General features: G+C 45.6%; 10 protein-coding genes across 25 annotated transcripts; 4 read left to right on the top strand and 6 right to left on the bottom strand.

Moving 5' to 3' along the window:
- Positions 1–3,340: 3,340 nt before the first annotated feature.
- On the top strand, positions 3,341–10,541 carry POLR2D (RNA polymerase II subunit D). Its single transcript, XM_054038910.1, has 4 exons — positions 3,341–3,499; positions 5,198–5,378; positions 8,092–8,187; positions 8,675–10,541. The coding sequence occupies exons 1-4, from the start codon at positions 3,427–3,429 to the stop codon at positions 8,751–8,753; spliced, it is 429 nt and encodes a 142-aa protein (XP_053894885.1). The 5' UTR covers positions 3,341–3,426; the 3' UTR covers positions 8,754–10,541.
- Positions 10,542–12,103: 1,562 nt separating this feature from the next.
- WDR33 (WD repeat domain 33) lies at positions 12,104–110,876 on the top strand. 2 transcript variants are annotated; one of them, XM_054038906.1, is made up of 22 exons: positions 12,114–13,055; positions 45,645–45,869; positions 48,925–48,993; positions 49,478–49,582; positions 50,331–50,426; positions 50,933–51,084; positions 52,909–53,006; positions 91,246–91,372; positions 92,122–92,276; positions 92,407–92,485; positions 92,743–92,853; positions 94,332–94,426; positions 95,310–95,396; positions 95,684–95,823; positions 96,070–96,222; positions 96,710–97,768; positions 100,986–101,088; positions 101,341–101,791; positions 105,693–105,859; positions 105,969–106,061; positions 109,023–109,208; positions 110,228–110,876. In XM_054038906.1, exons 2-22 carry the CDS (start codon positions 45,666–45,668, stop codon positions 110,455–110,457), a joined length of 3,960 nt encoding a protein of 1,319 aa, XP_053894881.1. In that variant the 5' UTR covers positions 12,114–13,055; positions 45,645–45,665; the 3' UTR covers positions 110,458–110,876. The 2 variants fall into 2 exon arrangements, with proteins under 2 accessions (XP_053894882.1, XP_053894881.1); XM_054038907.1 differs by lacking the exons at positions 105,693–105,859; positions 105,969–106,061; positions 109,023–109,208; positions 110,228–110,876 and adding an exon at positions 101,886–104,183 and having other exon boundaries at positions 12,104–13,055.
- A 2,433-nt stretch (positions 110,877–113,309) lies between these two features.
- SFT2D3 (SFT2 domain containing 3) lies at positions 113,310–116,337 on the bottom strand. Its single transcript, XM_054038909.1, has one exon. It carries the CDS (start codon positions 116,272–116,274, stop codon positions 115,615–115,617), a length of 660 nt encoding a protein of 219 aa, XP_053894884.1. The 5' UTR covers positions 116,275–116,337; the 3' UTR covers positions 113,310–115,614.
- Positions 116,338–134,833: 18,496 nt separating this feature from the next.
- On the top strand, positions 134,834–187,021 carry LIMS2 (LIM zinc finger domain containing 2). Of its 6 annotated transcripts, XM_054039114.1 has the most exons (11): positions 145,906–145,995; positions 156,204–156,363; positions 159,203–159,269; positions 159,594–159,714; positions 174,404–174,553; positions 175,192–175,342; positions 177,135–177,227; positions 178,333–178,381; positions 178,551–178,626; positions 182,668–182,819; positions 185,346–187,021. In XM_054039114.1, exons 2-10 carry the CDS (start codon positions 156,208–156,210, stop codon positions 182,813–182,815), a joined length of 1,011 nt encoding a protein of 336 aa, XP_053895089.1. In that variant the 5' UTR covers positions 145,906–145,995; positions 156,204–156,207; the 3' UTR covers positions 182,816–182,819; positions 185,346–187,021. The 6 variants fall into 6 exon arrangements, with proteins under 6 accessions (XP_053895093.1, XP_053895090.1, XP_053895091.1 ...); XM_054039118.1 differs by lacking the exon at positions 145,906–145,995 and adding an exon at positions 134,834–134,948 and having other exon boundaries at positions 182,668–187,021; XM_054039115.1 differs by lacking the exon at positions 145,906–145,995 and adding an exon at positions 134,868–134,952 and having other exon boundaries at positions 182,668–187,021.
- On the bottom strand, positions 160,103–172,111 carry GPR17 (G protein-coupled receptor 17). The gene is made up of 2 exons (XM_054039119.1): positions 171,826–172,111; positions 160,103–163,071 (listed from the first exon to the last, which is right to left on the bottom strand). The coding sequence occupies exon 2, from the start codon at positions 163,035–163,037 to the stop codon at positions 162,021–162,023; it is 1,017 nt and encodes a 338-aa protein (XP_053895094.1). The 5' UTR covers positions 163,038–163,071; positions 171,826–172,111; the 3' UTR covers positions 160,103–162,020.
- A 963-nt stretch (positions 187,022–187,984) lies between the features above and the next one.
- On the bottom strand, positions 187,985–282,173 carry MYO7B (myosin VIIB). Its single transcript, XM_054040408.1, has 49 exons — positions 282,048–282,173; positions 273,620–273,662; positions 269,204–269,317; positions 267,660–267,812; positions 266,010–266,194; positions 264,661–264,782; positions 262,874–263,016; positions 262,666–262,779; positions 258,769–258,922; positions 257,648–257,724; positions 257,171–257,290; positions 256,793–256,935; positions 251,575–251,785; positions 248,222–248,357; positions 247,793–247,953; positions 243,633–243,770; positions 240,234–240,386; positions 239,567–239,665; positions 238,924–239,018; positions 237,554–237,638; positions 236,824–237,042; positions 235,418–235,525; positions 234,102–234,281; positions 231,861–232,070; positions 230,461–230,631; positions 224,829–224,909; positions 222,915–223,042; positions 220,785–220,911; positions 219,154–219,273; positions 218,297–218,470; positions 217,092–217,319; positions 216,440–216,607; positions 215,545–215,662; positions 215,327–215,453; positions 214,575–214,744; positions 213,682–213,866; positions 211,866–211,993; positions 211,105–211,262; positions 210,148–210,301; positions 206,075–206,230; positions 198,931–199,036; positions 198,368–198,481; positions 197,125–197,212; positions 195,829–195,935; positions 195,316–195,501; positions 193,682–193,798; positions 192,630–192,713; positions 191,368–191,487; positions 187,985–189,686 (listed from the first exon to the last, which is right to left on the bottom strand). Exons 2-49 carry the CDS (start codon positions 273,635–273,637, stop codon positions 189,597–189,599), a joined length of 6,543 nt encoding a protein of 2,180 aa, XP_053896383.1. The 5' UTR covers positions 273,638–273,662; positions 282,048–282,173; the 3' UTR covers positions 187,985–189,596.
- A 28,224-nt stretch (positions 282,174–310,397) lies between these two features.
- On the top strand, positions 310,398–336,845 carry IWS1 (interacts with SUPT6H, CTD assembly factor 1). 2 transcript variants are annotated; one of them, XM_054039349.1, is made up of 14 exons: positions 310,398–310,626; positions 313,056–313,171; positions 320,400–321,423; positions 323,156–323,351; positions 323,606–323,663; positions 324,250–324,350; positions 325,689–325,839; positions 327,596–327,678; positions 328,698–328,827; positions 330,373–330,490; positions 331,474–331,585; positions 332,611–332,667; positions 332,901–333,012; positions 336,448–336,845. In XM_054039349.1, exons 1-14 carry the CDS (start codon positions 310,593–310,595, stop codon positions 336,577–336,579), a joined length of 2,424 nt encoding a protein of 807 aa, XP_053895324.1. In that variant the 5' UTR covers positions 310,398–310,592; the 3' UTR covers positions 336,580–336,845. The 2 variants fall into 2 exon arrangements, with proteins under 2 accessions (XP_053895324.1, XP_053895325.1); XM_054039350.1 differs by lacking the exons at positions 310,398–310,626; positions 313,056–313,171 and adding an exon at positions 315,646–315,664.
- A 3,054-nt stretch (positions 336,846–339,899) lies between these two features.
- LOC128842961 (coagulation factor IX-like) lies at positions 339,900–359,554 on the bottom strand. 4 transcript variants are annotated; one of them, XM_054039353.1, is made up of 9 exons: positions 359,427–359,554; positions 358,584–358,706; positions 356,552–356,712; positions 354,051–354,075; positions 353,768–353,881; positions 351,981–352,115; positions 350,532–351,304; positions 342,280–342,397; positions 339,900–340,623 (listed from the first exon to the last, which is right to left on the bottom strand). In XM_054039353.1, exons 2-9 carry the CDS (start codon positions 358,672–358,674, stop codon positions 340,049–340,051), a joined length of 1,992 nt encoding a protein of 663 aa, XP_053895328.1. In that variant the 5' UTR covers positions 358,675–358,706; positions 359,427–359,554; the 3' UTR covers positions 339,900–340,048. The 4 variants fall into 4 exon arrangements, with proteins under 4 accessions (XP_053895328.1, XP_053895326.1, XP_053895327.1 ...); XM_054039351.1 differs by having other exon boundaries at positions 358,584–358,703; XM_054039352.1 differs by lacking the exon at positions 359,427–359,554 and adding an exon at positions 359,252–359,333 and having other exon boundaries at positions 358,584–358,703.
- Positions 359,555–366,854: 7,300 nt separating this feature from the next.
- LOC128843804 (vitamin K-dependent protein C-like) lies at positions 366,855–387,477 on the bottom strand. Its single transcript, XM_054040923.1, has 9 exons — positions 387,418–387,477; positions 386,988–387,074; positions 384,545–384,705; positions 382,989–383,013; positions 382,269–382,379; positions 381,368–381,511; positions 370,589–370,698; positions 369,440–369,557; positions 366,855–367,540 (listed from the first exon to the last, which is right to left on the bottom strand). Exons 2-9 carry the CDS (start codon positions 387,055–387,057, stop codon positions 366,972–366,974), a joined length of 1,308 nt encoding a protein of 435 aa, XP_053896898.1. The 5' UTR covers positions 387,058–387,074; positions 387,418–387,477; the 3' UTR covers positions 366,855–366,971.
- Positions 387,478–396,642: 9,165 nt separating this feature from the next.
- Positions 396,643–489,561, bottom strand: DGKD (diacylglycerol kinase delta). 6 transcript variants are annotated; one of them, XM_054039275.1, is made up of 31 exons: positions 489,406–489,493; positions 470,987–471,323; positions 457,396–457,506; positions 456,534–456,614; positions 431,169–431,273; positions 430,467–430,599; positions 429,475–429,581; positions 428,600–428,725; positions 426,663–426,765; positions 425,975–426,137; positions 423,966–424,074; positions 423,051–423,190; positions 421,821–421,905; positions 421,063–421,157; positions 420,856–420,955; positions 420,419–420,692; positions 417,817–417,978; positions 416,831–416,959; positions 415,402–415,498; positions 414,099–414,209; positions 413,266–413,362; positions 411,808–411,915; positions 411,042–411,155; positions 410,395–410,529; positions 406,910–407,061; positions 405,668–405,779; positions 405,428–405,520; positions 404,908–405,027; positions 404,469–404,586; positions 402,260–402,390; positions 396,643–401,031 (listed from the first exon to the last, which is right to left on the bottom strand). In XM_054039275.1, exons 2-31 carry the CDS (start codon positions 471,161–471,163, stop codon positions 400,942–400,944), a joined length of 3,678 nt encoding a protein of 1,225 aa, XP_053895250.1. In that variant the 5' UTR covers positions 471,164–471,323; positions 489,406–489,493; the 3' UTR covers positions 396,643–400,941. The 6 variants fall into 6 exon arrangements, with proteins under 6 accessions (XP_053895250.1, XP_053895249.1, XP_053895251.1 ...); XM_054039274.1 differs by lacking the exon at positions 470,987–471,323 and having other exon boundaries at positions 430,467–430,626; positions 489,406–489,561; XM_054039276.1 differs by lacking the exon at positions 470,987–471,323 and having other exon boundaries at positions 489,406–489,561.
- Positions 489,562–502,889: the final 13,328 nt, after the last annotated feature.

The raw sequence follows: 502,889 nt of genomic DNA, 5'->3' as shown, positions 1-502,889 counted from the left end.
GTGGTAGCACAGCTAGTTGTTACTAAGGGGGTTACTAATTTGTTTCAAACATTAGGAAGCTAGGAATTGCCCATATTGGATCAGACCAGTGGTCCATATAGTTGAATATCCTGTCTTTGAAAGTGGTCAATATCAGCTTGGTTTTTTTCCACTCTAAGTCCCAACAATAGGAACAGTGGGTCCACTGGTAAATTATATTTGGTAAGTTCTTTAACTGCCTTGAATATGTTTCTATTTTAGCATATGACCACCAAATGAATATGAAATCTCACTTTATTTTTTCCCCTGAATAGCACAAGTTAAAGATGAGCCACCTGCCCTCTTTTGTTGAATCAGTTTTGATTTGCTTCACAGGATGAACAACACTTACTGATATAATTTTGAAATATATTTATTGGAGCCTACAAGAATACAAGAATAAAAAGGCAAGCTCCTGTTGAGAATATTCTTATCACTTCCTTTCTATCATTATAGCCGCTTCAGCTGTAGCTGGGAACCTTTACAAGTGTCTGGCTTTCTGTTAATTGTTTTTCCACATAGCTCAGTGGAGAGGACACATAGACAAGAACCATGCAAAATTCATAACTACCGTTCTGAGAAGATTGGTGCTCTTGGCAGATAGGTTATTTGAGAAGTCGCCATGATTCTAAAAGCTTCCCTGATAAAATTGGCATTGATTCTTTTCTCGTTTCCATTGTAAACTTAATGGAGATTGTCTAATTTGCCAGATGTTCCCTTAAATGTTTTAATTCAATCTTTCAGAATGTCTTTCTACTTGTACTGCTTTGCAATCTGAACTAGTTTCCAATCAGTTTCTCTACCTCATTCATTTATCCAGATGGCATGCTTTAAACATTTTGAGTTGGTCCATGCATAACTTCACAGCCGACCCTTTTGCAAGTTTTAAATACTTTGCTCTTGCTATTCTGTAGGAAGCAGCACATTTTTATGCAGGTGAACAGTTACATCTTCTGATTCTTTAGAAATAACAGCAACCCATTTTTTTTTAAGGTTGTGTTATGATCATATGAAGTCAAACCAGCATGGGTAGCAATCTCATCAGATCCTGCAAGCTAAACAGGATTAGGCTGGGTAGGTACTTAAATGGAAGGACTCCGGGAAAGACAAAACTGTGCCAGGACGTTGTTAGTTATCTCTTGGTGGCACTCTTCCGAGTCAGCATTGAACTGGCATGGCATGGAATAGGGGACATTGTGTATAGAGATTGTTTTTTGAGGAAACTTAAAATCAAGGTCCTGACTTCTTCTGGTAATTTAACATCCCAAGGCACTTCCCCACAAAATGTGGGGTATTAATCACAGTGAACTAGCTAAATTCCAATTTGGGTAGTTACATTTTACCTTCTTAAAATTCTTCCTTTAGCTTTACTTGGATACACAATTCTTCATGTTCTGTCACCTACTCATGACTGTTCTTGTGGCTTCCCTTTGTTTCCCCGTCAGAAAGTCATTTTTCTGCAGGGAAGCAAAGAAATGTGCAGGGGACAAAAATTCTGCGCATGTGCAGTGACACAGAATTCCCCCAGGAGTAAGATCCTTTATAGTGCATATAATGTGTAAATCAGTTTAGAAACACTCTGGGATTATGCTTGGTGAAAAGCCATTCTGTTTGCTGTCATAGAAATGTAGGGCTAGAAAGGACCTCAACAGGTCATTTTGTTAATTTCCCCCACACAGAGGCAGGATTAAGTATAGCCCGACAATCCGTGACAGATGTTTGTCTAACCTTTTCCATCTTTCTACCACTATTAACTATTTGCATTTGTCAGTAAGATATCTAGCTGTATTTCCAATGCACCTATCACTGTAGGATCTAGGCCCCACAGATGTAAAAGTTGCATGAAAATTCTATCCATGAAAAATCTTTTCTACTCCCTTATTAAAGCTGCTATTCATAGTGGGATTTCTTAAGATGTTTGTTTTCTTCTAGAATGTAGCTGGGCCACTCTATAGCTCTGGTATTGGAGGAAGACTTATTCAAAGATTGTCTTGCAATAAAATTCACTAGTACCAGTCTCTGGGTCAACCTGATTTTTGATGTGAAGGAGTCCTAAAACCTAAGACCCACCATTGAGAATACCTTGCCTCCTAGTCCCTGAGACTATCATCATCAAATGGAGGGACAGGCTACGGTTGCCAATTTTGGTTGGATGTAATTCTGGAGATTATCACATGACTATCTTTAATTCTTGGAGACTCCAGGACAACCACGGAGGGTTGACAACTCTAAGATAGGCAGTATCTCACAGCCAACTGCCAGAGACTATTAATAAGTGCAGTGTAGTCTATGGGTATGGATGTAAGATCATCAGTATAACCAACAATCTCTACATACTATATCCAGCTCTGACATAACTGGAAAGTCTAAAATGCTGGTAGATACCAAATGCTGCTACAACTGGCTCGCCAGCATCTTCTCAATAATCTTGCCCTGGAAGGAGATATTAGAAATAACCAATAGGTGGTTAGATTATCAACATGATCCTGAGCCCCAGGTCAGACAAATGCATATGTCAGAGTAACTGAAAGCATTTCCTCTTACCTTGTTCAAAAGTGAGCTGATAGAATCATTGGTGGCTTTTACCAATCAAGAAGGGTGGTGGGTCCAGTTCCCAGCAAATGCATTGCAAGACCTTTTCCTCTGCAACTGAACCAAACTATGTCAAGAAAAGTAGTGAGGATTTGCTTTTTGGAGAGGCTCTTTGGTTCACTCAGTTATTTCTGCCCCATAAGATGTAAGTGACTGCAGAAAGAAGCAATAGTTGGGTGGATCTGTCTGGGTTACTTAGTTGCTTATATGGAGTAGTCCTAATGGAGGGGAGAGCTACTAGTCAACGCTCTGGCCGAGGGAGAATGATCCCTTTGCATCCTTGGCGGTTACGGCACAAGATCACGGACTCCCTGCTGCCTGTTGAGACCAACAACATGAAATGTACTCTCTGTGGTGAGCTGGGTGGGAAGTGGGCCTGTCCTGTGGCGAGAAGTTGATGTCTTGCAGCTGGGGTTGCGCCAAGCCTGGTTCCAAATGGGGTTTACCCTGCATTGTCCAGCGCTGGGGGGCTGGCTCTACTCGCAATGAGTTCGCTGTGTCCTGCCTCTGGACCAGCCCAGTCCTGAGGGGCCTGGGCCTGGCACCCCTCAGGTGGCGGCTGGGGGCCTGGGCTAGGCCACACCACACAGGGAGGGGGACCTTTTTGGCGTGGGCCTGGCCCCCTCAGCCCTGCCTGGGGGAAGGGTGGGAGAGAGACGCAGTCTCTCTCAGCAGGCGGCGCCCGCTCCGCCCGCCGGCGCCCTCTGGCGGGATCCTCGGAAGAGCGGGTCCCGGCCGCGCAGCCGCGAGGCAGGAGGAGGGCGGGTGCTCGCGGCAGCCTTCGTTTCCGGAGGGGAAGCCGGGCCGGCTGAAGCGATGGCGGCCGGAGGCAGTGAGGCCCGGGTCGCGGACGTGGAGGAGGACGCCTCGCAGCTCGTCTTCCCCAAAGGTGCGTGGGGCCGGGGGAGATTTCCCCGGGAGCTGGGGACGACGACGACTGGAGAGTAGGAGGAGGAGATTCTCCCCCTACGGAGCTGGGGGGCGCATGGAGGTCCGGGGAATAGGAGGGGGAGATTCCACCGAGCGGGGGGATGGGGCGCAAGGGAAAAATATGTCCTTCTGCAGCCTGCTGTACCCCAAGTTACCTCCCCCCATTCCTGTATCTGTTTCCCTGTAAATAAAAGGAACAGTTCCCGGTCTGGAAATCGAGGGCCACTTTACTGCACTCAACCGTGTCAGTACAATCCGACTGAAAATTGGGTTTTGAACCTGTGCGGTGCCTGGCCTCTTGAAGAATTAAAGCTCCGAACATGAAGCTCCTGGTCTAATTCTTTTTCTGGCTGCAGAGTTTTGGCTTCCTGGCCCTTGTCTGGAACTTGGAACTCAGTCACATTTCCAGAGCTGTTTATCATTATAAATCCCCATATATCAAAAGTCAGGGTAATTTCAAAAAGAAAAAATTATGGAATCTCTGACAGCCGTGACAGTAGCTCAATCATCATTGTTCCAGTGGGCCATCTGATTCCAGCAGAACCAGTACATCTTTGAAGTGTTCTTTAAATGACATTGTATGATGCTTTTCAGTGTATAAAGGAGTATTATTATTGTTGTTGTTTGTACCATGCTGTGCAAATACAGGACAAAGAGACAGTCCCTACCGCTTTATGTAATAAACCCTGATCTGTATCAAGCTGGCACAATTAAATGATCCCTAGGTTTGAAGTGAGGAACTCTAGTTTTTCTTCTTTGTGGGCTGCCTGTGAGAATATTTTCAAATTATTATTATTTTGGAAATCAACTGTTTAGATTTGAAACATGGATTACAATTGACCAGTGGGTTTCATTGAAAATATTCTGAATGAATCTGAAAAAGATACTAAAGTTTGAATAGCTATCTTTGTTCCTTAAAGGTGTCCTCAAAAGGGGGAAAAATTGGGCCTATGCTCTTTTTTGCTTTTCTGATGTAAATGGAGACCTGAAATATTTGCAATCTACTTGCTTTTTAGCATTAGTCAGATTGTTTAAAACTTTGTTTTTATTAATGCCTATTTAATTTCAATGACCTAAATAACATTTCTAATAAAGGAAGCCTTTGTTAAACATTCAGCCTCCTCCTCCTTTAATTAAGATGCTAGCAGTAAACATATCTAAGACCTCCCGGAAGCTCTCCGGCAAAACTGCAGAAGATCACACTTGCCATTCCCGATGTTTATAAGATAAAAAACAAGTAGTAAAAAAAGATATTTTAAAGCAAGATACAAACCCAATTTTTAAAAAACCTTTTCAGTTTTACCCCTTTAATATTTGCCTTTATTTTGGACCTTTGTGTCAACTGAGTAATATTAATTACAAAAATATGGTTAGCTCAAAAGATAGGGCTGATAATTTAAATGTGTATGATCAGAAAGTTAAAAATAACTGGAGTGCTACTCAGTATTGTAAATCCAGTTGTGTGGCGTTGGAGGAATTATAGTTATATTCTCATTAGGAACGGCTTCCAGGTCATGGAGTACAGGATTTTCACAGTCAAAGCTGTGGTTCATTTTCCTTCTCCCCAAAGCTATATCCAAGCATGAAAGAAAGCATATAGAAATTGGCTTCTTTGTTGATGTACTTATCCCTCTCTCACACTGATACTTGCATACAGAATTTGAAACTGCTGAGACCCTTCTAAATTCAGAAGTGCACATGCTTCTTGAGCATCGTAAACAACAGAATGAGAGTGCTGAGGATGAGCAGGAGCTCTCGGAAGTCTTCATGAAAACTCTGAACTACACGGCTCGCTTCAGCCGCTTCAAAAACCGGGAGACCATTGCCAGCGTCCGCAGGTGAGTGGGAGAGTCAAGGAAAGATGATTTTATTGGGGGATTTAGTATGTAATGTGTGTGCTGTATTATCAAGTCGAAACATGGTATTTATTGTTATTCCCAGGAACTGGGTTGCTCTAGAGCAGTGGTTCTCAACCTGTTTATCATTGTGGACAACATATGTGGACCACAGTGTGTTACGTGGGCTGCAGGCTGAGAACCACAGCACCCCCAACCTCTCAACAATCCCCTATGCCTAGCGCTCCCGCTCAGAGTGGGGCCAGGAGCAGAGCCCTGGGTGCTGGGCTGGGTAGCCTGGACTCCCGCGTGGGACCGGGCAGCTGGATCCTGCAGCAGGGCCAGATGCCGGACCCCCACATGGGCGGCTGGATCGCGAGATACCCCCCCCGTGCAGGGCCGAGTGGCAGGACCACGGGAAACCCCCCTGCACAGCCGAAGCCTGACCCTGAAATCCCACTGCGTGGGGCCGGGAGGCCGGACCTGGACCATGCTGTGCGGGGCAAGGCAGCCGGACCCGGATCCTGCTGTGCGGGGCCTGGTGGCCAGAGCCCGGGACCCCCGCTGTGCGGGGACGGGCGGCTTGCAGCTGGATCTGGACCCCCACATGGGACCTGGCAGCCAGACCCGACCCTTGCATCTGAGCCCCATATAAAACCTGGGGGTGCTGTAGCACCCCAGCAAAACTCTAGATCTGTGCCCTCCCCCCCAAACCTATCCACAGACCCACTCTCCTGCCTCCTGCGGCACTCACCAGCCCCCTGTTGGCAGGAGCACTCCTGCAAGCTGCCTTACTCTCTCACCCCCTCAGCCAGCCCCGCCCACCTGCTTGACCAGCCTTGCAAATTTTGAAATTATTTTTAGCACACAGCTGGCTGCAGCTGTGTGCTAATTGGGTCGCATGCAGCCCACAGGTTGAGGACTGCTGCTCTAGAGATCTCAATCATGTTTTTCTGGGGAAGTGAGAGGCTTGGTGAGGTTCTGTTAGAACAGTGTGTGACGGGTTGGGTCACAGAAACTCCTTTGGGACTGCCACCTGATGTGCTTGGACTACCTCTGAGCCCGTTTTCCCTGCCAGCTTGGAACTTCAGTACCTTGCCTTGTTTGAGCCAGATACTCTTGCCTGCTGCAAACACAGATCCAAGTCTGAACCACGACCCCCACAAGCTGCAGGCTTAACTGAAAACAGCTTAAGAAGTGCTCCTGTCTCCAGCACTCAGAGACCCAGCTCCCAATGGTGTCTAAACCCCAAATAAATCCGTTTTACCCTGTATAAAGCTTATACGGGGTAAACTCATAAATTGTTCGCCCTCTATAACACTGATAGAGAGAGATGCACAGCTGTTTGCCCTCCCTCCCCCATTCTTTCCAGGTATTAATACTTACTCTGGGTTAATTAATAAGTAAAAAGTGATTTAATTAAATACAAAAAGTAGGATTTAAGTGGTTCTAAGTATTAACAGTCAGCACAAAGTAAATTACCAAGCAATATAAAACAAAAACACGCAAGTCTAAGCCTAATACAGTAGGAAGCTAAATGCAGGTAAATCTCACCCTCAGAGGTGTTCCAATAAGCTTCTTTGACAGACTAGCCTCCTTCTAGTCTGGGTCCAGCAATCACTCACACCCCTGTAGTTACTGTCCTTTGTTCCAGTTTCTTTCAGGCATCTCTTTGGGGGGGGGGGGGGGGGGGGAGAGAGGCTATCTCTTGAGCCAGCTGAAGACACAATTGAGAGGTTTTCCCAGGGGCATATATAGTCTCTCTCTTGTGGGTAGAAACACCTCTCTCTCCCATGTAGAATCCAGCTACAAAATGGAGTTTTGGAGTCACATGGGCAAGTCATGGCATCTATCAAAGTCCATTGTTAGCCAAGTACTCCCAATTACTTGAATAACCCCTTCACACTTTGTTGACCAAATCTGCCTTAGGTGCTTTCTACAGCAAACACTTTAAATACAAGCATAGAGCCAATGCTCATAACTTCAGATATAAAAATGATACATGTATATGAATAGGATGAATACATGCAGAAGAACATAACCTTTGCAAAGATATGTTACATGGCATATCTAGCATAAAACATATTCCAGTTATGTCATATTTACACTCATAAGCATATTTCTATAAAGCATTATGGGGTGCAGTGTGTCACAGTGGTTCTCAAACTTTTTTGCATTGGTGACCTCTTTCACAAAGCAGGTGCGACTCTCCCCCTTAATAAATTAAAAACAAATTTTTTTATATTTAACACTATTATAAATGCTGGAGGCAAAGTGGGGTTTGGAGTGGAGGCTTACAGCTCGGGGACCTCTGTGTAATAACCTTGTGACCCCCTTAAGGGTCATGACCCGCAGGTTGAGAACCCCTGTAGTAGAGTAGGTAACAAGAGGCCCCAGGTAGGACCTCCAGAGCTATTTTGGTATAAATATTTATATGACAGCAGATTGTGGTAGATGGAAAGGACTTTTCTAGCCCTTTTTTGGGGGGGAGAGGGCTTTTGGAGTTATTGTGTATAATTTTTTGTTCTTACCAGCAATAATGGGGTTGTATTAATAAAATAAATACAACTTATGCTGCCCTTTTTCTCATCCTCATTCTTTGTTCACAGATCTGTCAGAACCATGTCATTAGTTCAGTGTCTTTTACATTCTTTTTCTTTCCTCTGCCTTTTTTACTCCATTTTTTCTATATTCTCACCATCTTCTCTTTCTGCAGTTTGTTGCTCCAGAAAAAGCTCCATAAATTTGAATTGGCGTGTTTGGCTAATCTGTGTCCTGAGACAGCTGAGGAGGCCAAGGCTTTGATTCCCAGGTGAGAATTTATGTCCCAGGTTTTATGATTTATGGGTTCTAAGATGCAGGAATAAGGGGAAAACTGAGCTGACCTATTGTTTCCCCTTTGTATCCAGTGTTTCACAGCCACAGTGGGCTGGCCTACAAGGTACAATTCTACATGACGCCAGTCAGATAACTGTGTTGATGCCTGGCCCTGCCCATTCCTGAGTGTGGTACCCTTTTAATGTCATGTCCTAAAACTGATCAGTGAAAAGGTAGAGGGAGGAAGGTATTTGATTTGCATAATTCAGTGTGGAGGCACATGAGATCTATAACATGGGGCTTCAGAGTTGTCTGTGTATTATAACACAGGAGGAGGTGGAGATTTTGGATAAATGGTGCAATGCCAGTCGGTACCAAAAATGTCTGAGACACTGGTGTAGAAACATGAGGGAATTCTGGATATTAAAAATGAAAGCACAGAGAAGAGGCTTGTTTCTATCATTATTGTTCTTATCTTGCAGCTTAGAGGGCCGGTTTGAAGATGAGGAGCTACAGCAGATTCTTGATGACATTCAGACCAAACGAAGCTTCCAGTATTAGGGCTAATTACCAGCCCTTATTATGAAAGGAAAGATCAGAGAATTTCAGATGTTTCTGTGCACACCAGACCAATCTAGCTAGCTCCAGGACAGAGCAAAGAGAGTTCTTGATGCACACTACTTCAGCCTTGGGTCCCACACAGACATGTTTAAACTGGGGACCACTCTTTGACTTGCTGAATATTGTAAACTTGACAAAGATTCATTTGTGGTGAGAGCCATAGAATCTTGGAAACTCCTGTCTAGGTGGTTTCAGTACCTGTTTCCTCCAACTTCCTGTCCCTGCCATGGGAATCTTTAAAGTGTTTTTGGTTACAGGGCCTAGAATAAGCGTAGGTGTGATTCTTCTTTCTTATGAACTCCAGTTACCTAAGGTGGAGAAATTTTGTGCCCATTGATTGTTGAAAATCCTAGTAGTTTGTAGAATCAGAACTGAAAAGATTCTGAGTGTATTTTGAAATGTTTGTTCAAGATAATGTTTTTTTCTCCTTCAATAGTGCATCATTGTTCAGTTTGATTTAAAATGTGATGTTTCTTCTTATGTTCCTATAATTTGTAAATATTATCTGATTCACTCCAACTTTAATTATTTAAGTCCTATTGAGAAACACTTTGACCTGGACGGAGGGAATAGTCTCTGGGGAGGGGATTATCCAAACATCAGTTGTGATTATTACTACAAATGAATATAAATGAGCAGAATTGTATACACATATTTTGGGAGGGAGAGAATATGACACTCTTATTAGGCTCTGATTGGAAACTTGACATCCATATTCATAGTGTTGAAAGATCATGCTGCTTTATAATAGCTGCCTGAGTTACCTTGAGTGACACCTATTGACTCAGCAGCAGTAACATAACTTATTCCTTTTAATATCATTATGTCTCCTGGAATCTAATAAACCAAACATACCTTTCTGATTAACCACAGTAACTTTAATTGGGTCAGAATTATAAGAAAAGGTTACACAGGAGTGAGGTCCTGTATTTTATTACCTACATCCACCTCGTTTCAATCTTAGATTCAGTCTCCAGCTGCAGCTGTCATCAAACAAATCTCTTATACGCTGCCTCACAGGAGATTTCTGTGACTGCCTCAATGAAATGAAAATACCGATCTTTAAAAAACAAATTGAGGTGTCTTAATAAGAACTTCATATCAGAACCCTTACTTCCTAGCTTCATTACTTTTGGTGGTAAAGAAGCACTAGCTAGATTATTTGGCTTCTTTGATTTGGTTTCTTTTAAATTTGTCTGATTAGTTGTGATAGTTGTCTCTTGTTGATATTTAAAAATAAGATGGGAGGCTTTAGAGAATAAATCTAACAGCTTTAGTGAGCTGAACCTGATCCCACATTGCTTACATCATCCTCTGCTAATAGACTGATAACTACCAAACATTGAAATCCATAATAAATTACAGCTACTACTTTTCAAAGAAGATCAAAAGCAATAAAACAGACAAGATGGTGGGAAGAAGGCCTCTTAGACCAATAAAACCTCTGTGAACTGCTATTGTATGATAGAACTGAACATGTAATAAAGGGGTTGCTAATACTGTATAGTAAAGGTGTTCTCAAAATATGAAAATTATTCAGGGCTATTTTATTGTTGAAGTTTTGTGACCCCTTGAATTAGCTACATGAAAAGATAAATTCATTGCACCTTGGAAAGAATAATTTGAATTACTCAAATATATTACTATTTCCTAAATAATCTGTAACTGCTCAAAAAAAAGACGGGGCCACTTATGTGGACAGCCCATTAAAAATGTCTGTTTGGTGTAGAGTTGATGATCAAGAAGGGGAAAAATATAGCATAGTGAAACCTCAGAGTTACAAACACCTTGGGAATGGAAGTTGTTCATAACTCTGAACAAAATGTTATGGTTGTTCTTTCAAAAGTTTACAACTGACCATTGACTTAATACAGCTTTAAAATTTTACTATGCAGAAGGAAAATGCTACTTTCCCTTTATTTTTAGTAGTTTTCATTTAACACATTGCTATTATCCTTTTTTTGTTTCTGCTGCTGCCTGATTTCCAAATGAGGTGTGTGGTTGACTGGTCTGTTCATAACTCTGAGGTTCTACTGTACATAAAATATGCCATTATAGAAATCAGTGTAGTGCCCTCATCTGAAATACTGTTTTGTTCACCTTTTCTCAAAAAGGATATAGGAGAAATAGAGTGGGTTTAGAGACCAGGAACAACAATGACCAGAGGCATGGGAAGCTCCCATTTGTAGAAATATTAATCAAAACTGTCCCATATTATTTTCAAAGAGGGGACACAAGGGACATGCTGGAGGTATACAAAATAATGTTATATAAAAGGTAAATAGTGCTCTTCTTTGTTTACCATTTATCATAATACAAGAACAAAGGGGAAGTCCAGTGACACTGAAAAGGTAGTATGTTTTAAAATTATAAAATTAAATAGCTTTTTATATACAAGCTGTAGAGTTTGTTTCCACAGGATCCTGTAGCCAGTCAGGAGCTTAGTAACATATCTAAAACTATACATCTGTATGAATAGTCTTATGCATTTCTGGACAGTATGAGGCACCAGATACTGGACTAGAGATGGACTTCTGATTTGGTAATTTCTGTGTAATATTTTTACCTTCCAGGGTTGCTCACTGAGCTGCTATTATACACTGCTGGCAATCTGTTTGGCAGATAAGTTTTTCTGCATTTATCAGGGGTTAAAAAATTGCTCAATACAGTTTAACTTAAACAACCAAACGAACCATGCAGTAGTGAAAGTAAAAATACAAACAAAATGGTTAAGATGCCAAAAATCCCAGGATGTGAAAGGGGACTCTTTGCTGGTCCTCAAACACATATATATACCGCTTCCCATAGCTGCTTACATCTTAAAATTAATACTTTAAAAATCCCCTTATTTGAAACTGTTGCATTCTTAGGGCTTGTCTACACTGGCAATTAACAGTGCTGCAACTTTCTCGCTCGGGTGTGAAAAAACACCCCCCTTCCCCCCAAGTGCAGCAACTTGCAGCGCTGTATAGCACCAGTGTAAACAGTGACCCAGCGCTGGGAGCTATGCCCCTGATGGAGGTGGTTTTTTTAGAGCACTGGGAGAGCTCTCTCCCAGTGCTGCACCATGACAACACAAGGCATGTTAAAGCGATGCCATGGCAGTGCTTTAGCATTGCCACTGTAGACTAGCCCATAGCTATTACTAATAATGCCTTAGATCTTAAAACTGACAATTCTAAAACTCCAGTTTATATTTTATCTTGGCTTTTTTTATTTTTAGCATCAGCCTTGGCTGGGACAATGGAAATCAATGTGAAGTCAAGTTCCTTTATTATGACCAGTTTCATTCCCTGAGGGCTGAAATGTTTGGGTTGCATGCACTGGTGAATGGGGGGAGAGGGATGTTAATTTAGGGCTTATGTCCCATGGCTGTGGAAGTCTCTTGATATGATCTCAAGCTGCTGGTTACTACCCTTCCCCAGCCCCATCAGTGCTCTCCTAGCTGCTCAGTATTATTTTCAGATTCAGGTAGTTTTCTCCCCTCCTCACATCAGTCAGCGAACACCAGCAGGTATTGGGAGGGGAGAGGAGTTCCTTTCTTCCGAGCCAGGACTCCCAAGTGCTGGAACAGATTTCAGTGGTTCTCAAACTGTGGATTGTGACCCTCAAAGTGAATGGCAACCCCCTTTTAAAGAGGTCACCAGGGCTTCCTTAGACTTGCTCGCTGTCTGAGGGCTTCAGCCCTGAGGGAGGGGAAGGGGGCTCACGTTACATGCCTCCTGCTTGGGGCTGAAGCCCTAAGGCTTTGGCTCTATCTCCTACCTCCCAACTGGGGTGACGGGGTTGGGGCAGGCTCAGGCTTCATTCCCCCCTCCTGGGGTCCTATAGTAATTTTTGTTGTCAGAAAGGGGTCCCAGTGCAATGAAGTTTAAGAACCCCTGGATTAGCGTGTAGTCCACGCTACTTCTGTCGACGCATGCGCGCCCCGCTTCCAGTTCTGCCCATGTCGGGTCACTCCTGCATCAACTGCGCGCACTCGCATCATGCACAGTCGGGCCTCCCTTGCGCTTGCGCAGACGCGGTCCTGGCCGCCGCTGCGTCCCTATCCTCGGCCAGGTCCTCCCCGGCGCCTTGGAGCGTCCTGACGTAGAGCGCGTGCACCGCCCCGGTCGTTGGAGGGGAAAAGATGGCGGGCGGGCGCAGTGGGGGCTCGTGAGGCAGCGGCTTCCGGGCCAGGGGGAGTGTGGAGACCGGCGCGGCAGCGGGGTCCGGTGGCGGGGATAAGAAAACAGTCGGACGGTGAGTGCAGCTAAGTGATGGGCCGCCTGGGGCGGTGCAGTGCGGCCGGGCGGTGTGGCTCCTCCGCCATTTTCAGGCCGTGAGGCTGGGGAGGAGAAGGGGGCCTAGTGCCTGGGTCGGGGGAGGGAGGAGCTCCTGAGGTGGGGAACGAGAGCGCGGAGCCTGGAGAGGTCAGTAGGGGCTTGGGGCCCTTAGGCTACGGGAACCCCAGGGCCTGGAGTGGGCTCCTGGAGAGCTAGCGGGGGTGGGCTGAAAGTAGCACGAGAGCTCGTGGGGGAAGGAGGGCCCTGGACAGGAGTTTCTGCTTCACCTAGCTTTTCCTCCTGTTGCCTTTGGTTTAGGAGAACCCCATGCCTGTTCAGTGTTATCTGTGCTGTTTGGTCTCGGCCATATGGCATAAATGGAGCCATGTACGGCTGGGGCTTGTTATACGTTTATTTTGCAGAGTACATTAGACTTAATTACAATATGATGAATCCTCCGTGGTTTTACAGACTCAAATTTATTCTTTGCATAGCAAAACTACTTGACCGAGTAAAATCAGAACTCACCATTTTAGATAGCGAGAAAACCTTTAAGTTTTGTTTCTTCAGGAATTAGATGGTATTTCTCTTTTGATATGTAATTTACGGCTTGATGTGACTCCTCCTTGCTATGATTAAGTAGCCCTACATTCCCTGTAAGAGACACTACTCTGTATTTTCACTCCATGCATCTGAAGAAGTGGTGTTTTTAACCCACAAAAGCTTATGCCCAATAAATCCGTTAGTCTTTAAGGTGCCACTCGACTCCTTGTTGTACTCTGTATTTGTATACCGTCTCTTATCTGACCAGCTTAAACTGTTACAAAGTCTAATGTAGGTAAGTATTCCTACACTCTACTTTTCTGTATTTAACCAAACCTTGAATTAATTTCCTAATCAAAAGTATGATCCTGAAGGGTATTTTTCTAACAATGGGGAGAGCTGAAGCAGACCAGGGTCTACCATTCCTGCTTTTCAAAGCTGAAGTTTTGATGCTGGAAAATACTTTCTGACTAAATACTAATAAACTCTTTGAGGGGAGAGATTCAAGAGCAGTTTTTTTCACCTCCAATCCTACTAGATTGTATTTCTTTATTGGACAGGTTACATTAAAAATTTAAGAGTATTTTAACCCCTGTGACAAATAATTTCTGAATCCGTGCCATGTGAACACTTAGCCTTATTAACCTGTGGACCACATGTCATCTTTAAGTGAGTTTACTGATCAACAACTTGTTAAATACTGTCAAACAATTTAAACACACGCTTGTATGAGACCGAGTCACAACTAACTAAAGTTAATTCTTGCTATTTATCATTTCATAACATTCTTTATTAAAAAAACAGTTACAAGATTAAACCTGCATTTTAGTAATTTATCTTGTATTCAAATATATAAACTTTTGTTGGTTTTCTAATAAATACCACTGTGAACCAATGGTATACTGAGTGTTAATTTGAGTTCTCTCACTTACAGTGGTTTGGTTTAGCGGTCTTTTGTATATCTGGTAAATTTTCCAAACTCTGTTTTTGAATGCTGGAAGCTAGAATAAATTGGACAATAGGGTACTTGCAATGTATCTTTAAAGTTTTAATTATGTGGGTCAATCACTTTTTAGGGCAGGAATTTAAAATTTATACTTGCAAGTTATAAGATAGTGTTTTGTTTTTACAAAGCTGAGTAATGTTAGAAATATTGAATATGTTCATGAAGTTTACAAAAATCAGGTTTTGTTGAGATTTAAAATCTCCCTGGCAGTTTTTTGCGTCCAATTACTGAATCATTGTGCTAGTACATGAAAACTGGCAAGTGAAACCTGTTAGTTTATTTTCATTGTCCAAGGTTAGTGCAAAAAGTAAACATCAGCAATAAAATTGGCCTTTAACAATGTTCAGTTTTAATCTGATTGCTAAAAGTTAAAATCTTACCTGCTCTACCAAAGTTTTAACATGGCTTTACTTCAAGTTTTTCCCCTCTTCCCTACCCTAACGAGTGCTTAAGGTTGGATCACAAACCAAATTGGTTTATTTTACTGTCCTGAACACTTTATGTACTTTTTTGATATGTATTCACTATATCTGAAGAGTCACCTAGTGTTGGCAAGGACTCAGAGTAGCATGAAATCCAACTTTATGATATTCTTACTCCTGGGCTTATAAAATTATTCAAAATTTAATTAAATGCCAATTCTGGTTCAACCTACATTCTGCTCTATGTAAATACAAAGTGGTACTACAGCTTACAGAAGACTCATTTTATGCTTTAAAATGAACAATACAAATAGTGGGCAGTTAACTACAACTCCAACGCTTAGCCGAACAATCGTTCGCCATTTGGTCTGTTCCTGTGCAGCTGCAAGGGTTTGACAGCCTGAGAGTCCAACATCAGAACAGACTTCATGAACCCATGTAATAGGGGGTGTGCTTCTGGGCTGCCTCCACCCCTTGGTTGGAATTTTATCCTGGCTGTTACAAGCATGTCAGTTTACCTGCTTTCCCTATATTGTCTCTGTGTAGCAAACTGCTTAAATAGGAGCGGTATGGGTCTGAAGGAAGTCTACGCATCTACATTGGAAACTGACTACAAATACTCTCTGGCCTATATAGGAAATTTATATAGATCTAGTGACTCTTGGTGTACGTCTACACTACCGATGCTACAGCACTGCAGATGAGCTGCTATAGCACCATAGCATAGACACTTGCTACAGCAACAGAAGGGGTTTTTCTGTTGCTGTAGTTAATCCACCCCCTTGAGAGACGGTAGCTAGGTTGACCGATTAATTCTTCTGTCGACTCTGTGGTGTCTATACCTGGGCTCGGGACAGCTCAACTATGTCTCTCTGGTGTGAGAATTTTTCACACTACTGAGTGACATAGCTAGATCAACCTAAGTTTTGGGTATAGACAGGCCTTACACTCAGACTGGGATTTTCAAAGGAACCTAAAGGAGCACAGTGCCCACCTTTGCCTAACTCTTATAGGCTCCTTTGAAAAGCCTAGCCAGAATACTTACCATATTTTAATTAAAGGCTATATATCTTGGTGTTGGAAAAAACACGTCACTTAAAAATAAAACCAAATTTCACTGTTTCAGACGCTTGTCCATTAAGATGTCTTGTAATCTGCCAAGCGGGGAAAATAAGGGTAACAGTAATAATTTCAATAAAACAAAAGAAATCTCAACTTAGTATGTTAATGCTGAGAAACCTCTTAAGTATACTTTGTTTAAAGAACTTCTCAAACTTTATCAATGCGAATTCGAAGACTGAATGTTCCCATGGAATCTTATTGAGATCACAAAGGGAAGATACAGGGGACACTTTGGGAACATTTCAGCAATAGTTCAATTCTAAGGAGTTTTGTAGTTGGGCAGGTAGTTTTACCACAGTTTCTTTAAATAGCGTGTGGACAAGAGGTTTTTAGATGTGACTAAACTATGCTGTTACTACAAAGAGAAATGTTATCTCTGAAATGATTTCAAGGGCAGTACACACAGGACTTGAGTGAAATAATTTTATAAAAAATATTTTATTCACAGATATATAAAATAGTAGTAGTTTTCTTGTTCTTTCTACCCAAAAATAAAATTTTCTTCCCACTCTTGTCTGTTTCTGGTTTTGTACATACTGTAACAAGCCACTTCTACTTATATTTTCCCAATACAGAAGGAGAATTTCCTTTTCTTATCTTCTTCCATTTCATTTTCTAATTCAGATATAAATCTTCCATATAGAACTGTTTGTTACTAAATCTGAACATATTTTTTCATTCAATTTGTTTTGGAGAAGTGTGCTCCAAAATGTAATAATACATTAGTATGCAGTGCAGTTGTAGCCTTGTTGGGCCCAGGATATTAGAGACACAAGGTGGGTGAGAAAATAAATTTTATTTTACCAACTTTTGTCACAGCAAAATGCAAAGTGGAACTGTAACCCACTAGCCCCCTCTTTTTGTCCTATGAATGCAAAGGCGTTAATGGGCCATTCTACCTTGAATGGTCCCTTACAGTATGTTAGGAGTGGCCAAATTTACAGACCCTCCAAGCCGCATACAATAATCTTCAGAAGTTCAAGAGCTGCAAGACATGCACAACCTGCCCCCCAGGGCGGTGCCTACCAGGGTGCGGGGCTTCTTCTCCGATTTTCCCCCGCTGGGCTAAAGCCCTTAGATTTCCCATCTTCGCTGCAGGACAGAAGCCTCTAGCTCCCCCCTGCCCAGTGTTGTAGGTGGAGAATGGGGGGGGGAGGGTACGTGGGGGGCTCCTGGAGCTGCACTTTAACAGTAAAAGAGCCGCGTGCAGCTCAGGAGCCACAGTTTGGCCATGCCTGTAATATGTGCTAAGTACTTATGCTAAACAATCTGTTGCACCTTGCACTGCTATGAAATGGGCATACCTTTTCCCGACTTGAAGAAGAGCTCTGTGTGGCTTGAAAGCCTCTCTTTCACCAACAGAAGTTGGTCCAATAAAAGATATTACCTCATCCATAATATATTTGTAAGAGCTTGTCAATATTTTGTCATGGACTCATTGTGGTTCTCTAAAGGAAAACTAAATGTAATGTTCTCATTAGTACATTTCACTGTAAGGAATACATTACTAAATTTTAAAAGGCCTTCTAAATAGTTTAAAAAAAAAAAAAAAACAGAGGAATCTGCTTGCTTCACATTTTGGTGTGGACTAGAATAGGGGGAACTTCTTTCCCATGTTTGTGAGCTAAATTTAAAAAACAATAGAATTTTTGGTTAATTTAACAGTTTTGCTTAAAACAAATCAGGCTGTAGCATCTGCAGGGAAGTATCAGTGTAATAGCTCTGATACAGTCAATTAAGGACTTAGTTAATATATAACATGTCTTTTAGTATATTTTGCTACAGGGGTTCTCAACCTTTTTCTTTCTGAGGGCCCCTTCCCCAATGTACTATTAAAAACTCCACAGCCTACCTGTGCCACAATAACTGGTTTTCTGCATATAAAAGCCAGGGCTGGTGTTAGAAGGTAGCAAGCAGGGCAATTGCCTGTGCTCCTGGGAAGTTACAGTGCTCAGGCTTAGCTTCAGCCCTGGGTGGTGGGGCTTCAGCTTTCTACCTTGGGTCCCAGCAAGTATAATGCTGGCCCTGCTTGGCCGGCCACCCCCCCCCCTCACTCCCCTCCCCCTCAACCTGCTCGCAGCCCCCCAGTGGGCCCTGGATCCCTGGTTGAGAACCACTGTTTTAGTACATATTTAATCAAATTAAAAGTAATTGTTGCAGTTTTTTTAAGGTGATTAAATTTAATCTTCTTTAAATATTTATGAATAGCTTTTTGTGCTCTTTACAGCCCCAGTCTGGTTCCAGTTCTCCCTAAACATTGACTGACCTAGCCTTGCTTTCAAAATCATTATTTCATTAAACAGAAGTGGTCATAGTTATAAAGGTGAGGAATGAAGAAGCATCCATACTAAACAATCAGCTGTGTGATTAGATCTTGAGAAATACCATGGAAGTCCCAGTAGTGGGAATTTCAGTGGTCTGAATCCCTTGGGATTGGACACCTTATTTGTACGAGACTTTTCTTGCAAGTTGTTTACCAAAATGTCTTAAATGAGGACGACAAATGATACAGAAAGAAGAGATCCTCGTAGAGGCTTGTAAAGTAAGACCAAAGATTAAATAGGTGTGGAGTCTGGATTATTCTTTTAAGGGTCTGATTTAAAGAATCAGGCCTGTAAATATGCTGCATCACAGCATGCGTGTTGTGAAATGTTAGTACAGTCTGTCCCTGATTTACTGAGCTTGCAGTTAAGAAACTCAGACTTAACTGCCGGCAAACTCTGTCCCTTAGGGTTAGTGACAGAAGCAGAGCTTTCAGAAACATGGCTTGCTGACATCCCCAAGGCAGGCAGATTATAAGTAGAAAAGAAGGATGTTATAGGACTTCAGGCCTGCAGAGATCTTAAAGTGGTCAGGATTGAAGCTCCCTGGTGGTGGTCCCCTCCCTTCTACTACTAAATTTTCATTCCTTAGGGAAGCTATATTCCTGTATTTGGGGAAAATCTTCTATTTAACTCCTGATCTTACAAAGATTTGGGAGGGGGTTGATTACACAAGACATTTGTAAACTTGGGCTTCCACTATTTGAGTTCAGTGAAGTATAAGGTGTTACTTTAAGTGTTTCTGACACCTACCTAAATTAGCCTCATACATTTTTGTATCATTTGACGCTGTTTAATAAAGTTTAAATCTAGTCACTGAGCAGTATGGAATATTCAAAAATATATGTATTCTTACGAATGTTACTTATAATTTAACAACAATATAGCTTCTTATCCCTCTGGGAAGTCTAGAAGAAGTGTTTGATTCTAGGTTTCAGAGTAGCAATTCTAGATTCTAGAATTCTCAAAGATAACACGTTTATAAATAAAATTTGGATTTTGAATTTAGCATTCAACAAAACAGCAATGCTTGCTTTCTATTTCCTTTGCTCCAGTCTTACAATACACAAAATAATTGCTCAAGTTTTCCAGTGTGACAAGTAGGCTTTTGTTTCATTTTCTGTGGGTTTATCGTGGTCTTTTTTTTTTTTTTTTGGTCGTTACACCAATAATTCAGACTTGCCTACCGGTAAATTGTGACTTTGAACAACAAGAAGTGATCTTGAAGATTTCTTATGTACTGTCAGATGCTTACAAAAATCCCAGAAATATCCTATCTCCTAGAACTGGAAGGGACCTTGAAAGGTCATCGAGTCTAGCCCCCTGCCTTCTCTAGCAGGACCAAGTACTGATTTTGCCCCAGATGCCTAAGTGTCCCCCCCAAGGATTGAACTCACAACCCTGAGTTTAGGAGGCCAATGCTTAAACCACTGAGCTATCCCTCCCCCCTTAAATTTATGTATCAATCTAAATTTGTAAGGTGTTTAAATTCCAGTATTGATGCACACAAGGATTTAGTGTGGCAACCACAGTATGGACCAGTGAACTTATTTTATGTAAGCATTACAATACTCCTCTTTTGAGAAGCATTAACAGTGTCTATGTTGGGTGTTTAAAAAGCAAATGTTTTATCCAAAGGTGCCAGCAATGCCATTAGAACAAACTTCAGGCCCAGAATTGCCAGAAGCAGTGCTGTTTAGAAACATAATCACTTGGAGCTTGGAAACTCATTTGTCAACCCATGTTTCTTGGACCTCAGCAGCAGTTCATTCTTTCCTGGATTAATGCAGCACCCAGTTCTAGATTATCGACATCTTTCTCATCAAGTTGTGCCAAAGGAAATCTAGTTTAGCCCAACTATGAGCTAAGCTCTAGAAATAATTTGACCCAGAATACAAGTCCATAAACTACGAGTTTTATCTTTAGCTAAATATTCATAAATTAAGAATATATTACATCTTCAAAACAGTTCTTAGTCGTGTCTGACACTATTTCACTATGTCTATAACTTTAATTTGTGCTGCTTTCTCTAAAAGGTACTATATATTACCCCTAGGAAGTCCAGTCTGACTAGCTTAGGACACATGGGGTGTAGTTAACTATCTAAATGCACGTTGAAGGACACTCAAAATCGTATGGTATCTTTAATTTAAAAACCATAATTTGTAATACGATTAAAATATACATTATGCCTTGAAAATGAGATGATTAGTGTACCCTTTTACCTCCTCACTCACGGGACATGGATGATGATTGAAGGTCTTAATTCTGGTCCTTCAGTATGGCCACTCTGACCACATATTCCTGCAATATCTTTTGACGATGAAGACAATGCATTTGGTCCTGGAGTTAACCAACATTGCTTTATGATTAACCAACATATGTCAGAGCTTTAATAAGCTCACCAATGTGCTGTGATTAATTTCCTCCTCTACAACATTGCCTGCATATGGGAGCTAGAGATAGTGTCCAGGGATCAAAAACAGTGTGAAACACTAATCTTACTAGTGATTATCCCACAAAACCTGGTCCACACACTAGCAGTTTTTGCACTACCAGTAGTGTAGCTCCATCAATAGTAGGAATAGTGGTAGCACTTCTAGCATACTAGGTGGGCTCAAATGTTTTTACTATTGTCTTCTAGAATTTTTTAGAACAGCATTAGATGACGTAGGAGTAGAAAGTGTGAACCTGCCTACACTAGTTCTCCTACCTTTGCTGAGCTGCACCAGTAATAGTGCAAGGGAAATTTCCAATGAAAATACTAGTGTAGATACATCCACAGAGACACAGAAAGCAAGCCTCAGTATTGATCTTGAAGTCTGGGGTGCTTGTCCATTTTTGGATCAGTAATACTTAGCATATGGAGAAACATCTTGGGACTAGTGAAGATTGTTACTTCTCATAGGGAAATCAGACTTGAGGCCACATCATCTTAAAATGTACTCTAGATTTCCCAAGGCCATTAAAACCACATGACAAATGTTTTTGAGCAGGTAAGTATAAGGATTCTTTAAGGTGGATCTTCAACCTGTGTCCAGCTCAGGAGGCAGAACCAGACCTTTTAGTCATTGGCAGAGAGGGCGTGACCTTGGTCCCTGGAGCTTTAGCCAGTTTGAGAATTTCTGTGGCTAAAGCTATAGAACTACTTAATTTAACTTTGATTTCAGAAGATTGAGGATTTCTGAACCATTTAATTAAAGCTGTTGCATTTATTCTCAGCAGAAAAAAACAAAAACCTGCTACCCAGATATAACTAAGAAGTTGAATCTTTCCTTTGAGAAGGACTGTATCATCCATTGCTCCTAACATGAAGTGTGTCTAAACTGCAATGTTGGAAATAGCACACTCTCCATTACAGGTTACATCCTTCCTGATTTCTAGTATTAAATAAAAAGAAGAAATTAGGAGGTCTACACCACTCGGTTTGAATGAAAACAAACATTTGGGATCAAAATGTACCACTTCAAAATGGAAACACAATCTATTTCAGAGATCTTACAGGTGTATAAAGCAAATAGATCCCTCGGATTAACCAACCAAACACTACTCACGAGAAAGTTGATGAGAGAGATCCATAGACGTCTGTACATTAGGCTTTCCCAGTGGACTGTTGTTTTTTACTATTGCTGGTCAAATATGGAGCTTTTTGAAACTTTGAGAGCATTCAAACTGTTTAGCCTAGTCCATTGCTTTTATCAAGAATTTATCTTTGGGCGTATTTTTCTCACGGGTAAGTTTATTCACTTCCTGCCAAAGCTTATGGAGAAAAATGTGTCAGTTTCAGCTACTTTTACCTGGTGCCATGGCACCACATTGTGGTTAGCAAAACTAGGTCCTAAGATCCCAAGCAAATATTAAAACCTAGTATAGAGTATTTTACAGGGGAAAAAAAAAAACAAATATACTGCTTGTTAGTGAAACAATTTTTTTCTGAGTTGGTACAGTGAATTTGGTCTTCTGATCAGCTGCCCTACCTATGTAAATAGACTACTTCTGCTTAGTATTTACTGAGACTGAACTGCAGGTTACTGCATGTGCTCTGTGGGAAGATGAGGGTATCTTTTTGGAGGCCTGTATGATGGCATTATCTTTTTAATAAAGACTGCTAATATTAATGTGAAACTGTTCTGTGGGCATATTTCTAACTTCACTACTCATAAGTCTTGACTTCTGTTTGGGGGAAAATTGCCAGTTAATTTTGACAGCAATGTGAAAACTAATAGTTCAGTTGTCTGTATACAGGTTGAGTAGCTGTGTTACTCCCCAGATTGTAATCAATTTGTAAATTTGATGGATGGATTTTTTTCATTACAATGTGAAGTCTTTCTCTGCAGAATCCTGCTGCGTATTTTCTAAAAGAGGGTGCTGGAGTCTTCTGTAAGGGAAAAACATATTTGGAAATTGCTATAGAAACACCTGAAAGGGAGTAATGGGTATAGTGTGTTTGACAAGCATTTCACCAAAGTGTAGCACCTGTGTTGTGCTAAATGCATGCACTATGAAAATGATTTTGGCCTTCAGTTAACTCCATATAGGAGACCACCTTGAAGTCATTAGGGCTCTGCATGTGGGCAGGGGTCTGTCTGCTTGAAGTAACTTACAGAATCATGGCTTTTGTTTGTAATCTTAGCATTTTCCTTTCCTTAAATGGAAAATAATGCACTTTTCGCTTCAAAAGTGGTTAGCCAAAGTACAAAATTTGTTAAAGATGGCATTATAGAAAAAACCCTCTATAGACATTGTTAATGACTGTTTAACAAAGTCAAGAGTCTTGTAAAGGTTGTGTTTTTGAGGGTTTCATGTAGTCATTGAACTTCTGTCTATTTTTAAACACCTTTTTTCCACAGTGCTGCAAACTAGTAATGCAGAGATTTAAGACCACAACATGCTTTTAAAATATTGTTGCTGGGCTAAATATAACTGAAGCTTGTATGGCAAAATGGATATGGTATGGCATTTTATAAATTATTGTAAGGATAGCATTTTTTAAATGTGAAAAGTAGCATACTGCAGTTTGATTTCAAAGGTTTACTTCAGACTCTGCCTTTTTATGTCTAAAGCAAAATGTATAAAATTCCCACCATCTGATGGGACTTGAGGAACTTGGAAGAGTGTGTCTGGAAATTTTTTTTTTCCCCCTCCTGAAAGATGCATCTTAAACGGAAGTAGTAAAGAATGAATTATTAGAACTGTAGATGTGGGTCCCCAGTGGAATAGCCCAAAAGCATTTAGTGTTAAGTCTTGAATGTCTCCCAGTCAAGCTCTGTTGAAGGACTTTCTTGCAACATTGTTGTACCATGATATAGTTGAATATGATTCTGTTTCATAGTGTGGGTAGGATCCTAAGTGTGGCTGAATCATGCTGAAGTCTTGGACAACCAAACAGGTTTGAATGCATGATTCTGATTCCTTCTCTCTATTGTGTGAATCATCTATACTGTTTTTTTCCTGCTTTTGGTCTGCTTCAGGCAACAGGCTTTGCTTGTGGATTTTCTTTGTAGAGCAGACTGCTTTGTCCGCACTTTTCACAGGCAGGCCTGGTGAACTGCACTGATGTGTCTCCCCAGGCTTCTGCCTCTGTGCTCAGGTAGAGATTTTCTTCATCAAGTTTGTGCTGAGGATTCCTTTTCCTAGGACTTCTTGCTATTTTCTCCCTCTCCCTGCAGTTTGGTATCTATCGGAGCAGGAGAATGGGAGTACATCTAGCTTAAGCAGATTCCCAGCAAGCACTTCAGCATTGCAGTAGAACTCATATGGTGATATGGAAGGGTTCTTATTCCCACATTCAGAATTCGGGTGAATGGAAACTGTTTCAACAGTCAGCATATCAGTTTCATTAAGGTAGTTTCTCATGGAACCTAAATCATGATTACTCTTGGGCTGGTTGATTTTTTTCAAATCTAGGAAACTTCCAACCAGTCAAAGGTTTACAGAGGCTTTGGTGGACTTTGATGTGTGTGCTGTGAGGGATGATGACAAAACCATGGCTGTCTGTGCACAAAAGAAATTATGTACTTTCCTACTAGATGGTTTTCATAAAAGTTTAAACTTGTCCTTCTTGAAAGTGCAAGTTTCAATACTTGGCTCCTTTCCTTTCTGGTTCCAGACTGATGCTTCAACTATGACATCCCTTTTTCTGAAATCAGCGTTGTTTCAGGGGCCCTAATCTGATATTCATTGGATGAATGACCCATCAATCTAGTATTGCAAAGTCTTACTAATCACTTTTTGAACTACTAAATGTTCTTGAATTTTCTAACTGTAAAATCTTTATTCCTTTTGGTCATCACATCTATTTGGAGTTAGCAAGCTTGTGTGGCCTCTTCCATTAAGCACCTTGCCTTTGATTCTCCACTCTCGATAAGGTGGTTCCAAGGTCAGCCCTAAACTTTGTTTTGCAGACAGAGATGGCCCCAGCATGGGGTGTCACAGTGACCCAGACTGCTGAGGAAACATGGATGATTTTTTTTTAATCCAGTTTGGATTGATTGTCATGATATTGCAACCTGCCCTCATACGTAAAACAGGGTTAGTGGTACAAGTGAAATACAGTCTTTAACAAACACCAATCAAAAGTCAAGATTGAGGGGAATGTATTAGTAATGGAGAGGAATACCTTTAAAGAACCTTGTCGTTTTAACAGCCCAAATGTTAGAAAAATTTAACTTATAATTTACCTAACTTTAAAAAAACACATTTGAAAGCATGGAAACACAATTAAGATTAGGCTTAGCTCTACATCTTGTTTGTCCACTACTCTGAGCATCTTGTGGGAAGGTGTAACTGGAATCTGGCAAGCATCTTAGTATCACAATTAGTTGCTTTGGAGCAGCCAGCAAACCATCTCTGAATCCGCCTTGCTTTCCAGAGGCTCAGAATGGGGCCACCTCTGGGCCCTGTGGTTTGGGGGAGGCAACAAAAACTCCCAGATGGGAGTCAGTTTATGGGAGCAGAATCATTTGCCTATTCTGGAGGGCGCCTAGGACAGCTGCCGCAGGGCAGGGTGAGACCATCTGGTGGGTCCTGTGCTCCCCCAGCTGGACCTGAGTCTATATTGATATGGGTTGCACATATCTCCAGTGACTAATCTTGTCTGTACAGCATGAGTTACATGGGGCCATAGGGTAGAGTTAAATTTGTTTGCAGTACCTTAACTGTGGATTTCTGTATTCTGTATTAAAAAAAACAAATTAAAACCTAAATTTATAATTCATGGTTACAGGATTAGCTTCACTGTTGACCCCACCTTCTGTCTCACCTGAGTGGATCCTTTCAAGGGAAAGGCTCTAATTCTTTACTCCTCAGGGTGGAATCCTCCAATTTTCTTGCTTATGGACCAGGACTCCAGGCTACGGCAGCCCTCTTTACAAATCACGATTCCTCAGTTGGTCCACCGGGGTTTGGCATCTGCAAAAGACTTCTCTTTGAGAGCCATGATCCGTAGATAAATGCGATGACTCAACAGCTTTTTCAAAACAAAATTAGTCTATATGACTGTAACATTCAGAGTAAAGTGTTAAAACAACAAAAAGACTACACACGTATGGCTTCTCCAAAGCTTAGAAGTTCCCCCAAACCTTAGGGAGGTGTAGCTGTTTTAAGACCCATCCATCAGGGTTTGTCTCTGTGTCAGTCTTCTGTTTTCTAACAGTTCCCTGATATCCCATGCCCTCTAATGAGCTCAAGATCAGTTTTAAACTCATCTAGAGTTCTTTATTGCAGGTTTTCTGCCTGTTGGCTCCCTCTCTGTCAAAGGCAGGGGTATTGGGTCCAGAATAGTTAGGAGCAAAACTTTAAAGGCTTTGACACCTGTATTGTCAGTGAAGTAGTGGTGATTTGAGTTATCTAAAACCTTTGTCTGCCTTCCTGCAGAAGGGCAATGAGCTCCTGCAGGAGTTAACCCTTGGATCTTAGGTACAAAACAACATAATCAAATCATAGCTATTACTTTTATTAATAGTATCTTCCATGTTCCCCATAATAACTTTCTAACTTGAGTTTTAAAAACTGCATAAATCTTTATTTTGTTACTGTTTATTTCTCCATTCTAAATTTATTTATTTGTCTTGGAATTTCTTCGTTTAAAAATAGCTAATGATGACAGCAGAGATTTAATCAAGTGCTGGGTTGCTTGTGGAGGTATGCAGAAGCACAGAAGAGAGGCTTGGATTGAGGGCCAGGAATTTCACCTCTTTATAGTAGGACTGAAGCTACGCTCCTACACAGCATCTGAACTCTGGCAGAGTTGAGCTATCCTAGGTTTCATAGGAGCAAAACTGCAGGAACTTTGTTGTAGCCTTTTAGGATATGTCTACACAGCAAAGAAGAACCCATGGCTGGCCTGTGTGGCTTAGGCTGTGGGGCTGTTTCACTCCTGTGTAGACATCTAAGCTCAGGTTGGAGCCCAGGCTCTAAGACCCTGCAGGGTGGGAGGGTCCCAGAGGTCAGGCATGAGCCCAGAAGTGTACACAGCAGTGAAACAGCCCCGCTGCCAGAGCCCCATGAGCCCGAGTTGGCTGGCACGGGCCAGACGTGGGTTTTTATTTGTTGTGTTAGACATACCCTTAAAGTTTAGAAGCCTCTGGCTGTGTTTGTCTTCTGGAACGTGGTTTTGACCCTTGCACTCTTCATTAAGCATACATGTTCTGAATCTATAAAGTACTCATTGTCCCCTTGAATTGTTGGTCATTTTATTTAGCAAACTCTGTTGGACTACCCAGTCAACATTCATTTACCCTGCTCAGACTGGTGGTTCTGCTTTTTTTTTGTTTTTAATTAGGCACCGTTCTCATCTGGGCACTGTCCAGTCCTACTGCCATTTTAACTTCTCCATTTCCTTTACACTTATCACTGTTTCAGATTAACGGAGGAGAAATACCTATAGTGGTCCATTTCAGGAGTTCCCTGCCAGGTCTCAGGTCTTTAGCTGTCACCTGTCTCTGGGCAGGGACCTTTGTTCAGCTCCCTTGTGACTGGGGATTTAAGGCTGCACAGCTCAATGTCTTACATTATAATACCCGAGCAAGCCAGTCTGCCTAAAGGTGAGCTCCTGTGTGTTGCTTTCTCTCTGAGGGTTATGAACAATGTATTGCCAGCAGTCACAAGTTACCACATAATTCTCTCAGCAAGTACATTTATTCTTAAGGTAAAAGCATTATAGAAAAAAACAAAACAAAAAAAACCAGAAGAAACCACAACAATAAAAATTCCTATATACTTGCAGAAGTCACCCATTAATCATGGGGTTCTAGTAGGTCAAAGTTCTCCCAGCCCTTCTGGACAGAAGGTCCTATCTGTATGCTGGGTCAGAAAGAGGGCCATGAGTCAGTTCAGGGTCATCTTTTCAAATCTAAAGCCTTTTCTTTGTTTCCTAGTCTATGGAACACCTAGCCTGAACTAGTATATGTGAACCACTCTGAGCGTGGTACTTCTCTAAAATTGTTTAGTCTCGGTGATTCACCTTAATCACCTCCCACTCTTATTAGTTCCTAGCTGTGGAAAATCTACCCCATGGAGTAAAAAACAATCATACATTAATCTTTCATATTGTATTAAAATCCATGATTCCCAAAGAAATTGCATATGACTGCAGTATCTGTAACATCACTTATTTCCATCTATTCCACCATGTCTGGCTCACTCTGCTATGGTGCAACAAAAGATTGTAGATTCCTCTGGCTGTGGGATGAGTCAGTTATAGAAACCATTTTCTGCTTTCATACTCTATATCAGCAGTTCTCAAACTGTGGGTCGGGACCCCAGAATGGGTCGGGACTGTTTTAATGGGATCGCCAGGGCTGATATTAGACTTGCTGGGGCCGAAGCCCGAGCCCCACCGCCCAGGGCCAAATACCAAGCCCCACTGCCTGGGGTCAAAGCCGAAGCCCAAGGGCTTCATCCCTGGGTGGCAAGGCTCAGGTTACAGTTCCCCTCCCACCTGGGACTGAAGCCAAATTTGACTTTGCGCCCCCCCGCCCGCCCCCCCCAGCTGAGGCAGAGAGGCTTCTCCCCCCCCCCCCCCCCCCAAGCCTGGGGCGGCGGGGCTCGGGCTTCGGTCCCCCCTCCTGGGGACATGTAGCAATTTTTGTTGCCAGAAGGGGGTCACGGTGCAATGAAGTTTGAGAACCCCTGCTCTGTATCTTTGGAGTATCCATATCTGGATTTTTATTATTGGTGAAACTGGGCAGAAGAAAACAAAAGATAATATTAAGGGAATGTCTGTTTCTGCCCACATTCTGGTCATTGGCAATGTTGGGGCAGGAAATTCAGAGGCACATGACAGAAGTTCATGAAAACGTCTTGAGTACGAGGAGGGTAGTTCAGTCTTAATGAATATATTGAAAAAAATTTAAAATGCTGATGGAGGTGTATGACTAGTGCTAGTTGCTTCCACTAAAGGATGTAAAGGATGCCTCTGAATAAAATAAAATAACAAAGTGCTGATGCTGCAAAGTGTTTTTTCTTTATTACTTCACACATCGTGTTTTACAGCCATTGAAGACAAATAGCTTTGTATGTGTATATGTAATGCACTATGAAACTGGTGTTTATATTACTTAGAGATTATACATTTGTAGATCATATTGGATTAGTGAGATCTCTGAATATAGTGGTGATTTGTTTTTCTTAAAAGTAGTCTTCTATTATCTAGTTTACCATTGCAAAAAAATCTTTGTTCATGCAAAGATAAGATTGAGATTGTAAATACTAAATTCTCAGATAAGGTATCTACACAAACTTTTATTTTTCCATTTCTACTTGTAAGGTCTTTCTTTATGTGATCACACAACAGGATGCTACCACATACAGGATTAATTTGGGCAACTCCCATTTCGATCATTATTATTTATGTATCTGGAGGTAAACTTTTTCTGTCTGACATGTGACTAATATCAAACATTCAGTTTTGTAAGGATAGAGTGAATTTGCTAAGTACATTAATGCCAAGACAGGTCATAGATTTTGATTTTTAAGGCTAGAGTTTATCACAAGTGTGGGCAACTGATCTGTTCCTTACAAAGAAAGGCCAACTGAGCGGTATAAAGTTCTCAGACTTTAGGGAACTGAACTGTTGCTGACAATGGATTTCAGCCTCTGAACAGGTATTGAAAATGACTTAAGCATGTAGACAAAACTGTTTTCATTGTATTTTCAGAAAGCATTGTGGGGACTCTCTGATGCTAAATTTGTATTTGGCATATTTCAGGACCTTTTTTTCTTTTTTCTTTTTTTTAAGCAGTGCTTCTTGAAAATAGAGTTCACTCTCTGAAAGACTGTAGTATTGGTAGAGCTGGGTCCTTTCAGCAAAAAGTGTAGGGGAGAAGTAAAGTGAATTGGTGTTGAAGTTCAAGGGGAAAAAAAGCCTTAACTAAGAACTAAATTAGTTTCTCATACTTAAAAAGAAATTATCTGCAGAATAACTAACTGTTGCTGAGAGTTTAAAATATTGGTATTGCCAGTTACATCCCTAGTAATATTTGCATAATTGGAAAAGCCTTTTTCTGTGAAACCCCACCTGGGATTTTCATGCTTAAAAAACAAGAGACTTATAAAATTGACCGTGGTGTTTAGTCTTTCAGAACCTTACCAGGTCAGGTGAACTTGTTTTCTACCTAAATCAGAGAAAATGGTGCACAGAAAAGTACATGCATTAATCTTTTTGATCTCTTGACTTCTAAAGTATGAAAAATTCCAAATGTGGCTGTAAACACAAGTCTAGACCTTGAGAGAGGCTCATATCCCCATTCCATGGAGAAGAGAAACAAGATTCCCAGACAGGAGTTTTAGAGAATGAGATGCAGGAAAGGTTCTTTCCCCAGTATGAAAATGTGAAAAACCAGGGAAGAACGGATCTTAATCACCAAACCAAATGAGGTGAAAAAGTGTTTGCTTATGGGCAATGTTAAGAGATTAAAAAAACCAGGGATCAAAGAATGGGAACAGCCCAATAAACTAAAGCCTTTTCTACTCTAGAGTGCTTCTGCCTGTATAGTTTATACTAGTTGCCCAAACAAAATTAATCTGGCAAAAGCACTTTTTTGTCAGTAACTGTGCCTACACTCGAGCTTTTGCTGATATAGAATCCTAGAAATGTAGGGCTATAAGAGACCTTGAGCAGTCATCTAGTCCAGCCCCCTGTACTCAGACAGGACCAAATATACCCTAGACCATCCCTGACAGGTGTTTGGAGGTTAGACAATGACTGGGATTCTACAATCTCCCTTAAATGCCTTTTCCAGTGCTTAACTATTGTTATAGTTAGAATTATCTAAACTAAATCTACCTTTCTGCAGATTAAGCCAATTACTACTACTTCGAGTGCTTGCTCATGTCCATTCAATTTAGGTGTTTGTGCTCACCATATGCACCAGTGCTGGAAGTTTTTCCCCTCAGCAGTATCCATAGGGGACTGACTCCTGCGCCCCCTGGAGTGGCGTGCACATGCTGTGGTATATAGGGCGCTGCTGGTTTCTCACCCACCACCACCACCACCCTCAGTTCCTTCTTTCTGCTAGTGATGGTGCTGGAGCTGTTGCTGCTTGTTCGTACCAACTAGCTATTTCCTGTATTATACTATATATAGTTTTCTATGAGTGTTTATGAATCCCTTAGCTATAGTTAGAGACTTTGTAGGTCCCAAATGGGACTTTGTCTCAGGATGGGACTTGTCCTGGTCCCCCAGGATTTAAGCGCTGTGATCGCTGCAAGAGGCCCATGCCCGTTAGTGATCCACACAGCAGTTGTCTGCGTTGCTTGGACGAAGGACACATTAGTGAAGTGCAAAAGCCAAGGATTAAGAAGGAGCGCTCTGAAATGAATATTGTGCTCCTTATGGAGTCGGCCCTCACCCCGGCACTGGAGCAAAACTCCGACTCAGCGCCAAGTACTGTGACCTCGGTATGCAGTGCCCCACCGGGACTGTCCACTGACTGGCACCAATCCCCATCCATGGTTCCGACCAAGAATCTGAAGAAGGCGGGACAAGGCCGGTCTCCAACCTCCCGCAAGGGAAAGGATAAGACTGTGTGAGAGCAAGGTCCCATACAGGGCAACTCTTTGCCCACGTTGAGATCTCTGGCCCAAGCTCCAGTGGAGCGATGTAGCCCAACCCACTCCTCGCCAGCTACCCCGGATAGTGGCAGAGGCCTCCGTCAGCTCTGGGTGCTGTCCACGCTGGAGGCCCTGCAGGTGGCGCAGGAGATTGTGTCCCTCCCAGTGCTGACCACACTGGCTCCTGCTGTTCTTTGGTCACTGGGTAAACTCGCGTTTGGACTGCTTTGGTCCCCACCTCAGGGGCACCGTTCCCCGTTGCGGGGGACGTCCCACCAGCACTTGCCCTCCTGTAGCCGCCATGCATCTGACCACAAAAGGCAGACGCAGCTCAGCCCCATTTGGTCCCTGGACCTTGGACACAGGCAGAGAGGCTCGAGGCGCAGCTCGAGAGCCACTGGGCGCAGCCCTTTGGAGACCGACACCCCACCCCCCACCCCCCACCCCCCGGCAGGAGTACTAGTCCTAGTACCCGGTATCTCCAAGACTGCGGTACCGCTCCAGGCACCGGTTGAGGGATCGACTGTACCATTCCTCGGATCGTTGCCCATCTCCTAGGAGGACATCACCATGTGTGGGCACTTCCTGGCACTGGAATTCATCAAGTGCAAGACGTAGATCGCCAACTCCAAGCCGTTGTGGATCCGTCGAGCACCATCGGTTCCTAAGACCCCACTCCAGATCAGACTCCAGGCGGAGTGACCGGCACCAGTTGCTCTGTCCTGGTCACCTGGGAGCGACCGCTCAGGATCCTGCCCTGGTTCAGAGTAAGGTTCCCTGTTTGTGGGACAAGCTGCGGTACTGACTACTTTGTCGGTGCTGAAACTGGCCCCATGGCCTCCAGCACAGTGGCTGACACCTGTGGGGGTTCACCCAGGTCTCCTGCTTGGTGTCTGGAGCCTCGGAGAGACCAGCTGCCTCTCTCTCCCCTGCCCTCCTCTGGTGCACGAAGTCTTGGGCGCGAGGACCCTGCGGGTCCAAGAGAGACCAGGGGAACAAGCCACTGGGCCATCAGTGGTTGTGGAGGATCCTACAGCACCGGTATCTTCCTTGTTGTTGCCAGATGAGGCTATAATGGGGACTCCTCCCCCGGTTCCTCCAGATGACACTAAAGCATACCAGGAACTATTGAAGAGGGTCGCTGCTAAACTGAGTCTTCTGGCGGAGGAGCTAGAGGAGCCTTCGAACTGTCTCTTCGATGTGCTCTGCTCCACCGCGCTGGCCAGAGTGGCTCTGCCCCTTTCTGATGGGGTCTCTAAAATCACTAGTGCCGGTGGCAAACTCCCTCCTCCCTGCCACCTATCTCCAAGGGCTGAGTGCAAGTCCAAAGGCCACAAGTACCTGTATACCCCCTCTGCTCCTAACTCCCTAGTGGTAGAAATGGTTAACCACAGGGAGTGACAAGGTCAACCTGGGGCTACCCCTGAAAACAAAGACTCCAAGAGGCTAGACTTGTTTGGGCGTAAGGTTTATTCGTCCTTTAGTCTCCAGTTGTGGGTGGCCAGCCATCAGGCCCTCCTGGGATGCTATGATTTTAACATGTGGCAAGCCATGGCCAAGTTTGAGGGCTCTCTTCCTGAGGCTTCTATGGAAGGAGTTCCGGGCTATTATGGAGAAGGGCACGACTGCAGCCAGGGCAATGCTCCAGGCCGCGTCAGATGCGGTGGACACTGCTGCCCAAACCATGGCCTCAGCTGTCGCCATGCACTGGGTATCCTGGCTGCTCCTCTCTGGCTTGTCCACAGAGGTTCAGCGGTTGCTGCAATAAGCTCCATGGCCTATAGGACTCCCTCATGACCCTTAAAACGCTGGGCCTGTACGTTTCTGGTCCTGCCTGCAAGCGGTTTAAGCCGCAGCAGCCTCAGGACCAGGGGAGCCACCCCTGCCAGGAGCCTCCCCATAAGAAATCCAGAGGCTATAAGTGATGTCCTAGCCAATAGCCTTCGCAGGCCTCTCGGTTGAGCTCAACCCACAATAAGCAGGCGGGCAAGCGCTTGTTTTGAGGGTACACCCAAGGGTGACATACAGGCTTCTTCCCAGAATCCGCTCTCCCTTATTTTTGCCAACCGCCTTTCTCCTTTCCTCCCTGCGTGCGCATCTATAACATCGAACCGATGGGTCCTCAGTATGGTAGCATGGGGTTACACCCTCCAGTTACTTTCTACCTATTCTTCCCATTCCCCTGTCCCATCCCTCTTCAGGGACCCTTCTCACAAGAGTCTCCTCGTGCAGGAGGCAGAGGGGTTACTGCAGCTACGTGTGGTGGAGATTGTTCCTCCAGAGTACAGGAACAAGGGGTTCTATTCCCGATACTTTTAATCCCAAAAGGTTGTCACCATCCCCACGATGGTCCTTACCTCGCTGTGATGGTGAACCGACCAGGGAAAGTCCTGGAAGGAGTTCCCTTCATCAGCACTCCTCACTCAGTCGAGTTGGTTTCGGATGCCTTGGACCTAGGCTGGGAGGCGCACCTCGGCTCCCTCCAGACCCAAGGTATGTGGTCCCCAGAGGAATTGACGCTACACATAAACGTCAAAGAGCTCAGAGCAGTGTGCAGAGCATTCGTGGTCCTCCTACCTCACCTGTCAGGCAGAGTGGTCAGAGTCCCGACGGACAGCACAACCTTGATGTTCTATATCAACAGACAAGGGAGAGCGCGATCCTTGGCCCTCTGCCAAGAGGCACTCCATTTCTGGGACTTCTGCATCGATCACAGAATCCATCTAGAAGCGTGTCCTCTTCCGGGTGCCAAGAACACTCTCGCAGATCACCTAAGCAGGGACCTCTCCTCTCACCACGAGTGGGTGCTCCACTTGGAGGTAGCTGGCATGTTCCTCCATCGGTGGGGAACTCCCCAAGTGGATTTGTGCACCAACAGGCAGAACAGGAGGTGCCACAGGTTTTGCTCCAGATGGGGTCTGGGCAAGGGCTCTCTCTCCAATGCCTTTCTCCTTCTGTGGGCAGGAAGCATGATGTATGTGTTCCCTCCGAATCCAGTCATCAGCAAGGTCCTAGCAAAAATCAAGAGAGACAAGTCGCAGGTTATCATGATCGCCCTAGTGAGGCCTCGCCACCATTGGTTCGGGACACTATCAAGCTTGTCAGTGATCTCTCCCTGGCCCCTGCCGAGCTGACTGGACTTCCTGTCAGAGGATCACTGCTGACTCTTGCACCCCAACCTCACGTCCCTCCACCTCACGGCGTCGATGATGTGTGGCTGAACCCAGATGAATGGGCCTGTTCGGAAGGGGTCCAGAAGGTCCTCCTCAAGAGTAGAAAGCCCTCGACTGGGCACACCTATCTGGCAAAATGCATGAGATTCTCCCGCTCAGCTGCTGAACGGGGCATCTCCCCTTTGCATTCTTTGGTGCAGTCAATCTTAAACTACCTGCTTCATTTGAGGAACCAGGGCCTGGCGCACTCCTCTATAAGGGTACATCTGGCGGCCATTTTGACCTTTCATCCGCTAATCCAAGGGCAAATGGTGGTGTTATCCCATGACATGACGGTCAAGTTCCTCAGAGGCCTCGAGACTTTTTCATCAAGTCCAGTCCCCGGCCCCTCAGTGAGATCTCAACTTGGTTCTGTCCAGGCTCACAGGCCCAGCCTTTGGCCTCATGCTCCCTGTCTCACCTGTCATGGAAGGTAGCTTTCCTGGTGGTCGTGACGTTGGCGTGGCGAGTCTCCGAGCTGCGAACCCTGACCTCAGAACCATCGTACATGGTCTTCTATAAGGACAAGATCCAGCTCCGGCCTTACCTGGTCTTCCTTCCCAAGGTGGTGTCTACTTTCCACATGAGCCAGGACATCTACCTTCCAATCTTCTGCCCTAAGCCTCATGAGACTAGTGAAGAGAGGCACCTTCACCCTTGGACGTAAGAAGGGCCCTGGCTTTCTACCTAGATCAGACAAAGCCTTTCCGTAAGTCGACTCAGCTTTTCATCTCTACAGCTGACAAGTTGAAGGGCCTCCCGGTATCCATGCAGAGGATTTCTAACTGGATCACCTCTTGCATTCGGACCTGCTATGAGTTGGCGGGAGTCCCCCCGCTGCTGATCGTCAGAGCCCACTTGACCAGAGCGCAGGCATCTTCAGGAGTCTTCCTGGCATACTTCCCGAGCTGTGCCATGGTCCTTGGTGCACATGTTCATGGCCCACTACGCCCTGACTCAGCAGGCCAGGGACGATGCTGGGTTCGGCAGGGCTGCGTTGCAGTCTACGCGTCCATGAACTCCTAATCACCTCTGAGGGGTACTGCTTGGGAGTCACCTAAGTTGAATGGACGTGAGCAAGCACTTGAAGAAGAAAAAACAGTTACCTTTTCCGAAACTGGTATTCTTCGAGTTGTGTCGCTCATGTCCATTCCACAACCTGCCCTCTTTCCCCACTTGTTGGCGTTTCCAACAAGAAGGAACTGAGGGTGGGGGGAACCGGCAGTTCCCTATATACTGCGGCATGTGCACGCCACTCCAGAGTGCACCGGAGCCGGTCCCCTACTGATACTGCTGAGGGAAAAACTTGTGGCGAGCGCACACACCTACATTGAATGGACATGAGCAACATCTCAAAGAACACCAGTTACGGGAAAGGTAACTGTCTTTTTTGTCATACCTTCCATGAACATGGAGAACAGTTGATCACAATCCCCTTTATAACAGCCCTTAACTTATATGAAGACTGTTATAGGGTCCCCACCACCACCCCCGCTCTTGTTTTTTCTCAAAACGAAATATGCCCAGTCTCTTAACCTTTCCTCATAGGTCAGGTTTTCTAAACCTTCTCATCATTTTTGTTGCTTTCCTCTTTCTCTCCAATTTTTCCACATCTTTCTTAAAGTGGCATCCAGAACTCGATACCTGTACTCCAGCTGAGGCCTCACCAGTGCTGGGTGTCTTACATACAATATTCCTGTTAATACATCCCAGAATGTTAACCTTTTTCACAACTGCATCACATTGTTGACTCTCATTCAATTTGTGATCCAGATTCTTTTCAGCAGTATTACTGCCTTCCCAGTTCCTTATTTTGTAGTTGTGCCTTTTGATTTTTTCCTTCCTAAGTGTAGTACTTTGCAGTTGGCTTTATTGAATTTCATCTTGTTGAATTCAGAAAGATTCTTCAATTTGACAAGGTTGTTTTGAATTCTGATCCTGTCCTCCAAAGTGCTTGTAACTCCTTCCAATTTAGTGTCATCTGCAAATTTTATTAGCATACTCTCCATTCTGTTATCTGTCATTAATGAAAATATTGAACTCTTCCTCCCTGTTTGACAGTGAACCACTGATAGCTACTCTGTGATATATTTTTTTTTTTTTTAACCAGTTGTGCAGTGGAGGCACTTTAAGCCGCAACCCCCGCCTCGTTTCTACCACCAGCAGAACAGGCAGGCGTTTTCTAGGAGGCGTAACAGGAACAATAGAAGGAGGTCTCCTCCCTCCTCAGCCCAGGGCTCTGGGCAGATCACACAGTCCTCAAGCCAAAAGCAGAACTTTTGAAGGTGTGCCTGGGGGCAACGCACGAGTCCGGACTATGGATCAATCCTTCCTTATCTTCTCATGCCCGCTATCCCATTTCTACCCTGTGTGGGCCCGAATCACATCAGATCACTGGGCACTCCCCACGGTAGAAAGGGGATACTCTTGCCAGTTCACATCCCTCCCCCGTTTCTCCTTCCGCATCCCTCTTCAGGGGCCCTTCTAGGAAGCAACTTCTCATGCAGGAATGGTGGGGGCAGTGGAAGAGGCTCCTCAGGAGCTGAAGGGCCAGGGATTCTATTCCCGGTATTTCCTAATACCAAAAGCTAAAGGCGGTCTCAGGCCCATCCTAGATCTGCGAGACCTCAACAAGTTCATAAAGAAACTGAAGTTCCTCATGATCTCTCTGGCCTTCGTTATCCCTTCTTTGGATCTGGGGGACTGGTATGCTGCCCTCGACTTGAAGGACGCATACTTTCATATTTCAATAATGCCGTCCCACAGAAGGAACCTCAGGTTCTTGGTGAACCGCAGTCGTCATTAGTTCACAGCCCTTCTGTTTGGCCTGTCAGTGGCTCCTCGGGTGTTTACCAAGTGCATGGCAGTCGTGGCTGCATTCTTGCGCAAGTGCCAGGTGCAGGTGTTTCCGTACCTCAATGACTGGCTAATCGAGGGCCGCTCCAAGGTGCAAGTGAAGATTCATGTGAGCCTCATAAGAACTACTTTTGAAGACCTGGGCCTTCTATTGAATGTATAGAAGTCAACTCTATCTCCTGTTCAGCAGATAGAGTTCATAGGGGTGGTGTTGGACTCAACACAGGTACCTCCCAGAGTTGCGTTTCCAGGCCCTCTGCAACATCATACGATGTCTCAGGCAGTTCCCTACCACCACAGCAAGGAGTTGCGTAAAGCTACTTGGTCACATGGCCGCTTGTATCTATGTAGTACAGCACACCAGACTGAGGGTCCGGCCTCTTCAGGCATAGCTAGCCTTAGTGTATCAACCTATTTGGGACAATCTAGACAAGATTGTCACGCTACCTCTGCCAGTTCTCGAGTCCCTCCTGTGGTGGCTCGACCCACAAGTAGTGGGTGGGTGGGTGTTCCCTTCACCAGGCCACTGCCATCCCTTTTGCTGGTGACGGATGCATCAGTGATGGGCTGGGGTGCACACCTAGGGGAGCTCAGGGCCTCGGGTCCCAAGCGGAGCTCTCACTTCACATCAACGTCAGAGAGCTGAGGGCAGTCCGTGTGGCATGCCAGATATTCCAAGCTCACTTGGAAAGGAGGTGTGCATCGGTCATGATGGACAATACAACAGTAATGTTTATATAAAACAGACAGGGGGAGCATGCACCTCTCCCCTGTGCAAGGAAGCCCTGAAACTGTAGGACTTTTGCTTAGCTCACTCAATACACCCGGAGGCTTCTCAATACTCCCTGGAGTTCAGAACGAGTTGTCAGATCATCCCAGCAGGTCTTTTCACAGCCGGGAGTGGTCCATCTGCCCAGATGTCGTGAACACCATCTTCCAGCCGTGGGGAATTCCCCGGGATAGATTTGTTTGCTACGTGACACAACAGAAAGTGCCTGCAGTTCTGCTCCTTCTGGAATCACAGCCCAGGCTCCATCACAGCCATGTTCCTTCTTCCATGGAAGGACCATCTCCTGCATGCATTTCCACTCATACCACTTGTCCACAAGGTGCTACTCAAAGTTCGGAGGGATGAAGCTTCAGTGATATTGATAGCCCTAGCCTGCCTGGCCCCGTCAGCACTAGTACACATCTCTCCTGCAAATGTCTGTGGAAAACCTGATCACCTTGCCGCTGCTCCCGGACATAAATCCGGATCACAGCTGACTCCAATACCCGAACCTTGACTCACGTCACCTCACGGCGTGGAAACTCCATGGCTACACCCATTGGAGCTGGCTTGTTTGGGTCCAGTCAGGGAAGTCCTCCTTGGCAGTAGGAAACCCGCCACTAGGGATACCTACCTAGCCAAATGGGAAGATTCACAATATCTCTTGTCTCCAACGTTCTCGTCCATACCCATGATATTGGACTCCTCCTCCACCTAAAACGGCAGGGGCTTTGTGTGTCTTCAGTAAAGGTCCACTTGGCTGCCATTTCCGCCTTCTATCCAGGCGTGGAGGGCTGGTCAATCTTTGCCAACCCGATAGTAGGTCATTTTTAAAGGTCTCGACAGACTATACCCTCACATATGACAACTGATCCCAGCCTGGGACCTTAACCTAGTCCTTTCCAGGCTAATGGGGACACTCTTTGAACTGCTTGGAACATGTTCTCTGCTTTACCTTTCATATAAAAGGGCATTCCTGGTAGCGATATCTTCGGCCAGGAGGGTGTCTGAGTTCAAGGCTCTAACATCAGAGCCTCCTTATATGGTGCTCTATAAGGACAAGGTTCAGCTTAGACTGCATCTGGCATTTCTTCCTAAGGTGGTCTCACAGTTTCATGTTAACCAGAATATCTTTCTTCCAGTTTTCTATCCCAAGCCGTATACAAGCAGCAGGGAGCAAAAACTTCATTCGTTGTATGTTCGCTGGGCATTATCCTTCTCTATCGAATGCACAGTGCCACTATTCAGCTGTTTGTCGCAGTAGCAGACGGAATGAAAGGGCTTCCAGTCTCCTCCCAAGGAATTTCATCATGGATTACGTCCTGTATCCGGGCATGCTACGATCTGACGAAAATACCTGCCCCTTCCCTTACAGCACACTCTACAAGGGCATAGGCATCGTCAGCGTTCCAGGCCCAGGTTCCAACCCAGGAAATCTGCAGAGCTGTGACGTGGTCCTCAATCCACACTTTTACCTTGCATTATGCCATTACTCAGCAGGCTAGAGATGAAGGACCACTCTGCCAAAGGCTGTATCAGTCAGCCAACCTTTTGAACTCTGACCCCGCTTCCAGAATTTAGGCTTGGTGCTCACCTAATTAGAATTGACATGAACAAGCACTCGAAGAAATGGTTACCTACTTCTCATAACTGTTGCTCTTCAAGATGTGTTCCTCCTGTCCATTCCAATACCCACCTGCCTACCTCTCTGTTGGAGCAAACTGGCAAGAAGGAACTGAAGTGGCGGCAGGTCGGCAGGGCCTATATTTGGTGCCATGGAGGTATGACTCCAAGGGGCGCCTAAACCAACCCAATGGTTATTGCTAAGGGAAAATCTTTCTGGCAGCTGTGCACATGGCGCGCACGGACCTCTAACTGGAATGGACATGAGCAACACATCTCGAAGAACAAGAGTTACGAGAGGTAGGTAACTGTGTTTTAAATTTTGGAGAAGCCATGTCAAAAAATGTAAGAAGATCAAGCATAAACAGGTACTTCTCTTTTTCAAGAGTTAGGGTTTGTCTGCATGAGAAAGTTCAAACAATTTAATGTGATTTAAAAAAAAAATATTTAGCCAATTTGTTGCAAAAGGAGGTTGTGTGAACACTTAGGTCTGTTTGAGTGGTTTATTTTGGTTTGGTTTAGTTTAGTTAATTAATTAGGATTAGTAGTTTTGGCCAAAATAGTGCAACCTTAATTTGATTCCTTCGTGTGTGTGCATTATGCTACAGTCTTTAATTATGTAATCACATGCTATTTTTCGATAATGTAGCTTTCATGTAGGGTAAAGAATATTAAGTTTTCTAGTTTTTTAAAAAGCAAACAAAAAATTCCATCATGTGGCATTATATTGACACCTACACAGCTCAGCACAGCATTGTTGGAACTTTTAGATCCCCTGCACAGAAGTCTGCCGATGAGCCAGTGGAGTGACTGATAGTGGTGCTAGTATCCTCCTCCTTGGGCCAGCGCTAGAGGATGAATGAGACACACATTTTGCAAATGGGCGTCACAGATATTTGCTGATAGCAGAAGGATGATGATGGTTGGGCATCTTGGGTTCCATTCCAGGCTCTCAGGGAGTGTACTTTTGCAGACACAGGCTCTTCTGCCCTTTCCCCCAAGCTTGACTTTCCAGCCTGTCCCAGACATGTCTCTTTTCACCCCAGCTCTTGTCCTAGTCCCATTCTCACCTAGTCAGTCCTAATCTCCTTGCCCAGCCAGTCCTAGTCTTTCCCTCTGGGTTCTTCATCGAGTGTGTCTTTCCTTGCTAGCTCCCTCCCTGGGCTTCTCATCTAATTTCCATCTTCCCCACTACCCTTTCTTTGGCTGATTTGTCTCAGTTGCTTTGCCCAGTCAGTCCCAGTTCTCCATCTGCACTCCAGCTCTTTGTCTGATCTGTATCTATTCTCCTTCCACTGGCTCCTCGTCCCAGTCTCCTTGTCCAATATATGTTTTCCCCCTTCCCCCAGCCAACTGACTTCCAGTCCCCTCATGTTTCACTAACTGGCTCCCAATCGTCTTGCTCACCCACTCCTACCCTCCCACCCAGTTCCCAGTCTCCTAGCCAAAGTTCCTCTTCATGCCCCCTCCAATTCTTGTATCACCAAACTCCTTGTTACCAATATACTACTTTTCCTCCCCTCTTCCTTCAAATCTGACAGTTTTCTCTTTCCCACTGCCTGAGTAGTGGTGGTGGCAGCGGCGGCGGTGAAGAGACATCAAGAGCCCAGGAGAGACAGGCCTCCTACCCTGTTCTGGAGCACTCATTACAGGGTGAAAAGCCAGCTTTGACCCCCTGTTCCCCTTGGCTGGCGCACACTCAGTAGCTTTGTGGAGATAGCTTATATGTAGTCTGGTCGTCTTTAGGAGCTGTGAAAAACTCCTTGCTTGGTGAGGGCAGAATCTTTGAAGATTTTTAGGTGCTAAAATCTCAGCTGAGCATGTGTGAACTACAGCTTTTCAAAGGCTTATGTTCAAATTAGGATGGTTTTTCGTGAAGACTGCAAAAAGCACATCCCTGATGGAAGGGCCACCCCCTGCCGTATTTCATGTCCCTGCTCTGAAGCATGGGCTGCTAGAAGTGTTTAAAGAAAAGAAATATTTTAACAAGGGTAAAACAAAGTTCTACTTCTCTTCTCGCTGTCCTGGTGGTAACAGGTGAGAATTTTGTTATGCATATACAGCAAGTGCAAACAACACTATTAAAGTTTGCCTTTTTTAGTTGAGTTTAGGATATTCTGTCTGAATTACTCTCTGATGCCAAGGGATTCCCATCTCCTAGCAAAAGATTAGTAAAATACTGACTGCTTGAAAATTAGGTGACCAGTATTTGTGTCTAAACGAGGTAATGTTCTAGAACAGTGCTTCTCAAAGCCGGTCCGCCGCTTGTTCAGGGAAAGCCCCTGGTGGTCTGGGCCAGTTTGTTTACCTGCCACGTCCGCAGGTTCGGCTGATCACGGCTCCCACTGGCCAATGGGGTCTGCGGGAACAGCGGCCAGCACATCCCTCGGCCCGCGCCGCTTCCCACACCCCCCATTGGCCTGGAGCGGCGAATCGCGGCCAGTGGGAGCTGCAATCGGCCGAACCTGCGGAGGCAAGGAGGGAATTAGGTGTACATACCAAAATTACATCTTTCTAGACGTAGTACAGTTTAGTCTTAGCCTGATGTTTGTGTGTTACAGCAACATTGATAAAAGCCGTACACTCCTCATGCTGGTTTTAGGAATGTCTAATGCAAGCTGAGATCCATTTCTTATCTTATATTTTATGTTTAGCCACATTTGTAACTGCTTTCTCATTGCTATTATTTATTCTGAATAAAGTTGGGAGTGTTTCTGCAAACAGGCTGGATTTTTAGCAAAATATACATTGCAGTCGTGTCTCTCCCTCTTCTTCTCCCCTTTCCCCCCAGTTGTGTTTCTGACAAAAATATTTTGGCAGTCCCAGGTGGTGTGTGGACCTCTTTTCCACTTTCTTGCGATTGTAGCTTGGGAGTTCAATTTTGCATTGACTACTGGGGAGTAAAAGTATATGACTTCTTTGTATTTGAATTCTGTTCATTATGGTGAGAATTTTAGAAGAGATCTGGAAAATATTTTATATTACACTGAAATTCTTTCAGTTTTTCCTTTTCTGTACTGTGACATCTATTCAAGTATCTTCAGAGCCGTATAGAAAATGACAACCTTTTATTAAATCTGCCTGCTTTTTTAAAAATCATTAACTTGTGTTTAAATATGCACAAGAATTGCCATAAGTTTTCTAAATGTACTTGGAGATATTAATAAAAATCTGATCTTTGAAATTTGTATTATTAACTGAGTTTAAGAGATGTAAAATCTGAAAGAGTGAGCTGATCTACCTTAAGTCAGTTTATTCTGTTCCGTCCTGTGTTAGGGCAATATTTGGAGGATTGGATGAGGAAGTTTTAGCATCTCCTTTCTCTTGTCTCAAAATAGTTAAAGGTGGGTTTTGAGCATTTACTTTGGATTTTGGACTTCCATGTACATCCAAGCTGTTAGCGGTATCCAATAGACTGCCTATTAGATACCTTAGATAAGATGTCTGGATTTTGAAGAGTCCTCTATTTTGTTATGCTGCAGAAGCTTGTATTTGATTTCCCACCCATTACCAAATGAACTTATGTACCCCCTACTGCAGTTGTTTTTTGCTTTCAGTGAAGTTTTGTTACACAAAATGCAGTTTTCTCTGATCGAATTCTACAAATGCACATTCTTATTCAATGCCTTTAGTCCCCGTACATATTCAGTCATGTCTACTTAATCTAATTGTAAAAGCAGCATCCTGCTTTTTACTACTTAAACTTGCGAAGACTAAATTAGATTCTATTCTATATGAATATTTTAAAATATGCGTGTACATCCTCAACAGAGTTGTTCTCTAGCTATAAATCAGTTATATGTGTACAAGGCTTTAGGTTTCAACACATTGTCTGTGAGGTATCTCAAAAATTGTTGGACACAGTAAAGGTTGGTAGGTCCCAAATTTACTTTTATTTTTTTTTATTAAATAAAGTTCTTTCTTTCCCCAAAACTTGTTTGGTTTTCTTTGAAGATGCAAGAACAGTGCTAGCAATCATCCTTTACCTGGGAGCAATCCTAACATAATAATTTAGTATGTTCATACCATAATGGAAAATGTATGTGCCAGGGAGACTTCATAAAGAGATGTTTTTAAGTTTCAAGAATCCCAGTGGTTAAGAACTAGAAATTTTAAACTCTTAAACTGTCAACATCTTGATATCTTCCTATACACATTAAGTGTAAATCTTATTGAACTTCAGGTTTGTTTGTAAAATATGAAAACTTTTTTGAACTCCACTAAATGAAGAAAAAAAAAAAAAACAATTTACCATGTGAAATTAAATCTGGCAGTTAAAATGTTATTTCTTTCTGTACTCCTGTGGCAGCTTTCTCTTCAGACTTTATGGGAACACTTTAATTTAAATCATACTGTAAAACAGTTTCTGTTTTATAAGCAAATGATTAAAATGGAGGATTTAAAAAACCTTATTTACTTTTCACTGTTCTTCAAGCTGCAAGGCAGACAGATTATGAGCTGTTCTTCATACACAGGCATCATCAGTGGTTATAAAAGATACTGTAGGCCAAATTCTGATGCCTGTTATATCTGCATAAAATCCTGTTTTAAGATTATACCCTAAAATGTGCAATTGTATTTGCATAATTTGTGTAGTTGAAAGTGGAATTTGATCTTGTAGCATGTTTTCTACACGTGTATGAAAATAATCTAGATTGGTTTTTCAGAACCCAGGGTAAATTGTTAGGGCTGGCAATTGAAAAAGCTCCCTTCTGAACGGAGAATTTGATGTGCTGGCATTGTAGTGTATTTTCAAAAGTGAGTTGCTGTGCTTCTACTAGCACAGTAGCAGACTTAATAGTGGCACAATCCTATTTCTGTATCTGTGTCTCTACCTCCACCAGCTCTCTCTCAAATCTTAAACATTAAATATCTCGATCTTGATGGGACTTAAAAAAAAAGTTCACTATGGAATGGATCCACAATACTTGTGTTTTAAAAACAGGATTTTCCTCCTGTCTCAAGGGACTTCTGTAATGTTATTTAATTTGTTTTTTTAAAAAGTGTATTTCTTTTAAGACTGCTTAGAAATATCAGGAAATTAAAACTGACTTTCTCTAGCGAGGCAATTTCAAGACACTAAACGTACAACCATTTGGTTTATATTTGCTCTTTTAAAAGCAAATATAATAAGTCTTTGGTCTCAGCAAGTTATTCTGGTCTTGATTGTTTAGGAGTATACTTTTTTCTGTGGTTTGTCTCTAAACTGCAATGAATGTTAACTTGGTGTATTTCTATATAGCAGCTGGAATCATGTGTTCCTGCATGCACTAGCTCTGCTTGAGCTAGCATATGTCTGTCTATCTGCACTGGGAAACATGCTTCGAGCTGCTGCATAGACAAACGTTTGGTGCGGTGACTGGTCTTGGCAGAAAATTCCTCTCTGCCTTAGATGCAGACCATACCTTACTGAACTAAGTTGAAAGTTGCAATTTACAGATTTGAGTTAAGTACTTGCTGAGAGGCAAAGCAAGAATAGGAAGTGCCTATTTGCAAACCTGTTCTCTGAAAAGAGACAGACTTTCATATACCATGTTTACATGAGCAAGTAAAATGATTTCCAGATAGACTTATTTTAACACTTTTAGCAGAAACATATCTTAAATTACAGCAGTTGCCTAATATTTTACCTCTTTTAGTGTTTTAGAAACAAGATCGCCATGGCCACAGAAATTGGCTCCCCACCCCGGTTTTTCCATATGCCGAGGTTCCAGCACCAGGCACCTCGGCAGCTGTTCTACAAGAGACCTGATTTTGCACAGCAGCAGGCAATGCAACAGCTCACCTTTGATGGAAAACGGATGAGAAAAGCTGTGAACCGGAAAACCATAGACTACAATCCCTCTGTAATTAAATATTTGGAGGTAAGTCTAGTTAGTCTACTGTACCAAAGTCTGAATAGTGTTTTCTGAAACTCTGATTATTCAAATTTCAGGTATGTTCAGAGTAGTTTGGGTAATTGGGGATTATGTATAATTGACAGTCTTCTTTCAGAAATATACAGATTCAGTGAAGCGTGGATAGATGTTGCTCATTCTGAATAAAACAATAAACCTTTAGTGCATATTTGAAGTGGAAGATTTACTGTTATATAAAGCTTTTCTGTGAATTCAGATTTGGGACAAGAATTGCATATATTATTACTTTGTTTTGACATTCAAGCTGACCTAAATCATATGTTAATTATGTTAAGATTCATATGATCATTCTTTGTCAACTTTTACTTTTTCTTTGTGGGGAGAAATGATAAATAAAAAAAGCTTGTTTGTCCATATTGGGCAACAGAAAAGTAGTTGTCATTTTCTATTCAACTGCCTCCTTGAATAAAAAAAAACGAATATAGGCTACTCGTACCATAAGTCTGTGAACCACCTTGGGCAGTCCTAATGGCTGAGACTACTTTGAACCAAATACTGCAGAAGATATCTTTCCAAGAAAAAATACCCACTTGGCTTTCCAAATTACTTGGGGTATGTCTATGCAGGCAAGTTTGTGCTCCACAAGTTATACCACTTTTATTAGAATGCTGGAAATAAACCGCTGTTGCGTGACCACACTGTGCTCCTTGTGACGCTGGAGCGCATCCACATTAGCAGCTCTTGCAACAGCAAAGACAGCAGTGCATTGTAGTAGCTATCCCTCTGTGCAACTGGCTGCAGGGTACTTTGGGAAGGGTTTGCAATGCCTCATGGGGCAGACATAGTGTTATATGATTCAGGTTTCCCAATCCCATTGTTCCATGGGTATCCTACTACATTGCCAGCTGCTTTTCAACTGAAGGGGTGGAGGGAAGGGGGAAGAGTGTGTGTGGTGTGTGGGAAGGAGAGAGACAGTGTTTTTTTTGGATACAGAGTGTCAATATGCTGTCTTGTAAGTTCAGACAGCTGCAGGAAGGAAGCAACCAGTCCTGGGGGAGGGGGAACCCCGACATCAGCTCCCGCCTTCCTCCCTGGGCTCTCTGCACAGATAGATAGATAGATACTGTCTCTGTGCTTAATAGCATGAGCATTCCACATTAATGGTTTGCTTTGTGGCCCAGAGCAGATCAGCCAGCACAGCACACAAGGGCTGTCAGAAATTGTGCTTTGAATGGGGAGGGGCGCATGTCTCTGGGGCAGCTGAGTTCAAAACAATGAGTAGAGCGGTCACTTGAGGCATTATGAGACAGCTCAAGAGGCCAATTACAGTGCAGAAAGCAATCAAGTGTCTACACTGGCAATAGAGCGCAGGAGCCTCAGCGCAAATAGCCTCAGCATAGCTGCGTCTATGCCAGGAGTTTTGTCAGCATAGCTGTATCAGTAGGGGTTGTGTGCTTTTCACACTCCTTGCTTATATATCTATGTGGGTATATGTTATAAAATGTACAACAAGTGTGTGTATATATATTTGAAAAAGAGGTTCCTGTGCCCACCTAGCAACATTTAGAGCCAGGTTTTGAATCCCATACCATCAAAAGTTAAGGCTCCAGGTTCAAACTATCTCCATATTTAACTGATCTGAAATTTTAACTGGTGTGGCATGGGCTTTCATGTTTTTATCACATCATAGTCACCCCAGTCAGGAAATTACATGCCAAAAATATTTATCTAAAATTCTAGCTTAAACTTTGATTCACAATCAAAATTTGATTGAACCCACAATATCAAGTTAACGTAGGGTGCTAGTCTTAAATTTGCCAAACTCTGAATCATGCCATGTCTAATTGAATACTGTTATGATTGACAATATAGAATATCATATATATTGGAAGTGAATTTTTTTGTCTTCTGGCCTTTCAAACCCCACCCCACTGTCTGCTCTTGGTGCCCTGACCATAAAAATGTCCTTTCTACGCAACTACTACTGGATGGAACTTGCTTTAGTTTAGAGGTCATCAATACAGCTCTTACACCCCTCTACCTAATATAACAGGGTTCAGGACCTGCCCCTCTTCCTGGGGCCCGCTTGCTGCCCCCAGTAAGGCTCAGAGCGGCTTCAGGGTTGTGCAACACCCGTGTCTTTATTTACTTAAAGTTGTCCCACCACCAGTGTCCATCTATATAGAAGCTTTATAGGATTAGTCACCTCCTTTACAGGCAGAGTCAGCCTTCAGCTAGGAGGCCTCCAGTTCCCTCCCTGACTGACTTCTCCCTGGCTGTCCCCTGCCTTCTGGCTCCCTCCCAGCCTTTATAGCCCTTGGCTTGTCAGGCCAGCAGATGTTGCCAATCCTCAGGCTGGCATCAGGCCTTTTCCATCAGCCCCAATCTGCTTTCCTTGATTGGAGCTGACCTGGCAGGGCTAATTACGTGCTTTTGTACCAGCACCCTGCTACAAGGGGTAACTGAAGAGCTAAAAGAAGAACAGGAGTACTTGTGGCACCTTAGAGACTAACAAATTTACTCCTGTTCTTCTTTAAATTTGTTAGTCTCTAAGGTGCCACAAGTACTCCTGTTCTTCTTTTTGCGGATACAGACTAACACGGCTGTTACTCTGAAGAGCTAAAGCTCTTAAAGAGGTTGAGCAGGAGTATACAGTTCTTTCTGGTCTAGAAACCAAGAGGCCAGGCTTATGTGTCTCTTGTAGTAATGCAGAACATTAAACACAGGATCACTGCCTTCCTAGTATTTTTACATAGAACATTTACTTTCAGTGAATAAATACATGGAAATCCCCAATCACACTTTCTGTTATGTTATAAATTAATCATTCTTCTGACTTTACATGTTCCTTATAATCTACCTCTATTCTCCTTCACCTTACGTAATGTAAAATCTTCTAGTTTCCTGAAGCACAAAATTTTGTACTGGATTTGTTCTGAAACTTATGCAGTGCATACTGAAGCTTCCAAATATGCAGTCTGTATAATTCTTCCTACTTTTTTGTTCAATAACACTGGAATACAGCAATAATAATAACCAGGAGCTATTTTTTTCTTTCCAGAATAGAGTATGGCAGAGAGACCAGCGAGACATGCGGGCAATTCAGCCTGATGCAGGATATTATAATGATGTAAGTACAAATCTTTATATATGCTTCTGAAGCTCTTATTGTAGACACTAAAACTCTTCTACCTGAAAAGTAGGACGCTGCCTCTGTATACCAAAGTTCTCTATTTGCCTTGAGAGGTGACTAAGACTTAGAGGGAATCTTCATGCTATGTTCCCTTGCACTAAAGGAACCTTTTTGTCCCAAGGAGAGAGCCTGAATGTTAATGGACTCTTTCAGTCCTGTTCTAGTGAAGTGAAATTGCTAAAGTTCAGGTGTTGAAAGGTTAGTTGCATTTGAGGAGATGAGTGTGTGTGTGTGTGTTCCTGAGATGGTGAAAGTACTATCTGCTGATTTCAAACTCTGAACATATTTAATTGATTCATTCCTATAATCAAATGCTTGTTTTTCTAGTAATGAGCCTTCTGGGCCTCTGCTTTTCTTGCTTCTTTCCCAAGATGCAGGTTGAAACATTGTTGCTAAAATTCTTTTCTTTCCTCACTTACAGCTGGTCCCTCCTATAGGAATGCTGAATAACCCTATGAATGCTGTAACAACAAAATTTGTTAGGACATCTACCAATAAAGTAAAATGCCCAGTGTTTGTTGTCAGGGTGAGTATTATGTTGGCCTGGGCTAGAAGATTTGTTCCCAGGCGTGATTAGTTAGCTGTGAAATATTTGTCTGTAATGAAATTAGAATGGCAAGATAATAAAACTAGAAACATTTCTAAGTAAAACCATCATGCAGTATTCCAGGTCTTGGGCACCCCAAGGCTTTTTCAAAACCTGGACTGACACGCCTCACCTTTTTCACAGAGGATCCTAGGAACCCTGGGACGATTAATCAATTTATTCACTGTTTGGTTTGTATGTATTTCACCTTCAGTCTAATTTTCTCAACACTTTTTTTGTACCAATGTGTCTCAACATTATCTTGAGGGAACCAACTCGAAGGAAGAGGGTAGTTCAGTCACGATGCCTGTTCAATCCTTGCAATCTACTAGCTTGCCTGCAAGTAGTGGCGTGTTTGATGAGGACACCTGTTCACTAGAACTGGATTGAAGCCATCAAACTCATTTCACATAGGTGACTTGACGGCCACCTTTTGATAACTCTGGGTCACTAGTGTTTTGGGTTGGATTTGAACTAGTGACCTAGAGATGAAAAGCCCTGTTGTATCCTAGGACAACCATCTGATTTTTTTTTTTTTTTTTTCTTCTTACCTTCCAGTACAGAGTTACTTTCTAAAGCATTTGGATTTATAATTTCATGCAGGCACTTGTATTTTAACAATGCTGAAGGATACAGGAAAGGTGTCTGGGCACTGTCTACACAATCTAATTCAATTTTTCTCTTGCAGTGGACTCCTGAAGGGAGGCGCTTGGTCACTGGGGCTTCTAGTGGAGAGTTCACCTTGTGGAATGGATTGACTTTCAATTTTGAAACAATATTACAGGTAACTGCATCCAGCAAGCTGTCTGCATCTTTCTCTGAGATTGTAAAGAATATTGCAGTCCTGCATCTCCACATACTAATCATGGGCTAGCGGACTAAGTTCAGTCCTGAGAGCTAGGAATACCCGAGTACTTATCCTGCGCAGTCCCTGACTCCTCTTGTGATCTTGGGCAATTTGTTTAATGTTTCAAGCTGCATCTCCCTGTCTGAACTATAGAGATAATATTTCTGACTTGTTTTCAAGGGAATATGGTGAGGATTTATTATGTTTTAAGTATTGGAGACACCGTGCAAGTATTTAGCTCTTCACAAGTAAATTGTGCACTGCACTGTGCAAGATACATAAAATAGTCTCTCCCTGAGGAGCTTGCAGATCTAAATATTCTCCATTTCTTTTATTCCCTTGTCGTAAATGTTAAATGTACACGTTCTGAATGACTTTTGTGTTCATGTGGGTTAGGTAACATTTGAACGTATTTGTTAGAAGTTTTATTTTTGACTCCTCAGGCTCACGACAGCCCTGTAAGGGCCATGACTTGGTCACACAATGATATGTGGATGTTGACAGCAGACCACGGGGGATATGTGAAATACTGGCAGTCCAACATGAACAACGTCAAGATGTTCCAGGCACATAAGGAGGCGATTAGAGAGGCCAGGTTTATACACAATATACCATTTTCTGTAGTACCTATTTCCATAATTAGACTGTTCTCTAAGTGTATTCTGGGTGCAGAGATGCATGGGTTCTGTCAGATTCTGGGAAACTTCATGCACCAAGTAAACACAATATTTTCTTTTGTTTCCACATTCTCACCGTTTTGCTGGCAACTTTCTGAAATAGTATTGTCCCAGTATCTGCCTCTGCAATATGTTAGAGATGTATTTGTCTGCCGCATTTTGCACTGGTATTCTTTTCATTTATATATGGTGACGATGTGTATCAGTTATTCCTTTTTATACGGACTGTGTAAGACAACGATTTCATTCCAAATAAAGAATTCAGTCTTTAATAATCTAACTGAATAAAATATAAAACCTTCAGAAACAAAACACCTGCATAGTTCTCACAAAATAATAATAATAATAATAAAAAAGCTAAATAAAGTGAAGAACTGCTTGGCTTGGTGAGGCCAAGGTTTCCACTAATACTGAAGACCCACACAGATTGCCACATCCAGAAGTCTAATGTTAACATTGAATGGGTTCTTAAGCTTTGAAGCTGTAAGCAGACCATTGAAAAGAAGATTGTAGGACATTTTCCTGATTCAGTGTTGATACCTCAGTTGTGCAAATGTATATTTTATATAAAAATGGAGTTAAGTGATATTTTCAGTAAGATGTATATGAAAGATGTTTCTAAAGTAAATATGGATGAATCTTTTAGTAAGATATGTAAAGAGAAGAAATGTTTTTTTAAAGTAAACCTGAAGAGGAGCTGCAGACCCAAAATAAATCTAAAGCAGTGTTTTTTCAGATTGGGGTGCTGCCCCTTGGTGGTAAGAGGTTCACTGCCACAGAAACACTTTCTATTGAGGTCACCACTTTCCCCTCTGATAAGATTCAGGATTTCTTGACAGTTTGATTTACAAGACATGCGTACATTGGATGCAGTTATTGGTTTAGTGTATCATGTCCATACACTGAATTTCTCCAACAGTAAGCCCCTTCCCGATCATAAAGATCCAGGATTTCAAGGGGATTGCTGTTGAATTAACTGAACAGAGACTCTTCCTTGGTCATTCGCTGCACCAGAATGGAAGTGGCTGCTTGTCAGTTGCTGGAGATGGTCTGACCTTTAATCACGTGGCTAAATAACCTCACACTTTTCCCAGTGGCTTTCATCAAGCAATATTGATAAATTTGGAAGCATCTTCCATGGTTGTAGAATTCTAACTTCATTTCCCAGAGGGGAAAATCTTCCCTCTGTTCCTTTTCATATGTGTGGAACATGTTTTATATAAGAATTTTTCAGCAACCAGTCCAACTGCTAGTTGCAGTAGCCTCTTCCTATTTCCCACCTTCCCTTATTTTTCCTTGTCTTGCTGCAAGGCACCTGTGGCTGAAGAGGAAATTTACTCTCTTAATGCTCTCCCCCATGCTTCTGCACAGTGTCGCTTTGCCACTATCAACAGCGTGAAAGTCTAGGGCTGCAGTTGCTATTAAGTCAGTTTCGTGTTGCTGCTGGTCTCGCAGAGAAGGTGCTGCTGTGTACGGTCATAGGTAGGATAGTGCTAAATATAAATTCTGGATTTTCCCACTTGACTGGGGATCAAAATGCAGAAGTAAATCCTAAACTAAATTCAAAGTCTTCTGATGGAAATGTGTCAAATGGCAGACACTATGTTTAATTAGTGGCCCTTATGTTCAAATGCCTCTTTCAATGTATAACACCTTACAATTTAATTTTGCCCTGTCTGCGAAGCATAGATAATCTGTTAAATGCTGACTTCTTTCCCCTGCTGTGTGTCTTCATGTAACAGTTTCTCACCCACGGATAATAAATTTGCTACATGCTCTGACGACGGCACTGTTAGAATCTGGGACTTTCTACGTTGCCATGAGGAGAGAATTCTTCGAGGTATGTGTGCAAATAGTACTGATTGGGATATTTCAAGAGGGGGAAACCTTTTTGTAATTAAGTGTTCACAATACAGAAATATCAGCTCGTCTCCATTTTTCCTATGACATCCCTACCTTAAATCCTCCAGACAGATAATACCACAAGGAAAACGGATACTTCAGTTGGCCACTGTTTCTCATATATCCCAGTGTCCAGGCAGCTTTTCAGATTTACATTACCCATGTTTACCGCCTGTTTAAACTCTTTAGATTTTGGAGTTTGGTATAAAGATGCTTTCCTAATCCTGTCGGCAGAAGCAGCTGTTAGGAAGGCAAATATATTCCTAATCTTTCATCAGTGCTTAGTAACTGTGACAACATTTGCTTCAGAGTACACACATTGTCATGCAGAATGTGCTGTTTTTCAGAGAAGTAACTTTGAAAACACTCATTTGACTCTAATTTATTCTAAGGCAAGTCAGTTACTCCTTATCTGTGTGGAACATAACTAGGTGAACAAAAAACACTAAGTTTTGATCACACCACACTCTGCACGTGTTAAATGTCTTGGCTTCTCAGTTCAGAAGTAGTGTCTGTGAGAGGACACTTATGAATCCTTTCCATTAGATACCGTTCAGGAGCTTTCTAGCTCTTTTTCTGCAACCTTGTTTAATAGTAATAGCCTATATAAACTATTCCTTTCTTTCCGAAGATGCCACTTAATTTTCCGAGTTCATCTGCTAATGTTCATATATTGGACCAGTGTGATATAGTAGATGTAACAGGATGAAATATCATTAAGGGCTGTATTAACATAGCTGTCATGTCACGAGATATGAATGGGATGTCGGCATGCAGACAGTCTGCAAGGAAGATGACTTTAACAAAACACTGGAACTCTTGGCCTAGGTGCCTGAACTCATTTGACATTTGCCAATGCAGAGGTTTAAAAAACCTTATATATCACACTTGGACTTGCACCATTTTCCAAAAGAGAATATTCGCTGCTTCTCTTGGACTCTATTCTGATTTTTACTGTTATATTATCCCTTTGAACCCTCACTACTGTTGAAGCCTAGTATTTCAATATAGTCTTGCTTTCATGAGTTTTCCATCAGAAACATCACTGCAGGAGTTTCTGTTCCTTTCAGGAGTTGACAAACAGATTTCTAGGGCATATTGTTGGTATTACAGTTCTCTCTAGAGGCACCAATCAGGTTGAGGACCATTGTGCTATCTGCTGTACAAAAGATCAAATTCTGTACTGATGTATATTCCATGCAATCACATTAACTATTCAGTTGTATTGTATAAGGGGGGAGCGATTACATCCGTGCAGAGTTCAGTCCAGTGTGTAGGTCTTGCATTCATTTCTCTACTCTTTCCCTATCATCTCTGCTCTTCTGCATAGAGGTCTCTTAGGCCAAGGGAACAAATGACTTAAGAATTTCAGGCCAGTATATAATGATACTTGTACTGTATTTCCTTCTGTTGTTTCATTTACTTAGAGATTGGGATTGTGTGTACATTCTAGATATAGTTTCATTTTTAAATACACTATAAAATTGTCAGAGTGAAACCCATCATATTTATATATAGCAAAATAGTTGTATAGAGAGAATAGGGATTGTACCGTCACTGTCCATATAGTGTATGTACAATACACTCCTTTTTTACTGACTTTATGTAAATCAGCAGTATTGCCAGATTTTCACCACCTGACATAATAGAGCACATGGATTCTTGAGAGAACCTTTACTTTTGCTTGCGGAACAAAAAACCTTTCTAAAAGCGGTGGAAAATGCGATCTCTTCATTCAGGAGTGCAAGCTGGATTTTTCTGGTGCCCTGTGCTGTATATCTGATTAAAGGACTATATGAGAGCCTGTTACATGTCCTCAGTAGAGAGAGATGTAATATGGGCGTTCTTGCTCCAAACCTTCCTTTCTCTTCTGCCCCATATTGAAGTTTTAAAGTATTATTTAGGAGGATTGCCTGAAAAATTTTCAATCAAGTACAGATTTTAGAACATACGCATCCCCCCCTACTATGATGGTTGTCTTAAAAGATTTGTATTCACTTAAAAGTTTTCAGCAAGTAAAGTTGCAGAGGGCTGTTTGCAAATTAGAATTCTAAAAGGATTTAATTAAGACTAACTGATATCAATACACCTCTCACGCTTTGACCTGTCCGGTTATGTCTGTATATATTGTTTGATCAAGAATGATGGTATACTTCCTGTTCTTACACAAACTGTTCTTCAAGTATTCTGGTTAATACTAATGCCATTGAAGTTCAACACAATTAAGGGGATGCTCTGATGTAGTTTAGGCCCAAAATTTGATTCTTAAAATATTACACTATCCTCCAGCTTATGAATATCTGTTTATAAAAAATAGAAGACTCCCAACACTTCATTATCAGACTGTACATAAAAAATCCATTATCTGAGAGGCCAAATGTCAATAACAAGTTCTTCCTGCTGATTCTGCAGCAGCAAGCTAATCAAACTATTTCAAAACTAGCCTGAGGATCTTGCACAATGCACTACCATGCTGCTGTAGCACATTTCTAGTTTGCTTCTAGATTAGCAGGGCCAGAGAGTACAACAAAGTCAGGCTCATCTCTGGTATAAGATGATGATACTCTATTGACTTAATGCTTTTGCTCACTGGGGAAGTGACCAAGTTTGTTCATCCCCATTAGGGGAGGAAATGCTTGATATTGCTCTTTGGGAACAATTCTAGCCAGGTTGGGAGTGGTGCCGATGGACTGACCTTCAGTTGCGGGAGGGGAGGAGAGAGAGAGAGATGAGAAGACGGGGTTTGAGGAATTCTAGAGAAAGATGTTGTGTCATCACTGAAGGTAGTCAAAGAACCATTATTATTTTGGTTTCATTAGAAACATGGGGGGCAATTAGCAGTTGTCAAATGGAAAAACACAAATGTAGAAGTTAGGGTGACCTCTTTGTGCCTTATTTTGCTTTAAGTTGTAAAAAGGACCGAATTAGAGAAAAAAAAGCCTGACTCAATCCTTTTAGCCTCAATTGCTCAGCTTTCATTCTTTTGATGTCATTGTCTTGCCATTTCTTCAATTACTGTAGTCTTTCAGGGCTGACAAGACTTAACTTATTTTTTAACATTCGAAACTCGTTTGGTTTCTAAAAAAATAGTTTCAAGCTTATATTCTAATCTACATCATAAACAAGTAAAAAGGACAAAAGCTTCTTTTTTTGCTTTGTATGTCACTGATAAGAAATTTATCTTGAAGGAGATTTCACGTTGGAAAGAACTTGAAATAAGAACAGTGGTACAAACAACATTTCACCTTAGTAATAGTTGTGATGTTACAAATTTGTCAATATGAAAACATGACCGGATCAAGTAGGAAGTTAAAATAGACTGGATTGGAGTCAAGCCCTTGTTCATACATAAACAGTTTTATACAGTTTTTGATAATTTTTAAGTGAGGAAAGAAAATTGTATGGAAAGTCAATAAATTGTCTTGCATGAGAGCATTTTTTAGGCCTTTCTAAAGGCATTTCTGTTAGGGCAGGTGAAACAAAAATAAGTCTTTGGTCTAAAGGTTTTGTTATATGACTCACAAATCAAGGATTTGAGCTTCTAACACCTCTTTTCTCTGTGACAGCTTACATGTTCACATTTTTGTAGGAACACTTGTTCCATTTGAAATGGGTGCGCAAAAATTATATGTAATAAACTTCTGGTGTTGTTTTATTTTCTAGGAGACTAAGGTAGCTAGCCATTGACTTTACTGAGAGGGCTTGAATCCCAGGATGTTGGGCTCGAGCTAATGGGGCAAGGAAGGTGCTTAAATCCCATTTGTAGTGAACATGCCATTCTAAATTATACACAACAATATGAACAGAAATCATAGGTTAGGATACACCATTTTTCTTAAATATACTAGTTATATTATAATTGTCTACTTAAAATCGAGAGCCTTCGTATATAACACAATTGATAGTAATATTAAAGTTCATATTGGGCCAAATTTTCTTCCTTTTTCTACCTATTAAAATCAGTGGGATTGTGCTTGTGTACTTGAGAGAGAGATTTGGCCCATTGTATCTAGTGGATAAAATACATACTGTTATTAGTTATGTAATATAACAGGAAGAAATTGTAAGTTGCAAGCATTGGAAAAAGCTGAAGTCCAGCTCTGTTACTAAATATATTGGCCAGTTAAATTACTGGTCTTTGATCCAAAGAAGACTCAGAATATTCTGGGTGACTATTGCTTGGCTCTGCACTTACGTTGCCAGAACATACCATAGTATTGTAAATAATGAATACAAACAGTAGCTTTGAGTACTTTAATCAATCTCTTATTCTAGTTCTCTTTAAGCAAGATTATACAGTTACAGGGACTTTTGAGAAAGACACCTAAAATGCAGTTGACCTAAAACCTATCAGGAATGCCCAAAGACTGCTATCCAGAATTGGATGAATTGTGCACTGGGGGATGCAATCATTTGTTTTGAACCCTAATCTTTTTATCCTTAAAGCCACAAGCAGACAAGAAAAATAACTTTTCCACTGGTCTAAAGCTTTCAGAGCTATAGTTCACATCCAGAATGAAATAGGCAATATATTGAGCACTTTTGCCTTTGTACTATATTAAAAATTGAGCCACCTTGCTGTGTTTGATTCTGGGTTGTGTTTTGCTTTTGATGTAAGTGTCCCATAAGTGTTGGCCTGAGAAATGTATATACGCTCTTCATACATACTCTGCAAATGTATTCCAAAGCTTATCTTAGTAACAAGGTTCATCAGAATTCAACATTCAAACAGAACAGCAATTCTCATTTCAAACTTAGTTTTTTTTTAAACTTACTTTTAATCATATTCACTACACTTAACTCCTTTTTCATATTTCACTTTTTGATAGCAGATGCAATGCAGTACTGTAGTATGTAGAAAATAACCAGCTCCTCCTAAAGTTGCAAATCTGTCCAGCACCCTTCCCAGAAGTGGTGAGTCATGAAAAAGCATGGAAATAAGATGCACTTTAACGAAGATCCAAAAGGATTGTGTGTAAATGCAGACTTACTATGTTGTGCTTTCCTAATTTTTTTTTTTTTAAAAAAGCTTTCATAGTGTTTTGTTATGCCAGGTCTTGGTGAATCTTGTATTCATATCACCATAAAATTTGCAGTAACAAATTCCTCAAAACCTTGTCTGCTTTCAGAGACTCCTGGCACACCTAACCTTCTGTGTTAATACTGTATAATTGTCTTAGAGCAGGGGTGGCCAACCTGACCCTGAGAAGGAGCCAGAATTTACTAATGTACATTGCCAAAGAGCCAAAGTAATACATCAGCAGCCCCCCATGAGCTCCTCACCCCTGGTTCCCAGAGCCTCCCAGCCACCAGCAGCTCCGCCATTCAGTGACTCCCCCTCACTCCCCACACCTCCTGATCAGCTGTTTCATGACATGCAGGAGGCTCGGCAGGGGAGTGGGAGGAGCGAGGGCATATCAGGGGATGGGACAGGATAGAGTGGGGACAGGGTCTGAGCAATGAGCACCCCCTGGCACATTGGAAAGTTGGCGCCTGTAGCTCCAGCCCCATAGTTGGTGCCTATATAAGGAGCCGCATATTAACTTTTGAAGCCACAGGTTGGCCCCACCTGTCTCAGAGCAAGAGCTTCTGGATATCATTCTGGGTATATTTAGTCTCCCATTTCCCCCCTGTGTTTATGGATAGCTGTTTGGGAGAGGTGAAGGTTCACATTCCAGGTACCATTGTCCCAGGCTAGTGATGTATTCCAAGGATTTTTGAGGTTGCCTGGTTTAAAATAAGTCCTCTGAAAGCTGGTTTGTGCAGAAGGCCAGTGATGTAGGGATTGATAGGGAAAGTTTAAAAGGGGATGGGTATTCTTGGATTTCTCTCCTGTATCCGTCTATGAAATAGAATGATAAATTCATTTTTTCTCCCTGCCAAGGCAAGATACTGGCCAAAGGCTTTTTCATATAGTAACTTGGGTGATTATAAGCCACCATAGTTTCTTTTAAACTCTGTTCTAGTATGATTATTCAGAGTTTATAAGTCACTATGGCTTCTTCCAATTTTATAAATTACTATAAGGAAATGCCTTTTGCTCATATCTTTAATGCCTTTGCTTTGACTGGGGGAGAAGTTGAATTTCCCAGTCGGGCATAAGAAAGTAATCTGGGAGCTCCCATTCCACACCAAAAAAAAAGTAGCATGTGTACGTACTGGAACTCAATGCAATAGTGATAAAATGTTGTAATATTTTCATATGCTCACAAGTTTGGAAACAATAAGAGGCTGGGTCTGCTGCCCTTTTGTTGAGTAATACCTCATTCCATAAGTAGTCCTATTGAAACAACTCTGAAGAACTCAGCTTTTTCCAATCAATATATTCTGCTTCTGGATCTGCTTTAGGTTGTAAAATCTCTTGGAGCTTCATTCTAAGTTTCTGATTCTTTTTACAGTTTAATTTCTGAAAGACTTCGTTTCATTTATGTGATTGGTTTTATTTCCCCGACAGGGCAGCAGCATTCCTTATTGGCTTTTGGAGGAAATGCAGTCTAGTAATTGAGAGGCAGTTGGGAACAATTATTTTTGAGTTTTGTTCCCAGTTCTGCACTGACTTGCTATGTAGCTTTGGACAAACCTCCTAATATCTGTGTGCTTCAGTTTACTCCTCTGTGATTCTGCTACATAATAAAAGTACTTGCCTATCTTATGAGTGTTGGAAAATCCACAGCCCAGAGTGACCTAGTTATATCAACCTAACCCCCAGTATAGACAGTGCTGTGTCGATGGGCAGGCTTCTCCCATCAACATACCTAATGCCTCTTGGGGAGGAGGAATATCTACGCTGTTGGAAACTCCTGTTGGCATAGGTAGTGTCGTCACTAAGTGCTGCAAGCTGCACCGCTGTAAGTGTAGATAAGCCCTCAGTATGCCCTTTGTCCAAATTCCAAAAGACTTAATTGGTGGTTCAATTCCTACAGTTAAATGGAAATTTTGAACAACTGGGAAGCGGAACCGCGGCTCTGGGAGGGGGGGACATGGACAGGATTAAGGGAGCCGAGACTGGGGCCGTAGCTGGAGGCCAGGCGCTGGGGCAGCAGCCAGGGCTCCAGGCACGGGCCAGCAGCTGGAGCCAGGAGCAGTGCAGAGTGGCGCTCCATCTCCAATGGGGGATGGCTCAGGCCCCAGCTGTGCCCTCCTGGAATGTTCTTCCGTGCCCCCCTAGTGAAGTGCACCCCACAGTTTGAGGACCTCTGCACTAGAATGCAGGTGTTCTTGTGCAGCTGTTTATTTACAGCCTCAGCCGATTGTGGTACTGAGATAGGATCTTGACGTTCTAGTGGCTTTTCTGGCTTGTTTCTATAAAAGTATATTTCCACTGTTCTTGTGACCCATCTTTGTAGCATTTTGTTTCAGAAGGTAAGCCAGAGAACACTCCTGTAGTTTTAATAAAATAATCAGTCCAGCCCCGTTGAATTGCTGGCCAATACAGATATTCTGCTAATTATCACAAAAATAAGGATCAACTTAGAATCCTAGAACTATAGGGTTAGAAGAGGACTGCAAGGATTATATAGACTACCCCTCTGCCAAGATGCAAGATTTGTTGTGTCTAAACCATCCAAGATGGATGTCTAGCTGGCCTCTTTTTGAAAACCTCCAGTGAAGGAGCTTCTAAACTTAAATTATATTTTAGGGAGACTGATTTGCTTTTAAAATGATACATTCCGACTCTTGCTCACAGTGTCTCCTCTCAACACCCGATTCACCTACCTATACGGAACAAGATTCTCTTAGTTCTTAAGTGGTTTTGTTTTTATTTTTTTAATTGCTCATTTTTGTAGTAACTACTGTGTAAGCTACTTTAAAGTCTTATGTTTTCTTTCAAATAAAAATATTTTTGAAAGGAAACAGTCCTTTTAATCCCCTTTCAGCAACACACAAAAGGGAAACCCAGTTAGGGTACTGGAATGTATGTTACCCTATATCCTGTATGTAAATTCTGCTCCCAAATACCGATAGCTGTTGTGATTATTCCAGCTGAAGATCAAATTCAGCATTCCAAAAGATTTTTCAGGAATGAGTTTGTTTTAAATCTTACACCTTTTGGAAACTTTCTATATAATTCCATTTTAAAATGTCTGGAATTTCTTCGGAGGATTGATCTAGTTCAGGGGGAGTCTTCTCTGGAAACATTCTATAAACATTTTTCTCTAGAATTGCTCTGTTTCTATAGACACTGTTTAGATGGCTGCTATATAGATTTTCACAGGCTCCAGGATTGACAATGGTAGATTATGTAGTAAAGGAATTGAATAGCTGAAAAGCCTTCAATTCTGTCATTCCATGTATCCTAGTTATGCTGCACTATGTAAAATTTACATAGTATCTACTTAAGTTTGTTAATATTTTTATGTATTTTTTGTTTTTGTTTTTAAACTAAAAGTATTATCCAGTTGTCATTTAAGCTATATAATGATGGGCCTGTCCAGTGTTCCAGCAGATGTTTAATGCACAACACATTGGATCTAGGATTGCCAATTTTGGTTGGACGTATTCCTGGAGGTTTCATCACATGACATAATCTTTAATTCCTGGGGAGTTGGCAACCCTAATTGGATCTGTGTACAAAAAGGTTATTACACATGCCACTTAAGTCTTATGATTGACCCTGTTTGGAAGACGTGGCTATCCTTTAATAAATGTTTTGTTTTAATTATTCAGCATTAGTTTGGTAATTCATAGGAGGGAAAGTACTTTTGTTTTTAAAATTTAAGTACTAAAAGACCCACAGTCTTTCAGTATGAAAACTATATGCTGTAATTGTTCTTGTATTTATAATATATATTCCCTTTTGGATCTTTAGCTCCTATGTGATAGGTCCAGGCTGTTTTGTAGCATAAAAACAGTTTGTTCTTTTTGAGAAGTACAAGAAAACTCCAGGACACCCCTCTTTCGCCCCTCCTCCCCCCCAATAGTATAAAGATATAAAACTTGGTTGAGGACATGATCCCCAATCCTATTGGGAAAAGTAGGTGAATCAATACACAATACATCTATACTTTTGGTATAAATTAACTATAAAAATCACATGAAGGTTATATATTTTAAAAGGGTTAGAAATGGAAAGTTAAGATTCTTATGGTAACATTTAAAATTTACCCACACAGTATTCTTCAGAGGTATTTAAATAATATTTTTATATTTTTATTCAAAAATGCCAACTTTACAGGAATCATACTTTTGGCTCTTGATTCTCCAGAATGAGACAGGCTGGGAATTCGAGCTCTATGATTTTTATCCTTCTGAGTCACTGATAACTGAGCAAATATCCATTCTCACCCTCACCCTCTAACTTGCTGATGAATTGGGATTGACTCAGGTCCTTCTAAAACTTTCTTTATAAGATTTTTCTTGACCTCGGTCAGCTAAAGACCTCTATGTTGGAGCTATGCATCAGATTACCATTCATGCTCCATCTTTGCTGATTGTGCTTGGTTTGAACAGAAGTGTACCCTCAGTCCCAATAAAATTTAATATTTTTAAAAAACTGTGGTGTTTGGTTTAGTTGGCCCTGACACACTGGGACCATGGTATTTTTTTCTGCTTTTGTTTGGACTATCAATTTGGTATTCATATGCTTCTGTGCTCAGTTGAGCCAGTTTTTGATGGGCCTAGGCACAGTGTTGGTTTTGATTTACATACATTTGATGCTTCATTTTAGCTTTGCAGGACATTCCTCTTTGAGGTTTACGCTAAGCTTCTCTGAGATGCTTTGAATGCTTTAGCAGTTGGAACCGTAGGAGTCTTGCTTTTCAAATTTTAGCATTCAATATTTCATTATGTGACATATCATGAATTACTTCATTGACTACTTGTCAAAGCTTTTTTCATTGCTGCAGCATTTTATTTTTTTTACTTTTATAGCTCTTTCTCTTTCAAGTTTGTTATTGTCGTTGTCTCAATAGGAAGGAAGGAAGCTCAGCAAATTCAAGAAATGCACATGTAGCATAAAGTGTCACTCATGGACAGGCATAAGTGCTGCATTGTATTCTTAGAAGAGCATCATTTTCTGAGTGAGACGCTTGTATGGGCACATCACCTAAGGCTGTTTGTTAGACAATGGCAGAAACACCTAAAGTGTCTCCTGTAAGTGTCCACTAGAGCAGTCCTTGAAGATGGCCCAGAGTGCTTAGGATATTTCCTCAAAGTGAAAGCCTAAGGTGAGAGAAAAATGGTACTTAGTGTTCTCATAGACTCATAGACTTTAAGGTCAGAAGGGACCATTATGATCATCTGGTCTGACCCCCTGCATGCTGCAGGCCATAAAACCGTCCCTACCCCTTCCCTGGACTCTGCTGTTGAAGTCCCCAATCCTGTTTTTAGTGACTTCAATCGGCAGAGACCCTCCTGCTAGAGATCCCTGCCCCATGCTGCGGAGGAAGGCGAAAAACCTCCAGAGGCTCAGCCAATCTGCCCTGGAGGAAAATTCCTTCCCGACCCCAAATGTGGCGATCAGTAAGACCCCGAGCATATAGGCAAGAGTCTCCAGCCTGACCCCGTTAGCCATTATACTATTTACCCACCATTGCTTGGCTTTCCTTGACTACTATGTTTTACCATTAAACCATTCCCTCCATAAACTTATCTAACTTTATCTTAAAACCAGACAGGTCCGTCGCCCCCACCGTTTCCCTCGGTAGGCCGTTCCAATATTTCACCCCTCTGACGGTCAGAAACCTCAACCATCTACGTAGACCCAGCGACTCTTCGGATCCATCAGCCCCACTAACCTGGCTGCCATGAAGTGGTCTGTGATGTTCAACAGCTTGCACTTGCCTCATTGTGTCAAGGTTTCAACGTGTTAAGTCATGTTCTTGGTTTCCAACTTCTTGCTGAATGAAGCTACCAGAGTGCCATGTGCAGGAGGTGATGAGTTAAAAACAGCAGTCTTTTGATGCACTACTTCACTTCAGACAGCTTTCCATCAAAGCTTGCACACAGTCCACTCATGCTCAGTAACAGAAAGTGATCTGGATGACCCTAGATGGCAACAGTGTGTATTTGCATCTGTGCTTGAATCATTTCAAGTTCAACTGTCTTTGCTCAAAGATACTGGTACCATCTTTGTCACTTAGGTCAGAGCTTTTGGTGCTGATGGAAGAACCTCAGTGTCCCAATCTATTTCATACTTGGTGCCAATCTTGACATTTGATGTTAGCATTGAACCTATCCATGCTTGTGGTCTCAGTGTAGACTGTGACAGCATTAACTTCTGAATCTCCCCCACCAGTGCACCTCTCAAAGCTTGTATGGGATCAAGGGGGTTGACATTTTGGTGTGCATTAGTTTCCACATATGAGTCTGGAAACTCATCAGACCAAGTGTATTTCTGCAGGAGATAAGTGACCCTGCCTTAGAGATTCTAGCCTTTTGTTCCGGTTTCTCCAAGGTTTGGCTAACACCACTGATTTTGATTTTGTCCATGTTCATGTATCTTCAAGAGACAAAGTTGACAAGTACCTGGATCATTCATTCTCTATGAATAGAGGTGCTTTGTGCTTGAACCCTTTTCTGAATGGGCTGATCTAGAAGATGGGGAAGCTGCCTAACAACTCTGCTCTTTCTTGAGCAAAAAAAAAGATTGCACTTTGCTCAAGGACATAGGTAATTACATCTTCCACTGCCCAGTAAGAGCTTCTTGATTTAGGTGGCTGAGGCCAGAGGAATGATGAGTTCTGAGCTACTGTATTAATGTTCATTTGGACAGAATTTATGCAAACGGTATTCTATGTTGTGAATAGAGTTGGTTAGAGGATGACAATTCTGTTTTGTGACCGCTTTCAAAGTTCTGATTTTTTTTCTTTCCAGTGTGAAATGAAACCAAACCTTTCAAATGTTTTTTCAAAATGGTTTGGATTGAAAAGATCATGCTTTCAATTTAGGTCTCTAAATGACTGGAGAGCCCACCCTGGATTCCGGAAATCTTCCTGTTGGAAAACGTTGAAATCTCCCTGAAATGTATGTATGTTTGAAACAGCATATTCGTCTTAGAGTGTTTGCACATGTCTATTCCAACTTAGGTGTGCAAGTGCTCTGAGCACAGCCATCTGAGACTTTTCCCCTAGTGGTATCAGTTGGCTCTGGCATCCCCTGGTGTCGCACGCTCATAGCGCTGGTATAAAGGGCCCCCGCCAAGCCTCTGCTCCTCATTTCCTTCTTACAACCTGTGGCAGCTGTTGGAGCTTCCCCCCCTTTGCCTTGGCAAAGTGTGTTTGTGGTTTCCTAATTGAGAATTCTGTAAGTAGTTTTATTAGTTCACATAGTGTGTTAAGTGTAGATAGTTTAGAGTAGTAACTAGGATTTCTCTCTGTCGGGAAAGGCGGTCCATCTCTCCTCTATACTGGGGCATGCCTCGGTCGCCAGGGTTTAAACAGTGATCTTCCTGTGCAAAGCCTGTGCCAACCAGAGACCTGCATTTAAGACAACTTACGTGTTTGGGCGAGGGGCACAGGAAAGATTGCTGCCAGATCTGCTGCAATTTCAAGCCGTAGTCACAAAAGGACCAAGCAGCAAGATTAAAAGTCCTCCTCATGCAGGCAGCACTGAGGCCCGCCTTGGAGCCGAGGTCTGACTTGGCAGCGAGTACATCTGCATCCGTACAGAGCGTACCGCCCGCCCCTAAGAGCTCGCGGCACCACTTTTCCTCGCCTGTGCCTAGGAAGAGGCACAGAAGACATTGGAAGAAGACTAGTTTCCCAGCACCGAGGACGGACAAGCAGGCAGATAGGAATAGTGCGAGATCCATACAGGGCCGCTCTCCCTCACTGGCGCTGGAGCAGCCTCCAGTGTTACCACCGGCACTGCAAACACCCAGGGGTGAGGCATTACTCCCCTGCCTGGTACCGAAAGTAAGACTGCGGTACCATCAACCCCAGCGGCATATGCTGCCGCTAAAGACTTGATGACTCTGCTAGTACTGAGTCCCCCTAAGGCACCCGTAGCGGCACTGCCTGTGCTACCTAGCAGCTCCTAACACACCACTTTCAGGCCAATCTCAAGACCTGCTTCTAGGGGAAAGCCTCCGTTTACTACCTCACTGGAGATGTCCCCGCGGCACTGGTTCCCAGCACTGGGAGGATTGGCAAGGCCGTAGTGACTTCAGTCATCTGGTTCTTCCTTGTCTTTGGGTTCAGATTCAGGGTCTGACATCTCAAGGCACCGGCACCATGATTGCTCCCTGCACCCATCTCTGACATCAGGGGGACCAGCATCATTACAATGGTCCTTTTGGAACCTGGGGGGGTTTCCCCCAGGCCATGGTACCAGCTCGAGGCGCTCCTATTCAGCGATGTCGGAGACAAGGGACACACCAAGACATTCCTGAGCTGAACCCTGCCGTTGACGCTGGACCCAGTACTGAATCCGCAACACATCACAGTACCAAAGTAGGTACCAATACCTGTCAGCAGTTGCAAGCTGGCCAGGAGGAGATTCCCCTGGACTCTGGGACAGCAGCTCATGCCGCCTTCTTGTCCTCACCAGAGGACAAGTTAATGCTTACAGGAACTTCTCCTCCCCAGGATGACCTGAGAGCCCATCAGGACTTACTTAAGCAGGTGGCATTTAACTTGGGTCTCCAGGCAGAGGTCGTTAGGGAACCATCTGATGGCTTTCTGGGCATTCTGACAATCACAGCCCCAGCAAGGGTAGCCCTCTCCTTGCAGAGCTCCATTTTGGGCCCAATAAAGATCCTCTGACAAAACCCAGCATCCATCCCTCCCACGGCTAAGAGAACCGAGATAAAGTACTTTGTGCCGGCCAAGGGATGAGAGTTTTTATTTTTCCATACCCTGCCTGGGTCTGTCGTTGTAGCGACTGCTAACGAGGAGGACTGTCAAGGCAACACGGGGTCAACTCCAAAGACAAAGGAGCCAAAAAATATGGACCTTATGGGAAGGAAAGCCTATGCTACAGGAGGACTCCAACTGCGCATAGCGAACCAGCAGGCATTGTTGGGTCACTATGACCATAAAGTGGGAAGAGATGACTAAATTTAAGGATAGGCTTCCCCAGGAAAACTAGCAGAAGTTCTCAGGCCTGGTGGAGGAGGGCAAGACAATTACCAGAGCTTCCTTACAGGCAGCCCTTGATGCTGTGGACTGAGCAGCCAGATCTGTGGCCACAGCAGTCACTATGCATAGGAGCTTGTGGTTGCAAGCGTCAGGGTTCCGGCAAGAAGTCCAGCAAGTGGTGCAAGACCTACCATTCGAAGGGCCCTCTTTTTTTTGTGGGGGGGGGGGGGGGGGGAGGGACAAACCGACACTACGCTCCTCGGTTTTAAGGACACCAAAGCAACTCTGAAATCCCTGGTTTGCAGTCTCAGCCCAGGAGACCATATAGGCCTCAGCAGTTTGGCGGTTTCTATTCTCACCAGAGATGCAACCAGAGGAGACAAAGGAATAGAGGCTCTGGGTGCCGGCCACATCCACCTTCCTCCTCGGCGGGGCTCTCTCAGCTGGCCCCTCGCCTTTCAGGTGCCTCAAAGCATTCATTCTGGTGGGTTTGTTGAGGACGGTATACCAGTTCCACTCTCATGTGATCCAATTACCCCTATTTTTTCCAATTCTCTTTCCCACTTCCTTGAGGCCTGGAAACAGGTCACTTCTGACCGCTGGGTCTTAAACACAGTGGAGGTCAGATACACCCTCCAGCTTCAGCAGATCCTTCTGCACTCACCACAAGTGATCCCTGCATCTGGATGTCACAATGAGCATCGTCCGCAGATGGGGCTTTCCCCCACCTAGATCTCTTTGCCACATGTTCCAACAGAAAGAGCCAGCAGTTCTGCTCTCTAAGGGGCCAGAGGCCAGGCTCAATGACAGATGCGCTTCTGCTGAGCTGTTGCGTCGCCTGTTCTACACCTTTCCACCCATTCCGCTGATGCAAAAGGTGTTGACAAAGATCAAGCAGGACCGAGCTCGAGTCATCCTGATAGCACCAGCATAGCCCAGGCAACATTGGTACACCTCACTCGTTCACCCCTCTTGCGAGACCCCGATAGAGCTTCTGCTGTACCCAGACCTAATCTTGCAGGACCACGGTTGGTTGCTCCACCCGAACCTGAGCTCTTTCCATCTGATGGCATGGTATTTTCGTGGCTGAATCCCGATGAGCAGGCTTGTTCAAAGCAGGTCTGGAAAATTCTCCTGTGCAGCAGGAAGGTTTCCATGAGGTCAACTTACAATGCAAAGTGGAAACATTTTTCCTTCTAGTCATCTGGTCATGGGGTTCCACCGATGCAACCTTCGATTCAACTCATCTTGGACTACTGCCTATCTTTGAAAGAACAGGGCCTAGCCATTTCAACCATCTAGGACCACCTGACGGACCACCCTAAGGTCGATAATAGGTCCGTGTTCTCACATGAAATGGTAGTTCGTTTCCTCAAAGGTCTGGAGAAGGCATTCCCTCAAATGAGGGAACTGCTTCCCCCATGGGATTTGAACCTCGTCCTCTCAAAACTGATAGGACCACCGTTTGAACCAATGGCAACGTGATCATTCCTGCATCTTTCATGGAAAACAGCCTTTCTGATGGCGATTACTTTGGCCAGAAGGGTTTTTAAACTCTGAGTCCTTATGGCAGAGCCACCCTATACAGTTTTCTTTAAGGACAAGGTACAGCTTCGGCCGCACCCTAAATTCCTTCCAAAGGTTGTATTCCACTGAAACCAACCAATCTTTCGGCCAGTCTTTTACCCTAAACCTCATGCAACTGGGGAAGAGCAGCACCTACATTCCTTGGACGTCAGATGGACTCTGGCCTTTTATATTGAAAGGACCAGACCATTCCATAAATCACCACAGCTCTTCATAGCAATAGCAGACAGAATGAAAGGGCTTCCCATCTCTTCCCAGAGGATTTCGTCCTGGATCACTTCTTGCATATGAGCATGCTATGACTGCGCAGCCGTTCCCCCTCTGCCAGAACTTACTGCCCACTCTACAAGGTCCTAAGCCTCTTCAGTGGCCTTCGTAGCTCAAGTTCCAGTGCAGGACATGTGTGGAGCAGCAACCTGGTCATCAGTGCACATGTTCTCCACGCACAGAGATAACTCCCGCTTTGGCCGAGCAGTTCTACAGGCAGCTTGTCCTTAAACTTCGAGCCCACCTCTGTTATTACTGCGTGCAAGACACCTAAGTTGGAATGGACACTTGCAAGCACTCAACGAAGAAAAAACAGTTACCTACCTCTCGTAACTGTTCTCTGAGATATATTGCGCATGTCCATTCCAAAACCCACCCACTGGCCTCACTCTTGGAGTGGTCGGTAAGGAGACACTGAGGAGTAGAGGCTTGACAGGGCCCCTTATACCGGCTTTATGAGTGTGTGACACCAGGGGGCGCCAGAGCTGAGCCGACGGATACCCATAGGGGAATAGTCTCCCATGGCTGAGCTCGGGGTGCTCACACACCTAAGTTGGAATGGACATGTGCAACACATCTTGAAGAACAAGAGTTACGAGAGGTAGGTAACTGTTTCTTAAAAGAAAAAAGCATTTTAATCAAAAACCCTCCAAACAGCTCTAGTTGTGAACTTCCAGGCTTCCATGAGCAAAGGTGGGGTAGAGTTGTGGAGAAAAGGAACACCATGGAAGACTCTTCTTCAGAAAATGCCAGAGGAGCAGGATTTTTAAATTAGTCTTCCCATGCCACAAACAACATGAGTGCCCCAGCCAAAAGCCATTGCTCTCCAGCTGCCCAGCTCTGAAGGCAGCGCAGAAGTAAGGATGGCACAGTATGGTATTGCCACCCTTTCTTCTGTGGCGCTGCTGACAGCGGCACTGCCTTCAGAGCTGGGCATCTGGAGAGTTTAAGTGAGGTGAAACTTGGTATGCAAGGCAAATTGGACTCCTGAAAGGGGTACATTAGTCTGGAAAGGTTGAAAAACGCTGCTTTAGAAGACTGGAGTGGGATGGTGACATCCAAACAGGCTATAACTTAAGATGCAGCTTTTCCAAAGCTCAACTGAGAGGTGAGGAAAGAGCTGAGAAAAATGCACTGAGGGTTCAGTGTTTTTGCTGTCACCTGTTCAACCCACCAAAAGTTACTGTAAATATTAAGTCTTGAGCTTCCTGATTTTTGCTAAAGTGAAAAATTCTTTAAAAGTTTAAAGCTGTCTTTATACGTTGTAAGGAACAGTAGAAGGCTCACAGATTTGTTAAAAATGTTGCACAGTTAAGACCGTGGCTTTCAAACATTTTCATACCAAGACCTCTACTGCTGAGGTAACAGAACCTCCCATTTAAGAGTATGGAAAGGACCAGGGCCGGCTCTAGGCACCAGCAAAACAAGCTGGTGCTTGGGGTGGCACATTTTTAGGGGCGGCATGGCCGGCGCCAGAATGCCACCCCTAAAAATGTGCCCCGGCCGCTCTAGCTCACCTCCGCTGCTGCTGCCACGGTGCGCGAAACAGCTGATTCGCGCGCTGCTACTCGCCCTCCCTCCCAGGCTCTCAAACCTGGGAGGGAGGGGGAGACTCCGAGTGGCCGCAGCGCAGCGGCGCTTTTCTCCCTCCCAGGCTTGAGAGCCTAGGGGGAGGAGGCAGGGCTGGGGATTTGGGGAAGGGGCAGAGTTGAGGCGGGCCGGGGGTGGGGTAATTAAATGGGGGGGCTGGTGGCTGAAATTGTTTTTGCTTTGGGCGGCAAAAATCCTAGAGCCGGCCCTGGAAAGGACATAGGTCACAAATAAGTGTTAGGGGGCTTTCTGTTGAGAACACATGTACTAAGACATTCACAGTCTTTGTCCTTCATGTCTGTCTGGGATACCACATCATGATGATATAAAGGGGACAACAATCTGCTAAAATCTTAGCACACTCATAAATTTTTTCAATTCCCTGTAGCGTTTTTGTTTTTGTTTTTAAACCCCGTAAGGATTGTCTTTATGCCAAGTTTAGAAGGCTTTTCTAGCTCTTTGAATTATTGGTGTACAAAAAAAAAAGCTCAACATTCTGGATGTTTTTTTCACTCCAGAAAACAGCTGAAGGGATTTTCCTCAAACTTTCCGTAGGGGAAAAATCTGTCTTTGGGATGAGGCCAAACAAAGGAATTTCAGTCCATGGGTGAATTTCTTAGGGAATTTGTAAGCATCTGAAAATAGGAGTTTATAGTTAAAGTCCTGATCTATACTTAGCTATACTTTTTTTCATAGTATAAGCTGTTTTTCTTTCCATAAATGACAAAGTAAGTCTTTATAGGAGATCTTCACAATTGGAGAGTAAAAGGTTCCCAGGTATGTTCTTCACTTATGAAGACATATATTAACATGTAGTAATGAGTCCTGATAAACAGAGAGCAAGTCTTCTCCTCAGAACTAGTGAAAACAGAAGTTTTCTAAGTCATTAGTTACCTCCAAAACTACATGCATACTGGGGAACTAAAAAAAGCCCGTAAAGAGTTGTCATTCTTGCTTCCCCTCATGCATTATCCCATGGATACACTAGAATGTGTAGAAGCCCTTGCCAAATTTTAAATTGTCTATTTCCAAAAGTTGATACTACTGTGAGAACCTTAACGTTTGAATTTTCTGACCTTTGTGTTTAAATGCACTACCCCTGCACTAACATTAACTGTTAAAAGCATTAACATCACTGTTCCTTTAACTTTGTTCTTACATTTTATTTTAGGAGTAAAGAAATGCGCTAGTGTATTTAACTATGCTAATTACTTACAAAGGTACATTTGAACATGCAACCTAAGGAGCAAACATTCAAATGATCACAGCAGGAACTTGTGTTTTGGTTCTTTTTATGATAACCATATCAATGTCTGGAGGAAATACACACTTCCACCAGACACTGGGGATCAGTGGGTGCTTAGGTGAGAGATTGGGGAGCTTTTGGTGGAGTTCTTCCGAGAGGGGTAGTGCACTTGTGGATTATTTTAACATACAATCATTTGATTTGAATGTGATCTAATCAAGGCATGCATCTAAAGTGTGGAAGAGTCTCTTGTACTCCTCAAACATGCAAAATTTCACATAAACAGGATGGGAAGATCTAGTGGAAAGACTACCATAGCTGCTAAGCTCCCTCTGATAGCACCATAACAATAGAAGGATGTGTGTTAGCCATTGAGCCTTTATATTGGCACTGGAAACACTCAGCAGATCTGATGGTCATCGTATTGACCCCTCTTCCCCCCCCCCCCCCCCCACTTACTTTCAAATTGTAGAATCCTGAAATTGCATGCTGTGGCAATGCCCCAGAGAGCACATGATTTAAATAGAATATGTGACATAATTACTTGTTCATACAAACAATCCTCCCCATACACTGGGTAGTCCTCTTCCTCCCTATCCTCCTTTCCTTCTAAGTTTAGATGGACCCATCTGGCTTTGCCCAGCTGGTTTACACTGTTATTGAGCATGTACTCCTAGATCATGGGTTCTCAACTTGAGTCACAACTTTCAGAGATGTGACAAGCAGGTCCAGAGTAGTTGCTAATACCCTCACTTTCTTTATGGCTAGACAGAAGGGTTGGGGATGTACCAAACCTTTTCTCTTCTATTATATACTTCCTCCCCAACTCTTTCATTCTATTTTCCTTACCTAATGGGCCTGCTTCCTTTCTTCAAAGAATAGTAAAAGTTTTTCTGGCCTACCAATAATTGCTAGTTAGGGTGCAGAATACAGCTTCATCTTGAAGATGTCAGTTCCTTATTACTTAGATGGGGAGGCTGGGACAGAACTAATTAAGTTTCTTTGTGGCCCTTGAGGCTGGTTTTGCACTAACTGTAAAGCCTCTACAGAACTCTGTCCCCTCTCAGTTGAAGATCAGTGGAACGTCCAACAAGTTATAGCACTTAATTATTTTGGGGCGAGGGTTGTCTAAACTGTTTATTCATCATAAAATCATAAGAAGCGTTTTTAACCCATGTATTGAAATAAGTTTTGTTGGCCAAATGAATAATTTTGTCCCAATAGAATACAAACAGCAGTATCTGTAATGAATAACTTATATATACGCCTTCTTGCTGTAAGATTTTTTTTTTTTGTACTGTCAGAGTGCAGAGAATTGCTATTAACAGTAATATTTGTTACATACACACTTTGAAGAGAGGAGACTATTTGCATCTTTTTAAACAAAAATGGCCAGGTAACTGGTTTGAAAATAAGCAATTTTTCCTTGATTTTTAAATTTTACCAAGAGAATTTAATGTTGTGTAAAGTGCCAGATTGTTAGCCTTAGTAATGGAAATGCTTTATTCGGGATGAGCAACATAATCAATACAAATTTTCTTTCACCACTGTGATTATGCTCTTCAGTCCTGACCTAGAAGGGGAAGGGAACATACCTAGCAGTGAAAAGATAGTTCAGGCTTCATGCCAAGGTAGTCCATGGTACTTTGTTGATAATCCCAGCAGTGGTGCCAGTTCTTGTGGATAACTGAATGCTAGTGACTCTGCTGGGACAACCAATTCACATATTTTCAACTGAGCAGATATCAGATAGTAACTACTTCTGGTCACTAACAATCTGAACCAGTGACCTCTAGTGATGAAAGGCCATGTGTATCTTATTACCAGTCTCTTAAACAGACTACTCTTGCAATTTTTTTTCTTGCTTATCTCTTTTGCAGGAGCCATTCACCATAAAACTGTACGTTAGATAATTCACTTTATCTTTAAAAAAAAAAAAAGTTTTCTCTACGTTTTTAATGTTTACATACATCACATAACCTTGACTGCATGGGATAAAGCAGGAGTAAATTCCAGTGTGTTGCCTGCGCTTGCAAGGTGCGTAGCCATTATCCACGATGCACATTACTGCAGAAACTATGGGCATGGCTATACTTGCAGATGTAGAGCGCTGTGAGTTAAACCCGCCTTCGGAGAGCGCAGTAGGGAAAGTGCTGCAGTCTGTCCACACTGACAACTGCTTGCGCACTGGCGTGGCCACATTTGCGGCCCTTGCAGCGGCATTGGGAGCAGTGCATTGTGGGCAGCTATCCCAGTATGCAAGTGACTGCAAGGTGCTTTTCAAATGGGGGGGGGGTGGAGTGTGACAGGGAGTGTGCTGTGTGTATGTGGGGGGAGAGAGAGTGGGTTTTTTGGGGGGCTGAGAGCATGTCAGCATGCTGTCTTGTAAGTTCAGACAGTAGCAGACTCCTCCTCCCCCCCGCCTGCCCCTCTCTCTCTCTCTCTCTCTCTCTCTCTCAGCATTCCACACTAATCTGTCTCAGAGCACACTTATCTGTCTCGGAGCAAATAAGCTATCTGAAATGAAGCTTTCAAACGGCATATCTGCATTCCCACAGCGAGTTCAAAACAATAAGAAGAGTGGCCACTTGACGTAAGGGGATTATGGGATGTTTTGGGGGGCTGATCAGAGTGCAGTAATGCAACACCTCGTCCACACTGGCGCCGTGGCGCTCCAGTGGGGGCGCAGCAAACGTTATTCCACTCGCCTAGGTGGAGTACCAGCAGTGCTGTAGCCGCGGAGTCAGAGTGCTCTACGTGCCTTGCCAGTGTGGACGGGTAGTGAGCTAGTGCGCCCGGGGCTCCTTTATTGCGCTGTAACTCACAAATGTAGCCAAGCCCTATGTGGTAGCACTTAAAATCCATTGTGTTCTCTTGCACAGTCTTGCTAATGTAGAGGCACAATCAGGCTTTAAGATGTACTATCTCTGGAGAAACTAGGGTACTGATGGAGCATATACATGACCATGCTGCCGAGTCTCCTATAGAGAGGGATTGTTACTCTGAAATTTAAATATTTCTCAGCCTTATTATATAACCTCCTTGAACCTCGTTCTTGTGTGCATTGATATTCTCCATGGCACAAGTCAGTACCATTTGTAGCACAGCCTACTCACATCAGATAAATAATTATTATGTAATGGGAATTCTATGTAGTCCATGGGCTTGGAATATTCTGATGAAGGTGTATTTTGTGTATGAAAGCAATAACTATTTTAACTGACACTTTAAAATAAAAGATATTGAAAGGGGTCTATAACATCTCAAGGTTTTGGTGTTTTTTTTTTTTTTTTAAAGGTTAAAATACCCCAGTTACAGGGTAGCCTCTGAATTAAAATCTTTAGAAAATTAAAATGTAATCTTGAAGCTATAATATTTATATTTTAATACAATACAAATATATAATATTTTTGAGTTGGGTGGCAAATGATTTTTCCGCTCCTCTCGTGATTTGCCCGAGGAACATAGGCACATATTTATGATTTTTCTCCTACCGTCTTGCTAAACACAGGTGCTGTTACTTTCATCCATGAGAGTCAACCTTTTTCTGGTCGTACTTTAATTTGGGTTGGGGTGAGCATCCATAATGATATTAGTCTTCAGAAGTGGGACTGATGTTCAGCTACCTCTTCCACCATTCATAGAATCAGTACATTAGCTATTTGATTTTTTTTGGAATAACACTGAAGGACAGATTCCTACAAGAGAAAAATATAACAGTTTTCTCTGCCTAGAGCTAGTGCACTTTTTCTGCAATCTTTAGATGACCTGTATCTGTAAAGTCTTTTCATCTGAAGCAGATTTCAGGTCTGCAGCTTTGGTTTCAAGACTGGACTTTTTCCCCATTCAATTTTTATTTATGTACCCCTGCCTCCTTATTTTGGTTACTTATTTTCCTGTTTGTGGATATATAATACGTCAAATATACTGTCTTTTTTAGCTTCTCTGATTCCTTAAAAAATTTCAGCACAGTTTCAGTTCATTGTCAGCACACTGACATGACTATGGATTTCTGAGACAGGAATCCTTTTAAAATCTATTTTTGTTTCTGATGCACGACTACTACTTTTCACAGTGGAGAAAAGATTGACTATTCCCCCATGTCACTCAAGTAGCTTCTTGCTGCATTACCTCAATACAGTGAATGTTAGTGCTTTGTCGTATTTTTTATGTGTTCATGCTAAGTTATATAGCGATTCACGATTACAAAGAAGTAAAAGAATTCAGTGAATACAGGTTTGCCCTACCAAGCAAGTTTGTTACAAAGCTGCCTCAGATCAGTTAGGTATTTTTGTAGTTCATTAGTTTTTCCTTATTTAGTCTTTTATCTTATTTGAGAAAATTTGTGACGAAATTAATTATGTAACAACTGTAGGGTGGGATAAGCTTAAGTAGATGTTTGGTAATCTACACATTGGAGAAGTTACTAATACATTTGCAATATGCTGCTCTTCTTAAGTGGTAGACTGTCTAAGGAACTTAATTTGCCTGATAGGGTCACCTGGATTACCGTTTTAAATTAAACGAACTGTCCTCAGATCTTGAAGGTGGTGCACCGGTGTTTCAAAACTAAACTAAATATGACAGTGGGATGTTGCGGGAGGTAACAGGCAACAGAGATGTAGAACTACATGTTAAGTTATAGGGTAGGTGGGTAGCATGGAACATACCATGTTCTTTTACATTATAAAAAATTATAAAGGAACTATATTTTAAAAAGGGGCATTAAAGGGTTAGCATAGGAGGGTAGTTTATTGTTTGGTTTATGTATGAAATGATAGGAAAAAGTTCTTGTAATCATGGTCTTCAGAGAAGTGTCTATATAGGAGGAAAATGGGTTCTCTAAGAAGAATTGATAGGAGAAATGAGGACCCTGGGTAGTTACAGACATGGTAGAATTCTCTTTCAGGGGCCTAAGCCAGCATTATACACTCAAAGCTGCCAATGACTCTTCTGGTTAACAAGGAAAGGATTAGGCTCCAGTGTATGTAACAGAACACCACAATCAAAGACAACAATAAACTGCTCCAAACCCCCTCCCCCCCCCCCAAAAAAAAAAAAAGCTTTAATTTAGTACCATGGGTAAGATCAGAGTTTGAGTACAATCTGGGGATTTCTGCTGCTTGGTTAACAAGTGTTCAGAGCATTGCCAAGGTGCTCAGAGCCCTCTCTGATTTTTCACACTTTTTTTGAATACTTCAATGTACCTTACCGGGGAGTGTCTCCTCTTCTCCATGTCCTTAGCTGTATCCATTTTGTATGTCTGGTACTAATGCACTTTATTAAGAGTACCAGATTCTCTAAAGATGTTTTTGTTTTTATTTTCTAAATTTTTAAAATATGCTTTCTAGATTCAGGAATCTGCTTATGAGTATAATAACTAAACATTTTTGGTGGGAACCTATACCTATGACTCCACAACAGGAGTTTACTCTCTGAACAGACTTTAACTGCAGTAACTTCTCTTTCAAATGTTAAAAGGTATAATTCTGGTGATATATCTAGGCATATGTAATGACATCCAGGATTTTTTGCCAGGCGTTTCCTATATGGCAATGGATTAAAACCCATTTTCTACCTCTAGGCAGAAATCTTTCATACGTGTTCTAATTTAAATTCTAATTCTGATCCCTACAAACAAGCACTAGATGCAGAGCCAGAACTGGAATGGACTCTCGGGGTACTTTCCTGAAAACCTCCACACCATCAGCTCTCCAAAAATCACTACATACTTATACAATCACGTGATACTATAGAATGCAGTAACTATACCAATGTACGTTCAAAAACAGCATCTATGTTCAAGTACAGACTGAGTCATGGAGAGAAACTATACATTTCAGTATTTCTGTTACAAAATACTTTACACTTCATGTCCTACGTTTTGCCATTTAAACCTCTTTAAATCAATAAACCAAACAAAACACACACACAAACAACCCACCGCTTCACACCACCACCTTCTCTTAAACATAGAATAATTTGGTTACAGACATTCAATATATCCCTCCCCATCATGCTGTTGTACAACATATTTAATTATTTTTATACCATCTCTGGGAGATAAATACATATAATAATCTTCAATATCTGCTGCAATAGTTGCCTCAAACTCTGTTCTTGATAACTTGTTCCACTGCTTAATTTTTCTTAGGAGAATGAGTATTGTCCCTGCTGCATTTGAAGCCAATACTACTTATTCTAGCCACATTGGATAGTGAGAATAATGTGCCACCTTTTTCAACCATCCACTTATCTCCATGATTCTGTTTCTTCCTTAATTTGCCTTCAGTGTTTACCAAATTACCATGATTAGGTAATCTCAACAGTAATTTCCTTCATATTTTGGCTCAGATCTCCAATGCTTTTTAATGAACCACTTGTCTGAGTCTTTATGGCTGAGGTTGATAGTGACACGTGGGTCCTTTCCTGCAGTCTATGATAGCCAAACTGCATTTCTTTGTTTGTTGCTTCTTCCCCTTACCTTACTGTGAAGGATGAATGTTCATGCAGTGTTTATTCTAAAAGAAACAACTGTTGCGATTTTTCCCTCAAACTCAACTTTTTGAACTTAAAATTTCAATGGAATTGTTTAGACAGAAAGCAAAATGTATATTGGCTGTCAAAGAAAATTGCTTTTGCAGTTTCTTGGTCAGGAAGGAGGGAATCTGTATCTGCATATCAACTGGCTTCATCTTAGTCAGTAATGACAAACTAGACTGATGGGACGGATTCCTCTTTCCACTTTGAACAGGTAGACAGGCCATTCATTTAAAAACTTTTCTTCCCTGATGAGAGAAGATCTCACGTGCTCTTCAGTGCTAATGTTCCAGTCTAAGTCTGTCTTATCAATCTGAATTATTTTACTAAAATTATAGTGTGGGGGGGGGGGGGGAATAAGAATTACATCTCTACCTCGATATAACGCTGTCCTTGGGAGCCAAAAAATCTTATCGCTTTATAGGTGAAACTGCGCTATATTGAACTTGCTTGGATCCACTGGAGTGCGCAGCCCCGCCCCCCCGGAGCACTGCTTTACCGCATTATATCCGAATTCGTGTTATATCAGGTCGCGTTATATCGAGGTAGTGGTGTATATACATTTGACTATGTGAAACCCAAAGGACGAAGGGTCCAGCAATATTAGGTTAAGGAGGACTACAGATTGTCCTATGTGATGAGCACAAACTCCATATGTAATTAGGGGTACATACGCTTTTTTGGGTCCTTCATTCTAGATCTGTGGCCTACATGGTTCAGCACTCATGACAATGTGGACGAAGAAAGGGAATACTTGAACTACTGGACAACTGTGCTAAGGAGTTAATGTCCAAAGGCTGCTGCGGTTGTTATGTTTGAGCTCTAGTTCTTATAAAATTATATAATGACCTCCATGTTGCAGTGTAGCAGATGTCTGCTCCAGTGGCTATTTCCCTTTTGGCCTAGTAGCTATGGCACTGTATGTGTCTTCGCACCTGAAGGAGTTAGCCTGGATCCACTGAGCTATGGGAGCACTAGAAGCCTGCCCTTCTCCGCCGTTAGGTCGTATTCTCTTTAACACCTAAGAACATCTAGCCTGTGGAGAGCTCTCTCCTTAAGAGGATGATGATAGAGGGAGGATAAATTTCTTGGATGTTACAGAAGTGGAAGAATTCTTTTTGGAGAATCTGGGAATTGTCTAGAGTGCCTTGATCTTCTGAAGAATGATGAAAGGTGACTATTAAGCAGGGATCAAAGTTCTCCAGTCCTACCCGATTCAGTAACTACCAGGAAGGCCACCTTAAAGGACTGAATGTCTAAGGAGTCATAGTCAGGAGGAAGTAAAGAGTCTTTAAGATAAATTTGAGGATCTGTGGGAGGGGCAGACTAGCTTTCTGTATGTGGGCCTTTGGCCGTGGCTTTCCAGTATCTGGAAATCAAAAAACTAGTTCTAGATGAAAACATCCTACCAATCCCTAAATGGATTCTCCTGCTGATATCTAATATTTGGGGGTGCTGAGGACTAGATTTTTGTTAGCCCCAACTGGGTTGAGTTGGGGGAGGCAAGCTGCCCACTTGAGACGCCCCTTCCAGTAGATTGCACAGATGTTCAGAATATGTCCTTTTGTGCTTTGATGGGTTCCTCAGGTAAGGTTGATATTCCCAGCAGAGATCAACTAAGCTCCCTCAGCTTGATTCCCATTTGATCGGGCTCATATACCACTCTCAGTTGATTCTATAGATCCTAATAATATGATTAACCTCTTCTTTCTAATGTGGTTTGATCAGTAGTGAAATAGTTAACAAAGTTTAAATTATCTCTGCTTCAGTGTTGATACCCCATTGAGAACAATCAAAGACAGTTGTTTCATGCTGTCTGCAGATTCAGGCAGACATCAGAGCATCTATTTACATTTGGTTAATATTGTATGAGTTATCTTTACAATCACAAGGGCTCCATTTACTGTGAACTGCATTGGATCCCATCCTGACTACTCATCTGATCTAACTGATGATGGTTTTCCTCCCTGGAATACTTTCTCCAAGTTGGTCCTCCCTAGTCTACAAGATTTGCTTTTGTTTCTGGGTAAGTGGACTGGGTGATCAAGATGATACCTCCTTTTAGCCCACTGAAAGATAAGTGAGAAAAGTAGAGGTCTATAGTGCATTCTGAACCAGAGTATTTGTTTGAAACTTATTAGCCCAAGTGAGGAAGAATCAAGCTGTCTGGATGGTCCTTCATAGAGGATGGTCCTGTTAAATATTCTGGGTTCACTTGGGTGAGAGAGTATCTTGTGCAATCCATGAGTCAAACACTATTCTTATGTGGTATCTTCTGCTGTGGCCCAAGAAAGCTGTTCTCTGGATTGATAGCTAACTTCAGCCTGGTCAGAGTGATATTAGCTGCTTATGCAGCACGTTGATTAGTGAGTAATACAGGTAATTAGAGTTCACAGATCACTCAAAACTGCCACCAACCAACACCATAACCTTAATGAATATTATTGCAGAAGCTAAAGGGAAGGGAATTACTGAAAATTACTGTTTGATGGTGAATCTAATTTCTGTAGTTTTCATGGATGGATGTGTGTTCTTTGGTCCACTGAAACTAGGAAGGATCACCACTTCATAGCTAATATCACTGGTCTAAAGGAGTCCATCCTAAATTCTTGTGCTCTCTGGCAAGCTGGTCCTAAATTCTACAGCAAGCCCTCTGATTTCTCTCCTCTTCACCCTTCTCTCCCCTTCATTTCTCTGGTCGAGTCACACTAAATTCTATGGCAGCTTCAAGTAAATTCAAAAACTCTCTTGTTTTAAACCTACATAGTACAGTCTCCAATATGCATTACATTATTTATTTTTGGTATTACATTGAATACAAATCTCAATTTTTGCACGTTTTTCATTGTCACACAATTTTGTAATAATGCACAACTGCTTTGCTGAAGCTGTTGGATCAGAGAGCAGGAAGTTTTGGTAACCAGTGGTGATAGATGAGGTCATTGACCAACATTTTTAAAAATAGGTGCCTAAAGTTAAGATTTTAAATTCATATGTAGGCACCTATTTGATCAGAGCTGCTGGATGATCAGCCCTTTTTATAATCAAGTCACTCATATAAGTGCTTAAATATGGGTACAGAAGCTTAACTTTAGGCACCCATTTTTTTTTGGGGGGGGGGAGGCCATTTACTGCTTTTTGATTTATCATGTATAAAAGGGGTGCTCCTCCTATGTTGGAGAACAGCAGTGAAATATTGATTATAAAATATAGGATTTCATTTTGACATTCCATTGAGATTAGTGGAGTCAGTTAATGTCTCTCAGAGCTGTTTTTTCAGGCTTTGTGCAGACTGAGTGGGCATTAGTTTATTTTACGTTTGATTTACATTTGGAAGGTTTGCTTTGCAATCACAAGGATTGGAAACCTTCAATTTTTTGTAATATAGAAGCTTTGAATGTTCACATTTTAAAAAATTAGCCAAATCCTGCTGCACAGCTTGATTCTGCACCTTATTATGAAACCTCAAAACCATGGAAATCATATGGCCCTACTGTTGATAGAAAGAGTAGTAACTTTGTCAATGTCTTTTAAATTATATTTCCTTCTATCTTAAAAAGACCTCTTATCCTTTGTTATATAACTTCTTGGAAATGAGTTATGGAAGAACATAGAAGTTGTATACCTGATCAGACCAGTGGTCCATCTTGTCTAATGTCCTGTCTGTAGGCCTGATCCAGCATCCACTAAGAACAGTAAACCCTTGTTGATGTCAGTGCATGCTAGATTAGGTCCTATGACAGTAGCCAGTAACAGATGTTTCCGAGGAAGCTGTAAGCAGACTCATAATAGACAATTATGGAATAACTTGCCTATAGGGAAAGCTGCTTCTTAACTCCTGTCAGGTGGTGTCTGGCTTATGTCCTTATGTGTGAGGATTTATATACCTTATATCTGTTACTTATTTAATATGTTTCTTGTATAATGTTTAATTCTTATTTTGCCTTTTCATGTAAATTACTGTTGTAAATAAACACTTTCTCTTCAATAAACTGAGCATGTTGCTGCTTTAAAGGTACATTGGCTAACTGTAACCTGTATTAGGGAGGTGTGCTTAGCCGTGAATACCGTATATACTCGTTCATTAGCCCGTTTGTTTATAAGCAGACCCCCAAAAATGGATAGGTAAAAATATGACCCTTTCATAAGCCGACCCTATTTTCAGGGGTTGGAAAACTTTGGCTGGTTGGGAGGTTTTGGCTCCCAATGGCTGGGAACGGCGAATCGTGGCCATAGATATTCAATTCAATGATTCCATAGAGTTTAAAAATCATCAAATTTTGGTGTTGACCCATTTGTAAGCCGACCCCCACTCTTTGATGCGTCCTTTTTTTTACCAAAAATATTCGGCTTATGAACGAGTATATACGGTACTTAAACAGCTATTGGGGACCACAAAATGTGAGAATAACTTCCTTTTTGTCAGGACCTAGTAAGTACTGATAAGCAGTAACAGATTCTGCAATCAGAATTTTAGAAGATAATTGCGATAGGGCAGAATAGAATCCATCTTGCTCTTCTATAAATATATTGACTCTGTAGTGTTAACCGTAGTAAAAACTTGACTATGACATTAAAGCAAGCAGGCATTTCTGGAAAACACCCAAGAAGCAGATGAGTTGAATAAGAAGATGCCATTTTCACATAAATGCTTTGAAACGATATCTTTTTCCCTCTGTACAGCCTGGCTGCTCTATTTCAGTGGCATTTCATTGGAGCTGGAGCTGAGCTTCCTTTTTGTTTGCTGGTTATGAACAGGAAATACTGTGCACAATTCCATTATAGGAATTGACTGCCTCTGCTGTGTCATCTTGTGCACCTGTACCATGCTGTTCTTTACAAGGCATAGTAATGTAACTGAATTGTGCCGTAGGACATCGGTTTAGTGCATCAATTTTGACTAAGAAGTGGTTAAATAAATTACAGTAGTATACCAGGAAATTCTACACTGTAAAAGGACAATAGACATAAATGGAAATGTATTTCTTGTCATAAATTGATACTACTGACACATCAAGTTATGAGTACTGGTGATCATTCTGAATGTATGACTTAGTTATATTTTTTAATTAGAAATACTGAAACATACATATCACATTATTGATGTACCATTCTCGTTACTTTGAGAACAATTATTCCATGTCTTACTAATGAAATTTCCATTACTTCTCTACTTCTGTTGCATTGTCTGTTGTCCAGCTTAACTATTTATTCACAGATGTAGTTTTACAATATATATTCTAGACACAGCGTTTCTCAAATGCAGCCACCAGGGTTTTTCTTGCAGCCACAGCCTCCTGGGCTGTGATGGGGTGGGGGTGGGTGGCAAAATAGTGGCCCCTCCCCCTCCCTGTTGCTCCTGAATGCACTGCCTTGATGTTGATTGCTTGTGAATTCCCCATCTTTGGGGGCAGTGGGGCTCAGGCTTTTGGCCACAGTTCTGGGGTGGTGGGGCAGCAGGTTCTGGCCGAGGGACTTCGGGCCCCAGCTCTGGACTCTGGCTGTGTGGTGGCAGGCCCCAGGCTCTGGCCATGGGGCTTCAGGCTCCAGCCCCCCGCTGCCTTCCTCAGACCCCCATTGCCCCTGGCCCCTTCTGCCTCCCCTAACCCTCCCATCCAGGGCTTAATTTGTCCCCAGGCTTGGCGGGGCTGAGTAAGTCTGCTGTGAAAAGTGATACTTGCATGTTTGTTAATATCACTTTTCACAACAGACTTTCTAACTAGCGATAAATAAATTACAATGATTTGGACATGTATATGTGCATATTTATTAGTTTTTTCCTAAAGTTAATTAAGTATTTTAAGTATTTTAGGGAAAAGTGTGAGAGCAAGAGTTGGTGGCCGCACTCTGAGGCCACCAAAAAATTTGTCCTGAGAAGCCGTGTGCTAGAGCATCAGAATCTCACTACATTCTAATCTGTCCCCCATATTAGGAGTAATGAGCTTCGAGGATAAGCTATGGATAGATGGAAAAGCACCTGTGTCTAAAGTGAAATGATAGGTGTGCCTTTATCTTCTATGGCAGGTGCTAAAACTGAACAGAAGAATTTTAGTCAGGCTCTAAAATATTCATTTCTTCCTGTTAACTTTTCCTCTTACTGGAAAAAAAGAGTGTTCTAGACCATCCCTTTAGAAAACTGAGTTTCTGTGGATGATGGCACATATCTGAAATTGTAGATATTTTAAATCTCTGGTAACTTCTTTGTCCCTGTTCAAAGCAGGATAGCACGGGCATTGAATTATGTACCTCTGTAAAGGCTACAATCTTGCAAGCACTTACATAGCCACTTAACATTAAATATGTGAGTAGTCCCATTGTGGTTAAGAACATGTTTTAAGTGTTTTGTTGGAGACTGGACAGCAATTGGCAGCGTTGAGCCCTACTTAGAGCTCAATTCTGCCAGTTACTAAGTGACTCATTGTTCCATGACTATATGTGGATTTTCTTTTTTCACTCCAGTCATATATGTATAGAACGTATTATAGAAAGCCTTGCCAAATATTTGAGTGGTTTATTATTTCAGTTTGAAAAAAGTGTCCCAATGACTGTTCTATTGCTAATAACCATATATGATATGCAAAGACTCTCATCGTAGTCTTCACAAATCTTAAATCTCACATCCGCACAGCCATAAACTTTAATTTCTGTGCTGCTGAAGGAGAAGCCATCTCTGAGATGTACAGAATATTAAAAAGATTTGCAGGACTGTTTAGCTCCTGTAATAGAAAAAAAGTGTTTCTTAGGATGACCAAAAGGCCAGTGCAACTTCCATGACAATAGAATGCTATATGTCGCTGTTAGGATTTTTGTACAGGGCATCAGCACTTGGGAATAGGATGTGCAAATTCTAAACTGAATTACAGAAACACTGAATTTTTAAGCTGTTTTGTTTCTCACCTTTGTTATGATTAGATCATCCTCTCCAGTAGTCTGGTGTCAGGGCAACAGCCCCTCTATTGAGATAGACATGTTTCACTAACATTCATTAACATTTTTTTTCAATATTTCGTAGCTCAAAAATACACAATTTATGGGAAAAAAATCCCATCCTGTGTAACAGCTTTCAGCCTGGAAAGAGAACTTACCACAATTGTAAATCCCTGAAAAATGGTATTTGTAGTAAAAGTGTAGACCAAAGCTAGCATCAGGAAAGTGACATTGATATGTTAAAATAGTGATGATGCAAGAAACATTCACCATTGACAAATAAATCCTCTAGCAGACTGCCCGGACATCAGGATTTGTGTGCACAAGTGTATAGAGCTGACATCCAGGGAAGGATGCCATGGGCAAATTAAAAAAAAGTAAAAAATAAAATCCTTGATCAGGTCAGCAAGATCTGGAGATGCTATAGAGGCAATATTCTTCTTAACCCATTCAAGGTGGAAAAGAGGTATTTCCTGTTGCTCTCTGTGCACCTCCTTCCAGACTTTAAAAGAAACTGTGCTGAATGGCTGCAGAAGGAACATTTTTGCCATTTGGAGCCTTTGAACAGAGGGAAGTGAAGAGTTGAAAATGGAGGGAAGCACAGACACACTTTTCTCAAGAGGAGGGTCATTCATAGAACATGATGGGTGCAATAGAGTGAGCGAGAACACAACTTTATTTAATTCCTGGAATTAAAAGATTCTCATCCCTCACTGATTTGGTAACATCAATCAATATTACCAAACAATAAATGTCAGTTCAGAATAGAAATACACAGGGTTTTTGATAGATATGAAGTGCATTCTCTTGGGGAACAAAAGCCATACTCTTACTTGACAGTGCTGGGCTAATAAATTCAGGAGTAACCTCCAGGTTACAAAGGATAGTATCATGAAAACCTCTAACAGGTGTGGTGTTAGTACAGTAAATCATCTTAGAATTCAGCTCCTCCAGCATTATAGTGCTCCTAACACTATGGAGACTATTGGTAAAAGAAGTGTGAGGTGATAAAATTATACAGTGTATGTGTTTATTTTCTTTTAAGAGATTTAGTTCTCTGGGGGATACCTGCTGCAAGGTGCTGAACGAGAGGCCTCAACTATCACTGATTTCAATGGGAATGGAGGACACTTGGTACCTTGCAAGATCAAGCTTTTGCAGGGTTACCATTTAAAGAAAAAACAAAATCCAAAACTTACTTTAAAGTGTAAAATAAATTGTACTGTCTTGTGACAAATTTGTTCAGTTATGACAGTACTGAAACGTGAAACTGAGTGTTCAGTATTTACAATATATATGTAATATTGCATGTATTTTGATTAAGGTAATTAGGTATAAGCAAAATAAGATGCTTCAGAAAAACATTCACTTGTATATACATAATTTTTTCAAAATTGAGCTAACGTGTGTGGGGGGGGAATATAGAAATATGTGCAAAAGTTATATGTATAAAGCTCTCCTTAAGTGTGAAACATTTTTAAAAGTTTGTAATTTTGGGGGGAGGGGGGAGGAGGGAAGAAATAGCAAACGATTGGTCACAGTAATAAACTGAAGGCAATATACATACATTTCACATTTATAACTTAGATATATAAAGTAATACAAAATATATAGGCACATTATAAATAGTTCTAAAAAGATGGGTAATACTCTATTTGTTGGTATAATGTCCAATAAGTCATATCTGAAAAAGGGTAGGAGAAATCATTAAATTTTCAATAATTTGAGATTATACAATTCTTCACATTGGTGACATGCTGTATTTGGCCAATCAGACACTACTGCAGTTAAGCCTATCAAGTTATAGTTTGTTGTAGTTTTCATCTTTTAAAAACACAATCCTGAAAGTGTATTGGGTGGAAGCACGTTTAATAATCCAATGTTTTAACTGGTCACCTAAGGCCTTTACTTCAATGAGCTCTGAGTTATGCATCAGGCCTTTATTCCACTTGTATAAAGAATTCTTGTAGAAATAACTGCTTTGCATCTAGGCTTCTTTAGGGATTGACTAATGCTCAATATTTTTCACACACACAAAAAAAAAATATAAAATTTGAACAAGCTGTATCCATCAGATTTTTGCCCATGTAAAAACAGGTTTTAGACTATTTCATGTTCCCACACTAATTCACAACTTTAAGTGTGTTTAGATTATACAACGTCTCTTATTCTCCCTATAGCAATCTTCAGATCATTTTTGCATATATTTTCTCCTTTTACTATGTGAATTTGTAAGTATATGAATATTAAATTTTGCAATACTTCTACCACATTCATTATGTATTTTTCTTTTTTAAGGAGGGTATGTTTATTAATATTCCCTATTATATGTGTCAATGTTTTTTTGGGAGGGGGGCAATTTAAGTCTGAAAGTATCCATCTTTCCCATAAAAGCACAATATATTAACATACTGAACCTCACCATGCAAGGATTTGAACAGGCTAACCAAGTCAAAAATCCTTCAAAAGGTCTGTCTATCTTAGGTACCTATAGTATCTTAGTGCTTCACCCTCTAATGTAAAATGTACTTCACAGGGGTGTTGTGAGGGAAAGCACTATAATCCCCATTTTTTTTTTACAGATGGGGGACTGAGACACAGAGAGGATAAGTGACTTCCCCAACATCACATAGGCAGTCTATGGCAGAGCAGGAACGTGAACCCAGGTCTCCCCCAGTCCTAGGCCAGTACCCTAACCACTGGACTATCTTTTAGTGTTTAAAATAAAAACACATTTTTGTTCCACAACCCACTATGTTAGCACAGACAATAGGACATAAATCTCCCTATCAGCAGACTGAGGAAAACAGCAAAGTATGCCCTTATTCCCTGTAAAGGAGTCTTGTTTCAATGACCCTGATCAGTTGTTTTACTGTTTGCATGCTACTCTTCTGAGTGATTAAGCTAGATTTTTAGCATTTACATTTTTCTTTTAAAAACTTCCCACCCCAGTCGTCCTCATCTCTCAAGATTAGCTAGTCACAATATATGGCTGTCGTAGCAGAGTTTATTTTTTCTCCTCACATTCATTGGCGCCATTCCCGAGAAAGTTGTAGCTAAGGGCGAATGGGGGGATCCCTTCCAACAGCTAGTTGGATTCCTCCAAAGTCTGACTTTGCTAACCAGGCAAGTAATCTGCTCTGAGAGTCTAAAAGATTATGCTCCTGAAGGTAGGGATGTAGGGGCTATTTTGACTAGCCATAAAAAGGACACTCAAGTTTTTCCCAGTTATTGCTCTGGTCCAGGACATGTTGGGCGTGGATTGGACTGCTCTCAACAAGAAACTGCAATCCCTTAGATCCTTCAGGTGACTTTATGCCCTCTCAAGGAATAAGTCTGATATAGTTCTCTTTGTCCCTAAAGCCTGGTCTACACTAACCCCCCAATTCGAACTAAGATACGCAACTTCAGCTACATGAATAACGTAGCTGAAGTTCGAAGTACCTTAGTTCGAACTTGCCTCGGTCCAGACGCGGCAGGCAGGCTCCCCCGTCGACTTCGTGGTACTCCTCTCGCCGAGCTGGAGTACCGCAGTCGACGGCGAGCACTTCTGGGTTCGACTTATCTCGTCCAGACAAGACGCGATAAGTCGAACCCAGAAGTTTGATTTGCTTGCCGCCGAACTACCGTGTAGTGTAGACCTACCCTAAGATTCTGACTTTCCTGTTATACCCCAAAACTCTCTTCTTGAGGGCCACTTCCCAGTGCTTGTTGAATTGGCAGGACAAGCTACTCATATTAGAGTAACATACTAGAGTATTTTGGGTTCTCTGTGCTACATGGCTTATGTGGCCAGGATCTTGGTAAGATGATTACAGAAATTGGCATCTGAGGAAGATATTGAGGCTTGTTCCTTCTGTCAAGTAGCCTCTTTTTTTTTTTTTTTTTTTTTAAACTTATTTGTGGTATTATGCAAGCTTTTTTCCAGGGTATGGCCATATCTGTTATCACCTTCTAGGTGCTGTGGCTGTGAACTTGAGCTGATGATCTTGCATCTAAAACTGCCTTTGTCTGTCTGTCTTTTGAGGGAAAACTTTTTGAAAATGGCCTAACACATATGAAATCTTCAAAGAAAAGCCTGACTTTATTAGTTGCATATCCAGATTTCAGGATCCCAAGCCCTACTGATCAAAGAGAAAATAGCCCTTTGTCTCCTTTCAGTACTCCTACTTCACTCAGTCTGATTATTTTAGGAACAAGAGAGGCCAACCCATCTCTAGTAAAATTTGGAGCTAACCTGCATGTTTCTGCATTTTCTGGATTCTGTGATGGTGTGTTTGAACTCATTGCTGTCAGCATGTTTTCATACAATACATGATCTCCCCAGCATTAACTATTCAGCTGTCATTACCTTGGTCCAAGTTTTCTCTGTCCAGCCTATCCTTGCCTCTGGAGCAGGAGTCCTCTTTTGTTCTGGTAGTTAAATAATGAGAATGTCCACCAAGGGTCACCCTGAGTTGCCTCAATTACACAGGGCACACATCTCTCTGGGTGGTTTGGCCCCTTTTGGCTGCAATATAGAGTGGGCCTTCTGGGTTCTGACAGAGTGGGCTATTCCAGTTAAACCCTTGTTTAGAATGCAGTTCACTTGGGACCTAAGACCTAGACATAACATATTCAAAGAGATGTTGCTTCATTTGCCTCTCCCAGCAGAATCAGGTGGGGAGGAAACCATCACTACAAGACTCCTGTCTGGTAGTAGGGACAACTTGTGACCAGATTTTCAGCTCTGGCAGCTTGAAGATGGTGCTCTCGCTTGTGGCCCTATAAATTGGAAGGTCAATTCTGTCTGCTGGGAGAGTGAGGGAGGAGGGTCAGGCTCTTTACTTCAGTGATCCTTGTCTGGACAAAATAGTGATTAAAGCTGTTCCCCATTTCCTCCCCAAGGTGGTTTCCCCATTCCTCTTGAGTCAAGAAAATTTTCTCTTCTCATTGTGTCCAGCCCCACAAAAATCAGAAAGTTCATACATCTGATGTGAGAATGGTTTACATATCTATCTCTGAATAATTGTAGAGCTTAGAAAGTAAGTCCCTAGCTGCCTTCAGAAAGCATATGCTCACTTTTTCCCTAACTACCCAGCTGCTCTCTTTTCTGGCATTGAACATTAGTGGGAGTACCAACAGTAAGTGGGCTGGTAGAGAGAGATATTGTAGAAAGAAATTATTCTTTCCTTTTTATTTTTTCCCTTCAAATTTCTATATTCCAACCCAGATACCTCACCATATTGTTGTGAATAACAGTTGAGAACTTTTTCTTGCCTGATTTTAAAATGTATTTCCTAAACAATACAGATTCTCTAAATGAGCAAGGTCAGCCAATCTAATTATAGGGAAATGATAGCATATGTTTTTCTTTTTTTCCTATCTTCATTTGCTGCTAGGAAAATGTGAATTTGTTATCTGCGCTGGTGTAAGAGACTTTGAGAAACCAAATTAACAGGTTAAAAAAAATCATCTTAGTCAGTCATCTGGTCTAATTTCTTTTGCCTATTATCATTTTCTGTAGGGGCTGCAATACTACTTCAGTACTGGGTGTTAATAGATAGCTTACATTCATATAGGGCCTTTATTCCCCAAAAAGTTACAAAAGCAAGGTAATATGTAACCGTGTACTTTGCGTTACCACTACAAAGCAGACACTTCTGAGATGTTTAACATAACATTACACAATGGTTTAGTACCAAAGGCTAAAAATATGCTCAGTTGAAACTTCAGTTATCAAATAGGTGGAATCCACTTTGTGTTTTCTAATAAAGACTGTGAAAGCTGAGAAGGAAACTATTTCAAGTTATTTGTAAGGAGGGAGTGTAGTGCAATACAGAAAACAAATGACTGGTATTTTTAAATAGCATTCTGGAGTTTAAGATCACGCCATGCTCTGTAGTGTTTTTTCATCCCATTTTGGGCTAGACAGGATTTTAGTTCACAAATGACATAACTGAACATTTCGTGAAATAGTTTTTCTCTGAAATCCCTAAATGAGCAACTTGTATTCCCAACAGGGCATGGGGCAGATGTGAAGTGTGTTGACTGGCATCCAACAAAGGGATTGGTTGTATCAGGAAGCAAAGACAGTCAACAGCCTATCAAGTTTTGGGATCCAAAAACTGGCCAGAGCCTTGCCACGCTGTAAGTTATGACCTGAGGTTTTGCCCAGGTCAGAAGGGGCAAAACTGCTTGGACTCTTGATTATTTTATTCTGTTTTCAGTTGCCCCCCCTCTAGGACCAGGTCTCTTCAACCATTCGTAACGGTTGCAATAGGGGCAGGCCATTTAGTTGGGTCAGGAAATCTAGAGGGTAGACATAATTTGATCTGAAGACCTTTTTTATCCCTTCCTTGTGTAAGTTATCTTTCCACTTGTTCACAAGCCTCATGTCATCAGAGTTCTCCTGAGCTACTGCTGGTACCTAGTTAAACTTATGCCTAATTAAACCAGCAGAAGTTACTATCCTCGCAGGGCCGGCTCCTGGCACCAGCGCAGCAAGCAGGTGCTTGGGACGGCCAACAGAAAGGGGCGGCACATACGGCTCTTCGGCAGCAATTTGGCTGTGGGTCCCTCAGTCCATCTCGGAGGGGTGGACCTGCTGCTGAAGAATGAAGTGGCAGCAATAGAGCTGTCGCCGAAGTGCCGCTGATGGCGGCTTTTTTTTTTTTTTTCTCCCTGCCGCTTGGGGCAGCAAAAACGCTGGAGCCGGCCCTGTATCCTTGAGAAATGAGCAACATGTCTCTGTGTGTACCTCCAGGTCCTATATGTACAGGGATCAAAAGGCCAACGTTAAAACATAGACCCAGGCCCTCTGTATAGAAGCACATAGGTTATTCTATTGGGAATGTGTGACTTCTAGCCAGTTAGTCTTTTTCTACCTCTACTTCCAGACACGCTCATAAAAACACAGTGATGGAGGTAAAGTTGAACCTGAATGGGAATTGGCTGCTTACAGCATCTCGTGACCATCTCTGCAAGCTCTTTGACATCCGAAACCTGAAAGAAGAGCTCCAAGTCTTCAGGGGTCACAAGAAAGAGGCCACAGGTCAGAATGAACTCCATTTCATACTACCGTTGTTATGAGTGAATTGGGATTAAAGGCACACATTTTCAAGGCTTTGAGGTACAGTTTAACATTCACCAGAGATTCGTGATTATTAATTTTTGCATTTCAGCTGTGGCCTGGCACCCTGTTCATGAAGGGCTTTTTGCCAGTGGAGGTTCCGATGGCTCTTTGTTGTTCTGGCATGTTGGGTAAGTACCTTTTTCATCAACATGGAGAAATTTAGTTCACGCAGTGTTAGATATCATCATAGTAAACATAATTTATATTGTCACCACTTGAATCTTTATTGTTATCTGAGAGTCCCAGAACAGCAGATTTAAATGAGTGAAAAATAACTGAGGCCTAAAATGAGCAATGTATAGAAAGCCATGAGCAACTGAGTAGCAAAATAAATTTATATTTTTTAAAAATCCCTTATACTGGGTTCTTCTGTGTGATGTTTCAGGGTGGAGAAGGAGGTTGGCGGAATGGAAATGGCCCATGAGGGAATGATCTGGAGTCTGGCTTGGCATCCTCTTGGACACATTCTCTGCTCAGGCTCAAATGATCATACCAGGTATTTTTAAGTATTTAAACAAATATTTCAGGGGCACACACAGTTTAAAAATGGGAAAAAGCCTGAGATGGCTGGTTCAATAGCAGGAACAACCCAAATCTAAGAAAGCAAAGATGCAGAGAGAGACTAAGGTGTTCTGTTTGGAAAAGCACTGACCCTTTTACAGCATAAGGTAGAATTAAAGTCTAGCCTCTCATTCCTCCTGGCAGAAACTTTAAAATGTGAGGGCCTACCAGACCTCCATGGTCACAAAAATATCATATGGAACTTTTGAGAGGTTTTTCTGTTGTCTTTGACAGAAAATATTTCTTCTTAAGGCTTTCTCAATACTTGCCCTATCCACTAGTCTTGTGCTAATCACCCTCCATCCCACAGGGGTGCTCTAAGCATATATTTTGTGATGTGCTTTAAATCTTGTAGGATGGAAACACTATAAATGGTGCAACAGTTATATTTTATAAGCGGAGTGAATCTGCACAGAAGTGCATGTCACAAGAATGATAGCCCATCAGTACCTGCTAAGAATAGCAAGGGCTATTGAAGAGGACTGGGAGTATGGCAGTCTTGTGTCCAGTCTGTCAATACAGAGAGTTCTTCAGTTCTCACAGCAACTATCTGTTAAGTAAAAACAATGAGGAGTACTTGTGGCATCTGAGAGACTAACAAATTTATTTGGGCATAAGCTTTCGTGGGCTAAAACCCACTTCATCAGATGCATGGAGTAGAAAATATAGTAGGAAGATATATACACAGTACATGAAAAGATGGGAGTTGCCTTACTAAGTCGGGGGCCAGTTCTACTGAGACAATTCAATTAAAGTGGGCTATTATCAACAGGAGGAAAAATCACTTTTGTAGTGGTTATCAGGGTGGCCCATTTCAAACAGTTGACAAAAAGTTGTGAGTAACAGTAGGGAGAAATTAGCACGGAGAAATTAGTTTTTTGTAGTGACCCATCCACTCCCAGTCTTTATTCAGGTCTAATTTGATGGTGTCCAGTTTGCAAATTAATTCCAGTTCTGCAGTTTCTCGTTAGACACCCCCCCGCCCCACACACACTTGGTAAGGCACTCCCATCTTTTCATGTACTGTGTATATATATCTCCCTACTGTATTTTCCACTCTGTGCATCTGATGAAGTGGGTTTTAACCCACAAAAGCTTATGCCCAAATAAATTTGTAAGTCTCTAAGGTGCCACAGGTACTGCTCGTTATTTTTGCTGGTACAGACTAACACGGCTACCACTCTGAAATTGAAGTGTTTTTAAACATATTGGAATGTGAGAGTTGAGTAACTTTTTAATCATACCTGATGTTTAGTCCAAATAGGTGCCTGATGAATAAGGCCTTGAAAATCTAAATAATCAAGATATTGTGATAAAATGCAAAAGTAGGAAGAGAGAATATGGCAACTAAAACTAATGAATCTCCCAACACTTTCTGCAAGTTCATATCACACTCTTATTTTATTTTGACAGCAAATTCTGGACTCGAAATCGGCCTGGAGATAAAATGAGAGATCGTTACAACCTGAACCTGCTGCCAGGAATGTCAGAGGATGGCGTGGAATATGGTAAGGCTATTGCCATGAATTCAGAAGAATGGAGGGTTGGTGTCAGGAGCAAGCCCAGAGCACTTAGCTACAATTCTAATCCAGTTTCTGGGTGACATGATGAAATATAATAGCATTGGTGACTGGGTAGATGAGGATTTTTTTTAGTGGGATAATCTCTCATTCTCCATTATATCTAGGTCCCCATTCCAACAATGAGTTTTCTTTTGTTCTGCAGCTCCAGGAGGTAGGACCAGCTCTGTCAATCACAGGAAGGAGGTTTGGCTCTCCCTCTGGGAAAATTCCCAGTTTGTTCTGCCTCCTGAAAACTTCAGCATGTGACTTCAAGATCTCCCACAATCCTGAGCTACAGAGCACAGGAAAACCTTTTAAATTATTGAACTGAACTCAAAATTCCTTTATCTTAAGTCTTTTTCCTCTTTTAAGGCTTTTTCTTGGCAATGTCAGGTCTTTCAGGGTTGCCCATCTCCCCGCCTGTCCCATGGGTTTGTCTTTTTCATTCAGATAATTGATTACATTGTGTCCCAGAATTTTTTTAGATCAAAATTTTCCATGAATTTTTCATTGTATCTATATTTATGAAAGTACAACAGGGAATTGTATTGGAAAGCATGTTTCTTTCCCCAGTCTATTTCACAGAAGCAGCTTTGCTGAAAGGACATTTGTTGTAGTCTTATGCGTGGTTTTCCATCTCTGAATTTCTAGGTCTTATTTTAATATCTTGCAGTTCCTGAGTGAGATAAAGTGTGCCCCAGCATCTGTGAAATATGTAGGGAATCTAACTGTATGCAAAAATTGTATCAAATAATAAGACAACTTCCAGGAAAGACATTACTGATCTAAAATCCTTGCTGAAATCAGTCTATTTGTTTTCCACCTCTAGATGACCTTGAACCCAACAGCCTTGCAGTGATTCCTGGGATGGGAATACCTGAGCAACTGAAACTAGCCATGGAACAAGAGCAGATGGGTAAGAGGGAGAAATGATGCATGCAGGCTCATTTTCATAAGCTATTCAGCTACTGGTTGGCTCTTTCTCATACTTCTCATCTGTCGTGGGGGTCTGAGGAGAAAGAAAGTGATGTATTTCTTTCACATTGAACTTCTCTGACATTCTGTGTAGTGCATGTTTTCAATGTTAAGACGGAAATGAACAGGGTTTCCTGGTCCCCTTGTTTAAGTAGAGACTCAAAAAATTAACAAGATTTCTTCATCCTCCTTTGTATGCTGACTGTGCTGTTCCTCCTCACGTTCAAGGGAAAGATGAGTCAAATGAAATTGAGATGACAATCCCAGGGCTGGACTGGGGAATGGAGGAGGTGATGCAAAAGGACCAAAAGAAAGTGCCACAGAAAAAAGTGCCCTATGCAAAACCAATCCCAGCACAGTTTCAACAGGTAAGTACATGATACACAATGATACCCCAGACTAAACCGATTTTAGCCCAACTATCAATAGCCTGTACCTGATACAACACTCCAAATTCTAGCTTCTGTAGATCAATATCCAGTGCAGAATAATTCACCAGACCAGTTCCAGTTCATGAACACTTGAGAATAAAATATTTGGTTAAATCCCTCCAATCCCAGGTTACTACCTAAAATAGTAAGTATTTTGATTTTAGATCTTCACTTCCCTTATAGGCTTGGATGCAGAATAAGGTCCCTATCCCTGCTCCACCTGAGCTGATGAATGACAGAAAGGAGGATATTAAACTAGAGGAGAAAAAGAAAACACAGGCAGAGATCGAGCAGGAAATGGCAGCACTTCAGTACACCAACCCACAGCTCTTGGAGGTATGTAAGGAAAGTTAAACTATAGCAAATACCAACCGAGTGAGCGTGCTTGGATAAAAGACAAAAAGAGGAAGTGGTGGAAAGCAGAGTTAATCACTGTAGAGAAGAAAGCAGTAGTTAGGTGAAATATATGGTGCACTTCATTAAAAATTATTAAAATAGCACTTCTTAGTGGTGAGTATAATCAAAAGCATTGCTGGAATAAATTGAAAATTAAATAAGGGCAAGTAAATACTGAACCTGACCACCAAACTATGACGTTGGCTTATTGTGACACTGATGATGAGTTGGCAGCATTTCAGTTAACTTTATCCTGTTGAGTTCTTATTCTTTTTAATGGTATCTCTATTTATCAGTCAGGTTAAAAGTGTTAAAGCTTTGTTCAGAGTTCCCTTGTTCCCAAAAATGAAATGATTATGTCTGCTTTCCAGTAGTTCTGCATACATGTATGTGCAGCCTGTTTAAATGTGTATTTGTTTTCTGACAGCAACTGAAGATTGAGAGACTTGCACAAAAGCAAGCTGAGCAAGTCCAGCAGCAGGCACCACCTCCAGGAGGCCCTCTGCATGGACCCCAGCCTTTCCCAGGACAAGGCCCAATGTCGCAGATGCCTCAAGGATTTCAGCAGCCCATTCCACCTCAGCAGATGCCAATTAATATGCCTCAAATGGGACTCCCTGGTCCACAGGGACAGTTCAGACCTGGAGGACCCCAGGGACAAATGGGACCCCAAGGTCCTCCATTACATCAAGGATCTGGAGGTCCCCAAGGCTTCATGGGACCACAAGGACCTGCAGGTCCCCAGGGACCTCCGCAAGGACTGCCAAGACCTCAGGATCTACATGGGCATCAAGGAATGCAGAGACATCCTGGACCTCATGGGCCCATGGGGCCTCAAGGGCCACCGGGTCCACAGGGTAATTCTGGCCCCCAAGGTCACTTAGGACCACAAGGTCCACCTGGGTCTCAGACTCATTTAGGGCCGCAAGGTCACTTAGGTCCTCAAGGTCCCCCTGGTGGTCAAGGAATGCAGGGGCCACCTGGTCCAAGAGGAATGCAAGGGCCTCCTCTTCCTCATGGAATGCAAGGAGGTCCAGGATCTCAAGGGATGCAGGGCCCTATATCTCAAGGGCCTTTGATGGGACTTAATCCAAGAGGGATGCAGGGTCCACCAGGGCCCCGTGATAATCAGGGACCTGCTCCACAAGGGATGATGATGGGTCATCCGCAAGAAATGAGAGGACCTCACATGCAGGGTGGTTTACTCGGACATGGTCCCCAGGAGATGAGGGGCCTACAGGGACCCCCACCTCAAGGTTCAATGTTAGGACCTCCACAGGAGTTACGTGGGCCACCAGGTGCACAAGGCCAGCAGGGGCCTCCAAAGAACTCTTTAGTTGGGCCTCAAGGAAGTATGCAAGGACCATCGGGACCTCCGGGACAGCAGAATCCTTCAAGGGGGTCACATCCTCCCCAGGGTCCACTACCTTTCCAGCAGCAGAAAACCCCTCTGCTTGGTGATGGGCCTCGTGTCCCATTCAGTCAGGTATGTCTGAGTCAGCATAATGCTGAAAATGTTGGGAATGTAGGAAGGATATGCTGAGTATTATAGTTACACAGTATGAACCCTCAATAGCAAGAGGTGGGGTTCCGAAGAGTAAGTGCAGTTGGAAAATAATGAAGCACCATTACCTGTGAGTTAATGAAAATGGTTATATAGCTTGAAACAGCAATAATAAAGATAGAGAAGGAAGGATTACTAATACTGATGTAGAATTAATGTCTGGCAAGAAAATATTTAACCTCAAAATAAATCTGTTATCTAATTAAGACAGAGGAGTCCCCACACTGAACTCTTGAAAACAGGGAGCCTCCGAGAAAATATTCAGAAAAGTTGAATTAAACACATTTCTCATACTTATTCTCAGCTGTTCAGGTGACTTTTTTTGAGGAAAATTTTTGTAAACTTCCATCTAGCCATTTCTGAGAAATGAGTGTGGTGCTTTTCACAAGTCGTTTTTGTAGATTTTTACTTGTCTTCATATGACTAAACAGCTTCTTTTTAAACGTTAAACTGGCATGGATTTACTGCTCAGTTTAAAAAAAAGTTAAGAGTCATCTGAAATACTGTGCCTGTTCCTGAATCCCCATATGGAATTATTGTTAGGGGGGTCTACTTAAATTGCAGAGAAATCACACATTTTTCACGGGTTGATCATAAATAGCAAATTTTGCAGATATGTTACACATCTGTGAAATTTGCTATTTATGCTGTGATCAACCCATGAAAAATGTGTGATTTCTCCACAGCGTTTTTCAAACTGCGGGCCCTGACCCAAAAGGGGGTCACAGGCCTATTAGGGGTTGCGTTATTGCCACCCTTACTTCTCCTCTGCTGCTGGCGGCAGCGCTGTCTGAAGCTGAGAAATGGGAGAGCAGTGGCTGCATGGTATTGCCACCCTTACTTCTGTGCTGCTGCTGGCGGCGGTGCTGCTTTCAGAGCTGGGCACCTGGTCAGCAGCCGCTGCTCTCCACTCTGCCTTCAGAGCTGGGCAGCCGGAGACCAGATTTCACAAATCTGTGATGTGATTTTTTTTATGGTCACGAATTTATGGCCACAGACAGATCACGTGTACTTCTTTATGTATATGTGGGGTGGAGGTAAAACCAATAAAGGAGCCACAGTCTCCAGGGCTTTGAAGCTTTGCTGGTTTGCAGAAGAAAAAAAAATGCAAATTGAGGGCCTGATCCAATATCCATTGAAATTAATGGAAGTTTTTCCACTAACTTCAGTGGGTGCTGGATCAAACTGAGTGTGTGTAAATATATTTGTGTTAATAATAATAATAAAAAAAAAGAAGAGTGTGTGTGTGTACGTGTGTGTATGTATGTATGTGTGTGTCTATATATATTTATGGGAGGAGGAAGGGGGATGCAGGCTGTAACTGTGTCCCAGCTTCCCTAGCTGGCAGCCCTGCAAAGCTGCTGCTTTCCATATGGAGCAGGGGCACTGGAACAAGTCAAGCCTGTGCCCCAGATGCCAGACCAGGACGCAGCCTGGAGAGCATAGGAAGAGGTACTATACAGCCCCATGGACCCCCAGCATCTCCACTCTCCATAGAAAGCTCCAGTATCTGGGCAGCAGCCCCCCTCCCCACTGCGGCCCTGCCTGCAGAATATCCAGGGGCCCAGTATCAGCATATCCCAGCACTTCCATCTCTGGATGCAACCCCGCAAACCTGACTTCCGCTTATTAGCAACTGTCCAATAATGGCAATCTTTGCTGTCCTCCGAAGAGTTGCTAATAAGCAGAGTCATGTGTGTTTGTTTATTAATAAATATCAAAAACTGTTAACATTGCATAGTTAAGTACTGAGAAGTTCAGAAATGTTAATGTTATACATTGTTTGCAGTGTTGATGTAGCCATGTTGGTCCCAGGATATGAGAGAGACAATGTGGGTGAGGTAGTAGCTTTTATTAAACCAACTTCTGTGAGTGGAAGAGAAGCTTTCAAGCTTCCCAGAACTCTTTTTCAGGTCTGAAAAAGATGACCAGAGTATTACAGCTCAATATGAGGTGGGATAAATTAAGCATAACACATTTCAGGAGACCAGTTAACATGAAGTGGGCAATTAACACCTCTGCAGTTATAGGACATAGGAGGGTTAGTCAGTTACAGATTGTTTTAATGAGCCATAAAACCTGTGTGTAGTGTGACCAGAAAGCAAGTGTGAAAAATTGGGACAGAGGGTGGGGGGGTGGGTAATAGACACCTATATAAGAGAGAGCCCCAAATATCGGGACTGTTCCTATAAAAGCGGGACATTTGGTCACGCTACCTGTGTGTCTGTTGAGTACATGGTTTTCAGTGTCTAGCAGAGTTATGAATTTAAGTTCCTAGGCTCGTCTTTTGAAGGTATTGTGTGGGTTTTCTTTGACGATGAGGACTGAGGCGTCAGTTGTGAGGTGATCACTTTGTGAAAAGTGTTCACCCTCGGCTAGTAAAGTGCTTTTGTCTGTTATCATTTTTCTGTGTAAATTTATTCGAGAGCATAGTGATTGTCTGGTTTCACCCACATAATTGTTAGGCATTTGATGTACTAGATGAGGTGCACCATATGTTGTGATAAGCATGTGTAGGACCCAGGGATCTTGAAAGGTGTGTTGTGGAGGGTATTGGTCATCGCAGCAGCAGAAATATATCCGTAGGTTTTACATCTGTTCTGGCAGGGTCTGGTGCCTCTTTGAGTTGGTTTGTCCTGGTCTCTGTTACACATTAAAATATTATGCGTTAATAACAGTGATGACACTTTCAATTATTACAACACTGTCAGTGATGTTTTGTTAATACATTTTAATGTAAATACACCGTTACTGCTTAAAATGGTTGAATACTTTGAACCTGGAACATGTTTTTATGTCAGCTTGAAAATTTCAGTTTTAAATTTGCTTTCAAACATATAGAAGGTATACATTCTGTATATACATTCTCACTCATTATTCCCACACACACACACACACACTGTTGTTCACATTGAGTAGCACACTTTACTTCACAGGTAGCCCCATTTGATTACTTGAAGATATTAGAATCAAATGGTTACAAGATCCATGAATGTTTCTGTATTTAGCATTTGGAGATCTATGAAGATGTCCACTGTATGTAACATCTATCAAATTTGTTACTGCCCTCTTGCTGTCATTTTGAGTGTTAATGTTGTGTATTATACATGGAAACCACATGGCCTCTTGGGTTTTGCAGGAAGGACAGAACCCAGGTCCCCCACCATTGATACCAGGACTGGGGCAGCAGGGAGGACAAGGCCGTCTTGCCCCTCACAACCAAGGACCTGGCCCTAATAAAGGTAACTAAACATCTTAAGTAACCCTCCAAAGAGAGTCACATCCCGTGGGGTGCCTCTAGGCCCTAACACAGCATGTGGGGTAGGTGCACATGGGGGGTATGCTCAGGACTCTGGTAAGAATATGGTGGAAAACCTTACAACAAATGGCTGACAGTGTTTAAATGTGTGTTTTCATAGAATTATAAAAGCTAGACAGTTCCCTGGAATGTTTTTAGAAAACATCACAGAAATCTGCTGTGTCTTTCACTTCAGGTGACAACCGTGGCCCACCAAACCATCACATGGGCCCTCTCTCAGAAAGAAGGCATGACCAAAACAGTGGTGGTCCAGATCATGGTCCTGAGAGAGGGCCATTCCGAGGTGGCCAGGAGTGGGGTGATGGTAGGGACAACAGGGGCCTGCCTGATAGACGAGGACCTCACCCAGATTTTCATGATGACTTTGATCGACCAGATGATTTTCATCCAGATAAGCGATTTGGCCACCGCTTGCGTGAATTTGAGGGGCGAGGCGGCCCACTGCTACAAGATGAGAAATGGAGACGAGGTGGCCCAGGGCCTCCCTTTCCCCCTGATCACAGGGACTTTGAAGGAGGGGGCCCAAATCGTGGCCCTCCTGGGCCTTGGGAAGGACGGAGACCTTCTGATGACAGATATCCGCGAGAACCTGAGGATGCAAGATTCCGGGGAAGACGGGATGAAAGGTAAGAACAAGTTCATTTGGTGCTTTTGGGTAAAGGTAACTGGAGGGGATCTTCCTCCCTGGTTTCCTTTTCATAAGGAGTCTATCTATTTCAGATTTATAAACTGGAAACCAATAAGGAAATGAAAACTCTAATGTACCCGAGTATAGAGTCCATAAAATCATTCAGTAATAGAAGAGAACTTGAAAAAGGTCATTGCACACAACAGCTTCAGTGCCTGTATACAGTAAGTAAAGAGAAGGGAGGAAATCTGTAGAGAAGATCGGGTGATGCAGGCCGAAGATTTGAGATCATATTGACAAGAGTGAACAGGAAACTGGAAAGTCAGAGATTTCCACACTGAAGCGACAAACTTTTGAACACTAGATATGGAGATTGATACTTTGCCTCCAATCACAAACTACAGCATGAGTATAGAGTGTATCTGAGTGAGATGTAATATACAGTTAGGGAGCAGGAACAGTGAACCTACTATCAAGTACAAGGGGCATGGATACGCCCTCTTTTGGACTGTCAAGACTATTTTCTCATGTTTTTGCTCTTAGGAGTCTTATTTCGCTTTCTGACACATTTCTTTCTCACTACCAGGTGAAAAACACAAACAGAAATAATCTAGTTTCCTAGCAATAGTCATCTCATCACTCACCAAGTTGCCCTGAGTAAACCTCAAAGGAAAAAGTTTTGCTTCTAGTTAATCACTAAATATGGAATAACTCCTTAAAAGCCTGTGAAGTTCATTGACATTGAAGTTACTCCACATTTACACTAGTATAATTGAGAGCAGAATTTGGCTTCTCAGGGTTTAAACCTCTCATTAACCTACTGCATATGTATATATACACATGTATATATTTGTAAAAACTTATTGTTGTCTTCACATAATGTACAATCCTCTCTTTTAGCTGGCTTTTTAAATAATTTTCTTAGATTCCTTTTACTTTACACCTATACAGCTCTCTTTTTAGCTACTTGCTACCTAACTTGTAAGATGTACCTTCCTGTTGTGTGAGGAGTATGAAAAGAAATGAACAATAACTAAACAAAGGTAACCTCTGAACACCTTTAAAAATAAATTAGAGTAACTAAAAACAGAGAACTCCAGAGCTGAATGGTCTGAATCACAGAATTCTGAAAGAGATGGCAGACTAAATTAAACTATAGTTGTAGCTGGGGGGTTTTTAACCCTTTGTTGGAAGTAAGGGTCAGGGACTGAGAACAAGCTAATGTGTCATTCTGATTTTAAAAAGGCCTCAAGAGAAGAGTCCAGACCTGTAAGTTTGACCTTTGAAGTGGGAAAGATTCTATTGTCACAGTACCAGGGATCAAAATAAGAGAACATTTTTACAGTTGGTTAGAGGCAATCATCATAGAACTGTAAGAAGTATTATGATTAGTAAACTTAAATTATTTGAGCAAGTGAAGAGGTGAAATAGACATTAAATACTGGAGATTTTATGGGGAGATCCCAAGAATTCCAAACCACTCATTCCATTTAGTTTTGAGTTTAAACACCATAACTGGTTTGATTATGCATGAGTGGTATGTATGTGTTTATCGCTCTCTCTGGTTTCCTGTCCTTTCATCCCTGTCCTGTTCCTACTCCACTTGTGCACATCAACATGATGCTTCTGCTGCAGAGACCTGCCTATTTTTTTTCCTGTTATTCTGCACAGTGTGTAGTTCTGTAAATTAAGTTCCTATGTCTCATGAAAGAGAATTTGGGACTTGTCAAACAGAAACTGAGCACTACACCAGTCAGAATTTCATATGTGACTGTGATTTGAAAAAGGGTATTTATGAGCCCAAATTAGGGGCTCTGACTGTGTCCAGCATAGTAGTGATAGAACTCCAAACTGAATTCTTTGGCCATTAAATTGCTTGAAAAACAGGAAGTAAGGCATTGATCCTGGCTGTCATAGGACCGTGTCTTGTGACCCTAAGATCTCACGAGCTAAACAGCTTCAGACAACCTAGTCAGTATTTAAATGGGAGACCCTCTAAAGAACACGTAGGATTGGTCTACATTAGAGAACTGTGCCGTTCCAAGGTTAAATAGTATTGCTAAGTGTTATGGAACCATTTGTTCCTGAAACTGTTCAGTTTGTCTGCCCTAATAATCTAAATTACTGTAAAATGGTTCATTGTCCATGCACAGCACTCCCTTCAACCACTGCTGTACCTCTCCAAGCACAGCTTCCTCATCTCTGTATTGTGTTTGTCTTTTCCAGGAGGTGGAGATCTATTGTGTTAATTTAAAAAAAAAATGTATCACCAAGTTTAAAAATATTGTATTGTGTTATGACTACTGTTACAAATATTTAAATTTGTAATTATAAGGTTACTGTTGTTAAAATCCTAAATAAAAGTATTTAAAGCTTTGCTTGTAATAGGATGCACTGTGTCTTTAATGAGATGGGGGAAGGGGAAGTTGCACAAAGCCAAGACAGTCTGAGTACCACCTCTGCTGCAGTTTGGCTGGTATGGAATTGGGATGGGGTGGAAGTGTGTTAACAAGTGGGCAGAAACAGTGCTCTGAGTTGTCAGAGCCATCACAGCAGGGTGGCCACGAGTATTGTGGAACTGCATTGTGAGCACTAATTGAACCTAGAATAGCTGCACCACCTAAACTTTTCATTTATGCTGGTACAGAAGCTATTCTGAGCTGGTGTGCACTGAAACAGTTACAACAAACTGAGCTGGTGCACTCTGTTGGAATTGTACTTAAAATGTGCGAAACATTACAAACACCTTTGTGCAAGGACACAGTGTTCTACATACATTCCAGGTGCTGTAAATACCAAAATGTTCACTCCATGCATCTGATGAAGTGGATTATAGCCCACGAAAGCTTATGCCCAAATAAATATGTTAGTCTCTAAGGTGCCACAAGGACTCCTCGTTGTTTTTGCAAAATTATCTAGTGTCTAGACAAGATTCTAGATGCTACAAGAAGTGGTGCAGTAGGAGACACTCTTCTCTCTGAAGAAATTCTGAATTAATATCTCAGCATGGTGATTGTGCTTCTTTAAGATAAGATGTAAATCAAGGTCCTGATCACATCAAATCATTAAAGCTCCCCTGGTATGTCTTACAAGGAAGTGTTACTTCACTGCCCCGACCAAAATGATTTTGGATAACTGTATTCTGCCAGACTAAATCCCCCAGTATTTCAACTGAATAAACTGTTCTTCATGTTGCAGTATATTGCTATGCACTGTTAAACAGTTGCCATCACCACAGAGGTGGCTGCACTCCAGAATCAGTTGCTAAATTTGTAAAACTTACAGAGACCCTTCGGGATAAAAGGTGCTTTATAAATTTTAGATAATTTTATGCCAGCAAAAGAAACCAAATTGAGTAAGATTCAGGAATTAAAATTCTTCTATCTAGCCATGGAATGAGACTCTTTTGTTACTTGTATTTTTACTTTTGGTTTCATTACTAAGGAAATGGCTTTTTAAAAAAATACAGGTGCTAGCACATCACATTTTAAGGAATTTCACTCATCCCACTTTGAAAAAAAAAAAAAAATTGGCCCTGAACTTGAACCTCTCCTTACTCACACCCACCATCACTCCCTAACCTTTCACTTTTCATTAAATGGACACTGTCTACCTGCAGTCTAGTCAGTCTTTTTCTCTTCCTTGTTCCTATGTGAAAGACTGAACAAACAACAGGAGAAAATTGAAGAGGGGAAACAATGAAAATGAATAAGCACAAAGTAAACGAGAAGTTTTTTTCCCCACTAATCTCTTCCAGTGCTAATAATTGTAGATGTTGTAACAATAGTAGGTAAACATTTCAGACACAAGTTTAATTATTAAATTGAAAATGACCCTTTAGTTCATTAGTGATTAAATTCTGCATAAAAAACGTGTTTGTACCGTGTTCTTTCTTGCAGTTTCAGAAGAGGAGCACCCTCAAGACATGAGGGGCGGGGACCCAGGGGAAGGGATAGTTTTCCTGGGCCAGAAGACTTTGGGCCAGAAGACAATTTTAACTCATCAGATGAGAACTCAAGAGGACGAGATCATGGTGGTCGGGGGCGAGGTCGAGGTGCTCCGAGAGGTAAGTGAACATTCTTCCAAACTGAAACCCATGTGAAAGTCAGTGACAATAGCGCCGAAGTTGTTAATATAGTTAATGAGTACAGTGTCCTATGTTTCTTACTTCACAGGAGGCCGAAAGGGTCTACTTCCCACTCCAGATGAGTTTCCCCGCTTTGAAGGAGGGCGGAAACCAGAATCCTGGGATGGAAACAGAGAACCAGGTAAAAACTGGGGTATTACCATTGTGATTATCTAGTCTGACCTCCTGTATAACACAGGCTGTAGAACTATCTTTCATTAATTTCTTTGAACTGGAAAAACATCCAATCGTCATTTCCAGTGATGACACTATCTTTAGAAAATGGCTGGTAATTACTCTTATGTAGCTGTTACTTAGAACTGTTCTGTAAATTCCTAGTTTATCATCTCTCATTCTGCAGCTCTGTTGATCATTCTCCTTCTGTCCTTCCCCATTAGCAACATGATGCTACTTTTTCTGTGTTCCGAAGTTATTCAACATGTAATGGACTCTATATGCAGCTGTCCCATCAAAGACTGAACTTGGCCTCCCTCTGTCACTTTAGTTTGATTTTAGTTTGAAATACAATAGCGCCCATTCAATATTGCCTGTCACAATCATCCTTTTAAACCTCATTCCGTTATAGCAGAGGTGGGCAAACTATGGCCTGAAGGCCACATCCAGCCTGCGGGGTCGTCCTGCCCGGCCCCTGAGCTCCCAGCTGGCCCCGGCCCCTCCTCTGCTGTCCCTCCTCCCCCACAGCCTCAGCTCATTGTGGCGGCGGCGTGGCTGGCTCCAGCTGGGCGGCGCGGCTTAGGGGCAGATTTAACAGTGAACACAGGGTGCCTGGCATGGGGCCCCCCCAACAACAGGGGGCCCTAGTGCCGGGTACTTGGGCAGCTCAGCACCGGCACACCCTCCACGGGGGGGGGAAGGGCTGCACTGCGGGGGCAGGAGAGTAGGCAGGCCGTGTGGGTGGCAGGAGCGCAGCGAACGCAGCCAGAGGATTCAGGAGGCGCACCGGGCAGCTGCGCAGCAGGCCAGAGAGAAGGGGAAACTGCAGCTTCTCTCCGGCTGCGCAGTTGCTTCTGCTCCTATTGAGTCCTCCGCCCAGGTTCGCAGGACCGCATTCCAAAAGGGGCTGTGGGAGGTGGATAGGGGTTGGGGTTCCAGGGGGGCGGTTAGGGGCAGGGGGTCCTGGGAGGGGGCGGTCAGGGGACAGGGAGCAGGGGAGAGTTGGATGGGGGTGGGGTTCCGGGAGGCAGTCAGGGGACGAGATCCTGGAAGGGGATGGTCAGGGGATGAGGAGCAGAGGGTGGTTGGAGGGGGGTGGGAGTCCCGGGGGGCCTGTCAGGGGGCAGGGTATGGATGGGGGCAAGGCCGTCGGGACAGGGATTGGATAGGGACAGTTAGGGGCGGGGATCCGGGGGGGGGGGTAGTCAGGGGACAAGGAGCGGGGGGGGAGGGTTGGATGGGTCAGGAGTTCTAAGGGGGGCAGTTGGGGTGGGAAGTGGGAGGGAGCGGATAGGGGGCAGGGGGCAGGCTGTTTGGGGAGGCACAGCCTTCCCTACGTGGCCCTCCATACTGTTTTGCAATCCTGATGTGGCCCTCGGGCCAAAAAGTTTGCCCACCCCTGTGTTATGGACTGGCTGGTGCATTTGTCTTTATCAGCTCATATGTTTTGGGCATGTATTAATACTAGGATAATCTTTTTCTGAAGCTGGATCACTGGGGGTATCTTACCTATCCACTGGATAATGTTTATCAGCTGCAGTGATTGTTGACAGTTTATTGGCTTCAGAATTGGTAGTAGTGTTGATAAACAAAACAATATGAATGGGGATTCAGGATGAGGGTGAAACTTGCAATTGGAACTTTATAGAAAACTAATGGAAAAATCATGATACAAATGTCAAGTGAAGGAAAAGTTGCACACCTGGATTTCAGTGCTCAAATGCTAAAAAAAGAAGTGCCAGAACACATTATTTTGACAAGCCACAACATCACATGCTTTAGCGGTCATTTTCCAATATTTTTAGCATGAATAATTACTGGTTTACTTTACAACTATCTGAAGTACTGGAACATCATTCCAGCTCCCCAAAAAAGTGCCAGAATGGCATTCTGGAGCGTTCTGTCCTGACTCAAGCAATGCTTGATTTTTGCCTCTTTAAAATATGAGGCTGTTTTCTTTTGAAATGAACATTTTGAGCCTATCCATTGCATCTTCTGACTTAGGCCTTGTCTACCCTGCCACTTTACAGCGCTGCAACTTTCTCACTCAGGGATGTGAAAAAAACATCCCCCGAGCACTGCAAGTTTCAGCGCTGTAACATGGCAGCATAGACAGTGCTACAGTGCTGGGAGCTACTCCCCTCATGGAGGTGGTTTTTTTTTTTTGTTTTATAGCGCTGAGAGAGCTTTCTCCCAGCGCTGGTGCCGCGACTACACAGCCAGTGCTTTAACGTTGCTAGTGAAGACATGCCCTTAGAATCATCCTTTTCAGCCTGATTCCCTCATTTGTTTAAATTCAGTTTGTTCTCACTTCATATCTCATGTTTCCTACCACCTGGTCTTTCTGCTACAAATATGAAATTGCACCTAGTCTGGCATTCTATGACAGCACACGCTTATCTTTCCTTCTACTCTTACATTAATTCATCTATAAAGATGCAGTTATTTGTCAAGTATCAGAGGGGTAGCCGTGTTAGTCTGGATCTGTAAAAAGCGACAAAGAGTCCTGTGGCACCTTATAGACTACCAGACGTATTGGAGCATAAGCTTTTGTGGGTGAATACCCACTTCGTATTCACCCACAAAAGCTTATGCTCCAATACCTCTGGTAGTCTATAAGGTGCCACAGGACTCTTTGTCAGTTATTTGTCTGTTAATTATATATATTTTTCATGGGTATCTTTAGAAATATTGAACAGAGGTATATATGTGCACCTTAAAGAGCAGATGCTCTGAAAAGTTAAGAACTGGCTCATGTGTTTTCTGAATAAGGGCAGTGAGATAATGTCCTTGCCATGAGTGAAATTGCTAAAGACTGTAGAATGCATATACATTTATTTTGGTATCTTTTACACAGAGGAAGAATGTTAGATTCCTTGTGCCCATCAGTTGCATGTTACTCATGACTGTCTTTTCTCTTCATGGGCAGGTTCCCGTCAGGATCACCCTCCTCATGATGGACAGTCTCCTGCCAGCCGAGAGCGTTCTTCCTCACTTCAGGGTATGGACATGGCCTCACTGCCACCACGCAAACGTCCCTGGCACGATGGACCAGGGACATCTGATCACAGAGAAATGGAAGCTCCAGGTGCACCTCCAGAGGAGAGAGGCAAAGGTAAGGGGAACTAACCGGTACTGAGAAGTTCACATAGGTTTATACTGTTTTTGCAGAGTGCACTTCTGCAGAATTCCTCATGCAGGCCCTGCTGCCATCAGTCTTGTGGTGGGAAGGTCATTTGAAGATGAATTTATCTAACACTGATTGTAAACTCTTTGAGACAGGAATCATGTTTTCTTGTTTTGTACAGAACCATGCATGCTGTGCCTCTCAAAAGTTTTGTTAAAGTGGAACAAAAAATATTTAGTTATGCCTTAGCTAAGAGGATAGGTGGGCAAAGCATTTTTTCCTCAAATTACTACCCCTGCTGTTTTGGGCAAGAGTCCTGTTTTTCTCTTGCATTTGGTGTCATCTAAAGTGAGCTGTGCGGAACAGACAGTCCTCTTTCCTGGGAACAAGAGAAGATGCAGATCATACTTATGCCCCACAGTAGAATATAGCATCTTTCAACTGCACCCTGTCAGAACTGGCTAAAGGAGGATAAACCTCCTTCAGGGACACTACTCTAATTCCTTCATTACTACCCCAAATGGTTGAACAGATGTTGTTACTGGGTTTAGGCAACACCCTATTTAGAATGAGAAGTATGCAAAACAGGGCCAAAATAGGACTGCTGCCAAGTGAGAGAATCTGGATTTGAATATTTTATTCAGGGTCTCTCAAGTGCTTATGAGCCTGTGCATTCCATTTCCCGGTGTTCTCTTATTTAACAAGGTCCTTGCTGATCAATGAGGTGCGGCAGTACCTTAGCTCCAGAGGAATTGCCTTGTAGCTGTCCCTCTCAAGGACTGTCATATTGATATAAATCTGTATGTGGTAGGAAAAATTGTGTGTTGAGGGAAGAAATGTAAAATTGGAGACCAGTATGTCAGATTTCACATTCTGTATAATCTGTGAGGGATTGTATCATAGGGGAATTGAACCCAAACACTTGTCTAAGCCTGGGGTAACCCTCAAAAGCCTGAGAGGGATGTGGTAAACTATAAAATCAAAAACTAAATGTTCTCATCTTTTAGGACGTGGAAGCTCAGGACCTCCACAGAGAGTGCCAAAGTCTGGGAGGTCTAGCTCTTTGGAAGGAGACCATCATGATGGATTCCACAGAGATGAAGGTTTTGGAGGCCCTGCAGGAGGAAATAACCCTTCCAGAGGAGGGAGGAGTGGAAGTAATTGGGGAAGAGGCAGTAACATGAACTCTGGCCAGTCAAGGCGAGGAGCATCCAGGGGTGGTGGAAGGGGCCGATAGAAGAGGCTATGATTGGATGATACCCTCTCCTTATTGGACAGTGTTTAAATAGACACCTATTGTGGACTCGAGAAAGTACTTCTGCAACTCCACAAATCTGGACTCTTAACTGGGATAACTGAATGTGCATTAGTTCCTAACAAGGATCTTCTCCTAAGATCAAGCGACTGCTGCTAGCAGCAACATGGTAGCTGGCTTTCTATTTCATCCTCTCCACCTCTTTCTCCTCAACTTTTACCTGCATTGTTTTGTAAAGATAAAAGCTGGAATTTTTTTTAGTGTTGTGAGACATGGAGCACCTCCACAGATTTCAGTTCATGTCCAGGTGGAAACTTGTTTCTATATGTACAGTTTGTCAGAAAAAAGTTGTTTTTGTATGAATACAGAATGTAATTTGCGCAAAAATTAACAAAAAATCAGTGCAGTATGTGATTCTTTATCTTTACACTCTCCATGAAACTACAAAACACCCCATCTTCCATAGAATTTCCATATGTCACGTACATGGCACCATAGGACTAGCTCTAGAAGTTTCTACAGTACAGTTCCTAATGCCTTAATACAATCAGTTGGGGTTTCATGTTTTGAGAATTTTTATTTTTACACCTTTAGCAACATTCTTGTGCTATTAAAAAATGTTATCTGTTGTGAAGAAGTTGAGTCCAGTACATACATACACAACAAAAAACCAAAACCACACCAATGCCCCCTCTCCTACCTTTCGTAAAAGGACATATGGGGAATGCTGTGAAAAGCTTCTTTTGAACTATAGATCATATGAGCAAGCATCCTAATCCAGTTTGCACATTCAATGTTCATCTGCTCCTGCTAATCCTCATTGATTCAAGCCTTGCAAAGGGACCTGTCCTTTGTTCTCCATGGTGTTAGTTTTACACCATAAGCAATAGACATTCGGCATCTTGATTAACAGGGATGTATATAATTTTTTATAGTAGTACACACCACGCTGCAGAGAAATGAGGAATGGCCACTAAATTACAAGCTGGTGCATTCTGAACCATTAAGCCACCCTGATTTAAAGATTTTTAAGTATTCTCCACAGGATTTTGTTTAGTGCCATTGCAACATTACAATTATTTGCATTTCATAATAAAGTTGTTTACCAATTATGGTGTTTCAGTTATCACCATGAGAGATTATCTGGCTTCATCCACCAGCATGTCTGTCTAAAGTATTTCTAAGATAGCTACCTAAGTATCCTAAACCTCATTTAAGAAATTAGTATTACCTAGAGCTAGCCTCTTCCTGAAAATCAGATTTCCCACCCTATAGCATTAGGAAACAAGATCAAATGTGGGAGGTGGCTGATAGTGGTATTTTAATCATCCTTTTCATATTTGCACTAGTAATTTTTTTTTCACAAGCCCCTAGGGTAAATAGTACATTAAGGAAAAACAAGTGTAGGGCTGAGGGAGCTTGTTTAAGAAATCATAAGGAAAGAGTAAATTAATCCTCACTCTGAGTGTGGGCTGTGGCAGCCACTCCTTCACCCACTTACTTTGCCAAGCCATCTACCTTCCCCGGTCCACAGTCTAATTAGGTTATGGATTTGAGATATTTGTAGGAACTCTATTTAAACAGATCAAAGCATAGATGAAGGAGAATTGCTATGATCTTCACATTCCTGCTTACTCAGCAGCTGTCATTCAGATATATGCTTCTATTGTACAGAACAGTTGTGACTGAGTCACAGGGTAGTGAATAGGAACACTGCCTAATTGTTTTATTGCAGATACAGTGACACAAGAAATGCTCCAGAATATTTGAGGTGGTCAGCTTACAAAGTTTATTATACTATGGCTGAAGAGAGAAGTAGCCCTAAGGAAATGATACGCACAGAACAGTTTAGCAGACTCTTCTGAGCCAGGCTTGGCACAGGCTCGTGGCTTCTTGCTTAAAGAAAAGGTTAAATTTCTATATAGGGACTTCTGATGAAGGTTATAGCTTATCTGTGTAAATTAATTTCTGCAGCTCAAGGCAGATCCTAGTTGTGTTAGGATGTAATAAAAGGGAAGATAAATATTGTAATTCAAACAGCTGGAAGAAAAGAGAAAACTCAGCAACCACTCTACCATTAGTTAAGGGCTGAAAAACTCACTCCATACATCTGAGCCCAACAACAGGAAAACACTAGAAATGAGGTTTAAAAAAAAAAAATTTCAAAAACCCTGTTTTTCCTCTGCAGGTCTCCTTTAACCTAAAACCCTGTTTAACTCTTAATAGTGGATTTTAGGAAAAACTACCTTCCACAAACCACACCATTCTAAATTAAAGCTTTGAGCTCCCTTAAGACAAGCCACGTGGATATGGTCACACTTGGTACACAAAAGCTCTTGTTAACTTTAGGGTAATATCTTTAAGTCCATAATGCAGAAGAGCCACACTAGCTCTGCTGCTTTCGGGGGGAGGAAGGGAAGAAAATGCCTATGAGGCAGAACCAGGACATCCTCAGCTCTTTATAGAGCTATGCACTGCTGTGACCCAATGGATCTGTGCAGATCTACTGTCCCTGTTACAACTGTAGCCTGTGGAGTAGATTAGTGGTTGGAGGTTCTTGTGGCCAGCTTCCGGTAGTGGGAGGATTTTGTCATTTTCCATATAAGACCTTTTACCAGAGAGATGAAGGATTTACTAGGCTTTTACTGTAAATATTTTAACCTACATTTTAAAAAAGTTAATCTCATCCAAGAACTTTAACCTAGGTTTAGTTTAGAAGCAATCTCACACTAATCTGATATTACACCAATATAAATCCAAATGAAACTATAAAAGTAAACAGGAAGACAGATTCAGTGCTGCTGTTTAAAAAAAAAACACTAGACCTGCTACTGTCTAGATTAACACTTTAGTATAAAAATATTTTATTAAAATAGATGTACAATTTATAAAGTTAAGCATTTGTTTACTGTAGTTCTGTGCAAATATTAAATGAGTAGATTCAGATGCTACTTAAGAAGAGAGTATCTTATAAGAATACTCAGGTATGTTTTTTTGCAATATGCCCAGCCTCTACTAGCCCATCTATTTCTCAAGGTCAGGCTACAAGCATCACTGCTAAATAAGCAGTGCCTGCCCGACTCCTAGAACCAATGGACAAGGACTTCAGGAACTGACTCTGCAGCTCTGGAGGCAAAAGCTTCTGTAGCACCATTCTGGCAGTATTACTGCAAAGAACTAAATGGTCTCTATGATAGGCTTTCACTTTTTTTGTGATTCCCTACGTAAAAGAGGTATGCCCCTGCTTGTCCAAGGATATGACTTTGTGATCCATCACCTCTATGAATGGTGCTTGTTAAAGAATGTTCATAGAATATCAGGGTTGGAAGGAACCTCACGAGGTCATCTTGTCCAACCCTCTGCTCAAAGCAGGACCAATCCTCAGACAGATTTTTGCCCCAGATCCCTAAATAGCCCCCTCAAGGATTGAACTCACAATCCTGGGTTTAGCAGGCCAATGCTCATGTTGTTTTCAATACAGTGAAGGTCAGGGATGGTTTATTTATTTTTTTTTTTTAAAAGACAGTTAAATGGAATGGGTATGTCAACATTCACTGGACTACCCTATAAGCCAATCAAAGATGGTTGCAATTACAGCTGATCACTACATTTTTGACTCTTTACAATTGTAATCTGATATAAAGATGTCATGAAACAACATCTCTCGTAATATGTATCTAGAGCTGATTTTAGGTTTTAACCAATAAAACCCCTGCTCCAAAAAGAGAAACAGTATTTATCCAATCAATACTGGATATGGTTAACTTGTGTCTAAGGGCTGATCAACACAGCAGTAATGCAGACTACGGGTGTGTGATTTCTAAAGTACATATGTTGTGTATTAATAGGTCCACACAGACCCTGCTAGGGTGCATAAAAGGTTCCTTAGTGCACTTTAAGTAGCACTATCTGAAATAGTATTACATTAAAGCACACTAAGAAAAATAAAGAGATTACTCATTACAGTATACAAAGAAGGACCAACTTTTGGTCCAACCCCCACCTCAAATTTTTGGACATCTACCTAGAACTCAAAATTGTTAAAAATAAACATCCAAAAACAAACTCCAAAAACAGGAGCTCTCTATATACACCCAACTTTTTTTTGAAGTTTCATGGATATCTATAAACAGATTTTCCTATGAGGCACCTGGTATCAGCACATCTCAAGCTGGAGTGAATCCTGCAAGGCTCAGGAGTACAACAAAGCATTATACTATGGGTAGAGTTTAGTATCAACAATATGCTTGGCTCTGTATTCTTACAGGCCACTTCAAAGTAAGTAAGTATCAGCCATGTGATCCTACACTTGATATAGGAATCTGGTAATCCTGTCATCTACCACCCAGAACAGGACACAGACTCCAGGATATTACTACAAAGCTCATTTTGCACTGATCAGGCAAAGCATATACTGAGATAGGACTGGGAATGATGGCACACAAAAATGTTACACGTGAATACGGTAAAAGAACAACAATGTATAGTCATAGATGCAGCTTTAAGATTTTAGTTGCACTGTTCAAAGGTAGGGAGAAGAAAATGTTCCACAGCTCCATCAACACTGGTCCTTGGAGAAGCAAAACTCTTCCCTCCTTTGGTCGGTTTTGCTCCTGTTGTCCACATTAACTGTCAAGTTTGATTAGTTTTTCCTGAACTTTCCCAAGTAACTTCTGCCGACTTACAGCCGAGCCAAGTGTCTTTGTACAGGTCCCCGTCCCCAGGAGGCGCACGAACAGAGCGCAGCTCCCAAGTGCCTCATCACAGCGCACCGGTTGTGCAGGAAGAACTTGCCTTCAATAGGACCGTGGGAAGGGGGGAAACCCGCACTGGCTTTGTCGCTCAGTCACCCCCTACCCCCGAGCAGCAGGAAACCCACGCCCCGCTGCGGCCTCCGAGCCGCATACCCCGCGGAGGCAGCCGTGCGAGCCGCACTAGAGGGCCGTGATGCTGATGGCCTGTGGCCCTGTATTCAGAAAGGCGGTTGCTCAGACAGAGAGCCGTGTCCTCCGCGTCCGCCCGGCAGGGATGGGGGATCGGCCTCATGGGACAGCAGCAAAGATCCGTCCTGGGGGTGGGGTGGGGACCGCTGTTCTCAGCCCCCATCCGGGTCTGCTCGGCGCACGCCGTCCCGCGCCCTCACACGGGCAGGGTTTTGGAGACGCGGCGGCGCACGAAGCCGCCCAGGAGGCCGCCGAGGTAGCGCAGGCCGGTAGGGCCCCCGGGCAGCAGGGCGAGCAGGCAGCCGGCGATGGCGGCGAGCTGGGCGGCGGCTCCGAGCGCGGTGAGCAGGGTGCTGCGCAGGCCGAGCGCGGCGTACAGGGTGCCGGCCAGGGCGCTGAGGTAGAGCACGGTGCCGCGGCTGGGCTCCCGCAGGAGGCGGCTCGGCCCCCGCAGGAAGCCGGCGGCGCCCAGCGCAAAGGCCGAGCCCAGCGACCAGAGCAGCGCGAACTTGCGGGCGCGGAGCAGCAGCAGCGGCGCGTAGAGCGCGGCCAGGCCGAAGCAGAGCGCGGCCAGCAACAGGCACAGCGCGCTCCCCACCAGCCGCTGCCAGCGCGACAGCCCCGGCAGCCAGGGGTCCGGCTCGGCCGCCCAGGGCCACGAGCCGGCCGCCGGGCACGAGGAAGAGGAGGAACGGCCTGAGAAGGGGCTCAGCCGGCCAAGCCACGTCCTCCCTCCGGCGTCGGCTGCATCTGGCGTCGGCCGCGAGGAGCTCGGGGCCGCTGGGCCGGGGCCGGGGCCGCTGCCATTCTTAGACTGAGCCAGGTACTCCTGTAACTGCCGGTTCAGCTCCGCCATCTTGCAGGGGGAGGGCAGCAACAGGCAGGGAAAGACCCGGATGTGAATGCCAGCGCCAATGGGACACGTTGTTCTTCGAGGCCCTCAATGAGGCGCAGCCACATCCGGGTTACTGGAAGACTCCGTAGAGCCCGACAGGCGGTGGAGGTTATGTTGTCACATGGCACAATCAATCACGTGACTTTCCCCAGTTTCAGGAAAGGGCGTAGACCTGGGGCGAGAGGTAGTTCTCTGAGCGGAGCCCCGCGTGCGACGCCTAACCATCCTCCCCCCTGTTCCCTCGCGCCTGGATCAATGTGGCTGCTCAAAGCTTTAAGGAGGTTGTAGTTATTGAGCTGGTTCAATAGCTCAGAGGTCATGGGCTGCCACTGGGTCAGTTGGGGTGTTCATTAGCCACGTGAAAAAGGTAGAATTAAGGGGGATTTTAATTATGACCTGCAAAGGTTTTTTTATATATATATATAGAGAGAGAGAGAGCGCGAGCATTACGTTTGTGTTCTTTTAAATATATTTTTGATTTATCAAGGAGGCCTGTAAGAGTTTTTGTTTTCTTTTAATATTATTTATGCTTGTATTCTGTTTGTTTGGTATGTATGCTCTTCAGGGATTTTGCTATAAGGTTTCTTGGGAAACTCAGGGATGTTTATTGTGAGCTCAAGAACTTAACTGAAGGGATGATGTGTTGAAACTTTAATGATGTTATCCTTTTCCTCAAATGCAACAGAGGGTCCTGTGGCACCTTTAAGACTAACAGAAGTATTGGGAGCATAAGCTTTCGTGGGTAAGAACCTCACTTCTTCAGATGCAAGATTCACGAAAGCTTATGCTCCCAATACTTCTGTTAGTCTTAAAGGTGCCACAGGACCCTCTGTTGCTTTTTACAGATTCAGACTAACACGGCTACCCCTCTGATACTTTTCCTCAAATGTTCATTAGGTCTTGGACTTAAAGAAGTGTTAGTAAAGAAGACAAAAAGAGTTTTAAACCATCTGAAAATCTCTTCCCTTCTCAAGTAATCCAGTTTGTCACTTGTTTCTTATGATAACTTAATTTTAGGATTGTCAATTAATTGCAGTTAACTCACATGATTAACTCAAAAATTAATTGCAATTTAAAAAATTAATCATGAGTAATTGTACTTATAACAATAGACTACCAATTGAAATTTAATAAATACTTTTGGATGTTTTTCTACATTTTCAATATTGATTTCAATTACAACACAGAATATAAAGTGCACAGTGCTCACTTTATATTTATTTCAGAATGGTAGCTGTGTTAGTCTGTATCAGTAAAAAGAACGAGGAGTACTTGTGGCACCTTAGAGACTCAACAAATTTATTTTAGCATAAGCTTTCCTGGGCTAAAACCCACTTCATCAGATGCATGCAGTGGAAAATACAGTAGAAAGGTATACACACACACGCACACACACACACCATGAAAAAATGGGTGTTGCCATACCAACTATAGCGAGACTAATCAATTAAGGTGAGCTATTATCAGCAGGAAGAAAAAAAACTTTTGTAGTGATAATCAGGATGGCCCATTTCCAACAGTTGACAAGAAGGTGTGAGTAACAGTAAGGGAAAAATTAGCATGGGGAAACAAATTTTACTTTGGGTAATGACCCATCCACTCCCAGTCTTTATTCAAGCCTAATTTAATGGTGTCCAGTTTGTAAATTAATTCCAATTCTGCAGTTTCTCATCAGTCTGTTTTTGAAGGGTTTTTTTGTTGGAGAATTGAGACTTTTAGGTCTGTAACTGAGTGACCAGGGATGTTGAAGTGTTCTCCGACTGGTTTTTGAATGTTATAATTCTTTACGTCTGATTTGTGTCCATTTATTCTTTTGCGTAGAGACTGTCCGGTTTGGCCAAAGAATAAATGGTCAGCCAATCACTCAGACAAACAAGTCGGTTTATATTGACAGGAGATACTGCTGCCTGCTTCTTATTTACAATGTCACCTGAAAGTGAGGACAGGCGTTCGCATGGCACTTTTGTAGCCAGTGTTGCAAGGTATTTACGTGACAGATATGCTAAACATTCATATACCCCTTCCATGCTTCGGCCATCATTCCAGAGGACATGCTTCCATGCTGATGATTGAAATTAATATATTTGAAAATGTAGTAAACATCCAAAAATATGTAAAATAAATGGTATTCTATTGTTGTTTAACAGCATGATTAATCGCGATTAATTTTTGTAATCGCTTGACAGATCTTCTTAATTTTCTAGTCACCATAGAATCATCAATGGTAGGTAAGACCTGAATTTGTAATGTGTATATTTAAAAAAAAAAAAAAAAACAAAGCCAAAAAAGTGTTTAAAACACAACCAGACACCAGGGCGGTTAGAGGAGCACAGCAGGGCGCGGTGCGCATCAGAGAAGCTTTGAAAACGAGTTTTGTGACTGGCCAGGCTACGGTGTGAAACTTCTGTTTGTTTCTCCTTGATGAACCCTCTGCCCCCCGCACCCGGTTCACTCTACTTCCCTGTAAACCAACCACCCCACCCGCCCCTCCCCACTTCGAGCACCGCTTGCAGAGGCAGTAAAGTCATTGTTACTTCACATTCATGCATTCTTTATTAATTCATCACACAACTAGGGGGATAACTGCTAAGGTAGCCCGGGATGGGTGGGGGAGGAGGGAAGGAAAAGGACACACTGCATTTTAAAACTTTAACTCTTATTGAAGGCCAGCCTTCCGATGCTCGGGCAATCATCTGGGGTGGAGTGACTGGGTGGCCAGAGGCCCCCCCACTGTGTTCTTGGGCCTCTGGGTGAGGAGGCTATGGAACTTGGGGAGGAGGGCTGTTGGTTACACAGGGGCTGTAGCGGCGGTCTCTGCTCCTGCTGCCTTTCCTGCAGCTCAACCATATGCTGGAGCATATCAGTTTGATGCTCCAGCAGCCAGAGTATCAACTCTTGCCTTCTGTCTGCAAGCTGACGCCACCTATCATCTTCAGCCCGCCACTTGCTCTGTTCATCCCGTGATTCAGCCCGCCACCTCTCCTCTCGTTCATATTGTGCTTTTCTGTAGTCTGACATTGACTGCCTCCACGCATTCTGCTGTGCTCTATCAGCGTGGGAGGACATCTGGAGCTCCGTGAACATATCGTCCCGCGTCCTCCGTTTTCTCTTTCTAATGTTCAGTAGCCTCTGTGAAGGAGAAACATTTGCAGCTGGTGGAGGAGAAGGGAGAGGTGGTTAAAAAAGACACATTTTAGAGAACAATGGGTACACTCTTTCACGTTAAATTTTGCTGTTCACATTACACAGCACATGTGCTTTCGTTACAAGGTCGCATTTTTCCTCTTATAGTGAGGGCCTGCCGGTTTCGTGTGAGAGATCACTCACGCAGTGTCAGGCAACAGATTTCGGCTTGCAGGCAGCCATGGTAAGCCAGTCTTTTGACTTTTTTTAACCTTCTTAACATGTGGGAATGGTTTCAAACAGCAGTGCCCTCATTTCCCATATCAAGCATGAATTGGGTTGGCCATTTAAAATGGGTTTGCAATGTAAAAGGAGGGGCTGCGGTTTCCGGGTTAACATGCAGCACAAACCCAACTAACCCCCCTCCCACCCACCCACCCAATTCTCTGGGATGATCACTTCACCCCTTCCCCCACCGCGTGGCTAACAGCAGGGAACATTTCTGTTCAGCAGAGCAGGAACGGACACCTCTGAATGTCCCCTTAATAAAATTGCCCCATTTCAACCAGGTGACCCTGAATGATATCACTCTCCTGAGGATAACAAAGAGCGATAAGGAATGGATGTTGTCTGCATGCCAGCAAACACCGGGGCCATACGCTACAATGCTTTGTTATGCAATGATTCCAGACTACTTGCTACTGGCCTGGCGTGGTAAAGTGTCCTACCATGGCGGACGGGATAAGGCAGCCCTCCCCAGAAACCTTTTGCAAAGGCTTTGGGAGTACATGAGGGAGAGCTTCCTGGAGATGTCCCTGGAGGATTTCCGCTCCATCCCCATACACGTTAACAGACTTTTCCAGTAGCTGTACTGGCCGCGATTGCCAGGGCAAATTAATCATTAAACACGCTTGCTTTTAAACCATGTGTAATATTTACCAAAGGTACACTCACCAGAGGTCCCCTGTGTGCCCTCAGGGTCTTGGGTGAGTTCGGGGGTTACTTGTTCCAAGTCCAGGGTGACAAACATATCCTGGCTGTTGGGGAAACCGGTTTCTCCACTTCCTTGCTGCTGTGAGCTATCTACATTACCTCCATCCTCATCTTCCTTGTACCCCGACTCTCTTCCCTGTGTGTTTCTCCAGTGAGGGAGTCATAGCACACAGTTGGAGTAGTGGTGGCTGCACCCCCTAGAATGGCATGCAGCTCCGCGTAGAAGCGGCAAGTTTGCGGCTCTGCCCCGGACCTTCCGTTTGCTTCTCTGGCTTTGTGGTAGGCTTGCCGTAGCTCCTTAATTTTCACGCAGCACTGCTGTGCGTCCCTGTTATGGCCTCTGTCCTTCATGGCCTTGGAGACCTTTTCTAATATTTTGCCATTTCTTTTACTGCTACGGAGTTCAGCTAGCACTGATTCATCTTCCCATATGGCGAGCAGATCCCGTACCTCCCGTTCGGTCCATGCTGTAGCTTTTTTGCGATCCTGGGACTCCATCATGGTTACCTGTGCTGATGAGCTCTGCATGGTCACCTGTGCTCTCCACGCTGGGCAAACAGGAAATGAAATTCAAACGTTCGCGGGGCTTTTCCTGTCTACCTGGTCAGTGCATCTGAGTTGAGAGTGCTGTCCAGAGCGGTCACAATGAAGCACTGTGGGATAGCTCCCGGAGGCCAATAACGTCGAATTACGTCCACACTACCCCAGTTCCGACCCGCTAAGGCCAATTTTATTGCTAATCCCCTCGTCGGAGGTGGAGTAAAGAAACCGGTTTAAAGGGCCCTTTAAGTCGAAAGAAAGGGCTTCGTCGTGTGAACGTGTCCAGGCTTAATTCGATTTAACGCTGCTAAAGTTGACCTAAACTCGTAGTGTAGACCAGGCCTCTGTTCCCAGTGCTTAAAGTGATCCGGGTCACAGACCCAGGAGATAAATGTCTACAGCGCCAGCCAGGCACTGAGGGCACACATTTCAGCTGTGCATGGAGAAAACCCCTCTTGTGGTCTGGCTCCCGCACTTACCCTCTAGAAGTAGAGGCCAATCAGAGCTGCTGTGTAAAGCAGTCCCAGCTCTCCCCAACCTCATCTGAAGGGCCAATACCTTTCTTACAGGATGGGGGGAACAAAAAGAGCCCAGCAATTCAGGGCAGCTCCTCTGTTTCCTTCTCCCCTCTTGTGAGCAATAGGACAGTTCTTTTGCTCCTTGCAACACCTGGCCTGGGAAGGGGGTAAGCAGCCCCTGGAGCTGTTCCCTGCCAACATGGAAGGTGGAGAGGGGACCCCACTGTAGCACCGAGGCCTGGAAGAGGTGGATGAAGAGCCACAGGAGGAGTAGAGGTGAGGCTTGGGGAGACGTGGGGGCAGAATTGATGGGGGGGGGGACACAGGCAGATATGTCACTTACATTTCTGTAGAAAATTACAGACCCCCACACTTTTTTCAAGCCACTTTAAGAATGGTCAAGTCCTGTGACCGGATTCCCAGGAGAGCCAGCTGAGGTCACTCAATTAGGGTGAACTGCAAAGAATGGGGCAGACAATCCCCAAAGCTGGTGGATATTCCAATACTTAGATTTACCAAACCAGCATAACACAGCTTCTTTCTTACCTCACTGGTTACTCAGAAGTCAATAACACAGTTCCCTTAAAGTACCCAGCCCCAGGCCTCCATTTAGATACCCAAGTCAAATATGATGAAGATTAATGAAAATCTTATTCATCATATAAAAAAGTTCTGCCAATCCCAAAGGATCGGACACACTACCTCCCAGTTTAATGAATATTCCAGATCTTACCCAAATACATGCTACAGCCTATTCTTATTAACTAAACTAAAATTTATTTAAAAAGGAGAGTGAGAGTGTATAGGTTACAAAAATTAATATACATACAGACATGAGTTCAATTCTTGAGATTCAGATTCATAGCAGAGATGGTTAGCTTTGTAGTTGAAAAGGGTTCTTTTAGAATTTAGACCATAGGTTATAGTCCGATGTCCAATACCATTTCAGGGTGTTCCAGTTTAGGACTGGGATCTCAGTCCTTATGGCTTAAGCTTCCCCTGTATAAAGCCTGAAGCAGATCTGAGATGATAGGATCAGGACCCAAGGGTTTTTTATACAGTGTTCTAGCATCCACTTGACCATACAATCCTGGGTAAACAATAGGCTTTTGATGTAACCTTCTGTTTCCTAAGCACAACCAGTAATTAGTTACACAAATTAACATAGGGCAATTTATCCATTAGGCAGTCTATCACAAACTTCAAAGAGACATATAGACAATGATATTATTTCACCCAAGATTCTTCTAAATTCATAGATTCATAGACTCTAGGACTGGAAGGGACCTCGAGAGGTCATCGAGTCCAGTCCCCTGCCCACATGGCAGGACCAAATACTGTCTAGACCATCCCTGATAGACATTTATCTAACCTACTCTTAAATATCTCCAGAGATGAAGATTCCACAACCTCCCTAGGCAATTTATTCCAGTGTTTAACCACCCTGACAGGAACTTTTTCCTAATGTCCAATCTAAACCTCCCTTGCTGCAGTTTAAGCCCATTACTTCTTGTTCTATCCTTAGAGGCTAAGATGAACAAGTTTTCTCCCACCTCCTTATGACACCCTTTTAGATACCTGAAGACTGCTATCATGTACCCTCTCAGTCTTCTCTTTTCCAGACTAACAAACCCAATTCTTTCAGCCTTCCTTCATAGGTCATGTTCTCTAGACCTTTAATCATTCTTGTTGCTCTTCTCTGGACCCTCTCCAATTTCTCCACATCTTTCTTGAAATGCGGTGCCCAGAACTGGGCACAATACTCCAGTTGAGGCCTAACCAGCGCAGAGTAGAGCGGAAGAATGACTTCTCGTGTCTTGCTCACAACACACCTGTTAATGCATCCCAGAATCATGTTTGCTTTTTTTGCAACAGCATCACACTGTTGACTCATATTTAGCTTGTGGTCCACTATAACCCCTAGATCCCTTTCTGCTATACTCCTTCCTAGACAGTCTCTTCCCATTCTGTATGTGTGAAACTGATTGTTCCTTCCTAAGTGAAGTACTTTGCATTTGTCTTTATTAAACTTCATCCTGTTTACCTCAGACCATTTCTCCAATTTGTCCAGATCATTTTGAATTTTGACCCCATCCTCCAAAGCAGTTGCAATCCCTCCCAGTTTGGTATCATCTGCAAACTTAATAAGTGTACTTTCTATGCCAATATCTAAGTCGTTGATGAAGATATTGAACAGAGCCGGTCCCAAAACAGATCCCTGCGGAACCCCACTTGTTATACCTTTCCAGCAGGATTGGGAACCATTAATAACTACCCTCTGAGTACGGTTATCCAGCCAGTTATACACCCACTTTATAGTAGCCCCATCTAAGTTATATTTGCCTAGTTTATCGATAAGAATATCATGCGAGACCGTATCAAATGCCTTACTAAAGTCTAGGTATACCACATCTACAGCTTCTCCCTTATCCACAAGACTCGTCATCCTATCAAAAAAAGCTATCAGATTGGTTTGACATGATTTGTTCTTTACAAATCCGTGCTGGCTATTCCTTAACACCTTACACCTTCCAAGTGTTTGCAGATGATTTCCTTAACTACTTGCTCCATTATCTTCCCTGGCACAGAAGTTAAACTAACTGGTCTGTAGTTTCCTGGGTTGTTTTTATTTCCCTTTTTGTAGATGGGCACTATGTTTGCCCTTTTCCAGTCTTCTGGAATTTCTTCTGTCTCCCATGATTTTCCAAAGATAATAGCTAGAGGCTCAGATACCTCCTCTGTTAGCTCCTTGAGTATTCTAGGATGCATTTCATCAGGCCCTGGGGACTTGCAGGCATCTAACTTTTCTACGAGATTTTTAACTTGTTCTTTTTTTATTTTATCTTCTAAACCTACCCCCTTTCCATTAGCATTCACTATGTTAGGCATTCGTTCAGACTTCTCGGTGAAGACCGAAACAAAGAAGTCATTAAGCATCTCTGCCATTTCCAATTTTCCTGTTACTGTTTCTCCCTCCTCACTGAACAGTGGGCCTACCCTGTCTTTGGTCTTCCTCTTGCTTCTAATGTATTGATAAAAAGTCTTCTTGTTTCCCTTTTTTTCCTGTAGCTAGTTTGAGTTCATTTTGTGCCTTTGCCTTTCTAATCTTGCCCCTACTTTCCTGTGTTATTTGCCTAAATTCATCCTTTGTAATTTGCCCTAGCTTCCATTTTTTATATGACTACTTTTTATTTTTTAGATCATGCAAGATCTCGTGGTTAAGCCAAGGTGGTCTTTTGCCACATTTTCTATCTTTCCTACCCAGCAGAATAGCTTGCTTTTGAGCCCTTAATAGTGTCCCTTTGAAAAACTGCCAACTCTCCTGAGTTTTTTTTCCCCTCAGTCTTGATTCCCATGGGACCTTACCTATCAGCTCTCTGAGCTTACCAAAATCCGCCTTCCTGAAATCCATTGTCTCTATTTTGCTGTACTCCCTTCTACCCTTTCTTAGAATTGTGAACTCTATGATTTCATGATCACTTTCACCCAAGCTACCTTCCACTTTCAAATTCTCAACAAGTTCCTCCCTATTTGTTAAAATCAAATCTAGAACAGCTTCCCCCCAGTAGCTTTTTCAACCTTCTGAAATAAAAAGTTGTCTGCAATGCAGTCCAAGAACTTATTGGATAGTCTGTGTCCTGCTGTGTTATTTTCCCAACATATATCTGGATAGTTGAAGTCCCCCATCACCACCAGATCTTGGGCTTTGGATGATTTTGTTAGTTGTTTAAAAAAAGCCACATCCACCTCTTCCACCTTGCTAGGTGGCCTGTAGTAGACTCCTAGTATGACATCACCCTTGTTTTTTACCCCTTTTAGCCTAACCCAGAGACTCTCAACACTTCTGTCTCCTATGTCCATCTCCACCTCAGTCCAAGTGTGTACATTTTTAATATACAAGGCAACACCTCCTCCCTTTTCCCCCTGTCTATCCTTCCTGAGCAAGTTGTACCCATCCATACCAACATTCCAATCATGTGTATTATCCCACCAAGTTTCGGGGATGCCAGCAATGTCATAGTTGTATTTATTTATTAGCACTTCCAGTTCTTCCTGCTTGTTACCCATACTTCTTGCATTTGTATATAGGCATCTAAGATACTGATTTGATTTTGCCTCCCAGTTTTGCCCTGACCCTCCTTTCTCTCTGCCATTATAGCCCACGCTCCCTCCTATTTCCGACCCATCTCCCAGGTCCCCAGGTTCTCCACTTACCTGTGGGCTTTTCTCACCTGTCCCCGTCAAACCTAGTTTAAAGCCCTCCTCACTAGGTTAGCCAGTCTGTGTCCAAATAGGGTCTTTCCCCTCCTTGAAAGGTGAACGCCAGCTCTACCTAGCAGTCCTTCCTGTCATAGCATCCCGTGGTCAAGGAAGCCAAAGCCTTCCTGGTGACACCATCTTCGCAGCCAGGCATTCACCTCCACGATGCACCTGTCTCTGTTAATATTCCCTTTTGATCTCTGAATTAATAGTTATAGTGACAGACAGGAACTGTCCGTTTACATGGCTAACATTTATGAGTACACAATTAGTATCACTTCTAACAATATAGGTTTGCATTTCAAAGTTCTAGCCTATCTAGCATTGAATGGCCCTAATTACCATTTCTAACATGTCTCTGCAGGTTGGCTCTGGGTTAGTTAGGCTGCAAGCTGCTTAACCCTTTCTGGCCATATATTATACTTTGTACCAGATTCGTTGCAATTATATAACAGTGGTAGCAACAATGGTTTGCATAATTATATTTTAATCAGACAACATCAAGGTCCCCATCTGTAAAATGAGGATAATCCGTATCTCACAGGGGAATTGTGAGGATAAAAACATTAAATATTGCACAATATTCTGATACTGTGGTAACGGGCCATATAAGTACCTAAAATAAATAGGTTGAGTGTGTAAGGGCTTTTCTATCTACAAACTTACACTCGTTTAGTTAAATTTGTTCTATTAAATCAGTGTGAACATTCTTATTTCAGTCTGAGTGGCATATTGCAGTTAATAATGAAACCTATTTAAAACTATTCTGAATCAACTTAAAGCTAAACAGAAGTAAGAAAGTTCTGACACATTTTGTACCCATTTAATTAATCAGGTTTAACAATCAAAGCCTTGTTTAGTCAGTAGAAGTCTAGGTTTTTGCCAAATGGTTCAAACAAGACAGCTCTACATAACATGAAATTCAGTGAGCATAGAGTTGCCATCACCTGCCTGAAATTTTTCAGAAAAATCCTATTTTGATGTCTGTCAAATCCTGCCTGATTAGCTTGCAGGGAATTAGTACAAAATAGAAATTGGATTTGGACAGGAACTCCTCCCCCTGGCCAGATCATTGTGATATTGCTTTACCACATCATGATATAACATGGTGCAATACATTTTTATCTCACTAAGCAAAGCTCAAACATTAGTACAAGAGAATAAGGGTGGCTTGAGCTGTCTTAAGTGATAACTATTTGGTAGTTTGACAGCCTGAGACACAATCTAATCATCCTGCAAGAGTCTTCTGTAAGTGTTTTCCTCTGTCCTCAGCAGCAGCATGCTATGAACCTGAGGGCATGTTTAAGCTACAAAATTATGTTGACCTGCTGCAGTAATTAAATCGCTTTTGTGTGTCCACTCCTTGTATGGGGGTGTGTGCGACCTCACCAGGAGCAGTTGTACCGATTGTACTGTCAGCGTGGGGCATTGTGGGCTGGCTTCTAAAAGCCAGTAACAGTTGATGTAAGCAATGCAGTGTCTATACTGACAATGAATCAACCTAACTACATTGATATTGACTCTACACCTCTCGTGGAGGTGGAGTTATTAAGTCAATGTAGAGAGGTAGTTACATCAGCGGGAGCGAAATTTTAGTGTAGACACTTACGTAGTTAGGTCGACACAACACAGCTTATGTCTTATGCATAGAGTTTAGAGTGATATAATTAGATCTATGCAGTGTCAGTGTAGACATTGTGTTACTTACATCACCTGTTAGTGGCCTCCAGAAAGTGTCCCACAGTGTCCCATTTTGATCTCCGCTGCCCAGCGGCCAGGTACCCAGGAAGCCAACCCTCCCCTTTAAAGCCCCATGAAATTTTGAAATTGCATTTCCTGTTTGCCGGGCTTGGAGAGCTCATCTAGCAACTCTAGAACATGCCTAGCAACTGCGCAGCTGACCATGCTGGCTTCATGTTGTAGACGCGCTCCTGCCTGGAGTGCACAGGAGCAGGGCCGCCCAAAGGATTCAGGGGGCCTGGGGCAAAGCGGGGGAGCTGCGGCGCCTGTACTCATCAGGCAGCGCTCCGGGTCTGCGGTGGTGGGGGGGGAGGGGCGGGTCCTTCAGTCGCTCCCCGTCTTCGGCAGCACTGAAGGACCCACCGCTGAAATGCTGCCGAAGACCCAGATCAACTGAAGGGCCCACCGCTGAAGTGCCGCCAAAGACCCAGACCACCGCTAGGGCTCGCGGGGCCCCTGTGGGGCCTGGGGCAAATTGCCCCACTTGCCCCCCACCTCTGGGCGGCCCTGCACAGGAGGAGTTGGGTCTCCTGGGTTTGTGGGGAGAAGAGGCTGTGCAGGCATAGCTCCGATCCAGCTGTAGAAACGTTGACATATACAAGCAGATTGCTTGGGGCATGGAGGAGGAGGGCTACAAAAGGGACCAGCAGCAGTGCTGCGTGAAAGCCAAGGAGCTGCAGCAGGGGTACCAGAAGGCAAGGGAGGCTAACAATCACTCTGTTGTGGAGCCTCAGATGTGCTGCTTTGACAGAGAACTGCATGCCATCCTCGGAGGAGACCCCACCACCACTCCCAAGAGCCCTGTAGATAATGAGTCATAGGCCTCCACTGTGAACAGCAAGGAAGGAGGAGGGGGAAGAGTATGGGGAACAGGTGACCGGGGGGATCCAGTGGCGCAGCAAGCCAGGACCTGTTTTAGAGTTCTGGGCAGTCCAGACAGTCCCTACAGTCCAGCACGGGTGAGCATGATGCAGGGGAAGGAACCTGTAGTAAATGTGCAGTTTGCTTTGAAATTGCAGGGATGGAACCTCTAAAGTAGCAGGACACATCTGTTGCTTTATTCTTTTTTACTTATGCTAGAAGAGGTAGTGAAATAACCAACAGAGGTAGAGTTGCTGTCTGCTTTTCATTCACCTGTTCAGCTAGGCAGAGAGGGCCCTGTAGAACAGTTTGTTTATGTGCACCGGGATATCCCGTGAATCCTCCATAGAGATCTCGAGGAAACTTTCATGGAAGTAGTCTGCAATCCTCTGTTGAAGGTTTTTGCAGAGGGCTGCCTTATTTCTTCCACTGTGCTATGACATTTTCCTGCACCACCCAGAAATTACTTCAACATGCACCACTGCAGCACACAAGCTAACAGCCTATGGCCCCAGTCTGCAGCAGGAGCTGTTTCCTTTCAGCCTCCGTTACCTTCAGGAGTGAGATATCCGCTAAAATCACCAGTGCCTATGGAAAACAGTGCCTGTATTCAGTTCAATTGCCCTGTCTGCATATACTCATGCTTGTGAGCTATCCCCCCTTATTTCCCCAACACCCTCAGCCACCCAGGGCCATGGTCACCATGACTGGACTATCACCATGCTCAATGAATCCCAAGGAGAAGTGAGAATGTAGTGCTTGCAACTTGTGTGGATAAAGGGGAGTGAGTTCAGTATGCCCAGTTTCAATTCATCTCGTGAATACAACCACAATAGTACCTCTGTGCACTGTATCTTTTGCAACTGGAAATGTGGCCTTGAGGGTCTCTCCATCCACACCAGCAGAGCAACTCAACCAGATAAGGAGGAGCAAGAAGAGGATGTGGGATGACAAGTTCCAAAAGATCCTGCAAGCGTCTGCTGCTTTGGATATCAAGCCACAGGTCTTGGAAGATCATCCTCGCGGACAGCATGGGCAGGGATAGAGCGGAGAGGAGAAAGCTGCAGGAAAAGGAGGGGGACATACAACAAAAGATGTTGGTGCTTCTCAAGCAGCAAACATCTCTGCCTGAGACTCTTGTTGATCTTCAGGTTCAAAAGTCCCATGCTTGCTTCCCTCTGAAGCCCATAAAGAACTGCACCTCCTTATATCCCCCTCCCTGCCACATTTCACATGGCATCCTGGGCTGCTGCATGACCCCTACCACTCCACCCCAGGGGAGTACAGACAATCACAGCGGCACATACACTGAGCTGTGAAAGACACGTTTGGTTTATGTTCTGAAATCGAAATGACTGTTCTTTCCCCTTTAGAAGTTCTTTTCCCTTTATTTATTATGTTTTATTCAGTTATAAATGTGTCTGTATGGGTTTGGAATCAAAGTCCATTTCTGGAAACTTAATTCATCTTTAATAGTTCACAACATATGCAGGCTGGGGCTGACGCTATTCACAGATAACAGCAATGGTGCATTTGCAATGTTATATTACTACACACAGAGCACTCATTACAAGGTTCATACCAGAGTGCAAAAGAGCAATGCCAGGTAAAGCACACTACAGAAACACATATCACTGTGGCTCACTATTGAAATGGTATTTCAAAGCCGCCCTGAGTCAAATAACTCTACATTGAGCTCTTCTTATAGCCCTAGTATCCACCTACTCAAAATCAGCAGACAGCTGGTTCACCTCCACCCCAGCAGAAACTCTTCCCCCTTTGCTTCACAGATATTATGCTGGACACAGCAGGCAGCTATAACCATTGGGATATTTTTTTCACTGAGGTCCAATCTTTTGACTAGACAGCACCAGTGACCTTTCAAACAGCCAAAGGCACATTCAACTGTCATTCTGCATCTGTTGAGCCTGTAGTTGAAATGCTCCTTGGTGCTGTTGATGTGGCCGGAGTATGGCTTCATGAGCCATGGGAATAAGGGGTAGGCTGGGTTTCCCAGGATCACTATTGGCATTTCAATGTCCCCAATGGTAATCCACCAGCCTGGAAAGAAAATCCCTGCTTGCAGCTTTCTGAACGTATAAAGATATGCTTGTCATGTGCCTTTCCTAACCAGCCCACATTGATGTCAGCAAAGTGACCCCCCAGTGATGCACCCATGCTTGTATGACCATAGAAAAGTAGCCCTTTCTGTTGATGTACTTTGTGGGAAGGTAGTTTGGTGCTAAAATAGAGATATGGGTGCCATCTATTGCCCCACCGCAGTTTGGGAACACCATTGCTGCAAAACATCCACTATGTCCTGCACATTGCCCAGAGTCACAGTCCTTCATAACAGGATGTGATTAATGGCACTCCACACTTGCATCACAATAGCCCCTATGTGGATTTACCAACTCCAGATTTATTCCTGACTGATGAGTTGGGAATCTGGCATTGCAAGCTTCCAGAGAGCGATTGACACTCACTTCTCCATTGTCAGTGCAGCTCTCATTTTGGTGTCACCTCACTGGAGGGCTGGGGTGAGCCCCGCACACACATCCAGGAATGTGGCTTTGTACATCCGAAAGTTCTACAGCCACTGCTCATCATCCCAGACCTTCATAATAATGTGGTCCTACCAGTCAGTGCTTGTTTCTTGGGTCCAGAACCAGAGCTCCATTGTCTCCAGCTGCTCCACGAATGGCAACAACTTTGGATTGTTTCTTTTTATGTCTCACAGCAATCTAGTCTCTAAGGAATTGTTATGTTGCCCATGGCTCCGCAAAAATACTACAGGATCAGGTGCCCTGCGCTTGCAACACTTATCTCAATGGTGCAGAGTTGTGCAGGATCCATACTTCTGACACAGATAGCGGACAGCTAGGAGGGACACACAGGTTTGCAGGTATTTGAAAAGAGGTGCAAAATGTTATGGAATGCAGATAAAATTATGGGATGGAGAACACCGTATTATGGGACGTTGAAATCATGTTCCCTGTCACCCCTTTGCGACTCATCTCATCCCCGTGAGGCATTGCAAAACCTTCCCAAAACACCCTGCTCTAGATGGTGGTGAGTTGCACAATGAAATAACTACCCACGGTGCACTGTTCTCTCCACCGATGCAAGCACTGCTAGTGAGGACGTGCACTGCCGACACAAGGAGCATAGGGTGGACATGTAAAAGTGATTTAATTACTGCATCAGCTGTATGCCAGCATTACTTAGGTCGACATAATTTTGTAGTGTAGACATGCCCTCAGTCTCCTCTTTATCTTGTGGACCTGATTTCCTTACACTCCTCTGAACTCCCCCATCCCTCCTCCCAGTGGTCAACTAGTTACATGCAGTGTTGACAATTTAGTAATTTTCCAACCCTCCCTGTAAATTCGAACACCCTTTCTAATTTCAGTTCCTGGAGAAAACAGTGTGTGGAGTCACTTACACCTATGGAAAGTGAGTGTAAAATGCTATCAAATCAGCATTTTCCACACAGTTAGATTCTCAAAGTTGCTAGATGGAGTCAGGAGTCAATTAATTTGCAACTTTGGAGGGAGCCTCTGTCATTACCCATGTCAGCATAGCAATTCTCTTTGTACAGCATCAGTTGACTTTGGGAAACGGGTTACTTCTTGGAGGAGAGAAGCTGGGATTATGGCAGCTCCACCTGTTTTCAAACTTTTTAGTTCTGGAAGGGCAAAATTCCCTCACAGATTCACACATCAACCTCCTTCTGCTAGGTTCTCAAACCCCTTCTGTGCATGGACCCCAGGAAGAGATCTTCAGCCACTAAGTGGATATGATGGGCATAAAGAACAGTTTGGGAACTGTAATTCTGTGCTTAGCACCCTGGGGTGCATGTGGGAAGTGTGACAGATTTTTGTTACCAATCTGCCTGGAGCGTCAGATGATCAGGCTGACACCGCAGGATCGTTTGGGGAGGAGATGACGTAACATACCAAGTGTTTAAACTTTAAAGCTTTATTAATAAAGTAATAAAATACAGCACAGAGAGCTGGGAATGCTCCCACGTCACTCAGGGGAAGAAAGAAAGCATTAGAGCCCCAAGCCCTAACCCACTTTCATACTCACACATGCACTACCCAAGACTGGCCAGGCCTGGGTGTAATGTAAGAAGAAGAGGGGGTGGGGTGGACGGGAGTTCTTGCACTGGGCCCAGGTCGTCTGGGGAATCCGCTGTAATCTTCGAAGTGCTCCAGCTCTCGGGTGGGTTTTTAAGTCCTGGGTTCCTTTGGGGGTGTCGTCCAGGGCCCTCTGTGCCTGGTGCTCTTTGTACCAGTCCCAATCGGCTTGCTGTGGCCTTCTCAGCTGCCCAAAACACACCGGCTCTGGAGAATTTGTTTTCCCTTCTGTTGGCCTTCACCATTGCTGCCTCATTCGCTCTGTTTTCGCTGCTATCTTTGCAGCTCTGCTCCACTTAGTTCTCCTTTGCTCACGACTGGGCAGCTGTAGATTTCTCGTCTGTACATTTCTCGTCAAGCCCATGACCTTGGGCCGGGGCCAGCATCTTATCTCCACACGGAGCTAGCTAAAGTGCCGAGTTAACCCGTTCTCTGCTCTCTTCCTTCTTTCCCCCTCTTGGCCTCTAGCTATCTGCAAAGGAATCTTCCATTCCTCACTCACACCTTTAACCCTTCCCAGCATGCTCTGCAATGCTTACAACAGTGTTAGCCACATGCAATGCTGATCTGCCCTCCATATGGGACCCCCATGGGTCCTTGGGGTGTGACAGAAGACCCCCCGAGATGTGGCCTGTATTTCCCTGGGCACGGAGCTCTGATCAGGCTGCATGGAATTGGCTCTGGGAGCTGCTGTTCCCCCAGGGACTGGTGAAAGAACTCTCCTCACCTCTCCCCTAACTGAGGGGGACCAGGGGACCGGTTTGATCCCTGGGACTGGCTGTGTTTTTGTGTTCCCAGTTTCTCCCCTCCTGGCGGAGGGTGTGATCCTGGAGGTGTGTCTGTGTCGTCTTCTCCCCTCACAGGACTAGGGTTTGATTCCTGGGTGTATCTGGAGGGGTGTTGTTCCCTGGGGGTGGGTTGATCTTTGGTGGGTGCCTCCCCTTCTCCCCAGGGTGGGGGTTGATCCCTGGGGGTGGGCTGGTTCCTGGGGTGTGTCCCCAGGAGGGCGGGGTGCTGCCATGCAGGGCCTGCTTCCCACTCTCTGGGGCTCCGCTCCCACTGGGGCTATACTGCTCCGGCTCCTCAGCCCCCTGCTGGGGCAGTCCCCCGGCTCTGCCCTCCTGGGTCCCGGCCGGTCCTGGAGGCAGGAGCCCTGGCTGGAGGGACCCTGGGCTGAGGTGCGACCCGGGAGCCCCGCTGCTTACCCCGACCCTGCCAGCACTGGACCGGCTGGAGGCGAAGAGGGAGCAGGCGGAGTCAGCACTGGTGTGGGGAGCCCAGGGCTGGAGTGGGGTGGGGGGGAGAGCCCAGGGCTGGAGTGGCAGGTGGGTGCAGGTGGGGGAGGGCACTGGTGGGCAAGGGGTGAGAGCCCAGGACTGGGGTGTGGGGCAGCCAAAATTTTTTTGCTTGGGGCGGCAAAAACCCTAGAGCCGGCCCTGCCCCCAGGGACGGGGGTATAGATCCCTGAGGGTGGTTTGGTTCCTGGAGGGTGTCTCCCGGGGGAGGGGGTTGTTCCCAGGGCGTGGGCTGGTTCCTGGGGATGTCCCCCCGGGGGGGGGGGTTGGTTCCTGGAGGGTGTCTTCTGTGCTCCCTAGGGGGAGGTTTGATCCCGGGAGGTGGGCCGGTTCCTGGGATACATCTCGTTTCCTCAGAGGGGGGTGATCCTGGGGGGTGTCTCCCCTTCTCCCTGGGGGGAGGGATTGATCCCTGAAGGTGGTTTGGTTCCTGGAGGGTGTGTCTCCTCCTGGGGAGGGGTGTTTGACCCCTGGGGAGGGTGGGCTGGTCCTTGGGGTGTCTCCTCTTCTTCCCCGGGGGGTTGGGAAATCCTGGGGGTGGACTGGTTCGGGGGGGGTATCTCCCCTTGTCCCTGGGGGGTGGGTGGGCTGGTTCCTGGGGGTGTCTGGGGGGGGGGGGGAGATGGATTAATCCCTGAGGGTGGTTTGGTTCCTGGAGGGTATCTCTCAGGGGGCTGTTGTTTCCAGGAGGTGGGCTGGTTTCTGGGGATGTTTCCTGGGGTGGAGGTTGATCCCTGGGGGTGGTTTTGTTCCTGGAGGGTGTCTCCCCTTCTCCTGGAGGGGGGTAATCCTGGGGGGTTTCTCCCCTTCTCTCTGGGGGTGGTGTTGATCCCTGGGGGTGTCTCCCAGGGGATGGTTTGGTTCCTAGACGGTGTCTCCCCTTCTCCCGTGGTGGCGGAGGCGGGTCCAGCCCCTGCCGTCTCATCATTTCTCGTTTCATTCCCTTTATAGGAAATGTATGTGCGGAGCTGGGGGGGCTGCCCGGAGCCAGCGGGGCGGCGGCTCCCGCCCACAGGGGGCTACAGGAGGGGCAGAGGGAGGCCGCTGCCGGGCAGGGCGGGGTTTCTCTCCAGGGCTGGCCGCCGGCTCTCGCTCGTTCTCCGGCCAGTGTCAGGCGTTGGGTCCCGTCCGAGCCCGGGCCGGGCCAGGAGCCGCCATGACGGGCAGGTAACGGAGAGCGGGGCGCTCCCCCCGGGATGGGGTCACTCGCCCCGGGCGGACCCGAGGGCGGCGGGGGAGCCGGGTGCGGGGCTCGGCCTGGCTGGGGCTCTGCGACCGGGCCGGGCGCCGAGTGCAGCGGCTGTGGGCGCCCCCTGCCTGGGACCCGCCGCCCGCTGCTCCCCGTGGGGCGCCCTGGCTCGCCGCCCTCTCCCCCGCAGCTGCCCAGCCCGGGCCCGACTTCCCGCCCTGCCCTCAAGGTCGTTCCGAAGTAGCTGCGCTGAAGTCAGCGGCGCTACACCTGTGTAAACGCGTTGCGAGCGGCGCCGCGGGGAGCTGGGCTGTTTCCCGGGGGCTGGGACTGCAGGGGGAGGCTGTTTGCGTTCCTGAGGGGCTCTGGCGGCCGGGCAGGCAGGACCCGCAGCGCAGCCTGCGCACACCCGAGGGCTGTACAAGAGCTGCGCTTGGGGGTGAGGGGCCAAACTCAGGGGTGGAGGAGCACAGCGCCTTTCTGTCCTCTTGCAAACGGCTGCCCCGTTTGGAGTATTGTGCGTGTCATTTGGCCAGAGCCTTATTCAGAAACGGGAGAAGACAATACATGCGCCCTGTACTGTGTGCTCAGGGGACCAAAGACCTTAAATATGCCCTGGGGGTGGGGAAAGAGGGCGGGGTAGGAGGAGAGAAGTGCAGGATTTGGGAGAGTTGGTCAAGAAAGGGAGATGATGAAGGTTTGTGTTTATATTTGTAAAGTGTGCAGTACTTCCCCAGTGTCTAAACTAAAGTTAGCTTTAATTCCAGGGTGGGGCTCTGGTGACTTGAGCTTTACTCTCAGAGTTTATAAAGTTTGAGATTGAATTGCAGTTATGTAATTCACAATTGTTACTTATTTATACATATAATTATCTTTCCTCCAATAAAATGCTGCTATCTGTGATCCCTTCTGCTCTGAGTCTGGGCAGCTGGCTCTGCCCAGTTGGCCCTGAGTCTCAGAGGTAGGTGTTCTGAGCGCAGAACTGACAGATGAACACAGGGCTGGCTCCAGGGTTTTGGCCGTCCCAAGCAGCCAAACAAACAAACAAACAAAAAAGCCGCGATCGCGATCTGCGGTGGCAATTCGGCGGGAGGTCCTTCGTTCCGAGCAGGAGTGAGGGACCGACCGCCAAATTTGCCGCCGAACAGCTGGACGTGCCGCCCCTCTCCGGAGTGGCCGCCCCAAGCACCTGCTTGGTAAGCTGGTGCCTGGAGTCGGCCCTGGATGAACATCTTGAGCCCAGTTCCCCTCTCCCTTTAACCAGTTTGATACCGTGACTCAGCAGAGTTACTGCAAATTTGTACTAGTGTAAGTGAGTTGAGAATCTGAGCGCTTGGTAGTTCTAATCCCAGCTCTAACATTTTGGGAGGATTTAGGCAAGTGTAGCTGATCTTCCGCATTTTCTCCTTTGTAAAATGAACTTACTTTAAAGGAGTATTGTGAGAGTTAACTGATGTTCGTAAAGTGGTTTGAAGGTTAAAAGCATTAAATATGAGTATGAACTTCTAAAATGGTGCATTGTAGGAATTCTCTCCTGCTGAATCCTAGTGTCCTTAGCCCTACTATATTGCAGTGGTTTTTAAGCATCACTTCTTTTCACAGCTAAGAACAGTTAAGAGAGTCTGGGGAATTTATTTTTTAAGTACACCTCTACCCCAATATAATGCGACTCGATATAACATGAATTCAGATATAGTGCGGTAAAGCAGTGCTCCGGGGGGGCGGATCAAAGCAAGTTCGATATAACATGGTTTCACCTATAATGCGGTAAGATTTTTTTTGGCTCCCGAGGACAGCTTTATATTGGGGTAGAGGTGTACAAAGAATAGAGAAAGCCATGAGTGTAAACTTGGACTGTGTCTTCTCTGATTTGTACAGTACCTAGCCCATTGTGGAGATACTGGAAAGAATAATATTGTAAATAATTATCACGTGCTCATATCTAAAATATGGGTAAATGTTCATAGTTTGTACAGTGGATGATGATAGACCAGGGGTCAGCAACCTATGGCACGCGAGCCGATTTTTGATGGCACACGGCGGCAGGCTGAGCGGCTCAGGCCACCGCCGCTCTGGGGTTCCGGCTGCTGCCCTGTTGCCAGCCAGGGTCCCGGCCGCCAGCCCCACTCAGCGCCTGCTGCTAGCCTGGGAACCCCCAAGGAACCCCAGGCCGGCAGCGGGCTGAGCAGGCCGGCAGCTGAGACCCCGGCTGTCAGGAGCCGGCAGCCGGAACCCCAGAGTGGCGGCGGGCTGAACCGCTCAGCCCGCTGCCGGTCTGGGGTTCCATTCACTCAGCCGGCTGCGGGCTGAGCGGGGCCAGCGGGAGGCTGAGTGGCTCAGTCCGCTGCCAGTCTGGGATGCCGGCTGCCGGCCCCTTGCCAGTCGGGGTCCCAGCTGCCTGCCCCGCTCAGCCTCCTGCCAGTCTGGGTGAATGGAACCCCAGGCTGGCAGCGGGCTGAGTGGTGCCAGCAGCCGGGACCTCAGACCGGCAGCAGACTGAGCCGCTCAGCCCGTTGCCGGTCTGAGGTCCTGGCCACAGGTCCCCTTCAGCCCGCCAGTTGCCCCGCTCAGCCCAGACTGGCAGCGGGCTGAGCAGGGCCTGGGATCCTTGTCTGGGGTTCCAGCCACCAGCCCTGCTCAGCCCGCTGCCGGACTGGGGTTCTGTGCGCCAGCTCCTGCCAGCCGGGATCCCCGCCGCTGGGATCTTGGATGCCGGCCCCCCTCAGCCCGCTACCAGCCTGGGGTTCTGCTCACCCAGGCCGGCAGGAGGCTGAGCGGGACTAGCGGCTGGGACCCCGACTGGCAAGGGGCCAGCAGCCGGAACCCCAGACTGGCAGCAGGCTGAGTGCCGCTGACACCCCAGACTGGCAGCGGATTGAGCCACTCAGCCCCCCGCCGGCCCTGCTCAGTCCGCTGCCGTCTGAGTGAATGGAACCCCAGACCGGCAGGGGGCTGAGCAGGGCCAGCGGCTATACCCCAGACCGGCAGTCGGCTGTGCGGGGCTGGTGGCTGGAACCTCAGACAAGGATCCCAGGCAAGGATCACACTAAATTGATAAGATCTGCATTTTAATTTTATTTGAAATGAAGCTTCTTAAATATTTTTAAAACCTTATTTACTTTAAATACAACAATAGTTAATTTATATAGTATAGACATAGAGACCTTCTACAAACGTTAAAATGTATTACTGGCACGGGAAACCTTAAATTACAGTGAACTTGGCACACCATTTCTGAAAGGTTGCCGACCCCTGTGATAGACTGATGTGCATATGTGGGTGTATTTGGTGCATATATATTAGCTCTCCTCCAGTCTGTTACAGAATGGGATTTTTTTTTTTTTTTGTATCCCAGAACCTCAACTGCTGCTACCTCATGGGCTCAGTGTTGGCTCTTATAACTTGTGAATATACCGGACATGTTGTGCATATATTCCACTTACTTAGGAGAGGATTAAGCTAAAAGTGCTAGAAATTCTGGCATTGTTGGTGAGCATCTGTCCAGCTCTTGAATGGCATTGGGGAGAGAGGAGGTAAATCTGGGAAGAATTTAGACTATGAACCAAGCTGATTGTGTCATATAGGTACAGTGTGTGATAATGTTTAAAATGATATGTTCCACATGAGGCAAGGATCATTCAAGTTTAGGGGCAAGGGAAGTTACTTTGTGGTATTTGAAAAAACTGTGGGTTGTCTTTTTTGAGTTACCTGAGGAGTGCCATACTCTTCAGTGTTTCTCAAATGTGTCCACCAGGGGCTTTTCTTATGGCCACGGCCTCCTGAGCTGTGATGGGGTGGGGGTGGGTGGCAAAATAGTGGCTCCTCTCCCTCCCTGTTGCTCCTGAACGCACTGCCTTGATGTTGATTGCTGGGACTGCTAGCAGGGGTTGGGCTCTGCCCCCATCTGGAGACACCTGGGGCACAACGCTGGAGGAGCAGGCAGCCAGTGAATTCCCCACCTTCTCAGGGCAGTGGGGCTCAGGCTTTGGGTCTCACAGCAGGTTCCGGCTGAAGGACTTTGGGTTCCAACTCTAGACTCTGGCTGTGTGGCGGCAGTCCTCAGGCTCTGGCCTTGGGGCCTCAGGCTCCACCCCCCCACTGCCTCCCCCAGCTCTCCACCCACCAACCCCCATTGCCCCTGCTGCCTCCCCTGACCCCCCCCCCTCCCATCCAGGGCTTAATTTGTCCCCAGGCTTGGGCGGGCTGAGTAAGTCTGCTGTGAAAAGTGATACAGTACTTGCATGTTTGTTAATATCAATTTTCACAACAGACTTACTAACTAGCAATAAATAAATTACAATGATTTGGACATGTATGTGCGCATATTTATTTATTAGTTTTTCCTAAAGCTAATTAACTATTTTAGGGAAAAGTGTGAGAGGGCCACCAGCAAGAGTTGGTGGCCATGCTCCGAGGCTACCAAAAAATTTGTCCTGAGACCCCTGCTCTAGGTGCCCCGACCCATCCAATCCAGTTTGCCAAATCCAGTGATCATGGTAATAAATTTATTAAACCCTTTTGTGCCATTGTCTTGTGCATATTCAGAGCCCTGCCTTTTAAGGCATCAACATAGTTTTCAGTGCCACAATGTGACATAGAACATGAGGCTTTGTGGAACATTCCAGAGTACACAAGCCACTGTAATGTGTGTAGTTCCCTAAAATAATGTAGGATTTTTACCTTCTTCCCCTCTCAAAGTTAATACAAATGGCTAATTTCTTGGATTTCTTATATAGAGTGGGTTTTGGCATGAGCCTCCAAATAGTGAAGTGCACAGACATGTGGGTGCCCTATTGTTTAATGTTTTGAAAAAAAAATTAACCTGGAAAACTTGTCAATTATGAAAATGTATAACTTCATGGCTTCCATTGCTTCCTCTGCCATTGAACAGTTTCTCATTCTTTTGTGGGAATTCTCAAAGACAAATATTTATTATGGTTCTGTGTTAACTGGGTTTTTTTCTCCCTAAAAGAATAATGAAGTTGGGACTTGATCCTGCAATGTGCTGAGCATTCTGTCTCCAGTCCCGTGAAGTGAATAAGCTTAACTTTAACCATGTGAGAGGTCAGTAGGTCTGCTCATCTCCTTGCATTATTGAGTCCTGGGTGAGCACAGTGCCTGGTAGGATTGGGCCCTTAGATTCTACAGAAGGGTTTCCAACCCCCAGCAAACAACTTCACAGCACCAGCTTTAGACTAATGGTTTTAAAACTTATTTGATCATGCCCCCACTTCTTTGTCTCTGTAGTAGTTTCCCCTCACCTCGGTGCCCAGCCAGCAGCTGCTGCTCTCTGGCTGCCCAGCTCTGAAGGCAGAGTAGAGAGTGGCGGCTGCTGGCTAGGTGCTCTCCTCTGAAGGCAGCGCTGCCACAAGCAGCAGCGCAGAAGTAAGGGTGGCATGGTATTGTATTGTCCCCCTATTTCGCTGCTGCTGGTGGCGGTGCCGCCTTCAGAACTGGGTGGCTGCCTTCAGAGATCCAGCTGCCCAGCTCTGAATGGAAAGAGTCCAGCGGAGGGCAACAAAAATGATTAGGGGGCTGGAGCACATGAGTTATGAGGAGAGGCTGAGGGAACTGGGATTGTTTAGTTTGCAGAAGAGAAGAATGGGGGGTGGGTGGATTTGATAGCTGCTTTCAACTACCTGAAAGGGGGTTCCAAAGAGGATGGATCTAGACTGTTCAGTGGTACCAGATGACAGAACAAGGAGTAATGGTCTCAAGTTGCAGTGGGGGAGGTTTAGGTTGGATATTAGGAAAAACTTTTTCACTAGGAGGGTGGTGAAGCACTGGAATGGGTTACCTAGGGAGGTGGTGGAATCTCCTTCCTTAGAGGTTTTTAAGATCAGGCTTGACAAAGCCCTGGCTGGGATGATTTAGTTGGGATTAGGTCCTGCTTTGAGCAGGGGGTTGGACTAGATGACCTCCTGAGGTCCCTTCCAACCCTGATAGTCTATGATTTAATGTGTGCAGAAAGTTTTTTTTTTTTTAATCCCAAAGTTTCTCATACACCCCCAGAATACATTCCATGCTCTGCTCCCAGTTTGAGAACCTCTGCTCTACACTGCATTACTAATGAAGGCAAAGTGTTGTATGACATTTGCAAAATAGTAGTCTCTTTGGAATATATAGTACTGACAAGTTACAATCTTTTTCAGTTCTGGAGCTGTTGAGATTCCAGTACAGTAGAACAAGATGAGCTATTCCAAAATTGAGTTTCTGCATAATACTGATCAGTGTGGACACACCTGGAGCTAAAAAATACCATAAATAGCTTTTTGGTTTAAAAATTGCATGATCTTGTTCTGTGACACTGGAAGAAAGAGGAAATTAAACAGACTGAGAAAGAGGTAGTGCTGACACAGTGGAAAAGAGATAGAGAAAAAAAAACAAATAAGAGGGTACAAAAACCTGCTGCTAGGTTCCATGATTATCTGTGCTATATCAATAGCAAAGAGATAGAAAAGAAAGCATTGCAGAAGGAAAAAACAGGGAACTGAATTTTCATTTTAAAAATGGTTCTAGCCCTTGTAGTATTGAAGATAACTTTCTGAATGTAATTAGCTACAGTAATTAGGCTTATTTAATTACCTGAGGGGTAACATGAGGGGAATGTCCAATTAATTAAAATTACAATAAGAATGTATACATGGTACTTAAACTGTAATCTCTTTGGAGCAGGGACAGTCTGTTTACTGTGCTAGGCACTGTACAGAGTCCTGGTTTATGATAGCAGCTCTTACATGTTTCAGTAATATAAATAAGTGTTTTTTAATGTGAAAGTATCACTGTAAATGACTGCTTTGGTTGTATATTGAACAATGCATTTTTAAATATTACATTTATTATTTTTCAGTGTGGGAGGGCCTGGGCTGAAACAGAGAATGCAAAAGATTTTTGGGATTTGGGGTCATGAGAGGAATAAAAAAAGATAACTGTGGTGGGTAAACTGGAATATGTGAATAATAATCTTGACTGCCACTGATTAACTTAATGACTCCACTTCTCATTGCCTTGGTTTACTAATCTGTAAAATGAATATAATCATAATTAGTTGCTATATCATTTTATAGATTATTAAACCACAACACTGAAAAGTGGAGTCATTAAGTTAATCAGTGGCAGTAAGATTTGTTTACAAATTCTGATCTGTGAACAGTGTGAAGTTTAAAAGGATACAGTCAATTTAAAAATCGCTTCTGGCCAAAAATACCAGCTACTGTTACAAGTAACGTCCTAAGATACTAGAACGGAGTAAGATTGGAGAACCCTATTTTCTTTAGGGTTTAGTTTGTTTAAAGAAACAATCTCATAATTAAAACTTGTAAGGCAATTTGAGAATCTCAGGTGAAATATGCTATGTATATTGTGACAAAGTTCCTCCTCTATCACGGTGGGTCCTGCACTTATTGGCAGATTTTCTTGCCTCAGAGATTCACCATGTGGGTTAGGGAGCAGCCCAGAGACCTTCCCCTCTGGAAGAACCCACAGTCTAGGTCAATTGGGAGGAACCCAGGCCCACCCTCTACTCCAGGTTCCAGCCCAGGGCCCTGTGGACTGCAGCTGTCTATAGTGCCTCCTGTAACAGCTGCATGACAGCTACAACTCCCTGGGCTACTTCCCCAGGGCCTCCTCTAAACACCTTCCTTAGTCTCACCACAGGACCTTCCTCCTGGTGTCTGATAACACTTGCACTCCTCAGTCCTCCAACAGCATACCCTCTCAGCACCTTGCACTTCTTGCTCCCAGCTCCTCACACCACAAACTGAAGTGAGTTCCTTTTAAAACCCAGATGCCCTGATTAGCCTGCCTTAATTGATTCTGGCAGCTTCTTCTTAATGGCCTCAGGTGTCCTAATTAGCCTGCCTGCCTTAACTGGTTCTAGCAGGTTCCTGATTACTCTAGTGCAGCCCCTTCTCTGGTCACCCAGGGAACAGAAAACTACTCATCCAGTGACCAGTATATTTGCCCTCTACCAGACTCCTGTACCCCACTGGTCTGGGTCTGTCACAACATATAAAGTATAATGAAGTGTGTTTTAAGCAACCATCTGTCCACAAGCTTTTTATTAACAAGGAAAGGGAGATATTACTGTGCACATGATTCTCTTTACGGTGATTCTCTTTATGAAGTAATTGCAAGTAAAATGAGTGGAGTGTGATGGGGAAGATGGAGGGCCAGGGCTTGTCTACACTTACAGCACTGTAGCAGCAGTGAAGATGTTACCTATGCAGATGGAAGAGCTGCTCCCATTGGTGTAGGTACTCCACCTACCCTAGAGGTGGAAGCTATGTCAATGGGAGAAGCCCTCACCTTGACATAGCACTGTCTACACTGGGGGTTATATCAGTTTAACTACATTGCTCAGAGGTATGGATTTCCCACACCCCTGAACGACATACCCTGTTTCCCCGAAAATAAGACATCCTCCGAAAATAAGGCCTACTTACAGTTTTGCCTCTCGTTGTAATATAAGGCATCCCCCCGATAATAAGACCTCCCCGATAATAAGGCATCCACCGATAATAAGGCATTTTTCATTTCTGAAAAATAAGACATCCCCTGAAAATAAGACCTAGCGCATCTTTGGGAGCAAAAATGAATATAAGACACTGTCTTATTTTCGGGGAAACAGGGTAGTTATACTGACATAGCAAGCCTCAGTAATTACAAGAAGAATTGTGACTGCAAACAAGAGCACTAATGCAGAGCTTGTCTGTCTGAATTATGAACAACCACTCTTGGTCTTCTGGGTTGAAAAATGCATTTTTAATTTAATCTTATTTTTATCTTTCTATTTAAACCTGCCCTCTGAGGCTAGCGGAGTAAATTTTAACTCACTGGAAAGTCCTGAGAGATTTATTGGACAATCATTGAGCTGCTTCTCTTGGGAGCTACTCATCTATGCCTAAGAGAAGTGTGGCAGCCTTCTCTTTAGTTTAATCTCAGACAGTGATATGTTAATAAGGTTTTGACATCAGTCCTGTCTCTTGAAGGTGACCTGCAGATGTGGGGATGGTGGAGAACTGGGCTGGAGCCCTTTTTAGCTTGTGAGGTATAAAGAGAGCCCTAAAGCTTTTTCTTAAAAAAAAAAAAAAAAAAAAAAAAAAAAAAGATTTAAATAATAGTTTGGTTCATTTTGAAAGCTTCTCCTTCCATTGCCATTTGTTTTTTACATTAGATGTTCAGGTTCTGTCTAGTGTGAAAGACTGTGATGACTGTTGTGCCAGTGAAATAGTGACAGTCTGAAAGCTGAGCATTTGAGAGTGGAAGGGATTTTTAGTCAGACTGTTCTAAAACATGTTGATTAGTCTTAAAGTTAAGTGGGTTTTAACATTTTGAAAAAAGAACACACTTGTTAATTATTTGACATTTTCACCCCCAATTAAAGGTAAGAGATCTACTGTATACATCCTCCAAGACGAAGACGTCCTAAGAGATCCTTCAGCAATACCAGGAAAGATCAGAGCTGGCATACCTGATATTTCTAAAGTTAAAAGCAAGCAGAAAATGCCATTTTGAAAATTAAAAAAAATCAGGTCTTCATTATACATCATAAAGAAGTAAAATAATATAAAAAATGCACAAGTGCAATTTAAAAAAAATTCTTTGCAGGTCACCTGTAGGTGCAGGCAGTCTGAAATACTTGAAGAAAGGTAGGAGGAACTGAAGGTGAGGATGCTGCTGCTTTCTTCTCTTTGAAACGATGATGTTCTTCATCCCTGCCTGTTTTTTTGGATTCCAGTATAAACTACTTCTCTCATAAATTTTAATGTCAGAAGGGACCACTGTTGGTCACTCCCTGTTAAATAGTTGTGCAAATCATTCCTCTCATATTATTTCTAGAGCTTGCCAGACTGTAGATATAATATATGTAATATTTCATTACTTCCTTGAAAATCCCCTGTTTTATTGTAAAATAAATAAATCATAGATTATAATGGCCCTGGGATTGGTTTTCTTGGACTGTGCTGCTTCTGATGTGATGATATTCTAGCCTGGATGTTCCTGTCATCCTCTATTCTGTTCTTTTGTTCCTTTAAGGAATCGACTTTTGTGGTCTCAGAATATTTTTAGTCCCATTTGTGTAATGTGATCCTCTCTTCCTCTAGAGGGTGGGAGGCAGGAGTGGTGTAAGGGTGGGCGCCTGGCTGAAACCCTGCTCAGTTCCCAGCAGAGTGAGTGCTCTGGAGGCTGGAATGTGAAGTATGTTCCTTTTCTCAGCTTCCTGATCTTGCACGGAATGCAACTCTTGCAGACTACAGTGTATCTGGAGAGCAAGAATCTTCATGCTTTCGCTGTTGGGGGTATGCTTTATCTACATGGAGTGAAGGGTTCTGCTGATTGCAACATCATACATACATCATAAACATCATGCATACCTCATATTGTGTGATGCACCATCTTGCAGGGGACCAACTTAGAGTAGCCAGGATCTGATATTAGTCTGCAGTAAAGGACTGAGTTCTTTGCTCGGAGATCACTGACCTCTTTTGCATTTCTACTGTTGTTCTGTTCTGGTTTGACTGAGGAGCATTATTGGTTTAAGTGGATAAGTTACTTGAAGAATGAGATTTTTAAATTCATCTCTTGGAAAATGGAGCATGTGTAGATTCTGTGTGCAAATCTGACACAGAATTAATGTTTGGTGCCGATCCTACCCACTGGCTTCAGTTGGTCATACCAGTGGGATACAGGAACAAAAGAATCTGGTTTGTTAGAATTGTAACAGAATGGCAGATGATGGGTAACAAGCAGCACTTGGGCAGGATTCTGTCTATCCTGATTTAGCACTTCTGAGAAATAAGCGAAACTCCCAGAAGGAAAGTGACTCACTGACATTTCAGTGCTTTTGTTCTCTCCAGTTGTCTTTCTGCACTCCCCTTCACAGTGGCATTGGGTGCTATGGCTGGCATGAGACTGCGGGGGCTGGCGTCCTCTAAGCTTTACCAACGCCGGCAGGATCGGCTGAGTGGCACAGGGTCACTGCTGAAAGATGAGACACGGGCAACAGCTGGGATACCTGGGTAGGTCTCTGAGACAAAGGGAATGGGATTGTTGGAATGTTTCTTAAGGCTCCATACATTTCTTTTGAAGCAGGCGGTGTCTGCAGACAGGCTCAGATTAGTGTATTTTTATTTTCGGATAGTTTATGAAGGAAAAGGTTTTCCTGGCACGGAAGCTTTCAGTTTGTAACAATAACAGGAAAGGGACAATGGCGAACCTTTCCCATTTGAAGCAACATACAGGGATCTTCAGACCCAGCAATGTTTCTGGTCTTGCTAATAGTGAGGGTTTTAGGCACTGTGCTAGAACAAGGACCTAGTGTAAAATGCTGTAGTTGTTTTAAATGCTGAAAAGGTTTTAGCATTGTTTGATTTCAGGCACATTTCTCCACATACATTGTTAAGAATGAGGCAATTGATTTTACATATTGTAAATAACTTTGCAGTTTTCCAGCTTACTGAGCACCCTGTGGTATTAGTCAAACTGTCAAGAATTAGGTCAATTTTATTTTGGTTCCGCTTGGAAGAGCTCTGAGGAGCAGCAGAGGTGGACACTGGAGCTATTGCATTGGGGAAGAGGGCAGTGGTATGCAAGAGAGAGAATTCTCTCCTTCAGCAGCCAGAGGTGGTTTGAGGCTTCAAATTTATCAGACACTTACTATGTGGTGAAGAATAAAATGGAGTCTCAAGTAGAATCCAGTGACAGCACCCTGCTAGCAGTCTTAGTACCTTCTGTTTCCCAGTTGTTCATCGGTGGCCTGGATTCTCATCTTGAACAGCTGGGTCCTTCATCTTAGTTTAGTCCCCGCCTTTTAGCCCTCTGGCTGTTAAGTATCTGGTGAAATTTTCAAGCTTTATGTTCAAAGGGGTGAGGGTGAGTGAGTGTATGTATCTGTGGTTTGGATATGGATGGGGTAAGTGTGCAAATAAGAGGGAGAGAGAGGCTAATAGGATAAGTTAGAAAAGAGAAGTAGGGTACTGAAAGAGAGATGGGGGGGGGGACAATGTAGGAGATAGAGATTACAGTGTACAGAAAAGGAGAGGGAAAAGGATGTAAGGGGTTGGTTGGGAAGAAGGTGAAAAGGAAACAGATACTGAAACAATGCAGAAAAAATACACCAGGATCTATGATAGAAAATAAAAGAGAATGTGAATTGAAACTAGAAAGGGTAAGAAGATAGTCATTTTGCTAGTTAATATATTTTCATAATGTAACAAGTTACATATAAATACAGTACACAAGTGTTATTCCTGTAAATTGCAGGGGTTATGGCAGAGTGGTTTAGATGAAGACCTAAGTATTTTTCACTGGGGCTAGTAGGCTTGGTCTTTAGACAAGTGGATGTGCAATAACACATTTTTCAAGCCTGACTTTTATGGTTTAAAAAAACCAAAAACTTTAAAATAATATCATTTTTACTCTACATCTTTTCCCTATTTTAATATAGCTCTCACAAGAGGCAGAAATTGTAACAAGTGTCAGCAGTACAAAGCTAATACAGGTATAGGAGAACAAGATAGATTTTATTCTGCCTTGTATGTCATTAAATCAAAATATAGCTGACAATTTTGTTAAGAGGTTGGTATTTGGAGAGTATTGCTGGGTTTTGTCATCATTGTGCCTGTTAAATGTAAAATGTATATGTGAGGCCACTACTGGAGATAAAAAGCACTAGCAAAGTCAGTGCAAACTAAACTAAAATTTCATACAGACAATTATTTGTTTATACTTCTCTATGTACTATACACTGAAATGTAAATACAGTATTTATATTCCAGTTCATTTATTTTATAATTGTATGGTAAAAACAAGAAAGTAAGCAGTTTTTCAGTACAAGTGTGCTGTGACAGTTTTGTATTTTTATGTCTGATTTTGTAAGCTAGTAGTTTTTAAGTTGGGTGAAACTTGGGTATGGAAGACAAATCAGACTCCTGAAAGGGATACAGTAGTCTGGAAAGGTTGAGAACCACTGATCTAGATTATAATTAGGCTACGTTTTAGTCACGGTTATTTTCAGTAGAAGTCATGGGCAGTAAAGAAAAATTCATGGCTCATGACCTGTCCATGACTTTTACTATATACTTCTAACTAAAACTTGGGCTGGGTGTGTGTGTGGATGCTCTGGAGGGGCAGTCTGGGGGCACCGTGGGTGTTGGGGGGGGGGTAGGCAGTGGCGGCCCGGGACCCCTGTTGGTGCTGGGGGAGAGAGGGAGGGTTGGCGGGACTGGCAGGCTCCCTACCTGGTTCCGACCGACATGTCCCTGCAGCTCCTAGGGGGAGGGGCGGCCAGGGGGGCTACTCGTGCTGCTCCAGCCCCAAGCGCCGGGAACCGCAGCCAATGGGAGCTGCGGGGGCGACGCCTGTGGGCGTGGGCACTGCACTGAGCCCCCTGGCACCTCCACCTAGGAGCTGCAGGGACATGCTGGCCCCTTCTGGGGAGCCCCCCAAGGTAAGTGCCGCCCTGCACCCCAACCTCCTGCCCCAGCCCTGAGCCCCCTCCAACACACCCAAACTGCTGCTGCGGCAGCTACAGAAGTCATGGAGGTCACAGAAAGTCACGAATTCCGTGACTTCTGTGACAGACACGCAGCCTTAATTATAATCTGGGGGGGGGGGGGAATTGCTTTCTGGGCTGTAAATGACTGTTTTTAAGTCTACTGTTTGCTTGCTGAGAATTCTTTTTTGAAGGATACTTTTTGTGGTTTCCTTCCCCAAAATATAAAAGGCCCCAATATTTAGTGCTCCTTCTTCAGGCAAATAACAATCCCAAGGCTGTGCTGATATCAGTTGATGATGGTGAATGACAGGCATATTTGGGCATGACTTTTTTTAATATATGTTATAGAATCCACTAAACTAACATAGCTATGGTAATTTTAGGTCCTTTCAAAAGATTTGATTGGGGAGAGGGAATGTATGTGTGTTGGAGGAATTAGTATTTACCAAATGGAAACAGGAAAAACGATCCCTGTAAACCTAAAGAGGGTATTTTAGTTATACGTAGTGAAGAGGAGAAATATAATCTGTTAAATGAAATTTATTTAAGATGACTGAAAAGGCAGGGGTCCTCTCAAGGATTGAACTCACAATCCAGGCCAATGCTCAAACCACTGAGCTATCCCTCCCTGCAACCTCACTTGAGGTTGTCCTTTGTACTTTCTTTGTAGTGCCAGCTATTTACCTTGCTCCCTTTCTCGATTCAGGGTCACCAACTCCACATCATTGCTGAGGTTTTTGGTGGAGATGTTTGAAAAGAGGAAGGAGCAGCAGCAAAGTCTTGCAACTGTTGGGTTTGTTTTAACAGTCTTCTCATCGTGAGAAGTCCCAGACTCTTCTTCTGGAGGGAGAGAAGCCCAATTTGCTGACTCTGTAAAATATTTCTAAATCTGATAGTGATTTAGCTTGTATGTCACCTGTAGCTACTGCCTGTAATTTTCACTTCACATAAAGTATGTTCAGAGGGTTTTACCAGAGTTTAGACCAGTGCGAGTGTCCAGCAGAACATACTTTTAAGAAGTCTGAGTATTTGTGTATTTATCTGAGAAACCTATTCCTGATTAGAATGGTACATAACATGCTCCCACGAAATTACTGCATTTTAAAACTGAGTCAGTAAAAGTTACGATGCAAACCGGTGAAGACTGGAAAATTCCTTGCTCAGGTGCTGCTCTGCTCTCGCATTGTTGTGCCATTTTCGGTCACAGTGCTGGAAGTTCAGGATGTTTTGTCATTTACTTTGTTTTAATTGTCTTTCCTGTCTTTGTGTTACAAGCTTATTATTTAAAGAGTGGGGACATCTGTGTTTGATATCTGAGTACAACACAGTAAATTAGTGAATTGCTTGGAATAAATGTAGCTTTTCTGGTTTGAGAGTATACTCTGTGAAAAAGACTTGTATTTTAGCATCTTGCGGTTGTTGCTGAGATTGTTTTAAAGTTAAAAGTGAGACTAAATCCCTTTTTTCTTTCTTTTTTCTTTTTGAGATCAAAGGAATAAATGTCTTAAATAAAACTGAAAGAAGTGTCAGGAGTGAAAAGCTAAAGAGAGTATAGAACTCAACTCATGGTTATGCAAGATCCATTGTTGTTAAATCCTCTCTATCTTACAGATACAAATCAGGGAACCCATTTATGATACAATTGTCCTCTGAGTTGGGTGCAACACAGCTGAGATTTATAATGTACTCAGGAACTTATGTTCCCTGCAGATTTCAGCTGTGTTGTAACTGAGGCAAGGAACAATCATGGTATCAATAGGTACCCCCATTGTAAGTGTTGTGTAGGTGGGGCCTCAATGGCTAAGAGAGCTCACCAACCAGCTGCAAATTCATTGCTTCCCAGAGGGGTGGAGTGGGGCAGAGAAGAGAAGAGGAGTAGGCCTTAGACTGTATGTGCTTGACCAGCTGAGCTCTTCTCTGCATTAGGAAAATTATTCTTAGAATGCAGGATGGCTCTAGGAACTGATCTCTAGATTTCTATCTGCCGTTTTACTCATTAATTTATTCCCTGGCATGACTGCCAAAATGGAACAGAGGTCCTTAACGCATGGAATCAGCTGAAAGTTTTTCTGTAACATGTGGAACATAGTTTAGCATTCTTTAAAACCGATAACTTTTCAGATGATCTCTATAGGGAATATTTGTTTGGCCTTATGTAAAACTATGTATAGTTCTTTGTACTTTTTGTAGTAGTTTTATTTTCCTGGTTACATACATTTTTTTTATTTGTTGCCTCTCATTGGCAAAGGGATTGTCCTTTTTCTCTCTCTCTGCAGGAATTATAAGGACTTTTACCATCACCCTTTACATTTTCTCTACTTAGTCTCCTTCCCAGTTCTGAGACCTGCATCATAGCTAGGCTTGGAAGGATTTGATTTTTATTGGTAAATATCAGTAAATGTCAATTTCACCGTACACACAAATGGACAGAAAAGTCCATCAATAATAATAGAAATTTACCAATAGATAAAGTAAAAATGCTGCATGAGAATTTAGTAGAATTTGATTCAAGGATATTTACTGTGTATATTTTTCCATGTGATGTTGATAATTTGTGTTTTTAATAATTATAAAGCTTTAACTTTTTGAATCTGAGCATCTGCTGTAATTTAAATAAATATTGTTGACCCCTCCCCATAATTTCCCACAACTGTGATTGATAAAAATTGAAAAAAAGACTTAAACCCCATAATTTTGCACAATGGTGAACTTTTAAATCAATAAAAATAAAAATACACATTGACATTATCTGTTGAAATTATAATATATAAAATCAAATTCTGTCAAGCCTAATCATAGCCAATGTCCTAGCCAGCTAGGACTGGAAGAGAGACTTCCATTAGTATTGGTTCTAGCTGGCTGGAGGAGTTGCATTGGAAAGATGCAAGGTACTTCTTCCCTTTTCTTCCCTCTGGGGTGTGTGCACGTGCATAGAATACACTGGCTTAATGCTACTCCCACCCTATGAGTAAGAGTTTGGGACTAACAACTGAGCATAGACTCCCTGCATGGCAGCACGTAGGATTACCAATAGGCCACTGGGCTGGACATACGGTATATTTGTGTGGTATATATTTTGGCTGTGTATGTAGTATGTAACTTTGTATACAGACATTTACTTACTATTTTTCCCCTCTAGATTACTAGGTCCTATTGTGCTTAATCTTTAAGGGACAGATCATTTGTATTTTTTGCACCTCTTGGGCCAGTATGATGACATCTGCACAGGCCTTGTGCTTATAATTTTCAAGGAAATCCTGTTTGCAGTTGCCAGTTTCTTTAAACTTAAATACTTTTATCAGTTAACTTTTTTTTCTCTTCCAAATCCCAGTTTAGACTATACTACCTAGTTTAGCTGTGAATCACCCTCTTTGCTGCTCCTCACAATCTAATACAGTAACAGGGATGTTGGGACATCTGGAATGGTCTTACAGGGTTCGGGGTTTGATGGTGTCTACAGTTGCTCTTTTGCAGTAAGAGTCATGGGTGTCGTGTGTGTATTAAAAACAAGTCCCATAACTTTTGACACTTTCTCATTTTTGTGAGTGGGTGAGCTGAATGAATTTCTTTGACAGCTGCAAGTTAAATCCTGAGCTGCATTTCAAGCTTGCATTTCAGGGTAAATAAAGAGGTTGGGGACAATAATGTGGCCACACAAAAGAACAGATCATTTGACTCTCAGTGGGAGCTCTAATTTCCTACAGGGTTATGAGGCTTTTTTACTGAAGGCCGTTTGTACTTCTACAGTCCTCAAAGCTATTTGCCTGAATAAGGGCCTTTACAGTCCTGGTTTCATGAATGAGGGGTTCAGAGATTAGACCCTAAATTTCCATTATCTTTTTTTTTTGCCGACACTCCCATGTGACTTTTCCCTAAAACCTCTCATGACAAATAGTTCTTAGTAGGAATTATCCCTTTAGACCTGGCTAAATCATCTGCATTTTACTCATCGCAGGAATACGACTGTGCAGATTGCAAGCTGAGGGCTCAAAACACAGTTGTCTAATGCCAGCCAGTTCCATTCTTGCAGTATTGGGGGGCAATAGGACCCAGTATAATGTCAGTGGAAGGTGGTGGGGAGCCAGGATCTTTCTGAGATAGCAACTAAAATAAATTTAAATCGGAAATGTAAGTAGCAGATCTTTTTAATAACTTAGTTTGTAATCAAGGACAACCAGAAACGTGCTTCGTTGTGCTTAGTGTTGGGCACATAGGGAGTATCATATCATACGTGGATCTCTGACAGTCATAAAGCTTAGAGGGTTAGCCATCTTGGTCCAAGGATATTAGAGAGACAAGGTGGGTGAGGTAAAGTAATATCTTTTATTGGGCCAACTTCTGTTGGTAAACGAGAGAACTTTTGAGCTATGCAGACCTCTTCTTGAGATTTGATATTACCTCACCCACCTTATCTCTCTAGTCATAGAAGCTGTCATTTCCCCCCACCCCTCTAGTCTCTTCCCATAATACAGAAGATGAATGAGAGGAGCAGTAATTACAGCTTTACACTTAGAATACTATCTGCCTTTTTTTATTGTTTATCTTTCTCCTTGATGGTTTCCTCTCCCCTTTCTCTCCTCCCCTCCCCCCGTTGTCTAGATCAAGCCTCTGAAACCAGGGACCAAGTGGTTTTTATTTTTTTATTTTTTTCCAGGTTTATTTGAGTGAGTGTTCAATGGTGGAATTATTGTATAAAATCCTGCCATTATGAACCTTCCTGGCCTGTAATTTAGGTGAAGCAAAGCTGTGGTTGGAAACAGAATTGATCAGATCCCAAAGATGGCCTCTGGGTTTTGCTACAAACACTGACATTTTGGGTTGACTGTTCCCGTGCTGCCCCAGCAGAGCTCAGGCAAATATCTGGAGTTTCTGTAAACCATGAGTTGTGGGCCACCAGGTTACAGGATTTCCTGTCTATTCATAATTTTGGTGAGATTCTAAGTGTAAAGGCCCATTTGTACTGCAGGGAGGAAACAAAATCAATTTTAATGTCTCTAAATTAGTACTATTGATTCTAATCTAATCAATGAGCCTGGTTCTCCTTTGGCTTATACCTATGCAAAATGGATGTAAAGTGTTTCCACCAGTGAGAGGGGAATTTTTATATTCACTTTGCAGGACTGTAGATGACTATACAAGACGCAGGGCATTGGAGAATCAGGCTTCTGTCTTCCATGTCTGTTTTTCTGCTGGCACCTCTGACTGGTCAGAGGAAAGAGAAGCTGCCACTACTAGAATACACTTATTGATTTCTTGTTTAAAATAAATATTTGCAGAAAACAAGATGACCCAGAATAATGTTAACAAAAGAAATCTAGGTGTCTACTGCAGCACAGATATTGACCCCTTGCTTTAGGGAAAGACAGAACAGCCACCACTGTGGTCTTTACTTCATGCTATGCATAAAATAAAAGATGAACTAGCATTACAAATAAAGTGAAAGAAGAGGAAGAAGAAATGTATGCAGACCATATGCAAGTGTTGATTAAAATTTTATATCACCCCCTCAAGTATTCTGTATATACAACATATGCTACAGGAAGGCTATTTTATAAATGTATGAGTGTCTTAAAAATATTAATTGGGTTTGTTTTTCATATGTATCAACCTGTAATGCTACCATCACTCCAACCATGCAGAGCTCAGAGGGAACAACAAAAACATCTTAAAAATAGCTTTTCTATACTTAAAAATGTTACCATGGATGATGTTGCATTCCATATGTTTATGGAAATACGCTTAGGAGTGTAAATATAATATAACTGGAATATGCGTTATGCAAAAGGTCTCTTGTAAAGGAATCATTACAAAGCTTATAATCTACTGAGTGTGTTCATCCTATTTGTATGTATGTATCATTCTTGTATCTGAAACTAAAAATATGAAGTATTTCTCTAAGGTCCTATTGTAATTATGTAAAGTGTGGCCATTAATAATGGCTTGGAATCTTTATAGCTCCCATTAACAAAGACAATTGGTTGTAAATGGCTCTGTGTACTCGCAAACCTTCCTAGGTACGTGCAGGCCAACCCTGAAAGAATGGAGAATGAGGTCTTACAGTGACATGTGATCATGTCACCTGGTACTGGAATCCATCTTAAACCTGGTGCTTTTCCATTTAGAAGGAAGTGTGGGAACCCAGAGAGAACTTATAAGAACTATGCCATTGGAAAGGATTGGGCCCAGACTAAGAAGGAGTCTAGTTTGTAAAAGAAGCTTATTGGAACATCTCTGAGATTTACCTGTGTTCAGTTTCTTAATACAGTGTTTCCCAAACTTGGGACGCCGCTTGTGTAGGGAAAGCCCCTGGCAGACCGGGCTGGTTTGTTTACCTGCCGCGTCCGCAGGTCCGGCTAATCGCGGCTCCCACTGTCCGCGGTTCGCTGCTCCAGGCCAATGGGAGCCGCTGGAAGCGGCAGCCAGTACGTCCCTTGGCCCGCGCCGCTTCCAGCAGCTCCCATTGGCCTGGAGCAGCGAACCGCGGCCACTGGGAGCCGTGATTGGCCGGACCTGCAGACGGGGCAGATAAACCGGCCCGGCCCGCCAGGGGCTTTCCCTACACAAGCAGTGTCCCAAGTTTGGGAAACACTGTCTTAATGTATTAGGCTTAGACTTGCGTGTTTTTGCTTTATTTTACTTGGTGACTTGCTTTGTTCTCTCTGTTATTACTTGAAACCACTTAAATCCTACTTTTTATTCTTAATAAAATCACTTTTGTTTATTATTGAACCCAGAGTAAGTGATTAATACCTGGGGGAGCAAACAGATGTGCATATCTCCCTGTCAGTGTTATAGAGGGTGGACAATTTATGAGTTTACCCTGTATAAGCTTTATACAGAGTAAAACAGGTTTATTTGGGGTTTGGATCCTATTGGGAGCTGGGTGTTTGAGACAGGAGTACCTGCTGAGTTGTTTTCAGTTAAAGCTGCAGCTTTGGGGACATGGTTCAGACCCTGGGTCTGTGTTGCAGCAGGCTTGCGTGTCAACAAGACAGGGTTCTGGAGTCCCAAGCTGACAGGGAAAAGGGACTCAGAGGTAGTTTCAGCATGCCAGATGACAGTCCCAAGGGGGTCTCTGTGATCGAACCTGTCACACCATTTTAAATTCACATATTCAATGCTCCAAATTTTAAAATAAAGCTGATCCCATTAGGAAACTGGGAATCTTCCCCATTTTTTGAAGTTGCCATTCCTAGCTCTGCAGGGACATGAGAGATAGGACTTTAACGCTGTGACATTTTAATACATAGAACACCTGGACTCATGTTTTCCCATCATAGGCCTCAGGCAAGTGTGATGTTTGTTGAAAGGGGGTGGGGAAGTTATACATTTGAGGAGAAAAGGAGAAAACATTTCTCTGCAGGGGTTTTCATTTATTTTGTGTTTTTAATGGAGGGTGTCTGGAGTAAGTTGGTAGGACAGGGATTTGTGGACAGAGGGCCGGCAAGGTGGTCAAAGGTGAAAAATAAATGAATCCATCATATAGCTCTGCAAATTACTATGTGGCTGTCACCTCCAGCTGTGTCAGATGTAAACAGATATCAGATGTTGATTCTGAATAACTTATTGATTCCATTCCCTTGCATGCTGCATTATTTTCATTGTACTTATTTGTGCAAAAAGGTTTGAAAAGGTGTTGGTGACTGTAATATTACTTGTGTGATGTATGCATATTCATTTGATAGGTGTGACATGCCCATGTTCTGACTCTGACCTTTATTTCCTCCTCAGTAATATGTCTGATGCCCTCGCAAATGCAGTCTGTGAGCGCTGCCAGGCTCGCTTTGATCCCTCGGAGAGGATCGTGAACAGCAATGGGGAGCTCTATCATGAGAACTGCTTTGTCTGTGCTCAGTGTTTCCGACAGTTCCCAGATGGACTCTTCTATGAGGTGAGGTTACTGCCTATGTGAAGCTATTGAAAGTTTCTTGACTTCCCCCTTTAAAAACCCAATCCTGGGAGATGCTGAGTATCTGTGGCTGTCAGTGAACTCTGTGAAAACTGAGAGCACTCAACAGGACAGGATAAAGCTTCAAGTGTCATTCTTTGCCCACTATCAGTGTTTCTGTCTGCCTTTTCCTTCCCAGTGTAACTAGCCCTCTCAGAGGGCTGGGTCAGACATTGCTGCTAAATCTGAAGCAGCAGGGGCCTCTTAAGTCACCGGAGTGAGGGGCTACCTCATCAGGTCAAGGTGAAATGCTCATGGTCCAGTGCCACATGACATGGGAGTGTGAGATGCTCTATGCTGACTGGGAGATCAATGGAGATAACTGTAATTCCCTGCAGATATGAGATCATAGAACTGGAAGGGACCTCGAGGGGTCTTCTAGTCCAGTCCCCTGCACTCAAGGCAGGACTAAGTATTATCTAGACCATCCCTGACAGGTGTTTGTCCAACCTGCTCTTAAAAATCCCCAATGATGGAGATTCCATAAGCTCCCTAGGCAATTTATTCCAGTGCTTAACCACTCTGACAGTTAAGAAGTTTTTCCTAATGTTCAGTCTAAGCTGCCCTTGCTGCAATTTAAGCCCATTGCTTCTTGTCCTATCCTCAGAGTTTAAGAAGAACAATTTTTCTCCCTCCTCCTTGCAATAACCTTTTATGTACTTGAAAACTATTATCATGTCCCCCCCCCTTAGTCTTCTCTTCTCCACACTAAACAAACCCAATTTTTTCAATCTTCTCTTTTTCAACCTTCCCCTTCAATCTTCTCCTTCTATTTCGTGACTTTGGCTGATGTGAGCATACAGGAACTGTTTCTTTAAAACCATAGCAGGAAGCCAGGCAGGAGGGTCTGGGATAGGAAGAAGCATTGTAGCTGTAGGATATTACCATTTTCCTTATTTTAATATAGCTGCTTGTTCAGGGTGAGAGAAAAGCAACACTGTGATTTTTACCATTATCATGTGACCGCTAAGATACATTTCAGGTTCCCACATCCTCATGTCAGGAAATCACTGTCAATTATTCCTTCTGTTCTGCACAAACGCACATTCTGTATCTGGACTTGTTACTCATTCCTCTCCCACGTTCTTCCCCTGGCTCTTTCCTCGAAGTTGGTGGGGCAGACGATGCGGGAGATTGTCCACAGAATCTTATCTTTTCAGTGAGGGGCCCGGTCAGATTGCATCATGGGGGCTCCATATTGGCTCAAATGGGTCCTGTGCTTTCAGCAGTCCCCTCTGCCTTTTCCCTCCCCATAGGCTTCTGTCTCTCTTAACCTTGAAATGATCACACTCTAAAATAGCCTTATGTTTAAATGTACTGCTGTCTTCCTCCTTGGGAAATCTGTCTGGCCAGTTGACCAGTATTGGGGAGACTTTGTGGGGATGCAGAATTTCAGTTCCCTAATCTTGTTGATTTCCATTTCTTTTGATCCTAAACTTTATTATCATTGACTTGACTGACAAATCCAGAGTTGTATTAAAGTCATTTCCCCCTCATCCTGGCTATACATAAATTAAGCAAAATTAGGATGCAGTGGAACAGAAAAATATATATTTAGAATGTAAAACTAAATTAAAAAACATACATCAGCACATTAAGATAGAGGACTGAACCATGTAGATGTTGGGAAATTCATAACGCAAAATTCCTATATCAATGTAAACTCGACCACATTGCATGCACATCCTGTTTATTAAAAGGCACGTTTTATAAAGTCTAAATTTTTGGCCAGATTTGACCTGAAAGCATCCTTCTAGGGCCCAGTTTTCAGATGGATCTCAGTTTCACACATATTAAAATTGTCCCTGTGTTTTGTTCATATAAAGTTTTAGGCATAAATACTAGCATAGAGATGGATAAGTAACTAACTTGCAAGCCCAAATTAGGACAGGTACTTAAATACCTAAATGGTAGAATTTGCATCCACAATTAATTATGGTTGCAAATAATGTGGGCACAATTTCTGTGGGTGTCTAGTGCGCCAGAGAAGAAAATGGTCTCCTTTAAAAAGCTGGGGCTTAATGTTTCTGTCAGAATCTTCACTTCTTAATTTCCTGATTTTTGCATGTTCAGTTTCTGAGCCCTAATACTGCACTAACTTAATTTTCTGTATTTAATTTCCTGGTTTCCCTTTTTTCTTTTTTTAAGAAAAGTGGGGGATGAGAGAAGGGGAGGAAAGAAAAATAATGTGCTCAGCATTGCATATGGGAATAAGGCATGAGTGGGTTCTTGGGTGTTTTGAAAATTTGGCACAAGGTTTCTCAAGTTGGGTAACCAAAATTAGTGAACTTGTCTGAAAATCAACTGTAAATTTTTCTATAGCACATGTACAAACATGTAATTTGAAAACTATCTAATTTTTAAAATACTAAGCTCTTTTTCATTTTCCATGTGGACAACAATCATGTCAAGTTTGAGCTCTTTTGAGGTATATGAACCCAGAAGAAAAGGACAAGAAAAGCTAATTATAGGAACAGTGGAGTTTTGTGTATGTTTTGGTTTTGCTTTCCCCTGCACCTTTGCCCATATTAAACATACCTGCATTGATTTGGCTCCATTGTCCAAGAAAATTCTCCATGGGGCTGAGACAAAGTATGGAAAGTGTCACCTTCGAAGGATTTTTTTCAAGGCAATGACAAGCAACTGAAGAATGGGTTGGAAATGAAAACACTTGCTTAACCTTTACAAGTTTGTCACCTGCAAACTCTAATAATAGTCTGAATTTTTACAGTGGACAGTTTGTGATTCACTGAGGATTTTCTCTCCTTTGTTTTGTTAACAGTTTGAGGGTCGAAAGTATTGTGAGCATGATTTCCAGATGCTGTTTGCACCCTGTTGTGGGCAATGTGGTAAGATCTCCATATGCAAAACTATGTAGTCTCTTCTCTTCACTGAGTAGAAGTCATGGGGCAGAGGATCACTGGGGATGAAAATTTTAACGCAAGGGTCATCCTAAGCATCAGGCTCTCTGGACAGTAACAAAGAATTACTCTGGCAGTGGTTAAGAATGAAGATGTTCTTCTGGTACTCTTGTGGGAGGAAGTGATATTTTCAGCAAATCAGAATATACGGGGCCTTGTGGCATTGAAAAGGAATGGTGGTGGATGTGGGGGAGAGATTTTTTGCTCAAATTGGTTCTGTTTGCATCTAAGGGTTGTGTTTTTCTTTCCAAGGTGAGTTCATTATTGGACGTGTGATCAAGGCAATGAATAATAATTGGCACCCAGAATGCTTCCGTTGTGAGCTCTGTGATGTGGCACTTGCCGACCTAGGCTTCGTAAAAAATGCTGGCAGGTAAGAGAGAGCAGAGCCACAGGGGCTTAGCCCGGTACATTGTGGATGTGGGTACAGGAGGTCTGTTAGCGCAATAAAACAAAAACACAGTGGCAGATGAAGAATGGAAAGGCACAGAATAAGCCCGGAGTAGGACTGAGTGGTTGAAAAGTGAGAGATGGGGTAGAGAAAGGGCAATGGACAGGACACTGACTGTCCAAGGACATATGGGTAGAGGAGGGGCCTGAAGGCGGAATGCCAGTGGATTGTGGATAGAGTTGGGTGACTGGGCAGGAGGCTGGAGAGGGAAAGGATTCCAGGCATGATGCTGGTCTGCATGTGAGAGATAAAGGGGCATGTCTCTGCTGATTGAATGGGAACCCTGGGCATAATGAGAGACTGAGGGGGAGCCTCTGTTAATATAAAGACCATCTTCTCACTGATCCTTTTAAACTATTTATTTTACATGTGTATAATCAGTATGAACAAGTCCAAAAAGTTTTTTATTTTAAAAAACTTAATGGCAAAAATAATACAAACAGGACAGGAAACTTGTACAAAATCACATCCCGGTAAGAAGAGAGACAGAGAGTTTGGCAGATAGCTTTGAATTCTGAAGCACAGTGGATTAACTTCAGACTGTTATACCTCTGTCCAGCAGGGGTTGGGAGAGTCATTGAGTTGATGTTTCTACCCGCTGACGTGATCAACGTGGGAAAAGGAAAGAGGATTATTTGCTTCACCCTGTCCACCAGGGAACCTTCCATAATTACTTCCCATTCAAGTAATCCTCCATATAACACCAGTCTCTAGGCTTCCAGAATTACAGTTAATGGATTTTCCTTTTGGCTTCTTGGCTTGTGTCTCTGATTGGCTAGTGCCTTTGAGCAGTGCTGGGTACCAGCTGGGAAAGCAGTCAGGATTCCAGAAACTTAACCAAGATAAAAAGCTGTTTGATTTCATAATTTAGGATCTAAACTCTTGGAGACATCGAGAGCTCTTTCCCAATGGCATGGGTAGAATATGTAAATAAGATTGAGCTATCATATGGCTTTCTATCATGCGCATCACTGCCGTACCTAAGCATTTCAGAGGCAAATATGATTGGCTTAGCAAGGTTCCTAGTGGACATAATGGATTCTTCTGCTCTTCTCCTTTTTATACCATGGGATTTCTCCTATCTCCCCTGCTTGTTTTAATAGCCAGATGTGTTCCATTGGTGCAACATTTATTAGTGAGGGTAGTTAAGCTAAACTAGGTTAGTGATCATATGTAGCAAATGAAATGTTTTTCAGACCAAACAAAACACTCTAAAGAGCTTTAAGGCTTTCCCCAAGCAGGCTGCATTTCACACTTTCAGCACATCTACTTTTCATCTTCTTGGCTAATTTTTTTTACAGGGATTCAGAGTTTTAGGGTTCAGCATTTATAAACCAATGGAAGATACTCCCTTTACTGATTTTTTTCATGAGACTTCTTTCCATTCCCTTTTATTTTAGCCTGAGATTATTAAGGTGATTGATAATTCAAACAGGACTACACCCCAAGGTTCGTTCAGAGGATGCTGCTTGTAACTGAAGACAGCTCCTGGGGCCTTAGACCACAAACCCAAGGACAGGTTGAAATATTAGCATGATGTTTACTGCTCATGCCCAAATCCTCGGCATAGACAAGAGGCCTGTGGCAACAATAACTTGACATCCCTGGGGAATCAGGATGTCTCCCATTTATTCCAGGTTTCCCCTTTCCCCTGTTCAATAGGCATACCATATCCCCCCAACTCTCTACAAATATTCACAATAGATCTAGAGACACTACTATTCTCCTCTGATATCCCAGGACTGAATCTCTCTGGCTGGTACAACATAGGATTTCAGAGGAGGGTGTGCATGTTGGGCAGGGGGCAATCACCCACTGAATCTTAGTCCTTGAATTCCAGTTGTTCTGTTTCTCCGGGTGGCTAACATTTGCTTGAACGAGACTTGAGTATAAAACTCTTAGATGAAGAAATCATGGATTGATTACATTCTTGTTTCTTTCCTCCATCCCTAAATATTCAGGCCTCAGCTTCAGGATTGGGCAACAGATGCTGTTGCATTCATGGGTAGATGTCTTGTGATTTATAGAGATTACAATCTGTCTTCTGGCAGAGATGAGCCCTTGCTGGTTGTAGCTGCATAGAATAACTGAACTCTCCTCCTTGATATTGCAAGAATGATACTGACTCTGGGGATAACATTTTTGTCCTTGGAGTCACTTGCCTTTACTCTCTAGAGAGTCTCTAGGCTGTGTTGTGCCCGGAAGTGACAACAAATATGATCACTTGCTCACAGTTCAGATTTAGCACTTAGTGAGCTCTCATTTGTCTTCCCCTCATAACTTGGAGGCATCATTGCAGCTCTTTTGCCACAAAACAAGCTGCACAAGGCCTCACGGAACTTCTCAGCAACAAAGAAATACATCACTGGGTCAAGGGCGCCATTCAGGCTGGTGAGGCAGGAAGTGATGCGGTTACTGAGTGCCAGGACTCGCTGGGTTTCACAGGAAGTCTTGGTGCCATCATAATGGAGAATGTAAATGTAGCGATTGATGTGATAGGGTACGAAGCAGACCAGAAAGATCATTAGGACAACTATGATCATCTTGATGGCTTTTTCCTTCAGGTGCTTCTCAACTCTGTTCCCACTCCTCAGGCTACGGATAATCAATAAGTAGCAGGTCACTGTAGTAATAAATGGAAAGGTGAATGCCACTGCCAAGGACACGAGAGCATGGCGTGATGCCTTCTCTCTGTAGAGCTGTAGGCAGACAGTTGTGTTGTTCATCTCAGCTGTCTGCACACTGACCAACAGAGGTGCCATTGCGACAGCAACAATAACCCAAAGAAAGGCACATGCCGAGTGGGCGTAGAGTGACCTGCGGAGTTTAATGGACTTCACAGGGTGCACGATGGCTAGGAAGCGGTCAACGCTAATGCACATGAGGAAGTAGATACTGGCATACATGTTGAGATAAAAAAGGAAGCCAATGAGTCTGCATGGGATCTCGCCAAATGGCCAGTGATTGCCAGAAAAGTGATATACCAGCCGGGTGGGTAGAACCAGCACAAAAAACAGGTCGGCCACAGCAAGATGCATCAGGAAAATATTGGCTGGGGTGCCTGACTTTTGGTCCCGGATGAAGAGCCAAAGAGCCAGGGTATTGCCAACAAAAGCCAGGATGAAATCCAGGAGATAAAAAGTGGCAAAAAGGATGTTCTCTATATGGGTCTCTTTGCCACATTGTTCTGAAGTTTCCAGGGAGGAGTTGAGGAATAGGCTTGAGGGATCTGCTGGATCATTCATTCCTCACTTCAGCTCTGGGGCACCAACCAGGGACCTGAAAAAAATCAAGAAAACAGATCTTACAAAGAACCTTGGTAATGGTGAGACAGCATGGAAATCAGACAACATGTCTCCTGCTTGCTGAGAGAAGTAATTAAAAGGACACTGCCCAATTTTTATAAACTCAGTCTGACCTACTTCAGAATTATTAAACCCCTCCCTCTCAATTGGGTTTTCCAGACCTTTCCTGTCAGTTGAAGAAAATATTGTAATGCAATCAACTGGCTGTACATTTATCTCCAAGATATTCTGCGACTTAGTAAGCGATAAAGGTGCTAAACACCCATGTACCAGGTTAACAGAAAAGTGGAAATAGGCACTATACAGTCAGAGAGCGACTGATTTTGGCATGGTGCCAAAATATTGGTACTACTTCTAGGATTTAAAGAGCTCCTGTGACACAGGGCCAGAAAAGGTTAAGCAACTTGCAGAATAAATTAGCCAAATTGAACTTTTAAAGACATATTAGAGAAGTATATAAATGGTAATTAGGGCTGTTCCTTAGCAATAGCTAACATAGCCCTGTTAAATAGACTAGAGTTTTGACATGCAAACCTGTATTGTTAGAGAATTAGAGGTAGTACTAATTGTATGTGTTTACCGTATATACTCGTTCGTAAGCCGAAATTTTTTGGTAAAAAAGTGACGCATCAAAGAGCGGGGGTTGGCTTATAAACGGGTCTACACCAAAATTTGATGATTTTAAACTCTATGGAATCATTGAATTGAATATCTAATACATTGTCGTTTTGTTTACCTGGAGCATCTGCAGGCATGGAGCCCCTCAGCTCCCTGTGGCTGCGGTTTGCCGTTCCCAGCCAATGGGAGCTGTGGGAAGTGGCGCCACTTCCCGCAGCTCCCATTGGCTGGGAATGGCAAACGCGGCCACTGGGAGCTGAGGGGGTCCATGCCTGCAGATGCTCCAGGTAGACCAAACATCCAGGCTTACTAGCGGGTTACCCTAACGGGCCAGGAGCCAAAGTTTGCCAACCCCTGAAATATAGGGTCAGCTTATGAAAGGGTGACAGTTTTTGCTATTTTTACCTATCCATCTTGTGGGGGTCGGCTTATAAACAAACAGGCTAATGAATGAGTAAATATGATGTTAACCATGTAAATAGATGAATCCTGTCTATTGATTCAGAGATCAAAAGGGAATATTAACGTTTAAATGAAACTTGGGTGTAGTAATTTCATTGTCTATACTTCTCTTTGAAGTTTGTAGTAAATTGTCTATGAACTGCTTAATAGATAAATAACTTGTACTGATTAATTACTAGTAATGCTTAGGAAATAGAAGGTTATTTCAAAAGCCTATTGTTCATCCAAGGACTGTGTGCTGTTAAGAGGAAATCTCTATTAAAAACTCTTGGGATCTCAGATCTGCTTAAGCTTCTTAGGGAAGTTTGAGTCGCAAGACTGTGGTCTCCAGTGCCATTCTGGATAGCCCTGATATTGTATATGGACATTGGACTATAACCTAATGAAGTGATTCTGGAAAGGACGCTTTGCAACTCTAAGCTCACCATCTGTACTATAAAACTGACCTATGAACTCTCTTCATACCTGTATGTATAATGATCTTTTAACCAATATGCGCTCGCTTCTTTTTTTAATAAATTTTAGTTTAGATAATAATAATTGGCTGTAAGTGTGTATTTGGGTAAGATCTGAAATATTCATTAACCTGGGAGGTAATGTGTCCGATCCTTTTTATATGATGAACAAGATTTTTAGTAATCCTCATCATATTTGACTTGGCTTTCTCCCAGACAGACCAAGGCTGGGTTGCTTTAAGGGAACTGTGTTTTTGGCTTCTGAGTAACCAGTAAGGTATTATAGAAGCTGTTTTGTTTCTGGCTTGGTGGATCTAAGTATTGGAATAACCACCAGTTTTGGAGATTGTCTGCCCTTCTTTACAGTTTGCTCTAATTGAGCAATCTCAGCCTGGCACCCTGGGACTACAGTCACAGCTCCTTATACAGAAACTTCACTGGAGACATAGGTATCCTCTGTGTTTTGTTGTTTTTTTAAACACCTTTGAGAGTATCTGGCTTATTGCTGGAGAGAATGGGGAGGGGAGAGTTCATATATCCATCTCTGGTAGAAATGTCTCTAGGTGCATGGTTCCTGGGAACAAGTGCCAGGAATTAATTTTTATTTATTTATTTATTTATTTATTTTAAAACCAGAAAATCCCCCGAGTTGGTTTTGTTACTGGGCTGGGATTCAGAAGAAAATTCTTCCAAACAGTGCAGTGGCTTCTGCCTCAATTGATTCAGAAAGTGAAACACTATTGACTTGCTTTGGGAAAGAGCACTGGACTTCCCCGGCTGCCTGGCTATTACCAGGGGAATTTCTCTGCTACTCTGTTCCTTTTTCAGTCGCTGCATGTTCCTCTTCCTTGAAAGCTCCAGTAACTATATCTGCTGCAACTGACCCTGTAGCTTTCTCAACCAGCAACATAGTGAAATTGATCTTATTTTTGTCACTCCCACAGCTGCCCACAGCAGCAGTGCAAAATGACCAGACTTTCATGGACACTTACCCAGAGCTTTTCTATGATATGCAGCAGATCTTGAATTAGAATCTGTAACTCTTACTCTGGCTTTGAGTCTTTTGTATTATTCCCCTCATCTGCTCCCTAGTCTATAAAATGAAAATATGACAAAACTGTGAGCTGGATCCCTTCCTCAACTACATCTGTGCATGCAGTTGTCTGTTGTACATCTCCCACTGTCCCTGAGGGATGTGGGGAGGGGAGAGTGGTCAGATGTGTCTGCAGCACCATCCCCTTGTCCATGGGGCCCACTGACAGTGCTTCACTGGGACACAGCGAAGACAGTGGAAGCATTCCCCTATCAAAGGAAAACCTGCAGGGGTTGATGCCATGATCCACTACATGGAAAATCCTTTGAGGTGTCCACTTGGGCTCACAAGATCACTAATTACTCTTGAAAATGTAGGCTAATGTACACCTCTACGCCAATATAACGCTGTCCTCGGAAGCCAAAAAAAGCTTACTGTGTTATGGGTGAAACCGCGTTATACCGAACTTGCTTTGATCCGACGGAGTGCGCAGCCCCACCCCCCCGGAGCACTGCTTTACTGCGTTATATTCAAATTCGTGTTATATCGGGTCGCATTATATCGGGGTAGAGGTGTATTTTGGGATATACAGGCAACAGCCAGCAAAGGGACAAAGTGAATGTCAGTATGACTCACCTGCTGCTGTATTAACCGGGGTATGGGGGAGATTCACTTGAGACTAAGGGGCATCATGGAGGTACAGGGGCTCTGTGTAGACAGCCTTGGACTCTGGCAGATCGCAAAAATCTGTGTTCAAACCACCTGCATGCTAACCCACATGCGCAATCGAATGATCTGTTGGAAACTGAGAGAAAACTTTTGGGAATTTTCTTCCTCCACAACATTCCCAGGGATCATGGCACCCTGTAGGTTTTTCTTTGATAGGGGAACCTATTAGCACCTGCAACATTTTTACCAAAACCACATTAAACTCTTGTACTTATCTAGTTGAGGATTTATGCAAAACTTGATTATTCCTACTTGTTTGCTTAAAATGGGGATCAAGTATCTGGTTTTCCTCTGTTTATTTAAAAATAAAAGGCTCTAGTATTCTGTCATACTGGTCCAGGGATAGGGTGCTGGGATAGCTGGAGGAAATATTAGGCAGGGAAGGAAACCCACAAGGGGAGCAGGAGTGGTCTGGGATGTATTGGAGACTACAGAGGCAGTGGGAAGTGGAATTGGGTCTGAAAAATATCTGGAAAAGAAGAGTGTTTTCCTTAAGTAATGATCGCACAAGTCAAGGAGAATGTCTGTTTGGTGTAGGAGTCTGGCTTTTGTCCAGGCAACCCTGTCTGTGCAAAGCGGCCACTCTTTACTTTCACATCATTGCTGTTAATTAAGATATGTAAATGGATGCTTCCTCCTTTCTGATCAGCCAGTTCCCCCTTACCCTAGTTAACAAACCATTGAGATGGTTGCTGATGTTATCGAAGATGCCTCTGGCAAAAACCTTGCTGCATCCTGAAATTATACAGCTGTAGACAAGTGACTGCAGCAGAAGGTAATGCCTCACCTTCCCTCAGAGCTATGATTATTGCTCAAACATTTAAGAGGTGAAATTTCTGCTGAAGAATAGTCCAGTAACACATTCACTGGAAACAGAATCCCAAGAAAACACCTGTCTTTCAAATAGGTGGATAGAAGTGGGCATACTCTGAACCAGATTTCTTCCACTGCCAAGCTGGTTGACAGACAAGAAGGATGAAGATCAACAAAAGTGAGAATGGATAGAATTAAGAAATAGAAATTCTCCCATCTGGCCACAGTGGGTCCCTCTTTCTCTGTGTTGAAATGCTGTGCAGCTGAGCTGTGAAGTTTGGAGATTTAGGACTGCAGGATCCTTTGTGCGCCAACCAGCTGTGTGCTTGTTCCTGTTTATTACTGAAAGAATAAAAATGAGAGTATGAGGGCAGCCTGCATCAGTGCTTGAGCGGAACACTGTTTCATGGGCCCCGTTTTTCAAAGCACAGCACATTCAGTAACAGTGGGCATGCATATTTGCCCCACATTTACATGTGCAAAATAGAGACTTGTTGATAAATGCAAAGTAATGCACATTGGAAAACATAATCCCAACTATATTAGGTGTTACCACTCAAGAAAGCGATCTTGGAGTCATTGTGGATAGTTCTCTGAAAACATCCACTCAATGTGCAGCAGCAGTCAAAAAAGCGAACAGAATGTTGGTCATCATTAAGAAAGGGATCGATAATAATATATCATATTGTCTCTATATAAATCCATGGTATGCCCACATCTTGAATACTGCATGCAGATGTGGTCACCCCATCTCAAAAAAGATATATTGGAATTGGAAAAGGTTCAGAAAAGGGCAACAAAAATTATCGGGGTATGGAATGGCTTTCGTATGAGGAGAGATTAATAAGACTTGGACTTTTCAGCTTGGAAAAGAGACGACTAAGGGGGGATATGATTGAGGTCTATAAAATCATGACTGGTGTGGAGAAAATAAATAAGGAAGCATTATTTACTCCTTCTCATAACACAAGAACTAGGGGTCACCAAATGAAATTAATAGGCAGCAGGTTTAAAACAAATAAAAGGAAGTATTTTTTCACACAACGCACAGTCAGCCTGTGGAACTCTTTGCCAGAGGATGTTATGAAGGCCAAGACTATAACAGAGTTCAAAAAAGAACTAGATAAGTTTATGGAGGATAGGTCCATCAATGGCTATTAGCCAGGATGGGCAGGGATGGTGTCCTAGCCTCTGTTTGCCAGAAGCTGGGAATGAGTGACAGGGGATGGATCACTTGATGATTACCTGTTCTGTTCATTCCCTCTGGGGCACCTGGCATTGGCCACTGTCGGAAGACAGGATACTGGGCTAGATGGACCTTTGGTCTGACCCAGTATGGCTGTTCTTATGTCCTTATGAGACTTGCCTCTTTGTGTACATGCTTCCCGGGTGTGCACATGCAAAGACAGTGTTTGTGGAGTGTGCACATCTTTGCTGGTGTTACTTGTCTCTTTGAAACTCTGGGTCCTAGTGTCTTTGGAAAAAACCTTGTGAGTTTAGTCCCTAAATGAAAGTGGTATTGGAAGCTTAGAGACTTGTTATCCTTATCGGAAGGAATTTTTCTTATTTTTTCTATTTTACACCAAAGGAGGATGAAACCTTACCCTTTTAATGGCTATTAAAGACAGGGCACATCCACATTAATACTCGTTGTGTGACTCTTTGAATTTACACTCTTTGTGCTGCCACTCCATTTATTTAACTAATCCCATCCACAAACAAATGTGTAAGGAGGCATGATCCTGCATAGCAAGACTTAGATTAGACTGTGGTTAGCCATTAGTTTTATATTCAGTTATAACACCCTGTTAAAAATGAAACACCAGGTGGATGTGAGTCTAAAAGGCTGGCATCGGGTCTCCTACAGTCCAGACAGAGATTTCATTTGCTGTAGGCCAGTTCTTTGGCGGAATCTTCCTCCGGGCAACAGTTTGCTCTCCATCTGCAGCCCCAACATTAAGGGCCTCGGAGTGACATGCATTTTATCATGTTCTTAAAATTCTCTGTAGTGATCAGACTCTGTTAGAACTGACTTCCTGTGGTGCATTGAGCTATGATCTTTGGGGTTTGAGCTCAATTTTCTGTCAGTATCTGACACAGAATAGCAAAGACACCAATGATGAAATCCTGGCTCTGTTGAAGTCAATGGCAAAACTTCTTTTGACTTCAGTGGTGCCAGGATTTCACCACAGGACTGCAGGGGGTTGAGTGGGGAATATCAAGAAGTCTAGTAGGGTAGTCACAGGGAGGAGAAACATCTTGGGGCTTAGGGCTGCAGGAGTTGATTAAATGTTGATGGATCTAGCTCACATATGTTCTTATCTGTCAAAAGTCAGTATCGTTATGGGTGGAAGCTGCTGTTACATATGTTACCCTGTGAGGGCCTCTTTTTCTTTCTTTCTTTTTTATTTGTCAAGGTGTGAAGAAAATAAATGGCTCTTTTTACTGTGATACAGCATGGCCAGAGAGCAGCAGGAGAGTGATAGGGGAGATATGTAAGCCCCAGGATGATGAGAGCCTTATTCCTTGTAGAGGGAAGAGAGGCTGCTACAGTTTAATTAGAGCATCTGAAGCCAATTAAGCCAATTAGAGCACCTGAAGCCAGTCACCTGGTTAAAAAAAAAAAAAACACCCTGCTTCAATCAGACAGTTGGAGGAGTTGAAGCAGAGTGGTTTGGCATTGGAGCAGAGAGTAGTTTGAAGGAGAGCAGTTTGGAGGGAAGCAGAGGAGAGTTTGGAAAAGTGCTGTGGCAGGCCAGAAGACCAAGACCCTAGGTAAAGGGAAACCTGGCTTGTACGGAGCAGAGGGACTCCACAGACACAAAGGGTTGGGAGAAATCTTGCCCAAGTAGAGAGGGTAGGAAGCCCCACAAGATGAAGGGCCAGAGAGAGAAGTAGCCCAGGGGAAGAAATCGCTAGTTCAAGTGGTTTGCCACTATCCCTAGGGCCCCTCTGCTGGGACCCAGAGTAGAGGGCGGGCCTGGGTCCCTCCCTCTCCACTCCTCTTCTCTGGGATACTAGTGGGACAGTTAATACCCCAGATGAGGGGCGAGAAATGGGGCCCTGAACACCCCCACAAGAAGAGAAAGCACGGGACCCATCATAGTAGTGCCAGCAATTTGCTACATTACAAAACCTTTTCAGTTAGGTTCTAAACTCAAATGATCTTCCGAGAGTTTTAACTCATGCTGTTTTAACGTACTTTAATTTTTGAAGCCATTAGTGTTGATTGTTGACATGAAAATGAAGGTGTCCTTGGCATTTGAATAGCTCAAGAGAAGTTTATGTATCACTAGAATTAATTGCTGCACTGGCTTTCAGAATTGAAATGCTAATTTAAAAAATGTGCGGCTTTAAGTGTTCATAACACAATAACACTAGAGCTGTGGAAAACTAGTGATGGCTTTACTCTGTGTCTCTAGTAATAACACATGAAGAAGGTTTAGCAAATTATTATAATTTTTTTTTAAAAATCTGATTCAAAATAAACGTGCACATTTTTGTATTAGGTTTTTAGTTTATTTTTGCTCTATTGTGGTACACTGTAGAATAACTGTGAATCTCTAATAAACTTGTCATTGTAGCATGTACAAATGCTTTTGTTTGAAGCTAATTAGAAATCATATCTCCTTTTTAAAATTATCTAGTTTCCGGGGCTTGTTCTACAATGCAAGAGGTTCTGAATCTGTAGACAGAATAATTCTTTAGTTGTCTGGTTCCCAAGCCCAGAATTCCACTTGACTTGCGCTGCTGGGGTAGTGTGAGTATTTAGTGATTTACAGATTGCTGAATAGAGCTCTATTCTGGGGTTAGCCATTATTCCAAGCCTCCCATAGCTGATTTGTAAGCAGGGATGTAGTTAGTCATTTAGAATGTATGCATATAGCCATATTTTATGGCCCTCCCCCTCTCTCACACCCACACTACATTGATACTCTCTTGGATAGTTTATAATAGTTGATACTACGATATTACTGTTCCAACGGGTGCTCTACCTATTTGTTAATAAAAGGCTTGATGAAGAATAAGCAAAACTTTCTAGTTGATCCTAAATAAGAAATCAAGCTAGCTTGGTTTTTGCTACAATCTAAGTGCTTCCCAGCTAGAAGCGCATGATGAGTTCTCAGGTGGACTTCACAGTTTTCTGCTCTTCTCTCATTCTTTTGATTAAAGGTGGTTCTGCCTAGGGAATGATCTGTTTTGTTTTAAATGATCAGGGCTGATGATGGTGGAAATGCTTTGTCAAGCAGGAAGATCTTGCATCTTTCCCAGAAAATTGTTTAACACTGGATGAAACTCCCTCCAGAGCTGACTCCCCTCTGGCTGAGAATACTCGGTTGCCCATGGGAAATTAATACTGTAATGGGGTGATGTTTGTGGTGTATGCCTGTCTGTACTAATGGCTGAAAATGGAGACATTTGGAAAGCTATTCTAATTTAGAGGACAAGAGTGATTATAATGAAATTCTTTGTGGACTCTATTTGTTTAACAACTCATACACTATGTGTATTAGCCACTCTGTACATCTCCCACCACCCTCACTGACTCGGCTACAACAGCATAAAGCCATCAGGAAAGTGCCTCCATTATTCTACTAGCCAAAGCCAGTTCTCTTACCTCTTGACGGCGCAGTCCTACCGGTGAAGGGTAAAGTCCTTCTAGAGTAAATCTCTGGGAGCTCCTTCTGACGCCAGTGAATCAAGGGGAAGCGTCAAAGCTGAAAGCCGTCTGATGATTCAGAAGGAGCAGATCGTTTCAGACTTAGTGAGGGTGGAAGAGAGAGCCCCTCTATATAGAGTCCTGCTAGCTCTGATAGTGCATTATCAGCTCACACAACAGAGGAGAGGAGATGGCACACTTGCAATGAAAGGCAGTTTTCATTCCAGCTGAAGCCTTGGAAGGGGCAAACCCGCTGCTGCTGTTATATTTTTGAATATTTCAGTGTTTGTCCTGCTTATTAAAGTCTCTCTGAACCCCCCTAGTCTTTTACACTGACTCTTTGGAGTTCTGTGATTATTTTAGAGGGGTGGAAAAGGGTATTGTGCAGGGGGGGAGTCTGGTATTAATAGACACAACAGGACACTTTAGAATGGGATAATTCCATAATGGTGGGAGTGGGGGTGAGAGGGGCGGCTGCTATGGCAACAGCTCTGCGATTCCAAGACTTCACTTTGCTTGCAATAGAGGAGGGTCTATGGGACAGCAGAGAGGGTTTGTGAATGGGGAGGGGTTGATAATGGTTTATCAGTGCAAAGGGTTGAAGGCCCCTTATTCAGCTGAATGAGAGGGGTCTTTTTCAGGACACTTGCTGCAGGGTCCCAGTGTCCTGCCCTGTATAATTAGTCCCCATTTGACAGTGCTGAATAAAATTGATGCCTTTATCCAGGGATGAGCACAGCTGCATGATCTCTTATAATGGGCGCTGTCTGCTTTTTGTGGGGACTGTGGCTCCATCTGGGAGGACAGTGGTTCCAGCCCTGCAAAGAGACTATTACACAAGAGAGGACTTAAAAAGTGAGAAAATAATAATCATACTTCCAGCTTATGCAGGCACTTTCCATCTGAGGATCATAAATGTTTGAGGCCACACAACACCCCTGTGTCACGTAGAATTATTCTTAGCCCCATTTTACAGATGGGGAAACCTGCGGTTAAGTGGCTTGCCCAAAGTCCCACATGAAATCCAAGAGAGAGCCTGGAATAGAAGCGAGATCTTCTGACTCCTAGTCAGTTTGTTGCATTAGCTATGACACCACCTTTCCTTTACCGTTTTTACCTGTAGTTGATGGGCTGTTTGGGAGAATACCTTTAAATCTTAACCAGGGATGTACGTGTGACTGTAGTGAGGGGGAACTAAGCATGCTTTTGTCAGGTTGGACAATGGTGAAAAAACAGGCATAGATTATTTCCCCCATTTGCCTGCTATGTGTTCAATTTAGCCAAACCTCCGCACCCAGCAAACAACACTAATGCTGGGAAGACAGCTGATGGGTGAACTAAACTAGACCACCCCATGAGAGCTTTTAAATACTGGGCATCAAACTGGCTGATTCAGCTCCTTGTTTTTTGATTGGTCTCTGTGTAAACAGGAGCACTGACCTTTACAGCTGTTTATCTTTTATCCCTTTTGTCACAGACTTCACTCCCAGCAATGTCAGTCGCATGCCCGACCAGGACTTGTGCTTCTGTTGCAGTTTGAAAAATATTAAGTGTTTGCAGCACAGAGCTGCAGACTCCCTTGTTTGTCTTAAACTTAATAGGGAGCTTTTGGGTAGAAGGGCTATGATTCAAAGACTTTCTGGTTTGTCCTGGTTAGTGAGGACTAATGGATCCAACCATGGTGGAGGCACTTTAGCAATGTACCTTCAAGAGGAGCACTGAGAGTGAACTCCTTTCAACAGAGCAATCAGAGGATTGTGTGCATAGATTTATGTAAACACAAACACATTTATAGATTTGTAGGAATATACTTACATGCATATGTGCACACAAGCTCTCCACTGTGTTAAGACACTAAGACACTAGGGGGAGGGATAGCTCAGTGGTTTGAGCATTGGCCTGCTAAACCCAGGGTTGTGAGTTCAATCCTTGAGGGGGCCACTTGGGAATCTGGGGCAAAATCAGTACTTGGTCCTGCTAGTGAAGGCAGGGGGCTGGACTTGATGACCTTTCAAGGTCCCTTCCAGTTCTAGGAGATGGGATATCTCCATTATTATTTATTTTTATTTATTTATTTATTAGCTACTCTGATATGCACACCTCTGAGTGTCTTTATTGCTACGTACAAAAGCAGCCGCTTCATGCATAGTGATTCAGGCCCATGTGCAGTCTCCATTGTGTTTGTAAGCTGAGCACACACTTGCAATTAGAGACTGCTAAACTGTCTACTGTTTTTACTGTACTTGATACCTGTAGTGAAGAGAAGAAATGCCACATAAGGAGGCCTAGGAAATACCTAACTGTATGAATGGGGCAGATGGAGTTACAAGGCTACCTCAGGATTTGGTTAACACTAGCACCATTAGATGATGTTTAATTCCCATCCTCTAGAGCAGTGGGGTTAGAACAGTGGCTGCTGTCTTTGGAAGAAGGTTACAGAAACCTGTAACCCTAACCAAAAATGTGCAGAGCACGACTCTCTTCTAGAAAGACTCTACAGTACTAATGCTACCCTTTCTTTCCAATTCACACCCAGGCACCTGTGCAGGCCTTGCCATAATCGGGAGAAAGCCAAGGGGCTAGGCAAGTATATCTGTCAGAAGTGCCACCTGATAATCGATGAGCAGCCTCTGATGTTCAGGAATGACTCCTATCATCCAGATCACTTCAACTGCACCCACTGCGGGTATGTTCTCCTCTCCCAACTTCCATCAATAAACCAGGGAAATATACTGTATGGACAACAGTTCAGTCTCTTTCTGGACTCTGTAATCGTCAGCTACACTTTGCAGCCTTTAAGTTGTCCGGCAGACAAGAAGTTCTGTATGTGAAAGATCAAAAAAATTGGAATCAAAAGGATAGAAGAATTGGAGTTCTTCTGTTCAGCTATATAGGGTTTTCCTTCCTCCATGCATTGCTTACTGGGCACCATTGTCTACTGGGCAGTTCCTGGAAATGAGCCACTCTCAAAGGTCCTGTTTACATTACAAAAATAACCTTGTTTAAACATGGTTGTGGCCAGACTGCTCCGCATGATTTAGCCTTGCATTTGTGGACAGAAAGACCTATTAGATAACTAGCATGTTGTTATAAAGTGGTTTGACCACAGTCATGTTTCACAAGCATAATTCAGGATTCCTGTGTTTATAGTGTAGATGGGGGCCAAAACATGGAAGTTGGCTTTGAAGTTCACTCTTCCACAGCTTCATCTTAGATATTCACATCTGGAGGGAAGCTCATGTAAGGTTTAATCGTGAAACAGCTGTTGGCTGGGGCTTGGGTCAGTGTTGTTGCTTCAAGAACACTTGTTTGTGTTGTTTTCAGGAAGGAGCTGACTGCTGAGGCCAGGGAGCTGAAAGGGGAACTCTATTGCCTGCCCTGCCATGACAAGATGGGTATCCCAATCTGTGGAGCCTGTCGCAGGCCTATCGAAGGACGAGTGGTCAATGCTCTGGGGAAGCAATGGCATGTTGAGGTGAGATCAGTGTGAAGCTGCCTGTGGAATGCATACTGCCAGAGGTCCAATGCAAGTTGGAGGCTGTTATGGTGAACATTAGAAATTTCCACCATTCCTGTTTAGGCCGAATTCAGACTGTATTTACCTGGGGTGAGCTTTACTTGGGTAAGTCACATGCACCAGAGTTATGAATGGTGCACTTCATCTTTTGCACAGTAACAATACCATTGTTTAACTTACTCTCAGGAAAATTATTTTAAAATTTCTGCATTACATTGCAAAGATTCTGGGGTCTGCAAAATAGTATTTACCACTGAAGTTATGTACATCCTCTCTATGTCCTTCCCTCCAGCTCTAAGTAACAAACTGTAACATCGTTGTGACACTTCCCAGGGGTACCCGGGTTGTGAGACACCTCACCACCATCTGCCCTTAGTGTGAAGCACGCTTGAATCTGCCTGTGGTGGATCAGCTCCCTGAAACCACCAGCCTCTGGTAGCACAAGCACTACCTTCCAGTCCTCATTATCTCTGTACAGGTAGCCATAAGCACACAACAACTCCTGAATCCCTGTAGTATCCAATCCCTTATCTGTGGGACACTCACAAAATTACCAGGTCTGCCTTTCCCAAAGGAACAAGACACACCAGCATGTAAGATTCAACTCAGAGCCAGCACTTTGCTTACTACCACATCACTTAGAAAAATATATTCTTGTTTTCAATATAAATATATTATCAAAGAAATAGAGAATATTGGAAACAAATGGTTTTGTGTAAAACAAAATCATAACATGCTTTCTAGAGACTAATCTTAACTAACAAGTTACTGTCTTGTCTAAAGAAGCATCTCTCACCCAAAATTCTCTTCAGCATTTTCAACCAAGACTCTTCTTCATGAAGCAGAAGCACTGTCCTTTTATTCCCTTAATGAAGGGTGCCAGGATGTTGTCTTTGCCTCCCAAAAATAGTGGAGCAAACCTTTGAGGTATATCTCTAGATAGGGTTTCCTCCCCCCCATCTCCCCTAAGCACCATTGCTTTTCTCTTCCTGGTAGACTTTTTCTCTGAATTCTGCAGAATCCTTCGTTGCATTTAGTTCTGACTGGCAATAAGTGACCAGTAGTGAATGAGACAATATTCAATTTACATGTAAAGAGAGATGAATAAACATCTTTTGTCTGACAGAAAACTTGTTTTTCACCTTTGATGCTGTCCAACTCTCCCACACAGACTTTAAGAACATATTTTGTGTGTATATATATGTGTGTGTGTGTGTGTGTGTATAACTATATAACTCCTTACATAGTATCTGTACACATGTCACAACAGTATTGATAACCAGCATGGCACCAGCTTTCATTTGAGATCTCACAAGACATTCTTTGAACCAGAATGTACATATCAAAATCAGGAGATTCCTGTAACCGCTCTGCATCCCTTTGCCAGTTGGCATTAAGAGGTTCTTGAGTCACACATCTGACCTTCCAAATCTTGGAAACAATTTTTTTTGTACAATGCAGCACAACAGATGATGGTAGTGGTAGACTCTGTTGTGTAGCCAGAGTGCAGGTGTGTTTACTACTGTCTTCTAACCTTGCTGTGACTTTGTTCCTGTGACTGTCGTTTAGATTGTCATAGCGTCCCACCATCACCATCCCACAAGATTCTTGCAGGGTTTTCTTGTCTGTCTTTGTATAAAGATCTGAAACTCTTGTGCAAACCACTGGCTTATTTTGGGGGCAGCGACCATGCATGTCTTCTAGCTGTGGAGGCCCTTCCACCAACACTGAATGCCCTTTACTTTTGCAGCATTTTGTTTGTGCCAAATGTGAGAAGCCATTTCTGGGGCACCGCCACTACGAGAAAAAAGGACTGGCTTACTGCGAGACTCACTACAACCAGGTAAGCACTGCTGTCCTGCACCCATTCAGCAGGCACCTCTCTCGACTGAAGAGCTGAGGAGAAAGAATGCCCCCAATAGAAATTTGGGAAATAAGCACAGCATTTTTCCCATGCACCATATAACCAGAAATGCATTGTTATCTGGAGTGAGTTGTTAAGAGATATCAATAGCCTCTGGTGGTGGGGAATCTAATTGAAAAAGGAAAAATGTTTTCCGTGGCAGATGTGTGTTGAGGTATAATTCTAGGGAAAGTGACGGCGATTAGAGAATGAAAATGTAATGGGGACAGGGATCTTCCCTGTTGAAAGAAAAAATTGCTGTCCCTTTCATCTACAGTCGTTGGTCCAATACAAGGTATTACCTCACAAACCTTGTCTCTTGTATCCTGGGAGCAACACAACTATAACAACATAGCAAACAAATTAAAATTTCTGTAATTATACCAAATAAAATGAGTGTTAACCAATCAGATGGCTGCTTGGCTAACCTTTTGTTAAGAATTGAAAACATTCTAAAACCCACGTTAAGCCAGCCTATTTATAATTGTTTAAAATAAATGCCATAGCATCTACTTGGCTAAAGCACAGAAAAGATCTGTCCTGAAAGCTGATATAAAGATAACATTATCATAAAGATACAATGAGCAGCCATGACTCTACACCAGTTTCCATCAGACAAAATATTACATTTCCCTTGTAGAGTTGTTAAAGGCTAAATATCAACTGCTTTTAAAATAGTGCTCTTGGTTTTACCTCAATGTTTATGGTCGATGATCAGGAGATATTTATCTTTGATCAGTGTTGTGATCTATTGACATTGTCTCCCAAATTCCCAGGCATATAAGGCTCAGAGATCATGTTATAATGGTACCAAGAATATGAGGCATCAGCAAAAAAAACTAAGATTTGAGAATACAAGTTCTGAATGACCATAGACCAATGGGCAAGTGTATGAGAAGCTATTCAGGAGACGTAAATGAATTTTAGGGTGCTGCTGCATCCATCAGAAGTTGGATGTTTGCACCAGCTGTCTAATTTGGGGAGCATGGGCAGACTCCTTCATAGTCAGTAAAATAAGTTCCCATTTTATTCCTTCTGCATGCAGCTCTTCGGAGATGTCTGCTACAACTGCAGCCACGTGATCGAGGGGGATGGTAAGATTTGTTCTCTCCTTGTTTTGGGTTGCTCTCCCATTCTGACAATGCAGCTGTTGCAGTCCTGCAGTTGCAAGGCTCCAGTGTTTTCTTTTTACATCTGGGCTCACTGAATTGGGATCGGACTCTGAGACTAGATAATCTGGTTGTTTGCTCTTATTTTGCGCAGTGGTATCAGCTCTCAACAAGGCTTGGTGTGTGAACTGCTTCTCCTGCTCCACCTGCAACATCAAGCTCACACTGAAGTAAGTAGATACTTGCAGACCTAGGCTAACTCTTTCAGCAGCCTAGGGGAACGGTGCTGGTATCCTGCAGCTGTAGAGCAGTATCCTCTCCTGCAGTATGTACAGCTTTTCCCTAGAAAGGTTTCCCCTATGGAAAGGTAACTGAGCCCATTTTCAAGGAGTTGTGCCTTGATGCCTCAAATAGTAAGTGGCACAGGGACAATGAATACAAACTAACTTTAAATGCCCCTTTCCTAGTTTCAGGGCCTCTAATATCACCCCACCTCTGCTGTGATGGCCCAACATGTCTCAGTTATCAATGGACTTAGGGGCTCAAGGGAATGGTGTTTTCATTATAGAATGTGGGTTTTGGAAAGTGTTTTTAAATTCTTTATTCTTTTATACTGATAAAAACGCTTAGCAAAGTCTCACTCCATAATAAAATGACACTGCCCTGAGCCCCCAGTTCCATGCTCCAACTGGGCTGTTTAGTAACTGACATGCAGCATTGGACATTCCAGGCTGTCGCACCAGCCAGCATGATTCCAGAGGTACCCACTCAGCATTGTGTTTAATGTTTGAGGCATTAAAAGCATACTACGTATAGGCCATGCTTTAAGACAATATTACAGATTACCTATAAGAACTGGGACTTAGGAAAGGCAGTGGCAAAGTTAGTTCAAACTTCTAGAAAATTAGTTTGTCATGTGCCTATGTCAGAGACAACTTTTCCTTCCCTGGATTAATGGAGGCTGGGCACATTCCTGAGGCTGGGCCACATTGTAGTGAACTCTTCTTGCTGCTGCTTAATGGAGCAACATTAACCACAGTAAACTTGGTGGAAGCTGAATGGCAGGAAGTCTGGGAATATGAGGCTATTGGGGGATAAGGAATTGGCAAGTCTCAGACTGAGTGGGCTCTAGACTAAACATGACTCGAGTGTCTGGGACACTGACTCTGCTAGTGAAATTCCACTTCTTGATTTTTGCCAACCAAATTAATGCAGTGGCCTGATTCTGCTGCAGTCACCATTTGTGATACCTAGATCACTGTCTGATTGTGACCCACTGACGTTCATGACTGCTTGAGTCTTTATCTCCCTCGTGAGAGACACTCGTGTAACTGAGGGGGAAGTAAATGAGCAAAATAACACAGCAGGGCACAGATTATCCAACAAGTTCTTGGAATGTATTGGAGACAATTTTTTTATTTCAGAAGGTGGAGAAAGCTACTGGGGGGAGGCTGTTCTTCCCTATTTGTCAAAATCAAATCTAGATCTGGTTGAGAATTTGAAAGTGGAAGGCAACTTGGGTGAAAGTAATCATGAAATGGTAGAGTTCATGATTCTAAGGAATTGGTAGGAGGGAGAACAGCACAATAAAGACTATGGATTTCAAGAAGGCAGACTTTAGCAAACTCAGGGAGTTGGTAGGTAAAATCCCCTGGGAAGCAAGTCTAAGGGGGAAAACAATTGAAAACAATTGGCAGTTTTTCAAAGAGACATTATTAAGGGCACAAGAGCAAACTATCCCACTGCGTAGGAAAGATAGGAAGTATGGCAAGACCCCCCTGGCTTAACCAGGAGATCTTCAATGATCTAAACCTCAAAAAAGAGTCCTACAAAAAATGGAAACTTGGTCAAATTACAAAGGATGACTATAAACAAATAACAGAAGTATGTAGGGACAAAATTAGAAAAGCCAAGGCACAAAACAAGATCAAACTAGCTAGGGACATAAAAGGAAACAAGAAATTCTACAAATACATTAGAAGCAAGAGGAAGACCAAGGACAGAGTAGGCCCATTACTCAATGATGGGGGAGAAAGACAATAACAGAAAATGTGGAAATGGCAGAGGTGCTTAATGACCTCTCTGTTTCAGTTTTCACCAAGAAGGTTAGTTGTGATTGGACATCTAAAATAGTGAATGCCAGGGAAAATGACGTAGGATCAGAGCCTAAAATAGGGAAAGAACAAGTCAAAAATTACTTAGACAAATTAGGTGTCTTCAAATCCCCAGGGCCTGATGAAATGCATCCTAGATTACTCAAAGAGCTGACTGGGGAAATATCTGAGCCATTAGTAATTATCTTTGAAAAGTCATGAAAGATGGGAGACATTCCAGAAGATTGGAAAAGGGCAAATATAGTACCCATCTATAAAAAGGGAAATAAGGACAACCCGGGAAATTACAGACCAGACAGCTTAACTTCTGTACCCGGAAAATAATGGAGCAAATAATTAAGCAATCAATTTGCAAACACCTAGAAGATAATAAGGTGATAAATAACAGTCAGCATGGATTTGTCAAGAACAAATCGTGTCAAGCTTTCTTTGACAGGGTAACAAGTCTTGTGGATGGGGGGAAGCACTAGATGTGGTATATCTTGACTTTAGTAAGGCTTTTGATACTGTCTCACATGATCTTCTAATAAACAAACTAGGGAAATACAACCTAGATGGAGCTACTATAAGGTGGGTGCATAACTGGTTGGAAAATTGTTCCCAGAGAGTAGTTATCAGTGGTTCACAGTTATACTGGAAGGGCATAACAAGTGGGGTCCGGTCCTGTTCAATATCTTCATCAATGATTTAGATAATGGCATAGAGAGTACACTTTGCGGATGATACCAAGCTGGAAGGGGTTGCAAGTGCTTTGAAGGATAGGATTAAAATTCAAAATGATCTGGACAAACTGGAGAAATGGTCTGAAGTAAATAGGATGAAAATCAATAAGTACAATTGCAAAGTACTCCACTTAGGAAGGAACAATCAGTTGCACACATACAAAATAGGAAATGACTGCCTAGGAAGGAGTACTGCAGAAAGGGATCTGGGGGTCAAAGTGGATCACAAGCTAAATATGAGTCAACAGTGTAACACTGTCGCAAAAAAAGCAAACATCATTCTGGGATGTATTAACAGGAGTATTGTAAGCAAGACACGAAAAGTAATTCTTCCGCTCTACTCCACGCTGATTAGACCTCAACTGGAGTATTGTGTCCAGTTCTGGGCACCACATTTCAGAAAAGATGTGGACACATTGGAGAAAGTCCAGAGAAGAACAACAAAAATGATTAAAGGTCTAGAAAACATGACCTATGAGGGAAGATTGAAAAAAATGGGTTTGTTTCTTCTGAAGAAGAGAAGATTCAGGGGGGGACTTGATAACAGTTTTCAAGTACATAAAAGGTTGTTACAAAGAGGAGGGAGAAAAATTGTTGTTCTTAACCTCTGAGAATAGGACAAGAAGCAATGGGCTTAAATTGCAGCAAGGGCAGTTTAGGTTGGACATTAGGAAAAACTTCCTAACTGTCGGAGTGGTTAAGCACTGGAATAAATTGCCTAGGGGGAATCTCCATCATTGGGGATTTTTAAGAGCAGGTTGGACAAACACCTGTTAGGGATGGTTTAGATAATACTTAGTCCTGCCTTGAGTACAGGGGTCTGGATTAGATGACCTCTCGAGGTCCCTTCCAGTTCTATGATTTCTGTGAAATAGCAAACATAGGAAAGCCATTGAATTGCAACAGAAGAAAAGCACTGTGGATATATGTACAGGGGAAATTAATGTGCTTCCACCCTGGTATTAGCTAGCAAGGGGCATTCATAGCAGGCTGTGGTGCACTTGGCAGCACAGGGGAGAGGAGTGTGAAGAATCAAAATGTCTTCCTGTTGCCAATGCAAAGCTGCTGCCCCCAAGTTTTGGAAAGCTGCCAAGCAGAAGTGTTGCTAAGAGCCAATCACAAAGTGTTCCATGGCTGGACATTTCATTATTGGTAAACATGTGGACCTGATCTCCAGTGATCAGTCCATGTGTATCTGTGTTCACACAGTTGGGCACCTAACTTGGCATGAACACTACCACACGTGTGCATTAAATTCTGATATGTGAACATACCTGGCAAGATTGGCATCTGTGTGTTGAAATGGGTTTTATACATGCGATAGAAATCAAGCCACCACATTCACACAGACACACACATACTTGAATACTGAACATCAAGCCATGACTGTAGTTTTGTAAGTGCTGTTTTTAATAGCTCAGTGTTTCTTTGAAAGGAACAAGTTTGTGGAGTTTGACATGAAGCCAGTGTGCAAGAAATGCTATGAAAAATTCCCTCTGGAGCTGAAGAAACGTCTGAAAAAGCTGTCTGAGCTGGCCTCCAAGAAATCGCATCCCAAAGCTGTGGATTTAAACTCTGCTTAAACAGGTCTGTCATTCTGCTCACTGCACTCTTATCCTCACAGACTGCAGCTTGCAGCAGCTACTGATCACAGAGGGAGCTGATAAGAATGTCTGAAACAAACCACAGACAGATAGTACCTCCTCCAGCTTTTGTTACTGCAGCTTTCACCCTGAATGCTCCTTTACTCTGGCAGTTGCAAATTAACACTGACAGCATGGGGAGTTTGGCCTCTGCTGAGGGGGTAGGGCAGAGCAATGGGTATGGTAGTTAACTGGCATTATTCTGCCATTGATCAGGTGTACACCATTGTTTTTCTGTCTTTCATCGTTTCTACATTGAGCTGAAGTTCTCTCTCCTGTCGCCTGAGGAATTTGGAAAGAACAGTGGTTTAAATATCAGATGGTGAAACGTGCAGATTGTTCAACACCAGTTATAAGTATCAAGGATTCCTTAAATGACTTGTATGCAGAGCTTTTCACCTATAGAACAATGTTCTGAATGTGGCCCAAAATTACCATCATCTGATAACTGTTTGGTATGTCCAAAATGAGCTGGTCTTTGTCTAATTCCCAGTGAACAAATATCCATATCACAAAAACTGCCGCAGCAATCGCCCTTCTTGACACCCTGGTTGACATTTTCTCTAGGCTAGGCAAGGCAAGGAGTGAATGGGCACAGTGTCTATGCTGCCTACTCACCTCAGTCCAGGCCAGAGTGGATGTATAATGTCTGGGCAGTGCACAGAAGTTGCACTACTGTTTTCCTGGTTGATGTATAGAGGATTTCAATCTCTGAGGCTCTGTTTGATACTTTTCAAAAGTATTCAATTCCCTTACAATTGAAGGGGGATATGTAGTGCGAGGGTGAAGGCAGGGCATGCCAGGAACTAATATTCAATGTTTACTTGTCAGTTCTCCATTAGATCATTGATACCCAGGGCTTGGAATTGCCCAATGTGATATAATACCCTACCCACTGACACACCTGCCATTACCCTCTACAGTACCTGCAATATGACTGGAGGTGTGGTTACTCTTTTGCATAACAAAACCCAGTTGGCGGATCTGGTAACTGTTAAACACTTCAATCTGAGCCAAGCCTTTTCCCTTTGTTTGAATGGAAAGACTACCTTCTCAGCTCAGTTTCCATGACACTCAGTGTATGTCTACACTTCAATTAAAAACCCATGGCTGGCCTGTACCAGCTGACTTGGGTTAATGGGGCCTGGGCTGTGGGGCTGTTTAATTGCAGTGTAGACTTCTGGGCTTGGGCTGGAGCCTGGGCTCTAGGACCCTTAGAGTGAACCAAAAGAGCCTTCAGACTCATACCTATAAATCTTGTAGGAAGACACTAGCTGTGTCCACGCTACAATTTTGCACCTTTGCTATTACTGATGGAACCTCGTTGGTGGTAGCACCAGTGGATGTTGTTGTGTAGACAGGGCACTAAACAGCTTCTAGTGTTTTAACCACCTTGGGCATGTCTTCATTGCAGAATTAACTTGGGTGATTGGTGCCTGGCTTAGCCTAGCTCAGGTGTAACAGGCCACACTGCAGAGCATTACCCAATTTACTATGTACTTAGTGGTGCTGCAGTCACCTGTCTGAGATGTTAGGACTTCCGGAGGCACATGATACCCCATGGTTCTTAGCACTGCAGTAAGCTGAACCACACTGTGATTCTTTCCCATTGAATAAAGGGAGAACTTGTCTGTCCTGGATGCAGGAGGGGAATTGTGGGAAGGCATTGGAGGAGTATCAACACTTAAGTGATTTAGCCTGTGTCCTTGCTGCAGAGTGGGTAGGTTACCAGCTCGATAAGCTTTAGCCTGTACCCACAGCTGGGCCAATGAGCCCAAGTGTAAAGCAACACCACACTTGGGTGAGAGGTTTTTGTGTGTGGATGGGAGCTGGGTTAATGCTGCAGGGAAGACCTATCCCCTGTTGTCTAGTCCTGCTTAGAGCAAACTCACACAATCTAGTGGCTAAAATGCTGTTGGCTGCTCTACACGAGAGCACTTGCTGTTGCTACCACCAGTGAAGCTGCACCAGAGATAGTAATGGTGAAAAATGTTAGGGGAAAAGGTTAGTGCAGACAAGCACTCCTTGTGCAAGGCTCCTGGTTAGTTAGCTGCTTTCCTAATACTAACTGCCTTTGACTGCTTTACTTTCTGCTATAGTAAGCTACCATAACTGTTTTAACACCTTCTGTGCACTGCCTCCGCTATGGCACTTGTGAAGGGATGGACTCTCTGATCTAATTAGAGAGCTTGTCTGTCTTCCACCGTGACTATCAATCTGCACAATAACCTAGACAGTATTACTTTTGTCACCGTTTAATAGCACTTGAGGACAGCTCTTGTTCTTCTCTAGCCCTTGGCCCATCCTTCAGGTATGGGCACAAGGAACTGCACAATTGAAGGCAATCTTAAGTAGCCACTTCTGGGACCAGTCCACTATGCTTATTCTCTCTAGAGTTTGGTTGAAGGACTAAAGCACAGGCACTTCAGGTCCATGGGTATTTACAATTCATTATGCTGATTCTTCCTAGTCTGAAGCATGCAGCCCCTCTCCCCATGCCCTTGGTCACAGGAAGGAGCCCAATGCTGAATCTGAGCAGCGGGGTATTTTCAGCTGATTCACCAGTCCCAGTTCAAGAGACTTTCCTGGGAAGATGGCAATAGGACACTTGGCATCATATCTGCTTGTGAATATGCAAAAATTGAGTACTTCATGGACAGTAGTTGTCTTCCAGACCAACTCAAATCTTGTCAGCTGTTTCCTGCAGAGGCCACTCTTGAGTTTAGCAATGGAAAATGCAAATACATGGTTAAACATGTGCATGTAGAGATGAATGTGAATATCTTTGTACTATAAGAAGAGATGCAGTGAGGACTCTTATTTCCTCTCTAATATTTGAAATTCAGTAGATTAGGCCAGGGTTTGCTAGTATTTTACTTAAGGGAAGAGACACCCATAGACTCTAAACTTTATACTATATGGATAATCAAATGTCTTAAAGTGTCTCTCTTTAACTGTTAATCTGACAAATATTTCACTAGAGTCCTGCTTTGTAGAGCACATGGTTGTCTACAGAGTTACAATATCAGATTTGAGAGACTGAGCAATCAAGAGAGTTATGGGAAATAACTACAGAACAGCTTGGAAACATTCATCTTTCCCCAGATTCCACCTTTGGAAAAGTAAATGGCATAGGATGTAAAGCAGATGTAGATGTGATAGGATCTGTGGACTTCTTTAGGGCAGAGTCTTTTGGTGTGATGAATTTGCCAATACCTATGTGTTCTTCATAGTGTTGGAGTCAGGGGAGACTCTCTTTCATAGAAAGAAATTTATGACTAAGATGTGTGCATTTTCCTTTGCTCTAAATTCAGAAAGTCAAATTCATTCTTGCTGTCACTCGATTATCCTCTGTGGTGTTAGATGAATTTGGTTCAAAAGGCTAAGCTTGTATTACTTACCAAAAGCTGCTGTCCATTGTATACTTTCACAGTTTTAAATCTATATTTAAAATAAATCACTAATGCTCACTGACTACACTTGAAGATGGCAATGCTTTTAGCAACTGCGATATGTGCAGTTTACTCATATTCAAGGGGAATATTAATCACTTCCTTAATATCCTTCCTTATTACAAAACAAACTGCTATATTTTCTCTAGGGTTTGGGTCCTGGTCCTTACCCTCACAATTATCCACACAACATTAGCAAACATTGTTTAACCTTCCATGTTCAGAGTTCCCAAAGCCAAACGTTTTGTATTGCGTGATGCAGACTTCTGGGACTGAAGAGGTTAAGTGTTAATTTGAAACATATAGCAGGGGAGGCATTGGTTCGCAGATAAACCTGTGACTAAAGCAGTTGTTCTAAGAGGTGTTTAGTTCTTAGTTTGTAAAGCACTCTTAGTGCTAAGGATTATATAGAATGAATGAAGAAATGTATTAATACTAAAGGGACAAGCCCACTCCCTATTACACGGCATGTATTCTGCAGACTGCGGATTTCTTGTTTTATAGTACTTCTGAGTTTGTGATGTCTAACCAAAATCTGTGACTGCTGGACTAAAATATTATAATCTGCACCTGTTATGTATGTTCTTGTAATAAAGTTAACTGCAATACATTTTAAATCTTCACACTAAAGATTAAAATATAAAAACTATTGTATGTGTACTGTACAATAAAACCGGAATCTTTTGGATCTACACCTCTGATGTGACCCAGGGTGAATCACTCGGTAACTCCAAGGATTAGCCATATTCCTATTTCAGAATTGTGATGGTATTATAAACCCCACATTGGCAGGGACAATTAGCCTGTTCTGTGACACCTGAAGGGGAGACAGGTAATTAAGGATTAGACCAAACTGGGGAGAACCAGGCTGGGTGGTTCCTATAAAGGAAGGAGTGCAAAGCAATAGGGGGAGGAGATCCAGGAGGGAGGAGTTTGGAATTTCTTCTCTGGGAAAAGAACCACAGAGGGGCCTGCAGGAAGTATCTAGCCTGGGATTGTCCCTGAAGGGAGAGGGCAGTTGGAGAGAAGGAGACTCCTACAGCAGGTCTGGGAGCAGAGGGAGACTTCAGGGAAAAAACCCTGAAAGTTAACAGCTCGTGATAAACTGGGCCTCCAAGGAGAAAGCCCTGGGAGGCCTTGCTCAGTAATTGAGTGAAGAACTCTGCAGAGCCCGGGAGATGAGCGAAGAATCTGCAGAAGATTGAACCCAGGATTTTCATTCCTCTGGGTTTTGAGTTGGGACATTCTTACCCAAGAAGGGATGGGACTCTTGGTGTGACCTGGCCAGAGGACTAAGTCACCACACAGAGCACCAAAGTCTGGAGGAGGAAGGTGAGGTGGAGGGACTGCAGTACTGGGTCTTGCCATGAGGAGGTGCTCCAGGAGGGTGAGTCTATGACAAGAATGTTTTGCTGAAACATTTTTGATCAGTGCTGGTTCAAGGGTGATGTATTCATCAATGCTCTAGTATAGTGGAGGCACTGCTGTTGTGTCTGACACATGCCATGTAGCTAGGTTGGACTACGGATGTCAGTGGTGAATGGTATGCTGTAGTAATGCAGAGGTAGTATAAGCTATTGGAGAGGTTTTCAGATTATATTGAGGTTGGGAGAGCACTCACCAGACTTGTGGAAGAAAGAAACCACGTTGTCATCACTGATCTGCAACAGTTTATTTAAAAACAGGAAACAGAATAGTTTGGCTGCAAAGATTTCAGTACGGAGTCAATATATAAAACATTTATCAGATACTATATCTAATTAAATTGAATTCAAAGGTATGATGCCAGCATTAACACCTTGACATTGGTAGTCTCAAAGCATCCATTGCTGGCAATGGACATTGCATTGGGAATATCTGATTGGTTGCAAAAAGATCAATTATTCTGAAAAGTGTGGCACTCATTTAGATGCATAGAGATATTGAGGCCCTATTCTCCCTGCAGTGAATGTACAATCCTCCCATTAATGGCTGTGTTACACGCAGACGTCCAAGGGACAACGAAGCCCATTGTCCATACATTGGCAAACTAGAACGAGAGATTCAACAGCACTGCTTTTCCAGCACTGTCAAACCATGCCTCAAGGAACTTGGTGTAAATGCACTAAAAGCACCACATGTCCTGTGGTCACAGGAGGGTGGTTCTGATTTGGGAAGGATAAGTATTTGCTCTTCTAGTACTGGAAAGTAGTGTAGGGGCAAGGTTACCTCCCAGGATTTTTGAACTCTGAGCAGTTCTTATTGTGAGAAAGTTCTCTCTTGCTGACAGGAGTTGTTCATCACATGCTCCTCCATAGACAAACTCTGAATCAGGCTTTACCATTCAAGCTGTCTGCCAAACAGGAAGTTGGAGAAAGATCAAGAGAAATGAAAACCAATAAAATTAACTAATTGGAATTCTGTCTCCTGAAAGAATGTCTACATAACTCCAGGCTAGGAGCACTTCTATAGAGCAGGAAAATGGCTCTTTCAAAAGAGTTCTGTGTGTTATAGGCTCAATCCTGTGCAACCCTGAGTCACATTGAGTAGTATTTATAGGGAGTTGTCAGTGTAAGGGTCCAGAATCAGCCCTTAATAACAGCCCGAATCAGTGTGTGTTCATGCATATTGGGGAGCACTGTGCTGTTTCCTTATGAGAAAGGAAGGCTGGGGGACACCCAGGTGCAGTTACCAAAGGGGACACAAAAGGAAGTGCACTAGCTCACAACTTATCTAAGGCAACAAGACAGCAGACAATAACCATGTTACAGGAGAAATGGTTCTTCCCTTCTGCAAAGCCCTGTATGGCTTACCAGCCTGAACTGTCCAGGAGCCATGCAATTTCTCCCATAATAGCAGAATAGGATGGCTATTACTGTGAGTATACTAATGCTAGAAGACTGAAGTTATGTCCTATGTTGCTAGGAGGAAGGAATTGGAGGGGCATGTCCCTGTCAGAATGGAGGACACCATAGTAGATCTGAAGAGGTTTTCAGACTGCTTTTTCATGTATTAATTGAGGGCTGTGTCCATGTTGAAATCCAGGAAAACGCTGGAACGTTTATAATCCATATTGAATTTGTCCATTGGGTCTAGAACAGGAGAGCTTAAAATGTTAGCTAGCGTGTGCTCATTTGTGCTTCCCCTGTGGCAGTACTTCACCAGCGTGGCTTTCTGAAGAATGGGTGTGATCAGAGGTTTAATTGGCAGGACTAGTGTTAAAAGGGGTTTTGGTCTGGGATATGAAATGGAGGCTGTTTGGCACAGATATGAATTGCAGGCTTCTACCCTCAGGCAGGGAGGCGGGGATTCCTCTGCTTGTTCACAGCGTTCATTAGCAGCTGTACGTAGGATGTCAACAGGTCATCCATTTTGTAACCCTGCAGGAGAGAGAAACTTTAACCTAGTCTCTTGAAAAGAACTCTAGAAGGTGCCAGCTGGCAACATGAGTTGTTGTTCCCCAAGCTGTGTGCCCTCTGTACCTGTCCCTTATGTCTACCTCCTCTCCCAGTTCCTAACGTCGTTCAGATAATTCTTTTCCATGGCTCCAGTTGGTGTTACTACAGTAGCGCTATTAAAAGCAGTGCTGCGTACACTGCAAGAAGCCATGTGGTCCCTGGTCTAGTGATCAAACGGGGTTGGTTTGTAGTGGTTCAGCAAACTAATGTTTTACATTGTGGGCTGCCATCTTGTGTTTCAGAATCTCAGCTTTCATATACAAGTCACTAGTCCTTACGTTTGCAAAGGTAACCTTAACAATACGAGCCCTTATAAACCCATGCAGTGATGCTTGCCTGAGTCTTGCAGACAGCCTGAAACAAGACTTCTGGGAGAAATGGGACTCCCCATTCATTTAAATGGATCATTGACTCTGAAATCTAATGACAAGGTCTCAGTACTGCTAAATCATTTCGCTGCTGATCAAAGCATACCAGAAAAGGAAGATCATATTTCAAACTCTGTGAATTTTTTTTTTTTTTTTAATAAATTACTTTTCAGGATTTTTGTGTTATGACACTTTCACCAGGAGGGTTAGAAGGCCCTAGGGAGGGGTCACAACACCACTCACTCAAATTTGACCCAACTGCCCTCCCCGGTCACAATGGAGGGTTGACTAGGCCAAATCTGAGCTGCACTGCAACTCCGTGCACCAGGTCACAATGCCTGGAGAGGAGAGCTTGGCCCAGCTCCCTGGCACAGGAGCCACCACTGTGGGATGAGAGGTTTTTTATATATTGATTTTCATTTTATTTTGTATTTGTGAAAAGTACAGGGCTGTAATTGTATTACAAAGATCTAGCTGAGTGAAGTCTCATTTTGGTGTCTCAGGGAGGGGAAGCTTGGTTTGCTGGCAGAACGGGGGCAAGTGCTACTTTTTTCCCCTCACTTTGGCTTCAACCCATCACTCACTCCTCCACTGCAGCTGGTGCCATAGAGCACCAATCTGCTTCTGACCTGCGAGACAGTTTGTCAGTTAAGCTGGAAGAACAATTACTGTTTTTGCAGGGAGTCGAAAGAAAGCTCTTGTCATCTCCATCAAGCCTAAAGCCAGTCATGGCAGGAAGCAGTGTGCTTGTGACAAAGGGCTAGGTATAAAGACCTGAGTCAGCACTCTTCACAGCCGCCCCAATCAGGCAAAGCAGATTGGAGCTGACTATGCAAGGCTGTGCCTAATTTGTGGGTGGAGCAGGGCAGAAAGGCCTATTAGCCAAAAGCCCCCAAATAGGCACATGAAGGAAGAGCACAGGAGGGAAGCAGGCAGTAAGAGGGAGTGAGAGAGTGCTCTCCTCTGCTTGGGAACGGTCTTAGGCATCCTGTGAAGATGGTGGGATGCAACTGTACATAAACTGCCCAGGGCGTTGAACCAGCAAAAGGGTCTCTGTGTAATCTGTGGACTGAGACAGGCAGAACGAAGGCGGCCCTGTTACAGGGTCTCCTTCCTTTTCTGGCTGTTTTCATGTACATCAGCATCCTTACACCAGGTATCTGTGATGCTTATAGACATAAGAAGAAAGGGAAAACTGAGGAGGAGAACATGTATGGGACAGTGAGGCTCCTCACCAGAGATGTCTCGCACAGAATCCGGCTTCCCCGCACCAGGTTTCCAATTGTCATGTGGAAGTATGTGCTGCCACTGCTCCAGTTCGAGATTTTATTAAAGGGGTAAACTGTTAAGATGTCCTGCAGGCAGAAAGAGACATAAATAACCAAACAGTGCAACAGTTCGGAAGGAAAACAGATTGTGCCAGGTTAGAGAAAGCACTCCAGTAACGCAAGTGTATCCTTTCATCTCCTAATGCCTTCCGTTAGGGACTGGCACACAGCTGTTGAATTCAGCTCATGCCCCAAACAGCAGCACAGCATAATCCTCCCTTCCTGCACAGAGCAACTGATCCCTGCGGTTTTGGGTTTCTGGAAGACTGTTGTTCACTGTTAGCCTTTACCATGCCATGCTGCTGCTTATGTTAGTAGCCATTAAGCCATTGGATACACCAGTGCCTTTATTTTTTGTAAAAAGCAACATGGTGACATTCACAATAAGAATTTATAGGGTATGTTTTACACTGCGGCTGGTCCAGGTCAGCTGAATTGGGCTCAGGCTGTGGGGCTATAAAGTTGCTGTGAAGATGTTTGGGCTTGGGCTGCAGCCCAGGCTCTGGGACCCCGCCCCTACGTGGGGGTCTCCGAGCCTTTGCTCCAGCCCAAGCATCTACAATGCAATTTTATAGCCCTGCAGCCCAAATTACCTGAGCGGGGCCAGCCACAGGTCTATTGCAGTGTAGACATGGCCCTGTTCTGCAGGCTTGATAGAGCCAACTACACTGACAGGCCTACAGTCTGATTACCTGTCTCTTTCCATCCTACGTATTTGCTGTCCTGTAGACAGCTCAGCTTTCCTGCCACTAATTCCCTAAAGCTGGTTCCTTACTATCTGTTCCATCCACTTGGCCATACGCCTTCAGCTGGGGATTGCTCCTTCCTCATCGCATATCCTTCTTGCCACCACTCCCCTTTACAGCTGCCATCAAGTCTTTCCTTTCCCGGGCAGAGATTGCTTGTAGCAATTGCCTGAATTATTTTGGAACAGCAGCTCTAATCCCAAGCGGTGATTTTGGGCACCACCCATCCTTCAGTTTCCCAGAACAAGAATAGGGGCTCTGTTTATCTCCTCCTAAGATCCAAGTAGAAGGTCCTATCCCTTGTTCCTTAATGGGCCTGGCCAGTGAGGGGATCCTTCGTTAGAGCTGCCAAGCTGAGGTAGCCTGCATTTCCCAGAGAGCCAGACTGCAGCGTCCCCCAAGCGCTGGAGAAGTGACTCTTACCTTGGTCTTGGGGTGTATTAGCGAGACTCCTTGTTTGTTGACTGCTATCAGTATGATGTCTGGGAAACTTGGCTCGGAGGTTTGCTGGTGATCAGGAACAAAATAAGCGAGTGTTTGTGAGGAGGCGAATGAAGATTCCTATTAATCGCAGAGACCTTCAACTTTCCCCAATGTTGTTTACTGTCACTATCAAATTAACACTGAGGCAACAAGCTCAGAAAGTGCCATGTAACCATTACCAAGGGTGACTGTTCTGAGACCATACCGAAGACTTGCACAATGGCTGTTTAAAGGCAGATCTAGTTTGCTAGCTCTGGGCTATCGGGCAGTAGTTCTCTCACTCTGCTTTGCGGCACACTCTTCCTGGTACTGCACAAACCAAAATGTGTTGAGGGCCAAGCTGTGGAGGATGATGGGAGATTGGAGGGGGACTGTGGCAGAAAAGGTTAGTAGTGTGCACTGCTGCTGGGGAAGAAAGGAGTAGAAGGCATCTGCATTAGGTTGAGGGCAGCAGGACCCAGAACACTGCATTCACGTTAGGGAGGCACCTACATGATCAAAGGTCTCCAAAGAATATATAATGCAGCAGTTGACCCCAGTCACCGAACACCTCCCCCTGTGCTCCTCTCTGCACTGGTTCCTACCAACCAAGAATTCAGTTCAAGCACCCCCATGGGGAGTGGCCCTGGATACCTGAGGGGGCACCTCTCCCTGTGCCACCATGGCCCCCTATGACAATTATGTTTCACCGGAACAAGAAGAGTGGTGAACAGGACAGAGGAGTTTCATGAACCAGAGCTCTCCCAGGAGCTGGAACTAGACTACTGACTCGCTCTCACAAGAGGGCAGGGACCACGAACCTCACCACAAGGAAAGAAATGAGTTTTGCTTTCCCTCACTAATGTGTTCCCACAGTCTCTCCCCCTCTCTTGCAGGTGGCAGGAGGGGTGGGGGCTGGAATAGCTTCCCATTTGGCAGATGAGCGCACCCCACCTGGTGCTCCCCTGGCAGAACCATTAGTGCACGCGAAATGAGAAGCCGCCTAGACACACCTTCACTTCGAAGAAGGCTGACCCAAATGTGGGCCACCGGTGGATCAGCTTCAAGAAGGCAACCTTGGCCTCGTCCACTGTTTTGCCCTCATGTTTGCTGTAGGCGCCAATGATATTCTGTATAGAAAAGGGACACATGCACCCCAGTAAGTGAGAGAGTGGGGGCAGGCTTTCCCCCACCCAGGGTTTGTCCTGCAGATATGCACTCACCCATCACACTGCAGGATCAGTCACGTGGCCACATCACCCCAAGGCAGCAAGGGGCACCTATGCCTGCAAGAAGAGGGGAGCCCCGGGGTCTCCTGCAGCTGCCACGAGGAAGGAAGGTGGAAATCGCCCAGCAGCTCCCCTTACCCAGGTTTCTGCCCTGGACTCCAGCAATGGGAACTGAAGATCCTCCCAGACCAGCAGCTCCCCACCAGGCCTGAGTGAAGGTCACCTGGCCCAGCAGCTTCCCTGGCTTGGCCTCCAGGCAGCACAGTGGGAAAACTCCACCCAGGGCTCCCAGCTCTCCTCCTCCGCTGGGCCTGGGGCAGAGAAAGTGAAGCTCATGTAGGGAGGGGGAGCTCCTAGCAGTTCCTGTCTGTCCTCTCTCCAGGGGGCTGGATGAGACCCTGCAGAAGCAGGTGCCCCAGAGGGAGTGGCTGAGTCAGGGTGGGAGTCAAACACAGGGGAACTGTTGCCTCCACGAGCAAGTCTCACCTGTCCTATACAAATGGGTAGGACAAGCTGTGCCCTGGCACCTCTTGTCAATGCATACACCCTCTGATTCCCTGCCAAGCAGCCATCCAACCCTTCTCTCTGCCTGGTAGGGCTGAGGGGTCTTTGTCCTGTTTGTTATGAATTGCGCAGAGGTGTGTATACTGCCTCTGGCTGCTACATGATAACTGGCTACCCATGAAAGGCTGATTATGTGAACCGGCTTTGATGTGGATGAAGTTAACTCTCAAATCCAATGACATTTCCTAACTGAGCGTCCGTCCACCCAGCCATGGTGGACACAGAAAATGAAGAGGTCTGGGGTCACAGGTGCCAACTTTTGTTGGCGCCGATGGGTGCTCCCGCCCCCTGCCCCGACTCTGCCCCCTCCCTGCCCCTATTGGATCCCTCCCCAAATCCCTGCCTTGGCTCCACCTTTTCCCCAAGCGTGCCACATTCCTCCTCCTTCTCTTCCACCCCTCCCCCCCAGGCTTGCCACGCGAAACACCTGTTTCGCGGTGCAAGTGCTGGGAAATAGGGGGGAGAAGCAGGACGCGGTGGCCCGCTCAGGGGAGGAGGTGGAGTGGAGGCAGAAGTGAGCTGCCAGTGGGTGCTCTGCACCCACCAATTTTTCCCTGTGGGTGCTCCAGCCCCGGAGCACCCACAGAGTCAGCGCCTATGTCTGGGGTGGTCTCTGAGAGGACTGCACAGCTCTGGGGACACAGGCACATGTCAGAGGATTATTTAGAGGATGCAAAATCTGGCTATAAACAGGAACAGGCTACGGCTGCACTTTGAGCTGGCGGCCTGACTCCCAGCTTGAGGAGCCATCCTCGCGCTAGCTCTCCGCGAGCTGGGCGTGTAAAAGAGTAGCCGCGGCAGCGTGAGGAGCAGGACCGGCTGGCTGCCTCAAGCACAGGTGTAGGGGCTTTTACCTTCTTCCACTCCTCCAGAGCCATCGCTCGGATCAGATTGTCTGGCACCAACTCCTTCAGCATCTTGGGGATGGCTGCCTGCTGCGATCGATCCTTGTCAAAACGGACCTTATAAATCAGCCCTGCTATCTGGACAGCTTCCTCCTTGGAGCACTTGTGATATCCTCGCAGATACTTGGGCAGCTCCTGGAAGGCATAAGCAGTGAATCTGTGCAGAATGGTCTGTGGCCAATATGGGCCAAGCCAGGCAGAGACTGTGAAATGGAGATGCAGGCCTCACAGATCAAGCCCCCGGAAAAGGCCAGCCCTGAAGGGTAAATTTATATTGACAGATGCCAAATTGATTATTATGTGTTTTAAAATCTGTGTGTGCCCCTGGAGCTATGATGGTGGCTGCCCTGTCTGAGCTGGAGAAATAAATACTCCGGCAGGATCGGTTTCTCCACTATATCGCCCTGATCACACTGCATGACATGAGTTCCCTTACTGGCCATTCCCTAGAGACGTAGTTACCTGGTGGTAATGAAAGATGGAGTCAGCCTTCAGGTCTTTCCCGGGAGTTACAGTCAGCCATAGCTTCCTCATGAAGTACACCTGGTAAGTCACAGCCACAGCAACCCCTACGGGAACAACAACATTGTCAGTGCTCCCCAGGTCATCCTCTAAGGAACTGTAGCCCTTTTGGGTCAATGCTTCTGTTCCCTGAGGCCAGTTCTGATGGGTCCACATAGCTCAGGGCTATTGTACTTTGTAGGTTTGATTTATTTATAGAAATAATGTTAAAGATCCTGGCAAATGAAGCCTGCACTATTGTTACTGTCAGTCGCTGTAGGTTTATAACAGGAGCGAGCTGATGCGATGGAGGGAAGGGAATGACAGTCCCACGTGTACACTGCTTCGTGGAATGGCAAGAAATGGCAGAGCTCCTTAGCTGTGTGTATTATGTCCGGATCCTACCCCATCACAGTGAGCAATTCCTGCCACCTCTCCTACCAAGCATTCACTGCCAGCTGCCTTTGTGAGAGGAGATGCTGATTTTAGGTGCCTGTATTTGACCCCTCTGGCCTGATGTTCCGAGTGCTAGCAGGCACATCTCCTGGTAACTCCAAGTCGACAGGCTTGCCTGCTCAGCGCTTCAGACAACGGGGTTCCAGATATCTCCAAATGAGCAACTGAGAGTCAGTGGCCACATTTGGCAATTGTGACCCCAGTCCTTTGGAGAAATTAGCAAGAAAAGTGGGTGGAATTTGAGTTCAACCCAAATTTAGAACTACAAGCTTAAGTGTGGGAGGGGGAGAATTATAATCAGATTTAACCCCATAAGTGCTTTCCCTAAACAATACAAGATAACATGGGCTCAGATATTAAACTGGCTGCCAGAATAATCCACATAACAAGCTGCTAATGAAGCAAGGAACTGAATTATATTGAGAGCCTGTGTAGTATTTGATGTGTGTACCTGGTGACATTGGGTCTGGCAATGCACAAGTCCCAGACTGTAACTTGCAATCATCAGATCCACGAGTCAGCACGTTACAGATGCAGAAACTCAAAGGTATCAAAGTCAGCCACCGCTACCCATATACAGACCAGTTCCACTGTCTTTAACAACCCTGTCCTGGCCGCCCCAGGTCAGCTGGTTCCTAGTACCTCGGCAAACGACACCAATGATGCACACGAACACTATGCCAGAAATGGGTTTTACCAGCCCACCAATCAGACGTTCACAAAGGATGAATAGATCCTGCTTTTCACCCACTGCTCTGCTACAGATTAACACAGCCACCAAGAGTAGATCCCTTTCCTTACCATCTTTCCCTGGCTTGTTCTTCCGAGTCCAGTCAGTAACCTGCCGTAAGGAGTCAAAGAAGTAGTCGGCCTCATTCTGACTGATCACCTGCAAGATGCAGAGCAATGGGAGGAAGGAAATTGCATCACCCAGAGACAGTGAAGGTCAGTATGGCCTGAACTGTTCCTGCCAACAGTACAGACAGCGAAAGCACAGGCATGGAGGGGAAGGATCAGAGGCAAAGGGAAATGAGAGGAGAGATTGGGGGGGGGAGTAGGGGGAAGGCTAATGGAAGTGTCCTTCTCTCATTGGAGTTTTACTCTGTTTATTCTTTTCTTCCCTCCTCCCTGGCTGCTTGCCCTTAAAACAGATGGAAGCTGCCTTCCCTGTTCTCCGCCAGCTCCTGCTGCTGCAATATTGGCAGACACAGGGCTCCTCTCCCCTGGAGCTCAGCGCTTTGCAGACTATCTATTGCTCCTGGTGCACAAAGATCAAATGGCACTAGAAGGAGAGGGAAGACCTGCTGGACTGCCAGCACCAACAGCCTGGCTTCAGCTTGAGTCAGAGAGGCTTTTGGGGGATGAGCTAATTCAAGGGTGGTATTGAGCACCCACCATCACTATGGAAGCCAACTGGAGTTACAGGCCAACACCTCGCAGGGTCCGACCCTAAGCATGAAAAAGATCTGACCACAGCAGTGTGCAGTAAGTGATCTTTCTCCTCCCGATACAGGAGTGTGGCCCTCAATGTTCTCCCCTGCTGTTCCCAACTACTCATCTTCACATAGGGATGTTACCCACAGAGACCACAGGTCCTAAACCACCTTGCACCTTCATGGAGTCATGGAAACATAGGGCTGGAAGGGACCTCGGAAGGCCTTCAAGGACCAAGTAAACCTAGACCAGCCCTGATAGGTGTTTGTCCAACCTGTTCTTAAACATCCAGTGATGCGGGGGATTCCACAATCTCCCTTGGAAACCTATTCTAGTGCTTAACTATCCTTATAGTTAGAGAGTTTTCCCTAATATCTAACCTAAATCTCCCTTGCTGCAGGGTAAACCCATTACTACCACTACTACCTTCAGTGGTCATGGAGAACAACTGATCACCATCCTCTGTATAACAGCCCTTAACATATTTGACTCATCAGCTCCCCCCTCCATCCTCTTCTCTCCAGACTAAACATGTCCTGTCTTTTTAGCTTTTCCTCATAGGTCAGACTTCCCTGCCACGGTCCATTGTAGCGCACCTGAGCGGAGTTACCTTGTCTGCGATCTTGACAAAGAGGCTGAATCCTTCCCAGGAGCTCAGCTGCAGTTTGGAGGCAATGGTCTGACACAGGTTCCGGATTCTGGTGTTTGTTCCCACCTCAAACACCTAAAACATAACAGAGGCCCTGATGGAATGCACTAGGAAGAAAGGGGTGCTTAGAGGCAACAGATTCAGCTGCGCTGACAACTCAGAACTCTCTGTGGGTCTAGGTCAGTGGTGGGCAACCTACGGCCCTCGGGCCGTCAGGGTAATCCACTGGCGTGCCGTGAGACACTTTGTTTACATTGACCATCCTCAGGCATGGTCCCCCTCCTCCCCAACTCCCAGTGGCCGCGGTTTGCTGTTCCCGGACAATGGGAGCAGCGGATTACCCTGACGGGCTGCGTGCAGCCCGTGGGCCGCAGGTTGCCCACCACTGGTCGAGGTAGATCTTATGAACCAAATGAAGAGTCCGATTCAGCCACTGTTCTGCACACAGCAGCACCATACTCCATTGAAATGTGGCCCAACATGAATCAAATAAGTCAAGGGTGGGAAAAAGAGGGAGTTCTCACCTGCTCTGTATTGTTAGGGAAGCAAACCTTGTGCGAGATCTTGGTGATGTTCTGCTGGATGGCCTCCACCTCCACGTTATGGGGAGCCCACTTCCGAGAGCCACTCCTGGAAAACAACAACCCAAGGCACTTCAGAGCTGGACATTCACTCATCCCCCTGGGGATTTGCAGAGTGAGATTAAACTGAAGCAAAGACCCCAGCACTCTGGCTTTGGGAAAGGAGAGTTTCCCACTGCACCTATGGTCCTAAAGCATGTTAAATATATTAACAGAGCAAGGATGTGTGGGTTGATTGGATCATCCATTAAAAAGCCATTCTACTCTGCAAAGTGGCCAGATAAAAATGGCATTTGTGTGTATTCGGCATCTTAGCTTCTGTCTTTAATAGCTAACGTAATTTTTTCCTCCTGTTTGCGAGACCATGGTGAGAGAGCTAGATTCTATTCTGCTTCATGCATCGTCAAAAGAATTTAACTGCGATTCCAATGCAGAATTTTTAATACAGCTAATGATGCAGGTGCCACTAAGCCCCCAGCTTGGAAGGGCTGTGACGTAAGCAGAGTCAGGATGAGCTCTACGCTGACATCTGGTGGTGAATTATGGCGAGTGTGGAAAAGAACTCCAGGGGCTGATCTTGTTTGCATAGGCACACCCACTCGCCTGGCAGGAAACAACAGCAACTCAAAGTGGTTACTTTGGCTGGTGTGGGATCCCCAAGTTCTCTGTTATTGGGGCAGGAAGAATAAAGTTTTGTTACCCTGATTCTGTGAATCAAGGGCAGTGAACCTGTTGTATGACAGAAGGACTGAGTGAGTTCTTCACCATTACCTAAGTAGCACTTGCTTGACAAGGGGCATGGGTTACAAAAGCCAGTGAAGGGAGAGAGGATGGGGTCAGGTATTTATATCTGATGGTATGGGCCCTCTTTGAGGGTTTGAAACACCAATTGCACTACCTCCTCTCTCCACTGTTGAATGTCAGAGCTAACTTTCCATTAGGAGTCTAGTTACAGGCTGCTGAGCTGAGTTCACTTTGGGCTAATGGTGCACTAGCACTGGGGCTCCCCTACTATTGCTAAGAGCTGAAATCACAAAAGAGCTAAAATTATTAAGAGCTGAGATCACTGAGTGCTGTGTTAACTAGTGGGGGAGCCTGAAGCTATATTGCTAAGCGGCTGGTGGAGCAGCTAGCAGAGTGGAGCTGAGCAACTCACAGGTCGGTGAGCAGGGCAGAGCCTTGTGGGAGCGGCCCAAGGAACAGCTGAAGTGGAGCAGAGCTGAGCAGCTCACAGGCTGGTGAGCAGAGCGGAGCAGCTGCCAGAGCAGTTCGTGGACAGCGGGAGCGGCTCACGGGACAGCTGGTGGAGTGCAGCGGAGCAGCTCGTGGTGAAGGCTGCGGCGGAACCCCTAGATACAGAACCCGGCCCTTGTTGCTGCCAACTCAGATGGGCAGAAGGGTTACAGTTAGAAGCATTATGTTTTTACCTATCAACTGTGAAATTGGCATTGTGGAATACACTTCCACGCCAACCCTGCTCAGAGTCACACTGCAGGTAGAGCTACACTTTAAGGTAAGGGGAGCTGGGTCTGACTCAGTCCAGACCTCAACAGAGGCACAGAAGGGACAAAGCTAGCCCACTGTTTTAGGGTGCTGCTATTCTCTCTGTTTCCTGCACTTTGTGGAGTAGCTCAGGTAGAGAGGAGAAGTGGGGCAGACCCGGCTTGCTGTGGCCAGCCAGATCAATGAGGAGACGTGGGATGGGGGGACCCACAGTGACTAAGAGAAGAATTTGGCCTGGCCTCTTACCCACCGAACGGAGTTATTTTGGTGTTTTTAAAACCTCATTTCTTCTAATTTAGTAAAATGTGAATGTCAGTTAAGGAGGGGAAAACTGAACCTAACATTTGCTTAACAGCACGGCTGTTGATACGAGCCAGCCATCTGTGCCCGTTCAGCTCACCAGGATTCAGTCATTCTCGCCTGGCTTAGGGTCAGATAGCAGCAGCACGGGCCACTTCTCCCTGCATCCTGATCTAGGGACCTAAGGGATTGGGAAAGAGGTGCCATGGTTCAGGGTCCCAAAAAGAGGACACTGCTGAAGCAGGAGGGAGAGAGGGGGTTCTGGGAGAGGGAATTTGGGGAGAGCTAGAGGGGTATATGTAAGTACTGGGAAGGGTATCTAGGGGGGTGCTGGAACGGTTACGTGGGAGTACTGGGAGCGGTACCTGGAGAGGTACTGGAGGGGATGTGTGTGAGTACTGAGAGGGGGGGTATCTGGGGAGGTGCTGGAGGGGATGTGTGTGAGTACTGGGAGCGGTACCTGGGAAGGTGCTGGAGGGGTTGTGTGAGTACTGAGAGGGGGTATCTGGGGCCTCTCTCAAGGTGGTGGGGGAGCGGAGCAGTGTCGCCGTCTGTCATGGTGGCAGGGCAGCTGGTGCAGACCCAGGGATGCAGCACCAGCCATCAGTTAGCACCTCCCTGCTGAGAGCTGGAGCCTGGTGGATGGGATCTGGCAGCTGCAAGGGACACTCAGTTGCGGATGAAGGGGAGGGACCTATCAGGATTGACGAGGTCTGCTCCCTAAAACACCTGGATATTATCTCTTATTTGAAAAATCCGTCAGGACCGAGTGTGGAGGATCGAACAAGAGGCAATGTCTGGGAAAACCTGGATGTATGGTAACCCTAGGTGGGGAGGAAAGGTACCCTGAGCACCTGCTGGGACGCCAGCCCTGGTTTTCCCCACCCAGGAGCCATGGCAAGAAGGTGCAGCCCTGGAGTACCAGAGATAGTTCCAGAAGCCCAGATTGGCATCCCCTCTCCAGAGTTTAGGGGAGTCTTAGGAAGCCCACCTTCCCCATGGGCTGGTGGGAGAAGAATCAGCACTGACCGAGCAGGAGAAGAAACAGCCTCTGAAACATACACGCTCTGGTACCCTCCTCCCGCTCTCTGGGCAACTTAATGGATACCGTCTTCATTTAATAAAAAGCTGCCTTTCCCAGCTAAAGAAACTCCGTCTAGCTGAGCAGTGCCCTGTGGAAGGATGGCACACTCTGGGGGGAGGCAGGAGACTTTCAGTCCCTCAGAAGACAAGGCAATGAATAGCTTTCCCGCCCTGGTGTTGGTCAGGCAATTTAAAGGGAAATTCACTTTGCAGTGACGTTTCCCCTAATTGTACAATGCCACCCACTGAGAGCAGGCAAAGCAGCCACGTTAGCATTCCAACCGAGTCTGGGCCAGGGAAGGCAGGGGGAAGGGACTAGACACGGGGCCCACTCCTAGAGATGGGGGGTGGGGGGGGAAGACGAGCTGGAAGATCTGCACGGAGAAATGGCTGGGAAGAAAGTCTGTTTGGAACAAACAGCTGTAACAACCAGGGTCAGGATGAACTGGGGCTGGAGAGTGTGAGGAAAGGGGGAAGCTGTCTGACACTGGCAGGCCAGGCACCAGCTCTTGCCCAGGCTGCAGCCGTTCACTAAGAACTAGCAAACTCATAGCTGGAGACCAGCCTCGTTCACCTATATGTTAGTTTTGCTCAAAATAGGTATTAGTCTTATCAGAATGTAGTTAGTGTTCAGACTTTATGAAATGCTTGTAAGTTGCAGCATGCATTAATCTCACTTGCAATGTCAGTATTCTGTAGTATAGGGAAATGTGTTATAACTTTGAAAAGATTTGCTCTGAGCTTGTGAACCCCTTTCTCCCTGCTGCCCAGTTAGAAGGACTGTCAAAATCAGGTTTCAGAGTAACAGCCGTGTTAGTCTGTATCCGCAAAAAGAAGAACAGGAGTACTTGTGGCACCTTAGAGACTAACAAATTTATTAGAGCATAAGCTTTCGTGGACTACAGCCCACTTCTTCGGATGCATATAGAATGGAACATATATTGAGGAGATATATATACACACATACAGAGAGCATAAACAGGTGGGAGTTGTCTTACCAACTCTGAGAGGCCAATTAATTAAGAGAAAAAAAAAAAAAGAAAAAAAAAACTTTTGAAGTGATAATCAAGCTAGCCCAGTACAGACAGTTTGCTCCAATCCCTCGGATAGAGACAAGCACCTACAAGATCTCTATCAAGCATTCTTAAAACTACAATACCCACCTGCTGAAGTGAAAAAACAGATTGACAGAGCCAGACTAGTACCCAGAAGTCACCTCCTACAAGACAGGCCCAACAAAGAAAATAACAGAACACCACTAGCTGTCACCTTCAGCCCCCAACTAAAACCTCTCCAGCGCATCATCAGAGATCTACAACCTATCCTGAAAGATGATCCTTTACTCTCACAGATCTTGGGAGACAGACCTGTCCTCGCTTACAGACAACCCCCCAACCTAAAGCAAATACTCACCAGCAACCACACATCACTGAACAAAACCACTAACCCAGGAACCTATCCTTGTAACAAACCCCGATGCCAACTCTGTCCACATATCTATTCAAGTGACATCATCATAGGACCTAATCACATCAGCCATACCATCAGGGGCTCGTTCACCTGCACATCTACCAATGTGATATATGCCATCATGTGCCAGCAATGCCCCTCTGCCATGTACATTGGCCAAACCGGACAGTCTCTACGCAAAAGAATTAATGGACACAAATCTGACATCAGGAATCAAAATACTCAAAAACCAGTGGGAGAACACTTTAACCTGTCTGGTCATTCAGTGACAGACCTGCGGGTGGCTATATTACAACAGAAAAACTTCAAAAACAGACTCCAAAGAGAGACTGCTGAGCTAGAATTGATATGCAAACTAGACACAATCAACTCCGGTTTGAATAAGGACTGGGAATGGCTGAGCCATTACAAACATTGACTCTATCTCCCCTTGTAAGTATTCTCACACTTATTATCAAACTGTCTGTACTGGGCTAGCTTGATTATCACTTCAAAAGTTTTTTTTTTTTCTCTTAATTAATTGGCCTCTCAGAGTTGGTAAGACAACTCCCACCTGTTTATGCTCTCTGTATGTGTGTATATATATCTCCTCAATATATGTTCCATTCTATATGCATCCGAAGAAGTGGGCTGTAGTCCACGAAAGCTTATGCTCTAATAAATTTGTTAGTCTCTAAGGTGCCACAAGTACTCCTGTTCTTCTTTTTGTCAAAATCAGATGGGCCATCCAGGAGCATGCACTACAAAGGGTTGGTTAATGGCCCTATCACACCTGGGAAATGCTACGTGCAGGGAAGCTTATCCTGTGGACTTGGAAGCTGAATGAAGGAAATAAAGTCACGAGAAAATTTTCCATCTTTTTGGCTGTTTGAATACTGACAGGGCCAGAGACTCTAAACTGAAGCCAGAGCTCCCCAAGGGCTGTGTCTTGGGTCCGCCCTGAAAGATGCTTTGAATTGACAGGTTACTACAACTCTGGCCCGCTTAGGATTTAAACAGTAACTCATTGGTATGTATATGTTTGCTTGCTTTAACCTGTAAATAACTCATTTCTTTTTCCTAGTTAATAACCTTTTAGCCAGTTTATTACAGGATTGGCTACAGGTGTTCGCTTTGATGTAGGATCTAAGTGCCAGCTGATCTGAGGTCAGTGACTGGTCTCTTGGGACTGGAAACAAACAATGTGGTGTGATTTTTTTTTTTTTTTTTTGGTGTAAGTGACCACTTATCACTAAGTCAAATTTGTCTGGGTGGCAAGATAGACTGGAGAATCTCAGGGGCCTGTTTGTGACTCCTTGGTAAGACTGTTATAGTGACCTAGGAGTTCACATTTGTTACTGGCTTGGTGTAATCTAATTATAGAACATCACATCAGATAGGAGTGTCTGACCTGCTTTAGACAGTCTGCCCTCACGCAGGCACTCACAGTCATGAGCCACTCCAGACAGTGTGACGATTAAACTTACATATGTTCATATGGCATGGAATACAGGCGTGTCACGCCACAGATCTGATTGACCCTGATGCCACAGCACCAGCTCGCTGCAGTGACAGGTCAGGTAACTCAGAACAGCTCTGGAGGAAACCAGTGAGACCTTCCCCCTCAGCTCACGTGATCCCACCAACCACTTCAGTTTCTGTGACAGCCATCGTCACGTTCATGACACCAACCAAAAGAGGATTTCAGTCCCTCCCGCTTGTTGTATCTGGGCTTTGCCCTCAGCTCCTGTGGTTTTTCTGAGGGGCCGAGACGCAGAGGAGAGACGCATGCACACACAGCAGTCCCCAGGGGGTTGCTAGTGCTCTGGGGCGATAAGGGAAGCAGACCAATGTCCTGCTAGAACAGGATGCATGTCAGGGTGAAGCAGGGCATGATCATAGCCCTGCTTCCGCCTCACAATGCATCAGCTTTTGGCTGCAGAGCAGGCTTTCTGTACCTGCTGTACACCTAAGCACCCTGCCCCCTCCGTACACCAGAGGTATTATGAGCCTGATACCCCATTGCTCTGCCCCCATGTCACTCAGACCAGTGCAGAATGGGTGTAACTGTAACGCAACCCAGTGAGAATGAGAATTGCATTGGTGTAGATGACCAGGCAGCGGCAGGGTGAAAGATACGGGTGCAACTGGCATCTCTATTGAGCAGGATGTATGCTGCATGGGGCCCCACTCAGATGTTGCTACTCTTCTCAGCATGGTTCTGGTTCACAGAGCCATATTTACACAGTGTGTGACTTCATCAGCTTCACTGGAGTCACAGCATAGTGAATTTAACCCAACATTTTACCTGCAAATGAAGAGGGGGGCATACACTGAGTTTACTGTCTGGATACCACAGAATCAAAACACACCCTCATTTGCAGCTGAAGGGGAAAGAGAAACCTGGTGATTTCTGTATGATCCGGGGAATCCTAAAAGGGAATCTCAGTGTTGTCCACTCTTGCAATTTTATCACAAGTCTCACAATATTTGGTGTTTTTCATAAAGCCCCAGCTCCTGGAGTTATGTGATTCTGTGAGAATCTCAGCTTCCATTTAAAAGTGTCTAGCCTTCATGGTTGTGAATGTGACCGGAGTGCTCCCTAATGGCTCCGAATTCAGAAGGCAAAAGAAAACACCCAAAACTGTCTCTTTTTTTTTTTTTAAACCCTCTTATGATTTTTAACCCCGTCTCAGGATGTTTGGGGGCCTGACTCATGATTTTTGAACTCTTGTGGTTGGCAATTCTTTACCTCATTATCCTCTGAATTCTCCGGCTGCAGTCCAGAGCCAGGGTCTCTTTCTGACGAGTCTCGATGAACTTCTGGGCATGTTTCAGCAGTGATTTACTGGGAGGGAACAGGCCAGTGCAGAGCCAGAGTAACTGCCAGCCACTGTTCACGCTGTACCTGCAAACACAAAACAGCCGGTACTCCTCAAACCATGCACTAGCTATAGAGACGAGAAGCCCTGTGTAGAAATATGGCCTCACAATAGAGCACTGTGTCACTCCCAGTGAGAGGAGCCAGTCACCAGAGCCTGCATGCAGAACCCAGCAGGCTAGCACTGTACAATGGCAGAGATCATGCTAAATCCAGGCTAATGAATTATTCATGACAGTTGCAAATCTCATGAATAAGAATGAGCTCCAGCTTCAAGACTATCGTGGCAGCTGAATCCCTGGGGCTTTCTCCTGCAAAGCAATTGGGTGCTTATGTTCATGGAGTGCTACCAACTCACATTTATTTGGATAGTGTTAAATATTTTTTGTAGCACACTGTTTGCATTCATCTTCCTCCAGCTGCGCCCCATTGCCCATAACACAAGCACGCATAGGTGCTGGAACTAGGGGTGCTGCAGCACCCCCTGGCTTGAAGTGGTTTCTGTCAGATACAGGCTTTACAGTTTGGTTCAATGGCTCTCAGCACCCCCACTGTACAGATTGTTCCAGCACCTCTGCAGGCACTTGCCTTGCAGTTGATTTTTCTGAGCATACAATTCTACTCTGAAAAGGGACAGTATCAACGGCATGGTGGGGTTCCATGATTATCATCTCCCAGTGACTCTCAATCAAATTTGCTCAATTCACGCACTGTACATCTAACCTCCAGCCCTGCAAACTGTTAGTCACTCTGGGGTCTGCTGGCTTGTACAGCATCACCAGTAATAATGGTTCTGCAGCTGGAACTCTGTTGATGAGGCCAGAAACAGAACAGATTCCAGTTCCAGTCACGGTGATGGCTCTGAACTGCTAAGAGTCATGAGCCAGTTTGGTCAGTGAAGGAAGTTGATTTGACCCTTTTACACAGTCACTTTTCTGAGGTCCAGATTTTGATCGCAGCTACACCAGTATAAATCTGGAGGATCTTCAGTGATGAGTGTTTCTGAATTTACACCCATGTAAATGAGGGCAGAATTTGGTCCATAGTGCACCAGTCTGGAAGGAACAACATTTGTTTCCCTTGCTGTTCCAGGGATTGCTTATTTCTACCACAGTGACACAGTGGATAATAGCTAGGGCTAAAGTGGTGGAATGAAGGAGGAACTGCACTAGTATCATAATTAGAAAACCTGTATTAATACCATTTGTAGTGAGAGAGCCTGGCCTTTGAGATTGCCAAGGAGGGACCGCCACCCATTCCCTCATGGATGGAGCCAGGTCACCCACAACTACCCCACCAGAAGCAGAGGGGCGGGGCAGGAAGTATAAAGGGTGGGCCCTCTAGCTCAGTTGGGCTGGAGCCACTGGAGGAGATGGATGCCTCTCGCCTGCTGCTGGGACTCGAGTCCAACAGAGACCTTGACAGCATCTAGGATGCGGAGGAGCTGCCACAGCTACCTGATGCCAGGGACACTGAGGAGTTGCTGGAACTGCCTTAGCAGTGTATCCCAGGGAGACTGAGGACAACCCCAAGACACAGGTACAGCACGAGAGGAGTGTAGGAAGTAGCTCAGGGACACCAGACTGTACTCTGGTTGTGGTGTTGCCTAAGTACTGGTCAGCGTGTTGTGGTAGGATCCCCACTGACCCAGTGGCAGAGTCCTCTGCCACTGTTAGGGCCCTGGGCTGGGACCTGGTGGAGTAGGGTGGGCCGGGGTTCCCCTATCCCCTGCAACCCCACCCCTGGGGTGGCAGTCTCCCCATTTTAGGTCAAGAGGCCTGCGTTTGTCTGCTGTCTGCCTGAGCCCATGGGATGTGTGGTGCTGTGCTCTGCCTGCAGCCAGGGCCCTGGACTACCTGCCACTTGGCCCTGCCTAGAGGGCCAGGGGCTTAGAGATGGCTAATGCCCCAGTAATCCTTGTCTAGAGAGGGACCTGAGAGCGAGGGGGTGTGGCCTTCTTCCGAGATTGACGGGGAGGGACAGCCACACACTCCTACACCATTATACAGCTATTTATATGCAAAGTACACCACCATTCCACTTGCAGCACCATCATGGTAGAGCACTGATGCAACACTGCAGGCTGGCAAACTCTGTTGGTGAAATAATAATAATACTTTGCACTTCTATAGCAATTCTTTCTGAGATTGAGCCATACAACACCCTTGAGAAATAGGTAACTAACTACAATTTTAAAGATGGGGAAACTGAGGCACAGGTTGATTCAGAGACTTGCTCAGTGTCACACAGCAAGCCAAATGCAATCAAGAAAAGAATCTAGAAATCCTGCCTGCCCGTTTCATCCTCTAACCACTAGATCATGCTGCCTTGCTCCCTTCCAAAGTGATCTGGTTTGATCATTATGCCTTGTGTAATTCTTAAATCCTTATGAGCAGTGTGCAAAGTGGCACTAATGATCTCTGAAGGGAGTTGTGCCCAGCCCGCCTGGATGGACTGCCATGGTGCATGGTCTATGATGGTAGGTGTAATGTGTTGTCTTGACAGCCTGCAGTTCTAGAAATCACAGTAACACTGTGGTACTGGCTGTGATCCATGGAATGTCACCAACGTCTACAACTGTGAGGCCAAATGTTAACCTAGAAACAGTTTAGATTTACAAGCTATTTACATGACAATGAGGTGTAAGCAAATTCCTGCCCCAAGACAGCGAACCATCTCAAGTACATGCTGTGTATATGTTTGTTCTGAAATGGTTATTCTTGCCTATGTTCGTACATTCCACTTATCACACGGGAGTGTGATTCTGACCCATTATCGATGATTGCTACTAGAGGAAACAATAGCAATGATGTAACAGAACGTGCTGGTCTCACATGTATTAATCTTGTTGATTTGTTTTACACAACAGCCTCCTGAGCCCGTTTCTCTGGGACAGGAAGTTGCTTGGGGGCTGCTTTCACATCTCATGGGGCCTTGTTCTCAAACCTGCTCCGGCCCCAGCAGCTCACCTTGTTGATCTCTTTGGAAAACACTAGCCACTAACTCTGATGCTTAAATGGAAGCTGAGCTCTCTTGACAGTCTGGCCCCAGGCGTATTGCCTCTGCCCACCCTGCTCTGCTAACAATGCCGGACTCAGTGCATCTCTTGCTGCTTTGTTGCACAGACATCTCCATACCTTGTTTCCTGCAGCTCCCTGCACGTGGAATGTCCTCCCTGGACTGGGAGACCTCTCCTCATTCAAATCCCCTCACTCCTTAAGGACCCATTTCTGTCCTGACTCCGTGAAGTGAGTCAGCATGACATAACCGTACTGCTGTGACCCAACCTTCCCACCTTGCCTCACTCTGTTGTCTTGTTGCCCCGAGTCCTGTCTGAGACTCCACTGCAAGCTCTTTGGGCAGGGACCCTGGGGCAATCCATCTATTCTGCAAGGCGCTGTAAAGTAATACATAACAATCAGAATGAGGGGAAGCCAACAGAAGATCTAGTGACAACCGTGTGCTAACATGACCCTTACAGCAGGGAAGCTGAACTTGGGGGGGGGGCTGGATGGGAAGGCGGAGCGGGACAACCTATCCCCTAATATAACGGTTATAAAGGCACACACCTCTAGGACTGTATCTCCATTCACAGCTACATAGCCAGCACTGAGGGGAAAAGGCTCTCCCCTCACTCCCCTGCACAGACAGCCACAGTCCCCTAGGGAGTAAAGCTGCAGTACTAGAATCTCAGGAAGGGATGTGGCCTCCACAGTCACATTTGCTCCCCACCAGCACCAGCCAATAGTGCTGAGAGGGGAGGGTGTCCAATCCATCACACCCTTCTTATAGGGTGCTGCAGCTGCCGGTCCTGCAGATATTCCCTCCTGCTACAGCTGCTGCAGGAATTCCAGCTCGCTACAGCACAGAAGCTCCCCAGATCTTGGATTGGAGTTACCCTTCATGTACTGGAGGATGGGGCCAGACGCACACGGGCCTGGTACCTGTTGCTGTTCTCGGTCAGCTGTTTCATGATCTGACAATAGATCTCATCCTGCAGCACCTCCTCCTGGATGGCTGCCACGAATATCTGGTCAGTGAGCTCCATGGAGGACCGTGCCTGTTTCGAGGGGTAGTCTCCCATGAACTTCATGATGGGTGAAGGCACAGTTAAGGACTGTCCTCATGGGAAGGACACATAATCAGCAGAGACTTGGGGCAAATCCTGGTCAAGGTGCTGGGCGTTGCTTCATTGCCAATCAAGCAATAGATACATGAGGCCCAGTCATATCCCCTGGCTGTGCTCCCCACTGGAACCTACCCCTTCTCTTCCCAGCATAGCCACCAGCAAGCTAGGAGCTGTGCCTGCTTTTACAGCCACCATTAATAATTGTATGGATTTGTCACCCTCTGTACCAGAATGCCTCTCCTGGGATTATTCCACAGGGGCTCTTGGGAGACTCCTGGTGTGTGTTGATGAGAGGAACCCTGTTCTGTTCCTTGTACCTTCTCCACAAGCACAGCCATCTCAGCCGCATGACTCCCATGGCTTTAGCTGCGTGACCCTCGAAGGAGGACACCCAACAGTTCAGAAGCTCTGGAATCATGCAGGAAACCGCACTCTTTCTAAGTGGAATTACTTAATTGCTGGCATATTGTATGTGCATTCTAGCAGCAGCTCCCTCAAGATCCTCTTAGCTGGATTGACCCTCGGGATGTACCCTGCATGGTGGGCCACAGTGGGGCTGCTGAGCCCTTGAGCAGAGTTGAACAGTTTTTCCATTTTCGGGAAAGATGAGGCTCTCTTAACCCCATGTGCTCTATATAGCTACCCCCCATTTACAATGGCTGGAATACGAGACTAAAGGAAGTGAGACAGACATGGATCACTGCTGGCAGGTTTTCCATTGCCCCACCAGTAACACAGCTCCGCCCAGCTGAGGGGGAAGATGAAAGGATATCAATGAAAGCCTGGCAAGCAAGGTCCCGAAGTTCTGGATCTGCACACACCTTCTTCAGTAAGGGCTGCTTCAGGGGTTCCTTGGAGAGTGCCCACAGTTGGCTGCGCCCACGGGATTTGTGGAGGACAGCTTTGCTGATGGACTCCTTTTCAGGAACCCTGAATGGAAAGAGAAATAGTTCACTCTGACCTATTAGATCAGTAGTAACATTAAACAAGAGGCCAGCACTGTGAAGACTAATCTGTGACCATGTTCTATGCCAGAGAGGTGAGCTAGTACTGTACATGGGACTGCCAGGACCTGGGAATGAACTGTGACCACACATCCTTGTTGATATCAGCAGAAGGAATGCACAGAAGACATCAGAGATTTGAAAAACTATTTTTCCTCCCTCTGCTGGGACCCGAGAGGAGACTGCATGTCCCAGTTCTGTGTTAATAACATGGCAAATCCTGGAGCTAAGAATAGTGCTATGTGGAAGGAAGAGCGTTATAGTTCAGACCATCCTAGTCTGGCCTTTGCAACCCTGCAGATAGGAGAAACTAGGAGTTCCTGGGTCAGAATCTCCACCCAGTGGGAGTCACTCCACTGTCAGCTTCATTACAAGTAAGTAAGCGGAAACGTAGCTCAGAGGTGTGTTCCGCTATGGAATCATTGCTACCTCCATGGTAGGATTAAAGGGTTTGTTTCATTCAGCCAGACATGAACCCTTTTTCCAGAGTCCTGCATGGAGCAGTCTCACCAGGTACGGGGAGCTTTACCTGAAGTGCTCATAGGAAAACTCCTCAAGCGTGTAGGGCTTCATTTTCACTTCCTCTTCCTCTGCCTCCTCCGTGCGGGAATTCAGTGATGCCAACCTCCTCTGATCGGGTGACATCATCAGCAAGCTCTGGAAATACACAGAGACTTCGCACTATTACAGGGCTCTGCGCAAACCGTTTGACGTTATTGTCATTGGATACCCACAGATGGCGTTGTACACCACGCCCAATTATTCTCTGCTGCAATAGTGTTAGGAATCTGCAGAGGCTCAAGAAAGCAGCTGAGTTACATTCTTATGCAGACACAAACACCAACAGCGAGCACTGGAGTCAGTCTTGACTAATGCCAGCACAGCACTCATTAGAAATCCACCTCCTTTTTGTCTGATGCATCTTTTTCAGTAGGTCCCTGGGATGAGGAGTCCTCCCTTGCACAAGCCAGAGCAGGTTAAATTAGGTTAATTAACCTGCTAGGCTGCATCTGGTGAGGAGCCAGGGATTGAAAGGTTGATTGATGATGGAGCCCACCTGAGAAGGAACAGGTGGGTCTGGTATAAAGCCAGGAAATGGGGAGCAGAAAGGGGCTTCAGTGGAAATAGTCTGCACTTACTCCCTCCCTGCTTCGGAGAAGGGAGGTCTGTTTGGGACTATGGAATTGAGTAGTCTACAGTTACTTCCTGAGAGGAGGGAGTTTGGGTTGGTAAATCCAGAGAGGGGGAAGCCGGAAGATGTAGGCAGGAGTCCAGGGACATAGCAACAGGATCTTGGAAAAAGCAGACCACAGTCGCTAGACATAGGGTCCCTGGGTTCCCCTACCAGTCACTGGGGAAGTGGCACAGACTGGGCAGTGGAACAAAGCCTGCCTGGGACAGTTGTCCGATAGGAGTCTGCTATCCTGGAAGGGGAGGCCCATATTAACCTAGGTGGAGGACCAAGCCACAAAAGGCAAGCCATGAAGAGAGAGCACCCTGAGTTGCAGAGAAAGGAGCGGCAGGGCACGTGTACGAGCAGCAGAAGAGGGTGCTGGAAGGAGCTAATCCCCAGAGCAGCCAGGAGGAGGTGCCCTAGCGTTAAGTGTGCCCCAAAACTGTCCCATTTAATCCACTTGTACAGTACAAAATATAGCAACTCTCTAAAACTGGGATCGACAATTAATCACTGGGAAGATGGCGATTAGGGTGAAACTTGTGCTGGCTGCCTGTTAGGTGTGTTCCTTTAACACAACATTCTGAGATGGGAGCAACTCCCATCCGTTTGTAGGCCTGTATTTCCAATCAGCCAACCTGCAGCAAGAGGGGAACCGTCGGATAAGTAAATCCAGTGACTGTATTTGCAACAAATAATGTAGTTCTGAAAAATGCACTGGGGCTTTGGGGTTTGTTTTGGTTTTTTATAAAAGGCAGAAATAAAATATCCAAAATCGTGGCATTAATCCAACGTTCAGCACAAATATCTGGGAATTCAACTGTACACACATTTCCATGCATTACAATTAACTGTATAAATTCATACAAAGCACAGAGGACATGGAGTTATGGCTGCTGTATGTGCCATCATCTGGAATATTATTCCTTTTGTGCAACTGAAATATCATCCTCACTGTTGGACTAAGGGTTTTGTTTGTTTTGTCTTTGTTTTTGCATTTAATTCTGACTCGTTTGTTGCTCCTATGAAAGGCATCAACCTGGTCCAAGTTGGGAGGACCACTCATTCCAATGAACAGTCGCATTCAGTACTGTCATGTCGTTCAACCCTGGGTCTATAAGGCCTGGAGACCATTCTATTACTGTCTGTGTCCCCATCACATGCTCCTTACCAGCACTTGGCTAGATGGTTTTGCAATGGAAGGGATAATATAGATTGCTTCTAAAGACACAATCCCCGTCTTGGCAGTCCTTTCATTTTGAGCATAGGCCCAGTCACCACGATTTGCTTCCAGCCCTTTGTCCTGGGTCAGAATCAGCAAGTCCCCCTTCTTGAAGGGCAGAATGGCAGGGTCCCCTGGAAACAAAGAGAACTGCAGTATTCTATTCAGGCTCTATAATGTCAGAAGAAAATGCAGGGGATTTCAATCATGAAGACAAGTGAAATGAGTTTGCAAGGACCTGGCCTCAGTTACCAGTAGGAAGTGATTTGTTTAACAATGGCTGATCATACACTAGCACTTTTTGGAGCAGTCACTGACATGTCCTCTGGCAGCCTGCACCTGCTCCCACTGAGGTCAATAGCAAAACTTACATTAATTGTGATGGGAGCAGAACGGGTTCCTGGGACTGGCAGTGATGCAGGGAAAAGAGCTCACGAATGAGAATTAAGTGAATGTGGCATTTGTGTCCTAACCCTTCGCCCCCTCAGTCAATGGTATTCCACAGCCATCTCCATCCCTTGTGGAGCTCTTATGAAGAATGTCCCCCAGATAGCCAGGCTCTCACTTCCTGTCCAGGCAGGTGGAGTTCCTGGACTATGCGGTGTCCAAGAGGGAGCAAACAACATCAGCGAAGGGGGAAGGAAGGTTGATTTGCTGATTTCAGGGAGGCCTGAACTATGGTGCCTGAGATGCCGGCTCATTGTGGTGTTCATTACTGGCTCTTCCTGGAGTAAAGTTTCTGTCTCCCTGAGCTTTCCTGCTTCTCTTTTAGCTCTTTTGAGTGCGTACTAGGGGTTCTCACAAGACTTCTGCCTGCCCAAGAGAGGGGCTGTCAGACTAACCTTGCTGCTTGCTCTCTTGCATGGCCACAGCATACTGGGACCTCTTCTTCAGTCCTTCCAGAAACAGGACCACTAGCTCTGCGATGACAACGCTGTGGACAGATGTCAGGACAAACTCCTCTGCCCGCAGCGTGATGAGAGTGCAGCTCTGCCCAAAAGACTTCACTGCTCTGCGGATCCAGAGTGGTTCGTTAGTGGAACATCTGCAAACCTTGTATCACCTTTGTCCTACATCCATACACAGGCCTTTATCTGCAGCTCAAGGCAGATAAAGTCTCCACACAGGGTCAGGAACTTCCTGAGCATGCATTAGCCCTAACAGGAGTTAGGAGCTCCTGACTCGACTTCTCGGAAGTAGGTGAGTGAAACTCTGGCGCTCTCTCTCTCTTGAGAGCACCACAAGTTGGTTCAGCTGCCCCATGTGTCTCCACAAAGTTACCTCATTCTAGGCACTGAGGAGCATCCGTCTCCTGGAGTGAGCAGTGAATTAATTCAATGTAAGGTTCACTCACACTAATGCACTTCAGTCCTGACCTGGAAGGATAAGCTTTCCCTGGACTGACTGGAGAAGTTCATTCATTCAGAAACTCTCTGGACGTGTCCCAAGAATAGATGCTGACCCAGACCCAGAACAACCACCTTTCTTGGGGAGCGTGGGGAAGAGAATCTCCATCCTCCATGGAGAGCCCTTGGCTGAGTCTAGGCTAAGAGGCAGCTGTTTTCTCTGGATCTTGCCAAGCCAGGTGACTAACCTGTTGGTGTGTATTCCAGTGATTTCTGGAAAGGACAGATCGAGGAGCCGCTTTTCTGACTCATCTAGGAAGCAGATCCCTTTCCAGTTAATGGCTACTATGAAGTGGTTCTTGGGCAGACTGGGCCCTGAAAAGGTAGAAATAGCCCATTATAGATTTAGCCCTTCTCCTCTCTTTATCCCGCTCCCATCCCCTTGCCCATTCACTGGTGTTGTTACCTGAAAATCTGGTGACTTCAAAGAACCTAGAAAAGAGCAAAGGCCACTGAAAACGGGCAAAATCCACTAGCTGCTCCTTCACGCTCTGAGGGGAAAGCCGGTCCTGTGTGTATGGAGCCTACAATACAAAAACAAGGCCATGGCTTCTTGTATGCAGATCCACGGTACACATACCGAAGTGCAACGTCCAAAGACACACAAGGAGCAGAACCAACTCTGCAAGGTGCAGAGAGCCCTCAGCTCCCTGGATTTCTTAGGGAGTTCAGCACTTGGCAAGATTGGGCCCAATTTCACCTGCAAAAAGTCAAGCCACAGGCAGTCTCCATGGACCTGAGCTGTCCCATTCACACACAGCTAATGGCACGGGCAGCTATTTGGATTCTAATTTCCCCTGGACTGGGATCTCATCTCCTTAGTTGTCTGTTAAACCCTTAACACACAGTGGGTGCCATAGAAATACTAACACAATTAATCAGTATAACCCATCTTGCCAATAGAACAGGGAGCGTAATATGCATAAACACCAACCATCCCATGCTGCGTTTGTCCCGAATCAATCACCACAGCAGCAGCCAGTGATGACCCTTTAAGAAACTCCCTGAGTGGCTGCAGAAATAAACTGTACTGCCTCTGCTTGCTCCCAGAGGAGACAGCATGGCCCCTCTTCCTGCTCCTCCCTAACGAACCATGCAGGGCACATGCATGGAGATGCTTCTTGCTGCTCTCTGACAAATCTCCAGGCACCAGCCAGCACTCCTCTCACTGATCCCTGGGACACCTCACACCAATGGGCATGTTATAAATGGAATTCATTAATTAAAGAAGTAGAAGCTGGAGCTTAACACAGGGTCTTGGAGGCTCAAGATCAAGTCACAATGTTATGCGAGGTCCATACCTTGGCATGTGCATACGTTATGAGGCTCACCCACTTCTCCTGGGGCTTTGACTTCAGCAGCTTGGCTGGGATGAAGTCCTGGAGCAGCTTCTGGACCAGCTCATTGTGGATGGAGTCCCCAAACTGAATGTAGCAATATTTTGCTCCTACCTCCACCAAATCCTCCTCCTGCAACAATTCAGCTGGTTAAATGAAGCCTGGAAGGTCATAGCTGAGTCCTACCACCCTTTGAGATCCACTAATGAGACGTACTATACAAGAGCTGGGTATTATTATTATCCAACACTATACAGTCTGGAGTCCATATAGCAACAGTCATTTTTCTGCTCTCAACATGGCTGCTGTAGGCAATAATACAGTAGGAAGAGAGATGATCTAGGATGTGGTCACAGTGCCAAGCAGGACAATCAAGTCAATATTAAAATAGAACCCAAGCAGCTCCTCTGGACGTGTGTGTGGCATCCAATGTGAGCTAGCAGATGCACCTTACCTTATGTCGTACTCGGGCAGGGCTGCTAGCACCGTCATTCGGAAAAGTGCCCATTGAGAGGGTGGTTGGACTCACCTCCATCAGCCTTCCCTCCTCTGCTTATCCCCTTTGGAAGCCCCTATGTCCTACTGCCCCTGCGCAAAGGGGAGTCAGGAACCCCACCTTCTCACAGCGGTATTCTCCAAACCGGATCCCACGAATGATCTGGTGGTAAATGAGCTCCGTGCTGACTGGATCTTCCTTCGAGTTGTGCCAGGGAGTGAAGATCTCTTTCCGGAAGTAGAGGCGCCATGGGGTGTTGCGTTCATGGGCACCCTGCTCCTTCACCAGCTGCTCGCACTGGGAGATGGCGTCCATGACATGATCCCGGCCGCTACCCAGTGACCAGACCTAAGAGCAGAGGGATAGTCTGCTTCAGGGAAAGGCCTGATTTGTAATTAGTGAGTGACAGTAGACTAGAATGCCCCTGTCTGCTAACAACAAAGAGGTCCCAGACACATCAGTTCATATGGTGGGATAGTTCAGAGGGGTCCTGGATGGGACTGGGCAAGTTACACACTGGTAAGTGAGTGTAACTTACACACCAGGGCACGGAAGGGCAGGGTGGTGTCTGGAAAAACAACCAGGAAGGTGATGGTATGGGGGTCCAGGAGTAGGACTGCTTTATCATACACCCATCTACTTGCTTTTCCTGCTACAGCCATGCACCTCTGCCCCCTCAGAGTTTAGCATACACCCACTTACCTGCACTTGCATTGGTGGTGTATTTTACATAATGGTGTCACTTCTGAGTTCAGCCCATTTAGTTTAGAGCCCAACTCTGAGCACCCAGACCACATGCTGCTTGGGGATCTTGGTTCCAAACCAGTACATCATTAGCGTAACTATATAGTGGGAAAGGATGTGCAGAATGACAGCATATGAATTAAAGGGCTGTGCCTCACGGGGACCACAGGCAACTGTTCCAAGGTTTGGGTTAAGCGCCACTGATGGCAAAATGCATCAGCAGCTCCTAGGACTTGGAGCGTGGAAAATGGAACTCTCCCCTGTGTAGGGCTGAGAAGTACTGACAGCAGTGAGAGGGGAATTTCTATAATGGAGAACAAGAATGCCTGAGCAGGGCACATGCCCACCAACAGATGGAGGGGAACTGTCAGTAGTTGGAAGGGACAAAAAGCAAGGAGAATAGAACCAGTGCTGTAAGGGAGTCCTCAGCCAGGCGGGACAGCTATTAGAGGGGATTCCCAGCGTGGAGCTTGTGGAGGACTATTTGAGGTCATTCCTTGGGGAGGAGCTTCTGGAGGGTTATTAGAGGCCATTCCTGGGGAGAAGTTTGAATGATTTCAGGCTGGATTTCAATACTTTACCTTGTCATACACAGCAATGTAGAGTGAAAAACCAAACGTATCCTTCAGCTTCATTTTATCAGCTACCAACTGGCAGATCTCTTTGGCAATGGAGGCTGAATCTGCAGGGACCGTGATGCTTTGGCCATTCATCAAGGTGACATTAAATACAATGGGTTTCTTCTGCTTTGTTGCCTGTTAGCCAGAGTTAAGTGAATGAGAAGAATCAGAGGCAGAGCCCACTTTCCCAAGGAGAATGGAGGAGTCATTTAGATTTAAGAGCTTTCTCTGCATCAACTTTACACCATGGTCACAATCACATTCGAGATCTCAGCTCATTAAGTGAGGTTATGTCTTCACTAGAAATGCTGCTGTAGTGCATCAGTGTAGATGCTCAATACAGCGATGGGAGAGGTCTCCCCTTGCTGTAGTTAATCCATCTCCCCAAGAGGCGGTACCTAGTTTGACAGACGAATTCTTGGATTTGAGGACTTTTCACACCCCTGAGCGATGTAGCTGGGTTGACCTAACCTTTTAGTGTAGGCCTGGCCTCAGTCTGCAGGGCCCATACAAAGGAAAAGAGAATAAAAATCAGCTCCACACCCTTCTTGCAGCTTCATCAAAAGGACAGCAAATGCAGCAGCACACAACTGGTCATCCGTCTTATGGATTTGATGCATTATGACAAAGTCCTGATTTTGCTAGTCCACCTGGCAAGGAGTGACTACAACTGTGCATGTCTAACAGCATAGCCAGAGCAGGTTTACTGTATTTCAGTTCCTGGCCTTGGAAAGATCAGCCAGTGAAGACAAGTAAATACCATTCAACATGAACACACAGATATGTAACTGAGAACCCGCTGATGAGAGATAAACTACCTGTAGTTCCAGCCAGCTGGGAGGTTCAGCCCGCGCTCCATTGGTATAGGTGCGCTTCAGCCGTTCAGCACAATACGGCGCATAGCCTGTGGGCCCACTGCGGATGAAATTCAGCAGGTACTGGATGTACAAAACATAAGAGACAGTTAGGAAACGCAGATGTTGCTAAAGAACTGGGGACTCACAAGGGCCAGTAAATCAGATCAGCCCGATCCTATAATAGCTGTTCCCAAACCAACTTGCCAATGCATTGCACTGGTTTTCTTGGTATTTTCTAATCATACTACTTATCGTCCATTAAGATTTCTATGGAGAAATGAATCTTCAATTCCTGCAGAGCTCAAACGAGCCTGTCAATTCACTGCAGTTCAAGGAGTTTTGCACTAGAAGTGTCTGAAGTGATATGCAGAGCTAAACCCTCAACAGGGAGTAAGATCTGTGCCAATTGCTCACTATATTTATGATTGGACTTATTATTGCAAATGCACGCACCTGCCTGGTGACTGCATGATACCAAGGGCATCGTTTGTCCGTGCAGTCATACTGTTTGCACAAAATCGCAGTAACTGCACATGCAAATATGGGTGCTTAATTGCACATGGACCTCAGGACTCTCTCTGGAAATTTGGCCTGTTATCTGAATCCACAGGTCAGTCTAGAAGTCTCCTGCAAATCTCATGCTTCAGAGGCAGAGTATTCATATCCCTGTAAATTAGGAAAGGCACTATTTCCATTCCAACATGCAGCCTGGAACAACTGGCCAGGGGTATTACTGTGTTTTCACCTTCTTCTGAAGGATCAGGGACCAATCATTTGAAGAGCAGGATGCTAAAATAGGCTCCACTGTAATTGAATATGGGCTGTAAAGAAACTTTTGGAGACAGTAGGCCTGACTCAATCTCACTTACTTATTTAACTTCAAATGAGCTACTCCTATGTTGCACCAGCATGAGATCAGAATCCGGCCTGTTGTGTTGAATTCATCCCTTGGGTAACTGGCCCTGATTTGGATCTCTCCTCTAAATCACTAATAATGCCATTGAAGTAGGCAGTGGAATTACACCACTGTGAAAGTGGTGTGGGTGAGATCAGAATCAGGCCCCACTGATGTCAATGGAATTACAGCAGGGATGCACTCATCTTGTCCATGCCCCAGACATTCTGTTTGGGCTGGGTCCTTGGCTTTGCAGAGAGAGCTGTCGGGAGAGGGGAGGAACACTTGCAGAGTAATCTGTTATGAGGGAGTTTCTGCTGAACTTTACTCTTAACTATTCCCCTCCCATCACATTACAAATGCCTGTAATATGTACAGTATGGGCCAGATCTTCAGCAGGTGTAAATTGGTGTAGCGCTTCTGAAGCAACCTGGAGTAACCCAAATGAAGTCAGAGCACTGAAGTCAATGCAGCAGCTGAGTCTCTGGCTCGTGTATTTAGGTCTGAGGGAGGGTGAAGAGTACAGTACCAGAGATTTATGTATTGATTTGTCCACGGGAGAAATGATGTGGGGAAGTTTCTGCCTCCACCCTACCACCAGCCGCTATAGCAACCAAACAGTTAATTCTATATATTGTAGCCAAATACAACAACAAACAAGCCCCCAGACCTGGTCCAGGAAAGGAGGGCACGATACCTTCACAAATTTGTCTGAAGGAGGGAAACAGCCCAGGCAAAGTGAGAGGAGAATCCAGCCTCGAGCTCGACTGCTCTTGTTGTTATTTTCAGAGAGCTGCTTGCAGATCTGGCAGTAAATCTCATCTCTGTAACAAGACACATGCTGATCACACTGTCAAAAAGGATGATGGACTTTGCTGTCAAACTGTGGCTCGATGGATCCCTGAGGCATTCAGACTGACATTTCAGCCCTTTAAAATTGCCTCTGTGTCAGCTCAGTATATTTTATTTAGTTCCTTTTCCACGGTGCTCAGGAGGCACCTCCCCCTCATTCAGGAATCCAGCCTCCCGATATCTCGGAGGTAGGAACTATTACTGTGTCATCATCCAATCTCACAGGTGGGGGTCTGAGGCACAGAGAGAGTGATTGACTTGTCCAAGTCACACAGAAAGCCAGGATGTTCTGAATCTCAGCCCAGTGCCTCCTGCACAAGGAAGTTAATCCTACAGTGCCTTGTCCCCATGGATGCTATACGTCCAGTCCGGTCTGATTGTGACCGAAGGCTGTTACCATTGGACAGCTCTTTGGTGGCTTATGTGAAATGAGTTTAGGAGTTTCAGTCCAGCTCACAGGGGGCAAGCACTCCATTGTCTACGGAAACATCAGGCAAGAACGTGCAGGCTTTGACCACTGTGGACAGAGACCCAGGGAAAGCATAAACTATTTTAGAATGGCTCTATATAAACAACAAGCAGGATAGTTGTCACTTTGTCTACCTTGGAAGCCTATTCCAGTATTAACTGCCCTTTAGAGTTAGAATGTTTTTCCTGACATCTAATTTAAATCCCCCTTGATGCTAATTAAGCCAATTACTACTTGGCCTACTCTAGGTGGACATGGAGAACAATTGATCGGAGTCCTCTTTATAACCACCATTTACATATTTGAAACTCTTGGCATGTCCTCTCCCCCCCCCCCCCCCCTTCTCTAGACTAAACATGCCCAATTCTTTCAACCTTTCCTCTTACGTCAGATTTTCTAAACCTGGTGTTGCATCAGACATTTGAGCTTTTGGCAGGCTACAGCACAAAAGCGGGCTCTACTGCATACCCCTGAGATGTTCAGTGACAGAGGTCGATATAGGTGAGAGAACCAGTAAGATGGACACTGATCCCATCAAAAATGGCAGGACAGGCAGGGAGGAAGGCGGTTCCAGCAGACAGTGGTGAGAGAACCTCTTGGGAATAGCTGGTTAGTCTAGAATCTAGACTAGGGTGACCAGATCACAACACTAAAATTTCGGGACACATTGGGGTGCCGTTGGCCCTGCCCACAGTCCACCCCTGCTCCTCCCAGGCTCCTCCCAGGCTCCGCCCCCACTCTGTCCCAGGTCCCCTCCCTCCCCGCTCAGCCCCCCCTCCCCCACCCGTGCCCTTCCTCATCCCCCGGCTCCCTGCTGGCTTGCTGCGTATCTCCTCAGTCCCCCACCCACCGCTCGCCTCTTCACCCCGCCGCCCGCCACTCACCCCATGGTGCCAACTTCCCTTCTGCCGGGTGGGTGCTCACCCACCCCCCGCCTCTTCCCACCCAAGCATCCGCCCTCATTCCGCTCCCATTCCACCCCCTTCCCCCAAGTCCCCGCCCCTGCCCTGCCTCTTCTCCACCTCCTCCCCTGAGCATGCCATGTCCCTGCTCCTCCCCCCTCCCTCCTGGAAAGCGCTAAACGCCGCCAAACAGCTGTTAGGCGGCGGGAAGCGCTGGGGGGGGGGAGGAGTAGGGACGCGGCGCGCTAGGGGGAGGGGAGGAGAAGGAGGCAAGCTTGGCTGCACTTTTTCCCCATTGGTGCTCCAACCCTGGAGCACCCATGGAGTCGGCGCCTCCCTGCCGCTCGCCTCCTTACCTGAATATCAGGACAAAAGGTGTCCCGATCGTACATTGATCGGGACGCGGGACAAAGGGTTAAATATCGGGACAGTCCTGATTTTATCAGGACATCTGGTCACCCTAATCTAGACAGACTTCCCCAGAGATGAATTGAGCACCAACTCCTCAGTTAATGGAAGTTGATAGCAGGGTTTGGAAAGAGAGCTCTGGATGGTTTTGTAGCTGTGGGTGGCTGGCCTTTGATGACAGGTGCAAGTTCCGTACCTGATGGCAGGGCGCAGGATTGCATTGCCGATAACAAAGTGCACTTTTTCAAGGTTGGACATAGGTCTATCCAAGATTGTACTCTGCTCCTGGATTAGCTCCTCCCTACTGTTCAGCTGGCTCACCACCTGAAACAGAAAGGCAGAATTCTCAGGCGCTCTTCTTTTGTACTAGTCAGTTGCAACTGGGTACAGGAATAGATGCCTCTACTGTATCTCTACAGCCCAAACATTCCCAGCATAACCCAGTGACAGCTGAGAGCTGACCAGAGCATCATCATTTCAATGTAAATTAACCTGAAATATCTATTGCTGCAGCATTACCCTCACCAACTAGCTGGTTCTACTTAGCTCTACTGTGACCTTTGGCTCTGCTGTGCAATAGCATGAAGTCCCTGTTGCACTCATATACCCTAGTGATGAGTATTCTGTAAACATCTAGATAAATATAAAGGATCTATGTTCTGCATCAACTGAGACAGTTATTAAAGAACATATCTGAAGAGCCAGAACTAGAAAGCTGCTCCTTCATTTTCAACCACAGAAGCCCTTCCCTCTAGTGCCAAAGCAGAACTCCTCTAGCTGGTAGGTCCCTTATCCTTTCAGTGAACCATGCACTAGCAAGCAGCCTCCTTTCCTCATTCATGCACCCAAAGCCAATGCGCTACACTATGTTATGTGCTCAGTAGAGCTGTTCATACTTTGTGACTGGCCTAAGGGACTGCTGTCAGTAGTCATTCTCTTTCAAAGAGCAGTTTGTCTAAATAAGTAAAATGAAACACTAGCATCACCTTCTCATCTGAAGCCTAAACACGGGGAATGGAAAAATAGAACACTGGACTTTGTATTAGTTATACCAAACTGTGTGTGTCTGGGGGTGGGGGTGGGGGTGGTGTCCTTCCCTTCCAAACAGTGTTAACAGTAAAGTTGGTTGAAATTTTTCAAAAAATTTTCCTTGAAAAAATGGCCTTTTCATAAACAACGACAAATAGTGCAAATAACTTTGGTTTTCTACATTTATTTTTTTGTGTGAAGCTTTTCACCACATTTTCTATCACACATTTTATCAATTGTTTTTTCATTTACTGAAAATTGGTAAATGGCAATTTTCAGTAACACCATCGATGCAAATTTCAATTTGAAAAGTGGTGAAAAATGGGTACGGGTTCATTTTAAACCCTGCAAAACAGACACAATTTGGACATTTTTTATGACAATTGTCATTTTTCAACCAGCTCTGGTTCAATGTCCTGATGCAAGAAAGGCCTGTCCTTGCTCTGGAAGGGTAGGAAGCTCAGTCTGGAATCTCCCAGTTGCAAGGATTAGAAGAGGCTAAGACATCTGTGAGAGAGAACTGGGGGAGGGATTGTCCTTCAGAGAAGGACTGGAGAAAATCTGAATTTGAACCACCCTGTGTAAGCACAATAGGGCCTGGGGATTGTTCAAAGATCCATGGGAGGGAAAGATTTTCCCCACTGAGTGGGAAAGGATGTGCGGTCTCTGCTCTGGAGGAATTGTCTGAGAGGAAGCGGGGAGGACTGTAAGCTGTTGAAGGCAGAACACTCACTGTATCTGTGCAGCACCTAGCACAATGGGGCCCTGAGCGAGGCCTTTAGCCACCCTATATAATACAACTGTTAATTATGCAGGGTTCATTGTGCAGAAGAGCCGCTCTTCAACAGGCGCAGGAAGGGCTGGCAAGGCTGGAGGAAGGGGGAATTGTTAGGACATGAATGACCTCAGTGGCAAGTAGCAGAGCAGGAGTTCCATACAAAGGGAACGGCTGGCCCTGGAGCTGCTTGGGGAGAAAGTTCTTAGCCCAGGGGACAGGCAGCCCGTAGTGCCTGTCAGCATGGGGAGGCAGGAGGCCTGGCAAAGATACCTGGAGAAAGCTATATCGGTGTCTGCCTCTTACCTTTCCTGTCAGCTTTGAGGAACGTTTCAGCTTCACAGAGGAGATCCCCCTGGAGACTCTGTTATTCCTTCTGTAGGCTCCCTAAAATAGACATTGTCATGACAGAAAACTAGTTCAATGCCCAAAGCGCAGTAGAGACCAGTGAATTAAGGAATGGCAAACAGGGAAAGAAATACTGAATTACGTGACGGTAGTCATCAACCAAAGCACCCTCTCTCCAGTGTCAGGGCCTTTGGAGTGACAGCTTTCTGACAATGTTATAGAGAAATACTGAGCCAGCATCTTAGCTGGTGACAATTGACTTCAATGGAGCTACAGTGATTTGTGTCAGCTGAGGACCTGAGTTATTGTGTTTCATTCTTTCTGCACTCTACTGGGCCTATGTGATTTTTTAAAAAAAGAATAGAAAAGTATTAGTATCTTGTGAGTGCAATAGTTGTTCAGCAATTCAGTTAACTGTTCACACACAGGAATTCAGGTACAATGGCTCGGTCTGAAAAATCCAGGTAACATTCTTAGGAGCAGCCATTCAGGGTGTGATTTTTCAGAAGTGGTCAGCATTGGCCTAACTCTGCTCCCATTGGGAGTTTTACCGTTGACTTCAAAAGTAGAACAGTTATGCCAGGGCTTGACTCTTTTGAAATCCCATGAGCCTCCACCATCTTCTTCACAGTATTTTAAACTGTGTATTGAACAATGGAAGTAGACTGTGTCTTTGTCAGGACTCTTCCACCCTGATGAACTCTGAACTAGTTTCAAGGCAAAAATCAGGATGTTTTACATTGCAGGGTATCTGCATCATTAACTCTAGTTCTCTGTGAGCACAGCCAGTCCCGGATTCACTCCCCAAATAGGCCGCAACCTCCCATTTGTTCCATTCCCCTAGGGGAGGCTTCCAAGGATTATGTTAAATGCAAGACCCTCTTTGACCCTGGGATAGGGTGTACAAAACCCACACTAGATGGGAAGGAGTTAATGAGAGCATGTGGGCTCAATTAGCCCTGTCCCACTTCACCTGGGAGCAGTGCCAAGCCTGGAGGGAGGAGTTAAAAGGGACAGCCCAGTTCAGTCAGTAGCTGGCTGGGAAGAGAAGAGGGCCTTTTGTGCTAAGCCCTTGAAAGAAGGCCTGGTGGGGCCAGAGCCTATCCCAGGACTGCCTCACACGAAAGTGGTTGCAAACAGAGTCCTGGAGTCCGGAAGAGATACTTGAAGTTCTGGTCATCGAACGATACATGAGAGGATTACTGCCAGACCTTCGTGCCTGGGTAAGCCGGAACGAACCCGCCATCTATGACGAGGTTGTTGCCCTGGTAGAGAGGCGAAGGACAGCGAGGGAGCTGATCCGACCAGTTAAGGAAGAGGCACTCCGGGTTAAACTAGCAGCACCAAGCCCTAAAGTTCGGGTGACTGGGCCACCAGGAGGGCCCAGGTGGAAAAAGAGAGAGGCTGAAGGCCCATCAGAGGCCACAAAGAGTCGGAGCACTGAGGGAGAAGAGGATCGTGATGTTAGACTGCCCAACCAAAAGACCGGGGAATGCCTAGGCTCCATACAGATGTTATGCCTGCGGGGAGTGGGGACACATAGCTGCACAGTGTCCCAATGCTGAGGAGCCTGTGCAGTGTAACCTGGGGAACTGGGCAGATCCATGCTCCCTAATCCACCTTGTGTGGGGTCTTACTAACCCCACATATGTATACCAGACCAGTGAAACTAAATGGGGTAGGGACCACGGCACTGGTTGATTCGGGGAGTGCTATCACGCTTATCTCAGGGAAGCTCGTGAAGCGTAGTCAGCTGCTACAGGCTAAACGTACGGGGATAACATGTGTCCTTGGGACAGTTAGTTACTACCCCACCATCCCAGTAAAAATCGAGATCCAAAGGAACACTACTGAGGTAGCAGCAGGTGTAGTTCCTAAACTCCCATACCCGGTGCTCATAGGGAGGGACTTCCCAGGGTTTGGAAACTTACTCCCAGTAGGGGGATTGGAGAAAGATGGGGACCCTAAAATTGGTGAGGCATCCACAGCAGACTGTCAACCCCCAATCTTCTCTGAAATATCCCCAGATTTGTTCTCCACTCCCAGACAGGGTAGAAAGACAAAAAGGGAAAGAAGGGCAGCTAAGGCCTTGGGAACCCGAATACTGACCCAAAGCCAGAGGGTCGCTCTTGTAGGTAGGTGGACCCGCGCAGCTGAAAAGGAGGCCATGCAGGAGGGAGAAGCACCTGAGTCTGACTCCCACCCTAATGCTTCTGAACCAGTAGAGGCAACAGAGACTGGGCCCCTAGATCTTGGGCAGATTAGCCCCGGGAGAGGAAATTTTGGACGGGACCAGGCAGAAGACCCAAGGTATGACAACATTAGGAAGGAGGTGACTGAAATAGATGGGGTCCCCGTGGAAGGAAAAACCCAGGGACCAGGACCCTACTTCATAATGAAGAAGGATCTCTTATACCGGGTTGCACCAGTACAGGGGCAGAAGGTACAGCAGATCCTAGTACCTCAAAAACACCAGAATGCTGTATTAAGTCTTGCTCATAGTCATCTTTTGGGGGGGCATTTGGGGGTAGAGAAGACCCTGGCACGAGTCCTACGACGGTTCTTTTGGCCCGGAGTACATGAAGAAGTGCGGAGGTACTGTGCCTCCTGCCCGGAGTGTCAGCTGCACAGCCCCCATCTCCACTTGAGGGCACCTTTAGTACCCCTTCCCATCATAGAGGTCCCCTTCGAGCGAATAGCCAGGGACCTAGTGGGACCCCTGGAGAAGACGGCTCGGGGCCACCAATATATACTTGTTGTTTTGGACTATGCTACTCACTACCCAGAAGCCGTCCCCCTGTGGAACACGGCCTCTAAAACTATAGCCAAAGAGCTGGTGGGGATCTTTGCCCGAATGGGGCTACCGAAGGAGAGATTAACCGACCAAGGAACCCCATTTATGTCGAAGCTAATGAAGGACCTCTGTACGCTGCTCCATATACATACCCTGAGAACTTCGGTCTACCATCCACAGACTGATGGGTTGGTAGAAAGGTTTAACTGAACCCTCAAGGCTATGATAAAGGTTTGGTAAAACCCCAAGTGAACAAGTTAGAGGCCATCCAAAATTCGCCCCGACCAAGTCGCAAGAAACAATTCCGGGCGTTCCTAGGTGTGGTGGGGTATTACCGATGATTTATCCCCCACTTTGCCACAAGGGCAAGCCCCCTGACAGACCTAGTGAAAGCCCGTGGACCTGATCTGGTGAGATGGTCTGACGCAGCAGAGGAAGCATTCACAGACCTACGAACTGCCCTCTGCAATAACCCCGTACTGATAGCCCCTGATTTCACCAAAGAGTTTATCCTGCAGACGGATGCATCGGAAGTACGGTTGGGGGCCGTTCTATCACAGATGGTAAGGGAGGAGGAACACCCAATTCTATACTTCAATCGGAAACTCCTTCCAAGGGAACAAAAATATGCAGTGGTGGAGAGAGAATGCCTCGCTGTAAAATGGGCCATGGAAACATTGCGCTACTACCTGCTTGGGCGCAGATTTGTCCTCGTGACCGACCATGCCCCTCTTCAATGGATGCAGCGGAACAAGGAGAAGAACACAAGGGTGACCAGCTGGTTCTTATTCCTCCAACCTTTCCAGTTCCATGTGCAACACAGAGCAGGGAGCCGTCATGGCAACGCCGATGGCTTGTCATGTGTGCACTGTCTGGCGTCCCAAGCTGCCCAACCCCTTGGCGTTGAGCAGGGGGGAGGGATATGTGACAGACCCAGACCAGTGGGGTACAGGAGTCTGGTAGAGGGCAAATATATTTGTCACTGGATGAGTAGTTTTCTGTTCCCTGAGTGACCAGAGCAGGAGCTGCACTAGAGTAAGCAGGAACCTGCTAGAACCAGTTAAGGCAGGCAGGCTAATTAGGATACCTGGAGCCAATTAAGAAGAAGCTTCTAGAATCAATTAAGGCAGGCTAATCAGGGCACCTGGGTTTTAAAAAGGAGCTCACTTTGTGGTGAGAGTGTGAGGAGCTGGGAGCAAGAGGCGCAAGGAGCTGAGAGTGAGAGGGTGTGCTGCTGGAGGACTGAGGAGCACAAGCGTTATCAGACACCAGGAGGAAGGTCCTGTGGTGAGAATAAGGAAGGTGTTTGGAGGAGGCCATGGGGGAGTAGCCCAGGGAGTTGTAGCTGTCATGCAGCTGTTACAGGAGGCACTATAGACAGCTGCAGTCCACAGGGCCCTGGGCTGGAACCCGGAGTAGAGGGTGGGCCCGGTTTCCCCCAAACCTCCAAATTGACCTGGACTGTGGGTTCTTCCAGAGGGGAAGGTCTCTGGGCTGTTCCCCAACCCACATGGTGAATCTCTGAGACAAGAAAATCTGCCAATAAGCGCAGAACCCACCAAGATAGAGGAGGAACTTTGTCACACTGCTTAGACATTACTCTGATGTGTGCTATAGAACAGTGGTTCTCATCCAGGGGTATGCAGAGGTCTTCCAGGGAGTACATCAACTCATCTAGATATTTGCTTAATTTTACAACAGGCTACATAAAAAGCACTAGCGAAGTCAGTACAAACTAAAATGTCATACAATGGCTTGTTTATACTGCTCCGTATATCATATGCTGAAATGCAAGTACAATATTTATATTGCAATTGATTTATTTTATAATTATATGGTAAAAATGAGAAAGTCAGCAATTTTTCAGTAACAGTGTGCTGTGACACTTGTATTTTTATGTCTGATTTTGTAAGCAAGTAGTTTTTAAGTGAGGTGAAACTTTGTGGTATGCAAGACAAATCAGACTCCCGAAAGGGATACAGTAGTCTGGATAGGTTGAGAGCCACTTCTATAGAAAACCTCACAATAGATAATTTCTTATGCAGAGCAGATCACAACTGCTGTGCCCATACTTGTCCTGTAGGTTGCTAGCATGAGCTGCTCTTTTCATCTGTGAGGGCTAGAGTGCTAACACCCAATAATGCTGAGGCCACCTTCAATTCAAGAGAAAAAAGCTTATTGCCAGTGTTGGTTGTTCTCCACTTGCATTGCCTGTGCGGACCCATACTGTAGGTGCTACTCGCAGAGGTTTGATATGACTCCTACAGGAGGGCTTTCTAGAGACAGGCTCAAGGTGGAGAAAAAGGCTGTTTCCAGCTACAACCACTTGGGAAGAAGTAAAATTACAATAACTAGTTAAAAAATTCTTAGATGCTATTAAAACTGTTAGTAAAAATATTCTAAATGGTCTCTTTAAACACTGGGTCAGATTTTCAAGTGTTCAGTCCATTGGGTGCAAAGTTCTTTTGAAAACCTGGCCATCCACATCACAGTGAGGATTCTGAATGCTTGAAAATCTGGCCATTAATGCATAGGGATTGTCTCAAATTGAGGCTCTCCACTCAGCAGGCAGAGTGTTTAAGCCTTGCTACTGGTATGTGAATTTTTTCACCCTGGCTGCCAGAACTGGCTGCAGTTTCCTCCAGCGAGGCTGGCTTTCTCCAGAGAAGGCTATTGGTATGTGTTAAATGCAGGAGTTGCTAAAGCCTTCAAGTGTTCCTTTGTGTCTCTCACCCCTCAAAACAGCAGCACGATAGCAGAGGGAAGAGTTTGAAAATAAAGGCTTCTCCCTCTTACCAGTTCTGGAGTGTTGTTGCCCATTAGCTGGACCTGGCTTTTCTTGCCAAGTGTGTCAGAGATTTGCGTCATCACAGAGCTGCTCTTGCTGTTGGTGTTCTTAGCAAACATGGCTGGCTCTGGGAGTTCGCCCATGAACCTCAGGATGATATTCCACACAGCCAAGGAAGCCTGAAAGGCAGGAGACCAATGCGAAGTCAGACAGGTATGGAGAACTCCAGGCTCCCCACTGCTCATTGAGAGCAACACACGCACATCTGGGAAGGACTTCTCGCTTCCCCCATCCACTGTTCAGGCAGATAAAATCCTGTGCTTCATATCATTCACATGGGAAGTTTCCATAGACCCTCATGTCATATATGAGCAATATTCGTGTATCCCCAATGCAGAGAGGATGGCGTGTGAAGGTTCAGGTGGCTCTGGCGGGAACGTTAGGTCTGCTCGACAGTAGGAAATTAGGTGGATATAACTACCTTGCTCAGGGATGGGACAAATTCACACCCCTGAGCGATGCAGTTAAACCAACCTAACCGCCGGTGGAGACAGTTCTCCCATTGACTTACCTCCCACCTCTCAGGAGAGCCCCTCCCATCAGACTAGGTAGTGTCTTCACTGAAGTGCTACAGCGGTGCTGCTGCAGCGTTTAAGTGTAAACAAGCCCTTAGACCAGCTGTATTATTGCTAAAGCCCTCAGACAGCTGCTGTTGTGAGGCAGTTTTTTTTAATATTGGGGATGGTGCAAGAAGGGGCTAGCGAGTGGTACAGAAACATTAGCTGAGCCGGAGTCTGAACTTACTCGTGACTGGCAGCCAGCATTCAGCTTTCCCAAGAGCCCTTAGGACCCAAACCTGCAAGGGAGTGACATCAAATCTCTTGCAGGACGGGGACCTTGGTTTTCTAAGGCTGCCCTGTGCTAACTGAGGGAATCCCGGAACTCCTCACCCCTCAGCGGGAGCAGCAACAGCAAGATGATGGGAAGGCATGGACCTCCACCTCAAAAACCAGAAGCCTCAACAGCAGCTGGGCAAAGGCTGAGCCTAAAGCCCCTTCTTCCCCACCCCCACCCTGAGTAGAAGTGGCCGGGGCCAGCTCCCAGAGTCTTTTCCTTGGTAGAATAAAGGTGGAGAAGTGATTACATCAGGGTCTCTTGTATCAGCTGACTGAGTGGCAGGGCTCTCTCCTGTGCAGCCAGTGCTGGGCTGTGGGCAGCACCTGCCAGCAGGAAGCAAAGACTCACAGGCAAGCAGCCTCCAGGGAACATGGAAATTACTAGTTCCATTGTAGTGCTCAGGAGTATCTCTGGCTCTAGAGTTTCCCCTGCCCACAGCCCCTGGTCAGGGAACGACAGGCCTGTTGGAGGAGAGGAAAGGCCTGCAGGGGCACTCAAGGAAGGAACATACCAGGATATCATCTTTCTCATCGTGGTAGAGCAGCGGGTGACGCAGCGGCCTCCGGATGTGCGTGTGTGTAGAGGATCCTTGGAAGTAAGTGGCTGCAAACTTTGGAAACGTGTACTCTGCCAGGTCATCGACTTCCTCTTCCAGCTCCATGCTCATGGGAATCATGTCCAGGTCCACCTCATCCAGCCTGCCTGCCTTTGCTTCCAGGTCCTGTACAGAACACAGACAAGAGCCCATTTCCTTTCTCCTCATGTCCTGTATAGTTATTTTCTACCTCCCAGCTTTGCCAGAAAGAGCCCTTGGGGTCCCAGCCAGGTGGATCTCAGTTAATATCAGTGCTACTTCCATCAGCCAGGAGTAGGCACGGGGAGCTGTGCCTGTTCTGCTCTTAGAGATTGAACCATCACTAAGTGCAATCAGCCTGGAATCCCAGTTGCCCTGGGAACACTATGGTGTCTGCTCATTGAGAAAGCCAGGCTCTGCCTCATTATCCTATCATTCCTGCTAGCCCTCACTATACACTGACCTAGAGAGAGATTTATCTGCTCATTCTAATCCACCTGCCTCCTCTCACTCCATTCCACCGGGACCACAGACCCCTTCTGCAACTCCAAAGTCTTTTCCTCTGTTCCCTGTACTTCTGCAGTGCTAGAGACTCAGCCTTGCGGCAGTGTCATACATGGTTCAGTGCTGCAGCTTTCAGAACCCTACAGTTCTTAATGTCATGAAGGTAAAGCACTTGAGGTATCTCCAAAACAATGCACCCCAAGCATGCTTCATTCAGACTGGTGACCTAAGGCGGTTGGTGTAGCTAATACTGGAGCCTTCCATCACTCATCAGAAACCTGGAAGCCTCATCCTCTGAAATGAATGGCAATGACCCCAAATTACTTTATCCTGGGCAATCAGCTGACTGGGGACTTGGCAACTGATGGATCCTGGCAGAACTAACCCCAAGGGAGGGGATGCTAAGAAAGCAAGTTGGAAGAAGGACCTCCCAGCACTAAACCCTCCCAAGTGACTGCACTTCCTCAAGTTCTCCTGATGTTTCCTCTTGCAGAGATGAAATTAGCTTTCTTGAGGCAGAGGATGTTCAGCAGAAGACTGGACCTAACCTCAACAATGCTGCAGAAATAGGGACTTCAAAGCACAGTCCGGCCTCCCAGCAACAAGCAGATTTGTCAACAAAATGCTGGGGAGAGAGTCCTATGCTTGTTAAGTAGGACTTAGGGCTTGCCTGCACTTAATACACTACAGCAGCATAGCTGCACCACTCTAGCACCTCAGTATAGACACCACCTATGCCAGTAGGAGGGGTTCTCCCTTGGCATAGCTAATCCACCAACCCGAGAGGTAGTAGCTAGGTCAGGGGAAGCGTTGTCTACACGGGGATTTCGGTTGGCTTAAAAACACCTCTCAAGGGTGTGACCAATGTAGTTAAACCAACCTAATTTTCTAATATAGACCAGGCCTTAGCTTTCCTTGGTGTGGCTGGAAGTATCCTTTGCAACTTCTCTGTGGACCTGACAGCTCAAGGTGATATCCAGGAGCAGATCCCATGTCCTGCCAAATTACATTCCTTTCCAAGGCAACAAACTATCAAGCTGGAGAGGCTCCAAGGCATGTCTCACTGGGCATGGATAATATGCTGGCCATTTCTGAACATCCTCCCCACGACCTAAGATCTGTGTGCAAAACAAGATCTGCCTCTAGATAAAACACTAACTGATGCTATCACACAGGCTACATAGCTCTATATATCAGGACCACTCTCTACCTCACTCTCGTTTTCAAACAGAAAGCTGCTAAATCCACAAGAAATGCATGCATGTACTATAAAAGACTAACAAGAAAATTACAGACAGAGAAACGGGCCCTGGAAGCATAACAAAAGAGACTAACACAGAATGAAGAGGCTGGCATGGGTTTTCTAGGGTCTGCCAGAGGAAAGGAACTGGTGTTATGTGACCATAGGAGGCACAGGACTCTCAAGCCCTGTACGAGATAGAAGCTTAGTAGCTCAATTAGCATAATGAGCTTCCCCAGGATGCCAAGTGCATGAGATCATGTGACTCAAGAGGGTGGATTCACTTAATTCTTCTCTTCTGGTCTCTTTCAGTGCTCATGTTTTCACCTTATAGAAGCTGGTTGAGCCAAATTTATCCTTGGTACAACTTCAGCAAAGTCAAGGACATTACAGCAGGCATGAATTTGGCCCATCATGTCTTTGCTGCTCTTTACCTCAAATCCCAGAGGAGCCTGCCCTTCTTGGCCTCCAATCACAGTAGGCAGAAAACCAAACACTTTATCCACCATTTCCTGATCGCTGATAGCATCATAAAGTGGTGGTTTGTTGGAGAGAGCATTGTGTTTTCTTTGCTTCTCCTCCTCCTCCTCCCTCTTCAGCATAGCCAGGTGCTCCTTTAAACACACAAAAGACATATTAAGATTAACTAGAAGCCTGATTAGCTAGAACTAAAGGCTTAATCTAGGCTAGGGACATTAATACTGATGTAACTACATCGATGTAGTTTGACCAGTGCAAACTCCCAATGTAGACACAATGCACCAGCGCAAAATGGTGCTTGTACTGGAGTGATGTATCTGTACTGGAGAACTACATCCAGGATTGACACAGCCTAGGATATAAAAAATAATTGAAGTACATGCTAGAAGTGGGGCATAAAGCCAAAACTAACAGCAGTCTGACTCTGATCCCGCTCACATTGGGATAATTCAGGAGTCAGTGATTCGTACCAATCTAATAAATGAAAATGTAAATGAAATCAGAATTGGGTGCAACATTTTTCTCTTCTCCAACTTCACAAAAAGTCACTTTTGTTTTTGCAGTTGTAGAAGGCCACAAAGTCCACAGCTTCCCATGGTTCCACCTGTTCCTGTAAACAACAAAGCTTTTGTAGGGGGGGAAATAGTTTTAGATCCCAAATGACCAACAGATTATATTGGATGGATTATGGACATTACAAAAGAAAACGTCAGAAAGTCAGTTCTCCTTCACTTACTAATGTGTAATAGGTGATGAGACAAGAAACTAAGCCCAAGATTCTAAAAACTGGAAGTCTAAAGTCGTATGGACCAGGAGCCTGACTGTCGGTGCTCATTAATTAGTTTTGTTTTAAACCTTAGCCTAAAAACAATGCAACTGTAAGGGGCAGTGGTGTCAATAGATGCTACAGGGAAAGCACAGAATCCCAAACTCTTAAGAGAAGAGTGTGACTTCAAATATTTGGTAACGCATTAACATGGGCAATCTGGGCAAATGTGCCAGTATATTGCTGCAGATAGACTGGCATGAGCAATCTGGGGAAATGTGCAGGCAGATAAGCACGTCTGACTTGCTTGCACAGTTCTTACTTTGCAAACACAAGTGGGGTCACAACTGTACCTGCATGTTGTTACGTTTTGAAAATGCAGCCTGATGCATATATGTGTGTGTGGATAGTTAAGCAAGTCCACGCATGTGTGTTTGGTGGGGTGGAGTGTCCGTGAGCACACACGAGAACTCTGCATTCATCCCTCCAAATCCTGACTCCTACCTCTTCGAGCTTCATGGCTTCTTGCTTTGCTCTCATTGGCCCAACGATTTGGATGAGGCGCTTCTCCTCTTCTAAGCATAGCCTTCTGGCTTCTAGTCTATGCTGGTGCTGCAGGGAACAGTAACACTCTATGATCATCTCCACCCTGCTTTGCTGGCTACATTCTGCCATCAGCTGAGAAGCAGGGGTGGCTGCCACACCAAGATTCTAGTAATAGCTCTCAGTGGCTGCTCAGCTATAGATTGGCTGTCTTTGGCAACAGGGCCCATATAAACTAGCACTATTTGGATGTAAGAAAACTATTTCAGAGGAGAATTTTTGCCTTTGGAATTCTTTAGTTTGAAAAGGGGCAGATATTCAAATGAAAGAAATGCCCAGGAGGTTAACCAGGGCTCTTCCACAAGGCTCTTGCTGTCCTCTGCAAGAGACAAGTACTGCAGGTGCATTTGGCCACCCCGCCCCCTTTACAAATTTTTGTAAGGACGTCCCTGACAGTAAGAGAACGTGCACTGAATTTATGAGTCCACTCTAAGCCTGAATGCTTTCTCCAGGAAGGGTGTGGGGAAGGGGTTGCCCTGATGATCTTGCTTGGGAATAAGTGAGAGAAGGAAGAAGAGAAAACCCAAAATCTTTCCCTCTAGGTATGCACTTGGCCCTTGGGAAGTAGCAGGGGCTGAATGAAGGAACTGGAGGAGAGTCGAAGTCCATCTCTTAGCTATGTATATGACATTTGATAATAGGCATGTTAGAAGAGCCATAGACAGATAGGCAGACAGTCTTTGTTGTGTTTGTACAGTGCCTAGCACAATGGAGACTTGGCCCATGACTGGGTGCCTAGCTGCTATTGAAATACGAATAATAAATAAGGAGTTTTGTCCATGAGTATATCTCATTCCAGAATGTAATACAGTCTGATTTCCATAAGAGACGATACCTGTTATAGAAACTGATTTACCTTTTCAGAAGTTACTGGAACATATTATCATATAAGATATTTTTCTCCTCCCTCCATGCCTCCCACACAGAAATATTCATGAACTCTCTGGTTTTTAAAACAAAATGCATTTTATTTTTTTGCAATTTCCGCAAGTGATTTTGTCCCATGTCTGCAAATCCCCTAATTTAATAAGCACAGATGACAGACATACATGAGAGCTCTATGTTAAAGACTCTGTTCTCACACCTGTCCAGACCCTGGAGAACCATCAACATGCTAACTCTAGGATTCTACACCAAAGAGAACATCCTACAGTCAACTCTATGGTGATGCCTTAAGAACTCATCCAGGGACACTATGTTATCACTAGGGGGACTGGCTACCTATAGGAGCTTGCTGCTCCCCATGCTTATCAGAGCATCCTAGAAGCAATGTCATGTTTCAAAGATGGCTGACTGGGCATACATACCTCTCTCTTTATCCTCTGGAAACTCCTACGAGCAAACATACCCCTGGCATATGCCTGTATAACGCCCACAGCCTTCATCTGCTCCGCTGTCTTCTGACGCATCAGGTAACCTCGGCACAGGGCCTGAAACTTAATCACACTGGCCCGGGCTGTTTCGTACTGCTTAGCAAGTCGCCGGCTCCGGAAGAGGGCCTGCAGGCGCTCAACGCCCAGCAGGATCTACAGCAGGTGGAGAAGAATGAGCTGAAGTGATTAGGCTTGATGCAAACGAGGCCAGGACTGTGTTGGGCTGGATAGAGGATAACAAGTTCTGTAGCTATCCTGGACAGAGACTCAGGACAACTGACACAGCTACTGGAAATTACCTCTGGAGTGAATGCTTTATTTCCTGCCAGTGCAGTGCTCTATAAAGTGGGCTTTGAAGATCCCCCTCCATGGCCTATTGAATATAGGGAATGACATTAATCCCAGGAAACGGAGGGGAGGGAAGGGAGAGAACAGGACTGAAGAGAACTGAATGGAAGAAAATGGTCTTCCTGGGACTAATAAGGGGGCGTGTCTTGAGTTCAACAAGGGTTAAGGTGCTCCAGAGCCCCTGTTGGGCTTAACCTCTCTTCTCCATACACCACCCCTCTGCCCATTCTCTCTTATTGCTGAGCAGCCACTCTGAACTCCCGCCACATACAGCACAGTATTCACACGCCAGTATTCACAGACCCCCTTCACTTACCAGTCGGAAATTCTTCCTGCCGTAATAACCCCTCCATGCTGCCTGCAGCTTCACAGCAGCCTGCCTCTGTTTTAAAAACTGCTTCCTAAAAGCAGATGGGTGAAGAAACAGGTCACTCTGCTAGGCAGTCCTGCCATATCTTATACAACAGACAAGGGTGAGGGGCAGGAATGAAGCGGTGGCTCGCCCCTCTTAGCCCCTCTCAGTCACAACATCCTGCCCGCCTGCACCCCGTGCTCACAGATGGTAAGCCCAGATGAGACTATTCTTATCATCTAGCCTGACCCCTTGCATAGCACCAGTCAGAGATTCACCCTGCTTCTCAGCTCTCAGCGCAAGTAAAGCAACAGAGTGAATTAGACAAGATATCCAAAATCCTGTCACATGCACTCTGAATCCACTTGCTAATGGAGAGGAGAATCTAGGGAAAGTCCCAGTAATCCCTATTGATTGACCCATGATGCTCCAGTAATATTCTCAGCAGTAATTCCAGGCCACATGCTTTGCTGGAGTAGCTCTGTGGAATGCATTGGAGATGTGACACCTGAAAACATGGTCCAGTTTCCAGAAATCAGACCTAGTTAAGTTAACCCTATGCATCTGATCACCATATGCTTAGAACTCGAGTTATAACAGATAATGTTTGCAAAACTGAATAAGCAAACTTCCTACAGTGAAAGCTCTCCCAGTAAATGCAGGGTGGATGACACCCGTATTGCACATTCATTGACAGGCGCATTCCCGACCACAGTTAGAACTGTTCCCTAAAACACACTTTGATTGGCCGGAGTTAGATTAATAAGTGATAAATCAAACCTTTAAGGAATCTGAGCAGCTGAGGATGGCTGTGTACTAGTAGGTAAGTAAACTCGACATACATTGACTTTTTAAACTGAACTGGACAAAACATTAGGAACCATAACTACGGGGAACAATCCTACACTGGCAGGGAGAAGAACTGAATAGGGTCATTCTGCAGATTAAAAGAGGACACTGACTGCAGTAGGATTTCATGCACTGAGACTTAGCCCATTGTTTACTAGAAATTGATCAGTGCAAATCCTCCTTTCAGCTGGATTTATTGATCATTCTTTCACATGCTTGCAGGGTGCTGTGTACAGCACCACTGGATTTTGTAAGGCACTGAGATAAAATGAATCAGAAAACATAATCTATGAGCAAAATCTTTGCCTATCTATTTATATGGCCCAATCAGTATATTATCTGAGTGCCAGAGGAATCTAATTTAAGGCCAATGGAAGTTGCAGATTGACATAGTCAGTGCTTTACTTATGTTATAATGCAAGGAGGAGAATAGTCGATGAGAATTTATACAACTACGAATTCTCGTGCTTTTTAAAAGCACTCACCTGTCCTTGAATCCCCTCAGCACCTTCTGGATCAGAATGGCTTTTTCAGTGAGCACCTTGTCTCGCTGCACCTCCAATACCATATCGTGATAATCCTGTTAAAAAGAGGTCACAAATATACATTGATTTAATGGTTTCAACACAGAACCACCAGAAACTTGACCCAAAGGGCAGAATCTGTGCTGAAGGGGCCAAGAACTTGCAGGCGTGCTGCGAGTTGGCTTCAATGTACATTCTCGGAGCTGGAGGAGGAAGTTTCTGCAGCACTTGCCCCACTATGCTTGCTTGTAGCCATTTGCAGACGTACAGTACGCCCACACTATAACATGCTCTGTACCCTCAGGGCCTGAGCAGGGAGTTATGAAGTGCAATGCACTGTTCCACTGCACAAATGGGAAATGGGAGTGGGTGAGTGAATCAGCTTCTTATGGGTCGAGCCATTTGGTGGCACAGCGATACCTTCTGAGCTACATTGTATTAAGGGCCAAAGAGCCAGACTCGGAGAGGAGGATAGTATTCACATTAGAACTCGGCATTGCTGACTTAGTTCTCCTTAGCTGGGAATTCAAGCTTTCCTAAGAGGGGCCCATAATTTTTTTTTTTTTTTTACCTTAAGAGGTAGCAAACGACCTTTACTACTTACTTTGAGGAAAATCTTGGTTCTTCCAATTTTCCAGTCTTCATCTTTCCCTAGAACCGCCTCAGAAATGTGAATGCAGCACCGACGAGCATCATCCTGCAGCTGATGGGGAAAAATCATTGTCACTGATTGGGGCTTGGTTAGAAATACAGAAGTTGCAGGATCTAAACATCTATGGCCCTGGCATTTCAAAGCATGAAGAACAGAAATTTACGAGGTCTGAGAGGCCTCAGGATTGAGAGTGACAAGAGCAGAAATGGCTTGGGTTTAAAGGGCTCCAGGACTGAGAGCAGGAGGAATGTTAGTGTTTGTTCTGAGAAGTTCCAGTATCCAAAGCCAGGGGCATGTTAATTTCTCAGCGCAGAGAGAGCTCAGAAATGAGGGTGCGGAGAATGAAAGTGTTTTAGATTTGGAATGATGCGCTTGGCTGGGATATTTTTAGGAATTTCAGGCCCTCTGGATCTAAAAGCATGAGCCATTACTGCCTGAGCTAAAGGGAACATGAACATGAAGAATAAAGGTATTTAAACCCTGGTTAGACATGTGCTCCAGTATATGTGAGCAGTGAGCTGAGACCATTTTAGGCTTAAAACCTAACTGAGAGTATATAACTCTCAATGCCTCATCAGGAAAAGTCCAGTTAGCATTAATCAAGTTCCTGTGGACACACCTGTTCTCGAGTGGACATTGGCAGCAGGACTCTGTATCTCTCAAAGAACTCTGCAAAGCTGTAGCGAATTGGATAGCCAGCCTTCCTAATCCGAATGGTTTCCATCATTCCGGAATAGCGCAGCTGTCGGATACACAGCTCCCGATCGAACAACTGAAAGGACAGACACATGAAGAAACTTATCACAGAAACAAATTGTTCATGTAACGTTCCTTAGAGAGCATCTGTTGACTCCTGCAGATACCAGGATGGTTTCAAAATGAGATACTATTCTCTTTTTAAATGGCCTTTTTTATATAAGTCAATGCACCAAATTAATTGCTGGTGTAAGAAAGGGACTTCTGCGGAGCTGCATATTTGCACATGCCAGCAGCAGAAATGATCCACTTACTTTGGGTCTAATTTTTCAAGGCCATTTCCAATTCCACATCTGCACTTTTAGACCCATGAGAAATTGTGGGCCTGCTTTTGTAGGTAGCAAATAACTGCAGGAACAATTTGTGACACTTATTGGTCTGACTTCCTAACTGATCCTGCAAACCAGCGAGATATCTACAGATCAGAAACTGCCCCTGCAAAATTGTGCCTGCATTTTATCAAAGGAACAAAATTAGAGATTAGGGTGAGGTCCTTTAAAAATCCACACCTTAAAGTCATCCATCATACTTTGGGCCCAGTGCTCAAAGGTGAGCATGTACACAGGACATCCCATACCATGGCATTCAGATTGCCAGATAGGTGTATGAAATGGGTAATTCTGAAGGCAAGACCCAATCTGAGCAAGCAAATATAAAATCTGGACATCCCTGAAACTTCCACCAAGAGTGCTTAACATCCCCACTGCAACCACAAGGGCTGAAAGAAACCAAGATGACACAACCCAGGCCCGGTTCACCACAGACTTCCACCTGTGTAGTCACTGACACCTCTACAAGTGGCTGTCAAATGCTACCGAATCAGCCCAGTAGGGTTGTACTCTCCCTTTGCAAAAGTGTCAGTGACAGCACAAGCGGCAAGACCCTGGAGCATCAGGCCTCACGTACTTTGGTCTAGTGCTATAGTTTTTGTGCATAGTTTGTTTTTAAAATGTCACTTTGAAAATTGTAACCCCTTAAAGAGCCTTTCCTACAAGCTGCAGAGACTAAGGGAGGGGAAGGGCAGGATTTCATGAACTGCTAAGTGTTAAGATCAGGGTTCTAAGGAGGTTACTTTAAGAAGTGAACTTCCTCACATCCTGAATAGCCAGCCCCAGAGGGTAGATAAGGGACAGGATCTCAGAATTCTTGCCTGATGTAAATATGAACAGACCATCAAGTACCAGTGAAGAGATACTCGCCATCTACTTTGAACAGTTGAGGGTGGGCAGGGTTTTTTTCTTCTTTGGTCCTCTATAGTTGTTGTTCTGTTCAAATCACACAGACTGAGAAAATAAAACATACCACCAGCACTGGCATGCTTACTTGTGGCTACGTCTGCTGTGGTGGGACATGCGCTGGCTGAGAGGTGCACAGTAACTGTAACTTTTCAGGGCTATTGGATGAAAGACGGATACACCCCTCCAAGTGACATCAGTTATGCCACAGGATCCCATCTTGCCCAGGCTGACCCACTTTAAGCAGGCAAGTAGTCTCAGTGACCTGTGTGGGACTAGTCACGTACTAACAGGTAAGCCCAGGCGTAAGTTGGCAGGGTCAGGGCCTTGGTCTGCATGGCAGTATGGAAGAAGTCATTCCATTATTGTTTTGTCGCAACCTGAGCCCTGTTCCCTGTTGGAGGTGAGGACCCAGTCTATCTCCCACTGAAGCAATGGCATCCTTCCCACAAACTTAAAAAGGGAGTTGGATCAGGTCTGATATGATTAGACCACTCTATGGGCTCAATTCGGCCAGGCACTGAGCACCTCTCCCAGGAGGTTCTGAGCACCCTTAATGCCTGCTGAAGTCAATGGGAATTGAAAACACACGGCAGTTTGCAAGAGAAGACTCAGCCTAAACAAAATTATGTGCTCCATTGAGGTAACCACAGCGCAGCCAGTGTGTGAGTCAATACACGACCAATTCTTTTTTTTTTTTAATTAGTATTTCTCTGTCTCTGGGCCAGATCCTCAGCTGGTGCAAGCTGACATCACTCCATTGACTTCAATGGAGCACTGCTGATTTACAGCAGCTGAGGAGTTGGACCTTTGTTTCCAAAACTAAGGTGGACACACATTTGTCAAAGGAGCTCAACCCATCCCCTGAATTTACATCTGCCAAACACTGGTCACTAGAGGCTTTGTCCAAAGCCCATTGAAGTCCTTAGGAAGACTCTCACTGACCGCGGTGGGCTTTGGGCCAAGCCTTAGTTGCCCACAGCAGGTTGATGCAGGTTTTTGAAAAGATGCAAGCTTGTGAGTGCAAAGCCCAAGTACATGTTTTAAATGTAGTCTGGCCATTGGCTAGTTGGGAGGTTCTAGTAAGGACGATCCCATCATCGCTTCCTAGCTTGGCAGATAATTGCACCTTGGCGGTGCTGGACCTTGCAACATAGAACTTAATTCCATTTGATCTAGGTTTTTCTATAGCCCACATCACTGCAATCTCTGAGCACTTCCTCTCTGTTGACTCAGCACATCAGCTGAGATAGCACAATGCTACTGTCCCCAATTCAAACAAAGGAACTGAGGCATGGATAGATGAAGGTCGCACAGGGAGTCTGGGGCCAGGGCCAGTCCAGGCACCAGTGGAGGAAGCACGTGCCTGGGGCGGCACATGCTAAGGGGCGGCATCATTCCGTCCATTCTTGGGGTGGCACAGTCCGAGCGGCTTTTTTTTTTTTTTGCTTTGGCAATTCAGGAGGCATTTTTTTATTATTATTATTATTATTATTTTTTGCTTGGGGTGGCAAAAATGGTAGAGCCGGCCCTGTCTGGGCAGAACCAAGTCTTGATCTCCTGAGTCCCAGTCCAGTGTCTTAACAGCAAGACCTTCCCTCTTCCCTTGTGACATTGCTCAGATGGCCCTTTTCCACTTTAAACACCAACACCTTTGTCCCTCAGTATGATCACTTTTGGCCCCATAGTTATATTTTTTCCCTTTCCTTATTTGTTGTTAGTTAAAACCCTCCCAATTCTCTGTTTTGCAGGCACAAGGGCGGCTTTTATAACATGTTTCAGTATATTCCTCATTCCTGGTTTTGCAATACATCACTCCAAAATCTTTTGCAGGGGCCCTTTAAAATTAAAGCCACTCTATACTATTGCCTTTTTTATTACAGCCACCTTAGAACTCCAGCTATTCTTGGTTAAGGTGGAAATACAAGATGCCATGCAGCAACTGAGGATTTCTGCTAAGTCACTTTCCCTCTAAACACAAACGTTACTGCGGGTAAGACGTTGATCTAGTATTTTTGAAGTATTACCAATGGCTTCTTGTAGTCATTGGGTTTGATACAGCGAATAAAGTACGGCTGGCAGCTCCCCAGGATTTTCATCAGCTGCTCCAGAGACTGTTTGAATTGACCACCTAATGTAGACAGGCGTTTGGTGGTATCCGAGCCCTGGAGAGAATAAGCACATACATGATTCTTACCTCCCATGGGCCCACTAATAATCTCGCTGTGTGTTCCTGGAAAGAGAAACACATTTTTTGACAGTCCCCTAATTTCTGTTTCTGTACCCACTAGGGGCCAGATCTGCCATCCTTACTCTATGCTGTACTTACCTGTGCCAGTAACTCCCCTGCGCTCACTGGGATTACTCACGTGAATGAAGTGCTGCTCAGTGTTCATGGGAGTGGTAAAGTCCTACCCATCATGTGTACCAAGGGCAAGGATCCTTCTCTGCGGACAAGTTCTGGGTATATTATAGGACCTGTCTTGGCATGTACCAGGTTATTATTGCAATGGTAATTAATATGTGTGTGCTTCTGAGCTTGATAGGAAACAGCATGTACGTAAGCAATACTGACCTCCAGGCTAGGCATTACCTGGCAGTTCATGCCCAGCTGGCCAGGCTCAGGGCCCACGGCTTCCCAGCCAGCCATTAGCCACAGAAATCTAACTCCAAGGTCATTATTGCTATTGTAAATAGTGAAATGGTAAAAATACACAGAATACATAGTGAAAAGTTAAGAGCTGATCTGCATATGGTCATAAATACAGAATTCTTATGCTTATAGCAACAGTGCCAAATTCTGCTCTCTGTTCCACTGGTGCAACTCCAATGGAAACGCACCTTTATTTTAGTTACTGCCAGTTTTGACCCGCCTAAGTGGGAGCAGAATTTTCCACAGTCTTTGTTACACAGAGCATTGTAGTAGGAGTTAATCTCAGCTTTCCATTGTGTTTAAACTGCACATTCCATTACAGTGACCCTCTGTTCAAATCATAGAATCATAGAACTGGAAGGGACCTTCAGAGGTCATCTAGTCCAGTTCCCTGCACTCAAGGCAGGACTAAGTATTATCTAGACCGGGGATCGGCAACCTTTGGCACACGGCTCACCAGGGTAAGCACCCTGGCAGACCGGGCCAGTTTGTTTACCTGCCGCATCTGCAGGTTTGGCCGATCGCGGCTCCCACTGGCCGCGGTTCGCTCCCCATTGGCCTGGGACGGCAAACCGCGGCCAGTGGGAGTCGCGATCGGCCGAACCTGCGGATGCGGCAGATAAACAAACCGGCCCGGCCCGCCAGGGGGCTTACCCTGGCGAGCCCCATGCCAAAGGTTGCCGATCCCTGATCTAGACCATCCCTGACAGGTGTTTGTCCAACCTGCTCTTAAAAATATCCAATAATGGAGATTCCACAATCTCCCTACACAATTTATTCCAGTGCTTATCCACTCTGACAGGAAGTTTTTCCTAATGTCCAACCTAAACTGCCCTTTCTGCAATTTAAGCCCATTGCTTCTTTTCCTATCCTCAGAGGTTAAGATTCCTACCTACAGCAGGGTTCCATTGAGATTGTTTGTTTGTTTGGTTATTACAGGGCTTCTTCAGAGCAAGGAGCTAATAACTGTGTGACAGAAGGTTTATTTGACGCTGGGGAACCACAGACTCCAATGACCCATGTTGCTATTACACTTAAGCAAATCCATTCTGAGCGTCATTCCTCTTTAAACATTCACACTTAGCATCTAACATTGAGCACTTCTGCAGCTTTACCTATGGATCAACACTGCCATCCCGTGGCCAAATACATGTACTTTTGGAAAATATTTCCTCAGAGTGCCTAAGAACAGTGGTTTTCAAACTTTTTTTCTGGTGACTCAGTTGGAAAAAATTGTTGATGCCCGTGACCCAACAGAGCTCAGGATGAGGGGTTTGGGGTGTGGGAGGAGCTCAGAGCTGTGGGGTGGGGCTGGGAATGAGGGGTTCAGGGTATGAGAGGGGGCTCTGGGATGGGGCAGGGGGTTGAGGTGTGGGAGGGGGACTGGGGGTGCAAGCTCTGGGATGGTGCCAAGGATGAGGGGTTTGGGGTGCAGGAAGGGGCTCCGGGTTTGGGGGGGGGCTCAGGGCTGCGGCAGGGGATTGGAGCATAGGGTTGGGGCACAGGCTTACCTTGGGTGACTCCCGGTCAGCAGCGGTGCTAAAGCAGGCTTCCTGCCTGCCCTGGCACCGCGGACCAGGCTGCGCCTGGAAGCAGCCAGCAGCAGGTCCAGCTCCTAGGCAGAGGCGCGTGGCTCTTGCCTGCATATACCCTCTGCTGGCAGTCCCAGCAATCAACATCAAGGCAGTGCATCCAGGAGCAACAGGGAGCAGGAGGAGGAGGGCCACCCATTGGTTTCTCAAATGCAGCCACCCATATTGCCACCCACCTCCACCCCATCACAGCTCAGGAGGCTGTGGCCGCAAGAAAAGAAACACTGGATTAGTTGCTGCCAGGGACTGGGGGAGCCTGAGAATAGCTTCTGGCTGGCTGCTGGGACCAAGTAGGTAGTTACTGGCAGGGACTGGGGGAGTGAGGAAGGAGCTTCTGGCTGGCTGCTGGGACTCAACTAAGATGGGCTACAGGGAAGCGGTCCAGGGAAACATATGCATCTGAAGAAGTGAGGTTTTTACCCACGAAAGCTTATGCCCAAATAAATCTGTTAGTCTTTAAGGTGCCACCAGACTCCTTGTTGGTTTTGTAGATACAGACTAACACGGCTACCCCCTGATGCTTGACACCAGGGAAACATAGAGCAGCAATTAGCAAAGGGACACAGCGAAAGGATTAAAGGTTGGGGTTGGGACCCAGAGCAATGAGTGGGACCGTATCCCCCCCCCCCCCCAGCCACTGAGGGAAGTGTCTGTTCCCTAAGGAAGGGAATTAGAGCTGTGGCATCGCAGGGAAAAGGGCTGCACTGGGACTGACTCAGTGGGGAGCTGTGGTCAGCGAACTGAGTCCAAGAGGGGTGACTTAGCAGGAAAGCTAGGGTCACTGAGGACTCAAGTAGAGGCAAGGCGACCCCAGGGAAAAAGCCCTCAAGGCAGTGCTCAATTCCAGAGTAGGAGCCTTGCAACCTAGCTGGACCAAGCGAGGGTACCGTGATGGGCACTGTTGTGCTGGTTAAAGACTGAGCCCAGGGAGAGTGCAGGATATGGGGGGACAGTTTGGATTGTGTACCCCAGAAGGGATTTGTTTGGTTTTGCACATAGACTGTGAGAGACTCGACCAGAGGTCTGAGTCCTCAAAGACCTGCCTGACAACTGCAGCAGCCGACGGAGCACTGTGAGTGGAGAAAATCGAGAAAAAACACACACTCGATCAGGGGTGCTCGCAAGAGATGAGTGCACCCCATTACAACCTTGCTATCCCATACAGCAGTATCTGGGACAGGGCTCCTAGGCTGTAGTTCACAGGACTCATATTTTATTCTGGACTGGTTGTCTGAATGATCCCATGCACAATGCCTGGGCTGCACAATGTTCCACTCCCAGATCACTTCCTATGATACTCTTAAATGATCCCACATGAAGTTCTGAGGTTTCCACCAAGCTATCCTGGGACTTCAGATGGAGAGGTTTTTTTTATCAATTGTCAGTTGTCTGCCTGCTCCTAGAGTTGTATTCACTCTACCGTGGTGCCTCCTGGTCACACCTTGCTTCAATTAAAAGGAGCTTCTGGATTTACAATGCACGCCTTTAGTCATGATTTTCTCCATGCCACCTCCACTCAGACAGACATACACACACTCTCCCTCTCTCTTAGACGGTTGCAGCTGGCATCTACCTTCAGACAGAAAACCAGGCACAGCTGAGGCAGACTCAATATAGACTTGTCAATTTGCTTCTGAGCATGCTGAAAAAGAAGTACAGCTCAAATGCTTCGATGCGAGCCTGAATGTAGCCTCCACATGGGCCATTCAGGGAGAGGAAGTCCTAAGGCCCCCTGTTACTCTGAGTTTTGGGTTGGCATCTCAGCAGTTTATGGCAATAACTCAGGATTCCAGTTGATCACGCAAGCTGTTCTACCAGCACACAAATTGCGCAAGGGAAAGACAGAAGAGTTTGCAGACAGAATGTAAGACCATTTGGAAGGCTGAAGATAATCAAGCACACTTCAGATTTTTTTTTTTTAATCAAGTGGAAGAAAACCAACCTTGAGGATATGCTCAGCTCTGAGATGTTTTATGCTCCCACGGCCTAGGGTAGCCATGGGTGTTTCCACCTGGAAGATCTGCCTCAGGAATTTGTTTTTGGAAGAGTAAACCAATTGCATTATGTTGGAGCTGAGCATGTCACGATTCTTCTCCAGGAAACCTGTGGGTCAGAAATAAAATAACCTCATCATCTGCGCAGGCTCTGATCCCAGGCTGCCACTCTAAAATAAACCTAATTTACAGTAACTTGCAACTCAATTTAAATGAATCCTCTTGCCTTCATTACTTCTGCTTGGCAAGCAGGAGGCTGTGTGTAATCTAGCACCATAGAGAGGACAATGACCCATGGTGCAGCTGCCTCAGGGGAGAGGCGCTCTCCTCTCTTTGCTTCTGAGGAGGACCGTTCTTGTACAGAGAAGTGTTCTCACCTTTCGACTGGTAATAGACAATCCCAGCAAAGTGGCTGATACCAAATTTGGTGTCATGGACGCTCCTCGGTGGGAGGTAGACTTTGCTTTTGCCATGATGGGAATTGATTTTGTTTATCAGAGTGGCGTCAGTGCCCTAGGAACAAACACAACCAAGAGGCAGGGGTGAAGCAGATTCTCTCTGCAAGCACTGGCCTCTACAGTGCGAGCAAAAAAAAAAATAAAATAAAAAAAATAGTGCTCCGAGATACAAAAAAGGGTTAAATCTGGACCTGCACTGGGTGATTGCACTGGAGTGGGAGGAGGGAAAGTGTTGTTAGGAGCTGGATCCAGCAGTAGGGCAAGGCACCATCCTAGAACTCTCAAATACACAGACAGGGCCTAGCTAGAGTATCAACTGGTACTTCACAGCACCAGTGAGTGTGTCCTGCTACCTTGGGGCCAGGGAATCACCCCCGCTGACTCCACTGAGGTCACTTGCAGCTGCTAGGAGATCCCCAAAGCTGTGCAAGAGGCAGGAAGAGTTGCTTGAGAGAATGTTCCCCTGGCCTCTTTGAGCCTTCCTGCCCAGCACAGGCTCGGTGGCACAGAGGCCCTCCATGAGGCTGGCACCGCTCTCCTTAGCCCGGCCCTTGTGCAACTCTGGAGGTTACAGACGGGATTCTGCCCTGCATAGCCAATCATCTGGGAAGCTCAATGGGTGAGTTTGGTAGGCTTGTAATCAGTTGGATGCTTGTCATTAAGCGTATAGTTTTCATTACAATTCATCAGTGAGGGGAAAAAGCCCACCAGGATAATGCTGTTGTTAAAGGGATGTCGTCAACAGCTTCCTCCTCCTTGGGGTAGCGGAGAGCATGTAGAATGGGCAGGGCTGTGCTCTTTGAAGTGCCACGGGCCCTTGAGATAATAAAGAGGGAGCAAACCCTTTGCTCTTCTGAGTGCAGGGACTGCAGTTGTGATTATCCTTTTCCTGGAGCATGCAGAGAGCATGGGGGATGCTCTCCAGCCTCTGTGCTCTTACCACCTGGCACAGCTGCATCATTTAAGAATATCTTACTAGGTATTTGGCCTAAAAAGCCAAAACTGAGGGTGAAGGCTGTGATGGTTAAAAAAATAGAGTGGAAGTGAAGGCAAATACATATATTTGTAATATTATAACAAATGGAAGGAAGGGGATGTTAATAGTAATGAATATAAATCAGAAATTAGAACTTGTAGAAAATTGATAAGGGAAGCAAAGAGACACAAGGTGGCAGCTATGGCCAGCAGCATTAATGACAATAAGAAGGAGTCTTTTAAATATAATAGGGAAAAAAAATCCTGACAATGATATTGGTTCATTACTGGGTGGAAATAGTAGAATTATCAATAATAATTCAGAAAAGGCAGAAGTGTTCAATACATATTTCTGTTCTGTATTTGGGGAGAAAACAGATGCTATAGTCTCATCCTATGGTGATGATAACATAATTCCCATTCCACTAGCATCTCTGGAGGATGTTAAACAGAAGCTACTACAGCTAGACATTTTAAAAATCTGGTCCAGATAACTTGCATCCAAGAGTTTTAGAAGAGCTGGTTGAAGAGCTTGCTAGACTGTTAATGTTGTTTTTCAATAAGTCTTGGAGAACTGAGGAACCAGAAGACTGGAAGAAAGCTAATGTAACAATTTTTTAAAAGGGTAAATGGAATGACCTGGGTAATTATAGGCTGGTCAGCCTGACTGTAATCCCTGGCAAGATAATGGAGCAGCTGATATGGGACTCGATTAATAAAGAATTAAAGGAAAGTAAGATAATTAATGCAAATCAACATGGGTTTATGGAAAATAGATCCTGTCAGATGAACTTGATTTCTTTTTTGATGACATTACAGATTTGGTTGATAAAGGTAAAAGGGTTGATGTAATATACTTAGATTTCTATAAGGCATGACATGTTGATTAGAAAACTAGAACGATATAAAATTAACATGGCACACATTAAATGGATTAAAAACTGGCTAACTGATAAGTTTCAAAATGTAATTGTAAATAGGGAATTGTCATTGAGCGGGTGAGTTTCCAGTGGGGTCCAACATGGATTGGTTCTTGGCCCTACACTCTTTAATGTTTTTATTAGTGACCTGAAAGAAAGCATAAAATCATCACTGATGAAGTTTGCAGATGATAAAAAAATTGGGGGAGTGGTAAATAATGAAGAGGACAGGTACTGATTCGGAGTGATCTGGATCTCAGTAAACTGGGTGCAAGCAAACAATACGCTTTTTATTTGGCTAAATGTAAATGCATCCTCCTAGGAACAAAGACTGCAGGCCATACGTACAGGATGGGGGACTCTCTATCCTGGGAAGCAGTGACTCTGAAAAAGCTTTGGGGGTTGTGGTGGATAATCAGCCAAACATGTGCTCCCAGCGTGACGCTGTGGCCAAAAGAGTTAATGTGACCCTGGGATGCATAAACAGGGGAATTTTGAGAAGGAGTACAGAGGTTATTTTACCTCTATATTTGGCACTGGGATATTTGGCACTGCTGGAATACTGTGTCCAGCTCTAGTGTCCACAATTCAAGAAGGATGTTGATAAATTGGAGAGGGGTTCAGAGAAGAGCCATGAGAATGATTAAAGGATTAGAAAACATGCCGTATAATGATTGACTCAAAAAGCTCAATCTATTTTAACAAAGAAAAGGTTAAGGTGTGACTTGATTACAGTCTATAAGTGTCTACATGGGGAACAAATATTTAATAATGGGCTTTTCAATCTAGCAGAGAACGGTATAACATGATCCAATGGCTGGAAGTTGAAGCTAGACAAATTCAGACTGGAACTAAAGCATACATTTTAACAATTAAGGTAATTTACCATTGGAACAATTTACCAAGGGTTGTCATGGATTCTCAATTGTCTTGTAATGACAATTTTAAAATCAAGTTTGGATATTTTTCTAAAAGATCTTCTCTCGGAATTATTTCGGGGAAGTTCTATGGTCTATGTTATACAGGCGGTCAGACTAGATGATCACAGTGGTCCCTTCTGGCCTTGGAATATATGAGTCTATAAGGGCCATAAATGATTCAGGCCCCGAAGAATTTTAGAGCAGCAATTCCTCTCACCTGTAAGCACTGTCTGGCACACAGTCAACCAGGGAACCATCTACAGCGTGCACAAAAGTTTTAATCTCATGGATTTTCCTCTTTGGGTTGCAATTGGAGAGGACACTAAAGGTAGTGAAGGGACTTCTGTGGGGAGATGACTTTCACTGGGTCTTACCAGCTCACAGTCCCTCCAGAAGAGCTTTCTAGGCAGCTGCCCTCTGTGTAAAACCAAGAGACCAGACAGAATAAGACTCTCACCTTAGGGAACTTGCTTTCTTCATCAATGAGGGAGACAATGTTCATGGGTTTGAGTGCGATCACTTCCAAAGCCTGGTGGTTGTCTGTGAAGTCAATGTGGCTCCAGGAGATGTGCTCCGCAAGATATTCCTCCTGCTCCAGCTTGAAGACATGGCGCACAAAGAACTGCTGAAGGTGCTCGTTGGCAAAGTTAATACAGAGCTGCTCAAAACTGCAGGGGAACAGCATGGGGAATCCACTGTCATCTCCATGTTACCTGGTATCATCACTATCACTGGACAGTATTATCTGATACTCTATATTAGATACATGCACACAGGGAACACTGTTATAGTTTAGGTAATACCATTTCACACTGTTAACGAACACTCCTGGTGTATGTTGTTCTATCTGGGCACATATCACCATGCCCAACAACTCACATGCAATTGACTCCTTCTTCACATAGTGTGCGGCTGGCAGGACAGATTGTTTCATTTTATATTTTGTTTTGTTTTTTACAGAGACCCTTAGGAGCTTCCTGGTTGTGTGCCTAGCCAGCCTGTATGTGCTTAGCTAGCCTGTATAGGTGTGTGATCAGATTCCTCTTACTCTTGTCCTCTCTGCCACCTTCCCTCCTTTTGTTTGTCACTCACGCATCTTGCATCTGGTCTTGTAAATGCTTGGGGGCAAGGATTTTGTGTGCTGGTGTGTCTGCACACCATGAGGCCCTGATCTGGATTGTGACCTTTGGGAATAATAAATAGTATTATTTATTATTGATTATTAGGCACAATCATAATATAGCCAGATTTATCACATATTCCATTAAAGGTAGCATACAGAAATGTGATACTGATCACATCCTCCCTGGGCTTTATCCCAGGTGTAGAATCTTTAGTACATTAACATGCAGACCACCAGTGGTTCATGGTCTGCACAGCATTTGCTGATGATCTGTGGAAAGCTGGCTGGTTATATGGTTCTGGCTCTCCTCCTTGTGTCCTGCTGGTTCCCTACCAAAGAGCCTCAGTGCCCCTAGAAGGAGCAGGACACAAGAAGGCAGAGGGAGCCTAGCAAAGCCCCAGGCTGCAGGCCTAGTTAAGGGCCCACAAAGGGTACTAGCAGGGTACCTGAAGTGGAGCAGTGCTGGGGAAGAGCAGAGGGAGCTCCAGCCTAACAAAGCCCCAGGCTGCAGGCCTAGTTAAAGGCCCATGAAGGGGTACTGGGGCTGCAGAGGGCAGCCCAGAGATAGGCAGAGGCAGCTGGTCCAATTCCCCTTGCCGATGATGAGTGGTTTATAGACCTCAGTCTGTCCCAGGGAGTGGGGGCTAGATGGCGACTGGCAGTAGCCACTGAGGCGAGGTGGAGATAGGGGGTGGGGGTTCCCCTGGGAGGGGAGACCCAGAGCTTGTGTGTTGCTGCAGTGGGCAGAACCCCTGGGCAAAGGGCACCAGGGTTCGGGAGGGACACAGGGGGCCAGCAGCAGGCGAGACATCAGCTGGCAGAGGGCGCTCCAGAGCTGGAAAAGAGCTAATTCCCTGGACAACCAGCAGGAGGCGCCGCACCAGTGAGTCATCGCCCCACCACACATGGTGGAGAATGTGAGCATAGGTGGTCCGCCCCTGATACAAGGGGCAGGGCAAGGACTGTGGGAGTATTGCCCGAATCCTAGCATTGAGGAAATGAAGGTGGAGAAAAATGGTGACAGACTGTACTGGAGAGCCTGTGTGATCCAGCTCGCCAAACAGCAAGCAGGATAGGGTTACCATACGTCCTCTTTTTCCCGGACATGTCCGGCTTTTCGGCACTCAAACCCCCGTCCAGGGGGAATTGCCAAAAAGCCGAACATGTCCGGGAAAATGGCAGCTCTGCTCCTCCCCTGACTCTTCGGCTCTGTTTAAGAGCCGAGCTGCCCGAGCACTATGGGCTTCAGGCAGCCCCCTTGCCTCCGGACCCCAGCCGCCGGCCGGGCACTTCCCCTCCCAGGCTCCGGCGGCGCAGGGTCCGGAGGCACGGGGGCTGCCCGAAGCCGGTAGCGCTGGGGCAGCTCGGCTCTTAAACAGAGCCGAAGAGTCAGGGGAGGAGCAGAGCCTCCAGCCGCGGCTGCTCTGCTCCTCCCCGACTCTTCGGCTCTGTTTAAGAGCTGAGCTGCCCGAGCGCTATGGGCTTCAGGCAGCCCCCTTGCCTCCGGACCCCAGCCGCCGGGCGGGCACTTCCCCACCCGGGCTCCGGCGGTGCAGGGTCCTCTTTTTTTATTTAATAGATATGGTAACCCTAAAGCAGGACTACTTCAGCTGCTGCGGGGGAGGGCACATGGACCTCATTGGGGGCCAGGCACCTGGGGCTGGAGGCTGATGCTGGGGCTTAAAGACTGTTGGGCTTGTGGGGAGCCAGGGCACATGAAGAGGGAGTGCCCCTACAGGACTCGCAGGGCCCAGGCTAGCCCTGAAGGAAGGGCTACGTCAGAGACAAACTGTGGAAGGGCCAGAGTGCCCCTGTGAAGTAAACAGGGTGGCTCCAAACTTGTTGGGCCTGTGGGGAGCCTGGGCACAGGAAGAGGGAGTGCCCTCATGGGACTCACAGGGCCCAGCCTACTCCTGAGGTGGCTAAAGGAAGGCACTGGATATGCCTTGCCCCCACAGAAAGAGAGGGAGGCTGGAGAATCAGGCTGGGTCCAAAACTGCCCCGAAGGAGGGAGTGGTGAGGACCAGGGCCCTGGAAAGGAGAGGGTCTGGGGCAGAGAGGCCCCAGATCAAAAATGGAAACCCTGTGGGAACGGGCCGACCTACAGTGGGGACTCAGACATACAGGGGAACCCACGCAGGGACGGGACCGGCTATGGTGGGGACCCAGACTGCAGAAGAGGGAAGCAAGTGGCTCCTCTTAATAGAGAACCTGTGTCAGGAAAGAGACATCCTGCGGACCCAGTTGAGAGGGAAGCTAGGAAGACAGAGGACCCCCCCCTCCCCTGGTGTGGTTTTCAGGGGGAGGGTGTGTGGTGGGGTGGCTGCCCCACCCCAGTAAAGAGGGGTTAAAAGCAGACCGGGAGAGGGCTGCAACTGGGAAAGCTGGGCTGATTAAGGAAGCAGCTGCAGCTGTGGCCAGCTCAATCAGGGCCCAGCTGGCCCTTATAAAAGGGCAGTGGGCCAGGAGCTAAGAAGACACTATCTCTCCAGCGTTTTGAGAGAGGAGGCCCTGGCTGCCTGGGAGCTGAGCAAGGTACCTGAGGTGGAGCAGTCCTGGGGAAGGGTAGAGGGATTCTAGCAAAGCCCCAGGCTGCAGGCCTAGTTAAGGGCCCACGAAGGGGTACTGGGGCTGCAGGGGACAGCCCAGAGATAGACAGAGGCAGCTGGTCCAACCCCCCCTTGCCGATGATGAGTGGTTTATAGACTGCAGTCTGCCCCAGGGAGCAGGGGCTAGATGATGACTGGCAGTAGCCACTGAGGTGAGGTGGGGATGAGGGTTGGGGGTTCCCTTGGGAGGGGAGACCCAGAGCTTGTGGGTTGCTGCAATGGGCAGAACCCCTGGGCAAAGGACATCGGAGTCCAGGAGGGACACAGGGGGCCAGTGGCAGGTGAGACATCAGCCGGCAGGGGGTGCTTCGGAGCTGGAAAAGAACTAATTCCCTGGACAACCAGCAGGAGGTGCCGTGCCGGTGAGTCGTCACCCCGCAACAGGGCAGCTACTACCTAAGAAGAAACAGAAGCTGCCCTTGGGGCCTGAAGCCACCAGTGGGAGAGGAATGTCCAGGAGAGATGGGAAAGAGACAATGGGAGTTATGTCAGGGAGGAAGAGGAATCTGGGCAGCATGTCCACAGGAGCAGGGAAATCAAGCGGCCTGAAACTATGTACAGGAGAAGACTGGGCAAGAGGAAAGCATGCAGGGAATGGGAACCTGAGGTATCCACAACATGATCTCCATTAAGATGTGGTCCATGCTATGATGAAGTTGGAGAACCCCTATGCTGTGCAACATAGCTCAGCAGAGGTAATGGCCTCTGTGTGGCAGGAAAAGGGATGTGCATCATGATTATCGCTAGGACAATTCAGTGATGGAAGCAAACACCATAGATTCTAGGACTGGAAGGGACCTCAAGAGGTCATCGAGTCCAGTCCCCTGCCCTCATGGCAGGACCAAATACTGTCTAGACCATCCCTGATAGACATTTATCTAACCTTATTTTAAATATCTCCAGAGATGGAGATTCCACAACCTCCCTAGGCAATTTATTCCAGTGTTTAACCACCCTGACAGGAACTTTTTCCTAATGTCCAACCTAAACCTCCCTTGCTGCAGTTTAAGCCCATTGCTTCTTGTTCTATCCTTAGAGGCTAATGTGAACAAGTTTTCTCCCTCCTCCTTATGACACCCTTTTAGATACCTGAAAACTGCTATTGTGTCCCCTCTCAGTCTTCTCTTTTCCAAACTAAACAAACCCAGTTCTTTCAGCCTTCCTTCATAGGTCATGTTCTCAAGACCTTTAATCATTCTTGTTGCTCTTCTCTGGACCCTCTCCAATTTCTCCACATCTTTCTTGAAATGCGATGCCCAGAACTGGACACAATACTCCAGTTGAGGCCTAACCAGCGCAGAGTAGAGCAGAAGAATGACTTCCCGTGTCTTGCTCACAACACACCTGTTAATACATCCCAGAATCATGTTTGCTTTTTTTGCAACAGCATCACACTGTTGACTCATATTTAGCTTGTGGTCCATTATAACCCCTAGATCCCTTTCTGCCATACTCCTTCCTAGACAGTCTCTTCCCATTCTGTATGTGTGAAACTGATTGTTCCTTCCTAAGTGGAGCACTTTGCATTTGTCTTTGTTAAACTTCATCCTGTTTACCTCAGACCATTTCTCCAATTTGTCCAGATCATTTTGAATTATGACCCTAACCTCCAAAGCAGTTGCAATCCCTCCCAGTTTGGTATCATCTGCAAACTTAATAAGCGTACTTTCTATGCCAATATCTAAGTCGTTAATGAAGATATTGAACAGAGCCGGTCCCAAAACAGACCCCCACTTGTTATGCCTTTCCAGCAGCATTGGGAACCATTAATAACAACTCTCTGAGTACGGTTATCCAGCCAGTTATGCACCCACCTTATAGTGGTCCATCTTTACTTTGATCGCGAAGACGACAATGAATGACCAAATTAATTCATTTGTTCCCTACCTTTATGTCTGCTATTTGTCACTTTCCCTGACAAAAATGAATCTGGAACATCCTACCTGTTGGTGTTAAAGTTTTCAAAACCAAAGATGTCCAGAAGCCCAATGGACCTGCGCAAACTTTTAGAATCCTGAGAAGGTGGGTTGAAAGTTGCAGCATTGATCTTATTTACTATCCACAAGAAGAGGTGGCCATAGATTCCCTGCGGAAGAGTTAAAAAGGCGGTAAAGGCCCAATAATACAAACCCTACTGGGCCTTGTGCTTGCTGTTCAGAATGAAGTCAACATGCACGCTCAGTGTAGCAAGATCTAGGGCCCAGTGATAAGTGTTTGCAGAACCAGGCCCTCAGACAGTCAGTAGTCACAGCTCTGAAAGCATTCACGCTCTTTGAAAAGCATCAATGCAATGCACACTTGGAGGGGATGAACTCCTTTACCTTCACAAAGGCGTCTCTCCCATCAGCAGCCTGGGCAACGCTCAGGGGCATGGACACGCTCTCTCCTCGGATGATGATCGAGTGGTTTGTAAGGCTGTTTTGCAGTTCTCCGGAGTCCACCTGTAGGAATAATCATTGCAGCTGGATCATTCGATGTAGATAAAGCAGACCTGGCAAAGACGGGAGGAGTCTGACTCAGGAAAAAGAGTGTAAGATAGAAGTGGGGAAAGCAGAGACAGGCTGCCTGATTGATACTGTGGCCTACTGTCACAAAAAATAGCTGTTCCTGGGGCCTATGTAGGGAAAGATCTCTCAGTCTGGAGGGGCATCACTGTGAGCATTAGCAGTGACAAGGGGACACAGCACAAAAGGAAAACACCATAAACAACCTCTCCACAGAAGCACATGTGCCAACAATCCACCCTCCCAGAAGGGGGAACAAACCAGAGAGCTAGTGAGAAGATGAGAATCCAGTACCTCAAGCAGTTTGGTTGCTACAAAAAAGTGTGAAGAATCCAGCACATCAGAGCAGTCCAAGTTATCATATACAGCAGCTGGGAAGAGGAAACCACAAAGCTCAGTATACACACACACAGTACAAGTCGCTACCACTATGGTGCATGGCTGTATTGTTACTGTTTGTATTACTGTACTATCCAAGGCCAGGAGCAGGATCTTGGGCGGAGCACTGTACAGAAACACAGGCCATGTCCACACCAGCAGAGTGTTAGCAGTATAGTTAATCCACACCGCTGACCAGCATAGCTCTGCCGGCAGTCTGTAGTGTAGACCTGGCCCCAGTGAGAAAGTCACTGCCCTGAGAAGCTCCCAAGCTAAGAGACTAATCAGATCGCACTGAATAGAGGATGTGAGAGTCACCTACAGAATGCATTCAATGCAACGCTAAGGCTGCAATTTGAATCAAACCCAACTCAGAGAATTCTGAGTTTCCACAATAACCCTGACTCAGGGCTCTACACTGGCACTTTACAGCGCTGCAACTTTCTCGCTCAAGGGTGTCAAAAAACACCCCCCTGAGTGCAGCAAGTTTCAGCGCTGTAAAGCACCAGTGTAACAGTGCACCAGCGCTAGGAGCCGCGCTCCCAGCTACTCCCTTTGTGGAGGTGTTTTTTTTAGAGCACTGAGGGAGCTCTCTCCAGCACTGTGCCGTGACTACACAAGCCACGGTAAAGCGCAGCTGCAGCAGTGCTGCCATGGCAGCGCTTTAACATTGCCAGTGAAGACGTGGCCTCCGCCTCTCCCTTCCCCCAGCACACAGAGTGCTTTTCATTATCATTCGTGCCAGGGCACGGTGTTATTTAATGCCTAGTATGTGTGGGGGGCCTCTTTATGGCCTGGCAACCTTATCTCACAGTGAGAATAGTAACAGGGTCCCCTCTCAGAACAGAATTCAGTCAGCTCACCCACCAGTACTTCTATTGTCTGCAGCTGCTGCCCTTCCAAAACCCCAATTGCCATCCACACCTGTCTGGCAGACAGCCACGAGCTGGCCCTTAGACAAGAAGGCAGATAGTGACCCACAGACTTTAAACACCGAGATGACGGGAAGACCTGGCTGCAGGCAGTGCTGGGTTTACCTTCAAACTCGACGTTCCCCAGGTGCAGAATAGCAGCCAGCAGCTTGCTGATGTCCCAGTGCTCAGAATCTGAGAACATGAGGACCTTCATAGCAGAGCGGATGTGAGCATATTCCTTTGCATCATTACGGCCGTCACAAGAAGTGCAGTCACCCTGCATGACAGCACATTCATAGGCACAGGGAAATCATCTGGGTATTAATACAGACCTAGCATAGCAGCCTCTAGGCTGCAGAACAAAACATATATAACAGTACTGCCCTGTGGGCTGCTCGTTACAGACCCAAGATACAAACTCTTGTATTTTTTTTTTTAATTTCCCTTTTCCATGGTAGTTTCTTTCTTCGCTCCCACTCAAAAGAAGGTGACACATTGCTTGGAGTGGTGTTAGCCAATATGCATCTGTTAGGCATAGTATGTGACTAGGTATGATGTGCATGATATTAATATAACATACGTTATGTACATGGGTGGTGGGAGAACTTATATTAACTGAATGGATTATGCTTTTCCCACAGTTCTGTTCACCTGTGTCAAGCCTCGCACACCACTTTGCAAAGCTGAAGTCAGCTTTACCATTAGAACATAGGAAACGTGTCAAAGCAGAGATGCATGAATACACCGTGTGCCAAGTACAGAGAGGGTGTACTTCCAGGGCTCATCAGCACTTGGAATGTACCATTCAAAACGAGATATGAGAAAGTATAGAGAGCTACCAAGGACAAACCTAACTAACAAGTGGGTTAGACTTAAACTTAAAGTGAATAGAGGGGCCTGTTAGCTGGTACACATGCACAATATAAACAGAAGCAGGTTTGAGGATGGCTCTTTGAACCACACCTACTGTGTAAGGTGAACATTCTGTGGGATAAGAATGGTTTCCCAGAAGAAGGGTATAGAATAGATGTTTCCTTTTCATGTTGTGCTGCGTTGTCTTTAGACAATGCATTTGGCTTTCCTGAACATTTTTACGAGCAAACCGTGAGTGTAGTCAAACACTTGGCTACACACCTTTCTGTCAGTAGTGGGATGAGGCATCCATTAGTGGGTCTCTGAGGTCACATAGCACATGCTTCCATGGCTGAGCTGAGTAATATGGGAAGAGGAGAGAGAAGCTTAGGCCAGGGACTGCTTCAATAACCAGCTACATTAAAGGCTGCTCTGGAGCAGGGAAAGAGGAGATGTAACGTTCAGCAGTCCACCCACTTGCTGGGGATCACCATGGGATACATTTGCAGTCTTTCTTAGGGCAGATTTGAGGTCACATCTCTTTTCCTGCCCCTGCTCTAGCTCTCCTCTGCTCTGTACAAGCATCCCCTGGCACTAGTCAGTAGGAGTAACCTCTGTTTGAGAAATAAAGACAGGCAGGGTTGGGACAGTGGTAGAAAATACCTTTGCAAAATCAGAACACTAGAATCTAGCACAAGACACTGAGTGGCACGATCCAAAAACAATACGAGAAAGGTCTTCAGCAAAAGTCTTCCTGGCACAGCTCAGCACTCTGCCCTTTGCTACCTTCCATATAAATAACTGATTCGGGGCTAGCCCATAGTGTAGGGCATGTCTGCTGGGTCAGTGAGTCCTGGGCAATGCAGTGCTGTGGCAGCAGGAAGAGTGAAGTGTCCTTATGTGCTTCTCTATTTATAGCACTAAGAATAGCTATTTGCACCAATAGCTGAGCACAACAAAAATGATGGGAGCATTTCCCCTGGATCTAATCTGCCTATCTAAGTATTTTACTGCACTCATCACTGAGCTAAAAGGACTTTAGCCCTTCATGGAATACACAGTGCTTGAACTGCCGTAATAAGTGCTGACCGTGTTATCACTTTGTCCTCAATCATTCCATTCCTATAATTAACAAGCTGGGGAATCCGCTCCCACTCCCTGGGCCAATGTCACACAGGGGCACTTTCCTTTAGGGGCAACATCATTTGAGCCCATGGCAGTAGTGTGTGCGAATGGCCCAGAGGAACTGCAGGCATGTCCTAGCTAGTGAGATTCTTCCCACCCTTTAACGCAGAGTTCCACAGCTTTCTGTAAACATTCAGGCCTACAAAAGCCTCCACTATCTGAGTAGCTTTGTTTTTTGGGCGCCCAACCCTGCTCCCACTGAAGTTTGTGGCATGAATACTGCTGTCTTCAGCAGGTGCAGTACTGGGCTCTAATTCCTTCTTTCCTCGTTTTTGTCCAAGTCACAGAGCAAAGCAGCTCAGCTCATGTTTTTAGCGTGAAGAACTTGGCCAGACTAGGGGTGGGGTTTCCAAAACTGCTCAGAAGCAAAAATCCCACAGAAAGTCAATGGTGGTGTTGCTGTTAAACCACTCTGTACTTTCAGCGGTCTCCCCTGAGATGGATCCCCACATCCCACAGGGGAAATTCTCTGGAAAACATAAACGCAGACTGGGAACTTTATGTTAGCTAGCCCAGATTAGAGAGAGAACTGTTAGGATATAGATATTCAGGCTTGTCTGCAAAGGCTTATACTTTAAGAATTTAGGTGTATTCTTATCACTTAGCTAGTTATAGAGGTATAAAAGAAAGAATCAAAATCACTGTCTGCCGGTATAAGGGCCTTCTCTTACTGTGACAGTCTGAAGCCTGGTTCTTAGGCTAAGGCCTTCGGCTAAGCAGCAGAGGTCAGCCATAAACTGGGAAGTGTATGGTCACATCCTCACATTCCAAACTAGTCCCATTGAAATAAGGTGCTATTGGGCTGTAAGGAATACAATCCTGTCCTGATATTCCTATCACCTCCAGAGAAAGGGAAGAGCCTAGAAGATGTAAAAGAAAACTTTGTTTGATAGCATCCTGTCTGGCAAAAACTCATTTATCAATACTGGGATGTGAAATTCTCATTTTTGTATTGTTCTATCACTGTAGTCTCCACTTCCCTATTGTTTGTCTGTATAATCTCTGTCTGGTTCTGTGATTGTTTCTGTCTGCTGTATAATTAATTTTGTTGGGTGTAAACCAATTAAGGTGGTGGGATATAATTGGTTAAATAACCATGTTACAATGTGTTAGGATTGGTTAGTTAAATTTCAGTAAAATGATTGGTTAAGGTATAGCTAAGCAGAACTCAAGTTTTACTATATAGTCTGCAGTCAATCAGGAAGTAGGGGGGGAATGGGAACAGGGAATGGGGTGGGGGAACTGGAATCATGTTTCGCTAAGGAGGGGGGGAACGGGAACAGGGAACGGGAACAGGGACACAGGCAAGGCTCTGTGGTGTCAGAGTTGGGTAGGGGGACACTGAGGAAGGAAACTGGAATCATGCTTGCTGGAAGTTCACCCCAATAAACATCGAATTGTTTGCACCTTCGGACTTCGGGTATTGTTGCTCTCTGTTCATGCAAGAAGGACCAGGGAAGTGAGAGGGTGAAGGAATAAGCCCCCTAACAAGAACCACATTACTGAGTTATTTCTGCAAGGCCCACCACAGATAAGGACCATGGCTACTGGTGTTGCCTCAGCTGTGAAATAAAGGAACATTTTGTACCTATTAATTCCTTTTCTCTGAGAAATACATCCAGGCCTTGTGTTCTCCCTGCTGGGAGATCAACGACAATCACCCAAAACTGGACTGCAGTGCAAAGGCTGGCACTGAGGAGCCAATTGAAGATGCTATTGATCTTTCTTAAGGCTGCTCTTGACGGATAGCTTCTAACGGCCATAAGTTGCACCCAGTGGCGGATACAGTACAATAAAAGCTTAGAGGACACTGTAGCTGAGCCCACAACACCCTTAATGATAATTCTTCTTTCACTCTAGGCATGGCTATTTTTATGTGAGAACCAGCCCTCTTGCACTCGCTTTCACTGTGACACGTGAGAGCGGCCCAGCGTGAGGAATCCCATGCTCAAGGCAATGGCAGCAGAGGGAGGTGCATCTTACCATGGTGAGGTAGGTGTACTCTGAAGCAGTGCCCAGATTCAACATCTTCTTCTGCTCCAGATTCATCCCCATTAGCATGCAGTAAAATATGTGATAGTTCCTCTCCTCCGGAGCCTGGAATGAGAGAAGTACCCCAGGGGACAGGCCTGTCAGTGCGGTCTCATAAAACAGGAGCAGAGTTAGCACTGACTCCCAGATGAGCCCTTACCTGCCGACAAACCCGGGACTTCTCCAGAAGGAACTGCTCTATCCGGGCTCCTTCAATCACGCTGCTTCGGTTGAAGTGGATGTCGATGTATTTCCCAAAGCGGCTTGAGTTGTCATTTCGAATTGTCTTGGCGTTTCCAAAGGCTGGTGGGGGGAGGGAGTGTAGAACAGAAACAGACATTGAGTTTAGTCCCGCTTAGGGCATGCCAATGTCACTTTCAGACTACCTGGTCTTGCTGCTGGCATTTCTGGTGAGCTCCATATTCCAATGCTATGTGATCTGACTCACACTGGCAATGGCAGGCCCCAGACTCCATCCTACACTCAGCTGAGCAGAGAGGCAGACAGCTGTGCATGGAAGCAAGTGGGCCCTAAATTTCTCATGTAGGTAGGAAGGGGACACCAGATCTCTCTTCATGGGAAGTGGGGAGGCTGCAAAGCTGTGGGAAGATCCTGTGGGAAGATACAATCTCCCTCAGCCAAACACCTTCCTACAGACTAGTGCAAGTGCATACCTACCCCTCACTATAACTCCCCCATCTTTCCCCAGCATGACCCCTTCCTGTTCCCAAAACCCTCCCGCAATTGCTTAGACTAGCTCTACTCTAACACCAAGCTTGTCACACCTTGACTAAGTCCTTCCCAACCCCAACCATCAAAACCTTGCCACAGGTTCCCAATTCAGTGCCCCACACCCACAGAAACTTTTGTGCCTCCCTAGGGAAGCAATCCCTGACCTCACCCCTGTGGAGACTCTCCCTGATCTGAGAACGCTGTATGGGACTCACTTAGGAGCCCATGCAAGCCTTTTTTTTTTTTTTTGGTCTGCAGAGATAGACATAGGGATTGAGCAGGCAAACTAGCCATCTCACATGGCACTGAAATGCCACAGAGCAGCCAGGCCCATTATTAGACTGCCTTTCAATGACTCAAGTAATTGAGATACTTGGCAGCTGTCCTAAAAATGCAGGTGAGAGTAAGATTTACAGAGTTCTCATCTACAAAGCAGAGGACTAGCAGGTAATAGGCATAGAACAGAGTTTCTATAAAACTTAACTAATATGAGTAGCTCACTCCAGAAATCCTATTCATTCACATATTTTAAAAGCAGAAAGGAACATTCTGATCATCTATCCTAACTTCCTGCATAACACAGGCCATCGGATTACACCCTCCATCAAGCCCATATCTTGTGGTTGAGCTAGAACATATAGTTTGGAAAGACATCCAATCTTGAGTTTAAAGACATTGATGGAGAACCCATCACTCCAAATAACCTGTTCCAATGGTTAATTACCCTCATTGTTAAAAATTTGCACCTTATTCCTAGCCTGAATTTACTTAGCTTAAGCTTCTAGCCAATGGCTGGATCTTGTTATGCCTGTGTCTGCTAGATTGAAGACTTATCTGAAAACTTTTCCGTGTGTAGGTACTTATACACCATGAGCAAATCAACTCTTAATCTTCTCTTGGATAAGACCAATAGATTAAGCGTCTTAAAAATGTTGAATGACTCTCCTTGTATCTTAGAATATCTAGTTTTAACATGAGTCAAAAACCCTGCAGATCTAGGGCAAAATCTCAGATGAACCACACAGATTTTGGGGAAAACTCTCTGCAGACTTTGCCAAAATTTCTTGTTGATTCCTTGGTCAACCACTACATCATTGAGGCTTTAAGGAGTTCAGCTGCTGAGACATTACTGCATTACTCCAGCTTTACACTGGCATAAATCCGTCACAATCACTGGTGTTATGGTGGATCAGGTATCTTGGCTACATAACCTACCTTCCAGAATGGGGTTGGCCTCCAGAATCTGCTGCTCAATCCAGGAATGCTGGCCACTGATAGCAGTTAAAAACTGCAGTATCAGCTTAGTGCTTTCAGTCTTCCCGGCTCCAGATTCTCCACTGGAATCCAAAACATAAATGTGGTAAATCAGTGTCTTGGTTTCTTTTTCTCTGCTACAGTGGAAAAAATGGCAGACCAGGGTAAGAATTCACAGATCATCTCCATATTATGGGACTGTCCTGAGTCTCGTAGGGAGTGAGAGGCTTATCTTTCACCGTCTCATTCACTGAAGTGAAGCTATTCTTTGTACTATAATGTTAAGGGCTAAATTGTTCCTTCAGTTACATAAGTGCAAATCCACTGACACTAGTAGATTGGCTCCAGTGTGAAGGAGAAATAAAATTTGGCCTTTCATCTTTAGTACCTTATTGTACCATCTGTGCTGGTTTTATGTTAACTTCTTGTTTCCAGTATCTCCTCTGCTAGCAAGAGACATCATTGCATTGAGATTACCCAACTCCTTGCACAAAAGATGAACAGAAAACAAGTACAGGAAATACCTTTGTAGGATAAAGATAATGTTTCTCTTGTCTTGTTTTAGGAGGGGGAGATTAACCTTCTCAGAGACAATCTCTGCTTCCAGAAAATTAAATTTAATCTTCAAACATAATGGCTACCTTCCAAAGGTAAAAAAGGTACCTTCCTTGCTATGGACAATGTACTCAGGCTTCCCATTCTCCATCTATTTATAAAGAGACTATTTGTGTAGAATGTCCTGCTGCACTAAGAGGGCTTTGGGGGGGGGAAATGATGGGTTTTGGAAATATAAACATGTGCAAAGGGCAATAGAGGGTCCTGTGGCACCTTTGAGACTAACAGAAGTATTGGGAGCATAAGCTTTCGTGGGTAAGAACCTCACTTCTTCAGATGCAAGAGTGCAAAGGAGCAGTCTCTTGATCCCTTTTTCTTGCTAAATATTTCCAGTAAGGGTCCAAATACAAAAATCACAGCACAAATATGCAGGCAGAAATCAGCCCTGTCTCTGAAGCTATGCATGAAAATGTCATGTATGCACCCATTTGTGCAAACATAGCTAACATGCTTGGACACACATTATACGGTCACATGGATACATAAATGCACATTCAGGACTAAACATTTCCGAGTCCTAACTGAAAATGACACAGCAAAAAAGCAAATGTTCTCTTCTCATTTTCCTTGGTGTTATCTATGCCTCCCCGAGGGACTGAAGAGATTGTCACCTCTCCAAACACTTTGGGAACCCTTCTCTGTCCAATCCTGGTGGTAAACCTACTACCACTAGTCCTACCCACTCATCCAGTTACCTGATAACACAGCACTGGTCTCTCTTATTCCTCTTCATATTGAAATAACAGTTGTCTGCGATGGCAAAGACATGGGGAGGCAGCTCCCCAATTCGCTTGTTACTGTAGAGTTGGATCTGCTCCACTGTGTACAGTGGCAACACCTGGTACGGATTCACTGCGACCAAGATAGAGCCTGTGTAGGTCTGAAAGAGGAGAGAGTTACCCGTAACATCAAATCCAGACATAGCAGAACACAGCCATAGCCACCCTGGGCTCTGCTCTCATCAGAGCTCATAAGCTGAGCAGGTTCAGGAAAGGATAAGGAACTCTTAGGGAAAACCCCGGGTGCTGCAGAAAGATGACTCAGTAGATTGCATTCTTCCCTCTGAATCAGTATTGAACTGGCACTATGCTACCGGACATAGGATCATTCAGATGAAACACAAAGCTGTGCTCTTGCTGAGTGATGTTAAACAGCTGTTGTATTCTACCCCAGATGTGGCTGCACTTCAGGGGTAGGCAAAATAACTGGTGTGTGTGTGTACATACCCCCGTTATTTTGCTTATCCCTGAATATGTGTGTGTGTGTGTGCATACCCCAGTTATTTTGCCTATCCCTGAAAGGTGTCTGTGTGTATATTGTGTTATTTGGTAAATTTATAAAGTGCTAAATGGGATCCATTTGGATGAAAGGCAGTACAGTATATAAATGCAAGATGATTATATACACGAGCTTCAAAATATGACTGCCAGAGTTTATTATTGTAATGGTGTCTCATCTGTTACTTTAGATTGTTACATTTGCTATAATGTAGCACCTATTAAAATCAGGGCTTGATTATGCTGGGCACGGCATAAACATGTTGTAAGACAGCCCCTTCCCTGTAAAGTTTACAATCCAAACAGACAGCAGAGCAAAGTGTGGGAGAAACTAAGTACCAATATCCTTGTTTTATAGATGGGGAAGTAAGGCACAGAGAAATTAAGTGGGTTAAGTTGCCCAGCGTCACACACGAAGTCTGTGGCAAAGCCAGAAAATGAAACCACATCTCCTGAGTCCCAAGGCAACGCCTTAACCACAAGAGCAACATTCCTCTCAATGTGTTTTGTTGCATAACAATTAAATAAAGATCAAATTGAACCTAAAGACAAGTCAGATCATACCATTGCCAACAATAACAAATAGAGCACCTGGTTGGACTAATAGTTTGTTATATCCGCAGGTGAATCATTGAAATTAGCATAGCAGAGTGTATGTTGATTTCCTAACTGCATGCTGTACCACAGACCTGATATCTGTCTTAATGTCTGGATTGACAGACAAAGGTCACCACTGGTAACTTTCACTTTAGGCAGAAAACTAAAAGGCAGCTCTCTCGCTGTCCATGCATCTCGCTGTCGAGTCACTCCATGATTTCAAAGTCTGGTGTCACCTCTTGTCCTTGCAGACAAGGTGCTAGGATGAGATCAGTTATGAGAGAAGAAAAGGGAGAATTTCAGAACTGCTGAGACACTAAGGCTTTCTCAGCCTAGTATTTGGCAAAGGAAACCAGGCCTCCACGTGTCAGATGCTGCTCCTTGGCTGACACATTAGCCCCCCTGACAGAAATGTGCTGTTTTTCATTTCTTATTCTTGACTACGATTTGCCCATTCGCCTTGGCACTCACATAGATTTTGTGCTCCTGATGGCGGATGAGGAGGTTGTGCACTATGCCTGCTTCATTCAGGTCCCCGAGGCGTATCATGTCTTCTACTCCTTGCGCAGAGGTGGGATGCATGGGACGCACAGCATTGATGTTCCGGGCAGTAATCCAATGTTCCTTAAATAGAACAACACAACAGCTTTTAATTAATCATCTGGGATTTTGTACATTAGCTCGGGGCATCCAAAGGAGGGAGCCACGTTGCCATGGAGGGAACCCGAATGTAACTCACACTAGCACCGTGTGGGTTTAACTGGCATAACACAGAGCAGATTGCAGCAGCTTTATCTTTAATACACAGGTGCAGCCCACTGAGACCAAGACCCAGCATGCAATGCTTGAATCAAGATAGGACATTACAGGTGGGGAATATAGTCAAGATCCTGTAGCAAGCTGGACCAGCCAGCCAAGGATTCTGTTATGCTCCAGTGGAATTTCTGTGGCAGTTACACTTAAATTAAAAATATGGAAGCTTTTAATTGAAATATGGAAAGGAATAAAACAATCAGTTCAGTAGCCCATATCTTGATCTTAAATTCAGTTAGTGATTTTATGCTGTCCCCATATTTTCAGTTTTGCTGCAGATTTGGGTATTGACAAAGCATAATGGCATTGTAGAAACTGTTGAGGGGAAGCCTGAGGTTTGGGAGCTGGGATGGGAACAGCTGGGCTTTGGGTATCAGGAAGGGGTGGGAAGAAGCTTGGGATCGTGGGATAAGCACAGGCATTGGATGGTTCTGATTTTTAAAAAAGATCAGCCGTGAAACAGTTAACAGTATGACATTTAAAGTGTCATCTTTATGTTTGAGTCAACAATCCCTTGAGATGAATGGAGCCATTCACACCTCCCAGAGCTATCCTTTCAAGCCAGTTGCAGGTGCAGGAACACAACACTGCATCAGTTTGTGCTCGGTTCTTATTCTCAGTGTTCTCTGCACAATCATGAGGGCTAGAAATGGAGGAGAACTTAGATGCTGGATCACAATTCTCCAGCAAGTTTGGGACAAGAAATACTCTCTGTGGCAAATTCAGCTGATGTGGATTACATGGAGACTATAGCCTCACAGAAATACAGGCTTGGAGATAGGACCAGACCATCGGCTCATTAAGTCCTGTGTCTTGTCTCTGGCAAGTACTACTGCCTGATTCTTGCAGTTGTGTAATGCTCTGATGGGCCATACACTAGATTAAGACTGGCCCTGAATCATGACATCCAGATCAGATTCTGAACTCCACTAAAGTAAGAGGGTGTTTGGATATCCAGGATTTTGATTTGGCCCATTATAATGAAAGAGACTAGCCACAACAGTCAGTTCTGTATCCAGGTGTAGATTCCAGGGGTGAAATCCTGGCCCAGTTGACTTAAATGGGATCTGGAGTTCACCCTGGAACTCCATAACGTTCAGGTATATTTAAATCTGTGGCTTGGTTCAGGCCCATCTCGTGTTCTTCACCATGTTACATAAAACTTAAGTATGTTCTGCTGAGGAAGTTATAACATAGCCTACCTTGCCTTCATCATCCTCCACCAAGATCTGTCCTGAGTCAGAGATCTTCACAACTGCCCCAATAGGGACATTGAATTCACTGTTGGACAAGGATTCCAGCCACACGTGATCACCCTGGCGAGAAGGAAGTGCTCCTGTTAAGTACTGCTTTACATCTGGGCTCCAACTAACTCTTAGCCATATACCTCCTGGTTTTAACAACTGTGGGATTTCTTTTACTGTGCTTAACTGGCCCAGTGCCTAGTGCCTGGAGGAAGTGTTATCTAGTGGTTAAAGCGGGTTAGGGAGTCAGGACTCCTGGGTTCTAATCCCAGCTCTGCTAGTGACCTGCTATGTGACTTTGGACAAGTCATTTGGGATAGCCATTTTATAGGCAGAAATGGCACAGAAGTTATAACAATGACACTGCTTAACTAACTATATTATGTCACAGAGAAGTTCTGAGGCTCAGCAACTGTCCGCAAAGTGCTTTGAGATTCTCAAATGAGATACAGTCTGTATGTGCAGTTATTATTATTATTTCAGCTACTTAAAAACATTCAAAGACAAAGCAGTATTGGAAAAGTGGTAGGAGGGCATCTTCAGACAAGATAACGCTGATGGGCTGACTAGATATCCTGGTAATTTTCATAGATTTGTGATAGTAAATTCTAATTGTACATTCCCTCAACGATCAGTTGAATAATCTGTACATGGAAACATTAGCACATTTATCAGCTCCTTCCCTGGGGACAAATCCTGCACTCCTTATTCAGCCAAAACTCCTACCTTGGCATCAATGAAGGAACACACCTAGCGCAGCTCCAGTCAGTATTCTGTCTACAGAGCAAACAGGCAGGCAGAATGCCTATGGTGCCACAGGAGGGAAGCATACTCCGAGGTGGCTGCTAGACTTCCTTTAGAGAGGTATAGCTAATGCTCCATACGGCACTGGCTGCTATTTGCCAGGCATGAACGACCCCTCCATCCTGCACTACATCCCCTTTGGAGTATCTTGCACTACTGGTGGGGCTAACATTCCCCCAGTCCTTGCGTCCACAGAATGCAAAGACCAAGATCACGGCAGCCTCTTGCAAGATAGAGAGGGATCCTTTGCACTTTCCCCTCCATTATCCCATGTGCCCAGACAGGGTCAGTCACATCTGCCCTGATCGGTTTTATGCCAATGGTCAAAACTTGGCTGCAAGTAGAATAAAGACTATAGGCCAGATTCGCCGCTAGGGTAAATTGGCATAGCTCCATCCACTTCAATAGAGCTACACCTATTGAGGATCTGGCTCTGTTGCGTATTATTCCAAGTCGGTTCCATAACATTTACTACCATGGAGTGGCTGACTATTTAATTCAAACCTTGTTGGGTTTTTTCCCTCTTAAAATATGTTATTGGTTTATATTAAAAGACAAACAGTTGTAAAGCGCTATTGCAATAAATGCTGTGCCAGCCAATGGAGAATACCATCTGCAAACAGAACCCTTACTTGCGGTGAAGGGAACTTTACCCCTCAAGGAGTCGCACTGGTTCAGTGGAACTGCTCATGGTGTAAGGCACCAATTCAGCATGAGCAAGAGTACTGCAAGCTTGCCCAAAATAACCTGGTGCCCAGGAAACAGAACCAGTTGTCTCTCTGTAATTTGTTTGGGAAGATGTTGTTTGATGTCTAGTTGATATTGGCTCTCTGTTGCTTTTACTTCTAAAGTGAAATGTGTTAAGTTCTTTTCATCTCTTTCTGCAGCATCCCCCCGCTTTCATGGTGAGCAACGTCGTCAAAGGGCTGTGGTCTGTGCGCAACTTGAATGTGCGGCCCCACAGGTAAGTTCTCCATTTTTCAGTAGCCCAGACACAAGCAAGGGTTTCTTTTTCGACTGTAGAATATTTTCTCTCAGCATTACTTAGTGTCCTTGAAGCAAATGCAACAGTCCTCTCTGTGTTGTCCTCATGAAGTTGTGTGAGGACAGCCCCAAGTCCATAATCAGAAGCATCAGTAGTTACAATTGTGGGCAATGCGGGACTGAATAGTGCAAGTACTGGACTATGTACAATCAAGTCTTTCACCATTTTGAAACTAGCTTGTGCATCCGTTGTCCACACTAAGGTTGAACTTCTCGTAATGGTTTGATGACAGAAGCATAATTGGGAATGAATTTTGCATACCAGGAGGTAAGACCCAAGAAGGAACATAAAGTTTGCAAATCTGTTGGAGGAGGAGCATTTGAAATTGCCAGGATATGATCTGGATCAGGTTTTAGTCCAGCCTGTGAAACTGTATGCCCCAGAAAGGAGAGTTCAGTTTGTCTAAATTTGCATTTGGACCTATAGAGCTTGAGGCCTGCTTTGCTGATGAAGTTTAGTACAGACTGCAGGTTATTGTCATGCTCTTCAGTAGTATTTCCAAACACGATAATATCATCCAAATAGCACTGAACTCCATGTTGATTCTTCAGAATCAATGACATCGTTTTTTGGAAGGCACTTGGGGCTGATGCAAGACCGTATGGAACACATTTAAAACGAAATAGTCCCTCATGTGTAATAAATGCTGTGAAGTCTCTGCTATCTTCATGCAACATAACCTGGTGGTATGCGCTCTGCAAATCAAGAGTAGAAAACATCTTTGTTCCCCGGAGTTCTGCAAATACTTCTTCTATGTGAGGAAGAGGATGGCTGTCAGTCACAATAGCTTTATTTGGCTCCCTTAAGTCCACACAAAGGCGAATGCCTCCACCCTTCTTCTGCGTCACTACTATAGGTGAAACCCATTCCGAGGAGTTAACCTCTTCAATAATGTCCTTTTGAACAAGTTTTCTAAGTTCCTCTGAAACAGCTTCCCTGACTGAAAATGGTAAGCGCCATAATTTCTATCGTACAGGCATCACATTATTCCGCATTTTAACTTTATGCAGAAACCCATAAGCACAGCCGAGTTTCTCCTCAACCTGGTGTTGGGTCCCAGCTGAAACTGGTGTGTGTACTGCAAGAGTGCTTTGCTGAGGAAGATCAATTCGTCCATTAACTACCCTGAGATTTAAAGCAGCCAATAAATCTCTGCCAAAAATAGGAGTGCCTTTGTGGACAATGCAGAACTCTGCAGTTACACAGCAATCACCAAAAGTAACTATTGCTGGCAGGCAACCATGTACTGGAATATGGTTTTTCAAATAGCACACCAACTGAAGTTTGGGTTCAGTAAGAGGCACATCTTTAAAGTAATGCAAATAGATGGAATCAGGTAGTATAGATACTGCTGAGCCAGTGTCCAACATTAGCTGAATAGAGTGTGATGTGCCTGAGGGTATGGCGGAAACTGTTCTGGAATATGTGCAGTAGTGATTTTGTCCACACTCAGCACAGTAACATCTGGTATTGTAACTGCATGCACCTGTTGATTGAACTGGCTACTGCGACACACTTTAGCAAAATGCCCAATCTTTTTGCATTGATTGCACTGAGCTACTTTTGCTGGACATCCTGTGTAGCTTGCAAGATGTTGTGGGGATCCACAGCGAAAACATGCTTTTACTGTATTTTGAATTTGCTGATTCAGTGGCTTTTCATTAGTTTTCCTCTTGCAATTGTTTGTCTGCAGCGACAGTGAACTTTTCTGCAAAGGAGTCACAGCTTGGACTGTGCCTCCTGTATCCCTGCTCATTATTTTGGCTTCAGCTGTAGCTGACTCAATCTGAGTAGCAATGGTTATTGCTTTTTCTAGTGTAAGTTGTGGTTCTAGAAGTAAGTGTTCTCTTACACAAAGCATCGTTGTTTTCTCAATGAGCTGCTCTCTAATCATCTCATCTGCCATATTCCCAAAGTCACAAGTTACAATCAGACTAATATTCTGCATTATTGTCTCCCCTGGTTTCTGCTCACACTGGCAAAATCTGTAGTGATTAGCTACTACATTCACTTTTGGCACAAAAAAGTTCTTTAGTGCAGTGAGTGCAGTCTCATATTTATCTTCTGCAAGGGAAAAAGTGTAAAATATACACTGCCCTTCTGCTCCAAGGCAGTGGATTAGCAGAGCATGCTTTCTTACTTCAGAAATCTCTGTAGCACTGATTGCAAGCAGATAAGTCTCAAACATATGGATCCAGACAGTAAAAGCAATTGGAGGCTCACCTGGGCTTTGCAGAAAGGGTGAAGGTGGGTTCAGAGGCAGAAGATCCATCCTCGTCGCCAAAATGTTGTATCAACCAGGCAAGGTACTAACAAATTTCAACAGGACTTTATTTTTACAGTGGAAACCTCTTTACCAAGCTGCTGCTGCACTCTCTGTAACTCTCACTCAGCCTCCTCAACTCCTCCCCCTCCTTCCTGTTTCCTGTCCTTTCAGACTCCCAACAGCCAGTGCGCCCAGTTCTAATAATTACAAGCACATCTAAACACCACACCAGTACACCAGAGCATAGCATCTGACTTACCTTTCTGAGAACCACCATCCTGCCTCACAGTCCCACATACAGCCTGTGTTCACAAAGAGAAGAACAGAGTCAGACTACAGGAGGGTTCAGGGGTAAGAACAGATCAAAAGGCTGCCAAAAGTGGGGCACAGTCAGGACTCTCTGCTTAAAAACCAAAACCATAATTTCTTTATGATTCAGCATAGGATTAAAGAAAGGAAAAGTGATCATTAAAAGTACACACAAAATGTGGAAACAATATAAACCACGTACCTGAAGTCAAGAGAATCCTCAACACAGTGCAATGCACAAATTGACTTGCAGGCTACTTGGAGTTCTACCACATAACCTAAGAGGTGAACTAACACAGAAAGCATCACTGTGGAATGTTGTTGTTGTTGTTTTTTTTAACAGAACTCTCTTAAGCTAATGCTAAGAAAGTTTATTGGCAGAGATTCAAGCTTAAATTTAACCCCCAATAACAAGACATCACCTGTACAATACCGTTATTTGCATTCAGTTGGTCCAGTGACCTAGTGGCTCACTTCCTGTGAGTGCTCAGCCCAGTGACCCAGATTTATTTTCTACTTTGCTAAGCTGCCCAATAGGTCTGGCGCAACATGCATATAGAAGCAGAGATCCATATACAGCCTTCCTCAGCTGTGGCTGCAGTGAAGGGCGTCGAGAAGGATTGCGGAGGAGGGAAAATGAAATGTGTTTGAGGGTTCCAGTTGCAAAGTGGAGAATCCCCCAGGAAACAAACAGAAGCATTGAGCCCACGGTTGAGAGGACTGTGTTGGTGACAAGAGTCCAAGGGACTGCCTGGTTTGTTGAGTGTGCAGGCCCTACTGAATCTGCTCCCTTTGCTTTAACGTAAATGATTATATTATTTAGGCCATGAGACCCAGGACAACCAAAGAACCACAGATTACATAAGCACAAATGCATACACCTTTCCCTGCAACTGGACTCTTGCAGCGATTTCAGGGATAAACATGATCTGTTGGTTGCCTTACTTGCTACACTGAGATTTAGTCCAGTGTCCTTTCGATATGCACGGGGAAATCATGGGCAAAGCTTTTCCGAAACTGTTTGAGCTGGGACTGGGCTGCAAAGTCTGGCGCTAGAACCAGGTTTGAAGTTTTCCAAAGTGTGAGCATTTTGATTTGGGACCATCTCTAGAAAATACACCCAAAACCACATTTTAATATGATCTGGGATCTCTAAGATCATTCACAAGATAATCGCGCTGACTTAAAGAGGCCAAATACATCCATTTAGCAGATGAGCTGGAAGGCTTTTCAACTTCCAAGGCCCAAGATCAGATGTCTGTGTTATCTCCTGAAACAATTGCTGGAGGAACTAAAACTTAAAGCAGCGCAGACTCTCCATTCCTTACATTACGTCAGAAATTAGGGATACAGGTAAAGTTCGATCCCAAGCCTCCATTACAAAAATCATATAAAAAAACCACAATGAACATCATTGACAGTCGCTTGCGGGGACAGATTATCTGGTTTGCGAAGATGACTCAGCAAACAAAGGGGAGGGAGCAGCTGAGGCAGTTACATATGCAAAGTCAGGGATGTCATCCATCACTTGATCATAGGTGCTATTATTAGTCACTGATCTTATACTAAACAGCATGAGTCAAAGAGCAAAGTCCCTGCCAGCTGATGCTCTGTGTACCTGAGGAGTCCATCTTGCCTTGACCCAAGCTTAATAATGGCTTTCTTTTGCTTAGTCTCCCCAAGCCCACTGGAACAGGGTGGCAAGATCTACAACCACACACAGAGATTGGAGGTGGGGGGCGCTTTTTTGTTAGGTCAACAAATTACCCCTATTAACAGGAGCTGCCCCCTGAGTAAAGCTGATGAGTAAATTCTGCAGACTCATCACAGCGGGTATAGCTTGTTACCTCTGGCAGGGTAGAAAGGGAGAGAAGCTTGACTCTCTGGTCAGAGGGAAGTAGGGGAAATTACAGGGAGGCCCTAGGATCTGGCAGGCTGAAGTTGAGATGGATATTCTGTTTGCATTAGTCAAATTACCAGTGAAGCTAAACCCCAGGAAGGGGACATTTGGCCCTATATGTATGGGCTTTATTTGGAGCAGGGTGGGAATGCCACTTGCAGCCATTCAATCCTCAGGCCATCATATTCCCAGCTCTGTGTTGCCCAAACCCCCAGGTAGACATGAAGGGGTTCCACTGCTACAAGGCAGGGCTTAAATTCAGCTGGCGCCCACCAAAGCAGAACTCTGGTAAATATTTTCAAACCTGTCAGAGGCTTGAAGCCCTGGGCCCCGGTGTCCTCACTTCCCCTGTGGGGCTAAAGCCCTGACCCCCGAATGAGGGTGGCTTTGGGAAATAATCTTTGAGAATTTAAGCCCTAGCTACAAGGGACCTCCAGAGCCGGCAGAGCCGGCTCTAGGCACCAGCAAACCAAGCACATGCTTGGGGCGGCACATTTTCAGGGGCGGCATTTCAGCCATCTTTCTTTCTTTCTTTCTTTCTTTCTTTCTTTTGCTTTGGGTGGCAAAAGCCTAGAGTGGGCCCTGGCAGTAGCAGAGCGTCCTGCGTGGCGGACGCCCTGGGGCTGCTGCGGTTCGCGCCGCGGGGGAGCAGCGCCTGCACCTTGTGGCTGGGCCGGGCAGGCTCCAAGCGGGGAACACTCGGGCTGGGGGCCGCCCCGCAGGGCACATGGAGCCACCTGCAGGTGCCGCAGGGTGGCCAACCCCCAGCGCCGCAGCCGGGGCTGGGCGAAGCGGCCTGAGCCGCCCAGGGACTGCGGCAGGGCGGCCAGAAGCCGCAGCAGCAGTGGGGCCATAGAGGGCGGGGCGCTGTCATGCAGGGCCTGCTTTCCACTCTCTGGGGCTCCGCTCCCACTGGGGCTACACTGCCCCGGCTCCTCAGCCCCCTGCTGGGGCAGTCCGCCAGCTCTGCCCTCCTGGGTCCTAGCCTGTCCTGGAGGCAGGAGCCCTGGCTGGAGGGACCCTGGGCTGAGGAGCGGCCCGGGAGCCCTGCTGCTTACCCCAACCCTGCCAGCACTGGACCGGCTGGAGGCAAAGGGGGAGCAGGCAGAGTCAGCACTGGTGGGGGGAGCCCAGGGCTGGGGTGGTGTGGGGTGGAGAGCCCAGGGCTGGGGTGGCAGGGGGGTGCAGGTGGGGGAGGGCACTGGTGGGCGAGGGGTGAGAGCCCAGGACTGGGGTGAGGGGGCAGCCAAAATTTTTTTGCTTGGGGCGGCAAAAAACCTAGAGCCGGCCCTGAGAGCAGGCTACAAGTGCCTCCTTTGCCTGTGAACCCTCTCTAGTCCCTAACAATATCCACCAAACCCCAGCCTCGCTCCCACATTCTCACAGGTCTCTCACCATTGTGTGTCTGTGTGAAAAACCACACTCTCTCTCACCTCCTTTCAATCCACCCACAGGAGCTCCCCTACCCCAGTGGTGCCTCTTTCTGGTTGTTCCAGGACACCCTTAGAAAGAAGATGTTTCATTTCAGGGTTTATTATACTAATGAAATATTTGCAATATATTTTCTCCCATTTGGAAACATCTGAATCTAGAACCAAAATACTATATTCCATTTTTGCTGCCATTTATGATGAATTATTGAAAAAAAGTTGTTTCAGGACATCATCCTGTGAGGGGTTGTTTACCCCATACAGGTGATTATAGGGTTAATATGGGCCTGTGAGGCCAATTAACACACCTGATTGCACCTGGAGTATGGGGCAGGCCTAATTAAAGATGAAGCCCAGCTGAGGAGGAGCAGGGTGGTTTCTATAAAAAAAAAAGAGGAAGCTCAGGTCAGAAGGTGGCTGAAGTGAGAGAGGGAAAGAACTTTGCAGACCTGCTCTGAGTAAAACTTGGAGAGATAAAGAGAAGCTACCAGGTTGGAGTAGGCTCTGGCTATGAGCCCTGACAAAAGGCAGGACCTGGGCTTCCAGGGAAGAAACCCAGGGAGATGTTCAACTAAAGAGGTGCTTCAGGAGGGAGGCTTACACTCTGGGATGTGCCCTGATGGAAGATGACAGCAGGTGTGAAGGAGACGCCTGGAGTCAGCCTGAAAGAAGGCCAACTGACAGGCAGGTAACCTCGGAGGTAGATGGGAGTGGAGGATCCGGAGTAGAGGCAAGGCTAGAGGGAGATAATTCTTGAGAGTCAGTGTTCTGCAGAAGAATGGAGGGCTGGGGAGGACCCGGGACGGATTAAAAGTTTCTCCCTAAGGAAGGGGCAGAAATTTCTTTTGTTGCAGTTTGTGTTTTGCTTTTTAAGTTTGGTTACAAGACTCCAGGGAGAGGCCTTAGGGCTGTTACTCTGAGAGAGGAGGGAACGGAAGAGGAGCCCCAGAGGTGTGGAAGATGTCTGGATGACCAATGTTGTGTGGGACACTATCTGTCTGGGATGTTGATAGCAGGGGTTCTCAAACTGGGAGTCAGGACTGCTCAGGGCGGTGCGAGGTTATTACATGGGGGGTTGTGAGCTGTCAGCCTCTACCCCAAATCCCACTTCACCACCAGCATTTATAATGGTGTTAAATATATAAAAAAGTGTTTTTAATTTATAAGGGGGGAGGGGGGGTTGCACTCAGAGGCTTGCTATCTGAAAGGGGTCACCAGTACAAAAGTTTGAGAACCACTGCTTTAAATTGATCTGGCTGGAGGGCCAAGTCATGAGAAGAGGAGAACCAGATCGACCATCAGCAGGGGCTGCATGAGAGGAAAAAGCTGCTACAAGGGGACATACTAGTGGACAGTCCACTCTTCTATACATCCCAAAAGGATTTGTCAACTTCCTGCTTGGCTAGAGTTTAATCAGGAAATACAGCATCATTTGCATTCAGGTAATTATTGATTTGATGGCACGCATCAAGTAAATCATTAACAGAATGAGTAAACAATACAGGACCAAAAATTGATCTTTGGAGCTCACCCCAAACTACTTGAAAACTTCCGACTTGTAACATCCTCAACCGAAACAAAAGAAAACCCATTTGTCTGGTTGTACATGCTATGGCATAGTTAAGATTATGTTCACACTTCACTTAAAACTTCACTTTCTCAGTGCTATTTGAAAAATTGTACTCTTTGGCTTGGTCTTAGCTCCACCAAACGTATCTTTCTAGAAAATTTAAGCAAAAATGAACCATGCTGAAAGATCAGTTTTGCACATATGCAATACAAAATATCATTAAGGACCAGAGTCTGATAATTCTACATTTGCTGAATGGTGGTGTATTCCAGGAGTAACCCCACTGAAGTCACAGAATAAGGTGCTACTCGCCATAAATAAAGGTATTGAACCATAGGTTTATATTTATGACAGTAATTATAAGACTATAATATTGAGGCTACCTATCTATGCTATTCAGTAGCTACACAAGTTTGTGACTTTGTTCAACTGTTTTAGTGTGGGGTTTCATAAACTTTTCACTAAGACGTTGAACATAAGAATGGCCGTACTGGGTCAGACCAAAGGTCCATCCAGCCCAGTATCCTGTCTATCAACAGTGGCCAATGCCAGGTGCCCCAGAGGGAGTGAACCTAACAGGTAATCAAGTGATCTCTCTCCTGCCGTCCATCACCCCCCTCTGACAAACACAGGCTAGGGACGCCATTCCTTACCCATCCTGGCTAATAGCCATTAATGGACTTAACCACCACAAATTTATCCAGTTCTCTTTTAAACCCTGTTATAGTCCTAGCCTTCACAACCTCCTCAAGCAAGGAGTTCCATAAGTTGACTGTGCGCTGTGTGAAGAACTTCCTTTTATTTGTTTTAAACCTGCTGCCCGTTAATTTCATTTGATGGCCCCTAGTTCTTATATTATGGGAACAAGTAAATAATTTTTCCTTATTCACTTTCTCCACATCACTCATGATTTTATATACTTCTATCATATCCCCTCTTAGTCTCCTCTTTTCCAAGCTGAAAAGTTGTGGAAACTTCTAATTAAATTATTAGAGATTAGTGTCTTAATCACCATTTTCTTTTAATTATGTTAATGCAACATTAAGATCACAATTTCAAACCAGTTATAAAATGCAAAAGTTAAAGTTCTTATGGAACCTAGCCCAAAGGCCATGCACAGCATTGTGGTGTTGTATGCATATCAGCTAAAGGTTGCTTTACACTCAACATCGTTGACAAAAATCTCAAAAGCAAGGAAATGAAAACATATGCTATTGGTACCTACCCCTCTGCTCCTCCACCAATCATACAGCCACTACGCTGCACAGGCAATGCACCACACAACATCATAACGCCCCAGAAGGAATGCCAACCTTCCAGCTCCCACCACCTCCAACTAGATGAGACTTCCTGTCTCTGGAAACCACACTAAGTCAAGAGATTTGTTTTTAATCATTTGACCGAAACCAGTAAAACTAAGGGAGCTGTTCAAATCAAGAGATACTGCTGGAGGTTCAAATGGAGAGTGCAACAAGACTAAAGCACGAGAGATCCTCATGTAGCGTGCCCAGATAGCAAGTGTGACAAAATCAGGACAGGGGGTGGAGGGTAATTGGCTCCTATATAAAACAAAGCCCCAGATTTTTGGGACTGTCCCTGTAATTGGGACACCTGGTTACCTTCCCCTCACAGAGCCATTTATCCAAGTAAGAAGCATGTCCAAACCTATATAACTTTAAAAAAGAAATCAAATGAAAGTGTGAGGACATGACCTGTTTCTCTTACAGCTGTAGCAGGAAGCCAGATGGGAGGACGTTAGGGGAGATTCTAGAAGAAACTCTAGTGAAGCAGAGAGAATGTAGCTTTAGGGATGATACTTTTTTGTTTTGTTTTTTCCCCCTTATTCTAATATAATTCTTGTTCAGTGTTAAAAGAAAGCTTTGTGATCCTTTACCATGACAGAAATCAGGATAGGTGCCACCACCTTCTTTCAAGCAACTATTCCTTTAATAGTATTATGCTAGAAGGTGTTAATGGCTGCCTTCAATCTCGGGCCTGATTAAGCCAATGAGTGTGCTAACCACCTTTCTTTCCAGATAAATTGAAGGAGCAATTAAGCCCCTTTATGGAGTAAGATACAAAGGAATAGGCTGCAGGGGGATGCCAGCACTGGGCTAAGCCATGTGATCTGTGGATGCTTCAAAGACTTAAGTGCATGCTTAACTCTGCACACAGCAAATAGCCCCGGTTACTTCCAAGGGCTATTCACAGTGCATCTATTTAAGGATGTGTGTATGTGATTGCAGAATTGAAAGTCGGTACAATCTACATCTACAGATATTTTGAAAACTGTACTTGGAAGCATTTTGTGAAGTCAAAGAAAATAACAGTGTGCCTGCTCTGCAAATGATGTCTAAAGGCTACACCAGGGGTCGGCAACCTTTCAGAAGTGGGGTGTCGAGTTTTCATTTATTCACTCTCATTTAAGGTTTTGCGTGCCAGTAATACATTTTAACGTTTTTAGAAGGTCTCTTTCTATAAGTCTATAATATATAACTAAACTATTGTTGTATGTAAAGTAAATAAGGTTTTAAAAATGTTTAAGAAGCTTCATTTAAAATTAAAATGTGAGTGTGAGTGCCACTGAAAAGCAGCTCGCGTGCCGCCTTTGGCACGTAGCCATAGGTTGCCTACCCCTGGGCTACACCTTTATTATTTTGAAAGTACATTTAATCCCCCAAACAAGGCAGATCATGTGTCATCATTCAGTACATGCTAAATCTGAAGTTTGGAAAGCTCCTTTTTTTTAAATGCCAAAAAAGTCTGAAAATGTCCTTAACAGCTGAAAAATACTTCCTCTTCCCCAACAATATGTTTGTCTATCTTAACTATGATATTTATGCAACTTTTCCAACAAGTAGAATAATTATAATTATGGAATAATTCTAGCTAATATTCTAGAAATCATGAATCCAGAAAAATATGAATATAAACTTGAGTAAATGACAACTTGAAGCTACCCAGTCATAGATATCCAGTCCTGGTCCCCAACTGATCTGTAACATCATAACACCCTAGCTTATTCAGCACTATCAGGAACTCATCTCCAAGATCTTGGAGACAAGTTCAACAGTTATTCTCCTTCCCGTTCATTTCTTGGTTTGAGTAGGCTCCCTCTGTCCATCTTTCAGTTGCGCTTCCTGCAACTACTTCCACTCCCTACCTGCCCAGAAATCTTTCCCCACTGAACCATTAAAATTGCCTCTCCAGCAGCATCTAGTTAGGATCTAATCTCTCTCTCTCTCTCTCTCTCTCTCGCTCCAAGTCTCATCAGGAATTTTCTTGGGAAGCCCCTTAGTTTTTATGGATTTCAGATTCAAGAGTAAAATTTCTTTTTACCAAGTATTAGTAGCAAATGCCCTCCCCGCTCCTTGCTTGTATTGCTTTTTGCAGTGCCTGTCTTTGCTGCTCTTCTCACCTGAGCAAGCTAACCCTCTAAATCAGGGCCTGAATGGTGCCCAAAAGGATGGGAGGTTACCTGTTCACACAGAAGGTTTTGCTGTCTGCCTGGTGCTGCTGCGTTTCCTCTCTCTCAAAGATAGCAGAGTGGGAAAGAAAAGGGAGATGAAGTTGGTGGTGGAGCCATTGTGAATCCTGCCCTGGGTGTCAGCCCTCCTTGGCAAAAAGAAGGAAGTAACTGAAGCGCCTTTCACGTTATTTATTACGGGACTTTGCCCCCAGTTCAGCATTTATTCCATTTCCACACCAGGGATTCCAGGCAGTGGTGAGGTCAATTGCTCTCATTCGTAATGCTTGCCTGAGCCTTAAACTTTAGCCTCTCCGCTGCACATGGCTCCATGTTTATGTTGGGGAGTTCTGGGTCAGAACAAAGGTCCATCAAGCCCAGTATTCTGTCTGCCGACAGTGGCCAATGCCAGGTGCCCCAGAGTGAGTGAACCAAACAGGTAATGATCAAGTGATCTCTCTCCTGCTGTCCATCTCCACCCTCTGACAAACAGAGGCTAGGGACACCATTCCTTACCCATCCTGGCTAATAGCCATTAATGTGACCCCCTCACATGACTCCTCCTTGACCCAGTCCCCACGTGACCTCCCCCAACGTCACTCATCCCCGCCCAGCCCAGAGCCCCCATGCTCTCCCCCTCCTTTATTCTACATTACCTGGCAAAGGAGGAGGGGGTCTGCTCCAGTCCCCCTACCATGTGGAGCCACTAATGCACATCCCAGGCAGCCTCCAGCCATGCTGCCTGCCATGTACTACACCTTCAAAAGATGAGCTGGGGAGCTTAAATTCATAACTTTGCAGGACACTAAGCATGATGGCCTTAACAAAAACATTGGTTTTATGGCTTTTTTCAAGAACCATTAACTCACTAACCTCTAGGGTGACCAGACAGCAAGTGTGAAAAATCGGGACAGGGGTGGGGGGTAATAGGAGCCTATATAAGAAAAAGACCCAAAAATCGTGACTGTCCCTATAAAATCGGGACATCTGGTCACCCTACTAACTTCCCCTTCTTTGTCCTATGACTGCAGGGATGTTAATGGGCAGCTTCACCTTGAAAGGTCCTTTAGAATGTGTTAACTACTTATGCTAAATAACCTGTTCCATCTTGTATTTAGCTGCGACACTCTGAGTACCTTTCCCAGACATGAAGAAGAGCTCTGCGTAGCTCATAAGCTGGTCTCTTTCACCAACAGAAGTTGGCTCAATAAAAGATATTACCTCACCCACCTTGTCTCTCTAACCTAGGGTGACCAGATGTCCCAATTTTATAGGGACAGTCCCGATTTTTGGGTCCTTTTCTTATATAGGCTCTTATTACCCTCCACCACCTGTCCCGATTTTTCACATTTGCTGTCTGGTCAACCTACTCTAACTATGTAATGAAACAGTCAAGGTTTTGGGTCACAGACCATGGATGAGACTTCTCTCACTGGCCCTGTTAGCAACTACACAGACATGGAAAACTTTTTAAAGTGTGACCACTATCCCCACTCCACTATAACAAAATATCCAGGAGGGGGAGGAGCACTGCAGAATCACATGGCAACCAGGTGGGCTAGTGAAAAGACCACTGGACAGGGACTATCCCTAGCTCTGTCACTGACTAGCTAGGTGACCTTGGGCAAGTCACTTCATCTCCTTGTGCCTAAGTTTCCCAACTGAAAATAGGGATAAGGATGTGAAGCTGTTTGAGATCTTCTGATGAAAGGCACTGCATAAAAGGTAGGTCTTTTGATTACCTAGCCACAGCTGCATACAAACTGCAAACCTTGGTGAGAACTACAATTGCCTAAATGACCACTAATGCTTACCAACAAACATTTCTCTATTTAAAAAACTAGGAAATTAAATGGCAAAATATTCATTAGCACAGAATTAAGGCCGCCAGTAATAGCTCATGCCCCTCCCGAACACCGAGCCCAGCAAAACTCAAACCCCTGAAAACCAGAAAATAGAGAGTTAAGGTAATTGCCCAGGCTACCTTAACTCTGCCCTCTTTCAGCAATGCCCCAATACACCCAGCACACACTCTGCCGACTCACTGTAATGGACAGGTGTTACCTGTGCTTGCCCTACGCTCAAACACTGAGCCTAGTCCCCTGACAGAATACCACACCTGTAAAATTTAACAACTACTTCATACCCTTTTATAACCCCTTCCCACTCACTCACAGAATACCATCTCCACTACACTTTCCCTTACCCCTCATTAAATCCAGACTGTTCTCATACCCCACCTCACTACTGACAATACCCAGGGCAAAAAGACCCCAGTGCCCTATTGCTAACACAACCTACACAGTTCTGCACTGAAACAATGCAGACTGGAACCTCAAGGTACATACTCACATCTTTCCTGTGACCCCACACTTATTCCTCCCCCATTCAATACAATTACACCAAACACAGTAAGTGCATATAATTCCCAGGGAGTACAGTCAGCTCCAGGGGAGCAGAGTTAAGATGTGTGGGCATTTACCTTAACGCTGTATGTCCCTGCCTTCAGAAGCTTGAGCTCCACCAAACCCAGCATCCAAGAAGGGCACAAGCCATCACTGGGCAACTGTAACCCTGTGCCAACAAAGTCTTTTGCCATTTAATTATATTTTACATACAAAATCAGTTAAGAGAACAGTAAGGTTGCAAAGTCAAACACTCAACATTTAGGAAATCCCAGAACCAGGTGACCTGGGCAACCTTAATTCAGCCCCTTGCACATTTGGATTCTAGTACAATATTTAATTACATGACCACATATTATCTCCCCCCACAAGATGCACGGGATTGATGGTGTTCAGGGAATGAATCAGAGTTGTATACTGAAGGACAGGGCCGGCTCCAGGCACCAGCAAACCAAGCAGGTGCTTGGGGCGGCACATTTTCAGGGGCGGCATTCCAGCCCATCTCTCTTTTTTTTTTTTTTTCGCTTGGGCGGCAAAAGCCTAGAGCCAGTCCTGGCAGCAGCAGCACGTCCTGCACCAGGGGTGCCCTGGGGCCGCTGCGGTTTGTGTCGGGGAGCAGCGCCCGCACTTTATGGCCGGGTGGGCTCCGAGCGCGGGAAACGCAGGCTGGGGGCCGCCCCTTGGGGCACACGGAGCCGCCTGCAGGTGCCGCAGGGTGGCGGCCCCCCCCAGCGCCACAGCCGGGGCTGGGCTAAGTGGCCAGAGCCGCCCAGGGACTGCGCAGAGCGGCCAGAAGCAGCAGCAGGATTGGGGCCATAGAGGGCGGGGCGCTGCTGTGCAGGGCCCACATCCCGCTCTCTGCTCCGCTCCCTCTGGGGCTGCCCTGCCCTGGCGCCTCAGCCCCTTGCCAGGGCAGTCCCCCGGCTCTGTCCTCCCTGGTCCTGGCCGGTCCTGGAGGTGGGAGCCCCAGCTGGAGGGACCCTGGGCTGAGGCACGGCATGGGAGCCTCACTGCTTACGCCGACCCTGCCAGCGCTGGACCAGCTGGAGGCGACAGGGGAGCGGGCGGAGTCAGCGCTGGTGGGGGGAAGCCCAGAGTTGGGGTGGCAGGGGGTGCAGGTGTGGGGGAGAGTTCAGGGTTGGGGCGGCAGGAGGTGCGGGTGGGACGGCGGGGAGAGCCCAGAGTTGGGGCGGCAGGGGGTGCGGGTGGGGTTGGGGGGAGAGCCCAGCACTGGGGCAGCAGGGGGTGTGGGTGGGGGGGCAGCCAAAAAATGTTTTGCTTGGGGCGGCAAAAAACCTATGGTCTGAAGGGGCCCCGCCTCCTTTGTTGCAGAAGTTGGAAGGTGTGTAGTGAATGAGGCAGTGGGATTTCAGGAAGACAAGGGATGGTCTTATGGTAAAAGCCATTCACTGCTGTCCTGGAGAACTGAATTTTATCCCAGCCTTTGCCACAAAGTTCCTATGTGATCCAGGGACTTAAACCAAGCTTATAATAAACTTCAGACTGCTAGAAACTTTACAAAATAGTTAGGAATAATACTTCCTGGTTTACAGAGGAGGAAACAGAAGTCAGCTGTCCAAGCTCTCCAGGAAAACTGTGGCATAGTGGAGAACAGAACCTACCTTTCCTAATTCTGTGCTTCAACCACACACACACTCCCTGAAAGTTCCCTTTATTACTATTTCTGGACCAGACTTCAATTGGCATTATTTATATGCTTAAAATAAAGCATTTGCTCAAGTGCTTTGCTCATTCAGGGCCTTTTACCACGCACTCTTCCACAACATGGCTGGAACTACCTAGCAGTTATTGCCAAGTAGAATCCCATATCCTAGCAAAGCAAGTTGTAGGTCATACTTCTGGAAGCAGGAGGAGCCTGAATCAGAGGGGAGCCACTAGTTAGGTCAAGTAGAGAAGGCTACTGTGGTGTTATCAAGGGACTCTAAGAGGGTGTGTAAACTAACAGTCCACTACATTGTGTTAAACAAAGTGACCAAGCCATAGGGTAGATGCTGAAATCACATTAGCTTGTTGACTGGGAAGGGGGAAGGCTGCTGTCAGTTAGTATCTTGATGCTTTGGAGAATACAAACAAGGCTGTGGTTGCATTTTTGCTGAACTCCAACTAACACTCTGCAGTCTGATTAGTGATTTTCTGCTAATTTCTGAGCTTCTATGCCCCAAAACTACAACATAAAAAATTATTTAAATGTAGATGATACCAGTAACAGCCAAGGAACGTCTTTTAAAAATACACACGCACGATAGATAAAATGCTTAACCTGAGAATAGCTTTCTAAGAGAGACTCCAGGTACACAAAAGTTGGTAGGTATTTAAATGGTAGCGTATCACTAACCATGGGCCTCCACGTCATACTCCTCCCCTTCATAATCATTGTCTGAATCTTCATCTTCAGGGTCTGGGTGTAGGGCTTGGCATTCACACATTGCTGAAAACATAGCTTCCAAGGATGATTTGTCCAGTCAAGGGATAGGAGCAGCAGAGTCACACACACACCCCGCCCCCAACTCAGAAGCCAAGAAGTGGGGGAAATGTTGAGTAGAGGAGAGACACCCCCCCCCCTTGCCAAATCACAGCAACCAAGAAACTGGGAGGGGGTAGAGTAGCAGACACATACCTACTGGTTAAATAGCTTGAAATGAAAGGAAAACGCACTGCAGCAGCTGGAGCAGAAGAGGGAGCTCTTCTGCTTTCAGCAGAGGAGTGAGGAGCTCCGCTCTGTGGTCTCCCCCTTACTTCTACCCTTCTTCACAGCAGTCAAGAGGCTGTGGGGTAGGAGGAAAGAGAGAGAAAACAAGCTAATGATCCTACTTCTGCTTTCAGAAGCTGGAGAGGGCTGCACTTAACAGTCATTGGATTCCTGCTAGCCAGAGGCTGGAGTGAAAGATTGTTCCATCAATATTGGCCACACAGAGTATCCTGGTAGTAATGCCAATGCACCCTGCCCTTCCCATAAACTGGGGGACAGCTAAGCTTCTCACCAATGCATTGCCCCTGCCCATCTTTGCAAATGACTGCTGGGGTCAGAGTGACAATGGAGGACGTTCCAGCACAGCTAGGGACATGGGCTACATAGGGAGCCGATGAGGCCTGAGCTCTCGTTGAGTGCGCCCTGATGATCGGTGGCGGGGGAACCCCTGCCAGATCATAGCATGTGCGTATGCACGAGGCGATCCAGTGAGAAAGGCGCTGGGTGGAAATAGGCTGCCCCTTCATACGCTCTGCCAAGGCAATGAAGAGTTGCGAGGATTTTCGGGGGGGCTACCGTAGACCAAGAACAACAGCCATGGTTTTTTTGCTGCACCTGCTGGAGAGATGCTCAGACAAACCAATCCTTCCCCAGGTAGAAACTGCTCCAGGCCCTGCTCTGCACCAGTTTATAACAGCTTCAGACTTTTGTGTCTGACCCACAACCAATGATTGGTAGAACAGGGCTGTGCTGGAGACATGAGATGAGGAGCTATGACTGTGAGACTTCATTAGGAGACCTTTTCCAGCTCTGTGGGAAGCTCCCTGTAGTACTGGAAACACAAGACAACCAAGGGGAGAGCGTGGCATCATGAAGAGAGTCGCAAATGACAGTGTGGAAGCTAGCAAACCTTGCTGGTCAGGGGACCAACATTTGGGGTTGGGCAGGCAGGGAGGGCTGGTGTGGTTGAGATGCACGTAAACTTGTGTAAAATACTGCAGGGGTAGCGTGATCAACATGCAGAATGTCCTTTAGGTCACAGACGGTTTGAACAGTTGAGCTGCCTGAACTGTGCTGGTGTTACACCTGATACCCACGTGCCCATTCTGTGCCCCCCACACCAGTCCACAGAGTATGTGCACCACAAAGGCTAGCACTATTGCAATGCAAGCCCATGTCTATTGCCAAAGCTAGGTTGTTGATGTTTATGTTGGGGAGCCAGGCAAAATGGATATCAGAATTTAAGAACTTTTTTTTCCTGATGTGAACAGAATGGCACATTCTCCCTCCCTTAATGTGGTCTCCTCCTGCCCCACTGGGACTCTCTGAGGCCTAGCCTGCCTACTCACAACTTCCCTGACTTATGAAGCCTGACCATGACACCTGCTTCTCTTGCCCCACTCCACAGCTGCAGAATGGTGGCTGGGCATGCCATGTTAAAGCTGGAGGGAAATAGCAGGGCCCTACGCTACATTGGCTGCTTTATTGCTGCCTGCTGTATTCTGTGTGACCAGTGGAGGAAATGGAGAAGAGTTACTGTTCAAACTCAGCATCTGTGACTGCTCTCTGCTCCCAATGGCAGCTTCTCACACTGAGGGTGGGGCATTGTTTAGTGGGTCTCCATCCACACCCCGACCTCCCTCACTAGAGAAAGAGGGGTCAAGAGGGCTACTTCACTGGATCCAGGAAGCTCTTCTCCCCTTCCATTCCCATTGCACTTCTCTCTCTGGAATCAGGTGGGGTAGCAGATGTCTCTTCCTCAGTACCTCTCTTAGTGGCAGGCAGAGGAGAGGTTCTCCTGCTGGCTGGGGCTGCCTGTCCTCTTCCTTTGGGGTCATTTGTTCCCCAGTGGGGTCCCATATCTGCTCCCTTGAGCACAAACATCCTAGGATGGAAAGCAAGCCTCAGTCTACTAACCATGCTGAGGCATCTTGTACTGGGGCGGGGAACGTGGGAGGAATGGATGAGAGGCTGTAACTAAAGAGTGACTGACTATCCTTGATCAGAATGGGGGGGGGGGGGGAAGCACCTTCATGCCGAAACCTCCCACTGGAGTTAAGGTGCATTTGGGCTTTGCGACTTATACCCAGTGCTGCACTCCAGGGAGTCCTGTTACTATCCAGCACCAGACATGACTAGGGTGACCAGATGTCCCAATTTTATAGGGAGAGTCCCAATTTTTGGGTCTTTTTCTTATATAGGCTCCTATTACCTCCCACCCCCGTCCCGATTTTTCACACTTGCTGTCTGGTCACCCTAGGCATAACAGCTGGGAAGGAAACAGGGATGTGTCCCAGACATGAGCAATTTTGGAGACAGATTCAGGATTTCTCCAGCCAGAGCAGGAACCTATGAGTCAGGATGTTTCAGCAGCTGCCTCTGGTTGCCAGGTTACTATTATAAGCATTGTAATTTGCCACGATGTTGCAAATGCAAGAAAAGGGAGGACAGTCATGATTACACTAGTAAAGATTACAATCTCAAGGAGATGAGTCTGCCCTGTACATCAATATGCTGATGCCTCTCTCCAACGAAACACACTATTAAAATGTTCTCTTTAAACAGAGAAGTGTTAAAGTACTAGCATTTCTGTCTGCCATCATCTGCCTGCGAAGTTCCAAAGCACCTGATGCCAGACACTGGGTTTACAATAGACAGGGAATGAGAATGGGATGGTAAATTAGTCAGAGCAATTTATATTTCCATGTTCTGTGCTGAGAATGCATTGAAAAAAAAAGTGAATTCTACAGAGGGAGTACCTAGCTAACGAGCAGCTGCAATCGGACAGTCAGGAATGAGAGATGCTGTACTAAGAGAGTTCTACGTTGCCTGTCTTCTACTGGAGTCTCATGTAGGGCCATTATGGCACAAACACACCTGGAAAGAGTTGGAAAAACTAACACTTTTACTTTAGGTTGGTTACATCAGGACAATTTTGCAACTTATTTATTCACCATGATACCAGTCAGCTCTGTGTTCTTGGGGAACCAGGGTGCAGTATCTAGCCTGTCTGACTCATGAAAGACACCCTCCCCTCCTACCCCCACCAGACTCTGCCTGAATCAAACCGATCAGAGAAAAGGCTTGCAGAGAGCAGTGAAGGGCGTTGGGAGACACACCTAGACCCCTCCTGACAAAGGTGCCAAGATTAAGACATCTCCATTTGCATACAGAATGGAGAGCAGAGACAACTCCCCTAGCTTCATCTGCATGAAAGACGGGACAGGGATTAGCATACAGAATGAAGAACAGAGAACCGCACTGAACTCTGGGACCAGAAAAAGCAGGGAAGCACTGCATCATGGGAATCTCTGCTCCAGATGTTAATGAAGGTACGCCTGCCCACACCCAGCTCAGCAGTTATCAGACCAATTCTAGTAATGAATCCTTGATTGATATCCAAAATACTGAAGCAGCCTAGTTGCATTGTGAGCTCCCTGGAAGAAAACACCACCCATAGCCAAGAGTGATCAGCTTCTATTGTCTAGCCTAAAGAAAACCCTTGAGTCATCAGTTTACCTATAAACAAATCTAGTGTTCTCCCTTGAACCATTGTATTTTCTCTACAAAAATCTCTACTTACCCTCCAGTAAGTGTTCTGATGCTTAGATCCAAACTATGCATCAGTTCCTCTGGGACTCCATCTTCTCCTGACTGATCATGCTGGGGGCTCTGCCTGTCTCCAGAACTCAGGACCCTGAGCCACCACCATCACCTGGGAACCCCGACCAGTTCAAGCTTCAGGGAGGGGTGAGATCCTCTTCTTTCTCTCCCTCTGTTTTCCTTTCTACCTTAGGCATTAACCTTTAATAATGTATGATATGTTGGTTTAGGCTCTCCTTGTGTAGTTATCACTATTATTCAATAAATAACTTTTATGGTTAAGCTGGTTGCTTCTCTCTCTCTTGCTGAACTTTACTCTTTTGTGTTTTTAGCTTCCCCCATTTACTCTGCAGCAACACTTCTTTTACCTAAGCTAAAGATCCCTGCAGCACCCAAAATACTGTGGAGTTTGCTCATCAAGTAGGTTACTACCAGTACAATTGTGATCTGAGAGTGGGGATAGGGATGTGCTGAATCTGGGACACATAAGGGTGGCAGCTTGAAAGTGCTGCTTGACCCAGTCCGCTCAGACTTGCTCTGTTAATGTGTGTGTGTGTGTGTTCATCTGGGTCCGGGGCTGGAGGAACCCAGCCCTGGGGAACCTAGGTCCTGCAGGATAACTCCATTGGGAGGGGAGTTGCATAAGGAAGAAGTAGAGCTCCATATGAAAACACAAGTGACACAAGAATTACAGAAACACCGCTCCCCCCCCCACCCCACCGAAGAGTAACCCAAAGTAACGGGCAGATCTGGTAACAATCAAGAGATGAATTCTGAAGTGTTGCAATTTGTCTATAGTAAATTCTACAGGCCAGATCCTAGCCTGGGTGGAAAAAAATCCTTTGCAGTGCTGCTGAAGCACTAAGGGACCACACTAAAGAGGCAGTGTGGAATCCCCACACTGGCAGTTGCACTGTATCAGATCAGCCTGTGTTCCAGTGATCCCCAGCCAGCATAAAGGACCCTTGGGAATCATTATTAGCCCACATAAGTTAGAACAGCTCTAAGCAGCCATGATGATTTAAATCAGCTGAGGATTTGATCCCATGTAATTTGAGGTACTATGTCTATATTTTGACCAGATTCAAATTGGCTTAGCTCTTAGACCTATGACATTGGACCTAGTCAAATAACAATTGCCATATTCTTTCTAGCATCCTCCACCACTGCTACTTCAATACTGATTTAGAGACCCACTCCAGAATCCAATTGCACATATAAAGTGTCATATTAGAATGTGTTGTTGCACTAGCTTTAAAGCTGTACAAATTGCTACCTAGGTGACAAGCTGGAGTTCTGAGGGGGATTGTTACTGAAGTGTGTTACTGAGCAGCATTCATCCTGACTGTAAAAGCCAGATCGTCAGCTGCTATATAAATGTGATCAAATTTTGTACGAGTGATGAATACAAAAACAGCATGGATGTGCACTCCATGTCTACCATAAACTAAAGGTTCAGTCATCCTCCAGATGTGAGTGTATAGCCTAAAACACTGTATGTAGTGGATTAACTACTGTATTTCGTGGCTTTCCTTGCCATTGACTATTCTGTATATCCTTTGTAAACTGTAACTTACTGGCATTACTAAGCATCAGTGACAGTGCTATTGTAATATATTCATATCTTTTATTCTATTTTCTTGTTTCCCAGATGCATTTCAGTTGCTTTATGGGGGGGAATAATAAAAACAAAAAGACCTTGCTGTATGATCTATGCACTCTGGTGGCTTTTACTGTAGTTCCACATTCAAATACATATATTGTAGGTCCAATCTTTCAAAGAACCACAGCAAGAAACATTTGGAGCACTGCAGGTTCATATCTTGTGATAAAATTCTATCCATTCTGTTATGTTTGGGTTTTAATACCAAGCACCTCATCTGAGAGCTCAGTATAGCTTCTGTAGGGATAGTTGTCTTTAAGATATTATTGCAATAACGGAGTACTGTCTCTTTAAGGATCAGAGACCTCTAGAAAGAGGCAGAAAGGCTTTCCTGAAGTTTCTGAGTGCAAACTCTTCTTGCTTGTGTACTTAAATGGAAGTATGGTGATGAACCAGTGTGATGCTATTTTCAACATGACATTTTTGAAGCTGAGGAAATGTATATACACATGTTCAAGAGGTTAGTTTTTAAGCAGTCATAACTTCATTACATCCAGGTACATGTCTTCACAGAGGTCAAAGCACGCATCTCTGATTCAGGACTTTACACATACCACATCTGAAGTTTAAAAGAAAACTACTTTGAGTTACTAGAGTGAAAAAAAAAAAAGACTTGGAACATTGCTTAATAGCTGAAACACACTTTTCTTAGGCCTGGTCCACACTAACCCCCGACTTCGAACTAAGGTACGCAAATTCAGCTACATTAATAACGTAGCTGAATTTGAAGTACCTTAGTTCAAACTTACTGCGGGTCCAGACGCGGCAGGCAGGCTCCCCTGTCGATGCCACGTACTCCTCTCGCCGAGCTGGAGTACCGGGGTCGAAGGCGAGCACTTCCGGGATTGATCCGGGATCGATTTATCGCGTCTAGACAAGACGCGATAAATCGATCCCAGAAGATCGACTGCTTACCGCCGGACCCAGAGGTAAGTGTAGACCTATCCTTATTTCCAGTACCCTAGCAAATAAGCTGCCTAGCCAGTTTTTAGGAAACTTTCCAAATGTAATGGGTTTCTGGGCAGAGTCATTTCATTCTAAAATGGTAGGTGTTTTTTAAAAGAGTTTTAAGTGACTGAAACTAGTTTAGACTGGAGGTATTATTTTTGCTAGAACTACAGTGTTTCTATGGTACTATATTGCAACAGGAGAAAGAATAATCTGAACCAAGAGGCATGGACAGCAGGTGAACATGCTTGTGAATGTGCCCTGCCCCTCCCCTTATGCCCCCCCTTGTCCTCAGCACCCCTCTTACCCCGCACGGCCTCCAGCCCCACCGTGTGCCCCCGGTGGATGGGTGGCATGGCCCCAACCCTGGAGCACCGGGCAGGCAGCATGGCCGGAGTTGGCACCACCCCGGAGCGCTGGGCAGGCAGCATGGCCGGAGAGCGGCCCCGACCCCGGAGCACCGGGCAGATTGTGTGGCTGGAGTGCCCCCAGCCCTGGATCGCTGGGTACGCAGCGCAGCTGGAGCACCCTCAACACGGGGTGGACAGGCAGCAAGGCAAGGCCCCAGCCCCAGGCCTTGTGCACACTGGCCCCAGCCTGCCTGCCCCAGCCTCTGGGCCACAGAAGAGCAGGAAAGGAACTGGAAGCAGGCAGGGGAGGGGGCTTCAAGGCAGAGCGTGGGCAGGGCCACACAAGGCTGTTTGGAGAGTCATAGCCTTCCCCTGCCTATGCTACCTGCTGCCCACACAAGGTTGTCTGAGTGATCCTATGAAAACAAACTGCATGCTTGTAGGAAGTGTTGTTGGCATCATAAATCTGAAGTACATACTGAAAGTGTGAAGCAGCGCCACCGTGGATCAGCACAGCAAGCATAGTACAAAGGGATCACAAAAAACATAGGCCAGACTGCTCAAGTGCAGACATACCAAGGAGAAGCACCTACAAGGGGTTTTGTAAAACATGGATTGGGGGAAGGAGGGCTGCTTGCTAAGGGGCCCTGCAGTATAAGGCCTGCCTACACTAGCAAGTTTCTGTGCTGTAACTCCCAAGGTGTACACACTGCCATGCCACTTAGTGCGCAGAAACTGCGCAGTTGTAGCACTTTAAAAAAAACCATCCTGACGAGAGTCGTAGAGCTTTCTGCACTGGGGCTACAGCACCGCGGTGCCCGTGTAGACACTGTGGTCAATTACAGCGATTGGCCTCCGGGAGATGTCCCAAAATGCCTGTTCTTGCCTCTCTGGTCATTGGTTTGAACTCTACTGCCCTGCCCTCAGGTGACCAACCGTCATCCCCACCCCATAAATTCCTTTGGAATTTTGAAAGTCACCTTCCTGTTTGCTCAGTGATGCATGCAGTGGTCTCAGCACATCTTTCCAGTTGGCCATGCCTGCTCCATGCACCAGGCAATCCCCCACTTGGAGCAATGCCAAGTTGATGGACCTCATCAGCATTTGGGGAGAGAAGGCTGTTCAGTCCCAGCTGCACTCCAGCTGTAGGAATTATGATACCTGCGGACAGATTTCATGATGCATGACAGAAAGGGGCCATGACCGGGACACATTGCAGTGCAGGGTCAAAGTGAAGGAGCTGCAGAACACCTACCACAAGGTGCTGGTGGCAAACCACCACTCCGGTGTTGCACCCACGAGCTGCTGGTTCTACAAAGAGCTGGACGCGATACTCGGTGGCGATTCCACTTCCACTGTGAAGACCACTGTGGATACTTCAGTGGCTTGCGTGCCAGTCAAGAGTGGACCGAGCCAGGAGGAGGAAATCTTGGACGAGGATGTGGTAGGGGAGCGGGACCCAGAGGCAGAGGATGACTCGGTGGTCAGAGATACATGCAGCCAGGAGCTGTTTTCTACCCTGGAGGAGACTAGCCAGTCACAGCTGTTGGATGTTGGCGAAGTGCAAACAGGAGAGGAGGCCGCTGGTAAGTGGATCTGATTTTGGGAATCGCTGAAGCGAGTTGTTGGGGGCAGGAGGGTTGCAGAAAGCAGGCTTATCTTCCACCGCATGCCTAATCTGAGTGGTGGAACAGGCTGTTGATTGACCCCCTCATTTCACGGGAATCTCCCCCAGATCTCCAGGAAACTTTTGTGGAGATACTGGGCAATCTGCTGCCACGGGTTCTTCTCCAGAGCTGCTTTGTTTCTGGCCCCATTAATGGTAACTTTCCCACGCCAATGTGCCGTCATGGGGGGACAGAAGGAGCCATTGCTGCACACAAGCGAGCCACATAGGGGCCAGGGCGGAAGCCACAGTCTTGGAGAAGACCCTCCCTTGAGTCCCTGCTCACCCTCAGCAGCAAGATATCTTCCATAATGATCACATCCTGTGGAAAGTGTGGGGACAGGAATGACTATCAGGCTCCACCTACTGTGCTGGCTCTCCTAGGGTTACCATATCTAACAAATAAAAAAAGAGGACCCTCCACGGGCCCTGGCCCCGCCCTTTCCCCACCCCCAGCCCCGCCCCAACTCCGCCCCTTCCCCGCCCTAACTCTGCCCCCTCCCACTCCCAGCCACACAAAACGGGCTGCCCAAGCGCTACCGGCTTCACGGTTTGCCGGGCAGCCCCCAGACCTTGCGCCCCCGGCCGGCGCTTCCCCAGCGCAGCTGAAGCCCGGGAGGGGAAGTGCCCAGCCGGGGGCGCAGGGTCTGGAGGCTGCCCGGCAAACCGTGAAGCCGGTAGCGCTTGGGCTTCGGGCAGCCCCCTTGCCTCCGGACCCTGCGCCCCCGGCCGGGCACTTCCCCTCCCGGGCTCCGGCGGCGCAGGGTCCGGAGGTATGGGGGCTGCCCAAAGCCCGTAGCGCTCGGCTCTTAAACAGAGCCGAAGAGTCGGGGAGGAGCAGAGCCGCCGCGGCTGGAGGCTCAGCTCCTCCCATGACTCTTCGGCTCTGTTTAAGAGCCGGGCTGCCTGAGCGCTACCGGCTTCGGGCAGCCCCCAGGCCTCGGGACCCTGCGCCGCCGGAGCCCGGAAGTGGAAGTGCCCGGCCGGCAGCTGGGGTCTGGAGGCAAGGAGGCTGCCTGAAGCCCATAGCGCTCGGGCAGCTCGGCTCTTAAACAGAGCCGAAGAGTCAGGGGAGGAGCAGAGCCGCCGCGGGAGGGGAAGTGCCTGGCCAGCATTTTCCCGGACATGTTCGGCTTTTTGGCAATTCCCCCCGGACGGGAGTTTGAGTGCCGAAAAGCCGGACATGTCCGGGAAAAAGAGGACGTATGGTAACCCGAGGCTCTCCCCAAGAGCCACGTGCCCACTGTACAGCAGTGTCTGGGAAGAGTTATTTACCCTGCCGCTATTCACCATTTTGGGGGTCTTGTGGCTCATGTGTGCTTGCCTGGGAGCCCAGCCTCCCTCTTTGTTATTGGCGGCTGAACGGCTGCACAGAATTAGAAAGTGGCCAAGAAGAACTAAGGAGGACTTTCTGCGTGATGTTATGATGCACTCCACCGCCGAGAAACAGAAATTGAAGGAGTGGCAGACAGCGAGAAGAGGGACCAAAAGGTGAATGCATCATGCCAGAATGAAACTACGGAGTGGCTCTTAAAGGTTATGGAACGCCAAGCAGATACGCTCCAGGCAATACTAGCTCTTCAAACCGAGCAGCTCTGCGCCCGCCCTCCCCTGCAGCCACCAACGCAAAACTTTTTCCCATTCTCCCCCCAGACATTGCCAATACACTGTTATCAACCTGGCTCCAATCTGTACCTGCTGCATTCCACTCCTCCCCCCTCACAGTCCAGCACTGTGGATTTCCACTACCCACCACACTCAACACCCATCCCTCTGCAGTTTGGCCCTGCTGAAGTACAGTACCTGCTGCTTGGTTGGATATGATCCCTGGACATACACAAATCTGTAACCGTCCCGGGACCCCTCCTCCTCTTGGGACCTTCCCTTCTCCCATCCCCCTCAATGCTGATCTTTTTGTTTGTTTGTTTGTTTGACTTTCTCCTTCAGTTGTTGTCTTTCAATAAAAGAACTGAGTTGGTTTGAAAGCAATCTTTATTCTATTAATTGAAAGCAAAAAGAGCCCTGCAAAGCAACATACAATTCTGTTAAACCCACATGTTGCCTCATCTGCACCAATCACCTCCTAGCATTAAAAGCACTGCACTCCCGAGCATAGCAACAAATATTAGTGGCTTTTAGCTTCAAATTGCTGCCTCAAGGCATCCCTGATCCTTATGGCCCGGCGCTGTATCCCTCTAATAGCCCTGGTCTCTGGCTGTTCAAACTCAGCCTCCAGGCGCTGAGCCTCTGTAGTCCAGTCCTGAGTGAAGCTTTCAACCTTCCCTTCACAAATATTGTGGAGCGTATAGCATGTATAAGCATAGGAATATTGTCATCAGCCAGGTCCAGCTTCCCATAGAGGCAGTGCCAGTGGACTTTTAAACGGCCAAAAGCACAGTCAACAGTCATTCTGCACTTGCTCAGCCTGTTGTTGAACCGCTCCTTGCTGCTGTCAAGTTGCCCCGTGTATGGCCTCAGCCACAGCATTAAGGGGTAGGCAGGGTCTCCCAGGATCACAATGGGCATTTCAACTTCCCCTACGGTGATCTTCTGGTCCAGGAAGAAAGTCCCTGCTTGCAGCTTCCTGAACAGGCCAGTGTTCTGAAAGATGCGTGTGTCATGCACCCTTCCGGACCAGCCTGCGTTAATGTCAGTGAAATGCCCATGGTGATCCACAAGCGCCTGGAGAACCATTGAGAAATACCTCTTGCGATTAATGTACTTGGTGGCTAGATGGTCTGGTGCCAGAAATGGAATATGCGTGCCATCTATCGCCCCTCTGCAGTTAGGTGTAAGCAGAGTCAGAATGAGCTCTCCCCTGACATCTGGTGGTGAGCTGTGGAAAAGAACTTCAGGGGCTGATCAGGGACTGCAGTTTCCCCCCTTTATTAAAAGGCTTTTGCTACACTCAGACTCCGTGCTTGTGAGAGGGGAAGTATTGCCTCTTAGAAGCGCCCAGGGGGGTGGTATGTAATTGTCCCAGGTCACTGAGTGGGGGCTCGAGCCGGTTTTGCATTGTGTTATTGACACGGAACCCCTAGATACTGAACCCGGCCCTTGTTGCTGCCAACTCTGACGGGCAGAAGGATTACATAGGAAAGCCCATTTATGCAAAGCCATCTACAATGTCATGCACATTGCCCAGAGTCACGGTCTTTCAAAGCAGGATGTGATGAATAGCCCTGCAGACTTCCATCAAATCAAGTCCAACGGTAGACTTTCCCACTCCAAACTGATTAGCGACCAATCGGTAGCAGTCTGGAGTAGCCAGCTTCCACAGTGCAATCATCACGTACTTCTCCAATGGCAGGGCAGCTCTCATTCTCGTGTCCTTGCACCGCAGGGCTGGGGTGAGCTCATCACACAGTCCCATTAATGTGGCTTTCCTCATCCGAAAGTTCTGCAGCCATTGTTCATCATCCCAGATGTGCATCATGATGTGATCCCACCACTCATTGCTTGTTTCCCAAGCCCAAAAGCATCATTCCACTGTGGTCAGCACCTCCGTGAATGCCACAAGCATTCTTGTATCGTAGCTGTTACGCATGGTGAGATCAATGTTGCACTCCTCTTGCCTTTGTAGTTTAAGGAATGACTCCACAGCGAGCAGCATACTGGTCAACTGTTAGGGATCCATTCCTACAGCCCAAAGATGCAGGGCGTGCAGTACACAAACTGTTGAAAGATGGCGCCAAATGTGGATGGAAGCACAGGGATTGCTGGGATGCGAAGAAATGCATCATGGGGCACTGAGACAGGATCCAGGATGCCTCTCAACCCCCTCCACCTTCCCACAACTCTTAGCAGCAGAAGAGAAAGAGGTGCTCTGTGGGATAGCTGCCCAGAGTGCACCACTCTGAATACTGCTGCCAGGGCCGGCTCTAGCTTTTTTGCTGCCCCAAGCAGCAAAAAAAAGCGCTGCCCCCCAGCCCCTCCGCTGAGCGCCGCGCCGCCCCCCCCTCAGCCGAGCGCTGCCGGAACCCCCCCCAGAGCGCCGCCCCCCCCCCACCCCTCCGCCGAGTGCCGCGCGCCGGAACCCCCCACCCGAGCGCTGAGCCCCGCGCTGTCCCCCCCACCGAGTGCCGCGACGCCGGAGCCCGCCCCTGCCGAGCGCCGCCAGAACCCCCTTCCAGCGCCGCGCCCGCGCCGCCCCCTCGCTGAGCCTTGCGCAACCGGAGCCCGCCCCCCCAGCGCCGGGCCGCCGGAGCGCCCCCGCCCCACGGAATGCCGCACCGCGCTCCCCCCGCCGCCCCTTACCAGGTGCCGCCCCAAGCATGTGCTTGGGTACCTGGCGCCTGGATCCGGCCCTGACTGCTGCAAGTGCCGCAAGTGTGAACATGCTATTGCGCAGGCAGCTGACTGTGTGAATACACAACATTGGTTTCCCTTCAGCACTCTCTGAGTGGCGCTGTAACTGCTGGCGCTGTAACTCTGCCAGTGTAGACATGCCCTAAGTGGGTGTGAAAGCTGTAGTTTGGAAGATTCCTAAACTGTGTGCAAACAGATGTGGAGAGTGTCACGGAGTGTGGGGGAGTCAGGGCCCTGCATATCGCTGCCATAACACACCCTCTCAGCACCGTGCCGCCACCCCCCCCGCGCGGAGCGCTGCACTGCCGAACCCCCCCAGCGCCACACCGCCAACCCCCCCCCAGCTCCCTGCAGAGTGCCACGCTGCCGAACATGCCAGCCCCCCACGGAGCGCCGCCGAACCCGCCCGCCGAACCCCTCAGCCCCCCGCGGAGCGCCGCCGAACCCCCCCCAGCCCCCTGAGGAGCGCCGCGCCACCAACCCCTCCCAGCTCCCCGTGGAGCGCCTCGCCGCCGAACACGCCAGCCCCCCGCGGAGCGCTGCCGAACCCCCCTGCTGAACTCCCCAGTCCCCCGCGGAGCGCTGCCAAACACCCCCCCCGCGGAGCACCATGCCGCCAAACTCTCCCACCGGAACACACACCTCCCGTGGAACGCTGCCGACCTCCCAGCCCCCCGCGGAGCGCTGCCGAACCCCCCTGCTGAACTCCCCAGTCCCCCGCGGAGCGCTGCCAAACACCCCCCCCGCGGAGCACCATGCCGCCAAACTCTCCCACCGCAACACACACCTCCCGTGGAGCGCTGCCGACCCCCCAGCCCCCCGCGGAGTGCCGCTGAACACCTCCCCACGCTGTGGAGTGCCGCGCCGCCGAACCCTCCCGCCGCCGCACACACCTCCCGCTGAGCGCCGCTAAACACCCCCACCGCCGAGCCGCGCTGCCGAACACCACCCCCGCCGTGGAGCACCCCGCCGCGCCGCCACACCCCCCCTGGAGCACCGCTGCCGAATCCCCCCCCCCAGCTGCCAAAACAAAAACAACCCACCCCACCCCCACCCGACCAAACCCCCTCCAAAAAACAAAAAACCCTGAGTGGCCCCCACCACCCCAAGATTGGCTGCCCCTTACCAGGTGCCGCCCCAAGCACGTGGTTGGTCAGCTGGTGCCTGGAGCCAGCCCTGGGCCCTGCACCCCCAATTCCTGCGATTCACCATGACTCTCAGCCAGCCAGTAAAATGGAAGGTTTATTGGATGACAGGAACACAGTCCCAAAGAGAGCTTGTAGGTCAACTAGGACCCTTCAGTCAAGTCTTTCTGGGGGGCAGGGAGCTTAGACCCCAGCCCTGGGGCTCCCTCCGTTTCCCCAGCCAGCTCTAAACTGAAACCCCCTCCAGCCATCTTCCCCCCCCACTCGTTCCTCCTCCTGCCTTTGTGCCCGTGCAGAAGGTGTCACCTGGCCCCAACCCCCTCCTGGGCTCTCATGTTACATGCTCAGGTGTCTTCCCTCAAGGAAAGTCTCCCGTCCCCAATGCAGACAGTCCCAGTAAAACTCCCCTGCAACATTCCCAGGTCAATACTCCCCACTCACTGCTGCATCACATCTCTCCCCTCTTCTAGACTGAACTGAGCGGGGTCACTCCGACCACTGATCTGGGGAAGTTCAGGGCCCCCTCTCCAGGACAATGCATCTGCTATCATGTTGGCACTTCCCTCCACATGGACCACGTCCATATCATAATCCTGCAGGAGCAGGCTCCACCTCAGGAGCTTGGCACTGGCTCCCTTCATCTGGTATAGCCAGTCAGGGGAGAGTGGTCAGTGTACATGCTGAAGGGTCTATCAAATAGATATGGCTCTAGTTTTTTAAGGGCCACACCATGGCCAGGCATTCTTTCTCGATGGCTGTGTAGTTTTGCCTCCGGGGTAGCAGCTGCTTGCTCAAGTACACGATGGGGTGTCTCTCCCCCTTTTCATCCTCCTGCATTAACACCGCCCCTAGTCCCGTGTCTGAGGCGTCGGTGAACACCATAAAGGGCTTGTCAAAGTCTGGTTTGCCAGAACTGGGCCACTGACCAGAGCCTCCTTCAGCGCCCAGAGAGCCTTCTGGCACTGCTCGGTCCAGACCACCTTGGCTGACTTCCCCTTCTTGCATAGCTCAGTGATGCGGGCGGCTATGGCACTAAAGTGGGGCACAAAACTTCAATAATACCCCGCCATCCCAATAAAGGCTTGTATCTGCTTTTTAGTTTGGGCAGCGGGCCAGTCTCTGATCACCTCCACTTTGGCGGATTCTGGCTTTAGGCAGCCGCTCCCCACCTGGTGGCCCAGGTAGGATACTTCAGCCATCGCCACCTTGCACTTCTCTGCTTTTATGATCAGCCCAGCCTCCTGGAGTCGGGCCAGCACTTGTCTAACCTGGGACACATGATCCTCCCAGGTCTGGCTAAAGACACAGATATCATCAATATACGCCACGGCAAAACTCTCCATCCCCCTCAGTAGCCAGGTGCTGGAAAGTGGCCGGTGCTCCCTTGAGGCCGAAAGGCAGGGTCAGGAACTCATAGAGCCCCAGAGGGGTGATAAAGGCCGATTTCAGCCTGACATCTGCATCCAGTGGCACTTGCCAGTAGCCCTTTGTAAGGTCCATGGTGGTAAGGCAATCTCCTCCCAGCTTGTCTAGGAGCTCATCAGGCATGGGCATGGGGTAGGCATCAGATACAGTGATGGCACTGAGCTTCCGATAGTCCACACCGGATTGACCCGTCCTTTTTGGGGACCAGCACCACCGGCGAGACCCAAGGGCTGGAAGATGGCTGGATCACCCCCAAAGCCAGCATGTCATTGACCTCTCTTTCCAGGTCCTGAGCAGTTTTCCCTGTGACTTGGAAGGGGGAACATCTCATTGGCGGGTGCGATCCTGTTTGCACCCGGTGGACAGTCAGATTAGTGAGTCCAGGCTGGTTGGAAAACAGCTGTCGGTACAGATGCAGCACCCCTCTGATCTCAGCTTGCTGGGCAGGGGTTAGTCAGAGAGAGGAATTGTTCCCTGGGAGGAGCCAGCTCCTGTCTCAGGGAATAGATCGACTAAAGGGTCATCTCCCTGCTCCTCCCAATGTGCACACACGGCTAACACCACATTTCCCCATCGTAATATGGCTTCATCATATTCACATGGTTCACCCGGCACTGATGCATCCAGTTGGACAGCTCCACCACATAGTTTACCTCATTTAATTGCTTGACAACCTTAAAAGGGCCTTCCTAAGTGGCCTGTAGTTTGTTTTTTCTCACGGGGATGAGAACCATCACCTGATCCACGGTGGTGTAGGCGCAGGCCCGCGCCATGCGGTCATACCAGACTTTCTGCTTCCTCTGGGATGTGGCCAGATTCTCCTTGGCCAGGCCCATGAGCTCAGCAAGTCTTTCTCGGAAGTCAAGACATACTCCACCATTGATTCTGCATCAGGAGTGACCTTCCCCTCCCATTTGTCTCTCATCAGTCCAGGGGCCCTCTTACTCTTCTTCCATATGACAGTTTGAAAGGCGAAAACCCGGTAGACTCCTGGGGTACTTCCTGTATGCGAACAGCAGGTGAGGTAAGTATTTGTCCCAATCCTGCAGGTGCTGGTTCATAAAGGTTTTCAGCATCATCTTTAGTGTTCCGTTGAACCTCTCCAACAGACCATTGAATTGGGGGTGGTATGCTGAGCCCCAGCTGTGCCGGACCCCACATTTCTCCCACAAGCACCGGAGCAGGGCTGACATGAAGTTGGATCCTTGGTCTGTCAAGACTTCATTGGGGAACCCCACTCGGCTGAAAATGGTCAGCAGTGCAACTGCCACGGTGTCTGCTTCAATGGAAGATAAGAGCACTGCCTCGGGGTAGCAGGTGGCGAAATCTACCACCACCAGAATTTATTTCTTCCCTGACCCGGTCATCTTGCTGAGAAGTCCCACTATGTCCATAGCCATCTTCTGGAAAGGCTCCTCTATGATGGGCAAAGGTCTCAAAGCCGCTTTCCCCTTGTCCCCGGTCTTCCCCACCCTCTGAGAGGGGTCACAGGATCAGCAATACTGTTGGACAGTGGTAAAGACCCCAGGCCAGTAAAAGTTCTGTAGCACCTCTGCCTGGTGCACCGGATTCCCTGGTGCCCTGCGAGAGGGATGTCATGCGCCAGTTACAGTAGCTTGCGGCAATACTTCTGGGGGACCACCAGCTGCCTCCTGATCCCCCATGACTCCACTTCCTCTCGGGGAACCCATTCTTGGTACAGGTACCCCTTCTCCCACAGGAACCTCTCCCCACGGTCTGTACCACACTGAGGTCGGCCAGGTCCCCTACCAAGGAGGGATCTTTCTGCAACTCGGCCTGGAACTAAGCAGCTGGGTAAGGGATGGGGACCCGCTCCCTCTCGCCGGCTGGGTCTGAAGCCGCAGCCTCCCTGAGCCTTGTCCCTGGGCACTCCCTCCCCACCGGGTAGGGTCCTGTGCCTCTGGTAAGGTACCCTTCCCAAACTTAGGATGCAATGCCCCTTGCCGGTTCTGGCTATGGGTCACGACCAGGGCATTCTGGGGGTTCCCCCCTATCAACACTTCGGTGGGCAAATGGTGGTGCATCCCCATGTTCTTGGGGCCCTCCTTGGCCCCCATTTCAGATGTACCCTTGCCACAGTCACCTTGAATGGGGTCCTGCCCACCCCCATCAGGATCAGGTAGGTGTTGGGCATCACCCAATCTGGAGCCACCACCTCGGGCCAGGCCAGCGTCACCTCCGCACCCATATCCCAATATCCATTGACCTTCCTCCCATCCACCTCCAGGGGAACAAGGCACTCGCTCCGCAGGGACAGCCCCGCACCCACCCTGTAAATGGAGAACCTTGAGTCCGGAGCATCCAGCCCTCCAGAGGAGCTGGTCTGGGAAACTCCTCCCTCCTGAGCAGGTGGAAAGGTGTCAGCTCCCCATTGCCTGGGAAGCCTGCCCCTCGTCTGGCTGGCTCCCTACCCAGTTAACCCTGGGTGGGTTCAGTTTGCTCAGTCTGTCCTGGAGCTTGGGGCAATTGCTCCAGTACGATTAGGTCAAGCAAATCCTCCTTCGTCTGGGCCCCATCTGCCCACTTGTGAGCATATCCCTGCATTTGGATGGCCAGTTGTAGATATGTGACCTCAGGGGTTTTACGCTGACTTCAGAACCTTTCCCGGTACATCTCAGGAGTCAGCCCAAACTCATGTAGTAGGGCCTTTTTGAATAGTTCATAGTCCCCTGCCTCTGCCCCTTCCATTCGGCTGTACATCGCCACGGCTTTGGGTTCAGTAAGGGGGTGAGAAACCGGAGCCTGTCTGCTGGGTCAACCCTGTGCAGCTCACAGGCATTCTCAAAGGCATTCAGGAAGTCATCTATGTCCTCCCCTTCCTTACACTGGGCCAGGATGCACTTACCACAGCTCCATGCAGTCCTGGGTCCCCCCTCACTCACCACAGCTGGGGGCTTGCTGATTCTCAGCTTGCCAACTCCAGCTCATGCTGCTGCTGCTTTTCCCATTCTTCTCGCTCCCCAGCTCATGCTCACACTGCTTTTCGCGATCCTCTAGCTCTCTGTTTTTGCTCTCGCTCCCATTCCAGCCACCTCAGCTCCAGGGATGGGGAGCTCCACCGGGAGGATCCCCTGCTGGCTGCAGGGGTCACAGTGCCCTTGGTATTCGCTGGGCTCCTCCCAGCCCTTCCCCGAGGCATAGGTAGGAGGGGTCTCGGGATGCCCTCAGTGGCGGTCTAACCCTTCCAAGCTGGGACAGACACTGGTGTCCTCCTTGCATCTACTGGGCTGCTTCCCTCAGAGACAGGGACCAGCTCCTCCGAGCGATCCTCCTCCTCCTGCTGGGCAATCAGCTGTTCTTTGGTGAGCTTCCCAATGTGCAGTCCCCTCTACCTGCACAGCTCAACCAGGTCGCTCTTAAGGCACTTACTATACATCTTCCTGCTGGCCACTTGCAGGCCTGTGGGCTTGCAGCTCCCCACGGTTTCCAGGAGGAACCCCTAATGTGCCAGCCCTTCTCCAGGTCACCACCTCTCTCCCAGGATCGAGCTGCAGACTCCACCACCCCTGTAATCACTCACCGGGGGACCCCTTCCTTGCATCGGACTACCTCTCTCCCAGGGCCAAGCTGCAGGCTCCTCTGCCCCTGGGACCGCTCACTGCAGTCCCCAGGGGGACCCTGTTACTGCAACAGTTCTTCTCGCCGGTCACACACTCCCAGGGGTTAAGCGTAGCTCCCCTGCCCCCCGAAACCGCTCCTCTCTGAATCTTCAGCATGCCTGGTCCCCGTCAATCCCCCTTCATTTTGCTGCTCCCCAGTCACTTACTGCATGAAGCACCGTTCATGGGGTGCAGTAGATCCCACCACTGCCACCAGTTGTCACAGAGTGTGGAGGAGTCAGGGCCCTGCACCCCCAATTCATGCGATTCACCGTGACTCTCAGCCATCCAGTAAAACGGAAAGTTTATTGGACAACAGGAACACAGTCCCAAAGAGAGCTCGTAGGTACAACCAGGACCCCTCAGTCAAGTCCTTCTGGGAGGCAGGGAGCTTAGACCCCAGCCCGGGGGCTCCCTCCGTTTCCCCAGCCAACTCTAAACGTAAACCCCCTCCAGCTGTCTCACCCCTCTCCCCCGGTTCCTCCTCCCTTCTTTGTGCCGTTTCCCAGGCAGAAGATGTCACCTGGCCCCAACCCCCCTCCTGGGCTCTCATGTTACATGCTCAGGTATCTTCCCTCAAGGAAAGTCTCCCGTCCCCAATGCAGACAGTCCCAGTAAAACTCCCCTGCAACATTCCCAGGTCAATACTCCCCACTCCTTGCTGCGTCACAGAGAGGCAAGAGGAATTTGTCTAGGACTGCCCTCCAGTGAGTGGACATGTTAATTGCTCAGCCCAGTGATGGTTATGGGACTCAGACACATTTATAGATGTAATTTGTGGTAACATGGTAATAATTTTGATAGTTTGGTCAACATTGATGAATAAATGGGTCAGAAATGTGACATGTTAAAATCTGTGTAATCCAGGTGACAATAATCCTGCCGCTCTGAAGAACAATAGATCTATCAGTAAGGACATCCATTGACGAAACTGTTTCTTCCCAGCAGCTCCCTACTTAAGAGATTTCTCTCTGGATCAGAGGGTTTAAATAGCACATGGCACTAGTGTCTTTGGATAAGTCATACAGGCCTCAGCATTTCCATATCACAGAATCTTAGATGCTGAGCAGAGGTTTATGTTAGTCCCAATCACATTTCTGGGAGTTCTGAAGAGTTGTGGCTATGGGTTAACAACTAAACGCTTACTGCTCATCCAGAAACCTGAGCCTTTGGTAACTGCCCATTAACCTCCTCCCTTTACCTAAGCAGATTTATAGCTGTAAATCACTGATGTCTGTAGTTAATGCTAAAGGCACATTGTAAAGAATAAAGGCTGACTGAATAAGAAAAGTACATACCAGCAAAGGACTTTCAAATACATCCCCAGGTATTCTTGAGCATCCTGTCTCTTAGGGAAGGTTTATTTCACTCCAGCCACTTCATGCTGTTGGGTTGAAAAGCAGATCCAGGAGGCTTTTGGATCCGTGGCATTGCATTTCTCCACTCACACAATGTGGGGCTTCTCACTCTGGCTGCTAGAAGGCAGGTCATGCTCCCCTGCCGTGCAATCCCATTATGGTCTGAGTGTCTCTCCATCCTTCCCGTTGGAATGCAGCCAACAGAGCATTAGAAGCATTATATTATGGGGAATTGAGTGGCAAGCTCTAGCTTATGAAGTACAAACACACATGCATACACAAATAGGCATGCAAATACTATACACACAGAGCTGTAACACAGTTACTATCTTATTGGAATTGACATACAACTACGCAGTGAGGTAGCAACTCATTGGAAGTGACAAATTTTTCTGCAGCTGTGCAGAGTGCTCACAGAGAAGGAAGAAGTCCATGTGGCTCTTTGCAAAGGGCAGAGAGGGACATCTGTTGACCAGCCAATGAGAGAGTGGCACAACAGCTGGCAAGTTGTGGTATAGCGGCAGGAGCAGGATGTATCCTGAGAGACATTCATCCCTTCAACTCAGAGGATATTCATGGATATAAATGCACCAAGTACAGATGCTGCAAAACAGTCATTGACATTCATCTGTTCCTTAGGCATGTCCATAATGCCCAGCTCCATAGTATATGCTTCCAGATCATGGTCCAGTGGAGAGGAAATCTTATCTCATTGTATGACAGGTTTCCTAGGGGGCTGTGACAAAACATATGCCTCTGTTCACACCCTACACACTATTGTAATAATTTTTATACAAGACATGTCTTGTAAGGCATCACTGAAAACTCATAATTTGCTGGTCGGTATCGTCCTGATAAAATATGTATGGCAACATTGTATTTGAAGTTATAAGATTTCCCTGTATGATGTTATCACATGTTCCAAACCCCACAACCTTGTGCAGGCAAAAGTCGGCAGACAGGTTTATCCTAAAGAAAAGAATATGTGCTTGCCTTAATTTGGATTTAAGCAGTAAACAGAGTCATTAAGCAAGGATGGAAACAAAGAAAACTCAAACAGGTGAGAAAAAGCCAGCAGGGAACATCTGTCCGTATAGATTCTTTGTCTCCTAGTGCCCATCTGGAAATGTTTTTCAAGAGGGAGACTGAAACTATAAAAAGGAGGGACAAGTGCCCCAAGGGACCTCTCTCTTTCTCTCCCTGCCCATCACATTCACTGCACCTGAAGTGACAAAGGAAGCATTCGTTGGACTCTGGGGGAGGGGGTCCTGACCTACAGGGTTTGGTCAGTAAAAGTGCTGAAAGCATGTGGTCAGAAACTCTGCTTGAATCTGATATAGTTTATGTTAGGCATTAGTAAACATTTTATCTTTTTTTTTCTTGTAACAATTTCTATAATATATATATAGATATATCATCGCTTCTACTTACTTAATATCTCTCTTTGTAGATAATAAACCTATTTTACTGTTTTCTTTAATTCAGTGTGTTTAAACTGAAGTGTCTGATTAACTATTTGAGCTAATAAGGCCTGGTCTACACTACGGGTTTAGGTCGACTTTAGCAGCGTTACATCGAATTAAGCCTGGACACGTCCACACGACGAAGCCCTTTCTTTCGACTTAAAGGGTCCTTTAAGATAGCATATTATTCCCTTTAAGGAATAATGGACCTAAAACATTTGTACTTTCTAGGAGAGGGCTGGGCAGTACAAGACATACATTGCTGATGAAAATCCAGGACTGGCGGTCTTTTGGGGTTACCCTGCAGTATAACCAAGGTTGCTGAGAGCCAGAGTGTAACCAAAGTGTGGCTGGCAGACTGCATCTAACCTCAAATCTGTATCAAATTGAGTGTCTCCATCTGATGTGTGAAGCCTGGGATGATGATAGGATAGGATTGGGGTGTTGATGTTCATGTCAACCTGCTCCACTGCAGAGGCCTTTGCTGGGCTATAGGTTCCTTCCTATGCTGGAACTGATGTCATCAATGCCTATAGTTCTTGGGTTTCCAGCACCCACCCAGATGGTGATTCTTTTGTTTTGCTTTAGATTTTCAGGGCTGCTGTAAAAATCACTGGATGGTCCCAGGTAGTTGGTAGACTCCACTTACAAGCCTGGGCACACTTTAGATATGGTGTTTTGGATGGGACTGGATGATGGAAGAATGCACATTAATTACTCTTCTGCTGTTTCCTGTTCAGAACTAAGGGCTGCATAGGTGCATCACTTGGGATGACCTGAGAGGTATTTTGCCATTTATATATATTCAAACACCAGTTACTTATTCATATTAGCATATTAGCAACAGGGCAGTGGCTCTCAACCTTTCAGGAGTCTGATTTGTCTTGTGTACCCCCCCAAGTTTCTCCTCACTTCAAAACTACTTTCTTACAAAATCAGACATAAGGATACAGAAGTGTCGCAGCACACTAGTACTGAGACATTGCTGACTTTCCCATTTTTACCATATAATTATAAAAATCAATTGGTATATAAATATTGTACTTACATTTCAGTGTATAGTATATAGAGCAGTATAAACAAGTCATTGTATGAAATTTTAGTTTGTAATTTTAGTTTGTACTAACTTCACTAGTGCTTTTTACGCAGCCTGATGTAAAATCAGGCAATTATCTCGATGTGTTGATGTACCCCTGGCTGAGAAACACTGCACTAGGCTATGGGCGAGTCACGGAACTATGGATTCTTTCCGAGACAGATAAACGCTGCTGATTATGTCGTTCAGGGTTAGTTTGGTCTCTGCTCCGTGTCACACTCAGGAGGTGCCGGGCTCGCTGTCACGGGCCGCACTCCGGGGGGGGGGGGGCAGCACATGCCCGGTGCTGTCCCCTGAGGGGCCCGTGGGGAGGGCCCCTGCCTGTTCCTTGGGGCCGGCCCGCCCCAGGGGCACTCGGTGGAGCCCTGGTCTCCCCCAGGCTCCAGGGGGCGGGCGAAGACGGCTCTAGCCCGGCTCCACCCTCCCGGTGGGCGGCCCCTGACAGGGCGAGCGGGCGGCCGCCCCCGTCGCTAGACCCAGTTAGCAACAGGTAGCGCGCGCGCCGCCAAAACGCCGCGAGACTTCTCTGTGCCTGACCTCTCGCGAGCGGAGCGTGGTGTGTTGCCCTCTGACACCGCTGGCCGGTGCAGCGCATGCGCGCGAGCTGTCTGTGAGGGTGCGGGGGAGGCGCCATTTTGGGCCCGCGGCAGCGCGAAACGCCGGGGATTTGATTGTACGCGGCGCGGGGGTCGGAGCGGCAGGTCCCTAGTACCAAGTCCCGGAGTGGGGGCCCTGCCCCGCCCCCCCCACCAGCAGCCTGCGAGCCCTGAGAGGGAGGCGGGGGCCGAAGGCCCGCGATGGAGGCGGAGTACTACGGCGGGGACCAGTCAGGTGCGGGGCGGGAGACACCGTTTTGGGGGTGGCGGGTAGGGCTGGCGGCTGCCGGGCCCGGGGCAGCTCCTTCAAGGGAGAGATTCTCATCCCCTTTTTCGGGCAGCGCCGCCAGGCCCGTCCGACCGGAGGGCTGGACTCCTGTGTCCCCACGGCCTGTCTGTGGGCCTAGCGCGGGGTCGCCTGGGCCAGGGAGAGAGGAGTGGGCTGTAAGGGACAGTGTATCCTAAGAGTGCGCTCGTGGCTCTGCCTCGGTGACAGGCTGGCTCGGGGGGTCTTGGAGACAGGCTGGAGGTTGATGGGGGGGGGCTCTCCTGGGGGCAGCGAGCTGGGTGACACCCTGGGCTGTCTTTGGGAGGCGGTGCCTGGGTGTTGGGCTGGGCGGCAACAGGTCTGTCTTGGGCTGAGGTGCGTGAGTGACAGGCTGAGTGGTGACGGATTATTTTGTACTCTTTGGAAATGGAGAGGCTTGGTGTTGACCAATATGTCGGAGACAAATTAAGCATGTGGTTGAGAGATGCTATCAAAAGCCAATAATGAGAAGTTTACATGGCAATCACCTACCATTTTTAAATCAGGAGTTATGAAGCTCAGGATCTCTGAGAATCAGGTCATTAAGCTTTCCTCCTGCCCCACAAATAAAAGTTTTTTCTAAACAAAGTATCCCATTTGTTTATTACACGTAGATGTTTCTGACCCAATAGAACCTCCACACTGTCTTCAAAGATATCTTAGCTTCAAATGATGCCTACATCACATTGGCTGGTGAATTATTGTAGATTGTCAAGGTTGTTGAGGATGTCGTCTTCAACCAGATTGACCCAGTTGAGCTAGCAAGAGGTCTTGCCTAAGCTAGGATTTAATGGTGACATAAGCACCTTTTTACACATGCTAGGTACTAGGTTTTAACTTGACTAGTTTAGCTTATGCCTTGTCCACAATAGATTTTAAAGACTTATTAATTAGCACTGTTGGCTAACATGCTTAACATCTCAAATCTTAGTCTAGATGAAGCCTATGGGCTACAGCATGATCAGCTGAAATGATTTAAGGTCCTGGTTTGGTGAGCAAAAAAATGTGGTTTTCAAATGTCAGCTTGGTCAGGTTATTTTCACATAGTTAAAACTCCTCTTGATTCTCATTAATAGCATGTCTGCCATGGAAAAATGGGGGTGCTTCTAAAAGATGATAGCCAATATGTTTTAAAATCCTAGAGCAGTCAGGGCAAGTTGTAGTTCTAACACGTTAGCTGGTTGAGGTGAACCAATTATTGTTAGAACTACAGCTTATCCTATATGTGCTAAACTCTTAAAATATGTTAACTATTGCAATTTAAAAAGACACCTTTTTCCTAGCGTAGACCTAAGATGTAGGCCAACATGTTTGAAGGTTTGTTAGGTGGCTGTGTTATCCTAGACTCCTTCCTAGGATACAGCACAACCAGCTAACTTGCTTTCAGATGTGTTAGCCTGCATATTAATGAGTATTAAGGTGACTTTGAAATTGTGTTAAAGTAATTCGATATTGCTGATACGATGGAAGAAAGCACCATTTTTGGCTTGAGTACATACCACTTTTGTGCAGTTCTTGTATGGCACAACTCTCTAGTGTGGCTGCAGCTACTGGTGTATATAGTATAACTGTAGTTCTCAACCTATTTACCATTGTGGGCTGTATATGCAGTTCTCTGTGTTATATGTGGGCTGCATCCAAACAATATATATACTACCTGGATGGCCCTCAGGATGTCATATGGGCTGCAGCTGTCATATGGGCTGATTGGGCCCTGATCATGGGAGTTTTACCATTTTAACTACATCTGTTTCTAAACAAGTTGTTGTTATAGTAGTACAAAAACTATGCAGACAAGCCCTAAAGCAGGCAGGTAATTAACATCATTAGATCTGTGACAGCTCTACTTAAGTGTGATTGAATATGAAGTGATTGATTTTATGATACACATAGTATTTTTGATGATCATATGAGCCTGTTGGTCACATTGTTATACTGTAAGTTTCTATGGCCTGTGTCTCTGAGAGTAGTAAGGATCACAGTGGCGGATTTGCCTCTACCTCAAATTTTCTTGATAAATTTTGTTCTGGAGATAATCTAATTCATTTTAAGAATGTAGATGATGGGAATCACAACCTATAAAGGAGCTGCTATAAAAGCAGCAAACTTTATTCTTTTGTCATTTAACTGGTAGTGTACTATAGCTTCTGGTTTTATGCTCTGAAATCCACTACTTGCTGATGTCTTTTTCTGTCTTTTAACAGTGTCTATTATTTTAATTCTGGAACTGGAAGTTCTGGTTGTGAGTCATGCCTGTTGGCTCTCTGATCTGCAGAAATGTCAAAAAGCTCATATTTTATAGGTATTGAAAGATGTTATTGAATCTTACTTTTTTTTTTTTTTATTATTTGGTGTAGATGATGGTGGAGCCACCCCAGTACAAGATGAGCGAGATTCAGGGTCTGACGTTGAAGATGATGTAAATGATCAGCATTCTGGATCAGACAATGAAAGCTTAGGGCATCATTCAGAGGTACCAGTGAAATGTTTTTATTTGATCAAACCAAACATGTCTTTCTGTAGCCTGAGTTTAAATGAGAGAGGGCCTTACTCTTAATGGAGATTAATTTGATATTGGATTCCTTATACCAGACCCTTAGAGTATTCTTGCAAAATTTACTTGCCTAGACAGCCAGGGGATGTAATTTTTTGGCAAGCGAGTAGGATAATAGTTTTCTTATCATGATAAAATAACAGATTCTGTGCTTTAGCTAGTAAAGTTTACTCCTGAGGGAATTCTGCACCCCCAAAAAAAAAAAAAAATCTGCACACAATATTTAAAAATTCTGCATATTTTATTTGTCAAATAAATGTGGAGGCTCCAGCATGGCACAGGCCACTGGCTGCACAGAGGTGGGAGGTCACCTTGCACCCCCTTCCCCTCCCTGGGATACGGACTTGGCAGTGAGGCTGCATCCAACCCTGACACAGCGCAAAGGCTGGGCCTTAATTACAATTTGGATATCTGCTTGTGTACAGTAACTTCCTTGTTGGTTCTGTGTTCCAGGTTGACACTACATGATGTGGATGTCTCTGGATGTGTATTGTGTTACAAATTGTTTAAATACTTAATGTGATACACTGTAACACTTCACTCTTTTATATAGCTTAGCATGCAAGCCTATTTTGTTCTCGCAGAAGAGCAATTTGTGTACTATATTTTATTCAAACCCCAAATGTTGGAAAGAGAAAATAGAACAAAGTATTTTTTATTAACAACATGAAATATAATTTTTTTAATTTACTTAAGTTCAGATTTTAAATTTAGAATGCCCTGTGTGGGCGAAAAAAAGGTCAGTGCTTGCAGTAGAAGAAGCCAGATCAGAAATGGTCAGTGGCGGTGATCAGGGGTGTCTTCTGTGGGAGTGGAGAAGCTTGAGAGGTGGCCCTGTGTAGGACCAATTTTCTTAGCATAAGTGAGATGATAGGGTCTCAGAGGGATGGCTTCAGTAGGTGCAGGATGGAGATCAGGTAGTATTTTAGGGAATTAATAGTTTCAGAATATGACAGGAATTGCAAAACAAAAGAATTGCCAGTCTGATCAGGGAAGGTAACATTGGAGCCTTGGGGCCATTAGCATTTCATCTGATGTATGAGGGTTGAGTTAATCATTCAAAGTCTTGTATAGTCTTGTGCGGCATTAGTGTTACATACTGCATTTATGGTCATTTGAGATCTGGTTTAAATACACAAGCAATTGCTTTCAGACTGTCCTTTGCATTGACAGACAGACTTTTTTCACATATCCACTGCTATTAAAAACATGAGAATACTAACATTAGGGAGCTATCATCACTCTTAAGTGACCTTGTTGTACATGCGCATGGCAGTATGTAAGGGATATGTAGTATGTAAGGCAGTGGTCTCCAACCTTTTTACACCCAAGATCATTTTTGGAATCTAAGGGAAACCCAGGATCTACCCTGCCCCTCCCCCGAGTCCCCACCACTTCCCCAAAGCCCCGCCCACTCCACCCCCATCCCCCGTTGCTCACTCTCCCCCACCCTCACTCACATTCACCAGCCTGGGGCAGGGGGTGCGGGCTCTGGGCTGGGGTCAAGGGGTTTGCAGTATGGGAGGGGGCTCTGGGCTGAGCCTGGGGTAGGGGATTGGGGTGCAGGAGGGAGCTCGGGGTGCAGGATAGGGTATGGGGTGGTGGCTCTGGGAGGGAGCTCAGGGATGGGGGTTGGGGTGCGGCCTCCCGTGGGGCAGCACTTACCTCCGGCAGCTCCTGGTCGACGGTGGGTGCAGCAAGGCTAAGGCAGGCTCCCTGCCTACCTCAGCGCCACACCACTCCCGAAAGGGGCGGGCATGTGGCTCCATGCGCTGCCCCTCTCTGCAAGCACCACCCCCGTGGCTCTCCCAGCCAATGGGAGATGTGGAGGCGGTGCTTGCAGGCAGGAGTAGCGCACCGAGGGAGACGCCTGCCCTCCTGGGGCCACAGGGCTGCGCTGCCCATTTCCGGGAGCGGCATGAGGCCGGGGTAGGCAGGGAGTCTTCCTTAGCAGCAGTCACGCTGTGCCGCCAGAGATCATGATCGACAGGGAGATCCTCTAGGATCAACCAGTCGATAACGATCGACCGGTTTGTGACACTGATGTAAGAGGTAGGTACACTCTGGCTTGCTTGGAGACTCCTCTGTATTTGAAAATGGATAAAATAATCAGTCCAGTTAGTTTCAAACAAGACTCCTAACGCTAGATTTTAAAGATATTTTGGTAATCTTAAAAACCACAAATTTATTTTAAAAAGTGTTAATTTTGCATGCCAAATCTTAAGGTACAGTAATTTCCAGATTTCCTACAAGTCAAGATTAGAGATGTAGTTGAAATTATAACACACTAGAACCGCCCCCCAAAAGGAATGACTTTCAGTGTTTCACCATATTCTCCTTCCTGAATTTGTTTTCTTATGTCCTCTTATTTTCTTCATCCATAGGAAAATGTGGGAAGAATGACATTCAAGGGTAATAAAACCTTTGAGAAAGCCTAATCAGATAAGTCTTTTTAATTACTATTTCGTCTCTAAATTAGAATTCAATTAGATTTTTTTAAAACTAACTTTTTAAACCTTTTAAAATTTTCAAATTTCTTTTCCAGGTTCTTAACTTAAAGAAAGAGGGCTCTTGAGGATTTATTTATGTAGGTCTTAGGTTTGTGGGTCTCAGGTATATGTATGGGAGGGGTTCTTTCTACAATTCTTTCCCGGCTTTCCTTCCCCCATCCCACTTTATCTATAAATGTTTTCTTTGATGTCCTTATCAGTTTTGTTTTAGTTAAATAGAATTAGATAACACACAGTTTTAGTACAGTAACGCATATTAAATCAAATTTACAGTGTTGGTATGATTTGGGGGCCAGATTCTGTGACCAGGCCCATATGGAGCCTTACTGACTGCAATGGGACCCTGTGGGTATAAGGATCCATCCCTGCATATTCAGTTGCAGAATTGGGATTCTAAGATTTTATGGAAAACATTTTCTTATTTACCTTGGATTTTTAAATAGAAATTTATTGTCAGATCACCATTTGATGATTTATATAAACTTTGGTGTAGTAATTCATGGGATCATACTGGGTGGCTAACTTTTTAACTTTATGCATTGATCCAATAACCTATTTACTAATCTGTTAATGTTTTACATAGAAGATTAAAACTGTAAATTTGATTTTAATATATTTGTTACATTGTACTGTACTAAAGTCTGCTGTTATTGAATTCTTTCAGCTAAAAAAGATAATTAAGGACATCTCAAGTAAAAAGTTCATAGATAAAGAGAAGGCAGAAAAGAAAGCAAAGGAATTAGAGCAAAAAATAGGGTGGGGGACAGCTATCTGAGACCTATTATTAACATTGTCTGATCTTTGAACTAAGTATTTGGAAAAGAAAAATAGAAAACTTATGATATTAAATGCACATGTGTTGCATAATTTCTGCTGAACAAATTTTTAGAGACGAACTAGTAAAATAACTGACTGTCTCATAAGGCTTAGATCCCAAACTTCTTCCTTGCTTCATTTTCTATTCATCATATTTAGTCATTTAACTAAAATAATATCTCTGCAAAGTCACATTCTTAATGTTATACACATAAACTATGTACTCCAAGACAGACTTTCATAAACTGTTTTATTCATAAACACTTTTCAGCCCATATAGTTACCTGTGTATTTTCTATTGTATTCTCTGAAACAGGTCTTTAGAGCGCTTGTTATTTATTTGTAGTAAGGTAGGGCCCAGAGGCCTTAATCAGGATTGAATGAGGCCCCTGTTGCTGGGCACTCAACAAACAAAATTAAAGACAATTCCTGCACCAAACATCATACAGGCTAAATAGGATGTTAGCTCCTCTTCATTCTCAGGGCTGACCTGATGCTTACTGTCAGTCTGTCACAGGTTTAGAGAGAGATGTTGTTTCCATAGGATGCAACATGTATTAATGCTGCTGGAATTGCTATGGTTTGCTATAGCAGTGTGATTTCTAAGATATGCTATTAATGTGTCTGCGTGATTGTTCTGCTTTGATTTCTTACCAACTAATATGAATACCAAGTTACCAAGATCTTTCTAGTGTGTTCCGAAAGATAAACCAATAGTCTGCAGTCAACGCTATTGGCCCAGGGATCGAATTGTTTTACTTTCTCATTACATATCCCCCAAAGAGTTTCCAGTCCTGGCAGGTTGTAAGATAAAGGACTTAAACATTAATGTTTGTACCTCTGCTGCTGTTTCCCTTTCTAGCAAAATCTCATGCTACTGCTGGTATCATGAACAATTCCTGGTTTCATGATGTACAGTTCAATGAAATTAAATTAAAAAAAATAACTTGAGGAGGTTGGGTGGGAAGGTACAAGGCTCTTCTACCAGAAGGTGACCAGAAGTTCCTCTAATCCTCCCCACCTACTGCACTGACCAGCATTCACTCTGTAGATTCCATCCTGACATTCTTGATTACAGCGCTGACTGCCACAGGCATTCTTGACCTTTCTCTTCCTCATCTGCAGCTTTCTTCTTGATCGTAGCTCTTTCTTCAATAATGTGTTGAGAGAAAGCACACCAAATGCAGCAATAATCTGTAGATGTACTTGACATGTTCCTAGTACATTACTTAGGTGATACCTTGCAATGGAGGGAAAGAGAATCAATGTTATAATTAGCTAGTTCCGGAGGGAACCTGCAGTGACTTGTGGGAGGTGGTTAGTACTGTGGTCAAGCAGAACTACTGGTCCCATGCTGCTGGAGGAATTTTTCTACTTTCATAATTTTTTGTTTTAATTTTTTTCTTAAAATTAATATATTCTCTAATTGTGGCACTGTAGTTTCTTATAAACATAGAAAATGGGAACTACTTAGAATACTAACATTATCATCATGAGATTCAAATGGCCTCCAGTGTTACAGGGAGAGAGAAACAAACGAGAGAAAATGTTAGCTTGCTTTTGTGGTGCTGCTGAGAGATTTTACACAAGTACCATTCAGTAACATTTTGAAGATAAATTTGGTCACATGCATGCTTTAAGATCATGTAGTTCTGATACTATCTTTGCTGCTTCCTTGTGTCTGCAGCAGTGATGGAATTTAGCAGGTAATATCTTTGGAGTGCTAGTTAGAGATAAATGCATCACTTGAAATCTGGCATCTAAGACTGAATAGTAAACAATATTGCTTTTTAGCTATTGTCATTCTGGAGGCAGCAGTTGCTAAAATCATGATCAAATTTCAAGTGTATGTACATGAGAGAATTTTAAGTAAAACTGGAAATTAACAGTGCTCTTCAGTTTAGCTCTGATGTGAATGCATCTGAAATATTGTATGCCATTCTCAGTTCTGGGGGAAAATGCATGTAGAAGAAATAGGTGAATAAGGAATGCAGCTTCCCAAGAGAGTTTAACTTACGGCCAAGTGAAGACGTGGGGGGAGATATGTCTATAAATGTGTTCATGGTAAATAAACAAAAGAAAGAAGTTAGTAATTTTGCAAAGATGGTAGAGCATGGGGTGTAAAGCTAAGGAAGATAAAGTTTAGACTAGGCAAGAGAAAAAACTTAGTTAGAAGTGGAGATGTCCTACTTGAATCAGTGCTATAGAAAGAACAACTGAGTTATTTTCACAGTGCTATATTCTCTGTTTGGGAGGAAGACAGGGTTATTCTGGCATTGGAGGTTTGATATGCTGAACTATTGAATTGGGTAATATCTAGGGGATGGAAGTCTGAAAAGTCTCTCTGAAGGAATGGATGATGATGGTGTTTTGTTTTTGTTTTTTTAAACAGGAAAATTTAATATTCAGTTTTTATCCTGGTGGGAGAATGGATTATATAAACTTCCTTTTTCCATCCAGGGTAAATTAAAATGTTAGACCTTGTTACCAGCATTCATATTCAAAAGTTTTTTTTTTAAAGCTTGGGCTTGTGACATTTTTCATTTATTTGTGACATACAAAAGACCTGATAGGATTGGTTTAAAAAATGGTTTGTTTTACTTCTTAAGTTAAGTATCAACAATGTCATCTTTGGTCTTCTTTGTTTTTTGCTAAGTGATCTTCTGGGTATCTGAGGAGACATCTTGTTAGCTCACTGCTTCATTGAAAGGGCAGAGATGTGGAATCTTTTAAAAAAGATGTCCTTTCCCAAAAACATTCATTAGTCATTGAACACATGTTAATAAAAATTAACAGAAACCACTGTTAAAAGTTTGTTTAAAAATCTCTTCTTCTCTGTTGTTAAGCTTTCACCCTCTTGGTATCAATTCAATAGATCTCCAGTCATAGTTCTCCAGAGCAGACAATACCTGAATTTCTAATATAACACAGCAAGCAGGATTAAAAATAAAGTAAAATTCAGGCCGCCTTTGTACATTCTAAGGGCTTGTCTACACTTACCAAGGGTTTGAAGCGCGCTGATCAATGCATCAGCGGTTGATTTAGTGTGTCTAGACATGCTAAATCGACCGCCAATTGCTCTCCCATTGGCTCCTGTATGCCATCTGAATGAGAAGTGCAAGGGGAGTCAACGGGAGAGCGTCTCCAGTCGACATTGCGTAGTGTGGATCTTGTGGTAAATAGGTCTAAGTACGTCGACTTCAGCTATGTTATTCACGTAGCTGAAGTTGTGTAACTTAGATCGATCTTCCCCCATAGTGTAGACAAGGCCTAAAGAACATGGCACAAACCCATTTTTTTCCCCTTTGCAATATGTTATAATATAAAGAGTAACAGTAGGTGTACATGTTATTTTAGTATGGAATATATTCCATACAAACAACACAATCCCTTCTTTGGGAGTTTACAATCTTAAGGCCAAGATTTTCAACAGTAATTAGTGATTTTTGGATGGCTCAGTATTTGGGAGCCCAAACTGAAACACCTTACGAGCCTGATTTTCTGAAAGTGCTGTGTGTGCATCCTCTGACAATCAGGCCCCTTAAGGTGTCTCAGGTTTGGTATTCAAAGTCACTATTTTCGTAAATCTTGGCCTAAATAGATGATTGGACAGTAAAGCGGACAGAATTCTCATGGGGATCTTCTTTTTATGTTTTCATCACTTTGAATAATTTGATGATGGAGCACTGTGATACAATAGTCTGTTTATTTCTGTGTTTAAAATATTTTCAGATTGCTACACTTAAGCAAATGGAAAGTTATTCTTTGTGTTACTGTGCTTCTTAACTTATAGTTTGTTTGGGATTGTTTTTCTTTTCCAGAATGAACAAAGTGATGGAGAAGATGATGGCCAAACTAGAGGCCATCACATGACAGACTCTGAAAATGAAGACACCCCAAGGCAAAAAGATAGTGATTCTGAAAATGAGGACCCTCCGAATCACAATGCCAGTGATTCAGAAAATGAAGGGACTCATGGGGACAAAGACAGTGATTCTGATATTGAGGACCATCCAATTCATCATATAAGTGACTCTGAAAATGAGGATGTCTTAAATCACCATGCAAGTGACTCGGAAAATGAAGAACCTCAGAAAGTTCACAATAGCGATTCTGAAAATGAGGATCCCCATAAGAATCTGCACAGTGAGTCGGAAAATGAGGAACATCAAAAAGGTCATGCTAGTGACTCTGAAAATGAGGAGCCTTTAAAACATGCAGCTAGTGACTCTGAAAATGAGGAGCTCTCGAAACATGCAGCCAGCGATTCCGAAAATGAGGAGCCTCCGAAACAGGCAGCTAGCGATTCCGAAAATGAGCCTCCGAAACAGGCAGCCAGCGATTCCGAAAATGAGGAGCCCCTGAAACAGGCAGCCAGCGATTCTGAAAATGAGGAGCCCCCGAAACATGTAGCCAGCGATTCTGAAAATGAGGAGCCCCCGAAACATGTAGCCAGCGATTCCGAAAATGAGGAGCCCTCGAAACATGCAGCCAGTGACTCTGAAAATGAGGAGCCCCAAAAAGTTCATGCTAGTGACTCTGAGCACGAAGAGCCTCAGAAACATCCTGCAAGTGACTCTGAGATCGAAGATGTTCCCAGACGCAAACAAAAAATAGAGTCTGATGACAGTGACGGAGGGAATGGGAAAGAGGCAATGCAGAATGACTCTCGGCATTCAGATAGCGAGCAGGCAGGAGAAGGATTTCATGCGTCTGACAGTGAGGAGGAAGGTCCTAAGAGACGGAAAATAACAGACAGTGATGAAGACGAGGAGAGAAATGAGGACAAGGCAGTCAAGAGGAAAGCAGCAGTCTTTTCTGACAGCGAGGATGATGAGAAAACACGTAAGGAAATACTAACTATACGAGAAACAGTTGTGTAATGGATAACTAGCTCTTTCTCCAAGGATCAAATTTCGGTTTAAATAATAATTTAAACTGATAAGTTGTGGCTACATATCTTGGAGAAGGAGGGTATACACTTAATGCTTCCAAACAGTTTGCTGGAAAAGTTCATTCTATCACATTTGCTTTTCCCACCTCTTTATTAACTATACTTCATTGCTTGAAATCCCCAGATAAGAGAAGTTCAGCCTACTGTTGTTGTTAACAATGTGAACTTACTCAGATGTCTTTTGAATATTTATTTTCAGTGTCCATTTTTCCCATAGGAATTCGATGTAGCTAACTTCCTGGGGTTGACAGTGCCCTGTCTTCAGATTGGTCTCTTTGGAAACCCTGTTCTATGTAGGAGCAGTTGCTAGGTGGCAGCAACTCTTTTTCTTGATGTATGTAGCCTGCTAATCTATGAACCACTAAGCAGTATCCCATGATATTATATTTTTTCATACACTTCAAGAATGATTCTGTCTTGAAATGTGGCTTTGTAAAAACAGCTCCTTCTTACCAAAACAGTCTGCCCCCTATATGTATTTAAAATTGTATTCAATTATTGCTTAAGACAAGTTTTTACTGCCATCTATGTGGGAGTGACAGTGAATCAGGGAATGAACAAGAGTAAGTACTTCTGTAGTGAGTTCCCATATGGTAGTGAATAGTGAGGTTCGCCTCAAATGAAAAGAGATGCGTCCCAATAGCAGTGTGAATGTCCACAGTATGAACTTCAATTCTTATATATTTTTCAGATATTCCCACAGTTGCCTTAGTAATTGCCTGGCAAACTAACTTGTATTACCCCCTGCAGAGTTGTTACAGCTATAGGAGAATGAGGTAGATTCCATAATGGCTTGTGCTTCAACAGGAGAACTGTTCATTATGTTCCTGTTACAGAATTTTTATTGTTGGTGTTATACAAGCGACAGAGAATCGAATTTGACTTCTAGACTCCAAACTGAGTGATCAAGACTTGCATAAATAAAAATGTTTCCCTGAAAATTAAGTAGCTCTCACATAGGATTAAATGAGAGACCATAAATATGAAACTCCACACAGTAGTTTTTAGATAACTGCACTCAAAAGGAACGTTTGCTAAAAATTGTACTGTTCTCTTAATTTTTATTTCTAATTTACAAGTAGCACAAGTTTATTAGAACTATAAGAGATTAGAGAAGTTTTTTTTCGTTTTTTTGCAATGTGTTCACTCCATGCATTTGACAGCACTTTGAATAAAGACACTTTTTCACTGTTATCCTTGTATAGACAGTTTCTCCTCTTTTTCATACAATGGGAGAGAGAAACAAAATTTTGAAAATAGGAAAATGATGGTAAAACTAAAAAAATTGTCAGTGGGGCTCTAGGTTAAGTAATTTATTTATTGAATTGGCTAGATTTCAAGATGACAATCTCCCTTTAGAGAAGACATGCAGGAGAGTATAAATAATTTTTAGTGACGGTTATGTTTTAAAAATTAGTGTCAGTGGTGACATGGTTAGGAATATCACTGTATCTGTACAAAAAATCTCGGCTAAGAGATTGCTGTCAGAAAAGAATTGGGCAGTTTCCATTTCTCTCCCTTGTCTTGTAGTTTTTCTTGCCACAACTTAGCTAGTTGGGAGGACCACTTGTAATTGAACCAACTTAGTTACTATGTGTCCTGTAATATGTTCCCCTGTGTTAGAAGCTGCAAAGAAAGGGCGCATCATCTCAGATGTGGAAGAATCTGATAGCGATGCATCAGAGAAATCTGACAAAAGAAAGAAGAATGCTGTAGCATCAGATAGTGAAGAAGAGGAGGAGAGCAAGGACAGCGCCGGAAAGAAAAAAGAAGAGAAGGATCTTTTTGGGAGTGACAGTGAATCGGGAAATGAACAAGAGTAAGTATGTTTCTTTCTAAATGTGAATTCCTATATGGTAATGAACAGTGAGGTTTGCCTCAAATGAAAAGAGATGAGTCCCAATAACAGTATGAATGTCCACAGGAAGAACACATTAGTTCTTTGTATGTTTCAGATATTCCCACAATTACATTAGTAATTGCCCAGCAAACATTGTTATAGTCATTGTCATATTATTCTTGGGTTATCTGTTAGAAATGGAAAATATAAGTATATTGCTATTACTTTTGCAGGAACCTGATTGCAGATATATTTGGTGAGTCTGGTGATGAAGAGGAGGAGGAATTTACAGTAAGTATGTAAACCACTGGACAATGGATCTGGTTCAGTTTTGTTATTATTAACTTGCATTTTAGGCGCCCCAGTCATGGACCAGACCCCATTGTGCTAGGTGCTGCATAAATAGAACAAAAAGACAGTCCTTGCCTGAAGGAGTTTACAATCTTAAGTATAAGCCAAGAGTCATCAGGTGGATACAGATAGACCAATGAGGGAGCACAAGGAAACAATGAGACAACATTGGCCAGCATGATAGCTAACCATTGTTTTAGAAGCTTGTCTGTATGTAGTGTTAATCCAGAACAGCTGTTCCACTTTAAATTCACACTTTACTTTATTCCAGAATAACTTTCATGTGTAGGCAAGCCCTGAGTCTGTGTCAGATTCATTAAGGCAATTCATGAATTAGATGGTCTTGTCAGCCCTTGCTGTTTGGAGAGTACTGTCTGTGTAAGAATCCTTGTTGTAGATGAGAAAAGTGTTGGCCTGGGTTTAGAGAATAGCATGAAGAAGAGAACAGTATTGTGTAAATTGAGAAGATGTGAGTAAATATACAAAAATAACTCCCCATATTGACTTGCACTGTCTGTACCACCAGGGTTTTAACCAGGAGGATTTGGAAGAAGAGAAAGCTGAGGCAGAGATGAAAGAGACAGCAGATGATTCAGACTCTGATGATAACATCAAAAGAGGGAAACAGTAAGTCCATGTGAAGACATGGCAAGGGGTTAATTTTATTTTTTCTCAGACAACTATATATCCCCCTTCCCACCATCCAGCACATGATTTCATGTGACAGGGATCCTCAGAGGCTGAGTGGGCTGCCCGCTGGCTTAGAAAGGCAAGGGACCATATTCAAGTAACATATTCTGCCACTGGGCCACCAAATCAGCTCCTCTTTCTTTTCCCTTTCTAACCTCGTTTTGTCAGTGACTTCTGAGCCCATAGCAAACCACTTGTGCTGTTCCTGAGGATAATAATTCCCCATCAGAAGCTGAGTGAAACTGACATCTAATTGGTTCGTTCTCTATTTTTGATGGCCCACTGGTGAAGTGCTACATGTAGGAACATTGGCGGCATAGGTGTGATATTCTACCAGTGCAGGTGATGAGGTGTGGAAGGATATACAGTCAGTACGTTTCCTCTTCCTTCCTATGCTTTTGCATATTGCTCCTCTAGTAACAGAGCACCACATCTGTGTTGCAGCTGCTTCAGCATAGAGCCTTTCCCCTACAAGTACAGCAAAGTGAAATGGATCCTTGTCAGTTTCATACTGCTGCTATGGGCAGGTGAGCAAAATGGGATTTATTTCCAGACTATAAACCAGGGCATAGGATAAGGATCTACTACACACATCTCTCCAATGTAGCCTTTCCACAATTCACAGGAATCCAGTTCTATATCACTTACGTTCGTTCAGTCCTGGGCATCTTCTGATCAAAAGTGGCCAATAGAGCTGTGAAGTGCCTTGGGAAGGCTGACACAAATGTGTGGTAGGAGCTAAGTTAAGTTTCCTACTTTCACTTGTATTCTTAGCAGATTTGAACTCTGGACTTTGTATGTGTATGTTCTTTGGTAGATTTTGTCTATGTTGGATGGCTTACCACTCACAATCTTTGTTTACCCATCCTGTGAGAAACCCTGCTAAATGTAACCTCACCAAGTTCACAAACCCATAGAATACAGTACAATTTTTATAATATCTCCTTTCCTTGGGAGTTTGAGAGAGAAATATGCATAAGCTTAGTGGAAAACTGTATTTCAGAAGAACAAAGCTAGTCCAGTTTTGACAAAGATTTCTGTGAGACCATGGAAATCACGTAGCCTCTTTCTCAGCCAGTTTTTCACACTGTCTAATAGGGATATTGTTTACCTCACAAGGATGTAATGAGGCTTGCTCAGTGTTTATAGAGCACTTGGAGATCTTTGGATGGATTGCATTATAAAAGTGTGCAAAAGCCATTACCTGCAGAGAGAAAAATGAAAGGGGGAAGATTCCTTATCAGACTTTCAGTAAACTCTTTTCCTGCATTTCAGTATGGACTTCATGTCAGATTTTGAGATGATGCTACAAAGGAAGAAGAGCATGAGTGGCAAGCGCAGACGAAACCGTGATGGTGGGACATTTATTAGTGATGCAGATGATGTAGTCAGTGCTATGATTGTTAAAATGAATGAAGCTGCAGAGGTGAGTTTTCTCATGTGCCAGGAATATTGGTTAAGTTCCCTTTTTGCTCACTGGGAAAGTAATTGTTTTCAGCATAATATAAGACACAATCTTGTGTTCAGTTGTAGTACACCGCGAATAGCTGAAAATTTCAAATATCCAAATACTTTTACTATTGCATCAAATAATCCTTTCACTTATCTGAATTTCAAAGTTTTCTGCTGTTGAAAATGAAAATAAAACTGGTGCTTATGGTCTAAACTTTAGAAATAACTGGTTTAACAGAGTTTTATATATTTACTTGTTTTTTTATGTCAGCTACCTTGGATACTCAGAATGTATTTCTCAAGTTTCAATCAATGTTAATTTTATTATAACATTACTTGAATATATAGCACCATTTGTGTGTTTGCTCTTCTAGACAAGCTTCTTGGGATTGAAACTTCTTTAGATTACGTACAGCATTGCTAATAACAGCACACCATGGTAGATGATGGCAAGACAACAGTATTATGGGAAAGGAACAACTGATGGCAGAGCGTCATTTCTCAAGGAAAGCAGATTATGCATATTTAGTGTATTTTTGTTGCCTTTTTTGGCTCTGAGTATCTATGTAAGATCATACTCTAGGGAGAGTATGTAGTGGTAGAAGTTGTAAAGGTAACCCAGAGAAGTTCTAGGAAGGAATTAAGTCGTTTGAAGCATGAGAAGGAGCAGACCTTTCCAGGCTTACAAGATAGTGGAAAAGGCAGTGAATCGCATTGAGAAAGTGAGACTGAAAGAAACAGGAAGTGCAGACATTGTGAGAGGGAAAAGTATGGGAGATGAGAAATGAGATGTAGAAGAAAGCTGTGTAGCGCCTTGATGGTAAGGACAAGATGCCAGTGAAGGGTCTCAAATGGAGTGATAAGGTTGGAACACTGGAAAAAAGAAAGATTTTCAGTTCTAGCATGTTGGATAGTCTTGAGAGTAGGAGGTGGGAAAGGAAGTTGTTGTACTAGTCAACATGAGGTGATCAAGGCACAGGTCTGTTGACTGTAATGGGATTTCTTTGCATCTTTTTTATGATCAAAGACTTTGATAATAAGCCCTTTGGAACTAGGACCACATCTTTCTATTTGTTTTTTGAAGTACCCAAGCACATATCTGGGTGGTGATAAATTAGTAATATAATGTGTTGTGCTTTGCCCAAAACTTCTAGGTTAAATTAGCTCTTTGCATGCATTTTACATGGAACGCATGTGTTGTTTTATGTTTTCTGTGGCCTTGATACTCACATACATACATATAATGTAAGTATATATATATATTTTTTTTTGAGTAGGATTTTTTGTCTTTTATTAAATAGCTCTATAGATTGGCTACCCATGTATAATATTCAGAACTTTTTACAAAACTCTAAATTAGGTTCTGGAATTACAATAGAACTGAAGTAGAAAAAGTGATTAATTTTACTAGGAATTTCCCCTTTCACATTTACCATCTTTTAAGGAAAACGTTGACTGACCAAGTTTGAGACTCCTTAGAGAAATCTTTCTTTAAAGCAGGTTTTAGGGCCACATGAAAGCAAGAGTTGCTTCACAACTGGAGTTTGGGTACATCTCAATTAGTGAATTGTCCTCCTTCAAGGGTTAATATGGTTTCCTAGATAGCCATTCTACTGCAAGAGAAGACAAATCATTTTGCTATGACTGTCTGAAGAGTTGGAGTTTATTGCTACTCTACTCTTCTTTTGAAAGAATTATTTTGAAATTCTTTCTTCATGAACTCCCCACAGGAAGATAGACAGCTGAATACACAGAAGAAACCAGCACTAAAAAAGCTAACTTTGCTACCAACTGTAGTTATGCACCTTAAAAAGTAAGTGTTTGATTCTCCCCATTACTTACTCTCTTGGGGCAATACTGGGAAGGCTACATATATTAACCCTCTGGTGATGCTGAGTGTGTGCTAAAAAAATCCAATTCCTTTTCTGTTCTGGCTACAACGTGCTGGAGTTTAGGTGGCTTCTCAGAAAGATAATTAAAAAAAAAAAATCCCTTATCTCGAAATGAGTTAAAATGTGTTGCCATGCTGAGGATACAATGTATAGAAACCACCTGCTGTGAAGTAATGGCTGCCTGGCTTTCCCCTATTTAATCTATGCTGAGATGCTTGATAGCTTTGATTTCTTTCAACAGTTTGAGTAGTTTTATAGATCTCAGTTGCTGTTTGGAACAAGTATTTCCTTTAGTTCTGTAGCTTATGTCAGGGATTCTCAACCTTTTTCTTTCTGAGCCTCTCCCTCCCCCCCCCCCCCCCCCCCCGCCCCAAACATGCTGTAAAAACTCCACGGCCCACCTGTGCCACAACAACTGTTTTTCTGCATATAAAAGCCAGGGCCAGTGTTAGGCAGCAGCAATTAGGGCAGTTGCCAGGGACCACACACCACAGGGGGCCCTGCAAAGCTTAAGTTGCTCAGGCTTCAGCATCGGCCCCGGGTAGGAGGGCTCAGGGCCCTGGCCTTCAGCCCCGTATGGCGGGTTTTCATCTTTCTGCCATGGGCCCCAGCAAGTCTAATGCCAGTCTTGCTTGGTGGGCCCCCTGAAACTAGCTCGCGGCCCGCCCACTGGGTCCCGGACCCCAGTTGAGAACCACTGGCTTATGTCATAAGTTTTGGAGTAAGAGGAGATTGAAGGGGTCACTTTCCCTGTATTCGGGAGCCACTATAGAGTAATGTCTGTTGGGCCTTGCTCTTGGTTTCTCCACAAGTCTTGTAAGTGGATGTGTCTGTGCAGCAAGAGGAGTAGGTGTGTTTTAGAACTTGCATTCACCAGTTCTCTGAAGTGGGACATAGCTGTTCCTGAAACTCTGACCTTCCTTTATTCTAAACTTTCCAGACAGGACCTTAAGGAAACTTTCATTGACAGTGGTGTGATGTCGGCCATCAAAGAGTGGCTTTCCCCTCTTCCAGATCGGAGTCTACCAGCACTAAAGATACGTGAGGAGCTCTTGAAGATCCTGCAAGAGGTTAGAAGCTGGTGCCTAGCTGTTTGCCTTGGTCTGACTTGAATCCTGCATGCTGAATCTGTTCATTAGTGATGAGTAAGGCTATGTTTTAGTCACGGGTATTTTTAGTAAAAGTCATGGACAGTAAACAAAAATTAATGGCTCGTGACCTGTCAATGACTTGTACTATATACCCCTGACTAAAACTTGGATGCTCTGGGGCAGGAGGTGGCCCAGGAGCGCCACGGGTGCTCTGGGGCACACGGCCCAGGACCCCTGCTGCTGCTGGAGGGGGAGGGCTCGCAGGCTCCCTACCCAGTGCCGTGGGGCTCCTGGAAGTGGCCAGCATGTCCCTGTAGCCCCTAGTCAGAAGCACGGCCGGGGGGGGGAGGGGCTCCGTGTGCTGTCACTGCCCCAACCACTCGCTCCACAGCTTCCATTGGCTGGGAACCGCGGCCAGTGGGAGCTGTCGGGGCAGTGCCTGCAGGCGGAGGCAGCACACACAGCCGCCTGGCTGGCCGCGCCTCTGCCTAGGAGCTGAGGGAGGGATATGTCACCACTTTTGGGAAGCCACCCCAAGCCCTCACTCCTTCATGTGCCCCCGCTCTGAACCCCCCCACACACCCAAACGCCTGCTGCTGCTGGAGGGGTGGGTGTACGGGCGCAGTAGCCCGAGACTGCCCCAGCAGTGATTGGTGCAGCTGGCCTGGGGGCTGCCTGAGCAGCTCAGGCAGGCCCCAGACCAGCCGCACCGGCTGCTCACTTCCCAGACCTCTGTGACAGACTTGCAGCCTTAAAGTGATGAGGCTTTATGAACTTTTAACCCAGAATGTACATTTCAGGAAATGGCATGTGCAGGTAGTAGTGTGATGCAGTATGGATGCTGCTATCAACTGACCATAGTGGTGAGACATAGGGAGGAGCAAACTCTGAAACAAATTTTGAGTTTGCTTTAAGAGGCTTTTCCTATCTCATACAGATATCATCTGGCTGAACAAAGCTTGGGATGAGGGCAACTAGGAAACTTCAATTCTTTAATCTTGATCACTGTTTTAATTTTTCCCTTATTTACTCTATTAAACAAGTAATTATGCTAATCCCTGGCCGTAAAACTGAAAGAAACAACCCACAGAGAGATTTTTGCCATTATCAACAAATTATTGCTTCAGAGCCAGATTAATACGATCGCGGGCACTTAACATAGGTAACTAATATAAGCAAAAGAGTATTTTCTTTCAGGAACTTTAGACCACTTTATATTTAAGAAACAAAGTTATAATTTGTAAGAAAAATTGTCAGGATAAGTTAACATGCCAAATGTCTAGAGAAAAAAGAACAGACACCTTTAATTGTTTAGCGGTAGACTGCAGTTCCAGTACAGCTGTTTGATTAAAAAAGGTCTCTGGAGTGTTTTTATAGCTATGATGACAATAGCAAGTTAGTAACAAAATATATACTCTGCTTTCAGTTTTGTATGGCTAACTATTGGGCTTAGTTTTTATTAATATCTGGCACCAATAAGATCAGATGTCATTCATGGTTTACGGAGTACTTTCTGTCCTCCAGCTGCCTAGTGTGAGCCAAGAGACCCTGAAGCACAGTGGAATTGGGCGAGCTGTAATGTACCTCTACAAGCACCCCAAGGAGTCAAGACCCAACAAGGACATGGCAGGGAAGCTAATCAGTATGTAAACCTCCGCCTACAACACCATGTCTGCTCACAGAGGTCTCATTTTAGCGTTTAACCTGTTTCTTCCACACACTGATTTTCTGTTCTATGTAGAGCAAATTGAACTGGTGATATAAGAGAATCTATATGATCATAGATTAATCTGTGTAACATTGCTTTACATGTTCAAATCTCTGACAAGACATTGTGTTACGTTTAGTTCTTCGTTTTTTTTATAAAAACTGAAGGACTGCAAGTTGTAGTCTGTATGGAGCACAACAGGTATACATTATCTTTAAGGCTACGATTTTGCCACGGTGGTCGCGGAAGTCACGGAATCTGTGACTTCCAAAGACCTTTGTGACTTCTGCTCCGGCAGCTGGGACCTGCAGGGTCCCGCCGCCTCCTGCAGTGTCAAGGAGCTGTGAGACACCCCCGCCACCTGAGGCAGCAGGCCTCCAAGCTACCATGGACAGCAGGGCAGGGGGATCCTCACAGCTCCCCGGCCAGCAGGGCAGGGGGACCTTTGCAAGTCCCAGCCACCTCACAGCTGCCAAGCCCCTTCCCATTTTATCATGGATATTTTAGTAAGTCTGGGACAGGTCACGATTTCCGTGAATATTTCTTTATTGCCCATGACCTGTCTGTGACTTTTACTAAAAATATCCATGACAAAATCTTAGCCTTAATTATCTGAAACCACATCTGCTATGACATGTTGTAATCCCTTGACACTCATGACACTAAATGCTTCTTCCAAAGCTCTGTAGATGGGCAAGAACTCACTTTATAATCCAATAGGTTGGGTTTTAGAAGTCACTTAATTCTGACATATGAGACACTAAAAGTGGTTAAAACCCTATTGGTTAAAAAGACAAGCAGCACAAACACTAGCCTTAAGCTATTGCAAGTTGCATTTAGACCCATTGAAGTTCCCTGCAAGTAAAATGTATGTGCCCAGTGATACTGTTTCTGCATTGAAATGTTTCTTTTTACAGATGAATGGTCTCGACCCATCTTTGGCCTTACCTCAAACTACAAAGGAATGACAAGGGAGGAAAGGGAGCAGAGGGATTTGGAACAGATGCCTCAGCGAAGGCGATTGAGCAGGTAGGAGTTGCAAATATGGACAAACAAAGAATGTTGTGAATCTGAGACTCTGTTTAGGAAACGTGATCAATATGGTAGATCAGATAACTTGCTAATAAAGTGTTAGGGGGAACCTGCAGGCTTCCTCTAAGCAATCATTTTCCCTTAGTAGATTGCTGTTGTCTTTACCCTTGTCCAATTTACAATGTGTTGCAAGATTTTCTACACTGGATAATGAACAGAGGTTTTCCTTTCTAAATTTGGGGCCCTCCTGACTGCTCTCTCAGCGTGAAGCCCCATGTGTGATGGTAGTCAAGTCGCTGTTATTTTAATCTATCCAGAAAATCTACTCCTTTTCTGAGACAAACAGACATGATAATTGTTTTGTTGCCGCTATCACAACCAGGAATCCCGTGCAGGTTAATTCCTCTAATGTGCTGCTATAGCACTCTTTACTTGAAATTCACCCAGGTAGTTGCTCCGGTTCCTTGAGAGTAGCAGTGGTGTTGGTTATGCCTGCTCTCCATGATCTGGACTAGGTGCCAGCATGCCAAAGGATATAGTTGAAGCACTTGGTATTGGTAAATATTGCTATTCATAATCTTGGCTCTAAGAAGTTGAGTAATTGCTTCTTGCTTTGTCATCATCTGGCAGATGGGTCGGTCTAAGTCACAAGCCACCCTTGTTTTTGCATTTACTCTTGTTTATGGTTTTGGCCTCCTCCTTTGTTCTGCATACTTTTTGTAACTGTGAAACCTTTTTTTAAATAGACTTGGTCCTTTTTTACTTGGAGTGAATTTGCCCAAGAGTTATGGGGTATGCCCTTGTAGCACTCCTTTAGGTTGGTTTGTGTTCTGTTTGAGCTGGTGGATCTTATTTTAATGTGGTGGGTTTTTATTTTATTGTGTAGTTCATAGATGCAGCTCCAGAGCAACATCAAATATTTTGAATATGTGGGGGAGAGGCTGCTGTGATAGGTGGTCTTTGTCCGATGGAGGAAACCCTGCATTTGTCTGCAGCTGTAACATTCTGTTTTGTCTGTACAGTTCTGGCGGTCAGACCCCTCGCAGAGACCTGGAGAAGGTGTTAACAGGAGAAGAAAAGTAAGTTCTCTTTTTTCGCAGCATCCTAGCAATAATGAAAAGACTGTCTGTAGGCTCTTCACTGCAGCTGTTTGTTTTCTGTTTGTAATGGAAATGCAGATGCTTGAAGTGGTGGTGCTTTGTGTTTTTAAAGGTGTCAGAAAATACAGCGGATTGAAGGGATTGTATTGATTGTATATCTTTCTGTGTGAGAGTGATCTATTTAACATACATACTTTCTTTTGTTCCCCCAGAGCTCTTAGACCTGGTGATCCTGGATTTTGTGCTCGTGCAAGGGTTCCAATGCCCTCCAACAAGGATTATGTGGTCAGACCCAAGTGGAATGTGGAAATGGAATCTTCCAGGGTAAGCCACAGAGCAAAGGGAAGAAATTGGTCTCTTCTGCTGATCCTATATCTAGAAACTCTGTGGTTAAGACTGAGAATCAGTTGATCCTTTAATCACTGCTATATTATCTCAGGTGCCATTGGCTCTTGTGCACCACTTTACTGTTACGTCTGTTGTAGTCTAAGGACCATAAGTCCTGCTCATAGGTGAACCTATTAAATGGTTCCTTATCTCATATAAGATCAAATGAAAATCAATAACTGACACAGAGGAACAAGCTATTTATATCAAGGTTAAGGCTCTGACTGAAAACCCATTGCTGTAGACCATCTTGGCGTCAAAGAAGTCTCTTACTATAACTCCTCTTAACCACTTCCAAGTTTTAGTATCATGGCCTTCCTGTTGGCTTTCCCAGACTTGAGGAATCAAACACTTGGTAAGTATTAACATTCTGCCACTAAATGTGGCCCATGCGTTCCACCTTGGTTCATCCATTTATCTTGTATAGGTTAATTCGTAGAGATGTGAGTATCTTCATATGGCAAACCAAATGTAAGAGGAAGGAGAGATCATTAAATTCTGCTGTCATAATTTTTCCTTCCTTTCATTAATTGAGATGTTGTTTCTAGCCCGGGACTGTTAAAAAGGGTATTAGTCGCTTGGAAAAGCACAAGAGACGATTTGCTGAACAGAAACGACTCAGCAAAGTGCATCGGGCTATCAAATTCAGCATTGAAGGCAACAGGATGCCCCTGTAGCCCTGACACGCTGCCTTCCCCAAGTTTTAGAGGTATCTTTTAAGGGAGGTATGAACAGTGCATGTGCTTCAGTTGGCAGTCTGCATATCCAGTGGAAGGAGTGTGAATTCACTAACCTGCACATAGGCAGCTCGTCTCTTTTAATCTCTGTAATGTCTGTACTGTGACCTACAATTGTGCAAATTGATGCAGAAAATAATCTGATGTAGCATATAACTTCTGCCATGATCCTGCCACTACAGCTTCCACATGCCCTGATGGCAGGTATTATTTAAAATACCCACCCACAAAAATATCTTTGGTAGGCATCTAAGTAAAAAGGAAGCCACCTTTGAGTAATCTGAGATGAGCAGGTGTAACGTTGTAAAACATGTTCATGTTTTAATTGGGGCCTCCAATTTAATTTAAACAGTTACCTAGGAAATGACACAGAACAAGCATTCTTAGCCCTTAATTTAGTACCTCATTGTCACTTCATAATAACCTCTGTGGCTGAGTTTTTAGTAGTATGAACAAGATCTAAAAGAAGAAACCCTTCAAGGCCTTGGAAGTTATTTGTTTTGCAAGGCCTTAAGGAGTAAGTGACAGTATAAGGCAAAAGAGTCTTCTGGGGACTGGAGGAAGGCTGATCCTCTGCTGAGAATCTTAGGTGGAGAGAGAACAAATAGTAAATATTAACCAGAATATCTTTTGACAACTTAGTTTCTATATTCCAGTTCTTTGAGCAGGGATGGCAGAAATTGATGGCTAGAAAGGATAGTGCAAATAATGCTGGACTATCCCTGCCACTCTTCAGCTTCATATTTCATATTTTTTTAAATTATTGTAGAAAATAAATGAAAAAGCAGAGAAGCCCTGCATGTAATTCCCGTCAGGAATCCGTTTTCTCTCTGTATTGTGGATAGAATGTCTGTCTGGATCCAGGTGTTGGAGAGCTGCTACCCTACTAATAGTCCAAATCTGATTATGGACTGGTTACCATTTGGATTCTCAACAAGTAAAAGCTGAGCCTCTGAAGAGATGTTTCTATCAGATCTCCCAAATCCTTTTCTTTCCCTGAGTCTCCATAATTTATTATTACTGCACATTGTGTTGTGATACAGTCTGAATACTCATCTTTTCAAGGAAATATTGCTTATTGACTGAAAGGGCCCTGCTGTCTTTCTGTTGTACTGTTCTACAGAGCCTTTACGGTTTGTCTATGCAAAATAACTTACCTAGTGCTGCATCCCAGCCTTCCGGTTGCAAATAGTCAAAATACAGAAATAAAATGCAAGCACACCTGTAATAGTAATACTCTGTGGCCAGTTTTTCTCAGGCATTTTTTCTCCTTTCCACTTACATTTCCCAGTATTCTCCAGTCTTGTTGGTGCCTCTTACAGTGACCTGTAGAATCACTTTCAGTTGACCAATTAACATCACCAAGTATAGTCATGTCCTCACATCAGCCACCACCAGGAAACCTGCAGTTTATGAAGCTGTGATGAAATGTACTTATGACACTAGATCAGCATTTCTCAAATGCGGTCACCAGGGGCTTTTCTTGTGGCCACAGCCTCCTGGGTGGTGGTTGGTGGGGGGCAAAGCAGCGGCCCCTCCCCCAGCGTCACCAGCAGGGTTTGTTCCCAGCCCCCTTCTGGAGCCACAAATACTGTAGAAGCCAGGTGACCAGTGTGCGTTCTCCCCCCTTCCTGGGGGTAGTGGGCTTGGGCTTTGGGCTTCAGCCCTGGGGTGGTGGTTGGTCAGCAGGCTCTGTCCCCCAGCCGCAGGGTTTCGGTAGCTGGCCCCAGGATCACACCCACCCCATCCCCACATCGCCCCTAGCTCCCACTGCCTCCTCCAGCCCCCACTCATGTAGCAGGACCCCAGGTTCCAGGCCCAGACTCACCCCCATCCCCCTGACCCCCACTGCCGCCCCCACCCCCCATCCAGTCCCTCCTGCCTCCTTACCTACCTCCCCATCCAGGATTTAATTTGTCCCCCAGCTTGCTGGGGATGAGTAAGTCTGCTGTGAAAAGTGATATTAACAAATATACAAAAGCACTTTTCACAAAAGCAGACTTACTAGCTAGCAAGTCTTAAAAAAAAAAACAAAAAAAACCCACCACCAAAAAAAAGCGAAACAGGCAAAGCACCTTATTTGTGTTTTTATTCTGTATAGGTCCAGTAAGGAATAGGGACAACTGTACATTATTTTTATTATTGAGTCTGCAAAAAAAACCTACATAAATAAATTACAATGATTTGGACATGTATGTGTGCATATTTATTTGTTTTTCCTAAAGTTAATTAATTATTTTAGGAAAAATTGTCAGCGCGACCACCAGCAACAGTTGGTGACCGCACTCTGAGGCCACCTAAAATTTTGTTGTGAAAACCCCTGCACTAGACTGTTTAATGCAGTTTAAGAACTATTCTAACTATTGAGCATTTAGCTAGAATGTGGACAATGAAATGGCCACTTTATTTTCCTTATTCTGAAAGCTTTTATTGTGTGCTGTGTGTGTTTGTAGTGCATATACTTGTGGGATTCGTCTGTCCCAAAAAACATGTTGGAATTTTTCTGGAACTTTCACAACCCTCATTGCAGGGAAAGAGGTGCTGGAAGACTTAACAATGCATGTTTCATCTTGCTTGAATCTCTGGGCTTTTTTCTGTTTTTTTCAGTGGTAATTTTAAGTTTTATTTTTTTTAGTACCAAGGCACCTCTAAGAAAGGGGTGAGTCGACTGGACAAACAGATGCGGAAGTTCACAGATATCAGGAAAAAAAGCAGATCAGCCCACGCAGTGAAAATCAGCATTGAAGGCAATAAGATGCCATTGTGACCCTTCACAGAATACTCCTTGATCTCTGCTGAGAGATCTGCACCCATAGACTCTTTGGAGACCTTGAAATTTTTTAACAAAATTGTTTTTTTAGTGGATCTTTAAATTGTTTGTTCAGCTTCTGAAATAAAATGTTGTCTGAGGATTGTGAATCCTGGGACTTTTCCCTCCTGACTGTATTTAAATTTGTTCTGTTGTGTCCTTTGTACAGATCAAATACTTGTTGTACTGCTGCCCACTTTAGACAATAAAATATACTTCTGTTTTTTGGGGGGTGTCTGTTGATTGGTGAAAGGGGTGGGGTGGGGGGACAGCCAGGACAAGGCAGTAAATACCTAATGTTTAGGAACAAGCATTCACTTAGTAATTGTGAATTCTGTTCATACCATCTAGTTCTTCAGTTTTTTCCTTTATTTGGGTGCCAGTGATTTTATTTTAATTACCAATTCTGCCTTTTGATACCAAAGCTGACACCTGCAGCTCGCCAAACACCTTAAACAGTGGCTGTCTCCCACTAGTAACTTTTCATCTCATGGTGTAGACCCCAAGAAGCTAAGACTTTGTAGAGCTGAAACTTCCAGTGACTAAAATGATTGGTTGACCTAAGATTGCACAGCATTTAAGAATCACTAGTAATCACTGATAAAAGATCAAGGCAAAATCTTTAAGGGTGAATGATAATAGCTGCAGTTGGTGAGCAGTACTGTGAAGTATGTCATCTTAACTAAAGAAAATTGTCCTTAGTTCAATTACTTTCACTGTCTTAAAAACTGAGCCAGAAGGGTGAATCTTTAGGATATCAAGGGTGCTCAAGCAGCCTGACTTCTAGAGTGCTGGATATTTTCTTTACTAAATGGCCCATAAAACCCCTAGATGATCGTGCTGCTATTTCTTTGCTGCAAAAAGACTAGAGTGGAATTGTGTACCTCTATCTCTGAAACTGTTCTTGGTGTCTGTAAAACGGGCTGAGAGAGAGGTTTGGAGTTCAGTGAGAAAACAATGATCTTTCCAAGTAAGCACATAACATCTCTACAATCAGAGTGGATACACAGTGAGTTCCTTGAGGCAGGAGTGCTGTTGCCTTCTGTATGTGGAAAGCACTTAGCATGCTATGGCTTCGGCTGGAAAAAATTAGAACTCCAGGCAACTGAATGCTTCCTCTTCCAGTTTGTTCCCTCGGATACTGAGCTTGGACCATGGTCATAAAAAATAAACAAAGGCCTGATGTGAGAAGTAGCAGGTAACTGACGATGCAGAGAAGCAAACCTATGGACTCTGATCTAGAGCCTATTATTATTTGAACTTGAGTTGTTGACTGTTGCATTGAATTGCATGGCTTTCTGTTAAGGTACAGTGTCTGTTCAACTACATCCTTCTTATGGTATGCTGAGAATTGATTTAGTTTATTAAGAATTCCTTGAAAAAAGGTGCAGCCAAATTCTATTTCTGCTACATAAGTAGGTGCAACTCTATGGAAACCCATGAAGTTCCATAAAATATCAGGGCTAAATTTGGCCCTTATGTGTTGGAGCTTCCTTTTTTCAACTGCTAAGATTTCCCCCCTGTCATTGATGCATGAGTTTTTTGCCAGTATTTTAGTGCTATTTACTTCATGGTTGAATGAAGCAGTCTGCTACTCCCCACATGGGGAAGGGTTGAAATTTAAAATTGCAGATTGTGCTGTAGCTCTACATTGTACTTTCTTCCACTTACCAACTGCTCCAAGAGTTGATGTCCTTTCCTGCAATGGAAAATGAGCAGACTTTTCCTTTCAAGTTGATGGGAATCAAATAATCTTTAAAGTTGCATTTAATTCTCCCCCAGAGCAGTGACAGTTAGGGGTTAAATGCTTTGAGGAGTGAGGGTGAAGGGACACAAATTTCTATTAATTTGAACTCCTATTATTTTTTAACTCTGAAAACTTAATAGTAAATTTGAATGTTTGGTCTCATACAACCTTAAAAAAATTAAAGTGGGAAGGAATTCTTCTCCATCACCTCCAAATACTGCACAAGGGTGTTGTTTAATGATATTTGAACCCGAGGACAGCAGTGTGAAGTTCTTTAACATATTGTGGTAACGGTCCTGCTTGGTGAGAGGAGATATTAATTTAGAATAAGATTGCAGAATTAACTGTTGTTTCACCTGTATCTTTATGTGGAAGGCTATGCGACATTCTTAATTTTTTTAAATGAAACCCTGAAAGCCAAACTCTTGCAGAGGGATGGCTGACTAGAGGCTTGGTCCTCTTTCCCCCTGCGCCCTTTGGCTTTTAGACGGTTAGAAAAGTTGTTTCTCATAGTATTACTAGGTTTTCCAAGTTTGTTCACTACTATTTCATGTCTGACAGCAAAAATCAATTGTATATGGCATGTAAGTTTTCACAGTAAAAGAGCTCTTGTCTAAATTTTTTACCCCATCTCCTGCTCCCACCAGTCTATCATACTCAGTCAGAAAACCACTAATCTTGCATCATCTGCTGCGAACAATCATCTAACTTGAATGTTAAACCCTGTAGAATCATAGAATTGTCTAGGGGTGGAATGCCTTTCTCTATGGGGCTAATGCTACTTTTTTCCCTTTCTTACATCTTTTTTGCTAGAATGTGTAAAAGGGAAATACCAACAGTGAAAGCTGGCTCCATGATATGTTCTGTTTCTGACCCATGGTAGGTAACTACTGCCCCAGCTGCTGGATAGTAGTTTAGAGTCTAATGTGCTTAAATGCACTAAATGCCTTGCAAGAAAAATCAAAGGACATCACATGAGCAGTAAGATGATTAAACCTGCTTTACTGCATATTGTTAGTTTGAATAATTGCTGCTACTGGGAATTCTAATAGTTTCCCACTAGTTACTATATTCTGTTCCTCTCCCTTCTCACTGGGTTAAATGTCCATGCCTTTGAATGCTGCTGCTGCTACGTAAAGTTTCAACTTTCTTTATAATAAATTGGATATTTAAAGTTTTTCACCTATTTTCCTGATTACCATAAAGCTAACAAATGATAAATATGTTTTCTTAACTCAAACTCCAACTCAGTCTTATCATTAGACAACTTGATGAATTCTGAAGCCTCCACATTGCAGATAATAATCATACTATAAAGTGATTAACTCAGATATATCACTGTCAACATGGTGAACTGTCCTGAGTCTTTTAACAGTTAATGTACTTTCACAGTGAGTGGAATAGCTGGAGAACAAAGTTATTTCCTTCCACGGCAACATAAAGACAACAAAATCCCTAACACTGTTAAACCCTCCACTTTCAACAGTTCTAGTGCAGTGGTTTGTATTACAAAAGTCTCAGGAGCAGCAAATACTGTATTACATTTATTAGCAGAACAAGGAATACTGAATAGACTATTTAGCTTCATACTGAATAAGCTACTTTTTTTAAGTTAAAACTATTGTAAAATTTCCAGTTTTATTACTGGTAGCATTTCTGATGTTTTAGAAATGGTCCTTATTAGAATGAAGGTAAAAATCCTCCTGCATCAGCTAGATTTTCAATAACCTCCTTTATCCATGGTACATAGTTGGCTACCCGTGTATATGCACCATATTTCCTTTCTTCAGCACAGCCCTCACCCCAACTGACTATCCCTAGCAGGTACCAAGTGTCGTGGTAAGAGACAGCAAAGGGGCCTCCACTGTCTCCTTTACAAGCATCGTGGGCTTTGGCAGCATAGCCTGCACAGAACATGTTATCAGTAATGAGCTTTGCTGTTGACTGCCTACAGGTTTCCATGCTTACTATGGGCAGCTTGACTTTCATGAGGAAGCGTGTTCCAGGACCCCTGTGATGTGTGGAACCCCATCCACTCACCATCCCCCTAGTCCCTTCTGAAGTCAGCAAGGTTGCCAGGTTAGGATTGGGAAGGCAAATGGGGAGTGCATACTCATTAAATACAACATCGCTGCTCAAGTAGAGCAAAGCAATGTCACCGTTATAGTTATCTGAGTCATAGTGTGGATGTATCCAGCTCTGTTGCACTTCAATCTTTTGTTCTTTCACTTCTCTCTGGTGTTTGTCAAAGTCTCCTGCAATTGAAAACAAAGATGTTAAAGAATTCTAAATCCCTTCTGTAAGAGTTTCAGGGGGGAAGCAGCTATGGTAGTAGATTAATGCTTTAACCTCCCAAATTAAATCAAAATAGGTTACAACACCCAAGAGCCTAAATATGGAGGTTACAGTCTAAAGCCAGCACTGCTACCTCTTTATAATTTGGCATGACAAGATCTATGCACAGCAGAGGGTAGGGAGAGGAGGGTGGAACTATCTGAAATTGTTTAGTGTGAGAGTTTATTGGGTCCTCACTACCATGCTCATGAAAAATTTAAATGCATTTTAAAACACCCACCACAATTTAACTACAGGCTCAAAGCTGGTTGGAACTAGAATTAGCTGGTTTATTAGAATGAACATTGGACTGTTTGTTAATTTGCATGGAGACACAAGCCTGCTCAAAGTAGATAATGAAAGTCATGTGTCCTTTGAAATTTCACATCTTATTTTATGTCTACATGTGTATAGATAGATTAAGAGAAGAGGATACTGCTTAAAGTTTCCAGTTCTGCAGGTATTCAGAGCAACCAGTTTCCTCTCCAAGAAAACATTACTCCAATTCAAGAGGGAAGAAAAACTCACTAGCCTTCGTATGGTGGCTTGACTCTTCATAGGGATACAGGGCTCTTCTAATTAGGAATTTTCATGACTCCTAATACAACCAGTAGTGGATTTATCCATATAACACATTGTAAGAGAGGGAAGTACTATCCTCATTTTATATAGGAAGAATTGAGGCACAGCATAGATTAAGTCAGGGGTTCTCAAACTTCATTGCACTGCGACTCCCTTTTAACAACAACAATTACTACACAACCCCAGGAGGGGGGACTGAAGCCTGAGCCTACCCTAGCCCCCTCTACCCTGGGTGAGGGGAGGGAGGGGGACAAAGCCAAAGCCCAAGGGCTCCAGCCCCAGGCCTGTAACCTGACCCCCACCACCTAGGGCTTCAGTCCCAGGCCCCAGCAAATCTAAACCAGCCCTGGCAACCCCATTAAAACAGTTTGAGAACCCCTGGATTAAGTGACTTGACCAAGAAGTCTTTGGCAAAGCTGGGAATTAAACCCAAGTCTCACCTGTCCAAATCCAGTGCCTCAACTACAGGCTATTTTCTTCCTCATCATCCAGTTCCCCCATTCCTCCTAAAGGAAATTAGAATCCCACATACAGTTGCTAAGTAAGTTCTGCTGATTCAGTGAGGCAGATGTGACTTGTTACTTTCACCATGATAGACCATAAGAGAAACTAGCATGTTCTGCTCAGAGGGAACTAGGTGCACACACTAGATGGTCCTGCAGGAAACCCTACAAACAGCCAAACTTGGGCTGAGGTTTGTTTTATCATCAGTGGCTCTGTTAACCACAGGTTTGCCCTGTCAGCTATCTATGGAAACCTGAAGCTGAAAGTAGCTCAATTCCTGCTAGCCAGTTCCATTACCATGGTCACAACAGAGCCTGCGTTTGCAGGGCTGGGAGTTAGAAAAAAATTCTTTCTATTTATAAACTGAGCAGTGAGAGTCAAGGAACTGGAACACCCCCGATGCTTTTCTAGTCACTTTTCAGAGCAGACTCATGTTTTCATAGTGTCTCCGGGACTAGCGTAGAGACTTTTCCAGTTACGAGTTCACTCACCTACAGTAACATGATGTGGCTTGACAATCTCAAGGCAGTGGGCAGCAGTGACCACCCAGCGGCTGCTGATTAAACTCCCTCCACAGAAACCATAATCTCTGCTATTTCGGATAAGTACCTACAGTGAAAAAACAAGAGCAAGAACACACTCAACAGGACTTATTTAAATGTACTGTAGTAGTTCCCTAGAAAATACTACTAATTTTATGATACCAAGGATGAAAATGATTAGGACTAAATCCCAAATACTACACAGGTGTTCAGAATTAATCAGTGTGATATCACTAGGGTGGATGGGTCTAAGGAGTGTAATTATGGAAAATGATAAGATTGTAAGAACAGAACAGAATAATCATCAGACCAGGATAGAAATTCAAGCAGAAGGCGATAACCAAAGTGGAGATGTCAGTCTTGTAGGGAAAACAAATCTAATGTGAGCTCCAGTACTGGCTGCAAAGCTTTGGGAGATGCTAGAACAAAAGAAAGCAAGGTCAGTGCCAAGAGACTATGATAGCCAAACAGTGCCTAGTTTTAAAAATGCTGTATATGAAGCTGCACAAGAAGAGCGAAAGTTAAGGGCCAAGACAAGAAACAGAACTATTAGAAATAATGAAGAGGAACTGATCCTGAGCACCTGCAATTTTAGGTCAGTGGGAATTGGAGCCACTGAGCCAGCATCTCACAGGTCTCCAGATTTATAAAGTTGTGCAAAACCACACACACAGAAAGGGCAAGGAAAAATGATATTGGACGTCAGGGTGAGCTGTGAAGGGTAAAAGTGTGTGTGGGGAGGGGAGGGGGCGGATATCTCCCCAGGCCCCTCTTTTTAATATTAGATGTTCAGGTGTTGTCTACCCTGAATGGAGTGCTGGCTTTGCTAAAGAATCAACACCATAAACACTTTAATTAAAAGGACTGAGAAAGATCAAAACACACATTCCCTGAAATTGCTAATAAGTCCTTCACCAAAGCTAAAGGAAACCAGACTTGATATTCCTCATATTTTTAAAGTTAAAATTAAAGAGGCGATGGGGAAGAAATGACTTTTTTGGGGGGAAAACAACAAACTTTCATGCCCTTTTTAAATACAGTATCGTAAAGAAATCAAAAAGGGAACAAGCTATAAAATACAGCGGTACTACACGGTCAAGGCATAGCTATGTGTGAACAAGTTTAAAGATGAGCATTAAACCTGAATGTTTGGTATTTCAGGACTTTTGTGAGCTTGATGCTTATAAATTTCAGCCCTGATTCTGAACTCTTTTATGGTGCTTTGGAACAGGAGTAATGTCACACAAGTCACTGGAGTTACATCTGTGTAAAAGAGCCGAGTCTCGGGCCCAGTTATTGTACTGTTAAAATATAAAGTAAAATGTGAACACAAAAGTGGCAAAGGACAATGAAGCAAGGGATGGCACTACCTTGGATTCTGTATTAGACCCGGGAGGGAAATTATTCACAAAGGGGTCAAAAGAAAGCAAAGGTACAATATTGTAAAGATAGACCACTATAACAATGGTGTGCATTCAGAACAAGGCAAGTTGCAGCTCACTAAATATAGAGCAGTCAATTAAGTATTAAAAGCAGGAAAAAATCTTTAGCCATCAACTAATGAAGAGAGTACAAAATTTCTGGACTTCCCGCATTGATTTAGATGTAACTTTTCACTCATGGATCAATGAGCCATCATATATGACTTTATTTTGCTGGGATTTTCAAAGGAGCCTAAGAGAGTTAGGCAACCTTTAGCCCATATGTGACTCCCACTGAAGTCAATTTTTATTGGCTTTAATGGGAGCTGGAGGAAGCCCTTAAATGAGAGTAGAAAGAAGTATGTTAAATCACATGTACCTAACTAATCGAGAGGTACTTCAGCTTGACAAAGTGGGTGAAGCGATCAGGTTGGCAGTAGAAAGGTAGATAAGGAAATACAAATGAAACGCTTCATCTCATCTGTAACATATCGCCAGACACCTTCAAAGGGAAACTCGCTTGACTAATCTATTGCTCTGAAAATAATAAGGGATCCAGAAGAACTTCAGATGACATTGTCACCTTGCCAAAAACACCTGAAAGTTCTAAAAGCAGTGAACACGTAAAATAAGAAATACAGATGAAGAAGGCCAAACTCATTTTAATTACAGGTTTCAGAGTAGCAGCCGTGTTAGTCTGTATTCGCAAAAAGAACAGGAATACTTGTGGCACCTTAGAGACTAACAGATTTATTAGAGCATAAGCTTTCGTGGGCTACAGCCCACTTCTTCGGATGCATAAGAACATAAGAAAGGCTGTACCGGGTCAGACCAAAGGTCCATCTAGCCCAGTATCCTGTCTACCGACAGTGGCCAATGCCAGGTGCCCCAGAGGGAGTGAACCTATCAGGCAATGATCAAGTGATCTCTCTCCTGCCATCCATCTCCATCCTCTGTCAGACAGAGGCTAGGGACACCATTCCTTACCCATCCTGGCTAATAGCCATTAACGGACTTAACCACCATGAATTTATCCAGTTCTCTTTTAAACTCTGTTATAGTCTTAGCCTTCACAACCTTCTCAGGTAAGGAGTTCCACAAGTTGACGGTGCGCTGCATGAAGAAGAACTTCCTTTTATTTGTTTTAAACCTGCTGCCTATTAATTTCATTTGATGACCCCTAGTTCTTGTATTATGGGAATAAGTAAATAACTTTTCCTTATCCACTTTCTCCACATCACTCATGATTTTATATACCTCTATCATATCCCCTCTTAGTCTCCTCTTTTCCAAGCTGAAGAGTACTAGCCTCTTTAATCTCTCCTCATATGAGACCCGTTCTAAACCCTTAATCATTTTAGTTGCCCTTTTCTGAACCTTTTCTAGTGCCAGTATAAATGCATAGAATGGAACATATATTGAGGAGATATATATACACATACAGAGAGCATGAAAAGGTGGGAGTTGTCTTACCAACTCTGAGAGGCCAATTAAGTAAGAGAAAAATTTTTTTGAAGTGATAATCAAGATAGCCCGGTACAGACAGTTTGATAAGAAGTGTGAGAATACTTACAAGGGGAGATAGATTCAATGTTTGTAATGGCTCAGCCATTCCCAGTCCCTATTCAAGCCTAAGATGATTGTATCTAGTTTGCATGTCAATTCCAGCTCAGCAGTTTCTCATTGGAGTCTGTTTTTGAAGCTTTTCTTTTGCAAAATTGCCACCCGCAGGTCTGTCATTGAATGTGGTAACTGAACCGACGAGGGGGAGGCCATTTTAGATTTGATTCTAGCAAGTAGTGAGGACCTTGTTGAGGAAGTGGTAGTAGGGGACAATTTGGGCTCCAGTGATCATGAGCTAATTCGGTTTAAAATACATGGAAGGAGTAACAGAATTAAATCAAAGACTAGGGTTTATAATTTTAAAAAGGCCAATTTTAACAAACTAAGGGGACTGGTAAGGGAAGTGGATTGGGCAAACGTATTAATGGATTTAAAAGCAGAAGAAGCCTGGGATTACTTTAAGTTAAAGATGCATGAGCTGTCGGAGGCCTGTATTCCAAAAAAGGGAAAAAGATTACTAAGCAAGAGATTTAGACCGAGCTGGATGAGCGACTGACTCAAAGGGGCGATTAGGAAAAAACAGAAAGCGTTTAAAGAGTGGAAGAGGGGAGGGATCAGTAAGGAAATGTACCTAAGTGAAGTCAGAGAATGTAGAGATAGAGTGAGAAAGGCCAAAGGCCGTGTAGAGTTGGACCTAGCGAGGGGAATTAAAAGCAATAGTAAGAGGTTTTACAGCCACATAAATAGGAAGAAAGCAAAGAAAGAAGAAGTGGGACCGCTGAAGTCTATTGCCGGAGAGGAGATTAAAGACAATCTAGGCATGGCGCAATATCTTAATGAATATTTTGCATCGGTGTTTAATGAGGCCAATGAAGGTATTAGGGATACTAGCACCACTATAGAGGGGCACTCGGGATGGGGGATTACCGTATCCGAGGTAGAAACAAAACTTGAACGCCTTAATGGGGCTAAGTCGGGAGGACCGGACGATCTACATCCGAGAATATTGAAGGAATTGGCGCGGGAAATAGCAGGCCCGTTAGCGATAATATTTAATGAATCTGTAAACTCGGGGGTGGTCCCGTTAGACTGGAGAATTGCTAATGTGGTTCCTATTTTCAAGAAAGGGAAAAAAAGTGATCCGGGTAACTACAGGCCTGTTAGTCTAACATCTGTAGTGTGCAAGGTGTTAGAGAAAATTCTGAAAGAGAAACTAGTGGAGGACCTGGAGGGTAGTGGCAATTGCGATAAATTACAACATGGTTTTACGAAGGGCAGATCGTGCCAAACGAATCTGATCTCCTTCTTTGAGAAAGTAACGGATTTATTAGATAAGGGAAATGCGGTGGACCTAATATACCTGGATTTCAGTAAAGCGTTTGATACTGTACCCCATGAGGAATTATTGGTTAAACTGAAAAACATGGGGATCGATATGAAAATCCAGAAGTGGATAAGGAATTGGTTACTGGGGAGAATGCAGCGGGTTGTATTAAAGGGTGAACTGTCAGGTTGGAGGGAGGTTACTAGTGGAGTGCCTCAAGGTTCAGTTTTGGGACCCATTTTATTTAATCTATTTATAACTGACCTCGGAACCGATTGCAGGAGTGGGCTGATAAAATTTGCGGATGATACGAAGGTGGGAGGCGTTGTAAATTCGGAGGAGGACAGGGATATCCTGCAGGGAGACTTGAATGAGCTTGTGAATTGGAGTATCAGAAATAAGATGAAATTTAATAGTGAAAAGTGTAAGGTGATGCATTTGGGGATGACTAATAACAATTTTAGTTACAAGATGGGGACGCATTGGTTAGAAGTTACAGAAGAGGAGAAGGACCTAGGGGTTCTTGTAGACCGCAGGATGACTATGAGTCGACAATGTGACGTGGCGGTGAAAAAAGCCAATGCTGTCTTGGGATGCATTAGGCGAAGTATATCTAGTAGGGATAAGGAGGTCCTGCTTCCGTTGTACAAGGCGCTGGTGAGACCTCATTTGGAGTACTGTGTGCAGTTCTGGTCTCCCATGTTTAAAAAAGATGAACTCAAACTGGAACGGGTGCAGAGAAGGGCCACTAGGATGATCAGAGGAATGGAAAAGCTGTCGTACGAAAGGAGACTAGAGGATCTTGGGTTGTTTAGTCTGACAAAGCGAAGGCTGAGAGGGGATATGATTGCTATCTTTAAATATATTAGAGGGATTAATACAAGGGAGGGAGAAGAATTATTCCAGCTTAGTACTAACGTGGATACCAGAACGAATGGATACAAACTGGCCGTGGGGAAGTTCAGACTTGAAATTAGACGAAGGTTTCTGACCGTCAGAGGGGTGAAATATTGGAACGGCCTACCGAGGGAAACGGTGGGGGCGACGGACCTGTCTGGTTTTAAGATAAAGTTAGATAAGTTTATGGAGGGAATGGTTTAATGGTAAAACATAGTAGTCAAGGAAAGCCAAGCAATGGTGGGTAAATAGTATAATGGCTAACGGGGTCGGGCTGGAGACTCTTGCCTATATGCTCGGGGTCTTACTGATCGCCACATTTGGGGTCGGGAAGGAATTTTCCTCCAGGGCAGATTGGCTGAGCCTCTGGAGGTTTTTCGCCTTCCTCCGCAGCATGGGGCAGGGATCTCTAGCAGGAGGGTCTCTGCCGATTGAAGTCACTAAAAACAGGATTGGGGACTTCAACAGCAGAGTCCAGGGAAGGGGTAGGGACGGTTTTATGGCCTGCAGCATGCAGGGGGTCAGACCAGATGATCATAATGGTCCCTTCTGACCTTAAAGTCTATGAGTCTATGAGTCTATGAGGTTGAAGTGTTCTCCTACGGGTTTTTGAGTTTTATGATTCCTGATGTCAGATTTGTGTCCATTAATTCTTTTGCGTAGAAACTGTCCGGTTTGGCCAATGTACATGGCAGAGGAGCATTGCTGGCACATAATGGCATATAGCACATTGGTAGATGACAGACCTGCGGGTGGCATTGAATAGGGATTGGGAATGGCTGAGTCATTACAAACATTGAATCTATCTCCCCTTGTAAGTATTCTCACACTTACTTATCAAACTGTCTGTACTGGGCTATCTTGATCATCACTTCAAAAGTTTTTTTCTCTTACTTAATTGGCCTCTCAGAGTTGGTAAGACAACTCCCACCTTTTCATGCTCTCTGTATGTGTATATTTATCTCCTCAATATGTGTTCTATTCTATGCATCCGAAGAAGTGGGCTGTAGCCCACGAAAGCTTATGCTCTAATAAATTTATTAGTCTCTAAGGTGCCACAAGTACTCCTGTTCTTTTAATTACAGATATGGCCAAAATCACACTGGATAGGAAAGGCTTAGGAGTCTTGTTCCCTGGGCTCACTGCCACATGCTGTTATAAGATAGGAAAATGAAATAAAAAGAAGCATCATGAGTGAATATAAAGGTCTGTGAAAAGCTCAGTATCTAAACAGTAAGTGCCTTTTCTGCTGATGAGAGACGGTATTTGAAACCATGATCCTATCAGGCAGGATGCATGGAACAGAAACACAGCCACATACCAAGCAGATGATGCCGAAGTTAAAATCTGAACAGTGATTCATGAAAATATTTGCCACTGACCATTGGGTAAGTAAGTAAACTAAGGTAAAGGACATGTTGTTAGACTGACGATGATTGGTTCGCTGTACTGCAAGAAGAGGAGTTATAATAGACTATATTTAGGATCCCATGTACACCAATGAATGAGGTACAGTAACTCCTCACTTAACATTGTCCCGGTTAACATTGTTACGTTGCTAATCTATTAGGGAACAGGCTCATTTAAAGTTGTGCAATGATCCCTTATAACGTCGTTTGGCAGCTGCCTGCTTTGTCCACTGTTTGCAGGATTCTCTGGAAGAACAGCATCTCATTGTGGGGATTAGAACCGGGGGGGCTGCCAGCCCCCCCTCCCATCAGCTCCCCTGAATTCCCTGTAAGGTATTTGGCCCGGCAGCTGCCCAGCAGCAGTTCAGCTGTCCCTCCCCCCACTGCTGTGCTGCTCCTGCCCTGCCCTCTGCCTTGGAGCTGCTCCCAGGAGTTTCCTGCTTGCTGGGGAAGGGAAGGAGAGGGTTGCTGATATCAGGATGTCCCCCTGCTCCTGCCCGCCACTCCGTACCCCCTCTCCACAAAGTGGAGGACGGGGACAGGGCTTGGGGACAGAACGGAGGGAGCTTGCTGGAAGGGGGGAGGGATAGCTCAGTGGTTTGAGCATTAGCCTGCTAAACCCAGGGTTGTGAGTTCAATCCTTGAGGGGGCCTTTTAGGGATTTGGGGATTTAGTTGGGAATTGGTCCTGCTTTGAGCAGGGGGTTGGACTAGATGACCTCCTGAGGTCCCTTCCAACCCTGATATTCTAAGCTGTTGCTTCCTGTCAAAACTAGCTGATCTGCTTAAAAGGGCAATGTACTTGAAGTGGCATCAGCGTACTTAAAGGGGCAATGCACATCTCTCTCTCTCACTCATGCATGCACCCCCCAGTACTTTGGAAAGTCAGCATCTGTGCAGCCGTGCATGTGCTGTCAGGAGGTGGGTTGTGTGCTCCAGCTGGATAGCGTGGGCTCATCATCATGTTCAGTTTTTGCAGGGAAGTGTTTGCAGCTACTGACCTGCATCTATTGTGTTTCCTCCCTCCTGCCTCAGTCCATGCTGCCTTGTAGAGTGTGAGGCTACATTAACAACAGCGTATTAACCCTTGAGGGCTCAGCTGAGTACTAGTTCATCATTCAGCAGCAAGGCATTCCCTGAGAAATATCCCACCCTCTTACTCCACCACCCCAACCAAGCTTCACAATCATTCATTGCTGTGTACAATATTAAACTGTTTGTTTAAAACTTATATTGCATATGTATATAATGTCTTTTGTCTGGTGAAAATTTTTTCCCTGGAACTTAAACCGCCCCCCACATTTACATTAGTTCTTATGGGGAAATTGGATTTGCTTAACATCGTTTCACATAAAGTTGCATTTTTCAGGAACACAACTACAATGTTAAGTGAGGAGTTACTGTAACTACAGTGTGGGCCACCAAAAAAGAAGCTTCAGAGATACACTGAGGATCTACGTGGTTCTGTTTGGCCCTGAACAGGGATACTTGGCAATACCTTAATGAGGTCCTGGCTGTGGCACAGAGTGAGCAGTGATAAGGGAAGGAGATGCCGTGTTCGTGACTCAATATGCAAGAGAAATGTTACCTGCCAGGGACAGTGGCCACGACGGCAGAAAGATCCCCCAGTGATCCTGGTATCATCATACTCTGCAGTTTGGTAGACATTTGTCCAGCTATGTAGATCTCCATCTGTCAGATTTCCTTCAGCTTCGGTCTGATTGAGGCCGTCGTGCACATTCTGCCCCTCTGCTGACGTATTGAGTTCAGGGTCGCCCCCCTCCACCGACCCATTGAGCCCAGGGGTGCCCCCCTCTGCCATCCCACTGAGCGCAGGGGCGCGCCCCTCTGCTGTTTCATTGAGTTTTGGGGTGCCTCTCTCTGCCATCCAGTTGAGCCCAGGGGTGCCACCCTCTGCTGACCCATTGAGCCTGAGGGTCTCCCCCTCTGCTGACCCATTGAGCCTGGGGGTCTCCCCCTCTGCTGACTCATTGAGCCCAGGGCCAGAACCCCTCTCCGCTGACTCATTGAGCCCGAGGGCGCCCCCCTCCACTGACTCACTGAGCCCAGGGGTGCCCCTGTCTGCTGACTCATTGAGCCCAGGGGCGGTGCCCCCCTCTGCCATACAGTTGAGCCCGAGGGCGCCCCCCTCCACTGACTCATTGAACCCAGGAGTGCCCCCTTCCACCGACTCATTGAGCCCAGGGGCGCCCTCCTCCACCGACTCATTGAGCCCGGGGGCACCCCTCTTCACCTTCCCGTTGAGCCTGGGGGCTCCCCCCTCTGCCATCCCATTGAGCCCAGGGGCAACTTCCTCCAAAGCACGCATGGATCTTTTAATCAGCCCACAGGGAAACTGAGCTGAAAAATAAGAAAAACAGCCTTTGGGTTTAAGTGTCAAGTTTTGATCCCTAAACTAATTCTGCTCCACTTCAGCTGTCTGAAGATGAACCATTGACCACCCATTAATCCTTCCCATCATCCAAATGCAAGTGAAGAGACGTACAATGGGTATCAACTCCTGATAGATCAAACACATTGCCTCCACTGGTTCCTAGGCTCTAGGAACCCTGTTACTCATGCCAAGTGCTTTTACTCATTGTACTGTGAGCAGCTGTGTCTGGTACCTCCCCAGGCTCCCTGTCTGGTCACCGAGTCAGCAGTGTACTCCCTGCACTACACAGTGTGGAGTAATCTCCTTTTCCTTTGCCCAGGAATTCCTCCCTGCTGAAATAATGTTGGCAGAGCCTGAAAGTCCTAGAGGGATATTTGGGCTTCGAGATCAGAGTTTGCCTTCAGTAAAGGGAGTGGAATAAACACAGTGGAGAAAAAGCCAGATTTTCCAGGCTTGCTGGTGTTTCCATTGGTAAATGAGTATACTTCAATTCTACATCACAGCAACCAGTTTTTCCCATAGATTCATTGGTGCATGTGACAGTCCAAGGGCAAGTGGGCAACCCAATGAAGAGGGAAGGGCAGTGGCTGTAAACCTGTCCTGCTCTTCACTCTAAGTAACCCAGAGTCCCAGAGCCATTACCTGATTGCGTACACCTCTTTCCATCATCACCCAGGGCATAACCCTCCGCACAGGAGCACACCACACGAAGGGAGTGTGCGGTGTCTTGGCAATACTGCCAGCAGCCGCCGTTCTTGTACCAGCATTCAAACTTCTCTGCAGGGGAAAGACATTGAATCATTTTGCTTATTGTTAGGAAAGGGCCCAGTAGCATATCAGTTTCTCAGCAGCAGGGTTGTAACAAACAAATGGAGCCAATGGCAGAGAAGAAATACATCTCTATGCTATTTGATCTACTGCTTTGGAGGCCAGAAGTAAAACCACATCCCACAATTTAACTGAATGGCCAAGATTTATGTGACTTTGACATAAATCTTTCATCTTTTCATCTGGCTCACGGCAAGTCTCTGTGCTGTGGGCTGGACACCAGTCCCTGAGCCTCGGTGCACCCCCCAAGGCTGAAGCCACAAGCACCAGCTCGCCAAGGTGCCCCTGTGGCCCCTAGGTGAAGAGCATTCAGGGAATCTCTGCATGCTGCCCCCAGCACCAGCTCCACAGCTCTCATTGGCGCAGAGCAGCCTGGCCCCTCTGCCTAGGGGCCGGACATGCCGGCCACCTCAGGGAGCAGAGCAACGCGGAGCCAGGGCAGGCATGGATACTGCCTTAGCCCTGCTGCACCGCCGACCAGGAGCCACCTGAAGTAAGTGCCTCCCAGCCAGAGGCTGCACCCCGCACTCCCTCCTGCATCCCAACCCCGTCCCATCCTTGGCCCCACCCCAGAGCCCAACTGCCCCATCTGGAGCTGCACCCCCTCCAGCAGCCCAATCCCCTGCCCCAGCCCTGAGCCCACTCTCTCACTCCAACACCCCAGCAGCCCCACAAAATCTAATAGCCCTAGGTGAGTTAATCCGGCCCTGCCCTGAAGAGCTTACAGTACTATCTATCTCCCTTCTGCAGTTAGTCTGTAAGCGCCTGGGGGTAGCGAAGATTCCTTCACTTGTTTCTGGGAGGTGCTGAACATATTGGTGCACTTGAAAAGATAATAAATAATAGCAACATTGCTGTAATGAGATGCATTTGGCAAACATAAGTGAATGAAACTTCACTGGGGAGATCATTATGGACAAAGAAAGAGTCACTTGTAATTTTTCTTAGTTCCCACTTCTAGTTATTCTGGGTAGTAATTTCCTGCCGTGTTCTTTCTTGCAGACTGTAGATGGTGTTTCAGAGGGGAAGGAATCAGAAGTTTGTTTTTTTTTAAAGGTTTCAGAGTAACAGCCGTGTTAGTCTGTATCCGCAAAAAGAAGAACAGGAGTACTTGTTGTTAGTCTCTAAGGTGCCACAAGTACTCCTGTTCTTTTTTTTTAAAAGGGAATAGTGCCACCATTTTGTTCTAGAATGGTTCACTTACCATGAACTTAGCACATATGGTTTCTCCGTGTTTGTATTGCACACTGAGTGTTGGCTAGCGTGTCTGATTCACAGATTCATAGACTCTAGTACTGGAAGGGACCTCGAGAGGTCGAGTCCAGTTCCCTGCCCTCATGGGCATTTGATGATACATTTGATGAAGCTGATTACTAAGATAATGGAGCCCCAATCCATGCAGCTCTGTGATCACAGTATATGTTTCTGTGGTATTAGGGCACTGGAGGAGCTGTGTCTCAATCAGACCAGTGGAGTTAATAATAATGTCTTCTTTATAGGTGAAATTCAGCCCTGCTCAGACAGCCAGCATAAGTGCCTAGGGTGAATTTCAGCCTTTAACCTTTCTTCAAGAGAATGCCTGTGTGCATTTCCACACTCACCTATTTCACACTGCTTTCCTCCGAACAGTGGGGGACAGATACAGAAATAATCGTAGTGTTTCAGTTTGCAGACGCCACCGTTCTTACAGGGATTTTCTTTGCAGGGATTTAAATCTGTTTGGAAGAAGAGACGCACATTGTGCTACCTTGTCACATCACATACAGTTCTGTGATTTAGCAAAGGCCTGGCACAAGGAAGCTGACATGTATTCTGTCTGGGTCTTCTCTCCACACTGCCTCGTGGCAACCAACAACAGCATAAGAAAATCTCCCCAGCTCCTACCTTTGTAAACAAACCAAAACTCCATCTGCAAGAAATAATCACAAGAGAGGAAAACATTAGTTAATAGGGCAAGACACATTATCTACTGACTATAGGAAATAGGAAATAATGGTCCCTGTAGCATTTTTTCCTTAACTAATCTATATTGTGGCTGTGGGTTCACCCTTAGCTGCTGAGAGCGCCTCTTTCGCTAGCCAGTTAATCACTGGGCCAAAGTGACAGTTAACTGGTTAAACTAGTAGCGAACCAGGTAGCGAGTGACAGATTATTTTTCTTGCTTTTGCTTTGGAAAATACAACATGGAAAGGCATAAGGATTTCCCCAAAGATTTTCCTTTTTTAACTTGCCAGTAGCCAAGAATCCTAATTCCTATGTTCAGAGACTGAAACTTCTGATCTTTTAGCCTCTTAATTTATCATCTGGGGCTCTCAAATAAGATTCTATTAAAGAGTTTAACAGGTAACCACCCAATCAGCTGGTTGTAGATAATTGTACTTCTCTTTGTTAAGTGCTAAGCTTGCCCAACTCCGGTCTTGACAGATCCTGTACCTCCTTTATATTGTTTCCTATATCTGGGGTGGTGAGGGGTCCCCAATCCCCGCAACTGAAGTAAGCTCGTGGGATCTCCAGAATCAGCAAGGACAGTATTGACATTGGCCAAGATTTTCAAAGTTGATTAGTAGTTTTGGGTACCCAACCTCAGGCACTTTAAAGGGACCCAATGTCCTGACAGTGCTCCACATCTACCCACTGAGAATCGCCCTTCGACATGTCTCAAGTGGGACAGCCAAAAAATCACCCGTTGCCTTTGAAAATCTTGATTTCCTTCATGGCATGCTTCAGTAGCACTGAATTATTCAACCAGCTTTCTTGGCACCTTATTTGATGCTTTGCAATTCATCAGAAACCTGGAGTAAAAACTCATGTTCCTTAGAAATGGGGGAATAGGACATCATAGCCTGTCTGTGCTCTTTTGTTAAGGTTACATAATTTCTGGGTTGTTTGTTTTATGCTTAATTACATTTTTGGAATTAGCTAATAATAATGATCAAAATTATAATTTTTTTCTATCATTGGCATTCTGGTGGCCTTTGGCCTTGCGGTTTATCATATGTAGGGCCCAACCAAATTCACAGCCATGAAAAACGTGTCACAGACCGTGAAATCTGGTCTCCCATCGTGAAATCTGGTCTTTTGTGTGCTTTTACCTTATACTACACAGATTTCACGTGGGAGACTGGCATTTCTCAAATTGGGGTTCCTGACCCAAAAAGGAGTTGCAGGGGGGGTCACAAGGTTATTTTAGCAGGGGTCATGGTATTGCCACCCTTACTTCTGTGCTGCCTTCAGAGCTGGGCAGCTGGAGAGTGGCGGCTGCTGACTGAGGGCCCAGCTCTGCAGGCAGTAGCGCAGAAGTAAGGGTGGCAATACCAGACCATACATCCTTACTTCTGCGTTGCTGCTGGCGTCTGACTTGGGGGCCGCCCAAGCGACTGGCTGCAGAGCCGCTCCAGGAGCAGCCGATGTTCTCCAGCTGCTCAGCTCTGAAGGCAGCGCTGCTGAGAGCAGCAGCACAGAAGTAATAGTAGCAATACCACAACCCACCCCTACAATAACCTTGCAACCCCCCCACAACTCCTTTATGGGTTAGGACCCCTACAAATTACAACACTGTGAAATTTCAGATTAAGATAGCTGAAATCATGAAATTTATGATTTTTAAAATCCTATGACCGTAAAATTGACCAAAATGGACTGTGAATTTGGTAGAGCCCTAATCATATCTAAGGCTACGATTTAGTCATGGGTATTTCTAATAAAAGTCATGGACAGGTCACAGGCAATAAACAAAAATTCATGGCCTGTGACCTGTCCATGACATACTAGAAATACCCCTGACTAAATCTTTGGGGGGGCCACTACTGGGGGGAGGGGTGCCCTGGGGGCCACTGCCAAGGGGGGGGCAGCGGCACCAGCTGCCGGGGTCTGCTGAGCAGCAGCTGCTCTGGCCGCTCCAGGACAGATGCCAGGGGTTCCGGACAGTGGCTGCTCCAGCCGCCCCAAGGACTGCTGCTCGGGCGGCCCCTGGGGCCAGCCGCACCGGCCGCTGTTTGGGCGTTCTCTGGGGCCAGCTGCCTGTGGCCGCCCAAGCAGTGGCCGGTGCGGCTGGCCCCGGGGCCACTCCAGCAGCGGCTCTGGGGCGTCTGGCTGGGGGGCCGCCCAAGCGGCTGGCTGTGGAGCCGCTGCAGCAGCAGCTGGTGTGGCTGTCCCCGGGCCCACCTGAGCAGCTGGTCCCAGAGCTAGCTGCTTGGACGGCCCTTGGGTCAATCACACCGTCCGCTGCAGAAGTCATGGAGGTTGTGGAAAGTCAGAGAATCCGTAACTTCTGTGACCTCCTTGACAAACCCAGAGCCCTAATCATATCAATAGAAATCCTGGGTGAGAACACTCCCAACTGATCAGCTATTGCTTGCTGCTTTTTCTGAAATGAAATGCCTCACCGTTTTCTCCTGCGATTGGAAAATCTCCTTTGCCTCCTCGAAGGAGCATGTTTCCTCAGTGCATTCTCTCTCCAAGTTCCCTGGGTGAATTTCCTCCAGGAACTGGTTAGCGCGTTTACGGATCTTCAGCACCTGGTGTGCTTCTTCTTTTCTCACAAACACTAGGAAAACAAAATTGGATCCGACCATTAATGCTGTCACAGGAAGCCAAAGCTTCATCTTTAGGATAGAAATGAGTCATTTATGCTTTAACTTGGCTAAATAACACAGTGGAGGAGACAACTTTCAAAAAATCAAAACAGACTTAAGGACAACTTTACTCAGTTTGTCTATGCCCCGACAAAGAGTCAATATTCCACTAGGCGGTGAGCAGCTGACTAGTATTTCAGTGGATTAAAAGAATACTTCATTTAAAAGGACCCAGCCTCAAAATTCATGAGGTTGGGTTAAAGTTCATTTATTTGTGCTAATGACCAGGCATAGTGTTCGGCAGGTCTCAGTTAATCAAGAACTTACTGTGTCCAAATGAAATAAATAAAACTTATCTAAATATTTTATGTCCAAAATATAAAAACAGAACGTTCAGTCTCTCTACTGTGTCACCTCAGAGATGAAGCCAAAACCCAGGACAAGAAAAACTCAGTAGAAATGAAAGAGAACACCCCGAATATATATCTCAATAAAGCATACCCATTTTCCCCTGTTATAATGCTTTTTGGCAGAATATTTCTTCCAGTGTAAAGCAACTTCGGACAAAAAAAAAAAGCTTCTGATAGAACATAGCAGTGGAGGAAAGTCTACAATACGTCACCTCCATCTGCTTAGCTATTGCTTACAATCACCTTTGTGAGAACATCAGTGCCTATAGATAACACCCTAAAAGAAAACTGCTACCACTTAGCTTCATGCAGCATTGTGAAAAGTTCCCCACCTATCCTTTGCTTGGGCAGTGACATCACTCTCTCCCATTTTGGCTAAAACATTCTGTAGGGATTGTCAATTGCATGTCAAATGTTTGGTTTGGCATATCTGAATTTCACAGGGACTGTTGTCACTCTCCTGTTGAACAGTGGCCCTGGAGAAATGGGGGACCAATATCAGAGGTTGTTAAGCAGTTTTTAGTCTCCTATAGTTAAGCAATTGTATCACTGCACCTCTGCTGTGTGAGACAATACTGCAATTCCTGAGTCAGTAAATTACTAGCCCTGGGATCCCGGAACCCAATGAAAGAAATTAGATTGTTATTATTAGCTCATCTTAAAAGAAACCCCAAAAACCATAGGAATCGTAATCAGCAGCTTCACTGGATGAGTGAAAGGGAACTTCCCGCTCACTGAGCCAGGAGGAGCTCTCCAAAGCTTGTCTCAGCTGGGAGTCTCTCTGGGCTAAATTTTCAACCTGGCTGCCTGAAGTGAGCCACTTAAATACAATTTGAAGAATTTAAATGCTGATATATGCTCTGATCCTGCAATCAGATGCATGAGGCTTTTTGTTTCCTTTGTCATTCCAGTTGCAGGATTGGGTCCCTTGTCAGGAGGCACTGTGGGGTCCAGGGGATAGTGCACTGGGCTGAGAGTCAGGAGACCTGAGTTCTGTTCCCAGCTGACTTGTGTATTTTGGCAGGTCACTTCATTTCTCATTACAGCTCTACAAAATGGGGTTAATGATACCTGCCTTTGTGAAGCGCTTTGTGGGCTATGTAGGAAAAGCACTACAGAACAGGAAAGTAGTAGTATTAGATCACCACAGGTTCCTAAAACACAGATTTAGGTGCCTCACTGTGCACAACTCATTGGATCCTATAAGTCCAGCATCACAAGGAGGTTACTGGGCCTCAAGTAGGAAGCCCAGATATGGTGAGTTCATTAATAACTATGAATGAATTCTCATTTTTCTCCTGTGCATTTCAGGAAGTGCCTCTCACCAGCTGAATCTTCAAGACGCTGTGCTCAGAAAATGGGTGCAGTGTAATTTTAAATGCAGGCTCTCGGTGTGAGAAAGTGAAGTTAAAATGTAGGTCAGAAGTCCCTACCTGAAAATGAAACTGACCAGCTGCTGTAGATGAAACACATTAGTAAGAGAAATGTCACAAGTAAGGAACCTCTAGCCATTTTCGTGGCCATGCAGAATCTTCTGGTTTACAGATGGTCCCCTGCTGGGAGAAAAGGAGAATGAAGTAGACAGATCCTGGACAAAAACAAGCAGAGATCAACACATAGTGAAAGAGAGAGAGAGAGGGAAAATGGACTCAAGGGAAAAAAGGAGGAGGCAATACAGAGAAAAACTAGGTTTTGTTAGTCTTAGTCATCTGACTCCATTTGTATTCTCTCTCCAAGTGACTGACGATGCACATTGTAATAGGAACCCAAATGCTCCGCTCACAAGGCAAAGTGTGCAAACTGACAGAACCCAGGGAAGTTGCAGAGGATAAAGAGCCTGAGCCAAGTCCATGGAAAGACACTGATTGACTTCAACGGGCTTTGGATCAGACCCAAACTGAGCAGAAACCAGTTCTGACAGCCCCGTTTAAAGTCTATGGAGAACCTCACACCCAGATCTGGCTTACACATTGGCTAGTCGAGTCTGGTGTCTATTAGCTGCTGTTGAGCTCCTGATGGGCTTGTCAAGTGAGATCCAAATGCTAGACTTTTACACAGTGAGCCACCCGCCAATGCAAGTCCACAGGACAGCAACACACACCTGCCAGTAAGGGTTCTGAGAGGGAACGATGGGATCTCTTCACACAGTCATCAAACACTAGGGAACCTTGCGAGCGGGTCAGTGCAGACTGTTTTGGGACACCGACAGCCCCTTCTAAAAGCCAGGGCCCAGAATACATTCACATTTTGAAAGCACTGTAATTATAAACACTTACCGTTTTAGGGCACTAGAAGTAATATTTGGATGAACACCAAAGACAGAGATGAGGGCCTAGAGGTTGATCATTAACCTATCACAAATATTGACAGAGGAAGCAAAGCTCTTTTGAGTCCATGGAGCCAACCTGCACTCTAAAGCAAAAATGTTTTGTTCCATCTTTAAATCCTGTACTAAAGGCTGTTTTCCTGCAGCGTGCTTCTTGGGGAGGGTTTTGATTGTATCATTTATGCTTTTGTGGGAGGGCTTCTGAAATCCTGTCTTTTGGTGGTGCATTGGTATCACCTGGTTTGAATGACCCATGAAACTTTGAGCTCTGTAAATATCTGCTGCAATGGGTGACCCTCAGATTCGTGTGTGGGTAGAAGGATTCAGATGAGCCATTTGCTGGAAGGCAAATGTTGCCCTGTGATAATAATGGCTATTCATGTTTGCTGCCTCTAGTTGGAACCTTGGCTTAGAAGCTTTGACAAGGTTATTACTAATAGACGAGACAGATCCTTCCTTCAGGCTCAGTAGGTAGCAGCCCCAATTCGCTCAGGTGCAAAGGTCCCTGGGGTTCAATTTCCTGCACATGCTTCCCTATCAAGAAACATAATCCTGCATTAATATCCTTGGTTACTCCCTCTGCCTTAATTCTACTCCCAAATGAAACACACTGTGAAAAGAGCAAGTGTGTTTCAGAGGAGTCCAGGACAGCACCAAGCATTTGCCCTTCTCTAGCGTTCCACTGGACCTGCTTCAGCATTTAAGCACATGAAAGCATTTAAGCACATTAAAGCATAACTTTAAGCATGTGAGTAGTCCCACTGAAATCAATGCGACTACTTACATTCATTAAAAAAAGTGCATTGCTGAATGGGGATTAGATTTCTTACAAGTATTTGCACATGTGCGTTACAACTGGATCACCATGTTCCCTGATCCAAGCTGGGAAGGGTGGGTGAGATGCTATCATCATTTACCACGGTGCCTGAATTGTTTGATTTCTTGAAGGCTAATCTTTACTCTCTGCAGTAACATTTATTTTACTAGGTTTAGGGATGAAGGCAAAGCCTATAAAATGTGATTATGTTTAATTTTAGTTTGACTATGAGTCAATCTTGTGATGCTTACTAGTGATTTCCCTACACCCCCCCCCCCATAGTTTTGTGAACTAGTTACATGCCAAACCTGGTGGCTGAACTTTGCGACTTTGTCCTCACCCACAACTATTTCACATTTGGGGACAATATATACCTTTAAGTCAGCGGCACTGCTATGGGTACCCGCATGGCCCCATAGTAGCCAACATTTTTATGGCTGACTTAGAACAACGCTTCCTTAGTCTCATCCCCTAATGCCCCTACTCTACTTGCGCTACATTGATGACATCTTCATCATCTGGACCCATGGAAAAGAAGCCCTTGAGTAATTCCACCATGATTTCAACAATTTCCATCCCACCATCAACCTCAGCCTAGACCAATCCACACAAGCGGTCCATTTCCTGGACACTACTGTGCTAATAAGCGATGGTCACATAAATACCACCCTATACCGGAAACCTACTGACCGCTACACTTACCTACATGCCTCCAGTTTCCATCCAGGACACAACACACGATCCATTGTCTACAGCCAAGCTCTAAGATATAACCGCATTTGCTCCAATCCCTCAGATAGAGACAAGCACCTACAAGATCTCTATCAAGCATTCTTAAAACTACAATACCCACCTGCTGAAGTGAAAAAACAGATTGACAGAGCCAGAAGAGTACCAGAAGTCACCTACTACAAGACAGGCCCAACATAGAAAATAACAGAACGCCACTAGCTGTCACCTTCAGCCCCCACCTAAAACCTCTCCAGCGCATCATCAGAGATCTACAACTTATCCTGAAAGAAGATCCCGCACTCTCACAGATCTTGGGAGACAGGCCTGTCCTCGCTTACAGACAACCCCCCAACTTGAAGCAAATACTCACCAGCAACCACACACCACAGAACAAAAACACTGACCCAAACCTATCCTTGCAACGAAGCCCGATGCCAACTCTGTCCACATATCTATTCAAGTGACACCATAATAGGACCCAATCGCATCAGCCACACCATAAGGGGCTCGTTCACCTGCACATCTACCAATATGCTATATGCCATCATGTGCCAGCAATGCCCCTCTGCCATGTACATTGGCCAAACCGGACAGTCTTTACCAAAAGAATAAATGGACACAAATCAGACATCAGGAATCATAACATTCAAAAGCCAGTAGGAGAACACTTCAACCTCTCTGGCCATTCAGTAACAGATTTAAAGGTGGCAATTTTGCAACGGAAAAGCTTCAAAAACAGACTCCAACTAGAAACTGCTGAACTTGAATTAATATGCAAACTAGATACAATCAACTTAGGCTTAACTAGAGACTGGAAATGGCTGAGCCATTACACACATTGAATCTATTTCCCCATGTTACGTATCCTCACAGCTTCTTGTCAAACTTAAATGGGCTATCTTGATTATCACTACAAAAGTTTTTTTTCTCCTGCTGACAGTAGCGCATCTTAATTAATTAGCCTCTTAGAGTTGGTTGGGCAACTCCCACCTTTTCATGTTTTCTGTATGTATATATATCTCCTCACTATATGTTCCATTCTATGCATTCGTTGAAGTGGGCCCATGAAAGCTTATGCTCAAATACATTTGTTAGTCTCTAAGGTGCCACAAGTACTCCTGGTTCTTTTTGCGGATACAGACTAACACAACTGCTACTCTGAAACATGCCAATTTAGTGACTGTTTGGAAATTTGAATTGAAATTGAAACATTAATACACACTTTAAAAGTATATACAATGTATGATAAAATACGTGTATCTGAAAGTATAATAGATTTGAAAAGTATGAACATAGACTAGCTTCCTTATACAGCTGTTGTTTTTTATGACAATGTCAGTGCATTCATTTCGGTGATGTTGGCCAACCTAATAATTTCAAATGATGATTTGTAAGCACAGTTTAAATGAGCTATCCCTGACAGCTAGTGATGAGCTGGGGCTGGTGGGAAAGGCTTCAGGATCAGATTGTATTTACATTCATACCTAATCTATCTAGGTATCCAGCAAACAGAGCTGCGTTGCCCAAGTGATAGATTTTGGCTGGGATTGGGTTACAAATCACTTGAATGCGGGGTGGGGTGGTGGGGGGATTAAATGTTGTTCTTATTGTATGAGTAAAGGGCAGTAGAATTGTACTTAGCCTGTGCTGATTGAGGGCATCAAGAGGGAAGGTGGGGATCTGTCTCTTTCTGCTGTTTAAAGACAGAACTGATTAGGCTCCATAGATAGTCTTTTGTTCTGTTAAGTGACCACTGCAGCTGAAATCCCTGATAATCAGGTCTAAGTGCTTAGTCCTGCTGTGGGCACAGTGTTCCTGTGGCGACAGTGTTTTTGTGTAAAAGACAGCCCAGACTGCACTAGCAGCAAGGTTCCCCCACTGAGAGCTCAGCTGAAATCACTGAGAGCTGGGTGGAACCTCAAGAGACCAACTCGCAGAGGTCACAGTGGCAGGTGGCAGCAGAAGGTGACTGTGTAGGGCCATTGGCAACAGAGTGGTGCAGTGAACGGTGGCACAACGAACAGCAGTGGCCAGAGTGAACAGTGAGCAGCTGAAGGAATGAGCAAGATGCCTTCTTGCCCCCCACCTGGGAGGTGTACTCACGTGAAAGCACCTCTGAACTCTGAGTCTCCACTGACCAAGGACAACCCCAGTGAGTGGGGTGCAGTGGAGGGAAAAGTGAGGGGAATGTTAAAAAAACATTTGTTTGTTGGACTATATTTTAGTGACTGTGCTCCAGGATGCTCGATTTGTGACTGGGAATGGAAACTTATATAAATATGTTTCCTAGGAGGCCAAGATTTTTAAAATGCATTATTTGCCAAGGTTGTTATCTCACATTGTTGCTATCTTGAGAAGTCATTATGTTGGGGAGTTTCTGTACTAAACATTTTTATTATTATAATTAATTTTTACATAAGAATGGTCATACTGGATCAGACCAATGGTCCATATAGCCCAGTATCCTGTCTTCCAACAATGGTCAAGACCATGTGCTTCAGAGGGAATGAACAGAACAGGTAATCATCAAGTGATCCATCCCCTGTTGCCCATTCCCAGCTTCTGGCAAACAGGCTAGGGACACTCAGAGCATGGGTGTTGCATCCTTCCCCATCCTGGCTAATAGTCACTGATGGACCTAGTCTCCAGGAATTTATCTAGTTATTTTTTAATCCTGTTATAGTTTTGGTCTTCACAGCATCCCCTGGCAAAGAGTTCCATGGCTTGACTTTATGTTGTGTGAAGAAGTACTTCCTTTTTTTTTTTTTTAAACCTGCTGTCTATTAATTTCATTGGGTGACTGCTAGTTCTTGTGTTATGTGAAGGATTAAATAATATTTCCTTATTCACTTTCTTCACACCAGTCAAGATTTTATAGACCTCTATCATATCCCCCCTTAGTCGTCTCTTTTCTAAGCTGAAAATTTCCAGTCATTATAATTTTTCCTCCTGTTTCATACCCCTAATCGTTTTAGTTGCCCATCTCTGTACCTTTTCCATTTCCAATATATCTTTTTCGGGATGGGTGACCAGATCTGCACACAGTATTCAAGGTGTGCACATACCACGGATTTATATAGAGGCAATATGATATTTTCTGTCTTATTATCTATCCCTTTCTTAAAAAAGCAAAGGTTTCAGAGTAGTAGCCGTGTTAGTCTGTATCCGCAAAAAGAACAGGAGTACTTGTAGCACCTTAGAGACTAACAAATTTATTTGAGCATAAGCTTTCGTGGGCTACATCCAATGAAGTGGGCTGTAGCCCATGAAAGCTTATGCTCAAATAAATTTGTTAGTCTCTAAAGTGCCACAAGTACTCCTGTTCTTTTTAAAAAAAGAAAACAGAATGTTGGGAATCATTGACTGCCGCTACACATTGAGTGGATGTTTTCAGAGAACTATCCACAATGACTCCAAGATCTCTTTCTTGAGTGTTAACAGCTAATTCAAACTCCTTCATTTTGTATGTATAGTTGAGATTGTTTTCCAATGTGCATTACTTTGCATTTATTAGGGTTACCATATTTCAGCAAGCAAAAAAGAGGACGGGAGGCGCCCCGCCCTAGTCCCGCCCCCGTCCTGCCCTAGCCCCGCCCCTATCCCTCCCACTTCCCCCTCTCAGAACCCCCAACCCTCCCCCCGCTCCTTGTCCCCTGACTGCCCCCTCCTGGGACCCCTACTCCTAACTGCCCTCCAGAACCCCACCCCCTACCTAAGCCTCCCTGTTCCTTGTCCCCTAACTGCCCCCTCCTAAGACCTCCCCCAAAATGCCCCCCAGGACCCTGTACCCTGACTGCCCAAAACCTTATCCACACCCCCACCCCCAGAAAGCCCCCCCGAACTCCCGACACCCCCCCCCGTTCTCTTGACTGCCCCCTCCAGAACCTCCCTGCCCCTTCTCCGACCCCCTGGCTCCCTTTTTGTTGGCCTTCACCTAATGTCTCTGTGAGCTTGCTCAGGAACGGCCTGAGCCGTTCATCCTGGCACGCTGGGCAGCAGTGGGGGAGAAGCTCCAGACTGCCAGAGGCGATCTGCAAATGCAGGGAGGGAGGGAGGAAGTGATCTCTGCTGCAGGGGAGAGGAGGAGAGGCTCTCTCTGGCTGTCAGAGCCCCATGTAAGTGGCACTATCCGGCTGGCTGCCCTGTTAGCCGTGTGCGCTCTGCATGGGGGGAAGTCCGGACATTTACAAATTCCCCCCGGACGCTATTTTTAGCTCAAAAAGCCGAACATGTCCGGGGGAATCCGGACGAATGGTAACCCTACATTTATCAACATTGAATTTCATCTGCCATTTTTGTTGCCCAGTCACCCAGTTTTGTGAGATCCCTTTGTAACTCTTCGCAGTCTGTCTGGGACTTAACTATCTTAAATAGTTTTGTATCATCTGCAAATTTTGCCACCTCACTGCTTACCCATTTTTCCAGCTCATTTATGAATATGTTGAACAGTAATGGTCCCAGTACCGACCCCTCAGGGATACCACTATTTATCTCTCTCCATTCTGAAAACGGATAATTTATTCCTACCCTTTGTTTCCCATCTTTTAACCAGTTACTGATCCATGAGAGGACTTCCCTCTTATCCCATGATGGCTTACTTTTCAAAAGTAAATTTAAATTAAATACATATTTTTAAAATATATATATATATTTTTAGAAATCTAGACCTGTTATGTGTTTTGGTGTAACTTGCATTATCCTTGTGTTAAATTTGCATTATCCTAACAAAACATTTACTTTATTCATATCTCTTTTATATATCTCACCGGTCCTGACACCCCCCCTGTAAATTTGGACACCCCCCCTAATTTCAATTCCTGGGGAAACCACTGATGCTTGCTGATTACACAGATCTGTAAATAAAGTAACAGAACTGGTTGCAATCTCTACACCAATTAAGGGACATTAACAAAATATACGTGGTTTTGTCCAATAATTGCGAGACAAGGGAATCACATGTGCATCATTCATCTGGATGTGTTGTAAAAGTTAGGAATTAAAGCTCTTCTCCTGCTCCTTTTAGAGTCACCAGCAAAACATCAATTGGCTTCAATGGGAGCGGCATCATGGCCTGAATTTGCAAGTAACTAAATTGGAAGGGAAGTCTCACTTAGCTCATGAACTGTGAACACTGGGAGAAGACATGGAGAAGCGAGTGGATGCAGCAGTGTTATAATGGCAGCACGGAGCTGAAAGACTGGATTGACCATGAGGGAGCAAGCTGAAAATTGTGAATAACTAGTAAATGTGCCACGCACGGCTGAAACAGTAACCCGGGTTAACGATGATAGAGTGATCTATGATATCGTTTACTGTTTCCCTAGTGAGACAGTACCTTTTTAAATCTTGCCTTTTAAAACTGAAATAATTTCCCCTTAACCTGGCATATGAAAAAAACAAATTCCCACTTAAACTTTAATTTTAAGAAAACACTTTAGGAACGTAACATTTAGGGATTTTCAAAACTAACCCAAGGGGGTTAGGTGCCCAGCCTAATAGGAGTCAGTTCCCCAGTTTCCCTATGCTGCCTTGAACACCTTAGTCTTATACTGCTTTAATGTGAACTACTGTTATGTTCATCTGGACTGTTCAACTTGCACCTCAGCCCCCAAACAGCTCAGGTGACTAGATAAGTCAATTACAGGCTGGTGCATAACATCATATATTTTGTCTCATATTTAGATTGCAAGTTCTTTGGGTCAGGTCCCATCTTTTTGTCACGTAATTGTATAATACTTAGCACACTGGGGCCCTAAGTCACAACTGGTGCCCCTACAAATAAATAACTACCTAAGAAGGGGAACATAGCAAGGAAAAGAGTGCACACAGTTAACATAGTCTTGCTTTATATACTCTAGCTTTAATGCCAGAAGACATGACAGCACATTGTACTGTGTATTGTCACTAGCATATGGCCACAGTGGTCCCAATTCCTCTTAATGAGAATCAGCCCTTAGATGAGACGTCCATTGTTTTAATTTGCTGGTGGATCCACTCCAGGTATTGGCTGACTTTGGTGTAGACTCCAAAGTTCTCCAGTTTCCCACAACCTTCTCCCCAGCTCACCAGTCCCACTAGGAACCAAGTGTTCTTGAACTTAGTGATCATGGGGCCTCCACTGTCCCCACCACAGGCATCCTGCTTGTCTCCAATAATCCCTGCACACAGCATGTTTTCAGAGATGTCATGCCTCATGGCTTGGCCACACTCACTCTGTGGGACTATGGGGATTTTGATGTAACTCAGAACAGTAGAGTAATTCGAGGAGTCACCACTTTTGCTCCCCCAGCCAGTCACCACCATCTGCTTCCCATTCGCTGTCAGCTCCTGCTCTGCCAGTTTCTTGGTGGGAAGACAAACAGGGAGCACAAATTTGTTGAAAATCATGGGCTGAGCCAGATGCAGCATGGCTATGTCATTATCGGAGGTCTCCTTGCTGTAGTTTTCATGGCTCACTAGCTTGTCAACCACAATGGTTTTCTCCGTTTCCTCATTCCGCAGACGATGGTATTCCCCTGAAAGAGCAATGAGGAAGGAGATGAGAGATGTTACTGGGCTCCTGGACCTCCAGCCCCACCCCCTGCATCAAACCACATTAGGACTAAAATACATTGAGCGCTCAGATTTGTCCTTGTTTTCTTAAAATATGAGTTTGCTCAAGTTACCCTGCTCTATCTTAACAGGGTTATACTTAACTGGCCTCCCACTCCTTGCTCCAAAGGGCAGGGACATCATCTTTTGATTTGCCTATAAAGTATCGTGCACATATTATGGAGCACTGCATAAATATATCAACAGAATGAAGACACTGAAACTCTTCAGTGTTGCTCTAGAGTGTCCATATTATAATGGGAATTGTACAGCTGGAGAGAATTTCTCGGGGGGATCCTTTCATGGGACCCAGCATAAAAGTTGGGGGGGAACATGCCTATAACACAGCAAAAGCAATATGCTTGTACAAGTTCTTTGACGTGTGTTTAGTGGCTGATTGATTGAACTCCCTGATGTAAAGGCCATTAGGACTGACTTCCTGGACTAGTCCATCCTAGAAGCTGGATTTGTATTGTAAGAAATCCATGATCACCTAAGACTTTACAATTGTCACTGTGCTGCACACCCATTGGCCACTTGAAACTTCATCACCCCTGGGTAGTGACTTTATGGACAATTCCAGGAGGACAGTTCCATACCTAAAGGGCTACATGGAAGACAGAGTGAAGGGGCTTGTGAGAGAAGTGTACAAATTGGGGGTAGAGGTTTGCACTGCTGGCACAGAGTGGAGGCGGCTAGGGGCTACACAATGAGATACAACAGCAGATGAGCAGGGAGGGCCCAAACTCTGAAGAGCCTTAAAGGAACGGACAAGAAGATTGCGTTTGATGCAATGGAGAAAAGGGAGCCAGTGAAGGGGCTCAAAGACATGATCAGAGTGGTGGGTCAGAAAAGATGCTCATAGTGGTATTAATGCCCATGCTGGCATCTCAGATTTTGGGGCAGTGGCACCATTGATTCCCTTAGTGGGATACTTCAGACCTGTATCTTCTGTACCACACTTCACAAAAAGTATTTTCACTGACTAAGCAGCTGAGGCAGAGGCTGTATTATCCCTTTGCTGTCAGAGCAGATAGGTAGAGAATGCTCCTCCAGAGGCAGTTTTTGTTTGGTAATTCAGGGGTAAATTTGGTGGACATTTTCCCATGCTTCATATACTTCGTATATGTGCAGGGCTAGCAGTGCTGGCTATGGCAATGTACTGTACATGGCACTCCACACCGATCTGCCTGTGCCTTCAATCTGCAGCACCCTGGCTACTTCAAATCCCCCCCTCTCCTGAGCGGAGATTTCCAAGTACACCACCCTACTGGGTAGTTTTGCAAGGTGGATGCATGTCCAACTTGGTCTAGATTAAGACTCCTCTGCACATCTAGTACTCGTGGCCTATTCCAGATTTGGGCTCAGGAATCTAGAGATGCTTCCTAAGCAGCAACATTCTCATTAGCCCTGGGGCACTGAGTGCAGGCCCACTGCCCCTCCGTTGGGATGCAAGCACACAGGGGTTGGGAGTAGAAACACAATCCAAGCTCCTCCAGAATGTGGGATCCCCCATCTCAGTTCCCAGATTACAGTGTGGGAACTTTACTTCCCCTTCACTTCCAAGATACGCAAGAGTCCTCACAATGTATCAGCCCACTTAGCTCATAGTCAGGCTCTTAGCTGCTCAAATGAAATCAGATGGGTTTAACAACATATTTTTTAAATCTCAGGTAGGCCCGATGGGCTTCCTAGCCAACCCAGTTCTATATGCTCCCTCTATAATCTGGCATCCTTCTCCCGAAAGGACGAGCCTCAGGATCCTGAATTAGAATGTAATATGTTAAAAGAGGGTAACACAGGAGCTGGTCTTTTTTCCATACCAAGTTTTACTTTGAACCTCCCTTTCGTCTCAACGCAGTGTGCTGCCGTTAGAACCCAGGAGGGATGGATGAGAACACCTCCGCACTTAAACTTTCCTGAGCCATCTAGCAGCATGGTCTGAAACAAAGAAATAGAGAAGTACGGCACCACAGGATCCAGCTCAGACACGTAGTATATGATATATTCCTTCTGCATGCAGCAGTCTACACTGCACCTTCAGGTACCAGAGCACGTGACATTAGCAGAGGTCAAAGTTCCTTGCTCGGTGGACAGAAGCATCCTAACAAGATATCTACAGTCCAGGTGGAATGAAGATTTGGGTTTTGAGCATTCCATCTAAATCAGTTTTCATGTTTCTCACTGGCTGGGCTCACTGCTCAGGAGATGCTGCAGATCAGCAGTTGGAAGCATTCTGGTCCTTCTGAGTTTTGGAGATTCTTAGCTCAAGCAAGAGATGGTTTAGCCCAACAACCACTGTGTGCCTGAAGTGAGCAAAACGTCTTGGGCTGATTCTCATTTATGCTAAGAGCTCTTTATGCTGCCACAGTGGTGTAAAGGGATCTTAGTGTACATGAAACTCGGGCTGGCAGAAAAGCACTTTCTCTAATGCCCTGGTAGGGTCCATACGGTGGATCCTTCCTCTGTGAGCCCCCAGCATGCTCTGTAAAGGTCTGGTATGTTCTGTTAGACTAAATCATGCTCTGTAACTCTAACCGATGCCTGGCAAGGCTTGTTTTACATTTATAAAAACAAAGCTGTCCTAAACCAACCAAGATTTCATTCAGATGCTACCATGATAGTACTACGATAGCCAGAGTGTGCTGCAGGAGGTATTCAATACGTTCAAGACGTGGCCATCCCCAGCTTGGTGGGACACTACAGGCAGGTACATCATGATGCTGCTTGCATTGGAATGGTTAGTAAGAACAAATATAGCTTGGCAAAGAGTGCTAAGGCTAACAAAATACAACAAAAGTTACATTCGCTTCAGCTCTCCAACTTTTGATTTGGCCTTGGAAAATCTAAAATAAGGGGAAGTTTAGCTTGCAATAGTGCCATCATTTGTGACTTAAGTGTTTTACTGTGCATATGAAGCAGTTCTGGGTACAGACTGAAAGCTCCACCACGAAAGATTATTTATTCCTCACCTGCCAGGGGCTGTCTCCTTTTTTTCCCATTTTCCCTGCAATGAGTCGAATTTGGACACCTGATTTGAGCTCCATGCGATCTGCCTTCACCCTTCCGCAGGGGAACTCCACTACAAGAGATAAATCAAAAAGAGGTCAACCAGCAAAATCCAGACAATTCAACACAATTACTGTCAGCTTATTAAACAAGAAACTCTCCAACTCACTACTGTTCCAAAAAACCCTCACCCTGTCTCCTTAGTTCTGTGAGATGCTCGCAATGGCTTCTCTGCATTCCCTCATTGTTTCACTGTGGGGGAAATTCCCTGATCCTCTGGAGGAGTTTGACTATGTGAGGCGTTCCTAACACAAAGATGCATGATTGATTTATAATTCCAATAAAAGGAGGTTATTTACCTGTAACTGGAGGTTCTTCAAGATGTGTGGTCCCTATCTGTGTACCACTGAGGGTTATACACATGCGCCATGTGTCTGAAGCCAGAGATTTTGAAAGCTGTAGTATCCATTGGTCCATGCACGTGCCCTTGCTCCATCTTATGGTTTTGTCTGAGGTGATAAAGGGCGAGACGGACTGACTGGGCCCTCAGTTCCTTCTCCACTCCAAATTGAACAGATCCACAGCAGTGGGGAAGGTGGATGGGGTTGAAATACGGATAGGGACCACACATCTCGAAGAACGTCCAGTTACAGGTAAGTAACCTCCTCCTCCTCTTCAAGTGATGGCCTCTATTGTATTCCACTGAGGGTGATTAACAAGCAGTACCTAGTTAGGAGGGCAGTGGAGGAAGATGATGGAACCGTGGAATGGAGAACAGGCATGCTGAACGAGGCATCCATCACAGTCTCACACTAAGGCATAATGGGAAGAGAAGATATGTACCAAACTCCACAGGGCCCCTCCTACATATGTCTGTAAGTGGTACGTCATGAAGCGCGGCCATAGTCGATGCTTGCACTCTCGTGGAATGGGCTCATACCCCAAGGGGTGGAGACAGTCCCAAAAACTGATAACAGAGCGTAATGCATCCCAAAACCCACTTAGAGATCCTCAGAGTAGAAATCGCTTGCCTCTTAGTCCCTTCTGTTAGAGCAATACACAGTCATGGGGATGTCCTGAATGATCTTATCCTCTGCAAGTAGAAGGCCAGGGCTCTACGGATGTCGAGGGAGTGAAGGTGCTGTTCCTCCGTTGAGGTGTGAGGCTTCGGGAAGAAAGCAGGTAAGTGTATGGGATGGTTGAGATGAAAGCAGGATACAACCTTTGGCAGAAATTTGGAATGCAACCACAGGGAAACCTTGTCCTTATGGAATGTGGTAAAGGGAGAGACCGTCATGGCCCCCAGTTCGACTACCCTTCTTGCTGAAGTAATAACTACCAGAAAGGCAACCTTCATGGAAAGGAGTGACAGGGAGCAGGAAGCCATAGATTCAAAAGATGATTTCTTCAAAACCCAGAGGACAAGGTTAAAGGAGCAATGGGGTAAATGGGTGGATAAGTCTGGAGGAGGCCCTTCCAAATCCTGGTAGCCAAGGGGAGACTTGATTTTGTCTGAGGTGATAAAGACAGGGGGATGGCAGGCACCGAAAGCAGCTACATCAGGGGTGGCCAACCTGAGCCTGAGAAGGAGCCAGAGTTTACCAATGTACATTGCCAAAGAGCCACAGTAATACGTCAGCAGCCCCCCATCAGCTCCCACACCCCACTCCCAGCACCTCCCACCCACCAGTAGCCCCATCAATCAAAGCCTCCCCCTCCCTCCCTGTACCTCCCAATCAGCTGTTTCGTGGCATGCAGGAGGCTCAGGAGAGAGGAGCAAGGGCACTGCAGGCCCAGGGGAAGGGGCAGGAAGGGGTGGAATGGGGGCAGGGCCTGTGGCAGAGCCAGGGGTTGAGCAGTGAGCACCCCCTGGCACACTGGAAAGTTGGTGCCTATAGCTCTAGCCCCAGAGTCGGTGCCTATATAAGGAGCCGCATATTAACTTCTGAAGAGCCGCATGTGGCTCCATAGCCACAGGTTGGCCACCCCTGGGCTACATGCACCTTGATGGAGTTGAGAGTGAGTCCTGATGCCTTCAGGGACAGGATGTAGTCCAGAAGAAGAGGGATGCCTACATTCTCAGGTGAAAGACCCCTCTGCTGGGCCCATGAGGTGAAACGCTTCCACTTGGCTCTATAGGACCACCTCATGGACTCTTTTCTGCTACACGAGAGGATGTCTTGTATTGCAGACAAACATTCTCACTCTAGCGAAAATGCCCATCGAAAAACCAAGCTCGTAGGTGAACTGTCTGCGGATTGGGATGCCTGATCCTGCTGCCATGTTGTGCGAGGAGTCCCAGGAAAACTGGCAGTGGAACTGGGGGACGCGCTGACATGTGAAGGAGGAGAAACCAAAACTGGTGAGGCCAGAATGAGGTGATCAGAATGACCGTTGCTCTCTTCTGTTGGACCTTGTGTAGGGCATGCAGCAGGAGCAGTAGGGGAAGAAAGCATAATTGACCTGGTCCAATCAGTGGATGACTAGGGGATCATCTTGGTAAAGGGTGCCAAGGCACCCTCTGGCCCCCCAGTGCATTTGCTGTTCGTGTGGGAGGTGAAGAGGTCCCTGGTCAGAGTCCCCCAGTAGTTGAAAATGTCTATGGCCATGGTGTCATGGTGCTCCCATTCATGGTCAGCCATGAATTTCTTCCTGAGAGAGTCTGCAATTATGTTCTGAGACCTGGGAAGATATGCTGCCGACAACAGCGTCTCATGGGTACACACCCAGGGCCGGCTTTAGGCACTGCGGGGCCCGATTAGAAAGAGCTGCTGCTGAAGAGAGCAGCAGGACTTCGGCGGCAGCTCAATTGGCTGCCGGTGCCTTCGGCGGCACGGCGGCAGAGGGTCCTTAGGGATGTTGTGGGGCCCTCTTAGGGGCGCAGGGTCCAATTCAGGGGAATCGGGTGAATCGCCCTAAAGCCAGCCCTGAACACACCAATCCCAAAGATGAACAGCTTCTGCACAGACTGCTGACGACCTCGTGCCCTCTTGTTTCTTGATGTAGTAAAGTGGTGTCTGACATGGTGTTGTCTGACATGATGAGAACATGATGGGAGTGAATGGATGGGAGAAATGTGCAACATGCTCTCCGCATTGCCCTAAGTTCCAGGATGTTAATGTGCATCCTGGATTCCCGAGCATTCCAAGTCCCCTGTATCATGTGCTCACCCATGTGGGAGCCCCATCCTATGAATGGCGTGCCTATGATGATCGTCATGCTTGGGGAGAACAGGAGGAAGGGCAGACCTGACCAGGGTCCTTCCAGCATTGGAGGCAGGAAAGAACCTCGGGGAACTATCAGTAGGAAGTCCATGGTATGGTGCATGGGAGTATAGGCCTTCTGGAGCCACAGCTGCAGGCAGTGAAAGTGAAGACGAGCGAAGGCAGTAATGTACATGCAGGCCACCAAGAAGGGAAAGGTAAATCCTGGATGGAACAGAAGGACCAGAGACCACCTTGGTAATCAGTTCTTGTAGGGTCTGGAACCTTTCCTCCAGTAGGTAGGCATGTGCCAATACTGCACTGGTGCAGGCCCCAATGAATTCTATAGCCTGTGTAGGATCCAAAATCTTTTTCTATGTTTACATTCACCCACAGGGAGGAGAGGTGTGTGAGCAGTATGGCGGTCAAGGCTCGAGCCCTCCTTTGGATCACACTGCTATCAGCCAGTTTTTGAGATAAGGTAACATAACAACTGCTTGATGCTTACAGTGGGCCATCACCACAGAGAAAACTTCAGTGAAAGCCTGTGGAGCAGTGGTGAGTCCGAATGGTAGAACCCTGTATTGGAACTATTGAGGGCCTGCTGTGAATCTCAAGAAATGTTTGTGTGTAGGATGGCTATCTACATGAAAGTAAGCATCCTGCATATTGAGAGCCATAAACCACATATCTTTTTCTAGAGAAGGTATGATGGCTGCTAGGGTGACCATACGAAATTTTGGCTTGTGTATGAAGTGGTTGAGATGACGGAGATCTAAGATCGGTCTCCACCGATCACCCTTCTTCTTGGGAACTAGAAGGAATAGAACCTTGTGCCCTAATAGGTCACAGGAACAGGTTTTATCACTCCCTTTGGAGTAGGGAGTCCACTTCTAGGGTGAGGATACTGTCATAAGAGTGATCACTGAGGTGAGGCAGCGTCATGAACTCAATCGTATAACCATGTTGAATGACATCCAGGACCCACTTGTCCATTATTATCAAACTCCATGCTGTTGAGAAGAGTGCTAGATGCCCCCCAAAGGGGGTGGGCTGGGTGTAAGGCAAGAGGCAAGTTGGTTGGTGGGTCACCAGATGCACTCAGAAATATCAATTCTGCAAAGACTGAGTATGAGATGCTGAAGGCGATGATGATGAACTGAGAGGATAGAGCTGTTGGAATCTCTGTCATTTGTGAGGAGGCTCACTAGGCCGCTGATGGAAGGATTGAGAAGCTCTGAATCGTTGTGTTGGTGGTAAGTGGTAGAACTTGCGCTTGGGTGCTGGTGTGTAGATACCCAGCGACTGTAGAATGGCTCTGGAGTCCTTTAGGGAGTAGAGGGGAATCGTCAGTCTTCTCATTGAAGAGATGAGACTCATCGAAAGGGAGGTCCCTCCATGGTGTGCTGGACTTCCCTTGGGAAATCTGATGAAGTAGCCACCACGCCCTTCACATGACGATCCCCATAGCCATCGTGCATGAAGAAGTGTTTGCCACATCCACTGCAGTCTGAAATGTCATCCTCATGACCAGTTTCCCCTCCTGTAAGATAGCCTGGAGGAAGCTTGTCTGCAAAATCCACCAACTTGCCGTAGTAAGGAAATAATATTTAGCTAATAGATCCAAGTAATTTGAGATTCCAAATTGAAGGCTGGCAGAGGAAAAGACGTTGTGATCCAGAAGATCCAGTCACTTGCCCTCTTTGTCTGCCAGGGTAGAGTATGGGTGTTGTTGCCACCTGTATGATGAGGGAATTGGGTAGGAGGTGAGAGAACAGAAACTCAGACCTCTTCACGGGTACATAGTACCTCTTCTTTGCCCCCTTCAGGGTGAGTGCACAAGTGGCTGGAGTGTGCCAGACAGTCTGGGCTGGTTGCAGAATGGCCAGTTACTCTGGTCGGTACCGAGGCATGCAAGATGTCAAGCAGCTCGTGCTGTTTGTCCTATATCTCCTCCAGTGGGATGTAGAGGTGTTCAGCCATCTTGTGTAAAAGGTCCTGGAACTGGTCTTGTCTACACTTGCGAGTTACAGCGCTGTAAAGCCACCCCCAGCGCTGTAACTCACTCCCCGTCCACACTGGCAAGGCATTTGCAGTGCTGTATCTCTGTGGTTGCAGCGCTGCATGTACTCCACGTCCCTGAGAGAAATAGTGAGTATTGCGCTGCCGCACTGCAGCGCCAGTGTGGTTGCCCAATGCGCTGTGAATGGCCTCCAGAATTATTCGGCAGTATCCCACAATGCCTGTTCTAGCCACTCTGGTCATCAATCAAACTCTACTGCCCTGACCTCAGGTAACCAACCAGGTGACTCACCCTTTACATTCCCCGGGAATTTTAAAAATCCCCTTCCTGTTTGCTCAGCCCGGCGTGACGTGCTATCAGCGAATCTTTCCAGGTGACCATGCCTCCACGCACCATGCGAGCCCCAGCATGGAGCAATGGCGAGTTGCTGGACCTCATCAGTGTTTTGGGGGAGGAAGCTGTACAGTCCCAGCTGCGCTCCAGCCGTAGGAATTACGATACCTTCGGGAAGGTATCAAAGGACATGATGGAAAGGGGCCATGACCGGGACGCCCTGCAGTGCAGGATTAAAGTAAAGGAGTTGCGGAGTGCCTACCGCAAAGCCCGCAACGCAAACGGCTGCTCGGGTGCTCCCCCTGCGACCTGCCGATTCTACAAAGAGCTGGATGTGATACTTGGGTTAACCCCACCTCCACTCCGAGCACCACCATGGACACTTCAGAGCTGGTGTGCGGGGGGGGGGGGGAGGGGGAGAGAAGGAAAACGGGAGTGATGGTGGTGGGCCAGATGGAGACACCCCGGAATCCCTGGAGCCATGCAACCAGGAGCTCTTCTCAAGCCAAGAGGAAGGTAGCCAGTCACAGCGGCCGGTACTTGGTGGAGGACAAACAGAAGAGCAGGTTCCTGGTAAGCGTTTTTTTTTTCTAGAAGGAATTTTTTCGGTGCGGGCTCTTTGTGAGAGGAGGGTTAGGCATGCATGCCTAGATGCGGAATAGTGCATTGATGTGGTTTATCACATCGCGGTAATCGGCCTCGGTAATCTCCTCAAATGTCTCATCCAGAACGTGTGCAATGCGCTTGCGCAAGTTTATCGGAGAGCCACCGTGGTCCTTGTCCCAGCCAGGCTAACGTGTCCGCGCCACTGTGCCACGAGGGGCGGGGAGACCATTGCTGCACACAGGCAAGCGGCATATGGGCCAGGGTGGAAGCTGCATTGCAGTAGAAGACACTCCCTTGCTTCCCGGGTCACCCTCAGCAGCGAGATATCGTCCAGGACGAACTCCTGTGGAAAATGTTGGGACAGTGTTCAGTGTAGCTGCCCCCTGAAGCTGTTGGCTCTCCCTAAGGCACAGAAACCCAGAGGACAGTGCAGCCCTGAAACAATCAGTCCCCCTTACTCACCATTTTGAGGCTCCTGTGGGATGTGCACGCTCTGTTTTGGATGGGAAAATTAGGCAATTGTGTAGACCCTGTGTGTTCTCTACTCCTTAAATGCGGGGGAAATCATTACTCTGTCTGGTATAAACAATGCTGCCTCTGTTAAATGTTGCATTTTGCCTATACAGCAGCATCAACCTTGAGACCTCAGGAAGAGACCGTGAAAAAGCAAAGAAGATATGTTGCAAGAAGTGATGCGGCAATCTATTAAAGAGAATGAGAAAGCACAGAACTGGAGGGAGAGAGACAGCAGGATCCGCCAGGAAAACGCAGTGCACCGGCGGCAAAGCACAGAGCACTGGCAGCAAAGCACGGATTGGCTCATAAGCATCCTGGAGCACCAAGCTGACGCTATCCAGGAGCTGGTAGCCATGCAGAAAGAGGAGCAGTACCGCAAACGCAAACGCCACCCTGCCCCCCACAGCCCTTGTCCCAAAACTCTTTCCGTTGTGCCCCACTGTCACCTCCAACCCACTTTCCCCAACTTCCGTGTTCTTCATGCCACCCGCTGCCTCCAACACCAGTATCTTCACCACCCAGCCCTGAAAACCACGACCCTTACCCTCTGCACTCAACCCCCATCACCATGCAGTATAACTATCCTGAAGTGCAGCACTCACTGCACAGCACACCAGACAGGACATACGCGAATCTGTGATTGTACCATTCCCCACTCCACCCCCTTGTTTCTTTTCAATAAATAATTTTTTTTTCTTTTCAATAAATGGATTTTTTGGCTTTGAAAACATTCTTTATTATTACATAAAGTAAAAGACTCCTTAGCCCAGGAAATAAACAGGCACTGCAAGTCTGCTTGTCTGCTTAGCAAACACTGATTCCTAAAGATTGAAACTACTGCACTTCACTCCTGTGCAGGGCACCAGATATCACTGCTGGTTTTCAGCCTCAAATTGCTCCCTCAAGGCATCCCTAATCCTTGCAGCCCTGCGCTGGGCCCCTGTAATAGCCCTGCTCTCTGGCTGTGCAAATTCAGCCTCCAGGTGTTGAACCTCGGAGGTCCATGCCTGAGTGAAGCTTTCACCCTTCCCTTCACAAATATTATGGAGGCCACAGCACGCGGATATAACCGCGGGGATGCTGTTTTCGGCCAAGTCCAGCTTCCCATACAGAGATCGCCAGCGGCCCTTTAAACGGCCAAAGGCACACTCCACAGTCATTCGGCACCAGCTCAGCCTGTAGTTGAACCGTTCCTTGCTGCTGTCAAGGCTCCCTGTGTAGGGTTTCATGAGCCACGGCATTAACGGGTAAGCGGGATCTCCAAGAATCACAATGGGCATTTCAACTTCCCCTACCGTGATCTTCCGCTCTGGGAAAAAAGTCCCAGCCTGCATCTTCCTGAACAGCCAAGTGTTCCGAAAGATGCGTGCGTCATGCACCTTTCCGGGCCAGCCTGTGTTAATGTCAATGAAATGCCCACAGTGATCCACAAGCGCCTGGAGAACCATAGAGAAATACCCCTTCCGATTAATGTACTCAGATCCTAGGTGGGATGGTGCCAGAATAGGAATGTGCGTCCCATCTATCGCCCCTCCACAGTTAGGGAACCCCATTTGTGCAAAGCCATCCACTATTTCCTGCACGTTACCCAGAGTCATGGTTCTTCTGAGTAGGATGCGATTAATGGCCTTGCAAACTTGCATCAACACGATTTCAACGGTCGACTTTTCCACTCCAAACTGGTTAGCGACCGATTGGTAGCTGTCTGGAGTTGCCAGCTTCCAGACTGCAATAGCCACCCGCTTCTCCACTGGCAGGGCAGCTCTCAATCTCGTGTCCTTGCACTGCAGGGTGGGGCGAGCTCCTCACACAGTCCCATGGAAGTGGCTTTTCTCATCCGAAAGTTCTGCAGCCACTGCTCGTCATCCCAAACTTCCATGACGATGTGATCCCACCACTCGGTGCTTGTTTCCTGAGCCCAAAAGCGGCGGTCCACGGTGCTGAGCATGTCCGTGAATGCCACAAGCAATTTCGTGTCGTACGCGTTACGCAGCTCGATAGCATCGTCAGACTCCTCACTCTCACTGTCACTTTGGATCTTAAGGAATAGTTCGACAGCCAAACGTGACGTGCTGGCAAGGTAAGTCAGCATTCGCCTCAGCAGTTCGGGCTCCATTTCCCGCAGACAGATCGCGTTGCACAGAAACCATTGAAAGATGGCACCAAATGTGGACGGAAACAAAGGGATTTCTGGGATGCGAAGCGATGCCTCACGGGGTGTTGGGACAGGACCCAGAATGCCCCACACCCTCGCCCCCTTCCCACAACCCACGGCGCCAGAATGGGAAAAGGTGCTCTGTGGGATAGCTGCCCATAATGCACTGCTCCCAATAGCGCTGCAATTGCCGGAAATGTGGCCACGACAGTGCGCTGGGCAGCTGTCAGTGTGGACAGACTGCAGTGCTTTCCCTACTCAGCTGCACGAAGTCAGGTTTAACTCAGCGCTGTACATCTGCAAGTGTAGCCAAGACCTGAGTGGGAAGGTTCTGAAGGTAGGTACTGGGGCTGGGACCCCCAGTATGGCCAACAAGGCAGATTTGATGGTTGTTGTGGAGGGCCCCAAGGAGTGCTGTACCAATGGACTTCTTTGCTGGGGATAGGAAGGACACTGCCACTGAGTTGTCAGAAACATTGATACGGGAGGGGCGGACTATGCGCTTTGTCCGAGTCCTCTGATGCCGAAAAGTCAGAGCCTGGTTCGAATCGCGGAACTATAGGGAAGTGGGCGGGAACACAGACCGAAGGAGGTAAGTCCAAGGTAGGACAGCTCACCCCCTTAGGTGGCGACTGAACCTGAAGATGTGGAAACATCCCTTCCTCCAAAGCCAAGAGTTCATGAGGCTCAGGGGCCAACTCAAGCCTCCTGGGCATCAACAGTATGTGCTCCGCAGTCAGAGCTGGAGCCAGAACAGAGGACTGCTTTTGAACTGAAGGTTCCTTTGACTTTGGCAGTGCCGATCTGGAAGGGATATATGGCTTGATGGACAGGACTAGCATTCTGTGCAACTTCTTGTTATTCTTGTGAGATTTGGAATATGCCGTTTTCTGTGGCTGGAACTTGTGGATGGGGCAGTGTCCTTCCTGGGCGTGGAGGAAGATTTACTGCCATGCTTATGCACATACTTCTTTGCCTCATGACTAGGTCCCGGCATGGGGTCCATAGCACTGGTACCAACGGAACCAGACTGGGTCTCTGCGGTAGGAGGTGTGCTCCTCGACTGCTCAGGCTGATGTACAGGGGGAGTTCCCCAGTCTGGATCCGACTGTGGCCTCATGGTGACTTCCACAAAGTGCTTCTTGAGGTAGAGAGCCCGGCCTTCCCGGATACGGTTTGGGAAGGAGAGGCAGACACTGCACGTGGATGCAATGTGGGCTTCTCCCAAGCAATAAAGGCACCATTGGTGCTCGTCACTGACTGAGAACGAGCGAGGGCAGGAGGAGCAGATCTTGAACTCTGGTATCTTCGGCGTAATCCAGTACCCAGGCCTGGGTGCTGGGGAGTGTGTGTGTGTGGGGGGGAAGTGGGAGACCTTTAAAACAGCATCCCAAAATCCTGAAAACTATCATGAATCTGCTGCAAACCAACAAGAATACTAAGCATATAGAAGTATAAAAGAGTATTTTTTCTGTGTTTTAGAAAGCGCATCACAAGAGATGAGAGAACAGGAGAGGCTCTGACTCGGACCATGCAGCGGTGAGAAGGAACTGAGGGCATGGACGGTACATCCCGCCCTTTATCGCCTCCGACGAAACCACGAGGCAGAGCAAGGGTGCATGCGTGGACCAATGGACACTACTACTTTCCAAATCTCTGGCTCTGGATGCATGGTGCATGTGTATACCCCTTGGTGGAATACAATAGGGACCATCACTCGAAGAAGTGGAAAAATCCCAAGCAGAAAATCACTCTGCATGGGATAGATGCATTAGAACTATTAGAAACCATGTTGCATATGGTTCTCACATTTCAGAAAAGAAGCGTGTCCCCCATTCTCTTGTTTGAAGAACACTGTATAAAATTGGAATTTTGGGTGTCCTCCCACCCCACCCTTCCTTCTTACCAACGGCCTCGCACTTGGAATGGTCGTCCATCAGCTGATACCCTGAGGCACAGCTGCAATAGCGGCGCTGGCTCTGCTTCGGATCCTCATGACAGAAATGTTCACATCCCCCATTGTAAGTGGAGCAGTTGGTGTAGTTAGCCTCTGGGAAACAGGGGAGGGGAAAAGAGATGCAAGGTTAGAAGGTCTAGGAGTCACCTGATGGTAAGGTCTGAGCAGGACTTGATGTTCCCCTTTGAAATTGGAATAGGTGCACTGTGAGAGGGAATTGGCCAGTGCCTTGATTTGAGGGAACAGCAGTTGATGGATTTGGGATTCCAGCTTCTGCTTCTGACTTTGTGGTGTTTGAGTGGCAGATTGAAAATGGTGCTGGCCACTGGGAGTGCTGAGGGAGAGGCCAGGGGCATGATACCAAGGAGTGTGCCAGGAAGTAGTAGACTGAAGGTCTCATAATTCTCTTCCTTGCCATTGAGCACAAGTCTACTGCTTACACTGGTCAGCAGTTTGCTGGGGAAGAAAAATAGCTCTTTTAAAAGAGTTCAGCTCAGAATTCGCTCATCTCTGCATTGGATTGTGATGTTTTGTCACTATCTTGCAAACAAAATCCATCCTTTCTTGTTTTGCCAACAGCTTTAGCAGTTGTGGCAGACCCTGTTTTACAGGAATATTTTCATTGGCGAGAGACTTAGACCTCTCCCATGATTACAGATCAGCTTTATGCTATTTTAGAAAACAACAAACAATCCACTGGCAGGCCATGAACTAGAGAAAAACAGCATCAGAAGCAGACAGGTTCTGCAATGACATACGTGTTGGTTTCCCTATACAGGCAGAGGTACTTCCGCCCCTTCCCCCCAGTTTTATTTCTAATATTAAAATGGTGGATTGAAGCCAGCGTTACCATGTTGGCACAGGCGTCCCTCCCAGCCTTGGTTACAAATGCAGTTAAATCGTCCAATATTGTCCAGACAGGTCCCATTGAAACAAGGATTGGATAAACACTGATCTCCATCTGAAATACACATGCAAGGAAACCCAGATCATGAACCCTACATCTGACCTCTTCAATCCCAACCACCCCACATCAGCTCAGCAACTGGGTGTTGTGAGCTCGATATCTTGATGGTGCTTTTTTTTTGCCTGTTGTATGTGTCGCTCTAGATATTCTCCAAGGCACAAGAACAATGTGATGGGTTCTGAGTTACAGCTGTAGGGCGTGTGTGCTGGGGACAGGAAGGAGGGCCCGCAGGCACTGAATGCAGTGGGGCATGGCTTGGTTTTCTTAGAACTAGAGAGCAATGGTGGAGTTCATCCTTTGTGTGCACTAGGGAGGTCTACAGTAATCACCAGGATTAGGAATGATCCCCCATCAACTTTAACCAGCGGCTTGGCTCTAGGAGAGGATATGGAAACAGGCATAGAAGTGTTTGGAATCTGCCCCTACAGTCCATGTAGTAGCTGGGGAAACACACTGTGACATGAGAACACAGACTTTGCAAATACATAAAAGCTGGAACGAATGACGTAGAGAGAATTAATATACAGTACATGGCAGCAAGGATGCAGAGGTACCCACTGTGGGAGGGAAGGGGAGTGGAATCGGAAACTTTTCCTTACTTACCAACATACTTAGTCCAAAAGTTTAGCTGTGGAAAAATAAAAACAGGGTTAGGGCTGGAAGCAGACTGTTCAAATGAATGAACTTTAACTGTCTCTCTGCCTTGGGGCAGTGGAGTTCAGGTCTCTAGCTAATAGTTGTAGTATCCTCCCCTTTGACACAGCAGTAATAAGACTCAATTACCTGGCTGGGTGGCAGGCTAGGATGTGATGCTGCAAACACAGGTCATACCACTTCCCTCGTGCAGATCCCGCTCCTCCATTCATCACACCTCCCCTCCTGCCCCCAACCACTCGCCAGCCCAGTACACTGTACCACACCAATCCCAACCAGCCTTTTTCCCAGACCCTCTCCCCCAACAACAGCCAACCCCCCATCACAGCACACACATCTTACATACTGCTAAGAGCTCAGGGACATTGGTGCTGGCTGGTCCTGAGTGTGTGCTTGATTCTGCTGATCCAGAGGGGTTGATCCTGGTGGGTCTGGGAGGACCCAGTTACCTCAGTGATGGGTCCAGCTGTGCCCCTTACCTCCCCTCAATCTGCATCATCTTCTTTGTTGTCAGTAGGCAACCGCTGACTGGGTAAGTCCCCTGTATTTCTGGTGTACAATTACAAGCAGTGCCCAGCCAGGTAAAAAGACAGACAACAGTGAAGCCTTTTCTTCTAGGTGATTGGCTCGAATTCCACCCACTTTGGTAATGGCCGCATGTTGTTACCATACAGTCTCCCTTGTGTTATTGCCAGTAAAGCTCACCGGCATACTGAGATGTGGGCCTCACCGTGGTCGCTGCCAGGCATTCACATGGCCAGAGGCAGTCTCTTCCCCAGAGAGTTTACCATAGTAGAAAGACAATACGCTGAACCCTGGATGAGGTGAATGGTGCAGGAAAGAGGAGCACATGGAAGGAGAAAGTGATTTAAATAAAAGGGGGCTGTCAGGAGGGATTTGAAAGAGGAGAGAGGGGGATGGCGTCTGGCAGAGGCTGCCAGATGACTGTAGAAGCTGGGAATGGGCAAAGAGGAAAAGTTCAGAGGGAAGTGACAGCAAGATGTCAGTGAGGCAAGATTCCAAAGGCTTCCTAGGGGAGGAGAAGGAGCTTGAATGTGCTGTGGTAATAGTCAAGAAGCCAATGGAGGGAGTCAAGCAGGGGCAAAGTGGCTCCGAGCCTCGGGCTGGCAGGGGAGAGGAAGATAGTTTTAGGACAGGCTGGCTGTGGGAGAGCTGGGGCAGGAGGCAGACAGGAAAAGGCTACAGTGGCAAGGGGAGACCTACCAGCACACACGGGAGAGACAGGGCTGGCTTTGGTTTTTACAACCAGAACCGCGAGGAATAAATAGAGACTAAGGGCCAGATCCTCTGCTGGTGTAAATCGACACAGCTCCATTGACATCAGTGGAGTGCTGCACATTCACACAAGCAGGGGCTCTGGCCCTAAGAGAGAGAAGGGCTATTTAAGGGAAGATCTCCTTATGCTCCTGACGTGAATACATTCCCAAAATCAACATTTCACTGGTTAATTCATTTTCACATCCAGCTTTAGGGGAACGACTTACAGTTGCTTCCCTGGTTTCAAATATCTCATGGGCCTCCTCCAAGTCACACTGCTCCTCATTACATTCTCGCTCCACAGAGCCTGGCTTGAGCTCCTCCAGAAAAGAGTTTGCCCGCTTCTGGATTTTCAGGATTTGGTTTGCATCTTTGCTGCTGTAAAATACTTGAAGCCGAGAGAGGAGAACGAACATGGGGCTCAGGCATGGCACCGAATCTTAGTTTGCAGCCCCTTTCAGAGATATTCACTTATTTATTATCTCCAGCTTAAGGCACCTTCTGCCTGATTTTTAGAGGTGCCCAAGACCACAGAAGCACCTCTAAATGTCAGGCACAGAAGGTCTGAACCTGGACACCCAAAAAGCCAGAGGGACATAGAATCCGTGAAGTTTCCTGAGAACATTGGCCCTGGTTTGATACCTCTCAGAGAACACGTTCAGGTGGACAGTGGGAAGAGGACTGAGGTAGAAATATTCAAGAACAGACTGAAGGACAGGCCTGTGGTGTGTCTGGGTTTGAGACACAGAGGCTGCATTTCCATTAGAGAACTGAATCATTGGTAATGGAACGACTGGGATTGCACGGTGAAATTAGCAAGTGCTGTGGAGTCACACTAATTAGTCTGTTTTGGGTATAGTTCTGCCCCATGTCAATGCCCAGTACTGCCTTACAAGTATTGCAGGGCCTTCAGCCTATTGCACCTTTCCCACAATACGTGGCACAGCTTCCTGGGGCTGGTACCCCTCCATTTTCACCCGTTCACAGGTTTGGTTTGTTCCAGTGGATGTTTTAAGAGAGTTCACTCCTGCAGAAATTGCTGCGAATGTGCTGTGAGGCACAGGGCTGCACCCACCCATTGCAGACGCCACGCCGGAGCACTGTCCAGCTGACTCTGGTGGCCTGGAGCATATTGCAAAAAGCACAGCTTCCTTTGGCTGGAGGGTCTCCAGGAGGCAGGAGGCCTGGGGTCTATTCCTATTTGATGTTGTGTTGCAATCGGTTTGCTTGCTTGTTTGAACTAAACAATTCTTTTTTGTATTTGCCTCACAGTAAGAAGCTGACTGAATGTTGTGGTCGCTGTGCTGGTCTCAGGATATTAGAGAGACAAGGCAGGTGAGTTAATATCTTTTATTGGACCAACTTCTGATGGTGAAAGAGACACGCTTTCGAGCTACACAGAGGTCTTCTTTGGGTCCTGAAGACAACAGCATGAAGAAGAGCTCTGTGGAGCTCGAAAGCTTCTCTCCCTCACCAACCAAAGGTGCAATAACAGATATTACCTCCCCCAGCCTTGTTTCTCTAGTAAGAAGCTGAGATAGGAGTGATTTAAGCCTGGTTTCAGAGGCAGGAAATACTACCAGACCGTGAGGCCAAGCCATCCCTCCCACCTCCTCTCAGACAGTCAGGGTCACAAGGCATGTGGGACACATGGGGAGAGAGCTGGGTAATGGAGAGGCCTGGGAAGTTAAGCAGGCAGGTGGGTGGTAGGCTTGTACATCTGTGTGATAGAACAGAAAAGGGACCTTAGCACTTTCTTTTGCAGGAGTCTGAGAGATGCAGCGGAGGTAGGGGCTTGATTGCCATGGGGCCTCCCAGTAGAGTCTGAGCAGCTGGGTGGGTCTGTCTTGCATAGTACGTGGGGAAGGAGTGGGGCTGTACTTACTAACCTGCCAGGAAGTGAAGACACACTGGTCAACATGGGTATGTCTACAAAGCAGAGAAAAACCAGCGGCTGGCCTGTGCCAGCTGATTCAGACTCTTGCGGGTTGGGCTGCACGGCTGTTTCATTGCTGTTTAGACTTCCAGGCTTGGGCTGGAGCCCCCTCCCACCTCACAGGGTCCTGGAGCAATGAAAAAGCCCCGCAGCCCAAGCCATGAACCCTAATCAGTTGGCCTGGGCAAGTCATGCATATTTAGTTGCTGTGTAGACATACCCTATACTTGTATTACAGAGGCAACAGGCATGACTCCTCCATGTTCTCACATGGCTTTCCATGGGCCATACACTGGTTTCTCTACATGGGGTGTCCTCTCTGTGTGAAGTGTTAGGTTTCTGGTTGAGAAGAGTCTGAAGTAGGGGTCTGGCTGAAATCCGGCAGGGTTCCCTCACAGAAGGACGTTACCTTTATCATCAGGATGAGCCTTATCTGACCCTGTGAGAACTCCTTGCACTAGGATAGTTGTTCTGTCAGCATTACCAATCACTGGGCCGCTGCACTGTCCCTGGGGTAGCTCCACCACAGCCAGTGGTGGGGAGAGCAGCATATGCTGGACTCAGGGTTTTAACTGCCACGTCATCTCAGCCTGCTCTGGGCAGGATTAGACAGGATGGCAGCAATGCAGTGGCCTGTCTGCAACAGTGCTCTCCCCATGGATACCGCAATGGTAGCTGCACCAGGATAGCACCAAAGGAGACTAGCACAGGGAGAAACTCAGAGTGGAACTTACCTGAAGCCCCGTGTCCATGGTGCACAGAGCAGGCAGCCACCAACACACACAGAGTACAGAGCCTCCACATAGTGCAGAACGGCACACCTAGGGGATTAAAAGGAAGGAATGAAAGCGCACGCCCTGGCGGGGCCCAATGCACTCCCCAAGACGGAGGAATTTCTAGCTAAGCAGCAGGTCAGACTGTTCCCTCCTTTGTTTTCCAGGCAGCCGGAGCCCATCTGAAAGGCTGACTTGCTCCTCAGCTGGAGTGCAAACCAAAAGCAGTGGATCGTTAAAGTCCATCCTAACGGTTCCGCTAGTTCCCTTTGTTCCATCGTCAACCTCCCCACATATGTCCTCTCTCTCCTCTTCTCTCCCCAGATTCAGGACTTGCCAAACAAGCCTCCCTCTTAAATTGAACAGGGTATAATACTTTGGAAGCACTTACTGACTGACCAGTTTGAATCACAGCTCTCTACTCTTCTGCCATGAGCACTGGTAGAGGCTAGTTAATCCCTAACTTCAAATATTTACTCATCCCACGAGGGCCTTACTTTCGGTCAGTCAACAAACAGGGTACAGCTCCTGGGACAATTCCCTGCTCCAAGGAGCACGAGTAAAATGGCCCCTCTGGGGGTCTGAGCTGTTCATGTCTGGGCTTCCTGTTGCTTTATTTTTTGCCACTGACAGGTAAGATCCACTTGAAGCGGATGGTGGTAAATGCAACCATGGAAGAATTGAGAAACCTTCTTCTTGGTGAATCCTAAAGCCTGCAGATAAGGATCCACTGCCTTCTCCACACTGGGTGGGTCCTATTCCCGGTATTATTCTACATAGGGGCAAGTGTGTTAGTATTTTCCCACTTTCTTCTCGCCTGGACAGTCCCCACCCTGCAATGGGACCACCTTTTGAACTGAGGAGGCTAGCACCGACTCCTTACAGCCACATGGGGTCACTAGAGTGCCATAACATGCGCTTTTGCCATCCTGGGAGGAAGAGCTCTGAATGCATAGATTCGCGTGCCAGCACCCCACTAGGAACTCCCATTCTGTGATGAAATAACACATCATCCTCCCCACTTCACCCTCACTGATGTGATCAGGAGGGAGATCTTTTCTATAATTCCATAATAAATATATTACAAAATACACACACAATCAGAACCACAATAATACACCCTTCACCCCCGTTTTTGTTTTTTTTAAAGGTCCTCCTTTCAGGAGGACCAAAAATATTAATTTTTATTCTGATTTAGGTTGGGTAATTTGAGAGATTGATCTTCTCTCTGGAACCCTGAAAACTGCATGTAACTCTACGTGTTTGTCCCGCTGTCCTATTTTATCATTCCAATAAAATCTGTATTATAAAACAGTGAAGAGATCCTAAGTATGAAAAAAGGGAAGCGAAACGATTCCAAATGTGGTCGCACCAGTAGCCGTAATAATAAAATCCTCTGAGAACGGCCCATGTTCAGCTGTGGTTCAAAAGTGAGGAGGAAGGGGCTGATGGCTACAGTGGGGGAGGAGCTTCCAGTCCCCTGGATCACCAAAGGGAAAGCAGACTCTGCTGACTTAAGAAGGGATGGAGGAATCCCTAAGATTGGAGTGGGTGGGTCTGATCCCAAATCTCAACTCTAAACATCCTCCTGGTATTTGGGGTGATTCAGATCAGGATACAAAGGCCCTGGCCCTGCAATTGGATCCATGCAGAAGGCTCTTGCACCTGGGCAGAGCTACACTGACTTCACTGGGACTCCAGGCAGGTTTAAGGGTCCATCTGTGTAGATCTGACAGTAGAATAGGGGGCCAAAGTTTTCAGCTGAGCCCTTCTCTACCTAAAACCAGGATGCCACCTCTGAGATGCAGAAACCAGGGACATCTGAGATGAGCCTGAGCCGATAACACTGGATAGGTGGCAGTGTGTACTGACCACCCTTACAGATTGCCTGGGACAGCTACCTCCAAAAGGGGACAACCCTGGGAAAACCTGGTCAGGTGGCAAGTCTAGTCAGCATAGGACTCAAGAAAGAAGGTGCTAAGATAGCCAGGATGGTTAGTACCATTAGAGGCATTAAAGGAAGCCTACACTGTTTGGTAGTAATTTCCATTTTATGGGATACATTTAACTTCAAACAATAGCTGCACAAAACCAAGAAGAACAACACATACCCAGCAAGGGGCTGAGTTAACCCTGCTTCTGGAACCTTAATCTTTGCATTCCCTGATTTTTCAAAATTTCTGCTGTCCCTAATGGGACACAGTAACACGTGCAATTGCCTGATCTGACTTTCCTGCAGTCAGTGGAAATACACCTCTATCCCGATATAACACGACCCGATATGACACGAATTCGGATATAACGCGATAAAGCAGTGCTCCGGGGGGGGGGGGGGGGGGGAAGGAGGGATGGGCTCTGTGCTCCAGCGGATCAAAGCAAGTTCGATATAACGTGGTTTCACCTATAACGTGGTAAGATTTTTTGGCTCCCGAGGACAGCGTTATATCGGGGCAGAGGTGTACTGATTAATTTCAATGGGTGCTGGATCAGCATTGAAAACATTTTGGGCCCTCCTTGTAGTGACAGTTCTAATACTTGACTGTCTTTTTGTTCATTTGTGCCTCATCTGGCACAATGGGTTCCGGTCCATGACTGGTGCTTCTAAGTGTTACAATAATACAAACAAAAAATAACAGTATATCAAGTACCTGTTGGATTACATTACCCAGAGGTTAGGTGCGTCTTTGTTGGAAGACAGAAGCATGGTAAAAATCAAGGTTGCTGTATTACCTTAAAAAAATACATGCCAGCTGCATAAACTACATGTACTATTGCATGACTGTAGGGTTTTTTGGTTTTGCATTTAATTAATCTGATAGTTGGAAAATAGCCCTTTTTATTTTAACACAACTTATTTAGTGTGGACACCTCTCCAACTGACTGTCTTTTTGGTATCTGGGTTTCTGATGTTAAATTCAGTATTTCTCCTGTTTGAATTTTGACTATATCCTGTCCATTGATAGCGCAAAGCCAGAAGACAGCCTGCTTAAATGGTTATGTAAAGCATGACCTGGGAAGTCGGGGGAATACTTCGGGTGAGATTTTTCAAAGAAGGTTAGAGGCCCAAATCTCACTTAATTTCAGTGGGAGCTGGGTGCACAACCATCATAGTCTCCTTTGAAAGTGCCGGAATGATGCAAAGTAACTGAGTTTTAATCACATGGTGCAGCTGGAAGCCACCCTTAGTGGTGACTGGTGGATTAATAAGTAGGAGTTGCTTGCACTTTTTTTCTTCTTTCTAATGTATAAAGGTGACCTGAAAGGGTTCGTTTTTTGGAAACCTGGAGGGTTTTGGTTGGTTGGTTTGATTTTGGGGAGAGGAGGGGGGGGAAGGAGGGATAGTAAGATTTTTTTTCTGCTTTACATTAGAAAGTCAGGTGCAGTCTGGATTGCAGGAACCCATTACAGCTGCAGACCTTGTGAAACAGTAACACCAGCCAAACCAGGAGTACAGTGAATCCCAGCAACCCAAAAGAAGATACAAACCAATTTTCCCCCATCCCCACCCTTTGCAGGTCACCTTAAGGCAGCTTTTCTAGGGGTCTGCAGCATGCTGAGTGAGACTGTCCATGCTAATTGTCCCCACAGCAGCCCATCCTACTGGGTCTGTGATCAGAGACCATGTTATTGCCATGTCAGAAAGAGGTGGGGCTTCACTGGGTCCCACCAAAATAAATTTATTTGATGGCCAGTGAATATGCTCAGAAGTGATTTTTCAATGGCTTATAACTCTTATTCACCCACTTTTTCTGAACCTGGTCATGGGTAGTCTCCAGAACAAACACTCTTTGCATGCCAAGGTTCACCGGTTCAAGGGTCAGCCATTTTTGGAGTTGTGTGAAAAATACTGTGGCAATTAAAAGTTGAAAAAGTTATTTTTTCAACTGTCCCAGCAAAGTTTTTCTTCAAAGCTTACATTTAAAAAGAAAAACTTTCAGCTGAGACTAAACATGGAGGATTTGGGGTGGGGGAATGTCCAGAAAGTTAAGAGCAAATGAAAACAGGGGCTTATAAATGATACTATTGTATTATTTTAACTACTGTATCAGGTTTGTTCACTCAGCAAACAGTAATATATTACACGGAGGTGGACTAATTGCCTATAGACAGTGCTCTGTGTTACCGTGTAGGAAACCTGCATTTGATTGGTAATCACATGACCCCAGGAGCTGGAGATTTAAGAAAAAAAAACCAAATATTTAATGATCTGCGATAAAATCCTGACGAGTTGGCAACACTGCTCAAACCCAAGGGCCAGACAGAGAATGGCTTGAGCAGGGCTGTCCTTAGGCTTACGCAGCATCCGTAGCTGTGTAGAGCACCATGAAATTTGAGGCACCAAATTGCCCCAAATTTCATGGTGCCCTAGGCAGCTGCGTGCTGCATACACAGCAGCACCAGCCCCGGCGACCAGCCCTATCCCTCGGCCGGCCTCCCCGCAGGTTTCACCCACTGCAAGGGGCAAGGCCGTCCCTACGGTGTGTGTGGGGCCCAGGACAGCTCCCTCTACCCTGCCTCTTACCCTCCCCCCCGCTCTGCCCCTGGCGGCCCGCCCCCATTCCACCTCTTCCCCCAGCGACCCCGCACTCACTGGCAGTGGTGAGAAGCGCAGCAACCTGGCCCTAGCCTGCTCCACTCCGCAGCGCTCCACTTCCCGCCGCTGGTGAGTGCGGGGAAAGGATTGCCCCCAGCACTCACCGGCGGAGGGAAGTGGAGCAACGCGACCCCAGCCTGTTCTGCTTCCCTTGCCAGGGCCGGCTCTAGGCACCAGCTTGGCAAGCAGGTGCTTGGGGCGGCCACTCCGCAGAGGGGCGGCAGGTCCAGCTATTCAGCGGCAATTCGGCAGACGGTCCTCTCTCCCACTCGGAGCGAAGGACCTTCCGCCGAATTGCCGCCGCAGATCGCGATCGCGGGGGTTTTTTGGCTGCTTGGGGCGGCCAAAACCCTGGAGCCGGCCCTGTCCCTTGCCCCAGCCATGTCGCTCAGGTTGGGAAAAGGACTGCCCCCGGGCATCACCGGCAGCAGGAAGCGGAGCGCCGTGGCTGGGAGCTGGCGGAGTAGAGTGGGGTGGGGCCAGGCTGCTCCGCTTCCCGCCACTGCCAGTGAATGTGGGGAGGGATCCCTACCCCCAACCCCCTCCCCTGAGCGACTCGGCTGGGGCCAGGGTGAGGGAAGTGGAGCAGGCTGCTCCCAGTCCCCCACTAATCCCCTGGGCCACTCTGGGCCTGTGGGGCCCCCAAAAGTGGCCCCCCACAGCTCCTGCCTCCCAGACTCTGGGGGGGGGGAAGGCCTGGGGCCCCACACAGCCAGGGCACCCAAGTGGCTAGGGGCAGCCCTGGACTTGAGTCATAAGAAATTATACAGGTGGGCTCCTAAGGGACTACTTTCTGGTCTCTCTTGGTCAGAAGGATGGTTAACTAAAGTTTGAACTCTAAGGATGAGGAAGATAAAGGGGAATAAAGATAAGGATCTTTGGCAGACTGACAGGAAACAGGATCCACAGCAAAAATTAAATAATAGTGTAGCGAGAGATCACATTCAGAGGATATACAAATAGATAAAGGCATTAGAAATAGACATCACAGAGGAAAACAATCCTGTAAAGTGAAAAGGATTATGGATCATAAGATTTCTCAGCTCAAAGCCATCCCCTCATGAAGCTGATCCGCAAAGGCAAATGATGGGTTTGGGCTCTGTTGCTTCTTTCTGTTGGATAAAAAGAGCTGAAAGGATTATTTTCCTTTACACTTCCTTTTCTTTCTGTGCTTTTGCACTAAGAATATCAAGTCTGGTCTTCCCTGGTTTTTCTGGAGGACTCCTGAGAGTTCTCAAAATGTCTCTCAAGAGCTCTCTCAGTCCTTTACGGGAGGGGTAGCGTGCTGAATCTTTACCAAAGACATCTTTTCTGTCCAGTGTTTCTCAGGTACTTGAGTTAAATAAAAAATGTTCAACAGTCTAAGAATCCCTTTACCCCTCAATTAATCAGGTTTCACTTGCATGATTCTTCTTGGTATCCTGTGTTCTAGTCATCTAGTCTTAGGAGATACAGGGTAATAATAATAATGGCTCATTCTTATTTAGCACTTTCCATCAGCATATCTCAAAGTGTTTTACAAGAGATGTCAATATCATTATCCCCATTTTACAGATTGGGAGACTGAGGCAAAGTGATTGCCTAAAGTCACCCAGCAGGCCAGAGGCAAAGCAAGAGTATAACCCAGCTCTCCTGAGTCCCAGTCCAGTACTCATAAACAAGACCTGAATTTGCAATATACAACAAACCCCACAACCCTCAGGGCTTCTTTACCCATGATCAAGCAAAACGCACAAACACCTTTCCCCTCACAGGTTACTTTTACAAGCCAAGTGCTGGTACAGCTCATATGGGAGCAGAGAGGTGTGTCCACAGGATCCTACGGCTGCCCCTTCAGAAAATGTACCTAGTAGGGAGGCAGGGCAGAAATCGTTCATTCGCTTGTGGCTGAGAACTCCAGCTTGTCATGGCTTGATCCTATCACTCATGTTCTTACCAGGAGAGGAGAATTTAGATGCTGTGCAGGGAGTAAATTGGTCATACGACGCTTCAGTCCCAGCCTAGCACTCAGTTGATTCATGGATATTTGTTCTACAAAACACCCATCCAAGGCTGTAGCGGCTCATAGATATTAACAAATGCACAGAAGTAAGAGACTAACAGCCACACCATCAACACTTAGCTATCCACTCCAACCTGACTCCTCCCCTCACAAGACTGGTCATCCATTGTATGGACTCACTGTTAAAAACTACCACCAGACTCCCCTGACAAACCACCCCCTCTCCCTCTTCCTGCCACTTGAGGAAAATGCTGGGTTGTGCAGTATGTCCTGAGTCAGCCAATACAGGTTCCCTGCTGTGTCTTTTCCCCCATTGTGATGGAGTGCCCATGCCACACAAGGACTGACAGGGTAAATTAGGCCAATTAACCTATAGGCTGCACCTGGAGGAATGCCAGGATGTGCTATGGTCTAACTGGCTGATGAAGTTGAGCTGAAAGAGGAGTTGGGCTGGGTTTATAAAGCTAGGAAGCTGGCACCAGGAAAGGGCTGCAGAGATGTAGTCTGCAGTCACTCCCTGGGAGGAGGGCGGTTTGAGATGGTACACCTGGGGGGAACGGGGACTAGAAGCTGTAAGTAGTCCAGGGAAGGAGCAACAGGGAAAGCAGACCACAGTTGCCAGATATAGGGTCCCCGGATTGGAACCTGGAGTAGTGGGTGGGCCTGGGATTCCCCTGCTGGCCACTGGGCCATCAGGGCAGTGCTGGAGAAGGCTGCCTCAGACAGTTGGTGCGGAAGTGCTTGGGTACCCTGGAAGGGGGAACTGCTTAGTGACCTGGCCAGAGGACCGAGTCACAAAGAGGCAGCAGCAGCTCCTGGGGTGAGAGAGGGGCTGCAGACTGGGAGAGACAGAGATATGGGGTGCAATCAACAGAAGGGGTGTTGGCCTCGCAGAGCTAATCCCCAGAACAGCGAGGAGGTGCTGTCCAGTGGTGAGTAGCGCACCCACTCTCACTCATGTACAAATGTCTTCATCTGTCCACTCACTGTGGGGATAGTAATAGTTACCTACCTTGCAGGCTGCTTGGGAAGTTTGTAAATCTTTTGAACTCCTCCGCTGGAAGCTACTAGAGAAATGTAATGTATAATTACAATGGGGAAAATACACCATGCCAACTCACTAATGTAACCACCCGGTTATCAGCACTGCCTCCATCTGCCCACTCAGGAATGAAGGCCTCAAGCCTTTCTACTGGAGCTCCCCCTAAGACGTGGGTGCGGGCCTACACAATATGCCAGCAGACACTGCCCACTGCAAATGCCTTTCTCATAGAAGAGCAGCCTTCTCAGTGCTAGGAGGTGGGGAGCCACTTCCCTTCCCTCAGTCACTTCTGGTGCCCTCTAAACCAGTCTGCTTCCATTGCTGCCAGCACTGCAGGGTGAAGAGGGGTCTCCAGGGCTTCCCCTCTCCCCATTTTTCACACCAAATGAGAAAGAAGGTGCGTGGGATGAGGAGAGGTGTGTAGAGATGCTTGAATGACAGAAAACCCATTGTTGCTTCAGCATATTAAGGGCCTTCCCCAGTTCACAGTGAAGAGATCCACTGGGCCATGTTCAGCCACGTCAGTGGAGTCAGAGCAGTGCTGAAAGTGACCCATTATCCCCCATGTGACTACAGCTGTATGTGGCAGAGATTTGGATATGAGGCTTCTGCAATCCAAAGTAAGAGATGAACTAACCTAATGTGTTTGTCTTAATGGTCTAGCTAAGTGGTAACTCATCTGGTTTGTCACTGCTGGTGTCTGTCTTCTTTGATAGTTCTTTCTATAGCACTATTTATTGCACAGTGACCTAGACTCAGACCTGGGGTAAGTGGTGCATATTTAAATTAAAATCTGCATTTTCTTCCCTGTTGTTAAGACTTTGGGGGTTAGTTTATAGAATACAACATAATATGGTGGTGAACCATTTCTATCTAGCATCAGGCCTACACAACTGCTAGGATTTCTAACATCCCTGATACATTAAAAATATTCCTCCTTTTCAGTGGAAGGGCTCCAGCAACTTTCACTTTGTAATTCTTGCATGTGAAGCTCTGTTTTCCATCTGAAAATATTCATAATTTATTAAAACAAATATTACTGAGTTTCCACTTACTTTGAAATGTTGTTAAACTGTAAGAACTGTGCCCTAAGGTCAGGAATAACTTGTTGCAAAGTTCTTAGTCTTACAAACACATTGATCGTTATCTGATTACACAGTTGGAAGGAGAATGGAGTTAGAGCATGGCCTATGGCATTGCTCACTGAAATCCCTCTAAACTTTTAGGTTTGAAGTTTACAGATTCATTGTGTACTTTTGATTGCACCTGATTTCTACATTCCTGGGAAAAAAGTATGTTTCTTGCTTTACAAATACATTTTCACTTATCTCCTGAGTCTAGAAACTGTGTCCGCAACAAGCTGATGATCCAGGGGCCTGCATGATCAAGCTAGAGATAAGTTACAACAGCAGCTCAGAGTTCAAAAAAATTGATGCAGAGCTATACTAGATCACACGAGGGGAATAACCTCTCATGTTTAGGAAGGTGTTGGAATTTCTCTTCATCACTAAAAAATACAGCTGGCACCTGAAAGGGAAAGGGGACCTAAATGCCTCTCAAATCCCCAAGGGGTCTATGCCCATTCTAGCAGTGGGTCTTATACCCACAGAAACTATACAGTAGCATTTGCAGTGTTAGAACCAAGGAATTTGAAATATTTTTTTCCTCTTTACACTTCCTGCTATAGAAACTTGTCTAATAAAGTTCAAATAAATACTTCCTCCTGCCTACATTGATTAAGCTAACGTGATGAGGAACAGCTATAAATGAATGTACACCAATCAGAGCTATGATCTCTTCACTTCCTTGATAACCCCCAACCCATCCCAGAAGCAGCTTTGAAGCCTCTGAGCTTTTGAGGCTATTTAGGATAAAATCATTGTCCCAAAGCAGAGCTTCTTGTTGGGAAAGAGCAATAAGTGGACTTTGTAGCCCACTTGCATGATGAAGATAATAACAGAGGAATTATTTTCTGGAAGATCAGAAACAGGTTTGCTTTATATACAAGAACAACTTATTTACAACAATCAACAGCAAACTATGTACATAAAATACAAGAGGCGTTTCCATGGCAATCACTGTATAAATTACGATAATAAATAGGAGGGGAGCAGATCCCATTCTTAAGGCACAAAACCTTCTTTCCAAGACTGTACAGGGATCGAGGTGCTTCCCTATACTTTTTACAGGATCACAGGAATGGTGTGGACACCCCTGAGGAACAACACTTGATGGGCAGCGATACGGACATGCGATTACTGCTGACAGCCTTATAAACAATATTATTTTTCATCTTTCTTTTTTACAGTACACACGTTTCTGAAGATACAAAATTTTTTTGTGTAAACAGTCTTTCACTTTATCACACAGCTCATATATGCATCTTTAAATAATACTAAAATAACAAAAGAAGCTTTGAATAGGAGTCAGGAGCAGTCCAAGAAATTCTGGGACTAAGCGGCTCTGTACAGTCTGTGAGATTCCTAGCTGCAGAGACGCTTTCCTAGAGATGGGATCTCTCTAGTGAAATGTATACTGACCAAGTCTTCATGGTCTGACAGAGTACAAGTCTCCACTAGAACTAAACAGAATAAATAACACACACCACCTACAGTGAACACCTGGCACATGCTGCTCTTGGTCAAATGCTTATAGTCGAAGCACTGTAAAGGAACTCCAGCAAAACAGGTAAGACCGTGTTATAAATAAAAACCCTTTCTTCCCCAGGAGGCCCACACTAGGACATTCTTGATCAGCTAGTGGGCAAATCTTATTCTAACTCATACTGCATGCAATCGCAAGAATTGAATGGGGCTGAATAGGGTGACAGGGCAGAATCTGCCACCAATGAGTAAATTTCCACTGCAATGCCTGGTAAACAAGGCACTGAACTTCCATTATTGGTAACAGAAATCACATGCCCAATTTGCCACAGTAAAACACTGCTCTTCCCCTCCCAAATCATTGTCAGGGGAGTGGAGTGATGAGGCAGAAGGTGACCTGAAGTCTTGACACTAGTAACATTTTAATTAAAAGACTGAACTTGTACAAGACACCAGTGAAATTCTAACTTCTCCCAAGTGGGTGTTTTGCTTGACAGGGCAGGAGAGTTTTGTTTTTGGCAAAGTAGCAGTGAGATTTTTTTCAGTCTGGTTTTCCTGAGTTGTCCAAGCCATTTTCTCTCCTACAGAAAAGTTTATCAGATACCAGAGGGACAACTCTAAATAGGTAAGCTAGAACCTCAGTCTGACCACCCAGTGCATGGAGACATCTTTCAGTGATGCTTGACACCAGTGCTCCCATTTTAGGCCAAGAGCCTGAGCTATAGAAAGATGGCATTACTCCTAGTGGCACTGAGGTACTCCCTCTCTTTCGATATGTACCTCATGCACAGCCAAAGGCACTCAGGTTAAATATAAGATCCCATTCTCTAACTCTTAAAAGGAGGCAGAACATGTGTCTCCATTCCCATGGGATGCTGCTGGAGGATAGCTAATGCAATGGAGAGTGACACTGCTATAAGCGTATTCAGAAAATTCACCAATGAAAAGAAATATATTGGGATACACAGAGGGAAATAAAGAGTGCAGAGTTTAACTCCTTGACAAAATGGAAACATTGCCAAAAGCAGATGCACCAGTGACCTTCAGTCCTCCTAGGATAAGTTGTAGTTCTAAGGAGTATGTTTGAACAGGAGGGGACCTGCTAGGATCTCATCATCAGTCTGATTAGGAAAAAAAAAAAATACAGAGGAACTGTTCCTATTGAGACAAGAACTGAATCCATCCAGGACTAAGTAATGCAAGCATGGTAAGCACACATTGTTCCTCTAACCATGAGATGTCTTAAAGAAGCATAATCAGCAAGAATTGTGGTTCTTTCACAATCTGAGCAAAAAGAGAGAAATCCTCTCTTTCCCTGCTGCATCTTCCACCAGAATTATCACATGGTACTTCTCTTCCTGACGTGTTCTCCTGTGTATACACTGCTACCAACACACACACTCTTGAAGATACCATGAAGCGGGCGCTACTTGGTTATCATCAGTAAGAATGAAAATGTGCAGCAATACTCTTCATTATGTCCTACAGCTTCGCTTACCAGTGGGTTTTCCTAACACTCACACAGGCCTTGATCAGTGTCCAAACAAGCAAATGAAAGCAGCTGTAAGAGAATTATGATTCTTACTTGTTCAATACACTAGGGGATCCAATGCAGCAAGAGGCCTTTGTACTAATAATAAAAAAAATCACTGTGGAAAGGGATGCTAGTGAAAAGTAAGGAGGGAGAAGCTCTGGGAGCAGAGTTGCAAAATTTCCTCTCTCTGCTCCCTCCTTACAATGGCTTATATCAGGTGTTTTGCTATGGGAATCAAGCATAAGCAAACCCTGATGTCCTCTGTTCGAAAAGGAGATGTGTAGGGAGACATGAACTGGAGAGAAAACAAGACCGTACACTCAAGGCCCAAATAACCCTTGAATTCAAAGGAGTTGGCACTAGGGATGAAATTGGCTCATAGTCTCCCATCACAGAAAACATCATGTCTGACACTGCAGATTCAGAGTAACAGCCAGTTAACTATGCAGAGCTAAGGCAGTTTTAACGAAAGCCTTATGAAGAACAGGAAAAAAAAGTTGCCCTCAGAAATTAAATTGTGTGCCACTGTGTATGTGCTCATTTCCCTGCCTATGGGCAGGGTCAGCCAAGTGCCACTCATTTAAAAAAAAAAAAAAAAAACATACAAAAGATTTAACGAAAAAGTCCTCCCCTCTTTCCAGCTTTTTGGTGCTAACTGCTAGCAAGCCCCCTCCCCAATGATAATCACACCAACTGAACTAGGTCTGCTGGGCTTTGGCCTTTGCCAGTCACATGACGGAGCTTAATCAATAGAACAGGAATCTGGAAGCAGTCTGCGACCTCTGATTCAGACGTGCTGATTTTCCCATCTTCCACATGCTGGCATCAGAGGCTAGTTGCCAAAGGGGCATCACTTTTCAACATGATGCTCCTCTGCCATGTAACACTAACTCCAGATGTTTCTACAAAATCCCTCAATGTTCCAAGGCACATGTTCTCTTAGTAGCAGGTACAATGCCATGAAGAGTAAGTGACCCTGTTTCCTTTGGCATCCACCAGCACTGTTGTGAGGGAACAAGGCAGCTTGAGAGAGACAGGAGGGGGAACAGCAGCAAAGACTTAAATAGGGGAAAAGATGCAAGTTTCAATGATAGCTTTGTATCCTTCAAGAGAGGGGAGTGTTTTCTGCCCTTGTATATAAATTAAAGCCACAGGTCTATTGTTAGTATCCATTCACTTGTAGCCAAGGAAGTGGCACTGACCTGAAAAGAAGCCGTTCCTAACCGGCTCCAATCTGGTGCCTGACATGCTGCTCCCCTAACAAGGTGGGTCGAATTGTTTCTGTATCCCATTTGGCTAATTTACCCCTCCTGCCATGAGTAGTTCTTCCCCCCAGTCTCCTAAAGATGAATACTGAATGGGTGATTTAATAAGTGAATTGCCTGTACAATTTTTGCTCTATTGTTAAGGGATAAGGGGCTAGCCAGAGAATGTCCTCTGTGACTGGTTGGAATTTTCACCTAACTGCAATGGCTCTGAATTTGGCTGCAGCACCATCATTGGCTGAAGGAGGACAGACACAGGCCGAAGGTGAGACTGTAGGCTGGTGCAAAAGGCTGTAACCACATGCATTGTTTGTTGCAAGGCATAAGTGACACAGAGAGAATCACTGCAAGGGCAGACTTGCACTGGCTTTGAGCTTCTCTTGCAGATCACATGCAACTGAAAGATGTATCCAGAAGAGGGCTACAATAGGCCAAAAGGACAAGTGTTGCCCCATTTGAGCAATATCAGATACAGCTGTCACATACAGACCAGTGGGAAAGTCTCAGATCTGAAAAGACTATGACTGGCCAATACATCTTTTGCCCTGAATAATTCCAATATGATGAAATCACACACTAAAGGTAGCTGTGTTGCAATTGTCAGTTGTCCTGCATTGTCACCAGAACTAAGACTTTCCATGTTTAAGGACAGAGTTCTTCAAATGGCTGATGAGTTCTCTTCTGGGAGGCTCCACCCCCCTCAGCAGATAAGGTGCCTCTTGCTGGAAGCAACTGTACCCCACATGAAAAAAGGTAGCACCATGACTGTCTGATATGAACTCTGAACAGTGACAGTTTTGAGCATAGCTGCTCTGGGAGGTGAATGCTGTGCAGAAGTTAGGGGGAATGGTAGACACAGGCTGTGAAAACAGAGGCTAAACCTCGCTGACAAGAGTATTCCGGCTCAGCTCCTTGATCCCGTGTAATATCCTCTTCATATGACCCACTTTGGTCACTCCCAGGTCCTGGAAGAAAAGAAGAAAGCACATCTTAGATCACAGAAAAAAAAGCTAGACAGCCAATCAACAGTTAAGAACTAATCAGCCGATCACGAAAAACAGAAGGAAACCATATAGAAAGATTACAAACCCTACAGTCATATGAATGACTAAACCAAGCATCGAATGCTTACCAGAGTAAGACAAAGTAACCAACAATCACAGAACTGGAACAAAGCAGTGACTAGCTACAACTGCAAACCATGTGGCTAGCCGCAGATGCAAAGTACATGGCTAGCCAGGAGATCAAACCATGTGCAGAAAGGACTATATATATCCCAGGGAACTAAGTTAGCAGCCAGCCACAAAACACATGGGTAAAGAACACAACTAGGCACGGATAACACAGAATAACTATGGGAACACTCCGATACCATGCACAGAAATCACAGAAAATAGTTAGAGATCATGCACAGGAGTCATATTATCACTCGTATATCACATTAACCACTGTACACACAGAACATAAGGGAAGTCACAAATTAAAATCCTATGGACATTCATTTATATCACACACAACTCATGGGCCACAAATACTCTTGTATCACATGCAAGTCACAAAATCAGTCACAGATCTTCATAACTTCCCTTCCCAGAAAAAACTTCTCCTGATGATGGGAGGAGCGCTGTGAAGTATCGCAGAGTGGGTCTGCAGTACTGTTTTCTCTTCTCTAAGGATATGACTGGCTATTCAACAAGCAGCATAAGTAACAAGTCTCTGTCCAACTGTCTCATCTAAGACTGTGGTTGTTTCTTTTTAAAAGCAAATGCAATGATCTGCAGGCCCTCAAATATAGCCACACACTCAACTCCAACTAGTCCAAATCATGACTCATTCTGTAAAGGGGTGGGAGTGAGCTGAATATTGAAATCCTCCTTTTCCACAGTGCTCCAAAATAAAGAGATTCTTAACAACAATGACTAGTTTGGGTGTTGGATTGGACCACAACTTCAGGAAACTGGGAAAGAGCTGGACTGTTGGCCTATGGGCTAATGGCTGACTATTTATGCTAGCTTCCTACTATACATTTTAATTAGGTGACCTGAGAAGAGAGTAAAATGAAGCCATGATGAACCCATTCATCTAGCCAAAGCCACGAGGAACGGACAGGATGCAGGCCATTTCCAAGCACATTCAGCACAGAAGGCCATGCAGATGCAGCTGGCTATTTCTGATGAGCTGATATGAAAGTACCTTGAGGTCCCTCCGTTCGAGATGCAGGAGCTCAGAGCCCCGGACGTCATGCCGGATGAAGATATCCTTATACTCACAAAGACTGAGATGCTCAAGCCAGGCCGCAACCTCCTCCGTTCCCCAGAGGTGAACTGTCGGAGATGGAAAAGCAGGAGTGCATTGAGTACCCAGAAGCCCAGAGGAAAGAGAGAGTGAGAAAAAACACCGACAGTATCCAAAACCAAAAGGAAAGTCAAGGGAGAACGTCAAGCAGGACCACAACCCCAAATGAGGGAGAGGAGGACTGACAACAGGATCTACAATCTCAAACAAAGAAGGAGGTCAGATTAAAATCAGAGCCATTCTCTTAAAAAGAGACTAAATGTAATGAACCATGGGAGTCTGTTTATGTCCATGTCCAGTCACTGCCTTGCTGGGACTGAAACTTTACTACCATGTCTAATAAGAAACTCAATTTCCCTCCATTTAAAAAACAAAACAGAGCCATGCAAAATGTTTAGGAAAGAATCAGGCCCAGGTTAATTTTCTATTGTTCTTTTAGAGCAGTGGTTCCCAAACTTTAACAACCCACGAACCCCTTTCACTAAAATGTCAAGTCTTGCAAACCCCCTCCTAAAAATGAATATTTCCCGGGATTTTCTCCCTTACCTGAGCATAAATAATAAAAGCAGTGATCTTGGAAATATAAAATTTGTTTTTATGACATGCTTATTACACACTATTTATTATTAATTATTATTTATCATTACAGTAATTGTATGACATTAAGAAAACAACAACACTCTTCCAAGATCTCACTTTCTTAGCTTGTATCACTTTGATTAAGCCTGTTATAAGACAAGGCTCCTATGTTTCATCAAGGAGTATCAGAAGTGAAACAGCATGAAGGTATTTAAGAAGCCAACTCAAAGAGTTCCTCCTACACAAACATTTAGGTCTTGAGTAGTCCAGGCAAAGAACGCATGTTACAACAAAGCTTAAACTTGTTCTTCATAATAATTTTAAAAACAATCCTAGCTGCCTATTTAATTTTAAAAACAGCAAAATATATCCACCTCCCTTTCCATTTCGTATAAGGAGTGTTGAAATTTAAATCTCCTCAGTGTGATAGATATGCTTGCTTTGCTCTGCTGAGCTCTTGGAAGTCCGCAGGGCTCCGGGCTGCTGGCCCCGTGCTGCCCAGGATCCCTAGGGACAGTTCTGTCCACCATTAGGGAAGTTTTGCCCAAGAACTCCCTGTAACATTTCGGGAACCCCCAGGGGTTCACAAACCCCAGTTTGGGAACCACTGTTTTAGAGTAAACAGTACATACTGGCATTTACATTACATAGGTCTCTTTACATTCATGGGTCATCAAATGTTTTATAGACAATATGGTAAAATCTCCCTCTGATGCGGGAGGGAGGACTGGCAATGAACACAGGGTGACCCCCAGCTTCTAGATTAGTCTCTAAATAAGAGAAAGAAAAGTCCCCACAATCCCAGTGGAGAAAGATGTCATGGAGGAAAGAGTGACAGTACCCATGATCCCACAGAACAAGTAGTACTCCCAAATTTTAGTGGCAGAGTCTTCATAGGTAGAATATAAACCAAAAATCAACTAACCCAATTGGAGAGAAAGTGTCCTGATACCAGTCAATTTGTTGATTTCATGGGCCAGTTTTTATCATACTGACCAATAGGATTAGAGCTCAGGGTGCACCAGTGGTGATGCAGGATCCCCAGCCAATTAGACATGAGACTTGATTAAACCCTAGGGGTGAATCAATGAAAGAAACATCATTAACCACATCAGGGAGCATCAGCAGTGGGAGGATTGGAGTTATGCGGATTTGGGCCCCACAGTCATTTTGATTTCTAAAAGCCTAAATCCACTCCCACAGCCCTCCCAAAACATTCCAGAAAACAGTCCAAGTCTTGGTAGACCTCTTCAGAGGGTGCCATCAGTTTGTCTTTGGGAATATCCGCTCAGTGCAGGGTGTTTTGGTTCAGAGAGAGAGCACAGCAAAAAAACTACTTTGCTAAGTGAAAAAGAATCACACTAAACAGAATGTGAGTGTAATGTGAGAGTAAAAGTACATGAAAGGGAAAACAGAGGAAAGAGAGAGAAAGACACAAAATGGAGACACAGGCAGAGGAGGGGCAGAGTGTGTGTGCACAAACAGGAGATGCAGGGGCACACAGAGTGAATACACAGCCAGTTGGTACCAGGCAGTCCCATGCTGCTACGAGTCTCCTTATTCTTGTTGTTTTTCTCCTTTTTAAACTTGGTCACCAGCCGAAACTTGCCACTGCGGCTGCGTTTGGAATAATCCAGCATCTGGTTCTGCAGAAACACACAGGGAAATCAATGAAACTTATGTCTCAAATCCATACCAACTGAATGAACCTAGCATCTAGTGCAGTTCAGAGCCCTTGTGGAGAGGAAAGAGCTTCCAATCTCATGGTCAGGAGGACGAAGAAAAATGGTCAGTTCCATGTCAACCCAGGGACCTCTGGCAGTAACTCTATGGAGTTTTCTTCTGAACTGATTCTGTCTCACACTGTGACCCACCCACAGGAAGTCACTGAAGCAAGATGAGCAGAGCTAACTAACGAGGACAGCACCTTAGGAAACTGTTTTGCTCCTGCATTTGAGAGTTATTACCTCATCATCACTGGGCTCCATGAGTTGCCATAGCCAAGGGATGTCTGCTAACTTCCTCAGCTGAAGGTCCATGTCTGTCAGCGCTGCTAGGAGCTGCTCCTTCTGTGGAGGATCCAGCTGCTGCATCAGAGACAGAACCAAAGGCAAACAGCGTTCAGAACCATAGGCTGGAATGCAGAGCATGTTATCTCCTTCAAGATATTTTTAAAGAAACCACATATCAAGATATTCGTTTCTAGACAATATTAAGCTTCTTCCCTCTCAGGGAACCAGAACTCAGAGCTAACCAGCCTGATCTTGTCGTATAATGTGTAACGTTACCAAACCATGGAGGCAATGGATGGCACAATTTGTTTAAATCCCACTGGTAAAGTTTGCAGTGACTTGATACAAAGCCAAAGGAGTCCAGGGGCCAGCAAGATTTTGTCTTCGTGCCATGGCCACAGTAAAAGAACAGAGGAAGTAAACGGACTGAGGGAAACTACCTCCAAGCCCTTCCCTCCTGTTTAGCCCTCCTTACCAGTGCCATCTTGCCAGCCAGCAGAAGCTCTGTCTCACTATGCAGGGCTTTAACGTTATTCACCATCTCTACAACAAGGCTGCAGTTCAGACCCTGTGGCAACAACAAACGTGTAAGGGCCAGAATACACAGCAGTCACATGGCTAGAGGGAAAGGAGTCTCAGAGAAGCGAACAAGAACCAAGCAGAAAACAGTAACAAAATTGCGGCAAAGCTTAAGAAACAAACTGCCTAGAAGTACCTCTGTCGATTTGGATTTGGCATATACTTTATCCATAGATTTGGAGCTGGCATTGACTGCATGAGCAAGTTCCTGTTCCATGTCTTGATAGGACTGGGCTATTTCCCGAATGCTGCAGAGAGAAACATAGACCATGTCAGCTGATCCTTATTCTTTTCTATTCCAATGCCATTCTGGGTGCTGAGGCTATGGACATAGCAGCATGGCAGTGCTCGTGTAGGTGATCTGACCTCTGGCAGATCAGTTCCCGTCCAGGTGATCTGCCATGGATAGGGCAAGGCAAGCGAGGCATCCCTTTTATATGATCTTATGAAAAGTAGCACAAGTCTAACCCCGGCATGTTTTACCAGACCACAAGCAAGGAAGCACAGCCCTAAGACAGCAGAGCTGATTGCAATAGCTGTACTTGTATGTCTAAAGGGATTTTTGAAAGAATACACTAATTTATACACTTTAGCACTAAATTGTGCCTGAAAATGAATAACACATGCAATTACTTACACAAATGCAGGGCATGTGCACAAAACTCCACATGTGCACATTCTTTTTTGCAAAGCACAACTTAGGGCTAGAGTTTAAAATATGGCCCTATACTACATGTAGACTGTGATTTTAGCAGCAGCTATGTACATGGTAGTTCACAGAAGACTTTGGTGGTGTTCCACTCTGTGCATTTTCTCCTAAATGCTAGTATCAGTGAGCAGGACACCTGCGAAAAGAGTGCAAGTGTGTATATTGGTGTGAAAGTCCTCTTTCACCAATCTCTGCTGTGGCTTTGGGTTAAAGGTCCCCAGCAAGTCTGGCTTCTTCACTGAGAAGCAGCTGTTTCATTTCTGACAAATTCACTGGCAAATCTAGGGCTAGAACAACAGATGAACCTAAGTCCCCATGTTCTTTAAAAGTATAAAATTAATCTCACCCTGAAAGGAGCAACAAAGGGAGCTGTGCTTGCTTGTGCCAGGAGTGAATTTGGTCCACAGTGACTGAAAAAACTTCACTTTGTAGATTTAAATTCTAATGCAGCTGCGGTAGAGCAATGAGCAGATGAAGCTATACATTGCTCTAGGCTATTCCCAGGGATACAGATGAGCACTGCAGGTGATCAGACAAGACAGCTTTGGAAGGAAAGGGAATGTGACAACAAGCACCACACTCAGAAGCCAGGAGGGGGCCTCATGAGCCCAGAGGAACAAGATGCCATAGTAGGACTGTGAGCCCCAGGAAAAGAGAAGCGGATCTCACCTATGAATCAGAGCTCCTGCCGCTTGACCAAACTGGTTAATCTGGGTAGACTCTTCTTCAGACATGATCTCTGGGTGCAGGGAGAAAGAGGAGGGCCGGGGCAACTCACACTTCTGTTTATCTTCCCAGGACTTTAGGGTGCTCTCAAATGCCTACAAACAAGGAAAATGCACTCAAAACTACCTTGCAAATCTCCCAGAGAAAGCATTTCAACCCTGGGTTTGCCTCTATTACAGGCAGGGCTGGCAGCACCGTCGATTGACACTCCCTGTTATAAGGCCCTCCTGTTTTCAGTTGCTTACAACTGTGACAAACATTTGGGCTGAAATTTACCATGCTGGATGTTTGACTCGGGCTCATTACTTTTTTTCTGTGTTGGAAAATTTCAGTCCAAACAGTTCAGATGTTCCTGAGAATGAGTTTAGGGAAAAATGCATTGTTTTGGCCATGTCAAAAAACTGTGGTCACCTTTTCTTGGAGAAGCTTTAGCATCCCCATGCTTTGGAGCAGGGACTTGAAATTTGGCAGGGGGTGGCCTTTATGTCAGGAACAGTCATTTTGCTTTCCCCATGAAAATCCACACAGATCTGGCCAAGTTATAAGCCTTTGAAAAACTGTAGTTCGCACATGCTCAGTAGAAACTTGCTAGAGCTTGACAGGTGAAGTCCTTGAAGATTCCATCCACACTGGGCATACTCCAACTTGGGGCTGAGCAGGCTTTCCCTGGGGCCAGGTATCATAGGTCTGGCAAGGCAGCATGGAAAAACAAGGCTAAAAATGTGGGGCTAGAACATGACCTCAGGGGGTAGGGTACTGAGAGGGGTTAGGGTGAAGGCTGGGACTGGGGAAGAGACAGATCTGGGACAGATTGGAGGGACTAGGGCAGAAGGGATCAAGCTCAGGGAATGGACAGAAGAGTCAGGGCCCACTAGAGCACACTCCCATCCAGAGCCTGGACTGGAACCCAAGGTTAAGTCTCACCGTTTCTCTGCTGTCAACTAATATCTGTGAAACCCACTACCAAAGTGTCTGTCCATTCCCCTCTAGTGCTGGTCCATGTAGAGGATGACAACCTACTATTGCTATCAGTTACTCTGTTAACTCAAATAGCAGAGATCTAGGTGATGAATCTGAAATTTCCAACCCCGCTGATGACCCATGTAGGTGTCAAATATTAGAACTGTTTTCCAGTTTGCTTTTTTTAAAAAAAAAACAGGAAATTACACACACAAAACTATGTTAAAAGAACATGAAAAGTCAAGCACTCAAAAGTTAGGAAATGCCAGACTTAAGGTTGCCCGTGCCACCTTAGTTTGCCCTCCCTTGTGTATATGCATTATGATACAGCCTTTAATCACATGATCATATACTCATTTTCCACAGGACCATTGCTCTGCTTCATTCAGTGCACAGGATGGGCCTGCTCTGGGGATGAGGCAGGGTTGTGTAGAAAAGTAGACTTGTCTGTAGGCCCCCTACATTTGTTGCAGAAGTTGGAAGGTGTGTACAGAATGAAACAGGGGACTGCAGGAAGAGAAAGGACAGTCTCACAGTTAAGGCCCTGTCTTTGCCACTGAGTTCTTAGCTGATGCTGGGCAACTCACTTAAACAAAACTTTTCACAGATGATCACTAACTGTGTGTTTCTCATTTTCTGAGTGGCCAACTTGGTACCCTGGAGTCTGCTTTGCAGAAGGGTTGAGCACTCAGAGCTGCAACTGAAGCCAGTGGGAACAGGCTTCAGTTTGAGCCTAGAAAGTGCTACAAATGCTAAGCAGTCTGAAGAAAAATCAAGCCTAGGTGTCTCAAATTGGGCACTCAAAATGAGTGGACACTTTTGACCATACTCTGTCCATGCCTGCGCTCCCAGCTGTAAAACAGGGATGAGACCCTCTCACCTTGAGAGGGTGCTGTGAAGATAGAATGATTAATATTTGTGAGCACTCAAGTGATGCGCACCATAGAAAAGCCCACGAGGAAATTAGCACTACTCTCTTAGTAGTGTGCAGTGAACTAGAGGGTCATCCACTTTGTTGCTGCTGTAGGCTAAGCTCATCACAGACACCAGGGACTCCAGGCACCTCTCCACTCCCCCCAGAGGCTCCCCATGTGCCACTCTCCCCTCTCCCTCTATTTAAGAGACTCTCTGCAACCGCTCTTTCCCCCGTATGCCAGGGGCTTTGTGTGTCTCTTATGTTCCCCTCCCCAATACCATAATCTCCCATTCTCCCCCCTCAATGCCAGGGGCTCTGTGCACCCCACCCATCTGTCGGATGCCTGGAGCTCTATGTGCCCCCCATTCCACCCCTGCCAGGAGTTCTGTGTGCCCTCCATTTCTTCACTGTCCCCTTTCCCCTTACCATTGTCCCCCATTGTCTTCCCATGCCAGGGGCTCTGTGCAACCCATTCCTCCTTCCCCCATCCCATTGGTTTTGTGTTCCGTCATTCCCCGGTTCTCCCAACATATCCTTCCCCACCATGTCATGAGCTCCGTGTCCCCCCCATACCATGGGGTCCCCCATTCTCCTCCCAGCCAGGGGTTCTGTTTGCCCCCTCCATTGCCTCTTCCCCCATACTAGGGTCCCCCATTCTCCCCACAGCCTAGGGCCTCTATGTGCCTCCCCATTCCCCCATTCTTATATCTTTTCTTTTTGTCAGGGATAGAAGACATTCAGGAGGTCAAAATGTTAACCCCTATTGAGAGGATGGGCAGAGCTCACATGGGGAGTATTGTTATGCTGGAAGGTGTCAATGGCTGGCCTCAATCGTCTATAGTCAATGTCAGATCTGGCTGAAACTGCTGAGTCTGCTAACCAGATGCCAGTGGCTCCGTGTGTTCACATTTCCTCCTTCCAGGTTTCCTCCAAGTCACTGGGGTTCTGGACAATTATGTCTAGAACATTCCCTCAAATTTTGAAATTGATTGGGTGCAGCATTCAAATATTATCATGTTACAGACAGAGAAATGCCGTTCAGTTGAGTGTAGGACCTCGTTTCTCCTGGCCAATAAGGCCTGGAGCCGCACACTGAACAATGAAGAGAAAACAAAACACTGAATAGCTCTTCATTAATTGAGTCTCATCCATCCAGTGCACAGAATGAGGCAGGGGTCCTGCGGAAAAAAATAGTATGTGATCATGTCATTAAAGACAGTATGCATACACGCAAGGGGGCCAAGGTAAGGTGGCATGGACAACCTTAATTCTAGCATTTCCTGTTTCTTAATGCTTGATTTTGCAAAGTTACCAATATTCTTTTAACAGTGTGTGTGTGTGTGTGTGTGTGTGTGTGTGTGTGTGTGTGTGTGTGTGTGTGTGTGTGTGTGTGTGTGTGTGTGTGTGTGTATCAATAAAAGTATACATTGCACACCTGATATGTATATCTCTCTCTACAGTCTGTCAGGTTATTGCATTCCTCTCTGGGAGTATCTATGGTGTTAAAGGATGTCTCTCTTGTACATGTACTGTACTGCAGGGTTACTCTTACCCTGTCTCTAGTTAGTGTCTGTGCCCTGTTCTTATGAACAATCCAAATATAACCAGGGGGTTGAATCCAGGCTTCTCCATCCACTTGTACAGGCACTCCCTCATCTCCCAGGATTGCTATCTTCACTGTCCGGCACTGCGAGAAATAAATGCATTAAATAGGTCCCAAAATAAAAGTTAATAAATGCATTAAATAGGTCCCAAAAGACAAGATGTGTTGTATATGTTTCCTCTCAAAATGTTTCCCTATGTCTGACAGACTTGTTCTAATTGTTGCTGGTGAGGCTGGACCACCTGATTCAGTTCTTCCTGTGCAGGGCAAACTCCCTTGGGGCCCTGGCCTCCGGTGCATCATGCCTTGTGTTATCTAATGGATTGCTGTGCTAGTCAGTGTTTCAACTGCCACAACCTATCTAGATCACAGCGAACAGTGGAAAACCATTCCATGCTCAATACCATCTGAGGCTACTAGCCCTGATCCCTGCAGGCCCCCACATCAGGACTAGGGGAGTCTAAGAGCCACAGGCTTTGCATTCTCTGCCCTGTTGGGACTGACAGCAAGCAGAAACACATCGCAGCCTTTAAACCAAGTGTTCTGGGTGAGGGAGGCATAAGGTTGGCCAAGAAGCTCACAAAAGCAACAGATACCTGTGCAATCCGGTGATGCTGTAGATTAATCACTCGTGACACTGCCATCTGCATGCTACCAAACACGGCTACCACCTCCAAGATCTTGTCATCAAAGGAGGGGGCTGTAAATGTCTAAGCAAACACAAGGGGAGTGAGAATTCAATTCCCATATTTCTGTTTTAGAAGAGCTTCCTTCCCTCCCAGGGATAGAGGTTTGTGGCTTTCTCTTTTGCTGTTTATTCACTATATAATTAACAATGAGGCTACAAGGTGGATTTTGAAGTGATCCAAGAAGGAGAAAAAGTAGCCTCTGTATTCCCAATGGGCTTCCCAAAGCAGCTAAAGGATCATTCCTGCACAGTGATGACACATAAGCCTCTACACAACATTCTTCTTATGGGACTTGATTATCTCCATTATTTGAGGTCAAAATTTTGGAGCCTCACGCAAAGCCCACTGAAGTTTATGGAAACACTGCCCTTAGCTTAAATGGGCTTTAGAGCAGGCCTTTTGAGCGGAGAGGAACAGGGGGGCATCCCAGAGCTCATCTATCGCGCTTCATGAAAGTCAGAAGGATTGGAATAGGATCTAACTCTAATCTGAACCCCTGTGGCTGACAAGTTGCTGAAGTTTGACTTTTGGGTAGCCACATATTTCACAGAGAAACCTCAGCCAGACATGCTCTTGTTCCAGTCATCAGGTCTCAGGTGCTACTGGTGCATTCAACAGTAAATACTGAAGAAATTTGTCACGTTCCCATTTGCCACCTTCAAGAAATACTCACATCATCTTCTTTGGTGCCTCCCCAGAAGTTAGTGCCTCCAGCATAGCTGGGAATGTTGAGTACAGCGATCCCCTGAAGACTGGGCAAAGGGATCGGACGCCCATCACACTGCACAGAACAGAAGATAATGTTACATTTATAGCTGTGCTGATGTTAGCAGGCAGCAATTTTAAAGCCTCTCCAGATTACTCAGTCATCACTAGGCAGACTGCTGAAGAGAATAGAACATTGTCCAGATACTGTTGAGGGCACACTCACTGGGCTGGCACTGAAGCACACTGCCTGCATAACTGGATGAATTCCCAGGACTACTGGCCTTGTCTACACCAGGAAATTATATCATGTTATAATATCAGGGCTCAAATAGCTGGTACGTGCCCATATGCTGTCCCGGCACTTCTCTGAGTGACTGGCTTGCTTTCCAGAGTCTCAGCTTTTATTTAAAAAGAGAAAGCAAGTCTCCAGCTGGTATGGTGGCAAAAACACACTCAAAAATGTGAGCTAAGAGTATTGATGCAGAGAGGAATAATAGCTCTTGGGGTAATGAAGAGCCCTATTCATGTCACTGAGATGTTAACTCTTGATGCCTATCGATGACAGTTTAAATGGCAACATTAATTACTTCATTCCTCATGTAAGAAAGAAGAGGGAGGGGCACAATTTCCTGTGAGTGCTGTTTCATTCTGGTGACACAAGCAGGTGTCACCAACCCTCTTTTCCCCCAGTCAAGCATGAGCCATGCCTTAGAAATGTAGCAGAGCTCATGGGCACATTTAAGCCCCAAGCAAAGGGAGGTCCAGCTGAGAGAGCCTGGTGGAGCCAATGGCATTGCGATCTCACTTTGAACATCTGTACAATTTGCTGTGAGTGGTGTCGCATTTTGACAACTCATGGATTGAGCTAATGTTGTGGGGGAAGCCTGGAAGAATATCACCATTTTCTTCCCCAATCTGACCCCCGTAGAATATGTGTTAACTAATACGTTAGACAACCAGAGTAGATAAGGACAATGGTGTTTACAGGAGATACAATGTTAAACACAAAAACCCTTATCTATGCTGAGGGCTAAGTCTTTACTTACTAACGTTGTGTTAGTCAACGTTTTCTAAAATGATGTAATTTCCTATCACAAGCACAGATTCCATGTGTGGAGAATGGGAATATGTTCCTAGTATCAGCAGAGGCTACTTTCATCAGGCTGAGGATTGACATATGCTAATAGTGCAGCGGGGTTGGGCTGGGGAACCCCAAGGACTGAAAATGGAAATGTTCCTCTGGAATCAACAGGTTGGGACAGATTCAAGGTGACTGAGGAGATGCTGGAAGGGCTTCATGTGTTCAGTTAAAGACTGATAAACGATGCTAAAATAAATGTGCCAAATCAGAAGCGAAAAATTTAAAATTGACTGGGATGGGAGAAGGAGAGATTTAACCACGTAAGGGCATTTTCTTTCTCACCTCCAGCAAGACTTTTTGCTCCAAGTTCTTGTATGTTCTGTGTAGTAGCTCCTTGGTCCCGAGCACTCCATACCACATCATGTTTTTTGTACGACTTCTTAGAGGGGCAAACAAAGAAACAAGAGATAACCAGTCAGCATGAGGCATTGTCATTTACTGTCTGATTGCAAGAAAAGATTATTTCAATGATACCTCCCAATCCCCTAAAAACAAGAGTCGTCCTCTTTCAGAAGAAACAAGAACTGGAAATTGCCACCTCTTGTATTCTGAAAAGAGGCTGCCCTTGAAAAAAATGAAACAGGAAAACTAACATGAGCTGTCAGAAATATGTGCAGATGCTCCCAAGAGGGAGATGCAACCAGTCACACACATCACTGAGCTGAGGGTGTTGCTGAACATTGCTCAGGACAGAGAAAACCTATTAACCGCAGGTTGTTTCAAGGACCCTGTTTCTATACAGGTATCCTGAAGACCATAGAACTATAGGCCCGATTTATAGGGCAGGGTGCGGGTTTAGAATGGAGTTCCATGGCATTTGGAGTTGGGACACAATTCTTTCGTAGCTAAAAAGCAGCCATATGAGAAAGGCTGCTAGTGAGGTAATGAAGTAAATGCCTGAACCACTGCATCCAATCCATATCAGAGCTAGCTACCTGGATCTCCCATGTTATCTACAATGTCTTGAATTAGGAAGTAATCAAGGTGAAACTACTCATGCTGGTTTCAGAAGACCAGCTTCAAGGTGCCATAGTATATTATAAACTGTAATCACTTCTGATGCAATCACTATAGACCGAAAAGACCAAAATCTGCCTCCCAAAGAACTGACCTACCTGCACTTCTCTGGGTGCTCATCACGTTTGTTGTTGAAGTCCAGAGAGATCTTTGCATCCAATCCAATTCCAAAATAATTATTCATGACACACTTCTCTGTGTAACACTCTCTATCAAGTTAAAGAAAACAATTTTTGTTAAAGTGATCCATGTCTTTTACACCCCTCACAGCCATCCCACATCTCCTGACACACAGATGGTTGAAAGAAGAGGAGGAGACCAGCAGGATCTTCTGTAGTCTAGTGAGAGCTGATTCAACTACCCCATAAGAAACTTCATAAAGAGCAGTCTGGACACACTGTGTAGGGGTCCAAGGTCCTGTGGATTCTGCCAATCCCTGGCCACAGAATCTGCAGCTGAATTCACTCCTGTGCCACAGAACTGTGCTCAAGACTCTACAATTTCATTTTGAAAATGTTACATTTCTAGCCCTTATGGCTGTGAAGAAAATCTCACAAGTGTGGACAAAGTGTAACTGACAAGGTGATAGGTGCCTGACTCAGCAGAGAGCCTGAAACAATAACTCAGTGTGGTCAACTGCTCAGCTCAATGGGGTGAAACGTAATGATGATGATTGAAATGTCAATATTTAGCTATTTTACTGCTAAAGATTTGAGTGGAAACATCCAAAACATGGGTTTATCTCACAATTCCAACTCCTTTCCCACTCCCTTTCTGGACACCAAAAGGACCAAACATCCCGTTAGCCCACAGCCAAACCGTCCAATTTTCCCCCTGTACAGCTTCGTCAGACATAGCCAATACAACAATCTGCAGCGCACCAATTGAAAATTTAGGGACACAGGCAAATGAATGTGATTTACTCTGGGGACAAACACCACAGGGGGATTGCATTTATCACTTTCACAGCTCAGTCAGTGAAAAATGTGTAATTTTTGCATTTTCATGAAGCTGCTGCAGAATTTACAGATTCCTGCAGAATCTAAGGGGCCTTATTGGAGAATTCAGGTCTAGCTTGCTGAACAGCTAACTGGACCTTGCCCAGATCACACTAACTGGGAGAGGGAGACACTCCCTCACATCCACAGTCCTGGGAGGAGACTGGCCTTGGTTAGATTCTCTCACTAGAAGCCTCATATCTTCTGCATTGACTCCCTCATGCCCATACACCTTGATAACTGACATCCAGCATGGGAGGGCTGATTTACACATCTCTTCATCCCGGCGCCGCCTACATCCCCAATTAACTCTCAAAATCAACCCTCTTCCCTCCCCACAATTTACTGACGCTGAGGTTCATCTGGAACCATTCATTCCCGTCTAGCTCCTCTGCATACTCACAGGTTTTCTGGCTCAGAGTTAAAGGGATCTGCATTGATCAACAATCGGCTGATGACCGAACTCCCAGGCAGAGAACCAGACATACCAGCACGAATATCTGGGGGAGAAAATAAAGAGGGAATAGTATGTAGGGCATATCATGGACTTTATTAAATATGGAGGCCAGGGCATGTTAACACAGGGCAAAGAACTGCTATTTACTCCCAGAGCCAAGAGGACTGGGGTGAGAGACATATACCCCCCCATTGGAAAAACAATAAAATCAGACATATGACAAGTACTAGTCTCAGGGCTCAACCCTAACCAGCACTGGGTCCAAACATAGGTGTTAATTCTTCTACTTGGGATCAAAACATTACAATGTGCCAGAAAAGGGCTGTCATAATTTTTGGCTCTTTCTGGAAAAAGGAGATCACACACACACCCCTTTATGGTGGGGAACCCACCTTTGCCTTTGCCTTTTTTAAAGGAAAAAGGCAAAGTAAAAAGTCCATGTGTCTCCATTTGTACAGCCCCCAGCACCAAGGAGGGCTCCAGAGCATTCTTCTACCCTCCAGCAAGACGCAGTCAGCAATCAAGCTGTAAAGGAGGTGGGAAGGGAGTGCATAAGTCTCTCTGCTGGTTTGGGTGTGGTAGGGTCTGTGCCTGGGGAAGAGGGGACAGAAGCGATCTTACTGCAATAGCTCTCTCCTGCTGCTGGGGCAAGGAGTGCAACTGGGTCTCTGCCTGACTAGACTGAGGGGACAGAAGTGGGGTTCAAGGCTGCACACCACTCTTCAGGAGCTGCTGCTTCTTGCTCCCACATTATCAGCTATCAATGAAGACGTGCCACGTTTAGTCAGGGAGAAAGTGACCCCGACTCTTTCTGGACAAGAACAAACCAATGTAAACAAACAAGGCAGGATTTGTGGTGTTAAAGTTATCAGTGAGTGACCTGCTAAGAACATCAAGGGATAGAAACAGCTGCAGGATCTCTGAGATGGGAACAAGGGAGACTGAAAGTACTGCCAGTGACTTCGGCCTTGACTTGGAAGGACCACCCTTCACTCTCGGGCTTCTCTTGAACTCAGGCTCCCGGACTGTATTGAGAATTTTACACTTATTTACCATTGCAACAACCTACTGTTAAGCCTACACCTTTGTGCAATCATCAAGACCTAAATCCTGTCTCTGCACTGCAGCCATTAAATCTGTGTCTTGGTCTCAGCTGGGGGTCATTTTAATCTTTTCCCAACATCTTCACTATTCAAGCCCGTTGGAAAGTTACCTGCAAATAGATTACTCTCTAACTTGGCTCTGGCAACGGTTTATCTGCGAGAATGGATATCAGACAAACATTTCATGCCCTCAGCTGGAGAGCTGAAGCTATGCTGTTGTCACCCCAGCTCAGCAGGCTGCCTGAATGGGAAGGGGTGGGTGAGACACTCACTTGGGTAGAGGATCTTTGTGTTGAGCATTGGCAGGTTGTCCCGGTTTCCTGTCTGGGGAGGAAGAGATGCAGAGCTGCCCAGCGACAAACTTCCTTTGTTTATTAGCCTTTCACAAGGAGATTTGGACACTACAAAATACAACACAAAACACTGGAATTGACAAACATTGTGTATTGCTCAAACAAGCACACACCAGCACTGCACAAGCAGTAAGGAACAGGGGACAGAAGGTAAAATTACCAGTCACTCAACGTCAACACATTCCAGACAATACAAAGCACAGTTACGCAAAGAGACAGAACCAGACTCATGAAGAGACAAAAAGGTTTGGCCCAAGTGCAACAGAGAGACACACAAACACTTGGTACCAGTAGTGAGGCACACAAATACCTTGAACTAATACTAGGAATGGAGATGAGAGAGGTCTGGCTTCAGTTGAAGAAGAAAACAGATGATGGGTATTGGCCTAGTCCACAGACCCAGTTCAGTTCTGAATGTATTTGGAGTGAATAGGGCTCTCTTACAATTTCCTCACTCAACAGTGATTACAAGCTGGTTCCTTGCTCTAGTATCTGTGCAGGAAGGCCGGGGTCCAATAAGAAAATGTCAGAGGGGGAGTGGAGTGGACGACACCTGAGAGCACGGCAAGCTGACAGCACGGAGAAGACTGGCTGCTGCTGTCAGCATAAGGCTAATGAATCTCTTGGGTCTTACAAATTGCACACTAAGATCATAAACAAACCCTCAAAAATCTGAGAGGGGTTCCTCTTTGAGCAGGAAGGAGACTGTTTGGCAAAAGGATTTGAGCAAGGAGAAGATGTGAAGCGTCTGAGCTGAGGTTACAGAACTATTGCCAATCTCACACAGGAGGAAAACAGGTTCCAAGAAGGGATGGGCACAGAAATATCCTAAAGCACCTATGGAAAAGGGAACCCTAGTGCTTGTCCAAATGCAGGAACCTGGGCTGCCTGACAGCGACTAGTACCTTTCCGATGACTCCTCCCTTTGGGAACTCCATAGTTGCCACTGTGCAATGGCTGCAGGGAGGTTTTATCCTCGTTCCTCAGCTCCTTTCCCTCCTCAGAGGTGGAAAGCCCCAGAATGAAGTCCTCCTGCTCCTGTGTCTGGGCATTCTGCTCATCAACAGCTGGACAGAGAGAGAAATCAGACATGTGTCTTACAGCTCTGTCATGAGAGCACAGAGGGAAGGCAAACAGCACGGAAATACAATACTGCCCCAAAATTATATTCCCACACCAGAACTAATCCAGAGTTGCCCCAGGGTCTTGAATGGGGCGATCCACAGAACTCCTTGCTTAAAAAAAAAAACACGTTAGTTTTCATGAAAGATACCAAATTATGAGCCTGATTCAGCTCCCATTGATGTTAATGATAAATCTCTCTCTGACTTAAATGACAGTAGGATGAGGGCTCTGATGGTGCTGAATTTATCTATCAATGAATGGCAGTGACAATGCAGACTTTCCCACACCGTTTAACATGAGTCAGCTCTGACATGGAGGACTCAGCTTTTGGGGTGAGGGTACTTCAGTCTCCAGGCCCACTCACTGCTTGGTCTCTCTGCTGAGACCACCATCAAGAGAGCTTTGATGGACTGTGAAAAAATTTGCCCAACTTTAATGCTTGCCATAACTGTATTTATACTACCTAAGGACCTATCTCATTTGAGCTATGCTACAAATAAAGGACCTGCCTTTATTTGCATGAGTTCCCCGGAATTGCTAGCCAAACAGAAAGATGCTAACTGATGTGCATGTCAGCTTTCTGTTTGCTCAGCCCAGACCGTGACAATAAAATAGGCCATTTGAAGTGATCACCAACATTGGTATATGTGGAGAAAAGAGAGGGCTTGGGCATAAACCGATAAAAAGGAAGGAAGGAATTAAATGTGTGTTTTTGGAAACAAAACGGCACAGAGGACTTTATCAAATATGTTCACAAAACGCAACGGAACTTATTTGTTCAAGGGATGGTGAAGTCAAGTGCTTATGTATTACTCGGAGAAATCAAAACCTCCTCTGGATGGAACTAACGGGCTTGTTCTTTCCCAGACACAACCTCTCCGCATCAGTTCTTGTTTCTCTGACAAAGGACAGTGATCACCCAGACTATTACACTGTTGTAAATCCAGGTAATATTTCAATGATTTGCAACTTCAGGCTTAGTGCCAAGTTTAAGATTGCTTACTCATTTAGGTGTGCAGAGACTTTAAATCTCTGACTTTTATGCTTTTCTCTCCCTTCTGTAATACACCAATACATACTTCCCTCTCAGTTCAACCGGGATTTCCTGCTTGACACTTTTGAAGGGACTGGAACTTGGAGCTGAGGGGAGGCAGGGAGAGGGGAATGGGTCACAGGCATGGCAGCTGGCGTGTTCTGCTGGAGCTGGGCCACAAAGGGCCAGTGAGCACACAGTGGGCCTAATGAGTATGAAACAGTCAGTCCAGGTGCCAATTAAAAGCCAACCACGATGTTAGGTTTTGGATCCAATCTATCTAAAGAATTTCTAAAGCACCTCCCCTGGGAGTATTTACACATTGTACATGGGTTGCAGAAAACAGCAGGCCAGCCAATTTGCCATTCTATTCTTTGGTTTAATTGTTGCCTTCTACCTTGGAGTGTGCTGTGTGACCAAGTCAGCCAGGACACCTGTAAGAGAACTATGGAAGGCAGGTATATTAGCCCATGAATGATAAAGGCCCTTCCCTACAAGCTGAACAGAGGTTACCTCAGGTCAACTAGGGACACATGGATCCAATTAAGGGCTGCCTGCAACTTTTCAAAACCTCTGGGGGGCGACGGAGGGGGAAACAAGCTGCTGCTGAGCCAGTGGCAGCAGGGAGAAAGGCTTCTCCAGGGTGAGAGGCTGCTCTCCCCCCTCCGGGGGAAACAACCAACCTGACTGCCTGTTTAGAAGGACTGGCATCCTGGGGCCAATAACAGGACAACTTCCCCAACCCGCAGAGAGGGGGCAGGGAAAGGTATCCCCCTTTTATTTTGTGTTGTGAATTTGTTTCTTTTATTCAGTGGAGAAGCGCTCCTTGAGGCCTGCCTTGGCAATACTAATAAATAAACCCCGAGGGGAAAGACAAACGCTGTCCAGGCGGTGCTGATTTACCCCAGTCCCCACCACCACCAGAGGGGGAAATGCTAAGTCCGAAGAGAAGGAGGAGGTGCCCAGCTGCCAGGTTTGGTTCTGTTCTGATTCTTTAGGGAATGCTTTACTGAAGAGGTGGGTCCTACAGTGCGATATGAAGATGGAGAGGCTAGGACTCTTACTATATGCCTTTGATGTGGGCCCTTTAACTGGGGCCAGACTGAGAATAGCACTGAACAGCCATATGATGGCAAAGACTTTCTAACTGGTGGCCTAGGGGTGGAAGGTCAATCCTGTAGGAACCCTTCTTTGTATGGGGAAAAATGCATACAGGCTTACTGGAAGATTGTCATACAGATCAGGAATGTTGTGGTTAAATCATGAATCCTGCTCCTCCCTGGAGTAAAGGCAATGTACATGTCCCAAGAGCAGACAATGAACTGCAGGCAGCATCCCGCACCTCTTACCTTTTTCTGCATGTTCTATAATCTGACGAATAGCTTTTTTCAGGCTGTTGGCTCTCAACATTAGCTGCTCTCTAGGCCGGAATATCTGGGGACGGGCAGTGCATGATGATCCCATGGAGTGGTCACTAGAAGAATCACAAGCACTGCCAGATCCATCACCATCTTCTGTCTCCTCTGCAATGGTGGGAGGTGGGTTTGACAGAGACGAAGAGGCTTGAGATTCATCATTTAATGTCTTCAAAAGGGAGTCCAGCTTCTCCTTCAGGACAGAGCACTGCAGGTTAAAGCAGAAGGTTTGTGCACGACCATACCAGTGGAACTGGGTAGCCCCCTGCCTGTTGGATTGCTGCTGTACGCGCACCAGCTGGGTCTCTCTGACAGCAGAGTGGTTTTCTCCCATTCCTTTCTACATTTGAAGTACTCTTTTCCCAACATACCTTCCTGGCCATGACCTCCGACTCCTCCGAGCTTTCCGTCGCTTTCTCGTAGGCCTTCCCTACTCGAGCCACAAAATCCTTCACTGTCTCACAAAGCACCCTAGGCAAAGGAGGCAGGCAAGACAGTCATTCACAGGTTTGCTCACCATTCTCAGGGTGACTTTTCCCCCTTGATCCCCTGCAATGGGCTCTCCTGGACATACTCACTTGGCTGAGGAGATGACCACAGAGTGTTGGTCAGAAGTCAAGATTTTGGACAAATGAGCAGCCACAGAGTCTTCATAGAAGAGAATCTTCTGCACCTGGCGAGAGCCAGAAACAAGCTGTTAGATTATTGTTCCCATCGTGCACCTAGGCCCATGGCCAGGGTTCCCATTTCCTGTGTTACACTTGGGCTTCCCATATTGCACTCTAAGGTGCAGGGCCATGATTTCTATTCACTCGACTTTATTTGGGTTTCCTCTGAGAGCTCTATGGTACAGATCACAGTTACTGGTCTGGCGTGACTATCTGATCAGGAAACGAACTTCTACCAGCTTGTCAATGTGGTACAGAGTTGGGGCTCAGGACTATCCACTTGAGAATAGAAAACACTGTTTTTTATGATTCTGAGAACCTTGTACAGTTTTCAGCAGCTCCTATAGCATGCCAGCTTGTATGGCAGTGTACGGAAAAGCCAATATAACTTCCAGTCCAACCTGTCTTCCTCTATAGCCCTTCACTTGCCTAATATGGAAGCGTCCCCATTTCTGCAGCAACCTATCTCCTATCATGCCTCCTTAAGAATCTATTGCTTTCGGCAGCCCAATTCCCATCCATCTCTACAGCAGGTCACCCCTCTGATGTAGAGCCCATGCCCACTTCATTTAAATTCTCTTCTCCATAGCCCGCTCCCTTGTCTGGTTTGAGCCCATCCGCTGCTGAATCCCCTCCCAGTCTTCAGCCCTTTGCAGCTGGCTAAATACCTCAGAATCCTCACTGAAATCTTCAGTGACTGTGGAAGTCGATGACTGACGAGGGAGTTTGGTTTCATACACCATGATGCTCCACCTATTGAAATGAAACCATTGCAACTATTACTACCAAACTGATGGCCTTCTCGCCATGAGAAATACACACAACCGTGGACTAAGACAGAACGAAAGGGCTCTTTATATGACCTGAATGAAAGGCTATGCACATGTGCATTCAGGATAAAAAAAAAAAGACCGCATTCCTATAGATGCATGTGTCACATACAGGGGTGCTTAATGTCACAGCATGTCACTTTGTAAAGGGGTTTGAACTGGGGGAAGGGAAGGAGTGATACCCTCCAAACAAACATTCCTTTCCATCCCCACGTCCTTAGTATTCCCTATTCGCTACCCCCACCCTCTCTAACAGAAAAAACCTGCAGGTTTTGCTATAAGAATTTCCATGGCCCAACTCTCAAAGGCTGCTGCAGATATATTTTTTAAGTGTCAGCTTGATCTAGAAACAAACACTAGCAGTACAGATGTCCACTTCAGCTTTCAGTTTTACTTTTTGATTCAGACATGAAATAGCTATTTCAAATCCTGAATGAACACCTGATGGCAAAATCACAGACTGTCATGCAGCCAAGTTACACTAAGAAGATTTCTGGAGTACAGAGATTGTGGACCATGTCAATTTCACTATGCTATCGAACTCCACCACCCAACTTCTAGACATGACATAATGCTCAAGACTATAGTGCAGGATAGGGAAGCGGATGTACAAAATGATATAACATCCTTGCCATATATCTAACTACTATGAGTTTATTGCAGCCTTAGATCTCCTCTGATCATCCATACCAAACTGTGTAGTGGTTTGGGACTAGGTTGAAACCACCAAACTCATTTTACAATCATCACTGATGCATGTGTAACTCTGGGCAGTAAGGGGAGACCTCTGCCTCTCTCCTGCCAGGTGTTACTAATCACTTCTAGATTGCACAAAATCTCCTTGGTGCGATTATTCTGCAGGGATAATAAGCAATGTAAGAATGCTTTGCCCTGATAACTGAGTATAATGGGGAACCATTGGTGAAACTAGTCAGTAATTCAGGCAAATAAGAGTTAGGAACAGTATGACTGTCCTGGCAGGCTGATGTCTCAGAACAGAGTTTAGCACACACTCGGTGGTAGAACTTGAGTCAGAGATGTGGATGTTGTGGTTGGGCTGACACTCACCTGTCCAGCATTTTGGTACTGGCCCTCTCCAGCTTCTCCAGGATCTGTGGTAGCTGGGTGTCGTCATCACATGCAGATCCCCAGCCTAGCACCCGGGCAAGGTCATTTCCTGTACCCAGGGGAAGCACTCCCAACTGGCACTGCACCAGGAGAAAAGAAGACCAATATGGATATCCAAAAGAGAAAACGCAAGCCCCATCCATCCAAAAATAACACTGAGAAGAACCTCACTGATTCCCAACCTAGATCAATCCCTGAGAGAAAACTAGTCATAAGATAAAGAGGACTCCAGCTAGGACTGACCACAACCAGAAAAAGCTGTGAATCGAGAGAGGAGTAGATTCCAATGATACTCCTGACCTATCCACTACAAAGAAAACCTTTGCTCAATATTCTCATTTTACACCAGGTGGTGCTGTTGCCTTTCCTAACGGAATGGCACGGGGATCTCCAGGAGAAAATCTCCAGAATTAACACAGCACACAGAACACTCACTTTGGGAAAGTATTTAGCTATTCCTGGACTCTGATACCAAAGGGACTCACACCCTCTCCTAGAATTATTAGAGGGACTGGAGTAGGAGCGCTGGCCTTTTGGGAGCTAGTCCCAGCTCTCTCCCGGGAGAAATCTATGTAGGGAATGGTGTAGGAGCACAGACCGAGCGAATGCTCAGAACTACTCCAATACCTGGCTGTCACAGGAGGGAACTATGTAGAAGCCCTGACAGTGAGGGGTGTCACTGTTAGTGTACTGCCCGGCCCCATTCAGCAGAAGTTACTGCAGGAGCACCGGCTATGGGAAGCTTTTAGTTGCTTCACTCCTGGCACAACTGTATTTCTGTCTGATCAGAGTCCTCTTCACCCGTGGTTGTCTGTTCTTCATTCTTATACATGGACAAGCCCTGTGGGCAGGTACCTGTTTGTGAAGATTGAGGCTGTCAATTTCGGACAGAACCCATCCAACACTTCCATCCCCACCACAAACCAGAATCCGGAAAGTGTCAAATTTCTGGAATAAACGTAAACTACAGGAGGGAAGAAAAAAAAAAACAGATGGGAAGAAGAATGTGCTACTAAAGAAACAGGAGTGATTAGCTATGTCAATCTGGGTTACAAACTTTGCTGGGTAGTTTTGACTAGGCTGTTTTTTCAATGAACACAAGTCACTGCTAGATTTCGGGTGAATTTGAATTATTCATTGTAAAAAGGAAGTATAAATACAGCTATGTGCAATGTTCATATCTATTTACTGTATAGAATGGAGAATCTATACCAGGGCACTCCACTTCTGCATCAGCCTACTTTACTCTCAACGGTAGAGGAAACAAATATTTGGCAGCTAATAATCTGCTGAATTAATACCTGTCTGCAGATTTTTGGTGTTCTGCATACAGTTAGGTTATTTGTCATGGCTTGGATTGTTCTGAATTCAGTGCCTCCATATTCAGAGCCATGCCAATTAAAGAAAGACTGCAAGAATGGGGATTCAGTACGTGCACGTGTTCAGGAACAGGAGATTAAACCTCACAATTCTGTCACAAAGGTACTCTGCAAATCATTGCTCTGCTGCCTTGTCTGCTTTGCAACCAGGAAAACAACTCACCACCGAGAAAAGTGTAACTTTCCCATTCATCTGAGCTAGTATGGACACTGTTCAGAATACTAGGCCTAAAAATTAAACCTTTTTTAAAAGCTGTCTGTGGTTCTTACTGTAAAGCATCCAAGGGTATTGCCTGTACTAAATAAATTTGCTACAGCACTACAGAAAAATCATATTACTGTAAGCAATCACCACAGCATTGAGAAAAAGCTGTCATAGATGATGGCATTTTGTGGTGCACGGTTTGATTGGCATGAGTTTGAAATTACTCAGTGAACATTATACCACGCCATCATTTATTTTGTTATTGCCACTTTCTTTTTCTACAAAAAAAGCAATTTTAAAAATTTGATAAAATTATTTGATACTATATTTCATATCCCTCCCCTTTGAAAACATGTGCCTTAGTACCACAAATCCAACCATACAGGCAGAGAGAGGAAATAACTAGTACTATTTAATTTTATAACCCTCTAAAAATGATCTAATATAACTTTTCCATCAGAGTGCTTCAGTTTTCAGGTCTACTATCTTGCATCCTTCTAAGGTGAACAAAATGTCTATGGTAGCTACAACAGTCCACAAGCTATTAGATTTTTAAATGGTCATGGTCCAGGAGTGGATGCTGCCTGATCTCGGACCCCAACTCAGTATGGTTTGAAATTCCTGCTTTTACTAAAGCCATATTGGGGGAATAGAAAAGGAAACACATGTGATGGGCTTTTTTTCTTTAAAAAGGCATTCTCCCATGTGAACGAGGCTCGAGATGTTAGAAACAGCCCAGGAGCAATGACTTAGTGGTCAGGGTGGAGGTCAAAGTTTATTCCATGGATGTCATTTTTATTTGCAGCTATTTCTATACAGCTCACTTTGACAGCATCCAAGTACCATCTACAATATCCTGTTTCTCATCATAGCAAATGCAACAGTAATAGTTAGATCAGGATGGCTCTTAGAAGCCTGTCTTCACGTAACTTGCTTTTTGGGGCTGAAGCTTTCCATGCTTGGTCTCATCCCAGAGGGGAGCTTCTGGAATCTCAGGGAAATCCTTCAGCTGTTTTGCAGTTATTGGAGAATGGAAATTACACATTTCAACATTAAGATCTGTTTTTGGCTGATCAGTAACTCAATTAACAGCTAGGAAAAGCCCCTCCACACTCTGCATATATACAGTTCTCTCTGAGGAGTAGTATCCTTGCTAGATTTTTTTTTTGGGGGGGGGGGAAGTGTGGGGGGAAAGAGAGAGATTTTAAATCAAAGAGTCAATCATTGCTATTTCTTTGATATTTACAAGGAATCTGCTCATCCAGAGAATATTTCCCTACCCAAGATGAGGTCCTCCATTCATAAGATCAAAGACCTGTGCCGGATTCAGCAGCTGTTTGAATCTTCTTAGGAATTTTACACCCTGGTTGTCTCCACTTTTTGAGTTGACAAAGACCAGCAAGGGGCTTGTGCAGGACGGGGGGCAAGTGGCTTTCCAGAACCCTGAATGGGAAGAAGGAACACAGAAAAGGTGAAGCTGCACTAGGGGAAGGGCAAAGAAAGAAACAACCTCACACATAGCAGTAACATTCTCCAAGCACAGGGATGAAGAAGTTAATTCTTTCTCTGAGGTGCTGACATACGCAGAGTAAATGCCAAATGGACACAGCACTGAATCCAGCACGAACCACCTTCCACCAATCATGAGGTCAAATGTTGCAGTTCATCTAGCCAGATGCTTGAATTGTCAGCTTCCCCACCTCCCAAAATTGCATTTTGCAGTATGAACAACAACAGCTGCAGCAAACTTTGGGGGCAATAGCAAATAAACTGAATGTAATATCAAAATAAACAGCCCAAGGAACTCAATGCTGATAAGATTATTCATTCTCATGCTTCAGCCAAAACCTCCAGTTTGAGTTTTACTTGAAATTTTAGCAGAATTCAGTTCAGGGCCTTGGGGTAAAAATATCTAGTTGAAAGGCCTGTAACTGAAAGAGAGAGGGGAAGATATCAGTGGATACTTACCATCTGAATCAATGCTGTTCAGAGCCGTGGGAGGGATGACAGATACTTTACAGAGGCCAAGGGGGCACTTAGTTGGCAACAAGTCTTTACAGGTTGTGTGTACCTGAAATAATAAAACTGTATTCAGCCAGATCCTTCTAGGTCCTGTTCCACAATGCAGAAACCCAGCCCACTTTGAAAACAGGACTTGAACAGCCAGGAAGTGGGAGGGCATCCAAAGAAATGGGAGTCAACAGTATGAAGTGACCAAAAATATTTTAAAGAAAGCGGTCTAAAGGCTTGTCTACTTGAGGATTTAGGCAACTTAACTACAAGTGTGAAGTTAATGTACATAAATTGAAGTGCATGAAAACCATATGGACACTCATTCAGAAGTAAAGTTGCCTTAATTCATAAGCTACATTAAACACAGGTTTAAAGCATTTTCACTTATGCACATTAACTTCACACCTTTAGTTAATTGTCTTAATTTTCATGAGTAGACAAACCCAAGGGTATGTCTACCCTGCAGCTGAGAGCAAAACTCACGCTAGCAGGGCTTGAGCTAGTGTGCTAAAATTAGCACTGCGTCTGTTGCAGCTTGGGCATTCAAGCACACTGATCCCTTGGGTTTAAGCTCTTTTGGCTAGTCCAAGTCTCTGCAGGAGCGCAATGTCCACAGTGCTATTTTTAGCATGCCAGCTCAAGCTCTGCTAATGAGAGTCTGTCTACCTGGGCTAGGCAGATCACTCCTAGCTGCAGTATAGATACATCCCATGCAGCAAACTGGGTTCACAGTTCATTCATCTCTTCTGTTAGCTTTCCTCAGCCCTTCCTGTTTATACACGCTGCCTTTCCTTTCGAGATGGGCACTTGGCACTCAGAGCACATGATAACAAGGTTGGGACCCACAGGGCCAAGTTAATCCCTGGTATAACTTCACCCACCTCAGTGGGAACAGCTGGGTGCTCAACATTTTTGGAAATCAGGCCACTCAGTTAGGTGCCTAAATCTCATTTCAGGTACCCAGTTTTCAACATTTTGGCCCAAGTGGGGACACAGAAAGTAGGAATAAAATGAAAAGTTGGGAAAGAAAAAGGAGCAGTGGAAGAGGGAACACAGAGAATGGAAAAGCAGAGAGAAAGGAGGCAGTAGGGTAAATACACAGTGTGGGTGCAACTGACATGGTGTGGGGTAAGATAAGAAAGAAAGGATGGTGATAAAGTGTCCTGCATAGGTAAACAGAAATTAGGCTAGTGACCTTTTTGCTCCTTTCTGATGTATGGAGAAGGCCTGGCATAAGGGTTATTTTGTTTTTAATTTCTGTTGTTGTTTATTTTTAACATGAGAAATTCATGTACTGCTTTTTCCCCTTAATACCTCTATAGCCAACTGGAAAACTAGCAGGATTTATGATGTCATAGATATTAAGCAAGTGAAACCTGTTGAATTGGGAGGGGAAATGTTTTTTATTGAAGTGGTTTAAAACTCCCTGCTTTGTTGTTTGTTTCTGTTAATACCTACTCAGCTCTAAACAGTGGTTTGTTAAAGATTCATCATCTCCACCCACTGCAGCTAAGGGCCAAGGACACACCCTATACACTTTAGATTCTTTCATCAAAGACCTCTGGTAAAAGGACGATGGATAGACATGACAATCCAGGTATTTCTAAGGGAACACACAGGCAGAAAAAAAAAAATCCAGAGTATTTTTGGTGTGAAAAAGCTTTTCAGGCCTTATATATTCACATCCCAGTGAAGCAACTAGGCACAAGCTTTACTTCTTACCCTTTGCAGGCCACCTATGACATAAAGAAGAACATGGATACATTTGAATGAGAACTTGGCCTCAACTGTCGCTTCACACAAACAGCAGTAACAGAGCACACAGCCATGTGTACACCAAGCAGTGAGGAGCTGACACTATCACAGAGGTACACCACATTCACTCAGCTTACCATAGCTTTGCACCAGAGACAGCGCCAGTCTTGTAAGCGCAGAACGCTGCCACATGTTTTATCGCACACCATGCATTTGGCACTCACGGGGAGGTTTCCTTCCAGCCACTGGTGTGGCATTGAAATCTGCAAACCAAGCACAGAGGGACCACTGTAAGATTCCAGACTACAACTCTAAGAATATAAGACATGGTGTAGCAATGAGACACACACAGATGTGATGCTTAAGGCCAGCAAGGGCAATCTCTAGGAAACACCTATTTATCGATCTTAAGTACTTACATGGAACTGAGGCACAGATAGGCTAAGTGATTTGCCCAAGGTCACAAAGGAAGTCTGTGGCGGAGCAGGAACTTGAATCCAGGTCTCCCAAGTCCTAGGCTAGTGCCCTAACCACTGGACCATCCTTCCTTTCCCAAGACTGAGACATAGGGAACCACACCCTTAACTACTCAACCTCAAAGCACCATGTTCTGATGGTCCATAACTCTACATTTATGTCTCTGCCCATCATGGAATCCTATCAATATAACACATGAGTAATAAAGGAAGGCTCTTTCATAAAGAACATCACTTTCTGACACCAAGTGGCTTTACATACCATTTGCAGTTAAAGACAAAGTCGATTATTTCCACAGGACAGTTAATTGTACAGAGTATTTGCCAGCCAGTATTTTTTTTTTTTTATAGCCTCGGGCCATGCAGTTCCGTCTAATTTTTCCACATCAGGACTTGGGGAAAGAAGGCTTCAATTGCTTCTAGTCATTCCACCCTGATCTCTCAAAAGCAGCATGTGTGGAGGGACAAATGCAAAGTAGACTCCACAGTTCCAGCTATTCCAACCCAGAGGGGACATGGTCTAGGCCAATACATACCCCATCTTCATCTTCAATGATATCCTTCCCAATAGACGCCAGTGTCGTCCATTTGCAGTTGTTGGTTGCCCGGACAGCACACCGTTTGTGAGCTTTAAACTTGCATACTAAAGAGGAAGAAAAATAAATTAATCCTGCCACTGAACACATACAGTATGAGCATAAAGGCTGACTGAGCAGTGAAACACAGAGCTTCAAATGTCTGCTCCGAAAGAGAGCACCCTCTGCCTCGTTAGCAATGGCAAAACTATCAGAGCTTAATGCACTGAGTTGGTTAAAAACCTCTATTTTGCTCTAACTGCTAACTCTTGCTCCTCATTTTCACCACTGGATTGTACAAGGGTTAATTATCCCCTTGTTAAATATGACATGATATGTACAGTAAAATATGCCTGCACCCCTTTATACATCATGGGTGTAACCTTCTCCTGCTAGAAGTATGAGCCGCAAGAAGCTGTGAATGTCTCCTATGCCAAAGCTGAGCAAGAGTAACCTCCTGAGATTCAAACACTTATATGCACTTGCTGCTGTGAATAATAAAAAATGCACTTGCAATTTGATTCTTCAAAAACGGATACTTTCACACTTCGGATTTGGAAAATTCTAATATTCTATAGTAATGATCTTGGCAGATCAAAAATAAGTGCTTCACCACACCACTGCTAGATCCAACAACATAAGAACAAGCATTAAAACTACACACACTGTCATCTTCCTACAGCCCTCTAAGGACCAGATCCTGCATTCATTATGCACCCAGCAAATTCCTCAGGAAGCCAACAGGAATCTGAGAGCAAAAGGAATGTAGGATCAAGCCCATAAGAGTTCCATTCTTACATACTCTGTAGCTTTCTGAGTGTTTGGTGTCACTTTTCTTCTGGCCCATTCTGTAGACAGTGAACAACAGATACACTGTTTAAATGATCTTTGGAATACACTAGTGAGTCACCATGGCAATATGCCCTGAGTGAGAGACAATAAAGTGCTTTTACCTTCACATGAGAGTCCATGCGACGTGACCCCAGATAATGCCTCCCGGCACACGTTGCAGTACGTTGGCCGAGCATGTGAGCAGGCGTACCAGTTATGCATCCCTGAGAAATGGTCCATACTGTACTGCGTAGACTTAAAATAAATACAGTACAGTAAACCCTAAGGTGGAAGTTGAGAGTTTTCCTAAGAGAGAAACTCAAACATAACAGACAGAAAAGACAAAAATAGCACCACCTTTCCTGGGGGGTAGGGAGAGGGCAGGCTTTGTGCAGTTAACACACTAGGCAGGCTAAGCACATAGAAAGACAAGGAGTTCGGTTGCTACAGACCAAGCACCTGGATACACTGCAGTTGCAAGAGGCTGAATCCTGAGCAGGTGTGACAAATCAGGGCAATGGTGGTAGGCTGACACCAAGCATTTGAAGACAAGGGGTGCGAGGTATGTGTTCTGTACCTACCTATCCTGTGGTAAGTGTTCTAACACTCACCAAGAGGGGAGTGTACAGAGTACAAAAGTCACTGTAAGAGGGAGTTGTGCATGGCAGCAGTTTGGAGGTTTCGTATATAAGATCTGATCCAATGCCCACTGAAGTCAATGAAAGGACTCCCATTAATGGGAACTGGGTCAAGCCCGTAAACAGATGTTATGTGGAAGGAACTGCACAAAACGCAGCTGGTAAATAAGAGAGTTCTTCTATTACCTCAAAGTGCTCACGGTTCTGTATAGTCTTCAGTGCTGCAATCCAATCTTCCATCTCTTTTCTGTTATCTGCACAGAGGATGAGTTTCCGACACGGGGTGATAACCTGACAGGACAGAGAAAATCATTACGGTGAGTCCCAGGGCTGCCAGGAAGAACAGAGAGCAGGGAACATGGAATAAGAACAACCTTTATCACATGAAATTAAACTGCTTCTGAGGACAGCCTCAGCAATCAGCTGTATATCTCTGAGCAAAGAGCAATGACACTTTAATGGTATTGCTTGCCTCTGAGGCCAATGCTCTCTTTCCATAGGGTTTACAGAGCTGAAGAGTTTTTTGTTCCTACTCTGACTTCTGAACTCATTAATAACTAGAGTTTGAGAAAAGCACTGGAGAGTCATCCAAAGAACAGCACAATACAGAAATCAATCATACAATAGCAATGTCAACATATTAACTGCATGGATATTGCATGAGGTTTTTTTAAAAATAAACATTTGATGGAATTTTTCATATTAATTTGAACAATATTAAACCAATTTCTATTTTATTTTGTTTACATGGCAACATGCCAACTTCTACCAGTTAACATTCCTATGCAAAATATGTGGTACACTGGAGTTAAGGCTGTAACTTTCAATTACTTAAAAACCTCAAAACCAGGATATGATCCTATCCTACAACAATGCACACTTTCATCACGAGTGACAGTGAAAGTTGCAAAGCAACCTGACTGTCTGACTCTTATTGATAAACTGTTCCAGGCCCTCCACTCCATGTGCTTTCTCTCCTGCTGCTTCCTCCATCATGGCCACCTGCTTTGCGGCCACATGGAGTTTATAAACTTGTCATGGAGTCACCAGGCCAAAGCTCTGGAACTACTTCATATGAAGCCAGTCAGGACTCTGGTGTAGCATGCCTCCTCTCTCTTGAGCATTCTGTCACCAGGGCAAGAAGCTTACACAGCTTCAACCTTCCTGGATCTGACCTCAGAACATTCAGCATCCCCTTCCACACCGTGTGCCTCCTGCAGCGAGTCCGCTCAGGCAGGACTCCTGGGGAAGCCAGAGGGCCCTGCACCCCAACTCCACAGTCAGCAGTGACTCTCAGCCAGAATGTAGAACAGAAGGGTTTATTAGTTGACAGCAGGGCCGGCTCTGGCTTCCCCAGGAGTCCTGCCTGAGGAGGGCACCGGGGGGAGGGCGGCCAGAGCGCCGGGGGGAGGGCGGTGAGCCCGGCCGTTGCCCCGCTCTCCCCGGGGGCCGGAGCACTGCGCCGCCCCCCTCCAGGTGCCGCCCCAAGCACAAGCTTGGTGGGCTGGTGCCTGGAGCCGGCCCTGGTTGACAGGAACACAGCGTAGAACACAGCTTGCTAGCACAGAAATCAGTGACTTTCAGCCAAGTCCATCTTGGGGAGTCCCAGGCCAGATGCCCTGGACTTCCCCTCTTTCAGTTCCCCAAGCAGATTGCCCAGCTACCAGCAATCCGACCTCCGACACCCCCGCCCCCTTGCTCCTCCTCCTGGTCTTTGTCTCCTTCCCAGGGAAAAGAGTCACCTGTCACCTGGTTGCATCCCCCTCCTGGGTCTCAGGTTACGAAGGGCACCTGCCATAGCATACAGACAGACAGCAGAAGCAGCCTCACATGCCCCAGAGGGTCTCAGCCAAAGTCACACATCCTTATTCCCACCACCTAGGCATTGGTGTAGCACACAGGGAAACTGAGACACACACAGTATTCATGCAAAACAGTAAAACTCACATAGGCTCAACAGTAAGACTCGCATAGCTCACATACAACGTAACAAGGGGAAATCCCCACTTTGTCACAAAACTCTGCAATGCTCATAATGTATGCAGAAACTGTTCTTAATAATCATTCTGACAACAGCACTCCCAAATGCAAATTCTTGCTAAAAACAACAGATTATAGATTAATCACCCCATTTTGGAGTTGGGACAAGTGAAAATAAGTTTAAAAATTAGGAAAATATTCCATAATTGAGATCATCATATTGTTTAAACCTCTTATCTCCAGAAAGCCTGATTTGATTTACCTCAAACTTTCCATAAAAATTCTAAGATTACACCTGACAGAATGGTTTTGTTTGGGTTAAGATAAGGTATGTGTGCATGTCAAAAGCAGGCTGATAACTGTGGGATACTCTCAACTTTAACATTGCTCCGTAACAAACCTAAAAAACTGTAATTCAATATAGCCCTAAAATCTGCCCTAGAGACTTTTAACAATAGCATCTGTGTCTAAAGCAGCATGGACGAGAAAGAAGATTTAGCTGGAAAAGTTCAGTGAATCTAGCACATTTGCTGCTGCTTTATCCAGGTTTAATCGTAAAATTTTCTAGACAAAGTCATATTCTGAACAACATAATATACCTCTACCCCGATATAACGCGACCCGATATAACACGAATTCAGATATAATGCGGTAAAGCAGTGCTCCGGGAGGGCTGGGGGGCGCACTCCGGCGGATCAAAGCAAGTTCGATATAACGCGGTTTCACCTATAACGCGGTACGATTTTTTGGCTCCCAAGGACAGCGTTATATCGGGGTAGAGGTGTACTGTAGATCCCTGCAAATGAATAAAATCATTACTGGGGGAAGAAATAGCAGTCACATTTAAGCATGGACCATCTGTATAGAGAATGTGAAATCTTAGATTTAATTTCCGCAAGAACTCTCTCGTTGAGAGAGTGGAATAGTTAACAAGACCTGGTCCAGAAGAAACCCTTAAGGGGGCTCAGGCCAGGGCTGGTGATTTCAATAAAGATTGACCAAGAGTGGCTCAATTTTTTCAAACATGCATATAAAAAACGTTAATTTTTTTTGGTGCTGTGAAATTAAACAATTAAATAACATGGAACCTGTTATACAACTAGATATAATTGAGAACCAGGGTTAATTTGCCTGTAAGGAGAACTCCAGACATGTTTTCAAATGGGGCAAAAGGATTTCCTCCCAAAATTAAGCAGATTAAGAGCTAGAGGAAACACAAATATTTCTCCTCCCATATTAAAGCAATCGTCTCTGCCCTTTAGATTTCGCTGATTTCTTTCCTCCCACTCTCTCTCTCTTTAATTCTTGGCATTTCCCCCCTCTCCACTCTACTTGTTTCACTCTTCTCCCTTTTTCTTCATGACCCATTTCCTATTTTGGTGGAATGTAAATCTCTCTCTAATCAATATTAATGGGAAAATAGATCTTTCCTAAATATTTCTGATTCAAGATAGGAAGTGAGTGGAATATGGAGGCTATTTCTTCCATTATGGCTCATGAGATGAATTAAAAAACAATAAACATGCCTGTCAACCTATCAGTTTTCTACAGCCAAATTCCAGTTTAAAATTAAACTTCCTCTTTATGCCATACATTAATTATCGCAATAGTACATCAAACACTGGAAAATGCATATGTAACTGTTGGCAAACGAATATTCACCTAGAAACATTATTTTATTTTCAAGCTCTTCAGAAAATACACCCCTTTTTTAGAGTGCAGCATACACCTAGCCCTACCTAGACTTTGCCCAAACAAAAGTGGCATCAGTAACTAACAAGGTACAGTTGGGCCACATTTAATTCAAACCAAATGGGGCAGAATGCACCTTTAAAATAAGGAGAGGCCTCTTGCGGTAGGGACACAGCATGCAATACTCCATCTTAAACCCAGGGCACTACACTGCAGCGGGGAGCATGGCAGCGTGGCTACTGTGGCTTGGGCTGCAGTTCAGGCTCTCAAGCCAAGGGGGTCAGATGGGCTGAGAACCCAAGCTGCAGCCTGAGCTGCAAGGTCCACACTGCTAGCAGGAGTCTCTCTACCTGGGCTGGGAGGCTTGCTCCCAGCTGCAGTATAGACAGACCCCAAATGGTCTGACCTGCACAGCAGGTAAGTAATAAGCAGACTCAAGCATCATACCTATTCACACATTTTTAAAGACAAATCCTTCCATGGCTCCTTTTCTTTCAATTGCCCGTCGGTTAAGGATGACCCTAGAATGGAAAGCCAATGGAGCCTTCCTTCTTGCCCTCAACTGGAGCCATTCTCCACAGTGAACCCTGCCATAGGTAGGTAACAGTCAAGAGAAATTCTTCAAACCTTTTTGAGAGCGTCTCCTCACAGCGCTGTGGTGCACTTCAGCTAGCCAAGCCTGACTGACAGCAACCACACTTCAAAACAACATTCAAGTTACACCGTGATTTGACTAACTGCTGGGGAGTTGTAACTTGAGTTGTTGCATCCTCACTGCATTACTAGCTGAAGTTACAGCCCACCTACCCAGTGGCAGATTAGCCACTAGGCCGACGGGGCCCATGCCCAGGGGCCCCAGCCAATGGGGGGCCCCCAGAAAAACAGGCGCTCCCATGTCCCAACCCACTTGGCACTCCTGCCTGGGAGCAGGGTCGGGGCACAGGGTTTCCCCCCGCTCCCCAGCAGGAGCACCAGGTTGACAGGGCAGGGCAGGGCAGAGCAGGGCAAGGCAAGGCAAGGAGTGCCAGTGGGGATGGCCGCAGGGGGGGGACTGCAGGTGGAAGGGATAGGGAGGGCCCCCACTTGCTCTGGCCCATGGCCCCACAAACCCAAAATCTGCCTCTGCACCTACCTCCTCCCCCTCCATTCCTTACAGGCTAGTTAGCTTGAGAATAAAACACCACTTCCATCGAGCTAGACCAGTGGTTGTCAAACTTTTGTACTGGTGACCCCTTTCACATAGCAAGCCTCTGAGTGTGACCCCCCTTATAAACTAAAACCATATTTTTATATATTTAACACCATTATAAATGCTGGAGGGAAAGCGGGGCTTGGGGTGGAGGCTGACAGCTCGCGACCCCCCCCATGTAATAACCTCATGACCCCCTGAGGGGTCCTGACCCCCAGTTTGAGAATCCCTGAGCAGACAGTTTTGGATGTGGATGGTAGTCAAGTTAGAGGTAACAAATGAGTTACAACTTGAACTAACTGTGCTGTGAAGACACACCCTAAGGGCATGGCTAGACTTGCAAATGTAGAGCTCTGGGAGTTAAACCAGCCTTTGGAGACGGCAGCAGGGAAAATGCTGCCCTGTGTTTACACTGTCAGCTGCAAATGCACTGGCATGGCCACATTAGCAGCTCTTGCAATGCCACAAAAAGCAGTGCACTGTGGTAGCTATCCCAGCGTGCAAATGCAAGTGGCTGCAACGTGCTTTTCAAATGGGGGGAGGTGGGGTGGAAAGTGACAGGGAGTGTGTTGTGTGTGAGGGGAGAGAGAGTGGGTTTTTGGGGTGCTGAGAGCGTGTCAGCATGCTGTCTTGTAAGTTCAGACAGCAGCAGACTCCCTTCCCCCTTCCTCTCTCTCTCACACTCACAACAAGCAGCATTCCACAGTAATGGTTGCTTTGTCCCGGAGCAGATAAGCATGCCGGCTGTCAAAAACGGAGTTTTGAAAGGACAGATCCGCATTCCTGCAGCCGATTCCAAAACAATGACAAGAGTGGCCACTTGACTTCAGTGGATTATGGGACGTTTCTGCAGGTCAACCACAGTGCAGTAAGGCAACACCTCGTTCACACTGACACTCGGGCATTTTAGCTGGGGCGCAGCAAGCTTTATGCTTCTTGTGGCGGTGAATTACCAGGAGCACTCCAGCTGCAGAGTCCAGGCACTCTACATGCCTTGCCAGTGTGGACACATCGGGAGTTAGAGCGCCCAGGGCTGCTTTAACGCACTCTAACTTGCAAGTGTAGTCAAGCCCTAAGACTACAGAAATACTGGACGTCACTTCCATACTGCTGTTAGAAGCAATGTGGAGTTTATAAAAGATCACACACATAAAATATGCAATGCTGAGCATGGACACAAGAGTAGCTGAGCGGGTACTCTCCACCATAGCTGCAGATGATACAGACATCCTAAAATGTCCCTCTCTCAATTTGCAACTGCCAGATTTCAGGGCAGGGACCTTATTTCCTGTTTATTCTGTAAAACACTCTGCACACTTCTGGGGCCACTGTAAAAGTAATAAAATATTGACTCTACATACATTAAACTTGCAGCCTTACTGCCATGAACATCCTTTCAAACGAGTGGAAAGTAAGGACATGACTTGTATAGTCACCCATACTGGAGAAGTGCAATACTTGGAGGTTTCTTTCCTTTTTTAAATAAAAAAAAAAAAAAAAAAGTAAAATCACAGAAATGTCAGGCTGGAAGGGACCTTGAGAGGTCATCAAGTCCAGGCCCCTGCTCTGAGGCAAGACCAAGTAAACCTAAACCATCCCTGACAGGTGTTTGTCCAACTTGTTCTTAAAATCCTCCAGTGATGGGAATTTCACAACCTCCCCTGGAAGCCTATTCCAGAGCTTAACTACCCTTACAGTTAGATAGCTTTCCCAATATCTAACCTAAATCTCTCTTGCTACAGATTACTTCTTGTCCTACCCTCTGAGGTGGACGTGGAAAACAACTGATCATAGGGTTACCATACGTCCGGTTTTTCCCAGACATGTCCGGTTTTTTGGCAATCAAACCCCCGTCCGGGGGGAATTGCCAAAAAGCCAAACATGTCCGGGAAAATGCCGGCCGGGCACTTCCCCTCCCGCGGCTGCTCTGCTCCTCCCGACTCTTCGGCTCTGTTTAAGAGCCGAGCTGCCCGAGCGCTATGGGCTTCAGACAGCCCCCTTGCCTCCGGACCCCAGCCGCCAGCCGGGCACTTCCCCTCCCGGGCTCCGGCGGCGCAGGGTCCGGAGGCATGGGGACTGCCCGAAGCCGGTAGCGCTCGGGCAGCTCGGCTCTTAAACAGAGCCAAAGAGTCAGGGGAGGAGCAGAGCCTCTGGCCGCGGCGGCTCTGCTCCTCCCCGACTCTTCGGCTCTGTTTACGAGCCGAGTGCTACGGGCTTTGGGCAGCCCCCATGCCTCCGGACCCTGCGCCGCCAGAGCCCGGGAGGGGAAGTGCCCGGCCGGGGGCGCAGGGTCCGGAGGCATAGGGGCTGCCCGAAGCCCGAGCGCTACCGGCTTCACGGTTTGCCAGGCAGCCTCCAGACCCTGCGCCCCCGGCTGGGTGCTTCCCCTCCCGGGCTCCAGCTGCGCTGGAGAAGCGCCGGCCGGGGGCGCAGGGTCTGGGGGCTGCCCGGCAAACCGTAAAGCCGGTAGCGCTTGGGCAGCCCGTTTTGTGTGGCTGGGAGTGGGAGGGAGGAGTGGGGCGGAGTTAGGGCGGGTTGGGCGGGGAAGGGGCGGAGTTGGGGTGGGGCTGGGGAAATGGGCGGGGCCAGGGCCCCATGGAGGGTCCTCTTTTTTTATTTGTCAAATATGGTAACCCTAACTGATCACCATCTTCTTTATAACAGCTCTTAATGTATTTGAAGACTTATCAGGTCCACCTCAGTCTTCTTTTCTCAAGACTACATAAGCCGAGTATATTCCTCTGGGACGTCACCCTCCTCTATAAGAAGTTCTCAAAGATAATTGCTAAAAGTTCTATGATTGATTCAGCTAGTTCCTTATGTAACCTAGGATGAACTTTATCAGGCCCTGCTGATTTGAATACATCTAGCTTACCTAAATATTCTTTAACCTGTTCCTCCCCCTCCCTTGTTGTTAATATTAATTGTGTTGAGTATCTGGTCACCGTTAACCTTCTTAGTGAAGACTAAAGCAAAATAGGCATTAAACACCTCAGCCTTCTTGATGGTATCCGTTATTAGCTCTCCTTTCCGGCTAAGCAGAGGACCTACACTTTCCTTCATTTTTCTCCTGTTCCTAATGTATTTGAAGAACCTCTAATTATTGCCTTTTATGTCCCATATTGGCCTCTCACTATTCCATCTACCTTTCCTTTGCATCGGGATAGTTTACAGTATTGCCTTTAATACTGTCTCCTTGAGAAACTGCAAACTCTCCTGAACTCCTTTTTCCCTTAGATTTTCTTCCCATGGGATCCTACCTTTTTTTGAAACCCACTGTCCTTATTCTGCTGCTTTTATTCCTTCCTTTCCTTAGAATCATGAAATCTATCCAGTATCATCAAAATACCTAGTATCAATTTTTTGTATCCTCTTAAAAGAACAAGAATCTGAAATATTGGCCCAGTAGACAGAAGCATTGAAGCTGCTTTTTGTAACAGATATATGTGATATATGCCATCATGTGCCAGCAATGCCCCCCTGCCATGTACATTGGCCAAACCGGACAGTCTCTACCTAAAAGGATAAATGGACACAAATCAGACATTAGGAATGGTAACATACAAAAGCCAATAGGACAACACTTCAATCTTCCTGGACACTCAATAACAGATTTAAAAGTAGCCATACTTCAACAAAAAAACCCTTCAAAAACAGACTTCAAAGAGAAACTGCTGAGCTACAATTCATTTGCAAACTTAACACCATCAATTTGGGCTTGAACACGGACTGGGAGTGGCTGGCTCACTACAAAAGCAATTTTCCCTCTATTGGTATTGACACCTTCTCATCAATTATTGGGAATGGACTACATCCACCCTGACTAAATTGGCCTTCAACACTGGTTCTCCACTTGTAAGGTAACTCCCTTCTCTTCATGTGACAATATATATTTACGCCTGTATCTGTAATTTTCACTCCATGCATCTGAAGAAGTGGGTTTTTTACCCATGAAAGCTTATGCCCAAATAAATCTGTTAGTCTTTCGACTCCACGTTGTTTTTGCTTTTGGTAAAGGTTCAGTTCTGGGGTCTCAAACTTCCTGCATCTCCACAGAGAACTGGTCCAATGAAGAATATTAGATTCTAAAGCCATATAATGCAGCCATGATAAAATGCCAAAATCCAGCACTGGGACAGATTTGTGTTCAGAGAAGTTTACATGCTAGGAGACAAAAAATCGGTGAAAAGATTGTAAGCGCTTTGTAGCAGGGACTGTCTTTTGTTCTGTGTTTGTACAGCACCTAGCAATATGGGGTCCTGGTCCATGACTGGGATTTCTAGATGCTACAATAATTAATTAATTAAAGGTATTTTCACACCTTATTCTGCTAGGCAAGAAATCACAGACCTGAAATTAGAAGTCTGGCACACAACTACAAGCCCAGAAGTGAGGACAAAGTTGTAAACAGGTTTCAGACAGCAAAATTCCCAATTTAATAACAGCTCTAGAGAAACATTTATCTTGAGATTCTTGATGTCATCAGCGATGGGAACTGATGGAGGGGGGAGGGGGAGAGAGAGAGAGAGAGAGACAAGACATACAATGTGCCATTCTGCGTCAGACTGCTGATTATCCAGCCTGATACCCTGCTGCCAGAAGTGGCTAATTTCTGATTCTTCAAAAGGCAGCAGTGGCCCTCCACCAAAAAAAAAAAAAAAAAAGCACCTTTCTAATCAGGGAATCGTATACATTCATTTCTCACCATGGCAGCGATCAGCTGACACACTGACCCATGAGATTTGGTTACCCCTCTCTTGGATGACATGGCTACAAATGTTAATGGTCCGACTATTTCTTTAAGTTCCAGTTCCAGTTTTTGACTAACACCCTGGAACAGCAAATTCCACAGGATGATGCCGCACTATGTGAGTAGCACTTCCTTTCATTTGTTCTAAATTTACCAAGCAGTAATGTCATCCAGTGACCTCTTGTTCTCATATAATGGGATAGCACAAAAACAAGGGACTGATTCACTTTGAATGAGGGAGGGGATTGCTTCCCCCGACAGTTTAAAAAAAAATATCAGCAGACAGAATAAACAAACAGAATCCTGAGATTATTAATAACCCTTGTGTTTTTTGGCCTATTTTGGGGTTGACAGAACTCTGAGTAATCAGACCCTGAAGTGGCTCAAAGGTTTATCATGATGTGAACTATTATATAAATTAAACCGGCTTGCTCTTCCTAAAAAGGGAATGCCAAATACCGATGCAGTTGCTTTATAGACCCTGAGTGCTGTGGAGCTTTCTGGCATATGAATCTCAGGTTTGGTCCCTAAAATGGGAACTGAACGCCTAGATTCATCTCCCTTAGCTAGCATTAGAACACAGTCTGTAACGGGGTCGGCAATCTTTCAGAAGTGGGGTGCCAAGTCTTCATTTATTCACTCTGATTTAAGGTTTCATGTGCCAGTAATACATGTTAATGTTTTTAGAAGGGCTCTTTCTATAAGTCTATAATATATAACTAAACTATTGTTGTATGTAAAGTAAATAAGGTTTTTAAAATGTTTAAGAAGCTTCATTTAAAATTAAATTAAAATGCAGAGCCCCTGGACCAGTGGCCAGGACCCGGGCAGTGTCAGTGCCACTGAAAATCAGCTTGCGTGCCACTTTTGGTACACGTGCCATAGGTTGCCTACCCCTGGTCTATAACAACACTGCTGGTGCATAAAGTAATTGCCTGTTAAGGCTCAAGGTACCATGGTATCAGAGTTAATCAGTAGTGGCAAGGAATGTGCCATTCATTAACTCCATTCTGAAGAGTCATCAGAATGGATGGGAATGACAGAAAAGGCTTAAGGATATTGGAGGCAGAGAAACTCTTATTCACTTCAGGCAGGACTCAATTTACCAGTACCACAGAGAACATCATCACACTGTCTATGAAAACCCCAGTAAGTGTGTCGCTTGTTGGAATCATGGCGGTTCGGTCAACTACCCCTGGGCAATCAAGAAGATTCACTGATTCTCCAGTGAGTCTTTGCAAACACTTCCAGCTGAGGCATCTCAATCCCACCACAGAAAACCTGTTCTTCAAGCCATCCTATTCAAAATCATTGACTGAAGCCAGTGTCAAAGGGTACGTCTACACTCGGTTTTAAAATCAGAAGCAGCAAATCTCAGAACCTGGGCACAGACTTGGGCTCATGCTATGGCACTAAAACAGCAGTGTAGGTGTTCGGGCTCAGGTTCGAGCTCTGAGCCCATACCCATAGTGTCCCTGAGGCTAGATGCTGACACTACCCTAACACTTCTCAGGGACTCAGCATCATCTCCTGTACCTTTTCACCAAGAAGTCCATCCTCCAACCAGGTTTGCCATCTCCCTTCTGGCTGATAATACCAGTTAGGTCACCATGATACTGCTCTGTCCAAAGTTATCACCAGTTTAACTCAACTGACTTTTCAAGTCAGGACAGCTGGCAAATGATGGAGCCAAGTGAGGAAAATCTCAAATTTCACATTTGAAAAACAGACTGGACTCCCCTGGATGTCAGTCCCCAGTGAACAACTGTGAACCTCTACATTAGAAAGCTAACCCAATAAGGATTCCCTGCCTTAGACCAAAATGTAAAAAGAAATCCTGCTACATTTCAACCTTTTTGTGTTTTCTTATACTGAGCCACTTCCCTTCTTCCTCCCAGCAGTGAGAGTGAAGCCTAATCTTCATTCTCTCACCTTGCTTCCCTCAAAGGAGTCCTTACCCATTGACTTCTTCATTCAGGTCCTTCCCCAGTATTTCCTGGCTGCCCAGAAACTTCTCAGAGCTGAAGTGGCAGCTTTGGCCAAACACAGTATGATTCTGCTTTATCAGAGTGGATCTGGTGAGCTCAGTGACCACATGAGACAGAAAAACAAGTTAACACTCTCGCCCAATCACAGAGCTGGTTGGAAAAAGACACAAAAGGAGTGATAGAGGAACTTGAAATGATTCTGCTAAATATAGCTGTCCTGGTGCGATATACTGTTGAAGGTAGCCAAAAGTGGGCGTATGACAGGACCTGATAATTTTGGCTGCTTCCTTTTGCTCACATCCTGTTCAAACACACAGCCCTGCACACAAATTTATGAACCCTGAATCCCCCAAGAGCTCCTAACATACTCAAAACAGCCAGTGATTTAATGTACAAAGGGAGAGCAGAATTACTTATGGCTTGGAGGATCTAAAACCTGCAGCCAGAAAAAATATAGAAGGTGAGGAGGTGAACAAGGAAGCTATGCTGATGCAGGTAAAGATCTTCACTTGATCAGCGATAGCACAGCTCAGGTGAATGTCCATGCACACGAGGCAGCTAGTGTCTTTGCTTTGTATAGTGGGCCAGGCTGTCTCCCGCACATACCCCTGACATGCAATGAAGGGATGTGGATAGGTCCCGGATGATTGGAAAAAGGTAAATATCGTGCCCATATTTAAAAAAGGGAAGATAGAGATCTGGGGGAACTACACACCGGTCAGCCTCACTTCAGTCCCCAGCAAAATCATGGAGCAGGTCCTCAAGGAATCCATTTTGAAGCACTTGGAGGAGAGGAAGGTGATCAGGAACAGTCAACATGGATTCACCAAGGGGAAGTCATGCCTGACCAACCTGATTGCCTTCTATGATGAGATAACTGGCTCTGTGCATATGGGGAAAGCGGTGGATGTGATATATCTTGACCAGGGGTGGGCAAACTTTTTGGCCCGAGGGCCACATTGGGGTTGCAAAACTGGATGGAGGGCCGGGTAAGGAAGGCTGTGCCTCTGCCCCCATCCACCACCTCCTACTTCCAGCCCCCTGACTGCCCCCCTCAGAACCTCCGACCCATCCAACCCCCCCTACTCCTTGTCCCCTAACTGCCCCCTCCCGGGGCCCCTGCCCCTAACCGCCCCCTGGGACCCCACCCCCATCCAACCCCCCTGCTCCCAGTCCCCTGACTGCCCCGACCCCATCCACACCCCCGCCCCCTGCCAGGCCCCCCGGGACCCCACGCCTATCCAACCCCCCTGACCCCCGTCTCCCCTCCCCCGAACCTCTACCCCATTCAACCGCCCCCTGCTCCCTGTCCCCTGCCTGCCCCCCGCCCCTGGCCCACTTACCACGTGGAGCAAAGCATGCAGAGCAGCATGTCTGGCTGTCGCGCTGGCTGGAGCCAGACACGCTGCCGCTCTGCTTGGCAGGAGTGCACAGCTCCGCCGTCCAGAGTGCTGCCCGCGCGGCAGCGTAACTCTGCGGGGGAGGGACTGGGGGCTAGCCTCCCCAGCCGGAGCTCAGCAGCCAGGCAGATGGTCCCGTGGGCTGGATGTGGCCCGCAGGCCGTAGTTTGCCCACCTCTGATCTTGACTTTAGCAAAGCTTTTGATAGGGTCTCCCACAGTATTCTTGCCAGCAAGTTAAAGAAGTATGGATTGGATGAATGGACTATAAGATGGATAGAAAGCTGGCTAGAGTGTCAGGCTCAACAGGTAATGATCAATGGCTCTGTGTCTAGTTGGCAGCCGCTATCAAGAGGAGTGCCCCAGGGGTTGGTCCTGGGACCTGTTTTGTTCAACATCTTTATTAATGATCTGGATGATGGGATGAATTGCACCCTCAGCAAGTTCACTGATGACACTAAGCTGGGGGGAGAGGTAGATACAATGGAGAGTAGGGATAGGGTCCAGAGCGACCTAGAGAAATTGGAGGATTGGACCAAAAGAAATCTGATGAGGTTCAACAAGGACAAGTGCAGAATCCTGCACTTAGGAAGGAAGAATCCCATGCACTGCTACAGGCTGCGGACGGACTGGCTAAGCAGCAGTTCTGCAGAAAAGGACCTGTGGATTACAGTGGATGAGAAGCTGGATATGAGTCAGCAGTGTGCCCTTGTTACCAAGAAGGCCAACGACATATTGGGCTGTATTAGTAGGAGCACTGCCAACAGATTGAGGGAAGTGATTATTCCCCTCTATTCGGCACTGGTGAGGCCACACCTGGAGTACTGTGCCCAGTTTTGGTCCCCCCACTACAGAAGGGATGTGGACAAATTGGAGAGAGTCCAACGGAGGGCAACGAAAATGATTCGGGGCCTGAGGCACATGACTTATGAGGAGAGGCTGAGAGAACTGGGGTTATTTAGTCTGCAGAAGAGAAGAGTGAGGGGGGATTTGATAGCAGCCTTCAACTATCTGAAGAGGGGGTTCCAAAAAGGATGGTGCTTGGCTGTTGTCAGTGGGGGAGTGTAGCGGGGCGGTTGACAGAACAAGGAGCAATGGTCTCAAGTTGCAGTGGGGGAGTGTAGCGGGGCGGTTACCCCGCTCCGGCCCTGAAGGGGTTAAACCAGCCCTGGGAAAGGGCTGCTCCAGGGAGCCAATAGGGTAGGCTGATTGGGGAAACGGCCACAGCTGGCCCTATGAAAGGGCTATGAGGCAGGTGCTGAGAGAGTCTCTCTCTCTCTGGAGAGAGAAGAACTGGGCTGCCTGGGAGCTAAGCAGGGTACCTGAGGCTGAACAGGGCTGGGGACAGGCAAAGGAGTGGGGGAGCTTCAGCCTGGCAACTCCCCAGGCTGCAGGCCTTGGTGAAGGCCCAGAGCAGGTACTGGGGTTGCAGAGGTGCAGCCCAGGGTTAGGCAAAGGCAGTAAGTCCAAACCCCCCTTGCGAGTGATGAGTGGATTACAGACTGCAGTCTGCCCCAGTGAGCAGGGGCTAGATGATGACTGGCAGTAGCCACTGAGGCAAAGTGGGGATAGAGAGTTGGGGGTTCCCCTGGGAGGGGAGATCCAGACTGCAGCGGTACTGCAGAGAACAGAACCCTGAGGGAAGGGGCACCGGGGTCCAGGAGGGACACGGGGGCCTGAGGTAAGCGGGACATCGGCCAGCAGCGGGTGCTCTGGAGCTGGAAAAGAGCTAATTCCCAGGATGACCAGCAGGAGGCGCCGTGCCGGTGAGTCTCACCTCGCTATAGGGAGGTCTAGGTGGATATTAGGAAACAGTATTTCACTAGGAGGGTGGTGAAGCACTGGAATGGGTTACCTAAGGAAGTGGTGGAATCTCCATCCTTAGAGGTTTTTAAGGCCCGGCTTGACAAAGCCCTGGCTGAGAAGATTTAGTTGGTGTTGGTCCCCCTTTGAGCAAGAGATTGGACTAGATGACCTCCTGAGGTCTCTTCCAACCTTAATAGTCTATGATTCTAATATTACAGTGGCCCAGGCACTTATCAGCTCCAGCTCCTGGAGCAGCTACAGTTGTGAAGTGAATAATGACATACCTAAAAACAGCTAGTTATGTTTACCAGCAAGACCAGTAACTCATCAGCACTAACATATTTCAAGCACGCTGCTGCTAACGCTCCTAATGCACAGTATTGATGGGACTGACTATAAGGAGTTCCCTGGTGTATGGCAGATTCTCTGCTTGACATGCTGCTAAGCCAAGGTATAAAGTGGACTAAGCATGGCTAAAGCAGCTCCTGTTCCTTCAATGAATATGTTAATTCATAGAGCAGGCAATGAAAAAGGGAGCATAAGCATAAACTTTAGCCTTGCATTAGCAATTTACACTTCAGATTAGGAGCGTGTGTCACAGCTCTGGTAACACTCAGCAGGCTGCTGTGTTTGGGGACTGCAGAATTGGATCTGTGCGCTCTTAAGCTTCCCTTGTTCTGAATAGGAGCCTTGCACTGTCTCTTTCTCTGGCCTCTTTGGCACACTCCCCGGGCACAGACTATATCACTCCTTCACAGAAATGGGACCTCAAGGTCCAGCTGCTCTATACCCCCCAGGGTACCCCAATAGCAGCAAGATAGCACAAGAAATCTACAGATCCAGGTAAAACAACACAACATCGATACACCCTTCCCTTCCTCAGACAGTCTTCTCATCCCTCGAGCACTCTTTGGGAGTCGGTCACCATTACCTAGAATGTCCAGGATCCCCACTCCTGCCCACGGCTTCTCCCTTGAATCATGCAGTATGTGCATCTCGCTCTCCTCCCCTATCCCACAGCAGCCAGCTTCCTTCTTCCTTGACTGGTCCTGTAGTCCAAAAAGGATCCCTGTCCTACACAAGCACATTCTTTTTGTTCCTCTCTCTCAGCCTCGGTGGTCTTTAAAGGCTAGCACTAATGACAAGTTTCATTGTTTCCCTTTTCTTGGGAAAGTCCTCTGCTTCAAACCCCAGCCCCCTGCAAAGAAGCTGGAGACAACTGTTTTCACCTAGGGTGCGTCCATCCGATTGTCCTAACATGCCCCATCTGAATGGGAGCTATTCTTATCCCTGGTCCAGAACATGCCACCATTCCTGATGGCACAGGGCTGACACCACATCCTCTGAGCTATTCAATGATACCGCAATTTCATAAAATCAGTCAGAATTCATAAGCTGTACATACACAGCTCCCCCAAACTGTCATAGTGTATCTCATTAATGTCAATTAGACAACTGAATTTGGAGGCCGAGATCACAATTGTACAGGCTGGAATAACTACGTGACACAATTTAGGCAAGACTCTCTCTTCTGGGAAGCAAGAAGTAAATTCTGTTCAATTTTCATGCTTCAGAGGATGAGGGATTGAAGCATGGCTTCCTCCACACATCTGTCAATGCGCCTCTGTCCTGCTTTACAATGCACCCTTCACACAGCTCCGCCAATGCACCCAAACCCTGATGATCCGGTGCTGCACTCCAAGAGAGTTCAGTGAATTAGAACTTTATGAAACTACCTATGTTTGAGAATATTCCCAAATAGCATTCACAGCCTAATTCTGCCATACCTCTCCCCTCAACTCCAGATGCCACACTGAACATTCTTCATCCCAGACAGAACTCACCAATTTCACAGAGAAATGTAGTTATTTTATAATGAAAACAGCTTTTCCTGACAATCGGATAGTTTCCACCTATGGAAACTACCTTTTTTTTTCCATCTGATAAAAGACTAGTTAATTTTAGAGAACCTGCTAAAGCCTGAGTAATAAGATTTTTTTTTTTTTTTAGAGCTGCACTCCCTAGGTACCTGAATCCTAACCTGCAGCACCCTTGGTACTTTGACCCTGAACTTAGAGGTTTTTAAGGCCCAACTTGACAAAGCCCTGGCTGAGGAGATTTAGTTGGTGTTGGTCTTGCTTTGAGTAGGGAGTTGGACTAGATGATCTCCTGAGGTCTCTTCCAACCTGTAGCGGGGTGGACACCTGCTCCTGCCCTGAGGAGTTTGGAACAGCCCTGGGAGAAGGCTGGGGCAGGGAAGCAGCTACTGGGCTGATTGGGAAGTAGCTGCACCTGGGCCACGCCTCAATCTGAGCCCAGCTGGCCTGTATAAAGAGGCTGGGAGCCAGATGCTCTGAGGTTCTCTCTGTACTCAGAGAGAAGGGCCTAGCTGCAGGGAGTAGAGACAGGGTACCTGAGTGGAGCAGGGCTGGGGAGCTCCAGCCTGGAAAGCCCCAGGCTACAGCCTAGTATTAGGCCAAAGGTACTGGGGGGGTTGCAGAGGACAGTCCAGAGGTAGGCCAAGGCAACAGGTCCAAACCCAATCTTGCCTGTGATGAGTGGCCTATACTGCAGTCTGCCCCAGGGAGAGGGGGCTTGATGGTGACTGGCAGTAGCCTGAGACTGAGGTGAGGTGGGGTTAGGGGGTGCGGGTTCCCCTGGGAGGGGAGACCAAGTGTGTGTGGGTACTGCCAGGGGGCAGCACCTAGAGCATGGGGCACCAGGGTCCTGGGCGGGACACGGGAACCAGTAGGAGGACAAGGCGGATCACCAGCCTGCAGAGGGCACTCCAGGCTGGATTGAGCTGATTCCCTAAAGTGACCAGCAGGAGGTGCCGCAGGGGTGAGTCTGACCTCTCACACAACCCTAATCTTCTCTGATTCTACACAGCTCTTAACTCTGAACGGGCAGATTTCAGGCTAGACCAGTCCACAGAGAGATAAATATAATACACTAGGTTGCCCTTTTTCGGACTAGATTCAGTTAACTAGATGTGTTTCTCTTATGAAATATACCAGATCTGTTAGGCCTACATGCAATAAATGCACTAGCCCCCTGCCTTTGATGGTATTTGTTAGCACAACATGTCCCCAGACAAAGTTTAATTTTTGTTTATTCTACATCTTGATGTCTCATCTTCTTCCCTGATGCTGGAGTGGGAAAGCTACAAGACAGAGCATTCTCTGGGAAAATGACCATCTTTCATCCCAGGGTCACATTCCTATATGCCTCTGGAAACTCTGTTCTTAAACAAGAGGCATTCCTCTTCCTGGCAGTCAGCAGAATGAGCACAGACAAGGGTAGATTCCAGGATGCCTATAATCTGAAAGGAAGTGTGTTGAAAGGTCCTCATTACTGGTCAGCAGGTATAAAACTCAGTCAGTTCATATGGTGAAAATCTCTGCCTACTCACTGATTCCATATAGCACTGGGAAAAGGCCCTTTCTTCCCTTTGTACTTCCACAGGACAAAGTCCTTCCAGAAAAAATGTTCCCAAATGGAACTACACAATTCTGAAATAAAGGTGAAATTGGGAAGCTAAAGACATTTCAGAGAAAGCTTCCAAGTCATTCACCCAGAAGCAAATAATCATGAACTGAAGAACAAGTCAATGCTCCCTATAGTTATAGCTGCTGTCTTGGTGGTGTAATACCTGTCACGGCTAGCATCTAATAAAATCTGAGCAAGACAAGATCATTGCCTACAGTAGGAAAATGATCTGTTGCTGACAGCTTACTATTAGCAATAGCTCTCGACAGCCCCTCACTTAAGTAGTGTTGAAAACAGGTTAGCTGCTAGCACAAAAGGAAGTATGCTGTTTTCAGCATAATTACTGAAAGCATGACAAACCGAGTGGCTTACCACACTTAGCGTCATGGTGTTCAGGATGGTTTTGTTCTGTCTACAATAGCCGTTAAACCATTCTGAACATCAGTAGAGGGGGGAACGAGAGGAGATCCTTTGCTGATAACTGTCAGCAGCAGGCCCTTTTCCTGGCTGTAGACATGGCTTCAAGAGTGTGCATCTGCACAAGAAACTCTTTTCTTCTACTGCAATTCCAGTTCAAAATTACATCTGCCATGTTCTGAAATGGCTTCTAGTGTCCCTCAGAATCTTCTGGCCTTTTCCTGCTCTTCAGGGATAGGCAGAGAGTTTGTAAACTCACTCAGGAAGGTAGATTAAACACAGGATATAATGCACTAAGGTTACCAAAGAGCAAACAAAGTAGAAAACAAAAGCTGCTAGTGTTCAGGCACAAGGGCAGGAACAGGTGCTAATTCCACACCAATCAACTTCCTTGTAGGGGAATAAAATCCTTTTACAAACAAACCTTCTCAAAGCTTTCTCCTTCACTTTAAAACTCCCTATTTATCCTGCCCCTCTCTGTCAGAGATGTGGAGTCACATTTCACCTCTTCCAAACAGCATCTTCATCTGTCTGAGAAATACCTAGCACATTTTTGGATGCTCTTGTAATCTAAAGAAGAAGAATCACCAATCTCAGCAGTGCAACTTCTTATAGGGACCATTCAGCTCTTTCCTCTGTATTTGAAGCAATGCCCCACAAGACCTCCCTTAGATGGCTTCTCTCTATTCTGCATGTCCTGTGTGAGCAGACTAACAACCAGTTCCAGCAAGAGACCAGATTAAAAGTCCTGGAATCCTAGACAGGAAAAGGATTTCTAAAAGATTCTTTTCATAGGCTAGCACTGAGTCAGAAATGTCTGTTTACCAAGGGCCTGTCTCCAGCAGAAATTTTTTTTACTGAGGACTGGTGTGCAAATAACTAAAGCAACAGATTATTTAGAAACTGGAGCAAATATAATAGGAACTGGGGACAGGCCTGCACTGAATGAGAGGAAAAAGCAGTGACACTCTTGTTAGTTAAAATGAAGACAGCATTTCCAGTCTGCAGCCTTATTTTCAGTTCTTATAACTCTGATAGGAAAATCTGAAAGCAACCAGTATTACTATAGATATTAAATGTATCAGCAGAGTATGTACAATTTTTTAAATTATGTATGCATGCAGGAGTGGGAATGACAACAATCCACTCAGGAGCCTGGTTACTCAAACTGCATTGTGATCTTGTCCTGTTTATAGAAGATACTTTGACAGGGAGAAAATGGGGGAATTTCTCCCTCTGTTTGTGAGACTATGCAGCTGGTCCCTTTCCAACCCCCACCCTCCCAGAGCCCACTACCTCCCTGATGCACACCGTGTGTGTACAGAATGGTGGGGTTGGGGGCAACCTCCCCACTAAGTTTGGTGGCTTCCTGAAGCATGTGACTGTGTACGTTATGGAGTATGTATTGGAATGGGGAAACTCTCCTCCCCTGCTCTGTGTCTTCATCCCCATTACCCTGAAGAGCCAGGTTACTCCCTGAAGCATACTGTTCTAAGCTTGTGTGTGTGCTGAGGAATTGGGGGCGGGAGATTCCCCTCCCACATACAACAAGACTGGTTATTCTCAGAAGCACATTATCCATGACCCTGACATCTTGGGGAGTCCAGGGAAGTTGCAGACCACAAGGAATTCTCTGCTCCATCCTGACACAGTCAGGTCTGACCCTGGTCTCGAGGGCTGAGTCTGACTTCCTGCAAAGAGCTTACAACAGAAGTTCCTATATTTCTTCTCCTGATAAAAACAAGTAACATGTTCTTCCTTGGTGCTTATATTTCAAACCAGCTCAAGGAACCTTTGATCCTGGTTCCTCTTGTTCCAGTAGTGCATTACAGACACCCAGCTAATGAGCCAACAAACTGGGAGCTGACTCCCCGCCTGATAGCAAGCTGCAACAGTTCTGAGTAGTCCTTCATTCAAGGACAAGCTTCTTCAGCGAAAATATTAACACCAGCTATTCTGCAGTGGCAGAGTGCAGGTTAGTCTGGGACAGTACACCGGACATATTCACCTTCAGGGGAAAACATCCATTTCCATACCACTTCATCAGGCAGGTGCTGTCATCTGACTTGCCTGATGATGATAGTGTAAAGTAGCAAGAAGATAGCCCTATTTGCCTCTTGTTACCATCTCACATGCTTCCAGAGAGGAATGGCTGGAGAAGGACAATGTCCTATGTACCCTCCCCCTCACAAGAAATGACAACATGCTCTAATTCGTGAGTGCAAACAATTCCATACACGTCTTCCTGAAATCTACAGCAACCCATCTCTTTTCTCCATACCAATGAGAAAAGATGAGAATACTCCAGTGGAGTAAGATATTTCTCTAACCTGAATTACCATGCTTCTTCTTTCCCTGTGACCCTGGTTCAGGGGACTCATCAGTTACGAAATAGGATGTACTTCCAACTGCACCACAGGCAACTACTCACTTTTGCACACCCATTCCAGTTCTATATAACTTTTTACATATGCATCAGCACAGAAGAGGAGAGTATAATTCACTTTACAAGCCAGAGAGCCTGAAGTACACTTACTCCAAAGAATCTGAATTCCTGGTGGGCGGTTGTCCAGGAGCAGGTGCTGTCTTTGATGCCCAGTCCAACAAACCCTGTTCACTCTTCTGGTCTTAAAGCTGAAGACCCATATTCAATCCTTTTCTAAATTAGAGGGTCCTGACCATATCTCCTCCATCTCAGAACAAACAAGATCCATTGTTTGACATAAAATTAATAGGATTATTCCTCTCTGCAGCCACTCTCTTGGAGCTCTGTTCCACTCCCCACAAGATGATTAGCTGTGTGCTTAAGGAGGAGGTGGAACAGATTTGCTTCTGCTGGCAGTGAAGCCGGGAGGCAGGCGCTGAGTGTAATAATATGCTGTTTCCTGTCTTATGCCAGAACTGAGAGGTACGTCCCAACGGAGAGGGGGGTGGAGAGGAGTTTATGGAGGCGTCCAAGAGTTCAAGCTCCACCTCTTCAACAAAGCAGACTTTAACAGCAGAGGAGGGCTAGTGGCAGCCCCGTTGTGTGCTGTGTCTGTGCATCAGCTGCAAACAGCAGCTTTCAGGACAGTATCAATACAGGGGGATCAAACCACTAAGGATGAGACCCACACCCACCCACCATCTGGGAACTTTCTCCTGCAGAATCACTAGGCTCTGAGTAAACTGAGACGAAGAATTGATGTTGAAATCTGCATAAAGGTCACTAGAAGCAGAAGTTGGGTGAAAGTCCAGACAGATCCCAGAAAAGAATGTCTGCTAGAAACAACTGGAAAATCAGTTCCAGAGCTGTTGGCTGGAAGTGACACAGGATTTGTGGCTGGAAAGATCCAATGGCCCATCTAGTCCATCCCGTTATGGCAGGTACATTTTACTCTTCAGGAAATACACAATAGAATTTTTTTATTTCAGCCCTGGGCTATCCTATAAAAAGCATTTGTTAACCGCTCCCATCACACCACTTGGCTCCGCAGCCAAATATGGGATCAGAGTGTTTCCCAATAAGCATTCTAACTCCTATTTCCAGTTCAAACCTAGGAGACATACACTAAAGAAATCTAAATAAGATAAGTAAATAAATTAAATCACATTATGCCCCTTCCTTGCTCTATTTCTCCCTTTTAGCTACCTCTACACAGCAAAGAAATCAGCTGCCAGATAGTACCAATGTCTTACATAAAAGACTTATCAGTATCTTTATATCTGAATATTATTCCTTTATTTATGCAACAGATCACCATGTTGGCCCTGGACTGCTGCAGAGCACTGATCCGTTCACACAAGCATTCTTTGTTCTTGTTGCCTCTCCCCAAACATATCATCTTACAATTCCAGCATTTAAAAACATCTTCCCTTCTTTTGCCCATTTCCCTGATTTATGGGTGCTACCTTTTCCTTGGGCTAAAACCAAATCAAGCCACTCTCCTCCCAAAATGGAACCAAGATCTGTTGTGCTAGTTATCTTAGAGCTTGTCTATATGAACATTTAGTTTGCAGTGAGCGGGGATGTAAATCTACACCAGACTAGCCTGCCATGGACTAACTGTCCTTGTGGACCCTGCTGCAGTGCATTAACAGTTTGTTAGTTTGCTTTGATCTAATCCCGTTTCAAAGATGACTAGATCAAAGTGAATTAGCAAACTGTTAATGCACTGCAGCAGGGTCCACACAGACAGTCTGTGGCAAGCTAGTGTGGGGGTAGTTTCACATCCCAGCTTGCTGTAAATTAAATGTTGGTATAGACAAAGCCCTTAATCTTCAGGTACTTCTCCTGATCTCTCCTGATCCTGTGGCTTCTCTTCACACCAGGTATCCCTCCTTCCACTCTCATTCTTGCTTCGTCTCCCTTCCTCCCAGTTTTCTGTCCCCTCTTTCCTCACAACCTCATCCCTAACTTTTCCTCCTACTCCAGTCACTCCTTCCCTGTGTTTTTTGCGATCTCCTCCCTGCTTGCCATCTCCTTCATTAGCTCCCATGCTTCCTCCTATCAAAGTGTTGTTTATGCAGCTCTCACACAAATGATCCACTCTTTAGTGCCGCTAACTGTACCACTCTTTGTAAGACAGGAGGACAGAGTAGGGTGCTGAGCTCTGGCCAGCTTGGAGACCAGATGTAGTGTAAAGAAACAAGTCACCCTGCCTAAATCCAGGAAGATGGCAACCTTTTTAGTATTAAGGGTAGGTGACATGGTCAGTAGATTTAGGAGCAGAGGCAATACTAAGTGGGAGTTGGACCCATCTCCTGAACTAAGTCAACTGCTAGTCTGAACTTGAAGTGCAGTATTTACCCATTAAGCAGCACAACTGCTTGGATGTTGGAGCTGCTTTTCTCAGAGAAGGGCCAGTCTTGCCAGGTCAGAAATTAAACTTTCCATTAAAGTGAAGACAAATGGAACTTATGAAATGCAAGGACAACTGCCTTTGTTAGAATACACTAGATGTTTGATATCTCGGATCTAAACCAACACTTGTTAGTGAACCTCTTTGCTTTGAAAAACCAGGAAAAAGTTCTCTCTTAAGTGCACTTTTAAAACGGATCAAAAAACTCTGCATTTGGGAGGGGAAGCGAGCTGGGAAGACGCAGAAGGGAAATCAGAGAGCACTCACGAACAGAACTGGAGAAAATTGTAGGGTTCTGAGGAATCCAAAGCAATGACTGCAGTGATGTGGCAGACCAAACAGTATAACAACTACCCAACCTTTTGATTAGCAGAGTAGTTTTTATAGCTCAGGGTGGACCACAGTCAAACCCACGTATGAATCTCAATAGATAGAACAGGCAGAAAGCCACAGAGGTCAGATATTTTCCTACAGACTACCTGAGCAGCCATGATACATGAGCCAGAGAGACAGAGCACCATTTGCTGTTTCCTGAGAACCAAGCTAATTCTCCTGTTCCCTGAGCCCCTAGGAAAGGCAGGGGAATAGCATGGCCTGGTGCCACTGTCCTGGAAGTGATTCCTCCTTCATAGCTTTGCTCAGATGCAGGAAGTTGTATAAGCAACATGATGATTCCGTCTGCCTCCCCACAATACATCCATTGCCCCAGGCAGAAATTAGAGATGTTCCCAAATTACCACAACTAATACAGTAACAATGTTAGCACTTCTACAATGCTTGCATTACTCGAGCACTGTACACATTGTAAATAATCCTCACTAGAGTTTTTACCTGTAAAATTATTCTGATTTATAGATTGGGAAGCTGAGGCAGGCATTGGTGCTTTCCCAGAGCCACAGGGAGAATGTGTGTCAGTACCGGGATTAGAACTCAAGGGTTCCTGATTCCCTGTCCTGTATAGAAATCACTGGACCCTGGAGAGTAGTGTGGGTACTCACTCTCAAACTCAGCAAGGCCATCTCTGAGCCCTTGACTACAAGACTGGAAGATGCCTTCTATGAGAAAATGCTGGAATTTAACCAGATTCTAGGATTTATGCCATAGCCACTTTGTCCAGATCCATCTGATCAAAGGGCTACAACTTGGGATAAGGCTAATACCTATTGCCAGGCTCCTCTAGCAAAAGCATACACAGAACTAGCCCCAGTTCTGCAACCTTACCTTAACTATCTCTTATCTTCCTCTACTCCCACTATACACATCAGTATGCAGCTCTTTGTGAACTCTGTAGAATCCCTTTTACTTCCTCCTCTCCCTAGGGGTTTATAGCTACAATTTGTAATTTGGCCATGACACATGTATAGATTCACACATTCTAAGGCCAGAAAGGACCACTACATTCATTTAATCTGACCTCCCGCAAAGCACACACCACAGAACTTCACCCATAATTCCTGCCGCAGAGGGAATTATGCTGTCCTGCTATATAAATGAACAGTATTAGAGAGGCCCAATAAACGTGTGTTTAACAAGAGCGTATCTTTAAAGACATATATTTAACAGCATACCCAGTCATCCAAAATATTTCATGTATGGAGGGGGATGGCTTATAATTGCTGTGGGGAACATACATTTATATTTCTTGACTTTTCTGCACAAAAATCTAGCCATAAGGTTGCACTCATCATACACTTGTATTAAACAGGAACATTCAGTTGTGTGTACCATAATGTAGAAATCACTGCAACCCTCAGCAGGTAATAATGGAATCTCTCTGCCACAAACCAAACCATGTACCACTGTCCAGCATCTTCTTATGGCTTGGTTAGTACAACAGCTGCCCTTTCAATGATGGCTGAACAGCACTGTTGGACTTCCCCCAGGGAGGGGGCCATGAATGGAGCTGAGAGTTTTTCAAACCAGGCAGAATCTTCAGATTTAGAAAGTGAGGAGAAGGGGGAGAAATGAAGGGAGGATGGAAGTGGTCTGATAAATCCTACCGTGAAGCTGTTGTTGATATTCTTAGTGCTAGATTCTGCCACACTGGCATCTGTCAGATCAACCTCATCAAAAATTATCGACTGAGGAAAAAACAAAACAAAAAACAGAACAGTGAATCAGATGTGTAAGAAACATCCCCAATGGGGTTCCTATATTAATGTCAGCCACATACTCTCCAGTAGGGATCTGTGTTGAAAGGGACTGGGACTGATAGTAGGAAATAGGACTCACAAGAACAGTTCCATGAAGGCACCAGTGCCCACATTTGCCCCAGCCTCCCTTCTCAGTAAACGCTCAGGGATCACTTTCATGGCATAGTTACATTTTGTTGTTGTTGCTGTAAATGTAGTACTTATGAGAGGAGTAAAATTAACAGCTCTAAAGAATAGACACGGTCAGTCAAGATACTGACAAGGTGAGTGAGGTAACATCTTTTATTGGACCAACTTCTGTTGCAGAGAGAGAGAGACAAGCTTTCGAGCTTACACAGAGCTCTAAGTCGCTGACATGGCAATTCTAGGTTTCCCAGGTCTTCCCTTCATCCACATTTTCTCCCTCCTACTTCAGTTCCTATTGGGTTTGAGCTCAGTCCCAACTATAGAGGATAGAGAGGTAGGTCTGACACACAGCATCATTGCTGGATTCCCATACATTCATTGTGTTTTAAACACAAAGGAGCATGGTATTTCAAGCTGTGCAGCTGAGTAAATGAAGGCTTCTGTTGTGATAAAGCCTACGGACAGACATCTCAAGGGTCGCTGCTCTCTCCTGGATCGAGATCTCACTGCTCACATACACCCATACACCTCCATCCTCCCAGCCGCCCTTTCCTTTGGCTCAGATGCACACTCAGCAGCTCACCTTCGCAGTTTTTGCATAGTAGAGTGTTCGTCCTCGCAGTTTGAAATATCGCCTCTTCCAGCGCTGGAATGAGCTGGTCTGTTTCATCAGCATCCCCTCTTTTATGACAGTCTAGAAGCCAAGAAAATATAGCGTGAAATTTTATTTACATACAACCCTCTCCAATACACACCACAAGAGGACTACTCAGATTTATATCAATATTCTTAGCACCCTCTGCTGGAAACACTTCACAAATTCATTCAACTGAGCAGGTGATTTTATCAATGTTTTGGACTGTAACAGAAAATATAGCACATCCTGGGGTGGCATTCAAGCCCTGACACTATGATGTTATGATTTCACAGGGGCACAGATCCTAGATCTGTTCAGGTGATCTTCTCCAGATGTAACTGTGATGCAGAATGTATAACAGTCATACTCACTGGGGTCACACTCCAGCCATGTCCAATCAGAACCCTGTGATCTTAGAGTGACTATGAACACACACACCTGGTTACACCAGGTCTGTCTATTCCTGCCATTTGAGGCCATCAGCATTTAACAGCACAGGATGTAATCTGCAGGCATACAGGGGTGAAGAGAGAAGCAACAGCAAGGCAGGAAAAGTCTACAGCTTCAGCATTTGGCATTTTTCAGATATTCTTGGCATTGCCTCAGTGCTCTCTGGATGGCTGCCATTTCCCAGGGCTGAAGTGCCAAAATTCTCTACGCACACTGCTGTGGGTTTTTTTCATTGCTCCATAGCTAGAATGACACATGAGTATAGACACACCCCATACACTCATTCACATACTATGCATATGAAGGCTACACAGATATATTTAGTCCACATTCATTTCATCTTACATCAACAAATACATCTGTTACTCCAGCAAAGGGAAGATGCTGGATACCAAGAGCTACATTAAAATAATCTCCAGTTTCTATCTTTAAAATAGAGAAAAGCAAAAAATTTAGCACAAAGATTTCAACATTATCTTACTGGCTGTGTATATATGCTGTCAGTGCTTCAGAACAGCAACAGCTATAGTGTGGGGTGTCAATGTTCCAGGACACTTTCCTCTCCTCCAAGGGAAACATAGCCCCCAGTAACCCAAATCTGTCAGCGACAGTCCCATCGCATAACACCCAATTAAGAGACAAAGAACAAATGCTTTGGTAACCCTGTTTGACAGGTTATTCTCTAACTGCAGGCTAGGAAAATGACACACATTTAACATACTAGGGATCTCAACGAAACACAGGCTCTAAGAGAGTCAGGTCAACTGATGAGTATCAATTAAGACACAAACCTTACCCTCACTGCATAGTTGCTGACAAGCTACTACACGGATGTGAAATCCATCGGAGAGCTGGTGGGAAAATACTCTTGAATTGTTCCAAGGATTTAATGCTTTTTTACAAATCCTTACAAGGCCACTAAACTTGCTTTTTAACGTGCTTAATCTGCTGTTTAAAGCTGTAACGTGGGGCCTTGTTTTCTTAAACAAATGCAGATTTTAATACTTTCTGCAAACTGGCCTTTGCCAAACTCAAAGCCAAAGTTTCTCAAAAAGCCCTTGGAAAGAGAGTGCTGAGTACAAGAAACATCAGTATGACTCAGTACATGCCTCCATAGCACTGGGTCAAGCTAACCTCAAACAAGACAGTGATAATGGGGTGGGTGGCAGCACACTGCTCTTAATACTCTCAATGAAAACCCTGTGGGACAAGAGTGGGCTCCTCCATACGTCCGGCCCAGACACTGTGCTCCTCAATAGTGCCCTTCTGACACCGGAAGGAGAGGAGAAGAGTGGTTTCTTGCCAACGAGCTCATCAATACCTACCCATCATCTCTATTTGAAGTTGAAGAGGTGTGTCTACCGCTAAGACCATCTAAATCCCCACCCCAGCCTGTACTGCTGAAGCACTTCCATGTGGCAAGCACAACTGCGCTCTGCCACAGGCCCATACTCCACTATCTACAAACCAGGAGAACCGGGAGCTCCGCCCAAGTACACCCGCAAGGCTGAGGCCTGGCCACTAGTGCTCTTTCCCCTCAACAGCCCCACTCTAACAGACTCAGCTATTGGTTGAGATACTAACTGATTCACTAACTGTGCCTAACCTCATTCCAGCCAGCAAGACCAGAACCTATGTTTTCTTGAGCACTAAAAGTAATAAAAAATTGTAAAACTAAAGACAAAGTCCTAACTGATGATAAAGGGCCTCTTCTTCCCTCTCAGCTTCACGCTCCCTAAAAAAGGAGTGCCGAAAGGCATTCTGGAAATCCATTTTCCACATGTCACAATGGCGATATATGCCAGAGGAATACACAATATTAGAAAGATCAGGACTATTCAAAATCTCATGGCAGTCTGAATGCTGCTGCTCATCAGCTCAGTACACTGCGGAGAAGCTCAGAAACAAGACCAGAGGGCTGGCCTAGAGGTGGTGCTATGCAGCGCTGTGCAGGAAATCTGTGTTCAGTTAGTGACCCTAGTCTGACCCCCCCCCCATTGCAAGAGGGACTGGACATTCCTGGGAGAGGGAGTAGCTAGAAGCACTCCCATCCTTAGATGCTTAGGAGGAAGAGTGGTGTTAGCCTGGGACTTTTGAGACCTGGATTTAATCCCCTGCCCCACCACAGCTCCCTGTGTGACCTTGGGCAAGTAACTTAGTCTCGCTGTTCTCAACCTGTAAAAAGAGGATAATAGCATTGCCCTGCGTCACAGGGTTGTTGTGAGGATAAATACATTAAATATGGGAAGATGCTCAGATATTGGGGGCCATATAAATACTTAAGATGGACAGATAAGGGGGCAGCATCTGACAGACTTTGCCAAAAGTCCTCTGCAGTCCTTCTTGGTCAGAAGTATGGGGGGTGGGGGTGGGGCATAAGGTGTTGATAGGGTGATGCAAGTGTGGACAGATGGTGGGAGGGAGAGATTCTTGGGATTCTGACAGAAACAAGGAATAATCTTTTCCATTCTTTGGGGGGAAGGGGGAAGAAAAACTGATACCAAACAATGCCAGTCTCTGGGTTTGGTATCCGGGAGAGAATGAGACAAATCATCTAAAGGATCCCTGGAAGCAAATCCCACAGATTCCAGTGTCAGCAATCAAGCAGGAGGCCTGCTTAAAGGATGCCAATAGATACCAGAACACATCAAGCGGGTTATTTCAAGGTCTTCTTCCAGTGCTCCTTGTTCCAAGACACACTTGCTTTGGGAGCAGCCAGAATCTGACCCTTCCAGGCTCAGCCCACAGCTTCCTGGCTGGCTTGAACTCTTCCCCAGCCCGCAGTCAAAGTACATGTTAGTTTGTAACAGAACGGCATCTCTGCTTTTTCTCACAATCCCCACTTTGTTCCACTCACTCCTTCTACCTTCTGTACTGCTCACATCCCGCTCCCAATCTGATGAGGATGCTCCCTCACCTCCACAGGCGTCACTCACCTCTGCAAGAGACATGCACTCCTCCATCTCTTCCTTTAAATCAAGCTCTTTTTAAAAAAAGAAAAAATACCCTACAGAGTGGTCACCTCGCCCCTCCCTTAAGAAGCAGTTTATGTCACTCTCTAGTCTATAACTACAGAAAACCTCAGCGCTACATAACTCAGACATGAAAGGCCAGCGAGAACCCCACACGGTTCTTGCTCTTTCTCACACACACAGCTCGGGAGAGAATGAGCCTCTGGTTTAGCGCTGACCATCTCTGCATGAGAGCTGCTGTTCTATTTATAGGCAAACAGACAGCTCAGTAAAAAGTTTGGTGGGTTTGGGCGGAAAGGGCTGGTGATAAGATCAAGATGACTGTATAAAACTTTTCAGACTGCTGCTTTTTTTGTACTGCTTTCGTTTTACAGTCCCTCTCCACTGACAGTGGAATGCCAGTGAGTAAAGTTTGCTGGAGAGAAGGCCACACCCTGTAAGCAAGATGACATTTAATGAAGATAAACTAACACCTGGTCTACGCTACAGAGTTAGGTCGATGTAAGGCAGCTTAGGTTGACCTAACTGTGTAGGTGTCCACACTACAGCCTTGCTTCCACCAACCTAAATGCCCTGCTACACAGAGAGGCATAGGGTTTATGTCGGTGTAGTTAGGGCAACACAGTGTCCGTGCAAACGCTGCCTTACATACCAGTACATTGGCTGTTCACTCTCATTCTTGTCAATTTAATAACTCAGTGCTGGAGCTATGAAACTGACAAGAAAGGCTGGTAAACTCTCTGTTGTGAACCTCGCATCCACCTCACAGCTCATGCTGTTACCCCAGGACTGCTGGGGAGCTCCAGCTAGAGCCCGGCTTCCCCCAACCTCCCCACTGGGCTCCTGGTTCTGATCCAGGCTCCTGGCTCCAAGCCTGTCACCCAGGCTCCCGGTGGGGAGCGGGGAGCCAGCTGTGCTCCTGCTATGGAGCTCCGTGTGGAGCTGAGAGCCCAGCAGCAGCACCCAGGCTCCCAGCAGGAGTGGAGCTGAGAGCCTGGTCTGGGCTCCCAGTGAGGAGCTCCAAGAGTAGCGGAGAGTCCAGGATCTCAGCCCCTCCCACTGCTCCTCTGAAGTCAGTGGAAGCACTCCTGGTGAGGATATGCACCACCAACAGGAGGGTAGTGTGGACATGGAAAACCATGGTAATTACTGCAGTGGCTGTCAGCTGACCTACTATAGATTGACTTAAGCTTGTAGTGTAGACATGCCCTAAGAAATTGGGGCAATTATTTCTTTCCCCCACCACAAACACACCAGAACCTATAAAAAAGCTTAACTAAGGATCTACAACAGTGGTTCCCAACCTGCGGCCCTTGGGCCACTTGCAGCCCAGCCAGCACAGAGCTGCGGTCTATGTGACATCCTCCGGGCCAGAGAGGTAGTATTGGATGCGGCCACATATGCGGCCCACAATAGTAAATAGGTTGAGAACCACTGAATTAGGCAAGTATCTAGATGAGTTGATGTACCCCCTGGAAGACCTCTGTGTACACATACCCCTGGTTGAGAACTACTGATCTACACTGACCAGACAACTGGCTATGTAGTTAGTAACCAACTGTTGCTTCCGAGTAAGGTGGCGGAGGGGGAGAAAAAAGAATGTAGCTATTGTTCAGTACTGTACATTGTGGGGAATCCTTCTAGGCCACTGTGATGATCAGCTGATGCTCTGAAGCAAAATGCAATTTTATTACTTGTATCCTCTGAGTAATAACTACATTGGTCATAAGATTATTTGGGTTCTATTTTCAGTCCAGCTACAATATCTGGCTCTCTGACATCTTATTGGAAGATTCCACAGGCTGCCTATAAAGTGTGAAAGGCAGAGTATTATTCCCTCATATTTAATTTACACTGATTTGCTGTTAGTTTTATCAAGTAAGCCCTGGTTATTTAGTTAGGGGCAATGTAAGAATGTTCCTGCAACAGACTCAAAGTTTTATATAATGACATGCAAAGCAGATATCCTCACATACAATGTTGAAGGATGTGATTAGACAGCTTGAAGACCCCACAACCCAAATAATTATTCCCAACACCTGGACTTTTCTGCATATTCCATGTGTCTGTCTTTAGAATGAAAGAGCTTTAGGGCATGGACTGCCTTTATTTTTATGTATTGTACAACTTTAACCATGGTGCTGGTGCTAAACAAGTAAATAAATAAAAATAATAATAATTAAAAGATGAGTGAGAACTGAAATCCCTTGAGCAAGAGTTGTTTGATCTCCTGGCAACCTTGGCAACACTAGGGAATTTCACTAAAAAGTTCCCACCAGTTCAGCTGTACCAATAGGGATGGTATTTTTTCATAAAATTCCTAGTGTAGACATGGTCTATAAAGGTGCGACTTCACTTGCTTTAATTGAGTTTTTAGGAAGCTTGACACCTTTACAGCTGAAAACAACAGTCATGGTTCAGCCAATCATTAAGATAATGAATATGTACTGCATGAGTCAAATATTTTGTCAAGAAAAATGTCAGATTACTAGCAATCTGACTACCTCTGCCAGCTCTCCTCTCCAATGGTCTCATTGTTGTTGCCACTAGGACTGGATTGTATCCAGCCAAGAGTTTTCAAGAAACTAACATGAGATGTCTGAGCTGCTAACCAAAATATGTAATCTATTAATAAAATCAGATATTATACCGCAGAACTAGAAGCTAGCCTTTAAGAAGGTCCTATGCATGATCTTAGCAATCACAGACAAGTGAGCCTTACTTACCTGGTAAATGAAAAAATGATCAAAGATACTGCTTTGGGCACTTAAACACACATATGGAAAATTAGTAAAGTCGAAAGAAATGTGATCTAATGGTTAAAGCAAGGACAATGAGCCCTGGTCTACACCTAAGTTCCCTCTGAGCTGCGTGGCCGCATGGCAGGCTATCAAGGGCCACGCAAGCGGGAAGAGCACCCCTCCCCCAGCCCTGCCCAGCCCCTCTGGAGCTAACGCGGCCAGGGAGAGGCCCTATTCCCCTGACCTGGCTCAGCCGGAGCTGCCACAGCTGGGGAGAGGCACCTCTCACCTGGCCCTGAGCTGCTGCGGCAAGAGAGAGCTGGGGGAGTTCTCTCTCGCCGCTGCAGCTCCAGGGCAGCCTGCATCCCAAACCCCTCATCCCCAGCCCCACCCCAGAGCCCGCACCCCCTGCCCTCATCCCAACCCTCTGCCCCAGCCCTAAGCCCCCTCCCTCACCCTGAACCCCTCATCCCTGGCCCAACCCCAGAGCCTGTACCCCCAGCCGGAGCCCACACCCCTCTACACCTCAACCCTCTGCCCTAGCCCTGAGCTCCCTCCTACACTCCAATTGCCTCATCCCTGGCCCCACCCCAGAGGCCTCACCCCACACCCCCACCCTCTGCCCCAGCCCTGAGCCCTCTCCCACACTCCAAACCCCTTGGCCCTACCCCCACCACGCATCACCTCCATATTGGTGCACATAACAAAATTCATTCCACACATGGACATAAAAAATTAGAGGGAACAATGATCTATATTACAGAGTTAGGTCGACATAAGGCAGCTTACATTGACCTAACTCTGTCTATACTAAAATGCAGCTCCTACCGACGTAGCTCGCCCACTACACTGAATTAATAACTCCACTTCTGCAAGCAGTGAGTGCTTCAGTCGATGTAGTTAGATCAACTCAGGGCTTGTCTACACTACTGCGCGGGTTGATCTAAGATATGCAACTTCAGCTACGTGAATAGGGTAGCTGAAGTCGACGTACTTAGATCTACTGTCTTCACTGCAGAAAGTCGACAGCTGACGCTCTCCCGTCGACTCCGCTTGCACTCCTCATTCTGGTGGAGTACTGGAGTTGATGGGAGAGCGCTCAGCAGTCGAACTAGACGCGATAAATCGACCCCCACTGGATCGATCACTGCCAGCCAATCTGGTGGGTAGTGTTGACAAGCCCTCAGTCTCAGTGTAGACTCTACGTTGCTTACATCGACTGTTGCTGCCTTTCAGACGCCATCTCACAATGCCCCACACTGATAGTTAATTCGGTGCAAATGCTCCTGGTGAGCTTGCGAACCACCGACACCTTGGACTCCCTGGACTCCAGAGAGATTACTGATAAACCCAGGAAACTGAGTAGCAGATACTGCCTCCTCAGCCACCCCAGAACCTGCATGGCACATATAAAAAGCTCAGTGTTCTTCCATTGGGTGCCTGGGGGAGGCATGCCATCTTTCCCATTCTCCGGTCGGCATGTCTTGGGCCAGCCCAGGGCTGCTCGGGCTGGCCTGGGGGTTGGGGCTGCTGGGGCCGGGCCGGGCTTGGGTTGGTCCTGGGGCCGGTTTTGTTCAACATCTTTATTAATGATCTGGATGATGGGATGAATTGCATCCTCAGCAAGTTCACAGATGACACTAAGCTGGGGGCAGAGATAGATACCCTGGAGGGTAGGGATAGGGTCCAGAGTGACCTAGAGAAATTGGAGGATTGGGCCAAAAGAAATCTGATGAGGTTCAACAAGGACAAGTGCAGAGTCCTGCACTTAAGAAGGAAGAATCCCATGCATCGCTACAGGCTGGGGACTGACTGGCTAAGCAGCAGTTCTGCAGAAAAGGACCTGGGGATTAGTGGACGAGAAGCTGAACATGTGTCACCAGTTTGCCCTTGTTGCCAAGAAGGCCAATGGCATATTGGGCTATATTAGTAGGAGCACTGCCAGCAGATCGAGGGAGGTGATTATTCCCCTCTGTTTGGCACTGGTGAGGCCACACCGGGAGTATTACATCCAGTTTTGGTCCCCCCACTACAGAAGGGATGTGGACAAATTGGAGAGTCCGGCGCAGGGCAACTAAAATTATTAGGGGGCTGGAGCACATGACTTATGAGGAGAGGCTGAGGGAACTGGGGTTATTTAGTCTGCAGAAGAGAAGAGTGAGGGGGGATTTGATAGCAGCCTTCAACTACCTGAAGGGGGGTTCCAAAGAGGATGGTGCTTGGCTGTTCTCAGTGGTGGCAGATGACAGAACAAGAAGCAATGGTCTCAAGTTGCAGTGGGGGAGGTCTAGGTTGGATATTAGGAAACACTATTTCACTAGGAGGGTGGTGAAGCACTGGAATGGGTTACCTAGGGAGTTGGTGGAATCTCCATCTTTAGAGGTTTTTAAGGCCCGGCTTGACAAAGCCCTGGCTGGGATGATTTAATTGGTGTTGGTCCTGCTTTGAGCAGGGGATTGGACTAGATGACCTCCTGAGGTCTCTTCCAACTCTAATCTTCTATGATTCTATGACTTGGGTAGCTTGGGTGGCTCAGGCCAGTCTGGGGCTGCTCGAGCTGGCACAGTTGGGGCCAGCGTGGGACTCATCCAGCAGCATGAGGGGGAAGGGGGCCTTGAATTTCCAGTGGACCCGGGGCTTCTCCAGTCATTGGAGGTGGGGGCTATGGGGCGAGGCCAGGTGGCTGGTCTCCCTGAAGGAGGTGTCCACTCACCGCACATGCTTATTAAAACAATCTGTAACCCAGTAACCCATCTTTTTGTTTTGTTTTGTCCTATGAATGCACAGGTGTTAACTCTACCTTGAATGGTCCCTTACAATATGTGCTAACTACTTATGCTAAACAATCTGTTCCACTTTGCATTTAGCTTTGACATTCGGAGTGCCATTCCCAGACCTGAAAAGAGCTCTATGTAGCTCGAAAGCTTGTCTCTCTCACCAACACAAGTTGGTCCAATAAAAGTTATCTCACCCATCTTGTACCTCTTGAACAAGTCACTTAGGCTTTGTGTACAGTAACACTTTTGTCGGTAAAACTTTTGTCGGTCAGAGGTGTGAAAAAAACAACATCTCCCCGACTGACGAAAGTTTTATCGACAAAAGCGCTGGTGTGGATAGCGCTATGTTGGCGGAAGACACTCTCCCACTGACACAGATACCACCACTCATTAGGGGACGCTTTAGCTCTCCTGCCAGCATAGAGAGGTTACATGGGAGACCTTATAGTGGTGCAGTTGTAGCGGTACAGCTGTGCTGCTGTACGGTCTGTAGTGTAGACCAAGCCTTAACAACTCTGTGCTTAGATGAAGCCATATGCAAAAAGAGGGATAATACTTCACAACACCCCTGTAATGTAAATTTCGTAGTTAACGTCTAAAGGGTTTTGGTGTTCTTGGATGAAAGATGCTTGATCAGTATTTATTATTATTTAGTATAAATCTGACTTAAGACATCAAAGGAAAGACTTAAGCAGGTTTGCAGTCATGCTAGATTTGGTGAGATGTAACATTCCTTGCTTGAGCAGTGACTTCCAAGTTAGGACAGAGGTGCTTTCGCAGAGCTGTATGTACAAAGGTTTAGATAGCCTGTGGCTGGTGTTATTAGTGCTCCCTGGTCATAAACATGGAACTAACAATATTTAGAAATAAAATGAAACACTGTAAAGCAGCAAAAGCAGCAAAGAGAACAGATTGAGGGCATGTCTACACTAAAAAATTAAGTTACGTCGCCATACAGCCACCGCAGTGATTAAATTGCTTTTGCACGTCCACACTATGCTCCTTGTGTAGGCGGTGCACGTCCTCAGTAGCAGCGCTTGAATCGATGCAGACAGCAGTGCAGTGTGGGTAGCTATCTTACTGTGCAACTCGCCACCATCTAACACAGGGTGTTTTGGGGCAGATTTGCAATGCCTCATGGGGGTAAACGAGTGGCGCAGGGGTGACTGGGAACATGGGTTCAATGTCCCATGATGCAGTTATAATAATAAATAATACATTAAATAATAATAATATGTCCATGCCATAACTTCATTGGCATTCCATAATGTTTCACACCTCTTTTCAAAAGCCCAGAAAACCTGCGCTTCTGCCATCTGTTTAAGCATGGATACTGCACAACCCTGCACTAGTGCAACGAGTGCTGCGAGCATAGGGTGCCTGATCCTGCAGGATTTGCAGAGCCACCACAGGAGCCACAGGGAACATGATAAAAACAACAAAGAGTCCTGTGGCACCTTATAGACTAACAGACGTATTGGAGCATAAGCTTTCGTGGGTGAATACTCACTTCGTCAGACGCATGTGGTGGAAATTTCCAGAGGCAGGTATAAATATGCAGGCCAGAATCAGTCTGGAGATAACAAGGTCAGTTCAATCAGGGAGGATGAGGCCCTCTTCTAGCAATTGACGTGTGAAAACCAAGGGAAGAGAAACTGCTTTTGTAGTTGGCTAGCCATCACAGTCTTTGTTTAATCCTGAGCTGATGGTTGTCATCATGAACAGGTCTGACTACCAAAAGGAGGCTGCCAGACAACTCTCCAATACCAAATTCTACAGGCCACTTTCCTCAGATCCCACTGAGGAATATACTAAGAAACTGCACCATCTACTCAGGACACTCCCTACACTAACACAGGAACAAATCAACATACCCTTAGAGCCCTGACCATGGTTATTCTATCTACTACCCAAGATCCAAAAGCCTGAAAACCCTGGCTGCCCCATCATCTCTGGAATTGGCATTCTCACTGAAGGACTGTCCGGATATGTGGACTCTCTACTCAGACCCTACGTCACCAACACTCCCAGCTATCTCCGTGACACCACTGATTTCCTGAGAAAACTACAATGCATTGGTGATCTTCCAGAAAACACCATCCTAGCCACCATGGATGTAGAGGCTCTCTACACAAACATCGCACACACAGATGGAATACAAGCTGTCAGGAACAGTATCCCTGATGATGCCACAGCACAACAGGTTGCTGAGCTCTGTAACTTTATCCTCACGCACAATTATTTCAAATTTGGTGACAATATATACCTCCAGACCAGTGGCACCGCTATGGGCACCCGCATGGCCCCACACTATGCCAACATTTTTATGGCTGACCTGGAACAACGCTTCCTCAGCTCTCGTCCACTCACGCCCCTTCTCTACCTACGCTACATTGATGACATCTTCATCATCTGGACTCATGGGAAAGAGACTTTGGAAGAATTCCACCACGATTTCAACAGCTTCCACCCCACCATCAACCTCAGCCTGGACCAATCTACACGGGAGGTCCACTTCCTAGACACCATGGTACGAATAAGTGACGGTCACGTTAACACCACCCTATACCGAAAACCCACCAACCGCTATGCCTACCTTCATGCCTCCAGCTTCCATCCCGGACATACTACACGATCCATCGTCTATAGCCAAGCGCTGAGGTATAACCGCATTTGCTCCCACCCCTCAGACAGAGACCAACACCTACAAGATCTTCACGAAGTATTCTCAAAACTACAATACCCGCACGAGGAAATAAAGAAACAAATCAACAGAGCCAGACGTGTACCCAGAAGCCTCCTGCTGCAAGACCAGCCCAAGAAAGAAACCAACAGAACCCCACTGGCCATCAGCTACAGTCCTCAGCTGAAATTTCTCCAATGCATCATCAGTGATCTACAACCCATCCTGGACAATGACAACTCGCTTTCACAGGCCTTGGGAGGCAGGCCAGTCCTTGCCCACAGACAACCCGCCAACCTTAAGGATAGTCTCACCAACAACCACCACCGCACCATAGTAACTCTAACTCAGGAACCAATCCATGCAACAAACCTCGATGCCAACTCTGCCCATATATTTACACCAGCAACACCATCACAGGACCTAACCAGATCAGCCACATCATCACCGGTTCATTCACCTGCACGTCCACCAATGCAATATACGCCATCATGTGCCAGCAATGCCCCTCGGCTATGTACATCGGCCAAACTGGACAATCCCTACGTAAAAGGATTAATGGACACAAGTCAGATATTAGGAATGGCAATATACAAAAACCTGTAGGAGAACACTTCAACCTCCCTGGACACACAATAGCAGATTTAAAGGTAGCCATCCTGCAGCAAAAAAACTTCAGGACCAGACTCCAAAGAGAAACTGCTGAACTTCAGTTCATTTGCAAATTTGACGCTATCAGCTCAGGATTAAACAAAGACTGTGAATGGCTAGCCAACTACAAAAGCAGTTTCTCCTCCCTTGGTTTTCACACCTCAGCTACTAGAAGAGGGCCTCATCCTCCCTGATTGAACTGACCTTGTTATCTCCAGACTGATTCTGGCCTGCATATTTATACCTGCCTCTGGAAATTTCCACCACATGCGTCTGACGAAGTGGATATTCACCCACGAAAGCTTATGCTCCAATACGTCTGTTAGTCTATAAGGCCTGATCTACACTATGACTTTAATTCGGATTTAGCAGCATTAAATCGAATTAACCCTGCACCCGTCCACACAATGAAGCCATTTATTTCGAAATAAAGGGCTCTTAAAATCGATTTCTGTACTCCACCCCGACGAGCGGAGTAGTGCCAAAATCGATATTGTCATTTCGAATTAGGGTTAGTGTGGCCGCAATTCGATGGTATTGGCCTCCGGGAGCTATCCCACAGTGCACCATTGTGACCGCTCTGGACAGCAATCTGAACTCGGATGCACTGGCCAGGTAGACAGGAAAAGCCAGGCGAACATTTGAATTTTATTTCCTGTTTGCCCAGCGTGGAGAACACAGATGACCACAGATAGCTCATCAGCACAGGTAACCATGCAGGCCGATAATCAAAAAAGAGCACCAGCATGGACTGTACAGGAGGTACTGGATCTGATCGCTATATGGGGAGAGGATTCAGTGCTAGCAGAACTTCGTTCGAAAAGACGAAATGCCAAAACTTTTGAAAAAATCTCCAAGGGCATGATGGAGAGAGGCCACAATAGGGACTCAGATCAGTGCCACGTGAAAGTCAAGGAGCTCAGACAAGCCTATCAAAAAACAAAGGAGGCAAACGGTCGCTCCAGGTCAGAGCCGCGGACATGCCACTTCTACGACGAGCTGCATGCAGTTCTAGGGGGGGCCGCCACCACTACCCCCCCTCTGACCAAGGATTCCGAGGCGGGGGTAACCTCATCAGCTACACCTGAGGATTCTGCGGACGGGGAAGAGGAGGAGGAGGAGGACGAGCTTGTGGAGAGCACACAGCACTCCATTCTCCCCAACAGCCAGGATCTTTTTCTCAGCCTGACTGAAGTACCCTCCCAACCCAGTATCCAATATAAATAAAACTTGTTTTAAAAGCAAGCATTTTTTAATTATTACTTTGCCCTGAGGACTTGGGATGCATTCGCGGCCAGTGCAGCTACTGGAAAAGTCTGTTAACGTGTCTGGGGATGGAGCGGAAATCCTCCAGGGACATCTCCATGAAGCTCTCCTGGAGGTACTCCAAAAGCCTTGCCACAAGGTTTCTGGGCAGTGCAGCCTTATTCCGTCCTCCATGGTAGGACACTTGACCACGCCATGCTTGCAGCGAGTAATCTGGTATCATTGCATGACAAAGCCTGGCAGCTTATGGTCCCGGTGTTTGCTGGCATTCAAGCAACATCCGTTCTTTATCTCGCTGTGTAATCCTCAGGAGAGTGATATCGCTCATGGGAACCTGGTTGAAATATGGGAATTTAATTAAGGGGACAGAGGTGGCCGTTCCTATTGGGCTGTTTGCCTGTGGCTGAAAAGAAATCCTTCCCTGCAGTTAGCCAAGCGTGGGGGGGAGGGGGGGCAGAATTGGCCCTGAGCTTTTCGCGTTTGGCTAGCAGGGATCTTCCCTGATGCCAGCCACGCGGTGGGGGGAGGGGTAAAGCGATCATCCCAGAGAATTCATGGCGGGGTGGGGGGTGTTAGTTTGGTTCCTGCAGTGATCTTCCCTGATACCAGCCATGCAGTGGGGGGAGGGATAAAGCGATCATCCAGAGAATTGGATGGGGTGGGGGTTAGTTTGTTTTCTGCTGCTGAAGGTTAATAGGAAAACCGCAGCACTCAACGGGCTTTGCTTGGTATGTGGGAAAGGAGGGCGCAGAAGCCGAAAGACAATGGCTTACCATGGCCGCATGCAAGCCGAATTCTGTTGCCTGGACCTGCGTCTGTGATCTCTAGCAGCAAAGCCACAGGCACTCAATATTAAGAGGCAAAATGCGACCTTACACAGAAATGACATGTGCTATGTAATGTGAATAGTGTTGGTCTCTGTGAAAGAATATAAGCATTGTTCTGCAAAATGTATCTTTTTAAAAAATTCTCTCCTTTTTTCCCTCCCTCAGGCAGCTGCAAATTTTTCAAGCCTCCCTCCTCCGTCCCGAAGGCTATCTCAGATAAGGCGTCGGAAAAAGAAGACGCGAGACGAGATGTTCGCGGAAATCATGGAATCCACCCGCAGTGAAAGAGCTCATCTGAATGAGTGGAAGGGCACGGTTTCAAAGTATAGGAAAGATGCCAGTGAACGTAAGGACAGGAGGGACCAACATGAGGACATGAGGGACCAACGTGAGGACAGGAGGGACCGTGAGGACAGGAGGGACACTTGAGATGAGAGGTGGCGACAGGAAGATCAGAGGAGGCAGGATGCAATGCTGGGGCTGCTGCATGAGCAAACAGACATGCTCCAGCGTCTGGTGGAGCTTCAGGAATGGCAGCAGGATAACAGAGTGCCGCTACAGCCCCTGTATAACCCACCTCCCCCCTCACCATGTTCCATAGTCTCCTCACCCAGATGTGTAAGAACGCCGGGGGGGGGGGGGGGGGGGAAGAGGCTCCATACACCCTCCCATTCCACCCCAGTGGACAGCCCAAGCAAAAGGCTGTCATTTTTTTAACCTTTTTTTAGTGGTCTTTTCCTTCCCGCCGATCCTCCTCCCAAACCCCACCCGGGTTCTCTCCCTCTTTTTATAATCAATTAATAAAGAATAAATGATTTTTAAACGATAGTGAGTTTATTTCCTTTGAAAGCAAGCTGGGGGAAGGGGGAGGGTGGGTTCCTTACAGAGAATGAGTCAATAAAGGGGACAGGTTTTCATGAAGGAGAAACAAACAGAAATTTCACACTGTAGCCTGGCCAGTCAAGAAACTGGTTTTCAAAGCTTCTCTGATGTGCAGCACTTCCTGGTGTGCTCTTCTAATCGCCCTGGTGTCTGGCTGCGCATAATCAGCAGCCAGGCGATTTGCCTCAGCCTCCCACTCCGCCATAAAGGTCTCCCCCTTTCACAGAGATTGTGGAGCACACAGCAAGCAGCAATAACAATGGGGATATTGGTTTGGCTGAGGTCTGAGTGAGTCAGTAACGATCGCCAGTGACCTTTTAAATGGTCAAATGCACATTCTACCACCATTCTGCACTTGCTCAGCCTGTAGTTGAACAGCTCCTGACTCCTGTCCAGGCTGCTTGTGTATGGCTTCATGAGCCATGGCATTAAGGGGTAGGCTGGGTCCCCAAGAATAACTATTGGCATTTCAACATCCCCAATGGTTATTTTCTGGTCCGGGAAGTAAGTCCCTTGCTGCAGCCGTTTAAACAGATTAGTGTTCCTGAAGACGCGAGCGTCATGAACCCTTCCTGGCCAGCCCACGTTGATGTTGGTGAAACGTCCCTTGTGATCCACAAGTGCTTGCAGCACCATTGAAAAGTACCCCTTGCGGTTTATGTACTGGGTACCCTGGTGCTCCAGTGTCAAGATAGGGATATGGGTTCCATCTATTGCCCCACCACAATTAGGGAATCCCATTGCAGCAAAGACATCCACTATGACCTGCACATTTCCCAGAGTCACTACCTTTCATAGCAGCAGCTCAGTGATTGCTTTGGCTAGTTGCATCACTGCAGCCCCCACAGTAGATTTGCTCACTCCAAATTGATTCCCGACTGACCGGTAGCTGTCTGGCGTTGCAAGCTTCCACAGGGCTATCGCCACTCACTTCTCAACTGTGAGGGCTGCTCTCATCTTAGTATTCTGGCGCTTCAGGGCAGGGGAAAGCAAGTCACAAAGTTCCATGAAAGTGCCCTTAGGCATGCGAAAGTTTCACAGCCACTGGGAATTGTCCCACACCTGCAACACTATGTGGTCCCACCAGTCTGTGCTTGTTTCCCAGGCCCAGAATCGGCGTTCCACGGATAGAACCTGCCCCATTAACAACATGATCTCCAAAGCACCGGGGCCCGCGGTTTGAGAGAATTCTGTGTCCGTGTCCATGTTCTCATCACTCCTGTCACTGCGCTGCCGTCGCTGCCTCCTCCTCTCCTCGTTTTTCTGGTCCTGGTTCAGCATGAACTGCACCATAACGCGTGAGGTGTTTACAATGTTCATGACTGCTGTCTTGAGCTGAGCGGGCTCCATGCTTGCTGTGGTATGGAGTCTGCAGTGTTCACCCAGGAAAAAAGGCACGAAATGGTTGTCTGCTGTTGCTTTCATGGAGGGAGGGGTGAGGCTGTACCCAGAACCACCTGCGACAATGTTTTTTGCCCCATCAGGCACTGGGATCTCAACCCAGAATTCCAATGGGCGGGGCAGACTGCGGGAACTATGGGATAGCTATGGGATAACTACCCACAGTGCAACGCTCCAGAAATCGACGCTAGCCCTGGTACATGGACGCACACCGCCGAATTAATGTGCTTAGTGTGGCCGCATACATTCGACTTTATACAATCTATTTCCAAAATTCGAATTATATAAATTTGGATTAATCCCATAGTGTAGACATACCCTAAGGTGCCACAGGACTCTTTGTTGGCTTTTTACAGATCCAGACTAACACGGCTACCCCTCTGATAGGGAACATGATGATTCCTTGGAGGCTATCTTGCTGTGGGACACAGAAAGAAACAATTCAAAGTTGTTGGCAACCATGGAGCAGCTGCAGATGGTGGAGCGCCAGTTCTGGGCCCAAGAAACAAGCACTGACTGATCAAATCGTTATGCAGATATGGGATGACGAGCTGTGGCTGCAGAACTTTTGGATGTACAAGGCCACATTCGTAGATGTTTGTGCAGAGTTCGCTCTCGCCCAGTGACACCAAAAGAGAGCTGTACTGACAGTGGAGAAGCAAGTGGCAATCACTCCGTGGAAGCTTGCAATGCCAGATTGCTACTGATCAATCGGGAATCAATTTGGAGTTGGGAAATCCACCGTGAGGATTGCTGTGATGCAAATGTGCAGGGCCATTAATAGAGCCCTGAAAATCCCCAGGTATCCATTTTATATCCGCGGATGCAAATATCCTGGGATCATTTTTGCAGATAGCAGCTCAGATGCCGCACAGGGCTCTGCAGCAGAGACTCACCAGAACGGAGCGGCTGTCACCCAGGCCGCAGGCTCCAGCTCAGCTCTCTGAATCACGCAGCAGCGGGGTTAGCCCGCTGGGCATTCTGGGAGTTGTAGCTCCAGCTTGCTTGGACAGAGGAAGTAAACTACAACTCCCAGAAGGGAATGAACCAAGCACCATTTTGAAAGAGGTGTCGTGGTGTAATTTAAACTAGCAGGTGGCAAGGGCCCGTGCTATGAAGGGAGAGTAATTATTGCTGCTCTCTTCCTGGGCCATGCATTACAGCCCCCACAATTGAATAGGGATGTGACACCCCCGGGTATGGGAGGGTGGCACTGCACACGAGGGCCCATGATTGTAGCCTTCCTACCCGGAGCAGGGAAGGAGGTACGGCAGGGGCAGCAGGAGGTCTCTGGGGAGAAGTGGGGGGCAGTTGGAGGTCAGGGGTTTGGCACGGCCCTACGTCACGGCTGCGCGGTGACCTATAAGAAGCTATAAGAAGAGCTCAGCGGGGAGCTATACGGCTCAGGGAAGCTTTGAAAGACCATTTTAATAATGAGCCACAGTAATGTGTGTTGCTCTGGTGTGCTGCGCCCGGCATTGTTGTTTTTTGCACCCCAGTATGAGCCTTATAATGAGTGCAGTGTGTGTAGTAATATAACATTGCAAATGCACCTATTGCTATTATCTGTGAATAGTGTCAGCCCCAGCCTGCATATGCTGTGAACTAATAAAGATGAATTCAGTTTCCATAGATAGACTTTTATTCCAAACCCATGCAAACAGACATGATTATAATTGAATGAAGCTTTATAAATATAGGAAAAAGAACCGTTGAAGGAAAAACAACAGTCATTTCACAAACACATACACCAGAGTCTCTCACAAGTCAGTGTATGTGCGGCTGGGACTGTCTGTACTCTCCCCTGGGGCGGAGTGGTAGAACATAAGAATGGCCATACTGGGTCAGACCAAAGGTCCATCTAGCCCAGTATCCTGTCTTCTGACAGTGGCCAAATGCCAGGTGCCCCAGAGGGAATCAACAGAACAGGTAATCATCAAGTGATCCATCCCCTGTCGACCATTCCCAGCTTTTGGCAAACAGAGGCTAGGACACCATCCCCTGTCCATCCTGGCTAATAACCATTGATGGACCTATCCTCCAGGAACTTCTCTAGTTCTTTTTTGAACCCTATTATAGTCTTGGCCTTCACAACTGTGATGTTGCACTCTATATGATTTTATGAAAATATGCTAATGTAACTGGAATATGCTTCAAGCAAAAGTCTCTTGTAAGGTATCATTACAAAGCTTATAATCTACTGAGTGTGATCATACTATTTGTATAAATGTACCACTCTTGTATCTGAAACTAGAAATATGAAATATAACTCTGAGGGCCTATTGTAATTATGCAAAGTGTGGGCCATTAATGGTGGTTTGGAATCTTGATGACTCCCATTAACCAGGACAACTGACTGCAGATGGCTCTGTTTTACCTGTATGTGTGTGTGCTGGCAAGTGAGTAATGAAGTCTTACAGTGACATGTGATCATGTCACCTGAACTGGAATCCATCTTTAACCTGGTGCTTTTCCATTGAGAAGGGGGGGGGGAACCCAGAGGGACAAAGGATTCCCGCCTTATGCAAAAGAGATATAAGTGGGTGGAACAGAGAAAAGAGGGAGCCATCATGAAGAATCCCTAGCTACCACCGGAGCTGGAACAAGGGCTGTACCAGGGGAAAGGATTGTGCCCAGACTAGGAAGGCATCCAGTCTGTGAAAGAGACTTATTGAAACATCTTTCAGGGTGAGATTTTATCTGTACTCAGTTGTATTACTGTATTAGGCTTAGATTTGTGTGTTTTATTTTATTTTGCTTGGTAATTCACTTTGTTCTGTCTGTTACTACTTGAAACCACTTCAATCCTACTTTCTGTATTTAATAAAATCACTTTTTACTTATTAATTAACCCAGAGTATGTATTAATACCTGGAGGGCGGGAGGGGGCGGCGCAAACAACTGTGCATCTCTCTCTAACAGTGTTATAGAGGGCGAACAATTTATGAGTTTACCCTGAATGAGCTTTATACAGTGTAAAATGGATTTATTTGGGGTTTGGCCCCCATTAGGAGTTAGACATCTGAGTGTTAAAGACAGGAACACTTCTGTAAGTTGCTTTCAGTTAAGCCTACAGCTGTTAGGGGACGTGTTCAGACCCTGGGTCTGGGTTTGCAGCAGGCTAGCGGGTCTGGCTCAAACCAGACAGGGCACTGAAGTCCTAAGCTGCCAGGGCAGGAAAGCAGGGGCAGAAGTAGTCTTGGCACTTCAGTTGGCAGCCTCGTCACATCATCATCCTCTGGCAAGGCGGTCCACAGGGTGACACTGCGTTGTGTGAAGAAAAGAGTAAATCAACTGATGTGTCAAGAGTAAATCAACGGATGTGTCCCTGCAATATCAAAGCAAACTGCATACTTACCAGAGGTTCCTTCCCCTGCATCATGCTCATCTTTGCTGGACTGCAGGGACTGGCTCGACTGCTCTGGAATCTAAAACACGTCCTGACTCGCTGCGCCACTGGATCTCCCCAATCGCCTGTCCCCCATACTCCTCCTCCTCATTGTTCACTCCAGGGGCCTGTGTCTCTGACTCCTCCGAAATATCCACAGGGCTTTTTTGGGGGGAGAGGGGTGGGGGAAGGGGCTCTCTGCTGAGGATGGCATACAGCTCTTTGTAAAAGCAGCATGTCTGTGGCTCTGCACCACAGTGACTGTTAACCTCCCTTGTCTTCTGGTACGTACGCCACAGCTCCTTGGCTTTTATGCAGCACTGCTGCGGGTCCCTCTTGTTCTCCCCCTCATTCCCCAAGCAATCTGCTCATAGATATCTACATTTTTACGGGTAGATCGGAGCTGTGCCTGCACAGCCTCTTCTCCACAGCCCTAGGAGATCCACCTCCTCCTGTAAACTTGAGGCAGGAGCAAGTCTGCCATGTGTAGCTGGCATGGTCAGCTGGGCAGTTGGTAAGGTGAGGTCTCCAGAGCGGGAAAGCCGGAAATGGAATTTCAAAACTTTGCGGGGCTTTAGACGGGAGGGGCCCTTGGCAATGGAGTTCAAAATGGTGACCAGAGCAGGACATTGTGGGACACCTCCTGGAGGCCACTAAAGTCAACGTAAGTAACGCTGTGTCTACACTGACACTATGGCAACCTAAGGCCTTGGCTACACTGGCGCTGTACAGAGCTGCAACTTGCTGCGCTCAGGGGTGTGAAAACGCCCCCCCCCGAGCGCAGCGAGTGCAGTGCTGTAAAGCGCCAGTGTAATCAGCGCCTGCAGCGCTGCAAGCTATTCCCCTCGGAGAGAGCTCTCGCAGCGCGACTACACTCGCGCTTCGCTGTGAATCCCCAAGTGTAGCCAAGGCCTTAGTTGACCTAAGTGCTACGCCTCTCGCAGAGATGGAGTTATTAAGTTGATGTAGTGGGCAAGTTTACATTGGCGGGAGTGACATTTTAGTGTAGATGCTTACAAAATTTGGTCACCATAAGCTGCCTTACATTGATCTAACTCTGTAGTGTAGACCAGGCCTTAGACTAACCATGGAGATTCATAAAAAGATCAACAGACACAGAAAGTCAAAAGACCAGCAGCAGTTAACAAACTAACCCAAATGCAATATCCTTCCATTAGCCAATGGTCACACCCTTGAAACCAACTCCAGAAAGCCCTAGGGGAAGCCCAAACTACTCAGAAAACAATACCAACAATGAAGGACAGGATATTCAGAGAGATATCATTTGAAGAGCAATGATTTAGCATCACAAGGAAAGCACAGTTTGTATATTTGAGGCTAACTGATTACTACTGTTTGGAAAATCAACTTGAAATCTGCCCTGTTAATGCAAGTAAAGTAGCTCTTGAAAGATGAAGAAGACAATTTGGAATTCTTCCACTGTTATGGAAGTGATAATGTATTTATGTGAACTCATTATAACAAAAGGAATCCAGAGAGAGAGAGAAAAGAGGATAATAGGTGAGCCACAGGAATCCAAAGCCAGACTGTATATTGGGGTAGTGGGTCAGTTGGTCCAGCAACAAAAGCCAAGCCTTTCACTGTGGGAGCGATTTTCTCCAGGCCTTTATTCTTGCCTTAGTGTGAATAGCAGTTATTTAAAACAAAAGTATGTTATAGGATTTTATACAAACTGAAAAACCCATCTCAGGTTACGTGTAGTTCTCTAGCAACTGTGTGGGAAGTTCTTCAAGAATTCCTCGTGTTCCTTCTGAGGAACAAGACTGGTCCATCAATCTCCAGCTCTGCTTCATTTCTCCACTCTGTACATCTGTGAGAGATCTGAGTAGAGATTTAACACCTTGCTTGATGGAAGTCAAGTAGAGCTTTTACAACCTGTCACACAAGCAAACTTCAGAGTGACCAACAGCTCCCTCTATAGCTAGTTGAAGCTATATGACCTAATGACAAGGTCAAGGCAGAAATCAGTTATATCCTAAACTTGGATTAACTGTGCAAAGCAAAGTTACTTCTTTTAAATAAAACATGTCTTCAGTTAGAATGTCCCTATTGTATTGATAAGAGTCAAGGTGTTTTAAATCTCTTGGTTAACTATTTAATGTTATTGGAAATAAACAAGGGTTTTTAAACACCTTAACTCTTGTTGGGTCTAAGGCCATGTCTACACGGCCACTTTACAGCGCTGCAACACTCTAGCTCAGGGGTGTGAAAAAATACCTCCCTGAGCGCTGCAAGTTTCAGCACTGTAAAGTGGCAGTGTAAACAGTGCACCAGCGCTGGGAGCCGCGTTCCCAGGGCTGGTAGCTACTCTCCTCGTAGAGGTGGTTTTTTTATAGCGCCAGGAGAGAGCTCTGTGCCGCGACTACACAGCCACGTACTTTAACGTTGCTAATGAAGACATGCCCTAAGACAGGGATGGGCAAACTTTTTGGCCCGAGGGCCACATCTGCAAATAGAAATTTTATGGCGGGCCATGAATGCTCATGAAATTGGGATCGGGGTGAGGAAGTGGGTGCAGGCTCCAGGGTGGGTCCAGAAATGAGGAGTTCAGGGTGCGGGGGGGGGGGGGGTCTCCTGGCTGGGGCAGCAGGGTAGGGAGCGTGGGGGGGGGGTGAGGGCTCTGGTTGGGAGCGTGGGCTGTGTGGTGGGGCTAGAGGTGAGGGGTTTTGGGTGCAGGAGGGTGCTCTGGGCAGGGATCAAAAGGTTCGGAGGGGAATCAGGGCTGGGGTAGGGAGTTGGGGTGTGGGGAGAGGCTCAGGGGTGCAACTCTGGGCGGTACTTACGTCAAGCGGTTCCCGGAAGCAGCAGCCATGTCCCCACTCTGGCTCCTATGCGGCGCCACAGCCAGGTGGCTCTGCACACTGCCCTGTCCACAAGCGCCGCCCCTGCAGCTCCCATTGGCCGCAGTCCCCGGCCAATGGAAGCTGCAGCGATGGCACTTGGATCGGGGGCAGTGTGCAGAATGGAGCCCTCTGGCTGCTCCTACACGTAGGAGATGGAGCAGGGCCATGCCGCTGCTTCCAGAAGCAACATGGAGTGGGCCCTGACTCTGCTCCCAGCTGGAGCAATGGAGCGGGGCCATGCTGCGGCTTCTGGGAGCCACATGGAGGAGCCCCCAACTTTGCTCCCTCACTGGAGCACCACAGCAGGGCAAGCCCCAGACCCCACACCCCAGTGGGAGCTTGAGAGCCCGCTTAAAACAGCTGGCGGGCCAGATCCAGCCCGTAGTTTGTCCACCCCTGGTCTAAGACATATCCTTCTTTCAATACAATTTCCCCCAGCCAGGTGATGTGATTCTAAATGATGTTGTCTTGAAGAGGGAAAGCGCTCTTAAATCAGGTGGGAATAGATTAACAGTCAGGAAATATGGGAAATGTTGCATCTGTACAGGAAAGGAAACCTTACATGCCAACACATCAGTCACTCAGCTCCCTCATAAGACAAGCCCAGTCAGAGAACTTCCACAAAAGCCCTTAAAATAGATGAATACTTTGGTCAGCCTCTTACAACTGAGAGAATGAAAAGCACATCACCAGAACCTGACACAGAATGAGTTAGTAGCTGAACAACTCCTGGTAGCACTACTGCTTAAGCCCTTCTATGCTTCACAGGCTCCAAGCATCTTTCCAGAACACATTTATCAGAGGACAGATGTACATAAAGTTCAGATCAACCCAGCAGCTACAGCAAAGCTGAAAGATAAGAGCTCAAATCCATGTAGAGACATGTCTAAAGCCAAAGACAGCAGCTTAAATGTTATCTGAACACTAGTGTATAGAAGAGAGATTTAAAAGGGTCCTAATCCTTTAATGTGAGCTATACAGACTTAGATCAAACATGAGATATATTGTATCTTCGACCATCTTACACTATACATGTAAAATGCTAATACATTCCTTATGTTATCAGGCTGCAAGAACTCCATTACCTCTACAACACTGCAGCACAGCAACAAAATGCATTCTCTCATGAAAACTTCAGCTCTAGAACATGACTATCAAAGCATCTAAGAACCTCCAGTACTAACACACAATTGCATTGCCTCTATTATACTGCAATTACCTTAGTTCTCCTACAGCACCAAATCTGGAAAGCTAAAACATGATTGCATTACTAGGGCTCAAAAAAATGCACTCATCAGAGGCGAGTCAAATTATTACCCAAGAATGCCTTTTTCCACCAGGCCTGCCTGTCACTCCTCTCATTCTGCCTGCTTTTAGAATGAGTAGTGCATTGATCACAGGAACATTCCATGCTCCCTCAGATACAGGAATAATGAACACACAAGAGGAAAGCACATCCAGGAACAGAGCAGGGGTTCTTAACCTCAAAGTCACAACCATCTATGGTTAGGCTTTTAAGATTTTGATTTATAATCTGGTATTCTCCCAGTACAAAACGGTAATAGCTGTTAATTGTAGGTTTTGGTAAAAAGGAAACTGCAACTGGCTGAGGTAGCTTTTTTTAAAAACTAGATTTTTATGATTAGCTATAGGCAGGTGTAAGTAGTGTTTAGTACACTGTCTCTACTTGTATTTCAGGGAATATTTATTCCAAAATGTACTTTTCGGCAATGTAGTCTACGTAAATCTTTGTCCTCAAACCATTCAAAGGTTTAATGTTGGCTCTCTAGTTCCTGGAACCTGAAATATGGTTAGAAAGAATGAGAAAAGCTGTGTGGGTTTTTGTTTTTTGTTTTAAAGGAAGTAACAGCTGTTGCTCTCACACAGCATTCAAACATCTCCAGCAGTGAGACAAGTTCTCATTGCTTGTGCCAATGGCAATGGATTAGTGATATGCTTCCCCAAAGTCATCAGTACAGGTGAAGCTTAAAGGACATGAGCAAACTAATGGGTGGAGGGCATGGATAATAGCTAATGTATGCTTCATTTAGAGGACATAGATATTGTCACACCAATTAAACGGGTACTAAGGGCTCTGTTCTCCTTCCTCAGTGCTGAGTGATGCACTGACCTGACCTGTGCTGTTATCCATGTAGGTTACTGGCCCCCCATTCTTAGAAATTTGTGCTCAGGCTGTCTGGTTTAGGTTGCAAGGACTGAGAAAAGCTGGTTAACTAGTTTTACTGTAGTACTAATCCCACTCTAAATCCTTCATAACAAATGTGTTGTTTTAAATGTGTGGTTCCTAGTCCCTACCTAGCTTGTGGCATGAAGCCACTCCAGTTTCTGACATGAAATGCCTATATAACATTTTCTTCTAGTCCTATTGGTAGGTGGTCGCAAGGCAAATGTATTGAGAGGTACTCTACACACTGCAGTGAAGAAAAACAGAACAGTAAGTGAGCTAAACAACAAACTCTTCAAATACACAATCCCCCAGAATGTTAGATATTTCTTTTATATTGAATTTTGCTGAAATGTGTTATTTCTTACCATAATACCTATGATATATGGCATATGATACCTATTTAAACTGGTAAAATGCTTCATTTCCCCATGTCTTATCTCAATTGAACAAAGCTTGAAAAATTTGCTTGCCAGAAGTCAATAAGAAACTTCCTCTGCCCATTGGTCCATCATGCACTGAAGCAGAGATGTCCGAGGTATCAATGTCTTGTCAGTTTCCTCCAGCTGCTCTGAAAACTCATACAAAGGTGAAGAGAAGGAAGTCTCTCTCCAACCATCGCTCCTCTGTTCTTTGGAGAGTGCCTTCGAAGCAGCAGAAAACAAGGTTTGTGCTGCTTCTGTACCATTAAGCCCTGTGCACTGGGGTATGTCTACACTGCCCATGTTACAGTGCTGCCGCAGCAGCACTGTGACATGGGCAGTGTAGACACGTTTTATCACGGGGGAGAGCTCTCCCGGTGATAAATAAAAGCCACCCCGAACGAGCCGTGGGAGCTTTATTGCCGGGTGCGCGGCTCCCAGCAATAAAGCGCTGTCTATACTGGCGCTTTTCAGCACTAAAACTTTTGTCACTCAGGGGTGTGTTTTTTCACACCCCAAAACAACAAAAGTTTTGGCGCTGAAACTGGCAGTATAGAGACAGCCTAGGATTATTTTATTTCTTACTGGTACTACTAAAGGTTTCAGTGAACCAGTGTTACCAATGACTAGTGTAGACAAGGCTCCTGCTTCTAGACCAGTGGTTCCCAAACTTTAACAACCTGTGAACTCCTTTCACTAAAATGTCAAGTCTTGCGAACCCCCACTCCTAAAAATGAATATTTCCAGGGATTTTCTCCTTTACTTGAGTATAAATTATAAAAGCAGTGATCTTGGAAATATAAAATTTGTTTTTATAACATGCTTATTACACATTATTTATTATTAATTATTATTTATCATTATAGTACTTTTATTACATTATGAAAACAGCAACACTCTTCCAAGATCTCACTTTCGTAGCCTGTATCACTTTGAATAAGCCTGTTATAAGACAAGGCTCCTATGTTTCATCAAGGAGTATCAGATGTGAAACAGCATGAAGGTATTTAAGAAGCCAACTCAAATCGTTCCTCCTACATAAGTATTCAGGTCTTGAGCAGTGCAGGTAAACAACGCACATTACAACAAAGCTTAAACTTGTTCTTCCTAATAATTTTAAAAACAATACTAGCTGCCTATTTAATTTTAAAAACAGCAAATAATATCCACCTCCCTTTCCATTTCTCATAAGGAGTCATGAAGTTTAAATCTCCTCAGTGTGACAGATATGCTTGCTTTGATCTGCTTAGCTCTTGGAAGTCTAGGGGCTCCGGGCTGCTAGCCCCGTGCTGCCCGGGGTTCCTAGGGACAGCTCTGTCCGCCATTAGGGAATTTTTTCCCGAGAACCCCCTGTAACATTTCGCGAACCCGTTTGGGAACCACTGTTCTAGACCTATTTTTATTTCCAGAAGCTGCAGGAGGGAAAGACAGCATTGATTCTCCCACCAATTTACTACATTTGAAAACAGGTCACCAGCCTTCCATGAGGCCCAAACACGGAAGGCGTTGAAGTACACCCCGCTGGCCAACACCCTGAGAGCCCAGGGCTATGAGGTCCAGATACACGCCCTGATTGTGGGAGCCCTGGGCTCACGGGACCCCCACAACGAACCGGTACTGAGAGTGTGCAGAGTCGGTCGACGCTACGCCCGGCTCATGAGACAGCTCATGGTGTCCGACACCATCAGGTGGTCCAGAGACATCTATACGGAACACATCACGGGACACCGTCAATACCAGGTTGAGTAATCAAGACCGCCGATCAGGGAAATAACCCACTTCCTTCCCTGACGAACCAAGGGACGCACTCCACCCATGTACTTATTCGCTACACTGATACTGACTTGGACTCTTAATACATTCCAATGGTGGCGTACCCGAGCCCACTTATCCGCTGACGCTTTAAAAACTCCTGCACCCCAATGTGGGTCTATGCTGGTTATGTGATATGTATGTATCTCGTGATCCTTGTAAGCGATACCTGTAATCCCTCATAACTCAAGCCTGACCCCAGATGTACAGTACCTTCCCTCTTAACTTGTGTATATTTAAACATTAACTTTAATAAAAATTTTAAATCTGTGCTTATACCCTTCGGAGTGGCTTTCTCTCATGGCTTCTAGCTAGTATGTGTCTATTTCAAGCCTGGCATATGAGACTAAAAATCACAACCAACACCCCATTAAATTAACCAACAACACTTGCTATGGCTATGGGTGTATATTTCAGTCAAGAGCACTTAATCATCATGCAGGTTTGGAAATAGTTGTAATGAAAATGTATACACCTATAAGTCAGAAGTCCTTTTTAATCTGAAGAAAGGGGAAAATGATCTTGAGCAGTACAGGAAACAAAACATATCTCTGGAATATCTGAAATTTACTGTAATGAACAAGTAAATGCAGAGGAACTGACTGGCAGGTTTAGCTGTAAAAGCTTCACACTTGCAATGTTATGGTGAAGAGGCCCCCTACCGGCCATAACCCAATAAACTCCTCAGATGATTTAGTTGTACAATCAACTGTAGGAACAGCCTTGAGGCAACTGCAGCTAAAGGTGTGGTTAGCAGAGATATACATCCTCAGGGTGCATTGGAATCGTACATCTGTCATTTTGTGAGACGTCTTCAACTCCTGAACCTTATGGTAGCCTGCCCTATGTTATTCAATAACTAAAAATGCCCAGTGGAAAATTAAGTCTATCTTTGTAAAAAGAAATAGCTCATCTTCAGGCTGCCTGACTTTTTCATAAATCTAGCCACAACTGTGGCTCCCCACACACCAGTCTTGTCTGGCTTTTCTCCCCCTTCCTTGGGACAGCCTGACACAGCATGCAGAAGGGAAATGGATGAAGCAGAAATGATGAAATAAAATGAGGGAAAGCAGCAGAATGAAGCAATCCTTAATGCTGTAATATTCAGGGTTGCCTGGAGAACTTGACATTGTTTAGCAGCTAAAGGTCTTCTGCAGATTAAAATAAGGAAGGCTTAATGGCTATAGACAATTTCTGTTTATAATCCTTGTTCCTAACATGTTTATTTTCACATAGTGCAAGTAGCTGGTTTAGGCTTTTTCCAGCCACACTGACGTAGGAAATGATGTAAAATATGGCAAGTGATTAAGCAGGGATCTGGGAAGAGTTGTTTTATTTGAACTGCCACAAATCTAAGGCACCTATAACCTTGGTATCCCAAGTGTCCTGCAGTTAGGGAGGGGAAGGTTCCCATTCCAGTATTGTAAAAGGATTTGTCCTTGTTTTTATTACTTGCCACAATGCACAGATACTAAAGCTATACCCACTAGTGTGACTGCTGCATCCTTCCTCCCTATCCACAGGGGATTCCGGCTGCAGGCACTATTAAGAGAACGCAGGGCTCATCCGGCCTTCTGTGGGAAGAATTTCTAACATCCAACCCTTCAGGTGTAGTAGAGGATCCAGAAAGTCCTTGAGCTTTAAAACAGACTGACAGCTGAAATCTAACTAATTGTTTGCAGAGCCTGGCTGAGATCTGCTCAGAATGCTCAGGGTTTTGCTGTTTGGTAGACTTTCTCCTATATTATCACAGCTAAAGAACCATCTCCCCAACACTGGGAAAAGCACCATTGGTCTCAATAGTTTTAAATCAAGAAGTGACACAGGGTCTCCAGCACCAGACCTCCAATATATGTGCTGAAATGATGATTAAATAGCCCTCACAAATGACTATCCTTCACTGGAAGAGGAGAAGCTCAGAACTGGGACCAGTGTAATGATCTTGAGCAGAATGATGAGAATGCCCACATGTGAGAAGAGGGCAACAATGTCAGGGACAGAGTCATCACCAGAACTGGATGTACATGAAGACTCTGTGCCCCTCATCCCGTCAGACTGTGCCCCACCACCACTCCCATAAGATGGCTCTGACAAGATACATCTGCTCTCCAACCCCATGAAAAAAAAACCTTGCACCACAAATAAGCCTCCAGCATCTCAGTCAGTATTGTGCTGACCCTCTGGAGATAACAGCAGGGGTGAAGGGATGTTTAACCTGTTATTTCTAGGCAGTAAAACAATATGTAAAACCCCAAGGAACATAGAGGACTTCACAAAGCTATAGGGAGAAGCCAAAGAGCTGCAGCACACAAATTAGCACTCCCCTAGGACTGTTCTTATCTCTAACCTAAGGGGGCCCCCATGTCTTCTACCTTGGGGTGGCACCACAGCAGGGATGCAATGAGAGTTCCTTTAAAGCGGGCAAAATGCTGCCACTGAGACTAATGACAGCCTAGCACCCTCACAACCACCACCAGGAGATGAAGGAATGCAGTCTGACTACGGACTGGATGGGGGTTGTAGCCTGATCAAGGAAATATAACAAGGTAGGGGTGGGAGGCGGAATGGAGGGAGGAGAAGCACAGCCTAACCGGGGGGCTGGAGTGGAGGGATGGGGGGACACAGTCTGACTGGGAGCAGATGGGGGTTGGAGGGGTACAGTCTGACCGGGGGAGGGGGGCACAGTCTGACGGGGCATATGAGAAGTGAGGGGCACAGTCTGGCAAGGGAACATGGATGTGGAGGTGGCAGAGTCTGTCTGGGACCATAAGTATGGGGAGTGCAGGGCAGTCTGACAAGGGTTATGGGAGTGGTGGTGGGGAACAGTCTGATGGGGGCACAGTCTGAAGGGATAAGGGGCACAATCTAATGGGGGGCACAGTCTGACTAGCAGGTATGGGGGTGAGGGGCACAGTCAGACTGGGGGCATGGGAGTGGGGGGCACAGTCTGACAGGGGGCACACTCTGACATGCGGTTGTAGAAGTTGGGGCACAGTCTGACTGGGGATGAGGGGCAATCTGATGAGGGGCACAGCCTGCCTGGTAGATATGAGGGAGGCACAGTCTGACGGGGGGGGCACAGTCTGACATGCGGTTGTAGAAGTTGGGACACAGTCTGAATGGGGATGAGGGGCACAGTCTGACTGGTAGATATGGGGGAGGCACAGTATGACCCAGGGGGATGGGGGCCACGGGGCACAGTCTGACATGCGGTTGTAGAAGTTGGGACACAGTCTGACTGGGGATGAGGGGCACAGCCTGCCTGGTAGATATGAGGGAGGCACAGTCTGACGAGGGGCACAGTCTGACATGCGGTTGTAGAAGTTGGGACACAGTCTGAATGGGGATGAGGGGCACAGTCTGACTGGTAGATAAGGGGGAGGCACAGTATGACCCAGGGGGATGGGGGCCACGGGGCACAGTCTGACATGCGGTTGTAGAAGTTGGGACACAGTCTGACTGGGGATGAGGGGCACAGTCTGCCTGGTAGATATGGGGGAGGCACAGTCTGACGAGGGGCACAGTCTGACATGCGGTTGTAGAAGTTGGGACACAGTCTGACTGGGGATGAGGGGCACAGCCTGCCTGGTAGATATGAGGGAGGCACAGTCTGACATGCGGTTGTAGAAGTTGGGACACAGTCTGAATGGGGATGAGGGGCACAGTCTGACTGGTAGATAAGGGGGAGGCACAGTATGACCCAGGGGGATGGGGGCCATGGGGCACAGTCTGACATGCGGTTGTAGAAGTTGGGACACAGTCTGACTGGGGATAAGGGGCACAGTCTGCCTGGTAGATATGGGGGAGGCACAGTCTGACGAGGGGCACAGTCTGACATGCGGTTATAGAAGTTGGGACACAGTCTGACTGGGGATGAGGGGCACAGCCTGCCTGGTAGATATGGGGGAGGCACAGTCTGACGAGGGGCACAGTCTGACATGCGGTTGTAGAAGTTGGGACACAGTCTGAATGGGGATGAGGGGCACAGTCTGACTGGTAGATAAGGGGGAGGCACAGTATGACCCAGGGGGATGGGGGCCATGGGGCACAGTCTGACATGCGGTTGTAGAAGTTGGGACACAGTCTGACTGGGGATAAGGGGCACAGTCTGCCTGGTAGATATGGGGGAGGCACAGTCTGACGAGGGGCACAGTCTGACATGCGGTTATAGAAGTTGGGACACAGTCTGACTGGGGATGAGGGGCACAGCCTGCCTGGTAGATATGGGGGAGGCACAGTCTGACGAGGGGCACAGTCTGACATGCGGTTGTAGAAGTTGGGACACAGTCTGACTGGGGATGAGGGGCACAGCCTGCCTGGTAGATATGGGGGAGGCACAGTCTGACGAGGGGCACAGTCTGACATGCGGTTGTAGAAGTTGGGACACAGTCTGAATGGGGATGAGGGGCAATCTCATGAGGGGCACAGCCTGCCTGGTAGATATGGGGGGGGCACAGTCTGACCCGGGGGAAGGGGACCACGGGGCACAGTCTGACGGAGGGGCCCAGCCTGGCTCGCGGAGCCGGGGCAGTGCCGAGGGCGGGCTCCGGGCGCTGGGCTCTCGGACCAGAGCCGGCCCAGCGCGGCGGCAGCCCGAGGCCCGACCCGCGGGCCCCCCGCCCGCGCCGCACGCACCTTCTGGCGGATCTGGCCGGACGTGGAGACCTTGCGGATGAGCTTGTGCGGGGAGCCCGGCTCCTGCTCCGGCTCGCTGTCCGACGACTCTTCCGCCGCGGCGGCGGCAGCAGCGACCCCGGCCTGGGGCCGCGAGGCGCCCGCCGCCGCCATGCTGCAGGCTGAGGAGCGGGGCCGCCCAGCGCCCCCTAGCGGCCGGCGCGAGGGTCTCTGTGACGCGCCCCCTGGCGTGCAGAGGCGGAGCCGCAAGGTCCGGCCAGGAGACCCCCCCCCCCAACATCCCGGGCTGCCAGAAGGGCGCAGGCCCAGCGCGTGTGCTCACCTCGGGTAAGGTTGTGTGGTGGCCCTGGTCTGTCTCCTGAGGGCTCACCGCCTCCGCCCCCCACTGTGTGCGTGGGGGGCATCAGCACTGACCCCCTGCCCCACACATTGGCTGAGGGGAGTCTGGCTGCCCCCAGGAGCTCTCACCTCCAGCCCCTCCGTTCAGCCCCCCCACGAGCCCCCAGCTCTCTCCATTCAGCCCCCCCCTTGCCCATCTCAGTTCAGTCCCCCCATTCGCCATCAGCTCCCTCAGTTCAGCCCTCTCCCCACTGCTCTGACCTTCATCTCTACTGCTGAGACAGGCCCACCAATACCCGCCTCGCAGACCATCCTCGCTGACTTCCCCCACATGAGCCCAGACAGGACTGACGCACAGTGGCATTCAAATTCCAGTTCTCTAGTCAAAACCGGCGCCGTACTGGCCTGAGCCACTTTCACTATGACTATGGACAATACTCTCCCACATTCCCCCAGTGCTAAAGGTTATTCCCAACCTCCATCACACAGAAGACCATCCCTCGGGGCCTCCTTGATGGACTGTAGAGAGATGAGAGCTACTCCACAACTATGAGCATAGAGACCCAGAAATTGGAAATGCCCTCCTGGCATCACTGTGCACTGGTATGGGCAAGAAGGTGCCAGACCCAACTTGTGGATGGGCAGCTGAATTAGACCATGCAAATCATCATGGGAACTTTAAAATCAACACCTCTACTGTGGCTTTCTCAATTAGCAAACATCAAACCTCAAGTTATCCATCGAGATGTATCCACAGCACGAGAACTTAAATGGTTCGAAGACTACCCAGCACTTCCCATCTGGCAGGCTACAGCTAACATACCCCAACAATGCCTGAAATTGCAAAAACGACCATGGACGATACGTGACCACCTCATGTCTCTAGATCTGACCAGGGAATGGCAAAGTGTCTGGAGCTCACCTACCATTCCAAATAAGCACATTATTATTGAGCCAACAAGGCGCTGGCTCAGTTTTGATGTGCCACACTGACTTTGGACCACACTGAAGCACATCCAAGAAAGTATGAAAGATGCTGCTACTTTATGCACAAGTGGAACATCAAAGACTCCCCTTCATGCATCTGTGGTGTGAACATCCAAACCATCAAACACATTATAACACAGTGCCCCAAATATGGATTCAAAGGTGAACTAGACGATATCCACAGTGTCAGAGAGGAGACCTTGAAATGGCTCATGGACCTATAACTGCAGCTATAGAATGTTGCTCTGCAGATGTCATATGTGTGCAAAAGAGAGAGGCTGTCCTCATCCAACAGTTTGTCCCGCATTGTCCCCCAGTTCCCTCGATTCATCCCCCAGCCTTCCCTCTGCTCCTCCTGGGACTCTTCACCCACCTCCCCAGGCCTGGGGGGCTGCAGCAGGATCCCTCACCCCCCTTGGCTCCTTCCCAGCCTAGGTGTTGCAGTGGGAGGGGCAGAGGAGATGACCTGTGGCTCACAGGAGGGGAGGCAGGAGAAGGGGGCAGCACCACCCCAAGCTACAGGACTCTTTCTCTCCCTCCTCCCCCCACTCCTGTGCAAGCTCCTGGGGAGAGGGAGTAGAGCTCAGTCTGGCCTCTGCTACAGGTCTGATTGGCTGCTCTTCCCCAGGAGACAAGGCAGGGGGGCAGACAGCCAATCGGGGGGCTACCCCTCCTGCAGGGCTGAAGTCCAGGAGAGGGCTGAAGCTCCTCAGGAGGTGGGATGGGGTGGGTGAAATCCCCTGATGCAGGAAGAAGAAATCAGGAGAGTTGGTAAGAGAGTCAGTCTGCTCCCTCCGTCTCTGCAGTACCAGACCTGGGGAGGGGCAGAGGGGGATGAGGAGCCCTGGAGCTGCAACCCCCTCCCCCAACCTGCAAAGGGAAGAGGAGACTCTGCAGGGCCCAGAATCACCAAACTCTTTACATTTGGGAAAGTGGGCAACACTAACAGTCACACACACACTGGGGTGGGCAGGGGAAGGTCAGAAAATCAAACCAGATAAAGAACAGTATCTTTTAAAACCCTCATGTTGGGGGTCTAATTAATGGTTTTTGAACTTCTGGAGTCCACGACCCTGGTATCTATTGACAGCCTTAAGTATTTAAAAATCATGAGTCAGGTCTAAAATATGATTGGCTTAAAGCTCATGAGATTTTTTTTTTTTAAATAATATGGGGTTTTTATTGGCTTTCCGGTTTTCAAGCTTTTCTCTATAAACATGGGGACTAGAATATTTTTTTAATGAAAGATTTTTACCTACTCAGAGGATTCTAGTAACTGAGGTGCTGCGAAAATCCCCAAATAATGTGCAACTTACACTAAAATCACATGTAACCCCTTTGGGGTTTAGAGAGCATGGCCCTTTAAATCTTTTTCCTAAGGGGGAGGGGGCGAGTAAGAAAAAAGGAGGGAAACTCCTGGGGGCAGCGCTCAAGCTCCAAGGAGAGGGAGAGGCAGCCTGCAGGCCCTGGAAAAGTGAAGCAGCAGAGAACCTGCCCGAGGCCTGAGACGGACAGGGCCGATCGGGGACACCCCAGGAGGAGCACTGTGCCAGGGAGGAATTGCCGAGAAGTACAGGCTGGAGCTGGACCCAGTATCACAGCTGCCCAGAGCTGCATGGGGCTGTAAGTACTGGGGCTTCTGACTCTGCATTAGGAACAAGGAGGGAGGTTAGTTAAGTGGGGAGGTGGTCGCTCTGTGTGGCTTTGCAGAGAGCGGCAGAAGAGGGCTCCGGAGGGGTTTGTTGAGGGAAAGTTCACTGGCGCCGAAGATGACCAGGAGCACTCAAGACTCACCACTGCATTGGAACTTTGCTCAGGACTCCTGAACTCTGTGTGCAGGCACATTGCTCAATGTCTGTCCTTCCAGACTGCGCTACCACTGGGTCTGTGGGGCCTTGGGTTGGATGCAGCCCTGTTTTACTGCTCCCCCTATATTTCCCCTTGTTGTTTTTCTCCTCTCATCCCTCTGTAAATAAATATTTCCCTGGTTATATCCACTGTACTTTTCCTGTGGGGGTGTGTGTTCACTCTGGGGGGTTTGGAACAGGTGCCCTGGGGTGGAAGGGATTTCTCCTGCAGCATTCCTGCGCACGCCATCTCTTGGCCAGAGCTGCCTGCAGAGCAGACTCCATCTTGGCCACGAGGGCGCTAAAGTTACACACATGAGTTGGAAACACTACACAATAGAAAGTGGAACCAGGTTTAGGCACTTTTTAGAGAACTGTACTTTTTAGACAAAGGATAGATGTAAGACAAAGACCAGTAAGGTCCCATCAGTGGTTTGGAATGACAGAACAGAAAGATGAATGAAGCTGTGAAGCAGGTACAAGATAGAAAGTGGTGGAAAGCCTTCATTTGGCCCCACTGTTGCCATTGTGCTGACCGATGGGAATCGAAGAAGAAAAAGACGGGTTGGCTGATGCAGCAAGAACTTGCCTTGAGATCTGTTGCTTCCAGAGCTGATCAGGTTGGCAGTGTTGTGACTCACTAACCTAATGAACAGCATGTTCTCCCACTAAGATATACATTTCTGCTTCTGCATTTCTCACCCTCCCTACAGCTTCCACCCACTACTGGTGGTCAGGGGGGCTTTACTCTTTCTAGTTCCAATGCAGGACCTTACAAGCGTCTGTATACGAGCACTGATTGGGAATAAAGCACTGGGTTGTCAGTAATTGCCAAGAGAAATACAAGACTCTTGTATGCTTTTTCACTAATTTGACTATATATATATATATTTCCAATATAATCAAAGGTGGGAGATTTCAGAGTAGCAGCTGTGTTGGTCTGTATCCGCAAAAAGAACAGGAGTACTTGTGGCACCTTAGGTGGGAGAGTAACCTGGGATGGGTTCTGAATGGTTTTAAAACATTAAATAAATTTAAATAATCATTACAAAATAAGGTTTTGCTCAAAATAATGGGGCATCAGGCTTTCAGCATTTTTTAATCAGCCTTATTAATAAAGTACTGGAACAAAGAATTACTGCCACCTAAAAGAGATTGCCTTTGTAACTTGGCTGCATGAATGACTTTTGGGAAAATTAAACAATCACATGAGATTATGCAGGATTTTTGATAATCTGCAGGGTTTTTTTGAGGGGGGAGGAGGAGGAGGAAGTAGGTAGAACAGTTATGCTGGCTTTGTTCTTTCCTTTGAGAAATTCCACAGGTAGACTGGGCACTACAGTTACTTGACTGATGTGTGAGATGCTAGCTTGTGTGTAGGTTTCTGCAAGGAGCTTGCCTTTCTCTTGCAAGACTATGTAGTCTTCAACACAAGTAGTGTATTGATACCACTCAGTTCCTTCATCAGACCGAGCTGGAGTGGTACTTTTGCTTACATAGCATGTGATTAAGACAGGGGCATAAATTAATATTTATCATACAGTAACACCCTAGAGGCCCCAACTGAGAACAGGGCTCCATTGTGTTCAGACATGGAGTAAAAGATCATCCCTCCCCTGAAAAACTTGCAGTCTAAACAGACAAGACAAGCAAAGGGTCAAAGGGGAAACAGAGGCACAGAAAGGTGAAGTGACTTGCCTAAGAAGGTCACACAGCAGGTCAGTTGGAGAGCCAGAGATAGCAGATAGATAGTCTCTTCATTCCCGCCTCTTCTAGAGGAAAGTGAATTGACTGAAGATAATTTCAGATAAAGGTGAGGAAGTGCTGGGGTTGAGGGAGCAGCAATCTCTAGAGAATATGACAAGGAAGAGATCAGTTCTTGCTTGTTAATGAATGCACGTGACATTTGTCACCCAGGTATGCCAGAATTGCCCCTCGTTTCCAGGTAGCTGCAGTAACCAGAAGTGTTTACCCATGTAGGCCAAGGCCTTGCCCAAGCCCTCCATTCCTGTGTGCCCTCAAGAATGGAGTATCACACTGTATTCTCTATGGTGATATGTTTGAAGATTCCCTTGGAAGAACTCTTTATCTGTTTCCATAAAGCACCATGTACATCATCAACAATTAACAACAATAAACTTCAGCTAGGGTAGACTGCTCATTGTGTTGATTACGTGTGCTGTGTTAGCAGCATTGACTGATATTCTCCTGCATACGGCTCAAAAGGGTTGACTTTGATTTATAGAGCCCTAGAGGGGTTGCGTCTGGGCTACCTTAGAGAGCTTCTCTCTGCTTCTGCACCATTCTAACTATTGAGATCAGCTGGTGCATGCATAGTAACAGTCCTCAGACTAGAGTTAAATCTCCCAGGAGAGGGAGGAGACACACCATGCTCAATATGCTCTTGCCTCTAGAATGTGTTTCTCCTCAGTTCAACACATCAAAGTGTTGTCCTTCAGGGAAGGATGAAGTGCCCATCTATTCAGGCTTTTGCCTGTGGCCAGACACATTTTAATTGAAAAATAAGTAAGACTGTCACCCACCTCTGTCATTCCCTTGCAACCATTTCCACTCTTAAACTCTTCCACTGCAATCTAACTGAATTTCTAGGCACCACAACAGAGGTTAACAACTGTTTTTTCTTTTCTTCCAAGGTAGCAACAGTAGAAGCAACCTGCCATAGCTACTTTCCACCTGCTTTATTTTGCAACCTCTTAGTCTCCTGCCCTCCCTTCAGCTCTGACATCAGCATCCTTTTAATCTGACATCACTAATGAACAGCAACCAGTTTGCTTTTCCTCTCTCCCACCTACTCAGGGTGACAGCTGGTTCCTGACACCAAATTGCACTGTATTTTTCAATCTAAAGCTATGCTTTTCTGACTCAGTCTTTCCACACACCATCCTTCAGTTATGCTGTTAGCATTAGACAACCCAGCACTGAAACACTCTCCAGCAATCTCCCAAGAGGCCTCAGGAAAGCCTGCCTATCTAATGCATGGATGGTTGTGTATTAACTAAAGGTTTTTCCAGTCTTCCATTCAGAACTTCCATGTGAAGGAGATGGGATAGAGGAAAAGAACACTTGTCACCAGCGTAAAATTGGTTCCTTAAATCCGCTAAGCTTTCCTGGCTGTTTAACCGTTTATGGAATTTATGTTCAAAGCAGGCAGCTTCGTATACACTTGCATTAGGAAACTTTAAAGCTATCATAGTGTCTATATAGTAATATAAAGTTATGGGAATCTCTTCTGTAAATGGTCAGTTAGTAAGGTTCATAAAAAAGTGTATTAACTTCATTTTAGGTTCCTGCCACTTGTATCTCATTTTTGTTACATCGAAAATATAGCACAGAAAGCCTCTGAAGGCAGAACACACTGGAAATGACAGAAAATCATCAAGAACGCTGACAATCATAGAAATGTAAGGCTAGGAGGTACCTCAAGAAGTCATCAAGTCCAGGCTCTATCTTATAGCAGGACCAAGTAAACCTAGACCCTGTCTTGGTCCTGTCCCTGACAGGAGTTTGTCAACCCTGTATTTAAAACCTTCCAATGAGGGAATATTTAAAAGAAATAAACGATACAGAAAATTTGAAGCATTAGTTATTGGTCATTGGGGGTAACATACAGAGTATGGGGGTATGTTGGTGTTTTGGGGCTGGGCAGCACACATAGTATATACACACTGCAATGTCCCCAATGAGGGGTGGGTAACCGGTGGGCGGGATCAGGAGACAGTCGATAAACGGTGAGGGTCTTGCTACAATAAGCTTAAACTAATTCAAAAAGAGTAGAGGGCATCGGCTAAGAAACTAGAATGAAAATCAACTAGATCAAAGACAGTTGGGAAACGGTGGGGGTGAAGGACCTGTCTGGTTTTAAGATTAAGTTAGATAAGTTTATGGAGGGAATGGTTTAATGGAAAAACATGATTTTAGCCAAAGGAATACCGTGCCATGGCAGGTAAATAGTATAATGGCTAACAAGGGTCAGGCTGGAGACTCTTGCCTACATGCTCGGGGTTTTACTGATCGCCATATTTGGGGTCGGGAAGGAATTTTCCTCCAGGGTAGATTGGCAGAGGCCCTGGAGGTTTTTCGCCTTCCTCCGCAGCATGGGGCAGGGATCGCTAGCAGGAGGGTTCTCTGCCAATTGAAGTCACTAAGCCACAGGATTTGGGGACTTCAACAGCAGAGTCAAGGGAAAGGGTAGGGACGGCTTTGTGGCCTGCAGCATGCAGGGGGTCAGACCAGATGATCATAATGGTCCCTTCTGACCTTAAAGTCTATGAGTCTATGAGTCTGTGGATTATTCTATTACAGCTGTAAACATCTGACTAGCAGTCTAAATGTTTGGTTTCATAGAAGACAGTGTAACCTCAGAACCAGAATGCATGAAAGATAAAAGGCTAATCACCCTGAAACTAAAGACAAAGGTCGGCATCTTTTGGTCAAGGGACAAGAAAGTCCAGCTTCACTTGCTGGGAGCTAATGAGCAGATTGAAAAAGCTGAATTCTCCTCCCTCCCTGTAAGAGAGTTAAAAGTGCTAGTACAAAGTTAGTTGCTGAACGTCTTAAAATATTTTTCTAGGCCAACCTGAGAAAACGGATACTAATAATTAAATCTGCAATTCTGTCACTGAGGTTGCAGAAGTCATGGATTCCGTGACTTTCTGCCACCTCTGTGACTTCCCCAGGGCCAGCTGCTCGGGTGCCCCCAGCCAGCTATACCGGCCGCTGCTGGAGCGACCTGGGGCCAGCCGCACCAGCTGCTGCTCGGGAGGCCTGCAGCAGCTGGCTCCAGGGACTGCGCAAGCAGTGGCCAGTGCAGCTGGTCCAGGGGACCGCCCAAACAGCTGTCCTGGGTGAGGCCCCTTGGGAGCTTCGAACAGTGGTCCCAGGCACTGCCCCGGGGCCAGCCACACTGGCTGCTGCTCAGGCGGCCCCAGGCAGCTGGCTCCAGGGACCGCCAGAACAGCAGCTGATGTGGCTGGCTCCAGGGAGACCCAAGCAGAGGTCCTGGGGGTGCCCTGTGGATCTCCAGAGCAGCAGTTGTCCTGGGGTGGCTGGAGCAGCGTCGGAGAGCAGTCCCCGGGAGCAGAGGCCAGGGGGCAGTCAACCCCCAGCACTGGAGGAGGGTCCTCCCTCAGCATGGGCCCCCTGGAGCAGCAGGCCCCAGAAGGAGAGATTTAGTCACAGGTATTTTTATTTATTGCCCATGACCTGTCCATGACTTTTACCAAAAATACCCGTGACTAAATTTTAGCCTTACTAATCATTGTTTTGTGCAAGTCCATCCCTGCCTCATTCACAGCGCTGTGCATTATTACTTGGTACTACATTGAACTTTCAGAAGTTGTCTGCAGTAGACGATTTTGTGAGGAAGCTCAGGATACCTTGCAGGCCAGATATACAAAAAGCTCAACTCTGTCGTACCCCCTGAAGCTGGAGCTAAAAGATAAGTGGGAAGCTGCATTACCTAACTCACGCTTAAAAAAAAAGATTAGGAAGAATGTCAGAAATACATCCAGTTAATTTTTTCAAGACTATCTTAAACAGAGTTCACTGGATGCTGGATCATCTCTATAAAACAGGCTTGGTTAACCAGTGTAAAAGTTGGAGATGCTATCAACCTTCTGCTAAACTTGCCCGTGTCGTCTTCCCTTGAATTACAAAAAAATACTAGAGCAGCAGTTCTCAAGCTTTAGCAACCCGAGGATCCCCATTTTGATTTAAACATTTTCGTGGACCTCCAAGCCAACCACTGAGCCCCAGGCCCTGCCCCCACTCCACCCCTTCCCCCAAGGTCCCACCCCTGCCCCTCCTCTTCCCTGCCCTCTTTCCGTCCTCTCCCCCGAGTGCACCCCGTCCCTGCTTCTTCCCCTCCCTCCTAGCACCTCCTGCACGCCACGAAACAGCTGTTCCCTGGTGTGCAGGGGGCACTGGGAGCAGGGCTGGTGCAACCACTAGGCAAACTAGGCGGCCGCCTAGGGGGCCTAGTGGTTGAAGGCGCCTAAAAGCCTGCTCAGGCGAGGAGGTGGAGTGGAGGTGAGCTGGGGCTGGGGGGTGGGGAGCGCGGGGAGGGCTGCCCGCAGTAACGGGAGGGGCGCACAGGGGAACCACTCCCTGCCCCAGATCACCTCCACTATGCCTCCTCCGCTGAGCACACAGCCCCCGCTCTAATTCTCCTCCAATCGGCGCCGCAAGCCTGGGAGGGGAGGAGAGAGCGGCGCCGGTGTGCTCAGCGGAGGAGGCAGAGCGGAGGTGAGCTGGGGTGGGCTTCCGGGGGGGGGGGTTAGCTCCCCAGGCGGGGTTGGGCGGCGGGCAGGGTTAGCTGCCGTGAGGGGGGCTCCCCGGGCGGGGTTAGCTGCAGAGGGGGGGGTAGCTGCTGCACGGGGGCTCCTCTAGTGGGGGGGGCATGGTTAGCTGCCATGAGGGGGTGGGGGTGGCACAAGGTGGAAGTTTCGCCTAGGGCGTGACACTTCCTTGCACCGGCCCTGACTGGGAGGGAGGGGGAGGAGTTGATTAGCGGGGCCAGTGGCCCCAGACATGATTCCGACCCTCCCCCAAGCACGCACCATCCCCACTCCTCCCAGTGCCTCCCGCACGCCACTGAACAGCTGTTCTCCCAGCGCGCAGGAGGCACTGGGAGGGAGTGGGAGGAATTGAGGGAGGGAGGGAGGGAGGGAGAGGGAGAAGTTGATCATCAGGGCCAGTGGCCCCAGACACGATTCTGCCCCCTCCCCAGAGCATGCCCCATCCCCACTCCTCCCCATCCCTCCCAGCGCCTCCCGCGTGCCAATGAACAGCTGTTCCCTGGCATGCAGGAGGCACTGGGAGGGAGGAGGAGGAGTTGATCAGCAGGGCCGGCGGACTCCCTGGAGTATGGGGTCCACAGACCCCAGTATGAGAAACACTGTACTAGAGGAATAAATACAAAAGCCTTTCCACAGTTCTGAATACAAAAATCTGACCCTCTCCAAAGATCCGCGTTGAAATCAGTAGAGGAATTAAATCTACCAGTGAACAATAGAAAATGGGTAGTGATGTGTCTGTTAGTAGCAAAACATGCAAAACTCAGAAAAGGATATTGATCACTCTTCCACTTGACCCAATTGTGACACTGCACCCCATATTCTTCATAGTGATATTATTATATGATTATGGCATTATTATGATGCATATTATGCAAGACGGGTCATGTAAGGTGTCATTGGAAAAGTTATGATTTGCTGAATAGGGTTATCCTAATTTGTATGCATGTATCATTTTTGTATCTGAAGTTATAAATATTGACTATGTATCTGTACTTCAAAGGTAGTTACACCTGGGTAATGCTCAGTAGACAAGATGCTTTCCATCTAGATAGATGGTTGGGAAGGACCTATTCAGGGCAATGAGAAGTTTATCTCCCACCTGTAAAAAGCAACAGAGGGTCCTGTGGCACATTTAAGACTAACAGAAGTATTGGGAGCATAAGCTTTCGTGGGTAAGAACCAAAAGAAGTGAGGTTCTTACCCACGAAAGCTTATGCTCCCAATACTTCTGTTAGTCTTAAAGGTGCCACAGGACCCTCTGTTGCTTTTTACAGATTCAGACTAACACGGCTACCCCTCTGATACTATCTCCCACCTGGTGACCTTTCCTGAGAACACCCCAGATAGCCTGTAAGTAATGGCTGCTATGACTCTACAAGGACATGTGACCAGGCCACACGATTGTGGATTCCATCTTGGGATTTCAGTGTTTTTCCACAAACTGGTCTGGGAACTAAGTTTTGAAACAAAGGATTCCTGCCATATGCTAAAGTTACATAAGGCAGGGAGTGACATCATCTGTGGTTCTTCACTCCCCACACAAGAAGACTCCTGGAAACACCTGAGGAACAAAGACTGAACGGGGAGAAGTGCTGGATCCAGGCACTCTAAAGATATTTCTAGCCTGTGTATGAAACACCTGGGGATTCCAAGTTGCAAAGCAAGTGTAGCTTGTGCCTTAAGAATGTGCAGCCTGCTTATACCATTTCTCAGAGTGAGAAACTGCTAGTTCATATTCAATATTACTAGTGCAGTGGTTCTCAACCTACAGCCCGTGGGCCACTTGTGGCCCAAACAGCACCCATTTGCAGCCCATGTGAGGGCTCAACGCCATACAAGTAGTATATATATTGTGTAGATGCGGCCCACATAACCCACACAGCTGCATATGCAGCCCACAGTGATAAATAGGTTGAGAACCACTTAACTAGTGTGGTAGACTTAGTTTTCATTTTTGTTTATTTACTGGGGAATCTGCTTTGATCTGTTTGCTATCTTTTGTAGTTAATACATTTGTTTTAGGTTTTGATCTAAACCAGTGAGTTTGGAGTGAAGTGCGTGGGAATCTTAGCTCAGAGGGACTGTTGCATTTCCTCTCCACATGGAGTGGGAGGCGAACTGGATAATAAATTCATACTGGTTGGGGTTTGGACCAGGGCAGGGCAGTATGGCTCTGGGATCCTAGGCTGGGAGGCTGGTTGTTATTGTGACTGTAGCCTCTCGATTATTGGTTCACATGCAATGGCTGTTTAGTGAGCCTGCATGGAAGTGCAGCTGGGCGTATCCCTGACTGTGTGTATGCTGGTGGAATGTAAGACCAGGAGTAGGTTTGCAGCATGTCACAGCAGCACAGTGTGAGAGGGCTCAGTGGTACCCCAGTTCCAGGTGGCACCATGGGGGGAACTCGTCACACCAACTTTGATAAAGATAAACACAGCTGTGACAAAATGGAGTAAAATAAATTAAAATGCAGTGTTACTCAGGTGCATTAATATGATTGGGGTATGTCATAGCCTAGACATCGCTGGCTTTGGTTTTTTGACTGGTTTTGGTGCCTTAACTGAAGCACAGAAACCTAAGTCTCAGCAATGACAAACCAGATAGTTCTCTCTGAAGTTATGTCTACACTGCATACCGCTGGTGGCAGCGCGCAGGGTAAGTGTAGCTACATGCCACAGTGAAAAGCAGGCTGTGCCCACTCTGCGGTGTGTAACTGCATGTGTCAGGGAAAGGTTCCAGCAGGGGGAAAGCAGCAGGGAAAGGTTTCAGCTTCTCCCCACTGTCAGAGCCTTTCCCCACAGGGAAGTCTTTTCCTAGGGGGAGGGAAGTCTCTTGCAGCAGGACGCTACACTACTAATAGCAGTGCAGATGGCGAGGCCTGGCTTGGGCAAGCAGAGAGCATATATGGTACATACTCACACACCCCCATCCTTCAGGCATGTCTTTACTACCATAAGCCATGCCTCACAGCTACACTGCTATTTACGCCCATGCTAGAGAGCTATACGCATATGTGAGCTACATGCCACCAGAAGCAGCATGCAGTGTGGACCTACTTTGATTGGGGTAGAGGGAGTACCCGGGCTCTTCTTTTAACCCACCCTGTTAGGGAACATTAGAATCCTGCATAAAGCTGCTCAGATCTTTTGTGAGCTATTGTGATAAATGGGCTTGTTAACTCCACCAGAATCCAGATGAGCAATGGCAGCAGCCTCTGCTCAAGGAACTAAGGGAAGATGTAAGGAGGCCACACAGGAAGCCCTAAGAACAGCCTGGCTGGGGAGAAAGCTGAGGTGGAGGTTTATGTTCTGTTATCATTACGATAGAAAGCCCAACCGAGGAAGAGGGCAACTTTGACCTCATCCAGCTGCACAGTGTATTTGGATCAGGTTGAGTGACACCTACTCAGAGCTGGCTTTCGTGAAAAATACTGCCCATTGGTGAGGAAAAGGACTTCAACAGCCTCTGTGTCTCTGTTTCCACTGCTGTTCCACAGGGTCCTCTCCTGTTAGCTGAACTAAGACCCAGAGAAGAAACTGCTTAATCGCATCTTCCCATGCCTGGAGTAGGAAGCACAGGTTCATATTAGTGAATTTGAGATCACCATGCAGGACATGATGGAGGGAGAAATTAAATTAGGGACGGTCATTGGGTGGTCTCCCAAGCACCTTCCACCTAGCCTCTGGGATGTCCCCTTGCCTCAGTTTCCCCCTTCAAGAGGCTTCTTCAGTAAATCACAAACTCTTTTGTCCCTTCATAGCCCTTCTTGAGTTCTGGTTTGTTAAATTAACAAAATATTCAACATAAAGTTCTCAAGTCCATTTCCGGGCTTGTGTCTCATGCCCCAGGTTTCTCTGCTGACGCCTACTCACTCCAGCAGCTTCTATCCACACTCTGTTCTTCCTGGGAACAAACTCACTCTCCCTGTGCAGGACTAGCAGCCTGGCTTCTTCTTGCTGCTCTTTACAGGGGAATCAGGTAACTCCTGCTCATG

Source organism: Malaclemys terrapin, chromosome 9 (genome assembly GCF_027887155.1).
Source record: "Malaclemys terrapin pileata isolate rMalTer1 chromosome 9, rMalTer1.hap1, whole genome shotgun sequence".
NCBI lineage: Eukaryota > Metazoa > Chordata > Testudines > Emydidae > Malaclemys > Malaclemys terrapin.
This window is presented reverse-complemented; position numbering and strand designations above follow the sequence as displayed.

What these genes read in the sequence shown, in the direction of transcription:
- POLR2D (XM_054038910.1), top strand. Translation starts at nt 3,427, where the DNA reads ATGGCGGCCGGAGGCAGTGAGGCCCGGGTCGCGGACGTGGAGGAGGAC. An exon ending in ACCATTGCCAGCGTCCGCAG is followed by an intron (nt 5,379 to 8,091) that starts GTGAGTGGGAGA and finishes CTCTTTCTGCAG; the next exon opens with TTTGTTGCTCCAGAAAAAGC. An exon ending in GCCAAGGCTTTGATTCCCAG is followed by an intron (nt 8,188 to 8,674) that starts GTGAGAATTTAT and finishes CTTATCTTGCAG; the next exon opens with CTTAGAGGGCCGGTTTGAAG.
- WDR33 (XM_054038906.1), top strand. Translation starts at nt 45,666, where the DNA reads ATGGCCACAGAAATTGGCTCCCCACCCCGGTTTTTCCATATGCCGAGG. An exon ending in GGCCAGAGCCTTGCCACGCT is followed by an intron (nt 91,373 to 92,121) that starts GTAAGTTATGAC and finishes CTCTACTTCCAG; the next exon opens with ACACGCTCATAAAAACACAG. An exon ending in CTCGTGTCCCATTCAGTCAG is followed by an intron (nt 97,769 to 100,985) that starts GTATGTCTGAGT and finishes TGGGTTTTGCAG; the next exon opens with GAAGGACAGAACCCAGGTCC.
- SFT2D3 (XM_054038909.1), bottom strand. Translation starts at nt 116,274, where the DNA reads ATGGCGGAGCTGAACCGGCAGTTACAGGAGTACCTGGCTCAGTCTAAG.
- LIMS2 (XM_054039115.1), top strand. An exon ending in ACCCTGTTGTGGGCAATGTG is followed by an intron (nt 159,270 to 159,593) that starts GTAAGATCTCCA and finishes TTTCTTTCCAAG; the next exon opens with GTGAGTTCATTATTGGACGT. An exon ending in CCACGTGATCGAGGGGGATG is followed by an intron (nt 178,382 to 178,550) that starts GTAAGATTTGTT and finishes TATTTTGCGCAG; the next exon opens with TGGTATCAGCTCTCAACAAG.
- GPR17 (XM_054039119.1), bottom strand. Translation starts at nt 163,037, where the DNA reads ATGAATGATCCAGCAGATCCCTCAAGCCTATTCCTCAACTCCTCCCTG.
- MYO7B (XM_054040408.1), bottom strand. An exon ending in TCCAGAGGATAAAGAGAGAG is followed by an intron (nt 235,526 to 236,823) that starts GTATGTATGCCC and finishes TGTTCCCTGCAG; the next exon opens with CACCAGCATAGACTAGAAGC. An exon ending in GCAAGAGAGCAAGCAGCAAG is followed by an intron (nt 213,867 to 214,574) that starts GTTAGTCTGACA and finishes CTTTGTTTCCAG; the next exon opens with GGGACCCTGCCATTCTGCCC.
- IWS1 (XM_054039349.1), top strand. Translation starts at nt 310,593, where the DNA reads ATGGAGGCGGAGTACTACGGCGGGGACCAGTCAG. An exon ending in GCTTAGGGCATCATTCAGAG is followed by an intron (nt 313,172 to 320,399) that starts GTACCAGTGAAA and finishes TTTCTTTTCCAG; the next exon opens with AATGAACAAAGTGATGGAGA. An exon ending in TGGAAATGGAATCTTCCAGG is followed by an intron (nt 333,013 to 336,447) that starts GTAAGCCACAGA and finishes TATTTTTTTTAG; the next exon opens with TACCAAGGCACCTCTAAGAA.
- LOC128842961 (XM_054039353.1), bottom strand. Translation starts at nt 358,674, where the DNA reads ATGGCCACGAAAATGGCTAGAGGTTCCTTACTTGTGACATTTCTCTTA. An exon ending in GTGGCCACTGTCCCTGGCAG is followed by an intron (nt 342,398 to 350,531) that starts GTAACATTTCTC and finishes TTTTCACTGTAG; the next exon opens with GTACTTATCCGAAATAGCAG. An exon ending in GCCACATCATGTTACTGTAG is followed by an intron (nt 340,624 to 342,279) that starts GTGAGTGAACTC and finishes TTTCAATTGCAG; the next exon opens with GAGACTTTGACAAACACCAG.
- LOC128843804 (XM_054040923.1), bottom strand. Translation starts at nt 387,057, where the DNA reads ATGTGGAGGCTCTGTACTCTGTGTGTGTTGGTGGCTGCCTGCTCTGTG. An exon ending in CCATGGACACGGGGCTTCAG is followed by an intron (nt 384,706 to 386,987) that starts GTAAGTTCCACT and finishes CTCGGCTTCAAG; the next exon opens with TATTTTACAGCAGCAAAGAT. An exon ending in GGGACGCCTGTGCCAACATG is followed by an intron (nt 381,512 to 382,268) that starts GTAACGCTGGCT and finishes CCTGTTTCCCAG; the next exon opens with AGGCTAACTACACCAACTGC.
- DGKD (XM_054039274.1), bottom strand. Translation starts at nt 489,558, where the DNA reads ATGGCGGCGGCGGGCGCCTCGCGGCCCCAGGCCGGGGTCGCTGCTGCC. An exon ending in AATGGAGGACCTCATCTTGG is followed by an intron (nt 424,075 to 425,974) that starts GTAGGGAAATAT and finishes TCCCTCCTGTAG; the next exon opens with TTTACGTTTATTCCAGAAAT. An exon ending in CACAAAGATCCTCTACCCAA is followed by an intron (nt 415,499 to 416,830) that starts GTGAGTGTCTCA and finishes TTTCTCCCCCAG; the next exon opens with ATATTCGTGCTGGTATGTCT.